Source organism: Anopheles arabiensis, chromosome 2, assembly GCF_016920715.1.
Source record: "Anopheles arabiensis isolate DONGOLA chromosome 2, AaraD3, whole genome shotgun sequence".
NCBI lineage: Eukaryota > Metazoa > Arthropoda > Insecta > Diptera > Culicidae > Anopheles > Anopheles arabiensis.
This window is the reverse complement of record NC_053517.1, coordinates 48,596,589-49,161,931: the sequence shown is the minus strand read 5'-3', so window position 1 is coordinate 49,161,931 and position 565,343 is coordinate 48,596,589. Positions and strand designations below refer to the sequence as shown.

Below are 565,343 nucleotides of genomic sequence, written 5' to 3'. Positions count from 1 at the left end.
CACATCTATATTGATTAGCTCGCTGTCCGCCGGTCCAGCCAGCTAGTGACCGAATTCCGCTACGAACGAAGCGCTGAGCTGCAGTTGTTAAATATTAAAGCATCGCTCCATCGTTCCCGTGCCTCGCCGACGAAAACTTCAAACATACCGCGCCACGTTCGGAGCGGACACCGTAACCTGAGCAAAACGTTGCTTCAAATATTTATTAGTTTTCAACAAGATGCTTCCGCTTCCGAAAGAGCTTCCTTTTACGGTGCAGTGCGCTCCGCGTGCTCGTTGTTTCCCCGTGCTTTCCCGGATGTAGAGCAGTTCGGCGAAGTTGAACATCGCATCCAGTTCGCTGGCTACCGATCCGATCCGATCGGTCTAAAATCCGAAATCATGGTCCGTAGTAAAGGGAAAATCGAAGGGCAAGCAGAACCGGCGAGATAAGGTGGTGCAGTTGGTGGAAAATTCAATGAAATCTGGCTCAAAATGAGGAAAGCTTTGGCAGTCGATGGCGGTCCTGAGCGCAAACAGGATGGCCGCTTCTGGTGTACCGTTTTTGTTTGTCGTTAAGGACCGCACATATACACACATACACAATCACATTATGTATGTGGGACCGATTTTCCAATAAGAAACTTTAGCTGACTGCATCGTATCTTCGGGAAAGGCAGCTTCTTCCGGTTGGACCCTACCAGCAGCAGGCAGCAGTAGCTACAGGACGTTGAGGAAGCTCTTTAAAGTTTAATCAGCTAGCCTTGCTGCGGAGCGATGGAGCCACCAAGGTCCAATAGGTTGAAATCTTGGATCTTTGCTTTTTTTTATGTTCCACAAAAATGCGGAAAGAAAACCAAGAAAATAAGCATCATCACTTGGTACGAACCCCAGCACATCCCTAGCGAAAGTGATTTGAAGGATGGTTAGTACCCGACTCGAACCGATTCGTATTGAAACCCATTCCAACATCCAAAGATGGCAGGGAGAGACAGTGATAATAACACATCCACCACATGTGTGCCGTTTCGACTGGGGAAATCACTTCGAAGGAGCAGCTCGGATACGGACACTATCACCGAACCGTGTCGCAGGTGTAGCAAATGATCTCACGAGACTCCACCGGCAGATGAAAATCAAACGCCAATCGATAACGAAATCGTGTGTCGGTTCATTGATGACTGCTGTAACAACGTCACCCTCCCTTTTCAGCGTGTCAGTGTGTGCAAGCGAGTGGGAAGTAAAAACGAACGGTTCACCAACCTTAGGCAAAAAGGTTAAAGCGTAGCATGACCCAGCCATTCTACTTGATCTGCTCTGCTATGCCGGAGGATTTTTGACAGCTCTCGCCGTAGAGCTTTAAAAATGGGGAAAAGATGTCACTTTGTTAGGAGCTTGCGTTTCGCAGATTGATTGACGTATTGCGAGCAACAGCAACAAATGAGAGTAGAAGGTAAGAACAGATACGATGACGTTCCGTTTACGTTGACGTCGTTTGGGGAAAGCCGCGCCGATTTGACATGGTGAGCTTGATTGTGCTGGATGAGTTTTGGCCGAGCTAGAGAGGTCTTGCCCGTGTTGAAGTCGCTCACTGGAGTCGGTACTACAATTTGATCCTATCTAATGAATTTCTACCATTTTATTTTCTCACACACTTGACCGCATGTCTATTCCTGTGCTCATGACTCTATCTCGAACAACTCTCCACGCGCAATAGTTCATCTTATTGATGAGTATAAACATAAAAACACACAACGCACGTGACTCGCTCGTTTGTATCGAAGATCTACATTCGGTACGTCTTTTGTAAATGCTATATTCAACAACGTCTGCATTGTAGCGTTCCCAGTCAAAGAGTGGATGAACACTTATTATGGGCAGAGCAGTGTGCCTAACACGTTCGTTTCAAAGATGGATGGAGTATTTGGTGCGCACGAAATTGGGGAGTAAAGAGGGAGGGCTTTCTTGAGACGGAGAATGTGATGGAGCTCATTGCCATGCCATTGCTAGTGTAGTTCAGTTGCAGTTCGCTTAGATTTTTAGAACATTAGTAAAAGGTTAGGTGTGTGTAGGTGTATGTCAGTGTGAGAGAGTATAAACGACAGACTAGTTAGCTATGTTGCATGTATCGCATAGTGTTAAGGTTTTCCTTTTGTATGATTTTTTTCATCTTTCGCTTCCAGTCCGCTTAACTTCAATGGGAGATATGTATGGTTTAAGTTCTGGTTTGTGTACGTGTGTATGTTTGTGTGTGTTCCAACGTTTATGCACGATGAGCGCAAAAAGGGGGAAAGTGTTGGATCGGAATCGAAGAGATTAAGACTTATCTGCGCTGCTTCATCGTTGGAATCCTATCATTGTGAACGTGTAGATGTTTGAAAGGCAATATTTGACACTTTTAACTGACACAAGCAATACACACGGATAGAACGAATGAGAGGAACATGAGAACGATCTTTAAGGTAAAGTAAATGCTAAACCGTAAGGTAAGAAGCTTATGCACACACCACAACAATAGACAGGATAGTTGAGCAGACGATGTAACTTAGAATTTAAACTCCAATTTTTCAGTATCAACAACATTATCCATCTTATGTAAGGGTTGGATGGATTATTAGGCTGGGAAGTCTTAATGCATCCACGTTTCACTGCTGGGAAACATCAATTCCCGTTCGAAGGATCATTGATAACTCCCAATGGAAGTGCCTTAAACGATGCTAATGCCTTTGTGTAAACATCTATAAAAAATACTGCAATGAATGTTTCGCTTGCTGAAATTAGCTTCGTTTTTAGATTTCGGTCACCTTAAGATGGCTGTTTTTTTGTGGTGTGTCGTTTTTATTTGTTGTTGAACGTAATTGAATTAATTATCTTTGCACTAATTGCATCAATCGATTGGAGTGAATGAAACCATTGAAATGTAGTAGAATCAACATGTTAAGCATTACTACGTTAGATGGAGAGTTAAAGGATAAGGAATATGATCCTTCAATAGATGGATTTTCTCTCTTTATCGCCAACTTTGATCTAGAATTAAGTTAAAGAGGAATTAAGCTTAAGTTAAATCAAGAATGCTTGAACAAAAATAGCTGCCGCCATTCTGATCCTTTTCACACTTGTTTGTCGGCATGTGTGTTCGTGTGTGTGCGTGTGTTTGTAGAAGCCATTCGTACGTTCGTTCATGTTTAAACCACCACCACTGGCCGAGGACATTATTATTTTAACACTATAACAAAGTTGCGTTCAAACCAAGCGTTCAAATGTAACGAGTTCAAACCGATTCCGTTTTATGGTAAGTCAGCGTATTAGAAAGCCTTATTAATACTCCCAGACCTGCAGGAAGAGATAAACAGAGAGAGATACACAGATGATGAAAAGGAGGAATGTGAGGATCGCGTGGATTGGTGACATATGGACATTGGTGTTAGAATCACAATTGGGAGAATGATAAAGAAAGGGTGGTGAAGGGAAGGGAGATGCAGAAAAAGGGAAGATAAGAAACATTTGTTAGTTTTTACTAGTACACACAGGTGTCTTTTATAGAAAGCATTTACAAAAAAGAACGAATTGTTTTGTTATCTTTTAGCAGCTATTGGAATCTGGAGTTCCTCGATCTTCACTGAAACTTACCGGATGTCCTGGTTTGCCCACAGGGCCCACTGGACCGGAATCTCCACGCATTCCCATTGGACCCTGTGTGGGAAAAGAAGACAAAACAAATGCACATCTCAACATGTGAGCTAATTTTGAACTATGCGCGTCCATTTACTCCTACCGGTAATCCCATAGGTCCATATTCGCCCTTCTGCCCTTTTTCGCCTCGGTCGCCCTTCTTGCCATCGTAGCCTCGCGGTCCCGGTGGTCCCGGATGTCCGAGCGGACCCGGTGGTCCCGGTGGTCCCGGCGGTCCATACACAACATCCCGATACGGTTCGTCGGCCATGCCTTCGTGATCTTGTCGCCGTCGCATTTTCCGGAACTTCTGGGAAAAAGGTCAACGCTCGATAACAGCCACCTAGCATGAGCGGGACAGAGTGGTTCCACACGGTAATACTTACGGAATCTCCTCGATCTCCTTTGTCGCCTTTTACTCCTGGGTAGCCCGGCGGACCCGGCAGACCAGGCGGCCCCATAAGTCCTGGAGGTCCGATATCGCCTGGATCGCCCTTCTCGCCCGGCGGGCCCTGATAGCCCGGCAATCCGGGAGGACCCTCAATACCCGGCTCTCCCGGCATTCCGTCCAGACCGCGCGGTCCAAGCGATCCCGGAGCTCCCACTTCACCTGCTTCACCCTTGGTGCCGGGTGTTCCATCGCGTCCAGGTGGTCCGGGCGGTCCCGGTGGACCTACAGGGCCACGGAACTGTGCCAGTGTCGCTTCGTCGTAATCGTCATCCTTGCCGGGTCCCTTTACGCGGCAAGTGGGTAGAAAAAGTGGACGAAAACAAAAGACCATTACTACAGGTGAATGACACGGAATGACTTGTTGCTCGTATCGTTTTGGAGCGCACATTATAAATCGTTCAAACTAAACGCTACCGTCGGTGCCGGCTAAAAAGTAAATGTAAAACCACACGAACGCACAGAATCACACACGAGCTACAGAAATATAAAGCCAAACTACCACCAAGCTACCTACGCTACTGTGGCGAACGTTAAAAGCAACCTACACCCAAGCACTCGATCATCTTGGCGACCTGTCACCACATTCGCGACAAACAAAAGCAAACAGCACTACATAGCAGGTAGAACAAAGAAGCTGTGCTACCGAAAAACCACACCAGATGCGTATGTCGTATATATATACTAAAAGGCTTTTAGTACCTCCACATTAAGGTAAACACTAATAACCATAAATAAAGCTTGGGAAGGAGGAGAAAGATTAATTTAATCGCTTGTCATCCGGACGGTCGGTGGTGGAATGGAGCGATTTCGATGGTTAGGGAAGATGGTAGGAGAGGAGAAGGTGTGCTAAAGGATTTATACGCATGTTTTAACTACATTTATTTGGTGCTGGGGAAAAGAGTGGTGAACGTGGGCGACAATCGTCCAAGGTGTTGTTTAATGTTAACTTGTCTGTTAAGCCGTTATATTGTTGTATTGTATTGTTTGATTATGTTCATTTTCGTCATGTTTGTCCCTAATTGTTGTCAAATTTTGTATTACATTTATATAAATATTATTTTAAGGGATATAGCCATTTACTTGCATAATTTACTAGTTTAATTTAATAATTTTAATTAGATTATTCTGTACCTTTATCTCTTTCTTAAGAGGCGAATGAGACCAATTGGCTCAAAGTCTCTATAAAAATAAAGAAAAAAATCTCGTTCTTGTTTCTTTAACTCGGAAATAGGAAAGAATAGTTGTAACAAATAACATTAAGTTGCAAGCATGATTGTCTATGTGGTACCAGAACAATAAATTATCGTCACAAATAAAAAAAACTTATAAGCAAAAGATGTTTTATTCGTCAACTAGGAAGATATCATGTCCCAAGAGTCGTTTTGAAAATTAATCAATACTGCCGACATGTAAGAGATGCGATGACAACTGGTGCTCTACAGATGACTCAAAGATGAGTCAAACTCTCCTAGCTCTCGACTCTAAAAAAAACATACACACACTAGCACACATACAAAAAGGCAATTGCATTTGGGGCGAAAATAACTTTCAACAAAACATGCACCACGCCAATCGTTTGGCGCTGACAAATTCGTGTATCGCGTATCGCGCGTAAGCTGCAGTTCAGCAACAGCAGTACGATCGCGAACAGTTTGGGGAGTGTGATTTCTTGTCATCACCCCACGTCTCCGGGACAAACTGTCAACCGTTAATCGAATGTGTCTTTCGCGTTGTTTTTATGTGTGTGTGGATGGGACAAAACAGTAGCAGCGGGAACATTCCAAACGCCGGGACATTTCACCCGTCCGTCCAGTGAAGCGACGAAGGGCGCTGTTTGTTCCTGGGGTGTGACGTGAAATTGCTACCATCAACATTTATCGCTCTCCCTCTCTAGCTGTGTTCTCGCAGGGATGCTGAATTGTGTGTCGTGTCGTAGTCGGGTGTACAGCAGTGCAAGAACGAATAGACGTTCCCGCGGCTGATGGCGCCTTCACTTACCTGCTTCGCTCCAATGTCGTCGTGTCATCGAGCAATAAGACGAACAAACTCTCATGTCTCGCGTGTGTCTCATGTTTTGTGCGATCCCTATGAGCTGTAGAGGCATTCGAGGGGGAGGAAAGTTGCTGTGCTGTTGTGCTGCTCAGGACAGGGGTGGGTTAGAACAGGTGCGTTTAAGCGCCGTGTAAGGTGATGTATGCTAGTGTGAAGCTGGGGGATTAGAACAAAAACTACACGGTACTACGGGAATGTTGTGCGCTGAAAACAGTGGAAAATAACGCCTACGATGCAATAAAGATTAAACACTCACTCAGAGGTGTACAAAACAACCTAACGAGCAATAAAATAATCTCGCCGGGTAACATCGTTCGTTGCTGTGTTGTTTATTTATTTGCCATTTGGTGATTGTATAGGGTAAACTACTTCCAGGATGGAATAATTTTTAATAGATTTTTTTTGGTTATGAAATTGTTGGAAGTAAAAATACCAACTGTATTTCCATGGAAAAGGAAATTTAAATAATGCGAATTTTGGAATCACTGGCTAATAATTTTATTTTTAACGTTCTTTTTCGAATCCGCTCACATATTCGTTCCATTGTGCTAACAGATAAGACATGCCAAAAGTTTAAAAAAAACATACACACACATACATAAATAACGAACATGGAAAACGTGTTGAAATATGGGCAAAGTTGCACCTTGCTGTAGCCCTTGGGGCGTAGCGGAACCGTCGCACGGTTTCAATTTCAGTCCGTTTTAATTATGATTGACCGATTCATCTGAAAATGCTTTCCACAAATTACACGATACGTAAAGGCAATGTGAGTGCGTGTGTTGTGAGTGAATGAGCAAACATAGATCTCAGCCATTTGCAATTATACAGGATATCAGTGACGATTTTTCGAACTGCGATCGATCAACCAACCCTCCCACCGGCTGGTAGCGTCATGTCACGTGCGGCAAGGGAGAGCAATTCAGGGACAGCTTCACAACATTACGTGATTTCACGCCTAATGAGCAATCGGGCGTTTGGAGCAGCTTTCGAGCAGATGGGTGAAAATTAAAGCATCGGTAAAAACCACTTACCATCAACACTTTCACCCACACGTATGCCGTGTCAGGGCGGATGGGTTGTGGCGTGCAGCCTGTCAGCTTTACTGTATGCTCTTATGCCGGAACGCTACGCTACAAGCAGTGCGTAACAAATGGTTAAATGTCGACACAAAACTCTACATAGCTACAGTTTACACACACACACATACACCTCACAGAATGGTTCCTCTATGCCACGATCCTGTCGATGTGGATGAATGGGAAAAATTGAATAAATCATAGCCGCAGGAAAATTTATCGATAGCGCACCCAGAATGACCAGTGCGCGTGCGGCAGCTTTGCCGTTGGTTGGACCTTTGGCCACGATCATCTCCCTTTCCTTTTTTTGGTGCCATTTGGCGCGAACGGGATTCACAATGCATCCCACCCATCGCACCCCGTTTACTGTTTCCACCATATTGTAGCCGTAATTTATGCTGCCGTTTTGGTGGAAGCCAAACAGCCCATTCACTTATGGATCGAAGCGCCGCAGCGAAAATTGGTAAAACACTATTGATAACATAAATCCTTCGGCGCCAAAGTGTGTGTGTGCGTGCACTGGTGGTTCTGCGTTCCCGGCATAGGTATGGAAGCGGCGCTGCCGGACTGGGGTGATGCGTCGAAAAGTGAGCCTGTCACTAGGGCTATGGCCGGTGCGGTTACCAATCGTTAGTGGTTTTGCGGATTTGTTCCGACCATGTATGGGTTTTTTTCTCTGTCCGCTCACTCTCCATTCATTTATTTGCCTCTCGCTGGCTCGCTATTTGCGGGATATGTGTTGTGTGCATCGTTATCTTGTATGACATTCATCGGGTCGCATGGTGCGGGTTTGTAGCACTTCGTTTCACTACCATCATAGCTCAAGCGGGCATTTTATTAAATCCACATCGCAATAATGGCCTCACCGTACCATTAAAGCCAATACTGGTCCAACGAAGCGTTTATGGTGGGCGGGGATTGAAGGCAACCATACAAAAAAGCATACCTCAGTAACCAGCCGGCTTGTAAAGCATTGTGACCGCAGAATTAATTATGTTAAGCAACAGAAGTCCTACATTTCATAAATAACCACTATTATTGGGACTTTTTCATTACGAATCGAATGAGATTCATTTTTTAAATGTAAGGATGTTCCAGTGTTCCGCTGTTCCACAAATCTGAATCACAATGCAATTGTTTTCTAACATCAATTTTATTACAGTAGATAGACAATTGATAACTATTTGAAAAGAAGAAAAAATCGATTGAAATGTATACCATGGTGCATCATACTTCATTTCGCCTCATCTCTCCACATTAGCAAACTGTGGCTTTCTATCGCCTGTACGCTGTACACATATTTCCGATTAAAAGCCTAACCAACAGAACCCATTCTGACATTCATTCTGGACGGCAAATCTATCGAGCTGCATAATTGCATTCACCTACGCTCCGGCTGTACATGGTGGATGCACTTTGGCTGCGCTTCATCAGACGCATTGTTGCATTGTGGACGCCCGCAACCGTAAGGATTAAACGTTCCTATATTATTGCTAAGTGGAACGGATACGGGTGGGTTGCACACTGCCGTTGCGATACTCGTCGGTTAACTTCGCAGCAGGAAAGCTAAAAGCGCTGCAGGAAAACGGTTTAATTTTATCGTTGTTTCACGCCCCGAAACAAGCGAACCGAAATCGTCCGGCGAACGGGCGAAATTTGTACTAATGAAACAACCAAATACCGAACCTACTGCAGTCCGTCCAACCCGTGCCTGCTCGGGCTGCTGTGGCCTGGCCGTAGCATTCGCAGTCGTTTGGGAATGCTTCTATTTGCGTCCCATTTCCGTCCCAGTTCCGTCCGATGCACACGGAGTGGACTTTAATGGCTTTTGTTCTCCGATTTGAATCGGTCAACCGTCGATCGGTGGCTTTACGGTTCATTGGATACGGTTGGTTAAAAAAGGTCCTTACGTGTTGCCTATTAGTGCCGTTTTGACTGGAAATGAAAGGGGAAAGTCGAAATAAACGAGCTCGAAATGGTCATTCGGCATTCTGCGCGTCGTTTGTTTTCACGGACGTGTTGCAGCAATGGCATAATTACTACCTGACGATTTTTTTCTTTAACATTTTTCCAGTGAGTGTGTTATCATACGTGGTGGTTAAAGTTTCAAAAAATATTGTTCTTCAACTACATTTATTGCAATTAGCTTACAGAACCGAAATTGAAGACATCATTCTAAATATGTATTTAGAAAACAAAGTTTATCAATTTGAAGAATCAGTGTATTGCAATGTTCTTAAATAAATCTCGAATTGTGGTTCAGGACGGGTTGTTAAGTTTCATGATATAACATTCAGCTTAATTAAAGTTATGCCCGGGACGTCCATTAAATAACAACTGATTCAATATCGAATTCACTCATACGACTCAATGTAACAAATAATGAAATGCAGTTTGCAAAAAGCACAAACTAGAAAAACGCGCACATCGAAATGTACACATTGATACATTTGATGTATGAATGGGTCTGTTCAGTGGCGTATTTAACGGTAAGCAAAGTAAGCAATTGCGGGGGGGCCCGTCAATGAGGGGCCCCGCAATCAACACATAATCCATAACAGTTGATAGAATATGGTACTGTATTAGCAAGGAGGGCCCCGTGGGTTATGGACGTTGGGGCCCCGCGCTAGACGAACCATAAGCACCCCCCCGGTGGCAAAAAATTTAAGTTAAAATGTTACATAATCAAAGACGGATGCCGAGTACCCCCGGTAATAATGTACATAAGGGCCTCAACAACTCTTACTGCTTAGGGCCCCCGAGACTGTAAACCCGCTACTGGGTCTGTTATTAGAGATCTACTTACTGAATAAGAGACAGTTAGTGAGTTGAGTCCTGAATGTAATCAGTAAGTACGCCACGAAGAGTTTAGATGGATCCTATAATAGTTTTTTTGTGACATCCTTTTTTAAGATCCTTACTCACCATAACTCTGGTCGTATCAATTAAGCAACATCATTTCATTGATTACATTCATGGAATTTTTGTATCTACAACCCATTCCCAAAGCGACATTCGCTTTTCGGCTCAGTGAGTGTGTGTGTTTAATAGTTAGTAAAACATGACAGTTATACAACAAGACAAAAAAAAATCAATATAATTAATTTTTCATCAGCAAACCCTTAACTTTGAACATGAACTTTGCAATTCCTATATATGTGTGCTAACTGTTTGCAAAGGATGTACTGTCATGTATGGTCGTTCCTCGTGTAACGACTGTATCTTAGATGCGATCATTTCACGATGACGGTACGGCAGTGAGCTTGTTTAGAGCGAAGCTTATCGCACACATGAACTTTTCCAACCCATCGAACGAAGCACCGGATGATGGGCGCGTTGAATTCAGTGGAAAAGTTTCCCAGCCCGTAGAACTGAGCCCTACGAATCAATGGTTGGATGGTAGATTCGTGTAACGCTCCCACAACCAATCGGTTGCGCCGATGGTGATGCATAAATGATGTATCGATGCTGTCCGACGTAATTTATGCTCGCGATGGAACGGGAACACGAAAGCAAAAGGGACAGTGGACCTACCGGGCAAGCATGCTGACGAGACTCTGTCGCTGATGGTGATGATTGAAAGGTCCTTTGATGTTGTTACCATACGAGCAAGTGGGGAGGAAAAATCGTTCGATTGATGGTTTCTAATAAACATGGGAAAAGCAGAACCACACACAGACCCAGACGGTGGTTCAAAATGGATGGATCCTGAGCGGATGAAAGCAACTGTTGAGAAGAAATGGAATGAGCGTGATTTGTGGATTCTCATTATTAGTGGATGGGCGCAGACACGATGCGAACAGCATTCACTGATATAAGGCGTAGGGTGTCAGGTATCAGCTGCTAGATGGACTGATAAGTTTCAATGCTTTGTGCAGAGCGAACGCACCACGGGCCAACCAAAACACGATGTTGTCATTTCACTTGGAAGCGAAAAAAAAACACGCTGTATGTGTTGAAAAATAAAATCGAAGATATATATCGCTGCTCCGTTCCGAAATTACCAGTAGGTAGAAATCACAAACCGAAAAAGCAAACAAACCCCCAAAAAAACCCACCTCCCGAAACCATTTATGTCCGCCGGTGATGGCGGAAGGAATCCAATTAAATTAAATACAATTTTTATTACCAGACCTCTCCACCGCCACGGACAAGGCAATATTTGTCAGCGGAATGGTCCGGCACCACACTGGGGCACAACAATCTCGTGTGAAATCGTTCCAAGCGGCAATTCCACTGAGTTTGTGTGCGAGATGTTATATCGTACGTGTTTGTACACTTTCTCGTTCTCTTTCTCTCTCTCTCTCTCTCTCTCTCTCTCTCTCTTCCTCTCTTTGCTCTCTATTTCTGCCCCCGAGAACAATCTCCGGCCCGTGATTATTGCCGGTGCCGAGTTTTGTTGTTTGTTGAATTTTGATCTTTATTTTTATTTTGCAACAAGCACTTTATGTGTCTAGCATGCACCAAAAATCGTTCCGCATACAAACTGTCCAGCACACCAGGCCCCCGGCTGGCTGGCTGGCTGAAAATAAGGAAAGCGATCCATGCGATGTTGTGGCAGCGTGATCCTTTTCGGTTGGGCTTTTTTTCGCGCCATATTGTGGATGAGGGGAACAAAAAAATCTAGCCACCCGGTGGGTAACATAAGCCTTTTTGGGTCGAAATTTATTGCTTTCATCTTGTGTTGATGTGTGATTTGGAAAGATTTGACGATAGGCGCCACGTTTGGTTTCGCGTTTCGTTATGCTTATGTTGACCGCTTTGTGCGAAAGCATTTATGGCATCATTGCATGCCAAACTGGAGGATAGAACTACTTTTTTGTATTACAAACAAAATTGATGGTTAGCAAGCCATGCATAAATTCAAACATCATTCAAACTATAGTTAGTGGCACGTTTTGCTAAAGCATATTTACAATATCTCTACCATTTTATGACATGCAAAGCTAGTTGTGCATCATTTCAAGTGAAACATTGTCCTTAAGTGTGTCTTTGTACAGTTTGTCAAGTCAATCGTCTTTCTGGTCGTTCGTAAGGTCCTGTAGATTGGCAATTGATCACCGTCCATTACTTACCCGTTTGCCACGCTTGCCTCGCGGTCCTTTCTCGCCTTGCGGTCCTGGCGGTCCCTCTGGTCCTGGGTCACCCTTTTCTCCCGGTGGACCTGGTGTAGGAAGAAGCAACAATTCCATCAGCAAACATGACTCACATCTTCACGCATTATGAAGAGCGCTCACTTACCAGGAGGTCCTGGCGGTCCTGGTGGACCTTCAATTATGCCGGCCGGGAACTGATCGCCCTTGAAGTGTGTCGTTAGCCCCCGATCACCCTTGTCGCCCCGATCGCCCTGCAGATGGAACGTTTTCATTACAAAACGATAGCGAATAGAAGTAACATGATCACTCATACCTTCGCACCCGGAAGTCCCGGCGTTCCCGGGTTACCGACCGGACCCTTCTCACCCGGCGGACCAGGATCGCCCTTCGGTCCTGGATCTCCCGGCGGTCCTTGACGTCCGTCCAGACCTATCGCACCCGTCGCACCCGGTGGACCGGGCGGTCCCGGCGGTCCCGGCTCTCCCGGTTCGCCCTGCAATCACGCATCACGAATCAAATTAGCAAACGCTTGGCTCACGGTTTGGCTTACACTCTCCATGCACGGCCAACGTGTCGGCACTCGAGCTCATAAGCCCTCTCCAGTGTTGGTGGGCTCTAGTGGCGTGAGAAGTGGCTTGCCCGGGTGCCACAAAACATGCTCTCCAGCAGCACGGGGCCACTCACGCGCTCGCGGGCGAACGGTTGGCAGTTTGGACACTGAGGTGGAGAGGCATCTTTCATCACACGAATGTCGTTGGCAGAGCAGCATCCGTGCCAAGGAGCTGCCACGGAAAGGAGCGCAACCAAAGGTACAATTTATTCGAGATGACAAAATGTCAACGCACACCGGGCAAGAGTTGTAGTGGCAGCAACGGCGGCACGACCCTTCTGAGAAGAGCATCACCTGTCATTTGGTCCACTTAACTGGCAGGATAGCGTGTAGGACACGTGTGCTTCAACTAAACCCATTGCTTGATGCTCCGTTTGAATGTGGGTGTGTGTGTGTTTCTTTTTTTCATCTGTTGTGCTTCTTGTACCTTTGGGTTACGCTACCTTTTACCTGGCAGCCCTTATGCACTGTTCTCAAATACACTTACACCCACCGACATTTCGTTGTCACTTGCCGGTTATCATTCATCTTTGTGTGGAAGTGATGCAAACCATCCATCTCAACCCGTCCAACCATTCATCTCAGAGGCACAGTAAGCTTGTGTGAGGGAGAGTAGTGTATGTGCGTCACCGAGATTGGGGCAAGGCCGGGCTGTCTCCTTCCACACACGCCCTTCAAGCACGAGGAGGACGAGCAGAGTCTCGAGTACCATTCAGGTTACGTGCCCACTTGAGCATGCAAGAACAACGCTAAACTATTACGATTGCAACTACTACTTTGTACTGTGGCGGGTAAGCTGCTACCATCGTTCTATCAAGCGACATGCAGGCATGCACGAGCGAGAATACTTTATTTTCAGTGCGGTAGAGAAAGTGGAATAACGAAGGAGCTGCTGCTGTTGCCGTTGCCCGGGAGGCAGGATAATGGCGTGCGATGGGTCTCCTGCACACCTGAACGCTTGCAAACAGCATGAATTGGATTAGAAAGTAGGGCCAAGTGGAGGTTCCGATGACGATGGAGCCCGTTTGTTAGAGTTGTACGCATACCAGAGTACCCAGAGTAGCTTCGTCCCCGCCCGCACGCAACCATGGGCCAGAACGGATGAGGAAGGGTTGGTGAAAAATGAATGTCGTTTGTTAAGCGTCGCCTAGCACGCGCGCTGACGCCGATTCCAGGTTTCATCTCGAGCAAGATAATTTATGAAATTGAAAAGACAAATAACCCCAAACACCTACCACAATGATGGGCAACGGCGATATGAGATTGAAAAGCAAATGAAGGATGAGATGTGTAGATATGATATCCACCGTGACAAACCTTTTTTCCGTTATAAGCGAAACAGGTCTGCGAGAGGGTTGATGAGAACAAAATTCCATGACTGATGAAATCCGAGCTTTACAAAATGCCAACCAATACAAAACTAACACCAAAGATGCTCAGAATAAATAGTTTTGATGAAGCGGGGTATGGGACTCCTGATGGCAGATACTCGTCGCTAGCATGAGCAGATACAGCACAAGCACATTTTTTATCTCCTCCAACTTACCTTCAGCTGGATGATGTTGGCTGCGGAAACATTATGACCGGCCGCCTGCAGATCCTGATACAGACCAATGAGGGGACAAAGGGGTGCAAAGAGCGAGTGAAAGTGCGCAATGTCGGTCAGCAACATGAGGAAGAATCGTAGTAAAACATGGAAAGTAGAAACGAAAAACGCGGAACACAAAAGACCAAACAAGAGTGGGGTAAATAGTTTGCAGTCTGCTGAGACTATTGCACCCTCGTCTGCTCAATTTGACGTTAAATGCCGACCCACCCCGATGTGTAAGCTGGCCAATAAATGTCAACTAATTTTCCGATCTGATTTGCACAAGTTACACTCACCCGCTGGTTTTGCAACCCGTGTTATGAATGTCAAATTCAATTTTGCTAAACATTGCCAACGTTGTGGCGGAAAAACTCGAAATGGAAAAAAGGTAAGTAAACAATTCTACCCGAAAAAGACAAACTTAACATTGTTGTCGTGACAAACAGTATCCCAAAAACGCAGCTGGCACGGTCGGTAGAAAAACACAGCTTTTCTTCCCGACAAACACAACCGGTGATGGAATGTGCGACCGGACTGTGTGACCAGAGAACGCAAAATAAACCAGATGGAAAGGACATACACAGAAAGAGAGAGAGAATGGGTTCAATCGCTGTTGTACCGGGACGTAGCAAACAAGGACACAAACTACTCCTTGTGTGGCAGTGTGACAGTGTGGTTGGCCAGAGGCGAAAGAAAAACTTCATAAAATATTGCTTTTAATTAAAAACATACAATAAAACAACGGGCACTTGGCACGGAGGACGGACGGACGGACATTGCGGGTACCTTGGGAAAATTGATGCAGCGTGTTGTTTTCCTTACCAGCCGGTGGTTCCGCTTCCACTGCTCTGGTCAAATTCTGTTACCGCCTGGTTATGGTATTGAAGCTTGAAAAGTTTGTGGACACAAACATGCATTATCGTCCCATTGAGCCATTTTCCGCACGTGTTTGTGTATGTGTGTTTCACTGCGACATTTCGATATCCGAAGTTGCTGTATCACAATTTATTGATCCACAAGCACCGATGGGCCGTTAGTGGGCAATGATGTTCCGTGTGTGTGTTTTCAGCTGGCGCGAAAACTATTCCCAAAGCGGGTGTTTTTGTAGCGTTTATTTACACAAAGCTTGACCTCGATGGTGGTGAAGATGCACCTTCTTGAGTGGAAATTACGATCCGGGGAATGATCCGGTTGGTAAGAGAGCACTAGCCAATAAGCTGAAGATGATGGCGTCCCGAGAGATGCGTCCAAAACATGCTGCTTGATATTAAATCCGTACTTTATGCACTCTTTAATGTGGCAAGTTTCATCCAGCAGCTCACAGGCGCACAGTGGACAAAGAGCCGGCAAGAAGTGCGGCTAAAATAGGACGTGCATTACTTTGAAGTAAAAACGTCAAGAAAGTAAAAAAAGATAACCATGATACGAGCCTTGGTGTGTACGAAAGTGTATGTGCTGTGAAATTAAGTGCTTATTGCCTTATTGTACAATGTTCAGCGACTACCCCGGTAGATAATATTTCCATTTAGCGCTGTAACGTTTGATCCGTGCGCTGTGCGCTGCTGCCCACTGTGCTTCAAACATTGTTTACTTTTTGTACTCTTGGTAGTTGGTTGGTTAGCTTGGAGTTAAAGCGGAACAGGCTGCTCTTGCACTGCACCACCGGACAGGAGGATTTTAATAAAGGCAAGAAGCGCTACCACCGTCCCGGGCCGTGTAAGTATGCTTCAGTACAGATACGCTGGGGCTAGATAAAGCTTGCCCGGGGGAAGTTTACTTCTTTTTGGAAGGCTGCTCGCCGAAACCACAGGAAAGAAAAACAGGAACTCACACCAAGCAGGGAAGGGGGCACCCGGTGAGGGTGAAGGTGATGAAAAAGCCACAGGAAGGCAAGTCGTTAAAGCACTACCGCTACCACCGACCCTAAACAAAGTTCCAGCCGGAAAGCGCAGATCAACGATGATGCTTTGAATTTAAATTCGCTCTATACTGCACCACTGCAAAACAGGGAACGAACATCCAGATAGCAAGCGCGCGAAACACAGACCACCGGACGCGGGTTTGTGATGGGGAGGAGAGTTCGATGGGTTGGGAATCGCCGCTTGCTAATCCGCTTTCCGAAACCCCGGGGGGATGAGCATCGATGGACAACACGATCATCTAAAACGGGTGCGGACATTCAAACGAGGAGAAAAACGTGTAGCATGCAAATAAAAAGCAACGCCCCCCAGGGCACTTACACACAAAAAGCTACAGTCCCCTCGTACAGCGGTGGACCTATTGATACGATAGATTAGTTACGGTGCGCTAGAAGAGAAGGTGCTCACGGAAGAGGACCCACCTTTTCGTGGATCCTATGTGTAAAGCAGGTGAAGCAAACTACAAATATTACAGCAAATACTACTACGACAGCTACTACTACTACTACTACTAGCTGCTGCTGGCAACTAGTTAACAGACAGCGCAGCAACACGGAAGAAAGCAACAAAAGCAACGCATGAACCAAAGCAGTATACCTTCACGGCTACGATTTCCGCGTAGCCTAACGAGCCACCGCGCAATGTCGTTACGGATCGCTTTAATCCCTGCACCGGTCGTCCCAGGTCGTTGTTGATGCGAGGCGGATTTTCGCATTTGGAGCGCGCGCGTGACCATACGCGTCGTTGGACCCGTGCCGATGCGTTTCGAAGCGATTGTGTTAGAGCATGAAAGGTAGTGTAGAGGTAAGATTAACAGGGCAAATGAGCAGTGGGGAGGGAGAGGGGCTTCGGCTTGGAATGGAATAAAAACACGTTGCGTTATCCACCACCGTCGGGCTGTTGGGAGTTAAGTGAGTACGGCCTGCCAGAACAAGTGGAAGATTTACGAAAGACCGCTACCGTTGCCGTGGGAAACGATCTGCCACGCGGAAGGAAGGAAGTAATTTTCAATTTAATTTTACACAAATGAGTACACACACAGACATGCTGCACTCATGGCACATTACCACCGTCACACCCTTTGTCCCAGCCGCCGCCGCGTTGGATTGATGGCTGCACTGTGGTCGTTCTTTCTCATTGCGCAAAAGGAATCCGAACCGCGTGGTTTGCGTCTCTGTTTGCGCGCGCTAGAGAGAGAGATAAAAAGTACGCATCGTACGATCACCACTGGTACACACAGAACGGTGTATGCGGATGTTTCTGTCCTCTTGTTATCACCACTAATAGGAATCGGGGTGGAACAGAGGCACAAACAAGGGAGCCCGCAGGGGAGGGAGGCCAGCTCGGTCCATTGAAACACACATTCCGACCAAATGTCGCCGGACGATATGAAATTTAATTTGTTCCGTTTTCGGACCATTTACCGACCATTGACTTGGCTCCGTGCTGTCCGTCCGATTTGTAACCTCTGGTCAATTTATTTGACCCGCTCTAATGGTCGCCAGGGAAAGGGCGGAATGGGGCCCTGCTTTTGTGAAGGATTTGCCGGGCCGAGCGCGTTACAGCACGAGCCAGGGGCACCGGATCGCTGGAAAAGATCCACCCAGCACCCAGCCAGGCGGACGATACTGGGCGAGTTTCCATCATACACAACATCTTGCCGTGGGTTGTGTTGTTAGGATGTTGAAAAATTAAATTACATTTTTCCTCCGTGCAAAGTGCAGGAAAGGCTGGGCGAAGAGTGGATCGAAGTGCGCTCGAAGCATTACTTCCACTGCTGCCAACCACAGGCCTCCAGGGTGGGTGTCCGGATTGCTGCTGTGCCTTGTATCTGTTTAATGTACTTCGGCCGGGCGTGTCTGGCCCTGCGAGACGCTGGCTGTCGCGTGCAAAGTGTACATTCGCGAAGGACTTAATTAATAAATTGATTCAGTGTTTCCCGAACCGATCCTTGTTTACTAGCGGGCGGTGAGGGTGGCGGTGGCACGGATTTCCACTTAAGATGACATTGATTCGCGATGGGTTGCCAGCGGAGAAATGGGGAAACGTCCGGCTAGCGACAGTTGGGGTTGAATAGATCCAGACCCCACTAGCTGGCGGCCATTTTCCTTAACGGTGAGCGTTGGTCAAACAGCGTTCGGTGAACGCGGTTTATCTTTCAATTGAATCATCGTTCATTGTGTTTTAGCGAACTGCTTGTTAAGAGTCGCCCGGTGGCGGCCAATAAAAACGCAACCAACCGATCGATTTGGCAGATTATGGGTCATTTTTGAGCAGCAAAATAATTCGTGTGGGTGTGGTTCAAATTATGGTAAAGTTGGCAAACGAGGACGGCCACCTCCTTGAGCTTACCGAACCCACAACCCTACTAAAACGCTTTGAAGTGTGCCATCGAAAGGGCAGGCAGGCTGGCTGGGTGGGTTCGGTTAATTAATTAATCATAATTACATCGTCATCTGCGTACACTTGTTCGCAGTGATTGGGTGGCCGACAGCCATGAACCAAATCCGTTCATCCCATTGTTCAGTGTGCAATCATGGCTGCCCCCAAGAACAACGTCCAACGTGTCAGGGACGGGTGTACGCTGCCTGTACGCCAACGATGTTGTTTGCCGGAGACTATTATCGTTCGGTTATTATAACTCATCGGATCGTGCCCATTCTGCCGTCAAATGCGCAATACGTCCGCTGCAACAGATACCGACTCGATTGCATCGCCCAAGACAGGTCAAGGGGCACACGGGGCAGAGAAGGCAGACGACAGTGGCGACGGTGCATGGAGACATTTCTCAAATTAACCCCAACTGCCTAACGGGGTGGACCAGTGTCGATGGGACGACGGATTAATCTACTCCTTTTGCCAGGCAGGCAGATACAGTGTGCACCGCTGGGTATGTCTCCAGGGAAGCAGCAATCAAATAGACGATTTGTCAAATAGACTACATGAAAAGGAGTTGCACTATGTCCGAACCACACTGTAGGAACACACAGTTGACCGAGCCGCCGTGTACCTGAGGCGAAACCATTTTCCAACGCTACGCATTCCTTAGCTCGTTACGTGTCATTACGGGGGGAGACGTTGTGTTAGGCTGGGGCGATTCATGCATACCAAATGCACACCCTTCGCCAGTGGGGATGACGGTTCCAATGCGCAGCTCGCATGTCCCGGGATGGAAGACGGGGCAGTTGGGGATGGTGGGAAAAATTTAAATCAAATTATTATCAGTAACATCTCGACGTGATGGATGCTTCGTCCGGCTGTGTTTCTTACTAGCCGAAGCCGGGGAAAACCAAGCCAGCAGATCAAAATACTGGACAAACACGCCGGATGGAGAGAACGCACGGATGGGTGGAGAAACCAAAAGGAGTGAAACTAGGCAAAAAGGAAGGGAGCTGAATTGAAAAGAAACAGAGAGGAAGGGAAAAAAACTCCAATCCAGCATCCCAAAACGCTGGAATGAGCAATTGGTGCTTAGATAAATTACCTTCACCGTCTGGAACACGTCTATCGGAGGTGCGCCAACTTCACCTTTCGAGCCCTTGTCGCCCGGTCGACCCTTCGGTTGGTTTTTGTGCCGGTTTAGAAGTGTGATGAGTGGAGAGGGAGAGAGAGAGAAGAGCGAAAAAAGAAAGGAAGGAAGGAAAACCAACATTTTAATTGAATCGTCCTGTTCCTGTTGTACCGTGCCGTGTGTGCCGTGTTGAGCGTGTGTCGTACCCGAGTCGCCCGACGTTGTTGCCCCCGTCCAGATTAGACAGAGCATAAATTGAGCGGAAAAATAACGAAATGCAAACAAATGAGTTTGCGGTGGGGGCTGACTGCTGGGGGACGAACATCACACACACACGCGCGTTACACATGCAGACAAGATACTTACCGGTTCGCCTTTTGGTCCGTCCAAACCTATCGGACCCTGTACAAGACGGTTTCGTTGTTCCACGGTAGTAGCACGAATGGAGTTGTTTGTTATAGGTGAGGCATGGAAAAAGAGAGAGAGAAAGAGAAAGGAAGAATGTAAGAGAACAATTCGATTAGCCGTGGTGTCATCTTCCCGTTAAGGATTATTCCCCGTTCCAGTTCCAGGCGTTAGTCTGGCTTATCGTAGAAAAGATACAGTACCGAGTAATAAATAATGAAACGAGATCATGCCCGGTGATAGTTGTAGTCAGTTCCGGGTAAGATTGCTTGTTCCTGGAACGTACTGGACGGTTTGATGGAATATGTAGATCCAGTGCGATGGAAAGCAGCCAATCTTCATGACCGTTTAGTCTTATCGGCAAGCTCACCGTGCAAAATAACAAACGACGATGGACTCTATTAGCTCGGAGAAAGTATATTTAAACATCCGCTCCGGTAAGGATCGTGCACGCTGCCGGAAAGACTTGAGAGGAAGCAATGGTAATGCAAATGGCCAGTGTCATATGCAGACGAGGTGCGTGACAGAGCGATCGTATCGAACGATGGTAGCCATAATAAAGTCCATGCTAGCTTGGCGATATGTGTGTGTGTGTGTGAGTTTGACTTCCTGAATGAACTAACTAATACACTAGCCGAAAGTCGTGCGCCATCATGTGACAGGTGCCAGACTATTTGTGCTACACAACGAGCGAAAGGGGAGGGCTTGTTCGATAAATCGTAAACCCCAATGGCCGCCCCATCATGAGGTGCAAATTGATGTTTCATTTATTCGATTTGACGGGAAGCCATGCAGCTTGGCAGACGTGAAACAGGCGGGCAGACGGATCTGGTTTGAATATAGAATTATTATAATGATAACCATAAAATGGAAATTTTGTGTCGTTTGCAACATTCCCGGCGAAAGCAGCAGCTTATTGGGCAGCATTTGTGTGGGTATGTGCGTGTGCGTGTACAGAAACACCTGTTTGTAGTTCGTGAAGGTACAGGACTAGGACCAGGTCTAAATTCAAACCATAACGCCCCAAACAGCCTGTGTGCCTTATTTACGAGTTGCATAGAAAAAAAAGAAAACATTGAACAGTGATCAATTTTTATGGGAAACCATTCGCCTCACCCAATAATGCTGATCCTTGCTAGGGACTATTTTACGATAAACATCCACCGGTAACGATGGTACGATTCGATCTAGCGTTTTAGGCACGTGTTACACGAGAATGTTCGACGCAACGGCTCCAAGCGTTAGAATTTACTGCCTTTGGCAGCCTATCGCGGGGCAAACTGATGCTGCCTACTACCGCGCAACAAACGGAGAGCGGACCGACACGAAACCAGCCCAATGTAAATATATCAACTAAATTTGGCAAGCAACATCGGCGGATGTGCCGGATGAGAATGTGCGTATCGTTTTATTATCGGTGGCTGGCGTAGAATCCGGACGGTTTTTGATGGTAGCACAGAGTAAACACAGTAAACCATCATCACTCGAACGGCCCTCGGGATGGCTTGATTGAGCGAAGCGCACCGAGCTGACCCCCGCACCCTTCCTGCGAAAGTGGGAATCTTCGTTGTGGTTGTGCTCGGGATTGGGGAGGCAAAGGCAGTAGCCTCGTGCCCGCAGGGGCTTGAAAAGTATGTCGAAAAGGAACCTTATTTACCTTTACTCTAGCATCCCTTCGGCTTCGGCTAAATGAATTAACATGTGTTGAAATGTACCAGGCGAGCCTTGTTTATTCGTCGCGAAAAGGTGTGTGTGGGTGTAAGGCTGGGGCAAGGATGCGAGGTGAAATTGAAGCACAAAGTTGGTCGATCGATTCAGCTAGCTACCACAAACATGGTTTAAAGCCAGTGCCTCTCCCGGCTAAAGGGATACTCCTCGCTACCGTTCTACGTTGGCATATTGACGGAAGCATTAGATCAGCCAGTGGAGTGCTTACGGTTTGTGTGCATGTACGTGTGTGTATGCAGTGAAGCTCTAAAGTATCCGGTACTGGCGAATTGTTGAGGGAATTCCTACCCCTATAGGATCCGTTCGATGGAGTTCGATTCGACCGAACACGGAGGAGCCCCAGTAACATAGAACGTCGTCCCGCTGCTCGGTTTTCGGTTGATTTGGGTGAAGTTTATCGGTAAAGTTACCTTCATCAATGAGCATCCCTGGTATGCCTGGCGGGGATGGTTCGTGGGGGGTGGAAAAGCTACGGTGTATGTTTTTTGTACGTTCGCCCTCACTCCCGGCATTGAGTGTAGATAAATGTTATTCAAATATCTCCATCTAATTTATATTAATTTAATTCAATTTGCTGCCTTCCCCTGTCTGCTGCTTGACTCGTTGTTTTCGGATGAAGCTAAGAAAATTCCGATGGTTTTCGGACGAACTTTTCGCTTCCTTGAACACAATCAAGCGCTTGAAGGTGACAGATGAATGGAAATTTACGGAGGAAAGTTTGGAAAGAAAAGTATAAATTGTTTTGTTTTTACAAAGTTTTTTATAAAGTTCATTTCGGTTGTTTTTTGCTTTCAATAATATGGATGGATGTGAAGCCTCAACCCTATACACGACTAAACTTCACATAAATTTGAGAAAAGCCTTTAGCAGCATAATATTTTGTCTAATCAAAGGAAAACGACCTGCATAAGATACTCGCCATCACAACTCAAACATCACGGGCGAGATCGAAGAGTATGAATTAAAAATTGATAAAAGTTTGTTCTTTTTATCTCAGAAAGACTTTTTGCAACCGTCTAAGCACTGTACCCGAGGGCAACAACTGTTATGGATTCTTGTCACACTCAGCCTGCATCGGTGCATAGCAGCTATTGGTAGTACGGCGCCGCTTCTGATACTGTAGCTGCTGCTACTGTTACTTATGGCGATGATAGTCATCTACCGTCATAGAAAAACTAGGACGCTAAAGTATCCTCCGAGTTAATAGCTTATTGAAAAGTTTTCTCTTTGATAGCGTATCCACTTCACCTTGACGATGAACGGGGCAGAACTCTGCTCCGACAGGTATTCATCCGCCTCATCCTGGCAAGTGGCGTGCTGCTATCGTGCAAAAATGCCTTTTTTCAAGTATGCTCCACTCTTCCGTGCACCATTGCAAACCACCTAAAGGCTTCTCAGGTCGCTGTGTGTGGTCCACCGTTGCGCTGTGGAAGGTTCCCCAAAACTATCGTTTCCATTTTAGTGCACGACCGTACCACGATAGTGTTTGTTCTGCTGGACCAAAAGTTGCACTGTGAGAAAGCAATTTTCCCTCAGCACATGCATTTGACCTTTCGGAATGTGCTGAGCAATTTCGGTAGTTCACACAAGAAACACCTCCCGTTGACCACCGGTGTCATAGTTTTACACCAACCGGGGTAATTATGAAATGATATACTTCTTCAGGAGTTGCTTCAAGCTGTTTTAGGGAGAGCGTCCTTTGCATGCCAAACCTTAGGTCGCACTACTGTGCTGTACAGCTCAAAACAAAAACCATCCAGGCGTTCTGTTTTTGTTGGCGTTGTTCCGGAATAACACATAAATTTAGCTCCGGGCAGTGTCGTTCCACCCATATCCCTGGTTCCTGAGCCGACGTTTACCGAGTACAAACGGCTAAAGGTAATGGCAGCTTCGTTGGCATACGGTTTTGCTAATTCCTGCTGTTCTTTGTCCACGTGCTATGTGTTTTGAGGGATGTTTTCTCCATTTTTGTTTGTCGGACTGCTCATCTTCCGCGGCTGTTATTGCTGTGTATCCGCTGGGCGTACCGCCGCCATTGCGCCAGGACTGTTAATCCACAATTTTATGTGCCTTGGTTTCCGCCCGGCACGAGCCTGGTGGCGGTTTACTATGAAGAACAGCTTTTGCACCCTCGTCCGGTGTACAACATCCCCAGGGGCGTTTGTGCTTGGTGGTGAAATTAAAACTCAACACTCCGGCGGACGAACAAAGCGGGCTACTTCATCGCTGCTACCTGCCGCGCGGGCCCAGCAAAGTCATAGATCCACGGAATATGGTGCAAGAATTTTGCACTTAATGCAGACAAACGGTATGTACATATTTCGCACATTTAGCTCATTCGTGCCATCCGTTTCGTTGGTGTTTTTCTGTCCCATGTTTTCCTATCTGTTTCCTCATTTCTTAAATGTGGTCTCGGTCTCGTCTGGGTAAGGCGGTGGTTTGAGTAGCAGAACGTTCCACGTTCCGGACGCAGACATGTTGCAACGTAAAAAAACCCTCCACTTTAGCCCTGGAGGCATCGTTTGTGGATGGCAAACGTATACTTTGTGTGCAAAAAGTAAACTCCTTCCGCAACGAGTCGAGGTTCGTGTGCGTGTGTCAGTATGGCATGTTTTTTTGGCGAGCATACTTGTAATACGAACATAGAGCATGGACACGAGCGACTAGAAGCTAGGGCAAGGATCAAGAATAAATGCATGTAAATGCTGCAGACAGCACACATTTCCCAGCGGAGGGGACCGTCCGCACACAACACACACTCACCGATCGGGCGGGATGCTTGTTTTCATTGTTGAAATTAAATTGTTGCATACGGTTCGCCTAACCGAATTTGCTGCCAGCAGCAAGTACTCTCGCTGGGCGACAAATCCCTGTGTCTGGCACATTCCCTTGCACATTTTGCGCCCAACGGGTGAGAATAATTTATCAGCAATTAGGTACAACGTCGGAAGCAGCACTTGTAACACGGTCATGCATTTGTGATGCAACGCCAAACGGAACATAAGAGCAAGACAGAGACTTCCCATAAGGATGAAACCCTTCTTTTTGAAGGATTACAACATGAGCTGGGTCGGGCGAGATCATCTTCCGGATCGCGACACGTTACGGTTTGTACCGGGAGACAAAGTTGTTTGTGTAAAAGTCGCGACTGGAACTCGTCACGGCTTCGAGGATGGCGCCGTGAGGCGAAAACCCGTTGCAGAGCATCCGCCCGGAAAGGAGAAATGCTTTCGGATGGGAAGCTGTCAAGAGTGATCCTTTCCTTCGTCCGCGCCGTGCTAGACTGACTGGCTCCCTGAGACTGTTAGGAGTGTACTCGAGGAATAAAGTTTCCGACACCGAAGGATGCTTGAGCTGCTGCAACCCAGCAAAGCAAAAAACAGCACTCACACATACACACACATAGACTTTCCCACGGCTTCACGGCTAATGGGCGTCCGAAGACACGGGCCCACATTTATGCAATCTGACTTTTCATGCTTGCGAGCATGCCTATTTGCAGACCGGGCCTAACTCGTCAGGCGAATGCTTTTGCTGTTCAGGATACAAACACATGCACACCTCCAAGCTAGCAGTGTTGTTGGACCGCTAGAGTGGAATCCAACGGGCCGCTTTTAAGCTTACCCACGAGCAGGTCAAGTGGTACCGTCCTGGAAGAAATAATACCACAGCTCCGCATGAAGGATGTCGGCTTTTAAGTGAGCGTGTATGGAGTGACTTGATCCATTCACGTCCTTTTGCGTTATCGGCACGCATGGGTACACAAAAATGGCTCTTTGGTGGGGAAGTAGCTGAACAAAAAAAGCACTGGGTACAATACACACAACACTAAAAGGATTCATTCTCTTCAAGCACTTCCACTTGAAATGGGGAAGAAAGGAAATGGCACACACGGTTAGGAGCTTATTAGACCCCAGTGGCTACAAAGGAGGTGACTACGTTTGGGTCTTGCTTCGTTGCTCATAACATTTAATTGGGCTACTTATGATGGTCTCTAACTTGACTAGAGAAAAATAAGCACGCGTTTAAAGCGTATTTAAATGCATCACTTTATGTGCGGACCAATAGTTAAATGGCCGAATGATTGTGTGCTATTTGGTTAGTACTATCAATGATTGTAATAGTTGCACTGGTGAGTAGTATCCACAAAATTGTCAATAAAGATGTCGATTGAGCCTGTAATAGTACCTATCGATAACTGATCATAATACAGAGTGACTATACCACACAACAAAATAAGAAAGCTCCATTTGAATAACTAATATGGTGTACTAATAAAGTATTCATATCAGAAGGTAAAATACTACCTACTCGTAACAAGGCTAAAGCAACTATTTGACATTCTTTTCCCTTGCCATAATGACTTACAAAGCACCTATTGAACAGAGTTGACTTGAGCATTTATCTTTATATTTAGCTAAATGTTACGAATACAAAGTCAAGAGTTTCATCTGAAAATGACTATAAAGATTCACTACTTGCCAACTGGGTTTGTAATTTCCATTCATAAAGTTTTATTTTAAACATTATTGGTGGAATTGAAGTTGGAAAATGGATGGAATAAAAATTTAAATACATTTAATGACAATATGAATCGCCAACATCAACTTCAAAAAGTGTTTTTTGATAGCTTCCACCAACAATTGCACAAGTTGTATACCATCGTTAGGTGCAACATTAAATTCAACAATGCCAAACAAACGTGTCCATTCTAGAAATCATGTACCAATGTTTAGAGTCGTGTAATTGGGTTAAAACAACTTGTGATAAGGATATAAGCAGCAAGTGGGGGAAAGGTTGTTGGAGCCAATAAAACCTATTATTCTATGTTGGAAAGTTTTTTCCCCCTTTGTCCCCGAACGATACCATCCGTTGCGTTCCAGGGTTCACCATAATTACACGAGCGAAGCCCTCAAGAGAAATGGCTCCCGTGGAAGCACAAACACGTAGACACCCAGTGAAAGAGTTTCCAGTTCTACTTCCCCCAGGCAAACATTTCCTGCAACGTACTAACGTTTGCTTAGCTGATGTATGATTCTTCTTGTTTCCTTCGTAGCCTCCCTTCTCGGGCACACTTCCCGACTGCCCTTGCCATGCAGCGGCGGATTTGTCTGCCGGAGCACAGTCTGCTAGTGTCGTGTATTAATAATTTCTGTTTCAACTTTTCCATTGCAGGCAAGGGGCACCTGCACTGGGGGTAATGTTAAAGGATGCAGCGAGCCATTCGTAGAACAAATTTTGTTCGTCCTTCGGTGTCCTCCCATGACCCTAGAACTATCGTCTGCCGTAACATTTCTGTCCAGAAGGAGTGCATACCCTTGCCGTCGTTCCATCTATCACATGCAATCATGTAGCAAAAGGGACACTCTGGCAGAACCCCAGTTTTTTGAAAATAGCGAGCATTGGATAATGGAGAACAAACGATGCACCGACCCTGGAAAAGCGATCCAATGGAAGTCGTACGCAAAAGTAAGTTTATGTACGTGTGTATTTCTACACTAAACTGAAGTCCGAAAAAAGAACCGACAAACCGCAAAAACTCTTACTATATGTGCCAATAAATTTCAACGCGACTCGGCGCACTATCAGAGTGTTTGTGCATGAAACCAACCGGAAGCCCTGTCCAGCTTTCCTTCCGACAACAGCACTGGGTTCAGAGTTAGCTTGGTCGGCCCAAAAAGGAAAAACTTTACGGCCAAAACATGAACATCTCGAACACATATAGGAGGGGCTCGTAGCTGCTACGCCTTTCTTCTGCATAATTGGCTATTAGAGATTAAGCGGAACTATTTTTCTTCTACCCAGACGCCGAACCATCTTCCGAGTAGTTCGTTCTTTGATCGTTCAAGCGATTAAGCGAATGCATTCTTATTATCACCGTCGTCTCGAGACAGCGACTCGGTCGCAGAGAGTTCTCTCCCATTCGTTTCCACAATATCGTGGCCACAGAAAGTCACACTTTGCAAACCCGGAAAACACTAACGGCTGGTGAATGTTGATCATTTTCCTCGGCAGGCAGCAGAGATTCGGCTGAGATGATAAATTATCGAAGCGAAGAAAACTTACGCCTGAACGCCACTAAGCCGCTGTCGGAGTAGGATCATCATCTATCACAGCCAGAGCAATCGCAATGGCGGTGGTGCGATACATCCCGATTACCTTTTTTACTTCTTCCACAACCACCTTCTCGGTGCAAGTGGAGAATGATTTGACGACGACTTAAGTGGCGGGGAAAAAGGCGAGAATTAACATACCCCATTGTCAGCGCCTGTCAGCGGATCGTATTGTAGGCAATAATTTAGGGGCCCAGTTAGACTCGATTCCATCACAACCCTCCGCGAGCCCCTGGGATGGAATGAAATTTATGTCAACAATGCTGCGGCCGCACCAAATACCAACACACCCGGGTTTGGCTGTCGGGCTGTTGTTGGGCGACTGGAAAATTCGTCTTCGCTGCCGAGCTACGCGGGGTAAAACACAACAACACTGTCCTGTCTCGGGGTGAAAATTGGTAGCGACACAATCCATTCCGAATCGCTCCTCAGATTAATCATCCACCTCCGGCTGTACACTGGTGTTCCCTCCGTGTCTATTCGTGCAATCGCCTGTCAGCACCGTAATCCCATCGTAAGCCCGGGTGACAAACCATTTCTTACCTTTGTGCCGTTTCACTCCTCTTCGCTCCCTGTTACATGGACACACCGAGCCACCAACGAGGGCATCAGGTCGGTACGCGCACGCAGCCCAGCTGAGTCAAGATTTGCCGAACAGATTAACACCGACTGAGGTTCAGTTAATTTATAGAGCTTGGCATTGTTTGGAATACGCTTTCACTCATCGTGCTGCTGCCGTTGTCTGTGCAGTCGCTGGTGCAGTGCCAAGGGGGGCCCGAGCGGTGCAGCTGACTAGCCGTTTGTAAACAAATCAGCACCAACGAAACACGGCCGCTCCCGAAGGCGCGAACCACGAAAAACTGGGCAAGATCATTAGTATTCTTGGCAGTACGTTGCAGCACGGAATGCACGACGGCACATTCACGCATGACACGTACACGGTTCGAGAGACGGCGCAGAATGTACGCTAGAAGAAAGGACATTGCCTGGAGCTGTGCTTCAGTGCTTGGGTCTCGGTACGTTACTGGCAAGCTACCTTTTTTTTTTTGTTTGCACAACGAATCCTTTGTGTCTTGTGCTCTGTTCTGCCATGCCGCACATCCTTGGAACAGTGGTCATATTCATGGCACACGTTCTCAGAAGCTGGGAGGCCAGGAATCGAACCACTAGAGAAAAATCTATTAAGCTGATACCGATCAAACGCTCGCTGCCCATCCTGCGTTGGGACGTTTTTCCAGCAGCGCACTCCCAGAGAACAATGTCCCGTGGCCCGGCCAAGCACGTCAAGTCGTTTGGGGAGGGGAAAAGAAATTAAATCACAATTTTCAACATGCTCCGTGACGCTGCATACAGACTCAAGAAGTGTCTGCTTATGGCACAGCAAACCGGCATGATGGGGCAGAAAAAGGTGGCAAGTCGATTGAATGGATTGGAAACATGGCCAATGTCTGGAAGTAAGATACTATTTGGTATGAGAAAAGAAAGGACGAACAGCGCTTGTAAGTGATTTATTCGGAAAATGCATTACACAGGGATGAATTTTCCAGTGCAATTGATTTGCTTAAACGGCGAACAGCGAAAGTTGTAATGAAAATGGACGTTAGTTACAGAGAATTTGATATGAATTTCGAATAAAATTCATCAAGCTTGTTCACAGGAATCCTGTTAAAATTTTTGTACGAAATCACGCTTGACGAAGCAAACGTAATCGAATAATTGCAAAACATGGGAAACAATCACCATCGCCTCCTGTACGGAAATGAGAAAAAATGGCCATCTTTCATCCCCACTTATCTTTATTACCTTCATTTCGTTGCCCCTTTGCAAGTGGACACCTTGAATAATCTTCAAAACCAGATAAAAATACGGATTTCGTGTAGCAATGGTCTTTTTACACGTTTCTTACAGCCCACGGACGCTACTGGGCTGAAATAATTCAGAAAATTAGTATTCATACCTTCCGAAAAGTCCTTTGTCCCATCCTGGGCTGTGTTGGAAATGGCAGCTGAAAAAAAATCTCTTTCCATTCTAGCCAAAAGAACAGCAAGACAAAAAAGCAGCTACCATGGCAGTGTTTTCGGTTTTTACTGCAGCAACACTATCTCCTTCTCCCAGCGGTGGAAAAATAAATTTGTGTGGACCGGAAAGTTGTCTCCACATTTTTTTTTATTTGCCACAAACGTGCAGCCGTTACCCGGCCAGGTTACAGTGCTGGGTAAAGTGCGACGAACGCTCGCGTCCAGGATTGATATTGCGTCGTTTGGTGCAAAACTTTTACCATCATCAATATTGCTTACAGAATAGTTGGCTGCGGCAAAATGTTGCGACCAGCTGGCAAGAGCCGCTCGGTGTTGAGATAAGCGCTATCATCGAGACAGCAGAGTGTTGTTATACTATGTAGAATATTGTTAGCAATATTTGGCCAATTGCAATGACACTTAATCGGTTTTATTTGTGGTATTTTGCAGCTTTTGCTTTCTAGAGCTTTTGCTATTTTCGTATCATATTATTATCTACAGCTATAGCCAATGTGTACTCATGTATATGGAAACTAAAAGAAATGTTAACTTATTCAGAAAATTAGGCATTAGTCAATTTAAATGCTTTCAGAACATATTCAGCCACGCTGAGATGCCGTTTGTCAATTTTTTGTCATAATTTGCTACAAAACCATATTTTGTTGTATTAGAATCAAATTGATGAATTTAGTTTGTAGCGAACTAATATTTAAAAAAAATCCTATTAAATTGTTCATAATTGTTACTTAACCACAAATATGAGCACGGTTTTAGGAATGAATATGACGATGGAACAAACATTGAAACGTAGGCTTTGGCCTTAAACGAACCGATGTGATCCGAATCGACCGGAAACCATTTCACTTCAATATTTCATCGAATAAATCCGCCAATAAATTGCTCGATTTAAAGCGAATTCTAAGATGGAAAGCGTATAGCGATCGGTGCTCACCGGTTTCCCGAAATGACAACAACGCACCGAAGTTGCACGGAAATTTGCATCAAACTAGCACCACGACCTGGGTTCCTTTGAAGCCCTGCAAGGATCGAGCGAAATAAATCTTACCCTTCGACGCAGATTCAATTACCGAGGGTGTAGTTGCACCATACGGCAACACCGAGCAGGCCACTGTACATTAGCCGTGAGAGGAAGAGGGCAAAAATGCACCCACACGGTCACTCACGCAACTGGCCATTCGTCAAAGGATGGCTTTCGAAACAGCGAAAGGGTACGTGCGCATTGGTCGTATGTCACTGTTACGATTCGAACGGTCCGTCCAGAGCACCAGCTGTGGCTTTTCATGCTACACATGGCCCGAGGGCGTTCGATAGAACCAACGCTTCATGCAGTTGCCTGCATGTTCCGCGTACGGACGCTAGTGAGTGAGTGATTGAAATTGAGACTGATTGCCCGATTCGATTGACTTCGGCGGTGAGCGATTGATTGGGATGGCTTTGCCACAAGGGCAGCACATCGTCCACCAGAGTCACAAATGCAACGCACGAAATAGTAAAGTTAGAGGTAAAGACTTCCGCTTGGACAACATGCTGCGTTTGGCTTGGCTTTTTCTCACACTGGCGCATTCCCTTGACACGACTGTAACGATCCGCGATGCAAATGGGGCAAGCGCTCCATCGACGGTGCAGCTAATTTACGATTGCAGTGGTTGTAATTTTCCCGCGAGACATGATTGTTTCGTAATCTTGACCACAATATCGCAGGGAAGCTTCCGTCGGTCCGGCCCCCGTCAATTGGCCGCCAGCGATTGGACCCGATAAGTTGATAATAAATTGTTCTCCTGCTGCCCTTTTCCAGGCGTATCTTATGCAGTATACCGACGCACTATGCCGACAACACCGTACTGTACACTATAACAATTATTCCTTGTTTACTTATGCGTCGCTGGAGATGCGATATATGCATAGACTGCTGATTCTGGGCTAATCGATGCTGGGTAAGTAAGTTTCATTTCCGATATTAAATGCGAATGGCCCGAATGGAGTTTACTGTGGAGAGCACGTTTTGGCTGCGGTCTCTTAAAAGGTTCGGTACACCTAAACCGCGTTCATAAACAACAGCATGTAGGCCCGCTCTAGATCCATAATCATTTAGTTCCCACCATCTAAACCAATCTAACCATGTACACCCGACTCAGCCGAATTGTAAAACGTATTTCACACACATACACACTGAGTTTTGTTGTTTTTAGCGTTCGTTTCAAACAAACGAAGACGAAAATGGAAATTCCGACGGTCGAGGATGCTGAGCGTTGAAACCATTTCGAACCGTCGTTGATCGATCGTTCGATCAATCGAGTGCGATCACGGGATGGAGAGTGATTGTTTTGAAATCATTCACCATAACAATAAATAAACCATTCGAATGTCTGTGTGTGCGCGCGTGTTAGAAACCACCCAAGGTAAACATCACGCGCCGTGGGAACACGGAACTAGAGCGGAGATAAATTTAGGGCATTCTCCGACCAGGGATCTGGACGTGTCAATCTAGGGTACCGTTGCTGTAAATACTTTTTGTTTTTAAATTGAGCACTAGCATACACAAACAAATCGAATAGTATTACGGTCGTATTAGACGCGGTGTGTTTTTGCTGAACAGTAAAGAGTGAAGATTTAGTTTAGCTTAGAATTAGTAGATGTCGGAACTTATTACAAGAGTAGAGTTTATTTTTTAAATAACTTCTATCAAATGGATAACTTAATAAGACTTAGATTAATGGAGTGTAAAATCATTCTTACCATTAGTCCTCGATCGCCTTTCGGTCCTCGGATTCCCTGTTGGTGCAGATGAAGGAGATGCATCGGCATTGATGGACATGCAAAATGGCGTGCAAACAATGGTAAATGTGGATCAATATATGTTCTATTTCTATTTAAATACTCATTCAGTATAACAAAGGCGTTTTGATGTCTTTAAAAAAAGTATTACCTGAGACAGTTCTTATATAGTTTTGGTAATGGTAAAAGCTTAAAAAATTATTTTCGTGTCAGGTTTGCTAAAAGAATAACTAATAATGCGAAACTTATTTTAAATATGGCAATTTGTTGAAGATTTTCCTCATTAAACACAGAGATGGATTTCAACGTGCCGTGCATACCGAATCGAGGTGTCAGAGTTGAATTCTACACCATAGCACATTCATTTCAAGCAAGAAAAATATTTAATTTAATGTATCGCGATGCAATGCATCCTCGTGCATGAAGCGAGGTCAAGCAATTATGATTTGTGAAAATTAATTTGCCTGCATTTTCCTGTATCCTGAAATTCTGCACCATGAACGTGAACGCAAGCACTTACCGGTAGTCCGTTTTTGCCCGGTGGACCGGTGGGACCCTGCGAATGAATACAGAGAAACACAGAGAAAGTGAGAAAATTGCGAATGGAATTGACTAATTTGCTTGTTAAACAGACAACATTAAAGTGTTTTGTTATTTTGTAGCGTAAAAAAAGACATATAAGAGGACACCATTATGAGCTTTCGAGTGCGTCATGTGTTGCAGTGATTCGGTTCAATCGTTGCAGACGGCAGCCGGTCCACACTGAATTCGCCCGAATCTGAGGGAAACGTTCCTCAAGGTGATTAAACCGGTACAATCAATCAATTCATCGCCGCATCTTTTCGAAACGGAGAAACTTCCAGTTATAAAACTATAAAAATACGTCCAGCTGACCTGTTTGCAGCCTGAAATGAATTGATAGTTGAGTCAATAACAAAGCGGAACGTGATCGTCTTGATGCCGGGCGCCATGAAAGTTGAGTCAGACCGAAATCTGATGGTTTCAGTTATCGCACGTTGAACCAGATTTAAAATGCAGTAATGCAGAGGAAAGCAGTAAGAGCAGCAAATCCTTGATCATTTTTATTGCATACAATGTTGATGATCGTTTCAAATCCTCACATGTTCTATAAGGCGACCAAACAGAAACAGTGAACTTTTAATCATACATTGATTGGTGATAGTCTTTTGAATGGGATTTATCAGTTAAGAGATTTTAACAGTTCATTAACCATTCAGAACTGGATTAGGATGGATATCTCTATCAAAGAATTAATTGTTCGCTTCAGAAAGGTAATGAATTGAACGACTGTCTCGTTTAGATGATGTATGCACCTTGATGTCTGTAACACGCTTTTCGCATGCATTGTAACTGAAACCATCGAATGTATCGTACTTGCAGGGAGCACTCTGTAACGATAACTGTATCCTTAGCACAATCCACAGCCGTCGTTCAAGTGCTGGCAAGACGAATTAGCCACACTTCATGAAACCAGCTCCGGTTCTCTCAGCTGCCGGTGAGTTTGAGCATTTCATCTACGTCGGAACCGCAATTCAAACAAGCTGAGCTTAGGATTATCTGTCGACATGCTGTTGCTTTCCGTTTGCTATATTCGCCCGAAGCTCTTCATGTTCTACCCGTTCCCAGTCATCTGATCCGCAAGTCTCTCCTTACAACACAGCTCACCAACAGAACCAAAAGAATACAGCCCAAAATGCAATGCAATCATTTGGCTTTATGATTCATGCAGCACGGGCATTACCGACACGAGATATTAGACGCCGTGCGCTCCTGTGCCATCCTGCATGTTCAGATTCATTCGACTTAGTGATGCATGGTTCACTGCAGCCAGTAAATAGTTCCCCGATGCTGCTCCCGATCGGGTTACGGTTGAGCTAGCTAATAAAAGTTTCAACATCCGCTTCCGGTCCCCGATCCTTCAGCACACTGCTTGCTTGTCGCCGTTGCGGTTTGCGCTTCGCTCAGCAGAAAGAAGACGCCCCGGTCCGGCCATAACCTTTTCATGAGTTGAAATGTCTTGCCGAGTTCGTTGCTTCCATCCAGCTGGGAACGTTCCTTGGGCAGTGGTGTGCTTTAGTGAGAGCTTTCAGACCAACCACCAGCCAACCACGTTCCATCGATGGCCAATGGCTTTGGGCGGGCAGTGGACAGTGCGCTTGAAGCAACGACGGGGCAATGCGATTCTTGCTCATTCACCCACGCCCCCTTTACTTCCCCCAGCGAAGTAGAACATTCAGTGTTGAAAGACGCTACTCAACACGACAGTAGCGTGCGGGCGGTGGAATAGCTTTCAAAAACATTGAACCGATGCATATTACTTGGGAAGCAAAGTGCTCATCGCAACACTTTTGCACCACTGAACGACACCGCAAGCCAGGGAGAGGACAGATCTACTATCCCTTATCTGCCTGCCAGAGCCAAGAGATTTGATGAGTTTTTCCAGAGTGCATAATAAAAGCATCCCACAATCGGGAGGACTACTCTCCCAACGATTCCGCTGGCCATCACCCGGAGAGAAACCGCCAGAACATCTTAAGCCCGGTTTGTAGCGAACCCTGCACCCGATCCGAAGTGAATCCTGCCAGAGGGTGGAAGTTTGCTCAGACAACAACACCAAACACCCGAGACACCGTGTGTGTCATCGGCAAGTGTACAGGAATGCAGAAAAGTTGGCAACTTGTTTAACAGATGATAGAATTACAAAAGTTTTGTTTGCTTTTCGTGCTCGTCTGTTCTGGACGACAGGTGGAAACCGTATCCTTGGATGACCTTCCTCAAGGGAGTTCTCAGCTTTTTGATTGTAAGGCAAGCAATATTCACTATCTTTTTCGAGCGGAGAGTAAATGGGGGAAGAAAATGTCGGGTGCAAGTTTGAATAAATACTACACCGCTCTGGAAATGCACATCTAACCCAAATGGCGAAGGTTGAAACTATTTGGAAAACTTTCCTATCGCACACTGACTATCGCCAAGGTAGCAACGAGACTTGTGAATAGAGTGCGTTAGTTTTGGAGTTGTAATTGATGGGTTTTACAAGCATTAGGACAAGAACGCCACACATTCTACAGCTTTGAAGGTACGGGTGGCTTCGGTAAACAGGACGTTAGTTGTGTGTTATCTAATTCTGGCATTAAATTGGTGTCGAACGTTATTTTGATCGATCCTCGGTGACATCAATAAGGTTTAAGGCATCTTTGTTTTTTTTTGCAATTTATTCAGCTTGTATTGTAATGACTTAACCCTATTCCACCAAGCAAAATGAAAGTTAAGATTAAATGTACCTATTTACTGATATTCTTGTTGATTGATTTGAATTTGAATGTTTATGTACACTAAAATCGAAAATGAACAGAATTTTAGATTGTTGAACAGGATTTGGTGCCATATTGCATAAAGCATCATATCGACCTAACTAATAGCTTAAACCGAAACTCCAGTCGACAGTTGACATATTAATAGCGACCAGGAACCCCTGGATGATGGACGTTGGGCACCGAGATTGGTGAACCATTTGAACTTACATATTTTTAAAGAAACATAATATAATTTTCGTTACCTAATTTCTGAATACCCCCAAAAGTTTGGGCATTGCACAGATCCACCCATATCAATTAATTAAATAAATATCAAAGTGTTAACTAATATCGTTTAGAACCAGTCCAACTCGTACCTTAACATCTGTAATTTAACAAAAGTTTAACAAACACCATTTGTGTATTGATACAAATGCAGTAGCACCAGTAGCTGCTTCTACATCGCTTATCAAGATTCGCTTCTACCAACACTATATGAAGCTCCTGTTCATAAGTTTATTCCAAATGAACCTCAATCAAATCGAGATAAAACACAACAAAACAACAGCATTCTTGATCGCCGACAGTAAATTATCAAACAAAACGTTAAGACCATCGTATCTGTGACAATGAATCCGCAGGAAGTGATGGTGAGATATTTTTTATCAGCCTCACTTTTCATCGTACGCTATGCGAACGGGCGAGAGGTCACTACTCTAATCGTACGACCGGTGCGCCGGTCGGTCACCAGAGTTTCAAAAGTCGGCCCAGCCGGGAGATCCGCGGGGGGTTAAAATAACAAACGACCGTGTAATTTACTATAATTAATTACTCGAGGCGGTTCACATGCGCACCCGCAGGCGTGAAGATAAGACCAAGACCATGCTGCCCGTTTCTGCTGCACCACAAAAGACAAATTGTTCGCCGTCACTTTTCGTTGGTGCGTCGGTACGAGAGCGAGCGGAAACGATTTCCTCTGCGTCTGCGAGGCGTCCTCCGCATCATCCGTCAGTCAACCTGGTGTCCGAAAATTCCTGTCCCGCCAGACACTTCCTCCTGCTGGATGTGCTGTGAAAAGTGGTTTTTTGATCTTGACGAATACTGGACGAGCATGGATCGTTGGATATTGAGGCTTCAGCGAGAGAGAGAGAGTGGCACGAGAGCCGGACATATGCTACAAACGAAAGCTTACCTCCACGCCCGGATCGCCCGGGTCTCCCTTTTTGCCCCGCTTCCCTCTTTTGCCTGGCGGTCCAGGTGGTCCGGGGGGTCCTGAAATGAGACACAGAAAATGATAAGGATGATGAGAAAATGGGTGTTTTATTTTGTTCGGTCAGAGCACTAGATGAATTTGACGACGAGTCTCTTGCGTCGGTGTGTGCGTAGGCGGTGGACAAACTAGTTGAGCATTAAAGCTTGACCCGAATCTGAAAGTTCCGTTCCGGAAGTTTCGTGCGTGTGGCACATCCGTATGCAAAACAAGAGAAAGAAAGGGATGGAGAGATCTGGGAGAAAAGTGCCTTAATTTGATTAAATTACCATCAACATCATCGTCGCCAGCGGTGTGCAAAGCTTTCTTCTGGCGTAGAGTGCGTTCGCACCGGGAATTAGGTATAAAAGGGATGTGCCTTATTAAAAGCGGCAACTTTCCATTCCAACCACGCCTCGAGCGACTCGTGCCGGTGGGTCGACTCGTGGACCTGTTCAAGTAGTGGCAGCCGTGCGTCAATGCGAGCGGAAGAAGATTTTAATTTAATTTCGCTAAATCACTAGAGAGACGTTTCCGAAACAACCACAGTTGGGGCAAGCTGGTGGAATTGGCCCCAAAAAGCCTGCTTGGCGTGGGGTGGACTCTCAGGAGTGAGTAAAGCGTGCCGATGTCGTTTTTTCCTTCTTGTTTTCAGCACAGTGCGCTACCGTACGGTCTTATCCCATTAGATGCTAAAACTAGGAGCAGAGTTTATAAAGTACGTTGGCTAAAGTTAAATTCCCGCGAGGAGTCTCCTGTGTGTATCTGTGTGGCAAATGGTGTACATTTACCATCAACTCTCCTAACGTTGATGGAGTGTTACAACTGTTGATAGCCGCTTGGCAGCCACGAAAGTTACCCATTATTCGTCCGCTCGCTCATAACCGAAGCCAGGGTGGGGTGCTTGATTTACCTTCTTGTGGCAGCACAAGAAAATTGCCTTTATTTTCCGACCAAACGTCATATCGCGCATCTGCAGCGATCCGCGACGGGCTGGGCGCGGCAAATTCGCTTGTTTTTGTTTGTGCAACCGTAAAAAGAAACACTTGGCGTGCCGGCCTTTCCTCCGAGAAGAAAACTTTGCCACTCTTCGCACCCTGTTAGGAGACAAATAATGGCGGCGGGCTCTTGGTTCTGCGTGCGTCGAACAAAAAAGTTTTGCCGTGCAATTTTGTTTCGACATGAACAGCCGTCGTTGTCTGACCGTCATTGTGGTTTCGTAGGTGAAATGGTGGTGCTTTGCAGACGGAAAAAAGGTGCAACTTTTCTTCCAACACCTTTCGCTTCTCGTACCCACGGTGCCGGATAACAGAAACCATCTCAGGGACCGGCGGGCCGAGGTACGCGTACCAAACTTTCCTCACCAGCTGTCGACTGAATTTGTTGATTGTGCACCATTAGTGGAACGGTTTTTGCGATAAGCATTTTTCATCTATACCCGCATTAGGTCGGTTCAAGCTACTTTGGCGGACCAGTGTTGTTGGGCGGAACGAATGTGTGTACGACGGTGGATGTCAAACTGCACCGGCGGATAAATTACGGATAAAGCGGCTGTCCCAGAGTAACGATGATGATGGGCAAGGGATTGCGCGAAGACAGCGACGACAATGAAACGCTTTCAAAGTTTATCACATTGCGCGCATTAAGTGATTCGATATTTGTTGGCTGGGTTCTCGAGATGGCAGGTACAGAACTTGAAAAGAATAGTAAAATAGCAACGATGGTTTGATTTTTGCAAACACATACTTCATATGTTGTTATTTCAAAAAACCATATTCAGATGATTCTTGAAACAAAACATGGAAATACATAGTGGAAGATTGTTGTTCAACAAAAACTCTTGAATGCTTGCAGCAAACGTGCATACGACGTTATTTGCCGAATTTGAAAAGATTCAAACCATTTTAATAATGATATTAAAATTGAAAGACTAGGCGTACAAAAAGCATTTCTAAATCAATTTCATAAAAAACTGTCTTAATAAAACTAAAAAAAACTTAAATTTAATTAAAATTATATATTTCAAAAAGTATGTTTTGTTCATGGATGTATTTGATTATACATATTTAGAGAGACACATAATTTTACTTATTTTCACGATTTTTAAAAATAATTAGTGTTAATCTAATAGAAAAATAAGGTAAAGCTTGTAATAAAAATAAAACACAAAAACAGCTGCTTTATATATTATCAAAATTTTTAGATTGAAGGATAATCAGCCCGTCGGTTGATCAATCCCTGCCTAATTGATGTTTTACTGTTTTTACATAACAAATGACGCCTGTTAAATTGGGCTTTTCGTGTGAAATTAGCAATCAGAATCGGCCGGAATTCGGCACATCATTAAAAATCAACTGAAATTCGCTCAGCTCGTATCCTAAAAAGCCATTTCAAAATGGCCTAAATTTTCCACCAGAGCCGAGGGAACATTTTCAGAAGCTTAACAAGTTCCTCCCTTTATCCCCAGCATTGGCCTTTCCATTAGGCTCATAAATAATTTTGTAATAATTCCAGCAATTGCCCAAAATTGCGACCGTTGTGCAAGGGGAAGTGGGGAAACATCATTTACTGCGCGAAAAACCGGGCCCGGGCGTGGAATGCGTGGAAAGGAAAACACATTTTGCGTAACATCATTATTTCACCAACACAATGGCGCATTCCACCGGTCGCATCTGATCCCTCGCTGAGAATGTTATGCCGTCTTTTTTGTGCTTCTGCTGCTGTTGCCCTTGGTAATGTGCTGTCGAGCCTTCCGGCTAGCACGAACGAACCTTCCGAGCTGGGATAAGCGTAACAGCAGTTGCGTGGCGCGCTTCGCTTCGTACGGCAATAAATTATCGGGCAAGGTTGCAATCGGGCAGACAAACATCGAAAAACTGTCGATAAAAATTCGCCCAATAAAGTAGCACCTCACGCAGGGCCAGTCTTCCACCCCATACCTCGGCATCGGCCACTGCTCTGCTGCGGGTGTCAAAGTTTCCTTTTTTATGCGGAAAAAAGAATGAAACAAAAAAGGCAAGGTTCCTAAAATGTGAAAAGGCAAAAACAGTGGAAAACCCCATACGCTCAACTCTGCACATTTACCGTTTGATTGGGTGAGGCGCTGGAAGGGACGCAAATATCGTAAAGATTCAAATGGACGACACAATCGATCGAGCGACAAAAGATCTTGCACCTCCACGTCCATTCCGGAGGAAATTGCTTCGGCAGCGGTTTCCCTTTCGGGTATCAGCACCAAACGGCTTTTTCCGATTTGGCCGCAAATGGAAATGATGAAAAATCGAGCCCCATCAATCTTCGGTTCAGCGTGTCCAATTCGGTGCCATCGCCCGTCCGAAAGCAATATTTCTGTCCTTTCGCTTCAGTTTGCTGCTCAGGATGGTGGGTCAGGGGTCAGGTGGCTGAAATTGGCACTCAAACTCTGGCCGATCGGCGACAACGAGCGGCAATTTTCGATGCTCCTAAACACAGCAACCCGATTTGAGCCCCAGAACAACGGTTACGAACGGTTCTGCACGAATCGATCGTAGGCAGCATCGCACGGTGATGATGATGATGATGATGATGATGCCCACGCAACAAATGTCTTTAGGTGAGCTGAGCTTTAAAGTGCCGAAAATAAAAGCGATGCTGCTTCTAGGAAGAAAGAAGGCCCGTACGCCTCCGTCCTGTGCAAACAGTGTGGTGCGGTGCAGTGAGGATGGAAGATTGGTATGTTTGCCAAACATAAATCAAATACACTTTTTATTATGTTTGAGCGATGCTGGTCTAGAGTGTATTGCCCGTATCGCGCGGATATGCATGCAAATACGAGTTTACATTTTACGATGCTGCCTTACTTTAGGGAAACCCCTTTAAGCTCAGCGTATCAGCCCCTTATGATCGTAATAATTTAAATAAAAAGGCAATTCTGTTGTACTAAGACGTTGCTTCCCTGTAACCAGAAATGGATGTTTCTAGATCACCTTGCCTTTTCGCTACCTACCGCATTCCTGAACCGTTCTTTGCGCCCGTAAAAATGGCAATCCCATGTTGCCTACCGTCATTCTTCGCTCCACTGTAGCAGATCCAACGTATCTTCAAGATTCAATCAACCGCCTTCCAGCAGCGCCAAGGCTTCGCTTCGCATTTGATTTTCATTCTTTTCGCTGGCTGGCAAACCCCTGCTGGCACTGACTTTGTTCCACATTTTCTGCCCGAATAAAAGAGCGCTAGAGGTTAAAAGCGAGCCTTCACATGCACACACACTCACACAGAAACGGTTCAGCAAAAACGTTGCAGGGAAACGCCACCACCAGAGATCAGCCCACCATACCGAGGGTAGGCCGCTCTCGGTGGAACGAGAGCGTGTATTAAGTAAATCATTCCGCCTTGAATACCATTCCTTCACGCTGGAGCTGGCTGGAAATGAGGCGCAAAAAATCGCACCCGCTGTGGACGGGACAGTAAGGGGCGAGAGGAGCGTAACACACCACTCCGCACATTGCCAGACGACAGTCGAAATGTAGATTTATTTGATTGAGATTATGCAGATGTCGAAAGATACATCCCGCCGGTTTAGGGCAACTTGGGTAGCGGCAACAAAGCCACTCCCTCCCTCCCTCCACACTCTGCAGCCGATCAGAACGATCGTGGAGATTTTTTCGTGGAGAAAATTGGTTCCTTTTTTCACGCACCATTGACGTTCTTGGCTCGGCAGTGCTCCAAGCAGCCAAAAAGTTGCTGCGAAGTTTGCTTCAGCGATTTACGGCAGTGTGGCCACGCGACGCAACCATTCTTCGAGCAGGCTCCCTTGCAGATGCTTAATCCGCCTCATTGAGCGCTGCGATTGGATCAATCGGAAGCGTGCAATAAACATCGTCCACCGGAACAAGTTGCGATTCGAACGTTCATAAATTGTGTGCTGTAATAATGCCTTTCCTGCCACAGTTCCAAGCGTGGGCACGAGTCCCGTTTAGCTGCGACGCCAATGCGAACGTGGGGATGGGACCTGGAACGCTTGTGGTGTGCAATTGACACTTGAAACCTGCCACACCCCATAACAGGAGACACTTCCGCCAAAGTGGAGTGCTCTGTTATAATTTCTAATGAGTCTCTTGTGCTGGCAGTTTACGACCGAAACATCATTCAGAATGGTTCCGAGCAAAACAAAAAAGGGAGGGAAAGCATCCAACCGGGGGCGAACCGGGAAAGTCGGCCATAAAAACCGGAGCACTATGGAGCAGACACTCTTATTCTGGTGGGTGTGCGAACCCACCACCGGTGCGCTCGTGAGTGGGCGATAGGAATGGGCCCTCGCGAAGCTCTTCGGAAAGCATCGTTAGCGAGAAAATGAGTGGAAAATGAAACACACGCACCAGCCGACGAGATAATCATTCAAATGTCCTACTTAAGCGTGCTTGAAGTGCGATGGAGGATAACAAAAGGACTGTAGCGTGTGCTGGAAGACATTCTCACGGTACGGGGTGGCTTCCGGGACCTAAAGGAGCAGCGCAGACAACTCAAGGGTTAATGATACGGTCGGTGCTATTGTTTTGGATGCTGCGAAGGAGGCTCTTTAGGAGGAATGTTTATATGCCCTCTTCGTTCCTCTCTGTCCCAGTAAGTGCTTCCCATTTGAGGCACATAAATCTGCCCTCGGAAGTACCTCGATAATGGGTTTATTTATCTTGCAGACTCATATATGATAAGATGATGGCCCCTCTCCCGCCGGCACGCTGCGAGGGAAGGTGCAAAGCGAAGTAATACACAATTTCACCATCATTCAGCAAATCTCGGAAAACGCCATAAAAGACAACTTCTGGAAAGTTGTGCTTTTCTAGCGCGAACGCGAAAATGCGATAAAATTCTGGCCCACCCAACTCTCACATTCGCGCTCTGCCGCGAGGAACTTATGATAAAAATAAACCATTCTTCTCAAACGCAACTCTAACCATAACTAAATGCTTGCCCCACGCGGTAAAGTGAAAGTTTTCGCACTAAAAACGGTGTGCTGGGGAGAGTTCATTTCGGCCCGGCGGAATGTCGCAGCGGGTTCATATATTCTGGCTGTATTCCGTGCTACGCGAGTTGCCCTTGCGTGTCGTTAGCCCTTTGGCATTATGGAATCCGAAGCATGTTTGTAATTATCTGCTAAGTAATAAAATATTTCTTCATTCAGCGCTCAGCGAAGGCTGCACGGCCCTGGGGCAGTGGAGCGTTTTTGGCGGTGGTACGTCGCCGCCGCGTCCGTATGTTGTCGCCGTTGTAATCGTTGTCGTCACCGGCACTGGCTGCCGTTTGGCTGTAAAGAACGTTGCCCCAAACCACCAGCCCAGGGGGGAATACGCGTTGTTTTCCGCGTTGCAAACTTGGGTATTAATAAACGCGCACCAGCCAAGACGACGATGGTGTCATGCGAATTGCGCACCGTTTGACCCAAACCCCACCAATGCAGCCCAAAGGGAAGGCAGAAGGTGAAGCATTACGACGAGTACGGTCCGTTCCATTCACTGCTCACCAAAGAAAACCCAAAAGCAGCACAAACAACCAGCAAACGAATAATGCTCCGGCTGCGTAATCTCTCCCGGGATCAATTAACGATTATCAGGACAATTAGATTTACAACACATTCTTCGTTCGCGTGGTCGGGTACCCATGGTCGATCGGTGCCGGGGACTGGCACGGCGGTCTGCATCGACCAAGAAACCGGGCAACCCGGGGAGTGGCATGGAAAAGTCGCTCCCAACCTGCCCGAAAACCGCAACCGCTATGCAGAGAAGCAGGTTCCATCCGGGCCAGTTGGCACGAAATGGCGCGCCTTTACCACAACACAACGGCACAACATAACGGAGGAAACTCGCAAAGAGCAAACTAATTTAACCGCTTTATCCTCATCAGCGGAATATTGTTTGTTACTCTCGTTCTTGAAAGTTTCTTCTTGCATTGCTGCTTCCTATCGCTTCCCCATGGGCATTTGTCAAACTGTGTGCGCGCACATACCACACAGGGAAGTAAAATGAGGCGAACTGGTCAAATTGTACCAAGGAGAATGCGTAGTGGCATTGGTTTTATTGGAGTTGTTTTCAATAAAAATTTTATGAGCTGGAGTATAGAAACTGTTCTTCTTGCAATATTTGGATATAAAAGGTTTTCTATAATGTAAGCATGTTGAAATTAAGTAAATGATTATATTTATGCTGATTTTTTGTGTCCTATTTGTAGCCTTATTTTACGTTTACAGTAAAATATTCTATCCTTGTCAATTTTAGTACGTTTGAATTACAGGCAAAATGAATGTTTTATAATCTATCTATCTATCTATCTATCTATCTATTTCATAACTTTCTAAAAAAATACCATCTTTCTGTTGTGTAGTATTATATATTTTTTGTTATTTCAAATGGCTTTAAATAACCTTTTTGATATCGATTTATGTCCTTTAGTTCGATCAACAACATACCACTGTACAGTAAGAAAACGTGGCAAATACTTAGCATTGCTCAATGTTTCCTCCCGTCTCGTGCGATCAACTCCCTTGAGCCTTCTTCGTCCTTCGTCAAAGTTGGGGAAAACGAGCGAAAGCAAGTGAAATCCGTTGATCTGAATTGGTTAATTCAGTCGTTTTGCGCTCGATGGGTAAAACTTTTTCGCTCAAACGAGATTTTTTGGCCACGGTACCGGTGCCACAGCCATCATCGGATTACAACACGGTTGTGTGGGCCAACAAACGTTCACTCCGGGTAAGGATTCGCAGTTACAATGCAGAGGCTTTCCGTCTTCACCGTTTGCAGGTGGAAGGTGGTGGAGGTGAACATTGCTGTGTGGAGTTCACTAGCGGCCGAACTTTCCCTGCCGATCTTTTAGCAAATCCGGGACGAAGGGAGCGCACAAACACAGTCGCAAAAAAAACACATAAATCTCTTTCCAACCACAAAATTGAACCAAACTTCTGACGGGGTGGCGAAGTGTTTGTCTTCAGCACGGTCGAACCACTCGAATTATACCGTGGGGCAGCAGTAGGAGCAGCAGCAGCAGCAGCAGGCAGGAACATCAGCACAAATGCGAACGAAGGCACAGCTTTTCCAAAGGGCGATGATTCCAGTGGCGGTCCAGCTTTAGGGAAGCGATCGAAGAACAGAGGCTGCGGCAAAGGGAATGTTTTTCCAATACAGTTTGATTTTATTATCGGAACCATGGTTCGAAGTTGACTTCCTGCCGTTCATCTTTGGCATCCTTCCCCCAGTGGGAATTTGCTCACGCTTCCCTTCGCATCCCTTGGTTGGGTTCGGGTGGCTACGACACTCCCGTTGAATGACACTGATTGGGGAGCAGGTTTTGAGCTAGTATGTGTGTGTGGTCCTTTACCACCATCGGCAGGAACGGGGAAGGAAATAATAAATTCCGAAATATTGTCACGTTCCGGTGAGTAGTTGTCAACGAGTGTTGTCGTGTCAACGTTGTCGACTTTTCGAAAATCCATCCGAATCTTGGGACTGTCAGAATGTCCCCAGGGAATCTGTTCCGTTTCTTTTTTTCTGTGCTCTGTGTTAAAGTGGAAAAAAGGACAGCAAAAATAACACGCCTGTCAGGGGTAGAATCATATGGATTAATCGTTATTGAATTCGTTCAAAGGTGGTGGCCGTGTCGGCGGATGCTTCCACTGATACTAGACGCCAGTCACTCCAGTCGGTGTGTCGGACCAAGAGGCCAAGACCAAAACTCTGAAGCAAAACGGCACATTCCGATTCGGTTCACGTTCCCAGCGTTTGCCGTATTGAACTAATAATTCTTTTTTACGCCCCTCTAACGACGTTTGGAATTCAACCCAGCATGCAGAGGGAAGCAAGTTTTCTTCCGAAACAGTGTTAAATAGGCGCTGAAATCTCTCTCCTTCTGCATTCTCAAGCCCAGCAACGCCCCTTTTTGGCACTATTTTTACCGCTTCCCTTCCATCTTCCGGCCCATTTCCGCATTCCGCTGTAGTCCAAAATCAGCATCACACGTACGTGAATGTAAATGTAAGCCTATTTCACTGCGTCAGCGAGTATTGCGCTGGGTGTTTGTGTGTGTGTATGTGTTTTGAAGAACAGCGATAGAAAGGTGCTTCAAAGAACTCGAGCGCGGGAAAAGCGAAATTTTCTCAATTTTCTCACATCTAGGAAGGGCGGTACGGCCCGCCATCCTATTACCGCGCGGCAACTCATCAACGTCTACTCACTACGAACATGTCATGAATTGGTAATAAGTGTGACGAATCCAACACCGATGCCACCTTGCCCACTGTCTTACCGTGCAGCCCCCCCTTACCTACCGGTACAGTAATATGGTGGCATAATTTATGCTTCAAGCGCATGAGTCATTAAACTTTTCCCTGGCCCATCACCCGTGCGCACCTGGAGGCAGACAAGCGGGTGGTTAAAGTATCCGCTTCCATTCGTCCAACTTTGCCGACCTTAAACCGACAGACTGTTCCATACCAGCGCCACTCTGCCAGCCCCTTTTCGATAAGGAGTAGTTTCGGGCGAGGTTCACGATAAGGTGCCCAAGTGCGGGTACGTGAAAGAACTGTACAAAAACTTGTTTAACTACTGCCGTGCCCTAAACCGACAAAGACTCTGTCCTGTCGTCTTAAAGCCGGTCCATCAATTGCTTCGGTTTCATCCACATCAAATGGGAGAAATTAGTTTTCTTCCCCTACAAATCGAAACTTTTAGCCGCCTTTTCGTACAGCCGGGGTGTATTCTGATTTTATGAGGTGGCAGGGCTGTCGTGGAAAAAGTTAGCTCGTATGCCAGTGCAATGCGTAATAAGTGTGTCACGGTGGCGTAACGGCGTACGATGAAGCGATCAATGAAATTTAATAGCCATACACACACAGCACACAATCGTCACACGGCTTGGCGTTGCGGCCTCAGGTTGCTCCGGTTGTTTTCGTTTGGCTCAAGTTTACCCTCAAAGAGCTCGGAGAACGTTCCCTGTCCCTGTTTCCAATCTCCATTCTAGCCCTCTTTGGAAGGCATGATACCAATGTATGGTGATCTGATCGTATGTCATCGTGTAGCACCGTCATAAGAATGTTTTCCATTTGATGCTGCATTGCTCTCGCTTTCGAAACGATTATCTTCTCGCTGTGATCTCGTCCTGGAGTCGGATAAAGATATTCACTGCCGCACACAGCCTGGCATTACCGTAAGATGGAGTTGACAGGGTTGAAATTGGATACGCTCTCGTTGGCGGAAAGTGGTATCGATACCGCGCGCAACCACCGGTATAAACGGTTCCACAAAAACACATCGCGACCGCAAAAGGTTACTTTGACACCGGAATAAATCTACTCCGAAAAATTGCCACACAGACATACACACCATGCTGGACCAATCTCGAGGGGTAGAACAATCTCGGCAGCCTGGCATGGAAAGCATACAATATTGCCCTTCGCCTGTCCGACTCCGGTGTCGAGCGCGAACGGGGTAACTGCTGCATCTGTTTTCCTGTTCAGCTGCTCCTCTCCATGTGGTGACACTTACCAAACATTCTTCACATTTTTCCGTAACCGGTTCGTGAAGGCAGCCCAAAACAATAGTGTGGTGTGCAATAAAAAAAAAGAACACACTCTCGAGATCGAGTGGTCCCCCCGAAAGCTCGATTGTCCTTTACGGTGGCAGATAAAGGGAGGGTGGAGGAGAGTGAAAATATGAATTAAGAATAACAGTGTTATTTACGAGACAGATGGTATCGACTGGGGAAGGAAGGAAAGGCAGGTGGCGAGTGCATCCGTAGCGTGGCATCATCCGTAAAGTGTCTCAATCGAGGGCCGGGCATCAAAGGGCATTCCCAATAACCATAAAACATACCGAAAACCATTCGCCCGGCTGAGTGCTATTTTTATTAGTGTCTGTTATTTTTCTTCCCTGACGGGCGGTTTTTTTCTCTCCGATCACGTTACGGCGTAGACGAGTTGTGTATCTGGCTGTGAACGGGGGAGAGAATGAGAGCGACAGATGAGCTACACTTCCCTTAGGGCCGACGTGACTCTTTTCCGTGCTGCTGGAGCGCGCGCCGGGATGCGCCGGTCTGCGTTCGGGTTTCGTCCTGGTGTGCTTGGTGCAGATATTTTTAGCTAGACACAGATCACTTCTCACTCTATGCATACGATTTTCGCTGTTTTATTATTTATGGACGTCTTGTTGCCAGTTTGGTCTCCCCGCACGAAAAGGTGAGCGAGTGGTTTTGTGTTTGTTTTTAATGTTTCTCGCGCGCACACACACATTTTGCTGGCGGTTGTATCTGGCACCGGTATCAGCAGCTGTCTCGGCACACAGGACACCCTGGAAAGGCAGGGACTCTTGCTGAGCGCTGCATCAGCGATCTATCGCGCGACCAGATGCACCGGCCGATGCGCCTTCCTCCTATTGAGAGGTGGCGTGGGGTGGCACTACAGCGCAGATATTCCATTAACGTTCGGGTCTAGCTGTCGAGTCTGTGTCCGGTGGATTAGAGCTTGCAGCCGCTCTGGATATGGTTGAATTTTTATTACGTTCCTTACTTCACAGAAATATTGATAAATTACCGAACGGCGCTGGGAGGGTCGCGGGATGGCATGCATGTGGGCAGCAGCAGCACATTAACATGATCATGCATGCAGCTAAACAAACATCAAATCAAGCCCAAGCTTGGCGTGCGAAACCGGTACCACTTAAAGCTGACAGTGGATCGATTTCAAGGCGAAAGAAATAAAACACTTTAGTGCGACCAGGTTGCTGGAGTACGGACAAGACAATGACGGGCTTAAAGGTTCATCCTCGTTAAGGGCAATTGCATGTTTATGATTCGTAGAACAGAGAGCTGTAAAGTTTTAACTGGAAATTTCGTTGTTACTGTAGGCAAAACGCTATTTCTATGTTAAGAACGTGCAGTACGATGTACGAATATTGGAAAAGAGGAAGGAAAATGTTGAGGTATGTTTGTGTGATTGAACCTCTCCTAATTATAAGAAAAATAATCCGAATGATCACTGCTTCGAGTGCTTTCGTAACTGAGTTGAGTTCAGTGAATGAAAATAAAGTTCCAAATTTCTACGAAGAATTTAGAGCCAATAGTGAAAAGTTACTCTGTGTTTCGGGATTCACACTTACACTGAATAGGGCGAGTCATTAATCGACACAGAAAAGTGATGTTTTATGATCACATATTTGATATACTTAATCATTTTAAGAAAAAAATATTCCTTTTTTACATTATTGTTGTTACATTATATGACTCTTTCAAACGATATTTTTATGTCTTAAGGTGTCTTCTACAAATAAATTTCACAATAAAACTCCAACGTCGGTCATGACTTCTTGCCTAAACTGTATTCTGTTTTAGCTCTATGCAGAAAATATGCAGAAGTAGTATCGATCGGTCTGAATGAATCAATAAATCTTATTGCAATTTATTTGGTGTAAAAACTAAGTTTAGTACGGAAGATGTACATATTTCAAGGTAAGTCTGTTTAAAACATTCCATCTGAAGCATATTTAGATAATATTATCACTAAAAGACTGTGCTTTGATAAACTGTTGTAAAGCATAGTCTCAAAAGTCAATTGAAGTGGTACAATATAAATCATCAATTTTAAACTATATTCAAGCGTGTTTTCCTGTCTGCTGTTATTGCAACGTTAAACCTTTGACAGTGACAGTGACCGTACCAAACGCAAATAAACCGCTCGACTGGGTTAGTGTACCTTTATGGTGCCAAGCCAAGCGAACTCAGCTGATCGTTGATGCACACACACACACACGACCACTGGAAGGATGAAGCGAGACAAAACGTTAGAGTTCGAAGTGAAACGTTTGAGTTGTAAATAAACATGTTCGAACACTGCGAACAGTATCGTTCCGGGCACAGTGCATCTGCCCCTGATTGCGTGTACCCGAGAAGCGTTCGTTGGTCGGGACTTTACTTTGATGTTTTCCGTCCCCGTGTGTTGAAACACTTTGCAACAAAGCGAGTGGAAGAATGCAAAAGGGATGCCGGTGGATGCCGGAACATCGTACATCAATCTTGAAATCTCATCGATGGCTCGCGTTCAGAGGGGATAACTTTGCCGCGAGCCTTTAATCCTTCGCTGCAGCTCTGCTGTCTGGGTGCCGTCGTCTTAACCGTCGTTACTTGTCCACGGCCGCGGTCGGCAATGTTCCAGAACGTAGAGAAACCACAGCGAAATGCCAACTGTTCAACCGTTTCGAGCTATGGGTGTTTGGTTGCGCTCGTGCGATACTGGCGCAAACTCTACACCAAGGATATCCTGGTATCGCCACACCCGAACAACCCGCGTCAGTCGTCGGGATGTGGTTTTCAGTGTGTAAAGCGACCATTTCCGATCGAAAGTCTACTGTCACAATGCGGCCGTTTCTCTTCCCTTTAGCACTACTGCCCGGTCTTTTGGCCTGTAAAGTTTTACACAAATATTGTGGCTGGCTGTGGTATGCAAGTTGGAGCAACCGGTGCTGAAACGAGCGCGAGCATTTGTGTGTGTGTGAAGCGCTCTGTAAAGCTGATCAACCACAACCGAGCTCTAACGCTTTGTAGCAGCTTCCTTCGCAGTTGACGCAGGAACTACGATCATCCTGGGGAGCGAATGCGAAACTTTTATTGCTCAATCACGTGCCGACACCCCTGCGGGTGTCGGGGCTTTTCTGGGCAGATTCTGTTGCACCATAGACGGCCACTCGTACAGAAATTTGTATGAGATGGGAGATTGTTTGCACCCTGCCTGTCCTGTCATTGCTTTATCGCTCGTTCTTTCACACTTGTTTCTCAAACAAAGTGTTACTCCGAACAGCACCACAGAAAGGTATCCAGACAACCCTTTTTTGCTCAATTATCTGCCAGCTTCGCTGCGTGGCAGCTTGGAGCTTATGCATCCGGAAAATTTGCAAACCATGCGCAACAGTGGCGCTCGGGACGAGTAAAGGCGCATGGAATGCTCATTAACGGGCAAAGGAATTAAAATTATTCTACAATCGCAACCATCAAACCTCATCGCGCCGGTCTCACATGGCCGTTTTGTTGTTTGTTGTAACGCTCATGGCAGGGCAAAGCGAAGACTCATCTGCCCAATCTCATGCTGCTGTAAGTCGTGCTGAAATATGGAAACACCAAGCACATATGGCAGGATGTAGTGCCGTACCAACAGGCACGGCACCGACATCGGAAGTGACGGAAGGATTAACTTTCCTCGCGGTGATAAAATGCCGATACGCGCATCAGTGACGTTCTCGCCTCTGGCTGGAGGTTTGGTGGAATTTTCCCTTTCTCTTTTCGAACGCCAAGCAGCGCGAGCTGTTTGCTGGGAATCGGTAGACCAGCTGTGCATAGATTTAATAATAAACAAATTTAAACTCCCCTCTCAGCCACCCAGCATTCGTCCAATGCTCCTCATCCTTTTGCACCAGCACGATTCGGCGTGTAGATTTATGCCCTCGACGGGTTGGCATTCACAGGCGCATTTATTTATGTGCTCAAGGTTCCACCGAGCCTCGCGGAAGGATTTTCCATCGGCCATGAATATTTAACGCTTCCAGCTGGGTATCGTTTGGTGTTACGACCACACCACACTTGTGCCACACATACACAAACAGCAATAGGCTTGCTAAAGTGATACAGTGCGAACAACAAAACAACGCGCTAAAACACCCATTTCGGTCAATTCTTCGAGCCTACGAGCTTGACATTCGATACCCTAGGAAGAATAAGCACATTTGACATTAGACAGAGAGAGCGAAAAGGGAGAAAAAGGAATCTTCCCAGCGTGAGCTCATTAATTGATGCAATCAATTACGGATCGAAGCCAATCATGCATCCCGGTGCACTTTCGAGACATAAAAGTATAACCTTCCGGGATCGGGTATCATCTCATGCTGCTCACCATTTGGGTGTATGTGTATGGTTGGGTTGGGCTGTGCATCATTTATGGGGCCACTTTTTTACCCGCTGTTTAATATTGAGCCCCTAGATATACGTTAATATCAATCAAGACCTGCGTGACGATGGAGATCGACGGGGTGGCACTAAGACTAAATGAGAGAGAATGATGAAAAAACATGCAACACGAACAAAAACCACCCGCGGATTTTCGAGGAGTTTGGGGATGCAGTATTTACTGCACTTCGCGCTTGGATGTGTTTTAACACACTGTATCGCGTCGGGCCCTTGGTAGGTCGTGGGAGGTCCCGGAAACGTTAAAGGGAGCTCATTTGGAGCTTTCAGCTTCTTTTTTTATCTTTTTTAGGCCTAAAGCAGTTTTATTTGGTTCGTTTTGCACTCCAGCAGTTTGCTCCAAGAAACGTTCGGCCTCGTTTCGACGGATGTTTGCATTACGGTTTGACGGTGATCAGCGGGAACGCAACTGTTTGGGAAGATTGGTTGATGCAACGATCGATCGATCGCTGCTGGGTGGGGGGTCTGTTATGGAAGGCACGCACTGTAGCACTCGCAATCGCCAAATATTTATGTGATTATTGGCCACACCACACGCTGCCCGAGCTGTCATGTCGTGCCGTAGCGGCCCGGTTTGTTTGGTACAAGAAAAGCAGAACCATGCGTTTTTTTCTTTTTCAAACCGGTGAAGCTATTGCTATGGGGTATCTAATTCAGATGAACTACCAAATGCAGACTAAGCAACAGATATTTAAACAATTATCGTTGTTATAAATTCGTTGTAAACAAAGTTTTGTTTTGCGTAGTTGTTAATGGAATAAGCATTTTTAGTGAGATAATGACTAATACATAGCATATTATGACCGTATTTACTTCTTTTTATATGCTTATGTATTGATTTTCTATAAGATGAAGGTGCAATGTGCAAAAAATAATGGTATACTATTTTTAAATACAACATTATTTTAATCTCATTTGATCCTTCAACACAAAATGTTCACACAATGCACAACACCATTTTCCAACCTCCCAACAACCAACATCAACCCCAAAGTATTATGGCAATGCGTTTATTTCGCCTAATAAAAGTGTCTACGATTTCAAACACATATACACAATAAAACCACTTCAGCAGAATGGTTCCACCGCTCATTGAACAACATCGTACCCATTAAACGAAGTGAGTCAACCGCTGTTACTAACCCACAAAGCAAAAAAGAAAATCACAACACAATGTCGCATAAATTCTAATGTTTCCCCATTCAAACCAACGATGTCGGGGTCCTTTTTTGCCCGTCAAAGTCTTTGTGTGCTGGACTTAAGTATGAGAAATACACATTTTTGCTTAACGACAGCACTGCACGCATTTCAATAAAATTGGATGAAATCATTGTAGATTTTACATTTTCAGTGCACGGTGTCAGTGGTGTATGGTTGCAATCGAAAGAGGAATAGTGCATGCATCCATTCGTTGTGCTACAGTAGCTGACTCATTTCGTCAGTTATATTTTCTTTCCTTGGTTTGAAATGAAAAAATAACCCTTACCATAACGACGGTGAAGTGACTTTTCATTAGACTGTGTAAACGGCAAGATGGTTTCAGCGCATGTACCTTAACGAGAAAATTATTTATTCAATTTCGTTTGTCGCTCCCTGGTAAGAAGCAACCCTTGCGCGTTTGGGCTCACGTTAGGAGAGAGGTAAATTTTGAACGAAAAACGCACAGTCGATGCAACTTGGTCGTTGCAGTTCCATATCATCTTCCTCCAAGTGTGCTGCCACGGCAGACGCAACCCCTTTTTTGCATAGTAGAGTACAATAAAAAGAGAAGGGAAATGTGTATTTGCATAAATAAAAACGTACCAACACTGTGTGCTATGCGGCGCGTTCTTGAGCTCGTTCAGCTGGTGTAACTGCTGCATCGAGATCAGAACCAAGCGCACACGCCGTAAGGTGTGCACAATGTTGCGTTTGTTTAACGCAAACATCAACATTCTCGATCTGCTAAGATACCGGCAGACATCATAGAGCATGCACAAAGAAGGGCAAAGAAAAAAAACGAGGTTGGTGAAAGGGGGTGCTAATTTGAATAAAAATATTCGACCATTGAACACGGATTCCCTTACAATTCTGCCCATGCTACAGAATTGGCGTCTGAGGCGGCTGCTGCGCTGCACCGAATACTTCCACATCTGGACCAGATGTTTTAATTAAAAATTTAAATTTTCTTACTGTTCTCCGGCTGCTTGTCGACACTCTCGCACAGGGACATGAATCGGTTTTGTGCATGGATCGGCGGTGGGTGCGTGACAGTTTCCAGCATCTCCTGCTCGGTCAACATAAATTACAAATGACGCAAAGAGTAAAGCGCGTTTGCATGTGATTCTCGTTTGCTCGGCGTGTGTATCCTCACCCTTTTGCGCCCGCCCCATGCAACGATTTGCACCTTTCTGGGCGGGTTTTAAATAATTCTGCACGAACGTTTAACTAATGAGATCGAACGTTTTCATGTTCAATTGCCGTCAGCACGCCCGTTCACTTGGCGGGACATTTTCCGTGTATTTATTGCACGCAAAACACGAAAGGGCATGCGACAGACCATTCGCCCGAAGCTCGTTTACTTTTTCGTCTCCATCCGGCATTATTTACGACGCTTTTAATGGTGCGCTTTGTTTACGATCGACTTAATTGTAAAGAATGAAACATCAAAACGCCACACTGGTTGATCGCCAGCATATTGTGGTCGTTTGTTTTGTGTTGTGGAAAATTTTAAAAATAAATTAGAAAAGTCACCACTACTCACCCCTTATTTTCAACACCAACGGTGGTCGTAAACGGTGTATAGCATTAAATCACTAAAACTAAATAAATTACAGCGAAAACGGAAAACATTTCAAATTCATAAAGAATTCTCACAAGAAAAGCGAACCAACGCCATTCCCATTGCGAACGAATTGTGTCCCCCATGATGCATATAGTAACCTGCACCCCGCCGGAACCTACCGGAATGTGCGCTTCATTGCGATGTGTGAAATCTGCCACAGGAAGCAAGCACTACAGACACAAACACACCCAGAATGTCGTTCGTGGAGCGTGTCACGTTCGCGACCATAAAACTACGACACCCGCGAGACGAGGAAATGATAAATGTGCGCTCGTGGACAGAAACTTTACGGTCCGTGGAAAATGGAAACTCGTCTGTACGTGCAGCGGAAGGAGAGCAGAAGGAATGACACCCACATCCGTAGAGTGGGGAGAATCTTTCCCAAGCAACCGAAGGAACGTGGCAGCGTTTTGAACGCTCCTGCGTCATGGTGGAAAGATTTATTTATTAATTTGTAGAAAATCGACCAAACTCATTTGTCACCTTTTACATTCGGTGTGACGTTCTATTTGGCATCCGCTAAACCACACGTCCACCCCGGTGGACGGTTAACCTTCCGGACTAACCGGGTGTCCTCGGGATCGCTGCCCGTGTGCACACACGTCGATCGATCTTGCTGAGGGAAGAATGGACCAAAATTCTTCGACCCGGAAATTGAATCACGCTCCAAAGTTGTGTAAAAAGGTGGCACATTCACATCCTGTGCATTGGGTGAGCAATTTTAAACCATCCGATGTTATAGTACCATGCGAGACCACGTAGAACGGGGCGTGAGAAATCATCAGCAGTGCTTGGGAGTATCCTACTCCACTGATCCACTCAACTGTCCGAGAGTGCGAGAAAGAGGTATGAGGTATCGGGAAAGGGGGACGAAAACACCTTTCTGCTAGTCAAACCTGTCATTCGCAGCACTCTGCCTGTCGGATATCCTTTCCAGGGCACAGTTCTTAGACTTCTTTTGCGATTTCCCGAAGGGTATTTTGACATCAACCCGTACCTTCCTCTCACTCATCCAGTAAGTGGTGGACTCGGCCGTGATGGAGTGCATGTATTTGCATTTTCATCGAAATTCGATTGCATTCAAGTGCTTCAGGCTAGGCTGGAGTGGGTATGCTTTCGACACTGGACGGTTCTAGCAGCTTTACCATTCTGCCGGCCAGGAAGGTTGCGCACAACCCTCACACACAGCCGACAATCTCAATCAAAATTCAAAAAACCAGAAAATTATCGCCATCATCTCTGTCATCCGTAGTAAATGGAAAGGGGTTTGACTGTCCATCCTCCCTTTACCCGTGGGTTTGATGGGATTTCCCGGCTATCCTCATCGCAAGCTGGGAAAGGTCCTTTGTGCACTTATTTTGTGGTTTTATTACACTCCCTGCGATTCGTCGTGATGCACACGTAGGGACTGAGCGTATAAGGATCCTTGTCAGCAGCACGAGTATACGGGCGTGCGAGTGTGTATGTTCCCTTTGGGTCGTCCTGAGAATGCCCTATGTTGCGCAGACGAAATCAGCGCTCATACACTTACTAGCCGAGAACGTAAAGAGGATTCGTTCTCGAGCAACGCGAAATGAGTGTAATAAATTGCAGGACACATGATATTTATAGCCTCACCGGAAGCGAGACAAACGAAGGACAATCAACGTCAGAACGGGTCTACAGACCACTATCTCCAACCGTAACTCCAGTGAAAGGTTTGGTACCGGGAGATAAGCGCTTCCGAAATCGAACACCACATAAGTACACAATGGCCAAACTGCACGCTTGTTAGCGGATGAATCGGCGAACGCGCTGTGATTCCGATAAAGTTTATATTACCATCAAACCCACATTTGTCTCCAACCCTAGATGACACTGGCTGTTCGGTTCCGTTTCGACAGCGACTGTCACTCATATACACCCTCGCTTGCACGCACTGATCTGATTATGTGCATAGATATTTCATCATTACCATCCCATTACGAATGCATTATTATCATAAATGTTTGTAATTCCCGTCCCTCGGGAGCAAATTTAGTGCGGCACCTCACACCTTTTCAATCCCAATTTGTAGCTGTGTATCCCTCTCTCTGTGTATCTCTCTCTTTTGCCCTGCTATATGTAGAAGTACAGCTTTTCGGTTGAAAAGTGGCACCAAAGTGTGGTAAATCGAATTTCACACTGCATTTAATGAAGGGCAACTCGAGGGCACTAACTTCCTCCCGGTGGTATGTGCTGGAATATTCGCTGAAAGTTCAGTGTGTGCACTTGATGGTGGAATTATACCGTTAACAATAAGCACATTGATTACTGCTAGCTGCTTTAATGATTACTGCTAGCTAGCTAAGCTTCATTAAAGATGCTGTTTCACCTTTTGCGCTTGCGATGTAATGTAAAATTTTAGGAGTTTGTGCATGCCCTGTAGAAAGTATTCAATAGAGCCTTCCATTCTCCATTCAATTAGCGGTCTCATTTCACCAAAAACCACAAACGCTAGAGCAATCGATATCCACACGAATGTTACGAAACTATACCCACACATAAACGTATTATCCTCAACCAATGGTAATCCTTTTGAGCCATAATTATAGTATCGATGCAATTATTAGTTATCAACTGAAGCTGGCTCGAAACCTTAGCTTTTACAGCACGTTCCTACGATCTGGATGTATCCTGCGGCCTGCTAATGTGATGTGAAATTGGGAGCCTTGCTTTTCCTGTCACATTACCTCGCCCCCTCCCCTTCTCTATCATTTGGAATGGAATTGAAATCCCCCCAAAAACCCCTAATGTGTCTACTGCTAAACTCAAACATGTCCAAAGCTGAAACCGAACACTTTGTAGGTGGCCACGGCAGACGATCATAACGACCATCAGTGCGATGATGATGATGCTGATGACATCGTTGCGATGGGTGGCCATGCTGGCAGCAAAAGTTTGTGTGGGCGGACAATGCCCAACCGGATGCCGGTGTGCTGGCAATGCTGTCTACTACGGGGACGTTGATTTTCACAAAATTCAATTTTCCTAAGCGATAGATGGGATTTCTTTGCGCCAGTCACATTCGACGCTCGTGCAAGAGGACTCGTATTGCTCGTATTTCTATCTCTAGTTTGTTTCCTTGCTGCTGCTGGTTTCACCGTGCAACACGTTGCTAAGCACAGTGGCCCCCTGTACACTCACACATCCGCTTGAGGGTGAAAAATGACACGACACTGTCCGGTTCGATTCCGGATAGACGGTGTGTGAGTGCGCTCTGCCACTGTCTGGCACATTTTTTTTCTGTCTGTCCACTGTCCACCGAACCGAAGGCCTAAATGGGCAGCTTAATGCAATTAACAATGTCATGTGCAACAACATCGACCAATCTCGCTGCCAACCTCATTAGAAAGCAATTTTCTCTGCACTATTCTCCACGGAGCGAGCTCGCATTACCTCTCACTCTATCTCTGTACCAACGCGGGTAGACTGGCTGTTTGAGTGATCGATCCTATCGATCGGATCGATATGCTAAACGGTGTGAAGTGACGCGCAAGAAATGTTCTCCATTTCGGCCGGGCAACCGGGCACAGCCGGGACAGTGGAAAAACAAACAAACCTCGGCCAAAAGCCTGAGCTGCCAACCTTGCCCAAGGTCCAGCATGGCATGACACCACACCCAGCGGTGCAAGCGCAAAAGACAAATGTGTGATGCTGAATTTCGAAAATAGAACTGCCGTCGGAAGATTGAAATGTCGGTCCGATGTTTAATATGCTCCGTGATGGATTGTGTTGTGAACGGGTTTTTACCATGTCCATGTTTGTGAGTGTGTATGTCTGTGTCAGTGTGTGTGGAATCATTTTTTTATCTCAATGGAACGGTCCGTCGAGGATACGGATATGTACCGACAGACACAAAGATTTTGCTATTTTTGGTCGAGACGATTTGCAGCTGGTAAGCGGGTCGGGCTTTCACGGAAAACATGCGAAGCGATGTTGATCTAATGGGAAGGTTTGGTAAGCTTCAATCAGAAGAAACAGACAGGTGATAGTGACGTGAAGATAAATTTCTTTCGTAGAGAAGAGAAAATTTTAAGTGTATCTCGATACGAATACCGCGATTAGAAAAAGAAATGGATGTATTGATTTTACAACTCCATCAACACATTTCGTTTCAAAGTGCTTCGTCCCTAGAATAATTGTTTACAGCTCATAAATAATGCTCCATTCACTAAAAACAACCAAATAAATTGCTGTTTATACCTCTCGTTGCTTGATTCGCAAGAGGGAAAATGCACAACTGCAGGCATACGTAATTTGTGTGCAGAGCACGGCCGTGGAAATGTATTATTAGTATAATACATCGATACACACATACCCGTCTGGTGTAACGTTGAAAGCGCATGCGAGTGTGTGCAAATGCTTTACCCACAAATAAACCCCTTTTTCGTGTATCACACAATCAGCACCTTCTCATCCCATCCAACCCGAAACATCCACTCGCTCCGCACTCCGCTTAGGTCCTTGCTGGTGATGGACCTGTTTTCTACGAACCCCATTTGCTTTTCAAACCATGCGTCATGCGTTTCCGCCAAAAACAGGGGGAAGTACACTGCGAATAATCAAACGGGCTACGTAATTGAGGTACAATCAACGAAATCTGCCCATCCGATGCAACGATTGTGTGCAACCTGGGTCAGCCTGGAAGGACGGGGCACGTTTATTTTGCACTTCGGTGCTGATGTAATTGTACCATCCGACAAGCCCTTTTGGCTATTTTCGTACTCATGTTCGAGCAAGGGGTGACGCTTATGAAGGTGACTGGTGGATTGCCGCACCAAGACATCCCCAACCCTGGCCTCTCACGCTTCTTTGGAGAATATAAAGAAAACGCAACCACTTCCTGGGAACAAGACGACGGGGGTGACTGTTTACTCTTTTTTTGTTGTTGCAAAAAACGTTTTGCAAGGCGTCCCGTTCTTTGCATATGAAAATACCCTGACCCTTCCCTTCTCATCCCTTCTTGCTTGCGGTTTACTTTTCAAGAAGAAAATGACCGAGTTCGTTACGTCATTTGTGTGTATCATTTGCGTGGGCCAAACCGTTCCCCGCCATTGCTTCCCATTCAGTTGATTATTTTTCTAACGAACGAACGAACGAACGAACGGTTTCGTTCGGTTGCTGCCCTCCGACCGATTGGCAGAACCGTTGGCGGTTCATTAATTTCTTTTAAGGTTCTTCCGTCCAATTTTTGTTTCCTCTTTTTTGCTAACCTCCTCGTTCAACGGATGCCGCCTACGCACGAGAAGGTCATGCTACTACAGAATCGAAGTTTTGCCTAAGCATGGTACACACTTTGCCTCCGTAGACATATCTCGAGTGCTGAAAAGTTTTCAGTTTTTAAGAGCTATTCCCCATTGATCGAAATTGTACGGCGCAAAAATAGTCTCTTCTAACGGTGACAAGCCAAGGATGGTTAGGCTTTGCGTTCGTTATTGCGCAACGCGGAAGAAAATTGTCCTGGCCGGGTGGATGGACGATCGAAAGTTTAATACCCTCATTAGGGTGGAATCAGCGCACGGAGTGCGTTATGAATTGCTCAATTGCCTGCTATTGGCGTGGTGTGCACAGTGGGAATGAGGCAGAACATTAAAGATGCAAGCACTTAAATTGGGTAATGCTTCTTCGGTAGGTAAATATAGTGATAACAGAAAAAATAATAATTACGACACATATTGTTCTACAAACATCTACACACGGTCATAATCTGTTACAGACAAATTCATTTAACTGATTGGAAAGGTATTGTGTTTATTGACCAACTCCAATCCAGAAACAGATTTCATCAAGATGTTCTGAAAAAAGTTGGCGTGGTTATGCAGCACAGATGTTCTGCAAAGAAATCAACGTAAAAATTTGGCACAATTGCTTTAATTAAAAATTAGGCAAAATGATAAGCTTTGATTGTTTTTTTTTCTCCAACAGTATCCTCCGTTTCAATGGTATTTCTAAATGGATCTTTAATAACTTGTATCATTTAGTATTTTATCTCATATTCGATCATATCATATACGACTATTTATTTCGTTTATTTCTCATGATTTAATGACCCCGCCTCGAAGGACATACACGTTTCATCGAATTAAATAACTAGAATGAAACATTCAATGGTAAATTATTTCATAAATCATGTTACAATTAGCTGCAAATCCTTTTTATTTTATTATTTGGAATATTTATGCATCAGGTTTTATTGTTTTTTTTTTTATGAATAACACAATAGATGATTAAACTATTACTATAACTGTTGTCGGAGAGTCACCATACATATGGAACTTGGAGTTATTGTCAAAACTCAAATTACTGTGGCCTAGGTCTATGCCATTTCTTGAAATGTAGTCTACCCTAATATTTATTTTTGCATTCTTAACACAAGATCTCAAAATCGAAAATAGTTCTGAAAAAACAACAAGATTTAGCACACTTTATTTTCACCCAAACAGTGATCACATTCTACGCCCACTGTGGGGAACCTTAAATTATACCGTACACGGTACCTGGTGCATTTTCTTCCACAAAAAACTTTTCCAAACTCTGACCGACATTGTGTGTGTACGCTTGGGAATCGATTGTATGTGATCGCACCAGATGCAATAACGGTTACCTTCTGCCCACTTTCCCGCACACCCAACTACAACGCCTGTCCAACAACTTGGTGTCTAACAAAAACTGTCCCCGCTCTTCAGCAGCATCGGTCACACGCGGGTGTGCGCGTTCTAGCTCCGAGAGAAGTTGCTAAACTTTTTCCCATCTTGCCAAACAAAGTCTCGGACAAAGATTTAACACACAATCGACCCCGAACGGTGGCCAAGAAATACTGCCCTCGTTTGTTGTTGTTACCGCCGACCACGTCTGCGTCCCAGGGGTTTGTCACCTTCCAGCTCGCGAACTTGACATTTGCCACAGACCGCCGATGAAGAAAGAAAGTCTCCGAGCGTGCAGGAGCGCTCAAAGGACGTTCGGTAGGTGCTTTTTGTGCACAGCATGTCCTACCGATGTAGGTCCACCAACCGCTCGCCTAGCCACCAGCTGTTACCGAGATGACACTTTGCAAAGAATCGCCATCCAGCGGCCCGTCGGGACGAGGGTAGCAAAACAATCCGAGAAAAGCCAACGTTTCCATCGGTTTCCCAGCAGTCCTCGTCCTCGATGTATTATCGAGTGCTCGTTTGGCGAGACTTGAGCCAAAGTACCGCAAAAGTCTTGCAACTTTAGCTTCCCTTCGAGGTTGCAAAAGCAGCTTTTCTGCTGGCCACAGTTCGACAGTGTCTCTGATGCCTGTTTCTGCAGCCCCGTCCAGTGTTCGGATTGAAGCTATTGCGTCCAGCTTACTATTCATTTCCATATCGAACGTCGCTGAAAAGGGCTAATGCTCTGACACTCAGCGAAAGCGGCTTAGAACGTCAATCGGTTGCACAGCGTACCGATGGTCTGGTCTTTGTTTCCCTCCTTTCAATTCCGAAATGGTGTGCGCTTTTGAAGCGCGCATATTGAAGAAATTAATGCAAATGAGAAAATAATCAGCCGATAGCGGGTGGCGAGTTATTTCTCGACCCGGAGAGCGTGGGGCGAGAAAAGTTCGGATTATGATAGATAAGCTACTTTGAGCTGTAGCGGAACGAGCAACGAGTGATGAAGTCGGCGACCTAATCTAGCCGAAGACGTAGATAAAACATTCGAACCATTTGACAGGCGTGTCTTTGTTCAGCCGTTGCCAACGATTCTACGGAAGAAACCGATCGTTTCGAGCAGTCGGAGTAGCTTCGACAGCTTTTGAAGTTTCGTTCGGCAAGGAGAGTGAGGTTGGGCTGGACAGCTTGCTCGAGAAGAAAATTCCAACGCCACACCGTGGTGCCCTTCACCATCGGGATTAGATTGGCCTCATCGAACACACAGAAGCGCACCGAGAGTAGCGACAACAGCAGCAGCCGAAGCAGCAGCATTTGCCTATTTTTTGTTATATCAATAATGAAAACAGGTTGCCATAGGATCAAACGGACGCCAGACATTCCTACTTCTGTGCGGAGCTCATTTTGCTAGGAAATTGAAATTCCATTATCGTGACGCGCAAGGGCGCACCGAGAGCAACAATGTCGAGCTGGAGGAAACATTTCTCTGGTCGGGCAGGGGTGAAACGGGCAGAGGGGCCAGTAAGAACGATGTTGTCGAATTCGAAAAATGGACGAAACACACCCACAGGACCGCCGAACACAAAGCGAACCGGGTGGCAGGTTGCCGTGTGGCTTTGCATTTCAATTCCACTTCATTTCAACCGTTACCGGCATTCGGTCGAGTGGCTGGGGAAGCTGTAGAAAACCGAACGATAAAGCGATATCATCTAGCGTCTCGAATGGCATTAGGCGGGAGCGGGTAAGAATTGCTGCCTGCTTGTTCGAGGGGAACGGGACGATTCCTTTTCCTCGGCGCGACGCCGACTGCATTGCTGAAACGAAACATCAAAACATTGCGCCCCAATTAGACAGGGCGGGCCAAAGATCCAATCGATGGACAGGATGGAAATGCTGGCAAGAGGTTGTATGCTTGCGCGTCCGTTCGATGGAACGAAATCCGTCTGTAACCGGGCGAAAGAAAACGCCCACGGACAGGCGCTCCGTGTTGCTCGCGTCTTTCACTTTTATTGCAACAACCCAATGAACAATTACTTCTTGCAGGTTTCTTTAATTTGTGAGAGGCGAGGATAAATTATACGACACGCTAGGGACACATTAATTCCACCAAGTGGTTTCCTTTTTGCGATTTCGCCTACCAAATGTTTTGCATTTTTGCAGCATTAGGCCAATTCGATCTAGCAAACCATCACAAATTGGAAAATTGCTTAAAGGGAACCTAACAAAAACAGCATTGTAACACACCGTTACAAGTTATTTTTTTTTTGAGTCACTGGCAGAGAGCCACTGCGAGGGAGGGTATAAAGTTCATCCGATAAACAGATACAACAGCAACGAGCATTAACGAGCATAATTTGATGAAAATGCCTGTTTGATCAAAACAAAACTTTCATTCGTCAAAAGCAACCGCTCCGTTTTCGTTTTGTGGGATGAAATGTTGCACATATTGGCAAAATACAGCTGCGGGTAGGAAAGAAAAACGCCGCAAAGGAAAAAAGCATCAGCACCCACACACCCACACGTGTGGCGCTGATACACAAGGACTGTACAAAGTACTATAATTTGTATTCATCCTTCTTGTTTCTTTTTTTACTTTTTTTCACGTAGTTGTCGGCTGCCTTACACCAGCTCCTAGCCCACGCAACGTCTGGTGGAAACCGTGCGCGATCTGCACGCTCTGAAGGCAGACCCGGTGTACAATCCTTCGGGGCCAAACCTGTCGGTTTCGGTGCAGATGCTCCATTTATTAAATTTTTCCCGTTTTCCGCCCACCGCACGCGCGTTTGGAAAACGGCACACACCGAAACTGCGAAACCGAACCGCCGAAGCGCGCCTCGTAGCTTCGCTTGTGCTAAAGGTGTCCCACCTTCAGCCCTCCCGACCGCGTACAGACTGCCGTAACAAATTGCTAGTAATGCCGGCAGGAAGAATATGAACTCCTAACACACACACACACACACACACAAACACACACGCGCACGCTGTAGCTTATGCTTTGTTCTATGACTTTTCCTAATGTGCCGTTACCGACTTTTCAAAGCGAAGCACAAAACGAACGTATTCGAAGTGGCTTACGAATCATGATACGGATGCATACACACAAACTCTCATGCACTTGCCGCTACATCTACCGTCGAGAGACCACACAGGAAGCGTTCGGTACCCACCAAGCCGGGATGAAGAAAAGTGGCCACATAGCAGCAGCAGCGGTAGTACCACACACACTCACACATATAAACACACACGTGAATTCAGTGAAAAATGAGTAAGTGCATGCACATGCCAGGGCAGTGCACGTACGTGCCGAGTGCTGGGTTGCCCCCGGAGGTACTTTTGTTATGCTCGGTAGCATAGCCCGCGTAGCACCTTGCGCGTTACTTCGGAACCTTCGCTCGCCCGCCAAAGGTGGGCTCCTGACCGAAGCCCAATGCCCCCGTCCCGTATTTACATTCCTCATGTTTATAGATAAATTTATGTCAAACAAACGTGCTGCTTGAAGGTAGTGTGTGGACCGGGTTGCGTGACTGTATTTTCAGTTCCACTTTTTATTCGTTCAGTTTCCAAACTCCCGAAGCCATTGGGGATGCCGTTCTGAGCTTTCTGTATCTTTGTTGGTGGGGAGCAGCATCCGTAGAAGGAAGTGATAAAGGGGAGAAGGGATTTTTCGGGAGTACCAAGAAACGGCACCCTGCCCTTTTTGACATTTCAAGGGTGGCCGGAGGTCGCTTTTGTGTTACCGAACCCTTGAGTTTGTCACATGGGACTCTCCACCAACACCAAGAAAGAGACAGAGAGAGTGTGAGGCAAGGAGCGTCAAAAATAGAAAGAAAGCCGTAACTGAATAAACATATTACTTCCATCGTGCTCCATACTGTGGTTCCTGTCCCTTTCTGAGCGCTCTCCTGCCCCTTTGCTTTCCGTTCCGTGGGTAAAACCACTCAGAATGCGAATGGAAATGAAGTCTGTCATATTCGAGCAGAGAGGCGAGGTTTTTCGGTGGCATTTGACGCAGCGTAGCAGCTTTCATTTCTTTTCGCACCGGAAAGAAATATTCAAAAGCCGCCTCGATTCTTGATGGTTTCAGTGTGTTTGGAATGTGCTTTTGTGTGCGTGTATGTTTGCAGCAGGGCAATGTTTATTTTATCCTTCGGACAAGCAACCCTCCAAATCGTGGCATGTTGGTACAGTGCCACTTTGCGGTTTCGGTTGAAAGGAAAGCGGACGGTATGGACAGAAACATCTGCAATACTTTCGGCAACAAAAAAAAAACTATGGCCAGATCAAATCGCTGCGACAGCCGGCAAACACATACACACATTACGGGTCCGAGTTGGAAAATGGGACGGTTGGTCAGAAGCGAGTATTTACCTCGAGCCGGGAAAATATTCCACCCACAGCGTATCTCGATCCTTTGCACGGGAGTTGTTTATCTTACCCGTGCAGTAGATGGAGGACGAGTTGTCGCCCACGTTTTGGGCCGTTCTGGCTTGTGCTAAGGAGTGCTGGCTAAAAGATTCATTTTCTTTGGCGGTTTCCTTATCGTAAGCTAAAAGATAACCGGTGGAGGAGATGCCACAATCTTCCCGCGCTGTGGGATATGTTTGAGTGATGATAAATGATGAGCATGGAATCGATCGATGCTTTACGTTTTTTTACTATGGTATCCCATCCATGCTGGTGATAAATGTGATACAACGAAGCTTTTGTTTTTTTTTAACGTAAAAAAGGAAAAAAAGATATTCCTCTTGCCCGACAGATTGCATAGATCGACCTTTTTCAATATAGTGGGAAGTATTTGTCTTGATCCGTTGTATTACCTATGCTAAGTCATTCCAAAAATAAACAAACGTGTTGAAAAATGAAACGTTTTCGTGGATTAATGATCATTTGCTTAAATTTGTTTTATTTTGATGTTATTGATAATTTTTTCAACATCCGTATTGTCTTTAAACTAGCTTTAATCTAGCTCAAAACTTCCAAGTCAAATTTTAATTCTGTACTAGTTTAGATACATCGAAATCTTCGTCTCAGTTATACAACAATTTCACAGACAACCTATAACTCGGGGTTATATTTCCAGTTTGCCAACTACGTTTACTTGCTTCTTCTTTCTTCCAAGTTCAAAATATGTAGAGCGTTGGATACAGCCTATCTTATAACAAGCATATCATCGAGTACATGTCGAGGATACGCAGTTTCGCAGCCGCTTTGCAGCTCTTGAATTGATGGTTGGAGCTCTTGTCTCCGATAAATCATGACTTATATCCACTACACAACCCACTTCTCAATCCAGTTTGCAAATGTAAAAATAGCTTTCACATTATCTACTCCAAACGTGTGATAAATAATCATTTCCAAACCATGTGAGCGTCGTACGTCGTAAGCGCCTAAATGTACGTCAAACGGCTTCACTGATGTCATCCCGTTAATACTTCCCGCCGTAGTTTATCCTCGCGCAACTGTGTTACGAAATGAAGAACCGTCCAATAATGTCTAGGATCTGCCCACCAAATGTGCAAATTCTGCGCTACTGTTCACTCAATCTGGCTGCGTCCCCAAAAACCACATCCTACACCTGGCAGTAAAGTCAGGATTTTAGTCGCATCGCTCGTGGGTGAACATTGCTCCAACAATGCTCCGTCAACGTGTACCAACCAAAATCCGCTTGACGTTTCATTGTAGCTGCGGGGAAAATGATGTGATCATTTACTGGCAGCACTCGCCCGCTACCGGCACCGGGCTCAACCGTAAAGCGAAAGGACGTGCGGCTGTATGTTCATATCCAATCTGAGGGTCAAATCCAGCTCACGTCAAAACAACACTTTCCGACGGCTATTACATTAACGCATACGATGCTACGTGTACGGACTTCCATCCAACTTCCTTCGTCAGCACACAGAGCGCAACAACAAGATCACCATCAGCATCATCATCATCATCACCTTCATCAACACCACCCGCCGTTAGTTTGGGTATCGCCGCGGTGTCCTCCAGATCCGATCTCATAGCGTTCCTTTCCAGACCGAGCTGTGTGATGTGTGATTTCTTAATTCTTCGCACCGACACTCAGATTTGTTTTGACACCAGGGTATACAGATATACACACACACACACGGGAAGCAATTTTCTTCACCCGGTTGTCTCGCGGCTGTTCCAAAACTGGTTCTACCGCACCATTTGAGCGGCGTGTGAGCTGTTGGAAGACGAGTCGACCGGCACATGATGGAGACGTTCGTGAATGCGACAAGCAGCGAAAGGAACAAAACTCTCGCATCCAAACACTCCGAAACTCATCAACAACAGGAAAAAGACGAACGCAAAGCCGGGCGCACACACGCACACAACACACAAAATGGCTGCCACTTAGCTCACATTTGCTGACTTGAGCCACATTTTTGCGCAGCAATCAGCAGGATTTCGTGCTGCAGTGTCGTACCCTGGAAGGAGTGTTGCCCCGAAACTGCACAGCGGAACACGCAACACGCATTTCTTTTCGTACGACCGTAACGCAACGCAATCAAACGCCTTCCGTTGATGCCGGGGGAAGCACTGTGGGCACGAAAATAAAATAAACGTTTAATTACGGCTAATAACACATGCGCCTTTTGCCAGTGGTCCAGCGTAGCGGTGTGGAGTCGGAGGGAGTGACAACTAAGAGACGTAGTTGTCACTCCTGTGCAACTTCTTGTGAACCGGGCGCTCATATAAATAGCTTTATCGTGCACAGAAATACACTACGAAGCGATAAAATACGTTATGACACTCATTAAACCGTCATAAATTATTCTCCGGACTAGAGACACGGCAACCAAGCGTTGCAAGATCTGGATCCAAGAGGGCCCGAGGGGGACGGATGCGGATCATCTCGTTGAAATGCAAAGCTGTAATGAATGTGTACAGGCCTCGACGTCGAAAGGGAAGCTATATGGTGTGAAAGAGGGAAGAACGAAGGTAAATGTGGTAGGCCTACTGTAAGACCGATTGGGAAGGATCTGTTGAGCAGACAGCCGTGGTTTATGTTTTCAAAATAAATCCTTTAATTGTTATTTTTCTTTCTGAACTAGATTTCTTTGTGTAAAAGTACAAATGTCACGCTACCGCTAAAAGTGTTTTTGACATCTTTTACATCGACATTGTCATGTCCGGCTGGATACGCTCTAAATTCAAGAGGCGACAAGCACGTAAAACTGAAAAAAAAATCCCTGAAGATGGATGCAATGAACAAGAGTTCGTTTAATTTCATTCGTGAAGGATGTCCTGCTGAAGTCAAAATGAAGCAAAAACCATAGACACTCAGTTCAATGCACCGTTTCCATTGGCTGTGGAATTTTCCCAGCGGTACGCGAAATCACCTCCCTCCAATCTGAAGATGTAATGGTGGATTTCCTTTCGGGTTCCAAGAAGATTTGTTTGGAAACTCGATGACAATGCTTTTGTGGGGATTTTTTTGTTGCGTCCTGTGTACACCCGCTGGGTCTAGTTCGTCATCGTTTTTCTCGTTTTCGAGTTTCCTTTAACCATGTTGTCGTTTGCTGAGGGTTTTCACCCAATCCTCTAAAGAGATTTAGGGCAGACACTGGTATTGTTTTTACTTGAACCTCTACGAATGCAAGATAGATGAGCTGTTATGTTCAGGACATCGCACGACAAAAAAAACTGTACAACCTAGAAACAATCCTCAAGCACATCGAAGGCTGGAAAGGTCTCGCATTATCAACCAACTAGCTTTTGGTCAAAGCTCGTTTATACTTCCACAGGAAGTCCTTTTGAAACCAGCGCGGTAACCTGGTTTCGACAGTTCATAAAGTATAGGATTTTTGTCTGCTGTTGTGTTGTTGCCGTTAATAAACTCCAAGCCTCACCGTTCCTCTCCCATCATTTGCATTTTAGACACCACCTACCAACTGACATCGAGTCGATGGTCGCGGAACAGTCATCGTTTACATCATTGAGTCTCGTTTGGCATTCGCGCGGGAGCCAACGTCAAACACCACGGTGCCGACATCCCATCGGGCCGGGGCCGGTACGCGTAAATTGAATTGTCCAGCTCGGTACAGCCGGAGCGGATACTGAAATAGAAGCTAATAAAAACGAACGGCAAATTCGCTTTCGCTTGCCGAATTCTGGGAAAAACATCTACAGTCCGTCCATTGCCATCCAGGGACTAACCCTTTACGGTAGTAGCAGCATGGGAGTGCCATGTATGTAAAACAGCAAATCCGGTCAAATAAAAAACAAACATCGTGCTGGCTACTGCCCATGGATCATTTACCATACACGGTTGCATTGCTGCCGGTGTTAGGCCAGTGCCTTTAGACCATTGCTTACCGTGATGAGCGTGGGGTAACGTAGGGATATTTGGGATTTACTTGTAGTGGTATGTTGTGGTAAACAGCTTACTCAAAATTTTGCCTCAGAATGTATGTACGGTATAGCTTGTAAATCAAATTAAAGTAGGCCTTAACCAACATAGTACCACATAGGATGACTTTTACCTTTAAATGGCGAAATATACTTTGGTGGTGATTGTAATGAGTATAGAACTATCAGCTGTTGCAGGATTTTGTTCAAGTCAAATTGGATTCTTAACGAGCTTCAAATCAACTTCTCTTGGGGAGTATGCAAAACACACATACGACAGGATCCCGTCCAAATAGTTTTAGTGGGTTGGTCAGCCGAATGCATAAATCATTTAAGTCAATCGACCAGATTAAACAGATTGACAGTACATCAAACTGTACTGAGAGCATATTTTATTATGCATACAACCGTCACGCTTATCATGTTGGCAGCACAACTATTAATTCCAACGCATGTATGTTGAAACTACACATAAATTGCCCCACAGCTATCTTCCCCGAATGGCAATAATTAAAACGGTGATAATAATTAAGTGAAGCCAATGATATCGTTCGCTATTTGTTCCCCGTTTCCCCTTCAACAATGTTATCTGTCGCGGTGTCTTGTTCTGTACTCCCAGAAACGACATATCCCACACTGCCAAAAGATAACCGAATCGGTGGATCAATCATTTAACTATGGTGTCCTTCCCGTAGTGTTCAACGTTTCCAACATCCAATTTGTCCATTTTTCCAAAACATCTAAGCTTTCGTCTCGTAAAGTGTATTTGTTTCGTGATTCCCCTTCGATTTCCTTATCACGACCCTTCTGCAAGGGCGTTCATTTTGTTGCTATCACACATCGTATGTAGTAGGAACAAAATGTTTCCACTTTCCCGGTGCCGGTTGGTTGTTGTTTGGTTTTTATTCCGGTGCTTTTGATTCACTGTCGGATCGGGCAATGTAGTATCCACTAAAACTCATTCCTTCCAATACCTCAGTTCCAATCATTTGCTAACGCTTTGTCGGTGCTGCGCTACACAACCCGTGGCTCATGGGTGTCGTAAACGAAGACCGGTGGTTTTTTTATTCGATCACAAATTCACACTACAACAAAAACGCATCAACCAAACCAGCTCCATGTTCCACATTCGCCATAGGCAATCGTGGTTTGCAGACGGAAGTAGACCACCCTTTTGAGCACATGCCCGGGCACGAAAATGTACCGTTTCTTCGCTGCGGAACAGTTTCACCCGTATAACTGCTGGCGCAAACTGTGTGGCTGTACCAACTGGACCAGACATCGTTAGAGCGAGAATAAAAAAGGAACACACCAAAATGGCCGACAAATAGACGGAAAAGTTAACAATCAATGTGCGAAAAATCCCGACAACAACAACAGTACCAGCAACTCCGGTAAAAACGTGGCGTAACGTGGCCGTTAACGCCTGATTCGCCGTTTGCGGTGCCCAAAACTAGCATGCCTCGTCCTGATGCCTGAAGAGACTCCTGGCGATGAATTACGACAGTAACTAACACACCGTCTGGGCCGAAAATACATAAAGCACGCAGCATCAAAAAATAAAACCAACTCAATCACCAACACCTATAGACAATCTCTAAGGACCGACATCGGTACCGTTCAGTTTTTGGTTCGAGCACGAATTACAGTGCGGTCAGAAGGGCGGCAAATACCGAACGCCATGCAGATGAAAAGAAGCAGAAGCAAAAACAACCACCCGGGAAATTATCTGGTCCTTTGGTGCAGAAATCTAAGCGTAAACACGCATCCGTGACCGAAAGGGCTTGCGACCGCACGTGATGCTGGTGTTTAGATAAAGTTGTGCTGCCGGCCAGCTCGCCGTGCTATCGTTGATTAATTGCTTGTGATTTATCTGGGCCCGCCCCGAACACGCACGGCACTCTTCACGGGGCACGTTCCTTGCACGGGCTAGGGAGAGTATTGAACGTTTCTCCAGATGGTGGTGCTGCTGGGTGATGTTTGCGTTGCGTATTAAAAGCGACCTGAGTAAGATGTCGATGTCAAAATTGCTGATCTAATCGTTTCGAAAGCTGCAGATTATATTAAATTATTATTGCTTTCATTAGATTGTACATGTGTGCTTAGAGTGCTTTGAGAAATAATAAAAATGGAAAATTACTTCGTGAAATTTACATATTTTGACACTTAAACATTGTCAACAGCAGTTCTTTCGGCAACAAAGAATATGTTCGTTCAAGGCCATGTAGAGTTTTCAGAGGATTGATACATTTTTATCGAATCAACCTTATTTTTCCGGTAGGTAAACATTATTTATTTAAATATTATTAACATTGACATTATAAAGTTCAAAAAATTTAATTAAGCTATGATAAAAGTGTATAAAGCTATTGCTCAAATTAAAAATTTATTTTTATTATTTTAGATTTTATTATAGATATTATTTTATGTTAAAGGGAAAACAAAATACGAAAACAAAAAAGAAGTTAAAGCCTCCGAGGCAGAATTAAGCCGCAACGTTTGTAAAATCGCTTAACAGTCGTGGAACGGCTCATGAGCTCTTAGGTTTATCTTGAACGGTTATTTTATGCTAACCAAATGCTGCGTTAAACGTTAACAGAGACAAAAAACGCATTTAATTTACGATATTAAATATTGAACAAAACATAACAGCTTTCTCAGCTCTTCTGTCTGCCCAGCAAAACGAAAGCTACAGGTCTACGATCCGACACAGGAAACCGCTTGTTCCCGCTCGCACCGGTACGACCAAATGCCCATTTCACAGTCATGTCGAATTATCTTCTCAACCTGGCTTCACACTCTCCCTCCGCATCTGTGACATGCGTGCACACCCCCCCCCCCCCAAAATTGCCAATCGTTTAATCGTTCATTACAACTTCCGTTGCCAATTCCTCCGGGTCCGTGCAGCGGGTCGAGGACGCACAGCCTTTCTCTTCGGCGTTGCCAGGCGATGTGCACGTTACCAGCACGTTCGCGTGTTAATATTTTTCCGTTCTTTGCCTTCGGCGTCCGTAATTCACGTCTTATGACCTCGCCCGTGTTTGACAACGCACAACAGGCTCGGCCAAAATCCACCCAGCAAGGTGGTGCTCTACGCTCTAAGCACTGTGCCGAGGTGCCTGCCTGTGCCCTGTAACAGTGCAATCGTGCCACGTCTGTCGTCGGTTTTATTGGATTAGAAGATTGAGTGCTTATTTTGCCTCCTCTCCTACCCAGGCATGCTGGAGCAGTGTTTTCCCTCTTCCACTCTCTATCGTCGCCACAAAATCGGCGCATGTCACGGGAGATCGTGCGAGAACCAAACCGCCAAAACGCAACAGCCAAACGGAACGGGAGCAAAAGTCTGCTGTAGCTTCTGATTTCGTCTGGTGGTGGGTGGGTATGGGTAGTGCTGTTGCTACTGTGGCTTCCGAGCGGCTGCGAACCGATTCCGGACATCCTGCACAGCGCGCCCCAAAAGAAAACCCCGGGGGAAGAAATTTATTGTGTGTTTTGTTGTGAGTGTGGGTGACAATGTGTGTTTATTTGTCGGTACGGAAGGACATTGTCGGACGAACGTCACCCTTTGTGAATATATGTGTGAGGGTGTGTGTGTGGGTGTATGTGTTTGTGTACATCCTGCGACCGGTCTCCGATCGTTTCCGGATAATTTGATTTATTAGAATTGTAACACTCGATTGTAAGCATGTTCTTTGGCGATAGCTGCGGGGGAAAAAAGCACAGCAGGAAGAAATAGAGCCGAGAGCAAGAAACAAAAGCAGATAAAACCCGGCATGACGATGGTTCAGCCGTCCGGCTGCAGGACGATTCCGCTTTGTTTGAGGAAAAATCAATTTTCCTCCTCCACCGACACTGTCTTGCTCGTAATGGAGTGCCCCGAAGCAAACGATATCGAACACAGCCGGCTGTCGATGACAGTCGTGTCCGATCCCAAAATGGACACTTTCCTCCCGACACTCACGCCCCATCCCCCACCCATTCACACGCGATAATCGGTTTGGTTTCTGTTCGATTGCCAAGCCCTTACCACTGCGCCCGTTTCGGTGCGCTAATAAGTGTGATTAATTCTAATAGTCCAATGTGTGTCCGCTTCGGAAGTTTCGTTCTGCTGGACCGTATCCTTGCCTCCTTTTGTGCTGTAGATCTTCCGAGCAGGAGGACACAATAAACAAGCTGGTGTACCACTACAGAACACAGTGTCTTTTGTGTCGGGGCGGGTTTGCCTCTGCTGGCCACCGTAGTATTTCCGGCGCTTCTTTAACCGATGTTATCTGGAGATAAAATCACTTCATACAAGCTAAGCATCAGAGAGCAGGATAAACCAACATAACCCACCCACCCAGCCAGCTTCACCATACGATAGTGCACAAAGCAAGCACGGTGGCTTAGAAATTCTTCCAATCTTCCTATTGTCTAGCACACTCCTCTGTCCGCTTGGCCAACGTCGCAACGCAACCCGACAAGACACACGCTATCAGCTTGCTGGATTTGTGCCGGCAATTGGTTCCATCTCGAGGCGGCTCACCAAAGCACCGACTCACAATCCTTTTGTTCTGCAGCAGAAAGTCGACCGCCCCCGGATAACAATCGACTTCGGCCAGAAGCACTTAATTTCCCGGAATGAATCTAATTTGGTAGTTGATTTATTTTATCTTGCCGTGGTTTAAAGAGATTAAGACTGTCCTGGATTGCGAATGGAAAACTCTCGCCTTTTTAAGTATTCAATACAGCTCCAGATTGATTGTGCGATGCTCAGTTCGGTTTGCTTAAAGGGGGAAAGGGTTTAGCACCTACCTGGTGGACACATGCACTCAGTGCCGATCTGCTGAATCGCGGCCTGTCGATCCTTGCGGGACACCTTGAGCGCGGACAGGTCACGTCGCATCCGCGGCAGCTCGGCGATTTGATGCGAAATCTTCCGCACCACCTCGGACATGCTTTCCTCCTGGTCGCTGGCCTGGTCGGTATCGTCGGTGACCACCGCCCCCGACCCGTCCATCCGGCGCAGTGTGATCCTCCTATATACATCGCTCATCTGCGCCTCGAGCAGGCTGAGCCGTTCTTCGAAACTAACTAGACTACTTAATTTATCCTCTACGTATGATTGGCGCAGGTTGGAGTACACGGTAGCCCCGAGCGCCGTGATGCACATGAGATAGAACAGGTAGTTGATCAGCGAGTGGGCCGATGGCGCGTGGGCCTCCCCGTGGGACGGTTTGGCGTTGCGGCCGCCCTCGAGCCCGCTGCCGCTGCCTTTTCTTCGGCCCAACGACGCACCGCTCACTTTGGCATTGCACTTTTTGGCGTTTTCCTCTGCCTGGGGCACACGGCCCGATCCCACCCCCAACCCCATCGGTTCCATCCCACCACTTCGCACTTCACCCGTTGCCGCTTGGCGTTGTTGCTGTTGCTGATGCTGTTGATGATGCGGTTCCGGATCGGCCGGATTGCGCTTCGATGCGTTCACTGCGCCGAATGTTGCCATCTTGCATCGAGGCACAAACAAACACACACTCACACTCACGCACGCACTCCCAGCGCACCGACAAAAGCACACCTGCTCCTGCACGGTCGCACACTAAACGCCGGGAAAATCAAACAGCGCGGCCGAAATGCTCGACACGGAACGCACCACAGAATCACCGGCACCGCACACAAGAACCATTTCCATTATCGGGCCTTCATTGGCCGGTCGACGCGTCGGTTTTGTGCCACTTCCCCTTTCCCCGGGCAGGTGTAATCTTCTAATGTGGGACAAATTATTCACACCAAACTCTTGTAGGCCCGCCACTTCTCAATTAGCCGAGCCACTTCTCTTTTTCCGCTCGACAAACCACTCGTTCGGTCGAACGTTTGCTGCACTTTCAGCGCACGGCACTGCGATCGCGACAATGTTTCGTGGGCGCGAAATCACTACGAAAAAGGTGGTTCCCGCGACGGTTCGATGATGCACGCACACCCTGCTCGTTCGAAGCGTTGAGCGAAACTTGCGTGCGAACAGCAATTGCCTGCTTGAATCCAGCTGGGCTGTGGTGCGAAGGGAACTCAGCTCGGCACGAACTTTAACGAACCGGTCGCCTCATGGATGAAGGGGAGAATGAGACAGAAGTTGAATGAGAGCCACGTTGTTTCGTTTACACTTATTCCCGTTTACAGACAGGGCACTCGTCGTTAAGAGGACAGGGAAAACGGCACTCACAGCTTCGTTTGGAGGGTAGAGGACCCGTTGTGGACTATAGCCGCAATTCGAGCACTATGGCCAAGATTTGTTTTTAAATGAATGAATAATGGAATGTTCTTAGTTTGAACTATTGATATTTGAAGGCAATTTGTAATATTTTTTTTAAATGAATTTAGAATGTCGACGCTCATTAACACTTTGCATTGTGTTCCTACTTATAATAAAATACTACAAAAAAACTGCATATCATCATTTATAAAGGTTATGTGAAATAACTGCTTACTAAATGAAGCTTCACTCGAACCTAATATGTCGTTTTGTTGGTAATTGTTCATTCATTCAAAGATCATTACAAGATCACTTTTTCCACAGCACCTTCAACGCATCGCTTTAATCGATACATCGATTGCCAGATTGTATGCGCCGTGTCCTTGCCACGGGAAGACGCAGGAATGCAATCATCGACGGTGTTCCCCACACGTGATAGGATCCCTCCAAAACGCCCGTCTTACGGAATCAATTCTTCTTTATTTGTTTCTCCAATCGTTTTGGCCTCATCGTTTACTGCTACCTAATCGCCCCGTGGCAAAAGCCGTCCGTGTTGCAAGACGCACAAGCAAAAAGGTAATATTTTAATTTTGACACACACACACACGCCGATTTTCCCGCATCAGCATCAATATCAGCCCCGTGCCTGAGAGCCCTTTTGGATTGTTTCGATTCAACCCAGGTTGCTCCGCTTTTTTCTTTTCGCGTTCGAAGTAGCCTTGCGTACCTTGCCTTTCGATCGTTCGATCGACAGCCAGCCAGCCAGCCCAAAGGTGAGTACGCGGTGCAAAGATGCATGTAATTTGATAATTTTTCAAGCCCTTCCCATTCCACTGTATTCTAGGGGCTCCGATCGACCGGTGGCACAGGAATGGTTCGCTCTCGTGATGGATCTCGAAACAGCGAACGTTCGGCTGTTCCCCTAGCTTCGTTGAAGCGTCTTGCCCGCCGCGTTTCTGCAACATTCAATTTGCATTTTTCTGTGTTTTTGTTCTCTGTTCCTTTTGCGACTGTTCCGGCGACGCATACGAGTCGACCCTTATCTCGATAGGGAAGCAGTAAGCTAAATCTCGTCCTGCTCGTATCCGCTAAAAGTGGGATAGCTGCTTTCGCAGAGGACGCAAAAAAAATTCAAACACAAAAGTCAATCGTTTTGAATTATCTTCGCCCATCGTCGTGCGGAAGCTGCACTCACGCGCACTGTCGAGACGCGTGAGTGACCCGAACGAATGTGAGTGCCTCCGAAAGGTTTGCAGTGTAGATGTTTAGTGCATTTTCGTTTGATGGGTTTTGCAACAAGAATTTGCCACTTTGAAACTTATGTACATTTACTAACCAAGTTGAATACTGCTTACAACTTTAATGAATTTGCAATATTTTCCAGTACATATAATAGTACAATAGTAGTGAATATTGAAAAAAGACACCACATATTAGCAACATACTGCAGTTTGCTAAAACTCAAGTGTTAATGTTGTATAGAAAAGTATAAATTGAGTATTGCACAGCTGAACAACGTATTCCTTACATACGCCACCAACCACTACACATACAGCATAAGATACTGCGTTGATTAAGTTGTATAGAATTATCTGGTTGCAGCTGGGTCATTTCAAGCTTCTGTGCTGCTCTGATGTCTTCTCCGTGCCGAGTAGAAGATGCAACTGAGGCGCATAATTAGCCTCAACATCTCTCCAGCAGCTCGAACGGAAGAAGATGCAACAAGCGCCATGTTTTAATCGCTCGGAACGGCAGAAGCGACAGTCGAAGCAGTCAACATCGTATCGTACGATTCATTGACTTTTTGATGCAATTTCTTCTGCTCTTTCACGCTTTCGCTTTTTCTCGCTCCCCGGTACTTTGGTGTACATAGCTACATAAGCACTGCGCTTTTGTGCGTTGAAAGGAACTGATTGTTCGAGATGAAAATCAAGGAAATGGGAGTTGAGCCATCGTCCTGTGCGGTTGCCAGTTGCCAGCATGGGAGCGGAATGTGGGCGCTTATCAGCCTTATCGTTGACAGCCGTCCATAAAATTGGATCGTTTACGCTTAATTATGTACCCATAAGTAAGCCCTAATGCGTTACCGGGAGGGTGTATGTTGAGAGTTGTATGATGCTACCGTTCTATAGTGGGCAAACTACGAACTGCTCTCCGACGCATCTCGATACGAACCATATTGAGCAAATATGTGAGTAGCATTCACAAATAGGATCAAATTTGTATGGTAAAATAAATAAATGCTGCCTTGAGCTTTAGTAGAAGAATTAAATGAAAACATTCTGAATGCCACAATCTTCGTTTTATTTTTGTTAAAAACTTTAAAATTTTTTAATAGTGATAATCCAACATTTCAAATATTCATTCCAACGTCCAAGCTGATAACAAATTTTGATACATATTTTGTTTCAATTTGGTTTATTTCTTTGTCGCTATCAATTCATTAACGATTGACTGATTAGCATGAATGATTTAATTTTGCACTCCTTCTTCACTCAGTCACTAGACAACTCCGGAATAACGGTTCGAGCCGGTACGACGGTGAATACGCGTCCCCTCCTAAAATGCCAAAAAGTGGCGGTCTTATTTCGCTTCAATTTCCTGACTTACGCAAATCGACCAACCCCCTTCCGTCGGATCGGTGGGACAGGACGAACGAATTTCAACATGTCACCCAGCAAGTCGTAGATCTTCGCGGGTCGCCGGGGGTTTGCACCAAAGTTCAAGGTTTATGTGAAAATTTATAGCACCCTCCATCAACCACTCCACCAATTTCAACACCCCGCGTTAGCCCACCGTTGCGAGGTCGAGAAAAAGCGCTGATGAGACATTTTCAATAGCTGCCAATCAGGGAGGAAGTGGGTGTGAATTTAATGATCAGTCATTGGTCAAAAGTGCTGAAGGCCGCCACCAAAATGTTTGAGTTTGGCTTCTGCTGCTGCCGTTGCCATATTTATTGCCATCAACGCGCGACCCGGCCCGGCGACGAGATCCCGATCTAACGACGCCATCAAAACTGAGGGGACCGAGGAGGGAATGTTAAAATTTGTGGCCAAAACGTTTCAGCAGAAAATCAAGGATAAAAAGTGCTCTGTCCTGCTGTACCTTGCTCTTTTACACACACACAGAGTGGCTATAGCCGGGGTGACCGAGCGAAAATTGGGATTTTTGTGGCTTAACGATGAATGGCGAGCCTGCCCTAGCGCGAGCAGTTGATGAATAGCGGCTGTTTTGGTGGAAAGTTTATAATGGAGGAAAACTGTTGTTGGAAGGATACCGCAAATGCATTTTTTATTGATTGATAGATGTTTTTATTGATTTACACGAAAAGTGCTCTTCGCAGGCAAACGGGCCTGTTGGTATGCGCAATGTATATTTTGATGGTAAAAGCAACATTGAAATAGCTCACCACGATGATACACACCAAATGTTTCCGAGAAATTCCGCGATACTTGAAATTATAGTCTCTTAAAAGCAACGTTTGGATGGAATCATAGCGAGTCATGCTCAACCAGACTCCAGATCTACTGTTCCGAGAAATAGATAGATCTCCCTAAGTACGAGCAACAAAGTCTATTTGGATTAATTTAAGAAAAGGAAATTGTTCCACGCCAGATAGCCATCAAAAGAGGCGTGTTGCGCGTTCTCGCTTACAATTTCCATACGAGCCGCACCAAATCCCAGCATCGCAGTACAAACCCGGAATTCTTACTCGCTTCCCCTGAGCTCGGTGCCACTTTCCACACTCCAGTGTCCAACCGCCTTCAAGATCAAATAGTTCCCAAAACACATTGCCCCTCACACACGCTTCCAGCAGGCAGTGGCGGTGTCGCATCTGTGTTGTGATCAGCTCGGTACGATCGCGAGATCTCCAAGTCGTTCCCCGTGAGCATTGAGATCTCTCGTGGCCGCGCTGGAATCACGAGACCCTCTGTGCGGTTCTCTCGCTGTGTCAAGTGGTTACTTCCCTCTCAATTGATGCCATCGTGTGGACTAAATTAACGACGACATCGAGCGCACTAAGGAGATTGTATGACGCTATAGTAGCCTCTCGCCAGGGTCGTTTGACCAGCTGGTTCTGGCTGTTCCGCAAGGCGATGTAGGGGTTGATGTTATCTCCGATTGCTGATGATGTGCTGCTGCTCCTGCTGCCCAAATCATGCATAAACCGGCCTCTGGCGGATGGGGTACATGGTGATACGAGTAATCCCTTCCAAACAACGCCGCCCTGCGTTGCGTTAAAGCCGCGCCCTGCTTTCCCATCGGTCAATTGTGTGGTGCGACCAACAAGCGGCTCAATTATAGTCGCTCACATTCGGCATGGTCACTTTAGCGTGCGACGCAGAACGAAAGAATCCCAACATCGTCAAATAGCCTACCCGCATAATTAGACTCTATTCAGCGGTACTGGCCAACGCGTTCTTCCTCGCCTACTTTCTCTCTCTCTCTCTCTCGTCCTCCTGCGTGCGCCCCGACAACAAATTCAACGAGTGGAAGGACATATCACACCAAACACCAAACAACAACATTCTGTACCGTACAAAGATCAAGTGCAGATATGTGCTCAATCAGGGGAAGAAGGGTGGTCTACCTCCTTTCGTTTTCCCCGTTCCCTTCAAAACGTTCGTCATAATTCATTTCAGTCGACGCTGGCAGCCTTTCCCGTTCATGCTGCGTATGTGCTGAGCACTGAAACGCATAAGCCACCACCCAAGCGCGTTACCGGTGCGTCTTTGTTCGGAGGTGTCTACACCATCATCCGAACGCACGAGGCACGCGCCGGAGGCACCGTCGGAACCATTCTACACGTTAGAGGCGATTCACGCGATGGTAAACACAGTACTCCTGCAAGGAGGTGCCTTTTTCATGCCATCTTGGCAAGAAACTGCTGACATTGTGTATTGCTTTTCACAGCCCAGGGGAGTGTTTGGTGCGTTGCTTCCAGCCGTACTTCCGATTGCCCTGAATGTGATAATACGCAATTTTATTTTCACCAAACTGTGAGCGGGCCCGCGGCTTGTTTCGGGGCGATATTAGAACGGTTTGGAAGTTATTCACAGGCTTGAGTTGACTTCTGTCCCAGCTACGGTGCTGTTTGCGCTCTTTTGCTGCCTCCCTGTACCCCGTTCATTGCTATCATTGGACTCAGAATCATCGCCATAATTCATCGTTTCATCCTACGTCGCAGTGTTGTGGCAGTGTTGATCAACAGCAAGTAACTGTTAATCCTGCTGAGGAATAGCGACAGAAAGATGCCTGATACAATGGCTAAAATCTTAAAAATGTTATAACAGATTTTTTTGAAACAAAAAAAAGGTCTTGGAAGTGAAAGAATTACAAAGACAATAGTTTATTGCCCTTCTAATAAAGGTAAAAAGACTACCAATATTTAATTTAATATAGTTGTTGTATTGAAAGAATGCATTTCAAATTAGCAAATAAATACTATGAGCTGATACTTCCGCAGGAAGTACATATACATACAACAAAACTGGTTAAGATGAAAGTAATACACAATTCTGCCAAAACTTTAGACTATAATCATAGTATTCAACATCCACTGAAACAAAATACACTAATAAATTCATTAGTTTAGTATTTACTCGACGGTACATAACCCTAATGATGATTATTTTCCGTCAACTCGTAATGAAGTTTTAGTATTTTCGTTAATTACATTTATCTACTTCAAAGACTTTTAAGATTATAAAAAAATATTTTGGTCGTTGTTTGCGTATCTACTTTCTATAATGCCCGGCATAAACCAAGCGAGAGTCAAAAAACGCCGCTGTCACCATATAAGACACGCCTAATACAAAACAGTTGTTCCATAACTCTTCGTTACCGGTGCGCCTATAATTGCGTTAGTCTCCAGCAGCATAAAGTGACATACGACGCCCCGGGGGCACTGGCATTACCGTAGCGACCCGTACCACATCCGCCAAGGTAAAGGTCGTGATAATTTTTATTTTAAGCGCCCCATTTCCCACACAGTCTGCCGGGTCGGACGAAACGATTCCATGCCAGCAGAGTGCGGCAAATCTGCTTTCCTCGTTGCGAAGATAGGGCACATGTATGCTAATTAAATTTTAAACTTTCTTAAACACTTTCTTATCGGCAGCACCCAAAAAAAGGAGTATCGTCAGTGGCGCTGGGAAAGCTTATTCCATCCGGCGCGCTGAACTACCTTATCTCGCGAAAACCTCGTCTTTCTCGTCAAACATACCCGAGGCCCAGTTGTGCTTCGTCAAACTGCGTTTATCAGCTCACACTGTCTGACGCTGGTTTGAAGTGCCTTCTAAGCTTAGGTGAGACAAATTTCTCCTCCATTAAAATAGCGAACGGGAGCGCGGTTTGTTATTTCCGCTGCGCCCAGATGCTCTGGGTTTCGACGACTGCGAAGGATCTTCGAACGATGCCGGGCACAACTTAGATTAACCTCATTTGCATTCAGACGACAATGCAATTAATTCGTCTTACACGAAGGACGGGGACTACTGGTGGGAGTATAGGGCTTTGAAGTCCATTAAAGAAATATTCAACTGTCACCGTGGGAAGGGGGTTTGCGTCTGGAAAGGACTCACAGCTGCAGTATAAGTATAAGTTCGTCCTGACCCCTCATCTTAACCTCAGCTGCTAAGAAAACGACGATCCAGCCCGAAGGGAGGAAATGGGGCCGGAGATTCTAGAAAGCTGTCGATTTATTTCCGTCCTTTCCAGAGGCATCGTCACCAACATACCGGAGCAGAAACGCTAAGGCAACAACGACGGTGAGAATGGAAAGTAATTATAGTTATTCTACGCGCTATGACAATCTGTACGACTGTCGGAAGGGGCAAAAAGCGTGCATAAACGACACAATCCGCAAGTGACTCAGGCGATGCTCAGACGCAACATTTAAAGAAGTCGTATTAGAGATTCGAAGCAACGGCAGATAAACACAATTAGGGACGGGTTGTTAAATTTGTTGCAGACATTAATTTAAGTACATTTATTATCGTTCAAACTAGCTTATACTTGTTAGGAATCAGTTGAAACAACTCTGTTTTTTGTATTATTGCAGTGGCAATGCTTGATATTGATACATGTTTGATATATGTTTGAAGGAGCAGTCACGTAGAACAGTCATCAACACTCACGACTTAATAAAAAGCCCATCATCGGTTTAAGCCTCAAGTGTTCAGCCGTCCCCCCGTAACAAGGACTCAATATCCAGCTGCATGGTACTTAACCGCGTACGTCATTGCGCCAATTATAATTATGATTGATATGTAGCCCGAAATTATTGACAGTCTCTTATACGTATGTCCCATCTTGTCATCTAAACCCGCGTTTTTACTCCTCCACGCCGTACAGTGTTTGTCCAGAATCGTTATTAAGAGCTACTAGTACTATTTGGCGTAAATGTCCTACGTGGACATGATATGCTTTCTAGACTTAATTCATCACCAAGCAGCCGGATAGTCGTCAGTCAATTCTTGCTAAGGGGGGACGGTCCATTCTAGGCTTGAACTCGTGAAGGGCATGTTATTGAGACGTTCGAGTTGACGACTGTACCACGGAACCGCCGAGACCGGGATGATTAAGAGCATGTACGTTCACTAACGATTTAAGCGTTTACTTTTAAGCATGAACTTATAGCCTATTGACATTATTTTGGAAGTAGTATTTGAAAGTACCCCAAAATTGATCCCCATTGTTAAAAACTGTGCACATAATTTTGTAAACTTTTCAACAAGTCCAGTCAATCAATTGAAAGTTGTAGTTTGAAGCAAAAAAGTGTTGAGATTACTTTTTGATTAATTCTTTTCTTACAAGATTTAAACTCCGTACCGGCAATGCTTTCAATTATCTTGTCCAAAGCTTCTTACCCACCAAACGTTGGAAAACTGCAGGAAAGCTTTCGGCGCACTAGAAAGCTTCAACTCTCCAACCCAACTCTCCATCAGCAGGAAAAGCTAGTTCCACACGATCGATGTTTCACTGCCAGCCGGGTTTTCCACAAATTGCTGCACCTGCTTCACAACCATAGTCATGCGAAAGCTCTAAACAGAGAGCAGCAACACATTCCAATGCGCCATTTCTCCAACCAGCGCACGCTTTGTCTCTCACCTTCTCTCACACTCTCTCTCGTTCCACATTGCTTGTAACAACTTTCGCGCGCGGAGCCTCTTCCATGTGGAGGCTTTCTTCCGCGTGCAGACTCTCGCAGCATCACGAATCCAACGACCGCGCGGAAGCCCGATCAGTTGGCAAAGGTGGCTCTGCTGGCTGTGTGAGCGGTGCATTCGCGGTTAGACGATCGGACCGATCGGACGCGCCGACAACTTCCTTTCCAAAGCCAGTGCCAGGTGGGGTGGCGTGATTTACCTGCGCCCGAGTTTCCATCTTCCGTTCGTTCGGAGTAGCAACGCGTAGCCCTCCGCTGTAGGGGCCACTTTGTTTGTGCTCGGCACCATTTCCACCGTCCGATTGAGCAATCCAGAAGTGGTGCGCAGATTACGCGATCGCTTTACAGCCTCACTTAGGCAGCATATTCCAGTGCGTTGTTTTACTGTTTCTTTTGTGCATAAAGTGTGTGTTTTTAGCTTCCCTTGGCAAGTTAAAAACGAGCAGTGTAGGTACCAAAGATAACATAGTTGTCGAGGGGCACCGGTTTGCAATTGAGTCCGGCGTGCTCCCTCGAGTGGCGGGAGGATCAGCTTGATCCGCGTGCTCGAACGCGATGATGAGATAAGTGCAAAAATTAGTGTTGTTTGTGCAAAAGGGTAGCCATGTGTGCGTGAGCATGGTATTACCGAAGGTGCAACAACTCGCAAGCTATTGCCAAAACCGGGAAGTGAACCGCGAGTGAAATGGAGAAATTACCGACCGAAACCTGCCTTAACCGCAACCGTTCACAAGTGCAATATTAGTGTCCCACCTTAGTAGGTGCAGTAGGGAAAAAGTGTATGTATGTGAGTGTTTAGAGGCTGTTTTAGTTACAGCTTGTTCACTTGAACAGCAAACAATACAAAGAAGGGAACGAAGGGAATTGTGATACGAAAAATATTCCAAAAAGCACCGCATGAGTTGAGTCTAACGTTAGAAAGCTGCCAAAACCCGAGCACAACCCGCCACAACATGAAGTTCATCAACAGGATTACCGCCTTTCTGCTGCTGCTCCTAGCGGGTGTAACCAAACCAAATCAAGGTTAGTATCGGGGTATCGGGGACACAACGCTTGCCAGCGCCAGTTCGCACGCAAAGGTAGACGCGAACTTGCCCGCAAAAAGACAAACCTGTTCTTGAGATCCAGAGACAGAGAGAGAGAAGGAACAAGATCCCGCAGGACCAGCCATCGTCGTGACTGGTCGCGTAGCAGTCGTAAGTGTGTCACATTTTTCCTTTCATCCAAAGCCCACCATCGACAGCACGCGCACGGAGCCGGCCTAGGCCTAGCCTAGGAGCCACCCTTGCTTGCGGGTTGTGCGTTTCCTGTTTCCCTTCGGGCCGGAATCAAGACGCAAGTCTGTTGCCCCATTCCGGTACTGTTATGTTTTCTCTTAAATTGTTTTTATCTTTCGTTTTCCTTTCCGGCCCGGCCTGCGGGGCGGGCTGGACTCTCTGCCAGTCTGACACGGCGACCCATTTTGGACTGTGCCGATTCGTAATGATACTTGCAGCGTACAGGCTGCCTGGACGCTAGTGTCCTGCCCGGTGACGGTTGCTGCTGGCGTTGCAAAAGAACGCGCAATAAATTGTGCGTAATTAATTGCGCGTGCACGAACGCGCATCACGGAAATACGGTCGACGCAGAACGAACGACGACAACTCGTAGTGTTTTCATTTGTATTCCCTCTTTCAACGCCCTCTAATATACTTCAGCGTACTCTGGCAAATGATCCTCCAAACGGTGACATTTAACATCGAGCGCGTAATTTCGTATCCCGACGGCTCCACCTTTTTCTTGTACCATTTACTTGCGTACCGGCACAAAAAACAGAAACATAACAGCGTACCCTCCAAAACCCGATTTTGTTTCTCCTCCCGAGCACCCCACCCGCTTCAATGAAGACATTCTACGCCACGTGGTGCACATCCTCACCGTTAGAGGGGTCGCGCACAATGGCGCTAAAAGTTTGCCTTCCGAAACACGAAATGTAATCAAAATAAAATGCGGAACGTGTTGTCCTTTCCGCTTTTTTATTATTAGTGGTGGATTGCCCTCTGTACTGATGGTGAGGTTCACTGGAGAAGGTCAATAGTGGGTGTCTCCAGCAGTAAGTGCCGCATGCCGCGTGGATTAGTTTTCGGAAGTGGAATAGCATTTCGTTTCCCTTTTTTCCCCAGCTGTCGAGAGGGTAGGATGAAAACCAGTAGATGCTATAGCTATTATCATCGTTGGTGGAAAACAGCTCTGTGTGTGGCGTTGGAAAAGTGGAGGAAAAGAAGAGATAAAGTTCAACGAACCATCTCCCAAACCATCTCCCGACTGCGTGTGTGCACCGTTTCGAACCGGCACTGTTCTGTGTTGCGCTCATTCATTCTTGAGCTACAATCGTCTTCATCATCATCATCATCAGCATCATCAGCTTCATTACTCAAACTTTGCACTAAAGCGCTCCTTTCGCGATCCAGTATCACTGTTTGTTTGCACGAGTCTTATCCTGTGCGCGTTCAATTACTGAAATGGGATCATATGGTATGGGCAATGGATCGATTGATTCGACTACGCGGTCATATTAAAGGTGCCGATTACACGTGCAAACGGTTGGTGCTAGCCGGCCGCACTTGAAGCAGTTCTACTTTTAATCGACCGGCTGGCAGCAGAATCCAACGATAAAGTAATTACTTTCGCTCGCAAGGTGTGGCTGGTTGTGTGTGTGTGTTGTGTGATGGCTGGTCTACACTTTCCATCTGCCATCTTTGGCTGCTTGGCCAGTATGGTAACGGAATCTTTCTACGAGCTGCTGGGACGATTTGATAACTCGAGAAGTCTTATGTTTTGTTCCTGCCTTCAATGTTAGAAGATCAGCAAGGTGGGCGGTTCGGGAGCATGAACGATGTTGAGTACGAAGTGAATTACAATGTTCATCTTCGAATTCAATTACATCTAATCAAGAAGTTTCGATCAGAGCGGTACGTAATACCGGCGAGATTTGTTTTTCGTCCTATGCACATTGCGCAACATCACTTTTTAGCTATTTTTAGTCGTTTCTGCACTGTTTTTCTAAAGAGCTTTGATTGATAATAAGATTATTATTTTTAATGTTTTATTTTAATATAATGAGAGGTATAATTTCATGTAGATCATGTAATTGTTATCTTCTTGTTTAGTGTAAATCATTTTCGAGCAATCCAGAGAAATAGATTTTATCCACTTTTCTCAATACATACTACATACAGATACTATATTAATTTAAGTTAAGACATTAATATTAAAATGTTCTTTCATACGCAATATAAATAATTTTGTCAAAAAAGTGGGTCATGGATTATAGTTTATTGCATAGTTTTATGAGGTCATGGCTCCTGTTTATGTTTCAATTCGCAACATACACTATGAAAATCCTTTCGCCAAACAGAATGCCGAAGGAGGAAGCAGTTTAAAACCTTCACACGACGTCAGCTGACGCATTCGGGCGGCCATAACTTGCTGCCCCATCTCCACGTACATGTGCGTGTGTGCCATATGTGCTTGTTCGCAAGCTCATAAAACGATCAACACGTTTTCCGCCGCTACACTAAAACGATGTGCTGCTATTAAGAATACACAACAACCATTTGCTGCTGCACCATGATGGACATCAGCATGCCATCAGTTTCTGCGCTCCTCTGCCAGGTTCTCGGTACCAGTCCATAAACACAAAGCTAGCACAAAAATCGCACAAGTACGCATGTTTTCGGCGAGTCCATGTTCCACACCTCCCAAGCGCAAGCGATGAAACGAACGATGAAAAATTGGTTAAAATAAGTACCCGCCAAGCATCCGGACGGTGCGGTACGATCCTGATAAACTTCGTTGGGTGGGAGCGATACGCCAGAGAAAGTTAAGATTGCGATGATTGATTCCAGCATTCCAGCAGAAGCAAGTCTGGCGGGTGTCGGCTGGGGCCCATTCCTGTGCGATCGGGCAGGAACAGGGCAAAACAGTGGATATTGGCAGTTATGCTGTGAGGGATGGAATTGCGAGCGAATGCAATCAAATGAAGGCGCGAATGGAGGCGCAGACAGGTGTTCATAATTACAGATATGAACTGTATTGTGTTCCTACTCCCAGCCATTCCCATTCGGCTCCATTATGTTGCCTCTTCGCGGGCTTTCCATTCTCACAAGATGCTCGCTATGGGGTTTCTCCTTTGTCTTTTACGCCCGCTGAACTTTGCGTTGGTTCTATCTTTCCTGCTCGAGGGAGTTAACGAACAACGGTGCCAACCTTTTCCCTTCGTTCGCAAGTGCAACTTTCGACCCTGAAACGACCCTGCAACTTCCCCGTATGGGGAATTTGTGGCAAAATAGAGCGAAATTTCTCCGCACCACATACGGCTCGCATGACATATGTACACACTTCGCAAGAAAAGCTCAGGGAAATTTGTCGTAATACACACACACACACACATATTCACACACATGTGCACAGAGACACGGACTGGGTTAATGAAAACCTCATCTTTTACCCCTTTTCTCTTGACATCCAGTGCCAAACGATTGTGCCCCGCTCCCATTATCTCCTACGCTCACGCCCATTAGGGATCCGCCGATCTTCGTCTTTTTCGCACAAAAGTTGGCGAGACGGGCAACCTTATCTACAAACCACAAAGATTGTTACTAACGAGGTGCCACAAAAGGAGGGGAGGGGGAAAATCGTTCCACCCACTCCACCTATCTAACAACAAAAAAAACCTTTGCCATTAGGCGACATTAAGATACTTTCCATTTTCTGTGTGTGCGTTTCTCCCTTCTCCACACTCTCGCTTTTGTTGCTATTGTCCAAAAATTTGATCTCACAGCTAACGAAATTTGCAAAGTGCACCACCATTACCAACAGCGGCACGGTTTTGTGTGAGTGTGTGTGTGTGTGTGTGCGTATGGCTTGGATGTAGTAAACAAAGCGACCACGAAAACGCTGAGACAAACCAAACTGTCTCAAAAGATACGCTGCTAATTAGCGAAGGAAAGTAAGATCACTTTCGGTGGGTTAATGATCGCGTGCGGGTGAGAGACAGGTTGATAGTTGGCCTAAGGAAATGGTGGGTGGAGATGGGCGGACAACGATGATAAAGTGTGATGAGAAATTGTCTGCGCAGGGCGGAGGTGGGTGGGAGTGTGTGGTTGGATGTTGTTTATTTCAAACGTAGCTAGACAATAAAGTCATTTTAAGAGGAGTTTCATTAATAAGCAAGTTGTAAACAACAACGAGTCGCACCGTTTTATTTGATCGGTGTTTGTTGGAGGGAAACGTTTTACTTTTAAAGTAATTGAACAAATAATTCAGCAAATCTTGTTTCTTTTACGTCTAATAATTTATCAAAAGTACTCTTTGCAGTAAATTTATCCTAAGAAACTTAAAAGTTTTTCTTTAATTTACTTAAATTTTGTAAAAAAATTTATGGATTAAAGTAGCCGCAAAGTCACTCATTTCACAAAAGTTATGAGTGTAGATTCTCAGCCCTTTTACTTTGAAGTTAAAACAAAATTGCTAAATTATTCTATTTGAATGTTTTTGTGGCAGTTTGCCATTTAAAAAGAAAGTAAAGTGAATTTGCAGCATAGCCTATCAAGTCGCTTCTGTTGTCCTCCCGGCACATAATTTCTCCCCTTTATGTACTCTCCTTTTTCACTTGACATGGCTCTAATTATGCTCGGTCCCAGCTGGTGTTTCAACTTCTCAACCTCTCAAACCTTCCTAAGCCGACAGTGGACAGAAGACAAGAAGACAAATTCAAACACAAGTCAGCAAAAAAAATGTATGCAGGCAAATTTTGGACCCGTTACGCTGGGGCACGCTCTAAGGTACGTTACTCTGCGGCCCAGTGCTACTGACTACCCAAACCAAGATAAGTTCGCGTGTGAGTAATTTACGCGCGTGAACCGTTTCCAGAAGTCACTCGGCTCTTGGACCACTCTGTCGGTGTCTTTTCAAGTGATTTTCCACTCCGTGTTGACAAATGCAAGCACAAAAGGTCGCTGAGGCCGGTGCGTCCATAGGCGAAAGGAAAAGCCCGACACCGAACATAACCAGGTTGCCCATTCGGTAATTTCTTCTCGAGCTGAGGTTGTGTTGGAAATTCATTACTTTTACGTTGTACGCAATCAACCAACAAGGGCTGCGTAGTGGTTTGAGAAAATAGAGAGAGAGAGAGAGAGAGAGAGAGAGAGAAGAAAACACTTCCACGTTCGGGCAGTGGACGGGGCAGAAAAACGCTTTCCAGTGCCTGGCCGAAGAACTAGGTTAAATTTATGTACATAACGAAATTTGTAATAAACTCTCCAAATTCACAGCACTGACCATACGGTTGGGGTAGGGGTGAAAGATAGTAATAAAAAGAAACAGAATTACTTTCCGTCTAATGAAGAGTGGAGATAAACGGAACGGCGAGTCTGAAACTGAAACCGAAACGCAAACCATACGCAAGAATCCATAAATACCCGAACCGTCAATAGAGACCTTTAAGTGAACCGTTGCCTCGATACGGCTGTAGTGTTTGACTTGCGTTCACACCCTCCGCCTACGGCTGTAGTCTATGGCGGCATGCTGGGCCCATTCAATCGTGCAAACCATGTTGTAGTGAGTGTGATGAGCCGTTTCCACGAGTTTCGCAAGTTTCTTCCGGCTGCTTGCCATTAGTTCGGCGAATTTCCGCCGAAACGGTAAGCATCATCAGAACGATTATTCATGATGTACGGCCGTGATGAATGAATGATTCCTTCGTGCGCACCAGCCGCGCACTCACGAAAAAATTCTTCATAAAGCAAGCACTCCTTGGGGTGATGGAGTAGGAAAAAATATTCATGCACGTAACATATTCTTGTTCTGTGTGTTTGGTAACGATTTCTTTCCATCATCGGAACGAATTAGCCGGATAGGTTACGGAGGCTGGAAGGGATCTCGGATACGCAACTTAGTTGGCGTTGGCCACTCATCAGCTATCCGTCTTTTGCACGTAACGCTGCTACTACGAGCAACAGGCCTCGTTTGGTGTAAATCCGATCCAAGTTCCGAGTTTCTGCCCACTTTCAGGCCCACCTCGACCTCATCCGCATCGCCCCATACCGGGACTCTGACCGGTTTTGCTTCTCCATCAGCCCGCCGTCAAGGGTTCACACACGAGTGAACGAGACGCATGCGATGAGCCCTTGCCCTCCCAACGCCCAGGACCGTTAGCGTGGGCCTGGAACTATTTTTTCCCTTTCTTGTTTTTGTATCGTTTCTCTATTCCTTGCCCATTCATTTCCTCATTCCCTGGTGACCTATATATTGGGACGTGCAAATGAAACTCATCGCTCACTGATCGTCGGCGGCCCTTCAATTCGAATCTGCCCCTTTGAAATGTACCGGTGAAGGTGTTGCGCTTCCTTTTACCTGGCCTAGGTTCTCGTTATCACTCTTCTAACGTTGCTCTGGGCGGAAAGGTTTTTTTTTTCTCTACGTACCGTCATCATCAAGGATGCAAAGTTACGCTCATTTACGTTACGTATTGCCCTGCTCTCGTCCTTGACGGTCGTTCGTCCTGCTTCCAGAGCAGATGCGATGAAAAAAACAACCATTGTAATTAAAGTGCGAAAAACGTCGGAAAGCAAAGTGGAATGGAAAAGGGAATATAATTTCTCACCGGAATGACGCTGAAGATTGACGCTGTGAATGTTCACTTGCCAAAGGGCATCACCAACTGGCGCACAAAACAAATCCTTTTTTCAACATCGCTTCCGCCCGTTAATGGCATTGTAATTATTCTAGTACGGTTGTGTATGATCGTAGAACATTTACGCAAAATGCTTTGGAAATGAAAAAGAACTCAAGATATTGTAACGAACACGGTCGACTTTATCTTGAATTCATCAAATGAAAAACAAAACCTACAAAATGGTACAAAAGTCTGTCAGAACATTTTTATCATCATGAGTGTAAAATAATGTTTCTTTTAGATTCCATACTTTGTCTTGTTTAAACTTCATCATTCGAAAGAAAACACTACCGAGGAGTGAAAGGATGGTATTTCCTTTCTTTTGCAACGATCAAAACGAAACTAAGGCAGAATAATGAAGGTTTTGCTAAACATTTTATCTTATATCCATCTCTATTTCATGCCTTTTACTCGCACACTAAAAGAGATACATTTGCCATACAAAGAAACGATTTCGCCTAAAAATTGACACCCTCCGTCATTCGACATCATTGTCGTCTGGGGGTGCAAATTGAGCGGCAAGATAAAACCCAACAGCAGCTGCAGCAGACGGAAATTTCGAAGAGATGCATCATCTCGGTACCAAACGAAGAAAGCAAACGGCACAATCAACCTTGCACCACGCGGCACGGCAACAAGAGCATACCTCCGTCCAGAGCGGCAAACCTCCCCTCGTAGCGACGCTCTTATCACCACACTGATTGCCATGGAAAGTGTTATGTTCGCTGTGTTCCGTGTGTTCCATGTCTGCCAGTGGCGCTCGAAACGCATGCAAAGATTCATCCCGAGCTTAATACAGTGCGGGAAAGGAAATGGAGAGGGTGAAGAGTGTGGAAATACAAGGATCACAGAAAAAGTACATCTCAAACGTGGAACGGCAAGGGAAAGGAGCGATCCATAAAGACCCGAGACCATCATCCCGAGGATGGTACAGCTTTTATGCTGCCGTCAAGTGCGAAAACAGAACGAGAAAAAAGCCCGAGCGATACACGACACGAAGGTGACATCTCTTTGTGGTCCACTTTAGTGTTTCCTCGGTCGGATGAATGTGGTTTAGGTTCGCAGTGGCAACAGTGTGTCGGTGCAGGCGGTTGCAACGGGCTGCGAGAGCCTTGCATTATAAATTCCGTAACACGATTACGGCGAGATCCGTGCACTGTATCGTACCCCCTGCAACAAAGAACTGTTCCAAGAGATTACTCCCTTTATGTGTGTGCAAGAATGCTGTTGCTGCTGCTGCACCGGTTTTATCGTGCGTCTTTTCTAACGCTTGTGATGGGACTCTTACAGCATTCAACGCTCATCATGCTGTTGACGCCGAGTGCTTCAAGAACTCGGGACATACCGAACGAACTTTTGACGGATGATGTGTTTATTCTACTCGAAAGCATCGGACAAACGGTGGATGGGGAGGAGTGAGAGTAGCATTCATGAGTACCCCGGCACCGCCTTGCATCAATCGTAGTCCAGCATGATCCGACAGTGTGGTAGTCGCTGCCGGAGTCCCTCAATGTCGTCGTAATGGACGGGATGGAAACCCGACTGCTTGTGGAACAGGGAGCATCCATCGAAGCACAGCAACCGCAGCTTGGCCAGCTTCTCCAGTAAACCGTCCAGCTGCAGCGTCTCCAAATGACAGGACACAAAGATAAGCTTCTGCAAACGATTAGCCGGGCTGAGCTGCTTCAGAACATCTCCGGGTAGTGCCACGCCTGCGAGCTCCAATGCCAGCAGGTTCGGGAATCGATCTAACCACCCAAAGATCACCTCAGCCTGAATGGAGCGTGCGGTAAAGTGTAAACACAGCCGGCTCACTTGCGTTATGTTCTGCGTAATAAAGTCCATCGTGCGCGGTGCATCCGTGCCGGTAGAGTGGATGAAGAAGCGCTTCAGGTTGTCCACCCGAAAGTAGTGGCACGATTCGTCTGTCACCTTGATCAGTGACAGGTTCTCGAGGCTCGGCAGATTGATTGGCGGTTCCGGCGGTTTCACGTACGGGTAGTAGTCACTGATCAGCAGCAGCTTCAGGTGCTTGAGCGAGGAAAGCGGTACGAGCGCCTTCGGGTTGTTGATGTTCATCTCGGCAATGACCAGATCCACCAGCTCGACCGCATACTCGCAGATTGCGGCCAGCATCGACTCCTTCAAGCCCATCCCGAGCGGTATGTACTTGGCCCGGGTGTCGATGACCTGTAGCTTGCGGCCCCTCAACAACCGTTCGGAAACGCACGACTCTATTCTAAAGTCAGCCATGTTAAAGTACAGCGACTCGGAGCGAGACGCCAACAGACGTATCATCAGCTTGACTATTCGCAACCGTGCGTCCGTCAGCGGGCTGCCAAGGTTGGCCCGCAGCACTACGCTGTAGTACTCGCGGTCACTAGCCTCGAGCAGCTGGGCCATCTGCTTCAGCACGGGGAGGGAGTAGTCGAGATTTAGCTGCAGCTGAAACCGGTGAATGTACACCTCGGAGAAGATGATGGCATTCCAGCGCTGGCATACGGACGAGGCCGTTTTGACATCCCGCAGGGGCAGATAGTCAAATATTTCGCAAACCAACTAGGAGAGAGAAGGCGGAAAAAATGCAGTGAGAGGCACACAACAACAAAGAACTGTCATTACACCATCGTCAGACTGGGGCCTAACCTCGAAAGGAAGATCATCGAAATGGAGATCACTTTCGTACGTGGCGCACATCGTGTTGATTGAACTGTCACACACACACTCGCTTGTGGAGTTTTCCACTTCTTATTTTCGGAAAAACCTAACCTTTTCGTTAGCGTACAAACTATCACAACTACGCGATCGTTGTAAATGCGTCGCCAATGTCAAGTTCAACTGACAAGCGGCCGAGAGCAAGCTCACGTAATTCTCACATCACAGTATAAAGTCGCCTAGGCGCATGTCAGCAAACCCGTTCTCTGGCTGCATTTGTTTGCAAATAATCAAGCACGGTTTGGATTCTTGGCAGAGAGCAGGCAGGCAGTGGACAGAAGAGTCGTGGTGTTTATTTTTACTTTCTTCCTACACTCTGTGCCGAAACCATGGCTACCGATGATGCGACGGCGTGTTTCGGGCCGAGTGTGTAAACAATTTGGGGGAGACACTGTGGAATGGTTTGCTCGTACGCGCAACGACCGAACATTAACCCATCCACATACCGAACCTTCTGAGTAACTCTTGGTAGCCGCAGTTAGATGGGTAAGCATTACGCTTGATGCCTTTGAGCTAATATTTCCAGGCTGCATCATTTTTGTAAATCATACAGAAGCATCCAGAGCTTATCTTATCTGCGGGATCCTCTCATCCCAGAATGCCCCCCGGAAAAACACTTCGTAGCTCAAGCAAAGTCATAAAAACTCTCATATAGGTAGAAGGAATACGTTTCAAAGCGGTAACAAAAGTTCACTTCGAGGTGACGTAGGGAGACACTGAGTGTCTGAGGCTAACGGAACGATTTACATTGATTTCCTCTGACAATTGAGCAGAGCGGCAGACTAATGGGGTCCAACAATTTACAAGGGCTAGCAGTTGCCTCTTCCGGCTTCATTTCCGTCTCGAAGGCGTTTAAGGGATGTACGAGCAGAATAGATCGTTCGGAGCCGGCTTGAAGAAGCAATCACAATTCAGACAACCATGCGATTTTGCGTGATGGACAGTCATGTTAGTTCACATTTTACTCCTTTGGCTTCAGTTGAATGATAAAGTTTTCCCTCCATTTTCAGCAAACGTTTGTCTAATGGAGCGGTGGAACGAATTTTATCCCGATGGGAATTCTGGACTATAAGTGAAATTTGGTGGAAATATGACCTTTCCGGTACCCTTACTTGTGAAAACGTTTAATACTATTCAAACATTCATCTATCGTTTTACTTCCCCAACACTATGAAAGTGTAAAAAATCGGTAAATGATGCATTAAAGATGGCTCCTTTTTGCAATTGGTGGTTTTAGAAGTAAAACATATAATATCTGCTGCTCATATCAGCCACGCTGATGTAATGTTCGATTATCATCGATCGGAATGTGTGCTATATAAAAGTTGATAGATCGACAGACGATAGGATAGGTTTTCCTTCCAACGCCTCAAAACATCCACCAGCCAGTGTGATTGGTATCGATTTTAACCATGCCATGAATTTCGCGGATTTCCCGCATATTAACGGCTATGTTTGCATCTGCTTTCCATCAGCAATCCGGCTCTCGGAATCGGATAATCGATACGTTTCTACGAAAACGAAAGCTCCCAAATACCGGATCCTCTGATGCAATCAAACGGCACGTGCATCGGACTATGCCCGTGTGCAAAGCCGTGGGGTGATACCTTGCTATCCTCGACACATGGTCGCCACATTAATCGTCATTTACCCCATTTTTCCTCTGTTGATAGATCCGGTAATCGATTTCAAATAGCGCCGACTGTGTGACTGTGCCAAAGAAAAAAATTGAAAAATAAAACGTACGTTGTATATTGTGCAACACTTTTCGACTATTGACTTAACCCACTGGTTGAATGTGCAGCCAAAGATGCGATGTTAGTGCATATTAGTGGAAAATGGATAAATATTTACCTCCTTTCGCGGCGCGGCGAGTGAAAGGTGCACATTAAAGGGCAAAGCCGGTCGAATGTTTAATGCGATTTTCTGCCAAAAGCCGCCAAACACAGGCCGCTCGGGGGATGTAGTTATGGAAAATGTGAAGAAAAACAAACAAACCCCTAAAAAGAGCGATCCCGAAATCTCCAACGAGTCTTTGTAGACATAAGAAAATGGACGAAAACAAAACGAAACTAATCGAAACCAAAGCAAAACCTATCACGTCACACTAAAAAAAAAAAGAGTGCCGCAGCAGGCCTCCACGCCGACGCCCCTTCTGGATGTGGCTAGGGACGACCCCCTGGCGGAAGGAACGGCAAACAAACACGAAATTATGATTTCACACTTGGCCAAGTACGTGCCGCGGCAGTTTGTTTTTCCACCCACCGAACCGTAGGACACCGGCCTTCCCCCCGCCAACCGTCCCAACGAATGCGGTGGATAGCGGGGGCTGAGCTTTGGGAGGCCCATCGATCGAATAAATATAACATTTTTTGTTGTTGTCTTTCCCATTATATTTGGCCGATTGTTATTGTTATGCCATCGCAACGGTTGCACGATCAGTTGGTGCGATCAGGATCGAACCGAAGGAAAAGCAAACGTAGCGCACCCAAGATCGAACGAAACTGAAACGTTCGACCAATCGACCGTTTTGGCTGGAGTGTTGGAGGCATGGGTCTTATGTGGTTGTTAGTGCAGGATGGATTATTGTTTAACGTGAGTTTTGGGATGATCGTGACGATTATTTGAACGTTTGATCCATTTACGTCATCCGTGTGTGGCCCAGTCATGTGTTGAAAAATTAAGTAATGGTTGCTTCCCTTTCGCGGTTTCGATTCGACGCAGTGAGCATCGCATTTAGTTTTGACGAGAGGAAAGCCAAGAAGAGAAAAGAAAAGATGATTATTGTAGGTGAAGTTTTATATAGTGTTGCTTCCGTTATGCAGTCGCATTCCTTAGTGCGCGGCGTGAGTGCACTGATTAAGGTAGAGAAAACTCCACACCGACGGGGATGGATAATAAAGATTTTTTTACAAGTAATTGTTAAAAGTGTTCATTAACTTTGAGATGCTCATATAAATATAATTTTAAGCAAATTACTTACAATTGTGAGAAAAATTTTGTGCACTGTTTATTTATATTTAAAACATTATATGCTTCAATTAATGATTCCTTAATGTTATAAATTTAGAAATAGATTCATTTCTACAAATTGAGTTTTTCCTGTACCAAAACTCACCTTTTTATTATTTTCCCCAGCCTTACTATCATTTATATTTAGTGTATGTGTGTGTAACTATTATTTATAACAATTACTCGTCTTGTGATAAAATTATTGAACATAATATTTGTTTAACACATTCGTGCATACAATAAATTTATAATTTATCTATAAACTCATTTATAAATTCATTTATAAACCTGAAATTCCACACAAATGTTATATGTATCGCTTCTAAGGATAGGTTGTTCTAGTGATTATTATGATAGTATTGGGACCGTGCATTGTTTTGATTTTAAAGCCCTACCTAATAACCAAATCCATATACATTCACCCGTTTCATTATAAAATACCGCTACAACAACACGTGTCTGCCGCACAACACCCGAACTAAGTGGAGCTCATCACGCAACGCTTTTACGTTGAAACCAAAAACGTCCGCTTAACACCATTCTTAATGCTTAAGCCTGCAATATGAGCGAACTGCCCCGTTCAGATCGCGCGTTCAAAAGAACCAAGTTAATCAGCAAACACTTCCACCGCCCGACCACTTCACCCAATTAGACAGATTAAAAATAGGAGGGAAATGCTCTCACACATTCGTGTGGATAAAAATGAAATGCTCAGCTAACAATTCCAGATCAATCGGAAGGAAGGGAAAAGAAGGAAGCAATGCTTTTCAGACAATGTTGATCAAGTCCGATCGATATCGAAGGCGCAACGAAAACGAACGGTATCGCGGTACCGGATGGCAGTCCGATGGAGTAAGATGAGGTAATTCCACTGCTTCATTTTCAGGGCGCCATGATGCGAGCTAGAAGTGATTATTAACTGAGGGTGATCTCCCGTTTCATGCTGCAGTTCGATTCATTCAGATTCATGGTGATAGATTTTCAATCGTTCGTCACGAATCATTGTGTATCCTGAACGGATTATTTCCCATACATCTCGCGTCAAAAGAATCACCATCTAACGGAACTCATCCTACACTCCCATCTGTACGGAGCTCTCGTTATGCGATGGCAACCCTCTCGGCAAGCAAAACAATGCCATTGCCACGTCATCCTCGCTACGGCCGATTAAGCTCATCGCTTGTTTAATCGCTCGATTAATGTTTACTTGTCAGCGAAGCGTGAAGTGCGGCCCATCCATGTCCTGGTCCCCAATGCATTGAAAGGTCAACATTCCAAGGCCCTCGCGCGGTGGTGAAACCTCTCTGTCATCTTTCTTCTTTTTTGTTTCCCTTGCTATTCATATTCATTCACAACCCTTTGTCGCACATAAAAAAAAAACATTAAACATGTCACCGAAACACGTCCAGATATTGTCATACACTGCGGCCGCTGACAAGCGAGCACTTAACAATTTTCAACCTGAACACTCCAATTCTCTCTGTGTTGTGCGGCGAAAAAAGAAGCAAGGAAACGGTGGAGAAAAGCGTATTTGTTATTCCCCCGGGCGTCGTTGGACTCGCTGTTTGCATTCTCTCATTCAGCTCATTCCGGACGGGAGGATGGGGGTAGCAGTATTTTCAAAGCCGAAGCCGAGTGTTTTTTACTACAAATTGTGAACTGAAAAAAAAAGAACTAGAGCAAACACCACCACCTAAAAAGAACCCGTGTTCCCGGGTGACCCGGCGAGCCACTTAAGCGCTAATGTTTGCCCATCAAAACAAACCGAGCTGGCCACCTTTAATTCGTGGCCACTTCAGCAGCCGAATCGTAAATCATGTCCGGCTGGGACACGAGACAAAGTGCGCTTGTGTTGCAGCATCCAAGTGAGGGAGGGAACATCGTTGAGGAAGGTTTGAGGTAGCGTTTTAATAACCTTCTCGGTTTGATTCCGAACCATCCCCAACCACTTTGCCGCTTCTATCTAGTCCTCCGGGGAACGTCCTTTTAATTGAACATGCTTGTGACGTTTCATGAGAAGTCAATTCGTGCTTGAGCGACAGTTTCGGGACAAGATGTGTATAATAACCCCAATTTCGGTTCGGTCACTGCTTGTGGTCGGATTGCCAATTTGAAACCACTAGCCAGAATTGTTGTTTGCCCATTTATCTTCTATATTGATTTAAATGGGTTTGCACTTGATCGATCATCGATAACGAATGATGAGATAATAAATGTTACAATAAATGATTGGATATGGTGGGAAAGAGAAACGAGAAGAAGAAGTAGCAATTAATTCATCTCTCGAAGGCCTGTGGATAGTTTAAACTTGATTGTGATGAACTCGCTTAGTGGCAAAATGGTACTGGAGGGATAATTTTAGCCACCATCAGTGATATTTGTCCATTTAAACAATCATTATGCAATGTTGCGAAGTTAGTTAAGAACGCTATAATCAATCATCTTTAGTGTAAAAAATGTAGTTAAAACTCCTTTTATAACGATTGGCATTATGCATTATGCATTAAACATGCTTTTCAGGGATTCTACACGATTTAACCTTGCTTTGTAAATTTATTTACTATTTTATTACATTTAAGGCCATTGATATGCAAGTTCTGCAACAACTCCAAACTGTACAAATCAAAAATAGCAAAAATCAAACATGAACTTTTCACACAAGATGCCTTAAACTACATCTAATAGCATTATGGTTCCTTTTCAAGCGATTGTAATCACTGTTGGAGTTGTTAAAAATAACCAACCCATCCTCCCCAAGGCCATCCTTGCATTGGGACTAATTTTCTAAGATCACTTACTTTCGAAAAGATCTTTCTATACGATCTTTTTTCTATGTGTTTATCCAAGGTAAAAAAGCGACACCGACTTACCCGAAATGGTTCAAAATCCCATTCTCCCTTCGCATACTTCATTAGCACCCTGCATGATTAAAATTAACAACGAGTTTAGTGTAAACCACACAATTGACACCGTAACAGCTGGAAAAGGGAAGCTAAGGGAACAGCGGACACATCACCGAGCGATGTGAAATGAGAAGCCTAATCAACAATATTTTGACACACACACAAACTGGTTCACAGCCCCACGCCGTCTTAGTGTTAACCCACGCACGCAACTTCAATTATGCGCATGGAGCACCGCAGCAACGGTGTTTTCGTTTCTTTCCCTCCACACCGAAAACAAACAATGAACTTCTCCCAAATCACCCCCTCCTATACCATGCTGTAAAGGGAAAACTCCCTCTTTTCACTTTTTGAGCCCTCGGGAAACTTGAAAAGTGTCCCTTTTTGGCCAGGCCTGTTCGTAGCGTTCCGTGGCGTAGAGCGCGCGCAACCGCCAAGATGGGTTGCGTTTTTGAGTTATTTGTCTACGCAAAGTTTAGTCAGCTGTGCGCTGGGTGCATGTGGGTAAGTTTTTGGTGTATTGTTTTTTCCCGCCCCGTCGGTTTTCCACGACTGCATGCTGTTCTTCATTTCACTTTTTTTTTCTTTCATGACGCTCTTCGCTGCCCATTTACGGATTGGGCAAATATTGTTCTTTCGCTCCTCTCGATGTGTTTCTCTCGAAGGGTTTCTTAACCATCGCCATTGGTAATAAAGACTGCTGGTGGTGGTGGTGGAGTGTGTGTGTGTTTGTGTTTTTTTGTTTCGTCCAACTGGAGAAGAGTCTGCAGGGGATCGTTTTGTTCAAGCTGCAACTCTGTTACCCTAATCCGCCGTTTAGTTTAGCAAAGAACCCGTCGGACGGCACAGGGGGTTTATTAATAGAGCGTGGTAAGCACTGAGGGTAATGCTTCCGTCTCCGTCTTGTTCTTCTCAAATTTGGCCACCTCTACCTAAGACCGTTTCTTTCGGCTTTGAGCACATTCCAGCGCGTGTGTGTATGCGCTATGTTATTTAACTTCCTTCCTTCTGCACTCGCGGTTGGAGGTTTATCGGCATTTAATCTTAATATGAAACGTACGCACAATCGCTTCGAGCGGTCGAGAAACATTGGAGGAAAGTGAGAAGAAAAGTGTTTTTCTTTCTACGATACGGCTACCGTGCAATCTTTCAATCACCAAGAGTTGCCTTTTCTGCGCTTGAAGCAATGTTTTGCCTTTTTAAAAAGGCACTCCGTAACAGTCGACAAATTTGCATATTTGCTCAAAAGGAAAGACCAACCTTTACGCGTAGGTGCAGAACCATTGTGCACGCATTGTTCGGGAGATGAAGAGGGATTTATATAACCGAAAGCTTTGTTTTTGCATTGCTGTTTCTCTCTTTTTCTCTCTTTTCTCTCTCTCTCTCTCTCTCTCTCTCTCTCTCTATTTTTCTCGTTCGTTTTATTTGGTGCTTACTTAACCAGTACACATGTAAGGACGTTTACCACTATCAGCGGAAAAAATATTCAATCGTTATCGCAAATTGCAATTACCAGCTTCATCAAGGTTAGCTTTTGGGGAAGAAAGCTACCCACAAATATGCGTTTGAAAATTATTTCCTTCAGTGCTGTTGGACATAACAAATGCCCTCCCCCCGTTGGCGGCAACCTTTTTCTGTTTGTGAAAGCGCCAAACCTACTCCGGGCTCAAATCGAGCACATGTTGCTTGATGCTTGGCAAGTACGAGCACGCGGTTCCTTGGCACGATTAAATTTGATTATTTCCAACCTTACGCGCGTGCGGCACCCGGGCGCGCTTTGTTTTACACCGTGCAACGTGCCTTCCACAACTGGGTCACACCAGTGCCGTACATATACGCACAAACACACACAAACACACTGTGTACTGCGCGCCCTGGGCAGTGCTCTGTTTTCGTCTTATTTTTTGTGCTTTACATCGAAAATTGCCCAAAAAATGGAAACTCTTCCCAGCGGAAAATGCTCCCCATTTCGGACGTTTCGGGGATTCCGGGCGGGAGAGAAATTAAACAATAAACAGGAACACGGCACGGCAAGACCGTACGTTAAACGCTTCTGTTACATTATCGTCTGTAGTAATGTGTGCGTGTGTGTGCTTTTTTAGCTCTCTTCCCGGGATGAAGAATTTTGATTGATTACCTTGCCGTAGCGTAATAACTGGGCCGCAAGGGCTGTGCGGTGACGCAGTCGGACTATTAAAGTCTTTGATCGATCGTCGAGCATGCAGCCGCGCATCCAGACTGCTCCGGTGCTGAGGAAAGATGCTCAATATGTTGGAGCAGGAACGGAAGGAAGTGTGAACGGACTAATGGGTTACCATTAATTGCCACCTGTTGCGCAGTGCCCACTGGATGTGAGGATGCAGGTCAACAATCTAGTTTAGTGGGCAGTGGAAAACGGGGAGGGTGCGTATACGTTTGGGTGGCCCTAGCAGGTTCATCGGAGTTTTTCACTGTCGTACAACACGTTCTCTAATCAGTGCCTTTAAGCAATCCGCGCTTAATAATCAGTACAATGAAGAAAAAGGCGTTGATGACACTCGTATTTATACATATGATGACACATATTTGCTTCGGATGAAATGATTAGCTCGTCACCCGTTTGATATGACTTGAGGTACAGTACGCCCAATGTGCCTTCATGTGTCTATGGATAGCTAATCTGTTTTGTTGTTATATATCACGCCAACTTAAAAAAGCGGCTATCAGCTATCCACATGACGCTTCTTTGACTCTTTACTTGATGGCGCATTTATTGGTCCATTATCTCTAGAATTTTCTGTTTCATGCCAAATAAAGGCGATTCTACTGAGAAAAATATGTCATATATCTGAGAAAAATATATAAAAATCACTTCTTTCCATGCTCAAATTACTTGATCTGGGCATTCAAATTGACGGAGTTATTTCTGGACATTGTCGTCCGTCTTGAAGCCGAAAATCTTCAAGACCATTATGAACAAAAACCTCCCGAAGTCCTCATAAAATGCTGATATATGAATCAGCGGTCATAATTTCTTTCCAATGTACATGTTTCACCGTTGTTTATGGTGATCTTGTAGCTCTACGTCCAATCCAAAGCATACAGGGTAACGGCGTTTGCAATTAAATAATATGATTTTTCCCAAGCTCTCTTCATGTTGGGTTTCCGAAATCCGTGCAAGCATTGAAGCTCCTCCAAATGCCTCTGAGGTAACTTAAACGATAAAATCAACCAGCTCACATCCATATTAGGTATAATGAGGAAAGATAAGACGAGGAGGAAAGACAAAACGATAACTCATTACGAATTCTCACTTTTGTTCTGCGTTAAAAGCAAAATTCATGTTCCATTAAATTTCAACTACCAAAAAAATATTAAAGAAATTGGAACTGACAAAACAACTTAAATGTCATTTTTAAATTTTTTGTGTCACAATTCAACCCTATTTAAGGTTGCTTTCGAGACTTATTCAGCACCACCCAGTCGGAAAGTCAGTCCTTGCTACGGAGGGATAATCCATTCTAGCCTTGAACCCACGACGGGCATGTTGTTAAGTCGTGCGAATTGATTACTGTACCACGGGACCGTCCCCTTATAAATCTGTACAAAATAATATAAATCCTGTCCTACATGTGCATCGATAATTTCCTTTACAACGTATTTTTCGCCCTAAGAAGAACAATTGGCATGAAAAGCCAATATAGCCAAGGACCCCATTTCTCCTATTATATTCCCCCGTGCGTTTGATTGCTCTTCACGCTGTTGGCAAATATTACTCTCCCTGTCACTGCTAGTAACCGAGCACAACTTCTGTTGCGTCCCGGGTAGCCAGGTTAACCTATACCCATCAGGTACCTTTGGCACTCCAGCCGACAAAAGGCCTTTTCCTTTCTCGTGCATCTTTATTGTGCACCCAAAGCCTACCGAGACTAGGAAAAAGTGCGTTAAAAAGAGAAAACTTTACCCCCACCGGAGCGATCCTTCCTCCCAGGCAGGCGCGTTTCTGTTTGTGATTTAGTTTGACGTCGCGGAAAAGCTTCGTCAGCGTTTCAACCCGCTACGCGTCAGCTTCGCCTCATTATCGCCGACAGCAGTGGGAGCCCACAAACGGCGGCCACCAACTCTTTGCCATTCAGCTTCACCACCGCCGCTCCCCGTTCGGCACGCTCAAAGAGTAGGACTCAAGCAAACCACCAACCACCGACAGCTTCACACAATAATTCATAAATATTCATAATTTTCCATCGAGAAGATTTTCCTTTCATTTCGCGCCAACGGGAGTGAATGTGTGTGTGTGTGTGTCTGTATTTGTGTGTCTCCCATGGGGAGTGACGCAAAATATCACCAAACCAAGCCTCTGGCCTTTGGTGTACGGAATCGGGCGAAAAAGCTTCCCACCGATCATCGCCCTCTAATTTCCTATCCTTTCCCTTCCCACTTTTGGGCCAAATGAAGATAACGCCAGCCTGCCGGCTGAGAACAATAACAGTCAGTTTTCCTGCTCCGCGCCACACCATCCTTCCACTTTTGACATTGGACGAAAGTTTTCTCTTAAACCCAATCGTACCCGCCGTTTTTCCGGCATGACGCATACAGTCAGTTTTTTCACTTTCCACGAGGGAAGCGATCTGCATTCTGTTGAGCGAAGTACGCGCGGCCTTTGCGTACACATCATTCCCCGCATGAAATGGCACAAACGGAACGCAGAAAAGTGCAGCAGCTCACCTGTGCTTTACGTGGACTTTTTCTGGGCTGCGCCTAACCAACCATCCAGACGCTAATGAATTGCTTGCAGCGATGGAAATCACCTGCACCTGCCTTCCGTGCGTGTGAAGTACACCTCGACTCCTCGTCCCACCCGTGAGTCCCGTGAGAACGACTACTGTGAAGCGAGCATACATATGTAGCGATATGCTGTTTTCCTCACTCTCGTTTGTACCCCGTTTTCATGCTCGATGGGCTGGAAAATGCGGTTGGCATGCGTCGGGGCAGAGCAGCCACTCATCGTACAGTCAAGTAATGGGGTTTTGGACCTTCTTGGAACAACCTGGCACTGCACCGGCGATGTGATTTCATCATCAACAACAGTAATGACGACGGCACTCTCGACGCGCACTCTCGACCGAGGTTGACGAAAGTTTTGTCTTTGCCCTGCCACATGTTTCCTCGCCCCAGGTCGGCCAGCGGTCGGGCTCTCATCAGTCGCGCAGTGACGCGCGCAAAGTCCCAGTTTTTCCACCCATGCACAACCAATTGATCATTGTTTGCTAATGCTGGAAAAGCAGAAGCGTTGGGAGCTTCACTTTCATGTGCTAATTTGGATCGAAGCGAGCAAACGAACCGCGGAGCCTCACTTTCGGTGAGCTAATTTGCATAATATTTTAGCCTCCCTGGTGCGGTGTGTTTTATTTTCCGTACGCGGGCGCTGAAGATTGGGATGAAGCGCCGAGATTTACAGGATTCCATAATCTACTCGCTTTCGAGGTTTTTGGTTGCTGTTGCTTGCGGGATGAAAGCATCAAAGCGGGATCCGGATTTGGGTGGAAAAACTTGTTTAGTGCTACAGCTATTGGAAGGCAGGCCCCGGCTGCAGGGGCAGATAACGAATTAATGGGTCCGTGATGAGTTGACTTGAGGAATTGGTAAGACGCCGGCTGCTCAGATAAACCGGGTTTTGACGGGGTGGCGAGAATTGATCCTTTCTGCTGGTTCTATGAAAATTCCCGACCAACAGTTCTCTAGCAAAACATAAAGTTGAGTCGCCGACGAATGAGTTCTGTCGGCAAGATAATCAGATTAATGGATCATTCTGAAGAGATGAAGCTCGCAAGTGCCCAAGAGCGCCACTAAACCAGCATCCCGATTTCAGCTCTCGTCAGCAAAGCGCTGTAGAAAGTGAACGACTGCCGGGCACAGTTACCACCCGTGCCTTTGTCTCTAATCAACTTGCTAATCGTAATGGCGACGGGACAAGCCTGCACCAAATGACAAGCGTCTCGAGCACCGGCCGCAGCATCACGCGCGCCCTGGTCCGGGATTAATTTATCTTCGAGTTGAATTTGAAAAGCATCCGCGAGGGTGAGGGCAACGCACGCCCCATTTTCCTGCCCCGCGCTTATTGTTTTGTGGTTCACAGTTTTGCTTTTCATTTTCTCCAGTCTTTATGTTCCCACCCAATAAAGTGGCCAACGAAAGGGTGGAACAGGTGACTAGGAGTGTGTATGTGTGTGTTTAGTCAGCCGTTTTGTGAGCAACAATTGTTTGACTTAGAAAGTGACGATACTTAGAAGGTGGTGCGACGGTTTTATGCGCCTCCCTAACGCTGTACATTGTTTCACTTTTGTTTTGCGTTGAGCGTCGAGGGAATTGTGTGGTTGTGAAATGTGAGAGACAAATCTAACCACTAGCTCGTTAGGTCGTGAACATGCTAATGTTCCATCATTGAACCACTACGGGCTGGATCTATTGTCTAGAACACCGGGACAGAAATGCAAACACCGAGACACACAGGGGGGAATTTCGTTTTTGAGAAGCTGTCAGATGACGATAATGACCAACAGGTGATTAGAATATTGGACCCTTTCAGTGTTTGTTGCCCATTTTATCGCTCTTTATTCTTACCCACTAATCTGTTGGTTTGGTGCTGGTGAAGGTTGATGAATGGGTTTCGGCTTAATTAATATTAATTTATGCCACACTGTAGCCAACGTGCGAACAAACCAGATCGAGAAACATTCCGATCGAATTGAGACATCGATTGGCCGTTTGCTCGTTTCTCCGTACCGTGCTCCGGGAGAATGAGCAAGTGCTATAAAAGCCCCACACCGAACAGTAGTGGTACAGCGCCTGATTAGGAGAAGCGAAATATCCGAACTACCCAAACGGGACAGGATTTGACCGGCTTTCAACTGTCAAGACATTTTAGGTGAGAGCCACAACGACTAGTTCACCAATTAAATTAACATATTTCACCCCGTTAAATGGGGAGGGCCCTTTTTGTGTTGATGGCTATGTTGACCGGTTCCGATAGGTCCCACCAGCTAGAACCGGTTACCCCAGTACCACCAGCCAGTGGTGTAGTTTGTTAGACGCGCATTGTTTGACGCGCAAAGAAATCAACCCGCAACGAGACTAATTTGAGTGTAATAAATTATTTCCTCCATCCCGTTCCAGCCTGCAAACTGTACTCGAAAAGTAATCTGCGCACCAAATCCGACGGCGTTCAGTTTCTGCGGCTGAAGGAAGACTTCCCCGTCGGCGGTGAGATCGTTTCACTTTACGCGTATCCGCGCAACTCGATCCTGATCCCGCGCACCGAGAACTCGAGCGATTACGAGTACTTCAAGCTGAAAGAGATCAACAGCACGGTCGTGAGCGTCATTCTCAATCGCAGCCTGGACGGGCTGGTCGATTCTGACGATCCGCAGAGCATCCTCAAGTTCAGCGTGTTCTGCAGCGGAACATCAGCCACCAGCGCAAAACAGGACAACGTAAGGATCGTTCGGTTTCCCATGACAGGGAATCACGTGATGAGTTCCATTGACTTATGTTGCATTACCGTTTTTGTTTTATCTTATATTTATGTAATGTGTGCTGTCACGCCCGGACAACGGACAAATGGTACCGCGCGGCACGAAAACCTGGAACTCGCGACCGGAACGGTACACAAACGGCCCGTACCGCACCGCACCACTCAACCCTCTCGCGCCCAACAGTCGTCATTTTTTACAATTACTGTTTACATTGAAGATATTAACGATAATGATCCCGAATTTATCAATCTACCGTACGTGGTAACGCTCGACGAATCAACGCCAATTGAGACGGTGGTGTTTAATAGAATTAAGGCAATTGATCGTGATAAGCCAAACACGCCGAATTCCGACCTCGAGTATGCGCTGGCCGCGAAGCACATGAAGAGCGGCGACTTTCCGTTTCGCCTGGAAGGTTCCCAGCGGCCGTCGCTCGTACTGCAGCGGGCCCTCGACTACGATGCCGGCTGGCGCTCGATGAGCGTCCAGATCGTGGCGAGCGATCGGGGCAATCCACCCCGCACCGCCAACGCCACCATCCGGGTGAACCTGCGAGACGTTGACGACCTGCCGCCAATCTTCACCCGAGCACAATACCGGACGCGCATCAAAGAATCCTTTCCGCTGACGGTAAGCTGCTTGTCTCGTTCAGGCCAAATGCACCCAATATTGTATTATTATTTACGCAACCGCCATTTGACAGGGTAAACCGATTCACATCCCACTGTATATCGAGCCACCGATCATGGCGTTCGATCAGGACTCGCTAAACGAAACGCTCGTCTATGGGATAGTTGCGGGCAACGAGCGCCAGCTGTTCTGGATATCACCGGAAACGGGTGTACTATTTCTGCAGAAGGAGATCGACCTGGATAGCGAGAGCCTGCCAGACAACACGTTTACGCTGCAAATCGAGGCACAGCAGATCAATGATCCGACCAAGAGTGCTTTTGCTAGGTAAGCAGGGACGGGGACAGCGGAGACTGAATATGATACAGTTAAATTGCACTTTCACCCGACGCGACTAGATTATAATGGACAATAGACTCGATAGCATGTTTGTGTGTGTCATGTGTGACTCCCATGCGTCTTACATAACTGCAAGGAGATGTCTGATTCCATGCTCAATTTTTATACACTTGTTTCCAGGGTGGACATAGAAGTAATCGACCTGAACGACAATGTTCCTGAGTTCGAGGTAGATCTGTACAACATCTCCATCATCGAGAACCTTCCGAAAGGGTTTAGCATTCTGCAGGTGAATGCTATTGATCGGGATCAGGTATGTCGTTGTCAAAAAGTGTGTTCTCTCGTTGGATTTGGAAAGTGATAAGTTCTGACTTTTTAGGGAGAGAATGCGGAGTTTTACTACTACCTCATGGACGAGGAACCCAAAGGGGCCTTCATGATTGATCACGGTTCTGGCTGGATAGTGGTTCGTGACGAAACCTTCCTGGACAAGGAGCAGCGCAGTTCGCTCAAGATGAACGTGCATGCCGTCGAGCGGGTTGAGCAGTACGATCGCAGTCGCAACTATGGTAAGGTGCAGGTGGAGATCACACTGCTAGACACGAATGACAATACACCGGAGTTCGAGCAGGGTACGCTGTATGAGTTTAAGACGCACTGCAATGCCTCGATCGGCTCGAAAGTGGGGCAAATACGAGCGCTCGATCCGGACGATCTCGGCAACGGCAAAATCCAATACAGCATCAAAAATGTGCGCCCGAACCTTGTAATTCCATTCCTGCTCGATCCGGATACGGGTGACATACGCGTGTCGGAAGCACTAACGTACGGCAAGATAGCTTTCTTCGTCGAGGCTCGCGATCAACCGCAGAATCCCTCAGAGTCGCGGTTCAACGTGGCACTCGTTACGATCGATATCGTTTGTCAATCTATTGAGGACATCGAATTTATTGGCGCACCGTACGAGTTTTGGGTCGGTGCCGATGCTGCCATCGGCTCTTCCGTCGGACAGATTCGGACCACCTTCGACATGGTGTCGGACGAGGAGATATTCTTCGATCTGCTCCACTCATACCCTGAGGGGGTACCGTTCGCGATCGAAGAGCGGTCCGGCATAGTGACCGTGATTGAGTCGATGGAGAAGTTTGATCGACGATGTTATGAGTTTGAAACCGTAGTATCGTACTTGCCCGATTCTGCCGGCAAAAATGTGGAACAGCTGACGCCCGAAGCCTACAACAGTCTGGAGAAGATCATCGTCACGAACGTTACGATACATGTGATAAAACACAATTTTATGTTGCTTCGGGGCACCAACGCAACACCGATCGAGTTCCGCGTGAAGGAAAATAAACCGAATACAATGATCGGACAGCTCAAATTCCAGGACTTCCAGGAGCAATGTGATGCAGACGAAAAGGGACTGCCACCGCTGATATCGGTTCGAGGCGACAAGAACCGTGCCGATAGGCAAGTGTTTCAGCTGAATGGAGGAAAGAACCGAACACGCTACGCACGAAGATTTTCACGCGACGTTTCTAGACAGTCCAACTTCATCCGACTGTACCCGCTCGTGGCGTTTGATGCCGTATTCAGCTCGACTGGGAACGGCACACGAAAGGCGAGAAATTCTCGCAATCCAACGAGTGGAGTCCAGTACTCGCTTGTCAATAGCTATGATGTGGCAGATACAGTACGGCTCACAAACGATGGCAAGCTTATGACGATCAAAGGGTTGGACCGAGAGAAGCAGGATGTCATACGAGTGACTATTATTGCCGAGTACTTTTACAAACAACGCACGTTTGCCGGTATCTATCAGGTGGTGATCGTGGTAGAAGACGAGAACGACAATCCGCCCACATTCAATCAGCCCTTTTTCTTGGGTGTGATAGCGGAAAACTCCCCCATCGGTACTGAGATCGTGTTGAACAATCCGATCATCATCTCGGACATGGATGCGGCAGGTCCAAACAGTGAATATGAGCTGCTGCTGTCCGGAGAGTCAAACTCGTTTGTAGCTCAGTTCTCTAACTCGACGCTTTCAAACTATAACAAAACGGTGGCACACATATTCCGCAATCTGCAGATAGCTAATATCGATCCGGGCGAATCTCGACTGCGCCCAGACTATCGTCCAAACAAACAGTTGGAGCCCGGGAATGCCAGTACCCCGCACTATAACATATTGTTCATGGGCCCGAACAAACTCGATCGGGAGGAGATTGAAAGTCTGACACTGAAGATGATGGCTACCGATCGGGATAACCTGATGTCAGAGGTTGAGCTCAAAATACTTATACTGGACGTGAATGATTGTGCACCGGTCTTTGAGCGCATAGCTATCTTCCGCAAGAGCCGCTGCGAGATGATCGAAAACACAAGCGATCTGGAGCTTATGTATCTGGACGAGATTGAGACGGAGGTGTTGCCCGAGTTCTTGGACGCGGGGCTCATGGAGATGAACAGCCGTGTTTCGTACGGTGTGGATAGTTTGTTCGAGATGGTCCAATCGGCACCTTACGTCGGAATGCCGCGGCTGTACGATAGCCAGTCGGTTATGGTCAATCGTACTGCCGATCGCGAACATCTCACAATGCGTCGGAAACTCTACAAGCAGAAGGTTCGGCAACGTGGTCGCAATACGCGTGCCGTTGCCAAGAAATCGCAGCTTAAGTTTGCTCTGCCCGAAAACGTCGAGGTGGGAAAGGTAATCTTCAAGCTGACGGCAAACGATGATGATTTTGAGAAGAACTCCAAGGTCTTCTATGAGGTCGTTGGCCAGACTGAGCTTAACAGTGGTGAGCGAGTTAGCTACTTTAGGATCGATCGGAACAATGGAGAGTTACGCGTGGCGAACCGTTTGCCCCCGGAAACTGATGTTAAGCTAAACATCACAGCCAAGGACGTTGGTGGCCTATCGGACATGCTTCAGGTACAGTTCCGGGTGTATGACGTGAACGATAATGCACCCGCGTTCGAGAAACAGTGGTACACGTTTAACGTCGACGAAGGATCGTACCCAATTACGGGCAAAAAGATCGGCCAGGTACGGGCCAACGATGAGGATACCGGAATGAACGGTAATGTGACGTACATGCTGATAACCGATGGTGACCAGAAGATACCATTCTCGATCTCTCCACTGGACGGTACGATTCGAGTTAGCGGAGAGATCGATCGCGAAATGATCGCATCGTATCGGTTTCGAGTACTCGCAACCGATAACAATTTCGATCTCAAGCTTTCGGCCATGGTAGACGTAGAGGTGATCGTGATGGATCGCAATGATAATAACCCGGAGTTCACCGCCTACGATGATCTGAGAAGCGATCGTAACAACATCAAACGACTGCCCGTCTATGTGGCGTATCTGGATGTAAATGCTAAGGTGGGAACGTTCGTCAAACAGGTCATGGCAAGGGACAGCGACTTCCGAGAGAATGGAAATGGACTGGTGATCTACTCGCTTACCGGCCAGAGCGATGTTCTGCAGTTCAGTATCGACCCAAAGGATGGTGTCGTTACGACAGCTTCCAAATTTACACCGAGCGAGGCTGGAACGAGAAAAACCTACGAACATTTGAACGTTACCGTCGTGGCATCGGATTTTGGAACTCCACCGCGCTCAAGCATGGCGTTGCTCATTGTGAATCTACAGGGCGACACACTTCAACAGCATCCGGTGGAAGAAAGGCCACCCCTATTTCCGTACAAGTACTACGAGATCGAGCTGCGTGAAAACGACCCCGCCCCGCGGATCGTGCTCAACGTCACGCTCTCCAAGCGTTACGCCAACGATCCATTCCGGTGGGAAATTGTGGGCGACACGTTCGACGATCAGTTTCGGATTGATGAACGAAATGGTTCCCTTTGGCTGCTACGACCACTGGATCGGGAGGAGCGTGACTCGTACGACGTTCGAATTCGGGTGCAGAAGATCAAGCGAGAAACACGCAATATTCCCAGCGTCCTCTACGCGTTGGAGAATCCTGTTAAGCGGAAAAGCCACCGGTTGTTTGACAACGAAGTGGAGATAATGATCAAGGTGGTGGATGTGAATGACAATGCCCCCGTGTTTCGCGATAATTATGGACCAATCATCTCTGTTGTGCCAGATACAGCTAATTACGGTTACGCGGTCATGAAGGTGGAGGTGAGTTGATGTTCTATGCAGCATGTAAATGAGATTGCAAAAATTATGAATTTCTTGGTCATTATAGGCTACGGATGACGATGCCGGCAGCAACGGTGAGGTGCGTTACTCACTCCTCAACGAACCAGCGCGTCTATTTGCGATAGACTCGCTCACAGGACAGATACGGCTGCTTAACTCGCTGGCATCGTTCAAGGAGAAGGTGTTTGGATTCGATGTGAAGGCAACGGACCGAGAAGGCGCGGACGATGGCAAGTCCACCATAGCCAACGTGTTCGTTTACGTGCTGCATGCACACCAGGAAGTATGCCTGATCCTAGCCGGGCTCCCGGTAGACATTGAGAAGCAGCTGGGCATGATTTCGTCCAGCTTGAGCACCGCCACCGGTTACGATATTCGAATACGAGCACTTGAAACAAACACAAAAGTGGATGATGCGTGAGTGTGACATTCGGCTATGAGCTACATCTTCATTGAGATTCTAATCACGTCGTCTTCTTATTACGCTTACTTGCAGTACAAACCTATACTTATACGCGATCGATCGGAAAACGAACGGGCTAGTAGAGATGACCGAACTGCAAAGGTAATTCAATCCCAACCCTTCTTCAGAATCAAACATTTTTCAGTACCTGGCATATCATTCTATAGGTCACTTTCGCGGCTAGACATGTCAAACCTGAAACCGAACCTGCCCATCATCGAGCTCACCGAGCTGGCGGTAAATTCGATCGAACCGCACTCCTTCGATGCAGGCGGCATGAAAGGCATCGAGCTGGCCACAGTGGTTATTGGAGGGCTGATTTTTGCCGGAGGAACTGCCACGGCTCTCTGTATTGCGTGCGCCCGTTATAGGCGGTAGGTATCAACACCATGTGCCCTTAACGATGTCATCTCATTGCACCACTCATTTTGCACGTTCATTTCCAACACGTCGCACACCTCCTCTCATCAACAGATACACACGCTATTGAAATGTATCACCTACAGTGTCATTGAAGCATTGTGATCACACTCTCCCATCATCGCCATCGCCCCTCGGTATTACATTTAACCGGTGTAAGAATACTAACACAAATCATCCTCGTAATCATGGTCAGAACTCTTAACCTGTGCCGCAGAAGCAGACAAGCTAATTTGGTTCCTCTCTCACTTATTCACTCACGGACGAAGCTGTATTTCTTGTTATTGTTGTTGTCCATCCGAACATTCTCCCTCCAGCATGATTACACTATCTCTTGCCCACCCATGAAAGGTGTGCAATCAAATTCCTATTTTCTCGTTTTGTAAATACTGCCATGCTTTTTTTTCAAATTGCTCGCGATAATCGCCATCGGTCTGAGACTAATGATTCCCCTCCACGTTTTCCGTTTAAAATCCGTTCGCTTTCGATCCTACCCATCCACGCATCCCTCAAACAGCCTAATACCGCTGCCGAATGGTGTTGGATCTGGTGGTGGAGCTGGCGGAGCAGGAGTAGGAGGAGGTAGCAGCAATACGTCCGCCGAGGACGTCCGTGTGCGCGGCACAGTGTCACGGCTCGGGCTCGGCAGCAATAACAACACCACGGGCAGTACACGACCCATCACCGGTGCCGACATACAGCCTGTAATCAATCGGTCCGACCTGAAGAGTTCGATCTTCCATCCCAACTTCCACCGACAGTTTGTCACCAACATCAGTACAGAAGCGGTCCCAGAGCACAGTAACGAAGGAAATAATAGGTAAGACAGGATGTCAAGTCCTTTGCATCGCTTTTAGTACTCCCCGATAAATCTATTCTTTTTTTTTTTGCTTTTGACCTGTTTAGTGATAGCTACGAGGACTCACTGAAGGACTCACTGACGTCAAACACGAGCCTATGACAATCGGGGAACCCTCCAGGGAGGACCTACTACACTGTACAGTTTAGACATAAGGGAGATCCAGAGGAGTATAGCGGTGCAGACTGAAGTCGATAGGCAAATTGTATGATTGTTGATTCGTTTTTAAGTTAGGCTCTAGTGAACTGTGTACCACAACCGCAACATCGCAATTGATGAGTCATTGAACCGGCTCCCATTACAGGGGATGCGACCGACTGTGTAAATAAATCTGTAGGCGTACGCTTCATCGGCTACATTTTAAAAGAGTGTTTTATTGTCGTACCTATTGCAGATAATTTAACGATTTATTTATATGTTAAAAACTCCTTCGCACCCGAAACGTTCGCCTGTGCTCCCGGACACGAGGCCACCATTGCGACGTACCATCGATCGACATGGACGTACGGTCGCAGAATGAATCCCAACGTACAGGCTGTAGCTAACGTGGCAAACAGACTTATATCAGCTATGGTCATCTTCGATCCGGCCACAAACTCGTGCTCACTAAGAAAGATGTTGAGCAACTCTACCGCTTTTTCAAAGGCTAGCCTCTTCCTGCCATCAGGAGCAGCGTTGCCAAATACTTGCGGGTGGTAAAAATCAGCAAACCTTGGATACAGCACGCAGGCATCGAAAAATAACCGTTGATTGACGATGGCTCGCTGGATAGTGTCTCTGGGATACCAATCGTTATCTTCGTCGCCATACTGATCGCAGAGATATATTAGTGCTGCACGCGACTCGGACAGTACCAGAGAACCGTCGACCAGCGTGGGGATCGTACGCTGAGGGTTAAGCTTGGTAAACTGCGGTGATCGATGAGCACCAGCCATGAGATCGAGATACTTAAGGTTTAGCTTCACGTGAACTGCTTCTGCCACCATTTGTACCGCCCGACACGGTGCCGACCCGGGAAGATAGTAAAAATCCAACATTGCCACGATCGCAGTAGGAGTTGCAGCAAAAAACGAAGGATGACTAGCGTCGAGAAGATTGCGCGTGCGGCATTTTATAGGCGCCCAGAATGTAGATTACAATATCGCTTTCCTTGCGCGCTCCAAAACAAGTAAAACAATTAGTCATTTTCAGTGAGGTGAAATTTATTTTATTTTAATTGTTAACAGCGATTGGTCTTATCAAGCGCATGTGAGGCACTGAGCGTAATCCAAACAATGCGCGCACATTGGAAGCTAGGTGTTGTATGAACTGTTTTTATTTTCATACCTTTTTTTCAACCTTGTCAGTTTAAACTTGGGTCAGTTTCAAACCAAATCTTCAAAAATACATGTGTTCCCATTAATCTCAACTACTTTTACCTGTTTCAAAATGTAATTAATAATAATCTTTTTTTCTGCAATCATGGAGCCATGTTTGTTCAGATAAAACTAAATTATATGCTATAAATTATTTGAAAAAATATTTACAAGCGTCTTGATCTTCTTCATGAGTTTTAAATTTTAGAAAAAGGAAGCATGACATAAACGGAACATAGTTCGGTAAATTCGTTATTATAACAGCACTGTTATTGTTTTGCCACAATATGGTACAAAGGAAAAAGTGCAATAATACAATATGAACATATTGTAAATAAATAAATAAAGAACAACAACCACAATTATTTTAGTTTTAAAATGTTTCATTTCCTTAACAAATTATAAATATACGGGTATGCAAATCGTAAACTTAAAACTGTGAAAGTCCCTGATTCAATGAAATCTTGTAACGCTTTAAAACAGTGTTTGAAATAAAACGTTTCATTTGAAATAGCGCTTGAAATATTTCAAACTCGTTAGGAAAGACGTTTGAAGAGAGTCGTGGCTCGTTTATCCGTGCTAGTTCAGCATGTTTGCAGTATTCGGGCGTCACACGGATAACGATAACCGAGCGAACTATATTCGCTAAATGGTGTTATTTCAGTGACGAGGCAAACAATCTACAAAAATTATACAGGGACAAAATATTGAGGAAAAGCCATAGTTGAGTTAAATTAAAGGAACACACGAGGCTCTGCAGCAAAACAGTTAGCTTTTCAGTTAAAAATTCAAAATCTCACAGCCAAATGTTATCGTCGAGTCTTGAATGCAACATATTTGTGTTAAAGCACGAATATGAAATCTTTCGTTAAATTCCTTTCAAATCAAATGAACGTTGCTCATACAATTGTGAATTACAGAATGCTTATGCCTATATTTTAGCTTATTAAAATAATGTTTCTCAAAACTACGATCGATTACACTTTGTAGTCTCTTTACATATAGTTTAAGAGTTGCAGGTATTACTGAATATAAATATATTTACTGTTGATGTTTTCTGAAAACTACCGTAGTAATATTCGAATAAATTTCATTCAATTTAAAATCAGAAAATGATTTACTATAATGTTGTCCAAGTAATGAAAACAAAATATTTACTGAAATATGATTTTTTCTATAAAATGAGTATCCCCACTGCTGTCACATCAACTCCATTTATTGTGTTATAATTGTTCTTCATATATGCAGAAAATATGTTAAATGATATTAGAGTGATACACTACTTTATCGTTAAATTATCGTTAAATGGAGTGTTTAAAGTCATTCTTAAAATCATGAAAAAAAAACTGATATCTATTTTTTCTATAGATTCATAGTTTGTGACTAAATACTACAATTACTTGAATGCAACCTGAAGCAATCGTTTTTTATACGTTTCTCGCGCTTATGTAATTGGCATCATGTTTGCCACCTCTTCGTCAATGCTTCGCTGTATATTTGCTGACTCATGGCTGCAATAATCCGTGAAGCATAAGAAAATCGTCATCTAAGAGGTATTTCATATCCTCTATAAGCAAATATTTAAAAAAAAAAACGCCTTGAAGCTATGTAGCGCACACGGAAAAGAAAACGAGAGCAAAACCGGAATTGCGCGTTGTTCAGTCCAATGCGCGTTGTTGCTTCAATTAGTTCGAACCGCATGGTCGTCGGACCTTCGAGCAGCACATGGAATGGATTACCGTTTGCCCTTAGCGTGCCGCAACCGCATTCCAATCTCCGCATAATTTTTAACCCTACGTCTTACCTTTTAGATCACCGCATTTTCTCACTCTTTCTCAACTAGCGCAGATCAGTAACCAAGGAAAAGAAAATAACCTTTTGTGTATGTGTATCTGTAAGGCATTGGGTGATGTATTTCTATAATGTATTGCGACCGCCCTGCTTGTAAGCAGCACCCACCGGTGAAAGGTGGTTTAGGACAGTTTACAGTTTAGGACAAGAATTTTGCCTTGAATTCGTCGGCACCGGCCTGGTTCAGAGCGTATCCGGGGGCGTTTGCTTTGCAGCGAGCGAACCACGCAGCCACGTTCGGGTAGGGGGCAAAGTCGAAGCCGGCCACCTCGTAGGTGGCGATCGTCGCAGCCAGACTCAGATCGGCAATTGTGAGATCGTTGCCAGCGGCATACTCCTGACCCTCCAGGAAGGTGTTCAGGAAACCGACGGCATCCTTCATCTTCTTCTCATTTTCCGGGTTGGCCGGCTGCTTGGCGAAGATTTGAGGATAGTGGTAGTCAGCGAAGCGCTGGTACAGAGTGCCCATGTCGAAGTACAGTCGCTGGTTTACGACGGCACGCTTCTGCGGGTCCTTCGGGTACAGCTTGTCGTCCTTGCCGTACTTCTCCGCCAGATAGATCTGGATGGCACGCGACTCCCAAAGGGCGAATCCATTGTCGACCAGCGTTGGAATGCAGTGTTGAGGATTGAGCTAGAAAATAAATCCGTACCATTATACATTTACAACTATATAAGGATTGCACACAACAGGTGTTTTTTTCTTAATGTGTGCACACGTGTTCTTTATTGTCTAGTGTGCATTATTTTACGAGCACAACCGTTCAATGTTTAACTTTATCGAAAAAGGGTCTAGCTGCTTCAGCCCAGCTCCGGTTTGTGTCCGAAGCGGGAATCAATTCGGGCATGCTCTTATACCATCGCAGAACATTTACATACGCACTGAAGTCATACCCTGCCACCTCGAACGTAGTAAGTGTCGCGTACAGGCTAATATCAGCTAACGAATAACCATTTCCTCCCGCCACAAACCGTTCACCCTCGAGAAAAGTATCGAGAAACGCTAAAGCTTCCCCAATTTTTGCAAAGTTTGCCTCATTAGCTGGTGCTCCCTCGAAGATTTGTGGATAATAGTAGTCGCCGAAGCGCTGATACAGCGTTCCCATGTCGAAATACAAGCGCTGGTTGACGATGGCTCGTTTTTGTGGATCGGTTGGATACAGAGAGTCGTTGTTGCACGGTTTCCCGTACTTCTCCACCAGATAGCACATGATCGCTCGAGACTCCCACAGAGCAAATCCACTGTCCACGAGCGTCGGCACACAGTGCTGTGGATTCAGCTACAAACGTAGATCACATAATGGAGGAAAACAAGATATCAAGAAGGGACCTCGAGAGCATTGGATTTGGCACAGGATAAAAAAAAAACCATGCAAAAGTAAACAAACCATTGGTGTTAAACAACATGAAAAATCAACAAACAGACTTTTCATTTTTATTGTAAATACATGTTAAAACAACAACACTCCAACCCGTAGATGTCACCAGCTTTACAAGCGTTGAACCGGTTTACTTCTCAAAGTACTTCTTGAACTCCTCAATGCCAGCCTGGTTAATCGCGGCGCCGGGCGCTTCCTTGCGAATGTTTTCGTACCACGCAGCGACGTGTTGGTACTTGGCCAAATCGAACCCGGCTACGTCGTACGTCGAGATTGTGGCCAAGATGGACAGGTCGGCAATCGTGAGACTATCACCTGCCACGTACTTGTGCCCGTCCAGGAAGGTGTTCAGAAAGCCAACTGCATCCTTCATCTTCTGTTCATTTTCTGGATTGGCCGGCTGCTTAGCGAAGATTTGAGGATAGTAGTAGTCAGCGAAGCGCTGGTATAGAGTGCCCATGTCGAAGTACATTCGCTGGTTTACGACGGCACGCTTCTGCGGGTCCTTCGGGTACAGCTTATCGTCCTTGCCGTACTTCTCCGCAAGATAAGTACAGATAGCGCGGGACTCCCACAGGGCGAATCCATTGTCGACCAGCGTTGGAATGCAGTGTTGTGGGTTAATCTTGGTTAGGAATTTGGGAGTGACGTGGGGTTGGTAGTGGGCAGGAGGAGTTTACAGCATCCAGGATGCGTCACACGTTAACCAGAGCGTAAATAAAGAAAAACAAGCCAATTGATAAGGAATAATTTTAATCATCTATTCGGAATTGCACTCAATTTGTACTATCGGAGAGACATAACACAAAACAATTGTTTAATCAACTTCATTGTACGCCAAAGAGAATCCAAATTCGAGCATTATTGACACACACGAGATCAAACGGAAGTTCGAGATAGGAAGCTGCATTGTGTTGGTCCGCCAGTAACTACAAGACCAGTGAAAGCAACAGCATGATAAGAAATGAAAGCTGATGTGTAATGAATCAAGAGACAAGAGATAGGAAAACAGGCGATGTACAGAGCACAGCAAGCCAGCTAACAAGCCGTGCGACCCAAGCCGCCCAATTATTTTTGTCTGAAATAGAGCCCAAAAATTTTTGCTCCCGCCAAGTTCTTATCAGCAGCCGGTACTATATTGCCGGTCTGCTCGTACCATCGGTGGATGTTTTCATATCGCCGCAGATCGTACCCGGCAGCTTCGAACGTTGCAATCGAGGCCAAAATGCTGAAATCCGCAATGGTTGGATCATCTCCGCCCGCGACGAACCGCTCGCCCTCGAGAAAGGTGTTGAGAAACTCGAGCGCCTGCTCCATCGAACGCAGCCGATCCGGATCGCCGGCGACCTTCTTGCCAAAGATCTGCGGATAGTAGTACTCGGCAAAACGTTGATACAGTATGGCCACATCAAAGAACAGTCGCTGGTTAACGACAGCACGGCGGCGCGGATCACCCGGATACAGCCGTTCTGCGAGGGCTGGATCGTGGGCGCAGTACTTCTCGACGAGATAGATCTGGATTGCACGCGACTCCCACAGCACGAACCCGTCCTCATCGACCAGCGTCGGAATGCAGTGTTGCGGGTTTAGCTTTTAGTGTTTGAGATCATAGGAGTGTACAGGCTCGTTAAAACGCATCCAGAAAAAAAGCGGCATGCGAAACAACATGAATTTCCACGCCGCATATGCATGCGCTCATGAGTGAGTTTTAATGGCCGCTGATTGCATCTGGACGAGAAGCACGAAGACATGTGAAAAACTCCCCACAAATGCTAATCTATATGAACACAGCAACCACAGTGACGCGAATAAATGAAACCCCCACCAACGGACACCAATGCAATGAAAAGGTGTGGTATGATATGCAGTTCTCGTCTCGCTGACGCATGCATTTGCATATTTTTCTTTTTTTTACAAATGGAAGTTCCAAATTAAACTCATCAGCCCATACAAGGACAATGGCGACGCGCGTACGATTGATTGAGCTGGAGAAACTTTTTCATCAATCCAAAATGGCGATACGGCGGTTTACCGCCCCCAGCTACCATGGCAACAGCTATACACACACAGCAACGGGGAAGCATAGCTTGCCGGCGTCACAAACGGCCATTCTCTTTTACGATCCCGGGTGATTTCTTCCCTTACTTGTGCAACTTCTTCCTAACCGCCCTGTCGCTTGAACACGCAATTGAAGCTCGAGAAAAATCAATGAGATGGAAATGAGAAAATTGATTTTTCCTTCTGCGATGGCACACTTTTGGCGTTAGAACCAAACTACACATTAACGCACACACAGACACACACGTTCAAAAAACACAATTAAGACAAGCACACTGTTGAGTACACATGCGGATGGAACGGTTTTCCAAACGGAAAAACAAACTGGGTACAATGAAAAATGGATCCCAAGATTGGTTCACCTACCTTCAGGAACTCCGGCTTCATGTGCTCGCCCTTCATCAGGTCGGTGAGCTTCAGGTTCAGCTCAACGCCAACGGCGGCCGCCGTCATCTGGACGGCACGGCACGGGGCAGATCCGGGTAGGTAATAGAAATCCATGATGATTAGTGGAGAATGGAGATTCTGGGGACGGTAACGAAGCGAAATGGATAGAAACGAGAAACTTAGTACGATGTGTCTTAACGTAGCAATTAACACTGGTTTCTTCAACACACACACACACGCGCATCTAGAGATAATAAAAATCTCTTTGAAACAAAACACAACTCACCAAACACAAACACAATTAATGAGATACACTGACAGACGATGCGGGAGACAACACGATTGCTGTGACGATGATCCTCAACCAGCGAAGACTTCGACAGTAATACGCGATCCGATGGCTTGCCGGGCCGCATATAAACGGCCGACGCTTGCTGTGTGTTGGCACGCAAACATCGAGAACCAACACAACGGATTCGAGCGATGTATTCACGGTGGTCAGAAATAAAAGGTAGGAATTATTAGATATGTTTTAATTTGTTCCTTGAGTTTTAGTCCCCCTTAAAGAAAAGGAAGGGTGGTATTAAGTTGTTTTAACATTTTTTGTTCCATTTTAATCAAGTTAAGATTTCTTTGACGATTTCTTACTTCATAGTAGAAAAAATTAGATATTTATTTTGTAATTTTTTGTTTGTTTTTGAACAGCTTAAAGCATTGAAAACATGTAAAATATATATCCTATGACATTTGAAATTAAATTGATCCCATAGTGCAGCATCTGCTCCCCATGTTTGGTCGTATCTGTGGGGCACCGACACACGAAAGCAGCATCACGTCGCGATACGCCAACACATTGAAACGTTTGCCGGCCGGTTTTTTTCCCCTACCGGGGACGTGGGCAGCGGTTATATCCCCCCGTACTCCCGAGCTGCAACTGGCCCTGTACCAGTCAAGATGGCTTTCAAATATTGACCCATAGCAAATGAGTGCTTCGTTGCAGAAAAACTATCACACAATCGCAGGGAGGTAAAACACACCAACTGGAGGGTGCGATGCAGTGAACTGTGCAAGTGCATCTGCCCGCAAATGCGTGCCCCCTTCGTTCGTAGGACATAAAATTACCTCCGCTAGCCTGCCCTGTAGGGCGGTCGAAAATTTTCTCAAACAAGCGTCCCCTTCGTTTTTGGCAACTGTGTGCGTGTGTTTGGGGCCGTGTAGATTCGACACACGAAACGTCCAGAAGAGTTTGGCGTGCCTTGCTTGCTACACACATCCGCATCCACTTGTGCCTATTCATCCATCCTCCATTGCCGTTACCGTTGCTCACACGAAAATCCCCTGCGGTGGGGGACGATGACTTTGTGTGTCGTTTCGGGCGAGCGATTCAAACGGCGTAACTACTCTACAACGGCCACGGTGACGTGGGGCAACTGGAAGTTTTCGGTTGAGGTAAAACTATCACGGTAATGGTAATACAACTGCAAGCCTGGCCTCGACATGGGCAGCGCAGCCGAAAAATTGAAAGTCATTGCCGCGGCGTGTTAGCTCATCGGTTTTGCCGACGGATGCTGAATATTTGCCGAGCGATCATGGTGTTGGTGATGCCACCCTGCATTGCAAGAGATAAAAGATAAAAATTAACACCGTGCTATGATGCCTACACGAATTCAGATTTTAATAATTAGCATAAACCACAACCTGTTGCAGTTTTACGATTTATATTATATTTCAGGATATTTAATAATGTATACGTTTTTTCCTGTATAACTTTTTACTATAATTTGCATTTGTAAATTCCATGTATATTTTATTTGATTTTTAAAGACTTTGGAAATACATTTCGTACGCATACACCAATACCGAGCGCGTTTTGAAATTGTATTTATACTAGTCCCTAACAGATGACGCCACTGAGTCTTTAAGAATATTGGAATCACAAGGGTTAACTGAAGTCGTTGTATCAGTATTTTACAACAATTAGTATAGGCTAATATTCATTCTTCAATTAATTTGTCACATTTTTATATTATGTAACGCATAATAAATCATGTTTGAAAAATGAAAAAAAAAATCAATATTATTGCGTGCTGTAGAACGATAGCAACACCTGCTGCTGAGTGAATAAAGGTGCGTGATAAGCACAATCACGCTGGCAGCTGATTCAGTTCACTAGTAAAGAGTTTATGAGCTGAAATATATACAAGGACCATACTAGTTAGCATCTTGACCTACCAGCTGATTGGAGGGAAATTACGCACCTGACCTCACGTAGCCAATCAAAGCGAAGTAAAATGGAAAGTTTCTAGCGGCGTTGAACAGAGCACGAAACAAACAGAAATACGCTTAACTAATTGCACCACTTCAATGTTGGTTTACGGTGCGGTACAAAAGTCACGCAACAGTTTGAGCAGAATTCCTATTATTTTAATGTGAGTGACGAAGAGTGCTTGTAAAAGTATTACTTAAAGGTATTAACCTATAAAAGAGGACATTGTACGACTATCTGTACATGTATTTTTAATGAAATATTTAATATTAATTAAATTGTAAATAATCTGTTTGCATTTTGCATCGAGTAACATGTAATTAATTAAGTTGATAAAGTATTTCAATGAAACTGGAAACATTAAACTGCATACACATCAGATTCCATGAAGACCAGTAACACATAATAACCGCTTGAGCACACCATCTTAAACGATTACTAAACCGAAAGCACCACAGCACAACACAGTGTGAGGCCTTCGACATGCCATGGAGTGTATTACGTCTTGTACAATATGGGTTCTGGAAAACATGTGCAGTCATTATCCATTCTGTTGAAAATTCTTATACTGAACCATCAATAGCTTTAATAAACCAGTTCGATCGATGCGATCAAACAAATTTCAAACACCACCCGTTTTTGTTCTCCATCATTGCCGGTGACGAAGCATTTTCTGGATTGTCCAGCAAGAAAATTAGCATCAAAAATTAGCTGCCACTCAATTGTTTAAATCATTCCATTATGCCATAACGAGCCTTTTGCAACATTCCCTCTCTGTGTGCTGTGCGTGAAGTGCACGTGCATAGAACATGAATGCAACATTCCTGCATCGCGCGTGATTATGGGTCGGCTACTGTTGATAAGCCTTAATTTCCGAAACAAAACCGTTTGTCAACCATCTGGCACGATGTGCGTCAGACGGGCAAGCGGACGAATAGGCTGCCGAGATTGTAGAACTATGGACGCTATAATTATTGTAATTTCTCACTCACGCTCTGATGTGTTGGACAGTGTGTTTGTGCTGCTAGTTGGAATGCGATGTAAGTGGAGAAGAATGTTGGTGACGTAATAAAGAACAGCGTGCATGGTCGTGTGTGCGGTATGAGTTTCGAATACGGCAATTTGATTGCTATTCAGAGTATTAACAATTAAATCGAATTTTGATATGAAGCGATACATTTACTCCTTATTGAAATGAATTTCATTATAACAATGCTTTTATAGTAACATGATTACTCCAAAATGCAATTAATTTTCACAAAACACGCTAAGTTACGTCCCAAGCGAAACTCTTGCCGTCGCTTCAGTGAAACATGTTTTTGAAAATATGTCCTAATTCTCTAAACCCTCATTGTGCGCCCCGTTGTTGTCCCACTCAAAAGTAGTGACGACACGCGGAAATCATACGCTCCCACCCCGTGCCAGAAGTTCGCACGATGACGAACAACTTTGCAAAAACGTCGCTCGCTCGCGCGCCTTCGCCTAGGCAACCGAATCGAACCTTGAGGTACCATAACAAAACACCGTACCATAGTAACAGGTCTCCTCCCATTCCCTGCCCATTCCTATGCGCCATGTGCTCCAACCGTGGGCGCACTGATTTCCGAAGGGCTCGTTGCCAGTGTACAGCCCGACAGACCGGGACGGTCCTACATACATTGGTTGCACGTGCACGGCCGTTCCCTTTACTACGGTTTCAACAACCCGGAGGCCGTGGCTGTGTGTTTGGTTGCAGTCGCGTCGATGGACGATGGAGATGCGCTGAAGTCGCTTGTATGTCCAGCTACGTTCCAACCACTCGTGTTCAGTTCCGATCTATCCGTCCGTGGGGCGTGTGTGTGTACGCGCGCGCGTTGTTCTAGACCGTTGCATGTTAGATACCGACAACTAATTGCGAGAGTTTTCTAAAGGGTCCAAGGTCTCTGCGGTACGGTTTGCTAGTGACACATCCGAACCGGGTCCAGTCGTGCATGATTCACCCGGAAATCTTGAAAGGCAAACTCGCAAATTTGATGTTTGCAAGAAACCCGTTCCAGCGCAAACCATCGGCGACATCATTGTCCCAACGCAATATCTCTACATTTTAGCAAACGAGTTTAGCAAAGGAAACTCTCGTGGCCAGGCCGGGTTGGGTTTGGTAGATTTCCCGGAACCCCTTCCCGCAGGCAAGGCCACCCCCGGCGCCAACTACAACGAAGCTCGAGTATTTGTTCGGCTTCACGGTGCTGATTCACCGACCATAGTGTACTGGAACTGACGTGGCATCACGTTGGATGTCGATACCGAGAGTTCTGTTCTGCTTGTTGTGCCACAGTCTACCGCAGGTCTACACGATCCTTTGGTACGTCCGCTCTGGACCATCCACAGCTGGTTCGAACCGTTGAAAGGATAACACAACCACCACCACCGCCACCACACCATCATCACCGTCAAGCTGGGTAACTGTATCGAGAGTGTTGCCGTGATCCAATCCAAATTTGTCAAGTAAGTGTGCCGGAAGCGGTAATCGGAAATGTTAATTGGGTGATTAGCCGGGTGCGTGCTAGCCGAAGCGAACAGGCACCCGCCCATCGCGTTATGCTTTCAGGCGGTACTATTATTGTGGTCATTAATTTAATCCTTTTCCTAGCTGGTACCGCTCTTAGTGTCATTTGTGTTACGCTTTATCCCGGCGGCTTGGCTGTTTCCATTTTTGCCCGAGCGTGAAGCATAATTAGAACGATACGCGAGCTCGGGTGTGATGTGCTGCATTTTGATCGTTTCGTTGCGTTTTTTGTTTTGATTTGCAGGCGCGGCCCAATGATGCCAGTGCTGTATTATCTGCCGCCATCGCCACCGTGCCGATCGGTGCTGCTGCTGGCCAAGATGATCGGCGTCGAGCTGGAGCTGAAAGCGCTGAACGTGATGGAGGGCGAGCAACTGAAACCGGACTTTGTCGAGCTCAACCCACAGCACTGCATACCGACACTGGACGATCACGGGCTGGTGCTGTGGGAGAGGTAAGAACACCGCGGTGGAACGTATCGATTTTCCTAACACAACCCCATGTACCTGTTTTTTTTAAAGCACCAACATAAACTTAAACCTTGGCCCCATCAAAAGCGACGAACGTGATGTGTTTTTCTTATCATTCTCAATTGCAAGCCACGGTGTTCCCGGTTATTTTGGAGGAACGCGTTATTTTTTTTCTTTTGGATTTTCCCCAATTTTCCAATGCGTGTGTGTTTATTGGATTTTCACCTTACCTCACACGAGCGCACGGGTGGGGGGATGAGTTCCGTAGATCTATTTCTGGGTGCTGGGCACGTGATACCACGCGGCCAGCATGAGTGTGAATGTTGTAAGCGTGGGAAAGCGACACACCGGTGAAAATCAATGACACAATTCGGCGAAATGGTTACCGTCCGTGTTTCGTGGCTTCGTATTGAACGATGGCCGCGGTGGTAAATGATTATTAATGGAACAGCCCATTCGTGGCAAGCGGGCGGGCTCAATGAAGACGAAGCGTCGAGTATTAGTTGATGTTTGTGTTTACGTGCCTGTGGGCTGTCTTTTTTTACGTTCCGATGCCGAGTTTCAAGGCGTCAAAGGATAGCTTTAACACACTTTCACACAGTTGAAAATGTCAAACGAGCTACTAGGTTATAGATCGTTCGATTGCATGACTGAAGTGGCTCCGTGTTGAAAACAATTACCTCACCTTCTTATCGCCTTTTGTTGTACTACTTTATTGCTAAGCAGTTGTTAAATAGTATACTTCCTCATGGTACAAGTTATAGAGGAGATAGAAAAAAGCACAGTAAGAACTATAAAAGCATACTAAAACGCCTCAATAATTGTAAACCGCAAATGGCTTGCAATGAAGAATGTTGGATTTTAAGATTAGATTTAAATTACTGATTGAAACAGGCGAATAGACCAATTGAATTAATTTTTTAATAGAAAAAGCATAAAGCTGCTTCATAGCTTAAAGCATTTGTCACGTAACGGATAAAGTATTTATTGATTTATGTATTTATGTATTTATTTTTATTTATGTATTTATTTATTTATTTATTTATTTATTTATTTTTTTAGTTATTTATTTTTTTATTATTTTTTTTTATTTATTTATTAACTATTTTTTATTTGTTTATTTATTTATTCATTTATTTTTTCTCTATTAAATTATTTTTTATAAATTTATTTATTTATATATAAATTTATTAATTTATTAAATTATTTATTTATTTATTTGTTTATTTATTTATTTATTTATTTATTTATTTATTTATTTATTTTTAATTTATTTTTTATTTTTTATTTATTTCTTTATTAATTTATTCGTTTACTTTTATTTCTTCATTAATTTTTTGATTTATCTAGTCATTTTTATTTTCTTATTTATTTATTTGTTTATTTGTTTTTTTTATTTATTCATATCTTGTTATTAATTTATTTATGTATCGTTATTCAATGGACATAACATCGAAATGAAATATAAACCTTCTTTATATTAAAAAAAATTACATAAAACAGATATGTTCGGCATCAACATTATATTATTGTTTGAAAAAGTAGTCCTCTTCCACTTAACTCCAATTAGATCAATTAGATACTCGACATTGTAGAAACTCACGATAAGCATATCATTTAGACAAGATCTCAGTCAAATTTAAACGACATGGAACATTTCCAACACTAACGTATTACATGAACAAAACACGAATATTCCATTCCGCAGCCCTTACCTTTTCTGAGAATTTGTTAGTCTGCTCTATTTAATGTGCCTCAATTAAAGCATAATCTTCCCGTTCCAGCCGAGTGATTCTTGCGTATCTGGTATCAGCTTACGGGAAGGATGAAAACCTCTATCCGAAAGATTTTCGCTCCCGCGCCATAGTCGATCAGCGGCTGCATTTCGATCTTGGTACGCTTTACCAGCGTGTCGTCGATTACTATGTAAGCAAACACCTCGTTTTTGTCGTTTGATATTTGAAGCTAACGTACATTCTATCGCTTTTTTGCTTTCTCCGCACTGCCCGCTCCCCACCCAGTTTCCAACCATCCAGCTCGGCGCTCACCTAGACCAAACGAAGAAGGCAAAGCTGGCCGAAGCGCTCGGTTGGTTCGAGGCAATGCTGAAACAGTACCAATGGTCGGCGGCCAACCACTTCACGATAGCGGACATTGCGCTGTGCGTCACGGTCTCACAAATCGAAGCATTCCAGTTCGACCTCCACCCGTACCCGCGGGTACGTGCCTGGTTGCAAAAGTGCAAAGATGAGCTACAAGGACACGGCTACAAAGAGATCAACGAAACTGGAGCAGAAACGTTAGCGGGATTGTTCCGGTCAAAGTTGAAGCAGTAGTAAGGTTGGGTCTATGTGAAGTCGGGTCGGGTGAAGTCGGTAATGGTTAGAAATAGCACTGTTAGCTACATTTTTCTAAAGCATAAGGATGTACTTGCTCCCATTTGTCGTTGTACGCTAGTGTATAGGCAGTTTGTTATTCGAAGCCTTTTTTAAATCTCTTAAATAAACCATATCAGACAAAGGAGCGCTTTATGCAACTCGTTTTTATTTAACTTTTCTTATAATCTTATTTTCGAACCAGTTTTTTAAGAATGCAGTGGAAACTCTTTGAAAGGATGTGAAGAAAGAAAACAAACAATCTGTACGACAACAAAAATTTAAAAAATGTCTAAAAGATAAAAAAGGTTTCAAAAATATCTTTAAAACTAGAAACACCAAATGAATGGCCCGATACCAACACAGGTAGTAAGAAAGCAGATCTTCCGATTAACAAATGAATGACTGAAACTGTTCAGCCCTTTTTCCAAAGGCTTACAAGTGGAACACCACACAGATGGGCGAGTGGGTTATTTGGATGTTGACGCTGAACATGCTCAAAATTGCACGCCAACGATAATGCTTTTGACACTTGACGCACCGGGACATACTGGAAAACTGAATTAGAAAAATGATGCACAACATACACACACACCCGTCGAGGATAGCAAAAGGATACCGTGACAATATCTGCCATTCAAAGAACCTACTTTCGATCCTACCTGTGGAGGTGTTATCGCACATTCCCTTATGCTGTGTTACAACAAACAGCAAAAGGTGTGTGCACCTGCAGGACGTGCAGTGCAAATGACCGGATAGGATTTTCGAAAGCCCATTACAGCTACATTATCAGTGCAAGGGACAGGATGTGCCAGGATAGCGATGTACCTGTTGTTTTTGTTTTCTCTTTTCCCCGTCCCTCGACCTGTCCCATTCTTACGTTTGCACCTTTACCCTGAGTGGTTTACGTTTTGTGAGCGATTTCCTTCCCCGTTAGAGCTAATTGCAAACCAATGTAAATCATTTCGGTTCGGAAATCTTATCTTACTTCGTCTTCCTGGAATGCTGTGCCTTCATTGTTTGGGTTGGATCCTTGCAAGTGAGAGCTAAGGATGCTGTGAGGCTGACGGCCATATAAGAGCGCAAGGACACGCTGAGCTCAGAGTTTAGTTGCACACCAACCGTGTTCCAGTGCAGAAGTCACTCAGTTACGTTCCTGTGTTATAAAGTCGTTCGAAACCGTGAGCAAGATGTCGTTTCTATTGTTGCTTTTACTAGCTGGTACCACTTTGGCCCAGCCGGAACAATCTGGCCAACAGTCGCAGCCACAGCCAGCAGTGATCAAACCCATCACCGCAGTAGAAAAACCTCTGCAGCTCGAAAATCCAGCGTACGATCCATCGCTATACCAAAAGTTCCTGCCACAGGATGCTGTTCAGCAGTACGTTCACTCCTACACCGGCCACCCGTACCCGGCGTCACCCTACTTCGGTGGTGCCCCGTTCGATTCTGGCACCGCATTCGCTGCCATTCCGACCGGCGGATTCGAAGGGTTTCTCATTCCGGCCCCGATGGAGAAAGACTCACCGTCACTGCTCACCTCAATGCGCACGTTGCTGCCCAGTGCACGATCGTTGGTTACGTTTGTGGGCCGCCTAGTGTCCGTGTTGGTCGGTTCAGTCGGAGTGCTGTTCTTCGGCACGATTCTCACCTCGCTGACCTGTTTCTTCACCCCATTCTGCACGCTGTCGTTCCGCAATGCCAAATTTCTGACCGGCACTCAGGAGACGGCCCAAGACATCGTACAAACCGTCGGCGAACAGATCACACCCGAGCGCGTTAAGCGTGCGGCCGAATTCCTGTACACTGCGATCGATCGCTTCCAGCGGCTAAATAACGTCGTAAAAGAGGCCACCGAGCGGAAAGCGGCCGTTAGAAGTTGAACCAGAATAGTCGCCCCACTTCCCTTACCTACTAAGTCAGCATGCATGTATGTCAATACGCTCAATAAATATATTTTCTTCATTCGTAAGCATTTCGTTTCGTTGGTGGTGGTACAGAATGTTGTCTAATTAAATTTTCCGAAAAACACGCCTTAATTGCATTCAGCGCACATTGATGACATCATTTTGATTTCGATGATCTGGATAAGAAAAGTTAGGTGTTTAAAAATATGAACATTTTCCCAACCACTAACAGAGCAGGTGCAGACATGTGATCGTGATCAATACTGCTTCCAGCGGGATTCGCTATAAAACATCTTCGCCTAGCCATGCTCGTCGTCAAACGTGAGTGTGCGAGTAACCAGTCCGTCGCTTCCAGCTGGTGATGGATTTCCTGAAGGATCTTAACCAACCAAAGGTGTACGAGCTCAAGAAAGCCTTTTGCTTGTTTGATCTCGACGGTGATGGAGTTATTAGTGAGCAGGATCTAAAAAACACCTTCCTGACGCTCGGTGTGGACAAATCTGAGTACGACATCGATAAGATGTTCGAGGGGGTAAGTGGGACTGAATAGCTGAGCGTCACTTCATATTCTAAACATTCTCTCCAACAAGTGGATATCTCTAATGACACTAACATGTTTGATACAAGCTCCAACGCTGATTTGCATAGCATTTTCGATTCAAACGCCAACCTTGGAACCAACAAAGAACATTTTTCCACCAAGAAAATATTAACAAAGATGCTATCTAAACGGCTAGATCATAGTGTTCGAACAGCATTATCCTCGCCGTTTTCTCGAAAGGCCGCTGATTGCCTCAACTTCATTTACCAAGCAAGATAAAGAAGCAAATGAGCAAGAATTACCATCATTAGCATAGTCTGAAAGAACTTTCCGTTCTGCCATTTACAACTCGTTCGCTAACGGTCGCATGGAACTGTAGTTGCAGTACTCCCTTTTCCTCAACCGATGTAAACCAGCAAGAAAATGAACCCATTTGAAATTCAAATAAACTCTCGACGCCGACTAGTACCGGACGGAACCGGTAGGAACTTCGGGCAAGATAGGATAAATTGTAGCACCTTAGCTTCTATGTATTTGTTCGTATTTGTCCACTGCCGGAATCGGAAGTACCCATTACACCAACTCAATTAAAATCCGTAAATTTACCACCGTCCAAGGAATCGCCCAAAAACTCGAGTTCTAAGTGTGAAACATTGCACTCTCTCCTTACAGGTAGTGCAGCCGCTCAACTTGGACGTATTTCTGCTTCTGATGCTGCAGCGTGCCAACGGGCTAGCACCGCAAGATGTTATGGTCGGTGCATTCCGAATGTGGGACAAGGCCAACACAGGCTTCATCGACAAGGAACGGTAAGGAGGAGTACTGATGCGATGAGGACTGGGGAAGTGAACGGCCCCGGTCGATACGATGAATTAGGTCGAGCGGCTTGCCAAAAAACGGTATGGGAAACCGGGGCGGACTGGGTTTAATTAAAAAACTTTACCCGGCCGGAATGATTCGGTGAGATGCGATCGGCGCTTTCCACCAAAAAGGCCACCGCTTCGAGGCTAACCGAATGGGTCCGAGCACTAAAGCACTCCTCGCTGTTTGCAAACAGAACAAAACTGCGATTCTTCCGCTCGGAAATGCAAAGTGAAAAGGGCAAAAAGTTTGGGGAGTGTAGAAAAACTCAAACGTTCACTCGATGGTATGTGAATGGATGGAAATAGAGCTCGTGTATGTGTGTTTGTAGTTGATTTTGTTTAATGTTTCTCCCTGTGGTAAACGATCTTTCCGCTTTCGACCGCTGTGTTGGTTTTTTCTCTGTTTCCGTTTTTCTAGTTTCGTTCACGACATAACTACTTACGGTGATCGATTCACGCTGGTCGAGGCGAACGAAGCAGTAGATGACGCTGTCATCACACGCGGACCACAGCTCAACGACGAGGGACAACTGCTCGAGAAGCTGGACTATATGGATTTCGCAGAAAACATATCCGGATTCCAGAAGACGGATCATAAGTAGCTCGCCCCATGCATAGTGTAGTTATGCGAAAAGTATGCCACTGGACGAATCAGAAATGGAACACAAAGGAATGCAATGCTTCCACACAAAGCATAAGACAAAGGGAGAATGGGGGAAATGCTTTAAAATCAAGCAGACATGTAACAGCGCTTGGGTTGGACGATGTCAAATAATAGCAAATATGTACTGCAAAGAGCCAAGCATAAACGCCATAATGCATTAAACCATGTATACTGGGACATTTAAATAAAGAAACATTTTGAAACACAAACTCTTTGTACTATCGTGTGCTTTAATTTAATAAATCATCATTTATCAACTGGGAACGCTTTTTATGCCGACAGAAGGTTTGTTCTATTAATTAATTAATTCTACCAACTACATACAATGCAGGGCATACAAATATCAGAGAATATTCAGATTTGCTATACTTTCATCCGGTTCAAAGCGATTTTAAGAAATGCTCCTTCAATCAATCAATCGTCTCAGTTTTATTTGAAATTATTTTTAACTCGCCAAAATTCGGGCGGTGTAGTAAAACCTTAATCGGCGGTCAGTGAATGCACAGGTTTAAATCCTGTAATATATTTATTTGTTTAATATTTTTGACGTCCGTTATGTCCTAAGTAGACATGCCGGTCGGCCGCCTGTATAGGTTTTCGGAGACTTATTCAGCACCACGCAGTCGGGTAGTCAGTCCTTAGCAAGGGAGGACGGTCCATTCTACCAAGGAATCGCCTCAGTATTGTATTGTCTCTTTTCGTGGTTAAACACTTAAAACTATACCTTATGATGAATCAGATGCTATTTTCCATACAAAATAACAACAACATTTTTCAATGAATAAACTCACGCTGTATTACATTATTCGCGCAACTAGTAACTATTTCATTTTTTCATTTAGCTTCATAATTTCTTTGACTCTTGTTCATTTAGTTACGGATGAATTTCCATTTTGAATATACATTTCATGTAATTGCTAAACCGTGCTCTTACTTTTGGTTCCTAAAACGGTTGGCAGTAAAAATCACTTAATCTTTGGAGTAAAGATGATTCATTCTGTGATTCATAATGGACATATAAAGGCCCATTCGGGGCGTCAAGACGGGCAAGTTGTCAAGTCGTGCAATTTGACAACTATACCTAGGGATAGACTGCAAAAGACCTTAAGGCAGTTTATTAAGTTTATTTTAAAAACCATTATTAGCCAAAATCATCATTATCCACTCTACAGCAATGATACTGTCTAACCGAGAACTTTTGGAAAATGTAAAGGATTTTGGTGATAACAGTAGCTATACATAGATGGAATAAATAATTTCACCATCATTCATATTTATTTTAACATCGTTTCAAATTGTATATTAAATCACTTATGCGAATAGCTAATGCGTTCTACAGTTAAATAACTCTGTTCGAAATGTTGCTGCTTTTTTTGCTATAACCTGTTAGCCTGTCTGTCACTGTACTCATTGTAAAAACACAAATGCATCTATTCACTGACTAACTTTGATTCAACCAATTAAATAGTAATTGTTTACCTAGAGCTACACAAAAACAGGGATTGAACAAATAAACGGCACCCAATTCCAAAGTAGTTTAATTTTCTTTTTTAAATGCTTCCATGATTATCATCATTATCACTATCACAACAAATTAATTTCCCTCCATCCATCTCGCCACTGTAACCAACATCAAATATTGACTCTATTAAACAAACTTTTCACAACAACGTTTCACCGCTGTGAATTAATCATCATCTAAAAGCGTTCATTGATCGTCTAACCTAAGCCTAACGGGAAAATGGTGAGGCTAGGTGGTTTGGTTGCGGTTTGCGTGGATAATAAATTACGCATAACCGAGAACCGGAAACCCCAAACACCCTTAGTAAAGAGTTTCGATGTGAATGTTTTGATAGTGCCAGTACGAGTACGGTATGGTGGCTGTATGATTTTTTTTATATTACCATTAACTCTGTCTACGAGCTGACAAGAACGTTTTCAAATCAACTGATTGATTTGTGCAACACAATTTCGTTGTAAAATGCGCCATCATCGACAAGCTAGTCCGATTCATCATGTTAAAATACAGTAAGCTAATAAACGGCACAAAAAACGGCCGTGTGATCATAAAAGTACAACGAAGGACGCACACTGCACTCAAAATAAAATGCATTTCTTTCTGCACAGTAATGCCATGTCGGGTCATCATATGCAACCAAGGTCGCACAGTGAGACATGAGGAAAACTTTACTCTTCAAGTGCCACTCCTGTAAAGGAAAAACAGTGAAATGCTTTCAGCGGATGAACTTTAATTGCTCCCTCCACTAAAACGTAGACCCCTATGTTGGAGACTGGTCAGTACCCCGGAGAGCAAATCACTGTACCAGGATGGTAACATGCTTGTGAAAGAAAGCGTTTTGTTTCTTTTTCCTTACCCTTAAACTCACCATTCATATTTTGCGCGAGCTGAAATTTACTTGCAACACACACACACACACACAAAGTATGCTGCAAAGTTCATTAATCAACCGCTTCTGTCAGAGATTCCGGTACGATGCTGTTTGGCGTCCGGTGTAAAATGGAGCAAAATAAAAGGTCCAGGCTACCACTAGATACGGCTTCGACTGGGGTTGTAAGATATCTGGCGAATATTTTAAGACGTTTGCAAACTGATGTTAAGCGGCCAAAATCATCCATTAAGATGTTTGCCCCGGTATGCTGCTAGGTCTGACAGAAGAGGCTGACCGGAGGAAGAATTCACAGGAAGTGAAAGTTAAATCGAGCTCGAGATGGAAGTTATTTTCTAACTCAGTTTATAGTACAGTGAAATTAAATATTTATGTAGCTGATTATACATGCGACCAGCTTGAAGCATGGCTAGCGGAAAGCTCTAATTAATTTTAACTCGATTTCTAACTTTATTTCAATGAAAAACATCGCGCTTCTTCAGACACCATAATATCCGGGACTTTCGCCCAACCAACTTCAAAGGTGGCTTCATTAGCTCTGATAGAACATCAACTGACTTTGAAAAAATCTCCATTTTTAATTTGTCCAAACTGAGTACACAAACATTGTTTCAACCATGTAACACAAGCTCCAAACCCATACACTCGGTCAATGTTTTCTAATTGAGGAGAATTGAATTATATTTCAACAGGAACAACGACCACAGCTTTTAGGAGCTCCTACGGTCCTTTCGGCGTTAGCTGGAATATAGCTTCATTCAACTTTGCGTAGTGTGCAAATCATCCACAAAGCTTATGCAGCTCCACCTATGTCTGCCCATTAGCCCTGGGACATTGCTCAGAAAGTAACCTGTACTCGGTGTACGTTTCTAGCAAAGTTTTTCACCCTCTAGAGATTGAGTTTTCCAGCTCTTGCTGGTGTACAACACATAACCATTTTATGTTATGTGGTCATTCCAACTGGCAGTTAAAATGTTTGGAAGGCTATATCTCGTTCTCAAAATGTCAACGCGTTGTCTAATAATTCATTATTAAAAACCAATGCTAAGGATTAGATGGTACAAAGGATTGGGACTAACATGGTACAAAGGATAGGCAGCCGATTGAGTATGAATACAATCGGATTGAAATGGATTTTCTTTTCCGTACATATAGATTTTATAGAGATTCATCGATGTGAAAGTCGATTTATGAACACACGCTAGACCTGGTAGAAGGAATTGGATCATTTCCTTTTACAAAGGGTATATCCCTTGGTTACAAATCAAAGCTATACAATGGAAAGTATTTCAATTTTTGTGAAATGTTATCCTTCAATTTGAGAAATTTGGCTTAGGGCTTTAAAATTACCGTTCCTGATGATCCAACACATATTACAGCTGAATGTTGAATCATTCGGTTATTCTTGGTACAAATATATCTAAGACCAAACGCCTTCTACCTTTCACACACTCATACTTTCTCTCTGTCTGGTATTATGGTTTGTTTGAACCATGTGGGAGGTAATTTCCTATTCGAGCCATTAGTTTGTAGCCCGCTACCAGGACTTTGATTTGTTCTGTCACGTGTTGCCATTGCCAACCTCCTAGCGCATTTGGCTGAAGGCCCTAGCATTCAAGCTCAAATCAGCAACACGTGCCTGCGCTGATGATGTTTTCCTCCATCAGAAACACACAGCACAGCACTGCCCATTAGAAGGTGGCCAGAAGTTAACGGCCCGTGCTGTCTCCTTTCATCCACAAGCTCCTACGATTGAAGTCACAAAGCAAAAGGCTAGCAGCAGGAACAAAGAGTTAAAAAACATTCAAACTCGTCCTCACAGTGCCATTGCCTTCGGCGTAGGTAAACATGCTTTGGATGGCAGGGATGGGACAAAGATCCTGTAACCACGGGCAAGATCCGGCCTGCACGTCGAGCACGTACGGAACTCGGTGCGCTCGTTTGTACACGGAAACACGCACCGGGGTCCAAAAGCTAACGAAACGAATGGTACATATGAATTGCAGACGCTTTGCACCTTCCGGGGTCTGATACGATCTGAAGAAACGAGTTGCCGTCGCCCTGTCTCAACGTGTCCATTTCGCTGACAGAGCTTTGCCGGGCGTATTTTTCCCGGTAGGCAAATCACACACATACAGGCACTGACACATACACCACACCGGGCGACTGAATCTAAACAAGCATCTTGAAAGTCCTTCCGGGACGACACAGACAAAAGTGTCTTTTGGGAGTCTCTTTCTTTTTTTCCCCGTAGCTCCGATAGCAAGCAGACAAGGACACTCGCTTCTGGTACACCGTGTGACAATGCCTACAAAAAGTGTTACCAGATCGGGTGCTGCTCCAGCTCACCGCTTGCACCCGCTGCCCTAGCTTAACCGGCACGGGATATCCCGTTTTCCACTTCGCCATCGTAAGCCCGTTGGCGTCGGCCGTGAAAAAGTAACATTCGCACATGGCTGCACAGTCCCGGGTGCGGACGCGGGAGATAAGCTAACGGGTGGAATCGAACCGAACGCTCCGATGTTGATGCCGGGCAAGCAATTTTTGGGAAGCCATTTCGGGCCAAATGCTTTGCGAGTCGTCGCCCGAGCGTCGTTTGGCATTCGTTTCGACTCATTTCACGCGACGCTAGCCGGAGCGTGGCGCTACGTTATGTGAAACTTGCTTTTCGCCACAGAGAAAGAAACGTTCCCGTTTGGAGCACTTTAGTCCGGGAGTTTTAGGGATGCGAATCGATATCGGATGCCAGCGAGGCGTTCCATCCGATCTTGGACTTCTTGGCACTGGATGACAGGCTTTCGTTCATTGATTTGGTGGGTGCTGCTGCCAGAATCGTGGCCGAGTGCACACGAGGATAATCCAACTCCAAGCTTTTCCAATGTGGGCATCAAATTACAACGGAATATTTGCTGACCATTTCGCACTCACTCCCGCAAGATGTGCAGTGATGCACCGCTGCAGTATGCGGCGTAACGGGTGAATAAATTTTAAAATCTCCCTTCTATATTTGCCAACCGACCGATAACCGCTTTCGGCAGGAGCTTTACCACCGATATCGTTGAACGGTGGCTGGGAGAAAATGGAGATGATGAACTTGCAGCACGCAAACAAAAAGTGCACCGGAAAAAGGCTGTAATTTCCTCCGGCATGAGAAAAAGTAATCGGAAAGCCGTGTCTACGGAACGGGCGGGCCAGACCCAAATGTAGGCCAACGGAAATGAAGAAAATGGAGCGAAAGAGTACACTGAAAGTGTACTTACGAGAGCTTTAGATTGAACTTGTTTTGTTTGCTCTTTTACAAGCCGGTTAGCGTGGAAAAATAACAACTGAGAAAATTGAATGTAAACACAACGGAACGGCCCCATCGCGGAAAAAGGTACAATTGAAAACCTACCATAAAGCAATAATCGTACACACACACCCGTGTGCACCATCTACTGTGCTACACCCTCAAATGGTAAGGTGCGGATGAAACATATGTGTAGTATCTTGACTTACCGTTCCTTGCCGAAACAAAAAGCCACCCCCGGGACGTGCGAAAAAGCGGCTCGAAAACTTAAAAACAACGCCACCCATGCGCTTAGCAACTTGAGCGAAGCCGTAAAGTTTACTTTACAGCTCATGCGAGCACAATTGAAAAGCGCGGAAAAATTGAACCGTTTGCTCACATTCTCACATGTGAGTGTTGGAGATTTTACATTTTCAGAATTGGAGGATATATTTTAAGTTGTTTTTTTTACTCACCTGTTTCGTGCTTTCCAGTGAGATCCACCCACCGGGTAGCTCAGGAAGTTTAACATGGTGTGCGTGTATCTATTTTTATATTTTCAGCGGTACGAAAAGGCTACGTATGAAAAGATAATAAAGCCAGGGGAATTTATAATTCGCTTTTGTAGTTTTTTCCCGGTAAATGCATACACCGTCAAGGATATTCCAAGTGCAAAAGCTCTAACCGAACACAAACTATCATTAGCAACTAATTTGTTCTTGCCAAACAGAATCATTTGCAGGGAGCGAAACATAGGCTGCATTGTGTCCCTCATTCCCAGAGCAAATCTTTTCGAGAGTGTTCTAATCAACATATTGTTTGGATACTTTTTACCATCATGATACGGTTCTTGTATGCTTTTTGTAGTTAGTATGTAAAACGAGATGGCAGCCAACAACGAGCATTACAATTGTATGCACTTGTTTTGTGTTTGGCAAGTTAAATTGGATCATCTTACAACTTAACAAGAATTCAGAACTTAGATATACCTACCAAATTATCTGAAGCTACAATCACTTTTGCGGTCTTGGCCTGCCTGATGATTGTCCGAAACCGCTCACGGTCTTGCGCCTTCGTATGTCAATCCGTTATCCCGGCGTTAATCCCGTGGACGCCTCCACGCCCCCTCTGTCCTTGTGAACGGCCTGAAAAGTCTTTACGGGCTTGATTCGCTGCATGACAGTAAATGGAAACAGAATGGATAAATAGTGAACGGAAAAAAAATATTTTCCAACCATTCTGTATTCTGCAAAAATTGAATTCAAATGAAAACATATCGTTTACATAGGATTTAGCAGGTTATTCATACGAATATGAGAATTAATTTATGAAGCTTCATACGTATTGAGTTTTGGGATTACAGGCTTGATTACTCGGAAACCTTCCCGTTGCAACATGATTCAGTTTTTATGATGGATGCATCGGTTCATGAGGTCGGTTCTCCGACGTAACTTTTGTACATCCAAACTAACAATAGTTTTGCTTCCATCGAGATCGTGTCAGTATCTCCTTCAGGAATAAACAGATTCCGCGCTTGCACACGGCTCCAGCAGGCTGATTGTTCCATTCGATAGAGTCACGCGTGAGCCTCTAAGCCGCATTAGACAATTCTCCTCGCATAAACGCAAGCAAACGGTACCACCATCCCTGCACAGATCGTGGCCGCACAAGTAATTTGAAAAATTGCACCCCAGATTCCACAACCATGCCATGAGTGCAAAACGGTACAGATTAAAACTCTACCCAGGCGGGCGCGAACGCTGCCGGCAGTCGCAGCATCCACACTGCCAGCATTACAGGTCGGGGCGCTGAAATGGGAGTTTGGAGCTTTTGGGCAGGTTGGAACAGCCTCACCGCTCCCGAATCCTGCCACAAGCCGAACCAAATCTGTTTGTTCTTCTCCCCTGTGGTCGTGTGTGAGGGAAACCGAACTCCACCCGAACCAGGGCCGAAGTTTTCACTCCGAAGTCTCACAGCTGGAGCGCGTGCCGTGCATGCTGGATGCTGGCACTTTGCTGCCTTGTTAGTTTACTTCCACCCAGCAACACCGAACGGTCACAGTGTACCATTTTTGGCCCGCGGTGTTTATCGCAGTACGAGGTTCAACGACAGCGTGAAACGTGGCACGCCACCGGATGTGGTATAGCTTTGGAGGCAGGTCGCTTGGTGTGGAAGCTTCCGGTGAACGGTTAGAACAATCAACATTGCTAGAAAGATGCACGTTTTTGTGTTCGACGAGGCGAGGCAAAAGCGAATGGGGTAAAGTTGGGGATGTCCTGGTGGGATCCACTTTCCTGCGTCGTTCGTAGCTTGTTTATGAGATGCAAATTGGATCAATCGGTCAATCGGAGGAGCCAATTATGACCTGCGAGCAATTGTGTGTGATATCTCTGCCGTCATCGTGGCTAAAGTTTTCGTGTAATATGCTAATTAAATCTCGCGTGATACTAACCCAAATGGCAGTGCAGTCAACCTGCTTGGAGTTTGTAATAAACCGTTCGCATTGAAAGTATACCGTGGGCGTTTTTACCATGCAAAAGTGAAAATTGAATGAAGTGAATATTCAAAAGCATATTAGCGGATCGGTATCATGGCCGCTATCGATGTGGTGACGGATGTGTTTAATTAGCATACAGCATAATATAATTAATGGATTATGTTACCGAGGTACGCTTCCCTACGGCAAAGAAGCCGTGCAAACAAAGATGGGGAAATACACAAACAAAACCATACAACCATACCAACAAGCATAGTGTAAAAGGTTTTTCCTAATACCACATCGATGTACAGAAGTATGAGTGGGCTTGAACACCGCGTGGAACCGCGTTAAAAAAACATACACCATAATCATAACATCAAAGCCAACATCCAATTAGCCGACGAGTGCATTATATATTAATACTGAACGGTTCGAACCGGTGTTAGTGAATTGCATCGCCAAAATTCATTTTACTGTTGTAATTGTCAATTTGCCCTTGATGTTATTTTTTATGTAATTTTTGAAGCACAGCATGTACATTTCATAAACCAAATTGAATTGGAAAGGGATAAAATCTAATATTCAAAGGTTATCAATGTGATTGTTTATTAGCACTCTATTGTCAAAATGCCAAACGCTACACTCTTTTGTTCTTTTGATAGGAACAATCTCATTTTCTTCCTCTACGCAGATGCAATTATGAATCAATATTAGCAATCTTCCATTGCATTACAAACCCTTTTCGCTAGATAAGATGCTTACCGCTGCACGAACAAGCATTGCCAACCACAATCAAGCAGGATATAAAGTTGAAAGAACCGCACTCCGTACAGGATGAAAGCAATATATGAAAGTGAATGGAATTATCCAACCCAACCGCTTGGTGCGTGGATTCGTAAGGAAACGTTTCGTAGTGTAAACCAAAAGTGAACAAGCGGCAGCACAGCACAGACGCTTAAACATTAAACAAGTGACAAACCCCACAGCTGACTTGATTAGTAGTGGCACAAGGAATAAAGCTATCCAACCCAGGAGCCAATGGAGGGCTTTCGCTCTTGACTCTTTCCTTTGAAACTCGCTCTACGACATTCCCGTGCTCCGTCTAATCAAGCGTTCCGACAAACACTTTGGCTGGTTGTGACACCCGGCGCCCGGCACTGATAATGGAACACACTCATCAATTAGTAAAGGTGACGAATTTCATGCTACACTTGATTCTACTGCTGCCACTACAACACACAACCTCGACCAGCGACAGTGAGGGAGGAAATGCTCTCCCGAACAATATCGGTGCGATTGGAGGGTTGGTGGGGAAATCTTCCAGCGACTATACCGGCCCGATCACGGCTGGTGCGACGATCACGGGCAGCGGGCGCGAAAGGTCACACTTAAAAGGTAAGCCCGTATGCGCAGTTTCCTGGCTTTTACGACCGCGATAGGGATTAGTCTGCTTTAGCTTGGTGCTCACACTGTGGGGACACTGTGGGGGCTTTCTACCCTCACAAGGGGGAGATCTCGCGAGACACTAACGGTGTTCGGTTAAGAAAATGGCAGTTTATTCGCACTTCCATATTTTATTGCTTGCTCGAATGCCTTCGCAACATGCGAATACTTATCAGAGAGCTATGAAGGAAGGAGGAGGGGTAGGGTAGGGAGGGCGGTAAAAACTTTTGCTCGAAAGCCTTGTGCTACATTTTAATGTCTTTCAAGAACTTCGATGCTACCAGACACTACTGCTTTGTTCAATGCTTTAGAAGGATTTTTGCTTTAGTCGCCAAAGATTTTCAAAGTTTAGTGTGGTACAGTTATTAACAGTGATATTAAAGCTTAGATGGTTTAGAAATGAAACATTTTATTTAGCCAATTATGGTGCTTCCGGCGGGCGATCCCTTGGTAAAGTCATCAACTCGTACGACTTAACAACATCCGTCGTGGATGGACTGCCTCACCGTAGCAAGAACCGCATACGTCGTTACGCCAATAAGAAGAAGGGGTGGGTAAATCATCATCACCTATTTGCAGTGTATTGTTTTTAGTTAACAGTTTTAATGCATGGTAGATGGTAGAAAATATCTTACACAAATTGCATCAAAATCTCAATGTCTGGAGCACTCATGACAGCCTATACAGGATCACGAGACTTATTCACGATTTCATCACGAAGTAAAGGAAAGGGGATTGTTTATCACTGCTCTGCTTCATAGTATCATATGAATTGCGATTAAGAATGGAAGAATACGAGCGCAACCAATAAGTTTGATTTGATCAGATGAGAAATAAAATATTCTAAAAAAGAGTGACAATCATAATCAGAGACATAAAAACCTGAAATGAGGAAGTCGCTTTTGTATGTTATTGTTGTTAAAGCTAATGATTCTTATCAGTATTTTTTATCAGAAAATACTAATCAAATTCATGTAAAAGAGAAAATTTTACTAAAACGTTTCAACGTTCCCGCACTAAAATTACTCCAATCATTAACTTGTTTATAATTATGGGACCTTTCTCGATTCTAGTCAGTTTTTTGTATGTAGTTTGACAGTTGGAGGCTGAAATCATGTAAACACTCCATACAAAACCACACACAAAACTAGCCTGCAATTTTCAGTCTAGATTATTCTAGCTTCAAAGCTAGAATTAGATTCGAGTACCTGCTCGAAAAATGACAAAACAAGGTGGTGTTTACATTTATCTCAAGGTGCATTAAAGAGAGCTGGTGATGGAATCCAGAACCAAAGTGTATGTAGTTCAGGTGGTCTCATAGCATGTTTTATAACCAAATTGGAATAACACTTTTGACAGGATGGGTGAAAATTTTTGTTCAAACAAGCTTTCTAGAGACTTGACGAATACACTAAACACTGTTACAATCTTCATTCAGAAGCATAAGCGATAAAAATCAGCCTTCTAAATTCATACACCTTGGGGTAAGCCCACCTGTATATTATACCCACTTAGATAGCTGCTCGAAAACTGCTATACAATGCAAACAGCTAACAGGCTGAAATTTCAGCTTACGAACTTAAAACGGAAAGGGCCCCTATATTTATCTCAGAGTTATGAAAATACCTCGAATCTATATAACTGTTATAGTTTCATGTGTAGTTATCAAAATTCAGTAAAATTCCACGGATCGTTCGAAAACCTGATTTTGCTTGCAATTTAGTGTATTAAATGCTAGCTCTACACATTAATAATGCCATTTCTGAAGGAAGGTGTATCTAATTATTGCTTGTACTACATAGTCCGAAATTACACTGCTGGTTTTTAAACCCACAAATTGCATTTCTTTGAACCATGCTGCACTATTGATTGATTCCAGTGAATAGTACTTCGTTTTGTTTTTGGGAATATGTAAAACAGGATCTCAATATCTATGCCTTCATCCTCTTATAGCATGCTCTACCGTTTTCCGCCTTTTAATATGAATCCGCATTCATCCATCCGCTTCGTTGCACAAAAAAGAAGTCTGTGGTGACAAAATCCCCACACAGCTTCACTGTAGCAATGTATTCACTCAGAAGAAAGGCAACGAATGAAATGTATACCCGCCGCTAGCATTCCATTTATTTTATCACACTTAATTATCTTCCACCGAGACCGATTTTACAATCCCTCCCAACAAACTCTGTTTGCCAACCTCTCGAACCGCAGCCACGTATACCCTTTTGTCTCGCGCTACTTGACAGTGAATGTTATAATTTGTTGACTTTTAACACACGCTTCATACGTACGCACCCGTACCATACACAGAACTCGTGCAAACACCCTGCTTCAGGGATGGGAATGTTAAATGGTAGAGAGCGGGAGCTGCACACAGGAAACTGGGGGACTGTTGGGAAAGTTCGTTCAGACAGCGCTTCACCACCTTTCCGGTAGCTAAAGGCGGGAGAAAACTTTCGTCGTTTCCGCATCCGGGCGGTCATCGTTGTAAAGTTTTCCTCCGACGAAAGTTCATTACACTTGTCTTTTCTAACAGGTGTCACAAAAGATTACATCATTACATGGCGGGATGGCGCTGTGGGCCTTTGGAATAAAACGAATGTTTTTGGGTTGTATTGCATTAAACGATGCCTTACGCATGTGCTTGAATTAAAGTGTCGCTTCTATTATTCGCCTGATGAGAGTTGATGTTTATGTGTTGAACAATTGGGGCCAATAAACCATTTTGTTAATTTGCTCGAGTATTAGTACAAAGACGTTGCGAACAAAGGAGGCCACAAATCAAAGCTACTCACAGCTAAATGGCAATAGCCAATGGCAGATTACCTTTACGTAGCCATCACAAAGCAAGCCGCAAGTAATGCATTGATAATACTGCATAATTTTCACTATCAAACTAGATTAATTGGCACTGCGGAAGTGTTTTCTTACGAGTACGCTTTTGCACAAGTTCTCCATCCTCTCCGGTTGGCGAATGTGGAATGCACATTCGTACTGCTATTGATTCGAAGCTCTTTGTCTTAGCCATTCGAAGATGATAGCAGTGACGCAACAGCACCACGCTAAACGATACATCAAACAATCTTAGTGTATTTCTAATCCACTTCAAGGTCTCCTCCTCTTTGCGGTTATTTTGTTATCGAACGTTGTATATTACGCTTTGTAGGACAATAATTACCCTCACGCTGTGGTAGGCTCACGGTAGCTTATCGGGTTGATCACTTTATTAAAACTGAGAGCTCAATTCCATACACTGATCGTATTTTTGCTTTGATTTTCGACGGAAAGAGCCAATAGATGTCGGACGGATAGCATTCCAAATGATACCGAATTGATATTCGGCGATAGAATCTAATCATGAACATCCTCATCCCACCCAAACATCCCATCAATGGTCAGTCCAACGAGCAAATGATTGCTGCTGGGTCCAACCACTTGGGTAAACGCTTCGAACAAAAACACACACACACACACACACACACACACACACACACACACACACACACACACACACACACACACACACACACACACACACACACACACACACACTCAAGGCAAGCTATTGGAAAATAATCGATTTACACAAACAGGACATCACGAAGCACGAGTCGGTGCTTCGTTTCCCTCATTTTGGCATCACTTATCGAAATGACCTGCCCTGTAGCTGTTGGTGGTGCTCTTGGTGTTCTTTCGTGAACGCACTGATGGGTCGCACAGATGGAGCAGTGCGTATCAGCTGGTCAGTCCAGCAGAGTGTACAGCATCTTCAGAACTGGCACACATACACACATACACAAAAAACCAATCCAATCGTTTGTCACCAACTTCGATTAGGCCTCGCTCTGCACGCCGGCAATGTCCGTTGGGATGGACGTGAACGTTCGGCTGGGTGGTTTCGTTAGCCGGCAGGTTCGCATGAGACATGAAACATAGATTCCCTCGAGAAAACTGAACCGGAAGAGCGTGTTCTGGGCGAGCCACAAAAATGGAAAGTAATTACGGTTTCATTAGCTGCCCCTTACGATCGGATAGTTTTGCTTCTGCTTTCGATGTCCATCAATCACGAACGAATGTTAAGGATGTATTCTCGCTTTGCCGGGCTATGTTGACATTAAAGTATCAAATATTGAGTTCAAGTTAAAGTAGGTTTAACAGTTTGTGGATTATTTGCTTTCCATACATTTTCATGAGTTCTCATTCTTAAGATTGTACCTTCCCGCTGCAACTTGCTGACGTTGGCAGGCATAATGAAACTTCTTTGAACAAAGTACTTCCACGAAATTTTAAAGAACATGACATGGTTCTGTAATTTTAGTTACCGTGAAGCTGCTCTCTCCGATACTATGCTGCAACTAGAGCACATGTCGCTCGCAAGCCGCAAACTTTGCGAACGTAACGGTAATTTAATACCGGATAAAGTTATTTTTTCAACATTATTACACCGAGACCCAACTAATAGTTCCTAGGATCCTGTAATAAAAATACCACATGACACACGATTTTTTTATTTCTTTGTTGATTTGCCATGCCGACACCACTCTCATTAAAATGAAAACTGTCGCTTCTATTATTATGTTTGCCAGCTTTCACGCAGCGTTTGATATTTCATCAATAAATTACATACACTTCCAGCAACTCGTGGCTGCACTCATTTCCCGTCTGGCTGCCATTATCAGCGCCACGATCGAATGAACTTGCCCTCCACCGGGAGAAGGAACCCTATTACCGGCAATAGTAATGCTGTTAGTAGTGCAATTCAATAAAACCTTCCCATCTGAGGCGCATACACAATTCTGCAAGCGCCACTCCGTTCATCACCCACCACGCCCACTGCGGGCGCTATCAAATTTCCGCTTCCTGTGCGCCATTTGCCGGGAAACGGGGAAAGCTTTTGCACGCCTTAGCAATTTCCCAGCGCTCAGGAGCCACCGCGCCAACAGAACAATATCCTGTCGGGAGACGCCTTATTGCCGTAATCGTTTACGATGCTCGACCGCATTCGTACACCTCGATTGCTCGGTCCCGGTGGAAAGGTCGTGTTCCACCGGTTCCGCTGATAATCGGTGACAGAGTGAAGTTGGAGAGTGTAAAATGGTTAATCGGTTCAGGTGACCCCAATGGATCGGCAAACAAATGAACATTGAGATTATGAGTCACGTGCTGATGGCATTGTTACGGAGGTTTGTGCCACTTTCGCCGCCGGTGCAAATGTTGCCAAGCATTGTGGAGGTACGGTGGTTTTTAATTTCTTTCCGTGTAAATCAGCTTTATTTGTTTCAATTATTTTTTCCGTGCTGAAATTCACAAAACAAGAATTTAAATAAACTGGAATCGTAGTGTGACAACTACAGGAGATAATGAAGTAAACGTAACAATAGGGGTTAAAATGCACAATAAATCAAGTTGAGGTTAAGATAAGTAAAATAAATATTCTGTTTAGAATGAAGTAAAAACTTGTTCTTATAATTGACATACAGATGATCGTAGAGATACGACTAAAAAACAAAATACACATTTCTAATGAATGGCTGCTTTTAACTGTCAAAATCAAAATGGTCGTATATGCGAATCGTCGTAACTCTAGGGGATCGTATCTCGAGGGTCACCTGTACTCATAAAATTTGCACAGCACATTTGTTTATTCGTATTTGGTTATTCAGGTCATTAATTAAATACTTTAACTCGGATTCTCCTCCTCATTTCCTTGACTAAAATCAATAATAATACTATGAAAAGAAAAGTGAAAACTATCGCGACACTGTCATCGTTATTGGAAAAGCTGGAGCAATCACAAGAATCATACTACTCAAGTTGTTTGGGTGAGTGGATTATAAAGTTAGATGTTTTGAGTATGAAATCATACTTTGACAGCAATATGGAATAATTAAACAAGCACAATGCGAATATTTTTCTTTCTTGACAGTCAAGAATCACTGTACGTCTACATACAGAATCTTACACATGAAATTATATTTTCTTTTTTTCCTTGAAAGATATACTTCATACAACAGTTGAAAGATCTACTAGACTCAGGTCTTCTATGTTGTATATGTAATGAATGGGTTAAATGGAATTGGGTAAGATTCTAGTTTGCTTTACCCAATCTTGTTTGAACTTTCCAGCATAATTTAAAGACACAAAAAGTAAAATCGAAACGCAAAATTTGAAATTAAAACTGACGTCCATTAGCAAACGACTGTTTGACCAATTTTAAAACCATAGTCTAGTTTTTCCCTTTATAAACGTGCTATTCACAGGTATAGAGATTATAGAAAAAAGCACTTTAATACCATCATGCAAACGTTTCGACGTGCAATCGATCAACTGAAAGTAGCAGTAGAAGCAAAAAAAAAAAATCATACAGCCATCATGAGTATCAACTCGCCCGAAGTTTCTTTCCACCTTCATTTCTGGCTCGCTGGCAAACATTGACATTATGAATATTTGATGCTGGAAAGTGCTTTTCGTCCCGCTGTACTACACACCAGCAACAGGCTTAGCTTTAAAGTTTTGCCGTTGAGTGAAGTATGGGTACGAGTATATGCAATATGCTTTGTAAAAGTGATTACTTCAAGACATTTCGATTGGTCGGTCCCATGCTGTGGATGCAAACGTGTAGATGGAATCCGGTTTGCTTGGTCTACAACGATCGAATACTTTTTCCCATGTTTTTTTCTTGTTCTAACCTTCGCACAGTCTCTGTACGCCAGGTTCGGTCACCGTGATTGAAACGCATCCAGGAGCTGTTTGCTTGCCGGCAAACATCAAGCATCGTTAAAACGTACTGGAAAATAATTGCTCTCTTCACCCAGCGTATGACACATGAAGGACACGTAAACAGCGAAAAGTAGACTTTTTGCCTGCTTGCAGCAGTTGTGATGGGAAAGGGCGAACACGGAACGATAGAAAGGGCAACGGAAATGCTTCCGTTGTAGTGACACTTAGCCTATTTCTTAAGAAGCGGCATTTCATTAATGATACCCAGGTTTTAGTGTTTTGGCGGGAGAAAAATTGTGTTAATGATTCTCTAACACGAAGAACAAGCTCATCATCGCACCCAAGGTTCGCACTAAATGACACCTTAACGAGCATATGTAGAACGTGATACAGTAGCGTGATCATTTTCCACTCCAAAGCATCGTGCAATCAAAGGACAAGCAATGGTTCGTTTCGAGAATTTTATTACTTTTTTTTTGGTTTGTTTCATTCATTTCGCTCTCATAACTTATACAGCCTTGACTTTACGAATAAAAGAAAAATATTTTACACATAATGGTAAATGAAAAGAAAAATATAGTGTCTTGTTGTGGGGTGTTGCCTAGCGGGGTGGGGTGGTCTCGCGCAAACATTACCCAGCATCCGTCCGCTGGTCGAATGAATCAATCAGTTTCGGTGATAGTAGCGCTCCGCTCTGGTTCGTCGGCACTGGTGTCTGTCTCTGTCAGTTATCTCTGTAGCTGGCCACGTTTTCGGGTTGATCTCCTGCCGGCCTCGTCCACACTCTACACATGATCGTACGGTGCGCATCCATTTTCAGTGGCTCGGAAAATTGCCCCGAAGCTCGTCGCTGTCGGTGGAGTTTCGGTGCATCGCATGTTCTGATGATCGATCGGGATCGACGGTGGTGTTCGATCGAGAGGAAACCGTCGCTCTCGGCTGGTTATCATTGGCGTTGCTGTTGTTTCGCAAGCAAATAGTTAGTCCGTGCAGTTGTCATCGTCGAAATTTCATCTCTAAACCAATGTTCTTGCAATATACACTTGAGTTGATCGCGTTCGTAAGAAGTGTGTGTTTGCCGTTCGTCCGTCCAAGTGCGTTAGAGTTTGTGTGCATGTATGTGTGTATGTATGTGAGCCGTTTCTTTGTTTTCTCTCCCGTCGTAATTCTGCAACTTTCTCGAGAAACATAAATAGAATCGCACCCCCGTCACAGCACTGACCGTTATCGCCGAAGTGGTTGTGTTCGTCTATGTGGACCATCACGCTCTACCTTCCGTGGCCTGCACTTTGACGGGCCTGGGTCACGTTTTGCGTCATGTCCGGCGCGGCAGGAAATAGGAGCTGGCCCGCCTGCTGTGTTGACTCAAGAGGAGCTGCCTACAAAACCCTGCATGCTCACTAATTATCATCTAGCGATTTCGCGTTTTCCTTTTTCCTTTTGGCGGTGTCTGTACCGGTGTTGCATGTCTGTAGTGTTACTGCCTTATGAGTTGTCTTTTCTCTGTCATTTCGAAGGCTAAAATCTATATCATTATAGTGGTAGATGTGTATGTGTGTGTGTATGTGTAGGTTAGGTGTTGTTTTTTCTCTTCTTCTGTGGTGTTCAAGAACTTAGGGACACATTAAGACAAAAAGATATTATTGCTACACGATGTTTAGCGCTGCTCCATCCCGCGTAACGGATACCAAGGTCAAGCCGTAGATGTAGATCGAAACAGAAAAGACAGAACGAAAACGAGAGAGGAAAAACGGAAAATTAATTGATGCTATTATTGTGGGAAAGTTTGCAGAATGAACATGACAGCGGCTAAAAGTCTAACAATGTGTGTATATACATGAGTAATAGCTCCCACGCGATCGTATCACCCAGCAACAACTTTCGATTGAACATAATCTTCCCTTAAACACTCCCAACTATCACCCACCCAGCGAGAAAACAAACTCTCAGTGGTGCTAGAACTTGATCTTGCTCTGCCAATGAAACTCTGGCAAAGATCATTTTTCACAATTTTGAATGACAAGTCGACTGAGCTCGCCCTCTTTTCCTCTTCCCCTGTGTACGTTCGTCATCGAGCACCAATTTTAAAAGATGTATTGCAAACCTTTGCCGACACCTCACATTCTTCGGGCACAGTACCTCAAGCAGTCAGAACTGATTCAGTGTGTGTGCATGTATTTCTGATAAAAATAAAATCCCACTCAAATGTGTTGAACTTATTTTTATCACCTTGAACGCATTCCTTCGCGAGCGTGTGTGTAGCGGTGGTTTCAGACGATCCCGCACGATAACTCCCTAGTTCTAGCTTACTGCGCGAGCGAAAGCCGCCAAGATCCCGGCTATTTTTGTGTGATGGACACCTTCCCGCACGGATTCGCTGTAGCGCTAATGAATGTGACCCCCAAAATGATAACGAGCTGCCCAAGTAGGCCACCCCCCGCCACCGATACTTACGGTGAAGTCGCGTGCATTGATCTTTCTCGGCGTAACGCCATAGGTGTCCTTGCTGACCGGGTTGTAGTGGTAGCCGGGCGACTTGACTCTTTCGCAGGCGAATTTCGAGTCACTGTAGATGCTCTGCGATTCAAAGGACGAGCTGTAGCTGCGCTTCTCCTTGGCCATGATGTCCTGGGAGCCTGTGTTTAGAGCAATGCGCGGGCACCGACAGTTAGTAAACGGTGCTCAAAGGACAGATCAGCGAGGGAGCTGACAACTCCGCTACTTACCCTTGAGCGACTTAAGGTAGGTGTTGAAGAAGCGAGCCTTCTTGCTGATGGGCTCGTAGCTTCCGATCATTTCCAGGTGCGACTTGAACATCTTCGGTTGATTTGGTTTTTTTTAGGTTGGTCTGAAAGTTTTAATTGAAATTCCGAGCGATAAGTAAGCGTTGTAGTTGTAGCTGTAGTAAAACGAGCGTTGCCAAAAACAGCATTTGATTCATTTGCCCATTGTTTCCACACCATTTGGGCGGCTGAGTTGTCCTAATTGGTTCATAACACCGACCATAATTTTACAATTTATGTATGATCTATGTGCCAACCGTGCGTTTAAACGGAAAGCATACCGGATTGGGTAAACGTTCCACAGAAATACGTTCAACCATTTACCCACTTTCCGGCGAAACAGATCCGACCGGCTCGAAAGCAAGGGGGGAAAACATCCGATGTAAATTCTGGGAAATAAATTATAAAGCTCAAACACTGGCCAGAGAATCGTACCGGCATCTCTTGGGCATCGGTAGCGAGATTGTAATTGTAGCTTTTTAATGCCTCCCCATTTACGTCCAAATGGTCGGTGAATGTTTTGTAACTTCGCTCCGTTACAACACTCTACGAAAAGGAAAATGTGATAATTATGCGCCACACACTAGAGAGGGTGCAATCCAGTTGAACCATGGCCCATTTGCGTTGCTGTCCATTTGAAACAGCTAACGGAAAAATGGCAAAGGCATGCTGGAGCAAAACTTTTTACAATCCCAAACACGGTGGAATGCTGGGAAAGAGCGCAGAGAGGCCCCCACAAAAAAAGGATGATACATGAACATATGCTCGGTTGGAACCGTATCTTCCGCTCCGGCAATATTTACAACCAAACACCAATGGTACTTCCATAAATTGGCGCTTTTATTTTCTGTTTGGGTGAAATATTTCACCCACAATACCGACAGTGTTGCTGCTCCTCTACCTTTCTGCTCTTTTTTCTAGCTTCTCGTTCAGTACCGAGACCCTTTGGGGAGTAATTGATCCCCTGCCCTGCTCGTACGACGGTCCGACGTTCGAGGAATGTTGCCACAGAGCGGGCAAAGCATTCACCTTACCCTCCCCACACAGTTGAAGAATGTATCGGTGTCGCGGACCTTTTGGTGCACGCATCGCAAACGCCCGTGGCGGCTCCTCGAGTCGCAAGGAAGAGAAACGCATTCGTTGCATCAAACTGCAGCGCGGGCTGCGGGATGCACGGCTTGCAGAAAACATTTTTCGCATTGCACAATTTGGCCCCAAGTGGACCCGCCCGAAAGGCCAGAAGGTCTGGTGGGCCAATTATTGTCGTACCGTGTGTGGTACGAGGGCATGGGGTGTAGTTTGATGAAAGGGAAACTATTTTTAAAAATATGCTACCCGTCCGCCGGTTGACCGAGTCGTAGCGCTCGGTAAGCGCCGAGAGCCAGTTTTTACTATCGTCTGATGAATCACTTGCAGAAGATCCCATTTCACTTCCCTTCCTTTCCTTGCTTCGGCGCGACGAACTTCCTTTCCATCGTTTCGTGTGATAAGAAAAACCAATAAAAAAGCTACAGCAAAACGAAAAGCACGGAAAATGTGCTCCCGGTGCAGTTTCAGTTTGACTGCGATGTCACCGTGCGATAGAGCCACCAGAATGGCGTGCAAATTGAGCAAGGACCGTTATTACATTTTCGAATAAGCATTTTTCTGGTGCTTGCCTTTCCGACGGTCCGCTGGCCTACTGGCGAAGGACGCAGACGCACGCCAGCTGGTTCGCCAAAAGATTGGCAAAATCACGTAAACGGTTCACAACAATTCGAAAGGAAACTGGTGTGGCTAATGGTGGTGAAGGTGTGTGGTAGCGTCTGTGTGTATTTACCACCCTAGCTTTTCCTACCTTTTCTCACACACTCACAACAGCGTTTGTGCATGATGGGGAAATAACGAGTAGCGAGCAAAAATAAACATATTTTTCACCCAACCCAGAGTAGTTCGCGCTGCCGGGAAGAGGAATCGCAAACGCAGCGGCTTGCAGTACCTCCCCCCTACACCTTGCCACACCTTCCATCCCCACCACCCATCGTGGGACAGCCGAATCGAAGTTCTACGCTCATCGCGGGTCGAAAAAGATGCGAAGGAATTATTTTTATGCTCTACCCCCACGATTTAAATGTGTGTCCACAGGACCTCGTCCACTTGTTCCGAGCGCCACACGTCGCAGAGTGTCACTCTGCGAGTGGCCAGCAAAAAAGATGCTGAGCAAGACACATTATTCCCGCACCGCAGTGCGCAGAGGGGAAAAATAAACAGTTGCGACCGTGCGAGACGCGGAACAAGTGGTTTTTCCGCGGCCCGGCTTAGAGCTGTTCTCATAAATCGTACCACCGACTGTCGGCAGCAGATGCTGTGCTCAAGAGCCGGCTCACGCAAAAGCTGGGAAGCGGTAAGTCAAGATCGAGCGCGGATGATCTTGCTCGCAGTTTGCGCGGCTTGCGCGAGCAAAGAGAACAATATTTGTCCCGGCGGCGAGCGATGCGCAAGCAAGCAAAAGGCTTCTCCGGGTGGAAGGCAGGCGAGAGAATGGGGCAAATAGGGGCAGCTTTTTACGCAAGAGCGGGTTGCAAACATTGCCACTCGAACGCACTCCCTGTTGCGAAGTGGGTAATTATTTTTAGCACCTCCCGAATGGCTCGAGTTTGCGTCTGCCCGCACCAGCTCTGGTGAGGGCGCCCAGTGGCCTATGACTACGAGTTCACATTATCTCCCGCCACTCGGGACGTATCGATAAGCGATTAGCTTAATTGTTTGCGTTTTCGCTGTGGCTTCGTTTTTTGTGTGCATTTTCTCATTTTCAGTTTATTGCTCGCCATAATGAGCAAAGCAGTGCTAATAAATCAACCATAATTATGCCTTACTTCCCCCATTGGCAGCCCATCTTGCCACGGTAGACACTAAACGAAAGGTGGAAATATTCTGCACTCCACAAATGAAATCCATGCCCTGCTCAACCAGCATGCAACGAGCCGTTCTGGAAGCTTTAATCACCACAAGCCCTATGGCGAACGAAACGTGTGCCATGGAGCGCTGGATACACCGATTAAAAATAATCACACTTGCAAAATAAAATACATTTTTGTAGCTTCTGCATGCGTGCTTTTGCGTTCCGTCTCTACTTTAAATGTCAAAACACAATCCCTGTCAGTCATTCAACCAACGGCCAACAGAATCGGATTAAGCACCAATGTCTCCCCATGTTACGGCGTTAAAACGAGATCACAACACAGTCACTAAAATGACGCTCCAGTTCGAGAGCCTCCCAATGTGTGCCATTGTCCCTTTCAACTCCATCCGTTTTGGGGAGGAATTTTTTCAGCCCCCCGGAGCACCATATCACTGTCAAAAATATTCAACACTACCTGTGCCGCATCGCACTCGGTATCAAAGTAGATTACCCCGTTATCACAATCCTTCAATCACTTTCACACAAAATCAATATTAATTTCCTTTTGGTACGCTCTCCCAGCCAGTTCTGCTCTCCTGTGGCGTTGTGGAAACGCCAATGCAAGCGAATGCAAGCGGCAAACGTATCACGATGATCAGTGCAGAAGTGCAAAACAGAATTAGCAAGCTTACAGAATACTCAGTAGGCAGCTGCTGCGGGATAGCCAACTGTTCGTGGTGCGAGATAACTCAAGACTGATAGGACTGATACTGGTGAGGGTTTAATAACCAGCGCAGCTAGTAGACCAGAGTGTCCCCGATGCTCAAGGGGAAACCAGGGCACTGGGTGCAACCGGCAACACTTCTTTCTTTCTCTATCCTGCATCGCACAGGGCAACACTCTTTGTGCCCCGGTGGTGAAGCGATCTCGCTCCCACTCTAACGCTCTAATGCGACAAATGCGCAAACCGAAACAATGATCACTCGGTTCCGAGCGAGGCGAGCGCGCCAGCCCCAAGAGAAGAAAGAACCGAACCCGAACCGAGTCTTACTTTTTGGCGATGTTGCTATTGCTGCTGGTTGCGTTTATGCTACGTCGTGTGTTTCGTGGCTGATGGCGCAGTGGCGGTTCGGTCGCGAACGTCATCGTCGAATCGAACGGACAGGACGCAACATCCATTGGCGGTGATTGGGCCGTGATCGGAGGGAGGAGGCGGTAGCTAACCCCCAAATGGAATGTGAAAACCCCGCTCCACAAAGGGAAGGGGATCGAATGCACATTTAAAAATATCGCACGTGGCACTCGATCGATCGATGGCAAACAACGATCCTCTAGGAAAGCGAGACTGCTTCTTTCCCTTTTCGTTGCCGCCGGCTACTTGGGCTTGTTTGGACCGTTCGATTGACCATGATCCAATGTGAAGTTCAAAGCACCGCTACAGCAATCCAATTAGACTTGCCCTTGATGCAACTGCCGTGAAACGGTTTCATTTACCTTGCACAACTAATGCCAAATAAAGGGTCTGCAAATCAACACAATATGACACATGGATCGATGCTTCATATCCTTCCACCGTGTTGGGTGAATGGTTTTCTATTTATGGTTCACGGACGAATGGTATGGATCGTGACGCAAACAGACGATCACCAAACGTGTTACAACAAAAGGGAAAACCAAAATGTCCAACAACATACATACGCTAGACACGATCATACTATTATCTGCGGTTTGATGTTCATGACCGCTAAAAATAGGGCTTTTGTTTATTTCTTTGTCATCCGTCATCAGCATCTCTCCCGCGAATGCTGCTTCACGGTTCCCTATTCCCACCCCATCACCGATCTTGCTTATCTCGCTCTTTGCTAACGACGATAACAACACGCTCGATTAGTCGCTCGACTCAGTGCAAAACGTAGCAGGATATGGCGGGTGTCGACGATGTCGGGTGGGAGAGGTGGTGTAAAAATGCCAAAAAATAAATACGATCTCCTATATTTTTAGCACCCTGTTTCCTTTCCCTTCCCTGCTGGGGTTACATGATCGGTTGGCAATGTGGTTGGATTCGGTTCGGTTCGGTTGATTCTATTCCGAAACATTGTGAGCACGTTCTACATTCTCTTTATCGTTGGGTTCAATTTTAATCCGACGATTATCGTCGGTAACACAAAATAGGTTACCTTGTAGAGCGCACAACGCGCCCTTCTTTTGGTACGGCCCCCGAAACTCTAGCCACTGCCATTGATGAAATCCTTCAGGCAAACAATTTAGAGCGGCCTCGCTAACCGAATTAAAAGCAACATATCCACTCCGGCATCGTTTGCGACGGCGTTCTTCTACTTCTAAAACGGCCTCGTGTTACAGCCATGGAGGCGCCTGGTGCCCGATGCTTCATATCTTCTAAGCAAATCAATTTTCACACAAGCTCGTGCCTCGGAACGGCAGCACAATGGTTCTCCACACAAACCGGCTGGCCGTTTCTCATCGGAAGGCAAAATCTGACACTAACGCACTAGGATTGTGTCCATTATATGCTTGAATTCTAATCTGCTGCCGTGGTTTCTCTCCACCAGGGACTGGAGGCTGTAATCGGGTGGTGTTTAGCTCGAGCCGCATCCGAAACGGTAGCATCGCACCGTCCCATTCGAAACATTCCGGCCTGTTTCCATCGAGCCTGTGCCAGCTGTACGAGTTTGTCGGCGATGGAGCGGAACGTGTTCAGGTAAGCCGCAACACAGCCTTGCGACAATCCTTTCTCAACCACTGCTCGACTCCATCGCGCCATTGTCTTCGGTGAAGTTGGCTGGTTGAGTCCGTTTTTTCTCTCCTTTATTGCCTATCTAATCCCTTACCCCGAATCGCAATTTCTTTCCACAGATCATCTTTTCGGAGTTTCGTCTTCCGTCGACGCTCGGGCCGACCGAATGCGGTGACACGGATATCCTAATGGTAATTAATTTTCACTTACACATCCTTCCGTCCGGATTGCGCTTCCCACATTCGAACGAACACTGTCTCGAACACACCCTCCAATCGGTTTCCCGGGTTGCTGGGCGGTGGGTTCAGTCAATTTCATTTAATTTAAAAAGGCGTGACACATCAGCCCAGCAGCAAGGGAATGTGTAAGGCCGGTGTTTTGGGACGACGGTTCTAGCCCGGGGACAAGGAAAGGACAGGATCGGTTTTGTGGGTTTTGATGATAAACTTCCTCCGCACCGTCGGTGTGCAATACACCTTGGTTCCAAATCGTGTCGTGCTCGTGGTGGTTGAAGATAAACGGTCCGACTGCCGCGTCTGTAGGCGTGCGTATGGGGTAAGCAAACGAGTGATTTTAACCTTCATTATTTACGGCACGCTTGCAACGCAGCGTGATGCTGGGAAAAGTTTACTGTATAATTCATTGCCCCCGCCAGTAGCTTTGGAAGTTTTGTGTAGGTTTTTCGGTAGTACTACCTGTTTCCTGCACCTTGATGTTGATGGGAATGCTTACTTAAGGGATGCTATATGTTCTTGTTCCCACTTTCTTTGAAAAAAAAACTACAGCAATTGACACTGCAATGGTTGTTGAGAGCATATTTTGTTCATTTAAACTGTTGTTTGCTGGTGATGTTAATGTAATGAAAAAATGGAAACGTTACACAGAATAACTGAAGCATTTACCTAAATAAAAGACTGCTAGAGGTGTTCCGAATGCACGGAAAGCGTTCGGATTTTTCATAAAATATTTCAAAACAAATAAATAGTTCACAAGATAATAATGTTCAGGTTCTTTGTAAGTGAAGAATGTTATTTAAAAAGAGGAAAATAAATTTTATTTAACGTATACTATATCATGCCGAACTTTCTTCTATTTGGCGTAACGACCTACGTGGTCATCCCGTCCTATACAGGCTTTCGAGACTTATTAGTACCGTGCAGCCAGATAGTCAGTTAGTCCTTGCTACGGGATGGGAGAGTCGGTACATTTTAGGCTTGAACCGATGAGGGGCACGTTGTAAAGCCGTACGAGTTGTTCGACTCGTGCATAATTTATGGAATAACAGATGACTCAATTGTTTGAAAACCTAGAATTGATTGATTCGTTACTATAAGTACTTACTATTCACTTTGAGTTTACTAAACTTATTATGATTTTTGGAAAATGGTATATGTCTTCTTCTGAAACAGTCTACCCATGAAATTGATTAGATTTTTTTACAATAACCTTATTTAATAGAATGTTAATAATTATCTTTAAAGATACTGTAATTAGCATTCCCACTACAATCAGTGGTGGATTAACAAGGGTGATGGCCCTAAGCGGTCACACGAATGTAGGTCTTTCTGAAGGGTCAAAGGAGAAGTTGTATAAGTAATTCTAAACTAGAGAAGGATTGAGAGGCAAATTTACTTGTCAGCGGTGGGTTGGTTCCTTTTTACGGGACCCCTCTTGTCCTCGGGGTACCACGCGGACGCTTAATTTGCGTAGTGCTTATTCCGCCCCTGGAAAGAATAGCTCAAAGAAAACAAGTCGACTCGATTATTAATATATGTTGTACATACGATACGATCATTTTTTATCTTATTTTCCTACCTACTTAAAGCATCGCTCTCCATTCGGATTTTTTGTGCCAACCATGGGAAATCTCATAAAGGGTTGATCAAGTATTATTATTAAAAACAACATCAAAAAAAAATTCATCACCATTACGCTTGACCCTTTCCTGCTCAAGCGTCATGGCAATGGATTCATATAGGATTTTTAATTAAACTTTCGCATTGCATCGATATTGGCCAATTACAAAAACCATTTTTTACAGAAAACTGCCCATTCGGGACTCCTTTCGAGCGACGCCAAATATATGCCCCAGTAACAAATTGGATCAATTTTGCGTCCCAAACAAGCTTCACCTCACCGTACTTGCCAAACGTATACGTTCCTCTCTCCCCGCCTTATAAATCGATGTCAATCTATTTTGCAGGTTTACTACATCGTTAACGGTCGCGAGGAGCTCGTGGAGACGCTTTGCGGTGACACGCTCCCCAAGCCGATACTGTCCGACGGGTCGAGGCTACTGTTGGAGCTGCGCAGTAGTTACAACAACACGGAAAACAAGGGATTTACGGGGGACTTTTTCTTTCTCACAAGTGCGTAGTTACGCCACCGCACAGGGACCGCATGATTAATGATTTACCTAAAATTCAATATCCATACCCATTTGTTTCACGCCGCATATCTCGATCCAACGCGGCCGTCACGGTTTTGGGGACGAGGATGGCTACAGATTTTGGCATTCCAAATGGCTTTCAACCGAATCAGTCCGAATGCACCTTTCACTACTTCCGGAACGTCACCAGCCAGGGATGGATCCAGTCACCCAACTTTCCCGGAGCCTATCCAAGGTTAGTGCTGCGCGTTGTTTATGGTCTTTGTACCATACAGATTTGCAGGGACCGTCTATTTTTGGGCAAAACGATCGCTAGTATACGAGCTAGCGCAGCAAATACGCTGTCATTCATGCGTGCTGCGTACTGGCAGAGTTAATGGCAGCTGTCATCTTTGCCGAATTCCTTCATTATGCTCGTCATGGTCCATTTTTGGTTTAACCTTATTCGGGTACGGAACGAGCTAACAGGCTATTGCGTAGTTAAAATAGTATAAGTATATGAACAGCAAGAGCTTTAATTCAACGGCTAACCATCTCGTTTTTTCTAATCGCTTTGTCGGTTTTCCTGTGAACAGAAACATCATCTGTAACTATCTATTTCACGGTGGGCCCAACGATTTCGTCCACGTGCGCTTCACGTACTTCGACATCGAAGGAATACGACCGTAAGTTTTGTTTGCAACAGTTCATTGTCAACACACACACACACACACACACACACACACCCCATGACCGCCGCAAACGAAAGGAAAAAGAGCGGGCGAAGATGAGTCGTTCAACAACCTGATTCCGTTCCCTGCAATACGCTTTCTCTTTCAGCTGCGACGAGGACACAGCCAGCGATTACGTGGAGTTTTCTAATTTTGTCACGCGCGATCGCAAGTACGCGATGTACTGTGGTAGCTGGCGCGAGCTAGTGGTACGCTCGGACGGTCGTTTCTTTCGCATTACGATGGTATCGAACGATCGTCTGGATGGGACCGGCTTTCGGGCGCTCTACACCTTCGAAACGGTGCCGGTGGAGACGACGGAGCGGACCGAGGTAGCGTCGATGGGCAAGATCACCACGACCAGTGCCGCCAGCCGGCTGCATGGTGTGTACATCTCACTTAGATTATCATGCTTTCCCTTTGCATCGAGCGAACTTCTTATACCCAATACCAGTGCGTCTGCTGAAACAAAACTACACACATAATTTAGAATTTCCTTAGAACAGCTGTCTTGTACGTTATTAAATTTATGATGTTTTTTTGGCCTCCCTACATGTATAATTCTTTTTGGATTTTCTTGTAAAAATCATTCACACATCCTTTTCTTGTATTTGAAAAAAAACAATTCTGTTCGTTGTTTGCCCGTAGCCTACAGTTGTCTGTTACTGTGGCCAGAGGAGTTGAGCCTTTTGCATACCTTTAGGCGACTTTGTGATACGTATTGAAATAACCATAATAGATTGCATACCTTTAGGCGTATAAAGGCAAATGGATTTAAATGTATCGTTGTCCATAACTCGAATACTGTTTTTAATTATTTAAATAAAAACTGTTGATTGATACCAAAATTTATGTAACAAATTTTTCTGTAAGAAAACTTCTGTAGAAAAAATTAAAACAACATCATCAAATATTAATACTGCCAAAAAAACATTATATTTCAAATTTATCTTTTAAAACACAATCATTTTGCTCGTGGCAAGAGCTTATTTGCGGCTAGCATTTCTTTTCTACTGTTCATCTATACACGTACATTGTATTACACTGCCAGGCTATGACAAGTAGGAGCTCACGCATTCAAATTTCAAGCAAATAAACATATTTATTCTTTCTCCCATTGCTTCCCCGGTCCATGCCGGAAACAAATACGTGAGCCACATAACCTGATTCGTTTTATTTTGTCTCTTTCACCTACACTGCCTAGGCTCACTGTCACTGATGGCACTGATTACGGTCCCTTCCTCACTCGCCATCACGAACGAAATCGGCATCATTAGCATCATTGGTATTGTGCTCATAAAATTCTGTTTAGACTGATGACAACGTTGGAACAGCACAGCGTCCGCGAAAAAAGAACATCCCACACGGAAGGAACGACGGATTTAATGGTCGTGCACTGAAATTGCTTCCGTTATCAGTTTACGCAAGAAGGGCTCACGATGAGATGCAATACATCGTCCAGAGGAACCTGCCCCAGAAAAGCTGTCCCTAAAAGTTCTAGAAAGACACGCAAATCAGAGCTCGCACGTGTGGAAACGAAAGGATTTTAAACCAATGGAAATTTTTTTTTAAACCAAGAACTTGATTTTTGTGAACTGAAACCGTTTTCATAAAAATTGTACATATTTCAAATAAAACATGTGATTACTGGCAAGTGCGTACATGATTTATGTTCATTTCGCCTTCAAAACAAATCGTAACAAATAAATGCACAAAATTTTAACCAAAGGTAATAAAAGAAATATTATACTTAATAACCAGCAATCAATAATCAAATGCTCCAAATCGATAAATATATTTTTATACATCCAAAGATACAATCAACATTATTTTCTTCCAAACACACCTTTGCCGTAACAGAATTCACGTTATTATGGAAAATGGCTCTCTGGCCAACACAGCTATTCTTAAATTAATATGCAATTTCCACGCAAAACGACCAATAAAAGATCCACTCTTTACGAACGTGATAATAAATCATATGCTGGCCAAACAATCTGATCGACCTGTCCTTTACAAGCGCCAGCCGCTGATATATTAGATAACCAATTAATACTATCAATATTTTACGCCACGAAGCGGTGCGCTATTACGTCGAAGATTAATTTATTTTTATCACTGCCCGTTATACCATACACAGCAAGCCTGTTGCTTGCCTTAGGAAGGGCCATGCGTACCTGCGTCGGTTTTATCAGCTATGGTAAAACAAAAACTTCAGGAAAACAACAACGAATCAAAACAACGACCCACCAGCTGACTGTATCGCACGATAATAATAAAGAATAATGCCAGTGAGAAGGGCTTTGGTGAGAAAAATAGCGGCACGCATTACCGTGACTAGCTTATTTCGCTCTCTTTACTGTGCTTTGCTCTGGTTTTTGTCCTTCACGGTGAGGCGAAGTGAAGAAGTTCGGTAAACAATTCAACTAACACCACGGTTTCCTGTCGCCAACACCTCTTTAACTGCGCATAGGTTTGCTGATCGACTTAAGTCGTAGCAGTATTTCGGAAGGTCAGTGTTACGTATTCCCTACCGCACACAACAAACAGCGATGCTCTAAAAGTGTATAAAGTTTTGACAAAGATGTTCTTCAGTTAACGAGGAAAAATTGTAATCTGAGTTGTTTACAAGACACAGTCTTCAGAGGTATCTGTCTCCTTTCTGAATCGTTGGTTTGTCGTAAGTACTAACTAATGATGACAACTCCGAACCTAGGAGTGCCATCCTCTCGAACTTAGGTTCGAATAAAATTAAACAGATACTGTTTTGTGCCAACATTGTACCGAAGGCATGCAACATGCAATACAGGCATATTTAGCCGACCACATTTTTGTGCTACTAATGAATAAAATGAAAATTTCATTGCAACAAAATCAATTATTCTTCTACTTTGGCACAACAACCGTTGTCGGTCAAGGTCAAGGCCTGTCTTTTCCACTAGGCTTGGCATTCAGTGTCTTATTGATTACCGATAGCAGCATAGTCAGTCTTATGTATGGGGACACGGTTCACTCGGGGCTTGAACCCATGAAGGGCATGATGAGTCGTGCTAGTGTACCACCAAACCGGCCAAAATCAATCAATTGACACAAATTGAAAAAATCATTGCATACGCACCGTGAATATACGAGATAAATATAAACCCTATTTGGTATTTAACATAATTTTAGTAATAGTTTTTTTTTGTTTAATAATTGTTGCAACATCTTAAAACAAAAAAAACTTTAGCTAAGAAAACATATTCCATAAAACATTTGTTTATTCGTTGAGTTCCTTTCTATGAAGATTCTAGTTCAGTTATGTTTTAAATAATTTTCCATCGCTAGTACTAGCTATCAGTTTACCGCAAAATACATACGCAAACTGAAAAAAATAACAAATTCCTCAAATATAATTGTTTGATACTAATCATACGTTTGAACAGGTATTCGCCGATAAACGCTATTAATGCGGACCGGAGGCAATAACGTATATCGAATATTAGCGTAAGTCGAATTTCGAGATGTTTAGTCAAGTTATAGCAAGTTTTCGTATTATTTATGTTGAGTGATAGGTTTTAGCCACTTAAATAGTTTTTTTTATCTGATTTGAACCGCATATTACAATTGTGTACCTTTTAAAATGGTTTCTAAAATTCGACTGAAAGGACATTTATTTTGCTTTTCAAATTTTATTTTATGTGTTATGTTAAGAAAATCTCATATAGCGAAATCTCGTATATCGAGTATGGCGTATATCGGGTAATACCTGCTTTTAGGGAAAGTATTTTAGTGTAGGTACTAGTGATGGGCAAGACGGCTCCGGAGCCGGCTCCACACCAACGGCTCCGCACCCACAGCTCCGGAGCCGGCTTCAAACTGCACCGCATTGCGCTGCCCATCGCTGCCATTGAAAAGGCATATTAATGACGGTAATTAACGGCTCCGGAGCCGCTGGTGCGGAACAAGTTCCGGGGTCGTTTGTGCGGAGCCAGCTCTGGAACCGTTAATGCTGATCCGACTCGGGAGCTGTTGGTGCGGAACCGGCTCCGGGCAAAAGTCACCAACCAAGGCTCCGGGACGTTGATGCGCTCCGAAACGCCCATCACTAATAGGTACAAATAAAATGCTGTTAAAGAATATTCTTAGGCCCTGGTCGAAGAATATGTTGCGGCAACATTTGTTCAATGACAGCATTTTCAACTTTTTATATTTTTTTCATAAACTGTTCACGTATTTGTCCATAAAAATGATGGGAGAGTATGCATCCGTTTTAGTTTGCAAATGCTTTTTAAACTGTTTCTACCACAAAGAAACATGAAACAAATCGCTTTGTTTCACATGCAACACTCATGGGTATTGGTAAACATCATGGGCAGAACGATATTCCGTCGATAAAAATATACACACACTATCTTTCCACTCATCGTTCCAAATCTTCCCACAGTGCCGCATGCGAGAGCATCCGTCCGAATAGAGCATTTACGCTCTTTGCGAATTATTTATTCGCTCCCGACGGATCCAACCGTTGCTCTATTTTCTCTTTCGCCGTACGATATTTGCGAGCGCCGTTCGCACACAACGCGTTGTCGCGGTTCTGCGAGCACCCCTAGCAGGCACTGAGAAGCAGGAAAGAACGAACAGCCAGCCGCAAGAGAAGCAAACGCGTCTCGTCTGAACGAAGGAATCTAGTGTGGTCTCAAGCCATTCTGTGGTGTGTGTCGTAGGTCGTCTAGTCTGGTTTGGTCTGGCACGCAGGATAACACCCGGTAGGATCTTCGCCCGGAGTACGCTGCCACGCAATCCAAGCTCGCACCGTCCGCTCTAGTTTCCCCCCACGTCTGTGTTCACGGAATTGACGGAGCAGCAGCAGCAGCAGCACCGTTCGCAAGCACCGCACAGCTCTTTCACCAACCGGTTCACACACGTTTGCCGTGCGTACAGCAAAAGGACGAAAAATGCAGGCTCGAAGCGTTATGTAAGTAGAGAAGCAACCTGCCAATTACGTTGACGGTGTGTTTTGTAATCGTAGCAAAGTCGAGCGGTGCAATTGTTACGACCACCGGGAGGATGCTACCCATTCGAAAGGGGAATCATCCGTTCTTCCCCACGTCAGAGTCCCCGAGAACGAGGAGACAAAAGGGTAGGCGAAATATCACCACGCGTGTGAAACTGCGTATCGATGGAAGTGTGAAGAAGAACGGACGGGGAGAGACCTACATTGTACAAAGCAACGGTTTGCCCGATTGGCCTTCCCAGCAGCGCTCGCATATGTGTGTGTGTATGTGTAAATGTGTATGCGGTGTGCGAGAAAATAGGATGACGTAACTGATTTGAAGTGTATCCAATTTTCCCCGCAAGTGACCTAAACGTGCAACGAAAACCTCCACCTCCGACCCATCCCCATCGTTTTGGCATTCGTTTTAGGAAGTGCAGCACAAATGGCAAACGATGGCCAGATGCGTTGCCTGCCTGCCTGCCAGGGGGGATGAGGCAGACAAGAAGAAAGCGTGGATTGTGTCGAACTTACTTTTATCAGAGAGCGCGTGTTGGATAGCAACTGTCAAGAGCGGGTGTGGTGCGGTGGGGTGGGTACACATGGGCAGGGATAAATGTTTGTATACAATTGAATTAATTGATGCACTGCAACGTGATACCTTCGACAGCGACAGCGGGTGGCAGTGCGATAAAACGGGCATGGCAAACCAAAAGATAAAACTTCTCGCTAAAATGAAGCACGCGCTAGCTATGACGGATGAGTAACGCGCTCTCTGGCAGTACGTGTTTGTCATGTGAGCGATGCTGCTATTGGAGCAGAAACACAGCAGCACCTTGCCATTTCCGTTCCGTTCCGCTGGCGGTGCGGGGACCGGGGCGAGGGACTGATAAAGATATGCTGAAGTGAGGCGCAGGAGTGGCGCAGCAAATGGGAAAATTGCTCACCTCCAATTGCATCGCAGCCACCTCCCACCCTCTTTTGCCACGAGCCAGCTAATCTTCCTCCGCGGATAACCGTGCAGGTGTGTGTGTGTGTGTGTTTGTGTGTTGTGGTACGATGGTATCTATTTGCGCGAGATATGCCCCTGCCCTGGACAACAGTCACACCATCACATGACCTTGAAAGAGGCGCATCAAACAGCGAGCGAGTTCGACCTGTTCGACTTTATCTGCCTCCGGTCCCACAGCTGCTTCGATGCTTCGGAGTTTCCTGCCACGCACATGCGTACAAGCAAAAAGGTGAAACTCGCCCCCGCGCGCCCAATCGTGGTAAACAAACCACCTTCGGGGCACTAATGGCACACGGCATCGATCGATACTGCTGGCACGGGTAAAGCGCGAGAAAGGTCACTTACCCGCGCGCGGATGATGAGTGTCAAGTGGGCGATATAAGTTGATTGTGCGATCGATTGATAGATGATATTAGCACAGCACTGCGATGCACACGACCGGCTGGACTGGCTCCGGGTGGACCGGATTTAGCGAGATTCAACCCACAATCCTGCTGCGTTAGAATTATGCAAACATCGGAATGTGCAGAATCGGCAACATTGGAAGCATTTGCACACCAGTGCCGACACTTAGCCCCACCGGCAAAGGAATCTATTTTCAGGGGCCTACTTCGATTAGCCGCACGGTTTGGTACTGTTGTCGTCCACAACACAACATTGGACCAAAAATAGAACAAGCGGGAACAAACCAAAGCAGCAGCAGCAAAGGGGGACGTGATTTGGTGTGTATGTCTCCGAGTGGTTTCAGACGAAAACCTCGACCTTAGCAAAGAAGCTCACACTAAGATGATCAGCTGAATGAGATGAGGATGCCCTGCAACAAAGAGACACTGGCGGAAAATCATTTGCTCCGTGTATCCGAGTCGAACCTGCTCCAAGGTTCCCGGTGCTGGTGTGGGTCGAGCCCTTCGCTTGTCTCTCTATTTCTATTCGCGAGCGTTCGCCAACAAGGGCAACCATGGGGCGGGATTTTTTTTGTTTTTATTTTTAACCGGTCTTTGAGCGGGTGCATCAGTGTTCCGAAAGGTTTGGTCGTTATTTAACACCCTTCCCCATTTTGGTCTTACCATTTTAGCCTGAACGCGAAACAGACGGTGGACGCGCTGCGGACGCTGGTCGGGACCGCCTCGCCGAAGAAGTCGCTCACCAAGGCGGCCACATCGGCGGCGGTGCAGGCGTTCCAGGCGCGCGACTACCATGAGGTGACGGGCGACATCATCGTGCCGTCGATGGTGCAGGGCATCGACCATCTGCGCGATCCGCGCCTCAACAAGGGGCTCGCGTTCACGCTGGAGGAGCGCCAGATCCTCGGCATCCACGGGCTGCAGCCGGCACGCTTCAAGTCGCAGGAGGAGCAGCTGGAGCTGTGCCGCATCTCGATCTCGCGCTACCAGGAAGACCTCAACAAGTACCTGTACCTGGTCGATCTGCAGGACCGCAACGAGCGGCTGTTCTTCCGACTGATCTCGGAGGACGTGGAAAAGATGATGCCGATCGTCTACACGCCCACCGTCGGGCTGGCCTGCCAAAAGTTCGGCCTGATCTATCGGCGACCGCGCGGCCTGTTCGTGACGATCAACGACCGGGGCCACGTGTTCGACGTGCTGCGCAACTGGCCGGAACCGGACGTGCGCGCGATCGTCGTGACGGACGGCGAGCGCATCCTGGGCCTGGGCGATCTTGGCGCGTGCGGCATGGGCATCCCGGTCGGCAAGCTGGCGCTGTACACCGCGCTCGCCGGCATCCCGCCGCACCAGTGTCTGCCGATCGTGATCGACGTTGGCACGAACAACAAGGACCTGCTGGAAGATCCGCTGTACATTGGGCTGCGGCACCAGCGCGTGCAGGGCAAGGAGTACGACGAGTTTATCGACGAGTTCATGCAGGCGGTCGTGAAGCGGTACGGCCAGAACACGCTCATCCAGTTCGAGGACTTTGGCAACCACAACGCGTTCCGCTTTCTGGACAAGTACCGCAACACCTACTGCACGTTCAACGACGACATCCAGGGCACGGCCTCGGTCGCGGTCGCGGGCATGCTGGCCGCGAAGCGCATCACCAACAAGCGCATCTCGGACAACACGTTCCTGTTTCTGGGTGCGGGCGAGGCGGCCGTCGGCATTGCCGATCTGGTGGTGAAAGCGATGCAGGCGGAGGGCACGGGCCTGCAGGAGGCGCGCGACAAGATCTGGATGTTCGACATCGACGGTCTGCTGGCGAAGGGCCGCCCGGAGGGTCGGCTCGGCGGGCACAAAGCGTACTATGCCAAAGATCACGGCGTGATGAAGAACTTTGCCGACGTGGTGAAGGAGGTGAAACCGTCGGTGCTGATCGGTGCGTCCGCGGCGGGCGGCGCGTTTACGCCGGAGATTCTGCAGGCGATGGGCCAGTTCAACGAGCGGCCGATCATTTTCGCCCTGTCCAATCCGACCTCCAAGGCGGAGTGTACGGCACAGGCGGCCTATGATAATACCGAGGTACGTTTGGGGTGGGCTGTGGGATGATTCCCGATGGCTGTTGCTGAAGCTGTTTCAAATTTACAACCGACCATTCCTCTCCTCCACAGGGTCGGTGCATTTTTGCGTCGGGTTCTCCGTTCCCGCCGGTGCAGTATGGCGGAAAGACGTTCATCACCGGCCAGGGCAACAACGCGTACATCTTCCCGGGCGTCGCTTTGGGTGTCATCGTTACCGGCACGCACCACATCCCGGAGGACATGTTCCTTATCGCTGCCCAGGTCGTCGCGGACCACGTATCCGAGGCGGACCTCGAGAAGGGTTCGCTCTACCCTCCGCTAAGTGCCATTAAGGAGTGTTCGATGGATATCGCAGTCGGCGTTACGAACTACGCATATCAGAAGGGTAAGCAAATGGGTGGATTAGTGGTGGAAGATTTGCCTGGAAGATTTGGAAGAAATTCTAACTTACCGCGTCTCTTTATCTAGGTCTCGCCTCGACCTACCCCGAGCCGGAGGACAAGAAGTCGTACATTGAGTCGCACCTGTACAACTACAACTACCAGAGCGCCATGCCCGTCACCTGGCCATGGCCGAAGCAGCACGAATCATCGAAAACGCGGGAAATCAATCCGACCAAACTGCAGGCATAATAGGCTGCGGCGGCAGCACAACAATGGCCCTTTGGTGGGGAAGTTTAATTAATTTCCATCTGCATCAGTTTCCACCAGTATTTATGTTGTCAGCGTCAATTAGGTCATTTATTTATTTTAAACCATTTTTGCGCACTGTTCGTAAGGCAGTTGCACGACAGGCAGCAGCAGTCCCACCACCACTACCTTACCATTCTGCCATCCTGCCGGCGTTTGTGTGCGTGCGGGTGATGCCACTACGACCCGGAAATCCCGGAAGCTGACTGCAACCGTAGAGAAAGAGAGAGAGAGAGATAACGTGGGAGATGTGTAACTATGTTCCTTTTTTACCTATTAACCAAAAGATCCACTCCCGTTTACGATTAGCTGTTAACCTATGTGATTGGTTGGAAATTTGTCTCACCACAGTGCTCCCGGATTCGGCAAACGAGGTTCATCGGTCCGATTTATAGACAAAATTGCTTAAAAAGGAACGGAACGAAATTGCTACACAGACGGAGAACGTGCGGCTAGCAAATAGTTTAACTATGTTGAATGGAATTCGTCTAGTTTTGCTGGAGTTGAACCGACTAGCGCTGCCACCCATACACACATCCGCACACACACACACTCGTTTGTTGTCAAGGCTAAAATACGGCTAAAAGCAAAGCAAGAAAAACTTACCGAGCTAATCGATTCGGTATTCGATACTTGAAATAAAATGAACCATTCTGTCAGACACCGTTAAATGCTCTGGAAGGAGAACGTGAGTGTTATGTTATTTTATTTGCTTTCGCAAAACAACGGAAAATGCCTCCTGTGGATGGCTCCGGATATCTCTCTCTCTCTCTCTCTATCACAGTACGTTAGTTCTTTGGAGCACGGTTCGTCAGGAACCAGAGCAATCCGAACAAGAAGGACGGCGGGCTGGTTATTACCGTCCCCTTGTCAGTGAGCTTTCGAGCCTCCTCCAGATCGTACTCAACGACATCGATAATTTCGTCGTCCACTCCGCCCCCGGCCGTAGCGATCTTGTCCTCGTCCGTGACCTCCGCGTAGAACAGCGTCTGCTCGGCACCGGAAGTTCCGACACCCGAACGATAGCGAATGATTTCCTCGATGCGCTCCACCGGGATGTCGTAGCCGCACTCTTCCAGTACTTCTTCGCGGGCGATTTCGATCGTGGAGATCGGTTTATCGATAATGCCCGCACACAGCTCCATCGTGACGGCAAGCTCCGGCGGGTACTTCTTCATGTCGATGCTGCCCGGCTCCACCCCATCGCCACTGATGATGCCATGGTAAACGGCTGCAAACGGGTGAAAGTGAGCCTAAAGCTGGAGACAATCTAAAGTGGAAAGAGTCTGACGGTACTTACCAGGTCGGAACTGTTTGACGAAAACCAGCTTCTTCCGGGTAACGTTAAAAATCACGATCGACACCGAATCGTGCACCTTCAGCAGGTCCCACGACTTTTGCTTCCCGTTCTGCGTGTAGTGGAAGCGGAACGGCTTCACGTAGGGCGAATCCGCCGGCAGTGGCCCGTAGTGTATGTCGGTAATGTTATTCATTGCTGGTCGGGGTTGGCAAGCTTTTAGATGTAGTCCTCGTCGCACAGCACTACTGCGGTAACATGTTATGCTGCCCTTGAACAAATAACGAAAAATAAATATTATTGACATAACAACCAAGACAAAAAACGGGACAACAAATAGCAACGCACAAGATACATATAGCAGCACCTCGTGATTTGCCACATTACCGTAGTTTTGGTCGAATGGGACAGGAATGGTTTATGTTAAATTAATCCAAATGCATTTCTCTATTATTTTTCATGAAACAACAGCAGCTCTCCGTGATTCATTTAAATAAATATTAAAAAAGTTCATGGTATATTTATCTTGGTAACAACCGCTTTTCTTCGAAACGCTTCAAACGTCAAACAGCTCCAGAAACGCTTCGTGGCACAGTGGTAGCTCATCTATGACACAGTGGGTGATTCAAAATTATGCAACGTTCAAATTTTCAGCTAAAATTAAAAAGAAACATCCGTTGGCACAACCGTTGTCGGTCAAAGCTTGTCTGTACCAGTAGTGGACTTGGCTTTCTGTGACTTATTAATAATCTATTGCAGGATAGTTAGTCCTACGTATGGGGGCACGGTCCATGCGGGTCTTGAGCCCATGACGGGCATGTTGTTAAGGCGTGTGAGTTGACAGTATTTGGGACAAAACATTAAAAATAACGTAATGTATGACAAATGAAATAACTTGATACGTTTATTGGCAACATCTAAATAACAAATATCTAAACCACACAATATCTAGACTATCGTTTGCTTGGCAGAAGGATTGCCGAAATCGAACATGTGAACATCAGTAACGACAATATAATAAGTGTTAATTCACAGTTTACAAGCATCATATTCCCAAGCAGCGAGCTTGCTGCAAAGCCACTCAATCTTCCAAACACATTTGTCAATCCTATAGTCATCGCTCTGAAATGTGAAATTGGGTCATTCTTTTACACAGGTGCATAACCATGTACACCAAATAGCTGCAAACCGTACCTTACTTTTGTGTTGAAAAGGGCCACCACATTGGCATTCACCAGCACTACACAGTGACCGGCGAATACGATCATCAGACAGAACAGGATCGCTACTGCGTACGGGTTGGTGACGAACTGCAGAGTAACACCGCAAATTCCAGCTACAGTAAAATTAAACATTGTCATAATTTTTACATCAATCTTTCCAAGCACCAGCGATACGGCAATCCCTTGAACGACGCTCATTACGCCCGATATTAAGGTGTAGGAAAATGTTTCACTTTCATCATTACAAAGCTCCATGCCAATTGCTTGAGTTCCATTCTGTTCCAGAATGTTACAGACCTTATTTCCTTCTACCTTTGCATTGGCCGAAAACATGTGATTTATAATGTCCGGAAACCACAGTCCTAGCCCACCATATCTGCAACCGATTGGGGGATATAATCCTTTTCATGTTCATATGGGATATGTGTTCTTACATTGTAAACGCTCCAATGTTGTGTACGCAGCAGATGATGAAGTAAACCACGTAGGGCAGCTTCACGATCGGCTGGACCATCGATTTCAGCAGTCCTCCAGAACCGTTTTCACTCTGCTCTCGGGCGATCGCGTCTTCCGGATCAAGTCGCAGTGAGGTCACCTCATAGCCATCGGTGCTGTCAGTGCCCTTGTTGAGCTTATAGACCTTCTTCAGTATTTCGAGTGCTTCCTCATTTCGGCCTTGTGAGACAAGAAATTTGGGACTTTCGGGACAGAAGCAGAATGCGATGCCATTCAGGAAGCCGGGCATCGTGTTGATGATAAACAGCAAACGCCATGGCTTAAACTCAAACGAGTCGGAGATAGTCAACACCCAGTCGTACGAGAGTATCCACCAACCGACCACTGGAGTAGAATAAACAATCGAAATTTCGGCTCGATTACCTTTACGCTCACACATATCAGGCCTTCAAAATTCACTTACATGATACGTAAACGATTCCGACACCTCCCCAAACGGAAGCGAACGACAGCATCTGACTCCGTCTGCTCGGGGTTGTGAACTCGCCCAGATAAGCGTACACCGTAGAGGCAGGTGCAGCAACACAGACACCGGTAAGTAAACGAAGGAAAAATAGCGACACGAACCCAGTCGCCAGACAGGACGTTGCACCGAAGAACGAAGTCCCGAACAGTGCGTACTTCAAGATCCGTTGGCGTCCTCTCGTATCAGCCAGATAGCCCCAGAAGTAGGACGAAACCATTATTCCTTTTGAATGGAAATAGAACTCTATGTAGCCACGTGCTGGTGACGAATCTTCAATGCGCTTCACACTCACCCAACAGCATGGAACCGCCAAGGATACCCTTCTCCCAAGGACTTAAGCTTAAATCGCACTGTGCTACGGGTAGAATGATGCTGATACCGACTGCCTCATTCACTACCGTCATCATGCTGACACCAGAAAGTACCGACAGGATGAGCTGCACCTTTCCAAAGCCCGTCAACTGGAGTGCCTCGTCCAAGGTATGGTCATTTTGGGCTTTACGTACTGTTGCTTCCGAAATGGGTAAATCTGAATGTGGAGTTGGTAAACCATTTTCCATAATTGCCTTTGTGAGAGTATACTTTTCAGTTCACTGTATACAGGCTACAAATAGGTGTACGGGCTTGTATGGTTGGCACACAATATTCAAAACACTAATATGATACTATACATGATTCAACAACCAGTAGTTAATAGAGGACGCGTTTGTCTGCAATTACGCAAAGCCAATCTTTTAACATCATCAAGCTAAAAACGTCTAAACTGCACTAAAACGAATTCTTTCCCATTACCCAGTAGTTAGCCATATGTTCAACGATCTTGTTCGATGCTTATCGGTGTTTATAATCAATTTGAACCAGTGTAGCAGCGAAAACCTAACTTCTTTGATAAAAGCGCACACATTTCTTTGTGCTATTGAGTAATATAACTTTGAGTCGGCGCCAGTTCACTCGGGTTCGTTCAACGATGAAAATGGTTGGATTGGGGTAGAGAAGTTGAAATATTCAAAATATAAAGGTGGTTGCAAAAAGAAAAATATTGTTATATGTAAAAATCACATCATATCATATTTGATAATTTCGAAGTGTGTCGGTTAAAGTAATTGATTGACGGGAGTTATTACCATCATAACTGTGTGATGATGATTAGAGTGGATTACTAGTTCATAAATATCATTTACTTGTTTAATGCGTGTATTACTGTTTTCACAGCTCGTTAAGTAAAGCCTATAAAAGTCATTGCATTTTGGTTTGAAATATGAGTGCTATAACATGTAGAATGGCGTAATTACAAACGTCATCTTTGTAGTGTAAGTCTGGGGGTGCGATGTATGTTATATTGATCTAATTATTTCCCAAATATAAGGCAAATATAACAAAATAAACTACAGTTTTGAGATAAACCAATTCGTAAATCCATCAAACATGATTTTAATACACATGATTTATTTATTTACTTATTTATTTCATTATTTTTGAGTAAGTCGGCTTTTAATCGTATCGGCAGTACTTCTTAGGCTATGTGTAATGAATAATGAATAATTATGATGTTTTGCTTTGATACTAGTTTTGTTTGTTGCCGTAAAACGAGAACACTTTCTTGGTTAGCACTTCTTCTTCTATTTGGCGTAACGTCCAACGCGGACATGCCGGCCTATACAGGTTGTCGAGACTTAATTCATTACCACGTAGCCGGATAATCAATCCTTGCTACGGGGGGACGGTCCATTCTGGGCTTTAACCCATGACGGGCATGTTATTGAGTCGTTCGAGTTGACGACTGTACCACGGGACCGTCCTTGGTTAGTACATCGTTGTCAAAAAATCAGTTCGAGTTAAGTACGCACCAGGATACATTCAACAAGAATGAAGACAAAATTATTACCAAGGATACATTGCATATGTGTGCAATAAAGCGTAACGAGATTAAAAAGATACACATGTTCAATAAGGCAACAAAAATAATCAAAGCTAAAACGTCATCTATTCAATAAATCCTTGGCACTGTAAACTATATCGAAATGGTTCAATGTCAATCGTAGTTTAAGTGGTAGATATTATTGACTAAAGCATGAAGATCAGTTGATAAACTATTAGATAACCTAGTTGTCGAATGCAACCTCCATCACGCGACGTTAGAGATGGAAAGTATTTGTTCCAAACTCAACCTGCTTGCAAAGATAAAATTCAACACCTCATTATCTCATATCAATTGGCTTCACGTTGGAAATCATAAAAAAAAACAATTCAGCTTTCAAGTGGGCGAAGCAACATCACGCTTTAAGGTGAACTTTGGAATGTGTGGAAGATTTATTTACATAATGATAATGTGATTAAGTACATGGCACCTTAAACTAGCAAGTTCGCCTTGGCTAGCATTCTCCCCCTTCCGTCTTTAATGTGTGCGTGCGCGTACGGTGTCACTTTTTTGGCAACAGGAATGTAAGACCCGCACATAGAAACAGCAACCCGGACAGCATGTAAAACGTGACTGGACAGTTTTGTAGGATCAGTAGCCCTATCACAGCACTCGCTACGAAGCAGCTCAATCGCCCAATCATGTTCGTTAGAGCAACGGCCATCGCCCTAGAATAGAATAGATTTTGTATTTTTGGGTTTTAAATACATTGTCGTTAACACATGGCTACCTGTCGACGAACTTACCTTACGTTCGTGGGAAAGATGGCCACCACGTTTGCGTTCACCAGCAGCACACAGTACCCGGCGAACACTATCTCGAGACAGAATAGGATTGCCACGGCATACGCGTTGGTGATGAACTGTAGCGCAATACCGGACACACCGGCCACGATGCAGTTGAAGACCATCATGACCTTCTGATCGATTCGGCCCAGTACAGCCGAGGTGATGAGCGCATATATGCACCCAATAATGCCCAGCAGCAGTGTATAGAGGAATGTTTCGATCTTCACCTCATCGTCGCAGAGCACGACGTCCGAGGTGACGGGTAGGGTTTCGTTACGCTGCAGTATGGCGCAAACTTTTCGTTCGATCTGTGTGGCGTCCTGCGAGAATACTTGGTTCATAATCTCCGGGAACCACAGCCCTAGTCCACCGTATCTGAAATGACGACGATGGTTTTGGTGTTTTTCATTTGCGATCTAGGATGTGTGAAATTGGTTCATGCACTTACATTGCAAACGCTCCAATGTTGTGTACGCAGCAGATGACGAAGTACACCAGGTAGGGCAGCTTCACGATCGGTAGAGTCTGCTGGACCATCGATTTCAGCAGTCCTCCAGAACCGTTTTCACTCTGCTCTCGGGTGATCGCGTCTTCCGGATCAAGTCGCAGTGAGGTCACCTCATAGCCATCGGTGCTGTCAGTGCCCTTGTTGAGCTTGTAGACCTTTTTCAGTATTTCGAGTGCTTCCTCATTTCGGCCTTGTGAGACAAGAAATTTGGGACTTTCGGGACAGAAGCAGAATGCGATGCCATTCAGGAAGCCGGGCATCGTGTTGATGATAAACAGCAATCGCCATGGCTTAAACTCAAACGAGTCGGAGATAGTCAACACCCAGTCGTACGAGAGTATCCACCAACCGACCACTGGAGTAGAATAAACAAACCGAAATTTCAGCTCGATTACCTTTACGCTCACACATATCAGGCCTTCAAAATTCACTTACATGATACGTAAACGATTCCGACACCTCCCCAAACTGAAGCAAATGACAGCATCTGACTCCGTCTGCTCGGAGTGGTGAACTCGCCCAGATAAGCGTACACCGTAGAGGCAGGTGCAGCAACACAGACACCTGTTAGAAACCGGAGCACCAGCAGCGACGTGAATCCAGTCGCCAGACAGGAGATCGCACCGAAGAACGAGGTCGCAAACAGTGCGTACTTCAAGATCAGCTGTCGGCCCCTCGTATCAGCCAGATAGCCCCAGAAGTAGGACGAACACATTGTACCTACACTTTGCAAAGAGTCACATCAAACACACACACTCTACACCAGCTCTACTACTCTGTCGGGAACTGAAACTCACCTAGAAACACAGCACCTCCAACTATACCCTTCTCGCCAGCGTCCAGATCGAGATCGCACTGAGAGGCGGGGAGAATGATGCTCATGCCCATCGCTTCGTTGATCGATGCCATCATGCCGAGTCCGGCTAGAATCGAGAGGACGATCTGTACACGCCCGAATCCGGCCAGCTCCAGCGCCTCGTCAAAGCTATGCCCGCCCGGCGGTTTCTGTCCCTTTTCCAACGCACCAACCGTTTTTTCCACCGTAAATACCATGCTTACTGCCGATGGGGCCATCTGCTACTTCGGACGTTCTGCGGTTTCTGCTCAATGAGGGTGACCGTCTTGGTGCGGTTCTGGGGCGAAACTAAACGCGTGAGCTATCCGCCCGCTGGCCTGCTGCTGCGTGATGAGAGTGCGATTATTTAAAGTCGTAAGTGTAAATAGCGGGCGCATGCAGTACTTTGGCACAGCCAAGATGAGCTTATCAGTGCGAGCGCGCGCGCGAGCATACACACAACACAGGGTGGTCGCGTACGATTTGCAACCTCAGGCGTACCGGCTCGTGAGCAGATGAATGACGGTTCAAAATCACGGCAAACACGGTGACGATCAACGTGCAGCCGCGATAAGAAGGAGCGCTTCGGGGACGCAATATAGCGGATCAAATGTAGGTGAATAGTACAAATTTTACTACAGGAAGCCATGGTGCCGGCTATTTCAGAAAGTGTGGCGTCACTGTGTGAGATAGATCAGGAATTGCACAACAAATGTTCTTTTGCACAGCGCACAACCACAGCTGGACGCAGTTTGAGTCGCCCTCTAATAGGCGTGTCGTGGACCCTCGCATTTCCATCGCATCGTTTGGCAAGCCCTGCCGTCCAAACATCCCTTTCGTTTACTCCTATTGCACGCGCACCCTTGTCTATGCTACTGCATACACTCCATAACTGCCCTCCCTTTTTTCTATTGCGCTGTAAATGCAATTCTGTCCCCTCTGTCTCTCTTTCCTTGTAGCAAGCCAGCGCAAGAAGCTCACCTTCCAGTGTTTCAGATTTCCCAGACAATTTGCTGCTCGGTGCGAAAAGCGCACAAACTTCGTGCTCGGTGCTCGATTATTGGCCACAATGCGATGGAGCATTGCATTCCGAATGCATCCCACCCAACAGCGAAACAGTTTTGGTGTCGTGTTTGGGGAAATGGTAGAAATCGGTCGCTATTTAGAAGGGACACTCCGGGGCTGAAGGGACTACCCCAAAGAGGCCCAAGAAGCCAGAGACGGTGGCAGAGTTGCATGAGCAAGAAGCAGTACAAGCGGACAACTGTAGCTTCCCTCGTGAACGTGCCCTTTTTTGCGCGGGATGCTGGGCGCAACAGGCACACACCGGCAGCTCACGATCATAACGCCCTCCTGTGTATGTGTCTGTGTTTCAACTGATAGTCGATTAATGTCATGCCATTCCACGACCTGTAAAACGAGCTCATGTTTGGTGGTGGTGGTCGTCGGTGGTATCTGCGGCATCGTTAGAAGCGACCAATTTACAAACCATCCTACGAAGTGGGCGGAGAAAAGCGGAATACACCAAACAGACGGGGTAAATCCTTCGAAAGATGCACCACTTTACATCTGGCCGACTGCTTCCGCGCTTATGCTCCTTGGGGAATTGCTTTCCAAAGAATTGGCCGATGATGAACGTACTTCCGGAAGGGCGGAGGGCGATATGAGTGCGATGCATCATAATTGAATTATTGTTCCACAATCTGTGACACTCGGAAGCAATCGTATGCGAGTGCGTTTCCGAGGGCCGCACCCTAATGTGCAACATATTGCGTGCATTGACGTGAAGGGGTCGGAAGGACAGACGCTGCTCTCGAGGGTGCTTAACTAGCGAACACTTGACCATGTGTTGATGACCCAGATCATACTCACCGCGGCCTGTTATGTTACCCTGTGCCCTTTTACAACTCAGTTCGTTATCTATCTTATCGCACCCGACTCGTTTTCTACGACGGAGGCCAAGTGATGTTTCTACACTGAAGCATAAAAGTCCTCCAGGTTTTGAATTTCCCGTAGTAAATTTCATGTACCACGAACAGGTTATGATTTATGATGTCACCATACAGCGTCACTGTGTGATCGGTGTGTAAATAGTGAGCGATGTTTTTCGATGCCTCCAATCCAAAACAATGCTCACAGTCCTTTTATGGCGTTCATTCACAAAAATGGACATAAACCGGGAGCCCCAAACAATACGAACCCGTTAGGTATTGAGAAGGTACCATCGTTCTGTCTGCTTCACACTTCCACCGTGTCCTTGTTGGCTCTCTTGTGCTGTCCCAATGCTTAAGCCATCCCGCGCCAGTTCAATGTCCTTTCTCCGGTCTGTCTGTGCCACATCCTTGGTGTACCGTTTTATGATCCGTCCGGGCCAACTCCGTTTTGCTAATATGCTGGCGACGCGGATGGCGACACGTTGCTACGGCCGCGACTTATATGGTAAGGACATCTCGCACGGCACCTGCCGGACCCTTTTTCTTTCTGGCCGTGTGTTGCACCCATGCTGGCAAAAAATAGCAGGGAAACAATGGACACCCAAGACAGCAGTAGGCAGTGGATCCTTCGGGAATTGTGCGAATAACGTGCCGTACGACAGTCAAGAATGAACGGACGGAAGATGTGGGACAAAGAATACAGCAAGAATGAATGCGAGCGAATAGGGCCAACTCCAGTAGAGGATGAAATTGGGTCAAATGGGTCGGGGGCAGTGGCTTTTGGGCAAACTGAGAGGATCGTGAGAATTCTAACTAGCCGCTGGGGAATTGAAGGGACCGATTTAGTGTCACTGCGAAGGATGAAAGTTGATTTATGTCTCGATTTCAATTTGATCTCTTCCATTACGAAGCATGGATTTTCTCAAAAATCACCCACACAGTAGAAGAAAACTTTGATATTGACCATCATTAGACGACGCGGCAATTACATCCAACTACATCCCGCGCCGCTTACAACAGCCCACCGTAGACGAGAGGTGGTTGTAGTTTTAATTACACTCTAAAGCGATTTGTTTAGCCGGGGCGCGCTAGACCGCCCCTAGAGCGAGCGATCGCGTGATAAGCGAAATAGGCTGCACGTGCATAAACGCTCTGTGCGATTAAAAAAGGGGTTTGCCGGAGGATTGCTTCCACGACCATCCGTCCGCTCGCAGCAATCGAGTAAACGAGGCCGGTTAGCAGTTCATAATCGTGATTATCACTCGTGTTGCATTTAATAACCTCGCGCGGAGGTGCCATGAAGAGAACGGGTCGGTCGGGGAGAAAACAAAATCGTTTGTAGCAGTTCGTCGTCTACGAGCCAAAGCTGTCTAAAGCCGATTCCATTCCATACGATCCGACGCCGGAAACGCTGGCACGTTGGGGCCGTGATTGTGCCGCGGCCAGGAATCGAAAAACGAATGATTGCAGAATGCAACTTTGTCCACAGCCCGCGGGATCCGGGCTCATCCGAGCGTCCCAGTGGGTTCCTCGCCGATGACAGAATCGATGTTACTGATGATCTCTCGTCCCCACGGCGGCTGCGTCACATCACCGCGCGAAGACAGAACAGAAGATCGCTGCAGATACTCGATCACAAACACACAAACACACATATGGGCGAAACATTGAACACAAAAGTGAAGCGAAACGGGGCAAAATGATCGAACTGAGAAGAAAAGCCACAACATAAAAGAATGGCGAAGCTGCGCCGTTGGGGAGGGATGGCCGGCCGGGCTGGGAAGCAAATATTTACTCACAACCAATCAAAGCGAGCTGCAATGCAATCGTCGTGTTGTCCGTTTGTCTCGTCTTCATGGACGAGTCGTTTGTGAATATGTCCCCGGCACGTTCTCGGTTCGCATTTTCTTCTCTCTCCGAGGGCCTTTGAGGGCGGCAGGAAGGGAAAGCTGTTTGCAATAATAAAATAATGAAAACTTCATAAATAGTGGGTAATTTATCTAAATCCTGCAAACTGGCCGGGCAACATTCGCGAGAGTGCCCCGGCTTGAGAACGCCTGAGAACTGCCGTCGAACGCGGATCCTGCTGGCATCCGGTGGAAGAGATATGAAAATTAAATGTAACAAATAAGAAACACGACAGCAGGCAATCGACAACTACATAGGACCGCTCTGTGCCTATTGCCCTATTGCCCGACGCGGTCCCATCCATTCCCAGGATTCTCCTCGTCGAGGCGATTGGTGTGCACGATCGATGCGAATCATTTGCCCACAGTTGGGGTCGGAGCATAGGTTGATGTTGCGTTGGACAGTTAAGAGTAGCGGTAAGTTAACAAACCAATTTTTAATTCTCAAACGTTCTACACAAATGGTAGGTGTTGTGACGGGGCTGGAGTTGGTATTGGTTAGTGTGCTAGTTCAACACACACACGCAGACGTATCATTTCCCAATGCAACGAATGCATTCAATTTTGCTTGGTGCCAGAATGGATCCTTTCGTGAGGTTCATTAATTTTGTTCCCTTTCCCTCAACCGAAATCATCATGCATAATCATGCTCTGGCATTACCTCACACTCTCCCGCCCTTTCGATGGTGCACACGATGTGCCAATTTCTCATCGTCCGATCATGTGGATCACCCCAAAACCGAAGATACAACTCACTTCTCGTATATTTCGCACAACCCACCAGCGTAAAGGTGGTCGTGCGGTGGCAGCAGCACCACCCGGTGGCGGCCAGTTCATTGCCCTGGTCAAACCGACGCAAACGGCAAAGAAACATTTGGGCAATCGACTCCTGTTCGGGCCACACCGAGGCAACTGGCGAAACTGAAACACACACACTCACACTCCAAATGGACGGTTGATGGATCTCGTTCGTCAAATGGCCAGGATCAAGCGTCGTCTGCAAGCGGTTGAGCGGCCTGTGTGTATTTATTATCTTCCCTTCTCAGGCACTCGGGCAGGTCCGTTGTTGTTGTTGTTAGTGATGCGTTCTGAACCGTTCTGGGTGCAAAACAACGGACGGATGAACTGGTGGGCAAGATGGTTTCGTGTTTGCTCATCCTCGTGCTTTAGCCTCAACCTTGCCAAAAAGGCCAAACGCACCTCAGCCACCAACACCGCCGAATGGCAGCACATCGAACCACCTTTTGCTTTTGCGTGTGCCCTTCGCCCAACGGGCGCTGCCGTTGAACTTGGAAGCGAAGAAGACGCATATTTAATCAAATATTCATTTATTCATTTCACGAAATGATGCACTTTTCCCTCCGAACGGGAACTGCACTCACTTGCTCGGGATGCATTTCTACATTTGTGTGTGTGCGTATTTGTTGAGACCACGAGAGAAGGGGGGTAGGAGGAAAGGGCTTTTTAAACATATTCTAGCTTTTTACTCATGTATGTGTGCTCGCACTCAATACGTTATTATCACTACCAGCTTGTGTGCTTGTCATTTCGGAAAGAGGTTTGCTGGGAGGGAACGGACCTCTACCACGTTACCGTTTTCCGCCCCATGCCCCCCCCCCCCCATTGCAAGTGGATGCAACTGCACAGGTTCAACTGGCCGCGTGATGTCGATCGGAACGGCAAAATGGTGACGTACATGTGACAGGATCGAGGCCGATTGACGGTTTTTGGAACTGCAAACTCATCCGGTGTGGAAGTTGTGCGCAAGTGCTCGCACTGTCTCTACACTCGATCGGTGGCGAGATGTTATCGATCGAAAAGCACGCGAGGGGGGGGGTATTGCATGATGCGCGGGAATAACGCTACCTTTCCCAGGGAAAAGGTGAAGGAAAACCCGTACCCGTACGGTGGTTGGTTTCTAAGCCGGTTTTGTATGTGATTAACCTTTGCGGATGCGTTTTTTACGTTGATATCATTTTAAACTGTTTCGATTACTGCTCGCTGATTGGATTTACGTGCACGATTTTCTGCCCATTCACTTTTCCGTGCATGCATATCTCATCCTATCAGAGCGAGGGTGTTACATTTTTGAAAGGTTACTTTATGTGTTAACTACACATTAGAAATAACAGAAAACAATATTTTGTTTCACCGTAATTACAGTCAACATACCAATCAAGTATATCCTATTTTAACAATTGACACAGATAGAGTTGTAGTTATAATATAATTGGCTTAAGGATGGGTTTTGAACAGTTTGAATAAAAAGAACATGACAAATTCTTGTTATCGCGATTGCACAATTTCAATATATTTATCTTCATGTGGTATGAATACTATTGATGCTACTTTACTCTCAGACATTTGATGATAAGTTGCTTCTGTTTACTGTAAATACTGTAGATTGCCTCATTAGTTCCCACATTGTTCTCCAGAAAATTTCTTTTGTCAGCTATTTGCATATAAAAAGTACAATTTTCCAAATTGAATCACAATATCCTGTTGATAACCGAAACCAGCAATAGGTATCAATTGATTTATTAACTGGTATTCAGGTTTTTATAAAGATTCTATTTTATACGATGCCAACATGAATCTGCATGTAGGTTGTTTACACCAGAAAGGAGAATAAACAGGAAAAACAATCCTTATAAAACAAACCTTCAAATTAAGGTTACTAATATTTTGTACAACGATTCATTGTAGCTGGTGTTGAAACCGAACGCAACAAAGATAAAATTCAATAACATGTCCTCAAATGTCTGCTGACTTCCTAGAACTTGTTTCTTCTTAACGGTATTAAAATCTACTTGTTTTCTCTTGTTCTTGGGATTTTACGGATCGTTTTAGGAATTAAAACTTTCGGAACTAAATATTACTTTTGCTTCGTATTAGTTTATCTACTTTATCTCATCGTTTACAACAATTTCCTACAAATTCAATTACTACATTAACAAATAGCTTTCCAAACGTTCTTTACCTTCTTCAGTTAATTACTTCCTACTCGCCATTAACTAGCCAAGGGCCACATCAAGCGCAAACGGTGCCAAAGTGACAGCATTTTAGTTCATACCTTCGCTCAAATTAATTGGCACCGGTCGTGCACTATTTGCCGAATCATTCTGACACATTTGCAGCACCGCCACCACCACCAGCTCAATGCGTCTGTTTCGGCTGCCTCAATAGTTGCCAACTCATGGCGCCCAGGCATCCGGGCACACTGTGCATCGATCGACAGTCCGATCGACAGATCGACCCTTTTGCTAGAGCCATCGGGAGCAATCAAAGGACAGGTAGCCGTAGTGCAGTGTTAGTAGACCTGCGCCGGGCAGCAGAATTTACATGTTAACTATCGACTTTAGATGATAATCGATTAAGCTCGTGCGCAGGACGTGGCGTGGTGCAGGCGCAACTGTGGTCAGCAAATTGCTTACTCCGTCCATACGCTCGCGCCCTGCCACGGGCAGCCGATGCTGCAGTGGTGCAAGAGTGCATCGAAAACCCGAGCTTGCCATCATTGGCCCCGGAGGGCCGAATTTGCGCGAGTGGCAATTTGTTTGCGCACTCGCACGAACTCTCACATCCGTCCCTTCCCAGCCACGCACGGTTGGGGCAGCTCGAGCTGGACCAAACCCGCAGCGTCCCTTTTATGCTGTCGTTCGGGACAGCATAAGCAAAAGTGACGCGGTGCGCAGGGAACAGGTCGAATCTACGGAAGCCGTGTACGTCGTAGGCTCGAGTTGCGTTGCCTGCGGTCACACAAAACCACAATCATTCGGTGTTAAACGAGAGCGCACCTTCGCGTTTGCCAGCCCGTCCGGGGCCTCCCATCAGCACACCTCTCTGCCACTCCGCGCACCCATCGAAACGAAACGAAAAAGCTCCCGGGATGCCCAAGCACGGCAATCGGTCAATAAAAGGTAAAATGTCTTATTAAATGATTCACGCTTTTTTCTGCTCCTTCTTACCTTGCCTGGTCAAACACACCCGCCCGTTCGCTTTCGCTCACCCTCGCTCCTCCTGTTCTGTCCGGTACACTTTGTTTCTTGCTCAGGGCATTCCGTGAGACGCGACCACCTGCGTCCAGATGCGAGGTTGGCTGCGCGGAAGACGCTAAATTGACACCCTCGTTTAGGTGTGCGAAACGATCCCGGCCCACGATCGAGCTCGAGCTGGCGACGGTTTTTGCCCCGTGGGCATCGGGCGCACGGAAGGCTGCCACGGTAGTGCGCGCGGGCTCAATTATTGATGCACCCTCCATCCGGTGTGCCTGGCCGCGCGTCCGTTGGCGTTGCTATCGTTGCGTTTTAACTTTTTTCCTCCCTTTCTTCTTTCCACACAGTTTGCGCGTGCATGTGTGTGTGTAAATGTGTGTCGCATAGGTTGTCCATTTTTGACAGCAATTTGTTCACCGCCGAGTCTCACTTAATAAAGGATGGGGCGCTTGGGAAAGCCGCCGGGGGCACCCATTCGACCAAGGCCTCATCGGGTATCGGGTGGCATTTTTCCATGCCGTGGTGTAGTGATTTCGCATCTTGTCCCGGCAGGCACCGAGCCTGGAGGAAGTAATGTGCGGTGGAGCAGTTAAATTGATAATTTGTGGGTAATTCAATTAAAATGCAATCTCGTCCTCAGGTGACGTTCAATTAAGAGCGAACCGGTGCGAAGGACCGATGCTTTACCCGCTAATCAACCGGCAAAGCGTAAGCGAAACAGAGAAAGACACGCCAATGTGTTCATTAGAAAGGCAATCATGGGGCGGCATAATGGGTGTCGCACCTTTTGCAGCGATGCCGGTCTCTTGGGGTGGCTGGTTTTTTTGCTCTCCTTTTGTTTACTGATGATGTTATCACTTGCCGGTCCGATAGCCTGGGAATGGAGGGGGTCATCTGCATACACAAACACACATGTACACACAGAGACTCGCAGACGATCGGTACGTAGGTAGCTAATGGTCGGGCCTGATTGCAGCCCGTCGGGACATTAACACGTCGTGTAGTTAAGCGAACGGTGATCATTATGCGTTTTAATGTGTTCTGATTCGAATCGATTCAAACATGATAGGATGATTTTGGACGCTCAGGGGAAAGGTTTGCAATAATGTTCGATGCATGTTTTGTATTTTGAAGTTTAATGTAGTTTCCATGAATTGTACTGCCTTTTGAAGAATTTTTAATGCAATTTTATTATAGGCAACAAATTAAACACCTGTTATTCGATAAAATGTTTATGATGTTATATGCTAGAGCATCGCGTACCATCCTACAAAGGGGAGAATTTTCTAACTAAATTTTACAAAATGTCGGGCATGCTAGATTATGCGTATCTTAAAAGTAAGATTCGGAAAACAATAAATCGTCCAATAATCAACTGAAGCTGAACATTCATCATTTCCAAAATAAGCTTTTGGGTACTAAATGACTTTTCTGCTAATGTTGCGAAATCACCTTACGACAATACACGTGTTCCCCAATAATAACGTATCTCGAATATTAGCGTAAGTCAAATTTCGAGGTTTTCAGTCAAATTATAGCTAATTTCCCTATTTCGACCAAAAGGTAATTTATTTTGCATTTGACTTTCAATGTGTCCAATTAGTACAATTTGCTCAAAGAACTATTTTAGAATTAGAAAGCGTATAGCGAAATCGAGTATATCCAGTATATCGGGGAATATCTGTAAATGATGCATTCAAAATGGCATAAGATGCTCGTTTTTTTATTCAGGAGGGACGGCTTTGCCGTATTGCTCGTTAGAAGAATCAAAATATTCCAATTCTGTAATGCCCAAAATTTAATTTTGCATTAATATCTGTAGAACACGTTCCACCCAAACCGCTGTCGCGTTTTACAGATAGAAGTAAACAAATAATAAAGGTCTTTATATCAAAGACACGAGTGTAATGAAGTGGATTTTGGATTGGTAGCAACATAAAATCATTTTAACCCATTATATTTAATCGAAAATTTGAATGCTAAAAAGCCTCGTAAAATAATAACACAACACACCATAATTTTGTATTGATTTTTCTCAAGCCATTCTTACAGGGTTTTCCAAGCCAGTTTCGAATGTAAACATTGTTATTCACCGCATCCAAGACAAACAGCTGTCAAATGGTTTATTTGTTTCAAAATGAAATTTCAGTTTCAACACATGATTTTCAACACACAACAAAGAACTGTCAAACTCAATCCAGCTAGAGACGTGTTGAAAATCAAGCTGTAAAAATAAAAAAATATGATGATGAAAATGAAATATCACATTGATGTGGATTAACATCTTACACGCGGTGAATAACAACGTTTACTTTCGAAATTAAACGGGTTAAATTGGGAATTAAAGGGTTAAATTTCAAAGACCCTGATTGCAGTTAAGGTTTAAAAGTGACTTAAAAATGCTAAATGTAAATAAAAACAAAAACAAAAGAAGTTTTGAAATCTTGAAGAAATTGTAAAACAGAATAAACAAAATTATACATACAGTTATAAACTGTACTGTCCAGAAACACATCACCCTGCTCAACTTGTGAGTGAGGAATGAAATTTTACATAAATGAGGGGAAAAGCTGCAACAAGGATGAAAATTGCTGTTCTGGCGTCTTCAACACGTGCTGAGGTTTATATCAGGAAAGTAATAGCTGAATGGCTGGATCATGTGTAGTAGGACCAATTGCAGGAATAATGTTTTCAAGCATGGAAAGCAGCCGCTTATAGAAATGTATTGGATATCTCCCAAGTCATTAGTAAACGAACCCACACAAACGAAGCATATTAACGAAGTTAAAATATTTTATTTAAAAGGGAATGGTTTTTACTTTCATTTTATGCTTTTTTATCAGTTAAAACATGTGTTCAGATTTTGCAGTATAAATACATTAAACTTACAAATCATTATTGCCTATAGTTGATGGTTTTCTACCATTCAAGCACTATCTAAAGAATTTCCAGTCTATAGCAGTCTATAGCTATAGCGAATCTATTGCACTAAAACAAAAACAATTTCCTAGTTCATGCACTCACATAGGTCTATATTGTTGTTAGCAAAAGAATTAATCCTAAACCCAACGTAATACATCATTAAAAAATAATAAAATAGGAGTGTACTGCTATTCAACATCGCACAAAAGAACATAACACAGCAATGACAGGACACAAAATTCAATAAAACTCTTAGGATTCATATCTATCCATTAGGCCGTTATACAAATCCAACAACGATTGCTGAAAAAAAAACTGTGTTAACTACAAAGCAAAACACTGCACTATCGCACAGCTTTGTATCAAATTTTCCGCCTCTTCAATGCTATCCGATCCTTTTCCGGTGCAGATTAAACGATGGGCCGGGACCGGGACAATAATCCACCCATTTAAAAACTGTTACATTTTAAAGCTGGAAAATCAACTGATTAAATTACATCCCGCACAAGGGCCACGGACGAACTGCAGAACAATGGCCCATAACTCATCCCTGACTGTGTTTTTCTTTTATTGCCGAAAGGCGGAAGTCCCGCAGCCCTTCGTTTGATCGTCATTAATCCGTGCCGTGCGTTGCCAGTGCAGGGAAGGGTGCAGGGACACATCCGGATAAGAGAACGCCCAAGCAGGGGAGGGGTGTTTGTGCAATCGCAAGTGCAATTGTTATCAAATCCATAAGCACCAAGCAGCGATCGCAGAGCCCTTCACAGCCTACAGGAAGTGGCCTCGAAAACCACACACACAAACACACGGTGACCCGGCACCTTCCGCCACCCTAAATTAATCCCCTATTGTTCGACGGGAATGTGCCATCCGGTGTGGCCGGTGCGGCCGTCGCGCGCATGCACTTGTTCATCTTCACACAGCTGAATCCGGTGTAGCGTTAGGAGGGTGGAAGCACTAGCCCACCACGCTCACCACAACCTGCCACAAAAATGGAGTGAAAAGTGAAACTTATTTCCCTTTGCTAAATGTGCAAAAAAAACACAACTAGACTTCAAGCTTGTGCTTTCCTTTTGGGTGCGATTCTATTTCGACGCGTTTGTCTGATCTGTATTGCACGTTCGCTGTATAGCTTCGAGGGGAAGGTTTTTAAATAATAATCAAATAGGGAGGAAGAAAAAACAGCTCTTCACGTTTGATAAAAACCCATCCGAGAGGGAAACGTGGCGTAAGCTGCTACTCACTTTCATCATTTTGTTGCGCACACCCTTGCGCGCCAGATGCAAACAGACATTCAGCGCGCGCGCGTGTGTGTTAGTTGGGTGAAATATGAAATCTAGATCATTCGCGCATCTCGACTCGAAATCGAACACGACGAAGGAGTGTACGGGTTTTCCCGCCGCTCCCTTCGACTGCGGCAAAAGGTGATGAGATTTGGACAGTGTGTGGCGCGTAAAATCTCATCAGCCGCAAATCAAACCCGCGCGCTCACTGCGGGCAGGGTCCGCGCTTTACGCAAACGCCTTTGATTGATGGATTGATTGATCGGATTTTGTTTGGCTCGGTTCGATTTGGGCGCTACCGGGCGCGTACGGCCATTCCGTGTCCTTTCTCCCCGACGGCAAAGCAGCGGCAACCGTGGCCACGTGCGGTTTTGTGGTTTTTGCGGGCAATCGAATCGGCCGAAGAGTGAAGGCGCAAAGGACGGAACGGGGGAATTAGTTTTCGATTAGCTGCGCCTTGTGCGCGAGAAGCCACCGCGTAAGCCGTTCATCTGCTGCTGCTGCTGCTGCTGCTTTACGGGTGGGTGATTTATGTAATATAGGTTAGGAGGATCGATTAAACGGGGCGGGCATACGCGAAGACGAGCGTGCGCGCGCGCAACTTTTTATTTCGGGCCGTGAGGGAAGCCGATTAAACGGTAATTTGAGTGCCGGATCCGTTTCGCCCGGGTGCATCGACGGGAAGCGATCGTCCATCTTCCAGCCAGAACGTCTCGTACAGCCCCTCGGCGGTTGGACGGTGGTTTCTGGGCTTAAAGGTTGCTGCCGCTGCTGCTCTGCCGGAGGAAATAAGTGGTCCAGTTTCAATGTGGCTGTACCCACGCCCCCCTCACCCCACCGAGGCACACACAGGAAGGCAAATCGCGCAGACCGTTAAAAGCAGCAAATAAGAAACGCAAAACCAAAAGCCAAAATACGAACCAGCCGGATTTGGCCACAACGAAAGCGGAAAGGAATCGGTTTCTTCCGCTCGCTAAAGCTCCTACTACTAGAAGCCCCAAAAGCACACAGATTTACAGCAAACATGAGCCCCCGGCCCGCGCCCCGAAAATGGGAAAAAGAATGCGTGCAGAAGCGATGGGCCAGATTGAAATGAAAAGAGAAAATACCAACGAATGGATGCTGGGGTGGGATTAGCGTTTTTGGAGGCTTGAGCGGCAGGGCGGCTGACAGGGTAGGAGGGATGAGCGGGAATGCAAATCCGGCGATGCCTACGAAAGCTGACCGCACACTAATTGCTCACCCGAACGCAGGGATGGCTCGGGGGAACTGGAAAAAGGGCAAATGCGAAAGAAGGAAAATGCCCAAAAAGGCCCCGGCACGGAAAAACTGGAGCAAACGGCTGATGCTGCCGACCTGCTGATCTTAATTTTCCCATAGATCTCCGCATCCGATCTTACGCGGCACGGTTAGCGGTTCAGCGTAGGTGCTGCGCCGTTCCAATGCTCCGCGTTCACAGACGGAATCTTAAAGGGACGATATCTTACCCTTTTTTGTTGATCGATTGAAGATGATTCAACAGTCTGGATGATTCTCAGCGTTATCATAACAGCTATATCTGAACGATGGACGAAAGTGACGGGAGCGGAGGGACCAATTACATTCCGCGCCCATTGTGTGGGTAGCGATAGAGTTTTATTAGTCCCAAATCGAAGATGCGAAGAGACATAGAAATGGAACGAAACGGATCCTCATGTGTGGGGCAGCAACAAGGAAATGAAATTATAAGTCACTATCCACGGTTGTCCACAACACAGAGAGAACAGAGAGAGAGACAGAGTGGGAGAGAAAGAAAGTCAAAGGGCCATGGTTCAACCCGAAAACCGATTCCTCCCGAGGGGAGTTGCGGATCATTATCCTTTTTCTTCTCGGCGGTTCGTTCTGCGTCACGGAAGCATAATGAAGATGCTTCTTCCCATTCACTATCACCAGGAACGATCAGGCATTCGATCAGGGCGAGAAGAGCGGGCAGGCGGTGAACGATCGATCGAAAGGAAATGGGAATGCACGCCATAGGAGTGAAATCGAGTAGCTTGCATGGGGATTTTTTTTTTTTGTATTTTTTTGGGCTCTCTGTTGTCTACTGTGGAAGCTTGAAAGCAAAAAAGGCTTAAGAATGGCAGTTACAGCCAGAACGCGGTGTTTAGGGACGCGGTAGAACACCGCCCAGCCCGGAAGATGACGTTGCGAACGAAAGTCTCAAGCCGTTGCCACTTAAAAGGCTCTCGTCGTGTTTTTTTTTTCTTCACCAGGGAGTTGAGGGAAAATTAAAATTCGAAACGCTTATTATGATTAATTTGAATGATTCGGTTCCTTCGCCGGTGCGTCGTGTGTAGGCCGCTCATGCCGACGCGGACAGTCATCTAGAAGGAGAAAAACAGCTCACAAGACGAACGTGTTCTTTTCTTGGTGCGCGTGGTTTCTCTGCTGCCAGCAAACTCTATTTCATGCTAGATGAAGCATTCCCTAGATGGGGTTGCTCTTGGACGATCTTTAACCAACCTTGCCTGGTACCTTCCGTTTTGGCACACCAATCATGATGCGTTTCATCTTTGCGTGCGTTTTATTTGCCTGCGCCGGATCGATGAGAACGATGGCGGAAGAGTTGCATTCTCGCGCTCATCAGTATTCTGTACGGAGTGCAGAGGTTATGGAGATCATTCGGTGCTGGGCTTTGTCTCCGGGAAGGGCTTTATTTGTCACCTTGTGTCGCGGATCATGTTCTAGCAGTACAAATAGAGACGTGAGCTGGTGAAATGCTGTATCTCGTGGCCTTCGTCTTTGGCACGTTTGAGCTCGTTGAACGTTTGAGCTTTGAGCTTGCGTTAGAAGTGCAAGTAAACTAACAACTGTTGGAGTAAGAAGTCATTTCAAGGGACAATGGAAAGATTTTATTTCTGAATACTCATTCTAGTTCTTCTAAAACACTGTTTTCTGATTTTGTTTGTTTGCATAACTTTACTGCAATTAATCACTCAAACCTTTTACGTGCAATCTACACCTTTCTGATCGTACCATGTAACCGACCCGGGAGGTAACTTTTACGACCACCCAACACACATCTAACGAAAATTGCCGCACTAGACAAAGTTGCCGCGGCACACCGACGCACACACACACATAAACATTCATCCAAGCCGGGCAATGTAATTGCATATTGGACCCATTTTCCATAGTGTTAGCTTTTCGTTTTCTCATCATTTCGTCATTCCCGTCCGCTACATCGGCATTACGTCCGCATAACGATTTAATCTAGATAAAAAAGGATCATTCTACGGTATTACTCACCATCAGCTTCCCTTGCCGGCGGCTGTCGGCGATGGTGGACAACGTATACAACGGCACACAGCCAACGGGCTAATGCAACACGACAAAGAAGGGCCCCAGAGGTTACAGACGGCAAGATCACGAGAAAGCGGCCCGATGGTTTTCTGTTAAACCACCACCAGCGCCCCGGACTGCCCACTGCCTCCCCACCTGCATTGTTGTTTTGCCTTTTGTTTTCTTGCCCTCCGTCCGCGTCGGTTTGGGCGATTAATTTTCTCGTTGTTGCATCAACAAGCGGGCGACGGAAGATGACGATACTGCCGCCACGGTTGTGAAAATCAATTTCCTAGCAAATTCCATCCCTCACTAATTCGCTGCTCGTAAAACTATGAACATTCTGGCAGGGTTTTCTGGCGCGACCCGGCCGTGATGAGAGTAGGGGGTGTTGTTGGTGTTGGTTGTTCGGTGCATCGGTGTACGGTCGCGCACCGCGCAAAACGATGCGCTTACAACGGTGCTGTTGTGCATGCGGTGCACGTTTTCGACACCCGCGCAACACCACGCGCATTTTGCGCTGTCGTTTTTTTCCCCCTGTTGGGGAAGGTTCGGGGCGCAAGATTTATCTGCTCTATCGCGGGACACGACCGAGAATGAAAATTTGTTCTACTTTGAGGCGAGGCAACGGGCGAGATGAGTAGCTTCGCTAAAATGTTGCTGCAACTGTTCGTGGAAGTGCCGTTTCTTAGGAAAGCTTTAATTTAATTCGAGATTACAAACGTGGGAAGCGTTTAGGTTTTGGGGTGCACTAATGTTGGTGGTAGGAGGGTTAAAGATGTATAAACGGTCGATAACTTGATTAACTAAACATTGGGTAGACCATCCAGGGCCTTTTTTGTAATACGAACTTGTACTTTTTTGCACGTAGAAAATTACATTGGATTGCATTATGAGTGCGGGGGCTTACATTCACAGAAGGAGAATCACAAGGAAATGCAATGAATTCATTATTTAAATATTTTTCACAGTGTTTTATAGGACAGTTGTATTGAATATGTTAATATTTTGGTGTGTGATAAGACATATTCTGATAATTCTTCTTCTTTTTTGGCTCAACAACCGCTGTCGGTCAAGTCCTGCCTGTACCACTTGTAGTCTTGGTTTTCAGTGACTTATGGATTACTCCCCATAGTAGGATACTCAGTTCTTCGTATGGCGGCACGGTCCATTCGGGGCTTGAGCCATGACGGGCATATTTTTAAGACGTACGAGTTGACGACTGTACTACGAGACCGGCCTGATATATTCTGATAAATAGTTAATAAATATAGCAGAAAAACCCAAAATTTCACGATCACTTTCACGCAAGGTCGAAATTGACCTTTACATGGAGGGGGGGGGGGACATGTTTCGGAAATTTGCAACTTAAGAGTTATGAAATTGATGGATGACGCTTAACACTAGGTTTACGGGCGTCGCTAATATACCTATCTCTACGAACACCATCTCAATTTAACGGGTGGATAAAAATAATTGGTTAATATCATGAAAAAAGCAATTTTATTACATTACGAATCGTTTAACAAGTATTGATTTGCATAGAAATTTGTCTACACAATGCTAATTAATTTTAATAGTCGTTATTGTTCCACCAACACATGAACCGACATCTTTGCGATGTCACATTTTGACCGGTGTCGGCGGGAGTTTCGAAAATCACGAGAAATAAGTGTATTAGCATTTTGTTGGAAGCTAGTTTAGTTTTTTTTTATGTTTTTCAAGATTTTTTTTAATTATATTGGGTGATTCATAGTTTTCTTTCACTCCTAAATTTACTGTTGTAGAAAAAAAATTACAACTTAACTAAATTGGCTGAATCTAATCAATCCACCAGTAAATTTGACGGGTTCATTAGAGATAGAAAATCATACTTATGCTATAAGTTGTACTGCTATAGTTACGAGAAGTAAAAATCGAGATTAAGTAAAAGGTATTATTCGTAAATCACTTCAAAGTTTAAATTCCGTCAAATTGACGGGTTCCGTAAACCTACTGTTAATTTATAATTGTTCAACTGCCTATTAAATATGAAATTTAAAGTATATCTACACATGAATGTATCCTTTCGCAAGCTGAATTAGTCATGCTGTTCCTTCAGCACATTTCAATCTCGGATCAGCTTTATTTGTTGTATCTAGCACATCCATTGTGTGTTCGGCGTAATACACTTTGTCACACAGCCCGAGAACCATAAGAAAGAAACACAGAACGGTTTAACAATGTGCTCTTCAAAGAAAACATAACAGTTTCCCATCCCCGTAGAATAATTCACGCACAATAACCATAGATCAGCAATTTAACATAATTGTTCCTCGTACCTTGTACATTCTTTCAAACTCCTACGTGCAGCTCCAATCGCAGAAGCGTACGATTTTTGTCTAGTTTTCTCACCCAAGCCAACAAACAAAACAGAAAAAAGAACGCAATGTAGGCGGTAACAATGTCCACACACACAGTTCCGCCCCACTCGGCTGTCCAGATCGTCGCGCGCGGCCCGTAAATCATCCATTTTTATCACACACACACACAGTCCGCACATCCCCTCACCATCCCCACCTAGTTCCTGGTTGACCAGAGGGCAAGCGAAGATTCGCTATATTTGATGCCGAAGCCAATTAGAAAGTTTTTCTGTCATCGAGCACGGCATTGTAACATTGCTTTTAAATTTATCGCTCTCTTCCTCTCGCTCTCTTTCTCGTGCACGCAATGCTGCGTCTTCTATTTTCCGCCGGTTGATATGCATACGAATTGCTCCCAAAGTTGGGAATAACCAGAGACGAGCTGGGGAGTGCTCGAAGATGGGCGCAAAATCCTCAAATAATACAACCGATCTGTCTCATTCTGGATCTGTGGACTCTCATCTGCCGGGCTTGGCCGGTTTACATCTTTTATCGCCCGGGCTTGCTAAATTTCCACCCGCCCAGCCCCGTTCGCTATTGATTATTTTCGTAAGCAGGCGCGAATGAGTTTATTGAGCGAGCCGACCGTGCCGGTCGCATGGGTCGTTGGGATTAAGCAGTCGAGCAACGACACCACAAAATGAGTGCCACTGTTCGGCAGCGCAGCACACTCGTCGCCACCTTCTCGCCGGCCACTAATTGTACACACATATCTTTGCTTCACTCTAGACAACGACCCGCCGACCTTAACCCCGGGCTCGCGATGCGCGTCGTTTCGTTTCGAGTGATTGCGGTGTGAAATACCTTCGGAGTTCGCGCGACCCTCAATAGACGCGGATGGGTTTTTATTGATACATCGGTGCCGCGGGTTCTACCACTTTTGTGAACGCGAGGCCATCGCAGCATCGTCGCACATCGGACATCGGACGGCCTCGCAAAGAATCGAAACGTTTTGATTTGTGAGGCTTTGAACAAGCGCCCCCTGTCATGTTGCGGAGGCGAAGCGCAACCATCCATCTCATTTCCCTGTCCGGACAACAGTTTATCTCACCGCGTGTGCGCGTTAAGAATGCCCGTTGAAGCTCGGTGGGTTTCTTGTCGTGCTCGGACTTTCGGATGAAAATTGATTTGAATAGGTCCCCCTGATCGGATGTCTGAGCAGGCTTCTGGATTGGGAGGACATACCCGGTGACGCAGGTCGGAACCTGTCCATCAAAGAACACGGCTCCAAAGCGGAATCGTGGAAAATAAGTGATCAATAAAAGTAATAAAAACCTCGAACAGGAACAACAGTTCGTTTTCGTTGTGCAGCGCTGCACGATCGTGGGACAGCGCGATCCCTTGCAGGGACTTGACTCGGCAACGTTCGGCGGGAAGAAGCGGCAGCCCTCTAGTTGCTATTATTAGTGCCACCGGCGGATTTTTGAGTGACCCGCTGGCAGTGATCCTGTGACTTGTAAAACAGGCTCCACATTCTTGCCAAGCGTCTTTCTTTCTTTCACTCTCTCTCTCGCTCTGTTTTTGGAGTGTATTATCAAGAGATCCACCAACACCAAAATCCTGAACTGCTCACGAGTGGTTCCGAAAATTGAATGCCAACGAGAAGATTACCCACCCCAAGGTGGCCGTGATTTCGATCGCAAGGTCTCCCGAAAGATCAGATCGATCGGCCGAATCAGACCGAACGTGGCCGGTGGCTGAGTAAACAGGACGTAAATTTAAATCAATTTTACTTGTTACCAGCGATGACACGGCATTATCATAGTCCCACGTTATTCTGCACTGTGGCTAAGCATCGGTCAGCGGCATCCGAGGAGCAGCCTGAATCGTTATGCCAGCAGCCATCGACATTCTCAATGCTGTTTGTTTTCCTCTGTTTTGTTTTCGGGCACTCGCGGAAGCCGCGGAGAGATGACCGTGCAGCAGAATCGTTCCCTATTGGGCCATCACAAACGATGGCCACCTCGACGGCTCGCTCTTCTAGTGGTGGCTCTAGTGCCTCCAAAAACAACAGACCTGTCACGTACCACCGGCCCGAACTGACGTCGCAACGCCCGTTGTCCATCATCGTGTTGTGGGTTCTTGCTCTGCTATTATCATTTTAATATAATAAATAATTAACATTTTAGTTGATCAACCTTCGTCAGACACCCAATCGGGTCGGGGTGTTGTGCTGGAAGAAGGCTATGTGTGAGAGAATTCCCTCGCACCGCAGACACCGGGACGTTGAGGCGATCTCGAAATCCTCTGGACACCATGTATCTGTTCTATATGTTAATGAGCATCCAACTGGCCACACTGGTAGAGCATGTGCTCTCACTCCCGCACATGCACACACTCGTTATAAAAAAAGAAGCTCCCCTCGGTTTATCAACGAGGACTACTTTGGTTATTCATCTTGCGGTCCTGCACCTTCACCTGCGCAGTTGTATCATTCCGTCAATCCAATGTCCGTCGGTGGAAACATCCCGAGCTTCTTCTTAGGGACCGTCATCCGGTGTGAACACACGCGGAAACTCGCCAACAGCCTACTATGGTCAGTTTGATTGCCTGCTGAATGGTTGGCCTGGCAACGGCAATGACGATGAGGACGACGACGACGAATGACTTGGATCGATGATTGGATTGGTTGACTGTAGTTGGAGTTTCGGGAGATGCTCCACATTCGCACGGGCCGTCTTCGCGACCGCTTGCTAACGGCTGTTTATTTTGCACAGGTGGTTCTCGTTCTCGCGCGAGATTCTGTTATTACGGCTGCTGTTAATGCTGTTGATGTTGCTGCGACCGAGTCTCAAATTGATTAATTTGCATTTTGTGAGGTTAGGCTCACCGGTTCTACTCGGCCAGACAAGCTGGTTGTGCTTTGATTGATTGATCTGACAGCGGGTCCGGAGATCGTGTTTAGTGATATCGACGACTCCGGCATGCTCGGCATTTGGGAATTGAGGAGCAACGGATGAGATTCTGGAAGGTCTTGCCAATGTGTTTCAAGAACGAATACTGCGTGTACACAGACACATGCACGCACGCACGTGCGGATGGGACCAAACATTCCAGCTATAGGACGAGAGTAACCGAACCTATCAGTGCTTCCGTCACGCCGCATACTACGAGGCGTATAAATTTCAATTTTTCCTCACCGAGATAACCACGACAACGACAACGAAAGAAACAACAAAACACGAAACAGAAATCATCCTCAACCGCGTAATTATCCCAATCGAATTTGACTTATTTCACTTCACTGCTCCGTTCCTGGGCCTCCTCGCGACACCTCGCCCTCTCGGAAGATTGCCCGAACCGGCCACGGGAACATGCTGAGGATGTGCATAAATACGTGGTAAGCAAAGCACGCCGGTGTACGGTGGTTCGTACGCGAATGTGCACAGTCACGGTACCGAGGGTACCGAGCCAGCGCTCCAAACCGGCCCTGTTCTGACCTGCTCGCGGCCAACGTGCGTTGTTGCGACAGCGTTGCGAATGCCCGAATGTGCCTGTGCGTGGTTGCGGAACCCTCCGAAACGGACGCCGTACACTGGAAGGGAAACACTGGGCAATGGCTGAGAGACCGTCTAATAAGTGGCTTGCGTTCCAGTGCGAGGCACCCAGGAGGTAATATTCTTCCGCACTAGAACTGGTCAACTGCCGGGGTGGAGGTGCCCAACCCGACAAGGAGGCAAGTCACTGCCGCCGATCTATTGTTGATTTCCTTGTCTCGAGCACCCTGCCATGGCCTGCCCTCTAGTTACGCAGCTAACCGCTCGAAGCGAACCAACTTCTTGGCGCTTGCTTCATCTCGCTCGCTCTCCATTTTCGGCACCGGGACGCATGTTTTAATTGGGAAAAATTAGTCGAACAATCGGTTCCAAATCGGCTATGGGAATAATTTATAGCTGCCGAACGAGCTGCAGGAACGGTCTCGTCGGACCCGTCGGCCACGCTTGGGACGCTTCTGCACGCTTTGTTCTATTAGAATGGTCATGCTTTTGGGTCGCTTCAATCATATTTCCCCCATACGTAGGTGAAACCGTTCGGTACATGGACCACGGACCGAGAACGGATTCTTCCGTACGCGGCAATTTGAATGTGGCTCACATGAAGTTGGAGGTTTTTCACGGCTCATTACACCTCCGCGGGTAGGCAGGGTTTGGGCGTTTGAGCGGAATGGCAGTCCTGCTAGAACTCGTACGGTCTCTCGTGTGAGCTTCCACACGACGAACAATTGGAATTCCACCCGTTGAGCTTCTTGACGTGCTTCTTAAGCACAACTCCTTTCCTTCGCATTCCTTTCGCACGTGAAAAGTTCCTCCCCGACGTCATCACCGGCCATCCTTCCTGTCCGTTTACTTTTCCTAACCTCCGCTTCACACTCGAAACGATCGGAAATTACGTGGAACGCGACCGCTTGGTACGCGGAGTGCGTTCTACGAGGTATTATTATTGATAATTCACCGGTTTCTGTTTCCTCCGCCGGAGCTCCGGTGGCGACGTTCGAGTTTTCTTTCTATTTAATTTGATGAGTCGCCGTGAATCCGTCGTGCCAATCCGTTCGCCTAATGAAGGAAACAGAAGATGTACCCATCCCCTTGCACACCCACGGCTCCCATGCGGGATCAGCTTGGGAGAATGGCTAATTATCGCACACCGGCATGCCAAGGGCAAACCCAACGAAGAGGGAAGAATAATTTCAATAATTGGTCATCTAGACAGGACTGTCATTGGAGGGAAAAAACGAAACTGTCATTGATCATAATTCGACAAACGATGCCGATGAACCGTACCGTATTTGCAGAGGAATTTTCATCCATTTTCCCTACCCCTCCCCTAACCCCACATTCCTACTGGTGGTTGCTGGTGCTATTCCTTGGATGGATTTGATGATTGGCCTGCTCGCCGACCTCAATCATTAGCCAAACTACCGAAGCTCTGATGCTTCCGAAGGGCAACCGACGGGCACGGTTCGCCACTGCCAGAAGGGATGAGACTAATTAAAACTTAATGAAATCATAACTCCCGTGGTGCAGCGGGGAAAAGATTGTTGTTAATGAATAATAACACGGATCAGTAAATCGAGGATGGGTGCGATTACAGCGTGAGCCGGCATCGGTGCACGGGCGGCCTGCCCGAAGCAGATTTCTTTCGTAGGCACTGTCGGCACACCGAGCGCGATGAGAAAGGTGATGATGAAATGAGCAGATAAATCTTTCAACAACCACCAAACCCAACCAAATGACCAGCCTTCACCAATCGAATCGTTACGGGAATTTGAGCTGAGCGCGGAAGATGGCCGACCAGGGAGCGGGGCTGGAAACATTGAAAAGAAATTAAATGAAAGCAAATACTCTTCCAAAAGTAGGGCTCGGAAGAGGGTCGAGGAGAGCCGTCTGCTGATGAAAAGGGAAAGGAAAACATACACCGGCTCGGTGCCAGCTTTTGCTTGTCGTGTGTCAATGAGTACAGTGTGAAGCCATAATTTTTGCACTCAATATCGAATATCCTTTTGGCGCCTGGTACGCTCAGTTTCGGCCTCAGGGCTTGGATGATCGACTGATCGCACTTGCTGGTGTTCGTAGTTGGCAGTGAGTTAGCGCTAGAAAGATTATTATTTGTTGCGTTGAATTTAAAAAGACGCATCAGTATAAATTGCACGGCATTTTGTAACGCTTCAGTATAAATAATTCTGACATTAAGTTAAGTTAAGAAGTTAAGTCCAATACATACGGGAAAGGATGTTATGCTCTCTAGAATAACTCTGGCACTGTTCTTACTATTCCTAGCAGCCCTCTGACACATTGCTGTGTAGAAAAATGGTTCTATATTACGGAACCCATGTATGCCGTAACGACAATGATGGTTTCTCCCAACCAACCAGGCAAATTTCACACCTCGCTCACGATGACGGTGCTGTCAATCGTGCAGGCTAGCGGTACGCTTGCGCATCTGATGAACAGCGATCGTTAGAGTCCTGCTGGTCAGCGCGCCTAAAATGGGGTACTCCGTCCGAGGAGGCAACGCAACCAAAACTGACTCTAGAACGACACTCTCGACACTCGGGCATCCGTGCGCTCGATTGATTGGGTACACAACATTGTACAACTAGCTATGATCCGTGTAATGCGCACCTTTCCCCGTATAACATTAAGCCTTCCCTCTGCACAGTCGAACCACCAAGCAGCACCCCCACCCCCCTCCCCGCATCATCCCTCTCCAAAAAACATCAGAGCTGCGGCAGCAGCATAAAACGCGCATTTCTGTCGGGCAAAATAAATAATCCTTCTGCATCGGCAGTACTGGAAGCCGCCGCTGCTACTACGAAACACGATCACAACCTCCTCGCCGTTGATGGTTTGCAGCAGTGCAGCAGAACAAACGAAGGGGAAAGAGTGAACAGCAACAACAAAAAAAGCAATGCAGCGCACATCGCGCCTTGCAGTCACAGCCTTCCCGGGGCCTTCCACCTCGGGCCAGTTCGCGGCGATTGGGAGCGTTTGAAGATTTATTGTAAAACAAAACGCATTCGCACGTCCATTGCACGTTTCTTTACACCCATCATCGTCGTTGTCGGATGCCGTGTCGGTCGGTTGCAGGGAAATGGCGGTCGGAGAGTGTGGAAGAAATTATGAAAAACGACTATGCAAGCTTTGCCATTGGCCTTTTTAGTTTGTTTCCCGCGGCCGGGGCTCTGAAACGGGTGCGCAGAAACGCGCTGAGTGCATTTCTTTATTTTTGCATACATCATGTGCATCGTGTGGTACGAACGTACCAGCGACGACGGGAGGCAGCGGAAGGTAACATATGGTAACGTGCGGCTTCCCATGGTTTTGCCCGATCGCTTTCAATCACGAATTGAACATTAAAGGTAGCCAACGTACCACTAATCGATCGACTACTACAGGAGTGTTTAGAAGAAATTATGCTTCGATGCAAACCTATTCGGTGGAGGGGAGAGAAACGGTTTGCCCAGCCCCACACCTCTCCCCTCCCGCCAAAAGAATCGTGGCCATGTGCAACCGCAAACATTTTCTTCTCATACAGTGCCGGAAAGTGATCCGGGCCGGACATGATCGACGGCAACGCGAGGAAGGTTAAGAGTTCGGAAATGGCGCAACCGAAAAAAATAGGCGGCAGACGAAATGATTGCCATTCGCGACCGTACGATCACACCGGGCCCGGTGCCCTTTGCAGCCCTTTCTGGCCAGGAGAGCCATTTTCGGGGGGAACAATTGTCGGTGGGTTAGCAGCAATGACCCTGCTTAGAACGGCGTGGGTAATCGTCTTTGGCGGCCGATAATTAGAAGCTGCTGCACAGCTGCAACGTAACGATTGTCTCGAAAGGGCCGTTGTGCTCGGTTGCGGTTTGAGTGATTTGCTGGGGTTTGGTTTTGGTTTGGTGCGAGTCCTCGGCAGTCGACAGTTGGCAATCGGGTGGAGCCATTTTGGAGGCATTGTGAATTAAAAGAGTGCAATAAAACGATCGATTTGACCGTCGAATGTTATTTGCAAAGGTACAGATGGAGCAATTCTGCGGCTTGGAAACCACAGGGAAAACAATCTATGTACATTACTGCACTGTGAATGAGAAACAATCGACTGTAAGAGAGCTGATATAAATTAGATTTGATATTTTTATGCTATAACGAAGACTTGCAACAAATCGAACTGTAATCAGTATCCACAGTACTTAGTTTACATGCTTTTAATATTGGTTCATGTTTTTACAGGGCTTAAAAATTGGGAACTATGAAATCATTCTAAAGACCTAAGATTGTTTGAATGATTTTTTGATCAGCGCAAACCGCAAAATGTTATAAGGCCTCGATTACAAGACTTCATTGCAGATGTTCGGAGATGTGTCCAACTGCTTGGATGCATACTTTTTCGATAACATAGACTATGATGAAGCCGGTCTTGTAGTACAGTCGTCAACTCGTACGACTTAACAATATGCCCGTCATGGGTTCAATCCCCAAATAGACCGCGCCGCCATACGTAGGACTGACTATCCTGCTATGAGGGGGGATTAATTAGTCATTGAAAGCCAAGCCCACAAGTGGGTACAGGCAGGCCTTGACCGACATCGGTTGTTGAGCCAAAGAAGAAGAAGAAGAAGACTATGATGAAATCGAGATCAGTAAAACTTCTATAAGAGAGCAAGCTCGATAAGGTTAGTGATAGTTAAGGTCCCAAATATGTATGATAGGGATATCTGGCTAGGATAATTTGAGAATCCTATTCGAGTATATTCAATAATATCAACAGAGAAAAGAATACAAGTGTGAGTTTCTTTTTGTGAAAATAACTGAGTAACAGAAGAGCTAGATTATTTTATCCTTTTCAACTTTGACTGTACTTCAACGGGTGATATTAGACAATATCCACTGTATTGATATTAGTTTTTATTCGAAATACTTCTCGGTAGCGTCGTTCATACATTGGGAATCTCTATTTATTGCCTTGGCTTGGCATTGAAATTTGTTGTTTTTATTTTGCTTTGCCAAGGTCTTTCTCTGCAAAAGATTTTAATATCAGTATTTGTTATGGGACGCATTATTTATGACTGTATGTTGTCAGTTACAGCCCGGTCCTGTCGTAGTATTGATCCTCGTTCACAGTACTGATATACAGGCGTCCCCGAGTTGCGACGATTTTGATATTGACTGTTAAAAGTTGTCATTGAGATGAAATTTATGTATTTTTTTTTGAATTTCTGTGCTGATAACCGTTACACACACATTTCCAAAGATTTCACAACTACACGCTCTTGAATAACTATTTCGTGTAACCGGCTTTTGGAGTAAAATTAATACATTATCCAACATTATTTTAAATATAATATATCCAATATCATAGATTCCGACTCTTCAACATCGGTTATAAACTTTATATTCATAGATATTCGACATACGATTATTTCGACTTACGCCATGTTTTGGGACATTTTTGCGGTCCCAAATACATTCGTATCTCGGGGGACACCTGTATTCTGTTCCTCGAGATCTTTGTTTCTTAAACTGATTCGGTTCAAAATGTTTCAAATTTTCTATTTTTAAAACCTTGCATTGCATGTCGCGATCACAGCACTTTACAGCAACAGTTTATTTACGCATTTGTGTTCAATCCAGGCCCATATCAGAGTAGTATTTCTCAACCATCTATTTCTGTGCTGATATGTCTTTTCTCGGTATTGCATCGACTTTTGTTGAATGATTGCTCTTGTTGATACATAAAAGATTAACTAATATGTATCATAGCATATTGTTTTTTCCTCTTCTTCTCGACGAATTGCTAGAGTATGCAGGCTTTCTAGACTAGCATTTGAATTGGCTGTCCTTGTTAAGTGGGAAAGGTTCGGATGGGAAACGAGTCCGTCCGATATTGAAGAAACCAGCCCATTTATTTGCGTTTCTCTATGATGATGCTGCTCTTTTTTTTTCTTTAACCCAGTTTGTGACCGTATAGGACATTAGCTAACCATCGATGTCAATATAAATACAAACACAACTTGTTTAAATATCGTTTACTTTTAAGAGATAACTAGTCCTGTATGTTTAATGGAATCTTTGTTTTAAGGGATAACTAGTGACTAAATAAGTAATAACTATCCACACGGCCTAATTCTAAAATATTTTGATATCCGTACTGTCATCGACATCGATTAGTATTAGACTCATGGGTATCGTGCAAAACATGTTTGTACATACCGTAACGTTTAGTTTGCAATACTGTAGCATAACATTATTTGCTGAACCATGCTAGCTATTTCATCTGCTGTAAATAATAACAGTAACCTAAAACTCCACGCAATAATATAAGGTGACAACGAACGTTCTCCGTGCCGTTTTATCATTACACTTCTCAACACCCTTAACGAGCTTTCATAAGATGGCTTCTCTAAAAAAGGTGGCCCCTTACTGCCCAAGAATGTCGACAGTCGACACTCTGCACTTCTCAACTGTTCCATTAAACCGTCGGTCAACATCATCGCACGGCTGACCATTTCACCCGGGTGCATTACGCGAACTGCAATTCGGACCGCCATTAATTAGCGTGCTTAACTCGCGTTCACTCTCGCAAACGCACCGAGCAGAACTGGACCGATCTCCCTCAGAATGGGCACACACCGGCAAGCAAGGCACCCAACAAGCAAAAAACAAACACCCAAAAACGGGTACTGTTACGGACCCCCCGAAGATGCATCCACAGTGGTTCTGCAAGTGGAAAAGGTGTGTGTGTTTTTGTTGCCATTTCATGTCCCAGCTCATCCCCTTCTCTCCATGGTTTAGCAAAGGGTAAAGCGAAAAGGGACTCGATTTCCACGAAATTTGTCCGCACTCATTATTTTCCACCGGAACCACAGTCGATCGTTTTTGTGATCGTGTACGTGACGTGTTGGGATATGGTCATTAATTTTCTGTCCTCACCACCGTTCCCCGCAACCGCAACTATCCTCCGGCCCAAGCAACACCCCGAAAAGAGGCACCCGGCAGACCGGCATATCCTGCATGCTTGAAACTTTAATTTTCGCCATTCCTTAGCCCGGTCTTTGCTCCGGTCTTGCTCCGGTGAAATTTGACAATTTTTGATCCTAATCTCGAAAATGAAACACGTTTCTCCCGTGTCTTCCGTGTGCTCGCGGTGCATGCTCACCCATGGCTCCTGCTCAGTGCCCCGTTTCCAGTGCCGTTTGGCTTTCTGCCCTTTATCCATCGGCTCCCGCTTCCCTATCCACTTGAGCGGCTCCGGGTGCATTCCTCCTGGCGATGGTGCTGGCATTGGGGCATGCCTCATACTGTGCCACGCCACTGCCGGGTGAGTAACGACGCAACATCTCACACTCATACACACATGGTCCGGAAACGGCACCATGCTAACCGAAAGCTCGCATTCGGTTGCATTTCTTGCTTCTTCGTATCCCTTTACGAGGGTGTGAGTGCATGTATGCGGTGATGTATGTAAAAACTTTATTACACAAATTTTTATACACTCCGGAGGAAAATGTGTAATTGCTTGTTATCTACCGTTTCTCGCGTCGTTCCCGCCATTCCCTGTGCTGCCCGCGCCACGTTCGGCTGGTGCGCGGTGTGCATCGGTGCAGTGCAGGTTGCTGGATTGCCGTCCGTCCAACATCCCAGCCCCGACACGACGGAGGTTGCGGTTGCGTTAGCCGAGTAGCTGCTGGCCCGTTCTCGAGCGACTGTCCCGGGACGGTTTGCCAGTGTTGCCGGTAGAGTTATTATTAAAATTATACGTTCAGCGGGCTGCATTTTCATTGCAGTACCGAAGGGAGGGGTACCGCACTGCAAATCGGTTCTGTAGAGGGGCACACGCGAACTGTTGCACTGTTTCTTCGCCGTCTCTTTCCGCTGCCCGCTTTTAGGGCTGTAGATCGCATCATAATGAACGCTCGCGAGCCAATCGATCGCTGGACGGGTAGCTGCCTCGTACATCCTTGCTCCCATTGCCTGCCTCAATCGAAACCAAGAGAGACCGAGAGAAGGAACAAGAATGCGAGAAAAGCAACCACCAACGCTCCGTGCCACCTTTGTTTCGCCCATTCCCATTTCCTTGGATCTGGTTGGTACAAATGAAATCTTTCAATAATCCGATTAAAATATAATAATCATCCTTCGACGCGGTGCTGCTTCGTGATCGCTTTTCCTGTTCTTCCGCGTGGCCCTCCGCTCTCGCGTGTGCACCGGTCGCGGCTGCTGCTGCTGCACCTTGGTTAAAGGTTGCAATTCTGCACCCTCACAATCCGCGCCGCCGCCCGGAGGGGAGGGGGATGTGATCTGCACATTCCCCTACCATTTTCAGCTGGACAACCGGGCCCCAGCGATGGTAAACTGACCGCCGTACCGTCGTGCACCGTCGTGCTGCATCATCCTCTGGGCGTACGGCATTTCGGCCTTTAACCGAAGCGGTTGTATGTGATCAACGGCACCGGGGCCGATCGCACCTGGGCCGCTGTGAACTTGCTGCCTCGCGGAACAACCTCCGGGGGCCGCCAGCAAAAAAAGCATTCGGGCACAACACCGGCGTCGGAGTCATTGGAATCTTGTTCGATCGATTCCATTACTGTTCACCGTTTTGCTGCTGCCATTTGGTGCCGGCGGGACTGATGATGTTGTTGTGGCTGTGCTGCGAAGAGGTCTAGTTCTGTTATTTATGATCTCGCGCTGCGCGAGGAGGCTGCCCGGGTTTTTACTGCTGTTGTTGTGTTTTGCTGCCTGCCGGCACCCGGCACCCCAGGACTTGCCCACCGAGTGCCGAGTGCCGAGAAACTAATGAAATATCACGTAAAAAGCGAACTGTTTTCCCTCCAGCACCAATTTCCCTGGTGTTCGGGTGTGTACGCTCGAGGTGCACAGCACGTTCACCTCAAAAGCCGGATCAAGCTCGTACCGTGACTTTGGCGGGACCTCACCCTCGCAAGGCGCAGAATTTGGAGCTGCATGAACCATACTTAACACTACTCAATATCGGGGCACGCTCGGTCGGTGTAGTGACATCCTTGCGGTTGCAGATGATCGAATTTAATTTGGCATTTGGGCGAAGGCATCAAAAGCACGTTCACAGGGGGCGCTGGAGCTCACGGGTTGGGTCATGATTTGTTCCTTTCACTTTCACGATCGAATGTGGTGCAGTAATACAACACAGCAAAACAAACAACCAAAGCTCAAGAATACGCCCGGACAGCATTACTCAACGGTGACAGCTGCACCAGTGACTGTCGACGCCGCAGGACTTACATGCACAAAAACGTAAACTCGCTTACCTTTCTCAAGAGATTGTAGCTCGCGCTCCCTGCTCCTTCTGGCTTTACATGAGTCCACTTTCACACAACCACTGCAAGGATGAGTTTTTATCGCTCCTTATCTCTTTCTCTCTTTCTCTCTCTCCCTCGCTCGGTCGCCCTTATCCCCCAACGATGATATTACGTGGTCCTGAGTCCGCGCACTATCTTCGCGGTCGATTAAATAAAAACGGAAAGTTTGCCCCGATTCGAGGGCGATAGTTGTTGTTACTTTCGGAAAGTGTAATACGATCGTAATCGCTATATTTATTACCAACCCAAAAATACGAGCTCAGAGGGTGTTCCAGTTTTGTTATTTCACCCCAGCCGTATTTAACAGCGTCAAACGAGTGGAAAACTCATCAAAACATCCTAAAATCCATGAAAATATGTACGCTCGCGCACAGTACCTCAACCATTTGCTGCATCAAATTCCCTTGCCATCAAACTTGCCATCTGCAACCGAGCTGGGGCGCACCTCGCGGCGGGGCGATCGTTAAAAGAAGAAAAACGGTCCGATTACGATTTCTCCTCTACCCCACTCCACCCTCCTACCTTTCCTTTTTTTTTCTTAAATATGCAATTCAAATCCCTCACTCCCCCGCTGGCAGCGTTGGGTCTCGAAACCGTGCGGGTTATTAGCAGCGGATGCAAATTGAGGCCTGCCCTTGCCCTGCGTGAGAAAACCACCCAGGAGGGAAGGATCCTCGATCCAGAACGACCCCACACAAAACACGGGCAGCAGAGCATTTTGTTCCGCTTTTTTGTGTACTTGTGGTGCCCTTAGGGTGGTGGCGAGGTGGGGCGCGCCGGAAGGTCAGTGGCCAAATGAGGATTATAAATCCCATACCTCCGAGGGTGGTGTGTGCTGTCGAAAAAAGTGCACTTTTTATGCTTGAGGGTTATGTTTTTTTTTTTCCTTTTAGTGTCACAAGGTTTCATTCTCGCTGAGTTGCTTTACGGTTGCGCTCGGTGATGTTGTTTTTTATCTTTACTTTTTATTTTAATCCCAACCCATCCCCTTGCACCCTTTCGATTGAATGCTCCAGTTGCTGGGGTGCGCCACGTAATGAGCCGGTTTCCCGCCGCGATCGGCACGCTTATCATTCACCGATCACGACCACGGTGACGTACGCCGGGGCGTCCGCTCCAGGTTTTTTGTTTCTCTTCCTTTCAGGCACAAGCTGACACTGGCGACGACGCCCAGCGTAGAACAAATTCATTAATTCCACAATTAATGTAATGCAGTTGGCATCCTGTCGCGCCAGTGTATATGTGTGTTTGTGTCCTGTTACACACTCCAGTGCAACATGCAGGGAGAACGCAATCGTCGTGCCCCTCTCCGATGCTCCAGCTGCGGCTGCTGCTGCTGCTCTTCCATCTTTTTGTCAGGTGCAACGGAGAACACGCATGCAGAGGACAGCGTTGCTTCGACTGTGTTAGTGCGGTGGGATGACGAACTGCATAGAAGCGATAAGGCGGCGCCGATGCAAAATACTAATTAGGTGCAGCAGGATCGATCGGTTTGCTGAAAAAGTGATCAGTCGCCCGCAACTCGCACTGCGCAAACATCCGAGTGTTCGTCCCCACGGCCTGACCACTTCTTTGCGCCCTTGTGTTCGTGCCCACTAGTCAAGCCGGAAATGCAACGGAATGGAAAGTAAGCAAAGGAAACGGCGAGAGAAACAGGAAAACTCAAACTGCTCGAACATATCACGGCAAACATACCGATCGAACCCGGTAAGGCCAAACTGCCACAACCGATCGCGGGAAGAGGCTTGCAATGATAACGATCTTCGATCAATCATTTCGATTGCCACTTGGCCCGACCGATTTGTGTTCTCCGCTGGCGCGCGGTATTCTCGAACGCGGACCACAAAACTGTCCCGTCAAACGTCGAGAAGGATGCGAACGGCGAAAGCGGACGACGCAGCGCACGAAATGTATGTTAATTAATTCGATTGCATGAAAATCATTAATGTCCTTTTAATATGGTTAATAATAATCATTTAATAAGCAATCCGATTCCCGTTTAATTTGGTCCGCATCTCTCACGCGCACGCGTGTGTCTTCGTGGATGCGCGGCGTGCCCTCTCGCGTCCTACCATCGGGAATGTAAATTCTTCGCTTAATGTACCGCATTTATAAACGTTTTATACGAAAATGAATACCTTTCAAACGTTCAAACGCTGCTCGGGATGTCTTTTTTGTGCATGTGTGCATGAGAGTGTGTGTGTGTGTGCTTAGTCGTGATTCGTTGCGTTTTGGTTGCAATTTAAAAGTTAGTTCCCCCATCAGTACGCAGGAAAGGCCCGGTCCTTGGCTGCGCATGTTTGCAAACGGTCCGGCGTGCCTGTTTATTTCGAGTTTTACAAGCGAGTTTCTTGGCGTCGACAAGACGCCCTTCGCAGAAGGGCATTGGGGTGTGGCGTGGAGCATCTTGCCGGATGCATCTTCTGTTCGAGATTGCATGGGAAGGAACCTGTTCGGCAGTGGGTTCCAGACGCATCAACGGGCGTTTGCTGATTTGTAAATCGCTCGGTGGATTACAGTGATGTACTCATCTTGTGTCTACGTAATTGGTATTTATATTACATTGTAAGGATACAACTAGCGGTGAATAGTATTTGATAAGACTATAATGTTGTGACGGATGTAGTATTGTTCTAGCATTATTTATAGGTTTTTGATAGGAATATTTGATGAATATGAATCTCTGAGATGAAGATATTTTCTAGTTTATTTGAAGACTTTTGATGAGAAATCAAAAATAAAATTTATCATATTTAACATTTTGTTAAATTCAAAACCTCCAATGGTTGAAGACACATTACGTTTCAATCGATACATGCATTATGTTCTAATCGATACTTAGACTGCATACTTCAGACATCTTAAACCAATTCGTCATATCACATTGATGAATCTCACGCCTGGGAACGGAAACACCACTCCTACAGGTGTCTATCTGACCCGGACGAAACGATACCAAACCGATCAGACAAAGTGGTCTATGCAGTTAGACGGGCAACCGTGCTCAGCGAAGAACGGTGACGACAACGATTGCAACTTCAAACTCATCCGTACCGCAACGCCGCACCAACGGCAAAAACAACAGCGAGCAAAAAACGCAACCGCTTAACAAAACTGCACCAACAGCGCTCTGGCGTACGTCAACCTGCGTGCGTCTGTGCGCCGAAGCTGCGCACACCACGGGGAAGGGAATGAAAAGACGGCACATGACAACAACAACAAAAAACACACACACACAGACGAAAGAACGCTGCCGGCAAGGTAGGCCAGTTTTCCACCAGGGCAGTTTCTCGCAGATGGTGGCCAACGAGAGGAGTGAGTTTCTCAAGACGGTGGCGACAAGGAGATCGTGCCTTGGGGAGGGTGCAGACGGCAGGAGAACGCACACGTTCGTTGCCGCAGGAGTAGTTGCATGCGCTCCGTCGGCGTACCGTCACTGCCCAGGCACAGGTCCGAGCAGAGCCATGGGCCGGTTGGATTTACGGATGAATATAATGCAGGAATTCGAAAACCCCCACCCATGCTGCCTTCATTCATGCAAACCGGCCCGCACGGTTGCAGGTTGCAGGTTGTGGAATTTAGCACAATGACAATGTTCTCTATTGCGTAATAGTTGCGTGCGATCGATTGTCACATCGGCGCAATCGGTACGCACCGTCAGCTCGCGCAATACGCTCACGCAAGGATACGGTGGAAGCAGCAAACGGAGCGTTCTAACAACCGCTTCTGATGGTTGGTAAGTTTATGTTGCAAGGGCGTTTAACAAGAAAAAAACCTTCAAAAGCTGACGCCTTCCAACCACCTTGTCCTGGCCCGAGGTGGAGAGATGTGCTGCATGCCGGATTATTACAGAAATGTTGGGCAATATTTTACAATCAACCGATACGATACACGAGCCCGGCCAACGATCGATACCTCCTCCTTGCAATTATGATTGCCCTTGCAGATGAAGTTACTATGTTGTTGGTTATTCTTTCGCCGTGTTTGCATGCAATTTTGCACTTTTGCTCTTTCGGGTCGAACGGAAGGCACAAAGCAACGACAACAACAAAGAACAGGCGCGAGAATATCAGCCGTTTTAAAGCTACCTTCCTTGGGACTTTCCGCTGCAAAGGGGATAAGAAACAAACGGAGATCCAAATATTGCATACACATACAGACATGTTGAACCGCCAAATATGATTGTGTTTAAAAAGAACCCTCATCGATGAGGTAAAAGCATAATCGTAACACTCGACTAAATCAACCACTCGGCGTACGCTTCTTGCTGGAATGTTGAACGCGTCTTCTCCCAGTGAGGCGTCGTCCCGAGTAGTTTTATTCCCTTCTTGTTTATCCTAACCCATGCCCCGTTCCGTTCTGTCCAAGCAACTGCATCCGCAACCGGGTGAAAGACGGAAGAAAAAGGAACAAAAAAGGACGAACGCAAGGAAGCGCAAACAGGCAAGGTCCGACAAAAACCCATTTCCGAAACGGACACCCCCTTCTGAGCGCTGGCGAGTATTTTAGAATCATCATCGCTTCTGATGAGGTTTTATAGCGTTTATGGTTTTAATTTATTTTAGAACCTTTCGAAACCCGCTCACCATACTCTTGCCAGGGACGGCTGGCTTGCGGGTTGTTTTGTACGTGTGTGTGAGTGTGTTGTTGCAAAAATGCGAAGGATCATGGATCATCGATCGGATCGGTAGGAGCAGCGAAAGGGTAGAAAAATAACGCAGCCATTGTGCTTTCGCTTAACTTTGCAGCGATTCGGTGGAATGGTTTATGCTCGATGTGCCGACGATTCCTTTTCGTTGGTATTCCCTACTTCACTCTTGTTGCGCTCCGAACAGTAAGAAATTTCGACTGATTACAGGCGAAAATTAATAACGCAATCATCCGTCAACTTCAAGGTATTCGACGGAACTTCAAGGTAGAGCAAAATTCTAACAACAATGTATCGGTCATTTTATGATCCATTCATCAGACGACCTGCGAGAAGATTTTCACCTGCCCAAAACAAAGTTCTACGTAACAATTAACATGAGCACCAAAACAATCGATCAAACACAGAAGCGTGTATAGATGATTTTCTGTTGATTTGTTGTCGTTGCTATTGTTCAAATTAGTCTGCTTTTGCAAGATTCATCGCAGTTCACAGCTTCTGTAATGAACACATTCATCATGTTTAAATTCTTATCGGCAACTGACTTATCTTCGGCGAGCGTATTCAACACACAGCACTCATTTGCTGCACTTGCTCGCACTGACACAGGGCTGATGTAGTGATTTAAAAATAAAACTAGACGCACGGATTGCGATCTGCTGGCCCAACATCGCAGCTCAGCATCAGGCAGATGATTACCTTGAAAACATAATTATTGAATGGATCGTGGACGCCCGTTTCATTGAAAAGATCGATTCACAGTCCGATTGACGTACAGCCGTACATTCCCCCATTTGCCCGGTTCGATCGATTTCTAGCCATCTGGAGGACTCGTAGCGCAGGTTGCAATGGCGAGTTAGCCACGAAAGAAAAACCGGATGCAGTTGTCGCTTTTTTTTCCTTTCCCTTGCCTCCCAATCCCACCGCCGACCACTACAGACGCTCGGCATTCGATTGGAATGTAAACTGATAAAGTCCTTTTTTTCGTAACCCTTTTTTCCCTTCGCACACTCATGTTGCTAGAGGGTTGTTTTATTCATTTATAAGCCGTTTTTTTTGCTTGCCCCCCCCCAACCGAACGCCACAGATTTCTGCGTTCTGCAAACGGAGGAAGATTGGTTCCCTTTGGTGATGTGTGTGTTCCCTGCGTTCCTATTTGCTCTTTTCTGCCCTCCCAATCCCGGTTTTCCAACCTGCTCAGACGGTTCGTTCTCGCGGCGCGCGCGATTGCCGCCATCTCGGTTCGTTTATCATTCTCAAGTTCAATCGATCGACGCTCGCCACCACCACCACTGCCACCGCACACCGAGTTATGCTAGTAGTGCAACGTTTAACAACATATACATACAATCAATCTGATTGCGATCTCGAAGGAAACCGAACCGAGAGATGCAATTGCGCATTTCGGTGTCCTGTGGAGTACGTGTGTGTGTGTGCGTCTGTGTCCCTTTTCCCTACACCCCGCTCGAGAGGGCACTGCCCTGTGTCGTATTTCCTCTGTCTCCGACTGTTTTCCGAGGACGACCAGCAGGCAAAGCGAAGTAAAAAAAACACACACAAGCATTACGACACTGGCCCAAAGCCCAAAGACCTGCGCGGGTAAACATATTGACAACACATTAATTACCGCGCAACATTCGCGTTCGGCTAGGAAAGTGACGTTATCGGGTTCCAGTGGAAGATTGTGCAGACTAACGAAAATAGCAGTCTGAAGCTTATCGCAGTGCGTACAACAAAAAGGAATCGGAAAGAGGCGCTCGCCATCGTTGGAATATTTTTGCTGCGCAAGGAATCGTTTAAGCCGAAGCTGTTTCTCATATCCCCTCAATGGAACGGAGTAAGTGAGAATATTTAACCTGTATTATGTTATAAAATAACATTAGTTATTATGTGTATCAGTCTTTTCTTAAGTATGGTGAAGGCATTCATCTATTGAGATGACTAATCACTCAATTTGGATCGATTTTTTTTACCTTCTCATTTAAACTTTTAAACTCGCCAAAACTCGCACAACGTCCAGATAAGTTTAAGCACTAGATAACTCTCCTAATTAATCGCTTTGATAAATGTTCACTCCAGAGCGACAGAAAGAGACAGAGAGTGAGAGAAAGATCAGCACCAGCCAGTGGATCTTGTATCCGCACCGAATACGTGAATGCACATAATTGCATCGAGACAATTTTTTTTCTCTTACGCAACGAAAAAAAAAAAGGCTGACCACCTCCATGGTCCTGTTCGGGCTTATCGTCGGGCTACGATCTGACTCTGACTCTGCCGAAAATACCGGCCTGGCGGGCGTGTTAATAGGAACCCAAAACCCAACAAGCATCACATAAAGCAATCACCAAAAACCACCCCGCAGCTTACCTCCGCAAAACGGAAGCAAAATTAATGAGATGCACCTCGAGTGCAGATGCAACCGTAGCAGCGTCGTACCAGCATAACTAAGCATAAAAAGCAACATGAAAAATTCGACCAAATTCTTTATCATGCCGCTTTATCAAATCGTTATCGGCGCCGGGATTGAAATCGCTGTGCCAAATACATCTCCCCACTCCCCTCGCCACAAACGCACCAATGCACTTTGCACCCAACACAGTTGAAAAGCGTTACCCGCACTCATCACCGTTGTGCATCGTCTTGAGGGGAGAAGAAAAACAGGAAAAGAAAACAGGATGCCCGGACCGAGAGCGAGAGAGGCCGCGCAAGAACGAACCTCGGCAGATCGAACCCGCTCGCATCGTACACCCGTGTGCAAGAGCTTCAACTGGACACTGGCCCGGCTGACGACCGGTGGCGGGTTGGAAAACGGGTTTGCGTCTTCTCCGAGAGGTCTGCGTGTGAACAAAACACACACCGGTATTTATGGCCCCAGCCAGTGTATTATTTCCACCGGGGCCATAAATATGTGCGCGCACTCCGCTCGGGTGTAGTCGTTCCGTTTTATAAGAATCAGAATTCCGTTTGCTAACGCTGCCTGTAAGATGTGCTTCCTAGGGAGCGCAATCTCGGTTCTGCATTTTCTGTCTCTTTTTCTCTAATACTCTCTCTCTCTCGCTCTATCTACCTCTCTCTTTCGTGTTTTGTTCAGTGTCCCTTGCCTGACTGCATACCCGTTCCTTCCATCAGCCCAGAAGAGACAGCGAGGATCATCTGTGGCTTAAAAAAAACACACCAAATCGCAAAATTGGAAACGAAGTCGCATCAGGAAAGAGAAGGAAACACAACAAAAGCACACTGCAAACGACTGCATACGGATACGGGACACACACACGAAGCGATGGATAAACTGTATTCGAGTTGATTTGATTTGATTTACTAAACTAAACCGCACTAAACCGTAAAAGCCATTTGCGATGGCAGAGAGAATTAGTAATCGTTAGACTGCACTAACCAGATCGTCGCCCGTGCCGCTGCAAGCCATTCTCGATCCTTTGAGCTGTACGAGATGCGATCTTGATGTCGAGATTTTGCTCTCCTGCTTACGATCACTCTCCGTGCGTGATCGATATCGAGCAGTCTGTTTGTGCGCATTTTTCAGTCTCTCTTGTGGCCCTCCAGCATCCAGCAGAGGTTGATCGATCTCCAGAGAGGAGTCGATCTTTGTTTTCGCAGCAAACTAGTGAGCTCTCTGTCTTGCGCAAGTCTCATGATCACTGGCTGCTCATTCTCTTGCTCACTCGCACACACACGTTCCATCGGATCGAGCGCGATCGTTCGAGTTTGGATGTTATTAAGGGGTTTATAAACGAATTAAAAGCCTTCTGCTCCGCGCTGGAGACCCCGAACGGCACTGGCCAGTGAGAATCTATACTTATTGATGATTTTGCTTTCGATTCCTGGCTTTTATTGGTTTTAATTTCATTAGAACGCCAGCTATCCGTACCGCTTGCCTTTGCTCTTTGGCTTGATTTGAAGGGAAGCGTTTTTTGTCTATCTTTGAATTCGCCTTTTTGTACTCGGTGTTTGTGGGCTGTTCGTGATGTAATGTTCTTGTTTTTAACTACCTTTTTCTTATCTCTTTTCAGAGCCCTGCATACTCACACTCCTTGGGATTGCACACGGTTAGGAACGGAAGGAGAAGGGGAGGGCATTAATTCCCGATCCTTTGGTGCACGAGGACGGCGGCAAGTGTTAATTTTAGTGCTTCTACGCATCATTTGGCACTGCACGAATTCTCCAGAACGAGATCATCCAACCAATCGATCTAACCATCATGCTCCATCTTCCTCTCTCCAGAACAATCCTTTGTCGATGGCCACATGCTTCCACATTCGAACAGCCGTCTAGGTGACTGCTTTCTAACCTAAACGTGTGAACAGCACACCATCCACCGACTCTGAGCAGCTTTCACACCCGCCGATGGGGTTGCTGTTGGGTTACCCGTAAAAAAAAAAAAAACAACTTATCCAGTTCGGAAGAACCTCACCGAGCTCCCGGTGTATGTGTGTTGGTGGAGGCACACGGCCAGCACGTCGCTGAGAACGAACACTGAGCCACCGACGACCGGTAGAAAATTACGGGTTACGGGTCAAACAATTAATATTGGAAATAAATTGCGATTATACCGTATCACACTGAAGCGGCCCGGTAAGAAGCAGTGGGAAGAAACGAGCACGTTGCTTTTGCAGGAGTTATTTCCGATGGAACTGAAGCCATTCGGCAGCAGCACCATTGCTAACCCGCGAGAAGAAAAAGGAAGGGAATCTAAAAGATGGCGAGAACGCGCTCTCTCGCGAAACGCGAAATTTGCCGCGTTTCGGGCATTTGCAGTGCCTGTGATGATGAAAGCGCTGTGGCTGCGACTGCACCGGTTGCATTCCTTTGCCCTTGCCCCGCCTGGTTCTGAGTTCCCGAAAGTGTTCCACTCGATCGGCTTTGACCGCTGCACCTCCCGTTTTGTGTGGCCCTTTGTCCACCGCAAGTCGCAACTAGATTCGGTACGGTATGATTGAGTTTACTACGGTCACACTATTTGAACTCATTGATTAGGTGCACCGCGAGTGCAACGGCCAGGTCACGATGGGGTAGAAGGAAAAGGGCCGCCGATGGTGCGGATACGTCGAACCGTTTCCTACAAGCGTGCCCCCAGTCAATCGCATCTTGCAAGCACGGACAAGTATATGGGATGAGAAAGCCGTTAACTGAACCGTGGGGCGGTGGGACGATACTGGAAGGGCTCTGCAAACCCAGCGACCAATCGGACCGACATCGGTACATCGGCCACAGCTTCAATCACGTTTTCCGCGTGCTGGAGTTGCTGCCGAAGATCTACGACACCATCGCGTTACATCGTGTGTGCACGACCCTCGCTGAGCCTCGCCGATCGGGCCAGGCACCGGAGACAGATGATAGTGACCGAGCTTTTACCATATGGTACATTGGCGCCTGGAGGATATTTTGCAGTCTCCCCAACGCCCGACGAGAACGTGGTTGCTCCCGAAAGCGCTCCACTCCCGGTTCCTGCTATGTGAGCTGCTGCTGCTGCACAAGATAAGCAAGACAAGTGCAACAACATTCAAGTTCGCTCGATGTCATCCACCTTCATCGGGATGTACTGCATCTCTGGGACACCTCGGTGCAGGAGAATATTCGGCACGGGCGAAGGAGGTGATCCAAAAATCACCGGGTCAGATCAAACTCCGCCTGCCACAAGCAAGTGTGATCACAGTCTTTTTTCTTCTTCTTCTTTTCCTTCGCCCTTTGTGTCGTCTTTCGCCGAGGTAAAGGAAATAAACAGACAGAAAAGCAGAACAAACCTCACTCCATGTAACGTCACATGTGAATCGTGATGAAAATACGATATGAATCGTGTTACATTGCGAACCTCTTTTTTTACTCCTTCTCTGTAACCGTCTCAATCTCCCTTTTTGGTGTCACTTTATAGCACTGTGAGATAGTTTGGTTATGATTCTGCTACAGTACATTCGATTGCAATGACATTTTCGATATGAAATAATTTTAAATTTAAGATACCATGGTTAAGGCTGTATTTTGACTTTAAAGATTGCGTTATTCTTAAATTGATCTCCCTAAAATTGTTCTTTTACAGTAATATATCCTGTTGGCTACCTGATCACAAATCTTACGCTATCACTTCTGTCCAAATAAGATTAAGCACATCCTCTAGCAGCGCACACTTTCCGGTAATGTTCTCATAAATTCTTCCCCAAAAAAACTGCACCCAACGCTCCACAACAGCTCTGCAGGCTCATGTATCATCCCACTGTTTCTTACACCCATCTTCATCCATCCCTGTTGCAGTCAGATCGTGCACAACCACACGCTGTTCATCTGCTTTAGCCTTTTTTTTATCGACAAGACAAGATTGTGTCACATGGCCACGATTCCCGTTTTCTTTCTTCGCCATGTTACGATTCCAATCACCCGCCCCGCTTCGATCCAGCACGGAATATTAATAACAAATATTTAGTTGTAAAATGGCACAATAGATAAAGGATGCCACCGGCATCAACACACACGATCGTCGATCGTGTGCCCATGGTTTTGCGCACAGGACTCGACGGCGAGATCTTCCTCCCATCCGCTTCGCTTATCGGCTATCGACTTTGGCGCGCTGTGTGTTTCTCATATGGTTGGCGTCACCTTCATCCTGGATGGTCCGGGTTCAGCCCCGTTCCATGCTGCAATGAATGAACGAGCTCGATCCGCAGCGCAGCCGGAGATCCGTGGGTGGGGGGAGGGTCTCTCCACTCCACACTGCGCTCAGTTCGAGCTGATATGAGAGTAGTGCGGGCACGAAAATAAAACTAATGTAATTACGGTGTTTAAGATTACCGCTGCCCGATTATTGGCAAATATTCGTCGTCGTCGTCTGTGAGACATTGGAGCGGAAAACATCGTGGTAAGATTAGAGCGAGTTAGTTTGAGACATTAACATGCGCCAGCTCGGCACGGTTCGATTCGGTACCGGAAAGAAAATACGATCACGAGCGTAAGGTGTTGATCTTTTCTCACCACCACGCGCGATCTGCAGGAGTGGAATAGGTTCCCCGGCAACAGTACCACATCGGGATCAATTTTCGCTTATCCTAAGCCGATGGGAAAACATAAGCAAAGGTGCGAAACTTAGGGCAGAGGACCGCCTTCCCTCGGCTCCCCTTGATTCAAGCGCTCAACCCGATACTGTCACAACGAAACGAAATATCGTGCCCGGTCTGTCTAACTCATAAGCGAAGAATGGTGCAGACTGGGTGGCTTGCGTGAAAATGCTGCCCCCTCGGTAAATGAGCCCTTCTGCCTCGATGTTCAGGGGTCAACTATTTATATTAGCAGCAGAGCGGGGGGAATGTCTCCCCAATGTGGCGATGGTTTCTTTTATTATTCTCTCCCATTTGCGTACAGCGTAGCGATACAGATTGACCGTTCGCTCGTTCGCACGTTCGTTTTTGAAACTATATCGTGTCCTCACACACCTTATCAAAGGCCCTTTAGCGCCGTGCTGAGGTGGACGCTATGTTTGGCATGCTCGATACTCCCTCGGGTGTCGGGTGTGTATCGGTCCGGTGTTGGGAATGCTACGCGTTCGTTCCGTGGCTTATGTGTTCTGGGCCAAGCTCAGTCGCCGCCACGCAAGATTTCACTTTACCACTTTCCACCGTGCCATGCTAATTGGTGGAACACGCTAGTGGGATGTGGGTGTGTGTTTCGGTTGCAGAAACGAGCCTGCAAAAAATATATATAAAAAACAGGGTCTTTGGAACATCTTACATCGTCGGTTCGACGAACTCTACGGGCCGGGTTTTCGTGCGGTGTAACAAAAATGACCCTACCGATGAGAAGCAGTTCGGATGGTTGGGGCGAAGCATTCTTCAACAGCACACCGAAGGGAGAGGGCGGTAATCGTTCACTTGCCCGCTGTTAGCGGCTCATTTGCGTCCACGTGTGAGAGGAACGACCGGAAAGTTCGTTCCGTTACGCTGGCGGGTCGGGCCGGGTTCGGACCCGGCGAAAGGCTGAAGTCCTTGCCTTGTCGGCGTGGAGCGGTTCGAAATCCGATCCAAATCGCCTGCGCGCCCCCGAAACCGTGTGCGTATTAATGTAAATAAAAGTAATTGTCGACCGTGCCCCTGCGGCTTGGACAGAACTCGGGCTGCCTCTCGGGGTGAAATTCGCTTTGTGGGGTGAAATATGACTTGCCCTGGTTTTATTTTCACATGAAATGGAAGGAGTTCTTTCTGCCTTTTTCTTCCCACCCTCGCTTGCCTGTTATACCCAAAACCATTCGCTACACACTGTACTTCGGCCTGAAGCAACAACTCCGGTGTATTTTTCATGTATTTCTTCGAACCAAAACTTACCACCTACGGTTTTCATCACCTTTCACAAATGACCAGCATGACGAAATTTAAAATTAAACACACACACACACACACTTCCGTCCGCCAATGCATTCACTTTGCAAATAGGGCTGAAATAAGATCACTGAATGTACAACCACTTTCCTTCATTTAGAGAAATTATTTTCGGCAATTGTGCGCAAGCATGAGCTGTTCCGGAGGGCGGGTTGGCGTGGATCGATTCTGATCGCGAGTCCACCTTCACGCTCGCTCGCCGCGGGATAGTATCGATCCACAGCCGCCGGCCCAGGCATGCATGCGCCTGCATGTGCATCAATAAAAGATAAGACCAAGCCGATCGAGCTGGGAAATAGATTAACAAAATTTCGAAGCCGGTTTTATTTGCTTTCTTTTTTGCTTCTTTTTTTGCTGGGTAGGCAGTTGTTACTACTACCTCAGAGCAAGCTGTGAAGATCGAACTGGAGCAGGAGCATTACACACAGATTCACACATGTACGCCCCGTGCTTGACAAAAGCCAGACAAAAGTCTTTTTCGTCGTTGTAAATCTCTCTCTCTCTCTCTCTCTCTCTCTCGCTCTTCCTGCATAGCTCCGTTTACATTGTGGGGATAATCGAAATTGAACAGAAACCGTTTGTAGTATTGCCTCGTGGGCTTTTTTTATTGAGCAAAGAGCAAGACGAAGGCAATGGGGAAGCGAATTACGATAAAGAACTCAACTGCATCGTGCAAAGGAAGCAAAAGGGAAAAGAGTGATCAAAAGAACTGGCCCCAAAGTAACGGAGCCTGCCCGAAAAAGCACTCGCGAGTACTTGCGGGCCCCTGGCACGCTGGCTTGGAGTGCAATAAAAATCACACAGATCATAATAAAATCATAATCGTAAAATTGTTTCAAAGTGTATAAAGTCACTGTGCGCCCGGCCCGGCGAACATCCTTCGCACGCTCACACTGTCTCGGCGGGCCGTTTCTTCCTCTGTTTTGTTGCTCCTTTTTCCCTTTCCATCGCGGTGCCACCGGCCAGTCCAGGCCGGTAAGCTGAAAGTAAGCGAAAGGAACCACAACTCGGGCTGCGAGACTGCAGTACCAAAGCACCGAGCAACGAGCGGACAGCGATTGGGCAGCGCTGGGGATGTTTCAATACACATCACGCCGAAACACCTCACCGCGTGGTGCGGCCCTGGTGCACTGGTGGACCATTTGGTGGGCCCCCAAAAAGGCTTATTAAAATCGAACGTAATCACGGTATGTGTGCCCAGCAACAGCCAAAAAAAAACCTGCCTACCCGAGAGTCCCGAGGCCCACCCGGAGTAGCAAATGAAAGTAGATCTGGCTTTATTTGCGTCCCGCAAAATCCTGCCCAAAATGAGCGTGCTTGAGAAATTATTTCGATTTTAGTATCGATTCAATTTTTTCTTGCTGAGCAGGGGACCTCGATCGAAATAAAGCTATTTAGCGCTCGTACGGGGTGGGCATACAAGTTTGGGCTGATGATGGAACGATAACTATAAAACTTTAAGCAACGTATTTGTGCGCCTGTTATTATGCAATTAAGCAAATAAATATCGTCTGCTCTATAAAGCCAGCTGTAACGAAACGCTACAAAGTTTGCTTTTTCCGAAGCATATCAAACAGAATAATCCTTTCAGCAACGGTTTCACATACCATTCTCATTTGCTCATAATCCTTGAAGAGCATTTACAGCCACAACTAAAAAAAGTGCAAATATCATGCAAAAATTCCCCCAAAAATGAAAACCGTAAACGAAGTCAAACAAATCTTCAGAGAAAGGAACTCCGTACGCCTGTGTATGTGTGTGTGTTTTTCTGTGTTTGTTTGGTGCAGAATTAAAGCTATCCACCGCAACATACCGGCCACACAGGAGGAAAGGCGCTGGCGGTAAAAACGTCCGAAAGAAAGCACGAAATGAGAGTAAATGAAGTAATCGATTTTTTCGTCGCGTGGACCATTTGCGACTGTTGTTGTTGGGTTTAATGCCTTTGTTGTCGTTTTGCTCGTCCGCTCGTCCGTGTTTTTCTTAGACGCGGGAGTTTGTTACTCATTTTTTTATCATACGTTGTCTACGGTGCTGGAGAGTTGTTTTTTTTTTGCGTACTCCAACCTGTTGGTCGATGAATCAGGGGTTCCCAAAAAACGCAGCAAACGTAAGAACTCGTAGCAGTAAAATGCTACCTTTTCGAGGGACGAGGCCGCAACGCCGGAGGGACTGTGTCGGTGCAACTGTAACCTTCCCGTAGGACACGTTTTTTACAACAACTTCCTTTCCGCGTGTTTTACTGCGCGGACGTTTGTGCTTCTCCCTTGCACCATGAAGACACTCCCCACACGCCGGTGGAAAGACGGTGGTTGAGAGGATGCCAATTGCCGTGATTTTCCTTCCCCCGCTAGAACATTCCCCCGCCAGAACATTCCCCGATCAAAGGCGGCGAGGGAACGGGCTGAGCAGAGCCGCCGACAGAAGAAATCCACAACCGATGATCGGTTTAACAAAATGAACTCACCCATACACAATCTTCCTTTTTCCCATCCTTCTTCGGGGTAGGGAGTACGGAACGCAAAAATAAAAATCTTGCAAAACTGGATATTGGTGGTCAGGATTTTTCGCTGGAAATCGTCATTCATGTCGGCGGGAGAGGAGAGAGAGAGGATACACCAAGACGGTGCTGCGAATGCTTCGTGACGGGATGGTTTCCAAACGTTTATTCGAGCCGGGCAAGCACGAGAATGAACAAATGGGAGGGATATATAGAGAGAGAGAGAGGATGGCAATGATGCCCGTTGATGCCCGTTTGATGGGAAGCAATCCCGCGATTCTCGACGATCCTCAAAACCGATCATCTTTCGCTGTAGCTGCCGCAGGAGCAGCAGCACCAACAAACGCTGTTTCCCTTTCGCTCGGAAGCGTTTAGAGCAGGGAAGGAGGTTATCTGGCGTTTGTTTTTTCTTTGCCGTTTATCTGGCCCTTTCTCCGTAGCCCTGACTCCGCGCAAACGGTCGTCCCCGCTGCGCCCGCTTTTGGTGGATGGTGCCTGGCGTTATCGCGCGTTTGCGAGCTCGACCAGAGTTCGTGCAGTTTAATTTTGTGCCCTTCTTTTTATTTGCGTGCTGCTGTTGGTGTGCTTTGCTGTAACTTTTTTTCTCATCCCCATTTCAGTCTGTGTCTGTGTGCGAGTGAGGATTCGATTTATTAAATGCTTACCTTTTGGCTTGAAAAAGTGCATCGGTCGGTGTTGTGGGGCCGCTGCGCAAAGATGATGAATCGTTCTAAAGCGATCGCCAAGCGTCCGAAACTGGATTTACCAAACCGCCAAACAGCCGACCCTCGACTACCTTGCCACCCCGCCGACCCTCTGCCAACTCCAAGGTGTGCGTTGTTTTTCGACGCTGTTTGAAGCACCGTTTTGATTTCGAGAAGATGTGTTTAAAGGTGAGTGTGTGTGTTTTTTTGTTAAAGTTCTCATAAGAAAACCCTTCCCTTCGCCAGCGTGGCCAGACAGATGAGGAAGGGCCAACCGTACACGCTTCCGAACGTTTCGTGCCGTATCGCAATCATAATTTTCTTTTCGTTTCGCCTCTAAACCTGTTCCAGCGCTGGCAGGATGATCTCGCGCGAAATGCTCGAAACAGATCCTTTGACTTTTGGAGGTCCGGTTTTTGCTGCCTGCCCGAACGCCAGCAAAACAAACGCTGACCCGTTTTGTGCCCGCTTCTGGCTGCACTGGCCAGCCGGCGATAGTCGCTGCCACTTCTATCTATCAATAACCACTCCTAATAACAGCAATAAGGGCGCCGAATGCCTGCGGGCGACTACACAAACGCAGCCACCACTGGTTGATGCGTGCACGAGATGGACGAGCTGGGCTGGGACGGCCTCGCCAACGGGAACACTAATTTAAACCTACTGAAAAATCAGTCGAACTGCTTCCGTGGAGGATTATTAGCCACAGGCTCCCGGAGCTCAACAGATTATCTCTAGACGCGCTGCAGGACGAACGTGAATTTGGCAAAACAATTTTGAGTTTCCCAAAGCAGCACACACAAAAAACACTCTAGACATGTCGCCGGTGAAGCTACGGACCGTTTTCTCAATGAAATGGCCTTCATTCGCACCTGAGAGCACAAGCGACCAGGCAAAAGGGGCGCATTTTACAATGCAAATCGTTGTCTGCCCTAAAACGCACCCATGAATGAATGGATTAGCGTGACCGGAGCTACTATTCGTTTGCGCTATAGCAGTCCGTTCCAAATTATCCCTCAATGAAGCGACCGCTTCCGGTGGTGTTCGCTAACGGTACGGACCAGTATGTGCAAACCCTTAAAGCAACCCCTTAAAGTCTGGACAAACGTAAAGATTTATTTATCGGCTTACGAACCCGATTGATTGGCTGGTAAGTGAAAGCGCCGCGAACATTTGCCGCCGTTCGGCTTAACATCTGTCCACTCGTCATAGCCAATCATAATAATCGGCAAAATAAACTGCTACTAAATTTCAATTCTCACTTCCACTGCAACGCATCGACATGTGCAATGATGCAAGAGGGCCTACGCGTTTTCAATGCTAATTTACATCCTCTTTTATCCGTGAGGGTGTTGCGAGACAAACTGTCTGCTCCGTTTTGCGGTGTAAATGTTCCCCGAGGGCACTTGATCAGAACCGGAACCGTCAGTTGCATGAATGATCTAATAATTTCAATCGTATAGTCAACCATCAGCTTAGGGATTTATTTCACCCCCTCTACATGCCGTATCGCTTGCCCGGCCATAGGGGGAGAGCTTGCGGCTAATACAAATGTTCCGGCACATTTGACCCGAGATCACCGCGACGAATCTAGTTACACATTGATTTTTGGAACAGGGATTAAAGGGGACTTGTAGGGACACCTCGTGATGTTCCTGCTGTAAGGGAAAACGTTCGCAACGTTCGCTCAAAAGATTAACCAGAGAAGCGAGGATGGACCGCGAGGGGAAAGGAAAAATATAAATTTATGTTTGTAGGTCAGGAAAAACAAATCTCTCGCCCTCGCGGCCCTTCAGACCAAGCGCGTGATTGTCGTGGGATATAGCTAGCGGGGAAGGAAAATCCATCCCTTATATGATCGGATTTTCAAACAGGGAGGTGAGCATAACAAAAAACTAACCCAAGCTATGTCCTTTCGTTTCGGTATAAAACGAAAGAATGAGAGAGAGATAGAGATTCTCTGACTCAGGTAAAAGCGGGAAAGGAATAGAGAAAACAAACGAAAGAATGAGACAACCCGATATTCAACGACGAGAGCATGTGAACTTCGATAGCTTGCGTTTGCTCAGGCTTGTCAAACTATTTTTTTTTTCTTTATTGTTTTATTAATTTTTTTTTGTTACTAACTATACGTTAGTGAGTAGAACAAACATTTTATATCAGCTCCTACTAAACTAATATTGTTGCAATCTTCCAAATGCTTAAGTGGTAGTTCTGCTACGAGCCGTGTATTTTTTTCAAGTAAATGTTGGTGCTAGAGGAAAATTGAATATTACCAATAAAAAACTAAATTAAATTAAAAAAAATCAATAAATTAAAAATTGAATAATTTTTAAAATTTCACATTTTAAAAATAAGGAATCAGAAATTAAAAGTACAACTATATGTATTATAAAATTATTAATGTTACAAAGACCAATGACGGAGTTTAAAGTTACATGAATCAGGTCGAAGACATGTATAAAACAAATTCATCATTATTTTTTTCAAAGAATTATAATGTTTTGGTGGAACAAATATTAAAAAAAAAAAAACATATCAAATCAAAACCCTCACGGCACCGGTTCCCCTCATTGATGCCGGCAGTTCAGAGAGGCAGTCGGTTTGACAGTCCTGCGCTACTCTTCTAACCCGAGCACCCGAGTTTTCTCGCTCTAACCGCCCCGAGCACCGGTTTTCGCCGCGGGTTGTATTTCGCTCGGCATTACTCGTTGTTCCGTCGAAGAGAAGGGTGCGTGTACGTGTCCGTCGCGTTCGTCCGTCGAATATATCGCGTCAAGTGCACGGTGGAGAGAAAGATCGCTTCGTTAGGTTGGATTTATTTATTAGAACACGGGCGAGGCTTCCCTAACCAACGAATTCTAAGCCAAGCTATTGTTGCAGTGAGTTTGCCAAGAGCTGCCAAGAGCATCGCCAAGTGTCTCCAGGCCGGTCAGGTGTCGAACACCGTGTACAATTGTGTGACGTGCAGTGTGTCTAGTGTAAGCCGGCTTACTTAGACCTAGTGGAAAAGAAACGGTAGTGAAGCGTGTGACAATAATCCTTATCGTAATACGCTCATTAAATTTGAATATTTGTTGGTTCTCACGAGTGTGTCGGTGGAAGAAAGTGCTTTTCGTGCGACGTGAAATTGGAGTTGTACCGGTGTAGAATTATCATTCGGTGGATTACGTTGATAGTTGTGAAAATTTATTCCAGTTTGTGTGTCTTCCCTCACTACAACGACCGCAAAAGAGGGCCAGTTAATAATTTCTCAAATTCTGCCGCTATACAGCATCGCATAATCTCACGAAAGCTCCGATTCCGCGGGAAGTGATAAAGATAGTAGATTAATTGCTTGATCGCGCATCTTCGATCGCAGGAAACGCTGTGTGGTTTGGTGGTTGTTTGTGTGAAAAGTAAAAAAAAGGAAGAACTACCCATGCCCCTAGGGCTGTGCAAGAGGAAGGAAAAACAACATATTGTCCGCGTGTAGTTCCAAGTGTGGTGTGTTTTGTTGGCCTTACGTCTGTGGCCAATTGGCTGTGCCAAGGGTAGAGCGAAAATAAAAAAAGCGGGCCAGCATAACCAGCACGAGATTTGCCGTCGGCAAATTGGGGATACCGAACCGATCTCGCTGGGTCTGCTGCTGCTGCGAGACGATCGTGATTTGATTTCCGTGAATCGAGGTTTACTGCTCGCTGGCTAAACCCTGTGTTCCCTTCCCAACGGTGTGTTGATTAGCATTCGACGCGCCCGCTGTTGGTTTATTAGGCGCATTGCCGGCAAACAAGTGCAAAACACTCACGTGCCGTTTTTAACGAGGAAAACTAATTACTTGACGAGATATATTTTCCCAGCTGAGCGAAAAAGAAAATTTGTGTCATTACACCTGTAATTTCGCAGTGCCGGGTGGTATTGGTGTGCCGAATCTGTATGTGTCTGTTTGAGTGTGTGGCAGCAAACTGCCATTCCTGAAAGAAAGTGGGTACGCTAACAACAAACAAAATACATCCAGCCCTAGTGGAGCACGCCCGGTAGCTAACCAATTCATGATGACGAGTGCGTTAGTGTGCAAATGTGACCCGAAATGTTTCGCCCGGTGACGGTGCAATTGTGAAAGGCCAGTTTTTTTAAATAGTGCGCACGCAACCGGTGCAAGAGGCTTGCGATTGAGCCAGTAGGCGGTGCATTTCGACGGTGCAACGCGCACCCAGTTTGAAAGCAATTTCCCCCAAAAAAATATGACGGGAGGCCCCCGGGGCGGCTGTAGCGCGTGAAAGTGAATTAAAGTGAGATCGCTGTTGAGTGTGTGTGCGTGTGTGTTTGTGTGTGCGCGGTGCTAGTGATGAAATATCTTGCCACGCTCAGTGTCCTTGCAAGCACCTTCGAAGGAGTAACTATAGCACCCGGTGATACGCTCTCACTGGACAGGAACCCGATCCGACTGAAAGCCAGTCGCGCCTGATAAGCAGTAGCAGCGCGGCCGCCGACGCGAACTAGCGTGGCGTCTGGGGTACGCAGGAACAACGCGCAACAGTGCTACGCAGCGAAGCCGCGCAGGAAAACGGCGAAAAGATGGGAATCGGCGACCTCCGCTCGTGGACCAGCGTCGTCGTCGTTATTCTCACCCTCATCTCAATGGTAAGCCCCGTGCGTCAACCTGGTCGTATGCGACTTTTGTCCCCCTTTTGCTTTGCCGAAGCCATCGTGTGTCCGGCGATCGTCCCGTTAGGTTCGATCGGGCTGCACGGTTGGCACCGTCGATCCCACGGTCGATCGTGGCCGCCGCTTCGAGGCCGGCCTATCGAGCGGGCTCCGTTCGCGCGTCGCGCAGGAAGGTTCGTCACTTGTGGCATCGTTCGTGTTGAGCGTTTTGTTTCACTTCTTTCATTCGCGCGCGACACGCGGGTGAAGGCGAATGAAAACATCGATCGCATACTTTTAAACAAACCTCCTTCAACATCACTCACCGTACACCCTACAGCCTGCCTTGTGCATAGGGGGGGGGGGGAGAGAGTGGGGAGGGCAGAGAATAAGAAAGTAAAATTTTCAAACACCACTCGGAATTGTTGATTTGCTCCCTGGCTGTCTTGTGCAACCTGCGCGACTGAAGACACAGTTACGAGGCACCACTGATTCTTGTCTGCTCCTCTCATTCGTGGTCCCTTGCGCCCCACGATCCCTGTCCTCCTACCGGTGGCCAATCTTATCAATATTTAATTCAGGTTTTATCCTCGTATTACACCTTCTTTCACCCGTGTTGCGCGTCTGTTGGCCGATGATGAATGCGCATGGGCGCGTTTAGCGTTTGGACACAGTGTGGACGCTCACTACAGCCGATTTCCCGTTCACTGGGTTTCCGATGGATGATCGGTACCATATACGCCTCGAGCTGGCCCTATTTGAATATTAATGAAGTGTGAGAGAGTGATTTGGAGCGAATAATCGCAACATTGGTCCCTGCACGACCAAGCTTCTTCGGATGAGATGAGCTGAGTATTGCCATTCTAGCTCAGCTAATGGGGTACGATGATGAAAGACGACGCGAATGGGGAAGCTCACTGATGCGGCCTCTTTTTCTAGCCCGGACAGAGGCGACGTCATGCAACGTGATTGAACAACACTTGTAACAATTAATTTGAATTAATACCTTCTGTTCGACAATTTTCACCATCACTTCAGGGCGTAAACGTTGGATCGTAATGAAAATGATGAGCAGTAGATTCATTAAAATTAATCATAGTCATATTCCACCGCATGAAAGTGCCTTCACCTAGTCACTAGTCCATCATATTCTATCTTTCACATGAATCAAGTGCTGCATGGCGCAGCTAATTAATTTGATTAATTTTAGATTGCATCCATTAAGAAAGGAGCCATTTTTTCGATGCATCGAAGTGGATCAACAATACTTTAAAAGCGTTTAGCATTCAAGCTACAAAGCGACTTATATTGTGAGGGAATTAAGCTTGAATATTATTGAGCATTTATTTGAAGAATGAATCAATTTCTCACCAAAACAGCTTCATTTCACAGGTTAATCCACCAAAAAAGTCAATCCTAAACCAACTGTCTCCCGTCAGCACACGGCACAATCTTCACAAAAAGTCAACCAACTCTCCATCAATACATTCCATCCATTCATCCTATCAATCAGCACATTTCCCAATCGTGTGACTATTTGGTTGGCTCGGAACGCGCTGACATCGCGGGACGTTTGGAGGGGCTTTTTTAATGTGCCTACCTTCCTCCGTGCTGGTGAATACAACGGAGACAATTAATCCCAGCTGGGATTCGGAGCTTTAAATACCAGATGACAAGAGAGCGTCACTGTGTGCGACAAGCCAAGGAAGAAACAAAAAAATACAGTGTACAACAAAAAAAGAAACAATAAGCCTCGACTGTCTCAGCAATCGCGCGTGGAAACGTTTCGAACGTCTAAAACGATTTCGGCGGGTGATTTATCGTGATGGCACGCCGGCCAAACGACATCGATTGTGGTCGAAGGCTGTCCATCTATATTTAACGATTGGTACACGCGAAAGCAGCTGACTTTGAAGGAGGAAGTGCTTTCGGATCAAATTTCGGATTCGCTTCGTTTGTGCTAGTGTTATTTTGAACATTGAAATCCAAGGATGGTTCTTGTGCTCTTTCGGCAACGAGCGTTCTCTCCCATTCTCGTTAAGCGCTTAGAAACGGTATTAATCATCTTACCCCAAAAGCGCACACAGATGCGCTGCGACCTGCCCCGGGGTGTTTTAACCTCGTTAAAGGTGTATCAAACAGCCCATTAATTAGCTGCTGATACCGCTGACGCTAATGCAGCGATTATCAAATTAACACTGTCTTTTGCCCAATGGCGCACGGAAGACGGAGATCGCCATCGTTTCGTTTAGCTTGAGAATGAACATCGTCACACAAAAAATTCACACAGACTACGATAGCGTGGCTTTTTTTTGCGTACAAAATTGCAGTTCTCTTCCTTTTCCAAACTGTCACCAGCAGTGACTTACGGCACTGTCTGCCCATGCGTTGCCGTGGCAGTGGCCATCATGTTCGAACGTGTTTTTCTTCACACACGCATACGCAACTCGACCAGGTCGATAGTCCGCGGCCTTACATACGGATCAGCTTAAACGAAGCGATCAAATAGCGATCGGAAGATCAGGGGGGAATTGGTTCTCCACACAAACACAAACAGCCCAGATAAATAATGAATAATTTCCTAATTAGTGGTCCGTATCTCGCTCTCCACGTGTTCGCGCACCGATTGCGAGCAGATCCACTGTCCAGGAACGCCAAAGAATCCGAGGGTTGTCGAGGTCGCGGTCCGCTTCTTGCGAGAGTTCCAATTAAAAGCAGACCACCGCCGCGCGAGTCCCATGGATCTATCGATGCCGTTCCTGCGCCCCAACGCTCACCTTGCTGCACTCTTCCTGGGAGGGGGATGCGAGCTGGAGAGAGACGATGATGGTTTCCTGTCTGCCCTCTACCTGCACGGCTCGATCGAGAACAGTGGTCATTGTCCTGCCCTTCGTGCGCTCACCGCCTTTCCCTTGCGATGCGATTGAACGACGCATCTTTTACGGTTCGCCTTCGCTGGGACCCAATTCGGCAGCACTGCTCCTAATCACAGGCGTGTTGAACAGATTCTTCCTAGAAAAATGACATCAGCTTTCAGACGCTCTGCTCGCTTGCTGCGACCCTACCCACGGACACTAAAGTTCGATGGATAAAATAATAAAATAGCTCTATTAATTGTCCCCAGAGACAGAGACGGGGTGATCATGTGTGCGTGTGTGTGTGTACGATCCCTGGGGACGGCCGGGATTTAGGAACCAATCTCAAACTGGAAGATGATAGCTAAAACAAAACGAGATGGTGGTCTAGCAGAAGAACGCAACACAAACAACCAAACAGCCAAACACACACATACACACTCATTCACAGTCACAGATTCCAACCCATTCCGACGGTCCGGTCTGATGTTTTCAAAAGAGAGGCATTGATTAATAGCGTCGGTATTGGGAGGGCCATGAGGAAGAGTTTGGAAATGTCTTTTCCCGCGTCATCACGGCCTCCGGTAACGCTTTTGGGGTGGCAAAGAGACAACACACCGCGGGAGTATGCCGCGGTCAAAGGGGGAACACGGGATGAGCGATATCGATTTCACTCGCGATTCGAGTGTTTTTCGTCGAACTTTAAGTTTGCCTTTTTCTTCTTCTCGCTGGCGCAGGAGATTCATCCGCTTGACAGTTTGCTGGCATTGCATAGAGTTTGAAGCTTTTTTTGGGCGGTTATCGTGTCACCAACATCACCACCACAGCAGCTTGAAGATCCTCCTGGTCTGCATGGCTCGGTTCCCTCCCGCTTCGATCGGAGGAAGGAGAGAGGAGACACTAAATATCTTATCAGCGCGCGGTGATCTTGAAAATGAAACGAAAACTTTGTCGATCTTTACGGCGCGGTAGGACAGTGTCCACTGTTGGACAAAGTGGTTTTTCTCCGCTCTCATCCCTGTTTCTGTGCCACGTCGTTTCTCTGGTTAAGTCATTCCCGGTGCTGATGGTTTGTGCGCTTTTTGTGGTGTGGTTTTTTGTTCGGTCCGCCGCTTCCAGCCTCACTTTTCGTTTGCTGCTTCATTTAACTCGTTATTTCGGGGGTTTGCGCTGTTGTCGAGCATGGGGTAATATATTGATTGCGATGGCAATCGATGCCGATGGGCGATAGTGACGACGCTGATCGAATGAAACGCCACCGGACCGCCGTGATCGATGGATCAGCGATGCTGTCGCCGTCCGGTTGGTGTGTCTAACAACGAGACGGTTGAATCAGCTCAACTTCCCGTTTAATCGTTTCCATAGAGTGTAGGGCTCCATTTCAAGGTTTCGCGCCTGTTCCATCATTTCAGTTTTTTGTTTTGTTCTTCTCGATGTTTTTGGCACAAAAAAATGGAAATACCAATAAATAAGCGAGAGGCTGTGTTTGGGCAGCATTTTTCCTTTTATGTTACGCTTACCAGCTCCCCTTCCCTTCCGTGCTGCGGTGTCCCACATTTACTCACCCAAACCAGCGCCATGAATATTATCACCCTTGCGGCATCGTCTAATTCTCCGCTGCTAAGTAACGAGCCGCTATCCCTTTCTTCCGCGCTCCCGATCTGATTACACCGATAGGCGTACTGTTCAACCAGAACAACAATAAAAAGAGGTAAATACATAGGCCATACCTTCGAGGCGGCACTGTACCGTGCCCGCGTCATTCCATTCGCGGGCCCGTGATCGAGATCAAGCGCGCGATCGATGTTCTCTTTGCTGTTTATTATTATCGTTATTATTGTTGTTGTTCAACCCATCTCACGCGGCTCATTTTCTCTGCTGTGTGTGTGGCGGGTAAGGATTATAATTTCATAATAAGATCATGCTCCGCCGCACACCATTGATTCATTATTCGGCACTAATTGAATCGGTGAATTATCATCGCTGCCCGATTTATGCGATGGTGTAAAAGAATAACATCGATCGCTGCTCGGCAACCGGGGGAGCAGGTAAGGTTGATGAGCCGTTACCGGAGGGCCGTCCATATTGTTGCTGCTGCTGCTGCACCTCCAGTATTGGGGCGCATTGGGGCGAGCTTACTGCCAAAAGATGATACCGCAACGTGCTGTTTTATTTCTTCCTTCATCCGTTTGCTTTGGTTCTTCCGTTGGTGTGTTAAATCTCATAATCTCCTCATCAGAAGAAAAAGAAACTGTTGACTCATTACCCCAGTAAAGCTCCCTTGAGTTTTGTGAGTGTGAGAGGGCCCAAAGATGGTACGTCGAAAAAAGGGGAATTGAGAATTTTCTCTATCAAACTTCTCCACGCCAACAGTCTTCACTTTTTTGGTATTGAAACAGGATAAGAAAACCGACACTGCCTTGCACTCCTTTGAACATTTTGCTAAAGATGCTGCATCAGAAATTTATTTTTCCTGTTGTTACAGCGACGCCAAGCAGACCGAGTATGTTTTGTATGTTTCGTTTCTGCATCACGTTTTAATTTTCGGGATGCAGAGTCTAAACGGAAAAATAAAAACACCGTTCAGTGGTCCTTTTCTTGGTCAATGCCGCATTGGACGTTATTTTTCTGTTTTCGCTTTCACACCGAAAACCTTCGTGCACTACTCAACCAGTGTGTGTGTGTGTTTTGTGCTTTTGCTTTGAGTTTATCTTAATTAGAATCTTCGATCTTTTTCCATCCCCCGAGTTCGGTAAGCACGCAAGGGAACCGGGTGTAATCGATCGCGTTCTCGAGGAAACGCGTAGCCAAACCAGATGCAGAAGGAAGTGACTGCAACCTTGAGTATGATTGCTTAATGAAATGAATCAGCCAAATTAAATCAACATGCGGGTTGGTGGTGGTGGTGGTTGGTGCAAAACCAGAACCATTCAAGGGTTTGCTCAGTTTGATGGACGTAGGTAAATAATTTGGCCTGGCTGTATTGGTTCCGATCGTGCCGGCCATAATACACCAGTGACGTCCCTCGAGGTTCGTTCGAGCAGACAAAACATGACTCAACATGACCCTCCCCCCCTCTCTCCTTCGCGTCGCGTTGGCGAGTGATGTGATTAGTTATCAAAATAAATCACGCATACCCACGGATGCCATCCGTTCGATGAACTGAAAGCGTTTGATCATCCCTCGACATGCCGAACGATCAATCCGATCGGACTCGCCGCTGAACGGCATCGTGATTTTGTACGCTTTGTTTTTTTTTCGTCTACGGTTGTTTGCTGTTTTTATGGCTGCATAAACAACGCGCGCCTCCACTGTCCCGAAACCGAACAGGCGTTGTAAAGATATAAAATTTCATTTAATTAGATGCAATTTTGAATCCCGTGTCGAGGCAAGTTGAAAGGATGCGCGAAACATCCTCGGCCGAAACAACACGTCCCAGCCGAAAAGGTTGAGAGTGAACCACTGGACAGTGGGTGTGTGTGTATGTGAGTAGATGACTAGTAGAGGCTTCTTTTTATTAGTTGGGTGTCTCTTGTTCTTCGCTTTCCCTAGGCCTGACAATGAACAGTGCAAAATGCATCCCCGTCATCAGCGACAGCGATCGCTTTCAATGGGTTAAGGTGGAAAGCGTATCTTGCTGATCGATCGTTGTCGACGGTTGTGCCCGGGGATGTCTCTAGTTTGATTGCCCCGGCCAGATATGGCACAATGTTTTTTTTGTGTGTGTTTGTGTGACTGCGTCCTCCACTTTAGCCATGGGAGCAGCGGGATGAACTTGTCCAAAAGCGAAACTACAAATAGCCGAGCGATCACATCATGGCACAGAATATGTTATACGCGACGATCTGCGAACACGATTGACCGATACGCTGGGCCGCCGGCAGGGGGAGGATATATTGATAGAATCAATATGCAAACTAGCGTTGCGCTAATTTCTGAACCAATCGGAGCGATCGCCGGGCAGGGAAGCATCGCGAATGGCATAGGCGCTACATGTGTCGTCAGCGAGAGATATGTTGCACACGGGAATGCTCCGACAACAAAGGCTCCAATCGCGAAGTATTTAGCAAACCTCGGAGACCTGTTGCGAAGGGTAGGATGCCATCGAACCCCCCCAACCGAAAGCCGTTTAAAGGTCTTTTGCAGAACGGCACCCGGCATTCAACGGTCGCGATCTGTCGCTGTAACGTCGGCTGGTCTCGGTTCCCGCGCCGCCAGCCCAACAGAACACTTTGTTTTTATTTTTATTTTCCTGCATCTACTTTTAAAATTCTAAACTTTATCTCCTGTTCCCATTCCGCGTCGGTTCGATTCGCTCTTCATTTCCATTCTCTTTGTTTTTGTTTTGTTTCATCTGCGCTTCGCTAGAGGATTTTGCCATCGCGCCATCCGATTGATGGCAATCGCCTTCTTCCGACAATTCGCCAAGTTGAATTTTGTGTGAACGTGTTGCTGTGTGTGTGCTGTTTTTTTCTACTCCCAACTCCTCAACCGTCGTGTCGCATTCCGTTGCCGTTGCAAACGATACCACACCGGCAAAGGCCACAGCAAAAGTTAACCTTTTCCGACCGAACTGTGCCAACGGGAACGGCCACGGGAATCGATCGCTTGAGGCGTGCGGCCATTTATGCTGCCGGCCAGTGCTGTCTGAAATGTTCACCACCCGTTTTCGTTTTTGTTACCTTTCTGCGTTTTCCTTGCCGACCTGTTCCTAGAGCCGCACCGAACGCAGCCCGGGTCGAACGCAATTAATTATCGTTTCTAATGAGGCTGAAAATAGTCAAAAGATAACCGAATTAATTAACCCCTCCCGCATCGGCAAAAGGTGCGGGAGTATCCGCGACCACAAGACGGCGGGGGAAGCGTAAAAATAAATCATGCCATCTTGAAACGGCCGATTTTCACAAATCCGTCCGCGCCATTCGAGAGAGCGGATTGATGGGCCCCTCCGAGATGGCTATCCTTCCGAGCTGTGCTGTTGGGCCCGTTTGGAGACAAACATTAATTTTCTAACCGACAATGAAATGCAATGCCGTGGGCCAAAAGGGTCACAGTTTGCGTCTAGCTGAGGAGTGGAATGAAACAAAAGAGAAATATCCGAACAAAAATAAAAAATAAACGCCTTTGAACATCCAACCCCTCATTTCGGGGTCAACACAAGTCGAGATAAATGCAGCTAGATTTGAAGGCCAATCTAGCTTGCTGCTCCTCTCCCTCCTCCCTTCCTCCTCTCATATCATTCCAATGACAGCCTGCCATCGGCACACGCTGAGTGGAATCTTTACCAGACGGGAGCCGAAAAATGTGGCAACTGCGAGACCCTTCGGCCACTTTGTAGCCCCGTGCCCATCTTATCAGCACGTGCAGCGGTCCTCTCCCGAGTGGGTGGGATGAAAATAGAATTCTACGGAGCGATTCCCCAGCAAGCACAAGCTTCCAGCAAAATCGGGCCCGGACGGACGGCGCTCGTAAATCTTTACGGCGCAGCAGCGGCGCATGCCGCGAGAAAGGCTCGCGCAGAATTCTCGCACCGGGCTACCGAGCTGTTTATAAATCACGGTCGAAATTCACGGCTACTAAAAATGAGGTGCTGAAAAATTACGCCAACATGCTGTTTCAACAAACAACCGAAACCGCGATCGAAAAGAACAGAGCGCACCACGTTGAAGCGTAGGGGGCGGCTCGGGGACACAATTTTGGTGGCTTTACGATGAGCCGCCGCGCAACATACGGCGCTCACAACATGCTCGCGGTTGCCCCTGCGTAAAGTGGGCTTGTTGTCTTGTGTTGCTTTTATTGTGGCACTTTTTTCGTCCACTAACCACTGTCAAGCTTGTTTTACTATCGTTCTTCAACCCACACGCCGTGATCGGCAGATGTGTCGGTTCGTGAAAGAGAGGCAGAAGGAGAGAGAAAGAGAGAGAGAGAGAGAGAGAGAGAGCGAAAAACCCACCCCGTGTGGAATTATTCATAACTCTAATTAAATGTTGAACCCCGAAACGATTTACGATGCAGAGCTGACGCGCGGAACGGAACCCAATCATGGTGCAGCAGAGCGGACGATAAAGCCGGCGACGAAGAGGCTCTATTTCAAGTCCATTTCCCACTGCCCGCGGACGAGAAGGACCGAAACTGGTCCAAGCAATCGAGTGCTCCGAAAATGGCAGCTAATAGAATTAATTGACAACTTCCCATCAAACTCTGGCCGCGCACACCGTTGCCGGAACGGGAACTGCCGGGCGCGTTTCCGTGCTTTGATTGTGGCTGGGTCTTTTTCTTCTTCTTTCGTCTTCAGCGTTTCCCATCTTCAAGAGCGCAGCATGTAAAGTGAACGAAACGGTAAAAGAAAAATATGACACATCCCAGGGCGCAATCGTATCCCAGAATCAATGTTTACGGGTGAACCAAACAAAAAAACACACAAAACCACTAACAAACAAACGTTATACTACAAACCAATCCCAAACGCGGGCACGTCATCTCCTTTCCTTTCCGATATTGGGTTTGGGAAATGGGGATGAAAACATAATAAATCTTAGCCGTCGGGTCGAGACGCTCCACACTTCATACCGTACGAAGTGAAAGGACTTGACGATGCGTAGTGCCTTACTATTGGGAGCTTACATAGTACGCAAGAAATATACACACTCGCGCTGCACATGCACACACAGCTATCAGTGTGTCTGGTCTATCATACCGCCCCGAATGGGGCAATTTTGCGGCGGAACCGATGGCACCATATGTCGATGATAATTATGCTGGGCGAGAAAAGTCACTCACGGCCTCGCCCGGGCTGTGCAGTGCCGCCGGTGTCGTGCCACAAAGTGCCCCACAGGTGCATGGTGGTGCGCTGGCGGATGCACTACACACTTGCGCACACCGATGCACAATTACGGTGGAATCTTGACCGATTGTGCGTGTGTGAATGTGTTTCGTTTTTTTTTCGCTGTCTTGTGTCTGTCTCCTGTCGCGACATAAGGACCGCTTTAGCGTCAAGCACACACACACACACACACACACACACACACTATAGACAGTGGATCCAACAACCCACCGGGGGGAAATAAATAATCTAAAGCAAAAACGGAATGCATTGGAAAGTAGCGACGTACAGTGGAATAAAGCAAAAAAAAAAGGCACAGAGACCCGGGCACCGAGCTAGAAATGCATCCCGTGAGACGCGTTTGTCATTTCTAGTTTACCGAACCGTCCATCCATCCAGCCCGGCATCTCGAGCGCGATGCAAGCAATCCTCAAGCTGACGTTTAATTGTTGTACAAATAAAACACTGCACTCTCGAGCCGAACGTGCTCCAGGGGGGGGGGGGACACGACGGATCATCAAACTGATCGCACTAATCGCGCGCGGGAAAACAAACGAACGATCCAATCCAGGCCCCGAACAGGTTCTAGATACAGGTTCAGTAAGGGCTTGCATGTGTTCTTCGCACTCTTGCCGCAGTGCTTTGTCATTCTTCCACTTCTTGGAAACCATTTCTCACTGTTTGGTTTCGTTCGATCCCGGCTGGGATTTTAATTTCCCCGTCTTTACTATTAATCGCGTCACCAGGCCATTCTGCCCGCCGCGTGTGACAGTTACGCGACGTTCCGGTTGAGCGCCACATCATTGCGCCGTCGTCTCGGGCGGGTCGGGACTGGGAAGCGGCGGTGTAAAACACGCCAGGAGACCAATCAATAACACTGACGATTACGGATGTTTTATTTGTTTTTCGGTCGGACCGACAAGATTTGTGTGGTGCCCGATTTCATGACCTCTTGGCTCTGGAACCCGGCGGTCCCTGTCGCTGTGTGGCTTTGCTTTTTGGGAGGGTGATTTGGAAATTTGGATCATTACCGGGGTTTTGGAGTTTAATCGATATCGTTTTTGACGGCAAGCCGCGATCGTACAGCATCAATCAGGAAAGGTAAAAGTGTCGTACGCAATTGGAACTCGCCTCAACGGTGCCATTTGCTCCGGGACCATTCGATGTTGTCAGACATTTATTGAACTTCGAACACCACACCAGAGCACCACGCATAAAATGCGATCTCTATTTCAACGGGGGGTCAATTTATACGTTCCCTCGCGGCTCCGGAGTCGATTTAGTCGAGTTCAAAAAACCGCTGCTCGCCAGTCGTAAGTCCCGCCCGACCACCAGACTTGGTTCCTTTATTGCTCCGATAAATAAAGTGGTAATTAATTTTAACTGATCGTTCCATTCGGTACACGCGGTAATGAGTTTGTCCCCCTTTTTTCTGTTGAGGAAACCATCAGTGAATGTGTTCCGAGGTTTTGATGCAGCCCTGGGTCACCTTCTTCATTGGGGCGAGTGCATTTCGACATGTGTGTAACGGTGGACATGAAATGCGTTCACCGTGAGGGTGCACCATCCACCAACTGCCATGGGGACGTGTTTGCCATTCTGCGCCAATAACCTCCCCTAATGTAGTCATCATCACGATCCTCTCTGTACATCAATCCTTGCTGTCAACCAAAAAGCGCGGAGAAGAATCCAAACACTACTACTCCGAGCTCTGCAAATTCCACGAACAAACAGACAAACTTCACACTTCGAACAGCGGTCTATAGAAATTGCAAATGAATCGCCCGGTAATAACATTATAAATAAACACTAATGGCTTGATTATCCGGGAGACGTAAAGAGTAGAAAGAAGAGGTACACGCAACCGGGCCTGGTGAGAAGCACGCACTCCGCGACACAACAACTCTGCCCAGGTGGGACCTTCAAGCGCAACGGCGGGCAACTATGTAAGGTGTAAGGGGAGAGCGAAAACGCAATTAGTATGCGATGCGGAACTCGGTGAAGTCCCTCTCCATTCCCACCAGGGCAACCCTTTGGGTGCGTTCTTAACACCCGCGCAAACGATTCCACGCGGAAAGAAGACATTCCACGCCCGATCCGGTGTCTGATTTGGCCGCGCAAGGAATGAAGAGCACACCGGTTCGGCGGTGCTCGGCAAGCGCGTCCCTTGTTGACGGGTATTTTACATTTAAATTATTTCTCACTTGCCGAGCACTTGAAACTACTCGGCTCCCCGTGTCACTCCTTTCTGACGGCAGTTCCGTCCTCTGCTCTGCTCTAGTACCTCGTAAAGCGTTCGGTAAGCGCGCGCGTGAGCTGCGTATGACTTTGAGCTGCTTTGAAAAAGGATTCGTTGATCGACCACGACCCATGTCGACAGTGACGGCGGAACCTGACGGGAATGTGTTGTACCGTGCTCAAGGCTAAACTGCTAGGAATGCACGACTCTAGAACGTGCAGTAAATGCACATTTTTTCGGGTACATTTAACATGGGTGACATTTGGATTGCTGGAACTGAAAAACTCAACAACAAAACAACGCTTAACCCAGCCCCGTACAGGAAGCTCCAACGTTCCATCTCACGACCGTGATCGTTTCGATTCGAAATCCCCTTTGCAGGCGGGTGTGTAGTGTTTCGGAAGCGATGGCATTAGTTACCAGGATACAATAAAATCATCTCCTACCATAAAAAAGCCCCGCCGAACGCTTGTACGGATAATTCGTGATTTCCTGTCCCGGGCTTAACCTCATCCGGAGCTAATCATTCGGACTGCGGCTGGCCTAATCGTTTGCCTATCGCGCGATACAAGACAACTGCTTTAAGCTCACCAAACGAAGCCATCGCGCCACACTATCCGCTGGAGGGCTTTGGATTTGCCCGCAAGATCGCGCGAGATTGATGATCAAGCAAATAGTGTGCGAATCGGAGATAAATTCGCACACACAGCGCCGCAGCGGGTCAAGTGCAGTGAGGATCTGCTGCGCGATAGGATTCGTACGCCGTCCACCTGTTATTAATTCTTTCTGTCATGGGTATGCGAGATAGTGGGGAAAGGGGAACGAGAGAAGAAGAAGCTTTCGCCTTATTTATTGCCCACTCCCTACAAGCTGACCGGCCGCGAGGGCCGCGAAAGAATACTTCCCCTAGCTTGTTTGGTGCTTGTTTGTTTGCGCTTTCTTTTGCTGCGTTTTAGAAGGTGCTGTTGTTGTCTTGTAGCCTTTTTTTCAACACTATCTTTCACTTACGTGGCGCACGCGATTCTTCCCTAGTGTGTTTCATCTCACCCACAAGTCCCGCTAGCTTTCAATAAATCAACCATTTGTGCAGACACACTGCAGTGCAATGAGGCGGCACCTGCAACCCCTCTGAGGCTGGTAAGCCACCATCAACATCGTAAAACATATGTAGATTGAAATCTCTTGGACATACACACACACACACAGACACAGAGGACGAGAACAACACCAAAATCATACTCTGGTCGAAATTGAAAAAGAAACTTCCAACGGTACGCTTCCAGCAGGGGCTTTTTGCGCGTTCGCATTCCTTCAAACATATGAGCACTCAGCTCGCCTCGCTTTACTTGCAACCCTAGCCGCAACATTCCTATCTCTCGCCACTGGCCCGGCAGCCGAGGGAGTCGGACGTATGCGAGCTTTGCCTGAGTGTGGAAGAAGAAAGCATTTATCGCATCATTTCCTGTTTTATTTTATTTTAATCATACAGCGCGCGCACCGACCAGCCCCGGTCTGTGTACCAGTCTGTTCCCTACACTAGCTGCCATCTATCTCTCTCTCTCTCTCTCTCTCTCTTCCTTCTTCCCAACCGATCTTCAGACATGGTGCTGGGCCCACCCTCGAAAGGGAACTTTACGTTACGCGTAAACGCAAAAACAGAGGGAGAAACACCAAATCATAGCCGCATCGGCAAGATTCATTTCCACCCCAGCACCCTGGCCCGGGTTGCATTCGGGCTGGGTGGTTTGAAACAGCAACATTAACCATCAACCTTATGGCCTCCACCCGGCCTTCCCCGAAAACCGGCCCTTTCCGTAACGGTGAGAGACAGAGAGAGAACGGGGAGAAGAGCTCGGGGTGGGATGATGCTGATTAATTGAGAAGATTTTCCGTTCCGCTTTTTCGCGTTTCCGAAGGACGGAACCGGTGCCGGAATGCCGTTCTTTGTGGTGGGCTTTTCGACTCAGTACCCCTCCCTCCCTGCCACTGCTCACTTGCTGTGGCAATCTGAACCGGCTGGCATGGCAGACAACGGCCCCAAAGTACTGCCACCCTGTGGCAAAATGGCAACCGAGGCAGCTCGATTGTCTCCCGCCGGCACGCCGTTTATGCTCCAGCTGCAAGTGTTTTCGGCCACGCTGCTAGAACGTACGTTTAAAAGAAGATGGAGAGAGCCATAAAGACGGGGGGAATTCTGAGTGAAGCGAAGAAGGGTGGCAAACTAATCTCGTGCAACGGCAAGTCGTTGCCGTTTTCGCGATAAGAGCACCACAGAATGGCAAGGATGTTACGCCAATCTGGCAGCAGAGATTAGGCGTCATAATTGCAGTTTAGTGTCGCCATCGTGCTCGTGGTGTCGTCCGCGACGAAGGTGGTTGGTTCATTTGGTTCAGTGCCGTTGCCATGCTCACGAGCCTTGAAACCGACCGCAGGGTTACTAAACGATCCGTGCTGACCGCCCGGGGAGAAGCCATTTGTGCGGTGCAATAAATACACTTGGGAGGGTAAGATTTGTGGCCACTTTTATGAGCCGGAATCTAATTCCACCTCGTACAAGGGATGTTATCGATGTACATTGACTTCCTGGTAAGTGGCCGTATGCAAAGCTCTTGAGTAAAAGTACAGCTCCGCTTAATTTATGACACAACTCTCGCACACGGTCCAAAAACCTTCATAGACAGAAAGGGCTTCAAAACGCTAAATTGATTCGGATCGACTTCACTAATCATCTCACCAGCCGACACACGGTCGCAACTAGCAATGAGTTAATTAATAATAAATACGTTTTCACCCGCGCACCGATTCCGCCAAGCGCAAGTGCACGACTCACAGACACATGGTCACTCACCAAGGTTATTAATATCTTCACAAATTGATTTAGTCATTCCGTCGTCCGCACGGCACCGAACAGATCCAGTTCCCAACGCGTCCCAGCGCCTGCATCTCCTCTGCGCATGTTGTGTGCAAAATGTGCAAGTGCATGGGGCCGATCGTTGCGCCCACGGTGGGAACCAACCGACAGCCTGTCTGGAGCCTGCCCAGCCCTCGGACTCATGCCATGCCGCGGGCAGGTTTTCGCTCTCACACCATCGCCTTGTGCCACACACACACACCTGATCGGACCAGAAGTCTGCACCTTCGAGACTCGATTAGCATATATTGAGCGCTGCTCTACACGATCGCATGCATTCCATTAGCCCGCCACCATCAGAGGGCTGCAACGTATCCGCGTGCGCTGCTCGACCATTCCCCTTTCGGTCGGGTGCGGACACTTGGTCCACATTTTGAACGGCTAAACATGAACACGTGTTTCGTCACAGGACGGTCGATTGTACCGCGCTGAGCCTGCCGTCCACTCTTTTACTTTCGATATTTCATCTCGCTTTTGGAGCGCGAGCTAGGGCAGTGCAGAACAGTGCGGGCTCACGCACGCACGATTCGCAATCAAGTGGAAACGGACCTGCGGCTAGCCCTCAAATCTTTTCTCTCCCCTTTTGCCTCCCCGTTTTCGATACCGTGCGTGAAGGTGTAATAATCGCATCGTTAGCATTCAATAAATATGAAAATTTATTCCAATGCTCTACCCGCACACCACCCATCGCGAACGCCGTGGTTCAGCCGGGGTGGTGCGTGTGATTTGACAAAGCGCGCCCAGTACGAAAGCGCAGTTCGTGACGATCGACGCTGACCGCGCACTCCCACGGGGGTGGGAAAATTGATGCTAAATTTGACATCTCCCCCGCCACACACACACACATTTGTCGGCACAAATCCTTTCCCTTTTGATTGTGTGTTCGCCCACTCCAACCGCATTGGTTGCCCTTTCCTTCGATTCCTTAAAATGGAAGGCCGGGGAAAACTGAACCACGCAGATTACGGCAAGTGCTCGATGTCCAATCAATCAAAATTAACGAAATTCTTCCACTTTCCACTTTCGGCGGCACCACTTGACGAGCGTCGTACTTCACGGTGCGGCCACACGCTCTCTATCGCGAGCAAACAAATGCGAGCCATTCCGTGGGCAAAAAGCATTCGATCAACCGCTCGTCGCAGGACCTGCGCAAAGTGATTGGAAATGATTGTTTGTTTGTTTGTTTATTTGTTTGTTTGCCCGAGGGGTAAGCTTGTTCGCGCCTTGTTTGCTTATGTGGCCTAGGAAAGGGATGCGCGCGCGTGCGCGAGCATAAACGAGCACAATTTTTAGCGCAAGCACATTAAGCATTAACAGTGAACTTTGGTTTCCTTTTCCATGTTGGGTGGAATATTTTCGTGTGGATCAATTTTGGGCACAGTTATTCTGCCTTTTTTCAGTGAGATTTGCCATCTGCAGCTTGTGACTCACAGTGAACGATTTAGTACCTTCGGTTTTGTTTCTTTTCCTGTTGCCCCATTGGACGATGAATCAATAGATCTGTTTTGTTTTCAAATTTCCAGCACCCGCAAGATGTCATTTCGTAAATCTTCCACTAGACACATTCAATGGTCACGGCTATCGTCGGCTGTAGTCAATCCAATCGTTCAGTATAAATAAAAAAAAACTAGCGAGTCATAACCGTTTCACACTACCATAAAGCAGGCGTACGAAATTCGATACATCCCAACACAACACACTTTTGCAGCAATGTGATAAAAACTGCTTATGTATGCTTCTCCTTTCCGTTGCCATTTCGGAGATGCAAAGGTTCTCAAAGGCATCAAGCAATACAAACGCCCAAATAGCCCACAACACGAGATGGAACCAGGCGAAATCTGATGCAACATCCTGCATTCTACAATTTATCTTCGCATTATTACAGTGGAGAGAAATGAAGCGTTTGTCTTCCCGAGCGAAATCAGCTTCTCACCAAAGTGGCTAGCCAGAAATGGACACACGAAATGTATGCAAAATCAATTGCCGGTGCAAAGACATCGCGCCCGCGATAAGCGCGGCGAAATGGGCGAGCGAGTTCGTTGTTTTAATCAGTTGCAATCGCCGCTACGGACGTCCTCTTTTATGGTTGCACTTTTTGTTGCTGGCGTTGTTGCCGCTGCTGCTCGTTTCGGCACCCAAACGGGGACGTTAAGGTAACATGATCCACGCCTGGATAAAACCCACGGTGCTCACTCACCTCGCCAAACACCACAGCAAATGGACAGGGAAAGAAAGTGTTTTGCAAGACACCAGGTCCCAGCTCACTGACTCAAGGCGGTTGAGGTTCGGGTGCGAATAAATATCCGATTTGTAACAGTCGTTGAGTGTTTTATGTTTTCATGGTGATTTCTCGCGGCGGTTTTCTGCCCCGATATGAACGTGTTTAGCGCATTCCTTGTGAGCGCACCTCCTGGCTCGATGGCACTACACCGGGTACGATGTTAATTTGCTCGGTTCGTCGTTTCGTTTTACACTCACACGAAAGCACATGTAAGAGGGGTTTGCCACCTCATCTTGACCAGCTCGCATTGAAGTAAAAGCAATTGCATTGCTCATATCGTGTCCAGAACGAAAGTGGACCTCAGCCCGTGGAATGATTTTGAACCGCAGGGTCAGAAAGCGCTGTTGGTCTGTCCCGCGGTCCCGCGGTTGGGAAGCTTTTGTTTTGCCCTTCTGCTGCTGCTGCTGCCGTTTACAAAACAGTTCCATTTCGTTCTGAATGCAATGCAATGCTTATGATAAATGGCTTCTGTCGCTCTCAGAACTCCCGGGTCTAAAGTTGGGCTTGGGTTCGACGAAGCAGCCCCGATTTTACGATGTTCTTGGCATCGCCGAACGTGATCTATGACCCGCGGGAAGCGGACAATGAACGCAATTGCTTGCGCTGGAGGTTCGCTGCTTTTCTAGCGTTAATTTTTTCGTCACTGTCATTGGAGCAGACTTTTTTTAACCTCAACATACACAGACATAGTGTGTGCACAATTCATGGTCATCCGAGGCAAAAAATAAAGAGAAAAACGCTTGTTGACCCTGTAAGCTGCCACCAGCAGACAGGAAGATCCATCCGAAGTAGCCGGCAGTATCGCGCCTCAAAACATCGCCAGATTCTGTGTGTGTGTGTATGTGTGTGTAAGACACAACACAACGACATTAAAAAAACCAGCGTGTAGATGGTCGGTTGCGTTAATGATTGTGTATGTTGATTCCCTTTTTTGGAGTCGCCTGGCGCAAGGAGCATGAGGCGCAACATGGCAGGGCTAAATGAGCATAAAAAGAAACGAACCAGCCGGGTGCGAGGTGGTGGAGCAACTCGATCGTAAAAAGTGGCAGAAGAAAGAAGCAATTTAACGCTTACTTCACTTGATGCGCCTGTCCGGTTCGCATCATTCCTCTTCTGGCACGGTCGGAGTGCTGTACCCGTCGTTGTCTGCTGCTTCGTCGCCAAAAGGTGTCGTACCGTCTCCCGCCATGGGCCGCCCCTGGGAAACAGGGGCCCCCGTTCAGCAGGGATGAGGAAGTGATTGCTGCGAAGATTCACCTATTGTGTCACATGTATGGGATACGGGATGGCCCCGGTTGGAAGCATTTGTACTTACAGACAGGCAGGACATCTCTCCCGTCCCGTCGTGGCGTGGCCCTTTCTTCCATCTTTCGTTCCTATTCGGCTATTCTGTTCTCACAACACTCGCACACTCGCTGTGATTCGTTTACGATCTTCTTCTGAGGCGTTCAATGTTGCAGAGGCCTCGTTGCGCACACCGATTTCGAACGGGAGGCGAGTGAATACGAGCGATGGCAAGCGCAACAGTGACTCACTGGACTGGTCAGTTGGAAGTTTCTCAAGATAGCACTGGTGAGACATTCCACACACTCACACTGCCGAAGGCAAACAGCGACGCGTTCGTTGATCGTGAGACGGCCATCCCGAACACGATCGTACAGCCGGCTGCAGAAGAAGTTGCCGTTTTGTTTCTCCGGTTTTTTTTTGCGTCACCTTTTCAGGCTCGGAAATTAAACTCCTTCAGAAGAGAATGGAAGCGTGGAAGGCTTCCGATGGAACGGGAGAGACGAAGAGCAATTGAGGAGTAAAATTGCTCCACCAAAAAAAAAAAAAACACACACACACCTCAAATCACAACACAGACATAAATGCGAACGAAACTAAAGAATAGTGCACGAAAACAGAACGAAAGGTACGCCCGAGTACGAGAAAATTGTTCTTCCTTCAGCAGCGCGTTCCGAGACTCCGGTTCCCAAACAGCATCGCAAGCAAAGCATACCGCTAACAATCGCAGTTTGTTCATGAAATTTATTATTAATAGCGTAAGAAGCGCTTTGACAATGTTGTTTTCACTCCCGTACGACAAAAATGGTAGTTACAAGCTGTTTTATAAGCGCAAGCGTTCCCAGTTCATTCCCAACCCGGACCAAGCGACACATTTGGGATACTCATGTTTATGCCACTTACACACACTCTCTGGTGAGCGATTAATTTCGATCAATCTGTGTAAGTGGTCTACTATCACCCGGGCACAATGTCTTCTTCAAGCGACTTTATTATTTGGATGCGTGTGCGTGCAATAAATAATCACTATTTTGTTGATTTTGTAACCGCAGCTTTTCTGTCAGCTTTTCTAGCCATAGCCTTTTGCAGTTCAACCAGTTTGTCCTCGGTAAAATATTATCCATGAGAACGATACCAAGCAAAGACAATCCGCTGGCCTTCGGGTTAACAGAATGGAGACTCCAAATCGTTACATTCCGATTGCATGATGAACAGCTCGCTAGCTCAGCCGAAAATCTCTGCCTCATGTCATCGAAACGTCTATTTTGTTTCCACGCGAGTGAACAAATACTAGCCTCCCGTGCGCTCGCAACCTCCGAAATGCTCAAAACCGCGCCAGTGGCTTTTTTTCTCATCGTTTTGTGTGTGGCAAAGCAGAAACAAAAAGTTTACACGCAAAACCTTACCGCAAGCGACGGACCAACTGCTGTGGCGTACCGACATCGGGGCAAGCCATCATTTCGAACGGTTAAAGTAATGGATGGAGCCGTAACGAGACGCTCCTAAACAAATGCGGTCCAATTGAGCGACAAACAACGGCCGAAATCATCGGTAATGAATGCGCAAAATGGTGCATCTCGTGCGCTATTTGCTCCTACAATGAAGTCATCACCGTGCTTCACCGAAACGTACCGAGTTGGTTTGGCCAACACAGTTCCGCTACCTTGACAGTTGAGCTGTCAGGGTGTGCTGCTGCCAACCTTTCCTTAAGCTGAAGCGTAAACACACTAATTATGGTGCCCGAGGACATCGATGGGGGGGGACTTTTTCTGGCCACTGCTCGACATGATCCATCCGGTCAGGTCGAGCGTGAGCTACTATACTGGGCGGTCATTTTCCAATGATCGTAGCTCTCAGTTTCAAGGATCGATTTCAGCCGACCATGCCACCCTTTGCTGCCCGGAGGCTCGCCTGAGGAGAGTCGTAAAGTTGATTAAGCCTAATATTGGTAATTAATTTGCTAATTAATTGATAGGTTGCCGTAACATACATGCATGCATGGAAGAGTTTCAACGCAGGTTTTCGTTGCCAATTTCATCCGGAGAAGAGTGTGGTTTCGATGTCTTGGGCTCCAAAAATCGAGCCGGCTCCGTATTTATCCAACCGTGATCCATTACCACTAGGATGGATGGGAAAGAAGGGAAACCATGCAGATACGGATCATTACGATCGTTCATTAATAATCACGATACATACACGCTACGCGTGTGCACGAGAGATCGCCATCGACTCCCAAATCACAGCGCGAGAAACGCGACGAGAGAAAATAAAGTTAATGTCATTTTTAAATGTCCCGTTGCGAGCGGCCAGCAGTGGGAAAAACGGTACCCAAATACACATATTCACACACATTGAAACAGCCGGCCATAACCAGGATGGAGCGAAACCGTTCGCCCCTCGTTTGGCTCTCTTATTGAATGTTTTATTAGCGATCATTTAACGGTTTTACTATCGACACAATCTCATCCTTCGCAGTACACAATTCGGCCCACATTTTCCGGGCGTGCATACATTTATTGTTGCTGTAAACAAACACAGACACATACACACATTTTGATTGCTCACATTTCACTAATGCTTTCGCTCTTTGTTCCGCTTCCTTGCCCGCAGGTATCGTCATCCGGCTTCTTTGAACTGCAAATACTGGAGATTTCAAACACCAACAGTCATCTACTGTCAGGATACTGCTGCGGTTTGCCACCGGAGAAACGACAGACCCAAACGACAGGTAACTCGAATCGTTCGTGGTTTTGCGGTTTCCACCGTGCTGCCCAAATGAGCGTGATTTATCTACCCGCCACCACTAACAATTGTTCTCTTTGCGATCTGCTTTATCTTTACACACACACACACTCATTTACACACAAATAGGATGTCCGGCATGTGCGACAGCGTTCAGCTTGTGCCTGAAGGAGTACCAGGGAACGACGTCAAGCGTACAGCAACAGCAGCAGCAGCTGAAACAGCCGGCCGTAGCCGTGGAACCGCAACCGTCCGGCCTTTACGGCTGTGCGTTCGGTAACGCCAGCACACCGGTGCTGGGTGGGTCGAGCTTCGTCCTGACCGATCCGGAAGTCGGTGGCATCACATTACCCTTCACCTTTCGCTGGACGGTGAGTCATCTACTTTTTTTCATGCCATCGCGATGTATACTGTCATCGAATGTCGAACCACAAAAGGGATCCACCACACATAGAGAGGGTTCGTCGCTTTTCCTACGTACTGCGTGCGTTGAAGTCATTTGTTTCGCATTGCTCGCGAAATGTTTCGAAGGTTTCGTTTTCGGTGGTGCTCGAATCTTTATTCTCTCGTTCACCTGTAAGCTCGAGATCGATGTTTCTGATAATTACCTCTTTGCTTGTTATTATTTGGTCTCGCATCGCATGTCGGCAGAATGTAAATTTCGAACCGGTCGCTTCCGTACAACAAGAATGCAAGCAGTTAACCCGCTATTCGAAGCTACATGCAATTGGCAGTATCGAAGTTTGATAATGGACTCGCATGAACGAACGCGCAATCCCGCGACTGAGTCAGATTAATCAGAGGAAAGAAGCGATAAGATGGTTTTAAGTATCGCTGACACTTTATTCGATGTAAATGTATGGCTTACATTTCTCTCCCTTTTATCGACTTTTTTTCCACGCCGTGCTTTAGAAGTGTGTATGCAATGCAAACGTGAAGGTTTTCCACTCGAAACGCAACCACAAAAGGCAGTCTGTGCATAGTTACACAGAAGAGAACAGAACCTTTTCTCCCTCCATTTTAACTTCGACAAATTGCAAATCCCACACTTTCCCCACATCGTAATGGCTTGGCGTATCTCTCGTGCACACTCAAACGACCACCCATGCTTCAAACGTTTGCAAAAACCACTATTACGTTTCGATTCCCTTCGCCACTGCCTGGCGAGTCAAGTTACCGATCGACCGGCAAACCATGCAGATTTGCAGCGGCACGATCGCCGTCCCGACCAGTACCATTTATGAAACACTCAATAACGATAATGAAAATATCTTGCATACTTTGTCAACATTAATCATAATCGTTCGTCCTAGATGGGTCTTGCTTACACCGAGACACAGTAGTAGTGCAGTGTGAGCGTACGAGGGTTTTCTCCTCTCCTACAATAAGCCAAGCATCGCACAGCCCATGTAAAGCATTGTTAATTTACCAGTTTAGCAGACATTTTTCTCGCACCCTCTGCACTGTGCGCGAAACCGTGCTCGTTTTAACCTTTTTCGGTGCGATTCCTCTGGCTGCGGTGCAACCGAAACGATCGCAGTGCATTAAAATTGACTCGTTTCACCGCTGACTTGACGGACTTGGCGGTACGAACCGATCGCGATCGCGTCGCTGCCCGAGCACTCCCTGTAACTGTCCGGTTGCGAAGGATAGCTCACACACGAGCACGCACACAAACCGCTGCAGCATAAATGTGCACACACACACACATGGTGTACACTTCATGCATGCAACGGTACGCATCGGTGCACGGATTGGAAGTAGATTAAAGATCTGCCTATATTTTCCCGCCATTCGCAATCGAACCGTCTCAATCATCTCCCCAGTGCGCAGGAGATACCCAGCACCGTGCCATAAATTCCGCACTGTATCTGTGCCGTACTCACTGCTGCACAGCCTTCAAATCTGCCCCGTCCTGTCAAAGGGGAAGGTGAAGGGAGATAGTTTTTTTTCCCCAGCCCAACAGACAGCCTTCTGCTCGAGTTAATCAGCATACTTCAGCGATCTCCACGCAAACACACACACACACAAATACGGTTGCAATATCTGCAAAATAGCTGAGAAAAGGCGGGAGGAAGTGGGGGAAAAAACAGATCCCAACTGTCTATCCAGATCGATCCGTGCTAGTTTATGCAGGATCACTTGCCAAACGCGGGCCAACGCGGAATTCAATTCAAATTTTTCATTTGCCCTTTTTCGGTGGCACTATTGCTTGATTTTGGATTGGAATTCGATTGAATTCAAATTAGATGGCTTGTACTTACGACACGTTAGCGGTGGACTCACCCGGACCGGACTACGATCGCGGACGGCATTGCGGGATCGTCCCGCTGGAGCAGCTCCTGTGTGGCGTTGCGATGAATATGGACCGTGATTGATGCTGCTGGCGAGGTTTCGTTGTGTAAGCAGAGCGTGTTGGTGTGTGCCTGTTTTTTCCAGCTCTCTTCTTCTTTATTCGGGCACAGCACACACTTACACAGGACACCTTCAGACGAACGAGTGAACTGACACCACAAAACGGGTCAATTTAAATTGAAGCGAAGAATTTTCTTCCGGCAGACGGAGATTTATGTTCCATTTTCATTCTGCCTAATGTAAACGCTAGCCGTTTCTACAAAGAACTAAGTAGTAACGCTGCTCTGCGCAAGTAAAGCGATCAGAAAATGTTACTCTGAATAATGCAACGAGGCTTCGATTAAAAACTGTTGCATGATTTATATTTTCTATCCACATAACAAGGTTCGCATGGAGTCTAAAAAAATAGAGTAAATCACGATGCTTTTACAGCTTTTTCCAAATGCAGTTGCATCAAGCGTTTCGCCCATGAAAACGCTTCGCTTCGCGTAACATTTCATGAAGCACGAAAACTGTAATCAGTTTTGCCCGATCAACTCGCCTTGGTTCGTCGTCATCGATGCTCATTATCATCGTCATCATCATCATCATCGTTGGTTCTGTTGTGTCCACTATCTATCCAAAACACGAACACGGCTTCATACAGTTCCGTTTGCCACCGGGAAGCGAAAAATTGGTACACCGCGATCGCTCTTATTAATTTCTCCCGACACACTCGGCCGGACTGTTTGTTGGTCAGTTCGGTGGGGCGTAAAATTAAAACGAACACCATCCCCTCTTGCTTGCCATCGCTCGACAGCACTCTGGAACGAGCAATGAAAGGGCAAAATCCCTATCGACAGAAGCAGAGAGCGCGCGCACTTGGTTTGGTGCCATTCTGTGACCGATGACTCGAGCGACCAATGGGCAGGGGCTCGAATGCATCTCCCGATCGTACTGAGTAACAGGAAAATAGCGGCGAAAGAAAAACGTTGATCGACTGGCTAACTAATTTATCCGGCTCTCGTACTCCCGCTTTTTTCTTACTGCTTACGCTCTCTAACACTAGCCAGCTCGTCAAACCTGGAGCCCGTTCTCATCATGGGCACAAAATGGTATTAGCAAACAACAGAAGCACTAGCAGGAGGGAAGGGTAGTGCTTTGCACGGTCATCAGATGCAGCACCTACACCCGCTACACGCCTTGATAGCAGCGTCAGAAAGACGAGCGGACAACAACAAAAAAACCTACTCCTGTCCCGCGAAGGCATCGAGTAGGGCGCATTTTGTGCAACTATATTTTATGCTTCAATTCGTTTCGCTTGTTTCATTTTTTTGTCCGTACACTCGCTGCTGTCTATGTTGCAACAAAAGCAGCATTGAATGTGCCGGACTGTTTGATATCTGAAGCCACCCTGCACCAGATGGGTTGGACTCATTTTTTCTCTCCAGTTTTAGTAACTGGTGCTGCTGCGCTGTTTTTGTGCTGACAAAAGTTGCATGATTTATGCGCGATCGGCTAAACGGCGGATAGGACTAAATTGAGCTTGTGCCCATTTAACGGAACAATAACGGCGCCCACAGCGTGCTAACCGAACGTTACGTTGGGTGCTGTAATTAGAAAGATAAAAAAAACCACACAATACAGCTTTCTTACTCGTATCGACCCACAGTCGACCGTGCTTGGAAGCTATCATCATCCCCAGCAGCAGCCCCATTCCGGGGGAGGACATAATTTTATTCTTTTCCTGGTGGCTGCAAAGCATTCCCGGTGTAGCTCGGCACAAAATTACTAACGATAAACGACCGGCTAAATACTTCTCAACATTTTGCAGTACACTTCTGCCCTTAAGCGACACCAGCGATGCTAGAAAAAAAACTCAATGCAGCGATGATCAGTATCTCCAGCATCGCGTCCCCAGCCTCTATGCCTTCCCATCGCGCGTCGAATCTAGATCGATCGATTGTGTTGGACCGTTGCCGAGGGTGGAAGATTGTTTTTTGTGCAAAATTTTCTATTATACCATCGTCGCGTCGACATCTCAATTTCCTCTTCACGTGCTGGCACAACAAAAGCAAATAATATACACACACATACAAAAATCCAACTACCTTAGCTCGATGCACTCGACCCTGTGCTGCAGTGTTTCCCGGTTGGTTAATTAAATGCTTATTGCTAACAGAGTGGCTCTAGTGTGGCGCTCGTCTGCCACAGCTCGACATTGAAAACATGTGCACGCGGGCACTCGTGTACACACACACACACACACACACACATAAAAAAAGGTTGCCCATTTGCCTAGTTCCTCCACCAGGCGCTGCTTGATCGGAGATAGGTTTTGCGAACCAAACCACCCCAAACCCTGTTACCCCTGTTGCGAGCCCGTGTCCGCAAACAAGCCTGTGACAAGATATTTCTATTAAGCATATCCTTTCGATCGGCCGAAAGCGAAGCCGGAAAGTTGCGGGAATTTATTACCAGGGAAGTCGCGATACAGCAGTTTCGATAAGCATTTGCCACATCATTACCAGCAGAACGCAGCATCGCTCGGGAGGAAATAGCTTCTTTTTTGTGTTTCACCTATCCCTTCAAGCATGTACCGGTTGCGGTGGCTCGTCTTTCGTGCCCTTCGGCACTACGCAAGCTTCCGTTTTCGGCTGACTAATGAAGAGTGGCATCTTTGTCGAGTGCGTCATGCGATGTGTGGTTCGAGTTTTGCAACTCGTTTGTATACAAATGTATCCTCCCATTCCCGCTGCGATGCAGGATGCAATCATCGCTCATTCCGAAGGGGGGGAGGGATGATTTTCGGCCCGTCATTCAATCGATAATGAGCGTCGATCAAACATTCATCAAAGCTCGAAAGGCAACGCGAAACTGTCCGGAAAAGAGTTCACACATCACCCAGCGCACACAAATTACTGTCAGTGTGTAACAATTCAATTCGATTCCCTAATTTGGGCAATATCTCATGTAGTGCATCCCGGCCAACCCCGCCGGGACACCCCGAAACAGAACCGGCAAACAATAAAGAAACGATTCCGGCAAATGGATTTTAATAAGTGTTTTATATGGTTTTCCACTCCCGGACGGAAAGATTGTCCGGGGCCTCCTTCTCCACCACCGCCACCGGGAACGCGCGCAAACAAAATAAAGATGCACCACAATGCACCACCGATCGCGTGGAGGGTGTTTATTTTGGAGCGAATCGTTTTATTACCTGCCGTATTTGCCGTACTGGCAATCTCATTACCATATAATGGGTTGGAACAACTGCTCGCCACTGCTTCCAGTGTGTGTGTGTGTGTGTATGTGGTGCTACAGTGGTTTCCCTTTCGGTGAGAAAATCGGCTCGCTTTGGCAATAAATATTTATATACTTCCGCCAAGCACACACTTCTTGAACAGTCACAGTGCGTTCGGGGCTGTTACTTTTCGGGCCTGCTTCCTCCTCTGCAACTGCCTCAAACTGTGCAATTTGGAGTTTGACTTGCATTTTCGCCTTATCCATTCGATCACCTGTGCCCAGACGAACGAAAATCGAAAGGGAATCGGTATGTGCTTCGGTTGATGGTTTTTTTACAGATTAATTCAACACTCAAAAAAAACCCGGGCAAACTTTAACAAGCAGACTTCCTTCTGTTCTTGACAGTGTGGCCGGGGAATGTGGTCATTGATTTGCTGCCCATCGACTGTGTTCGACTGTGACCTGGGTACGGCAGAAGAGAGCACAAGGTAGTGTATGTAAGTGTGTTTGTGTGCGGTTTTTGTTGTTGTTGCAGCGCTGCTAATGCAGGAAAGAAACAAACACCAAACTCTCATGGCTGGCCGCTGGCTGGGCGAGGGTGTGGTGGTGATGGTGCTGAAAAATAAATCGACAAAAAGCCAAAAATTCTCATGCAGATAAAAGTGGCGTGTATCGCGAAAAACGCGAAAGCAGTGCGAAAGAGTGGACGCGAAAAGAGCTGCGTTCGGAATCGCCTTAGAAGAAAGAAACCTACAAGGGAGAGGTTAAAATTGTTAAAAAAGCGATGACGCACACATACACACACTGGCGAACTGGGCGAAAGAAGCGAAACATTTCGTCTCATTAAAATTCCTCACAACTGAAATATATCTCCGGACGCGCGGTTCCGAAATCATCCCCCCAAAATCGTTTTTCCACGCTATGCGCTCGAAAACCCGCTCTGGGCACATACGAAATGGTCACACACGTAAAGCGATGCTCGCTGCCATGTGGTACACGGATTGATTTGAGGTGCCGGCCGTGGGCTCCGGGGAGCACTTTCACGTCCCGTGCACTATCAATCCGACTGTCTCGGAGGTGTTTTGACGTGTTTCGTTGTGTTTGAAGTGATGGGTTGCCAAATAATGACCTTAGAGGATGGTAATCGATTTCTACAAAATTAAATGAAATGTTTATCGGGGATTGGGAGCAATTATCATTCCGTAAACAATCACATTTGTATAGATCAACCAGTTCAGTTTGATTTTTTATTCATTTTCTCGAACAAAGCAGAACAGCACCCAGAACCCATATTCTACTTCAAGCAATTCTAATAATGGGCGTGTAATTTACCACCTAGTTAAAGCTTTCTCCGCGTTTAAACGATTCCAATATGAAATATGAAAGCGCATCCGCATCCGTTCGTCGCATTGGCCGCGGATAGTCTCACGAAAAACTCGTTGCACCGCGGTAACTGTCGTCGTGGTGCGCCTGGTTAGCGAAGCGGATAAAAAAAACGGAGCAAAACTCCTTCACGACGATGCGGCCGAAGCGAAGCGGGACCGGATTATTAGATCTATCAATGTTATTATCCAATATCTTCACTGCGCGAGCATCGACGCGAGGTCCGGCGTGATTTCCGCTGTTGTGCGATCTTCCCCCTTTCTCCGCCTGTTGCCTGCTCGACGCCGACATGAAAAAGGATCATTTCTTCCCAGATGACCAGGGCCCGAAACCACAGCGCGGGAAGAGTAAATGTTATTACCATTTCATTGTATCGTCCATTATTTATGATTTTATAAATGGAACAAAAAGCAATTGAAAATGGCAGACGGAAGCGGGCGGGGAGCGGGCGCAACTCCCGTAAGATGAAACAGAACAGAGAGGGGGGAAGCGATCTTGCGATCTTGTACAAACCGGCCTGAGCCCGGACTCTGCACTCGAACTCCATCGGCAGCAGCAGCAGCATCAGCAGGAGCAGGAGCAACATCGGCGGCAATAGGCATCGCGCGGCGTGGATAAATCATCCGATCGATGCGCAATGCGCATCGCAGCGGAAACGAAATCGATATTTTATAAATGTATGAAATAACCTTCGCCCAGCGTACACACTCGCCGGGGGCAGGCCGGGTGCCGTCGTCCTGCGGGAGATGCCCCCCCACCGAGGGGCAACGTCTCCACGCACGATTTTCCCCGCTGGGGGTGTGTGCACACGTCGCTCTCACACAGCGCAAGTGAACCAACAAAACCCGGGACACAGATTTACACCCTCCGGATGACCGGGTTGAACACGCGGGGTCACCCCGGGAATGGCCTCTGGCAGAATGGCTGGATGAGGCGGGTTGTGTAGCGCGGGGGTCGCGTTTTTCGATCGTGTTGCAATCGGCCGCGGCTTTTGTGTGTTGGTTAACGATTCGTTTATTTTTTGCCACTTTTCAACGGCAAAACAATCCCGAAACGAAACGGTTATCAGATTGCTTGGCATTATCGATTTGCGGTGCGCGATACGAGCGCGTCGTTGTTGCCAATGCTGCGTGTGTGTGTGATGTGTTAACGTGGCGACACGTGAAAGGACGATATCGGTGTAAATTTATATCTCGCCATTGCTCCACACTGCAAAAATCGCAAAAAAGACCCTGCCCGGTCGCAAACCAACGCGCGGACAAATATGTAACAGGAAACGCTCGGCTCTGTGCCGCCGTTTGCACGTACGGACAAACGATCCGGGGGACGGGGTTGCAGGACGTGATCGATCGGAGCCCGGTCCGGGCAGCATAATTGTAATACACTCCAGTTCGCGTACCGACTGTCCAAACCGATGCACACACCGATAGTAGCCGATCTGTTTTGTACTGCCAGACTACTCGACACGGGGACAGGTGGCTCGCGTCGCCAGCGTAAGCGCGCCGTCTGGTCGCCGCGCCAGGCGAACGCTCGGCAAACTCGGCAAAAGCATAATTTTATCACATCGCACGGTGCAATGTTTAATTGCATTTCCTCGTACCTTCCGCGCGCGCGCGCAAGTGCGGAATGTGTGTGCAAAACCTGCACCGGCCCACCGGGAAGATACTCCTCATACACATAAATTAAAGATGAATCTCTAGATATTGTGAGTGTGTATGCGAGTTCGATACATTTCCCCTCTCCCCGTCCTGACGGTGGTGATAGTGGGCCCATTTTGAGCGCATTCAACAACCCAGCCGTCAGACGATATCGCATTACACCACCGGGGATTGTGTGATGGCATTCGGCAGACGGAGTGGAAATGATAATGTGCGCTGTACTGGGACGGGACGGCGCTTGCGCGAAACTTCCGAATGCTGTCGAATGCTTCACATTGCCCGCGTAAATCGTTCCGAAGGGAATAGCGATGATTGAAATACGAGCCGCTTCTTATCTTGCCTACTCTTATCTGTATTCCAGAGTGAGGGAGAGAGAGAGAAGCTGAAACCACAATCATGCTCGGAGCCAATAAATTACACTCACTGCAGCCGATTTCAATCGATCTATACACGCTTGGTGCATTGTCAGTCCCAACGATCGGGCGATAATTGAAGTTGGCTGCACGGGTGCAGGGAAAAGGTTACACGCAAGCCGAGTGAAAATCTTTCCCAATCCGGGAAAACTGCAGCACCTTTCCAATGCGGCCAGATGCAATTTCTTCGCAACCGCCGTCCGTTGCAGTACCGATTTTAATTGGAAACTTTTGACGGTTATGATTAAGTTAGCGATTGTTCAAAGTGACAGCTGTCAATCAGCGGTGGTCTCGGAGCCGGGGGAGAGGTTGTTTTTTTCCCTAAACATCGGCCAAACGCACCGACAAGGGAAAAGGTACACACATAACATCTAAACATCTGAAGCGAAACTACGCGCCAGCGGCGGCGGCGGCAGCTTTGGTAGCGTTTGGTGGGCGTTGCACACTCGAGGGGGGATAGAGGTTTGCTTGTATTGTAGACGGAGGTTAAGAAACGCACAACGAAAATTAAAGCACTCAATCCGAAACGCGCAGATCCGCGTGCAGGCTCGTATGAGAAGCGACCAATTATAGGGTTTTCAAAATCAATATCTCACACGTCAATCACGTCAACTCCACCCGCGGCTGCTGCTCAATTCCACCACGCAGGAGGAGGGTTACACGCTGGGATTCACTTCTCCACCGGGTGAGTGATGTTTATCAAAGGGAGAAGAGCGAAGGAAAAAAACAGTCAAAACCGTCGCTTCGATTCATTCAAATGTTGGCCCGGTTTTGCGCACCGGGCGATGGGATTTTTAATTAAATCGAAACACACGTCCCCGAAAGCGCTGCTTGTACGAATGTTGGCATGCCAACCGGAGCAGCAGGGCGGAAAGGTAGCAAAACCACCACCACACAATGGCAGCCAACCCTTCCAAACCCTCCCTGCACTCCACTCCTTGCCCGAGAGTCTGATCAGTGCTGTCTGATTTGTACTCGTTTGCGCTTTGCGTGTTCCATATTGATTCACAATCCAGCTCACCAAAAACCTTCCACCCGAAAGGATGCTGGATGCATGCTGGGGAGCGGTTGAGGAGGACTTGTGACGGCAGTAGCTTCTTGCTGCCGATAGAGCGGCAAGCTTTGAAGGGTTCCACAGCGCTCTCTTTCTCTCTCTCTCTCTCTCTCTCACACAGCTCGGTACGGTGGAGGGTAGGGTAGAGGGCAGCAGAGATCTTTTCATCAAAGACAGACGACTACCGACGAAGACGCCGTCGACGTCGTCGTCGTTGGCTGATTGACTGACATGCGAACGGGAATGCTCAAGAAGCACAATGCACCGGAGAGTCCGTGCACAGGTGCTGCACACGCAGAGGGGACGCACGGCCTGCAAATCATCGAACACGGCTGGTTCAGCAAAATAAGCACAAAGTGAAAGATACAAAAGGGAGGCCCAAACAGGCCCACCGAGCAGAGCCTTGAGTGTGAGAAAGGTCCTGCCAGCTACCGGCATAACCAGCACGAAAGTGAACACAACTTCCAAAGCTCCATTTGTGAAGTGCATTCAAACACACGTTTCCTCCAGCACCAAACCCACCCACCCAATCCCCCCGTGTCCTTGCCGTCCGCTCACTGCCCATTCTATCGCATACCGATTCCAATTCGTACGAACCAATCGAACGAACCGCACTCAATCGCTCAATAGTTCGTGGAACGAGGGGGGAAAGCGGGTGGTAAGTGGGGTCAGGCAACTGCTCGGGAGTAAAATTTGGGAAAAACCGAATAAATTAACTTGATTCACTTAATTGGCTTCAATTTAATGCTCGCAGTGCCCGGTAGGCGGACGGCCGGGGCGACGCGATCTTTAACGCGATCGCGCCTCAACAAGGAGGAACGGTGACGACGGCGAAGGACGACAACGAGAATGAAATGACACAAACAACAAAACTGCTACAAGCAAGCCTCTACGGTTAGCATTTCCTACCGAAACCGGCCACCTTCTTTCGATCTACCCTTTTGCGTTTTGTTGCCGTGCAGAACACGAAACACCAATACTAATCAATTTGAAATACTTCCTTCCTATACCCCTCCGCCACCCCTATCTCACCACGTGAAACATTGCCAGTGATCCTTGTGCTTTCCCTTATTGACTTCTCCGTTCTGCACTTCCCTTGCGCAATCTGCAAGTCCGTATGGAAAAGTGTAGCCAAAATACCTAAACTCTTGCCGCATTACTTTTACTTCTTGCTGGGATGGAATTTGGAGAAGAAAAATCAATACAGCAAAGCGAATCAGATACCTCTTCTGCACTTCTAATGATCATTATTTTAATTATCCTTTTCTCACCCTGTCCATAAGTTTTACGGTAGTGTGTCCACCATCTATTAATAAGGCGGGTTCGTCTCTTTTAGCGCATTGAAGTCGTTCGTTTCATTCACTGAATTAAATGATTATTCTTTGCAAAGTTCACTTGCTTCACTTCAAATTGTTAGTGTTGTAATGTTGTTTTGCAAAAGCTATCGCTCAACTATAGTTTACGCATCATGCTACTCATAATTTTGAAGGTATGCTCTTTTAAACAAGCAAGCCGTCAACATGACCTGCAATTCGATTTAACTGAATTAATCATCTAGGGCCGCTATTGCTGCCACAAAGCAAAGAACCTCAACAACACCCAAACTGACCATGAAGATGTTAACGAAAGCGCCCTTTAAAGAAGTCGACACAGGCAGAACGAGGAAGGAGCAACCGCTAAACCGTGTTATTATATTTTATGGCATGTTTTTATAACCGTTCAGCTTTGCACTTCAGCAGGATTGTAAACCTCGGCGCTGCTCTGGTTTGTTTTGCTCCGTTTGTGTTTCACAAACAAAACAAAAAGCTACACATGCTCTGCGCATTGTTTTCTGTTTTGCTACATTCCATTGTTTTAAGTTCTATTCCTTCTTGCCGCCGGCCAGCGTCGACACGTAACAACCCTTCTGGCTGGTTACGATTGCGAAAGACTCGACTGTTAACGAATCATCCAAAACACAATACATCTGGCGATATCTGGGATGCCGTAGTGTACCAAATGTTCGAAGCGCCCTATGCAGTCGGCAATCGGTTTGCCGTTGCAGTTTCGACTGTGATTAAGAGGAGTTTTGTTCTGTACTTTTGTTGGTTCGTTTGTCGGAGTTTTCTGTTGCTTTTTTGTTACCGGTGTAAGAACGAGTCAACCACCAACACACACACACACACACGAGTTCGTGAGGGAGCACACATTCTACCGCACAATTTCGTTCCTTGTGGCACGGTATGGTTCGAGAACGATTAACAGAAATTTATTTTCCCATCATGCGACGTGAAAAGTTATTTAGAGACGGCCAACCGAGACCCAAATACTCGCTCAAAAGTGCCGTTTTGGATTGAATCAGAGCGAAGGAGAAGGGTGGCGACAAGGGCTAAAAAATGATGCAAGGATAATGTGCAACCGCCACAAAAGAAGCACCGTTGCCCCGTTCTGCTGACGACTTTCTTTACATGCATGCTACTGACCCTTTGCCATTCCGCCCTCGCCCTAGCCCACGGCCACGAGCACAAGTCGCAGTCGGTTTGATGATGCGCCCACTTGCCAGCAATCGTGCGCAGTGGCAGCTACCCTATCAGCAAACAGCTCCGGCGTCGAGGGCAACCGTCACGAAGAACACGTCGTCGTCGCCGTCGTCGTCGTCGTCATCGTTCCAGGCGCGGCGTGGGCTACCTTTGAACCCGCACGGACAAGCTGCAACTGCACGCTGCTGTTCCCGCTTCTGCGCCTCGCTGCCTGATCCTTGCCGATTCCCGGGAAGATGCTTCTTGGCACACAAAGAAAGCGTTAGTGCGCTGGCAAGTGTTTTGTTCTGATATAGGTGAGCGGAGGTGAAGGAGGGGTACACTCCACCCAGCGCAAGGGCCAATCGACGACGGCACGGATCGTGCATATTCATGAGCTAGCACGCGAAGGTGTTTAGAAGTAGCGCCGAAACGGCAAGATTTGCATTCCACCCGAGAGCGCGCGCGCGCGCCCGTACATGTCAGGTAGATATCCTTCGCTGGTAGATCACTGACACTTTCCACCTCCAGCAGTGGTTGGGAAGGGAGTAGGGCATTTGGGTTGAACTTCTGCCACTGCCCTTAAAAGGAACCTGCGCGATCGCGAGTCGCTAGTACCCGTTATTTCCAACCCAGCAGCATCGGGGAAGTCAACAGCTATCAGCAAGCGACGAACGGTTTGGGTCACTTCTGAACTTCCTGGCAAACAATGCGCATACGCAAAACACGCTAACTCACACATCGAACTCAAACCGGGCAGTAGTGAGTGGAGTGTTCGCATCTGGTGCGAAACGGAGCCAGAAGTAAATCAGACAGCCAATTATTCTCTTCCGTCTAGGGGCGGGCTGGCAATTCTCACGATCCCGCGTAAGAATCATTAAGTATTCATGATATCACCCAGACTCGCAGCAAGAGGATGCATTCCACACAAACATACACGCACATGCATCAGGCTCATCAACTCTTGTCGTGCCATATGCCGCTGCTCGCTGCAGGTGCAATGGGTTTGCAGGCAATTTGCCATCGGCTGCATCGAGAGATTGCGTGAGCTCCTCGAACCCGGCAAACAAGTGGCAGGCTAGTGGCGATTTGCTTCCAGCCAGCCATCCGGAGGTCCGGAAATGCTCCTCTCCGGGGCGTATCCTTCGGCCTTGGTGCGAGTACAAGAACTCGAGCACACGCAACGGCACCGGCACCGTTCCTTATGCGTGTCCACCGTCACGAGCGCACGATCCAACACCGCAGCATTGAAGCACCCGAGGATCATAGCCCAAGAGGCGAGCGATTAAGTTACGGTAATTAATACGTACACGGATCAGGTTTAAGGAGGACGGACTGTTCTCGTCTCGCTCGTTTTCCAATGCTTCCTTGTCGCTACGAATTCAGCGGACGATTCGCCGCTCGGTGCAGACGCTTCGCTAAGCTTCCTTTCAATCAGGCGCGTGTTCTTATGGACTCCCGTGTTGGTGAGTCGCTCTGCAGCTCCACTCTCAAGTGTGTACGTTTGAATGTTTCCTAGCTCATTACACCAAACACTGGGCCGGTGGTTGAAGTGTGTTTATATCTGCGTCTGAAATACGGAGCGTTTGCATGCAACCACTCGAAGTGGAAAAAAGTGTGTGTCTATGTCGAGAAAATGTGGCAAAGTTCTTCACAACCGTTGCCGGGCAACCATCGTTACAACGCTGCCGTCCGTTCTGCGGCACACACGCGGGACACGCTCTGCCCGACTGTCCGCAAACAAACGAGGCGAAAGTCGTGAATCGCTTGTAATTGCACGGTAAATACGGTTAATTTTGTGCCAAAGACAAGAGGTGTGAAGGGTAGGGACCGCAGGGACTTGCTGCAGTTTGATCGGGCGCAGCCGGGAAGCCCCAGCAAAAGGGCAATCATTTTTCAAATAAATATCACTGCACTGCCACACTGTCTGGAAGCGCACCGCGGACGAGAGATCGCATCATGCCCGATTCCAGTCAGCACCAAGCGAGGTAGTGGTGCGTCCATCCGTCACGCCACGTCGTCAGGTACCATCTGGTGGCCCCTATCCGGTGACCCTGCCGCGAATCAAACCGGCAGTTACACTGGCGTACTAGCAGGGGTGTTTAATATTTTCACCACCATCTCGCGCGCGCGTCCACCGCTGGGAAGCGGTCATCATCAACAGCATCCTCTTCATTGCCACTTCGCGGGTGCTTTATTTGCAGCGCGCATTGTGTGAGATGTGCGCAAAAGCCGTTTCCAAATGGACAGGCACGACACGCGGAAAGGTTTGCTTCACCATCATTATGCTGCGTTTTAGATGCAGTTAGTGCGGTGCTGCTGGCCATTACCATCCGCATACATTATGCGCCGGATTTGAGGCGAGTGTGAAGGAAAAAAAAGAGCTTTAAACTAAATGTGGTGTAAAGTAAAGCGCTTTTCCTGCTTTTCTCACTTTTTTCCACGCTTCGGAAGGAAATGCGCACCAAGTTCCCGCTACGACGGATGCGCTATGAAAGCAGGCTACACCAAAAACGGGTGCGGTATGGAAACGAAAACACCTTCGAGTGTGAGCTGCTCTTTTCACAGCCGTTTTGGTCAAATGTTGACGTTCGAAAGAGTTGCCTCCTGTGCTTTTGGTGCGGTCGTGATCACATCGGCGGATATTTTTTCTGTGCGTTTTGGTTCTCGCCTCCCTCGCGCCACTTGCGTAGAGGATCGTTGTGGGAACAACAACAAATTTCTCGGTTAATTATCATTTAGCAGTGCAATTTATTAAGCCGCAATTCAGTGGCATCAATAGTCTGGGGGGAGAAAACCCTAAACTCTAAACCATTCACTAGCTAGTGCTTTCTACATTTCCTGCCGCGATCGTGCTGCTACGAAAGCGATGCAAATTTAAATACACGGTTTGATGTGCACTGGTCAGTGTGCTTGCAAGAAAGTAACAAATCAAACATTCAAAAACTAAACACACGCATTGAACTGCCAATTGCGACGTTCCAAGAACGTTTCAGCAACCAGAAGTGCCCGACGATTGGTCCCGTTTCCAGGGATTTGGCTTCTAGTTGAACCATTTCTGCTCTTCAACTAACTGTTGCGTTCTGGCTACGAGTTGTCCGGGAAGCACAACCCTATAAAAATAGACCTTACAAAAACGTTGCCGGCCATCGTGTCGTATTAACAATTTCACACACGCATCGGGAATTAATCAAATTTCAAGGAATAATGCGAACGCATTATACCAGCCACCGTCGGCTGTAAGCGAAAGGATGAAGAAATCTCAGCCCCAAAGCTTCTGGATGGCAGGAAGTAACTCTCGCCGGTCATTGAAGGATTGAGTGAAAGAAATCAAATTATACACCAATTTGTTTCCCTTTCTGCTAGCACTGGTGAACCGAGCAACGTTAGTTTCGATGCGCCTAACAGAGCTCGCCCCAAACGAGTCGTTCTAAGCGTCGTTCTGCTTACTCCGGTACTGTTTTTTTTTTGTTCGAGTGGCTGGCGTGTATTTTTTTTTGTGCTCCTGTTTTTCTTTCCTCTACGCATACACGCACACACACCGACAGTTCTAATTTCACAACCATGAACGGGCCTCATCAACGGACACGGCATTATTCCGGCGACTCCCGAACCAGAACGTCGTCGATTAACGATTCGAAATGCGAACACAAAAAGGCTGTCTGATTTGGGATAATAGTATTCTAATCACGAATTTAAATGGTATTATTGGAGGATTAGAGCGCGAGAAAACTAGTTTCGGACCGGCCGGGAGTCGGTTTCACAGTTTCTCGGTGGCTCCCGTATTTCCGTGTTCGTTTGCACCCGAGATTGTTCGCAAACAGTTTTGCAAAACCGCACGTTAGAACATTTGCATTGCCAACGTGTATGAGCAAACGTGTGCAAGCCAGTAACGGTGGTAATTTTGTTTTTTTGTGTTTTTTTATAATTCCTCGAGAGAAATGTTTATTTACAGCCTGTGATGTCCTGGAATGAAAAAAGATCAATTATTGTTGGTTCACTTTGCTTTACTATCCCAAAAGAGAACGCCAACATCATCCATTAGCCCTGTATCACGATCAAGTCCACGTATCGTTTAATAAAAGCTTCAAATGGACCTCCAGCTCCCTACGACCCAAAAGATTAACCGGCTTGCCGACTGTTTCGCGTTAATTAAAATACTTCCTTGCGATTTCGCTACCTTTTGGTGGCTGTGACGTGGCACTGGCAAGGCGTTTCCTCCCTCCTCGCCGGTACTGGTACTGGCAGTCCCATCGCTGAGCTGTCAAGTGTCCCGATTTTTTGGCGATCGCGATAATTTACATAAATCAATAAGGTGCCTACGACGCAGAAGATAAACGACCGCACGTCCACGGCGTAAACCTAAACCCTGGAGCCTATCATGTGCAAAGTAAAAAGCCCTGCCCGTCCGGGGACGTGAGTGAACGATTTTTGGGGGGCTCGAGATTCAGAGATTGAAATCTCGGCCCCGCTTCCACGACTCGAGGAAGCGTCCGATCGGCTTTCCTCGGGCGACGCGATAACGGACGCGGCGATAATGATGGATAAAAAGCGCGCGCTGCTGGTTCAAATTCCGGGCGACGATTCGGTGTTCTTTATTTTAATGTTCGTCCAGTTTTTTGTTTCTGTCCCCCAAGCCTGCTTCGCAGCTTGGCTGCGTACTAGCTAAGGGGGCCGTTGGGGGTGATCTGTTTCTTTCGTTTCTATCTTTCTGTGTCCGTCTCCATTTCGTGGTGCTTTCAACAATACACATTTAATTAAGATGCATTCTCTCCAACCGAACGGAGAACCCCTCGGATGACCCATTTGTCAACCGGGTGTGCGTTTTGGTGCGCCGGGACCACCAGAATCCACCGCTCGAGCATTGTCGTTTAGGGGACGGTCAACATTATGTATAAGTTGAATACCAACTCCGGCTGGGTGTTTCTGCTGCGAAAGCGCACCCCAAAAACGTTCTGCCACCATGCCACGATTGTGTGCGCTAGTCCGTCTTCTGGTTTATGTTTCCCAGCACTAACAAGCGGAAACGCAAAGCCATGTGGTTGAGAGCGCCCAACGGAATGGATCTTTAATATCAAAACTGCTTTTGCAAAAAAAAGTAACACACCCTGCCGCAATCGCTACAAAATATGTTGATGAGCATAAAGCATGAAAGGCGTCGGTGAGAGCAGCAAAAAACACATTCGCGAACTTTATTGCAATGGATCTCTAGCTGATTCTCACATTACCGTTCTCGCAGCGCTGTGGATTAGAAGCGAAGGGTGGCATCCGGCTCGGTATTCCCGTTGCTGCGGTGACACGGTCGGGTCAATGCTGGCGCTGCGTGCATAATTCTTCCTTCTTCCGCTTCAACTTTTCCTTGCGTTATTTCTTTTCTTTTTTAGTCGCTTTTAAATTTGTTGCCAACCCAGTGTCACGCGTGTATTGGATGTCTGGGTGGTTTGTTCTCATCATAACCCTTCACGAATTCACCCGACACACGAACCACAATCGGAACCAAACATCGATGCAGATTCTGCCGCGATCGAGCATTTCCAAACTGTGGACGCGCGCGAAACATTAAAAACCGCGTCCGCCGACGCCAAATTGATTTGCATTGACATTTACCACAAAACAAAAGATATTGCGTGGTGGTATCGGCGGCACCGCTGATGGATGTGGTTGACATTCGCCTGTTTGTAGTATTTCATTTTTGTTTGCGCTGGGCCGGTGTGTGTGCGGTCCGGAATTGTATGCGGCTTTTGCATTTGTTTCATCGGTTCCCACCAGCCGATGGGGTGGTGGGTGGTTGGTGTTTGTCGCTGCTCACCCTACGCAGCGTGCCGGGCCCTTTTGTGGGCAGAAAGAGAGAGAAAAAAAACCTTCCGCCAGCGCGCACACTATCGGAAAGTGAATCGGAACGCGTACAAACCAACAATGGTGTCCGATTGTTGGTTTGTTGGTGCCGTGGGTATTTCTGTTTTCGATCTTCGATCGCCAACAATCGTTACGAAATGAAACCATTTTCCCATCGTAACGATTCTCCACAGCCCGCACAGGATTCGGGCACGCCACGTTTAGGAGAGAAGGGCAGCCAGCACCGGGGCTCAGATAAGAAAACATAATTACGGGATACATCTCGCTACCAGGCAGGCTGGACGAACGCGGACCGGTGGCGCAAGCTTTACTTTCCCTGTTTCAAATCACTTCTTCGTTTGTTTGCTGGAGACGCAGGATAGGGCGGAGTGTCGGTGTAGGAAAACAGGAATATCGCGCTTGTTTATTAACTCTCCCGACTCACTAACAAGATACGTCCGAGCGTAACCTAGAAAAGCGTCGGGGAATTGTGAAGGAAAGCAACCTCCCAAAACGACGCCCATCATTATCGTTTCGTAATCGATGCGCTCTTTACGCTGCTCGGCCGGCCTCAGAATTCGGCCTTCGATCAATTGGAAGATTTATCTCATCCCGCTCCCACTCTCCGTCCCTTCGCGAAGGTAACAGCTGTCTTCAGCAGCAGCCGCTGGAAACACGCGAGGACTTTTGGACCGATCCCGACCGGTGGTCGCTCATAAATAACCGTCCATTAATGGGCAAGTCTCGCTCTCCCCCCCCATCTTTGGCGCTTCGGAATTGCACTGATCTTTACAGAATCGTGTCCATTCGGTCCCACCGGGATCGCCCGGAAGCTCAAGGCTTCCCGCCCGAGCTCGTGGCGCGGTGTCTATGATTTGTTGGTGGCCCCCACTGTTGCTGATCATACTGATCGACGGCCGGGTTGCGCTCGTTCACCTCTGCCGCCGCGGATTATCCTCGCTGCTTCGTGCAGCTTCATAATCCTGCTTCAATAGACCCGGGCAATTCATCGAGCGAATCGTGACAAGAATAATGTACCAACGCCGGGTTGCCAAGGCGGGGAGCAACAAAAAAAGGTTAATTAGCAGCTCTCATCCTTTTTCCTTCAATCGTTCAAGTCTCACCGAAAGGTCCTCCTTAATCTGTGCAATCATTAGAAACGAATCAATGTACTGCGGTTTTTTTACATTTCCTTTCTTCTTGATTGTCGATCAAAACGAGATCTCAAATCACGCGATACGCCAATCGCAAGTCACCGCTGGAACGTGACTTACCGTACCGCAGGCGACCAGCCTAATTAACTCATTAACTCACCGTCTGCCGCGCGTAAGGCCTGCCCGGAACGCAACCAAGCGCAGCCCGGAACGCAGCGGGAAGCGGGGCCAGTCCAACTTTCCTTTATCGGAAGCGCGCGAGTCCCGGTCGCGCGGCGATACAATCAACCGTGTCATGTTTGCGATCGCTGTGATAGACTGCTATTGGCTGGCCGAACCAAAACCAAAACAACTGCCACTGTCCGCGCCCGCCACGGAAACAATCGCCTTCGACACCACCATGCTCGAGCCACATTTCACGCATCCGCGTAAGGAGCGCGCGCAGCAAACAAGAGCTTCTTTGGCTTCAATTTTCACTTCCCAAAATGAAAACCCCGATCGATTTTTGCTTCACTGGTACCATTGCCGCCACTATGGCTCAGCGGTTTAAGGTACGGCAGCTCCAATGGTAGCATATCTTTGGCGAACGCGTCCCTTCCGAAAAGTCCCCCGTCGGAACATATCAATTAAAGATAAATCATTTCACAAAGCGCACGGTTTCCAGCATTTCGCACGGCTGACAGGCAACCGTTAGCTCGGGGCAACAGGCAGCCACCAGTGTCCATATTTGTGTGCGCCTAAAAATGACGCGCAAGCGAACGATGGCACTCTTGTGACCTCCTTCCTGTGTTCGTCACCGGCCAAGAATGGTTGTCATTAGGGCGAGCTAAAAGATACGCACGGTTTGCGCTTCCACACTCATGACGGCTAGTATGAAGGCTCAAAGTACACCGGAGAATGACAGGTTATGGTTGCGTTTGCAATGGCCTAAACCAGGAACAGAACGCTCCATTTTCGAGCAAAAATGTACCATAAAATGTGCATAAAATGGCCAACACGCTGTAGCCTTTAAGGTGAGGAGTAAACATTGCTCTTGCACCGCTCGAACCGTTTGTGGTCCCTGTTTTATGCAAAACAACATTGGTATGGTATGAACATCCCGCAGTCGAGATCGGTGAACTGTTTGTGTTCGAAAGAATTTCAAACTTTTACGGGCTCATCAAACTCATAAAACCGATCCCCAAATCGCCATTATGAATGCGTTTCCATTCATCGAATTAATAAATCAAACTACACAACGGAACTCACTGACACACACACACACGCTCACATTCGATTCGGGCTCACGTCGCGATCGTAAAGTGAAATCCAAACAACTTCACGCGGGTGCTTCAAGACAAAACGCCCCAAAGATAAACATCCCCGACGGTGCGCTAGATTGGACGCACGTCGAGCTGCCCTACCACCCCTCCCACAGGTGAAAGAACTTTCCCTATCCTCCTCTCCCTAGCCACCAGAACTCTTCAAACAGAATGGTTAGTGTGAATAGCAGCAATCAAAGATCTTCAAAACCTACAAGAGCCGTTCGTGTCAAGAGCTTGATTTTCGGGAAGTTGCGCTTCGATTTTATTTTTTTGTGCACGAGCAACGCGATCACTTTGGTATATTTTGTTAATCCAATTGTACTGCAGGTAATATCGAGCGGCACTCACGTTGAGCCAGCTCTTGATCGCAACGAATGCAAATGTGGCATTCCTTTCTTTGCGTTCAAAACATAATGCTTAGAAGAGAAGTCCTCCGCAAAACGGTCCGCGATCAAATAAAACCAAATCTTTCACATGGATATAATTAATTTCCCATAAGCGTGTGCAGATCACCCAACAAAGGCCGATCACAGTTGCGAAAGATCGTGCGGGGTGGTTTTCAACGGGCTCGAGATGATGCTCAAGCGGCCACACCCCTACCGAACTAGATCCGGATCATGCCGGTACCAGCCAAACAATGAAGATTAGAGATCGGGCCACACTTCTTCAATTATGGTCCAACAATAGCTTTGAACGTGTCCGAACGTGTGTTGTTCGTGCGGGATCGTGATTGTACTCCCATTTTTTTTATTGCTCCGTTTTAATACGAATAAACAACCCCCTGCAACATCGCAGCATAGATTGGAAAACAAAACCATATAAACGACACCCAGCCCCGCTGGGCCGGAATCGGAACATAGAAAAAGGGTGTCTCATCCCGTGCAGGGGTTTGATAGAATGGCTGACCAGCGCGTTGCTCGGGCTGATTAAGAGATTTTCTAATGCTCAACCGCTGCCATCCCCCACTGGTTCGCTAAACTCTAGCTGGGAGGAGGGGGCTGGGTCCAAGGCCCGAATAAAACTACGAATACGTTTACAAACGGGTTCTTTGTTCGGGGCGACGGGTTACCGCCCGCCGAGCACTAGATCCAGTCCCCCACCAGTGCGGGTCCAGTGGCGGGTGATGGATCTCTTCTGCCAGTTCAATTGGAAAACGATGACGATGACGACGACGATGATGATGATGATGATGAAAACCAGAACCTCATCATCCGTTCCGAATCCGTTGATCCCGGGGTGGACGGGTTAGGCTTTTATTTTTACGATACGCCTATCCAAACTGCCGTCCGTGGCGGCCTGCGCTCCCTCATTGTCCCTCTCCCCCACGATCAAACAGTGATCGCCTTCTATAGTCATTTTTTTGTATGTAGTTCGGGACGCTCTGGACGCCGTTTGATTTCCAATTAACTTCACAGCATAAAATGCGAGATCGGCGCACTGCGGGAGATAAACCGTCCGTCCCTACCGCCTCGTTTGAGGTAAACGCACTTGGACGGTGCCTCAGCTTAGCCCAGGCCCGGTTTTGACGGTGGCGGCTAGCGGCTCGTTGGTCGTACGTCAACTGCGTACGAGCTGTCCGGTTGGCGCACGATCCTATCGCACACTAACTGCGGTTCCTGTGCCCGGTGAGTATGTTTGTGTGCGTCATGAGCTGCAAATTGTTGCGTCGCAACAAGAACTGTCGGCTGAAGCAGAAGCCAATGCCCGAGGTAGCAACAGAAGAGAAGAGAGACAAACACTGATCAGCAAACGCTTTCCAAGGCACCAACAGTCAAATTTTGGATAGTCATGAAGCGTTGCTTTTAGGCAGTACTGTTTAAAGTTCCTGTGCAAGCTGCAGCGATCGTAGAGCGGTACAAATAAGCGAGGGTTACTTGTATGCTTCCCCGGCAAAACACGCACACAAAAAAGAACACCCTCCCGTCCAAAGCAAATGCTAAACAAATTGTGCTTCCGTCACCTGTCTTGTGTAAGTGAATGTTCTTAAAGTGCGTTTACTCGCTCAAAAGAATGCAACAATCGGTCCCCCCGAATTGAAACCTTCCACTGGGACGTCGTTTTGGAAACCGGCCACGCTTGACCCAATGACAAAACCACACAACAGGTAGGCAAGGAAGCAACTGCCCAAAAATTAACCACCAAAATAGACGGTTCCATTACACTGCGACCAGCGCCCGGGGCAGGAGCTGTACGCGGCGCACTAATTGTGCGGTCGTGCGTGCGCGGAAGCATAAATTAATGCTCTCGTTAAGCCTACGCTGCCACCGCGCGCAGAGTGTCATAATGTTTGTACGGGACGACAGGCGCACACATTTCCGTCCATCGGTGGCATTCTGTGAGCGGCGGCAGCGAAGGGACAGAGCAACCGGCAAGAATAGGAAGGCGAGGATAAATTAATCTAGACTACCTTCCCTTTCTACACCATCCCGGACCGACGAAGAGACGGCGATGATGACAGGGCAAGTGATCAAGCAGCAGCACCCCTTACGAAATGTAACCTTCTCTCGCAAGAGGGTGCACAAGCAACCCTGGGAACACGCGCCCGAGGCCCGAGGGAAGCAGAAAGGAGAAAGAATAGAATACTTTTGTTATTGTTATCAACCGTTTTAATTCAATCATAATAAAAGAGCTCCTTGCCCGGGACACCCCCCGATCAGTCCTCAGATGCCGTAGATGCTATCGTGGTGCCGGAGTGCGCGGGTAAGAACGCGAGCGACGCAAACGAGCAAGGTAGAATCGTTCTAACCGTCGCCCTTCGCCGAATGCTTCACCGTGTACCGAGCCCCATGCTTCATAAAAGATGCGAGAGCACGCCGATCGGCCCGTTTACGTGCCCTTCCACCCGGGTTTGGACGCGGTCGGGTGGGTTCGTTCGCCCCGGGGAAAGGGATGGAAAAGGGCAGATATTATATTCAAATTAAATTACATTTTCCGGACATTTTTGTGTACGCGAGTGTATCGCTCGGCACTCTGCTCCGCCGGTGGCATCGCGATCTACGCCCGGGATTTGGGCATGAATGAAGTATCACTCGCTGGCGGGTAAGATATGTAAATTGTGGTTTGCCCGAACGGCTGCAGCAACATCACAGCCGATCGTATCGGCCATCGCAGGCGAAGGAAAGAACGCTCAGGAAGTGAGGAGTGCTTGGCGTGGGGCTTCGGGATGGGTGACGAATCGGATGTTCTGTGACTGTGTTTACACAAACCTCCCCTTTGGGCCGGCCGTCGCCCATACCCCGAACGCATTAAGTGAGAGATCACGCGATGAGACACGCCGGAGACAACTGTTCGGACATAAATGGAGCTCCCCGCGGTGGTGGTGATGATGCTCTCGGTGAAGTAGGCAACCATATTTAAGCGTATTGTTTTTTTCTTGGTCTTCTTTTTTTGCGACATTACGTACTACAGTGCGAAGATTACCCGGCTTGTGCCGGTGACACATTAGCCAAGGTGTCGCGATTTGATCCGCAGCGTGGGACATCGCATGGGAGAAGAAACAGTTGTACACTGTACGGGGGGAGACGGGGAGACGTGCCGGGTGAGTTATGATGTGTGAATACTACGCGTTATAACGAGCGGAAACGACGATCTCACCCGACCGCAGCTGAATCTTGACAGCAGATAGCCGCGCGCAGTTTCTAATGGCGCGATCGACGGCCATTGGCCCATGCATGCCACGCACGACTCGCCCGTGTACTCGCACGGCAACGTTTTATGAATGAATCTTTATGATGATCTCGCATATGTTTCCGCGCACGCTTCCATCGCCACCCGCTGATGGATTTGTTCGCGTCGTGCCGGGACACCACAGCCGTTGGGGCAGAGGCTGCGTTTATCGATCACGCTTGTTTCGTCAATTTGTCGAATTTCTCAAAACGCTACTCGATCTTTCTTTTTTACGAGCTATGCTCTTAAATTAACACCCCACTTTTTGACGGATCAATCGATCCGTCGAGGGCGATCGTTTCGATCGATACCCGCGCGTGATGTTGTGCCGAGCATAGTGTGTCATTTTGGGACGACAGCGAAGGTGTTTCATGTTTTCTAAACATCACATTAATTCGACACCTTCAGTGCCGATACCGAAGGGGTTTTAGTGTTATCCCCGAACGAGGATCTTCAAACATGACTATCGCTCTCACCGCGCACACACGCGCACAAGTAGTCTGGGTCAAACGGCATCGTTGGGAGGCTAAGCGAAAGTTTGGATAAGATGGCGCACCGTTCACTGTCGTTGGTGTGTCACTGACCCCTTCCAAACGCAGGGGAGGATGGAACGTTAGGGTGTAAAGACAATCCAAAGCTGATCAAGAATTCCAGAAGCACTTCAACGCGGTTCACCATTCTCGATTCCCTCGATTTGGTTCGCTTCAGGTTCGCTATTTTCCTGATTTGTAATTCATAGGGTCCCGTGAGCGCAGTTAGGCGGGGAACCTTCCTTCCGCGGTCGGTCGTAACAATAACAATTGTCGAAAAGTGTGAAATCACCGAATGAGAATTGGAAGGTGTAACAGCACAACAACAAGAACAGAAGGGTTCGGGAAAAAAGCGAGCATAACCTTTTCAATTGCGTCTTTTCGTCTGCTCCCTAACGAAGCCTTGTGTGACCAACCGTCCAAAAAAACTAAACCCGGGTGTTTGAGAAAATATTCCGTCACTCGTCGGTCCTTCCAGAAGACTGGCGCGACTGGCTGGCCGGTGTGAGAATTATGTGTGGCAATCTCATTAATGTAAAAATTCTCACGATCTGTTTTTTTTTTTTTGTTGAGAGGGAGCTGCCGGGAATCATAACATTACACATTTCGTCTGAATGGTCTCTTGTTGCATAGAACGATCCGATTAAGTGCGTAAACATTCTCATTCCGGTCCGGTCAAGTGCCCGATTGCTTGGACTGCCGCTTTGCGAGAGTCTGGTTCGATCTACCCAGCCAACGGTCTATCGAGTACCGTAGAAATCAAATGTCTGTTGTGTCTGATGACTCCTGGGCTGACGCGTCCTCAACCTTTTTCGAAACAGTTCATGACACTTCGATGCTTCAAGTTTCATCTGATTAACTAATTCTTTTTTATTCTTTTCTACTTTCAGAAATCGTTCACACTTATCCTACAAGCTTTAGATATGTACAACGAGTCATATTCAAGTAAGTGTTACGAGAAGAAGAAAAAACTCACCGATATTAAAATGATTCGAGCTAGTTGGTCCTCAATCTGCATTTTTTTTGTGCACCGTTTCTACCGAGACGTTTTTGTTTTTTTGTTTTGCAATTAATTGTTGTTGTTCCACCAGTGGTAAAACAACGATCGATGGCATGAAGGTGATAACTGGTTAACCAGAACTTTACACATGTGTGAAACAGCACACCAGCCTCGACAGACCTTGGGAATTGACCGAAGCGAGTGTCCATCGTTGGCTAAAGTGATGTGCTACCGTGTACCCATATGGGCTCCTTCGGCATGAAGCCTTCCCCAGTAGCGCAACACTAACAGACACTGCGTCAGACGTTAACTCAAAATTAGCATAACGATCTTTCACTTTTGTTTGTTGGCTTTTTTATTTTTTACTTGCAACACTCTCCCTTCCCGTCACTACTTGCTACTTGATCGACACCAGGTCGCGGACAAAAAAATCTCACAGTTTAACAATTTGTAGCGGCCCATGTTTAGCAAGGATCGTGCCAAGTCTTTCGCTCACTGCTACACATGTGCTGTGAGTTCTGACGCTTCGGTGTCGATCTGCAAGAAGAAAAAAGTAAATGGTGTAAACCATCCTACCGTTGCTGCTCCGCTTTCTTTTATTGAACATCTCGGTAAAACAAAACGATGCTTCTTTCTTGCACATGCTTGCAAACCACCAACAGTGCTAATTAACAAATGAAGCAGTTTTCTTTTGCTGTCGCCTTTGTGACCCCTCGCCCTGAGACCTTCAACCGGTACTAACCTTTGTTTGTTTTGCAGTTTCGGAGCGGCTCATAGACGAAACATCATTTTCCGGCGTTATTCTACCGTCGCACGATTGGAATACATTAGATCACATAGGCAAGAGCGCACGAATAACGTACCGGTAAGTTACGCGGAAGAAAAGTCCAATTTGTGAACCTCGCCTACTAACCAATTGCTCTACTTTCCCCTCGAATTTTGCAGTGTACGTGTGCAGTGCGCTGATAACTATTACAACACGACCTGTACGACGTTTTGTCGGCCCCGAAACGATCAGTTCGGGCACTATACCTGCGGCAAGCAGGGCAACAAAGTGTGTATGCCTGGCTGGCAGGGAGCTAACTGTGAGAAAGGTGAGTACCGCTGACAGCTAATTCTACAACTTCTTCCGAGGAAAATCTTCAAACTGGTAACACTGAAAAGATAACGCAGGGCAGCGAAGTGCCGCACCTGAACAACGCACAGAAGCAAACGACAACGCTCAATGTGAAAGGTCAATTTATGTAACTGATCGTGAAGGATGGTCCGTGATCATTTAATATATTGCTAGGCTTTCCTTTCGAAGCTGTATAACAGACTCGTTGCAATTAGACTAATGGACCGAGAGGAACCAAACCAAGCCCGGGAACTAACTTACACCAAAAACAAACAAAAAATCCGAGACACACATAACACATCGCTCCAACCAAAACAGTTACCAACGTCTGCGCCAATGTACCCAACGATGGTGAAAATTCGATCTCGAGTTTGGTTTTAGTTGTGTGCTTTCCGAATTTTATTTCGCTCATTTACTGCACTATCTTATCCGATCGCTGACCGATGGGCTTTTGTTTGTTTCAACATGGATCGGTCTTTCAGCTTGTCAATCTGGTTGGTAGTAGTTTTTTTCTCTTACCTCGCAGTGTTTTACATTGTTTTTTTTTTACTTTCATTTTCCTCTGTTATCGCTTCGCTGCCCAAACGGTTCCAAAAAAAACCCTCACTCGCCGTTCCATTTTCACGTACCAGATACGTTTGAGGTTTTTCCTTTCACTCGTTACGTTTTATTTCCCCCCTTGATGTATGGCTTGCCCGTAAGCTTCCATTAAGCGCTCGACACTTACATTTTCTTTACCGATTATGCCACCTTTCAGCAATCTGCAAGCCGGGATGTGACCAAATACACGGCAAATGTGACCAACCGGGCGAGTGCGAGTAAGTACCATCCTGTTTGTTTTATTGACTCCGATTTTGTATTTGTAGCCGTATTTCGTTGTAAAGATGTTAGCTCCATTTTTTCTGTATGCGATTAAACGGCAACATGTCTTTCCCTCCCGAAACATACCGAATACATTCCAGTAAATCGATTTAGATCACGTTTCGATTGCAAAATGTTTCATTTGATTAGTTCGAATAGTTGCTAGTAAAGTCCGCCTCCTCACTGCGTCGTCTCTGCTCGATTCCATCGTTTGCAAACATCGGGCACGACCCTTCGCAGTCGACGAACTTGTACCGTACAGTGGGAAAAACGTACCACCACACCCAAAGTCGAAAGAATGCACTGACAGCGAAGCAGAAGGGTAGGTCCGAAAACCGAAACAGAGCCTCCCCAAAACACTCGAACCAATCATCGGTCATGCTCGCACTGCACATTGGGCTCCCTGGGCGAAAAATAGCCAATACCGAACCATGCTCCCATCGGGACACACGATCGGCGAGACGCCGCGTGCAGATCCTAAGTAGAACAAAGTAGGCTCCGGCGAAATGGCGATCGTGTCGGGCGGCCCGCGTGAGCTGCCTGCGCAGCCAATGGACGCGTCCGATCGTCCCGGGGAGCGAATCCTAGGCTCGAGAAGCAGCCCGTGGAATGGGCCGGTCAGTTGTCTGCTCCCTGTGCAAAAAAACGAGGGCACGGAAAACAAAAAGCTTGGTCGTGATCACACCGTGAATTGTTTAAATCCTCCGTGAAGAAGCCGGGCGAAGGCGGTCGGACGGAGGGACGCTGTTTTCTCAAACGAACACACGGAACGGCTTGTAAGCATTATGCCTCAAACGCCCCCGGTACCCCTCCTAATTAGCTCTTTCTTCTATTTTATTACAAGCGAGCAACGATTTGTTTGACCCGTTCTCAATCATCAACCCCTTTGCTGGTGCTTGTTGGCAGCAGCGTTGCTAAATGTACAAACAAACAAACAAACAGCAACATACATACACACACAACCGTTTTGTGCACCGTACGCGGGGGATGCCCGCTTTGCATATTTACATTTTTCGATCTAAATTCGCACAGTTTAAAAACAAATACTACATCCTACTTACACGACGAGCACAAAACGAGCGCGTACGCGGCCCGTAGTTCTCTTGCCGCAACTGCCATTCGTTACCATCGGCGCTGTACCGGTCTTTTGATCGTGTCCCGGTGTCCTCGGCTCTCGTCGAATCTTTCGAAATTACCCACCCCGGCCACTGCACAATCGATTGTGCAGTCTCCTTTGTCTGTTGGCATGCGAGAAAAGCGCGGATGATCACCACCATCATGCACAGAGCAGAATCCTCATGAATCGATCGGCTCACGGAAGGGGTTGTAAATTGTCGAAACGGCAAACAAATGATCGTCGCGATCGAACCTATCCCGTGGGTTTGTTCTTTTTTTCCTGTGTGAGTGTATCGTGTAGCAGGATTTCGGTTTCAGTGTGAATATTGAAAATGCCGCGATTCCTTTACTCATGCACTGCGAACAAAACGCGCCAAGCTGTAAACCCACGATCCCCAGCTCTTTACTCACTCACCACGCAAGAGACTTGGGTGGCGAAGGAGAGGAACGTACCTGCTCGGTAGCGGGTGGCACAGAAACATAAATTACATGCAATAGAGCTGCAGTAAATATTTTACACGGTACAAATAGGTGGGTGCCAACGGTGGGCGACTGTAGCGCGCTAAATAAGTAGCAGCAAGTACACACACACCCTCCAGTGGATAGGTGGAAGATGGTTCGTCTTGTTGCTGGCTAATAAAACACGTTGTACACGGTAGCACAGCTTGCTTTAGACACACACGTACGCACGTGTAAATAAATGCTGAGAGAAAAATTGAACAACACGTTCGCGTTCCGCCGCACGGTTGGCTAATTTATCCTAGCCCGATGAAACAATAGAATTGTCGAAGCAATTGCATCCGCTTTGTGGCCCCTTCGGGAAGGGACTGCACAAGAACGGGAGCGGGAGTTTACTACCCGCAGTCGAAAAGAATGCTAGAGCCAACTATCCTCCCGTTGATTATCGCGACGGTGGGTACAGCTTCCCATTCCTGCTTTAAAATGAGTCTCCTTTGCTTTTTCTCCCTTTCTCCCTCTCTCATCTACCGGTTAAAGCACCGGAAAATCGATGCAATTATGCTATTACACCTTAGCGCCTTTGGCAGTAAAGGAAAGTGATCGTTCCATTTTGGAACTCATTTGCGACCGCATGCAATCGAGGGTGTTGATGGTGTTTAAAGTCTGTCCCACCGACTCTCATGCCAGAAACGTAGAAAACTGACCATATCCATATATACACACTTACCCAAGCGCCATCGCCAGTGCACTGCGGCAGAATTCGTTGCAGTTGCAGTTTTCCGGAGAGAGACGAGAAAATAAAACACTCCTCCTTGTCCCTCACTCTTTTTTGCCATAATCAATTAAGCCGCACTTGCTCACCCGACTCAGTCCCTAATTGACGGCGAGCTGTCAACCCCCAGCCCGACTGGGACAGACTTAATTTAGCCCGTGTCCATCCCCGGCAGCGTAAACCGCACTCGCTGCCAAATGAGCGCAAAACCCGCCCGGCGGCAACCATCAACGTGATTATCGCGCGCGCGCACACACAAAACTGACAACACAAAAGCCCACCGACCCGAACGACCACGCCACTGCAGGGATGGGAAGGTAGGCAGCTCGCAGTCGACGAGCTTTTCACTAGATCACTATCAGTGGAGATCCCATAGAGGGGACCAGCGTAGACTTTTCTGCAGCCGGGAGAGTCTTAGTCGAGTGTTCCCGATGGCCATCCGATCCAGATTCCCATTTCATAATTATCGCACCGGATCGCACTACTCTCAGATATGGGGGTTGATGGAATGGAAGCGAGGCTACTTGGGCTGCTCGGTAACTAGCCCGGTGGTCTTGCTAGCCCAGCTCTGCCCGACGGCCGTACATCCATCAGCCATAGTCCGAGGGTTCGCTGTTAGCTTACCTTTTACGTCATAATTAATTAATTTAATGAATTGAAATTTGAACCATCTAACGTACGAGAATCGCGTGTTTTCTGGTAGGGTGACGCACCGGAATGCGTCACGCGGGATGGACAAGCTGCCCCACCATTTCACATTCCTCCTCCACTAAGTGGGCTAGAGCGCGAGGAACTGCTCGCCGTCACTATGGCGTGCGAATACTTCGCTCGATCGAGCTACTGTCAAGCGCAAGATCGATAATCGAATCCAAAGCATACAAAGTGAAAGAAAGAGAGAGAGAGTCACCAACTCGAGTCACCGTTTTGGATCAGACCCTTGCCGCGGGTTTGCTGGCGATCAAATCTGGCACGTCACTTAAGGTCCTGCATCTACTAACTATTTAGCGATACACAACGGCCCACACAGTGGAGAGCTGTTTGATAACTTTCACACCGCTTCTCACGGCTCGCGGTATCAATTTTCTTCTGGATCCATAAATCTGTCACCGCTGCTGGTGGAACTTTTCGCCACCTCCCGAGTCCGGAGCGGGCACAATCAAATCGATCACACTTTTCTACCAGTGCTAGTGGTGAGTACGCACTATCTTGATGTGCAACAGGGCTAACTATCGCCAAAAAAGGACTCTCCGCCGCACTGAAATGACGGTGCCCTGGAACGGTTATACGAACCATTCTCATCTAGCGGCTGTCCTAGTCCTTGTGAGCACTTTGGAGGCTGACGGGGGAAACTAAAAGAGCAAAAACACAACAAAACGCTAGTGCATTCCACATGCCACAGTTTTCGTGTTTGCAGTTCATTCCCATCCCTGCAAAAAGGGGCTGCACGGGGGATTCACAGTCCTTCTGCAAACTGTTTCGTGCGAATTGCGTCCATTCGCGAGGAGCGCGATCGCGATTACTTTCGCACCGCGTTTCAAACCCCGCGAGAATCGCGCCATCCTTGCGTCCCTCATTTCGACCAACCCGGTCACGGCGATGTGTAGGCAGACAACGGCGAACAGCAACAAAACAACACTCCAAACGGTTGTTTAATCATGTTCATAATGTTCCCCGTTTACAACACGCCGGCCGCCCGCACGTAGGTGTCTCGAGCTAGTGGTGGCAATTACTTTCGGTCTTAGGGAAGGTTTTCACCAGGCCCGCACGTCGATCGTTGGCGAGCCGCGAAATGAACGCTTAATTATTCACGCCAGAAGCAAACCCGCGAACGGTACCGGTTGCGAGGGCGCGCGCGCTCGCGACCCGTTGCGATTCGTGCAACGGAATCCTTTCGCTCACTCGCATCGCGTGACACTGTCTCCTGCCTCACATGCGAGATCCCTGTTCGATTGTGATCCTTCGTGCCGCGTTTGCATCGGTTCGCACTAAAGCCAGCGCGGAAGAGCCCCAGCGCGATCGCGGAAAGTCGGGCGCATTTTTTAAAACCTCCCCTCCCACGTACCAACCCCGATGTGTCCCTCCTTTCGGTAGCATAATAATAAATACATTAAAGATAAGACAGTAGCGATATGAGCGTCCGGGCGCTGCATTCATTAATATTAAGACGACTCGGCGCTCGGTACTGTCGTTCGATTTTTTTCGTGTTACTGTCTCGAGCACCTTCTTCGGCCACTTTTTGCCTTTGCTGAAGACCTTTGCGATCGGGTCGCAGCAACCTTTTCCCTCTTACTTCAACACTGGTTTAATGTTGTACCACATGTAAGCAATCCCGCGGACAAATGAAACATCAACCGTCGAGTAACCCTTTACGTGCAACCCCCTTTTTTTTCTTCACAACTTCTTTCGGCTAGCAGTAGCTGCAAGGTAGAGTCATCGCTCTCTGTAGCAATTCGAGCGCTCGATCGCGCACCCAGCCTCACAGCTAAAGCCATTGACAATCGATATGGCAAAATAATAGAAACATAGAGTGTGGCTGCGACGCGTTTCCTTCCCCAGTTGCCATGTCACGCGCAACGCGTTTGCTGCACGAGCGACAGCAAAATATATTGCGAATATAGAATTAATTGAATTATCTGCACCTCGCCATCTGCCCATGGCTGCGAACCGTACTAGTCGGTTGAAGCAAGTGTATGCTGCAAACTGGGAGCTTTGGGAAATTCAGCACAACAAAGCCTTCGAACGGCTGCCAATGCTTCCCAACGTTTACAAGGAAGCGAGGCCGGTTGCCGGTCCTCCTCGCTCTACCGTTTGCTTTTCCGTAATAATTGATCGCAGCCGGGATCATGCAAGGCGAACGCAAGAAAAATGTTGCTGTCTTTCCGCATCCTTGCTACCAACACGAAGACTTCCGTCTCACTAGACCTTCCGATTGGCAACTGGGTTAGCGTTTTCTTTGCAACTTTTCAAAGCTTTCCAAAGCGACCAACTGGTGTACAATCACGAGCGCGAAAAGGAACTGGATTCAGCCTCCCCGCGAGCCCCGCTTTAAAACTCCTCCCAAACGAACTCCGCGGTTGAAAACGTACAGAGAGTACAAATATAAACATATCATTACTTATTATTAGCTGCCTTTTGCCTTGGATGGGATCCGTTTTTATTTTGTTTTTATTCAACGGAACACCTTCACACCTTCACCGGCCCTTTGGCAACAGCTCGCCGCAACATGATTGCCGATGGTTCTTGGCTTACCCTACGGCCAGCTTGCTGGTCGGGACGGCTTAATGGCTATACGTGTTACTTTTGCACTTTTCCTCACATACTGGCGAATGGCTACAAAATTGCAACCGCAAAGGGGGCGCAGGGTTCATCAGCAGCCGCCACCAGGCAGTATCCCCACAGGAGCAGCAGGTTGCGAGATAGATGGGTCTAATTATCAGCCCAGCTCTACCGATCACTGGCAGACGTTGGCGGTGGGTGATGAAAAATCGAACACAAACCAAAGGCAGCACAAACAACCCGTCAGTGCGCGTACTTTAAATGTATGCAAATGGAGTTGGTTATTTATTTCGTTTTTTTTTCGACTGATGGCGCTTCCGCCAAAGAGAGGAAACTAGCAAATTAACTTTATTCAATTCACTTGCAGAACTTGGAAGTTTTTGATGATGTTGACGTCGTGAATGTAAGCAAAGTGTAAAGTACATGTGTTTACGGTGTGATTGGGGTTTGCTTTTGCTGACAAATTTCTATCCAAATCCAAAGCCATTTCGGGCGGTTCGTGAAGAAACATTCCTTATCGCTCTTATGGCATTAACCATTGTCGCACAGTTATTACCATAGGGTGGAAGCGAAAGCACCTGGTGTAAGCCCTCCAGAGGCCGCATATTCATTATGCTCCGCATCTTCCGCCCGGGCGCAACGGGTCCGGTGAGGAGCACCGCGAAAAGACTTATGATGAATGATGGGGGTTAAGAGAAGCGAAAAAACGTAAATAAATCTTTCGCGATCGAGGCAAAGAAATATCTACACAAGTAACAAAACAGGAATGAACACAACAGAGCAGCAACCGCACACAAAAAAACCTGCCCCATAACGCGAATGTGCGCGACAGTTGGCCGTGAGAAGACACCGAGACGCATGAGCCTTGGAGATTTTTTTGTTTTCTTCAGGTGAATAGTCATCCCTTAGGCTCCGTGATCATTGGCTTGTTTCTATGTTTATTTTTTGCTGCAAAGAGACGCAAAACAAGCGAACCATGGACATTGTACCTTAGCTATGGATCTAGAAATTTATCATCAATTTTTATTGAAAAATAATTGGTATCTTGTACGGCGGTGGCCAGCGTACATGATTTCTTCTTGTCCCTTCTTCAGCTAGTTCCTTTTCTGTTTTGACCTGGCGGGTTCGTCATCTGTTTTCCGACAACAACCCCCAGTTGCCAAGCGCAACGGCCAGCAAAGCGAGAAACAAAGAAAGGGATAGATTAAGTTACATACTATACATCATAGATCGTTTCATCGATCGAACGTTCGCCACAGACATAGCACAGTGGATGCGTTTTACGATGCATTGGGAGACGCAGCACGAATGAAGCATAATTATCCCATCAGAAGCAACGTTGCTGTGTACCAATTTGGCGAACCGAGTAATAAAGCGGAGACCGAATCCAAAACCAAAAGACTAGATTCTTTGCTCTCCACTCCCCACGCCTGCTACCTCTTGTACATTCGCCTTTGCGCTTTCTTTCCGGGCAACGGGCCATTTCGCCGGACCGGATCGATCAGTTCTAATGAAGCGTGATGAAATGTTTAACCCCATTTTCGGTGTGATATCGCCATTTCTGGGCGGCACCGGGAGCGTGACGGAACTGAATAGAACCGCGGCCGATCGATTGTGCGCCAGATCGATCCCCGGCCAAACTCACGGACGAACCGAATTCGCTCCAAGCCCATAAAACAAAGCTGATAATGAAGCATAATCTACTGTACAGAATTGATGAACTGGAATTGTGTTATGTACCTTCGCTCACGCCAATGCCTCTATGTGTGTGTGCTGTGCATGGTGGATGTGGGCCAAATACTCCTCTAAGCTACTACATACACATGCATACCCCGACATGGCTGATGCCACTTAACAGAAGGAAGCCAAGCCAAAATCCATAGGTGCTATGCTGCTTGGCGCGCATTCAACGAAATTTTGCTTCACCACCAAAAGCACTCCAACAATAACAAAAAAAGCAACACGCACACATACCGATGCAGCCGTCATAATGATGTTGAAGGTCTTCCTCCGCACCGGCGAGGAAGGAAGTGAGAAAATTGGAACTTTTCGACGCTCCGAAAACTTACGAGTAACTAATTGAAAATTAATAGTAAATTACGTCGAAATAATCAAATCTATTAGAACGAGACGGAGCAACACAGGCGTACACTTGCGTAGACTGCTCAGCAACGTTGTAGCCTATTGACCAGCAACATCGTCTCGTTCATTCATTCCCGCCGTGCGGGCTTTTCAACTGAACAGGACGGAACGCTTCGATGCTGCGAAGGGCAAACCGGCTTCGAATCCCAAATCCCCGCGCACGCACACAAGTACAACACGAAAGGAAGAGGATAACAAAAAAAAACAGGTTCTTTTAGTCCAAAGTGCGCAAAGTGTCTAAGCCATCCGTCCTTTGCCCTACGTTCCGTCGCCCTCCGATTCCGCGCTGCAGTCGAAGCGAACCTAGAATGGAACGAGCGAGCAGTTCGATGGGAGAGAATAATCAAAGCGAAGCAGCATCAAACAAAACGATAATGACCCTAACGAATACGCGCTCGAATGCTCCCGTCCACCTCCACCCCCTCACACCATGGTACGCAGATTCACGCGTATCGGGGACGCTGATGGCGAGCGTACTTTGGGCTCGATTGACGATGGGACACGCCTGACGCGCATGGATTTTTTTTTCTTTCTATTCCTGCGCATTCAGGTTGGGGTGAAAGGGTGAGAAAGATCTTAAGCTATTAGAATCGTGAGCTCGAAAGAAACATTTCTCAGCTTCTTGTAACAAAGCGTGTTATTTCCAAAGGCTTCGGAAATCCATTCCGACAGTAGCGCTACGGTGTAGGGAAGAACAACAAACACATTTTAATGAGCCGTTCTCAGTATCAGCTTGAGCAGTTAGAATTGTTGGGCTGCCGTGTAGCTCCCGCTGCTGCACGTAACTGAATCATCACACTCAGGTGAATGCAGTGACATGTTCTATGCAAATCATAACACCTCGAACACCCCTGGTGCATCACATCCCGGAAGACGGAACGGAATTCTAAAGAAAGGACAATTAAAATTGTTACAAGGGCGCGCTGCATCTCGCTCTCTTGCTCGATCGAAAGCCCAAGTATCTTAGAAGCTGCTCACGAAACAAACGTTCCAGCAGCCAGCCAAACAGCACGGAATGCAAATCCGTGCCCTGCGTGCCTGCTCGGCAGATTCACTACGGGGTCACGAACGGGGTCTAAGCACAGTTTCGTGGCTTCATTTCCAGCGAACAGCGACGGAACATTTGCTCACCCCGACCTTACCCCGATCGACAGATCGGCGCTCACGGTGTCTTATGCGCAGCACAGGCTATCAATCGATCTGGCAAGCATTCGCAGGTTCCAGCATTTCACCCAATGTTAGGGTTTGTTGTTTGGCCTGTTTTGCCTCGAAACGATCACTCGCGAGGGAGCATCATTTATCACCGACTCCGACTCTCCGGCTGATGATGCGCACTGGCGATCTGTGTGCGGGGCTGTTAAATGCTGGGACAGTGTCCAAGCTTTTTTTCGGATTCTCGTCTTCAGCTATCGGCATGAAACAAAGGCCTTTTTGTATGGGACGAAACAAAAACAGACTTAGAACAGCCATGGAATTCCAGCCTTGGGATTTCCATCGTCCTTCGCGGTTGACGAAGTAATGACTAGGGCTCGAAAGTACGCCGTTTCGGGACATGACGAACAGAGGCTTTCAGAATAGATATAATGACATTTCATAAACTATGGATTGTGTTGCTTTCGTCATTGAGTTGCTTTTCTACACCATCAATTTATTGTGAATTATTTACTAGTGAGCTTTTATTTCGAACAGTATGTAAAATTCGATTTTATGGTTCTGAAGTAAGCAGAAGCTCATTACGCTATCGAGCGATCGTTCTAACGCCTCTTCTCGTGAGCACCTCTCGCTGACCCTGGATGCACACTTCACCTGCACGAAGATGCACACATCCTTGGTCGAACTGCACCGAACCGCGCGATTCGACTGCTAGCCCCAGCCAATAAGTCACCCAAAGTGTTAAATGGGAAAACAGATAAAATAATTAACTCCCCAGGCCATTGCTTTCGCGAGGGCTTCCTCCACACCACTAGCAGCCGATCGCGTTTAACGGGGCCGGAAAATGAGCGTTTCACGAAAACACGATACACCACACTCGTACGCCGAAATGCATTTACCCGAACGTACCGTTCCTCCCGTGGTAACAGATTCTGTTACAAGATTGCCTATTTGGTGTTTCTTTTAATTAATTGCGTGATTTTAATTGAGTTCCGCGTGTGTGCAGCACTGCGCGCACTTTCCGGGGGCCGAGGGTTGGACCGGCTTTCCGTGTGTTCGTTCGATCGGGCAACAAGCTGCGATTGCAGCGAGCAGATGGACGGAAGCTAACCGTGCCGATTTCGTGTTGGGGACCGTTTGTTTTTTTTTTTTGTCTGTTTTCCTCCTGCACTTCCAGCACGGAAAAGAAACACAGCGAACCCGTACCACAAAATAGCTAACGTGGCGACACACCGCAAAAACATGCGCGGTACCCAACGAGCACAAACCGATTCCCGGTGCTGGTGTCTCGCCGCGAAATCGAAATGGCAAATGCCGCCCAATCCGAACAGGGCGTCCGATTCGAATTTGCGGGCAGCGAGGGCAGCAAAGATTCACGCGGACAAATGAATAATGGGTTCAAGATCGGACGAAGCGCTAAAGGGAAGAGAAGGTTCCGTCCGCCCGGGATTGCCATGTTTTCGAATTCAATTAAAACGACGTTACCATTCGTAAGCTGGGAACACGGTGTTGCTCCACCCCGCTCGGTGAAACCTTCTCAAAAGACTTTGTACGATCCAACAACATACCAGGAAAAGGAGGATCAATACTGAAACCCCGCACGTTTGGCCCCACGCGATGCTTCCCGCGTTCGGAATGGTAAAACGGTTATGCTGCAACCATACTCCACGGTCAATCCGGTAGCACTCGCGCGTCTCCTGTGGCTATTTAAATTGTTCAATTAATTAAGATTCTATACGTATAATGTTGTTCTTGTTAGAAACCACCCCTCGTAAGCCTCGTCCCGGCTTCCCTTGGCCGAAACAAACACGCTGGCTTCTGTTCGGTGTTGTTTTGTTATTGTTTCAATCCGCCGTTGCGCGTTCACCTACCACAGCCTCACGCAGCCCCACAGGGTTGTTACAAATCGTTTCGCTACGATTTAGGAACCGGCAGGGTTTATTTTTCACACCACGATCGACGGGACGATCGACTTTCCACTGTACGGTTTGGTAGCCGAGTGGCCTAACCGAGAATGGTGAGCTATAAATTTGCTGCCTAGGATCCTCAACTAATCGCACGTCTGGAGGGGGGTTCTGCTGCTTGTTTCGTCCGCGAAGAGTGCTCCGGGTCAAAGTTGATCGGGCAATACGCTACATGTCCTGGAAAATGAGAATCGTGTTCTGCGTCCTAGACGAAGACGGGGACTCGCACAGATCTACAACCTCATCTGCTGCAGCAGCGACAGCCAACTACAGCAGCGTACCGGAGCATATCAATCGATCGATGGTTGAATGTTGTTGGCCAAAATTAAAAGTTCAAACGTTCAAACAGCGAAAACATTGGGAGGATGTAGTGTAATTCCAACGATACCCAGGCGTAGGGTTTTGAAGACTCTCGGAATAGCTGCTACAATACACCCAGAGGTTGATTGGAAAACGCTCATCCGACCTTCGACTGCAGAAAACATCAAACTACGCCACAGGACAATCTAGCCAGGGCTAGGCTACGAACCGTTTCGGAAATCACGCGACGTGTCATCCGGCAGCCGCCCGGCCAACTCGCTGGCACGACCAACCCGTGCAGACGTTATCGAGCGAACAACTCGTACGGCGTACGGAAGAGCAGCGGACCTCTAATCTAACCTACTTCGAGTAGCCTCCTGCGTGTTTTCTTTCTTCCGCGTAAAGGCTCCAAACGCCTCTACTACTGACTCCCTGACAATGCCCATCGGTTTCGGTGCGATTCTACAGATTGACCGTGGGATGCTGTAGACTTTGTTTTTTTTTTTTTTTTTTTGGTTTGGTTGTTTGCTCACTGTGTGCTCTCTTCTCCGAGCGATAGCTGGCCTCGTTGGCGAATAAAGAAGCATTTACATAATAAGACAAGGTTCAACAATTTATAAGACCACAAAAACATCGCACCATCGTCTTCGTCGCGTCCACCATTACACCACCCCGTCTGGTTTGGTCTGTCCCCGTTCCTGGTGGGCCTTGGCCATGTTGAGCTGCTCCGTTGCACGGAAGAAGCGAAGTTTGGCGCTGTTTATCGGTGCGATGGATCGACTTTCGCCGTGTACTACGGCCCCGGCGGTTACGAGACCGATCTCCGATGACCCCTCCGGGCGACCCCGAACAGTGATGGTGGTGGAGGCCAATCCCAGGCAACAAACTGCAAACAATAATTTCTGCCACAGATTCCATTTCAGGCGAGGAAGCGATCGAATTATCGCAGTGTCGGAAGAAGGTTCCCTTCCTTATGGTCTATTGCGGTGCCAGGTTTGCTCGATTTTCGTCTAGCTGCAACGTCCCATCCGGTTGCTCTTTTTCGCTTCTTCCATGCTTACTGTTGGGCCGTCTCGTGCCACCCAGTTATCATTATAAATTTTGCTTTCCCATCGGCCCAGCGCTGTTTGCCATTACTGTCGACCATTTTGCTATTGCCCGATGGAAGCTATTGCGCGGAACAGAACATTTTAGCGCTTAGAGATTGGATGATTATGATAAAGAGAGAGAAAAAAAACTCGCGGCCATCGTGGCTGTTTTTGCCCAAGCCCTCAGCCAAAGCGCAGACAAAGCAAAGGCTAAGCGTTCGGTTTGGCGCGATATTATCGTCCAAATTGAGATGTCCGCGCAAGCGACTTCAACGACAGTGCGGGAATAATTAACAAACAACGAAACCGACGAACAAAAAAACAACAAACTTCCACTAAACGGTAGATCCAATACATGCAGCTGCACGTACTGGTAGATTGCAGTGCAAAAAGGTGATGCGAGTTCTGCAGAGGCAGGAACAACCATCGAACGGGTTGCCCCCGGTAAGGCTATCTGGATCTTCTCCCGCGACCCGGTGGGACTGAGACCTACCGACAGTGTACCGTTTGCTCTATGTATCTCATTATATCTATCTCCCGTATCGCGATCGGAGTATACGGGACGATTGACAGTCGACTAAATATTTGCGCTAAATTCTTCACCCGGTGGAGCTTGCCATACTCACCCCCGTTGTCACCAACACCGATGGGTTGCACACCATTCCTTCGTGTTGTTAGTTTTTTTTTAACTCTCTCACACATTCCATCGGTCGCCCCGCGAGAAACAAGATTGTGTGGGCGACTGTGAAATCTTGACCGAAAGGAAACTTAAGGAAAAAAAACAGTATAGAGTCTCATCATTCTCCCTTCCACCCATGGTTTTGGTTTGTGTGCAGCGTATTGACGTTTATTTTTGAAACAAAAGTCGAAACTCAAACAAGCGAACAAACTTACAAACACCCCGCAATGGACCCCATCAGGGGTGACGCGAGTAACGGCGAGAGGCGCTGCTGCTGCACCAACCGGCGCGAGTAAAGATGACGGCGATCGTATACCCCCGGCCGGCCCAGTATGGGAAAAGTCGAGCGATCGAGCCTGATCGTCGCCGCTTTGCATTTGAGGTGGCGAGATGACCGGGCTTGGGGCAGGGTCTTTTTTACTTACCATTATTCACCCGCGCCGCCACTGTCATTGTTTACATCGGTTAAACATTTGTTTTGAGCATTATTCGTCGCTGCCCCGGAGCGCGGCTGGTACGTCATCGTTCGGCACTGTGCGGAAATGTGTCAATAAAGCGAACGAGAAGCCAGCCTCAGATGGAACCGAAACCGCAGAGGGAACCTCTCCGATGCACCTGATGATGAGCTGCTTTCGTGGAAGAAATGAGAAACGCAAATAAGATGAACAGCAGCAGCAGCAGCATCAGCAGCAACATAGCACAGAAGGGAGGGAAGATGAAAGAGCAGCAATAGGAGAAAGCTGTATTGATGCAGTTTTCCTCCTTTGTAAATGACCCCACAACCGCCTGCCGACGTCCACCAGCCGTGTGAAACAATAATTCGATTAGGCCACTTAAACGAGCACTTAAACGGAATGTGGTTTGTTTTTTTCTTCCACACATGCGCGTGTGTGTTCGCGGCTTTTGTTTTGCTTCCCGAAAGCGTTCAAATTATCATAGCCCAAGAGCCTGCAAGCGCACCCCTACTGGTGGACCGATCAGGGTCGCAAGATTACGTCCCACAAAACACGGCAAAACATTGGACAGGATAACGCTTCCCGCAAAACCCGTTGCGCAGCGAAGGTGTACTGCCAATTGCTCGATCCCCCCCCCCTTAATCCTCGCAAACCGTACCCTACAAAATGTCAAACGAAATAAATGCCCTCAAGTGCGGCAATAAATAATACCTAATGAAATATCAATAACACAACAATAACAATAACCCTCCCTTTTCCGAAGGGACGCGCACACGGATCAGCAATAAATAAAAGCGACGAACCCGCGGCTCTGCATACGCGGTTGTCGCGATTTGTGCCAACCAGCCAGCCTACACAACGCCGCCAGCTTGTTGGGTGTTCGGCGATCATGTATGCTTCATGTCGCCCGATGTAGCTGTTTCGTTCGCCCCGGTTTTGCACCACCACCAGAAGAAGAAGAGCCTTTAGATTTCGACGCCCGCAAATGCAGCGAACGGCAATTGTGGTGATCATACACCGATACGACTTCCCATCTCGGGCCAATTTCGTTCCGAGGGCCCCGTTCAGCCGAGATTAACCGTACGGCAATAGAGGACAATAACCACCCGCTTAACTGCCCCATGGTTAAACTCCTCACCTTTGCAGGAGAATCCGCTCGTTTGCCGCAGCACAACCGGACGCGGTGGGTGAGATTTTGCAACCAAACGTCACACTTTGAATGCACTTCTTTGCCCACCTTCCGCTCCTTAAACACACTGGCTGGGAAACAACATTGATCATTCCGGGAAGTCCCTGCCCTGGAAGCATACGCGAACGCGAGGGACGTATGAGCTATTATTGTCACCCGGCAGGGACCGAAACAAGTTATGGTCTGCACCCCCCTCACACCCCCCTTCATTTCTTCCCGCGGCCAATGAAAGTGAGAGGAAGCAGTGGAGGGAACAGCGTCACACAGCGAAACACATGCCCGCACAACAAGGTCGGAAAGCAGACCGATGCGGACGACCCGAACGGGTCCGTGATTGACATTTCGCACCGCGTTTCACCCATTTTCGCCTGCCGGCAAATGGTCGTTTAGTGTGCGGTGCAGGCGCTCCGACCGGGTGGGCGTGTGAGCGAGCCGGCGTGTGTTATGCTACCACCCCGCCCTGCTGGCCCAACTTGCCAATGCAGCATGCTGCATGATGATGCGTCTCCTGCGCACCAGACCGCGAAGGTTAAGCGGGTTCACCGAACGTGGTACCCACTTTTCGCTGCAAAAGGTTTTTATTTTGCTCGCTCTCTCTCACTCCCTCTCTCCGTTTTTTTCCCGTCTGCTCGTCTGCCACTCACTCTCACTCTTTCCTTCCACTCACTAAGTGGCCGTCCGCGGAAGTGGCGGAAAGCATGTTAAGGGAAGCCCCGAGCCATCGGAAGCCTCGCGGAAGGGGATCGGTGGTGCTGGGGATGGCCAATTACATCGGGGAACATTTTCCCACACCTGCGCATACGTACGCGCCCCGAGGCCTGAGCTGCCTTTTTTTGGAGTGAAATAAACCAAAAAAAATAAAAAAAGCTCTCGCGTTAGCCGCACCGAAACAACGAAACAAAACAAAAAGCAAAGTAAACGGCAAACCGCATCTCTCTCTCGTTCGCTTGCTGTACTCTCTCGCCTTCCTGTATCGGGTTTGACCCGCGTTGCCGAAAAAAGTAGCAACAACATCAACAGCAGCACACAAAAAAAACCACAAACCAACCAAGGAAGCTGTTTCGCTCCCGAACAGCATATACCCGCCGCCGCTCGGAAGGGCATACCACAAGCTCAATTTTTCGACGCGACTCTCGACCTGAGTGGGTTCATCAAAGGCCCAGGCCCACTCGGTGTGAGGCGGATGTGATATTTTGATGTGAATTGCCTTACGTTTTGTTCGATTCGCACAACCCCCAACCCGCCGCTCGGCACTTGAATCATCTATGCGAAGCTATGCGCTTTTTGGGTTGGTCCTTCGAAATTTTGACAGCCGTCACCGTCAAACACCAAAACTCTGCTTGTTCCCCCGAGGTAAGCTTGGCCCGGCTCAAAGCAAACGAAGCAAAATGGGGTTAGAAAGCTTTGTGCTCCCTGGTCTGGAAAAGTGTTTTGCATAATAATTTAAATAATGCTACAATGATGCTACCACACCGCCACTTTGGCACACGGGAGGTCAGTCGAAGGCGGTCGGTGACGGGGCAGCGCAAAGCGTGGAGCTTTTGAACGAGCCCAAAAAGACGCCCTACATAGCACCTGATTAAAATTGTGCAACACTGGCCAACCCTCGCTCCAGCGCTCGCTAATACTCCGGCTAACCAGCAGTTAGCACGCTTAGGCGGTTCGATTTGCCGAGTTTGGTTTCGGTGCGACCCCACATGCACAACAACACCGTAAGCTGTTCAATGCTGCATCCTCCCTGGGCTTACCCAAGAAGCCTATCGATCTTCAAACACAACCACCGTAATTTCGTGCCTTCCTTAGTGGGAAATTGTTTGATTGATAGCATTGTTATGCAACGCGCAATAAATCTTTCCTACCTATGGTGTACGATCGCGGGCAGAACAATAACCCGCTGCCTACTGTGGCGAAACGGTACCGACTCCTTGCAACCACCCGGGGGCCCGGGTGGTGGTCCCGTTTCAATTGGTGAGCCTCCGCAGTTTTGAGCGGCAGGACAATTGTAAAATAAATTCACCATTTTATCGAGTTGTCATCAGGTGGAAGGATGTCACACGTATGCACGGCTACTGAAGCAGTGCACGGGACTGCAGGACACGAGCCCGTCGGCCGATTTGCGGGTGGGTAACATTGTCCCCGCAATCTTAGACAAATATGGGAACTCTCACACAAACACATGTGCAACGACCGGGTGTGACGATGATCTCGTCCATTCTCACCCCTCGTTCGGTGCGATGCCAACTACCCCCACGAGCAGCGACGAGCAACACGTGACAATTTGCTTCACATGCCTCGACTGACGCCGAGAAAGCTCGCCAAGAAAATCGCCTGAAAGCAGAGCCCGAAGCGGAAAATTAATAATAAATAAATAAGCGCTTAATCATACATAATTGAACAAGCGGAACATTGTTTGAGCGCTTTTAATTCTGCAATAAATCTCGGCCCGCGCACATTCGCGACCGAGCGCACCTTCCAGCTGAATAGGAAGCGATCGTGCGCTTCCTCCCCACACGATCAGCGATCGCTCCCGATGTCGCGCAGTCCCAACGCCGAGACTGGCGGCGAAATGCTGGCGTGCTGGCATCACCCTTAGTGTGTCACCGTTTCCATCAAGCCGTGCATGAAGTCGCCCCTGCCTTGATGCCACCCTCTTCGTTCCACCCCAAAACCGACATGCAGATCCGAACAGACAACCGAAACAACTGACTGTGCGCCCTGTTAGATCGTGCGCGTGAGATCGCGAGCTTCACTGCGAAGCAGGAAACTAAGGAGCCGCGGGATGGCAATGGAGGAGATGCATGAACCGTGGCCCTTGTCGCCTGTCTTGTCGAAGGATGATGTAAATCGTAACGATATGTGACGTGCCCAACAACACACACACACACACACACACACACACACAGCGAACAGAGTGAACAACCGTATGTTTTTCCGGCTCTGCGTTTAGGCAACGATTTGTTGTTTGCCACCACCGTCAACCCGAGCCGAAGAACAAAACGGTTGTCTTCTAAACACAGCACACGGGTAGGCGACGGTTGGCGGATCGCTGTCGGATGTGTTGGAACGTCGTCTAGTCAATAGCATGTTGCACCTCTATATTAAGTTTCGTGCCTACCTTCGGAGGACTCGACTCCGGCTCGCGCTCCCGGCTTAAAACGTTCACAAGGAACCTAGCAAGACAACAACGAACAACAACGGACAAAAAACACCCCAAGTTGTGACTTTTCGCAACACCTTCAAAGGTTGTCCCACACACACACAGACGCTTGACGGTCGCGTCGAGGTGCTCGAAAAGTTTCGATTTCAACACATCCCATCTTTCCCCAGGGCTGTCCCTAGCGTCCTACCTCCCTCGTAAACCGAACCCGGAAAGCCGAAAGAGCCGACCCAGCGGGCTGAAAAACAAAACGCAAACAAAAAATGGGAAGCATTGTTATCTTTTCGGTCAGTCGGTCGGTCGTCGGTTCACGTTGATCGACGCACTCGCCCAGAAAGCCCACCCGGCCCCGGCTTCCCATTCCCGTGGGCACATAAATCATAAAACACCCCAAAACGCGCGCCTCCCTGCATCCGTCCGCCTTTGTCCTGTCCGCGCCGTTGGTATCATCTTACCAACACGTCTCCCCCCCCTGTCGGGTAAACTCCAAAGTGCTGAAGCATAAATGGGGAGATCCATGTTTGTAATTGATTGTCCACTGCGGGCCCGCTGAAAGTTATTTGTACTTCCATATCTCGCTCTCTTGGCTCCTTTTTTTGTTGCTGCTGTACCGTCCCTCCTTTTCTCCCTGTGGCCAACATTGTGTAACCCGACTCCACGCTCGAAGGGAGCAAAAATGCAGAGACAGTTCGGTGCGGGCCGTGCGGAAAGTGGGTATCTTTTTTGCGGGAACTTTGTGCGGTAATTGTTTTTGGAGAGACTCCCTGTCAGCGGACATAAAGCGAGCCGGCTCAATTCCGAAAACATAGCCCCGATCAACTTCGGGCACCCCGGGCAACGTTCACAGGACCCGGTAGGTTGGTTCGTGTTGATTTTACAACCGATCCTGCCCGTGGCGCCGCCTTGCGGTGTACTGCGGAAGCATCATGCCAGCGAAGAAACGGTGTGCTGGACATTTCCACTTCAACGCCCGCGCGTCACCGATCGGATGCTTTTGATCGTGCGAACCCATGTTGCCGTTGTATAATAGCGAGCCCGGGCTTTGATGTCGTAATTGGATACGTTGGCCCGATCGAGCGGGCAATCGGTGTCAGGATTCGAACGATCGGGATCGATTGGAAACAGTACCAGTACACGTTCCAACCCCATGCCCGAAGCATGTTCCCCTTGATTACTAACGATAATGTTTTGACAGAGTCGGGCCAATTCAAACGGTCGGCGGGGAAATTGTAGCCGAATTAGTTTTCCACTGTTTTGCCCTTTTGTTTTGGCATCATTTGTCTGCTTCACATTTGCGCCCGAAACGAGCCCGACAGCAACGGCAATTCATTCTCACGATAGTACAGATCCAGGAATTTGGCCCGAGATCTTGCACAATCTGATCTCGGTCCGCCGTTAGACAGAACCGAAGCAAATGCACGATCAGCACATTTTTCGAATCGTCAGACACGGGGGCACATTTGGCCCGAACGCCCAAGGAATGAAGCACGAAGGCCCGACCGACCAATGACACAAGGATGCCTCATTTAAATACATATCCTCCTTCGCGACACGGTTTGCCGGTTTGCTAAATCGTAAATGCGCCTCCGGAATTGTCCTGCTCGATCGCTCTCTTGGGCGTTATTAATTAACGTGCACGGGCACGCCAAAAGCACCGCCGGAATTTCGACAGCGCAGCGGAAAAAACGGAACCGAAACTCGCCACAAAAAAGGGGAGGCGGGGGGTGGCATATTCAAATACCTTAACCTGGACCGGCAACTGGCGCGGTACTGGATACCTCGCTTTCGAAGGTGGACATTTTATTTGCCTCCAACAGAAATATAGAAGAAGGAGAGAAAACGCTACAGGCACTTCCCAGCAGCACCGGGTTCGCCGCCTTGCCGATAGATTCGTTTGAGTCATTCGTTTGACCCTCGTTAAGCCAAGACTAAATGGTTGCTTGAGGGGAGGGAGAAAACGAAACGTTAAAACACCGAAATCCGTTCCGCATGCCCCGGCAAAAGATGGTAGCGGTGGGATCATCTCGGTTTAGTTTGTGTATTATTTTTCCTGCTCTTTTTCGGTTCGTCCTCGGCGCGATTTTTGTCTCCTCAGTTCGGTGGACTGGGCTGTTCGGTGCTTCCTGCGCACCGTCATCGCTGTGATTTGGGCCTGTGTTTGTGACTGCATCTGTGTGTGTGTATCTGTGTGAGTGTTTGTTAAAGAGCGCTGTTCCGTCCAACATCAAACAAAACACTTCTTTGCTTTATGAAGCGCGGTCCGCGGTGTTAGATTTTGGGGTTTGGTGTGTATAGGTCTTCCCGCGAGCCGGCCCCGCGGGGCTGGAACGAGAAAACAAACAGAAGCATAGCACTTCCACTCCTGCCGCCTGCACAAACATCGGTATCCAGCGAGTCGCGCGAGCGCTGCCTAAATCGCGTCCCGATTACTGTCGATTGAGCTTTTTTCCCACCGCAGGATTTAGTGAGCGAACATCGGCATTGGGCGGTGATGATTCGTTGCTGCGTTTTTTTCTACTTCTTTCTGTGTGTTAGCTTACGAAAAGATAAGCAGACCATTTCAAGGTAACTGCAAATCGTCGATGGTGGGCTTTTACATTTACTCGACGGTTGCACGTTTTCGGTAGTGAACGGGTTTTTGTTTAATGATCGATGAACCGATCAAATTTTCTACCTGTTTGTCACCAGTGTGGTGACGCGTCTTGCCAATTAAGCATGACGAAACTGTTCACAATGGGATACATTGTTTCCCTTTTAGTTTAGTTAGTTGCTTGTTATAGGTTTTTAGCGATTTCATTCATGAATAAATACAAAGAATCCACTATCCCACCAATTACCACAAATACCCCAAAAAAGGGCACCCAACTCATCCCGCAGCAATACCATACTGACTGTGCGTATCGTTTTCGAGTAGTTTTAAATCATTTACATTCCTCCCACCGCCGCTTGACCCAATATTCTTCGCCGCTTCTTCGGGGCGCTCTTCAGGTGGCAATCTTTAACTCATCGACGGCGCAGGCCCCTAGTTGGCGGTGCGTGCTAATTGTTAAGCACTACAACAACAAAAAAGCCCGCTGCGCACAAAGACTTGCCTCCTTTTGGGCTGTTCACGGCGCGTACCTAAGTGTATTGGATGCCAAACAAAAACTACCCCCGACCCCAAAATGCCACACGACGCTACTCCGGGGCTCGATCTGCCCGCTGGCCTAATGATCGAGCACCACCGATTCGAAAGCCGTCACGTACGGGGCGCGATCGGCTGGGACCATTTTCTAAAAGAGGAATAAAATGCTCGACCCACCTGGAAGTGAGCACTCGTTTACCGATAAACTCATATCACCTAAACGGCACCGAAAGCGATCGATTGCCATCATCGCCATCGTTCGAGATTCGGACTGTTTCGGGGTTCGGGACAAAAAGCTTCAAGATCCCTCCGTAGTAGTGGCACCACTCGATCGTGGTCACTCAGCGACACAAGGCGTTGTAGGAGAGTGGGAACTGCAAACACAAACACACTTGTGCTCGACGGCACATTTTGGATGGTGCCAATGCGTGTTTTTTTCTTCTCAATCCACTTCTCAAACTACTACACGATCAAGCAGAAATGTGCAGAAAGAAGCACGCTTTTGTCACTTGCGCGCGGCACCACGTTTGGTGGAGTAATTGAAGGCACCACAATTGCAGGCAGCATTGAATAATTACTTTCAAAAACGGTCCCTTTGATCGATGAATGTCGGCTTTTGTTCGTGCCCACGTGCAATCAATAGGAATGCGTCTTGCTTTGTGTGTTTTTTTCCTACAATATTCAGCACGCACCTCTTTAAATGATATCAACTCTAAAAATGTGTCTCATTTCTCTTCGTTCTCTTTTACAGATGCCGACCCGGATGGCGTGGTCCACTGTGTAACGAGTGCATGGTGTACCCGGGCTGCCGCCACGGCTACTGCAACGGAAGTGCATGGCAGTGCATCTGTGATACGAACTGGGGTGGAATCCTCTGCGATCAAGGTAAGTGTATGCGGTGCGATCTGAAGTGCGCAATCCAATCCCCTTCCTAAAAACCGGACTTCCGGGATTGGCCGGCATCCGGTTCCGTTTTCTTCTTTCTACTCGAAATGTGCTATTTTCTCTAGCGCATCCTATTTTCCTTCAAAGTATGCAACGGAGCCACTACTTTCGCACGCAGACAGTGCAATACGAAGGTACTCGAAACCCGTCCCCGTAAACTTCCCCGTTGTCGCCCTAATGCTAGTTAATTTCGATGAAAAATCAAATCGATTTCAATCTCCGCTACACTCACCGCGCCAACTCTTCCGCACTGCTCCGGTAATTAAATGCCGATCATTTCTGGGGTAATTACCGCCACACGGTGGTCGCTCGCAGCACAAAATGGCGAAACAACGGAAGAAAGCATAGCGCGCCACTCCGATGCGATGCTGCACTAAAGCTCTTTATGGGGAAATTAAAACGCCTTCATAAGTCTTTTCTAAAGTGAGCCCTTTTGGGGCGAGAGAGCAGAAAACAAAGCATACACAAAAAATGACCCTAAAACTCGAATATTCAAACACACACACACATACACACCATGTAATCGATGGGATTTATGTTTTTTGGCCACCATAGCTTCAGAAGGCCACGGTCACCATTACTTTTAATTAATCGATTAATAATAAATTTCCCTTGTTTTAACTCGCCATTTGGAACCCCCAAACTCTCCTCCCTTCCCTCCCCACCCCTTTCTCGACCATCACTTAATCGAGGCGAAGGCACACTATCCGCTCGTTGCAATCTAAAGCAACGAAACTGGAAACCGAAGATACAAACAGGGCGGCACGTAATACGCTAAACCAACGGGAGAGACAGAGCCCGCGCGAAAGGAAGCGACGAACCTGGAAAAGAAACCTAATTAAGTCGAAATTTAATTTTTTATTGTTTAATCTTATCGCTCGGCGATACAATATTGCTCGGTAAAGCAATTTTCGTATCTGCCTGACTGAAAGAGCCAAAACGGTCCCCCCGAAAAGTAAGAGTCTTGGGAACGTGTGCACACGCCACACGCACGACTGAAACCAGTTCGATATGCAATGTACAATTCCTTCCAAACCCACCCAGATGGGCTCAAACACACACACACACACACAAACTTCATTTTTTATGGATACGCCCTACAACTCGCTAATATATGTGACTTCCAGTGCAATTTTACATTGAACCCCAACCGCAGCGGAAGGTCTCCCCCATCGAGAAACAGGATATTATAGGTCATCGATTTAACCGTCCGATGGGCCGATCCTGGTCGATTGCGCTGTTGTCGAAGAATAATAGTGTCGCTTGTGAAATCCAAACGCACATTTCAACAAACACTACAACGGAGACCGAAAACCCTCAGTCCTTCCGTTTGTAGCGAGATAGTAAGGGATGAGTTTGCGATGACAAATGCCATAAATCAGTCCCGGGTTGTTTTTTTTTTGTGTGGTCTGACATCGCGAACCCTAAAAAACAGTTAGGGTCCTAAGAGGGTAACCGCGTATATGTCACGTTTTGCGCCCTTTCCCTTGCGCACATGAAGACTGGAGAAACGGTTTGTTCCCCCGGCACTATATTTGGTTACCGGTTTTGTCTGTCGCAAACCACCAAGGGGTTGCTGGAAAGCTAACTAAAAAAAAAGAAACACGGAAGTTGGCCGCACAGAACAGCAACTGCAAATGAAGCAAGTAAATAAAGGGTGCCGAAATTGTCAAATCGATCAATCAGCAGTGCGGAAGCAGGAAGGGCACGAACCTGGCGGAGGAAACACACTTGTAAAACCGTCGACGGTAGTTATGGTTTTGATCAACAAACGGACGGGGTTACTGTCCGCTACCATCCCGCACGCACATCCACGGCGTAATTGCGATCAATTACATCCCTATTCATGTGCCGTCATAATTGCCCGAGCGCGATTAACATATGCGACGAGGGGAAGCCGCAGCAGGAACAACGGCAACAGAAAGCCCTTTTTTGTGTGACCGTCGGCGGCGTGTGCCACATGACCGAAGGGAAGGGGGAAATCTGCGATGATGCACTGCAAGCGAGGGGAAAAAACACTCATAAACACTTGCCGATCGTTTCATCTTACTCGCGATTAATGCAGTGGCCGACAGGTTGGGTGAAAGAACACTCGAACGCGCGCACGCGTGCACGCGTTGTTGTTCTCGAGTGTGTTGTGCTGCTGTTCGGCTTTTGGGTGCGTGAAAAGAGCGCGTGTGCGCACATGATCATACTGGTAAAGGGCAAGAAAATCCAACAAGTGTCCGGAACGATTACGGACAACTGTTACCACTTCCGCACATGATACCAACTGTCTGTATATCGAGAACTTGTTTGTTTTTTTTTTTTTTCGAGGTCACACGAGTGTTTATCTCCCACGAAAACAATAATCCTCTTTTGGTTAGTTTTGCGTTCATGTTTTTTTTTATAATACAATACATAAATATTTTTCTGTTGAATGTTTTACCCATTTTACTTCACACACTGTGTATAACATTCTCTCTTTTTCTTCATTCCCGGGCAGATCTCAACTACTGCGGCACGCACGAGCCGTGCATGCACGGTGGCACGTGTGAAAACACGGCACCGGACCAGTACCGGTGCACGTGCGCCGAAGGACTCTCGGGCACCCGGTGCGAAATCGTCGAGCATCCGTGCGCGCCTCAACCGTGCAAAAATGGCGGCACTTGTACGCTAACCGGAAACGACAAATCGGCTGCCGTCGCTTCCTCCACCGTTGCTTCCATCGTAGTGCGCGGGATGCGCGGCATGTCTTCGATGGGCAAACCGTTCGGACGTAGTGCTGCCGGTGCGGGCGGCGGTTCCTCCGCCGGTTCCGGCTCCGGTACGCTCGACTCGAAGGATCAAGCCAAGTCGGGCTCCTCGTCGTCTTCCGCTGGGCTTCCGGCACCATCCGCCGGTGGTCCCCAGCCAATGAAAGATTTCGTCTGTACCTGTGCACCCGGATGGACGGGGCCGACTTGTGAGATAAGTAAGTATACCCTGTTTAGCCTGTATTTCAGCTGTGTTGATGGAAACATCTCCCATCGAAGGATTCGTCCATTGCCTTTCGTGCCGATCCGCTACGTTTCATTTCAATTTCAGATTTCAACCATTAATCATCTCTCTCTCTCTCTCTCGCCTGTGTGCTTTTGACGTTTGATTTACCTCTGTTCAAAGTGTTTATGTATCGACGTTGTACTGTCCTCGCGTTTTTGGGGTTTGGGTAGTAAAATAAAATAGAAAACACAAAACCGTACGTAACGAGGCATTTTTCCCATAGACATTTACAGTTCAGTGCGATGCGATTTTAATGTGGCTCTTTTTTAAAACGAACGAAAAGAACATAGTCTCCGCTCCAAACAAAGTTTTGGAGATGAATTGAAGCAGCACAAAGAAATGTTCGTTTCAGAACCACCAAAGGAACCCCCAAACTGCACGCTAATTATTCTAAATTATTGTATTCATAATTTTCTTTGACCAATTCTGTCCCAATCTACCGGCACGATGGTGTTCTAGGATAGAGAGGAGGAGGTTTTTTTTTCTACTCAAATACATTCTTGAAGAAAAACGAGAAGCAACAGCACAAACTTTACAGCACGCTTGGTTCGATTATTATTCAAACATTAAACATTTCCTCCACGGGACGAGTGAATGGATAATCCGTTCGACACACGCGCACACTTTGTTCCAGGGTAAACGAGCTAGACCGAGCATCGATCACCGAACGTGGATTTATTAGCAATTTCACGGCCATACGTCTAGCCAGCGACCCTAAAGCGTTCACGATTGAGAAAGAGCATGTCTTCCTTTTTTTTATTATTTTGGGAGCCAGATTTCCACACAACGGCAGCTAACGCGAGCATGAAAAGTGCCGTTGATCTTCACTTCATTAGAGAACGAGTGTGCCACACACACAAGCGGTAAAAAAGGGGTAGAACAGGCACCGGAAAGCATCAGAATCAGCATTCGTTGCGGTTGCCCAAAACCTGCCATAAGCCTTACTTCCTTTTCACCGGGATGGGGAGAAGGGATATTTTGTACCTTTTGTGGCCCGGTTGTGTGGCTCAATCAAACCGCACACGCTTCCAATCGAGCGCGCACTGCGCCCAACTGCGCTTATTTACATAATTCTCGCACCGAATAAACGCCAATCCGAAGCTGTGAAGACTTCATCTCTAGAGCATTAAATTTATTATTTATTGCTCACTCATCGATCGCAACACCGACACATCGACCAGGCCCGGGCCCGGCGAGCGCACAGGAAGGATAGACCGAAAAGCAAACTTCGAAAAATTGGACATTATTAAAAACCGATCACCGATAGAACGAAATGACGAATTTTTATGTGATGAGCGCCGGTTCGGTTGGGAAAGCGACTGCAAAGCGAGGTTGTGTTGTGCTTTTTTTGTGCGTAGTCGCGTGCATAATTTGAATGATTTTCACGCTGCGGGTGCTCCAAATAAAAATATTAAAATTATTCTCCAAAAAGAAATCCAACCACACTGCTCTGCCGTCGCATTGCCATTTTTCGTCACAAAACGTGCACATGCTAACAAGATCGATCGTTTAGCGGTAGCGATCATTCGCCGTCGCCGTTCGACGATCAATTATGACGATAATTGCGGCTCTTTGGCGGCAAACGCTGACAAGGTGTGGCCTGTGGCTGCTTGTTTTCTCACCGCGGTTGACATCCGACGGACTTCCGCGCCACCTAATTATTGCGCGAATTTATCTTGCTTCTTCTCCGGGACGAACCACGCATCAGCCGGAGTCCGGACACGAAGAGCATAAATCTTGCGGAAACGGCCCAAACGGTCCACGGTCGACGCTCCTAATCGTTGTACAAATAGCATAACAACACCGTACCCGTCTGACGGGATTGGGGCAGCCGGATCGTCCGGATGGATTATCGAGTAGGAACGTGTGAGCGAGTCATTTTATTTTCCCTCGGCCTGTTGGTAACGATCGCTACTATTGAATTCCATCCCAGGACCGCACTTGAGGCGAGTGCACAAAACACCGGTAGCTAACGAACATCCGCAGAGGCTTAGCCACGACACATACTCACAGGCTTCGAGCTCCATTTGATTCCCGGCACCAAATTAAAGCAATCGAAGACAAGTCCTTGACGACACCACACGTTCCCGCGATTGCATATTCGCTTGTCCTCGCCCTACGCCGAACGAAGAAGATTGCAGAGCCCAAGAGCCCAAGAGTCAAGAACGTGTGTATTTATTTCCCATTGAATTGTAAATATTTTTTAATTTGAATAAATGACTGCTGCAAGTTTGTCGCTTCTGTGTGCCCCGCGGGCTGTCCCTCGAGCGATCGGGCGAGATATGGCGCTGCTCTGGCGCTGATTCACCACCACCACCACCACCAACGACGCTTTTCGACCCCCATCACCCATTACCGCGACAGCAAGATACCACGACATTACCGCGGTGGCGCTCCAACCCTTCCCTATAGCCTTGCGAGCCGGGTGACAGCAAGGAGGCAGCATATTTTCTAGAAAATAAATTGTAATTTCCCCATGCACATCCCGTGCACAAACGAATCGATGTGAATGCATGTTACAACCACACGTTCGAGTGCGCCGAAGTACCCCCAAGAACTTCTGTGTGTATGTGTATTTATGCTGATTGAATCAATCTCGTTACCAACAACCGCAAAGACCAATTGGGCCGCCACCGTCGTGTTGGGGTCCCCGGGAGGAAGGGAGCACAATACAGCACATTTAAAAGCAGAAAGGCAACCACGACCCCACGCGCAACCCCTTTCACGCGACCGGGTGCGGTTGCACGGTAGTTTTGTGGTGGCGTTCCTCTCCTTTTGCATGGGATTGAAATGGGATTTCTACCTTTGCATGCCTGTTTGCACATCCCGCGCACATCCCGCGCGACTAGTTGTAGCGCAATCACCCTCTACACCGACAGAACGGTTCTGTGGTTGTGGCAACAGACGCAGCCCAAGCCAAGCGACGCAAGCAACAAGGAACCAATCTTTCACACAGCCCCGCGTAAAGGGAAACGTGCAACCGTGGTACCAGCAACCGAGGGCGGCAGTATTTGACTGTTTACTACTGCTTTGATTTCCGACTCGCTCTTTTCGCCCAAACCTGACAGCAGCCACCGCATCCCGGGGGAAAAAAGGTAAAATAAAAATAAAACACCAGGCCGCGGACCGACCGAGGACCGTCGGGTGCCGTCAAGATGTACGAGCGCCCAATTAATCATCCATCAAAAACGGTTTGTGGGGGAGAGAGCCGACAAAACGCAGGCGAATGCAGACCGGTAAGGCGTAGTTGGGGGGGGGGGGCAATGGACACGGGAGAATTCATTCCCAATCAAACCCAAAACAAAGCAACGCCACTTGACATCTGACATCCGGCCGCCATTTGCTTTCGTTAGAGCTGTGGTGGAGGAGCGCCAATCACGCGTACCGTTTTGATACCGGGCCCGAACATCACCAGCTTGCCCCAGCAGCGTCCTTCTCTTCCAGCATCCGCCCTGTGCCAAATTGAAAGGCATCCCTCCCGGGTCTCTGCAATCCTGACGGCAGAGTGTGCCACGAGCCCGAACGGATCTAGATCGTGCGCTCGCCGGTCATTCTTGGCCGAGCTAATTACCACGTCATGCGTTATCCCGGGCCGAAATTGCGGTCAGCCCCATCACGGTAGTGTGCCAGACCCTTCCAAGGGAGCTCCAATCAACTCGCCAGCTACTCGCTCAAACCCATCAACCCCAAAACGTCATAATACGGCCGCGTTTGACATGGAGGTCTGTGTGAAAGGCGAACGAAAGACACTTCCTGGCACGTTTGCACTGCAGGAGATTCGTCCACGATAACGGCACGATAACGGTCACAGGTCTCGGCCAGTTTCCCTGTTTGATTGTCCCATTTTATCGTATAACGATCGATCATAGCCAAGCACGGAGGCCAACACGGTCTGATGGCACATACCCTTGCCCCTCATTTGCACCACCATTCATTAGCGCCTGCATTCTCTTCGATCGATACGGCTGCAATTTAGCTCCTTTCTTCGGCTTTTCTTATCTCACCCTTTTTATGTTTGTCTTTTTTTTTCACTTCCAGATATCGACGAATGTGCCGATGCACCGTGCCGAAACGGTGGCACTTGTATCGATCTGATCGGCAAGTTTCGCTGCGAATGTCCACCGCAGTGGACCGGAGACACCTGCCAGAACGGTGAGTGGTTCGAGGCCGGTGTGCGATCTTAGTTCACACTTGAGCTGCTCGTCTTCTAACGCATTCTTTCTCTCTGTCTCTTACCATCTATCGCTTGTCCCTTATCCGCAGATGTCGATGAATGCGAGTCGAACGTTGCGTCCGGCCTGGGACCCTGTATAAATGCGGAATCGTGTCGCAATCTGCCCGGTTCGTTCCAGTGCACCTGCCTGGAGGGTTGGGGCGGTCCGACCTGCGCCAAGAATCTGGACGACTGCGTTGGCAAGTGCAAGAATGGCGCCACCTGTATCGATCTGGTCAACGATTACCATTGCGCTTGCTCCGTTGGATATACAGGTAATTATGCGCTGAGTGCTCCCCTAGACCGCGCCCCGAGGAGAGCCAGCAGGCTTTCGAACAATTTGTCTCCCGGAAACGTTCATGATTTATGATGATCGACTGCCCTGCTCCAACGAAACAACTGGCTGGACGTGACGCTAGGACCGAAACAAAAACTCCCAGCTAAATGAAACTACGCATACAGTCAAACACAAACGGCCACTAACCGAAGCCTGAAGGCGCTTGCCATAGGTAGCACAGCTGGAAGTGGCATAATTCATCAATCAAACGCTACCGACAGGAGTCCCAGCTTCAAGTGTGCCCTTACGGGTACCATTTTGGACCTGTTTACCCCAAAACATCACCGGTACGGTACGAGGCTGCCCGGATGGGTTCCCCTATTTGACCGCGTGGATGGGTAAATTGTTTGACTTAATTTGTGCGGGAAATTCGTGCAACCTACCTGCTGCTTCACGACCCCTACGTTGCGTTGTTGTGTCGGGCATGATCTGTTGTTTATGGTTCGTTTCGTTTTTCGGAACCACACACACACACACACACACACTTTGCTGGTCCGACGAGTTCCAGTTGTCGTCTAATTTCAATTAATCAAACCGGCAGCTAATCGGCGGTGTTTGCCCGTTGATTGGAGTACCGCTGTGCGTGAACAGGGAATCCCGCCGATACAACGATCGCAGTATGCGGTAGCCTTTCTGGCAGCCTCCACAAACAAGATGAGCCTCCTCGCCTGCTCCCGATCTGCTCCTGCTGTCAATTAGAATCGTAATTGTAGCGATGCCGGTGCCGCGGTCTGTCAAAATTGAAAACACTGCGGGCTGTCATGTGAACGGGCTGTACGATCAATCGTTCCACGATCGTGCTTGCTCGCACATGCAGCGCGATCTTCCTGCTGGTTTGATTTTTCCACGCTTTGTCTCGCATACGTGTGCGTGCCAGTGGAAAGGGAAATGATACATATTAATTTCCCACCGCGTGGACCGTTCGCTGGCTATTAAGCTAGTCACGATAATGTCTTACTAATGATAATTTCATTCAAACTGCACCAATGTGCAGCCCTAATCCCATCGTTTCCAATCGGTAATGAGGCTACTGCTGCTGCTGCTGCTTTCCACTTCAGCGAATGCATCCCGAAGTGGGTCCGTCCGTTCTTCCCAGCCACGGCGCAACAAATGTTGTTCGTTTAAATGTATTTAAAATAATAATGCTTCCAATTTCTCATAAATGCAAAGACAAATTAACAACCATTCCATGGTCTCGTACCACCCGGCTGCTTAACGTCTGTGAGCTGAATACCGGAGTGAAAAAAGGGATGAATACCCCAGTCCCAACAACAACAACAACGACAACAGCAGCAGCATTAAAAAAAGGCTCCACACAACATCCAACATGAAACGAACTGTAGAGCGCGAAAAGATATTAATAAAATGTACCCTTCATGGGGCCACCACTCCGATTACCCCTTACCGCCCCCTTGTGTACGGCCGCGTGTATTCAAATTCGCTACAAATGACGGTTACCGGGCGGGTTTTCTTCGCGCGCCTTCTCGCGCCACGATAATAATCATATTCCGGTAGCGTGGTTTTTATATTTTTGATTAATCTTGAGCTTTTTAAAATATCATCTATTAAACCTTGAATGCGCCGGTCCGCTGGTACACGAACGAACGAACGAACGAGCGAACGAACCAACGCTGTGGCACCTGATAAAAAAGCCCCTCAAGTGCTGGGCTGGGATTGTGTAAGAAAACGGGTGTGCTTTTATATTGTGGTGACGTGAAGAAGCAGCAACAAAGAAGGGCAACCGCGACGGCAGTGCCGCCGGGAACGAGCAGGCGAAGAAAAGACGACCGAGGACTTAGGCCGATGAAATATGTTCATTACATTCAACAAATTTTCATCTCTTTTTCTCTATTTGATTAGAGGAGGGAGAGGGGGAATGGGAACGGGAGCGCCCCGTGTTTTTGGTCTTGTTGCCACTAACGTTCTTTTCCTATTCTAACGGACCAGTAAGGCAGGGATTAAATCTACTCAAATGAATCAGCGTAGTAATGAAATCAACATTACAGAGCTGCGGTATTAATCTTCCGTTTATGCTTTCCTCCACAGGTCGCGATTGCAGCACCGACATCAACGAGTGTGCCAACTTTCCCTGCCGTAACGGTGGCGAATGTGTCGACTTCATCGGTAACTTCAAGTGCATCTGCCCGCTCGGATTTTCGGGCACGCTGTGCGAGGTAAGTGCGTCAGCAAGATAAAACGCCTGTGTGAAGGCTGTGTGTTTTCTTTTTTAAAGTTCCAGATAAATTTAACGTAATTTACATGCCAATACGGGCCAACCATTGCGGCAAGCATGGAAAGCAGGAGTTCGTTGCAGCTGTCGCATTGAAGTCTTTTGATGCTCTAATGACCGTCAACGGGACAACGCTTTGCGCTAACGGTTCTAATGGCTTCGGCCACGTAATATATGATTATTTATTATGCTTCTTGCTGACAGTCGCGCTTTTTACTCCTCATTTTGGGGTCGCTTGCATTGAATCGTGCTAGCTAATTGGACGCATCGCCTACGTTCGATCATCGGGCCGCGGACCACGCAGCACAGCACAGATGATGGGTTGTCGCGCTGTCCATTCATCTCGATACCTACGGCGCAAGCCGGACAGGAATTTTGTCCCACAAGATAAAGCTAACGTCTTGTCAGCTTTGTCCCGAGCGGCTCAAAATATCCCCCCATAGTGGGTGAGGGTAGAGGGAAACCATGGCTTGCAACATTTTCGTTTCATTTTTCTTCAATACCAAAACGAGACCACAGCCGAAGGGAGAACTCGCCTCACGTATTGTCACCCATGACGAATGACACCCACCACAACGGAACGCGCGCACTGTGACAGTGTGAAGCAGTCCGAGCCAGGAGACAGGGAACGACTTAACATAATAATACTTCCGATAATTATGTGAAACCCCTTTGGCTGCGTCCCAGCCCACCAGCTCTGCCGGGACGGAGCAGATCTGGCACACAAGATGCAGAAAACCTACCAGAGCAAAGCGCGATAACAAATAGGACACTGGGAGCCTTTTTTGTGTTAGCCTCTTGGCGGATGACAGATTGACCACCGATCGGTTGACAAACGAGGAATTGCGTCCGCCGCCTCCCATTGCCCCGTCTCCCATCCCAGCAACCATTTACACACACAATACAACGTGTCAACATAATGCAACACAAAACACGCCAACACATCGCACCCCACGACCAGGACGGGCCACCGCGCCACAAGCCATTTAACGAACTTAACACACAATAATATCTTGTTACCTTTCCTCGTTGCTTCGCTTCGGGGCCGCGCGCGGTCCGTAAATCTCGGGGGGAAAGCTTCGTTTGTTCGATCGGCAGAATCATTTGGGCAACAAGGTGAAATCTGGCCGTTTGTGTGTCCCTTTTCGTCCCAAAAAAAGCCCTTCCTCTTACCACCCACTCGACCCAGCATCTTGCCGCGGGGGCTGGGAATTCATTCTCAAATCCCGGAATGCGTGTGTGCGTGCGCGTGTTTGTGTCCGGTCAGCCTGCAGTGAAATGCTTTTCTGATTTTATTTTTCCTCCTCCGGTTTAAATACGGTCACCACCTTCGCCGCAGCACGGAGAGATGGAAGTCCCTTTAAATATTTATGATTTGCGTGTCGGTTTTTTAGCATCGTGTCCTCCCGGGCGCGGCGCACGGTGCCATCTGCTTCCCCGTGGCCACAAACCGCTGCCCCAATGTAAATGAACGGTCATAAAATAAAAATTAATTTATAAAGATATAAAAAGATAATAGCGAAGCCGTTTCGGAACAGTTGGGAAGGATGTGCCGGGGAGTGGTGCCGCAGAGGCGCGGAATGGTTAAAGCAAAACAAAACCCATCAAACCGAAAGAAGGGAAGGTATACAAGCCAGCTTAATGCTGGGACAAATGCGTGAACGTGTAAGCACGAAGTGAGGGAAACAAATGTATAAATACACCATTGGTGATGGTGATGATGATGATGATGATGGTGGTCATGATGAGAGACTAGCATAAGCGGGAACTGGTAGCAAGCAGCAGCAGCAGTCGTCTATCTGGTTGGCGAGGATCGGATTGGAAGCAATTTGTCTTTGCGTTAAAACCATTTATCAGCTCATGCATTCTTGAATCAACAAGCCGGATAATATCTCGAGCCAGCAGCTCCGATCCGCGAATCCCATCTTCGTGCCCTATTCTCTGAGGTGCTTCTTTTTTTCGAAATATTTTGCATACATAACGCGTACCTCGAGCAAACAGCAAACAGTTATTCCCGTGTAACTGGCGTTTTTAATCGTAAGTGATACCGTTCCCTTCTTAAGGCGATCAATCCGTCTAATCCGTCTCGGCCCCCGGGACATGTGTCGTACCTGGTCGTAAACCAAAGCGGGAACAAAAAAGGAGAACGGATATTAGAAATGCAGTAGCACCCAGCGTATGTATTTAATGCCGATTGTGATGGCCATATCCTACCGCCGCCCGCCAGAGGGCTTCTGCGGGTCCCTGGCTCTACAGCTTCCCTTCTGCCGTCGGACCTCGGCACTGCCCAGCACTGAGACCCGCAAACAAGTGACACTTAATGAGTATGCAAATGAAACTATCACTAGCTTAGAGCGGGAACGTAAAGAGACAGGTTAGACCTTCGGCCATCCTAAGCTCCCAACAGGCGATTCACATTGTCGACCAACTTTTGGGGTGGCACATCCCCAACAGCCCATGCCGAGAACCCACCCCAGAGTTCGAGGGGAGGGTGGCTAAGCGAGCTGTTTGAAAGCTTGTACGATTGCCTGCAACGTTCTTCTGCTGAACCTGTTTGGTGCGGTTGCAGTGATATCGTCTGCACTTGTTTTCCCGTGCTCCTGTTCGGTATTTTTTTCCCACCGCCTCTCGGCGATACCCGAGTGGTCCCGTTTGTCCGCCGTTTGCAGTGCAGCGTCAGGCCGCGAGTGCTTGTAGAGAGTTATGTTGTGATGTCAATTTTTTTCACCCCGCACACACACATACGTTTACATTGCGTACGCAATGGTCGTGCTGTTTTTCGCGAATCCACCAAATGGTGCCACCGAGTGCAGCGGCTCTTCGTACCTACACTACCGGTTTGCACAACCACACACACACCATACAGAAAGAGAAATACAGCAAAGACAAACCATCTCGTCGGGCAAAACGGCAACTGGCCCCTCCGGTGCGCTGCAATCCCGTTGAAATGTTGACTAGAGTGACGGTTCAAGATTTAATATGTTATTCGCCTTTTTATTATCTCTCACACACTAGAGACTGCAAAACGCCACACTTGCGCCACGGTCGTCCGTCCCCGTCGATCGTGCGGCCGTATAGAGGCGCACCCTCACTACCTTCTTAGCCTCCTTCCTCTGATACCGATTACGAAATGGCACGGATTTTGTGCCCGTCCCAAACCGTTGGCAGAGGGGGGGGGATCGGGGTGGCGTAGCTCGGGCACTGGGTTTGACGGGTAGAAGGGCGCATGCGAACATGCGAACAAACACGAACCCCTGGGCACGGCACGGCGGACCGAACAAATGCGCGCTGCGGCGCTACCGGTGCGGTGCAAGAAGCATTTAAAAGCCCCAGCCCCGGCCGGTCAGCTGCTGGCTTGAAATGAAATAAATAAATTATTTTAAATGTAATATAAAAATGCACCAGCGCCCGCGACAGGTGGGCTCAGTGGCGGGGCAAACGGGACCGGTGAATGCACCTGCTGCTTGCTAGTAGCGCTTGCACTTGCGCCGATGCACTGCACTGTAGTGTCGCTGCAGTCGATCGATACGGTTCCATTATGGCCTGTGAGCGCTGTGTGTCCCCCCGCACTCGCACACACACACACACCCTGGCAGGGCAATTATGTACAACAAATCAAACTCACCCGAAAGGTTATTTCGCACCGTTCACTCGATCGGCGACGACGACCTCGCGAAACAAATGCAAGTAGTGTAACTGCTCCTACCGGTGGGGCAGAAGAAAGCTTTTCGCGCTCGGTTTAGAAAGGGTTGCGGTTTTTTTGGTGCGCACAAATACAACCGATCGATCGAGAGATCGAGAAGAAAAATACAAGGTGTGCAAACTCGTGGCGCTGGTGTGCGCTTTTCCGGAAACAGCAAATGCTAGACGCTAATTGATTAACATCTCTCCCTCGCTCGCTCGCAGCCGTTTGGCGCATAAAGGACGCTTGTCGGACGCAGTGTTGGAGCATTTCATTATGTAGCTTGCGTAATTGGATGAATGTGTCATGTTATCGGCGGGATTGATATTTTCAACCTGGTTGGGTTGGACCGGGGTGTATTTTTTTTCGCGATCGAACGCAATCGATTGGGAGATTGGGTTCGTCTTCTCTAACGCTGACGTCCAACGGTTTGTTGGTCGGCGCAGCAGCCGTCTCGTTAGGTTAGATGAGTTTGATTGATCGTGGCACAGCGGGGGATCGTGCTCAGGGTTGGAGTTGGAGGATTTATTTGCATGTTTTCATCAGCTACCCCACACGGCATAGTGCAGCTTGACGATGCATCTCATCAGAAATAATAATTGGAATGCTGAAAAGGAGCTCCAATTTTGGTAGTCGATTCACACCTCCGCCGACACACCAGGGCGGAACGGCATTCCCATAAATAGTTCGCAGTGCGGATGATTGATTTTTCTTCCATTACATTTCGTGTTAGCGGCGAATGGTGCCCGCGCATGGATAGCACGAACCGGTCGTTAATCTTCGCACCCGGTAAGCCGATACACGCACCTAACTCCTGCCAAGCGACAGCAATTAACCATCCCTGTTTGAATCGGTGTAACGTTCCACACCAAAAAATACTCCCGTTTAGCAGATGCTGCTTTGCTTCTGCTGCAAGCAAACAAATCCTACCGCACCCTCAACACTGTCAATTGCCGAAAATCAAGCGCTGGCAAAAAAAGCCAAACCACAACACACCAGTATCGCTTTACCTTCACACGAGCAAGAGAAAGGTTTGCGCTTGGTGAGAAAAATGTGTAGCATCGCCCACCCTCCGGTCAGCATCCGTTGATGCCGAAAACATCCAGACACTCTCATCGTCACCGGCGAATTTCTCAAGATCGTCGCCCAGGCATTCTTCGCAACCACTCGGGTTGAAATGATCACAACCGCTACCGGGAGAGGAGGGGAGTGGGAGGGTGGCGGATCGGCGTACCAAATACGGGGCCAAATTAAATCATTGCTAACGAATTGGTTCTCCCTTGCCGAGAGTGGATCATTAAATTAAATCACTCCTGCGAGTGTCGGGAAAGGCCCCAGTTGCATGCCACCCGACAACAACAACAACAACAACAACAGCGTTAACAAACTGTAGCACTGGCCGGAAGCGGTTGCTGGGTGCCGTGGGAGCTCGCCGGCCACGACCAAAACTGCACCGAAGCGACTCATTTAACAAGCAAACCTGTACTCGTTGTCTTAGTTGACAGTCGGCGGTGCAATGGGGTAGCGCAAGGGGGATCATTTTAAAGGCGCACATCGAGGGTGGGGTGGTCAAATGCCGGCACCCTTAAGCTGGGACAGCCATTTCGGCTGGCGGTGGGGTGTTAAAAACCGGTGAGCTCATTTTGGAGACAGGTGAGAAGCGCGCTCGTTTGATCCCCCCGGGTTTGACTGAGCAGGGCAGGCGCGAATATCGATAATCGATTAAATCCCGAACCAGTCCATGTGTGTGTGTGTCCGGAGACTGGGGCCAGCTTACTGTCAGTCAAAAAAAAACAAAGCAGAGAAATGCAAAACTTAGCGTTAATGCGATATTGTCTACTCCTACTCGACAACCGTGCGGTGCACCATCTTTCACTTTGCGCTTTCCTTCCATAGCACGCTCGTTTTGTTTTCTCCCGGCATGTGTTCCCCAATTTCGTCAGTTGGAACCGTTGCCTTGCCAGCTCACATAAGAAGCTTTTGCTGCTTCTCCCCCTCCCCCATACATTCGGTCAAGCGTCTTAAGATTCCAAATATTGATTGACAATTTTCGAACCGTCCGAATCCAGGAATGGCCGCCAGAGAAAGGACCGTGCCCCGGCCCGAAGGTGTTAAATGTAACAAGTGTCACGACACGGCCATTCTCACGCCCCTTGTAGCGGGCATATAATCGGGATCGATTTATTACGCGCAGCCGTACGGCGTTTTGCTCTGTTTGATTACCTTTTTCTGGCCTCTCTGGCTGCTTATCTTCATCATCCACCTCGTATTTGACACCGGCCCGACAAACGTCAAAAGTTGCCGATTAAAACGTCACCTGACCGTGGCCACCGAACGACCATACCGTTCGTCTCCCCTCCCGACCGTCCCGATCGATCGCTAATCAGATTAGCTGGATACTAGAATGGAGCGAAAAGTGTGTGTGTGTGTGTGTCCCCATGCCGAAGATTTTGTTCTATTTTTAAGCAAAGCGCATTCTTCGCACGATCACCACCAGCCACCAAATTGTGTCCGGCTCGGGTAAAGGGACCAGCTTTCGTTTCCTTTGGGTCGTGTTGTTAATGCTTCTTTTCATCGCTGCTGCTGTTGCTGCTGCTGGATTCGGCGCTCAGCTACGAGCGATAATATCATAATCCGAGCTGAGTGTGTTGCTCAAACGGTCCCGATGTCGGCCCCACTCCAATTAAATACCATTCTGTCGCATCCCGAGGCTGTAGGCCACAGTTGGCAGAGGGGGCGGAGGCGCTGAACCACCAACCTGTCCCGGGACGCACCGCTTCGACCACTTTCCGATAGCTAACATTACCATAAAAATTTGATTTTATGCTCGTTCAACATAAACAAAACTTCTACCCCGGTATCGGGCGATCATCGTATCGGTTCGCGGTGCCGTTTTGTGCCACCCGCCCGCCTTCGCCAAGAGCGGGCAGAAATATTTTATTGCCCACTATCATATGCATTCTAATTGCCGCCGTGCGCTCAATCCACAATTTGTTAACCTTTTTTGCGTTTTCCTTTTTTCCACCTTTTTCTTTTTTTTTCGCAGGAGGCCAAAGATCATTGCGTATCGTCACCGTGTATCGAGGGTCAGTGTTTGAACACGCCGGGCGGCTACTACTGTCACTGTCCGCCCGGTCGCGCCGGCCGTCACTGCGAGTTTCCGCGCGTACCCTGCGAAAAGGGTGGTCCCTGTGCAAACGGTAAGTGTACATTCGTATCCATTTTTTTTTTTTTTGGTTTGCTTCTCCCCGTTCTTACAAGATAAAGCAGCATGCGATGCGCAAATGTGGGTGAAAAGCTGCGTCGTCACTGTTCCAAGAGCAGTCGTTCCAAGAGGGGGATGGGGAAGTGCCTATCGACGACGTGTGTCTAAATTAAACCACGATCGAAAGCTCGCTCGATCGGCTCGGCCCCATTTCTTTTCGCACCTTGGAGTACCCCAATTCGGACATGGTGGAGCCACCGTGAACATTAGCATATTCGTGACATCCAATTTATTGCGCCATATACGCCACCGCGATGACAGCCGCCACGGTCGCGTTGGGAGCATCCCAGCCGGGCTGCTCTTCCGCCTGCTTCTCCCAGTGCTCGCGAAATGAAGGTGTCCGATTTTTGTGTCTTTGGCGCTGACCAAGAGCGAGAGAGAGCAGAAGCAGCAGCAGCATCGAGATGTATCGGAGCGATAACGGAAGAAGCGCCTGGCTCAGGTTGGACGACAGGGGACAGGGGCGGGCTCGCTGTTGCCGCTAAACAGCACAACGCTACGTCCACCTAACACATAATTATAATAATAATACAATAATTCATTATAATATTTCAACGCGCTTGCACGGACCGTCACGCCACACGCTCTGCCGGTGCCATTTTGCTTCCCCCTTGCGGTCGCGACGCGTCGAAGCGAATGTGTTTATTTTCCACACACTATCACCACACTATCAGCGAGCATCAGCACATCGCTCTTCACTGTGCGAACCGGTGCTTGCTTCCTTTGCGCTGTGGCGAACTATCGAAAAGAAGCTCTTCCCTCTGTCCTGCGCTGCAACACAACCACCCACTTTTAAACCTCCTCGGACCGCTTGGAGGAGCAGGTAGCAGGAGGAGGAGAAGGAGCATTTGGATAATTTACAGCCAGTGCCGTATTTGGTGTATTTTATTGCCCACCATCAACTGCCGACAACGACGGACAAACTCTGGCCAGCGATATCGCCCCGGTGGGATCTGTGCCGATTCTGGCGTTTCGGTGGCAATCGCATCCTCGCTCGTCGTTCCACAGGGGGACCCCCCCTGCCTACCTCTCTCCTCTGTGGAAGGACACTGGAGTCGTCGCAAGGAATGCGACAAGTGGCTCTGAAGATGTGCTGCCTTCGATGAGCCGTTGAGCTGTTCGCTGTTCGGCTGCCAGAAGACGCGTCTGCGCCGTGCGAGATCTCACTTTCTCGGGTGAAATCGAACGTTCGCTGTTTATCATCCACCAAACGGTGTTTTATTTGCTCGTTTCCCCTCGGTCGATCATGTTTGCTTCATGTTAAAGCTCTTCTTCGTCTTCTTCTTTATTTTTTTGCTGCATCTCACGCACAAGATGCCGATGGGAAAATCTGTCAAATGCAATTTATTCGCTGCGCGCCGACCCTGGCCGCTGGGAATTTCGCGAACGGAAAAAGCGTTTCCTGTGCCACAGATCGGAGGGCTATAAATTAGTATCATGTGTTGGTGCACCGCGCCGAACACGCTCTTTCTTTCAGCCAGCGAGAAAAAAACCTTCCACGCCACTTACCCTAAAGGACTAGACAGCCCGAGTAGAATGTCGGGCAAAGTGCGATATCGAGCTACTCGTGCTGTCCGTCCATCGTCCTGACAGATCATCGGATCGTTTGTCTTGTCGGTGGCTCCTGGAGCTCCCTTCCGCTTGTTTCCGCGACGGGGCTACACGACACCGAGGCAGTTAATTATCCCGCGGGTTGGCTCCCATTCGTTTTCCCACCCATGTGTGCGCAGCGTTCGCATAATCGATCGGGAAAACGATCGGGAAGCGTGAAACGACGAACCGCTCCCCGATTCAGAGTGACGCGTCACGATGGACACGGTTCTGGTGCAGCTGGCCGATCACAGCGGGAGTCGAGGGTATCGGTCCACAACCTGCTTCGGGTTGGAACATATTTATTACACCCCGCATGTCCTGTTGTGCCGCGTAGAATTGGCGCGATCGCTCATTTTCTGCCCTCTAGTGTCTATGGGTACACCACACCACGGGACGGGTTAGATTGAAGGTGGTGAAACCACCGTTTCCCGCAGACGTTCCCAAATGCCAACCCATCGTGATCGTGCACTGCGTCCAGAGCGAGCCAGAGAGAGAGAAATGTCCGTTAACATGTTCATTTCCAGATATGATTGTCATTGTTGATCGTGCGGCAATCATCGGTACGAATGCGAACGATTGCCTCCTTAACGCTCCCCCTTCGAACGCTAACAAATTGCGCGTTCATGTAGCCCTTGTTGATCCAGATATACATCATCGGCTGAGGGGCCGCTCGGGAGACAAACACCCGCGAGCGACCTCCGTCCTCCACTACTCCCTCCCCACAGTGCATCTGCCCGAAGTGCACCTTGCCCTTGTGCCGTGCCGTGAAAGCGATGGAAAAATCATGTCCGCGGGGGCCACGACTCCCTTTCTCCCCGATCACTCGATTTAAATTAACAAGTTTGTTAACAGTTTGTTCATCTGTCCAGCTCCATATCGTTCTACATCGCTCATAAGCGGATCGAAGCCGGGGTCCGTTCGCGGCCCGATCATACATGATCGCTGCACCATACCGGTGCCTTTCACCGATCCGCGTTTGAACGGCTGGATGTTTGCCGTTTTGCCGTCTCGTTGATCTGGTGCGATCGAATCGCGCCAGCTCCACCCAGAAACTTCCACCGTCTCAGCGCGCGCCGTCCGCCACAGAGACATGATCGCCGTCCTCTGCTAGAATCGCCATTTATCGCACTTCCCTCGCAAAGCATTCGTAAGCCCGCGCACACCAGAGCGGGGCTTAAAATAATGATTCGCTTTTGTCTTTGGCCGTGCCCTGCCGCATACCTTCCATTCACACACACACGCACACCTTGTTCCCCCCCACGTTCGCGCTAGAATCACATCATCGGTTCAGTCTCGCACCGATGGGCGATTGTATAACATTAAGCTGTATGTCAAAACTGCCAATTTGCGGACGATCCGCGGTCGATCGATCGTCACAGTAGATCCGCGCACGGACACTGCAAACTTTGAGACAATCTCCAACCCTCGGACACCCGCCCTTCCCAAAACGGGAGGGGTTCGTTAGCGCGTTGGCGATGGGAAAAAATCTAGCCAAAAATTGAACCGACCGAACCTACGAGCCCCTAGCATGATCGACTTGATCACCGACTTTGGGGCAGCCTTTGTTTCCACACGAGTTGGCGTGTCGTCTAGCTCCAAAAGCCGCACACACACACCCTCTTGTGTGCGTTACGGCGTGTGGCCACCGCTCGCAGCGCTGAAAGAAAGCGCGCGATCGCGCAAGATTCCACTCAAGAGCTTCCCCCAAGCCGCGGTTTCGTTTCGTTTGCTGTGCGCGCGCAGTTAAATGCTAAGACACGCGGGAAGAATAATTGACTCCTTGGATGGAAAATGTTGAATTATTTATTTGGGAAAGCCAGTCCGCCAGAGGCTTCCCGACTCCTGACACCGCAACAAAAGCAGCGTCCAGTGCACGCCAGTGCTCCCAAACCCTTGGCTAATCCGGTCGAGTGGAACCATCCGCAAGCCCGTCTCACCACGGGTACACACCGCGTAAATTGTCGATTTTTAGTGGAGTGAAAGAATTTTGATTGACACTCGATAGGCAATGAATGAGGCGAGCCCGGGAGGGGGTGTGGGTGGCGAGAGAGATAGGTCAGCCAAACCTTAGAAGGAAATATGGACGGACGGGACGGACCATATGATTGGGTTACGAGTGTTGGTTCCACACCTTTTCTCCACTTTCACGGGTTGTGCACGGATGGTAGACATTGTACGCTTGCCCGGAAGTGGAACCGGGCGTCGATCGGCCCTGCCGCTGGATTTGACGCCTTGGACTATTTTCTCGGACCGTTCTCTACCCCACACTAATTGCCCAACTGCACCCTCGCGCAAGGTTAATTGGATCGCGCGGCCGAAGAAATGGAGAATTTTGTTACCGAGCGCAAATGCGTTTGTTTGGTTAATTTATGTTTTCACTCGCTGCCATTTCACAACCTTCTTTTTCTAATTTTGTTTTACTTCTAACGCGTCTCAAACGTGGGAATTGATTTGCTTCCCAATTATCTGCCCACGAATGTGCAGCCCACAGTCGCGCAGGCTCGCGACTGTTTGCCATCGGCAACCGGCAGCATTATTAGTCACACCCGCCAATCCGAGGAGACACATTTGGACGTGTTTTAGTTTTCTGCTTCCTAATTCTTGCACTCCTCCGAATGGCTTTCCTTCTTCCGGGAAGCTCTTCTCGGTTGTTTTTTTTTTGCAGTACTTCCCTTCCCCCGGCACATCTATTAATCACTACTTATGTTCTCACCCAGTAATTGACGCGCGCATCGCACAGAAAAGCTCGCCCGCTCGAATTCACATTCGCAAACAAGAACCGCGCCGCCGCATCACGTGAACGCGAAAATCGTGGCATGCGCGCGCACACCCGCCCGGTCGCCCACCCGCCCGCCCGTACGGTAGCAGAAGCGTCCCACGATGACACTTGCGCGGCAGTTAATAAACGATCCGATTTGCGCAAACTTGCGCAAAGATGACTCACGGGTCCCGCGCGGGCCGGGCCACGGGTTCTGTATGAGTGTGTGTGTGTGTGTGGGATCCATTCCAGCGGTGGCGGAAACATCGGATCCAACAAGCGGATGCTTCAATGCTTCAATTATGTGCGCTGCCGCACCTCATTACTGGCCGTACCTAGACGCTCCCGTGTGCCTCCCCTTTCTTGCAAATGGGATGTAAATATGAAATTTATATAAATTGCATTGAAATAATAAATAAATTTGCTGGTAAATCTTTTCTACAGCTCCACTCTCCTTCTCCCTGCGCGAATCCCGTGTTTTGCACGGTAATGAGATGAAATGAAAAGCGGGGCGGAGAATGGCACGGTTTTAAGCAGCACCGCGCCTCGTTACCGGAACGAAATTGCAACGGCGACGTGTCGGCAGACGCATTGCAAACATCAGCCATAACCACCGCGAGTCTTACAGTATGTCAGCAGCGTGCAGCGGCATGTAAGGCGTGAGATCGAAGGAAATCAACCTTTTTCTTCGCTCCCTCAGCTTCCACTATCGGAATGCATTGGTGGGGCGGTGGTGCAAACGCATCCCGCCAAACCCATACAGCCTATGTTGCCCCAGCGCGGGTGCCGTACACATAATTAACTTCCTCCCGAGCTGCTCCGGAAGATCGAACCCGACCTGGCCGGGCAGTGTTCTCGCTCGACAGCCGGGACCCAGCCGTGTGATTGTCAGTTAAATGAGAACGTTTTGATTTGCAGAACATTGATCCCTTGATGGCCGGCTGGGGCGGACTGGGCGTAAACGGGGAAGGGGTGTGTAAGCTCGTGCAAATATGTTGCCGCTCGGTGAAGGCTGCGAGATCGTTTGATATCAAACCGTGCCTTATTTTTGCGCTGTCCATTCGCTGCTGGGCGTTTGCCGCCCGAAAGGACCGCGGAATGGAATGGATCCTTGTTAGCGACCGATGAATAGGCAAATTTTCCCGCACCCCCCCCCCCTCCCCCGGCACGATGGTGGTGTCTTCTTTCCCGCCGGTGTGTAATTAGATGGCAAATAAGGGGAAAACGGGCAGTGGCACGATGCTGTCTGCTTTCTTGCTGCTCCAAATGGATGCTAAATTGGATGGGATTACCCCTTAGAAGGAATAGTTTTATTGGACTAATTCTTCTTTTGATCCTGGCGCATCGCGTTGGATTTTATTTTCAATCTCTGCAACGCCGATCGGCGAGTGTTGATAGTGATGGGTGGGAAAATGTCCCGGCGCGGCATAAAATGGGAGTTAAGTGTCAGCAAAATGTTGATTTGGCGTTTCATTTTTTCCTCCATTGAATCCATTTTATTTGTATACCACAAATCCTAAAGTCTATTGCACCCAACGTGCAAGCGCCAATATACATCCATCCAGCACCAACACTGCTTACTTTATCCCCAATATATTGAGCATAAGGAGAAAAATTCCATAGAAAAATCATAGCCATACACACACACATAGATGAAGCCGTGGGCGATCGATTCCGCTAACTAGCCTAACAAATGGTATACGGAAGGAGTCGCCGCAGGTTGGAGTCGCAGCCGCAGCCGCATGACTAATGATCGCTCGATCGCTCTCGCCTCAGATGCGATGAATAATTAGGTTCCTAAATGCCTCGGTAATTAATACAATGCTGTTCCAAATTTAGAACCACCCTTGCCCCCCTGGTTCTACCTCCAAGTCTTCGATTCCCAACAGTACGTTTCATACAGATTTCTCCATCCTTCGCTCCCGTTGCTTCTCCTCGTTGCTCGAAAGCTTTGTAAAATAATGACAATATGATTGAGCTTTCCTTCCACTCTTGCACGCTCGCAGCCTATCGCATTACGTTCGTTCTTTTTTGTTGGTTTCCTTCCCTACTTCCCCTTGGTCAAATTATGCTTCGTGTGGCCGATGAACCATAATGGTTCCACCACCAGAGCGCTCCGGCTGCTCGGCGTATTGCTTTGGAGCGCTTATTTCGCTTTATCTTTTAACTCACTCACTGACTTGGCCTGTCTGTCTGTCGCTCGTGAGGATACACAAGCTCGTCTGAAGCTCCTCACACGGCGCTGGGGATGGAGACCCGGTTCCCGGACGATATTTGTATAATTAATGGAACTTTTCTACTTCCTCGGATGCTTCGCTTAAGACACACCGGAGGCACACACAATGAGCTAGCGAGGCAGAGAGAGGCTCTTCATCTTCATGGGCGAGAGTTAAAAAGGATGCTGGCCAAAGGGTGCGAAGGAACAGAATATGGAAACAAGAACGCCGAACAAAAACACCATTTTTTGTTCCCCACACACATACACACACCCACAAACACGAACAAGACGGAGAGGATGGTAAACGCTAGCACAAATAAACAAGAAAGAGTAACTACACTGCCTGCAAGCCGTTTTCTTTCTTATTTTTTGATAAATTGTTTACAACTTATTTATGCCTTCAAAAAGCGTACCCCAACGAACAACCCACCCCACCCAGGCACTGGTGTCTCAAATGATCGACTGATCGTACACAATCGAAAGGAGCACAACCGAATTCTACCAACGTTGCACTGGGCCAGTTTAAACCACCACGCGCAGTAATGACAACGAATTAGGTGTGCTATGGTGGGCGCTCTGTTCACGGGCTTTGATGTGTTAAAGGGGATTTCCTGCAGGAGCCCGTGCCTGTCCCCGTACGAAATACTCTACGCATGGGTCCCGTGCGGTGTAGATGAAGATAAATTAATGATTACGGCCAATATTTGTCATAGCTTATTGCACAGTGCCCACTGCTCCCACTGCCTCCAAGGGACGGGGAGGTTCTCAAATGGTTCTGTCCGTTAACATAGCCTGGTCGTCGCAGCCAAATGTCCCAAAATTGTTTGAACATTGTTGCTACTCATCACTTTATTTTGTTGCTTCCAGGCAATTATATTCTTGTCTTGGCTGCCTTTCTCTTTTTAACATACTGTTTCTTATACTTGATTGCTCATATTTTCCAATGATGTTTAACCTCTTTCCCAACTTAATGCAAACGGACAAAATTAGGTTCCGTTTAAAAAAAAGTGTCGAAATCGTAATTGATGCTAGATACGATATGATACAAAGTTTTCCTGCCTACATTTGATCGACGTCGGGGCTACTGCTACTGATTCTCTGTTGGGAGTGTTAATCCAAACCCGAAAACCCTCCAAAAGCATAACAACCGCACCAACAAACTCACCTATTTATTAATGTGAATTGAAAAATCAAGCACCTTCTTTTTTCCTTCCATTTAACGATGTTTGGCGGGCGATTGTTTGGTAGGCCGAGGAAAGACAATGTAACCAAATGAGGCCGCGTTCATTCTGCCCTCGGGGGAGAGTGGTGTCACTCGGAGATGCCCGCGCAGCAAGAAAGAAAAATGGTCGTGCAAACAGCATCACTCCCGGCGGCTCCCGGCGGCTTCGCAGAGGAAGAATGTTAATGTGCTGCGGCGATGGGAAAACACGGGATGAAAACGGCCCAACAAAACAGAAACAAACACAGCCCACAAACGAGCCTCAATCTGTCAGCGAGCTTCCCTCCTCCTCCTCCTCCCCCCCCCTACGAAAAGCTTACCCACACCAAGTGCTGATAGGAAACCGCGACCGATGGCTAGCAATGGTTCCTGTGCATTAGCCTCCGGATTGAGGTGCAGCATCGTCGTACTGCACATAATGTGTTTTTCTTTTTTTGTTTAGAATGTAATGTTGTCGTTTTTTAAGCAATAAACCAAAAAAACTCACAACCAACAGCAGCAGATAAACAGATAAAGATCGGTTCTAGAACAACGGAACGGAGCATCAAAAGAAGCGAGGCAACAGAAGCGGGACTAAGTGCAACAAACACACTGATTAAGCAATTAAAATGACTCCCAGCATTTGATCGCTTGCAATTGCATGCCTGTTTTTGTGTGTTTTGTTTGTTTTATACACACTGTTGCAACGATGAGGTGACGCTGTGGGTTTATTTCGCCATTTTCGCTATTTATTATCCATCCTGTTCCCTTTGCCCCTCTGTTTGTCCGCGTTTGATTGCTTCGCCATTCTTTTCGTGTGCCACTCTTGAGCGAACCACTTCTCCCCTGAAGCGTATCAACAACGTATATGAAATATTGATCCTCGCAACATAACAACCGACACCATCGTTAATGAAGACGTTAAAGCGTAAATGGTTCTTTCGGAATTGCAAAGAATTACAGGCTCTAGGTGTAAGGTAGTAAACAGTTCAACATTGATGTAATTTTTAATTGTATTTTCTTCTTCTTCTCCGTATCTTCCTCTTGCAGAAGCTGGCTGCACGATGCCAACCAGCAACGATACGGCGATCTCCGGCGGCCCAATCGTGGTACCGATTCCGTGCAGCGGCCGCGGCAAATGTGAGTCCGGCCCGATGGGGACGAGCTGTGTCTGCCAAAGCGGATTTACCGGGCCATTCTGTCAGCATAGTAAGTGTCTCAGGCCAGCCCTCGACTACGTTTGGAACGCATTTCATTGTGCGTGTTTTGTTTGGCCATTCTTTACTTCCAGATGTCAACGAGTGCACCTCGAACCCGTGCGCCAACAATGGCATTTGCATCGACGGCGAGGGAGACTATTCGTGCGAGTGTCAGCCGGGCTGGACGGGGAAGACGTGCACGGAGCGGGCGATCCAGTGTCTGCCCGGCCAGTGCCTCAACGGGGGCTCCTGCATACCGTCCCAGTTCGGGGGAGCTCCGCACTGTCGCTGCACGCTCGGCTGGGGCGGTCCGTTCTGCAGCGAACCGCTCGACCAGTGCCAGGGCCAACCGTGCCACAATGGGGGGACCTGCGAGTCCGGACCGGGCTGGTTCCGGTGTCTCTGTGCGAAGGGGTTTTCCGGCCCGGACTGCCGCATTAACGTGAACGAATGTTCGCCACAGCCGTGCCTGGGTGGGGCAACGTGCAAGGACGGCATCGGAGGGTTCACCTGCATCTGTCCGGTCGGGCGGCGTGGTGTGCGGTGTGAGATTCGTAAGTCATCTCGCTTGCAAATTTGTGTTGTACCAAACGCTCACTAACGTACGACTCTTTTCCTTGCTTACAGTGCTCTCCGATCCTTCGTCCGTGTGCTCAAACACGACCACCAACTCGCCGTACGATCCACTGGTCAGCAGTGATTCGCTCAGCAAACCGAAGGGCGATGGTGCTGCTGCGTCACAAGCGCCATCCGATGAAACGAACTGCAATTCGTGCATCTGCGTGAACGGAAAACCGCGCTGCTCGAACCTTTGGTGCGGGTTGAACAACTGTCTCAACCGGAACCAGTCCAGCGGGGTCGGATCGGGTTGCGAAAGCCACCAGGTGTGTGTGCCGACATCGCAAGAATCCTGCCTAACGCCACCGTGCCAACCGCGGGGTGATTGCCGGACGTTTGAGCCATCCAGACGGGTGGCGCCTCCGAAGATACCGGCCCCGACCGACTGCTGGCCAAATCAGGTAAGGGGCGGCTCGAAAGTGGAGCAAGCAAAGCTAGACACGCAACAGAGTGGCAGCTAACGTGTGCCTTTTTCTCCTTCCATTCTTTCAGGCTACGCTTGGGACGGCCTGTGCCCGCATTTCGATACTGCTCGAGTTGAACCGACTCGTCCGGGGCACCTCGGTGGACGGACTGTGCCATCTGCTCCGGCTGCAACTCGGCGAAAAGCTGATCAAAAATCCGTCCTTTGACGTGTCCGTCTTCATAGTCGTACTGTGTGATCTCAAAGCTGGAACCAACGACACGATTGAAGTGACACTGGTGAGTGTGCTGAACCGTTTTCTTGCCGGACAGCGCGTAATAACAATTTTTCTTTTCTTTCCTCTCTCTCTCTCCCATCCACAGTCAACCCCTACCGATCCCGTCGGTGGTGCCTCGAGCCTAACGGAGGCAGTACGCCTGCTGGCGGAAATACTCTCCCGCCAGCAGGGCGTCCAGAACGATTCCTTCCAGACGGATCTGGTCGAGGCCGCCCCGCTCACCTCGATACTGGAGGTGAAGGTTGAAACGGCCCTGGTGAACGAGGGCAGCACCGGCTCCAACTACCTGATCGCGGTCGGCTTTGGCATCGCGATCGTGGCCCTCTGTCTCGGTGCCGTCGTAGCGCTGCTCTGGCGCCAGAAGGTGCACTCGCACAGCGGCTCCGGCACGAACCTGTCGCCCCATCTCGACCTGTCCCGCGGCATGGACGAGGAAAAGTCCAACAATCTGCAGAACGAGGAAAACTTTCGCCGCTACGCGAACCCGCTCAAGGCGAGCTCGAGTTCGCTGCGCGGCGCGATGGAGCTGAGCTTAAACCCGGCGCCGGAGATTAACCAGATCGCCGGCCCCAGCTCGGTGCATCACCGATCGCAGCAGCTCTACCCGCCCTGCACGCCGGACGGCGCCGAGTTCGAGAAGGATCCGGACAAGCAGAAGGCAGCCAACCGCAACTCGCACATACTGCTGCACAAAACGCAGAACGCCGACATCATGACGAAAAACATTGTCGGCGCGATCGACAGCCAGCACAAAGACTTTGGCAAGCGATCGATCAACGATCACACCGCATCGTCGGCGGCGGCGAACGTGAGCGGCGTGGCCGCCAGCGGGACGCAGTCCGTCGGTGCGACCAGTGGGACAGTGGCGGCACACCCCGTGCCGGACGCCCCGGCCGCCGGCAGTACGCTGGCGCCCGAATCGGACGTCCTGACGGTGCACGTGTAGGTGTGGCTGATGGCCCGTGTCCATCACGCTGCTACAAGCAATCCTTAGCCTAAATAGTATCGCTGGAGAGCACACTGGATGACAAGGGGAGCACCAGAAGATCGACAGTTCATTATTTTATTAGCTTATTTTTATACATGAGTAACTAATTTATTATTCGCCAATGCGCTTCGCTCGTTTGTTAACTGTCTGTCTCGTCTATCTAGTGCTTTGTTGTACATAGCTCTATCCCCCATTACACGAAGTAGAGCCGCAATCGAAAGGAGGGCAACCGCGGAACATTTCGATATTCGGCGATATTCTTACGTTCGGACATCCCTTAGGCAGGAGAGCAAAAACGCCCATTTTTGTTGCTGTGCAAGTACACGTCATCAACCGCATTGCACTGCACGAGCTCGTACGCACAATTCCGAGCTAGTTAGACGCTAGTGGTGGCTTGTTAGCCATCAAATGTAAAAGAAAGGACGATTGAGCAAGCTGTTGAACGAATTCTCTTCTTCCGAAACACACGGTTTCAGATTCTCACGCGATCGATTCCACACGCGTATATACTACACCGTATGCCTTCTAGCTCAAGCATTATTTCCTACAAGCCGTACGAGTGGGGAAAACACTCCTGCCCCTCCTGTGTAGCAGTGTCCAACGAAGTGGCACATCCTTTGCTTGGACAGAAGAGTTAAATTGTAATGTGATATTAAATAAGGGAATCCAGCGAGGGATAGAGAGTTGTTTTTTTTTTGTATTTGTTCGCCTTTAGGGATAGCATTTAGGGCCATCTAGAGAGTAGGTACGTGCGAAAAAGGGCCAGCCCCATTTTCTAACCTTTGCCCACAAAACACAAATCTAGGCTCACGCGGTAGCGATTCAACGCGATCAGTCGGCAAGCGGTTGGTCGGTGACATCCCCCAACGGTCACTAACGGCCAACTATCTTCTGCCTGCCATTTTGCCGTTTTTGTTTGTTTGATCTTTTTTTATCGCGAAACCCCCGAAGATGGGCTCGGGAAATTGTACATGGGAGCGCTGGCATACTAGTTAGGGCTAGGTTTTAGCGGAATAAATAGTTCCTTGTTTAGTGTTGTTTGTGAGTGTACAATTAAGTAGCAAGCAGAGTAGGTTTAAGCATTAAGGGCAGTTGAAAGCGCATTCCAGCAGCAGCAGTAGCAGCAGCAGCAGCAGAAGAAGAAGAAGAAGCAGCAACATGTACATTATTGCAAAACTCGAAAACATTAACTCAAAACTATGACAAAATGTACTCAACATTATTTAAATGCGTAGCGTAGGGCAAAATTGCAGAGGAATAGAAAAAAATGGTGAATCAAACGAACGATTGTGTGCAGATTGTGTAAATATTGTAAAAAAGACAACAAAGATTTGTGAGCGAAACGACCATAAAACAACGAAGGAATCTCGTCAAAATGCCGTCAATTTTAAAAAAAAGTACACACAGTGCGGTATGGTTTAAGGAACAATCAAACGGCCAATCCCGATAGGAAGGAAGGAAGGTAAAACGTTTAGAAAAGAAAGTAGAGACATCACACAATAACACAACACATTCCATTTTAACGACAAACAAACGGTCACGAATGCGTACGTGGCCCGCCCAGCGTCATACGATCGGTAGTACATAGTACTTAAAGCTTAAGACGTCTCAGCACCCGCTTTCCGGAAGGGGGGCTAGCAGACTCGTTATTACATTTCATCTGTTCATCGTTTCATTATCGTTCATCCTCTCATGCAAACGGCATCACAAACAAGTAGCAAAACAAACAAACAAACAAACGATCAGCACTAGGAAGAAGAATCAGGCAATCCGAGGTAACGTGAGAAGCAAGAGGGCACACAAGGATGTGCAGAAAACAGGAAGCAATAAACATATTATGAAATTGAAAATTCAAACCTAACTCCGTATTCGTCTTTATTTCTGGCCCTTCCGTTTGGCGGACTTTACAATCGGCCGCTCCGTCGGATGTTTGGTGAGGTACTTCAACGCCATTGCACCCGTGTCTACCAACTTTTTCGGAGCTTCAAACGCATCCATCAGCGCCTCGAGCAGCGCACGATCGAGCTTCAGCCGAAACCGTTTCAACGCGAGCACAAACTCTTCGCGCGTTAGCAGCGTGGTTTCGGCATCACCAAACTGAAGCATCAGATGCCCCAGATCACGCTTCAGCTTTGCCTTCTTCGGCTTCTGCGCCAAGAAACGGCTCCGTTCCAGGAGCATCTCTTGCACGTCCACCGGGCGGGCCGGTTTCGCTCTCAACACAGCCTGGTAGATGATCTGTTTGGCGGGATACTTGCGCTTGCAAATTCGGCACAGTTTGGCCACCGTTTGGGGGATGAACTGAAACGGACCCAGCGAAAGTACCAACAGCGTAGGATGGCGCATGAAGGTACGAACCAGCTCGACCAGCACGGTGCCCTCGAACACATTGCTACCGAGCCAAAGCTCCACGAGCGTTTCACTCTTCTTCGCCAGCTTCACTACGAACGACAACTCCACCTCCGACAGCATGTTGCATTCCAGTTTGAGGCACTTCAGCTTCGACTGTTGTACAGCTTTTGAAAGAGCTCGACCCAACTCTTCCCCTCTTAACCCGTTCCAGCTAAGATCAAGCAGTTCCAGCGTTTCATTCCCGATCATACCCAGCAGAAGGGGCACGGTACATTGTAGCTCCTGATACAGGTGATTACCGGCCAGTAGCAGCTCTTTCAGCGTCTTTTGGGTGGAAAGAAATCGCCCGATCGCCTGGCCGCTGGCCGTGTCCAGATGGTTCCAGCTAACATCCAGCATTTGCACACAGTCGCTGTAGAGCAGTGCGCTGAACAGCAGTGAACCTCCCCGGTCGGTGATTTGGCAGTGAGCTGCTTCCAGCAGACGAACGCCCGAATTTGATAACGCATCGCCCAACACCTCGATACAATCGTCGTCTAGCGTGTTGAAGGAAAGCGACAGATGGACGATGCTTTGCAGTTCCATCAGCACATTTCCCAGGCATCGGGCCAGCGACACGTTCAGCAACCGATTGCGACTTAAATCGAGTCGTGTTAGACATTCTGGACGTGCTTGGAGTAAACCATCCAGTACGATTTGTACGTGTAGGTTAGTGTAACCGCAACGCTGCAAACCAGAACAGTTGATCTGCAGATAATCTTAGGAGTAGAGACTTTAACGTGCTATCAAACCTACGTTGAAATCAAATTCCACACTTTCCGACGGAGTTTGTTCCACAGCATCCAGCAGTTTTTCGACACGCCGAAAAGACGTCGCCCCAAAAGTGTTTAATTGCAAACGATACCATTCTGAGATGGTCGGTGACTTTTCGTCACCTGTTTCTACGCTTTCTAGCCTACGGTCGGGATCTTCTAATGCTGCAAACTCTTCCGCATCATCTACCACGGAGGACTGAGAGCTGACGCGGTATGGACAGACTTGAATTTTTCGAGAAATATCCTCTTCAACGTTCACTTCTAATTTTGACGTCATTTTTTTCTTCTTTTTGCTGTTTTATGCACAAAATATCTCTCTAGACTTAATATCTATAAATATCATGGCTACTCGATAAAACGGTAGCGAACGCAAGCCTCCGGTAATCCGCGTGCACGCATGGGAAGATTGTTTAATTTACGGCTTTACGACCGATAAGATATCGTATCCAAACGCCGGGACCGGCTTCTTCGTTGGGGTACATTTTGCACTAGAAAGCGTGACCGAATCAGTTGTACAGTGCAATTGTTACGGCTAAACAGGACCGCGGACTAACGAATTCGAACCCAGTCTAAGATGGAGAGCAGCACGGTCGTTGGCTGGAAGGAAAGATTGCAGAAACGATGGGACGCTTTTTATCTACAGTGGCAAATTTACAGCATGACATATTTCCTCGAACCGTGGGAAAAATGTCTAGTCAGTATCCTTTTTAAAAAGATTTTATAAAGTTTATATACTTTTTTAAGGGTCTTCATAGGTAGTGCTTTGTGGAATCAGTGTTTTCGGTCAGTGGTCTCCAACCTGTGGTCCGAGGACCACTTGTGGTTCGTGAAATTCATAGGCGTGGCCCACGAAGGAATTGATTTTTTAAAAACCAATTTTTATTATCAAACACATCGTGCATATTTCCCCCACAATCAAGATTAAATTTCCAACAGGCATATCTAGAATAAAATCAAAACATATTTTTGATCAAACAGTGTTGAATTAGGTCTACTAAATGTATGCCCTCAATATATGTGGACCGCGGCAAATGTATTTTTATACCAAGTGGTCGATGGTCCTAAAAAGGTTGGAGAGCACTGTTTTAGGTCATTAAAAAGTTTCAAAGCCAAAACAAACATGGTGTACACGGGACAAGTGTTTTGTAACAGGAAAAAAATTGGTTCAAATAATAACTTGCAGAAAATTACATTTTTTACATGTTCAATCATGACGTGAATTTTTGTATTTTTGTACCAAAAATCTACGCACCAACTGCATTTTCAAACATGTGCGTGAAACACGCCCACGGATTGGATCCACGAGCGCTAGGGCCAAAATCAGCTGTCAAAAATGCGCTTGCTGCTGTTGTTCTTGTTGTTGTTGTTGCCGAAGGTGTTGTTTTGATCGGTATCAGCGCGGAGGAAAGGAAAATAAATAAAATCTTTGCAATACATTCCTGTGCTGTATCGTGCGAAATTATTCCACGCTTTTGCAGGCTTTCTTGTGAATCAAATCAAACATTTACTATTTTTTGTGATTTTGTGCGTGAGTAAAAATGTTGTTGGACAAAAATGTCCCCAATTGAACAATTCCCTTTGTTTAGATAAGAGAGCGTACGCAGTGTGTTCCCCCGACAAGTTTCCCAATAAAAATGCTAGCCTCATTGAATGCGGGCAAAAGTTAGCGCTGAGTAAGGCTGTTATCAATAGCTACGCAATCTCAATACATTGGATATCGGAAAGTCACCCCCGAAAACTAAAGACACCTGCGAAAAAGAGGCAACCGACAACATATACGGCCAATTGGTGTACGCTTGGTATTGATAAGGGAGTAGTCCCTCGGCTGATTACGAAATAATATTACTCAGTACAGCCCAGCGGAAAGCCTAATCGTGGCGATCGTGATTCACGGCAGTTTACGTTCAGATATTCAACCAAAGTGTTGACGCTGAGTGAAATCGTGCACGGTGAAGCACTGCAGCAACAATGTTTCGTAAAATATGGAAATCCATTTCCTCCGTTTATCTGCTGTACGAACTCAACACCTGCATATACATGCTGGATCCTTGGGAAAAGCGCTTTGTCAGTATCCTTTTCTTAGTGAAGAATCCGGCGGTGGCATTTGTGTGAAGGCTTCGGTGAAAAGCGTTTTATATTTCAACAATCTAAAAATCCCTCTCTAATATAACTGAATTTCACACTGAATTTTCCTCAACCACCAACTCTTCCGTAGATGCGTTCATATTTGCCATTTTAGGGCTGCTGATCTTCTCGAGCTACACGTTCCTGCCGGGATACACGCGGAAATTGGTTAACGCATTCCTTCCTGCCCATTCCGCCCTGTCCGATCTCGACATGGACCATCAGCGATCGATGGAGTTCAACATACACTGACGATAGAGGGGATGTGATGCCATCGGAGGACCCTTTGTGATACCGCAAATCAAGGGCCAATGGAGGGAACATTGAACGCACCGACGAACCTTGCCAATGTGCAGAGCACAAACAATCGGAGCACCGCTAACTAGACAAGCTTAACTCTAATGTTACAAACAAATTCGATACAATTGTAGTCAGAAGCTGTGTTAATTTTGGTTTGAATGCCCTTACTTTCGATTGCTTTTGAGCGTTAGTTAGTAATAGTGATGCAAAATCTTCTATCAACGGTCTAGGACGAATCGCAAGTAAATTATGAGTAAGAAAATAGCTTTAAAAAAACCTACATTTGAAAAAAATAAACGAATTACAATTAATCCATCTCGCGTTTTTTTTTGCATTTATCTCTGATCTACGCTTAATTGCATACATTTTGGTTCGCAGCTTCGATCGGATTTTCAGCACCAAAATAATTGTTTAATTGTTTAATTGTTTATTACTCGTTCAATGGATAACAATGGATCCGTGTGAATGTTCTTAAGTCTAATATTAGTTTAAAATAAGTAGTAAGATCATCTTAATAATTCGCTTCTAAGGCTGTTTTTAAAGGATTGCACTGAGGTTCCAAAATCAAACAAATGACGAACTTCGTTAAACACCCTAATCATGGAGTTGAGGGGGTCTCTAGATCCATATCCAGTTCGACTACGGTTCAGGGCAAGTAACGGACGAGAGCGAAGCTGAACAGCAGGCACGTAAAGGTTTAACTGCTGGAGTAGGGAAGGACAGTCGATGTTACTTTGCAGTAAACCAGCCACAAATAGTTGTTGTGCGGTACGGCGTCGGATGTGGAGCGGTTGCAGTCCGAGGAGCAGAAGTCGCGTTTCATAAGGTGGTAACTGACTGCCAGGTGACCAAGGTAACAAGCGTGTTGCGTATCGGGATAAGCGACGCTGTATAAGAAAGGTAACGTTTGTTATGTCAACACCGTTCTGTCAAATCGTGCCGCCAGTTCGCTCAGCGCTCATAAACAAACCAATATCATGGAGAACTTTTCGGAAATTTTTATCAAAATTAAGCCGCTTTTTAATGCAGTTATTAAGAACCCTACTCAAGCAAATATACTACAATTGAACGAACAGTTTAAGACGGTGGACAATAGCAGTGTGCAAGTATTACAAAACATATTTCTACAGCAATTGCTCATACTGGTCGATGCCGTACCAGGGCAGTAAGTTAACGTGCTGCTACCTCGTGCACCGTGCGCCTCGATTTAGCTTCCTTATGTGGTTCTTTCAGGAACAAAAACGAGCTAAAAACTCACCTATTGGAATGCATTATCACCATTCTGCTGAAGGGCCGGCTTTCCAAAGCAGTGGCCCTGCGAACGACGCTACTGGCTGCCATGAAGCTGTTGTACGACCGGGACACGGGAACTGTACGTCCCGATTTATCCGAAGAGTACAAACTGGCCGTGCTGAAAGTGTTGTCGCTCGTGTCTCGCCGAATCCAGTCGGAGCTGGTGGAGGAAGTGTACGTGAAAGAGAATCTAACCCTGCTTTCGCAAGCCATCTTTGTGTGCGTCCGCATAGTAGAAACGGAGCGCGCACGTAAGCTCCGCTTCCAGGCAGTGGATTCAATTGTCTCGCTGTTGCAAGTGCATGACGACTTCGACTTCAACGACACGGTGCTTCGCTGCCAGGTTGCTGAATTGCTGTTCATCACGCTCCCCAAACTTCTCGCCACTTACGTGTCCATCATCAACGGTGATGAAAAGCAGGGTACCGCTGTGTACCGCATAGCGATAAAGGCCCTCGGACGTACGCTTAGCCTTATTTTCGAAGATTATGCGAAGGAAACGCTCCACGATGAGTACGGCATTGAACAATTCCGCCAACTGACGGAAAGTTTAGCTGGAACGGAGAGGAGTGCAAACATACTGGGATTAGGATTGAAGGAAAACGATAAAGTTAAATACTTCAACGAAACGTCGCGTACTCGCGACTGGCTGCTGCAGGCTGAAAAGAAGGTGGAACAAATACTGCAGCTCATTCTCCATCTCCGTGGACATGAGGAGGAGCTTATTCGCCTGGAATTTGCCAAAATGAACTGTGAACTGCTCCGGAATTGCACCTAGTAAGTAGATCGACTCTATCCCCATTCTATGCCACTCCCGCCACTATGTTTGAATGTCTGGATGTTTGGATTATCTTTTCAGCAACATGCCTAGCTGTACCGTGCACTATCTACAAACCGTGATTGCCATGTGTAACGACGAATCTGCACGTGTCCGCGATCTGTGCGAAAGGTGTCAGAATTCGGTTCCCTATTTTACGATGTCCTTCGCCGGAAATCGAATTGATGATCTGTTTTTCGACGCCCTCAACCAGCTGCCCCGCGTCATCTACAGGGGAGAGGAGCGCGAACAAATTGCCAGCTTTCGGTTGATAACAGGATTTTTAGGCTTCTTCTCCGAGCCGCAACTGGCCAGCATTTTTTCATCGCAAAACATTCTCGAACAGTTCATTATGGTACTGCTGGCTGCAGCCGAGCTTGATAGTGTTGCCGAGCTCGTCCGTCGAGAATACGTGTCCTATCGCTTTGAGTATGAAGAAGGATTTCATATGCAAAAGGAGAAAAACGAATCCCGTTGGATCGTGCTGAAGAACGTTTCTGCCCCGCGTGCGAAACAAGCTTTCCTCGAGCTCATCCACAAACTGCGGCAGCACGATCAAGCGGTCAATACCGTTCTCATGTACATTTTGGAGAATTTCTACGCCTCAAGGATAAACAGCAATGGATATCTGTTCATTTTGAGCGAGCTGATTCCGGACAACACAAACGACGAATCCAACCCTTCCCGACTGCTGGAGCCGTTCAAAACGCTACTCGCGGAAGTGCTGCAACCACACCACTGGTTTCTGGAGTTGGAAGAAAATGACAACATTTCCGATCAAAAGTACAATGCGCTACACATCTGTCTCGTGGTTCGTACCATTGCCAAACTAGCACGCTTTATGAAGGAACAGTTTCGTTGGTATCTGTACGACGCGTTGCGCATTCTCCTGCAATGCTGCAGCAGTACGCTGAAGTGCATTAACGAATCAACGGAGCTAGCACTGGACACTGTGGCCAGGTCGCAGGGAATGTCGAGCATTGAGCAGCTGCTCCATCACAATCTCGATTACATTTCGCAGCAAATCACTCGATGTCTTAGGCGCAAGGAACACTTCCGGGACGGCATGAACATGCTGGAAGCTGTGCTACGTTTTGTACCGTACGATTCCTCGAACGTGCTAGAAACCACGGTTACACCTATCATTATGAACATTCTCGACAGCTACTCGCAGTACGGCGAGCGAAACTCGATCGTGTGTCTTCGAGTGTTGCAAATATTTATTCACTCGATTCGGCTGCGGTATGCGCACGAAACGGAAAACGAAGCTGAAGCTACTAATGAAAAGGCGGCAACTAATCTTTCCGAACAGATCAAACGCTTGCAAGCTTTTCTGCGGCGAGAAATTGCAAATGATTCAGAGGATGATCCGGAATACAATCCGGATGATCAGGACGAGCAACCCAATGCAACCAATATGGACGAGCAAGCGACCGAACATCAAGACGAAACAGAAACGGAGGAGAAAGAAGAACACGTTCCTTCGCATATAAAAATAGTGTTGCGCATTCTGACCGTTAATTTCAAACACCTCGCATCATCGGAAGATGCTGAACGGATTGTGGCGCTGTCTACCCTTAATGAGGGAATATATGTGCTGCAGCGGTACGAAAATCAGCTCCTACCGTTGGTACACAACATTTGGTTCAACTTTACGGAGCGGTTCTCTGACCGGAATCCGGCCGTGGTAAGGAATGCATTCGAGCTACTGCTCACCATGGCACAATTGTCCAAAGATTTCATACGCAAACGTTCACTGGAGTAAGTATGTTTAGGAACATGTCGGCGAGACTTGAAACAAACTAAAAACCGGTTTCCCCTATTTCTGTTTCTCCTCTATCAACCGACAGCGATGTGCTTCCAAAGCTGTACCAATTCATGCGGGAACACTGGAATGCTGACCCCGGCGCGCACCAGGTATACAAACTGCAATGTAAATTCCTTACCTCGATCGACGGTTTGGTGCGGAACCTCAACTTTAGCGAAAAGCAGCTCGACCAAACGCTGGAGATTATTCGCCTGTACTGGGTGAAGAGTGAACGACGGGAATTGAAGAAGCAGGCCGCCGAATGTTTGCAGCGCATGCGATCGATCAATTCGCTTGCAGTCTTTTTAAAATGTGGCTGTACAACTGTGCTGCAATAAAGCGGACTGTAGGTAGCTTACATTGATCTTAGTAGCGCATGAGTTTTTACTGACATGGCACACAAGCAGCCGTGGATAGAACCTTCTGAACCTGAACAGAACAAAATATGTCCTACAGTCAAGAAGCGGGAGACAAGAAGATTGAATCGTTCGACTACGAGTATTCGGAACAGAGAAATTTTGAAGTTAAATTTGCAGTGGAAAACACACACACTTCCAGGTTTGTTGATCAGCACGTTGAAAGAATGGCAAACACCCAACCGACCAATGCATCGAAAATCCCTCCGCCTGGATTTAGTCGAAAACAGCTTACTCCTTTCTACGAGAAAACAAAGCTACTGCGCACCGTTTTAGAAAGGCAAGTTACGCGAAAACTGGACCATTCTAGTGAACCTTGGTCCGCGAAAGTCGGTGACCATTCGCGTATCCCAAAGCCACCTCAAACAGCACACAGACAGCTTAACTTTTCCATTATGGATGAATCGAGAGTACCTTCGTTGCAGGAACGTTCAGATCCGTCGTTGGGAATATTGCAACCAGAGGGAATGGATTTGGGCAGCTTTCGCGTCAGCATCGATGATAGCGGTCGGCACAATTCATCTAACCTTTCCGATGGCATTCTACGCGACAGTCAAATGATTTGCAACAGCTTCGAAACATCGTACAACGGCATCGATACGGACTATTTGCTAAAACGCTTGCAGGATCAAATCATCCTGCACAACACACTGCTCGATGCGTCGGAAAAATTCCCAAAGTCCCCATCCATAGAAAATCTCGTCAAACAGTGCATGAGAGGTACGGACGCGCTCACTGCCCTAAAGCAGCGTGTTGCGCGCTATAAGACTGCCAAGCAGTCGGCTAGAAAATCACATCCGAACGCTGGTCTACTGCAGGAGCTGCCCAATATTATCCGGCATACGATCAATTGTGCGGAGGATTTACAGAAACTGGCGGAAGAAATAGTACATGTGTCGGCATCTTCCTTCGATTCAAACATTTTAAATCGAAGCTCGTTAACATCGAAAAGCATTAAAGATACCACAAACCGATTGAAGGAAATAGAACAAATGTGGCAACATATGCCTACCCCGGAGGAGGAGGGTTCGTCGCTGGGACTCTTGCATGAGTCAGAGATGCGTGGTTCTGGTCACTTTTTAAACGATGTATCCGCTTCACTTAACACCGTATTCGAAGAGGTAAACCATTCGCTGGAAGAAGTTCTTCAAACACCGAACACGCAAAGTTTGAACAGTTTGAAGACCCACTTGAAAGAGTGCCAAAAACTGCTCTCGGATATCGCGCTTAACAATTCGCTTCTGAACGAAGAATCTATGCCGTCGTTTGCCGAATCAAGTGATATGCATGAAGTTCCCCTGCTTAACATCGTCTCCGATGAGTTGGATAAGTCGTGGAAATCTGAAATCGAAGCCTTTCTCGACATATGGAAAAGCCCCGAAAAGGAGCGGTTTTTACAAATTTCCAAACAGACCATTGATGATCTTTCGTTCCTACGCCAAGAGACAAATCATATGCTGGGCAAGATGAAAATTTCTGAACGCAGTAAGCAACCATCGACCCGGAGGCAGCATCTGATCGAAAGGCTCAACGTATTGCGAGGGACGGAGCAACCGGGTCACAGACCCACTTACACCTCGATCATAATGAAGGATTACATCGATGAGGATGATTTATGTGCCGAACAAGAGTGCTTGCCGAAAGCAGAATCATCTAAAAGAACGGTTCAATTTTCTGACCGCACCAACGGAACTGTAAAACCTGCTAAAAAACTACACGCACAAAAACCAAATCTTCGAACGGACATGGTTGAAGCCCGACTTGAAATACTTTTGCAAGAAATGGATCAATTTCACCAAAACTATCTTACCTCCAACAACCAGGAAGGGAAGCAATCAAATTCGACCATCATCGAGAATAAAATTGACGGTCTCATGGCAATGATTTCGGAACTAGTTGGTACTTTACGATCAAATTAAAATTCCCGTAAACGAACAATGCAGATTTCGAATCTACCCGCCTTTTTTCTTTTTTATCAATGTGATTCGGCATATTCAGCAGCAGCAGCAGCAGAACATTCAGCAGCCCAGCATTGTAGTGATGGGAAAAGTTCGGAAATTGGGAATACGTTAAGTCCACTCAGTCCTAGCAAGGAACGGATTCGCTTAAGCAGGTTTTTAGCATCTATTCTCCTAGTGTTCCCAAATTACGCGGCTTATGCGTTCCTAAGTCATACGCGTAAGGGAACGGAAGACACTCGCCGCATGCTGGTCTATTCGATGAATGCGCTGGGTCCTAAAATTCCGTATGTGATCAATTTCAATCCTAACTATTTCCACTTTGCTAAGGCTTACTATCTGAATGAATAGTAGTTAATAAATTTAAGAAACCTGTACAGTATCCCCTTTTGACAACCACTTCATGAGATGAATCAGTCAAAACTAGTGAAATATGATGAAAAAGCAAAATACCTTTCTATTTTTTAGATTAAAAATTTCGCTAAATACGATATTGTATGATATTGTTAGATGAAAGAATGCAGCCAGCTGCTCGCGTGCTCTCTCTGCAGTAAGCCGCTCTTACTGCAGTTGACGAGCCGTGAGCGCCTGAGAGCGATCGGTCGGGGTGGATCGTTCGGCTGCTGCGCGAAGAGCAGAGGACACTTCGCATCGGGGCAGCGCGGCGTACACAAGTTAGCAATAAAGCATCCGTTAAGTTTATAACTGTATTTATGTTCGTGTGTGTATTGTCCATTGTCGCATATATCGCTAACGGACGTAAAATATATATTATAATTAATTCAAGAAACGAGACAAAACTAAAAACTCTGAACTGTGTATGTTATTTGGAGCGATTATTAATAGGAACTTCTTACCCACTTAAGAAGTGAATATTTTTAGGTTTTCGTTTATAGGAACTATTTTTGCAGTGCTCGTTCACAGAAACTTATGAACGATGTTCGGACTTCGTTTATAGGATCTTCTGAATGATAATTGGTACGGTATTGGAATTAGTGGTCGGAGATCGGAATCGGTCCTACCCGATTCCCATTCCGTGTTCGGAATCAATTCCGGAGCCGATTCCGCGACCAGAATCAATTTTGGAGCCGATTCGGCGATCATAATCGGATCCGGAATCAGAATTGACCTGGAAATCGTAATTTACTCCGATAACTGAATTAGGATTGCCTACAGAAGTGGAATTAGCTCCGGAATGAGAATCATTTCTTGAATTAAAATAATTATTTTCAGAAGCAAAGTCAGTCCGGGAATCTCCATGAGAATGGATCGTTTACAAGTAAATTTTAATTATTTGCGGCTATCAATACGTAGCATCTTTGGACCCAATTCCGATTAAAGAGTCGATTTCGATTCGGAAATCGGTTTCGATTAGAGAACCAATTCCGGAACCATTTCCGGAAGCGATTCCGAAAACGATTCCGAAATCGTTTCCGGAAACTCATTCCAAACCTACTATCCTAAATCGATTCCAGAATTCTTTGAAACTAGCCTGAATCGATTCCGACAAAAAATTTTTTTCATCACCAATTGGAATGTTACTGAAGAGCGCTTTGTTTGAAACCCGATGTCGTTCCGATTCGTTCCAGCAACGGAGTCACTCCACCAGGTTCACTCCCGCAATTTGCTCATCACTACCGCAATTTGCCATCGCTACTTGTTCGCAACAGCACAGCTGCTGAGAACAATCAGCTGTCATCGGTGACAGCGCACAGAACGCACCGATAAAAAAGCAAGCATTGCGTGCATTAAGGTTTCGTTCCGTTTCTTTGCCGTGCATTTTCCCTAGTTTATTCTGTTCTTGACTCATTTGAGACTCTCGTATCAGCAACATGTCGTCCGCAGCCGAAGAAGCGAACCACAAACCGGAGGCACCGACCGCTCCGGCACAAGAAAACACTTCCGAAGAAAACCCCTTGCAGGCAAAAGCCGACGAGCTCGGTGCTCGTGGAAATGAGTTTTTCAAAGGTAGGTAAATGCGACCGCCTGACTGGACCTTAACACGAAGAGGGTGCAATACATTTGCCAAACACGACCGTTCGCACACGATGTGCACGATAGTCATCGATATCGGTTCTCCCTCCCTCCAGAACAAAACTACGAGCAGGCAATCGCGCTCTACACCGAGGCGATCGAAACGTGCCCGAACGAGCGGTTCTACGCAAACCGCAGCTTCGCCCACTTCCGGACAGAATCGTACGGTTATGCTCTGAGCGATGCTGATAAGGCGATATCGATGAAAAACAGCTACACCAAAGCGTACTACCGCCGGGCGGCCGCGCTGATGGCGCTCGGCAGGTTCAAGAAGGCGCTGGCCGACCTGGAGTTTGTCGCGAAACGGTGCCCAAGCGCGAAGGATGCCCAGGACAAGTACACGGAGTGCAAAAAGATGGTCAACAAGATCGCGTTCGAGAAGGCCATCTCGGTGCAGCATCAGGAAAAGAGCGTGGAAAAAATGTGCCGTGATATGGAATTCGCAAGTAAGTGACGCTGGGTCTTGGCTTGACCCCCCATTCCGCGTAACCGTTTGGTTGATGATTGGCAATTTGGTTTTGCTACGCCCTTTCGTAACAGCTATCGAGGATGACTACACTGGACCGAAGCTGGAAAACGGTAAGGTAACGCTGGAGTTCATGAAGAGTCTACTTGAGTGGTACAAGAAGCAGAACAAGCTGCATAAAAACTTTGCCTACAGAGTAAGCGCACCCCACATTACCATACATTATTATTGTAATAATAATAATAATAATTTGCACGTGCCTGTAACGCGTTTTGCCTTCCGTTTGCAGATTCTTTGCGATATGGAAACGCTGCTGAAAACGCAACCCTCCCTGGTGGAGATACCAGTGCCGGACGAACAAAAGTTTACAGTGTGTGGCGATATCCATGGGCAGTTCTACGACCTGCTACATATATTCGAAATCAATGGTTTGCCATCGCCCACCAATCCCTACCTATTCAATGGCGATTTCGTCGACAGGGGCTCATTCTCGGTGGAATGCATCTTCACCCTGTTCGGTTTTAAGTTGCTATACCCCAACCACTTCTTCCTCGCGCGAGGAAATCACGAAAGCTTCAACATGAACCAGCTGTACGGTTTTACCGGCGAGGTGGTTTCGAAGTACTCGCAAAACATGGCCGACATGTTTACGCTCGTGTACAACTGGCTGCCACTGTGCCATTTGATCAACAAAAAGGTGCTGGTAATGCACGGCGGGCTGTTCTCGAAGGATAACGTGTCGCTGGACGATTTGCGCTCGATCGATCGCAACTGTCAGCCGCCGGAGGAGGGCCTGATGTGCGAACTGCTGTGGTCCGATCCGCATCCCCTGCCCGGGCGCGTACCGTCGAAGCGCGGCGTCGGCATACAGTTCGGCCCCGATGTAACGGAGGCATTCCTAAAGTACAACAATCTGGACTACATCATTCGCAGCCACGAGGTAAAGGCGGAGGGTTACGAGGTGGACCATAACGGCAAATGCATAACCGTCTTTTCGGCACCTAATTATTGGTAAGTTTAAGCGCAACGTAAAGCACCGTGTATGGTGCTAGTGGCAGGGATATGGTTTAATGTTTGCCAACTATTCTTGTCCGCACAGCGATCAAATGAAGAATCTGGGAGCATTCATCACACTGAAAGGGAATGACTTGACGCCGAAGTTCACTACCTACGCAGATTCGGTAAGTGATGCGCGAGTGGTGAAAACCAGCACAAACCCTTCTTTCCGCCGGAGCTGATTGCATAACGTTGTATATCTTATCTTTTCTTTTCTTTTCTTTTCTCTTCTTTGTTCATTCAGCCACATCCCTCCATTCGGCCGATGGCATACGCTTACAGTTTGATGTCATAGTACGGTTAAAGCGCTCAGTTGAAAGGTATTGAACGTAATTTCAATATGTTTTCTTCATTTGTTGCTGTTTGACTTTTGCGTTAAAATCTCCATCATCGCAGTGATCGTGAGGCAAGCTCAATGATTCATTCGTTGTAGGGTACGATCGATCGGATCCTTTTTTATTTCGTTTCCTTCCTGTTTTTTCTTCTTCTTATTCAAGTATCAATTATATCAGAGCCAATTGAAACCCAGCTCCGAGAGTTTGGCAAAATAAATGTCTTTTTTATGTTTGCTGAAGCTTTACAAATGATGAGAGATCATAACACGAACATGAGTGAATGGCAGCATAGAAAAAGGTGACGGAACGCGTTACACTTGAACATGTTTCCTTCAGCAAACCATCGGTCTATTAACCTAGTTTTCTTGATAAGTAATTATCGTAAAAAAAAAAACAAATGTGGCCAGCAATTAGTACATAAATATCCGATAAACAGAAAGATGGCAAAATGTTTGATCCGCGGTTGCATTATGCAGTTAGAGCTTTATTGAAAAGCAGTGCAAACGATTGGTTAAATGCTCTTGTAATATTACAATTTGGTCTTTTGGTGTGCGTGAAGTTGGAAACTGTATAGAGAGAACATACAAATAGATGGAGAATGGTCCGTTGGCAAAACAAAAAGTCTACTGTTGTTACCTTTTGCAGAAGAGTATCCGAACAATTAATCAGTTATGTCGAACTTTGTATACAGCTGCTCATCAAAACACGTTAAATTATTTTTGTTTTTCTTTATAAGCCAATCGCATACCCAAATTATGTTGAAACATGAATAGAAACATGGACGAGAAAGAAAGGCATATCATTAGAAAGAGATAACAAAAGCCGGCAACTGAATCGAATGTCATATGGCGCAGAGAATCGCGTTTAAAGCGACGCGTTGACGGCTTAAACCTGAATTCGCATAACATGTAAACATGCCAAACAAGTTTCTCCCGAAAGTGCACCAGCAGAAAGAGAGAAAGGAAATAGACGGCTTCGGATTAGTGCGATATCTCGAGAGGAAGGTAAAAGCGGGTAAACAGAAACATCAACCAACAAAGGTGTGGAAAAGGTGTTTCATTTGTGTTGCAAGTGCACATCCGCTCCTGTTCGCCGTAGGCTACCGTTTGGCGAAGGCTGATTTCATTAGACTGTTGTGCTGCAGCGAGTTATTAAAATTTCTCCAACCTGAATTGTTACGAAACTGTTCATACAACTACGGAGCAACCGGAAAAGCTTATAGTCATCATTGTCGTCGGTTTTAATTAAATCATCCAGCTTCTCTGACGACCAGAGGCCTCAAAGCATTGCACAGACCAGCGCATTGCAAAAGGTGAACGACTGAAGCCATCAAAGTTTGACCACGAATTGTGCGTAATCGCAACCAACCAATCGTTCGCTGCTGCATGTGTGCGTGTGTGTCTGTCTGTCTGTCTGTAGGTGAAGCTGCATCAGCAAGAGCGCCAGAAGCGGCAGCAGTGTAGCATTCGTTACAGTTATTTGTTCGCTCCCAATCCGCTTGATCCGGCTATCCCGGCTGTGCACAGTGCGCTGAGAGAAGAGAAGAAAGCCAAACACACGACGCGATCATCGTGAAAACAAAACAGCCTCGCTGCTAACACTCGCACGGGCCGAGGCGGACGGCAGCGCGTTTGAGAGGGGTGCTATCTCGCGGGCGGGATGCTTGCAGATCAGGAACCTAGATAAACCTGAAAACTAGAACCCCGGGGAAAAGCGTACGAAAGAAAGCGCCCGGACGATAGAGAGGGAGAAAAACTGGTATCGGAAAGCTTGCCAACCACCACCACCACCACCACCAACGCGGCAGCATCAGAGTGTGGGGCAGCATAGTTCCAGTTTCACATAACACACACCACAGTCTGCAAAGGTAGGCGCAGTGAAGATTGTTGTGCGACTCTAGGCTCTTCTCGACACCGTTCTTCCCTTTGGTTGTGTCGGAAAGAGGGGACAAAAAGTGCCGTTGTTCTTTTTAGCATCGTGTCAGCTACGGTTTGATGTTGCATGTTTTCGCTTACTTTAACATTTGGCTGATTTGTTGTTAAATTATCAGATCCATCTGGCAAAGACAAACACTCTTGCCCAGTGCGAATCATCTCTACCTTACCTGTGTGTCTAAGGCATCACTCTCCCCTGGAACAATGTCATCAAACGGATCGTACAATTTAACCGTGGACGGCGAGCTGCGCTATGTTGCCCAGTGGTTCGAAGAGTGGAGTGACTTCCAGCGAGAAGACTTCATACCGTACCTGGTGTCCTACCTGTCACAGCAAGCCGGGAGTGCGGGGTACGTGAACGGACTCATCAGTGCCATGGCGCAGATTAATCCCGGTCAGGATAAGCCGATGAGTCTTTTTCAGTGCAGGGTAAGTAGGCAGCGAGAAACATAAACTGCGCCGAAAAATCACACATTCGTTTCTGTCTCCTTTTGCTCCCCAGGTAAAGCTATTCAACGAATGGTGCATCAAATGGCCGGAAGAGTTCAAAGCTAAACTATTGGAGCGTCTAGAGCAAACCGATAGCACGTTTGGTGCACGAATACGAACGGAACTGGAGTGCAGCGCCAAGCCGATGAATGGCTGCCTGGAACAGCAGCCCGAAACGCAGCAGCAGACAAACGCGGAAGCTGCAGCGAGAGAGCTGGCAGATGACTCGGAACCAATCGGCTTGATCGTGAATGCCGAACCCGTCATGGTGGCGGCAAATGCCATCCTCGTCGCAGACGAAGATTAGGTGTAGTGCGCTGAGTACGCGACAGCGCAACGATATGAACATTCCAACCGGGTACCTTTTACTGTGCGCCTTTGTCTTGCAAACCACAGGGGCAAACCGATCATGACAGGCGCCGTGCATGTTCGTGGCGATGCCATTTATAATAGCATCATAGGGCAAAAGACACACTCACTATTTATTACCTACTGGTCGTTAAAAGTAGCCATTCCATAACGAGGATATCGTGCCTCGAATTTCACAGTTCCATAATGCATTATTTAAATATTACATTTTTTCACTTATCTACCATACCCATGGGTATGAAGAATTGTTGAATCTCGGCGAAGAGCAGCTCGAATTGTTTCCAGTATTAGCAGAAGGAACATAGGCATGCTAACTGTTCAAAAAATACTATTGGATTGAGCATATAAAAGACTTACTAACTTCCGATACAGTATACACCGTTCGAAGATAATCAAACAAACCCGTTTTCAATTGGATTGAGATCGGACATTTAAAAAAAAGAATGATTGTTCAGCAGTGTGATCATTCTTCCGTCTGCCGTTTATCGTATCACTAGTGTAAATGAGCTGTACTGAATAAAGTATAAATATTAACAAAACCCCTTCACAAAGCCCCCGATCTTGAACGTGTTTCCTTTCAGCGGCAATCATACAAGGAAAAATTAGCGATGCATAAATAATGAGTTCATTGGCAGCCGCCCGGCCCCGGCGATATGCAACACAAGTAATGCATCGCACTGCACTTGATACAAAAGTACGGTGCGCGCAGTGTAAGGTTGCACTTTGACATAGTTTAAACCGAAACCGTACACAACGAACTGCTCGCGGGTATAACAAAGACTAGTCCAGTTGGATCATTTGTGGTGGATTCGCAACAAAAAACCAAAAAACCCCATACGAACTCCCAGCAATGTTCGCTGAACTTGAAAAGAAGCTGTTGCGACACAGCATGAGACCTCGGACAAGAGGCACTACCTAAAATAAAGTGCACTATTATCATGAACAGTCACCGCCGACAAAGGCGGCAAATCAACGGAACTAGAATGGCTCAAAATCGATCGGCCAAAGCTCTCTGGACAAAAGGAAGCGACATTAATGCTTGAAAGTGACCACGGGAGGCTCTCAGCCGTAGAACGAACTTTAATAACTGCAAATACAAAGGAAAATTATTATGTCCGCATCACCGCACTCGCAGCCTCCCCCAATGCCTTTCCACGTCCAAGCGCTGACGGTCACGAGGGGAAATTGGCCACCGCCTTTCGCGGTAGTTACCGCCATACGCCGTCGGAGTGGTCCGGTTGTGGTTTACGGGCCGACGTTGAAGGTCAGGGATGCGAAAGAAACACAGAAACACATTTTTATTTTTTCTTTCTTCTCCCAAGCACGGCTACCGTAAAAAACTCTTCAGAACAGCTCTTCGGCGGGGGCCAATCATAACACTCATCATCAGCGACGGTTGATCATCATCATAGATTCATCATTCTGGGTTGGGTTAGCGCAGGGAGGCGCTTTTTTCTAATTCTCATGTGGTGCGAGCGCTCCGGTCGTTACGAACAGCCTTGAACATGAAACACATCGCATTGAGGCCAAAAATGAATGCTTGATCTTGACGATTGTCGGGCCCGGCCCCAGCATCTTCAGTGTGCGTGTTTATATTTTGGGGCTGCATGTGTAGGTGTGTGTGTGTGTGTCTATGGAGATATAAGGAAAAATGCATAATTTAAGGCTGGTGGATGTATGCCGACTACCTTCGTCTACGCCGTCGGCGGCGAATGCAATGAAATGCAAATTAATTGGACAATGGTGAGAATTGGAATACGATTCGAACGCACACCCTTTGCATTCGTTGGCACGCAGTGTTTGGACATGCAAAATCAATACAATCAGCGAAAGATCAATTTGATCGATATCTTAATGCCAGACGATCGATAAAACAAACGTATTTTTAATTGAAAACAAGCCAATAGTCAAAGTAATGTTTTAATGCTAAATATTAGAATGATGCTTTATTACAGAATAATTTAACTATTTCATAATTAGTATTTTTGTTCATGTATCGATTTATATGTTTTTTTTAAATAATTTACACACTTATTATGTTATGTAAATTCATTACGTTTTGATTTATTTTTGTGTGTTTTACTTCCTTAAATGTTCTAGTTTTTATTTATTCATTTATTTATTTACTTATTTATTTTATCTATAACTAAACAAATTAAAGTTAGAAATAATTGCATTAATAATTTTTAAATTTTTAACAAAAAAAAACATAAAAACGTTATGTGTTGCATTTTTGCAGCAATGAAATAAATGTAAATCATTTGATGAAATGGTGGTTTGAAAAATGCGTTTTAAAGCAAAGAAAACTTTAAAAACATACATTATTAGACTGTTATTCCTTACTCATAATTCACTATTCACGAGTGATCCTGTAATGTATAAAGGCCATTCTATTAAAATCATTAAAACTGAAAGATCATTACCTTGTTTCTGATTTAAATATCATTTGCTGAAGCATCCAATGCAGAGTGCCACTTACTAACGCCGATAACTACTTAGTTGAAGCACGCAATCAAGGTTTCGTATTGGTACTAGTACTAAACACACTCACTTACAAGGTAAAACATCATTCTAACCCAAGTATATTCATGCTACTAGCTCATCCTATGAGTGATACGATGCATAGAGAATGACTAGACATCGCGCTACTTCGCACAACTTCAGCTAAAGCATGGGTTTTTCTTCGCACATTGAGGTTACCAGTTCAAGAACAATCCGTTGCAAGCTCGAGAATAAAGATTTGTTGGTTGATGCACGCCTAAGAGAGGGATTTTTTGGGCGATAATATCTTCTGTTATCCATGAATGAATCCAATTCCAATAAAGTTCCTTTTCATAACCCTTTTTGTTCCCCTTTGTTCAACTCGGGAAAAATAGAACAACCTTCCGGTGTAATCCCAACCAATAAACTGTCCATTCAATAAAAAACCGTAAGTTTATCCCACGATAAAACAAAAAATGTCTCTTGGCCAGTTATCCTGGCATCTTACAAAGATTCCAAAGATGTCACTCCCCGCAGAAAGTCGACGACCAGCAGGATTAATGAGGCTGGGATGGGGAATCCCATCCCATGGGGATCTCATCGCTGGACATCACTTGCAGAAGCAACGAATCTGATCGAAAAGATACTACTACCTTAACTAGCCGCACACGCAGGGATGACTCAGCAGCAGTTGAATCAACTCATTTTCATTAAATTTGCAGACAATTTCACGGACCAATCGAGCACGGCGCTCAAGAAGTCGAATGGCAACAAGGAAGGGTAGCTAAGGAAGACAAGCCCTCACACGGTGGAATAAAGAGAGTGTTTGGGTTTTCCTTGAAGCATCACCACCACTACCACTCACCACCGTAGTTCTAAGCAGCGAGTTCGCACTCACATACGAGAGTGCATTGTGCAGGTTGTAGTAAAGGTGTGGGGAGGAGCGGGTGGGTGCAACTACTGGCCCCACCGCTTCTTGTAAGGCGGCGACGGCGGCGGCTGCGTTGGTTCGATGCGTGAGTGCAGAACATAAAGACAGAACCCAAACAACACCCAAATGCCCCCACGCATCGCGCGCGTAAATCTTGAGCCCTCGTGGAGGGGGGGACTATATAAACATGATCGCCGCTCGGGTCGGTTTCGATTGTGCGCGGAAAGACGCAATGTGGCACACAACGCGAGTGCGGTCGTCGGGTTTGCTGCTGTGATCGGTGCGCCGGAACGATACAGTCCACGAGTGGACCGAGGGCTGTAAAGACGTTAACAACGAATTTCCGTGCGAGGTCAGAACCGAAGCGGATGGGGACGAATATCGGCACCAACATACCAACAAAGCCACAATTAAATATCAGCTGCAGCTGTGAAAAGTGAAGTGACAGTTTCGTGGCGCGCGCGCGCTTACTTTCCCGCACAGTTGTTTATAATGATCGGTCGCGGTAGCAATCACAGCTGGCCGTGTCGGTGATGGTGATCGAGAGTGTTTATTTGTTCTTGCAACTACGAGCAGGTGGCTGTGTCCGTTGTTAACCAGTGAAAAAGTGATCTCAGTGAAATTTATTGATACTTCCATGAGTACGTGCATAAAGGAGAAGAGTGTACTTTAAGCGAGGGTACCCCCGTATAAGTGGCCACTTTCGACACTTCAGTTCGAGCCACTTCGGGGCAAGTATTGTGTACACTTCAAGATCGCACTGACCGCCAGCGGGTTGGGCTCCGTAGCGTAGCAAAGCACGTTAAAAAGTGAACCATATCAAGGCCGGTACAACCGCCGTACAACGTGCTCGGTAGTTTTAAACGATCCGTTTTCTCGCCGGAATTAACACGCTATTGTAGTTTGTCTGTGGTGTAGGGCTTGTTTTGAGTGTGTCTTTTTTTTATTGTAAAAGTCCTACGACATCTGTTCATTCTTCTCGACATCATGTGCAAAATCACAACACGATCCAGTTTGGCGTTGTTCATGCTGACGGCGGCGGCGTCCCTTCTTGCCGATGGTGAGTGACACAAGTAGCCGTGAATCGTACCGCAACCCGGGGACGACCACGTGCATGGCCGTGCGCAATCGTAAAACGAAAGTGAACCACGATCCGGTCGGTAAGCGGTGTGAGCGCTGCACCGTTTGCGGCACACCGCGCGTACGCGCTTCAGTGAATCTCGTGCATTTTATTCGGGCCAGGAAAGAAGCGTGCCGTAATTTTGGACTCATGGCCACCCGCAAACTGGGTGGCATCGCTCGCTAATGCAATAACCTACCGCTACGAACCAAAACATTGGTCGGCCGGCCGAACTCGATTCAGCCGATCTCGTTATCTGCGTGTATTTCGTGATTTGTCATCAAAAGACTTCAATGCAACGGTGTCGGCGACGAACCCCCTCTCGGGTGTTGCGGCATTTTGAAATGCTGATAATGTGGCGTCTTCTTAGTCACGAACACAAACAAATAGTAGACTGAATTATTTTACATAAATTAGGCTGTGTGACGCATCTTCACCTCTGGGCGGTGGTAATTAATGACGTTCTTTTAGATGAATGGTTCCACTGAAAGAATTGGCTTGCTGTGCAGCCAAAACGAACGAACACTTTTGAATGATTCATACTGTTTACGCGTGGTTGAACCGTCTGCGTTGCCCCGAGTTCTCGTAACGACTTCTCGTACGGCACCGTAAAGACGTAGCCAGGACAAGCGATGTTATAGTTAATGGACGCTCAATTAAATTGTAAAACTCATCGACATCGCTGGAAATTGTTTTGATAACAACCAATTCGTGTTTACACCATTCAATTCAGCAAAACACCGACCACAAAACGTGGAATGGATTACAATGTTGTGCAATCGTCGTGTTGCCAACTGGATAACTATATCCTGGTGTTTTGGCTCCAGCTGATTCTAAACCCTTTCCCATTCGATTGTTCGTTAGCATAGATCAGTTCTGGCAACGTTCTAAATTTCATTGCAAGACTTTTTTTCATTTGTTTCTGATACAGAGACTACTTTCAAACGGGATTCTCGGCGGGCAATACCACCTTGGGACCGACTGAACTTGAACAGCTCAAACGATAATGCCTTTGTGTTCTCGTCTTGGGTCAGGTGTTAATCCCAATACCGAGACGTATCCGTTTTCCGGTTCGTTGTCCTGCGTTTGCTGGTTTTTGTGTCAACTGATCGTTAGCGGCCGATAGCGGACGATAATCATAAGTAGTCGTTAAAAATGCTTCAAATGTTGTTTTTTTTTTTGTGTGTCTGTTCTTCGCTGTTCTTGCCGCTGATTCATTTTTATCCTCCACAATGGAAGATTGTGAAAATCGACAAAAATCGTACAGCCATACCTTTCTTACGAGCGACCCCGCGCATAGCAGCACGAACCAACAACCTCCCAGGAAAAAAAAGGGAAATGATTTACATCAGCCTAATTCAAGCATAACGCGCGATCTTCTTGCGATTGCTTTGGGGGTTTTTGCTTGCCCTTCGGGGCAGGTTTGCTGTTACCTTGACCGTTCGGCTTCGCATACGATTTCGAGCGGCTAGCGAGGCAACCAATTTTGTAGTAGAGTTTGAAGCTTGCGCTAGTGGTGCTGCCTCCCCACTTGTACGTCTAGTCGGTTCGCTGGACCGCTCACACCGTTCAACTTCCAGCGCTTACGTCAATGCATCGGCCCAACAACACTGCCTGATCGATGCTGATCGAACCCAAAAACATTCGCGGCTGGGAAAGTTCCCGTCCGCCGTTTGCTAGACAGAACGGGTACTACCACCCTCAACCTGTTGGACGACGGAGGTCAAGCGAGCCACAATTGGGCTTCATTTAACTTTCTTCCCTCTTCTTTCTTCCCCTACAGCGTTCGCCACACCTTGGGGCAGTTATTACGACTACGGCGGACATCCGTCAGGACCGCAGGTATATCAGTACAACCAGCGCGTCGAGCATTACCGACAGGTGCCGGACAGTGTGCCCGCCTCGTCCGGTGCGATCAACTGTCGCTGCACAAAGCTCCGCTACTGTACCAAGATACTGGAAATGCTGCGCAATCCCAAACCGAGCTACGGTAGCTTCAACTCCAAGCTGAAGGAATTGGCCTGCGGGTACGGCACGGACAATGAGCCCAACATTTGCTGCCCGCTCGACGATAGCTGGCTGCGGGACGTCGGCACGGACGATCACTCGTCCGAGGAGTCCGATGCGCACGATACGGCGGGCGCCATCGGGTGGGACGAGGGCTACACCAACCGAAAGTCGGACCAATGGTCACGGGAGCGCTTCAAGTACATACCGATGACGGCGTCCGGGAAGGATGGCAAGCGAGCAGACAGCACCAGAACGCCGACCGCCGGCGGCAACCGCTGGAAGCAGCAGCGGCCCCAAAACGGCAACACGATCGCTCAGTTCGAGGATCCGAAAACGATGAAAAACTGTCCGCCGGTCATTTATCCGAACGAGGCGGAAGTGGCATTACGCCCCACGAAACCGTACGTTGCCCCCGTCATGCGAACGACGACGCGACAGCCGGTGCTGGGAAGCAACCGACTGGCCGAAACGACCCCCCTCCCCACTACCGAACTGCCACAGCCACCCACGACAGCAATACCGACGACCACGGAACTGTTGACCACCGTGCTGCCGACGGTTGTGCCCGATCAGCCGATGATTAATGCGCCGCTGTGCGGATTGTCGGTGAACACGCGCATCATCGGCGGCGAGACGGAGGTACCGGGACAGTTTCCCTGGATGGCGCGGTTAGCCTACCGGAATCAAAGTAAGTAAACGGGTGTGGCATCCCGCTAATACTGCCTTTGCCATACCGACAAACTGATAAATTCTCCCTCTTTTCTTGGGCGTTTGCTGTGGCGTTGTAGCTTCTGGACGCGTAACGTACCGTTGCGCAGGATCGCTCATCACCAACCGACATGTGATAACGGTGGCCCATTGTGTCACGAATCTTATTGATGAACTTCAGCTGTATGTATATCGCTAGTGTCGAACAGTGTCCACAAAAAAAAAGTGTAAGTGTCCATCTAACACATCTCTCGCAACTTGCCTCTGCCTTCCGCACAGAGTCAGCATACGGTTGGGCGATCTGGAGTGTAATGCCGTGACGGATCCGCGCTGCAGTGCCCGCTATCAGGACTTTGCGATCGAGCAGATCATTCCGCACGAGAGCTACGACGTGCCCAAGTACGCCAACGACATCGCACTAATCAAGCTGCGTGAAACGACCGAAACCTACAACATCATCAGCCCGCTCTGTCTGCCCACGGACCAGTACGCACCGTACGCGCTCAACCTAACCGGCCAGCTCGGCATCATTGCTGGCTGGGGTTCAACCAGCAATCGTAAGTATCGATGTTTGCCAGTGAGACGCCAAGCTAGAGAGATTATCCTTTATCCTCTTCCATTCTTTTTTCCAGGAAGCAACACACCCAGCCCGACCTTGCAGTGGCTACGGTTGCCGATCGTGGACACGGCCGGCTGTGCCAACGCGTACGCCCGGTACAGTGTCAACTCGCGCAATCCCATCATCGTCAGCGGCAACCAGATGTGCGCCCAGGGGCAGGAAAACCGGGACGCCTGCCAGGGAGACTCCGGCGGTCCGCTGATGAACGAAGCCATCTCGACGCGCGACCGGTTCGTGCTGCTCGGGCTGGTCTCGTTCGGGCCGCGCACGTGTGGCGTGTCCAACTTCCCGGGCGTGTACACGCGCATTTCGGCGTACATTGATTGGATATTGGCCAACGTGATGCGTTAGTCGCGGTCACACCCGACGCAGCAACGGGGAGTAGTGGGAGGGTAATGGTAGGGCAGGGGGAGTAAATTAGAGAATAGGAGAAAGACATAAGGATAGGAACTGTGTTTCTTGTATGTAGTAAGCGTTTGTTTTTTTTAACCGAACCATAATGTGTTGTCTCTCTTCTGTCGGTTAGCATTCTACGAGGTGTTGCAGAGCTAGTGAAATTTAAATACAAACCATGACTGAATAGTGTGACACACTGGTGTTGTGTTGTCTTTACTCTGCGTCTTTGTTTTTCAATCCATCATTGCTTCCCCTTGCCGTACAAACTGCATCGCATAAGGTCACTTTTAGCTTTCTTTTTCCCTTCGCTACATTGAAACAATCGAACGAATTGGGCCACTTTGTCAAACTTCTTTTAGTCGTGCCAAGCAACATCCAATCTCAAATGTTGCTGTGAAATCATCATACCAAATTAACAGTGTAAAGGCCGGGCTACATTGATCGTACTCCTTAGTGTAATTTTTGTGAACGCATACGCCATCTAGCGGCGGCGGGTTGAAGCTAGATGCTGGCATAATTTATCTGTCAAAAAACGTTTTGGGTCGAGGAGGCTATAATTTTACCCAGTGATGGATAGAGATTGGAAGATGGGGAAAAATGTGGCTCAGCGCTTTGTATGAATGACGATTTGTCCAACAACAACAATTAACGGCCTACTTTGTTGCAATTTATTGACGTTTATCAACATTTCCTACGGCAAACAGGTAGCCTGGTCGAAACTTGATGAGACACCAAGTATGAATAATTTTGGCACTTAAATTATACCCACATCTAGCTTGCGCTGGTCGCCGCCAGATGCGCTAGTGAAAATCAAAATTACGCTTGCGAGTACGATCAATGTAGCCCGGCCTTAATCGTGTTTCCACTACTCCCCAATAGAGGGCGCTACGTGCCGCGGAATATTGCGCGTGTGATTCAAAGCTGGCGCGCAAGATGCGTTGCGCGCGTGTGTTTCGTCTTCTGTTTTCGTATCGATTTTTTTTTACAAATTAAATTGATCCATCCAGACCAGATCAATAGCATACCCCTTGCCCTTCCCCTTCCAACCACCTGGGCCAATTCAAGATCATCGATTGACCTTCCCATAGTCCCAACCGAACGCACGCGCGTGCGGGACATTTTTGGAAGATTATGTATCGGTCGGGAGGGGGGGGGTGATGTTTCTGTGGCGGACGCGCTGTTTCGTGGCGCAGACAAATGCAGAAAACCTGTTTTTATCACCCCCAAACCGGTATCTAGTAAACAAAATATCCCAGCTTCCAGCACAAACACGATGCGACCGCCGTTGATTGCCGCCGATCGACTTCTGTCGTTTGTCACGGACCATGATATCTATTCTTTTGCTACATAATTTCAACTTCCAATGGTGCTGTTAAAACCCAGTCTAATACTGTTTTTTTTCTTTTTGTTTATGATCTTTATTGGCACATGGCTCCGTGCTCACCTGCTGTTCGATCGACGATAGCGCCGCCTCCGTATCAATCGCGCAATTTCGGAAGTAAATGGCACCTCAGGTGTATGGCAATTGGTAGCATTTACTTGCACTTTTAAGGGCCCACGGGTTTACCCAACGATTCCCAAGTTCGGCGTTACTAACCGTTCGTGAAAGAAATAGATAATAATGAAAACAAACGAACAAAGTAATGGTAAAGGAGCGGAAAGAAAGAGCAGAATGATGTTAATTCGTGAGTGTGTGTAAATAGCAACTGGACAGAGCTCGAAGCGCCTTGGAGGTGAGGGTGGGGACGAAGCGTGCGGCAAGATTCACCTGACTTTGGGATTTCCGTCCGATCATGTTTCCCTTCCTACTGCGGCGGCGAGGGCAACATTCTCGCGAACTGCCTTTGCCGCCGCGTACCTACGTCAGGCGTACGAAGGCGAGAGCTGAGAAAATAGATGCGAAAATCACACACTGCATTGACCCGGTCGCACTCGTTCTCCTGCACCACAGCCACTGAAACGTTCCCATCCTTGTCGCACTCCTCTCTCTCTCTCTCTCTCTCTCGCCCGAGCGCGCGAGCGTGTTTCGCGATCTGATCTTTGATGAAGGAGGAGAAGCCACACACGGAGCCCTGGCCGGACGCACGCATTAGCCGGGTTCCGCGTCATGGCGAACCGCCGGCTTAGTCATTCGCAGCAGTCCGAACGGATCGGTTCGGGCAACGCAAACGACAGTTTCTCGCCTCACCTGCAGCGATCATCATGAGCGTTTACAGCCGCTGCCCGCTGAGGTTGCACCGTCTACAGTTGGTGCCGTTTCTACTGTTCACGCTTCTAAGCATCTCAGCTGCTCGTAAGTGTGTGTGTGTGTTCGTGTGCATGTGTGTGTACGTTTGTTTTGTCAACGGTTATCACAAGTCAACCCCCACCAACCTCGTTCCAGTTGACCTCTAAGCAGAGGGAAGATGATCACTTCTCAAGACCTAATTTTCGGTAGCCTGATGACAAACTAGCGACTAACGTTCTACTTTTTTTTTACTACTCACCCCCATTTCACGCAGAACAATGCACCCTACCTGATAGCACTGTGGGCGAGTGTATACTGCTGCGCAACTGCAACAGTCTCCTGACGCTGATCAGGAAAAAACCGCTGTTAGATGCCGATCGGACGTACTTGCAGCGATCGCAGTGCGGTTGGTCCGCGGCCGAAAATCATCCGCTCGTCTGCTGTGCGGACAGCTTGGTGGCACCGGTTCGCGTTGGTGTCGGGCTATTGCCGTCACCGGGCCAGTGCGGCATACAGACAAGCGATCGCATTTTCGGCGGCGTTAACACGCGCATTGACGAGTTCCCTTGGATTGCGCTGCTGAAATATGCAAAACGTACGTACATTCCGGTTGCTCGTGTACATAAAAACGGAGGGGGTGGTGGTGGACGGTTCCACCACGCTCAACATGTTTGTACATAACACCTGCTGTCTAATGTTTACTCGCATTGTTGTTGTGCTTCTCTATCTCTGCTTAGCGAATAACGTTTTCGGGTTTCACTGTGGTGGTGTGCTGATCAACGATCGATACGTCCTAACGGCTTCGCACTGCGTCAACGGTAAAGACATCCCGAGCACCTGGAATTTGTAAGTATAATTATTACACCTCTTGAACCCTTTTTTTTTCTTTCATATATTTAGCATAGCTCCATGGAAAAGTTTGTCCTTGTTAACTCATTTCATTACCTTGCCAATTGTTAATAAAGGGCCGAAGTACGCCTCGGCGAATGGGACACCTCTACTGCACAGGACTGCGAGGGACTGGGCGATGACGTTGACTGCTCCCCGCCACCGATCGATGTGCCTATCGAGGGAAAGATACCGCATCCAGAGTACGTGCCAACGTCCGCCGAACAGTACAACGATATCGCGCTGCTGCGGTTGCAACAATCCGTGCCGTACTCTGACTTCATCAAGCCCATCTGTCTGCCGATGCAGGCCGAGCTGAAGGCACGGGATTACGTTGGGTTCCGCATGCAGGTGGCCGGCTGGGGACGCACGGCAACGGCGCGCTTCAGCAACGTCAAGCAGAAAGTGGCCGTCGACGGTGTTTCGCTGGACGCGTGCAATCAGGTCTATCAACGCGAGCAGGTGCTGCTGCGCCAATCGCAGCTCTGTGCGGGCGGTGAGGCCGGCAAAGACTCGTGCCAAGGTGATTCGGGCGGCCCGCTAACGGGCGTCCATACGGCGGGCGGTTTGCAGTACTGGTATCTGATCGGGCTGGTATCGTTCGGACCGACGCCGTGCGGCCAGGCCGGTTGGCCCGGGGTTTACACCAAGGTGGACCAGTACGTCGATTGGATCACTGCCACGATTGCCGCTTGAGAAAATAACAGCAAAGATGAGTGCTGCGTGCACGCTGGGTATTAATGGTTGAATAAAGTGAAATTTACATAAGTGCATTTGAATAAAGAAGGAGTTTCGCGGAATTTCTGTTCGCATATGCAACACCCATTTTGTGCATTGTTTTGAATGGTATTCCCCAAACCAGCAGTTCATTACAGCAAGTGGATGGAACCATCAATTACCAGCACTATCGGGGGAATTCTACTTTCGGACGAAACCCGTACGATCGTATTGCACGGTTTGATGAGCTTTTGTTTCGAATGATTATATTCTTCGTTAAATTACATATTGCTATAAATGTAACTGTTCGTGTTAGTAATAGTGCACTGCATCTAAACAATTATCTCTGTAACAGCTTTTGCTCTCGTCGGCTCTCGTCCACTCTACACCATTCTCTGGTCCGATATGCCCTTCAAGGAGTTGGATATTTTTATCGTTTTATAATCACTCCGCAGCTGGATAAAGTTCATCACCACGGACTTGTCGAGATAGTTGAGCGTTTCGCCACCGCACACTTCTTGGAGATTTTCGTGCTTTACCAGCAACAAATTGCAGAGCGCGTGCAACACGTCGAACAGCTGCGTTACCAGCGGGCTCTGCAGGACGCGAGCACTCTTCCGATACTCGTTCACGTCGCATATCGCGCACATTGCACCGGCCGTATTGTACTGGAACTGTTGCAGGTGCTCGAAAACAACGCGATGATAGCGGATGCCAAACTCCGTCAGCACGGCGGCCAAATTTTCTCCATCGATCGTCTTCTGGATGAGCCCGATCAGCGGGTTCAGATACTGCACCACCGCCAGGCACGCATTCGACGCCACCGTATCGACGTCCGTGTCCGGTTTGAAGTCGGACTTTTTCTGCTCACTGCTCAGGTACGTCTTCACCCAGCCGAAGATGGCATTCAGCGTCCGTTCCAGCCCCGTTTCTATCTTATTTTCCACCGTCTCCAGGTAGGAGCGTTTCTTCTGTATGCAATCCGTGTACTGCGGAGTGCCGATCACGTTCGGGATCACGCTCGCATTGTACGTCTTTTCTAGCAGGTGCACGATGGCGTTACACTTTTGCGCAACGTCAAAGAAGTAGATCTGCGGTACGCTCTTGCACTCCGCGATCGGAATCGCCTGCAGCCCGAGATCGAGCGCATAATCGCAGTGCTCGTGCAGCAGATAGCGCAGCAGCGTGTCCGTCAGCTTGAGTATGTTGCGCGGCAAATCGGTCTCCTTCGAGAGCAGGCAGCACCGCTCGAAGGCGTGCGACGACTGCTGCAGCAGATTAATTGCCAGCTCCTCGGACAGAAACGTTTCGCCGCCATAGTCCTCGATCTGGGCGATATTGATGTTGGCCCTGCTGCCGATCAGCGCTTGCATGTCGCGCCTCAGCTCCTGGAAACGTTCGATCTGCTTCTTCTGATGGTTTTTGGTTTCGTAAAACTTTTTCAACTCCACCTGACACTTTGCGTCCAGCGTGCGGCTTTCCACCTCAATGTACGTAGCGAGATGGCGGTCGAAAATGTTGGCCGTCAGCTTCTGCAGCAGATCATCCTCCGAGCCTTTGAAAAACTCCTGCAGTTCGGCGCTCAGCTTCATCGTGCGCGAGTACAGCTCGGACAGCGTTTTCAGATACTTGTTCTCGTCCTTACGGTCGTCCAGCTTCGTCTGCACGAACTGGTTAATTTTCAGCTGGTAAATGTTGAGTATAAACTTGCTGATCACCTTGTCCGGCGCATTGAACACCTGCTGTATGATTTTGTAATGCTTGTGGCATAGCGGCACGATCCCTTCAAACACGTCGCGACCCCCGTACGTCGTGGCCTGGCTCTGCTCGATGTACACGTCGATCACCTGCGTGTAGCCCTTAAACTGAGACAAAATGTCGGACAGCTCCTTCATCCGTTCGATGTTTTCCATCTTCTGCGCCGTGGCAAACTCTTCAATCAGCTGCATCTCGACGTCATCGTACTTGGATTCAATCTTTTTCTTCGCGTTCGCAAACCGCTGGGCCGGTAGGTCTTGGGAGATCTGAAACAGCTTCTGAATAATGTCGGCCGCCTCGTACAGCTTGCTCTTGTCGCTGTAAATATCGTTCACGATCGGGCCCGGCGTCAGAAACTCGGCCATGTGGTTGAGCAACAGCTGGGCCTCGACTGCCCGGCTCCGCGGCATGTTTACGTTTTGCAGCTGCTCTCCGAGATGGATCACCTTGCCCGCGACCGAGTTAATCTTCTCGTCCAGCTGATGGAAGTAGTCCACCGACACCTGGTGCTTGGCGACGAACTTATCAATCGCCTTCACGAATATTGCCTGCTCTTCCTTCAGCGCTTCCTCGAGCTTGTCGCACTTTCGCTGCTGTCGCTCCTGCAGGATCTTCATGTCCTTAATCGTCTCGACGAACGTTTCGTACAGCAGATCCGGGTCGAACTGGTCCGAGCCAATTTCGTTGTTTGTGCGCCAGCACAATCTTTCGATAAATTCCTCCACCTCGAACGGGTCCTACAAATTGACGATCGGGAGTGTAATTCATTTGTTACAATGCGTTGCAATACCGCGCAAAGCTTACCTGCTCTAGCTCTTCTACGTATTGGGACAACATGATGACCGATTGTATCCGAACTGGTGGATTGTTTCACATTAAAAGTTGTAGCGATTTTTAATGAAATGGATATCTTCTCCAGTCGATACGCGGTTGTTGACAATCGCTGATAAACGTCAGATACGCACCAAGGTTGCTTGAAATCAATTTTAGATATCAATTTTCCAAACGTATAAGATCAAACAAAATGCAAAGCAACATCAATCACACAATTCTCTAATTGTTTTATAAATTTTTGTGTAATTAGCTCCTCCGTAAACCCCGCAACATCAACTGCCCTCCAGGCCGAGCCACCTGCGCTCGATGCACCTTGTGCGCCAAAGTGACGTTTTCGATGAAGATGATGTGTCAGTGTCGCGCACGGAAAGAAAGAAACCAGAAAACTTGGAAGTGTTGTACATTTTCATAGCAATCTAATTTTGCCGTGGTTTCCGTCGCCTCTTTCCCGTTTGCGAGAAAATAGCGGACGTAAAAGTGAATTCCGACTTGTGATACGTATTTCGCTGCAGATTGCGATACCCAAGCGCTGGTAACGGTGTGGCCGCCGAGTGAATCCGATTCGTCAGCGACTTCGTGATTCGTGTTAATTGTGTGTGCTGGAAAGAAAATCGGTACTGCAAATCGGTCGAAGCTGCAACCCGTGTGCCCCGTACTGTTAACACTACCCAGGAGCTGAGTGAAGGAAACCAATTTCCCCCCAGTACGACCATGAGTCCCGAATAGTAAGTGACCACCGCAAACGGGAAGGGAGAACAGAGAGGGGGATGGGGGAGGGGAGCGTGTAATATGGTGTTTCTCCCCCATTCTTCCTGAAATGCATCGAGTTTGTTCTACTGCGTCAATCGCTACTGCTATTGGGGACAGGCAGGCCCTGACAGAGTTGGTTGAGCAGGAGTCGCCGCAGCAGCACAGGGAACAAAGAACTATTTCCGCCCGTGTTTAGCTGAGCGACAGGATCGGATGACGAAAAGGAATTACATTTGCTTACGGTTTGCTTCTTTTCTTTTTCTTTACTTGGTCTCTGACCGATAAGAGCAAACGGTAACGATGATGACGAAGATATTCCGCTGTGAGCATTTTCTAAACTACACCTTCCGCCCCTCCCCAACACACACACACACACTCTTACTCTCACACATACACACCCCACGAGCATCGGTGATGACGACGTCGAGCTTTCGCCGTCGTCGTCGTCGCCGCCGTCATCGTCATCGTAATGCCATCGGCGGCACCCGCACCCCTCGTACGAGTGTGTGCGAAAAAGAGAAGGCGAGTGTGTACAGAGCGGATCGGTCGCTCATCGATTTTAATACACTGTTGATAATAGGGCGCCAGTGTGCTAGAGAATGACGGAACGATTTATCCTAATCGCATAAACCTTCGGGAAGCGTGCGAATGTTGCGAACATTGCGAAAGATCGAATATTATTTGTTTGTTTCAGTCGAAAAGGGCTTCCCAGTGTTGGGGTGTACCGAATGCAAGCGAGCAAAAGAGACGGACTACATCGAGTAAACAACAACCACTCGCGCACACATACACACACGCACATAGTCGTGTCGAGTGTTCAATCCACCCCTCGTACGAGAGCTGGTAGAATGGTCAAGTTTGGAAGGAAGGGAAAGCTAGAACATATAACGCCCATCCGTCAGTTCTAAGTGATCATGAAAAAAACATCAATTAAAAGTTGATGTTTAATCAATGAAAATTACATCTACCGAAACGTGGAAATGCTACCCATACAAGCTCGTTTCTTTGTTAACGGTTAGATGGCTTTACATCTCCGAACCAATTCTTTATCATCCATCGTTTCCCGGTGAATGAGTCACCCGTTGTAGAGTGTGCCGTTTCTTACTTAGCATGCATCGGGTGCAGCACATCGAGCGATCAACACTGACGCAAGTCCTACGAATCTACGGATCTTGCAAGATCTTGCGCACAGCTGGAGGTGAACTTTAAACCTTTAAACCTCGCCGACGTGTCACGTCGCAATTGATGAAAACCAGGAAATGGAATTGAATCCGCAGAGCGTGTGGCAAACGCTTAAGATTTCGTTGTTGTTACAAACACGCGCGCTCCAATTTGTAAGCAATTCAGTTTAATAGCAAGAAATTGATTTGTTTCATGTACTGTCGCCCGTTCAACTGCTTTTCTTATTTATTGCCTAATTGCTAGACTTTCCTCTCGCTGGAAGCAATAGAGTGTTAAGTCATCCCGAGTGTTTCTGCTCAGAGGGGCGTCTCAGTATATTATTTCATTATCAACGTACTATGGCGGCTCTGGCTTATTTCTTTCCCTATTCCTCTCTTCTCGTCACTGTCCCATAGCGACTACTTGTTTAAGCTGCTGCTGATCGGTGATTCCGGCGTTGGAAAGTCATGCCTACTGCTAAGATTTGCTGTGAGTATATTAATAGTGAAGAGGAATGTTAAACGTGTTTGTAAGCACGTACTTATGAATAACATTTGTTTAACTTTTTACCCATCAACAGGACGATACATACACGGAAAGTTACATCAGCACAATTGGTGTAGATTTTGTAAGTATCCCCCGCAACGATTAGTCAGAAAAGCAGGGCGTGATAGCATCTAATCAATTGTGTGCCTTTTTTACATTGCTTACAGAAAATTCGAACCATAGATCTGGATGGAAAAACAATCAAATTGCAAATTGTGAGTTGCCGCCCATCGTACGATGCTGTTTGCAAAAAGGGAATTGTTTTACTAATGTACAATCATTTCCATTTCCTTTCAGTGGGATACTGCCGGACAGGAACGGTTCCGCACGATAACGTCGTCCTACTATCGCGGGGCACATGGTATCATCGTGGTGTACGATTGTACCGATCACGATTCGTTCGAGAACGTGAAGCAATGGCTGGAGGAAATCGAGCGCTACGCTTGCGACAATGTAAACAAACTGCTAGTGGGCAACAAGTGTGATCTGCAGACGAAGAAACGCGTCGATACTACCACGGCAATGGTACGCTTCCACCTTCCTCCATGCCCCTAACATGGATCACAATATGCGCAATACTGACTAATTGTGACCAATCTTTTTTTGTGGTGAATGTTTACAGGAATTGGCGAATCAATTGGGCATTCCATTCCTTGAGACGTCGGCGAAAAACGCAACCAACGTAGAGCAGGCATTCATGACCATGGCGGCCGAAATCAAGAATCGCGTAGGACCCCCGTCCAGTGCTGCAGATCCGCCAAGTGCTGTGAAGATCGACAAGGGGCGCAACGTGGAGGCAAAGTCGGGCTGTTGCTGAACACCAGATTGTTTCCGGGTCAGCAGTTATTATTATGATTATCATCCTCTCAATCGATCGACCACCACGCTCCTTCCCCTTTGCGCTATGAGCCGCGGCCGCGGCGGTAGCAGTAGTAGAACAGCAACAGCAGCAGCATGAAGAAAACAAAACATTAACTGACAGACAGACAGACAGACAGACAGGATCTAGGGAACAGGAAACGGAACGGATAAGCAGCAAAAGTTTAAAAAAGACACCTTGATGAACCCCACAAACACCAATCCTTCCCTCTCCAAACGAACCGTTCCATGTCAAGAACATTCGGCAAGGGGCAAGAAAGGAGGATTAACAGAACGGGACTGGTGTTTGGTTTTGTCGTCTCTATGCGCATCGTAATATGTTTTCTTTTGCGATCTTTCTTCACGTGTCTGCTGTATCACACACGAACACACACACACATACATCTTGCTGGATAGATTACTGCTATTCTAATTATTATCTATGTATGAATTATCAAGATTTTGTTGGAATTTTCTTCCCTGCGCGGGAAGTTACTGTGTGAGTAAAACGGTCTCCTGTGTAGCAACACAAGAACGGGGAAAAACAGCAAAGCAAACGTGTCTAGACGCGCAATGTGCAATGCCGCCTTTTTGTCTGCGTGGGTGGGTGCAATGCGTGAAAAGAAAGTAGAAATATAAATATCATAAGATCGAAAGAGGTAAACATATGTGCTTGTGTGCATTCTGCATGGATACTTTTCTGTTTGTTTGTTTGTTTTGGACGCCTGTGGGGTATCCTTGCCCCCCCAAAAAAGAAAAAATCGTCCGTGGATTAAAGGGACTGATGAAGGGACTGAAGTCCGTGATCCATGATTCACGCATTAACGCATTCGAGCGGTAGCGGTTCATCGAAGAGAGGTGCATATAGCAAACCCCACAACAACATACACACACACCTACACAACAAAACACAGACACATAAACAACACAAGCAAACTAAAGGAGACATAATAAAATAGTGGAAATTGGAACTGCTTCAGTGCGTTGGGAAACTGTCCAAAACGAAAGAACGGATACGGTCGTCTGCAGACGTCGCACTATACCATGCCCCAACACATCCCTGCACACATTCCAGTCCAGTTCTCGCTTAATCACATTCCCCCTACTAAATTGCTATTAAAGTACACGAATGCTTGAATCTATGCGAGATTTATCTACAACTAACGAAACAACACAAAGATTGTGCAAATATCGTTACTTGATATAAGAAAGGAATAGTTTATTTAATGAAAAATAATAAAATAATTTTTATTTCAATTTTGATACAAATAAATAGTTCCAGTAGACATTTCATATGCGCGTAATAGTAATGAAAGTACAAAACCCAAAACCCATCACAAAAACTTGTTGAGCTTCTAACAGATTGTTCCTCGCTTTTTAGGTTTTGTCTCCCTGCTACTACTGGCATTGTCACGATTTAATGTGTTTTGTAATTATCGTTTTTTTTAAATCGTAGATGTGATGTGATATCATTTCAGCGAAATTGCAACCCATTGCATTTACCGTAAATTGATGATTATCCTTTTTATTATCAAAAAATGGGTAATGCGATATGACTTAAATCAAATGGCAATATAAAATAATAAATAGTTACATACTACGTTTGAATCGAATTCCTCCTCCTTAAAAGGAATATAGCAAATGTTTTCAATCTTAACTTACTGCCCTTCGGTTTTGGTTCAGTCAGAACTTCGATCGCAAGGGAATAGAAACGGTAATGGTAGAAAGGGTTGATATAGAGAGAGAGAGGGGCTATCGAAATACGAAACACGTAAAGTAAAATTTCGTAAATGGGTAGAATCCCGCCAGAAAGAAAAGCTTTACAGATTCTCACACTTGATTTCACTCCCTTACCCTGTATTGTTGGCACATAAATTACGCTAAAATATTCCATTGCACTATGACACACTGTTGCTGCTTGTTACGCTTACGACACATACAATTGATTTAAAGTACGATGGTTCGCCATCTGCTTCCGCCAGCTAACTGCCATCTAATTTGTTTGGCATTTTTGTAACGCAAGGAATAAAGATGATAATGATGGGAGTTTGATTTGAAAGGAAACCGAAATGCAATCACTCACAAACTACACACAAACGCTGGCTTATCCTAATCTAAACGCAAAACGGAGATGTTTTTGCTGATTTATGTGGTTTCGTTTAAAAAATGCCTCGTGCTTCCACTTCCTTCCTTTCCAGTCTAACGTTTACATTAGTGATGTGCTCTTTGGAGCGCACCCACGACTCCGATCCGACTCCGGCTATTGTTAGTCCAATTCCGACTCCAGCCATAACCGAACCACCCGTTCCGCCCGGAGTCGGAGTCGTCCGGAATCGTTTGGAATCGTCTGGAGTCGTCCAGAGCCTTTGTTTCGAAGGCCGGCTCCGACTCCAACCGATTCCAGACAACTCCGACGACTCCGACGACTCCGAATGACTCCAGACGACTTCCGATAACTCCGACTTCCAACGACTCTGACCGACTGGGGACGATTCCGAACGACTTCGGATAATGCTGGGCGGATCAACCTTCCGGAGTCGGTTCCGAAATTATCGGAGTCGGATCGGAGTCGACTCCGGATTTTTGCCAACTTTATCCATCACTAGTTTACATCTGCTGCAAAAGTTCCTGCGTGTCCTTATTGTACAGATCGTCCAGCTGGCCATCGGGCTGTTCCTGTGCGCCGACATCGTCCTCCTCTGGCACCGTCGATTTGCGGGTAACCGTGGACGACACACTACTGCTGGCCGATGTGGTCGTTGCACTACGCTGCGCCAGCTGATACTTCGTTCGCTTGGGCAGCGTGCCGTGCTCGTCCTGATCCTGTGGATCGCTGTCCACCAGGAACGGTTCCGAATCGCTCGCTCCAAGCGGGGATGCTGCGGCATCTTCCTCTTCAGTCGCCAACCGCCGACCACCGTACGACCCCACAGCAGCAGCAGCAGCAGCCGCCGCCGCCGCAGCCGCGACAGCCGTCGTCTCAACCCGCCGGCGCTCTTCCTCCTCCTCTCGCTCGTCCTCGTCCCGCCCTTCCTGCTCGCCCTCTGCTTCATCGTCGTCTTCGGCAAGCTTTTTCTTCAGATGGTTGATCACCTCCTTCTTCTCGTTCAGTATGCTGATGCACTTCGTTATCAGTTCGATCTCGTACAGCCGGCTGTCCTCTTCCTGCTGGCGCTGCAGCTCGACCAGCTCCTCGTGCTCCTCCTTCAGCTCGTGCAGCACCTTGTTCTTCAGCTGCACATCGTTGCGCAAACGGTTCTGGGTGGCGATTGAGTTGGACAGCACATCCGACAGCAGGCACTGGGAGCGCAGCAGTATGACCGAACCGTACGCGACGGTTAGCGCGGGCCCCACCACCTTGCGCCACACGAAATTGTTCTCCTCGACCGCGTAGCTGAACCCGTTCGCGCCGCCCTCGGTGCAGAGTGCCAGCTTGGTCTCGTGCAGGAAATCGTTCCAGGGCCGCTCCAGCCGAATGGCCGTCTGCTGCAGCACCTCGTGGTCGATCTCGGACAGGAAGCTGAGGGGCGTGTTGTACAGCGGGCTGAACACGATTATCTTCAGCAGTATCTTGCGCTCGCCCCAGGTGCTCTCGATGAACGCGTAGTGGTTCCAGGTGCCGCCCTCGCTGCCCGTGGCAGCTACGATCGGCAGCTTGTTCAGGTATATATTATCCAGCTCCATTCCTGTATCTGTGGCATGCACTGCGATGGGGCGTGGGGCGGGCGATGGACGATGGTGATTTTACTGGCACAGGAATTCTAGCGCGAGGAAGGAAAAAATGGACAGCAGAACACGCATCCAATCAATATGAACGACTTCACTTCATGAATAGACTTGAAATCCCTCCCACCCCGCTATGACAGCAGCAGCAAACGCCTGCAGATTGAGTTAATTTTGCAAACCTTCTATTCGTTCCGTTTCCCCCTTCTTTGCTTTGCTTTGCGTACGAGCAGACGCAACGGTACAAAACGCACTGCAGACCCGAGCGACGCGCACTTGTTTTTTCCACTTTCTTGTTTAACAACTTTACCCTCCTTCGCCACCGTTTTTCGCGTTTGCGTGCCCTTCTTTAGCGTTTCCTATTTATCGGGTTGAACTTGCCCGTCCGAGCAAACAGGTCTGGTGCGGTTTGGGGGTGGAACGGGCGAGCTTTTTGGGGTGGTGTTTTCTTCCTTCTCTCTTCTTGCCCTATGCCGAACTGTCAAAGGTAGCTGTCAAACGGCTGACAGGCAAACAAAACCGCATGTGCTTACATCCTTTCCACATCGTAGGCATCTTTCGCGGGCGACGAAAATCGCATTCCTTTGCGGTAATATTCTGTTTGTGAGGAAATATCGTGCAGCACAACGGTCTGCAATAGAACACAGGCATGGAGGTCGATACAGCCGCTGAAAGCGTTCCCCGGGAAGCGACCGGCACGGAAAAACTGCACAAGAGGAAACCTGCAACGCAGTTGAGTGAGATTCGTCAAGTGCTTATCCCAAAGACACGGTAATTTTGGTGCAAAACATCTTCGTATGCAGCATTACTAACTATCATTTCTTTCCTATTGCATGGCAGCAAAACGGCGTTGAAAGAAAACTGGATGAAAATTTTTACACCCCCGTTGTCGAGCAACTCTCCCTGATGATACGATACAACGTTAAAAATAGTAAGGTACATGTTCGAATCCAAAACGGGCCTGCACGAGCAGGTATCGCTATTCTGCCCAGCAAACTTCTAACCCAGCCGGCAACTTGTTCATCCCTACAGGTGGAAATAAAGGCCACTGATGCGACGCCAGACCTCACCTACCTGCAGAAAGCGGACGACTTTGTGCGTGCCTTTGCGCTTGGATTCGAGGTGGAGGACGCGCTAGCAATGATCCGGCTGGACGATCTGTTCATCGAAAGCTTCGACGTAACGGACGTGAAGTCGCTCAAGGGTGACCACCTTAGTCGGGCGATCGGACGGCTGGCGGGAAAGGGTGGCCGGACCAAGTTCACCGTAGAAAACACGACCAAGACGCGCATCATTCTGCAGGGCTCGAAAATTCACATCATGGGCAGCTACAAGTACATCCAGCACGCCAAACGCGCCCTTAGCCATCTGATTCTGGGCTCGCCGGCCAGCAAGGTGTACGGTAACCTGCGCACGGTGGCCGCCAATCAAGCCTCGCAGCGAATGTAGAGGTGATTGGGGCCAATGCAACGAAAAGATTATTTTGAAATGTAATTTAGTTGTTTAAGAAAACCGTTCATTTTCAAATTATGTGAATGTGTTGTTTGATTTCGTGGGCAATTAAACCCACAGTACAGCAGATCATGTAATATAGCACGATATTTAACTGTTGGTGATCGTGGCATGGAATAAAGAAGCAACAATACCGTCATTAAAATGCTCTAATCGCAGTATTTCCTCTTAGAAAAGATAGCCGTACGCTAATGTTTGAAGCGCTCGACTCGCTCAGCTATACGGCACCCGTTTCGTAGTAGTGGTGCGAGAGGGCTTGCTGGTGTGCGTGGAATGGTATGAAATAAGTGTGTGGTGAAATGGAACCAAAACAAAGTTTTCCCCCTCCCTTCGCACCATCCTGCACCTGTCCGCCACTACCCACGATTGGCGCGTTTCGACACAGATCGGCAGCCAAAATCCTACGCAATAGTACGGTAGTGTGCGGCAGACAGGCACAGTCAGTGTGCGCGTCGTATCTTTTGTTTGTAGCTCGCTCGTAAAAACGACCCTTCAGTCGTATCGCCCGCTACTGCGAAACCCAGCTGGGTGCAATCACACCACAAGGGCAGACCAGAACGATGAGCAGCAGGTTTACTACATCGCGAAGGTCGCTGCAGTTCGGAGTGGGCTAGGAAGAAGAGTCCATGTATCGTTCTTTTTTTTATTTGTTTGTTTGTTTGTTTGTTCGGTGTAGTTGCTGACTCCGTCCAGCTGACTTTTGGACTGGGCCATTGTGTTGTTACACCTACAAAGTGTGTACTGGTGCTGTCGATTAGTGTTCATTTTAAGTGCGTCTTATTTTGTGTGTGGGCTCTCCCTGCATGCCGTGTCGGTCTGCCCGTTGTGATCCGATGATCTGCATCACCATCTGCATCAACACACGGCGTTTGGGATTGCAAGAAAGTAGTGTGCGGCAGGCTGGCCGTAAATATTGAACTTGTGTAGTGTCGTGCGAAAGCCTTGCGAGCGCAAACAAACTCCTTCTCTCCGTAAGCCAGGTGCAATCTTTAAACCCCCCCCCCTTTTTGCCGTATGGTAAACAAACCTCAGCACAACCCTCGCGATCATGGCGTTAGAATCGCCCGTCCGGCACACCATCGGCCAGTTGTGCGAGCTGTGGGCTCACATTTACGATAGCCATTCGTCAGCGGACATTTACCAGGTAGGTGGTGCGGAGTAGTACCGGCAGATACTATTACCTCTAAACATGGTCATGGACTTACTGTGGTGCGGTGGTTTTGATAACCCTTTTTTTTCTTCCGCAGCGGAAACCGGAGATAGAACAGTTCCTCGAAGGATTCAACCAGCTTAGCGAGGAGGATCGTTTACATCTCGATCGGTTGAAGTAAGTAGCATCGTCACGGAGCCGGTTTTCTTATCACTTTCCGGAAGCAGTTATTCCAGTTTGGCTGGAGTCGGCCAATGCTTGCCGTGTTTGGGAGATAAGTTGACACGGATGATTCAATTGCTGCAAGAATCCCTTGCGCGCTTAATCTATGCTGTTGTATGAGCTCTTTTTTTCTTTCTCTCCCCCTCTCTATCTTTGTACGCCTTTCCACAGCCGGTACGAGAATATTTCATCCGCCTTATCACGACAGCTGCTTTTATTGATATACGAAATCTGTGATCCCGCCGTAAAACGGTACGCTCGGGCTGATTCAACATCCACGACGGTTGGATCGCGCAATAATTCTTCCACTGCTACTATCACCACCCCACCCGCCGCCTTCGACGAAGCAAGCCATGCAGGGGAAAGAACGCTAGATGGCAACGCCGATGAAGAGGAGGTACGTTCGGTTGCTAACATGCCTGGCTACACACACATTTGAAGGCATAACAAACCGATTCAAAACATGCCCTAGACTGCCCAACGTAACATGGGCATCGCGGCTCTGTGGGCACACCAATTACAAGCGATACAATTACTTGCCCTAGATGCCGAGGCTGTTAGCTATTTTCTTATCTACGTTTACTAAATTATCTTCGCAGGCAAAATCGCTTCTTCGTGCGGATAGCAGTGAAAGCCGTTGCCAGTGGTTGAAGGATTTCTTTCTCAACGACATTGGTGGTTTGTTGCTAAAAACGCTGTCCAAAATTGGTGCCAAAGTATGTGTGGCGTCTGAATCAATTCGATCAAGGTTTTATTTGCTTCTTTTTTCCCCCTCCAACCGTTCCGTAGGATATTGCAAACAGTCGTGAAATAGCGGCCCTACTGGTACGCATTCTACCGACCACGAAGTGGCACCCGGCGGACAGTTGCCCGACGATCAGTCCGCTTGCGCTGCAACCAGGATACGGCGAATTTTTGCGCAACGCATTAAAAATGCCCACCTACAACGGGGACTGGTATCGCGACAATTTTAAACGGTCCTTACAAAATGGAGGAACCACTGCGGCGCTGCTCCGCTCGTACTCGAGCGCACAGGAAGGTAGCGGGTCCGGTACGATACCGGCAGCCTTTGTACGGCAACTGAGTGGACCTAAAACGTTCGCCACCACGGCTGACTATGCCAGCGCGACACAGCACCTGCATCGGTGCACGGTGAGCGATTCGAAAACGCTTTCGCAAGATCAATTCACCCTCACCGTGCTGGATCTGCTGGAAAGCTTGGTCGTGCACGAAAATGTGCTCACCATCGATGAAAACTCCGTTACCGTGTCTTGCCTGCATGTGGCACTGGAGCAGCTCAAGCGCCAGGAACGGTTGGAGGAAAGCCTGGAGAATCGACACATTATACGCCACAAACTGCTCGGCCTGGTGATGCTGTGCCTGAACAATATGTTTTTTCTCGAATCGCTCGACTCGAACGATCTTAGCCTGCGTGCGGTAGCGTCCGATATGATCGAGCTGTTGCGGGAAGAGTTAAACGAACGGCCAACCGATGCACTATCGTCAGAATTTACCTACAATCTAATCTACACGATAGTGGCCGCGGTCAATCAAACGTTTCTGCACTTCTGCCACAATCTCGTGAGCGAACAGCTGTTTCTGACGATAGTTAAGCTGCTGGAAAGTAATGTTGAGATCGTGAAGCACACGTACAGCTACCTGCAGCTCGGAACACGCGCGTGCGGGTCCAAAAACGACAATAACAACCGGTACGATGTGGAACCATGCGTACAAATGATGCCAAACTGTTCCTCTGGGTTGATTGAGATACTGATAAAAATGTTACAGAATTTCATTTTTGCCCTCGCACCAACCAGAGCCAGCTACAGGAAGGCACGGAAGAGCCGCTTCCGGTTGCATCATTCGCGCCTCGAAGCTCGCAACGGATACGTGTGTGCGCTGGAAAACCTGTTGCTCAATCTGTTCCCGCAGGTGAAACACTCCGACCAACGGTTGATGGTGAACTTTTTCAAGGTGTATCAGCTTTGCTGCTGCAACACGAACGCAAACACGCTGGAGGTGCTGATGAAGCTGTCCAATGACGAGCTGATACCGAAGCTGCGGCTCACCTTTGCAAGCCGTGCCGTGGTGCACGCGATCTTCAACCGATCGCAGTGTGAAACGTGCGAATCGGATCGTGCAGCCAACACGTTCTACGAGCAGTTCACTCGCACCCATCGGGAGGTGTTTGGAGAGTTTAGGCGGATGGAGAACCGATCCCGTATGCCAACGTTTCTGCGCTATCTGCTGGATATTGCCCGAGTTATTCCGTACCGGTTGCGATCGTTTATGTTGCAAGAGCTGGTGCTAAAGCTGCTGCAAGATGAGCTCGATCGTATGAAAGAAGGAAGAGAGTCGGAACGCACGGTCACCAGATTCGCCAGCGAGGATGACGGTGGAAAGGATATCGTAAACGCCTGTCTACTGATTGTCTGTCGTGTCGTCATGCAACAGGAGGAACGTGAGATGAGTCTGTTCTATCGCGAGGAAACGTTGGAACTGTTGCGGGTGCTTAGTGGACGGGTGGAATTTGCACACAGCATGCATCTCATCATGACGATCGGCATGCGCGGTGGTTCGTTGACGGAGGAGTTCGAGCAAAAGCTGGCCGAAATTCTGTTCTCCAACTTGGATGAGCAGATCGCGTATGTCGGAAGTCTTTTTACAACAATTTCCGACAGCAAGCTGGATGTTCCACTGAAATCCATTGAGAAGCAGTCGCCGTCGAGGCGGTTGCAGCGAGAAGAATCGTTAGAAACGATACTGCAACTGCACCAGGAGCACTGGAAAACGGTTCGGCAATTGCTGAAGGAAAGTAAACGCTTTCGCAAGCTGTTCCTGCGCCGTTACGATGGCGCGAACGGAGTTCGACAATTTCTAGATCTCACGTACAACTTAGCGAGCGTTTGTCTTTTTCGCAGTCGGCTTAAATCAATTCAAGAAACGGTACCTACGCTCACGGAACAATCTTCCGCCCTGTTTCAACTAACGAACCACGGCGAACAGCTGCATGGTTTCGAACCGGAGCGAAGAAGCGTACTGAACATCTTTCACTTTAACGACCAGCTTATCGATGGTTCGCTATCGAGTGCCGCCAGCCTGTACTATAGTGCCACTGCTAATGTTGCGCATGTTGGAACCATCCCCACACCCGGGACGCTAGAGGAGGAGGATGATTTTTCCTTCTTGCGAGAACTGCAGCTCGCTACGATCACCGAAGAATGGCAGCGGGAGTTTCTGTTTCCCAATGGCCAATCAGCTGTACGTGATAGTAAGCTGGAGAAGAAGTGGTCCCTTACGGAGCTGTTCAACATCCGGCAGATGCTAAGCAACCTGATGGAGGAAATTCTGGGTGGCCCGGAGCACCAAGACTCGCAGGAACGACGCATCAATAGTTTGCCAGCGGACGCCAGAAAGCTGCTGATTGAGACGGGAAATCCAACGATAAGGAAAAGGTTAACGAGCCTACTGGAAATTGTCATGGCTTCCATGCAGCTCCTCATGGACGGTCTGCCGGGCAGCACTGAGGATTGTGAAAACTTAAAACCGGAGCTGGGTAAGTTGAGCTATTTGTGGGGGTTTGTGCAAGGTGTGTTTGGAAGGGTGTGTGGAACGAATGCAATTCGATCTGCTTGTTTCTTTTGTGTTTGTGTGTGTGTGTATTGAACCCACTCGCCATTGGAACCTATTCGCTGAAACCCTATAAATGAGGCACACATACTGAAGCGTTTGGTTTGGTAGTTAGCTCTCGATATAAACACTCTTGTTGCCTCTTCTTTACTGCGCGGACACTACTAAATGTAACATTTGGTGCACACAAAAATAACCAACAAATTGGCGATTAATGGTTTCGTTCTCTATTGCAGCAAACGCGATGCAGGTTGCGCTACTGGAGTTGAAAAAAATGCTGTTAAACTGTGCCACCAAAGACTGGGACTGTCCCAGTACAGCGAACAACGTTATCAACGTGCTGCATGCACTGCTAAAGGTGGCTGAAATGCGCAAAGATTCAGCTGCGATGCCATACGTCATACAGCAAGATGTTGTTGATACTGAACGTGAACGGAGTGCTTTCGCGAAAATGCAATTATACGACCACGAGGTAGACCAACTCGTGGCGCCCTTGTACCACGAGGAAGAAAGGGATGATTTGAGCTCAACGGATGAGTCATTTACAACCGCGCGGGAAGACGGGTACGAGGGAGACGTGGAAATCGATCCATATTCTCCTGCGGAACTGATCGCGAGAAAGCAATCCATCGGAGGGGTGAAACAGTGCAACGCAAACCGTTTGGTAAACGAGCAAATCTGTACAATCGTAACGGAGATTCTGGTGGAACTGTCAAGACGTTGCGTGGAGCGTCCCGACCACTGGTGCCCCGTACTGGCCCAGATGGTGGTGAAGCTGAACATTATTCGCAACTATCTCGGTGGTTCGCTGTACCTCATACGCGGATTTGCGACGGTCCTGCAAACGAGCGATGCACGGCTGAAAGAGCTACAGGCAGCCATCGTGGACTTGATCGTGGATCTGGACGTACCGGAAGTGTTGATCAAGTTCGTACAGCTGCTGGGACACAAGGACCCTCCGGTGCAGTTGATTCTCACGAAGCTGGCAAATCTGTTCGAGGCCGGCTCCGGGCTGGAATGTTACCAGTGCGTACAGTTTCCAGTGCTACATGCAGATCGCACATTTTCCTCCTCCTGTGACGTACTGTTGGCGAAAAAGATAACGTTTCTGCGAGAGCATCATCTGTTTTTCAACGTGCGTACCGGGCTGACGGACGCCGCCACAATTGTACCCTTGAATTATGCCAACTTTTACCCGTGGCATGGTAGCGGCTTTACCGTTTCGGCGTGGGTTCGTGTGGGACAGCTAGCCGACCGGCAGCAAACGGACTTTACGCACCTATTTTCCGTCGGCAGTGAAAAGCAAATGCTGTCGGTTTATTTCAACTCCCAGCGCCAGCTGGTGGTACGGTTCAGCAAGCCGGACCGGCTGATAGCACCGACAAACACGAAGCAATATCTCAGCAAGGCCATCAGCAGATCGGAGTGCTGCGACAACTGCACCAAGGAAATGCAGCACTTGTGGATGTACAAACACCTGCTGCGGGGCATGACCGAGGCGGCCTCACACACGTTTATGCTCGATACACCGCGCGCACAGTGCGTGTACTGCTTCAAGCAGCTGCCCGTTGGACAGGCATGGAAGGAAGCGGCCGAGTACAGCGTGGATTCGAGCGCACCGAAACGGGTAGATCCCGACCCAGCCGATGTGCTGCTGCGCCAGTGTACGATAGGGCAGGATTGGTGCGTACCCGAAGGGTGCTGGTCGATGCTAACGTTCGCCGTACAGCAGAACGATGATTCGGTGCAGGTAACGGTTACGCATGACGGTGTGCAACAGTTGGCGCAGTTTTCGCTACCAAATCCCTGCAAGATACACATCGATACGGATTTAACTGTGCTTTCCGTGGGGCACCGATCGGGCGGACCGAACGAGTGCTCTGTTGGGTACGGCCTGTCTGGTGTGCACGTGTTTAGCAGATGCATTACGGACGAGGCCGCTTTAGCAAACCTGTACGCCATCGGGCCGAATGTTACAAATTTCGTGGCCTTTGCCTCCGGATACATGATTCCAAACTATGGCACGCTAAACTTGTCGAAACTTTCAACCGACACGCTGCGCACAGTGGCTTCCCTGCAGCTGCTAGAAAAGGCCCATCTAGGGTACCTGACGGCCAACAAGCTGGAATCATTCGTGGCTCGCCATCAAAACATAGGCCTAATGTCGTACGCTGGCAGGCTGCGATCGATAGAAATTGAATCGTTGCAGCGATCGTTGCTAACCGCCGGCGGTGTGTCCATTATGCTCGTATGCTTCGCTCGTGTTGTGGAGCTCAGCGAATCGCCCGCACTGCATGTGGCGGCTCTGAAGCTACTGCTTCGCGTCGCTCATTGCAATCACGATTTCTTCAACGAGTTCGTTCAGTGCAACTACCTCGAGTTGATCGGCGTAGTGCTGAAGAACAAAAAGTGCCACAAAGATGTCGCCCTGCTGACGACACTGCTGGAGGTGGCATTCGATCAGCCGATCGTGGCGAAGCGGGGCGATCACTATCGCGTACTGACCACCTCCTCGGCCCGCATTCGCTACCCGGGCATGGTAACGTTCCTGCTGGAAAACTTTCAAATCTGGATCGACCAATCGGAGGAAGTGCTGGACATTCTGCTGTCCGTACTAGCTACCGCCACACGCGACAAACATCCGGGCATGATGTACAACTGTCAGCGCTTGCAGGATGCGTCCCTGGTGTCGGCACTGATCGACTTTTGTCGCGTAAATTTCGTCATTCCAGCGAAAACGGTCAAAATTTCACGCAATGCCGCCGACCTGCTCGTATCGCTGATTGCGATCCTGTCCCAGACGCCGCCGAAGGTGACGCTGCTCAATGAGATCATGGAGCTGCTGCTGCTGATGCACAAGCCCACCGACAGCTATGTGACGCACGATCGACAAAAGTTCTACTTCAACATAAGCCCCAACCAGTTCGGTGGCGGTGGAAAGCAGCGTGGTGACAGGACGGCAGCGGCTAGTAGCAGCGGTGCTGCCAGCAGTAGTGGACCGTCGACACCCAAGCTGCAGCTGCGGGATCGACGCCTTCGTCCACAGTCGCAGCTGCGGAAAATTCTTCCCCTTACAATCACTTCCGGCAGCAACAGCTCGTTCGAGTCAGCCACGACGAGCTTCATCATTGACACAAGTCAGACCGCCACGACGAATGCAAACAGCAGTCCAAATACCACCGTTTCACCCGATGATAAGAGCCGCAGTGCGACGGCAAACACACCGAAAAGTCCAAAAATGAGCTCACCAGATGGCGGTGGCCTGGGCATGGAGGAGTATTATGAAAAGCTAAATAAAGCCATTGCCGAGGGGAAATTGCGTCGGAAAAGTTTGCTCGACAGCATCGACCGGGGGAGCAGCAAACGGAAGCTAAGACGGTTGAAAAGTACGCCCAACATCAGAGCTTCGTCTGGTAGCCGGAAAAAGCAGATCGGATCGCCTCGCCTCACCGGCGGATCGCCGCGCAGAGCTTCTTGCTGCGCACGGAATGAGGCGAGCCGCAGCAATGCAGGCCCACAGCAACACCAATCTCAAAGCGCACCAACGACATCGTCCATGTCCACAGCGTCCACCACGATCAGGTACAAATTCTTCGAACAAAACTACTTCGCCACCGGAAACGACTTCCTGCAGGAGAGCTTCCTGCGCGTCATGTGTGACTTTCTGCTCATTCTGCCGGACAGCGATGCGTGCAAGTTTTTGAGTGGGGAAAACCGTATCCTGGAAACTCTGCTCATCCTAGCCAACAATGGTAATATTCGCATCCGCACCATGCTGCTGAACCTGGTGGCCGTCATTGACGATCGGATCGATGGGTCGCGGACAGCGGGCGGCAGTGGTGCTGCTGGAGGCAGCACGGGTCCGTCCGGTGGAGGATCCGTTTTGCAACAGTACAGCGAGGAGCAGTCGAAGGTGTTCTGGTACCATCTGGCCAATCAAATCGGAACGCATAGCGTCAACGCGGAGCTGCTGGGCAGCTGCTATCGGTGGATAACGAAATCACACGCGCCGTTGGCGATGGATCGCGGGGACGATCATCCACTGGCCACGCTGTTGCAGGATCGGTCGGTGGAAATCGTGCGAGAAAATGGACTGAACGTGTTGATAGCGATTCTCATTCAAGCACACATTGATCCAACGCTGTTTCGCGGCGTGCTGCACGTGATAGAGTACGTCTGCACGAAGCATCGTCGTCGGGCCGGTCAGCACATGATCGACAATGGGCTGGTGTGGGCACTGGTAAAGACGGCAGTGAAGATGAACGAGAAAGAAGAGCTCGTGCAGGAGGAAAGTAGAGCATATTTGCTGGAGTTTTTAACCAGCTTTTCACACCTAATGATACTTAGCAGTGTCGCGAATGTAAGTGCAGCTAAACAGAGAAACTAAGAAGGCAAGGCTTTTGTAATTAGGCTTATTTTACATTTAAAATGTGTTTTGCAGCCTTTCTGGGATCTATTAAACGGACTGACGGTGGCACAAAAGCACAAGAACGAACGTGTAACAAGGGCGGTACGCGATCTTCACGCCGCCCTGCTGCGGAATGTTCTGCAAATATTCATCTTTCGTCCCAAGCAGTCAATTATTGGTCACAAAAACACTTGTAAGTTTATTTGGCATCTTTACCCTTTATCATTCAGATGTATTTTTCAAATGCTCTTTAAACATACAAACACATTTTGTTCTCTTCTTTAGCTTTCACCGTTGAGCTTGCCGGATGTGTTCTCTCCAAGTCGGAAGTAAAGACGCGTTTTAATCGACTGCACGATAAGGCGATTCAGTTCGTCACAAACAGTGATCCCGAGGGCGACCTGTCCGATCCGGAGATGGCACTCGTGCGGCACCTGATGAACCGCACGTTGAATGGTAATCCGCGCGGTGGCAATATTATCCTCTGGTGTTTGCTGCCCAAGCGCTCCATTCGGCTGAAAATCTACACGATCAAGCAGCTGGGCCAGTACCTGGAAAGTGGTGGCAACCACCTGTCAGCCATCTGCGACGTGAAGATGCTGAAAGTGTTTGTGCAAAGCATATTGCTGCTGAATCAAAAGCACATCCCGCTGGAAGATCTGCGCCTGGTGAACGCTTTCTATCAGTCGATCGATGGAGGTTTGTCGCACGGTGCCAGCTGGAACCTGACGCAGACGTTGAAAGATTTCGAGTACCTGCGTGCGATCAGCATGAACGACCAGGAGCAGACAATAATGAAATCGATCGCACGGCAGGAGAAGCTGATCTACTCGTGTACGGTCGCGGCGATGCAGATTACGCGCAACAGCGTCGAAAAGCAGAACCGGCTGCGCAAAGAGCTGATCATACAGCTGCGCAAGGATAACGATTATCGATTTTACGACCAGTGGCACCGGCTGGTCGATCGGATGACGCACGACGACGCACCGTGGTACAATGCTCGGCTGTATCCAAACTCCTGGGAGCTGGATGACACGTACGGGCCGGATATGGCGCTGAAGCGCATGCGGCGCTGCCCGATGACGATCGATCGGCGGTTTCTGCTGAAGGAAACGGTTCCGGAAAGCAAACACGGTGCAGAGGAGGAGCGTGAGCAGACACCGTTGCTGGCGTACCTGTTCTCAAACGACTATCGGCACGAGTATTCCGTCGAGGAGCAGGTGCTGTACACGTTCACGGTGCGCAAAACCTCGCCGAGCTACGAGCAGGAGTGCGAATGCATCATAACGAGCACGGAGCTGGTGCTGAAACCGTACGATGCGGGCGAGCTGGAAATATACGACCTGCACGACATCACCAAAATCTGGACCAAGCGGTACGAGCACCAGGAGTCGGCAGTGGAGGTGTTTCTCAAGTGCGGAAAATCGCTGTTCATCGTGTTTCACCGCGATCCGAGCGAACGGGATACGTTCGAAGGGTTCTTCCACGATCTCGTCGTGCGCTGTGGCCGCCAGGAGCTGGATCATTACACGCAGCAATGGCGCGAAGGGGCGCTCTCGAACTGGGAGTATCTGATGCTGCTGAATCAGATTGCCGGGCGTACGTATCACGATCTCATGCAGTATCCCGTGTTCCCTTGGGTGCTGGCAAACTATGACACCCGGACGCTGGATCTGCTGGCCGAGCGAAGCTTTCGCGTGCTGGAAAAACCCATCGCCGTGCAGCACCGGGAGCTGGAAAAGCACTACATCAACAACTACAACCATCTGCGGCAGGCGGAGAGTGGCGATCCGAATGGCGGGCGGCGGAAAATACAGCCGTACCACTACAGCTCACACTACTCCAACTCCGGCACGGTGCTGCACTTTCTGGTGCGTGTCCTTCCGTTCACATCGCTGTTTCTGCAGTATCAGGACGACAGCTTCGATATACCGGACCGGACGTTCCACTCGCTGCAAACGACGTGGAACCTGGCGAGCAAGGATTCGCCAACCGACGTAAAAGAGTTGATTCCGGAATTTTTCACCTTTCCCGAGTTTCTGGAAAACCAGGAGGGTTTCGATTTCGGCACCCGGCAGTCGGGCGAACCGGTCAATCACGTAGAGCTGCCGGCGTGGTGTGGCGGTTCCGCCCGCCTGTTTGTGCTGATACACCGCCAGGCCCTGGAGGCAAACATCGTGCGTCGGCAGCTGAGCCACTGGATCGATTTAATCTTCGGCTACAAGCAGTCGGGCCAAGCGGCCATCGATGCTATCAACGTGTTCCATCCGGCCACTTACTGTGATTTCACCGCCTCCGATATCGACGATCCGGTCATGAAGCTAGCGCTGGAAACGATGGTCAAAACGTACGGACAGATGCCGCGCCGTCTGTTCGACACTCCGCATCCTCCGCCGGCCATGAACCCGCTCGTAGCCAATCCGCCGAAGGTATTGGAAAGCGTGATCGGTCTACGGTGGGGCTTGTACTGCGGAAGTCCCATACTGTCCGATCCCAGACTGGCCGATGTGTGGGAGAAGCATTCGAAAGAATCGTTGGGCGGCATTGTGATAGAGCGCGGTACACTTCCGCCTGCCACACTGGCCACCCTCGATGGTGATAAGGTATTTGTGTTGCCGGAAAAGATGAACATATTTTGTGCGACCGCGCAAGGCACGGGGTCGAAGAAGCATTACACGATCAGCTGGGGTGAAATGGACGATCGGTTAAGGATACGGTTGCTCCAGGACATGGGCTCGACGGAACGGCCGAGGGAACTGTTCTACGGTAGCAACAGCGTCGCGTACGATCCCATCACGGCCTGCGGATCGGATGCGCACTGTACGAGCATCTTTTTCGGCCACCGTTCCGGGCGGATCGTCGTGTTTCAACAACGATCGCGCCGCAGAAGGGGCTCCTTCTTCAATCAGAACATGCAACCGTCGGTCGCGATGATGTCTCGCTCGCGCTCCAGCTCATTCCGTCGGTGGATCGATCGAAAGAGCGCCAATCTGCGCCGTCGGTTAGAGATGGATCCGGACGAACAGCAGCCACAGCCGCAGCAAGAGCAGCGGCTACCGCCCGACGATCAGATTGACTGGGCGTACCCGATACAGTTGCTCAAGCACCGGGCGCCGATCAGTGCCATACGCATATCGATGGAGTACAAGATCGCCGTGAGCGTTTCGCTCGACGGATGTGCCGCCATCTGGGATGTGAACAGTTTGATGTACGTGCGTGAAATTCCCAAACCGGTCAATATGCTGCATTCGAGGATCAGCCACGTTGCCATCAGTCCAACGCTGGGTGACATTGTGCTGGTACACTCGGCGAGTGCCGGTTCGGCCCGGCCCGCCACAGCGACCACTGGCGGACAGGAGTCGTGGAGCAGTGCAACGTTGGTGGAGGAAGACGATAGTTTCGAAGTAACGGAAAATTATAATGCTGACTACGTGAACATCACAATGGACACGAATCGGCGCGATCAGCTGCGACTGTACACGATTAACGCGCAGTACGTCGAGCACGTGTTTGTCGAGAGTCCAATACAGGCGATAACGTACTCCACGGTAAAGGAAGGCTGCGGCGTTAACTGTATCGTGGTCGCGCTCGAAAGTGGCATCGTGCGGTTCTACTCAAGCTGGAATCTTGCCCTACTGCGGGAGGTTAACGTTGAACCGAATGGCGTTAAGTGGTAGGTGGCGCACGCAAAGGTGTTCGCAAAGGTGTCTTCCATTAACCGTTGCTTTCTCTCTTTACAGCGCCCTGTTTTCAAAGTATCAACATCTAATTCTGCTGACCGCCAGCAACACCGTTCAAACGTGGACGGCCGAAGGTCTGGCCGGGGCTTTGCCGAGCATACAAGAACCATATCAATAGAGGGTGTACAGATAGGCTAGTGAGCATCGTGCATGTAACGATCAATACTTATCTACATTAATCAAGAAGCATGTAACATTTGTTGGGTAGTATGTACGATTGTTTGTTGAGTGTGTTATTGTTTATCGAGATTATTTTTGCCACATTTATCAACTGAGCAGAGTTTAAAGGGAGTTTAAATAAAATAAATACGCAAGATTTACAGTTCTACTCTCGACCGGAAAGTTGTTTGCACTTTATTCGTTCTCGAATGTATTAAGCATCGGCAAATCCTGCATTGTTATGCCGTTGCAGAGCAGAAGCTTAATCAGCTCAAGCGAGCTCATAGCGGTGCCCGCTATTACATGCGGAAAACGCTGCACTTTACCCTCGTGGTAGATGAAGGCGATTCGTTTGCTGAGAAAGTCCGTGTAGTACCCTAACTCGGCCACCTTCACGTGTCTTTGGGTTCGCCCATCAAAGAGCTCAATGTCCACGCGCATCGATTCGGTTGGTCGCAGATCGGGCGCTGCTACCTGCACAATCCGATAACCGACCGGCAGCTGGTCGTAAAACTGTTGATATATCTGTACCATTTCATCGAACAGTTCCACCGCGCCCTGGGCCGTTGTGTGAGCTCCAAACACCTGCACTTCGTTCGATTGAGCGCTTTCGAAATGATACCGCTTGCCACTGGCGACTAGCCGCAGTGGCAGCGCCGAAGGAAACACCGACAATTTCGTGAAGTAGCCTAGGAAGCTGAGGAGTGATCCACCGCCACATAGATGCAGCAGGTTCACCTTATCCACTGGTTCGTCCTCCTCCTGTACCAGAAACAGCGACTCCTTGCTCACCATAGCCGCCTCTACCAGAAAGCTCCGCACAAAATCAGGATTGCAGAACAGGATGCATTTATTGCGCCGAAACAGTTCGCTGCAGTACATCGGCAATCGAAGGTCCATCCAGGCCGCATCCCCTGTCATGTACAGACATGCAGGACCGAATTCTTCCAGCTGCTCCTGAACCGGGTCGACATTGCTCGGTCGATTGCTTGTGGCTGCTCGGGGTGGTACCGGTTTTTCGTAAATACATTTCGCCCCCTCTTCGGGTGTACGTTCGTGCAGATCGTTCGGGATGGACAGGAAGCTGTTGGCAATAAATGCATCGGCCACTTTGTAGCTCTGCTCTTTGAGCATTTTTAAATCATCCCGAGCAAGGACGGCCCTTGACTTGAGTTGCTGCTGTTCCTCCTTGCTGGACGACTGCTGGATACGCTTCTGCAGGTCCACGCGGTACTGCTCGATTTCCTTTTTGCGCCTCTCCACGTCCCGGTACAGCTCCCACTGCTGTATGAGATTGTCGCAATCCAGTGGATACTTTCGCAGCCGGATGTTCTGTTTTAAGCGCTCTAAATTGCCCAATTTATGATGGAAGTCGAGGTAGGGTACTAACACCGCGAACTGTTCCCGTGCCTTGTCGCCGGTGAGATAGAGCGCCGAGGACAGGCATCTTCTATTTCCCCTTAAAACGAAGGGTAACTTTAACATGATTGATAACGACGACCAGACGAGGTGCACTAATTTATCGTCATCTGTTTCTTGTTTACGTCCAAACACTGTCGAAGGGAGGTTTTGTTTACGCAACCGGCTAACACTGGTTCCGATGCGGACCGTTTCTGTTGGCATGGAAACATCGCCTCAGGTAAAAGCATTTTAAATTAAAATATATATTTACCTGGCCCATGAATGCTAATTAGAGCAAAAGTAATTTACGTTTTAAAGTGAAGCAAAATTACAATTTTTTCGTTCAATTGTTTTGCCACCCAAACAACTCACCAAAGGCACCCACTGCTGGAGGCGGCAAGTAATCAACCAGGTGATATAAGCTGCGTGATGTTGCCAGAAGAAGAACAATAAGAAGAGAAACGAACACACAGAATTTTGGAAAAGCAACTGGGCCGCAACAACGTAGCTCTTGTGCGTGTGTGCCTGCTGGTAGTGAATTTTAGTGTTTTCCGATGTTTTGCTTCCGTCTAGCAGCGTGAAATTAGCGTGCGGAACACCCTGCCCGAAATGTGCTCAGTGTAAAACGTTGGATAGTTTTCTCTCACTCTGTGTGCTGCACGATTGTTGTTGGCCGTGCTACGTTTTCACCACCATGGAGGATTTGTTTTTGTTTCCTCCGTCGCTCCAGTAGGCGAATTGCGAATGTGCTAATCCAGCTGGCTAATAGGGCCCCAGTCGCTGGTGAATATCGGTGTGGAGTTGTGGAATAATCGTTCCCCGTGTGTGATTGTGCGTGTGTGTGTGTTGTCGAGCTTAGATGGTGTGGCAAGCGTCGTAGTGTGCCCAGCCTCACCATGTTCACCAAGAAGGCCAATATCGATTTGAAAAAGTCGACCCAAAAAATACAAGACAGCAAGAAAGATTCCGCTGCCCGACTACGACACCTGAAAACTATACTCGGTAAGCTCCGCGAACAGGCAAAGAGCATCAATTTCAATTACCATCTTCCAGCGTCGATGTTGTGTGGTTGAATGTAGTGGATCGACTCTCGTTCCGGGATAGGGTTGGCTAATTTACATACGGGCCTACCAGAGCACCGTGGTTACACGTCGTCAGTGGGCGGTGCGATGGTTGGTGGCGCTGGAAAGCGAATGAGGGACGGTGGCGGACGTGAATCACACCTGTACGCGATGTTTCCGAGCTTCGTACCCACTCTGCCCCCCCCCCCGCTCCCCCCTCTTTATTGATGCACGCAAGTTCTAGCCTGCTGTTGTGCCGACGGGCAAGTCACGGGCAACGAGGTGAAACGCATGAACCTATCCCGTTTTCTGGAGTATGCATACCACCAGCGAGCGAACGATTGCGCCCCACGGTGTGTACGCACACGTTGCCAAACAATTAGATGTTCATGTTTGTGCTGCAGCGCTGTGAATGTATCGAGCGGCAGTGGGGGGCGAAGACGGTGGCTATATGTACCCATCATCGCGAGCTGCGAGAGCGATGTGTGTGCGATTGTACAGCTAGCGCGTAGAGCTGCCCACGGAAGATGTGGTAAAAGCAATAGAAACGACGATTAGCGAGACTTGAGCAGGGAGAAACGTTCGCCTGCTTATTGTAGCGTATGCGAGCGCTGGCGAGAGCGCGATGAGCGTTTCAAACAGATCGCGAGAGCGAAGATAAAAAACGTAAACAATCCATTTACAACAAGTTCATGGTTTGCTGCGATGTACGCAGACAAGCGAGAATGTGATGTGAAAAGTTGATCCATTGTTTGATCATCATCATCATCATCAACAACAACATCATCACCTGTATGATTCGTGAGCAGGGCGAAGAGCCGATCGCAATACCTGCTAATGTTGTTCACCACCCATCGCCACCGCGGACAGAGTCATCCACGAAGTATACCTTTGTTCCTACCATTAGCCCCGACGCACACACCCCGATGGAATGCAAAATAGTAATATCAGCTTGGCGAGAGCGAGAAATCAAGCCGATGAAAATTTACCACCACTTGCCGCAGATGGTCGGCGTTCTCTGCTTAATATGCAACACGAATCAACTCAACCCGTCCGATTTGCGTACTTCTGAATGGCGAGGGGAAAACGAATGTTGTCACTCTAATGCTATTTTCTCTTCTCGCTTGCCCTTATTTGTTGCAGAACACGTGGACAGCGATGAGGCGAAAAATCTGTTCGAGGCCAACTACAGTCACGTCTACTACATCCTTTACGATACCTTTGTCCAGGCCGAAGCGAATCTGAAGCAGCGTGGTAAGTGCGCGTTCATGGTTCAGAGGGTGGCCGCAAAGCCGATTCCGGTTCGGCCCTCTCAGCAGCAGCAGCAGCAGCAGCACACCCACGGGTTGTGTTTCTCCATTTTTGGAGCTCTCAACATTAGCATTTAACGTGGAATGTGTCACCCATTACAAAATCCCTCCCGGTGTAGCAAGCAAGAGCAAGCGATTCCATGGCAACGATTGGCCATTGACTCTTTTCTTTACGTTTATCTTATTGTATCTTATCGTATCTTACTTTTTCTACATTTGTTGTCGTCTGCTTCCCATTATCCTATAAAAAATGAACGAAATCGTCACGTACCGTTTATAATATTACTCTCTATATGAAATGTTTCAAACCTTCCCTTCCGTGCACGTTGAACATTGTGCATTTCTATTAACGCGACAACTTCTGGAAAAATTTGGCACTGGCATGCGTACCACCGAAATTCTTCCCAATAAAAATACGACGATGCACTCCGCAAATTCTGTCATAAAATTGTATCCCTCTACCAGAACTATCCTTTCACATTGGTAAGTGAGCAGGAAGGGTTTTTTTTGTTTGTTGGAAGTTCTATATTAAAAATAGCTGTATGGTTGCTTTCGAATTCAGCTTGTTCGGTTACGTTTATAATTTGATAACTGCATCATGCGTTTTAGCATGTCTCTAATAAAAGTCTACATCCTGCACGTTATTGCATTGCTACAAGCTTCTAATTGAACATTCACCGTTCATGTACAAATGCCAAGAGTAACAGTACGCTTTCCAAGTTCGAATTTTGCATGTTTTTTGGGCATTTTATGCAAAGCATTTGCATCGTTTTCACCGACCTCATGAGCTTATTCAATTGCATTAAAAGATGAATTGTATTCCACACACTCAGTACATCGTGTTATGCTATACATAATTTTGTGTTTGTTTACATTCATCTACCGATCGTTTCCACCGGTCATTCAACGAACATCATTATACTTTTATCTGCCTTTTTGCAGGATAGTTACTTTGTAATCTTTGAAAACTTTGGTCGTGTTTATTATGAGAGTTTTAATGGTTTACTGTTTGCTGATGCATTGCCGTATAATAAATCTAAATATTATATACCTATTAACCTAACCCTTTTCTCTTTCATTGGCCATACCTCCCAATAGTGCATAAAACGCATCGCGAAGAACTGGATGGATCGTTATGGCTGTTGAGCAAAATACTCTGCCTTTTGCCGGAACTGGTGCAACGGCGCTGGCAGTGTCACTCGCTCGGACGCATCCTTGCGAAGCTACTTCACTACGGCAACAGTGTGAAGCTGCGCCGCGAGGGTGTCAAGTACTTCCTGCTCTGGTACCAAGCGCTTGGCGACAATGCGCCACCGTTCGTGCACGGCATGTTTACCGAGCTGGTGCCGGGGCTGTCTGTACCGCAGCGCGGCAAGAACGCTTCAGCCGTTCCGTCCGACAGCGAGTTTATCGCGACCGACCTGCTGAACCACCCGAACCTAAAGGGCGAGCTGGGAGGGTCCGTCTTCCACGACACAACCGCCACGCATCCGGTAAAGTCGCCCGAGATTCAGCCGCTCATTCCGCCGAGCTCGAGCGAACGGACGGCAGCGCCCGACCCGCGGGACGGGCTGGAAATACTGCTTGACTGCATGGTACAGTCCTGCGGGTGCTTAAAATGGCGTGACAACAGTCCCCAGCGCCACATTCGGACGTTCAACTTTCTGCTAACCAAGTTCCGCGAACAGTACCTGCCCGTCTTCTGCCCTTCGTTCGACTACAGCACGTCGGTGTACGAGCCGAAGCTCGATCTGCCCGTGATCCGTAGCGTCTCTAAGCGCGAGGAAGTGATGAGCTCGTGTGTGGTGGTGCTCATCATATGGATCGCAAAGTACACGCACGAGCGGCACGTAAACAGCAAGCTGGAGCAGATACTGTCGATCGAGGACGAGCCGTGCGCCGGATCCGGAGGTGCATCGCTCGACCATGCCAGCCTGCTGTCTAACCTGCGCCACATGGGCTACACACAGACGCAGCTAGTGCGCGACGTCCTGTACTCGAGCCGCGAGACGGTCAATTTTGTGCACGAGATTTATCGCCAGGCATTTCTCATGGCGTTCACCTCCAAGTCACAGATTGAAGCGATGCGTATCGCCATCTCCGTCTACCGAGACTGGATGAGCAGCATACCGCCTCCGCCGTTTCTGCTGGAACCGGACCTGGAGGCTATGCCGGTGGCAGCGGGATCCCCTGGTGGTGGTGCTGGTGCTGTTGCACCCGCGATGGAAACGATCCCGATGACGGCAGGCAATAGTCGCCCGGGCAGCCAGCGATTGCGTACCGATTCCTACCTCGGCGCAATGATGATGACCAAGGAAAATGGGTCCATTCGAGCGGGACTGCAAAACGTGCTTCAGGTGTTTGTGACGAACGCGGTGAACGTGTTCATGGTCAACACGGCCCATCTGAATTTGCACTTTCAATCGAAAACCAATGCCGACGGGTACGCCACACCGCTGGACGAGCAGACGGACATTTGCAAGCGAGTGCTCAACATCTACCGTACGATGGTGATGAAGACGCGCATGGAGGCGAAAACCTGGGAGCAGCTGTTGCTGGTGCTGCTGCAAGTAACGTCGGTCATTTTGCAGAATTCCCCACCGAACGCTAAGAAGAACAATCTCGGCGGACGGCTAGCCCAGCCCATCTTTCAGACGCTCATCGTCACGTGGATCCGAGCGCACACGAACGTGCCGGTAAATGCGGGCCTGTGGGACCGTTTTCTGAAGGTGCTGTCCTCGCTAACGCACCGCGAAGAGCTGATAGTGGAGTGGGATAAAACGATGCAAACGCTAACGCGCGTGCTGGCACGGCAAGTGTACAACATTAACCTTTCCGATCTGCCCCTGGACCGGCTGGCCGAGCAGAAAGGCAAACGGAAGCGTGGAACGCCCTCCAACTGGACGGCTGGTGAGAGTGGACGTTCCGTGGCAGCTAGAGATGGCATCGGAGCCGGTGCAGTGAACGCATCCGATCGACACGGTACGGGAATGCATGATATCACGTTCACGAATGGCAGTAACGCCATCGCGGCGGCAGGATCGGATGGCGGGACCGCACATATGGGTGGTAGTGCCAATGGTGCTGGCAGTGGTCAGAACAGAACGGGACTGGATGAGGATCGCATGATCAATGGCGGCGGTGCTGGTTCAATGACGAACGCGACAACTTCCACCGCTACGTCCGTGGCGGGAGTAATGCGGCTGCAGAGCACGAGAAGCATACCGGGCACTCCGTCACTGAATAGAAGCTACAGCGAGGGAAGTCTAATGTCCGCTCCGTTCCGCAAATCGCGCGCTCGGCGTCGTTTGCGCATTGCTGGCCTGGGTTTGACTATGGGCGGTAACTCACGGGAGCATCATACGGCGGCGGAGCAGCACCATCACATGGCCGACCATTCCTTTTCCCGGCTGCTCTCCAACACATCCACATTCCTGAGCATTAGCAGCGAGAATCTGGAGATGGCCTCGTTTTCCGAATGCACGGAAGTCCCGCTCGGCGGCGACAGCCAGGTTGGATCGGTTGTTGGAGGTGTGGTTCGGCGTGCGGTGTCGCTGGATTCGGTTCGGCCACCGGGCAGCGGTTCGGGGAAAAAACGTCATGCCGACGAGGACGGCTACCATCGGCACAGTCGCGTGGGAGCTAGCTGTGAAGCCGGTGGTTCTCGCAGCCCGTCCCCGACCGCTTCGAGCGGCATTGAGAGTGGGTCGATCAAAGACTCTCCGATGCAGATCGCCGACGTGCTTACCGCGGACAGCTCCAGCATCGATACGCAGGATGATCCGCAGTCGTTCGGAGGATCCTCTTCGTCGATGGCAACGACCTCCGACCGACGATCGATTCTGGCTGGCGGAACGGCTAAAGGTTGGTTGCCGGACGTGGCAGCCGTAATGTGGCGCCGCATGCTCGGCGCACTCGGTGACGTCAACAAGATCCTGAATCCGAAGCTGCACGCCCAAGTCTACCAGTATTTGGTCAGCATGACGGAGAGTTTGATTAAGATCCGCATGAACCAAGGCATATCGCTCGATGGCAGTGGACACTCGTCGACTAGCGGCGCGTTCCCGAATGGTACGAATCTGGTTCCGCCCGTTGCACTGGTGGCACCCTGGTGCTACGGTGCGCTCGCTCTCGACGCCCAGTACGCTCAGGGCAAGCTGTACGCAATGCAGCTACTGTGCACGATCGTGCAAAGCGGTGCCAGCTTGGGCAACAATCAGCTGCCACTGTTCTACCACGCACTGCACCAAGCGCTAACTGGGGAAGACCGCGCAATGGCCTACACCGCGCTGCGTTATCTCGGCGGGCCAAGATTTCTTAGCCTGCTGCTGCCGGGCCACACGCTGCTGCTGCTTGATCTGGTACACGCCGCAACGGTGGTGCTGACATCGTCCGAAACCGGGCCAAACGCTCCTCGGGCACAGGTGGCCGGATTGCTCGGGTCTCTGCTATGCTTTCCGCGCACATCCCTTCCCGGGCCGGTGCTACAACCGTCCGAGCCGCACATCGATCTGATGGAGTGCCCCGATCTGCAGGAGCACGTGCTGAACGTAGTGCTGCGCTGTGCTCGACGCGAACCCACCGCGAAAGCTCGCTGCATCGCGATCGCGTCGCTCGGCCAATGGATCCTACAGAACCTTACCAACCCTACCGGCCAGCACAACGGCGGGGACGGGGAGCCGGCATTTAAGCAGAAAGTTCCTCAGCACAGCAGCGAAGCGAGCTCCGCTCGCCGTGACTCGGTAACGCACACCGTGAATCCGCGCATACGCGAAGCATTCCAGGTCATCTTGCAGGCACTCCAGTTCAAGCACCACACGATCGCGCGCCTAGCGTCGGAAACGCTTAAACTGTGCGCCGAGCAGGGTGCCCGCATCGAGCAGATCGAGCGGCTGCCGCAGCTGATCATCGACACGGTGTGCCTCTCGCTGGACATCCACAACGTGCCGCACCCGAAGGAGTCGGACAAGACGGTGCTGACCTCGCTGCTGCTGACGCTGGGCGAGCTGTGCATGTCCTTCTCGGTGCGCACGCTGCAGCAACCAAAGCATCACGACTCGACAGAACCGCTCATACTGATCGTGTTTCGCATCCTGTACAAAATAGCAACCGGGCTGCAGAACGGCGAGCGCATTAAGCTCTTCACGACCGACGAGGACTTTGACTCGACCATCGTGGTGGATGACGTGCGGGAGAGCGGCCCTGGTGGACTCGGGGAAGCGGGCGGGTATCAAACCGCCGAAACAATTGCCAGCTGCCAGTCGGCGATTCGCCTGTGCGCCAAAACGGTGGCGATGCACCTGATCACCAATCTCGGCCACTTCCCGATGGGCATCGGCGCCACGCGGCTCAGCTCGTTGGTCGATGAGCAGGACGACTTGATGAGCGCAACGGGCGCTGCGGCCCCGGTTCATCCGGGCGTTGGTGGTGCGGCTCCGTCCGTTGCGATGCTGCAGCGGGAAAATTCCATCGCGGGCGCTCGTGTTGATGCGATGGAGCATGTGCTGGCGTCTCCCAACCTGCAGCTGCTTATGCTGAGTCCAGAGCTGGTGGCCAGCTTCATTGAGCTGCCCGCCCTGAAGCTGCCGGGAGGCGGTGCAACGGCGGGCTTACTGACTGCCAATCGCCAGGTGCGGCTACTGCTTCGCGATCTGAACGGAAAAGCGTGCTGGGATGCCTCGATACTGTACCAGGAACCGGCGCTATCAGCGGGCTCGAATGATACCGACCGAAACGCAACATTCCAAAGCGCTGCGCCGGTTTCGCGCCACTACGCCTTTGCCACTGTGCCGGCCGGGTCTGGTCAGCTGGCGGGAGCCGGCGGCGTTACAGCAAGACATTTCGCTAGTGGTAGCGCTTCGATCGATCCACTCATGTCCACCGCTATCGGACTGCCAATGTCACACGGTCCGCGGCACACGCTACGGCACCGGCCGGTCCATCAGCTACCCGTTGCCAAGGATTTGGCACCCGATTTGGACCAACTGGATGATGTAAGTGAAATTGGCGATCTCAAAGCAGTGATGGTTGTTAGATAGCAAATCATTTTATTAATCATTCAATCGTAATCTCAATTTTACAGCTTCTACAATACATAGGCTACACCAGCCCGGAATGCTTGGACAGCTCCGAGGTACCGCTAAACACAGCCGGGCCAAGCCCGCTGGGAGCGGCCCTTGAAGGGCAGACTATTTCCATCATTCTGAATCAGCGCACGATCGAAGCCGAGGCAGTTGCTCGCCAAAATGCAGGAACCACCGGCCAGCCGGGCGTGGATCGCTCGCTACCAAGTGGAACCTCCTCCTACCCGACGCTTGTGAGCAGCAGCGGCTATGGTAGCTATTCGCCGGGCCAATCCTACTCGGATGACTCCGGGACGGGCACCATCGCAAGAGCCGGCAACACAATGCAAACCCAACAACAACAACAGCAACAGCAGCTGGATCGTAGCGATGCTGCAACGAAACCATTCCAACTCGGGCGCATCCTGTTCAACCAGCTCGGTCTCGCCGGCTGGGAACGGCGCAAGCGGACCCACCTGCTTCAGCGTACTGACAAGCTGCTGCGCGAGCTGCGCAATCTCGATAATCAAAAGTGCCGCGAAACGCACAAGATGGCTGTGATTTACGTGGCGAACGGGCAGGAGGACAAGGGCAGCATTCTGCGCAATGCCTGTGGCAGCAGTACTTACGAGATGTTCGTGTCCGCGCTCGGCTGGGAGGTGGAGCTGGAGTCGCACAACGGCTTCCTGGGCGGGCTGCCGAGGCAGGGCTGCGGTCAGACCGCGCCCTACTACGCCACGCCGTTTCTGGAGGTGATCTATCACGTGTCCACCCGCATGCCGTCCGACACGCCGGAAGCAATACTGAACAAAACGCGCCACCTCGGCAACGACGAGGTGCACATCGTGTGGAGCGAACACAACCGCGACTACCGGCGCGACATCCTGCCGACCGAGTTTTGCGACGTGCTGATCGTCATCTATCCGCTGAAGAGTGGGCTGTTTCGGGTGACGGTCAACAAAAAGCCGGAGGTGCCGTGGTTTGGTCCGCTGTCGGACGAGATGGTCGTTGGGGGTGCCTGTTTGGCCAGCCTGGTGCGTGCATCCGCGATCAATGCAAGCCGAGCGAAGCGAAGTTCCCTCCCGCTGTACCAGCAGTAGTAAGTAAGCCCTTCTGGGGCTGGTGAGGATGTAAAACGACAAGCTTTTCACTATATCGTGCGTTTGTGTGTGTTTTCTTTCAGTTACGAGGAGCGTAACCGGTCGATCGATACGGTTGCATTACGTCATCGGGAAAACAGTACGTTCGAAGACTTTACCGCTCGCATCTTCTGTCCGATTGCGCCCCAAACCGGTGGCAAGTTCGGTGGCGGGATCGGTGGTGGAGCATCAGCAGCAGCAGCAGCAGGGTCGTCGATCGCCTCTGGCACGAATGCAGCGGCACCGCTGGCGGCCGCGCTAATCGACCATCACAGCCGTGGACCATCGAAAAGTGGGTTTTACGCGTGATTGGGGAATATCGGTCTTTGCGAATGGGACTAATTTCATTCCCCTCCACTCCCCTTCCCCTCCTCCCTCATGCTTTGCAGCGTGGATACACCATCCGGAAATGGTTGCTACGGCCCGCGAGGTAACGCAGCAAACGCTTGCCTCCGTATCGCTGGACCAACCGTCTCCCCGACCGCTGCGCAAACTGCACCACCCGTTCAAGGCGGTACCGAAGGGTAAAGTCAACCAGCATAGCATCGCTGCCGCTGGCGGATCGATGGCCTCGAGTGGCGGTATCTATGGTGCAGGTATGTCGATTGCCTCCACGGGCATGAGCATGCCCGTTGGTGCGGCAGGAGGGTCCACACCGCCAGAAAGCCCAACCCTGCCGGGACGTAAGATTAAATGAGATTGGTGGTAGCTTCGGGCTGCTGCGATCGAGCTGTCTTTGCTGCACCGGGCACCGGTTCGACCGGGAAAGGAAGCAGCCACCGCCGTCCCTATCGAAGATGAGAGAAAACACTAGTAACCCTGGTGACACGAGCGGTAACGACGACCCTAATGACAGCGAGCATCCTGACGAACCGACTGGTCGCCTGCTACCATCTGATCTAGCGCCGCTGCTCAGCCAGCGATACGATGTGACGATAGTGGCCCGAATAACGGCCTGTTTCTGTGGCAAGTAGCTACAGCGGGCTGCAAGCAAAGCATCCGCCACATGAAGCGTTGTGATGGAAAAGTGTGGCTGACGCAAACCATCTTTTCTATATTGTTTGATGTTTCGTTTGCTATTGCGTCACTTTCGTTGGCATACGTGTGCGTTGCTGTAAAGCAAGCTGTCCTTACAAAACGACAGCAGACCGGGAATGGAAATTAAAACTAGTTTAAGAGCAACAAATACTTAGCTTTAACATGGTGTCGTAGATAGGCGGAGCGGTTCGCGCGTATCAAGCGAAGATGCGTGCGAAAAACACGCAACAGGCACAGATGGTTTATTAGAAACGTATACACAGACATTTATATATTTATTTATTAACAATATTAACAATGAAACATTGGTAGGTAGGCTCGGGCGTGAGCATAACGAAAGCGCTCACGGAAAGGAATTAAAACAGAAAAAAAGTATGTTGTGGTGATCCCACGCTCGTTTGTAAGAAATCAAACGAAGTGCACGGGACGCGAATTACAGACAGCACTCAGAAAATCGTCCATTAATTGTTAGTATACCACACTGTGAGGTATTAATTTGTTACTATTTTATTATTATGCTATATTATTCGTCTTTTTACCATTTTTTGTTTGTTCGTTTGTTCGTTTCAACACACTTACACTCCATTTAACGTATTGAGTTTTGTTACGCACGTCACACGCTGTAGGATTAAGTTAATAGAGAGCAATCAAACGAATCGAGTAATAACTGTACTAAGGCGTTGAAGGGCACATCATTTTGCAAACGTGACTCTAGCATATATTGTTGTTGTTGTTGTCGTCGCTGGCGGCTGCTGCGTGTTGTGTATTTTTTTTTTTTGGTTTTGGTTCGACTGCTGATGTCGGAATTTGTCGGAAGCTGGTTGCAAACAAAAACCGGCAGCATAGATCTGAACAGTTTTGAAAAGATTTTGATTTGAAAAAAAGGTTGTGTTGGTGTGGTAAAACCAGCGCATGCAGCTATCGCAATAGTAATTGTACGATTTATTAATCATGGTGGAAAAATCACTTTATTTTTCATTTGCCTCATGCAAAACAGTGTCGATGAGTTGCGCTAATCCCGTCAGCATCTCGCTAATAAGGTAGATAGACATTATTTTCTTTTTGTTTTCCAATTGGAATTTTGGCTGAACAAAACAAAACAACAACATTCGAATGTGATTGATGAGATGGTACTGATGAAATGGTCGTCGCGCTGGTGTGTAGCTATTTTTTTAAGCAACACCTTACACGAAAAGGGACAAATAAAATTTGATAGATAGAGCCAGCACCCCCGAGCAGATACTGTCGGAACAAAAGAACAATATGTAACCAAGATGCAATACGATACAGCAGCATTCGCAGCAGAGAGTAATAGCAGCGGTAAGGGAAGATTAGCGTTTTTGCTCGTGCGGGAAGGTGATAATTTGTTAAATGTTGCGCTCATATATTGTCAGTATTTCGATGGCAGCAAACAACCCGATCGCTTCGTTTGCGTAGAACCACGCAAGCGCAGTGTGGCAGGGGGTAGGAGGAAAGAGGCAGTTAGCAGATCGGTGAAATGTTTTTTGTAACAAGGCAAACAACAAAAACTAAACGAAAAAACAATCGCACATTCGCGCACACGCTTATTACAACGTACACACATTTAGCCGCGACATTGTGCACCACAAACAATAAGAAGGTGCATGCAATAGTTACAGAACAATTTTGCTAACGAAACAAAAAATCCAACTTTCAACAATCTCCTTCTCCTTCAAGCTGTTGTGTGCTAAGCCCGTTGCAAATGTAATAACTAATTGCAAATCCAAAATAGTGGTAGAAATGTTAACCTGACCTGTCTTACTTGGCACGTTCAAGAGAGCGCATAACACAACCCGCTACACATACACGCAAGCGCACCCGCTAGGCTTAGCGCGGATGCATTGAAACCAAAATTGACTCTAAAATAAAGTGCAAACCAAATAAGCAAAATGTTACGTTGTGTTCGGTTGTGGCAAAAAGAGAGAGAGAGGCTTTCGTTTCCGGAATATCGTTCTTTATTGTTTCATCGAGCCAAGCCGACGCTTAAAATGCCGTTTGTCCTAATACATGTGGCTGCGGGGGCTTGCAAAGAACGCGCAGCTTTGCGTTGTTAAGGGCATTGAGTTTGAGATAAAGCATTACTACGATTTTCTAATTCTGCCTTCAATATGCTAAACCGATTTGATGATCCGATCGGAATATCTTCACGCCACCCGACGCCGCACTACAGAAAACACATACACAATGCTAAGTGATGTATAAAAACAATCGCTACGTACGACCCGTGTTTTCGTGGTTGGTGTTTTGTAAACTGTATTGTACTGTGATTCGCGTGCAAACTTTGCACTGTTGCTTCTAAGCCGTTGCGGCCGTTGTTCGTAAAAAGAAAATAATTATCTGTCTGTCGCACCGGCATGTGGCGTAGTGTTTATCTCTATTTCTCACGCAGCGTGAATGTGCAAAACCCAGTGCAAATGAATCGAACTCTGCCGTGACAAAATTAAAGGCTTCTTCTGGTGCGTAAATGTGAATCGCTGGATAGCTGATGCAGGTTGCAGAGCAGTGTTGTGGGGGAGATTATAGGGGGGTGAGCGGGTGCTGGGTGCCTTCCGTTTGCGGCCTCCCGAGATAACTTCCCTTCCCGCTCCGTGGCGACCATTGGGCGGCTGTATACTATTCCCTGGTCACTGCGGCATGTATCGCCTTAGCCACGTACGCCACATTGCTCTCGTTGAGCCCGCACATGCTGATGCGTCCCGTTTTCAGCAGGTAGATGCTAAACTCCTTCATCAGTATCTGGACCTGTTTCTCTGCAAAAGGTGCACAAGCCGTGGGGAGGTCAAAAAACAAGCGCTTTCCACGAGCGAGATCATTAAACACGCTTACCATTCAGTCCGGTGTAGGAGAACATGCCGATCTGGTTGGTAATGTGTTCCCAGGTGCCGGGTGTCTTCAGCGCCACCAGCTCATCGTACAGCGCCTTGCGCATGGTGATGATGCGCGAGCTCATCGTCTTGATGCACTCCATCCACTCGCTGCGCAGCTCCGTGTCGTTCAGCACGCGGCTCACGATGCGGCTGCCGAAGGCGGGCGGGTTCGAGTACATGCCGCGCACGAGCAGCGTGATCTGCGACGCGACGGCCGCACTGGTGCTGGCCTCCTTCTGCACGACCGTCAAATTACCGATACGTTCGTCTGCAATTGTACAACAAGCGTATATTGTGAACGGCACTGTAGCTGGCGGTAGTGCTGCAACGGTAGTTGCTTACTGTAGAGCCCAAAATTCTTGGCAAAGCTTTGCGCACAGAACAGCTCAAACCCGCGGCTCACGAAGTAGCGCACGGCGAACGCGTCCTTGTTCGGGTCGCCGCTCGCAAAGCCCTGGTAGGCGGAGTCGAAGAACGGGAACAGCTTGCGCTTCTCGCACACGTCCGCGATCTGCTTCCACTGGTCCTCGGTCGGATCGATGCCGGTCGGGTTGTGGGCGCAGGCGTGCAGAATAACGACCGCCCCCTCGGGCGCCTGCTCCAGATCCTCCAGCATGCCGGCAAAGTCGATGGCCCGCGTTTCCTGGTGCCAGTACCGGTAGGTGCGCGGCTCCGTGAAGCCCGCGTACAGGAACAGCTTGTGGTGGTTTTCCCACGTCGGGTCGGAGTAGTAGAAGACGGTGCGGTGCAGTATGCGGGCCAAAAATTCGGCCCCCAGCCGGAGGGCCCCGGTACCGGACAGGCACTGCACGCCGAACGCACGCTTGCTCGCGAGCGCCTCGCTACCGTCGCCCAGCAGCAGCGTGCTGGCCGCATTCGTGATACTGTCCATACCGAGCACCGGCAGGTACTCGTGGTTGAGCGATCCATCGGCGACGATAGCGGCCTCGGCCTTCTTCACCACCGGCAGAATCCAAGGTTTGCCCTCGTTCGTGCGATAGGCTGCAAAGGAAGAGGTAAGGAGGGTGGTAGGGGGGGGAGGTTAGTTACCGCGAACAGAGGGGGGTGGTGAGAGTGTGTGAGTGTAGGTACGCAGCATAGAAACAACAATTGAATCCCCCCAGCCGAACGGTGTTGACAGGCGATTGCCTCGATTGCTTTGATAACGATTGGCTCCAATATTCTGGCACTCTTGCCCATCACCCCATAATGTTATGTACGCGCGCAGGTGCTTCGCTCCTCTATTTCCATCCTCAGCATGATGATGAAGGAAGTCGTCCGGTTTGCGTAAGCATTCTACGCCAAACGGGGCACAAAAACGCGCAAAAAAACGCGCACAGCTACGAGGCGTACGCAAAATTAGACATTTATTTCAAACCTGACATGACCTCGGTTGACCTTGACAGCGCTCACGGTCTCGGCACGAGATTGGGGTTTGGGGGTGGTTGGTGCTGCCTGATGCAACGGGAAGCGACCTAGCGCAACATCACTTACCTCCTACGCCAAGATTAACCTTGTTCGGATTGGGGTCGTCGTTGCAGGCCTTATTAAGGGCAAACACCTCCACGGGAGGGCCCAGCTCGACCGAGGCAAAGATGCTCATCGTTGCAGTTGGTGGTATTTGCTGGAACGTAGTTGCACACTTGCGAAGCACTTACAGGCTACTGGAAGCACCACTTTGGACACGGCGGGAGGGACAAGGGACGAATCGTACCAACCACCAACGTCGACGGGAGATAACTGAATGAACCGGGGCTGTCTGTGCCAAAGCGAAAACTCGGCGGTCCTATGTTGGCAGTCGTGTTTCGCTTTTTGCACTTTCTCGTCCGACCCTTTTGCTCTTCCGTTCGCAATTGTGTAACTGTGCTGTGTGCCGCTCCACCGCTCCATCCGATTCAAGTGGGTCTGGGACTGTTTGTGTGTGAGAGAGGTGGGGGGGAGATACAAACACACATGTAAGGGCGTGTAAGCATTGCGCCTCTTGCCACAAGCCGGCTCTCTTCGTTTTACAGCAGCATTTTCTGCATGCGAAAAAAAAACCGGAGATTTTCTCACAAATGTCCATTGCTTGCCTCTCCGTGTGTTTTGGCCGGCGTATTGATGTTGCTAGAGCGTTTGCTAAACCGAGAGCAAACGCGCGTTCAATAGCAACACCAACACACAGACACGTGGAGCGATAACAACATTGTGTGCAGGAGCAAACACAGCCACAACAAGTGAAAACTATATTAAGCGCTTTAATCTTTTTTCACATACTTCGATCCTCTCCACGTATTAGAGAAGGAATTGATTAACATTTTCGCATTATTGCGAGGAAAACTGCCTTTTTTTTAAATACCCTCCAACAAACCCCAACCCTGTGCGGCTGATAAGCGGCACAGCTTTCACACCAGCCCTGGCAAACGTCATCCGGGTGTGAAACGTAAACAAAGGCCCACCAAGCACGGCAGCAGTACAGTAGGCGTAGCACACACAGAAAAGGGGGCAGCCTGTCGATGGAGCTGGAACCGAGCAAAGTGGTGGACTTTCACTATGAGTACACGAACGTGGACGATAAGCCGGCCAAGCTGGTGTACGCGATCGAGATACCGTACAAGGGCAGCGTGGCCGAGCTGAGCCACCAGATCGTGGCCGTGCGGATGGATCCAATCATGAAGTTTCTGAAGGCGGACCGGGAACTGCTGCCGACGCTGCAAGCATTTGTCGAGCGAGAAAATCAAAGCTTCTACGATGAGCGGGACGAGCTGCTGCTGGACAAATTTCGCCACGGGTCGCCCGACGTGGACGGCCTGGCGCTCGACACGGAGAAGCTGTACCGCGAGGAGATACTTGAGTTTGCGGATCGCGTCGGCCCGACGGACGAGGAGATCTTTGCGCAGAGCTACCATCAGCTGGTCCACTCGTCGCTGCTGCCCGAGATACTGGCGAAGGAGCGGGAGTACGCGCGCACGATCGCCAGCCTGGCCACGCAGATGACGCAGCAAATTACCACGATGAACACGCTGCACCAGGAGGAGATAGAGTCGAAGATTAAGCTGCTCGACATATCGATTACGCCGGAAAACATCAATCACATGCTGGCGAAGCAGTACGGGATGCAGAACATGATCCGCAAGCAGTGCGAATCGGAGCTGGAATCGACGCGGGGGCACCAGAAGCACGAGTACCGGAACTGGGTCACGCAGCACGTGGATGAAAGCTTTCTCGGCCAGTCCGAAAGCCCGACCCAGATCGGTAACCGGTGGTCGATGATCTCCACGCAGGCACCCTCGATGGAGGAAAGCTTCACCATCCATCTGGGGTCGCAGCTGAAGCACATGCACAACATACGCATTCTCAGCACGCGAGTGGCGGACCTCTGCAGCCCGCTGTACGGTGACGCCTCGTTCGGGGGACCGAACGTGGCGCTCGGACTGTACTCGAGCTCGCTGTGCGGCATCGTGGTGCTGACGCCGTCCGGTACGATAACGCCGGATCGAGAAATCCGGCGCAACGCGAACATGTCGACGGAGTTCCATTTCGAGCAGATCGATCGGCAGATCGAGAAGATACAGGAGGACTTGCGCAACCTGCAGCACGGTCATGCGGTTGAGGCCGGCGGTGCGCAGAGTCTGGCAGCTGCGGCCGGGCGGCGACCGGATCGCACGGTGGTGACGGTGAAACCGGGCGATGCATTCATCACACGCCACTCGAACCTGTCACACTCGCACGTGATCTTTCATCTGATATCGGACGAGACGTTCCAAAGCCCTAGCGAAATCAATTCCCGCCATCCGGTGATACTGGGTCTGCGCAATATATTGAAAATTGCTAGCAGACATGACATTACCACGCTGACCATTCCCGCTTTGCTGCGGCACGAAATGTCCGAGGTGAGTAAAGGAGTGTGGGAAATCGACTGATTCTGAGGTGTGTGTATGTGTGTTAAACTTATCGATTCCGTCCAACTCTTGCAGGATATGACCGTTAGCTGGTGCATTAGGCGAGCGGAGTTGGTGTTTAAATGCGCCAAAGGGTTTATGATCGAGTCAGCCAGCTGGGGTGGAGCAGAGCTCAACACTTTGCAGCTGCTGCTGCCGCACGATATATCCGAGGAGCTGTTCCGAACGCTGGCAGACATGGTACCGCACGTGTTTCGTGTGGCAAATCCCAAGATTCTGCAATGAAATGATACATATTGCATCGAGAATCGTTTATTGGTTGAAAGTTAGCTAGATTCTTCACAATTAGCTACCCGCAAACATTACGGTCACCGTATTGGGAAGGAATCTCTGTGTGGTAAGGAGCGTGTGGTGTACTGAAATATTTAAAATTCCGTATGATATATTTCTAACTAGAGAATGAAATATTTCAACTGGTAGACTTTTGAAATTTAGAAAGTATGAGTAAATACCAAATACCATTAAAGGTGGATTTATAAAAAATATATAATATCAATTAAAGGATATATGCACCATAATGGATTATTTTGTTTAATATTAGATAAAAAAAAACAAGTTCACAACAAGCAGCCCTTTTCCTTTCAATAAAAATTAGTGTTATGTTACGATTCCAATAAGAATTATGTACTTCGCAATATGGGACCAATCTAACCGTATCGGACGCTTTAAAGGCTTTTTCAGAGGTTCTCTCAATTTTGAGACACTTTCTTGACTTGGCAATAGCGTATCTCGACTATTAGCGCAAGTCTAATTTCGAGGTTTTGAGTCAAATCATATCTAATTTTCGTATAATTTAGCTTAAAGTGGTAGGTTTCGCCAATAAATTAGTAATTTGATGATCTGATTTTAACTAAAAATTACAATTTTGTATTTTTTAAAATGGTTTTTAAATTCCACCAAAAGGGAATTTATTTTACATTTGACATTTGATGGGTCAAATCGGTACAATTTGCTCGAAGAACTGTCTAATTAAGAAAATCGCGTATGGCGTATATCGGGGAATACCTGTATTTCGAAAGGAACATGGCGGCTAGCATGACAATCCCGTCAAATACGAACGCGGACGCTCCTAGAGCCCACCGCGCACCGTACACACCTTGGATCGATTATGCTTCGCTCGCGCTGTCGACCGGCAGGCCAAAAACCGGTTTTCGCGAGCTCGCCAACGCTCAAAATCGGTGCGATTTTCCCTCGCTGGCGATTGTTTTTGTAAGTCGTTGTGATGGTTTTTGAGGGTTCAAGATGGTCGCCAAAAAGTTCCCGCTGGTGGGCGATTGTGTTGATGGGCAACGGAAAAAATAGATACAATCCACCACCTTCCCCACCCCCTCTTTGACCCCACGGAGTCCTACATTTCATGTGTGAGCCATATTAGCCTATTGCATCAGCTGATTTGGTGGTGGTTTTTTATGTAGTCTTCATTTACGGGTGATATTAACGTTGAGGGAATAGGGTAAAGGTATTGAACTATTAACGGTGGTTTTATTAATGTACTTATTTCATGCCAGTTCTTACGAGGCCATTCGCGTGCCATGCCAATTGATGGTTACGAAGCTATATCAAACAAGCGTAGGTGTAGGAGGAACTCAAATAAGTAAAAAAAAAGGAACATGTTTCATGCATGATCATCATACTCCACTCCATGTATGAAAGTAATATGTGATATTTCAATACATATAGTAGGTTCCGGACATCTTTCCTTACCAAGGATCCGGAAGATTTTTCCACTTCAGACTCGCCGGATGTTTTGCCTGATCACATCTCGCTCAGCTGCGGGCGTGCGAGCACTTTGAACGGCGATCCTATGCGTTGCACAGTTATTTAAAACCTTTCAGCTATTAATAAAATAACATTTTCTGTTGATTTTCATTCAAAATAATCAACCAAAATGAGCACTTCTATTTCGCACCAACCACCAAGTTGTATACATTTGTCACGCGTCCATGTGCGCGAAAGAGACGGTACGACAAATCGAGCGAGACATGATGCGCGTAGATTGTCACCGACACAACGAAAGGACCAAGGTTGACGAATTGTTGAAGTGGAGTGAAGTGGGAGAGGGAGGCACAGAAGCTCACCTCGAAACGCGCACTGTAAGCGAGTAAAGGACGGCTAGAGAAAGTGAGCGAGATGCAGCAATTTTTCAGCGTCAAAAACCCTCGCCTTGCCCAACGGGTTCCCTCGCGCTGTCAAAATCGAGGCCTTTTTACGAGGCCTGATTCAATACTGGCTCGGGCTGCTATTTGTTGCCAACAAGCAAAGTTCACCTCGACTCTGGGTGCAAGGAGGCACGCAACGGGAGATTGGACATATTTTTGTTTATGATATATACATATTTTCCCCAATCCCTGCACGGGTTCGATTGCCACAGTCGGTGCAACTACCGGAAATCGACGCCCCGTCCGTAGTGAAAAGCCAGCCGTTCGGATGCAGACCATTCCTCGCGTAAGTTTGGTAACGAGACACGGGGCTTAAATGTTGGCCAGACGGTGGCGGTAGAGGAGGACCCCAGCAAAGCAGTACCAGCCAGCGAGCCAGCCAGCAGCAGTGTAGTGTAGCGCCCGTGCTGTCTAGCTGCAAAGTGCGCGCATGTTTGTGTATGTGCGCGTGTGTATGTGTGTTTGTGCGTGTGTCTCTATCACATACGGCGTGTGTACGCGAGCGAAAACGCGATAGAACGCCAATAGACTGGTGGTGTCCAGTGTTGCGTTGGTTGCAAAAACAATCGAAGCCGCGGGTCCCAAAGGGACGCGTCCCATCCAAAAAAAAAAAAAAAAAACAGTGAGTTCTCTCGACACAGGACCGTGGTGAATGAATGGTGTAACACTTCACAATCGTAGCTCTGGACGTTTAGCAGGGTGGTTCCGAACTGTGTTGACGGGGCGAGCGAATGTTGTAGGTCGATCGTAAATGCACTTTGTATGACCCACCCGCCAACCATTTCACCCTCCATTTCCCTTCTCCTCCTTCATCGAGTGTGTGGACGGCGGTGGAACGGCAGTGTGTGGAAGCAGTTGACGATCGCGTAGTTCGTAATGCGGTATACCATTTCGCTGCTGCTGCAATCTCTTCTCCTGTTTCGTGCGTAATTGGATGTCTGTTTAGAAATGCAGGGCAGCCACTGGTTCGACCGCTCGTTTCGGACGCTTCACTAAACGAGGTGTATCGTGGGGGGGTTTATTGTCAAACAAATTTACGCGTGGCAATCGGGTGCGCAAGTTTTCCCTCACACGAAAACCCACCCACTGCTCCGCGGCAGAATAGGCTAGCAGCGTGTGGTATGTGCTCGGTGTTTGCGCTTCGATCGTCATCATCCATCCTCATCATCATCGTCATCGTCATCCCTTTCGCTGTGACAGTTCCTTTTGCGGGAAATGGGTTGTTTTGGTTTTCTTCTTGTTCCGTCTGTTTTGTCTAATCGTCTGCTCTCTGTCTCCTTTCACCTCTCACCACCCCACCCACTCCTCCGGCGTACAGTGACGACCGTGTGAAAGCACCATCGCCACAAGCCGCCCTCCATCGCGTGCAGCCCAGCGCTTGGCAGGAAAGGAAGGAAAGTGTCGCAAGAACGGCATGAGGAACGGCCGCAGCAAGGAAAACAACACAGCACAGTAAGCGTCGGCAGGAGACCGCGGGAAAGAGCAGGGGCGGCGACGAACGTATGGAAAAAGCGAAAGCGCTTCTTTGCAGCAGCAGCAGCGAGGGCAGCCACACACAAAAAAGCGAAAGAGAGAGAGTGAGAAGGAAAACAGCGCAAATCTCTGCAACGGGTGCGTGAGCGAGAGCGCAATACAGGGACGCGAGCGTGTGCCGAAGCGGGCCAGCGTAGTGAGAAGACAAGGACGGAGCGATCGCAGCCTACTCATTCCATCAACGATCCGTCAAAAGCCGTCGGAAGGTTGCCTGTCTATATAGTTGTTGGTTGTTGGTTGGATTCCGTCGTGTAAATACTGCAACAACACTGCTTCACAGTAATAACAGAAAAAGAATCACGACTCGGGCACGACGCTCCGCGTAAGCTGGGACACGGAGCAATCCCTTCCGGAAAGCTATTGCTAACATTCTCCGAACGGCGGGGACGCACGGTTGTGGTGCAGTGGTCTGCGTCCGACCGCAGCAGTAGCCCGTCCTCTCAGTGTCAACAGGACAGTGGAAAAGGACAGCTGGCGGAGACGGAGGGATCATTAGTACGGCCGTTAGCTAGCCGCTGCAGCTAGTTTGTCCCCGAATATCACCTTTGCCCTGTCCAGCGATAGCGCCGGCCGCGCGTTTGCCGAGATGGAGATGGACACGATACAGACACAGATTCAAACGGAGCTTCCCTTCTGTCGGTTGTGCTTTTCACAGGCCTGCGATCTGTACGAACTCTTCCCGGGCGCAGGAAACGACAATGAATCTCTGCTGCTGAAAATACTCGAGCTGGTAAACGTAGCGGTAAGTAGCTTCGCGAGCGCAAGATTTGTACTATCTAGCTTTGTGTGGTGTCTGTACGTTTGATTGTATCCACTTGCACTCCGCGCACTTTCAGATAAGCTTCGACGAGGACCTGAACTCGTACATCTGTGGCAAATGCGTAACCACGGTGGAGGACTTTTTCGAGTACAAGGAGAAGGTGAAGGAGAACGATCTGCTGCTGCGCGAGAAGCGCAAATCGGTCGACCATGCGACGGCGATCTACAACGTGGTCAGCATGCAGCCGGATGCAACCAACAGTAGCGCCTCGAACGGAGCGACCGGAACGGGCGGCGGCTCCGACCTGGGAGCGGGCGGTATCGATGAACCGCACGTCGGGCTCGATCAGCGCATATCGATCGACGGTGGCCCACCGCTGAACGGCAACATTATCGAGTTCAAGAAGCAGCTGTTTACCGCCTCTCCGTCCCAGCTCGGCATTTGGCTGTGCGTGGCATCCGGCAGTGACATCCAGTGTCCGGCTGCGATCGAGGTGGACGATAACATACAGGTGGTGGCGGAGATTGGACAGCACAATCATGGGCTGCCCGTGTCCGTGCCGGAAAATCCGCCCGAGACGCCACCGATCAAGCAGCAGCAGCAGCAACACCAGCAGCAGGTGCCGCATCAGCAGCCACAGTCTCACCACCATCCGCATCACGCGCAGGAGCAGCAGCAGCAGCAACAGCAGCAGCAGCAGCATCACCACCACCAGCAGCAGCACGAGGAGGACACCATCGTGGTGACGTCGGACGGTACGCCCGCCATCTTAGCAACGCCCGGCACGCCCGTCGTAGCCAACAGCTCGGGGCGCGGTGGTGCTGGTGCAGCGGGCAAAGCTTCGTCGACCTCGTCGTCCTCGTCGAAGAAGAAGAAGGCGCGCGACCAACCGTCCAAGCGCAAGGTCTCGAACGACACGCTCGTCGGCGACGGTTGGCTGACGGACGTGACGACGTTCAAGCGCAACCACTACCAGCTCGTCACGAAGGACGGCTACCAGACGTTCCTCATCTACAACGGCTACCGCTTCCGGACGCAGCAGAAGATACGCAACGGCATCGCGGCGTGGAAGTGTGCGTGGAACGGGCGCAAGGGCTGCCAGGCGATACTGCACATCACCGAGGACTACCAGAAGGTGCGGGAGGTCGGTTCGCCCCACAACCACGAGCCGTCGCTGCGTGACCGGATCATCTCGAACAAGCCGACCAACGGCAACACGTCCGACCAGAGCCTCATCATGCAATCGGACGGGGAGGAGCTGGGCGAGATGCACAAAATGGCCGCCACCACGAGCGGAGGGCCGGCCGGCACGATCACCGGCGAAACGATAACGCTGGGCGGTGGGGCCACCGTCGTGGCCATCACCACAACCGGCGCGAACGCTTCGGTCAACAACAGCAGCACCTCGACGGCGTCGGCCGCCACCCTAGACCTTACCTCGGAGATGGATTTCGTGCAGCAGAGCAGCAACAGTGGCAGCGAGTTGATCACCACCACCACCACCACCAGCACGCCCGGTGGATCGGCCTCCTCGGCGGCGGATCCGCAAGGCTCGTCCGCGCAGCACCATCAGCAGCAGCAGCAGCACCACCACCATCACCACCACCACCATCCGCATCATACGCATGAGGTCGGTGTTGGGGACGAAGTGGTCGGCAAGGACGATACGACCATGTCGATGGATATAGAGGAAATCATTCGCCCGCACGTGGTGCTGCATCCGAGCAGCGAGTAAACCGAGCAGAGTGGGCACCCCCCCGTAAACCCGACGAGGGGACGAGGACGAGCTGCTCGAGCGTCCGTCACGCCATTCACCACTACCACCACCTCCGCAAAATCCATTTTCTTATGCCCCAATCCCCATCACTCGATCATTCGCGAACACCGCGGGACGCGCTTTACTGAACGCCGCCCCGCGTTGAAGGGAGGGTCCATTTTTACGGTCACAGCTCTGTTGAAATGGTGCTCCCCCGCGGTGATGGATGATCGCAGCGAGCGAGATCCTACCGGAAGGTGGACTTACTCCAGTTGCTGCTAGCTCTAGCTTATCACAGTGCGCATCAATGGATGCTACGAACCGGTAGCTACCGAACGATTGGCGGTAGATGATGGTGGTACAGATTTTGGTGAAAAAAAATTGTAAAAAAATAACCCGCGCACTAGCAATAGGGTCTGAGAGACAGAAAGCGAAAGTAAGAGAGAGAGAGAGAGAGAGAGGGCTAGAATCGAATGGTAACGGGGGTTGTTAGCTTTTTCTTTTGACAAAACTGGTCTTGATCGATGGTGGCCAGGGGTGAGAGCACATTGCGCTACTATTATGTAACATTTGTTCGTTTTATTTGCATAAGTACACACATATATATGTCACCCTCCTTCTCCACTCCCTCCCTGTGTCATTCTCCCGCAACCCCGCCCCCACCATTCCCCATTGGTTCTCGCGTACACACGATACATAAAATTAAGTAAAGCGCAGTGGAATGGAAAACCGGTGCCGTTCTTACAACTCCCCCCTTCCCTCTCACACGAGCGGGTGTGGGTGGGTGCAGGATTTTGCAAATACAATTTCACTTGCAGCCAGGGAAGGGGGGCAGATTTTAAATATAGCAGGATGATTGTGAAAACAAGCCTAGGTTACGGATACGCTGTCGATTTTTCGCCCCCCCCCCTCTCCCTTTTTCGTGACCCTTTTTTTAATTTGTATGGTTTACTGTTGTTTTAAGGACGGAGGACAGTTTGCGATTTTAGCCCCGATTATTATGTGTCAAGTTCTTCACCCCTCCTTCCCGCAATCCTTCTTATTTCTCTTAGACCGTAAGTGCAAAAAATTGTCATAGGTAGGTGTTAAGGAGAATGAAGAAATATATACATATAGTTATATATATTATATACATAAATACAAAACACACAAATATACAGATAAGGATTGATTGTAGCCTTCCCTCCACAAAAAGCCAAACGCCAAACGACGGTGCGGTACGGGGACAGCTGTGTATGCAGGGTATGCTCAGCCTGCCCCTCGTCCCAGCTCGAGCCACCACTGTCTGCTGCCGCCCCGCTCCATTATTAACACAATAAATCGGTCAAATCAATCGGTCATTCTGCTAAAAACGATCTGTGTGTCGGGCACAATCTAGCATTATACTTCGCTGTGTTGTGTGGCAACTTCCCCTCCACCCTACGAAAGCGTTCGGATGCGTTACCGCGAGCCGCGAGAAAGACCGTACAGTCCGAAATCAGTCGCGCTTCACATGTGACACCGTAGAACCGATGATTAATATTTATTTCACACTATACACTACTACTCTCCTTATTTACTCTGGCTCATCATTGTCTTCGACCTGTAACTCCTAGAACTGCTGCTGCTGCTGCGGCTGCGACTGCTTTCCGCCCCTTTAGGAGACATTAATTAAGGGTTTGTGTTTAAATTCCTCACTCATTTCAACGGTCCGAAATATTGTAGTCTGTGCTTTTTTTGTACGCTGTCTCTTTCTCTCTCTCTCTCTATCTCTCACTCTCTCTCTCTATCTCGCTCTCGTTACATGATTTCCAAATTTGTAATTTACACCTCTCCCTTGTCTCCCTTCCTCGTTGCTTTCTAATTTGCAATTCGCCTGTATAACCTGTGTTTTTCCCAACAATCATCGAATAGTAATATGTATCTGTAAATATAATTCATATATGTATCACAAAGTGGTTCCACTAATTGTTTCACAACATACATATGTATCTCCTAGCTTTTGTAACGCATCTCTCTTCCGTTCGTTGCATCCGTGCCTGTACGCAGTAAGACTGGGGCCGCGCCGATCGACTCGGGGGGCCACTCCTAGAGAAATCAACCATTGTGTGGTTGATTAATTTTCTACACTTAAAATACCTGCTACCCCCCACCTCTGGAGGTCCCCCTACCATCGTAATGGTTGATGGTGGTATGCAGACAAAGAAAGTGCCGTGGCGTCCTCTGTCGCTGGTTGACTCGGCCGCTCACTTGAGATCGGTTTGCGCGATTGCTAATTGCTACCAGACTGGCTGGCGGTGTCAGATTATGAGCTTGACGGGCTGCCAAAAGACAGCGGTTAATGTTAAAAACTATTCCTCTACGTTAAGATCCGTTCCGGCACAAGCAACGATCCATTTAAAAACATCCATTAAGCTGAACCCCTGAAGTCCTCATGCTAACGCGCAGGGGTGTAAACGTGTTTAATTCTATCAACTGCTACCAACTACTAAGTACTAAGTTCCATATCCATAAATGCTTTTTGGCACGGGGAAAACGACTGGTTGTATGGAAGCTCAATAAAGGGTAAAACAAAACACAGAGACACCAATCCACCACGCAACTACGCATTTGACAATGTGCAAGCTCCTATTGCTGTTAATCCCTAGATAAAACTCTATTACACATCTGCTTAAGTACTGCTTAAAAACTGTAACTGCAACTTCCCGGTGTTCCGGAAATTGTCCCGCTGCTAGTCAGCAGCATCGGCAACATATCTCCCTACTGGCCACCTCTCAAATCTACGTCATCCGGCAGCACCATCGTTATGGCACTGGCCGTGGAAGGACTCTGCTCGCGGGGCAGTGAATACTTTTTCTTGAACGCGCGATCGAAGTTGATCGGTCTCGCAATGTCCAGGTTGATCGGCTTGATGATCGAGTTCGACGTCAGCGAGTCGAGCTCGTGCGATTCCGACCCGACCAGATCGCCGGCCGCCGAGCTCGAGTTGGACAGGAGCTGTTCGGTCACGACGCCGCCCTGGTGATGGTGCGACATGTGAAAAGAATGATGGTGGCCTAGTCTCGCTCCGGCCGTGTCAAGCTGGGCGGTCGCCTTGCAACCATCGCCGCTGCGCAACCCCGACCGTAGCTTGGGATAGCGAAACTGGCCGAACCCGTACTGCGGTCCGATCAGCCGCAACAGGCTCATCAGGAAAAAGGTCGCGTACAGCCAGCTGATCGACATGACGATCACGAGAAACACCCCGATCTGTATGTACGCCAGCACGCTGGAGGGCAGCATCAGCGCACCGGCAATACCGGTCGTGATGGCGGCCATTGCCGTTGGGCCGAGCATGCGCTGCAGGGAAAATCGTGTCGATGAGCGGCGGTCCGGCTCGGTCGAGAGCCGGTAGTGCACGCCGTAGTGCAGGCTAAAGTCAACGGCCAGCCCGATCGCCGTACTGACGGCCACGCTTTCCAGCACGTTTAGCTTCCAGCCCAGCAGCACCAGTACCGCCACGGTGGTGAGGATCGTAAGCGTCACCGTTACGATCGCGTACAGACTGATCAGCACATTGAGCGTCACGAGCATTAGCACCAGCAGGGCCACTCCCATCGCCATCGCGATTGCCACCATCGTGCCGGTCGAGAGTGTGTCCTGCAGGTCGAAAAATTCCAGCTCACTGGTAAACCACGCGTTGGCCATCGTCGGTGGCGCGTCGCGCAGCTGCTCCGCCAGCCAGCGCTCCACTGTGCGCACGAACGCATCAATCTCGGTGTAGGACATCGTAAAGATCTGCGTACTTTCGAACTCAATCACGACCGCCTTCACCACCGTGTCGTTCGGTTTGGGTGAGATCCGCTCGAGCGGTTCACCCGCCACAAGAAACGAGCTGCGGGCAAACTTTGGTCCCGCAACGCCCGGCACAAAGAATTGCCTCGGCGTCTCGTACAGGGACAGTATCGATTCCGGCAAGCACTGGTCGAAAATGTCGGGCGTGAAGGGAAAGGGCGACACCTCACAGCAGGGCGTTCGGTCGATTTCGCCCATGGTGTCGTTGCAGCGGCGCCGCATCCACTCGATGAAGTTTTCGATGAAGCAGTTCGGTACCAGCAACCCTTTGCTCTCGCTGTAGAACGTTTGGTTTTTTATCCGTCGGCAGAACTGAAGCAGCCACTGTTGCGATTCCGGTGCGCTCATGTTGAACGATTCGTCAAAGTACAACGCGCCCCGCTGCTCCGGATCGAGCAGATCGCCCCGATCGACGGGCTGCACGCCCCAGACGAAGCGTAGCGGGATTTTAAACGATTCGGTCGCCTACAAAATGCCAAGCAGAGCTTTTATTACATCGCTGTTCAACCTTCCCGACCCAACGGCGCTCACTTAAACCTTACTTACCGAGTACATCTTCTCAAACCAAAACATATCCCTGTACTCACTGTCATACCGCTCGAACGGGTGATTGCTGATGAATAGCTTAAAGTCTGGAGAGTCCGGCAGTCGAAGCTTCGGCCAGTGTAGTACCAACACCCCGCTCATAATCCCGATCGTACCTGAAACGGAATGAACGGAGTGCCGGTTAGTTTTGCAACCTTGCGTTATACGCGTTGTCACCACCCCGAACACACATACCGAGCAGGGTGACCCACAGCCAGGGCAGATTGACTATTAGATCGATAATGGTTTCCTCAACGCGCCTGCTTAGCTGCGCTATCGATATGAAAGGGATCGTGCACCGGTGGGAGACGCGTCCAAACGGTTTCAGCAGCATTAGGCAAGACAGTCGCTCCGCGATCGATACGGCAGCGGGCAGCCACGTGACCATTAGGAAGTAGTTTGCCATAACGGCCGTACCGGAGAAAATACTAAAACATTTACACGTGTGAACAACTGCGACAATGGCATTCGAAATTCAAAATAACAGCCCGCTTACCCAAAACACCTAACAGCCGTGATGGAGCTAACGTAGGACGCATAAAACGCGGCCGCCGTCGTCAGCGAGGTTACCAGCATGGATAGTGCCGCGTGCCGCAGCGTGCTGCCCATGATCTCCACCAGCGTATTCGATTCTCCGCGGGCAGCGCTCCCACTGGCCTCCGAATTGCAGGACGCGGTGGACGGAGCAATCGGTATGACAATTCCGCCACCACACTTTAGCCGCTCGGCGATGGTACATTGCCATATTTTCAGGAAAATAAATGCATCATCTGCCCCAATGCCTGCGAACGAGGAGGACGAAACATGTTTTGTAACATTCGACGGCAGGGTTTGGATGGATGAATTTCAATACTAACCTACCACCACGATGACAGCTAGCAGGTTCATGAAGGGAAAGAACGTAAGCTCGAATATGAAGGAGTAGATGAAGTAAGCGATTCCTAGGGAAAATGCAACCGCTGTCACCGTCATGAGCGTAACAAACAGTGAGCCGGTGTACAGCCACATGCAGAGTACGACAAATATGCCGCCCAGGCCGAGCAGCCAACCGTCGCGCAGCAAACACTCGTCGAACAGCGCATTTTTCAGACCCATATCCATGGCAACTACCGAGACCAGATCGTTGGCAAGATTGCTGCAGAACAGGAGAAACAAAAGATATGTTTTAAGCTCTTAAAAGGCTCCTGCTGGTAAGGTCGGTAGAAAAAGGCTTACACTTTGCTTAAGCTGTGATAAAATTCCATCGATTTTATGCTTCTCGCGATCGGAAGAAAGATCATGGTTGCGTTGAGGAATTCGGCCGACTCCTGCCAATAGAGCAAATAAAAAGCTAAAATTAAACACCTCAAGGGCGACAATTTTGAACGCTTACATTTTGCCGGATAAAATCCACGTTCGCCAGATAGTGCAGTATGTTGTAGACGGCATTATGCTGCTTGCACTCGCTCGGCGCAAAACAGCTCGACTGCGTACAGTCGTTGCTCAGCTTCATCGTTTGATAGTACGAAAAGCAGTCGTACAGTAGCGTCTTCACCATCGCCACGTCCTCCTCGTTCAGCTCGAAGCAGGACGTTTTGTTGGAGAGAAACGTCACGTAGTTTACGATCGACCACGGGCGGCAACATTCGTCGGACGTGAGCTCCCGCTGGCAAATGTCACCGTAGTGATCCACGCGAAAGATCCTCTGCTCGAGCTCACACAGCGCCAGGAACGCATTGAGCTCGAACAGACTGTCGTTCAGGTTGTGGTTGATCCGCTGCACCACCAGGTGTGCGTACTCTTTGTCTGTGGTAAGTGGAAGAAATGCATCAATGGTGCCATTCCCCTGGAACGCTCCGGGTTTTAGCGCGGTGTACTTACTTGGCGATTCGCAGAAAAACCCATCGGAAGGTATGTGCGTCTCAATCGGTTCCGGGGGCGGTTTAAGCCGGCGCAGCGTGTCCCACTTGGCCCGCTTCTTTTCCATCGTTTTGTTGCCCACCTCCTCCGTGTAGTAGGACTGGTTCCGGCCATACTCCCACACCTCCTGCCGTCCGCCACGGTGTGGCATCGTCTCGTTGTCATACTCCTCGAAGCTAATGATCTCCCCGTTGGCCGCACTCTGGTTGTGATACAGCTCCTTCAAGATGCGCAAGTTTTTGTTCAGCTTGCCGTGCGCTTTGCCCGTGTCCTCGCCGTCCACAGCATTTGGCGTTTTCTTTTTCCCTTTGTTCTTTCGGCGCTTGCGGAAACTTCCCTCTCCCGCAACTGGTGGCAACCGTTGGTGCGGGGAAGTGATTGTTCATGCCGAGTGTTAGCTCCTTCGGATTCGCCACCAAGCGCCCAGACAGGCTTGTTTCCTCCAGCAAATTGCGCCACGCGGTCCAGCGCTTGCCAATCGAAGTACCGCGTGCCTCGAAGCCCTGCAAAAGATGGAAGGAGGAAATGCACCATTCACATCACAATAACCAGCAGCAGCATGCACTGAGCCCTTCCGATGCTTACCAGTGTGGGATCATCGAAGTCGGGCAGCTTCCGGGTGCAGAGGGCGACGACAATGCAGGCCACGGAGAAGATGCCTACTGCCACCAGCACCAGGTGCGGACGGCGGGCCAGCAGTTTGTAATACCACAGCATGCTGCTGCCGTTGCTGTAGCCGCAATCAACGATCACCTCCTACCACGCTACTCCTCTCGGGCCCGCTACTGAACCCGTGCCCGTGCAAAATGAAATGTGCATTTAAAACATACTATTTACACTTCGTTACGCACGATTGTGTGTACAACTCTACACTCTCTGCGTACGCCAAATAGTGTGCACTCGTTACGCTCACCACTACACACGCGCACGCGAGCGATACGCAACGCATCTCGCTGGGCACACGGGAAGGACCTCCCGGTACACCTGTATGAGTGCGCAATCTAGTGTACGCGTGTATGCAGACAGGAGCAGAATGGTTACCTTCTGAAGCTTTTCCACCCCGAAAACTATCCGCGGTGCCTTTACGGGACCGCGTTCGAGCAAACTGCACACAATTCGAGATGCTGGAGCTTTGGAACAGCACTAACCTGTCGTTGCGCGAGTACACCGGTGTCCGCTATCGGTGCGGTATAGGTTCATCCTGGGAAAACGCTGCTAGAAACTCGTACCAACAAGTCGGTGTGTACCTAGTCGCAGGTAGCCATCTCCAGCACGATGCGACACATATTTTCCCAGTTTCGCGGCACACTCTTACATAATTTCACTCAACCGTTGTGCGACCAGGCGGCCGGCCTGGGAACGATACGATTCGCACTCCAATTTACCGAAACTATCTCCAAAGCATGCTATTAAAGGCAGACGAATCCCCCGCAGCAGCCGACTCTGTGGTGGCCCGTGCTTTTATTTTTTGCTGACACTAGGTTTCTCTTTCTTTTTTTCACACGCATGCTGCATCTCTCTTTCGCGCGGCTTTTGACGTTTCGTATTGTATTTGTTTATGTTTGTGCAGAGAGAGCTGACAGGGCACGGTCCGTCCGGTACATGACCCGAGTTCGTACGGATCGGCACAGCAGAAAGGGAAAGGTTTTGCAGACTTTATCGCCTCACAATGGGTACGCAAATGTTTCGTTTAAGCTTTAATTGGCGCCCCGCCGACGGGTCGATCGAAACCCATGCATCCGCGGACACAATCACTTCCTCGGAACCGGAATTGTAAGTAATCCTGGCTGGCAACACCTGGAACGCACCGAACGATACATTTTACTCCCGTTTCAGTTGCACGCTGGACGATCTATTGCGCTACGACCAGTGCCTGGTGCTGTCGGGCAGTGAGGACCAAGAGCCGTGCGAAATGCATCTGACCATAACCCCATTGTACCTGGTACGGGGCGTTTCGATCATCGCCGAATGTCCTGTCGTAGAAGTTTACTATGGCCGGTTGCGCGAATACAACCGTACCGTGCACGGAGAGCTGCTGTACACGATAGTGGATGGACATGTGTATCGGTACGACTTGAGCATCGAGACGGAGACCAGTGAGCTGCACGTGAAGTTCATTATGGACGATCCGAGCGAACCTGTATCGCTGTACACCACGCACCTGTACCTGATGCGCAACACAGACCCGTTGCGTGCGATGAGGATGCTGATGGCGGAGAGCAAACTCATTAACCCGGACGCTGTGCAGCAGCGCCTGCAGGGGGCTACCCTGTCGGAGCGTGCGGAACGGTGCAAACATTTGATACTTGGCTCCATGCTTTCTGCGCAACAGAACTTTGAGAACAACAACGCTAGACTATCATCGATTGCAGCTGCAGCAGCAGGAAGCATGTCACTGGACAACATTGACGTTGCGCATAGCAACGCACAGTCATCGGTTGAAGCGTCCACGCCGTCGAATCACGCCCCGGCTGCGAACAACGACGGCCAATCGGCGGCTGCTGCCGCGTCGATGCTCGATAACATCCATGCTGTAAACAACAACGTTCAATCATCGGCTGGTAGTGGCGTTCCTGGTTCGGTACTACCGGATATGGCCAACCTCGCGCTTTCTGTTGCCAATGGGAATATCGAAACCAGGATCAAACAGTACATCGACGCCAAATTTGTACAGCTTGAGCATTTTGTCGACAACCGACTGGCGGACCTGGCAGCTCGGCAAGATCAAAAGCTGGACCGTTTGCTGGAACTGCTACAAGAGCAACGAGGATCGGCCCAAAATGGATCGCACGGAAGTAAGGCGGAACAATCATTTGCGTTGCAATAGTGCCACCACGATCTCTCCCTGTGTTGGAAGTACCTTATCTTCCCTGTGGTCTTACATTTTCCGTCCGCGGATTATACCCTTGGATGTACAGCTCTCCAACTACACGATGGGATATTTTAATCGAAATCAGATCCCGTTTTCTTTGTACCTTAATTCGAACGAAATAATTATTGCTTTTCCTTCGGTAGTCCCTTTTAGATTTAATGACACATACAAATAAAGAGTTGCATTCTTCCCAGTGTCCCAGTGTGGGACGAGTGGTATAGCACAAACGACTATATTTATTGCAAGTATTTTGCATAATTAGTTGTAAATAATATTCACTTCAATGTGTACAAAAAAAACTACGTGTAATGGGGTTTGAGGAGACGCGCACGAAAACAAACAAAAAGAACCAATAGCGATTTTGTACATGCACTCTCGGCTTCACACGTCATCCCTACCTTGGTGGTCGCTCACGCTCGGTGGAGTTGGGCGGATTGTAATAAATATGGAACCGTAACAAACACCCCCGGTGGCATCGTTGTTTTCCATCAGAACAATCAATGCTCTCCTTTCCATAACCATTTCCCTCTACTACAAGATATCGCGCCCCCAGTCGGTCTGTGCGCTGCCACAAGTGTTTCAGGCGTTTTCATCGAACCTGCATACGAAAGGGAGATAGAATTACGGTCGATTATGGGGAATGCAATTAGCACCTCCTCATTATGTGCTACTTACGTGCTGCTGTCGCCGTTGGGATCGAAGCAGTGCAACTTCTTACGCCAAACCTTTATAAGACCGTCCCACGCACGGCGGCTGTATTTCAGGTGCTTTTGCGGCGTCGCGGGATGTTCTTTGGTGCGTGCATGTCTGCAATAGGGAAGCGATAGAATGATGATGAAAACCTGTACCACTTTCGCTCCTCCTCTTCCATTCGTTCAGCACACGTACCTCGGCACTTGCTGTATGTAAGTCTCGTAGCCAAGGGTGTTTTTGCCGTAATCGATCTGCTTTTGACGACGCGCCAGTACAGCCTCATCCGTTTCGTACTCTATCTGTCGGCGGCTGTTTTGACTAGACGCACCGGAGCTGGAACTTTCGCGCCGCGACCGCAAGCTGCTGCCGTGATCGTTTTCATGCTTCTTGCTCTTTTTCCACTGGCCACCGGTACCGCCCCCGGCTCTGGTCCCGCTGCTCGGCGAACCACCGGCCGCCTCACCATCCCCGTCCACGTCGCGGTCCATCACCGAGACGGCTCGTCTGTCGTCCGTTTCTTCGCTGCTCGACCCACCGGACAGGCGTCGCTTGAACGGTGACTTTATGAGATCATTTTGGACCAATTTTTCGAACTTGGTCACATTGGCGGAATCTGTGGAAAGGGAACACGGGACCACACACCAGGACCGTTCGCCAGGAGAGCGGGGAAGAGATGCACGGTACAGTAAAAAAAAACGCAAAACGAATCGCCATAACCTCAACTTTTCGCCTTCCATCATCACACTATTGTGTTTGCATTGCTTCTCACCAGCAGCACGACAAAGCAAGCGGGTTGTGATCGTCAGTAACCCATGGGGAAAAGGAAGGGACACCACCATCATCATCATCGCCACTTACCTAGAATATCAATCTCGATTTGTCGTCCTCCGCTGGCTGCTTTGTACAGGATGGACATTTCATCCGCTTCCCCGGCTAAACTTTGGCTTTCCGTGCCGGCCGCGCTCTGTTGTGTTTATTTTGACAATGGAAAACGACGCAGAAAAGGTTAGTGGAAACAGGTCGTTCTTGCATCCGAGTGCAGCAACACACAGCGAGCGAGACGTTCGGAGAAATGAAAGCCAGCGACGTTTAGCGGCGCGCTAGTTCACCAACACATCCCCAAACGCTCTGTGTGTGGAGCGCTTATACATACCGATGCAGCTTCGTTCGGCTCCGGGAGTTGGCGCGCTGATCGCAGCATTCTTGCCTCCTCCTCCAGCTCCTCCGGCGTTGGTTCGTACCAACTGGTAGGGAAATCTATTTTACTACTAAAATCCACGCTTGTGCTCGACATTGTGTGCGGTGGGGTCAGGCGAGTCAATGTATCCTCAGTGAAACTGATTCGTTTTAGGAATTAAGTATTTAATTTATAACAAAACACACACAAATTATCTCAATCTCGGTCGCCTTTGTAAAACACGGATTTTAAAAATTAAACTGCACAGACTAGTTCACAGGGCTGCGTATGTGTTGTTGCATATGCATGTAAAGCATCAAGCTAAAAACGGCACGACACTGCAGCACAGGGAAGGCTTAACTGCATTCTTATCGACGCCAGAGGGCCTGCTTAACGCACATCAAGCACCGCAGCACGGATAGATAATTGTAAATTCGGAGGGAATGTGCCGCAAGCCACCACCAAGGGACGATGCGCGGGAAAACATAAACGAGCGAGCATCGGGAGCAAGGCTGTATCATGCATGCTCCTCGCACCAACACATAGAAGCGTGTCTTTGACAGTTGTGCACACAACAAAATAACCCTCATCAGGAAAGGGTACAGTCGATTATCTCGGAACGGATTAACCGGCGGGCGGATTTACCGTGGGAATGAATTTGACAGTATGTCAAACGTGGCAAACATTTTCTGGGATGGTCAGTTTGGCAAAAACATTTATCGTGCAGTTATCTAATGTCTATTGATATTTTTTTACTTCAGTTTTGTTAAAGAACAATTGATAAATCTATTGCTAATGATTAAAAAAATATTCTACTAATGATTAATCCATAGGATTAAAGGTCTTCTTCTATTTGGCGTAACGTCCTACGCGGATATGCCGGCCTATACAGACTTTCGAGACTTAATTCATTACCACGTAGCCGAATACTGAATCCTTGCTACGAGGTGACGGTCCATTCTAGGTTTGAACCCATGGCGGGCATGTTATTGAGTCGTTCGAGTTGACGAATGTACCACGAGACCACTTCCTAATAAAGGTACTCCTTAGTAAAATTAGTGAATTTAATAATTTTTATATGAATTTGACACTTCTTGGACCATTATCCGTGAAAATCGATTAGTCCAGTCCCGAGCTGCTTGTATAATCGACGTTTTACTGTATTGTAAACATTAGTTAGTTTGCATGAAATGATAACCAATGAGGAAAATAGTTATATTAAATTTGAAAACATTGTTTAAAATTAAAGTGAAACGCCATGTATGCGATGATGCGAATGATATGCGAATAACACGGACAATGAGTCAACATAAATATTTAACAACTAATTCCTGATTTTTAAAAATTTATTTTATGTTTTGATAAAAATCGCCAAGTTTTTAATAACTTCATGTTTCTCCATTGAGAATATTTGAAACTTTCCATGAATTATGGTGGTTTTTTATATGACTATGTGCTCTGATAACCGTTTTTCAAATATCCTCCTCAGAACGCAATGTCACGGATAAACCGACAACCGGATAAAAGGTATTTGTCGATCTACTGTAATTTAATGTGCGATTTCATTGAATGTGGTCAAGAAGAAATAGAAATGCATCGTTTACTCGTGAATTTGCGAGAATCCATGAGCTTCAACATTTCAATCTTTGAAGATGCACAGGTCATGGTTAATTGTGTGTATTTTCCTATACTGTGCAAATTAACAATTAATTTTACACCAGCTGAAACTAAAAATTTATCCCACTCTGCGAAAAGTGTCGTGTGAAATTGACGTATCGCTTTGCCCGGTGAAAAACGTACCCAAACATCATGTCACTCAAGCGTTCGTCGATGTGTCAGGCAAGCGTTTCGGCTAGCTTGCAGCCAGGAATAACAACGGGCCGACTTTTTTTTTGTGTGTACGAGCAAAGGAAGATTAGCAAAGAAAGGGGGTGGAAATTGATTGTTTGCGTTGGCAGGTTGCGGGCGGATAGTGAAAGATAAATAGAAACGCAGCGAGCGCACGAAAGGCTGAAAATTTACGCATCAAGCGACAAACACCGGACCGCACGGTTGTACCCCGCGTATCACACACATCCCTCGGGAGCGAGTAATGACGTAAATAATGCGCCGATAGAGTGTTTGGGACTGGGAAACGATCAATCGCGGACACCATAAGTGCATCCAAGTAGTGCAAATTGCAAGATGAATCTGGCCGAATGCAATCCGTACGGCAATGGTTTGCTGTATGCAGGGTTCAACCAGGATCAGGGTAAGAGCGCACAGCACGGCAGGGGGACAGTTTTTCACAACCAAATCTAAATCGAACATCGGCTTTCCTTCATGCTGCCCCACATTTCCCACCTCTTCCCGCACAGGTTGTTTCGCCTGCGCCACCGACAGTGGCTTTCGCGTGTACAACAGTGATCCGCTGAAGGAGAAGGAGCGTCAAATCTTCACCGATGGGGGGGTCGCCCACGTCGAGATGCTGTTCCGCTGCAACTATCTCGCCCTCGTCGGGGGTGGCTTGCGGCCACTCTATCCGCCGAACAAAGTGCTCGTCTGGGACGATCTGAAGAAGGCGCCCGCAATCTCGCTCGACTTTAACGCCCCCGTGAAGGGGGTGCGGCTGCGGCGGGACCGAATTGTGGTGGTGCTGGAAGGCATCATCAAGGTGTACGCCTTCACGCAAACACCGACCCAGCTGCACGTGTTCGAAACGTCCAAAAACCCGCAGGGCCTGTGTGTGCTCTGCCCGAACAGCACCAAATCGCTGCTCGCCTTTCCGGGGCGCCGTACCGGGCACGTGCAGATCGTCGATCTGGCCAACACGGAGAAGGCGCCGCACGAGATTATTGCGCACGAGACGGCCATCAGCTGCATTGCGCTGAACCTGCAGGGCACCCGGTTGGCGACGGCCAGCGATCGGGGCACGCTGATACGCATCTTCGACACCGGGAGCGGTGCGAAGGTGGCCGAGCTGCGACGCGGCTCGAATCAGGCCAAAATTTATTGCATCAACTTCAATCATCAGTCGACGTCGGTGGTGGTGTCGTCGGATCACGGCACAATCCACGTGTTTAATCTGGAAGAGCCGAACAGGGGCCGGGATGGCGGCTCGTCCGGTGGCGGCGGCGGTGGCTCGAGCTTGCTGACGCGCTACTTCACCAGCCAGTGGTCGTTCTGCAAATTTTCCATCCCCCAAGGACCACCTTGCATATGCGCGTTTGGATCTGAGAACAATTCGGTGATTGGTGAGTGTTGTGCACCTGGGAGTTTGTGGCTGTATTGTATATACATTTACGTTGTCCATTTCAGTGATATGTGCGGACGGACATTACTACAAGTTTGTGTACAACAGCAAGGGCGAATGCTCGCGGGAAGTTTGTACCCAGTTTCTCGAAATGTCCGACGACCAGACGTAAAGCCGTGCGGCGAGCTGAATCGACGGATCGACTGGCTACCAGGGAGTTTGAAAAACATTGGGTAGACCGAGAGACTGTAGCGGGAGCGCTACGAACGTGGCAGGGAAGGCCACGGCGGTTATATATTTACGTACGGATATGATTCTCTGGGGCATTTGGGGAGGGCGACACAAAGGAACAGTCAACAGAAACTAACAATCGGCTTGAAGCGTAGGGTATTTGAGGACGAGCACAGCGGTAGGGGAGAGCATATTGCCTACAGAACTATTTAATAGCGACGAACAAGATGTACCACGCGGAGAAAAAGCTATGCTAAGTTAATTAAAATACATTTACACATGTTTTCATTCATCCGATAGCTGACACGCAACGCACTGGCGCTTGTTGTTGAGTTTAGTGTAGAAAGAGAAACATTCGTTATCTGCAATTCATCCGGGACATTGCATGACGTAAGGTTTATATTTGGACTGGTTCACCGCGGTGCAATGATATGACATGATTCATATGGACCGAGCAAACTATCTGAAAACGATGTGTTTGTAGCAATCTTTATTTTTATTAACAATCGTCAATGTTTGTTTAATAGTTTGCGAAGGTGGCGTTTAATGTGATTATTTAAGTACGCTTTTTCAGAACATAAAACTTGATCATCGTTCGGGCGTATCGGTGACTTTTTATCATCGTGCACAGATATTTTCTAAACCGCGATCCTTCTTATTGGAATATTTTCTTAATCCCGTCACAGTCGGGCGATTTTGAAAATTTAGGTTGTTTCTCATTTGTATGTCTGTTTTCGTTGAAAAATACAACTAAAATTCATTTAATACAAATTTGGTCGCACAATTTTTTTTTTTAATATTTTTGTATTGTAATTGAAATTCCAACTGTAAAATTGATTGTTTGCTTTTGTGACTTGTAATCATTCACCCGCCGAACAAAAAGTGACAGGAAAGCCATTCTGTCACCGTGACTGTAAACATCGGGTTATAATTAAAATGTTTCTATTGATTTAATAAATGTTCAGTTTTCCAATACTGAAGAGCATTTTCTTACTGATTTCGATCGTATTTTAATTGATTCTTACCTTCACTGATGCCTGTCCCCGAACATACGGTCGAATATCAAACGCTTTGCTGGTCATAATTCACAATGGGCTATCTTGTGAGGTCAAAATACGTGTTGCGCTGACAGCGGAGAACGAAGGCAATCATTCTCGCACCGCAACTTATCGCAAGAGCAGGTACGGGCTCCGTCCGTGCGTGGTAAAAGCTGGCTAGTTTGTGCAAGTGAACAAGCCAAACTAAACAAACATCAACAACGCTGTTTGTTGTGTTGTGTTGCTATTACTGCAGTGTTGTAGAACCCATACGCACTCGGGTTTGAGTGCGTTCTTTTTTTGTGTGCGTCGCTAAGTGGTGTAATCTCGGTGCATTGTCCGAAATTCGTTGACAAATTTCAAACCCCAAACGTGTGCACCGGATGGTGTCGCTGGTGCTTCCAATTGTATTCTAATTGGATTACAAAGGTACCTGTGCCGAGAGTGCAGCGCGTGCTAAGTGGCTAAGTTCTTCGCACCTGTGTTTGATCGATCGGTTTGCCGTGAGGGAGCAGTGTGTCGTGGGCGAATAATTAACGGTACGCCCGCCCAGAATTGGTGCAGGATCGCAGGAAGAAGCGAAGAAGCAGGAGAAGGAAGGTAAAATCGCTTCCTTCCTTCTCCGGAACGGTCGTACGGACACTTGGCCCCGTTTTGCGGCGCGAATGCGGTGTAAGAATGAATGGTCCGGAAGGAAAAGTGCAGAAAAAGCTACGGCCACCATTGTGGGTTGTTGTCGCGGCAGTCTGTTCGCCAACTCCGATCGCTGACTGAAGAGATCGATCGCTGCGGTACGGCGGGGCTGGTAGAGAGAAAGATTCGGACCCAAACCACCGTCCGTCGTGCGCCCCACGGTCCTGTACCTGTTTGGCACAAATGTGCGTACATCAGTAGCGTGTGTGTGTGTGTGCGCCCGTGTCTGTGAATGTAGGTTGTAGCTTACCGGGCAGGGTGGAAGAAACGACGGGAAGAAAAGGCGGGTGAAGGTGCATCGAGTAACCCCCGAGATAGCTTTGCCAGCCAAGAAGTGAAAGAGAGAGAGAGCGTCTGACAGAGAGCGTGCAAGAGCGAGAAAGAGAGAAAAGGGAAGCGAAAAGCACAGCAGCAGCAGCAGCAGAAAAAGCTGGTTTCACCCAGGTAGAAGAGTAGGCGCAAAGAAGTTTCGACCTGGTTGAGCTGCTTAGATTGATTCGTGTGTGTGTGGTAGTGTTGGTCGTCTTGCATGCGCGGGGCGCGGTACGCGCGCGTGTGTGAGTGTGTATGCGCTGGTCAGTAGAAAGAAGAAGCCCTGAAGAAAGGGTGATCGGGTTTGTTTGCCTGTACGCATCGAAGTCGCCGTGGCCGTTCTAGCGGTTGTCCCGCATATAGGCGCCCGCGCGCGTTTGTTTGTGTGTGTGTTTGTGCGTGTTGAGCAGGAATAAAGCAAAAGTGGTTGAATCGTCAACGAAAAGGGGGGACACCTTATCCCACCAGTGTGTTTGGTCGTTTGGCGGTGTGTGTGAGTGTGTGCTCGCGTCTGTTTCTTGTTCTGCAGTCTCGTTCTTAGTGCGGTGAAGAAATCGAGTGTGCCGTTCTGTTGTTTTCTACAGGTACGCAAAATTATCGTCATCGCGCAAAGGAAGAGGCTGTCTGTGGTGAGGTGGTGGTACCGCCAACACACAACGCCCCCCGGTGGGTGTCGCTGTACAGCCCACGCTTGCGTATTTTCGGTGCAGCGGCAATCGGTCGGCACCGTGTCAAGGGTCGTGCGACGAGGTGTCACGGGCTGTATCTCTGCCCCCCCCCCCCCCCCCTACCCTATAAAGCCGACTCACCAGGAACATACTCACACCAGCACAGGAGAGAAACGCTTTGGCCAGAAAGTGGACTGTGTGACGTGTGCAGCAACAACACACTCCAACCTCAGCAGTGAGTGGAAGAAGTTTCCAGAGGCAGCAGAGGAAACCGGAATACCGGACAGGGCAGACACACGGGCAGTGGAGCAGAAGCAGAAGCGGAAGAAAACATCGAGCGGACGACGACGGTGCAGAGTATCCCCTTCTCGTCGTGCCAGCAAAATCCAGACCCAGACCGGACGAACGCGAAAACGGAGGGCAAAGAATATTCATCCCTTTGAATGAGCGGCGGCTCACGGAGTGCCGTGGTCTCCATTAGCAACGTCAACGTATACACATACACACAGACAGACACAACGACACGGAAGAATAGGGCAGTCGCGGAATCGCGAAATTCGCCATTCTTCTTCTGCCGCTGCTGCCACTGTTTCTGCCGATTGCCAGCTCCTGGGTTCGGCGGTGAGGACAGTTGAAGGAAAGGTTGTCGATCCGTTCGTTCGGGCCCAAAAATGTTGCGATTCCTCAGCCGGCGCAAGGGGCGCAGTGCTGCGGCCGACACGGTCGACAGCCAGATCAAGTCGCAGCGCATCCCGACGAACAAGAATTTGATCCCGTGTCGCGTGATACTGCTGGACAACACGGACCTACCGGTGGATCTTACGGTGAGTGTTCGAAGCGGGCGAGGAGGGGGAACATAAGTTCAACAAAAAAAAACCTGCATAACCAACACCTTTCCAAAATAGAGTGGCGCGTACGGGTGGTTTGCAAATATTTGGTCTCCTGGTTTTGCTGCCATTAGTTTGGTTGCTGGTGGTATGCCCTCCCTTTCCCACTCCGGGGTGGGTTGAAACTTTCGATAAGATAAGCAGTGTTGGGGGTTGTTGCATACACGACGGTTTTCTTCGTCGTTGTGTTGTGCTGCTTGTTTGCCATCGCAACGCCTAATAGTGTGTAACGCGTATACCACCCCACCGGTAAAACGGGGGCGGAAGCCAAATAGTTGTCTTTCATCATTTGTTTCTTTTGGCGACATGCCACGGCTGGGTAGAATACTGAAGGGTGTGAAAGGCACCTTCTTCCCTTGTGGTGTCGGAATACGGAAGAGACGGTAGAGGGCGTAGAGGAATTGCTTCCGGGTTTTGAGCGATTTTGATGGACTGATTGATTTGTAAGATTGACTGATTGCATGTCAGACATACTTTGATAACGTTTTAGAAGAATATTTGAAAATTATACGATTAGGTGTGCGTGATAACGTAATGTACACCATAAAAAACTATCGAACGAATGTGAATGCTTCGACTTTTGTTTGTACTTCTCACGATTTAACTGACAACAATATCAACATTTTTGAACAAAATAATTCAACAAAAATGAAAAAAAAACATAATATCATGGTACGAATCTAAACAATGCCGTGAAAGAATCAATCATCCTTGAGAAACTATAAAAAGTACAACTAATGTATTCTTGAAGAAATTGAATAATAGGGTGTTCCAAAATTTACCTTCAAATTACAAATTTATTTCAATAACAGGCGGCCAAATAATAGTTTGATAGAAATTGAGCATGATTGAATCAAATCCCTTTACATGAAGAACCTAAAAAATGATTTTTTATTTGATCTTGGATCGTACTATTTATGAAATTTACGATATGTTTTCCTTCTTAAAATAAAGGAAAAACTAAATCAACTATTTCGTAGCCCTTGTTTGACGTTCTTCATGTAACGCCCAGTAGTCATCGTTAAAGTTCTTCACTTTTGTTAATACTGATTATCAAATAATTCACGGGATGTTATCCTAAAGACTCTATTATGCATAATTTAATTACACTTTCGCATGTGAGGGATCATCATTACCGATGTGATGTTGTTGATATGTCGGTCAAGTAGTAAGAAGAACCCATTTGGAGGGAAATTAATTTAGGGCAATCATGATCCTCACCCACCAGCGTTACTCCCAATATGTGTATCGTATGTCTACAGAGCTTGGTGCATGCTATTGAAGTGTGTAGCATCAAGCGTATTACAGCCAAGCACACACGTGTTGTGTGGTTTAACCTCAAAATAGTAAGTTTTACGAAATTGTTAACCACGCTTGCACGCACGGCAACATCGATGTTAACGGAAGTTGTTGCATCGTGTGTATGTGTGTGTGTGTGAGCGAAAATGGCTGTTTGTTACCGTGTTGATTAGAGTAAAGCAATGTTTTTAAAGCAGTAATGAATTAGTAGCTTCATTTCCCTTCCCATGCATAATCACTTGAAGCTGACGGGTACGGGAGAAGATGGCAATGGGTTGGTGAGGGGGTGCTATCGAGGCATCATTAAGGGCGTCCTTTAAACAGCTGTCGCCACGAGGCCATGCTATTGAGAGAGTCAACTAGCTCAGGTGGGTCGGTGATAATATGCAACAACGCGTTGTTAACTCGTGCATTGAAGCACTTGAAAACTGGAGAACGACCGACCGGGGGAGAAGGAGGTAGAAGGTAATGCAGAGAAACAAATGCAAACAGTAGTAGCACCAGTGCACTCGATACTGTCTCGATGCATTTTATCACCAACTGCCTGCTGCTGGAATGTCAAGGTGTGCATTGCGCCCGGGTGGTGGAGTTGGTGGGCGGTCGAACTCGATAAACTTTTGCCGGGCTTGGTGGTTAGGAAGGTAAAGACAACACAAAAAATGACAGAGCACACTCTGAATGTGGCTATACGACAACGGCGACAACCTGGCGGTGACAATGGGGATCCCTCCTTCCAGCTGACTAAATAATAAACTATCTTCGACGATATTTTTTCAACCTTTCGACACTATCAATTTGCGTTCAATGTTGCTACTTTGTGTTCGGCTTGGGTGGTGCGGCTCAAAAAATCACGCTGGTGTGTCCCACTTTATTGGCCGTCGACGCAGGTTTCTTTCATTACACATTCCTCAAGGTAAGAGGAGTTCTTGTCCACAACGGCAGGGTAGCAGCACGCACAGCAGATGACGTCGTTTTATGGTTTGGGTTCGTCGCTTGTTCACATTGAAGTCTTTCTCTATTACTGTTACCGTCCGGCTGGCGGTGGTGAGTAAGCCGCGCCACTGCCCTTCTTGATGATGACGACACTATGGTCACGGATACAGACTTACACACACACAGACACACATACTTGTATATACCCACACACAAACAAATACACACAGTCGGGCATGCATCAGTGCACAGCCATGTATACGGGTGAGAATGAACGGTACAGCAAGGCATTCGATTAGCATACCCTGGCGCGGCATTAGACACGCTATCTAATACCGGTTCAAAGCGTCACGAGAGAGATGGAGTGGACCGTTTGTCTCATTTCTGACTTGCCCGGTGCCGTGTGCGATGCTGTGTCGGAACAGGAATTTATTGTGTTTGTTTATTTGCTGAAGGCTCAACAAATCACAAAGAAACATTGAGTAAATCATTTAAACGGATTTTTCAATACTTATATTAACAGACTTGTATTGTTGTAGTTCTGGTTGTTTTAAGTTTATTCTTATAATTTTAAACCAAATGGCAGCGACATAAAAATAATATAAATAAAATAAAAGAAAGAAAAGACATGAACAACTGGTCTGTTTTTTCTTTCGATTAGTTTTCTCCCATTTTTCTAACACGCTTCAGCAAGAGCCGGCTCAATAATTATACCCCAGCACGACACTGCCTTTCAATCCCATGCGTCCCCCGTAGGAGATTGTGTGACATTTAACCAGGCACCACAGCCCTACTATGTGTGACAAACACCCATCCGGCATCACTCTCGAAAACAATCCCCGATCACACGAAGCTCCGTTAGAAGCCCTTTTTCCGAAACACCGCCCCGGCACTTTCGGCCTTCCGTTTGCTCTATCTCCTCCGGCAGCGGCAGGAAAGAAACGCTTTTGTGTATGTTGCGACTCCCGGTTAAGGGCTATATCACTCTACCGGCTGGGGGAGCACTTGGTTTCAACGTGTCTGATAGCTCCAATGCCATCAAGAACCACCATTGCCTGTGCTGGAAAGTCGGATGAAATTGAAGTCGGTACGCGTGTCGCCAAGCCATCTCTCCATCATTACCGCCATCGAATGGGAAGAAAAAAGTTGCCCTTTGGGGAAGTAGCTCTCCCTGTTGCTGCGTGTGTTTGGGAGCGCGTTTTGGGGGTATAAACTCGTGTTTTCCCATCCACGGATTGCATATGGCCGCTGAATTTGCTCGAAAACGCAAGCCCCCTCCCAGCAGCGCCGTTCGATGGCTCAACAATCGAAAATAAGTTCCATCTCCCGAACACCACCCCCTTTTCGGGGGGGCGCCCTTGAGAGTGTGCTCCGGAAAGGAATGAGAAAATGGTGGAAAATGCTTGGTAACACTCGACGTGGTGAGGAGCGCTTTTCTAGGAAGTAAGCGATACATCTTCCCATTGGGTCGCCACAGGCCAAAAGACCGGGCGCACAACAACGGCCCCTCTCTCTCGTACAAAGCCACCAATCTGTTTTCTTCCCCGTAGTAGATTCGTTCGGCTTCCGGCCCGAAAACCTCCAGCTGTGGTGGCGGTTCGACAGGACGCTGGAACTGTTCGGTTGTGGCTGAACCGGGTGCTCTCTCGGCACCGTACGTCGATGGTTGGTGATGGTGGTGAGAATAATAACAGTTTAATTGCCGGTGTTGTTGGTTTATTAAAATCTCAAATCTCATTTTCCCTAACCCTTGCCGTGCCGCCAGTCTACTCCTACCAACGGCACTGAAGCTTAGCAAGATTGAGATCGCCTCCAATGTGCGCGGGGGGTTTTCTTGGTTGATCTTTGTCGTTTTCTTCTTCCTGTTGGGTAAATCAGAGTTCCGCTTGTGCATTTCTCATAAGGGCACAATCTCATCCCCTAACTTACTGCTGGGGGTGTAGGAAAGGGAGGTTTGTTTGTTTGTTTTTTTGTGTTCCCTCGCATCATCATGTGCCTTGTTTCTCGTGCTTTTTCTCTTCCATTCTTCTGCGTTTTTTTGGAAGGGAGATGCCATCGTCCGCATTCTTTTCAAGGTGACTTCTAGACCTTTTTGTTCTGTTCGTTTTTTTTTTAAATTGTTTCTACCTTCTCCTAGACACCGATGGAACCGACCTAACGTTAAACAGTTGCCGTCCGTTTTGATATTGCGCTTTTTATGGATATTGCGATAAGAGTGAAACCCACCGGCGCGTGTGCACGTAACGTTGTTTCGTTCGGAATCTTTCCACGTCCCGGGGAATGTTTGAACAGAATAAAGTGCGTACGTTTACATTTCTTTGCTTTTATTTTTTCAAGATCTAGCTCTGAAATAGGGAGGAAAATAGGTCATATCTTCACAGCGGTCGTGATTGTAGTGCTTTCGTAGATGATGAACTCGTTGATGGTTGATATGTTGTTAATATTATATTACTTATTGGATGGAATGTGTTTTTCACGCCCAAAAGTGTAAAACCCACTACGGGGGTTTTACCATATTACTAAGTTTTTTTTAGATGGAGTTTGAGGTTGAGTCAGCTGAAATCATCTCAACATTCCTTTCAAAACCACACACGAAACTGAACAATTGCAAACAAACGCCGTTTTGTCGCAAGCTTGATTAGACTAGCTCATGCATCTTTTTTTTCTTGCTGAAGCAAAAATATTTGGTCAAGAAATGTTGAAAACTGTCTGTTGGTATGCTTTTAACATTTTGAGTGTCATGGATGTCATATATGATAGCCAGGTATGTGTCCGGGGGCCATGGATATCATATATGAACAAGCCAAGGATTACTGATTTAAACTATTAATATCTTGTAACGGATTGAGCGTATTATCATTAAATTTTACAAATAGATCAACAAAATCATAAATACCTTTTGTAATGTACCTATGCGGTTTTTGCATTTTTTCTTCTTTTTTATGGAATAATTCATTGATACTCTAAAATGGTCAAAAATCGAGAATATAAATGCAAAATGACAATTCCTTCGATCAATATAGTGTAGCCACATATATTTTAGTTGTAAAGCGAGATTTGAAACGGCAACGAAATGCATGTTTGAATTTGTAAAACGATGCGAAAGGCCCCTAAAAAAACAACTTGAGCGATCATATTGCGCTTGTGAAAAATAGCATCGGTGCGGTCAAACAACAACTTTTGACAGCTAAACTGAATCTTGAGCTTCTGAAATTGTTTTGCTGGCATTCGATTCTGACTTGTAAAAGCCAGTAGAAAAACATGTTTTTAAAATGCATCTTTGTTCCTCTGCAGATGATTAACTACTGGATGGTTAAACGTAACTGTTAAGGGATACAATTTGGATGTTGAATATTGTTCTTCCACTGAAATTCTGAAATTTTAACTTTCTGGCTTAATATATAAAATAGGTCAACATTTGATTGAAGATAGTACGTAATTTTTAATTAGTATATATTTAATCGATTTGATATTTTGGATTCTATCATTCCGATTGCCACTTTTTTGCTAATGAAATTTCAATAAATAAATAAAAGATAATTACTGTACAGACTAGTAGGGGGAGCACGGAATCGAATCTACCCGATTCCGATTCCGTGTTCGGAATAAATTCCGGAGCCGATTCTGATGCTGGAATCGATTCCGAATCCGGAGTCGTTTCCTGAGTTAACTCCGGAGCCGATTCAAAAGTTGACTCCGGAGTTGGCTCCGGATTCGGAATCGACCTGGGTTGCTCCGGTAACAGAATCAGGATTGTCTCCAGAAATGGAATTAGCTCCGGAATGAGAATCAGTTCTTGAATTGAAAGAAGTTTGAGAAGCGACATCAGTCCGGGAATCTCTATGAGAATGGATTTTTTACAAGCAAATTTAGATTTATTGCGGCTTTCAATGTGGAGCCGATTCCGGAACCGATTTTGGAAACAGATTCCGGAGCTACTGTCCGGAATCAATTTCAGAAAACTAAGAAACTAGCTGGAATCGATTCCGACGAAAACTTCATTTACCCCATCACCTAATACAGGCACTAATTACAATTATTTGAAGAATTTAAACAGAAAACTTAAATATGTATGTAGCATTCTAGCGACATTCTATAATCAAACATTTGTTTGTTCCTATGTTCCCGTAACGGAACATAATGATGCTTTGATGCAATAATGAGTATATCAGTTTTGAAGATGGTTTAAATGTTTTTCTATTTTTGTTTCGTTTTGTGTTTGTTCTTATCTTTTCAACAATCCAAAACAATACCCTCGATCGAGCAATGCTGCCACTGCTTCTCCTAGTCGAACTAATAGCTTGAAGGTGCTTCAGTACCGTTCATTCACGCTAACTATCCTCCTCCCAGAGTAAGCGGGGCACAGAATGTCCAGCTGGGCGATTTTTCATTCTGATAAGTTACGGCAGAATAGTTTCTTTTTGTTTTGTTCCCCTGTGACACGTTGTGAAAATGAAACCGGCATACAATTTCAAATTCCAAGGTGAAGAAGAATTTAATTAAAATCGATTTCACAAACCTTTACCACCAACCGATGTGCCAACCGGAGGAGAAGCAGTGTTGTCGGTTTTTTGAGATGGAAAATTATGTGCATGAAATAAGAGTATATTGCAACCGAAAGTGACAATTGGTGTGTGGCCACGGAACGACGGAGGTTGCGTTACTACAACGGGGGCTCAGGTTGGGCAGTGGGAAAGGGGAAGAGTCTTAATAAAAGCATGATAACAATGCCGTTGGGTTGCGAAAAGTCAACAGAAAATATTTCTTACCGTGTTTTCACTCTTTTCTCATGCAATGTGTTTGGTGCGAGGGAATGTGTATGAGAGAAAAAAAGCTTAATTCTTTTTGAATTGATATGGAGCTGCTGTGTCTCACCAATGGACGGGAAGCTGCGTGTGATGTTAAGCATTACAACTGATTTTACATTCATTTGGTGTGTGTGTGTGTGCCGGTCTGTTTTAAGGTAAAACAATCCATAATGCAACCTACGGCTCAAGGGGTGAAAATTCAAGCACCGAAAATCTCCCCAAATGCGCTCGAAACGCCGGAAGAGAAACAAGGCCGAACGTAAGCTTCATCATACGCTGCAGATAGTGGGTGGAGGTGTGTCTGCATAGTACTTTTGTTTTTTATTGCCTCTACATTAGTGCATCCTCCACTACACATCACCACCTCCTTTACCCGTTTGCCGAGGTGAACGTTTTGTTTCCGGGCTGACCCCAAGCGGTCTTCGTAACCTTTGGACGCGCACTCTATACTCCACCCTCCCCTACCCAGGAAGGAAGACGACCGACCCGGTCGAGTGTGTTTCCGTATTTTTTCCTCGAAACTCGAAAATCTCCAAACTACAGCCCCCAGAGGAAAGTAGTAATTATTTCCATAAGTAGAAAGTCATGCGCCACACGAACACCACCGAATGCCTGCGTGGGTTTGTATCATCGCTTATGCTAACTACAGTGACGGATCAATTTTCGGACGGAAGGTTATTTGAATTTGGAAAATGGATTTTTTCTCGGTTGGTGTGATGGCGGTGGTTGAGGATGGTTCAGGGTGCTTTTCTTTCACTTTGATGCATTGCAGCTTCCACTGGGGAGTGATGCGCATTAATGTAGGGAGGGAAATTGTAATTAAAAGCGCGAAGCTTTGCGCCTGATGAATTAGCAGTGAACGACAGGAGGAAACATTAGACAGTAAAACGGTAAATCAAGAAATTTGCTGTAAAACTTTGCACATTAGCGCAGCACAAGGTCACTTTATGGCTCTTGACGACGGGCTATGTTTTATCCATCGCGCCTAGCACGAGCTGCTTTGAATTTCTTTAAAATTTACAACAACTTGTTTGTCCCATTAATGCATTCGGCGCGTAAAGCTCCCGAACCTTCTCTGTCTGTGACCCGCAGAGAGATTAAAAAAACAAAAACATCCATCATCTACATGAATGAAATCCATCCTTCTTTCTTCTTCCTCCATTCCTCGTACCCACACGTAAAGCGCATTGGACCGGCAAAACTTGGTTCGGGCACTCGCAGTCGCACTTTATTGTTGAGATGCAATGATTGCTTCACTTTTCTGCATTCCCACCATTCCCCGCCTACTCGCCCCGTCATCATCCGGCGATTGTTTCACTATCTACCGGTGGACGATGCTGCAATTAAAGCTTAAAATTTGCTGCCTTTGTCGACCAATTTTGGGCCAATGTTGTTTCACCGATTGGGGATGGGCGGTGGTGGCGTCCGTCTTGATCTGCCAGCATCTCAGCATCGCAGGTCAGCAAAAGTCAGAGATGACATGAACCTGCTGCTACCTCTCTCGGTGTGAATGATTTTAAAAGGTTGCGTTTATGTTGGGGGACTTGAGTGGAAGGTAAAATAAAAATAAAATAAAATAAAATAATTTAACACGACGCTGCGTGTACCGGCCCTCTGAAGACGGTTTGAAAGGGTGTAAAGAAAGCGCCGCCACCCCAGGATATACTTTGATTCGCGTTTGTGGTTCGAGACTAGTACGAGATTTGGGGTTTTTCTTCATCTGTTGCTACATGTTTATTATGAATGTTTCTCCATCTGGCCAAAACGGTAGAAAGTGACCCGTGGTGTGTGTGTTTGCCGGGGTGATGAGAGAAGAGACCCAGGTCGGTCGGCAAGCTTTTGGCTAATGACGGTGGTGTGGCGATGATTATTTTATTGCACCGTAACACTTTCCTGCCAATCGTGTGCAGTGTGTGCCGTTCGAAGAGGTGCCGGGTGTAGCCAGTGCCAGACTTGAAGGATGGGTGTGTCATGTGATGAAAAGCACGATAAAACGGAGATGGAGCAAGAGATAGACAACGAGAGAGAGAGAGAAAAAAATCACCAGCAAAATGATGAAATGTGAATGGCGGTGGATAAATCTTATATCATTTTGGGGTATTCCGATGATTAAGATAGCGAAATTTTGATGTTTTGCTTCGGTGCACTTATTTTGAACACGGTTTATCATTTGCAATTTCATTTGTATTTTCCACGGTCGGTAAGAAATGGCACGAGCAAACACAATCTTATTAGCATACATGCAGAAGGGAATATTAAACAGCGCAGCTCGATCGGTTGATGATTCAGCTGCAGTAACGTCACCATTAAGTCACGTCAGTGTTGATCATGCAGACCTTTGCGCGTGTGCATGTGCTGTATCATTGTGACGCATCTTTTGACGTGTTCTCAATTCGGTACCATTTCCAGCATTGTATTATTTGAACTACTTGAAAAGCTCGGAACGAGTTTCGTTCGATATGATGCAAATTGTTTGTGTGTATGTAAGACAAGACGCTCCCTAGTAGCGGTTTGCGGGGGACACGTTTCCTTTTTCCTCCAAATGTCACCAAGGGGCCAGCTGGAGCGGCTGGAAAACGGGTTTGGAAAGTGGTTTATCCAGATGAAAATGTAACTGGGTCTGCGCAGGGGGGAGTTCTTTCACCTTTTGCACCAGTGAATGCGGTGGGAGGAGGTCGCAGTGGCACAGGGAAAGACGTGTTGTGCAAGCAGGCAAGCTCAAAGCACCGTTAATGGTGTAGCGTGTGCCGTATTTGAAAATGCAATTTGAATTATTAAAGCATTCAAACACTTAATTGATGTAATTGTTAATCGCTGCCGAATTATGGCAAAGCGCCACCAGCCAGCCAGCCAGCCGGTTGCAGCACAATCGAAACATCGTTTTCCAAATTTCGACCCAGTGAACAACTGATATATCTTGTCTTGAGACGGTACTTGCTTGTTATTCCTGCGAGTCGCGGTGAACAAGAAGCTTTCCTTCGCTCCACTCCCACCGTGGTTGTTGTTTGCCTTTCGAAGCTCGAACAACTCGATCGAAATTTGCGAGGGGTGGGTGTGTGTGTGGAGCTCGGTGGTGGTGGTGCTCTATTTGGTGCTGTGTGTGGTGCAAAATGGGACCAGACCGCGGGGGTTTTGCGAACGAACTGCGTCTTGGCAAGCGAACAGGGTTTGTAATGGGAAACCTTTCGCGCGGATCACACCAATCACCACCACCAATGCACGCGAGGAGAGGGGAGGGTCCCCGATAGACGACTGCTCACGCGCAATGGAAACAAAGATTGGCCACACGGCTGTTGGGTTGGGTGGGAGTCTGTTACTCTTGCGAATGGCAATGGAGAAGAGCTGCACAAAGCACAACACCACCTCCATCCTCGCATAACCCCTTTTTCAACCGGAGTGGGGTGCTGCTGCTGCACGACCATCACCACCGGTGGTGGCGTGTCGTTGTGGCCACACCATTACCCATGGAGCCAGGGTTTGAGCTTTGCCACGAATTACCAACACTACACAGTCGGTTTCTTCGCTCCGTCGTCCGTCTGTTTGCCGGCTGGAAGATAGCGTGCCGTGTTCGAGTATGTTCTCGATGTTCTTTTGCCCCGGACCCTCCCCTCCTGGAGGTGGTGGTTAGTCAAAGCGACATTAAGAGCCCCGTGAGGTTTTGGCGGTCTATGGATTGACAAGTTCGTGGAGAATAGTGGGACGTTTTTTTTATCAGATTTGAACTTCTGCAATTAAAACGAAAAAAATCTATGTTTAATCATCATGTATTTGGTTTGGCGTAATGACCTACGACCTGCCGGCATTTCGAGACTTATTTTGTATGTCGCAGTCAGATAATAAGTCCTTGTTATGGTTTGGATGGACCATACGAGGCTTTAACACTAATGATGGGAAAATGAAGTTTTATTTGGAATCGATTCCGGCTACCTCCAAAGTGTTCTGGAATCGATTCCGGATAGTAGGTCCGGAATTAGTTTCGGAATCAATTCCGGAATCGGCTCTGGAATCAGAATTGGATTCGAAATCGGAGTTGGTTTCGGGATTCCCATAATAATAGACATGCAATAAACGTAGCACGTTGATAGCCGCAAATAATCAAAATTTACTTGTAAACGATCCATACTCGTGGAGATTCCCGGATTGATTTCGCTTCTGAAATTTATTATTTCAATTCAAGAAATGCGACGCTAATTCCGGAGCTAATTGCGGAGCTAATTTGAATTCTGAAGTTAATGCTGATTCCGTTATCGGGGCAAATTGTGATTCCCAGATCGATTCCGATTCCGGAGCCGATTTTGATTCCAGAATCGATTTCGGATTGAACTTATCTGGAATTGGAGTCTACTCTGGAATCGGCTCCGGAATTGATTCCGCACACGGAATCGGAATCGGGTAGATCCGATTCCGAGCTCTTACTAGTATATAACACTTGGCAAGCATGTTGTTAAGTTGTGTGAGGTGAGGACTTTACCACGTTTTAATAATTTTGATTTTCTAAACATTAGTTGTCAAACTATCAATCATTTAATGATGAAAGTAACTAAGTTGATGGGCGTTTCTATATACTGTTTCGACTGCCAATTGCGTCGTGCAATAATTTGTTCGTTTATTACATTTTATTACAACAACTTAGCAGAACATGGCGTAACGTCTGTGGCAAAACTTGATCGTAAAGATCATAGATTCTTTCGTCCGTCTGGGTCCAAATCAACTCGCAAACTTCTACCATCTTCTACCGTACAGATAAAGCCAAAGAAATCGAGACGATGGTGCAGCAAAACAGCAGGAGGAAATGTGTGTGTGTGTGGGTGTTTTTTGTGTTATACCCTTTGGTTGGAGTTTCCCTCTGCGGTATTGCAACGTTCGTTACATAAACAAACCGCACAAACATTATCATTGTTTGTTGACATTAATCTGTATGTGTGTGTGTGTCTGTGCATGTTTCAGTGTCTGCATTGCTCTCTACCCAGTTGGTGCCTCTGTATGACTCTGCGCGATTGTGTTAAGTTGTGATATTTGTTTTCCTCGGTGGTTTTACGCCGATTTTTATCTGCACACAATGCTCTCCCCAGACACACTATTCATTTTTTTTCGCTATCGTACCGCGATATACAGTTGGGCCATTAGCTAAGGTTCAATTTTGATTGCCGTACGCCGATAGAGACCCGCGCCGGGGGCCTTTCGCATGTACAACGGTGACGTCTGTAATTAGCAGAGGGTTTGAAAGCATTTGAGCGGGGATTTTTTTGCATACAATTTTGGCATGATTGCTCGCCGAGCTGGTTGTGTGCGAAAATTGATTGCTAAATTGGGTCACAACGCACTTTTCACATTTATTTGTTGCTGATAATGTTGAGTGTTTTAGTGCTTTGGTGTCATGTAGAACCTTTTAATAGACTTGTAGGGACTGTTTTAACATTTCCAATAAGCTTTTGTGCAATGAAAAATTTATGAAAAGTTAGGCACGTTCGAACCATTCCTTACTTTTTATAACAAATCCAGAACTGCAGTTTGACACGAAGGCCATGCAGTTTAGAATGTGTAACTTGCCCTTTTGAGTTGTTTGAAGTGTGCGAAGTGGAAACAAAATTCAGCAAACACGCTGGAAGGCATTATACAACCGACGTCGTTTTGGCCCACATTTTATTGCTCAGCCGAACTATGTGCGGCTGGGCTAGTTGCATCCCCAACCACGGTGCACCGGCCCGGGCTGTTGGCTCCAAAAACCGATTACCTCAGCGGTTGCTGTCATTTTTTTGCGCACGCGGAACGTAATTCGCTTGCCAGGCAGCGCGTACATAGACGACTTTATTGTTTGTCCCGCCACTCAGTAAGGCTATAAATAAATGCTGCGTGACGTCAACATTATCGGTCCCGGCACACACAACATACACATGCGGTATCATCGACTCAGTGCACTCAATCCATACGGTAAGCAACCGATCACAATCATCATTCCGCCACATTGCCCGAGTGTCGTGAATCTCGTGCTTTTTGCTACGCGTAGATATGGTGTGGAATTGCATACGCCGGGGAACCGATCGATCGAGCTGAGCAATGGCCGGAATGTGGCTGGTTATCACGAACGTGTGAGATGAGTTCAGCAGACTGAGAGGCACGGCAGGGCATGGAGTGGGAGGAAACCCTTTTTACACGACGCCCCCTTTTGACACGCTGCGTGTGTGTAGTGTGCGCCTTGGCGTGCCTCTGTGTCGGCTACCGGCGTGCTTATTGATGATAACTGTGCCACGCGCAATGACTCATGACCGATTCGATCGCGTTCAGTCGTCAACGCAGAACAGCACGGCGGCCGACAAATCGGGTGTGACAGATGAGATGCATTGTTTTGCTGAGCAAAGAGGGTGACGTTCGCTGGCGGAATGGATCGTCTCGTCATTGACATTGACCGTCAGCATAAAGTTTGCAAATAAAAGGTGTAAAATGACCAACGAGGGTTATTGCGTCATTACGAATTGCATTTCGTTTCGTGTGCAGTAATGTTTGAAACGTTTTACGATCGTTTTCATTTATCTTTCTAATATCGTAATTGCTATGTCTTTTAGGTTCTGTTCATTTTTAATTGTGTCATTTTAAACATTTGTCCTTTTACGTCCTGAAATGTTGATTTCGTAGTTGGTAATCTCTTTTAAAGTGTTTCTATTAAAAATACAAATAAGCTCCTTGGCATTTTGAAGCCGGCACATTTAGTCTTACCTTAATCAGGCTCTAATCAAATACCCTTATTTTGAAAGGTCGAATTTATGCTTTCTTTTCTACGTTTGTAGTGAAGTATATGTTTTGCGGGATGTTCATTAATGGAGAAAAGTCATCTGACATCATATTTTAGTGACCCGATCTAAGAGATTTTGGTTTTGAAAGGTTTAAAGTTGTAATCTGTATTTAAAAGACAAATGATATTCCGGAGTGCTGTGAAGAATTGAGAAAGGACAACTTGAGAATATACTGGATGAAGATCCTGTACAAACACATGAAGAACTCACAAAGACACTTATCTCTATCACAGAAATATCTCAACATTCATAATTTCTTAGCGATTAAAAGCAATGAAAATGATCCGTAAGCTCTGGAGTCGGATACCAAACGTATTGAGACGATGACCGGTGTTTGTTCAGATATCCCAGATATTGCTCTTTCGGATTCCTGTGGATGGGACGTGATCTGGTTGACCAGGAAAACGATGACGGAAACATTTTGAGGCCTATTTTTCACAAAAGAGCGTCAAAATCACTATGAACTTCTTGCCACTCCTTATACTTTTATATAAATCTAAAGAGCCAGCTCGAAACAGCGTTCAGAGTTTAACCCCAGAAACAGCTTACTTACAAACGGGTGTGAGAACTCGTTGCAAAGATCCCCTTTAGCTCACATATCGCTATTTCTCTTTCCTTCCCATTTTCTGCATTCCACGCCACAGTGCAGTGCCCGATCGCTAGTTCTTCTCGTTAGTACGATATATGGAACAAACGAAAGCGTTGTTGGAAACTCGTTTCCCGACACCTTTTACCCTCGCGCAGATCGTCGTATACACGGCGGCTCACTTTCGATGACCGGAAAAAGAAGCCCTTCCTCCCGGGATGGGTTTCACTCCCACTTTGGTTGGAGCCTTGGCAAAGGAAATGGCAGCAGACGAAGAATCACCACTCCAAACACAGCCCGTGTGTGTGTACGCGCCATCGATTAGCTTGGCAGACAACAGGGAGAAGAGGAATATGGTGGTTTTTCAGTGTACAGGAAGAGCGCCATTACCCGGCAGCAAATGGTGTGTGTGCGTTTTGTTATGCTGTTGTACACCCCAATCCATTAGGCAGCTGCCCGGTGCACAAGTACTTGGCTGGTGTGGTGTGCACCCTGTAAGTACAACGCAACAACCAATCATTCTGAGTGTGTTGGAAAATTGGGCAGCTCTCCGTTGAGCAAACTATCGCTTTCGCACGGGGCAGCAGCAACATGTTGTTTGACCTTCTTTTTTGCCCTCTTTCTCCACCCAGTTACCTGCCCTTTTCGGTCGGTAAGTAGCGTAAAAGGTGGAGGAAAAGCAATGGGCGAAGGGCCAGACCGTCGTTGGACGGACGGGAAATGCAGTTCTCCGTCGTACGTGATTACTGGTCAAATGGCGATGCATCGAAGGTGTTGGGAAGATATTTAAATTGCCACACACTGTGACACGTCTCTTAACCTCACGTGGAGACATGTTTGAAGATCTTTGTTAAGATTTCATTTCTGAATAGGCTTTTTAGGTTCAAAACGAGGGACCACCTGGGAGAGTAGGCAACGTTTTGGTTGCATCTTACCTTCCAAATCTTCTCAAAGTCTTATAACCGGTTCAGCAAACTATGTTTTACGGTATGCTCGATGCGTTTCAAATTTGGCATCATAGCGGCATGTGTGGGAATGCCTGTTCTGTCAATAATCAATTGTTAATGCAGTGTAGCTGGTGGCGTGCGTCATACGATATGTCGAGAGAAACCCTACGTGATTGTGACAGTGGCGGGGCGTATTTCACATTGTTCGCATACCTTCTTCACACACGTCGTGCCCCCGTTGGTAGAAAACGGGGGCAAAACAACCGCCATAGGCGCAATCTACTTCTCATATCCATTTCCCATACCACACATTTGCAAACGGGATTTGATTTTTACGACGACGACGAAAGCGACTCTTGGTGTGCGGTGTACTGCTGTCTTTTAGGTTGCATTATGTAATTGTTTGTAAACATGGGCGGGCAGTCAGTACGTATGCGTTTGGTGCGGGTACATCCAGTGCGATCGATCGGTTTTTCCACTGCCCCACCCGATAATGGTGGCCGAAGAAAGTTTCCACCGATCCACATTTCAGGAGTAATTAAAATAATACGAGCTGGGAAGTGAAAAGAAATCAGGATTTTGCTCGGACCCGCCGGCGCGCAGACGACGGGTCAGACCGATGAACGTAGAGCAATTTTGTATGATTTGGTACGGACCAAACATCACCCCCCCCCTCCCTTTTCAGTATAGCCCAGGCCACTTGTTTTGGGGGAAAGTTTAATTGCACTTGCAACACATCGCATTTGCGCGCGGCTCCACGGCAACCAGCCTCGTCTAATGGCGCTAATGTAGTTTCCTCACTCTTTAACTATCGAACGTTAATTATACTTTGCAGAAAAAAGCGATGGCCAGCGATCTGTACGAGCAGGTTTTCTATTCTCTGGATCTGATCGAGAAAGATTACTTCGGGCTGCAATTTACCGACGCGAACAACGTCAAGCACTGGCTCGATCCGACCAAGGCGATAAAGAAGCAGGTGAAAAGTGAGTCAACTTCCGCGTATATGTTCCTGTCGAATGAATGTTTATAATTTCTTTTTGCTTTTCTACGCCTCGCTTCAGTCGGACCACCGTACACGCTGCGCCTGAAGGTCAAATTCTACTCATCGGAACCGAACACACTGCGCGAGGAGCTGACGCGGTATCAGTTTTTCCTGCAACTGAAGCAGGACCTGCTGGACGGCAGATTGGAATGTCCCGATCCGCAGGCCTCGGAGCTAGCTGCATTAGCGCTGCAGTGTATGTATTCATTTTGCGTGCACTCGATGAATAAATTGACCTAATCTCCCTCTCATCCTTTGCAGCGGAATTGGGCGACTTTGACGAAACTGTGCATTCTGCTGCCACCGTGTCCGAGTTTCGCTTTGTGCCGAATCAAACCGAAGAGCTGGAAATTATGATACTGGAGGAGTACAAGAAGTGCCGCGGCTTAACGCCCGCCCAGGCAGAGACGAGCTTTCTCAACAAAGTCAAATGGCTGGACATGTACGGTGTCGATATGCATACCGTTTTGGTAAGCAACGCAGAAACAGTGCTGCTGAAGATTGGTATCACTTTTAATGGTTGAATGTGTAATTCGTATTTTCCTGCGCAGGGTAAAGACGGTTGCGAGTATCATCTCGGTCTGACGCCGACCGGCATCCTCGTGTTCGAGGGCATTCAGAAGATCGGCTTGTTCTTCTGGCCAAAGATCGGCAAGCTGGACTTCAAGAAGAAGAAGCTCACGCTGGTGGTCGTGGAGGACGACGACCATGGCCGGGAGCAGGAGCATACGTTCGTGTTCCGCCTGCACAACGAGAAAGCGTGCAAGCATCTGTGGAAGTGTGCGGTCGAGCATCATGCGTTCTTCCGGCTGCGGGCGCCGGTAAAGGGCCCGTCGGCCCGGCAGAACTTTTTTCGCATGGGCTCGCGGTTCCGGTACTCGGGCAAGACGGAGTTTCAGACCACGCAGCAAAACCGGGCCCGGCGGACGGTGCAGTTTGAGCGACGGCCCTCGCAACGCTTCGCCCGCCGCCAGTCGCACGTGCTACGCGAGCGCCAAAAGCAACTGGTACCACCATCGTCCTCTGCCGACCTGCTGCACCAGCAGCAGACTGTCGCACACGCTGCCACCATCATCGCAACCACCGCCAGCTGTTCTTCGGCTGATGAGGGCCAGCATTCCACCTCCGGCACGTCGACTCCATCCGCGAACACGGTGATACACAACCACATGCCGGGCTCGGGCAGTAGCACCTCCGACATTGCACTCGGTGGCGGTGGCGGCATGCAATCGTCGGGTGGTGGAGGAGCGGGCTTACTGTCCGTGGGCCTAATGAACGGCAATCTGCCCTCGTTGAGTTCGAACAAATCCATCTCTTCGAGTGAAGATGTGGCGTACGGTTGTAAGATGGGTTCGTTCGGCAAGGCGGGTCTGTCGCACATTGCCACCGGTGCCCGGTATGACGGTGCGGAGATGAGCAAACTGCCCGCCGTCGAGCACGAAATGAGTACCTTTGGAAGGTTTGGTGGTGGAGCCGCTCACCACGGTGGCTCGTTCGGGAAGGCGTCGATCAGCTCTGGCTTTAGCATCCACACGACGACGTCGTCCGACCGCGACAGTCAAATCGACACGCTGTTGAAGACAATCGCTAAGGATCCGTCGCCCTCGCTGCACGGTGTGGAGCTGAACGATGCTAGTAGCTTTAAGATCACAATCAACAAGACTTCCGAGCTGGAGACTAACAACGACACGCTGAAGAAGCTGGCAACGACGCCGCATGCCGAGAAGCCCAACAATCAGATAAAGCTGTCGAACAGCGCGGCAGCGGCGGCCGGTGGTGGCGTCCCGCTGCCTCCAGGACAAATCAAGTGCAATATTTTGAAAGGTAGGCAAACGTTTAGAACGTCCATCCGACTGGGATGGGATGCGACCAATCGTTGATATGGGTTCCTCGTATCAACCACTCATTACACGTAACTGCATTTACTAACCTGTGCACTCGCTCACCCCATTTGCAGCACGCGTGGAGGAAGAATTGCATCCGAAGCTTACTAATCATCAACTGTACGTGCCGAGCCAGCCATTACACGAGGGTCCGGAATCGTTGAATGCAGCTACATTCGTCTCGGTGGTACGTATAGTAAAAAGTGATCGGTGCGTGCAGTATGAGCACTAATCTTTGAACGAAAGCTGGCACCAATCATTACTTTCACCGTTCGCACCACATACACACATTTATCCACATGCGCACCACATACACACATATAACGCATTTCGAAACAAGATCAATGAGATTGATTTGTTTTGTTGCACACACCCCCAAAATAATCATAAAAACACGAACGAGAAGGATGTATCATTGCATCGGAACATGCACAAGTCATATAATTCGCTACACAAGTCTACATTATCATCAGTGCATTAAACGATTAAGGATAACGTGTTCATCTTGCGTTTGCGTTATGCTCCTGCCTTATGCTCGTTGTTTCATTGTGATCTACATTTTGTCTTGCTGTGTTGCTTAATTATACTGTTATTGTGCTGTCTTGCAGCATAATCGTACTGTCAGTATCTGTATTACAGTGTCCGTTTAGGTAGAGACATTAAACTATTTATTTTATGTCACATATACGTATCTTCTTTGCGCTGGACGAGAACTGTAATGACAGATCTGTACGACGGTGGGCCTTGCTATATGTGTACTATATGTGTGTGTCCGTTTGTTTACGTTTATTTGTCATTGTCCTATTTTTATTTTTTGTTTTTCTTTTCTTTTTTCCAACAAACAAAATCAACCCCAATCCTCCCGGTTATGCATAAATCAACTCATATTCCTAATCAATCCCCCATTTGTTGCGTTATGCTACTACTGTAAAATGTGTTATTGTTGTTTGGTTTTATGTATGCGTGCGTGTGTATGCGTGTCCATCGATAACTGTATAAACTGAATGCAAACCCGTTGTTGAAACAATACTACAAAATATCTGCACCTATAACGTTCGGTGGCACTGCGACACTACTACAGGGTGGCGACAAGCTAACATTAAATCTAACCGGTACGACAACTATCCCTACGGGTGGTAGTGGCCATACTACGATTACAACTATGATCGCTTCGCCGGGTGCAGTGGCCTCGCGTACGGCCACATCGCCGACTGGAGGGGGTGTAAGTAGCAGCTGCTTCTTACCCGGGCCGCAGATAACGACCGTTTCCGCATCCGCTGGTGGCGTCGCTGGTGGTGCCAGCCAGATGAGCACTGTAGAGTCTCCCACCCTGCCGTTTACCAACGGAATCGCCGCTCTTCCGGCACCATCCCTGACGACTGACACCGTTACGGTGACACATTTCTCCGAGCAGAAGGGTGGCGTGGTGGAGAAGATCAGTGTCCCCACCAACTCGCCCACATCGTCACCGATCGGTGGCTCGTTGGTTACGATGGATGCGGCCGAAACGGCGGACGTCGATAAGATGCTGCGAACCAATGCTAACAATCCGTTCCTGAACATGTCTAATCCATCGTCCCCGGTGCGTACGAAGTCGACCAATCCGTTTCACAATTTATCCGGTGCATCCTCTTCGCCTCCACCCGCTGCCGAGCTGGTAGAGGTCGAGCAGGATCGGCTAGCAGAGCCGCCGTCCGCTGATGTGAGCGAAGAGAAGAGAATGTCGTCGCCAATCGTACGTGTGAGCGAGTTCAAGAACAGCAATCCCTTCAAGATGGATGAACCCGAAGTGGTGGTTCGCGATGCAAAGGATGTGCTGAAAACGGGAACGCCGCACGGAACGTCCTCAACAAATGGGGATGCTGCGTCGGTGGGATCGCTGGGAACAGCGGCTGCAACAAAGTTGGCCGTCGAGCGGGATGTAATTGATAGCAACGGTGTGGCAACTACCACCACTGCCACTGTTATATCATCTGCCACTGCCAATACCGCAACAATGAAGGTTTGTCATTATTTTTTGTACCATAGGTTTGTACTATTGTAGCCAGATCACTAACTAATCAATGAACGAATTGTACAAGAAGATGAGAATGTGAAGAAAGCAAAGCGGATGGGTAAGTACATCCCTACTAACACATTAGTTCGTCATGTGGTTGTGGAGCATGTTAAATTGTGTAAATATATTAAAACACATATCCAGTTTGGCTTGCAGTTTGTTATGGGTTCGGCACTGCTTGTTGTGTTACATTTGCTGTAGAAGGAAATGGGTCATCAAATACCGATAATTGTTAACATTTTCACTAACGCAACATTACCGAGCATCCCTATTATACTAAATAGCTGTCAAAAGTGCTACATTGCTATTAAAGGCAAGTTTAAAATGTGATACTCATCGTGATTTTACATTATTTTTTATTATCCTATCATAACACAGGATCGAATGAAGGAAAATATCAAACCATCGCCTATGGACATATCGCCATGGTTAGTGTCGTCCGATGTGGTCACTGGTCCGACCAAGCCCAAGGAGGCAACGATTATTCGAAAATCGGTCATTACAACGCAGTTGTAACGAAAAATCGTCCTTAAGAATCGATGTAGGTAGGAACAGAGTTAAGGTTGGTAGGGATCCATAATGTTAGGCGCTTATTTTATGTGTGCAAGAGGGATCGATCATTCCTGTCGCTATGAATATTTTAATCCCTTGGTTTGCAATAGATTTTTGCTCGTTCATTAGATGAGAGCATAAATTGTACTTAACACGGCGAAGCACGAATGTATTGTAGTGACTGACGAATGGAAATGGTCCACTAAGGTGGATGCTGCTAGGACGATACATGTTGGTAGTGTATGTCACTGACAAACAGTCGAACACTGTTAGGGTGCTTCTTCTTATGTTGTGTTGTTGTGAAGCCGAGAAAATAAAAGGAATGCCGCATTAGTATTAGATGTGATCTCAGTACATTCCACTGTGGTGAAAACGGTCCGATGTTTCGTCTCGACTGAATTGCACTCGTTCCTCACCGCAAACACGCCAGCTACTGAACAGTATGTAATATGATACAACGAATTTTAAACAATGAATAGAAGCTAGATGATTCACAGCATAGCGCAAACGCGACTGTGTGGTGGCAGCATTGCATTCATTACGGTGATCGTAAATATGCTTCCACAACGCTATGGTAGTAAAGCAATGTTCAATTGTCGGTCATTTTAGTTTTGCTCGCTATAAATTGAAAAATGTGTTTAGTGGTTCTGTCCTTGAATATGATGTAGCATTGTCTTCAAAAGGTATTACTAAAAAGTGACCTTACACACTTAGTGACGATCGAAGCAGAAAGGATAAGTGGGAGAGCACGTTTTGTATGCATTTGAAATGTCTCAGTATAGAATTTGCTTCGGCGTGTTGTTGTATGTAAGTAGTAGATGCAATTGAGCAGGAAACAAAAATACGTTAGAAGATTGCTAGCAAACTCGGTTTGAAACGATAATTAATCAAAAGCTGACATAGTAACTATGTGTGTGCCTCTGTTGTGTGAGCGGAATGTAGCGGAAAATGCTGACAGCTAGTATACATGATTTTAATACCTGAACTGTTTGATGGAGAGAATTTATTCGAGTTGTTGAATAAAAAATTGGATAATTTATATGAAGAAGGCTTTTGGTAGACAAAATGTACATGTTACATCGAAATATCCGAACTAATGTATTATATTATAATTTATTCGTTTTATCCCTAGAAATACTGCATTTAAAATTAATTTACCTACACAAAATACGGATAGAACTAAAAGCAGAGACCAGAAGAGAGACGCGGCTGTAGTGCAAACCAAATCAGACTGTATGTCGACTTTGTTTGTTGCTTACGGTTCGTGTATTGAATAGCTATGTCGACATAGCTATCATGTTTGCACAGTGGAGTATGCGAGGACAAACAAAATGGGCTATATCACTAACCACTTCAAACAACCTGATGGTTTTGTTAACGTGTAAAATCTATTTTGATGACCAATGAAATGCTGTGAATGGTTTAATAATTTTTTAGGTTGAAACATTGCAACAAGTGAAATTATTTTAATTTGTTAACATATATGACCATTAACATATGACCACGATTGTATTTTTAAAATATTTTTACATCTTACATTTTAAACAGCTTAACAATTATTTGAACAATATTTTTAATGCATCAGGCAAAAAACAAGTACTAGTTGATTTTTATGTTCCCTCCTCCCAATTAACCCAACATTAAAACACAGACTATGACGTATACTACAGAAATCGTTTTTCAACACAACCAGAGGCATTTGCATCTGGGACGTTCGTACAGTAGCAGTCATCCGGCTAATGGGTAAAAATAACTAACGGAGGAGCCGGTCCTTTGAAAAAGTGGTTATGCAGGTCCAGAATAATTGCGGTAATTGTTTTTATTTTTTTATTATTATTTAATTCACGGAAGAAGTACAAGGCCGTATATATTATAATCCATCTTAGTCTATGATTTCTTGTCATCCGGTCCGGTCGTTGGCCATCTCCGGGACGTAGTTCGGTGCTGGGCAGATGGATTGACTCATGAATACGACTTCATTAAAACCACCACGAAGCGAATCTCCTCGTGGTGAACTGCTTCCTACCGTTGCAGTAAGGTGCACAAAAAAAACAAATACATTTACTTTCCAAATATATTTAATTCACTATTAAATCGCAAATCCTTAGTTGGAAGAAGAATGGAAGAAAATGGTAATAAAACAATTCCAGTCGTTTTCACGAAGTCGGATTGATATAACATTCAGGTCAATCATCTCGAAGTTCGAAGTGAACCAAAGTGTCCACCACTGTGGCACTTTGCCAGCGGTCCCCTCTCCAATTCGCACCAAACACATGTGACAGGTTGCGTGTTGCACAAAGGCATGATTCAGGACTCCGTGCTGCAGTCACCAACAGCACCACCTCAACCCCGCAGCCCGGCCAAGCATGACTGATTGTTGAGTTCAATTCCTCTTTTTTTGTTTTCTGTTTGTATGTATATGGTGTTTATCGCACGAGGGAGGGTGAGAGGTGGAGCAGTCGAATTTCGTAATTCTGTTGTATGAACCCGCGCGCCCTGTTGTTGTAGATGGCAGGCACGTGGGCATTTATTAGACATTTACTTTCGCTTGCCGCTAAGTAAGGCCGCTAATTAAGCTTGATTGGGTGCTGTGTTTGCATTGCAAATAATTAAACGTATTGCAATGCAAGGAGGAGTAGAATTGTTTTAGTTTAGAGTTAAAATTCAATTCCTTTTCTTAAGATGATATCGTAAAATATGTGGCAGTAGTTGCGTAGCCTAAGTTTTCTTGGGGAACTCATCAATTTCCGTGTACATTACCGTGTCAGTTCAAAATCAGTGTACTTGTTCTGATGCAAATACATGCCGAATGCACTCGCTGCAAAAATATGACCCAAACGAATGTAACCAGACAGACTACAGTAGAACAAATACGCGATAGCGCACAAAACAGTCAAGAATGGGAACCAGATAAATTGGCACCCTTTTGGTACTGTGTGTTTGAATAGCTGTTTGCTTGAAGCTTAAGAAAACGCACAACACCACACCACCCACTGAACGATGCAATTGACGCGATTTCTGTCGGTAAAGCTATTCTATAGGAAAAAAGTGCGTTGATAACGATAAAATACCCCGAACGATGCGCTTATCATCAAAGGTGACGTATGTGTACGGGATTGCATAACGCAGCCCCGCGTTGGAGGGCATCGCCAGTAGCACTGGCAACGGAAAGCCACGGCCATCAACTGCGTCAGCCCGCGTCGAGCTAATAATTGTGCCATTTCATTTAATTCACATTGCACTATTCGCTTTGACCGATCGCCGTTACGTTCATCTGCCGAATGGTGACGTTTAGCCTATGGTTTCACTATTTTGGTGATGAACATGCCATTTAATTTAATTGTTTGTTTGTGGCATTTTGACTGTCGAAAGGTGGTTAGGAGGATTTTTACAATTAACAAAGTATTAATGAGGATGAAGTAAGCCAATGTCATTCAGCAAAGAGTGTGCGCGCAAAAGTGGCCGCACAGTGGCGGTCGATATTTTACCTCCTTATATGGTCACGTTCCCTTGCCTCTGTCTCTTCTCTAGACATGCCCTGCGCGAATCGAAATCACAATCCGTCATCGGTGGGACGTTTTATGAGGCTCCCGGTGAGTAGCGCGTTTTCTTGCTAACCTGATAAGACCATAGAAGAGGACGACGACGACGACGACGTTGACGGCGAGGGCAATCGTACCCCAATGTGTGATTACAGCGGTCTTGTAGTACGTCGGCAATCACCTGATAGAGGTGGGGCGTTATTTTTTGTTAACACGCGCTAAATAGTAACAATCAGGCTGTGAATGTCTCTCGGATATACTGGCACGACTGAGCGGAAAGCAAGCATCATTATTCAGAGGCGGAAAGGCCTACGTGTTTCGTTGTTTACAAACAGTTCCGGCCGATCACCGTGATTCATAGCTTCCTCCTCCGATAAAACCGGAAGAATGAGGTGCATACCAAAATCGGCGCTTTTTCCCGATTCCGATAGATAATTATCAAACAACAAAAAAGCGGAAGATAAAAGATAAGATTTTAGTCGGGAAGGAGCAGCTTACGATTAGGTTATCGGCGAAATTCCACGAAGCAGGAGTTGCGGGATTAGGAAACTCCCCGGGAGGGCACAAGCATTCACGGACGCTTCGGATGCGCGCCATACATCACCAAATATGGATGTGAATGGTGTTTTGGTTGGGCCGATTCATTCACGAGGAATTCCATGGCGCCTCCCGTGCACGATGCGTGTTCGCGGTGATGGTGGAGAATCTATTTTCATACCAAGCCAGGAGGGCGAGGGTGCCAATTTTCCGACCGTACCGGTGGCGTTCTGATGGAGCGAGATGGCTGTCGGTACTACATCTCAGCGCTCCGTCCTCTTTCGGGGCGGATGACGCTGCAGCCGAAAGTGTAACACGGCGTTGCAACAGGTGCTCGGTCGGAAAAACTCACGAACCGCTGTTGCTGCTGACTCTTCAAACCGATTATGGCCACACGATGTTGTTGGATCTGGTTTCGCGGTACGCGTGCCGCTGATGGGAGGGTTTGAGCGGGCAATGCCAAAATAGAAATGTTTTTCAACAGGCAACGCCAAAAAAAAAAAGAAGAATGTGTCGTCTGGCAAACATAAACACAAACACACAAACCCCGTGCGATCCGTGTGCCGACCGATCTTCATCATGAATGGATCGGTTGTAGGAAGACGAACGGCGGTGATGAGTTTGTTATGATCCACTGCGCCCGTCATTGATATGATGGACGGCTAATGAGTCAAGCTGGCTCATGATGCGGGGGTTGGTAGGGTGGTAAATGTTGGCAGGTAATCCGGCAGGATAATCACAAATGATTCGCGCCAATTCGCAGCTTATCGTGTCCCTCGTTGACACGTCAGGCGGGCCCCGGTTACGAAACTGTGCTGGCGAATCCAGTGGCAACGATTTTGGTCCCGAGTGGCGCGGCGTGTGCCCTTCGTATTCTAGTCGCGCTCGTGTTCGCTCGGTCAAGTGTGCGTCTGTGTGTGTGTGTGTGGAGAGAGGGTATCTGTTTTCCTGCCCTTTTAAGGAAAGAGACCATGCTTTCCAATGACCAGGCCAACGCTTGGATGGGGGGCTTGTGTTGTTTACAGCTTTCCCTCACGCTCTCTTCGCGGTCCTCACCCTGGGCCAATCCCCACGCGGAACGCGGCGTCTCCACCATGAAACTGCACAGTACTGCATGAAGTGCCGTGTGTGTTTGGGTGTATGGGTGTGTGCGCGTGTGTTTGTGTCCACCCACGAGGGTGAATTCCAAAAGATATTTTACGAAACCCCGAGCATGCTGCCGCGAGCTGCGTTTGCACCGGCACCGGCGGTACCGGTTACCGTTTTTTTTGCGCTATTCGTTGGAAACAGTATTGCGATAAGGAGGAGCATGACGGTACGGAAAAAAGTCCCTGCTATCATATCATAGCGATCATGATACGGAGGGCTCTCTGGGGGCGCCCAGAAAAGAAAAAATCGCACCACCACAGCTGCACACCCGGGGCAATGGGTGCTAAGATCGATAAGCGGTTCGATAAGGGGATGTTCCATAGCGTGTCGCTATAAATGCTACATGCTGTACGCGAGTTCGATCATAGTACTCATTGAGCGGTGTTTTACCGGTGCTTCGCAAAGTTGTGCTGCTGTGTAGTGTCTCGTCGATTGGCTCAGGAGGCTCAGTTTATAATTCTGCTAGCGGTGAACGAGAACGGTAGTGCAGCGAAACATGTGTGACGAAGAGATTGCAGCGCTGGTCGTGGACAATGGATCCGGTATGTGCAAGGCCGGGTTCGCCGGGGACGATGCGCCGCGTGCCGTGTTTCCGTCGATTGTCGGACGTCCACGTCACCAGGGCGTGATGGTCGGCATGGGCCAGAAGGACTCGTACGTCGGCGATGAGGCCCAGAGCAAGCGCGGAATTCTGACGCTGAAGTACCCGATCGAGCACGGTATCATCACGAACTGGGACGATATGGAGAAGATCTGGCACCACACGTTCTACAACGAGCTGCGCGTGGCTCCGGAGGAGCACCCGGTCCTGCTGACGGAGGCCCCGCACAACCCGAAGGCTAACCGCGAGAAGATGACGCAGATCATGTTCGAAACGTTCAACACCCCGGCTATGTATGTGGCCATCCAGGCGGTGCTGTCGCTGTACGCTTCCGGCCGTACCACCGGCATTGTGATGGACTCTGGTGATGGTGTGTCGCACACGGTGCCCATCTACGAAGGTTACGCTCTCCCGCACGCCATCCTGCGTCTGGATCTGGCCGGTCGCGATCTGACCGACTACCTGATGAAGATCCTGATGGAGCGCGGATACACCATGACGACGACGGCCGAGCGGGAAATCGTGCGCGATGTCAAGGAGAAGCTGTGCTACGTTGCGCTGGACTTCCCGCAGGAGATGGACACGGCGGCTACCTCGAGCTCGCTGGAGAAGTCGTACGAAATGCCGGACGGACAGATCATCACCATCGGTAACGAGCGGTTCCGCTGCCCGGAGGTGCTGTTCCAGCCGTCGTTCATCGGCATGGAGTCGACCGGCGTGCACGAAGCGGTGTACAACTCGATCATGAAGTGCGACGTGGACATCCGCAAGGACCTGTACGCGAACATCGTCATGTCGGGCGGTACCACCATGTACCCGGGTATTGCCGATCGCATGCAGAAGGAGATTACCGCCCTGGCACCGTCCACCATCAAGATCAAGATCATTGCCCCACCGGAGCGCAAGTACTCGGTCTGGATCGGTGGCTCCATCCTGGCGTCCCTGTCCACCTTCCAGCAAATGTGGATCTCGAAGCAGGAGTACGACGAGTCTGGCCCGGGCATTGTCCACCGCAAGTGCTTCTAGGGTGCCTTCTTCTCCTCGTCGTTCCTGTTGTTTTACTGTGTTAAGCGTTGTTTTGTTAGTAAATTAAAATAAACTTCACTTTTAATATTAAACAGTGTTTGCGTGCTCTGGGGGGATTCATCGTGGCACATTTGCATTGGCTAGGAACACACAGTATCGTCGGTGAAAATCACCCAGTTTTTGTTGCGTTCTTCACATGCCAGTGTGTGGATGAGTAGTGGACGAGCGCGCGGGTTGTGGGAAGTGGGAGTATAAATCCGATTTTCCGAGCGTATTTTCACACGCACACGCGATGTATGCGAGGCCGGGAAACTGAACGTAGTACGACCATACAGGGGGGGGGGACCATTGGTGGGCGATTTCTTCTGGTGCGCATGCGTTGTTCTATGGAGATTTTCCCGAGCGAGCCGAACGTCGGGCCAACAGCTGAGCCGCCCGAAGAGTATAAATATTGGATTATAGTAAATCCAATTAGTCAGTTGCTCAGCCACTGTTTGTCCAGAACCATCGTACGCCCGTCTGGTGTCGCGTTTTAGTGAATTTTTGTCAGCGTAAATCGTAACATCCCCACAGGTAAATATTGGAATGGGAAGACGCTCACGTGACGGCCGGCGGTCGACAGGCGCTCAAGTGGTCAATCGCTGTGGAAGGTCAGTTGATGGTGTGCAGTGTTATCAGGCGCTGGTTGCCCGTGCAGATAAGCAAACCATTACGGTCACCACCACCACCACCACTATCATCAGACCGGATCTGCTACGAAGGCCTACGAGCATTGCTGTCGTCGAAGTGGCGCCTAGTGTTGGACGAGTTGCGAAACGGAACAGTTGACGGCAGTGTTCTATAATCCGAATCTTTGTTCTGGCTTTCGTTTTTGGCTCTGCACAGATAACCGAAAATGTGTGACGACGATGTTGCCGCGCTGGTCGTAGACAATGGATCCGGTATGTGCAAGGCCGGGTTTGCCGGGGACGATGCGCCACGTGCCGTGTTCCCATCGATTGTGGGTCGTCCCCGTCATCAGGGCGTGATGGTCGGCATGGGACAGAAGGACTCGTACGTCGGCGATGAGGCCCAGAGCAAGCGCGGAATTCTGACGCTGAAGTACCCGATCGAGCACGGTATCATCACGAACTGGGACGATATGGAGAAGATCTGGCACCACACGTTCTACAACGAGCTGCGCGTGGCTCCGGAGGAGCACCCGGTCCTACTGACGGAGGCCCCGCTCAACCCGAAGGCGAACCGTGAGAAGATGACGCAGATCATGTTCGAAACCTTCAACTCGCCGGCTATGTATGTGGCCATCCAGGCTGTGCTGTCGCTGTACGCTTCTGGCCGTACCACCGGTATTGTGCTGGACTCTGGTGATGGTGTGTCCCACACGGTACCCATCTACGAAGGTTACGCTCTCCCTCACGCCATCCTGCGTCTGGATCTGGCCGGTCGCGATCTGACCGACTACCTGATGAAGATCCTGATGGAGCGCGGATACACCATGACGACGACGGCCGAGCGGGAAATCGTGCGCGATGTCAAGGAGAAGCTGTGCTACGTTGCGCTGGACTTCCCGCAGGAGATGGACACGGCGGCTACCTCGAGCTCGCTGGAGAAGTCGTACGAAATGCCGGACGGACAGATCATCACCATCGGTAACGAGCGGTTCCGCTGCCCGGAGGTGCTGTTCCAGCCGTCGTTCATCGGCATGGAGTCGACCGGCGTGCACGAAGCGGTGTACAACTCGATCATGAAGTGCGACGTGGACATCCGCAAGGACCTGTACGCGAACATCGTCATGTCGGGCGGTACCACCATGTACCCGGGTATTGCCGATCGCATGCAGAAGGAGATTACCGCCCTGGCACCGTCCACCATCAAGATCAAGATCATTGCCCCACCGGAGCGCAAGTACTCGGTCTGGATCGGTGGCTCCATCCTGGCGTCCCTGTCCACCTTCCAGCAAATGTGGATCTCGAAGCAGGAGTACGACGAGTCTGGCCCGGGCATTGTCCACCGCAAGTGCTTCTAAGCTAGCAGAGTCATCGAAGCCGTGGGATAACGGGGTGTAGCCTGAATTGATGAGGGATATTAATTGGAGGCAAACACTAACAGCGCTACACAAATTACCAGACACACATACAGACACAGAGGTAGTCGTTAAGCATTAGTGCGCATCGTGTTGCACGAGGCCTTACCCCCAACCCGAACCCTTATAGGCCAAGCCAAATGCCATCTTCCAGAATCTCCAAGAATTCTCGAACCCTTCCCACACTTTCACCCTAGTCATTGATATGTATTTCGTTGCCAAAATTCGATTCCATCCGAAGGAACACACCAAGTTGCTAGAAAAGGAAAGGTACTGACGTATAGCATTCAAGAGGAGTGCAAACAGTGCGAAGACTGCCGCTTTTAACCGTGAAAAAGAAACACTGTTCGTGAGCGTGTGCCGGACACGGTATTATTTGTTCGACTTATCAAACTGTTATCTATTAATTAATGATCGTGCTCGAGGAGAGATAAATTATACTCTTATTTTAATTTACGACGTTTACACGGTACCAAAGCTATACAAATAAATTATTAAGCGAATGTTTAAGGACTTGTAAAAGACTAATTTGTTTGTTGGGGCGCTGGCATAACTTCGATTCAACCCATTGAGCCAGTTTCCAGCAAAGCGATACGATCAGACACACACACACACCAGCCAGGTGGCTTGCATGATGCGCTGTGATGCAAGAGACTGGAATCCGTCGGTCCGTCTGGCTGAAAGACGCTGTGACTAGTGCTGCTCTTTCGGCTTTTGTTTTTCCCAAATTCAAAAATAGCATTCAACGGCGCATTTGTAACACGGTTGCGCATCGATCTCGCTCACGCTGATGCTGTGATCCAGCAGAAGAAGGGCACCCGTGATCGTGGCCATATAATGCAATCGAACGAACCAGCTCTACGGTTCCCCGTCAATCGGTGTCGTTAAAGGGTGATGACGTCAGCGGCTACTAAGATCGTGCTAGCATGCCGGGGAAGATGAGTTGTTCGCTTGCTGGGATTTGCCTGCAGGTGGAGGTGGTTTTACATCTTCCCTTCTTTTCGCCATTTGCCGCTATCGGGGCAGTTGCTGCAGCGTATTGAACCTAGCACGCGTTACATTGCGCGAAACATCGTTGAGGTTGCGCGTAACCAATGCCATAAACTTCGTCGCTTTTACGCGAGCGTGAGCGGGATTCAATTTTCGCTGTTTTCACAAATAACAATTTTATGGCAGCCTTGGGGAAAGTTTCCAAGATTAGCTTTTGGGCAGGGGACGGGAAAGTATAGCCAAAACATTAACCATTGTTTATTGCTTCGTCATAGTAGTGCCGAGTACTTGAGCTGCACAAACAGCTACAAAGAGAGGGAGAGAGTAAGTTAGTGGGAAATCGTGCCCAAATCCCTCGCTCGTCATACTGCCAACCCGTGGAAACGGGTTTGCAATTAAAAATCACACCACTGTTGGATAAAGGATTTGGGTTTACTTCTTGAAAGGGAGTAATAATGCATCAGAAACCCACCCAGTTTGTTGTGCCGGCTGGCGATAACAATGTTCAACTGGTTGTCTCAAGAACGGGATTATTTAACGGTCTCAACTCGGTTCCCTTGAAACGGGTCTGCGATCATGCTACATTGTTTCAAGGACTGGAGAATAAAAGCAAAATAACAGTGTAAACCGCTTTACAAAACCAGAGAACCTCGGAAATCAGATAGCGGCCACAAAGTAAGAACCTGTGATTGATTTGTATGGATACATTCTACCTTCTCCTGGGCTCACAGTCCTTATGCAAGAACTACAGCCAAGCCCCACCGATACGTTGAAATGGAAACACGGAGTCTTGCATGTCGCGAACGGTTAAGTTCTACCCCTTTCAATGGACGGATCCGATCAAGGTTAAGCGATGGTGCAGAAATACCAAACATACACACACCATCTCGCCTCAGAAGCCACACGTTTCAGGTTCTATCCTGAACGGTCATTCCGGGCTTAGAACAAAGCGGGCGTGTGCCACGTTAGATGGATGGTTTCGTTGTTCCGGAAACGCTTCTATAACTCTTTAATCACTTTGATCGTGGCGATCGAAGACATTTTAAGCTCCCGCAAAACAACGTGTCCACTATCGAAAGGCAAGTGGGGAGGTTTATTTATTGAACCTGACACTGTGGGACGGCCTTTCGGTCTCCGTTCTCTGCTGCCTTCGCTCGCCAATAGTAGTTTGCGAAAAAAAAAGACTGCAGCAAGGAGTGGACTAGTTAATTGCGCCAAGCACCCCTATACACGATTACTGGCCCGTACAGTGCGCGCGCGCGTGTGGGGTAGCGCACAATAAAAGGAATGGAGTTTTAGTTACGGGGCTGCTGATCGTCCACCTTACTTACCCCCTGTTGGGTTGGTTTCTGGGAACGATGTTGGAGCATTTTATGGGGGTTTAATTTATAGCACATATTAATGTGCCCGGCGCGGCTAATTGCGGTCAAAAGTTTACGGTCTGGTTTGTAATTTGGATGGTTTTGGGTGATGTTTTGCTACAGTTTTAGTGCAACACTATGTGTTGGAGCGTTGTTTTGGAGTTCTTGCCGTGGCTTACTTGGAAAGCCATGGACTATTTGCAAACCATACAATTACGCTGGACACGTTTTACTTTCATGGGCGCTAAATTCATCTGCATAGTTAAAATCTGAGACTAAAATACTAACATTTTTGTTACAAACGAAAACATTCAAAGGTGCATTTGTAACTATTTATTTAATTTCGTTTTGTTTGCTAGGTGCCTCCGAAAATTGTAACATAACTATTAATCGCTATGATATTGACTGAATGATCATTTGAATTTTTGTTTGAAAGTCTGTAGAAGCTGTTCAACTAGGAAGAAACAGTTCTACAGACATATGTGTTAGAATATACCAAAAACCAATTCATTTTTTTATTGGAATTCTGTTCCTCTTGGAGATTATCCTCATGGGCAGGGGTGCTCAAAGTTATCAGTTAGTGAGCCACATTACTTCGCAAATTACACTGTATGGAGCCATTTAACCATTAGCTAATGGGTAATTTTTTAAAGCTATTGTAGTTCATATTTTATGGCAAATTCCTTGGACTTTAATTCAAATCATTAAGAACACTGCATTCATTGAATGAATCTGTAATAACATTGCAGATGATGTGTACACCATGGGACAGAGTGTCTTTTAAATCAAACATCTTTCATTCACGAGACTCATTCAAAGTAGGTCAATCGAGTGAGAACCAATATTTGATGACATGAGCAATGACTGGAGGATAATGAAGGCATGAAAATTAGTGAATGACTTATTTGATCAAAACCATAACCCACCAAAGTTATAGTGGAGCGTTTCCATTAAATCAATAACTAAAACTATTTACGTAATATCCTTATAAGTGTTGGTGTATAGTAAGTTTCGATTCCTGTAAAAGATTGGACCTAGTTCGACACTCACCTGTACCGTCTTCTCGTGGGAATGACTATCCGGCTTCGTGGTACTAATTAAGTTTAGTAAGCAGAGCAGTTTAGTGTCCAAGGAATAAATTCTTGGCGTAGGTCATTGCGGTAAAGCAGAAGAGCTACATACTTGCTGCAACATGCTCTTTAAAGACGCTGTTGAAGTGGCTGTAGAACTAAATGATATACGTACAAACGTTGTTCATCGTCTTTCTTTAACCCAAAATATCGAATAAAGCCTGTCTTATTTGTAGAGGATGCTCTTGTAGCTCTTCAAGTGGTCTTGGATAAACAACGTTACATCGGAAATGAGAAGAATAAAATTACTTTCAATACTTATTGTATTTGAACGCTCAAAACCTAGAACTCGTAGGCATGCTTTTAATATCATTTTTTTTAAATTAAATCTTTCATCGTTGTTTATGTTAGAGAAAGGAATCTATTTCATCCCATTGCGGAGATTTTGGAGCATCTTGTTTGGTGTGTTGCGCAAACAGGTTTCGTACCCCTTCCCTTCGTAATGGATGGCCCCTAAGCGCCAAGTGCATTAAGTGTTTTGCTATTGAATGTTACCCAACGGGACATGTGCGGGAACTAGGTATTGCTTGTTAGTTTGCTGCTTTTGTTTCCACTGAAAGTTGATACATCCTCCAGGGTTTTGATTTTCAAACAATGTAAATTATGTACCTCCAAAGCAATATTAGCAGGGAGGGGGAAGGGAAGGGGGATCAAATTTCACATTCACTTTTGCTTTCGATAACGATCGACGTGTGGAGTTCAGCTTTTGCCTTTCGCACCGTTGTGTTGCTTAGATTTCGTGTGCGCCCTCAGGTCGTTCATCGCCCTAAGAGTAATGGAGCGGATACAGCTAGTACACCAACAAGGTGGACATTCGCCCGGTCACATGGTCAGCGTACAGAGGGAGTGCTGCAAAGAAACGGCACCAAACGAGGTTAACGTCACAATTAACGAGTAGTACAACGTGTGTATGTGTGGAGAATAGGCAAAAATAAACGGATGCCGTTGTAGTGGAGATTTGCACTAGAATTTCTAACCGTGCCGAAGGTATTGGAGGAGTGTTGACGTGTGAATCGTTCTATACCGGCAATACTTAGCATACTTTGGGTCACATTACATCGATGCGATTCCTCTCACAACACTGCGCCTCATTACCGGCATTGCTAAATTCGTCATTGTTTGCAAGCAAGCGGACAAACGTCACCGGTGTGTGCTCCAGTTGTGCGAAGCCGTTAATCATAATGTCCAAACTGGTTTGCTGTCGTGATAAAGCCACATACGGTGACGCCGAGGACTGCGAAAGGTACGTATGTACGTACCGACGTGCGTACACTGCTGCAAAACTCTCTTTAATTGGCTTATGTTTTACTGCACACATGCTTCTTTGCTTGTTTTAGTTTTTAAGGGCCAAATGACCTTGAAATGCGGAACCTGATCCCACCTGATGTGGTGTACACCGTGCAGCAGGTTGGCACACCGTAAGTGTCGGGGTGTGTGTATGTGTTTTGGGAGTCCACAGAAGAGAATGTCCTCCGAACCGACGACAGATGCTGTCCTGATGGCTGATGGACACAACAAAAACAGCACACGATTGCCGCTGCGTTGACCGCTACCAGTCACCTAAATGGGTGAAGTAATGTGACACCTAAACCAAGCGACTAACCCGCTCCGTGGGTGAACTCGCCGATCCAACGGGACACGGGCTTACACGGTCGTGCCGGCCGGATTGACTTGATGAAAGCTTTAATGCATGGCATGGTGTCGTGTGTTTGTTTGTTCTACTACCAGGGGGAGACTGATTGTTTGATCCCTGCCCCGGACATAATGATCCGTGTGGCACATTAGGGCCGTCGATTGTAATCGGCCTGCTGTTATGATAAATCAATAACGATAATTGGCGCATGCATCGTTCCAGCCAAGCCACACTGGCCGCTAAATAATTCACACCCTAATGGGTCCCCATGGGGCAGATGCGCTTTTGTTTGTTGGTAGTGATTTTGGGGTGACGTATAAATACATTGTCCGGGACAATGTCCCTGGGTCAATCGGTTGCGTCAATCGTTCCTGCTCGTCAGTTCGTTCGGCAGGTCGCAATGTACCGGCAGGTGAGCGTTTGGGCGCTACTGTTGACCGTGGTGCTGCGCCAGACCGCCGGGGACATACCGGTGGACGAAGCGGAACACGAGCAGCTGCTCACGGTCGTGCCCTGCATCAGGCGGCTGTGCGAGAAGTACTTTCGGTCGGAACGCGCCATGAAGGGTTCGCTGGCCATCATCAACATCAAGCCGGACGCGTCCACCTTCCAGCAGCACATACTGCGCTCGTTCAACGAGGACCCCCGGCACGAGATGGGCGTGATGGTGAAGGACGCTTCCCGGCCGCACCTGAACGCATCGCACGTAACGGAGAAGGCCAAGAACTACCTGATGCTGATTGCCGACTCGTCGGCGCTGGCCGCCCCGATCCGGCAGCTGCGCCGGCTGCCCACCTGGAACCCGCTGGCCCAGGTGGTGGTGGTGTTCACGGCCGAGCTGACGCCGCTCGTCTTCGAGATCGAGGTGCGGAACGTGCTCCAGGAGCTGTTCGACCATTCCGTGCTGAACGTGAACGTAATGGTGCAGCGGTACAACACGTCCGTGCTGGAGGTGTGGACCTGGTTCCCGTACGAGAGCGGCAGCTGTGCGGACAACATCGAGCGGTTGCGGCTGGTCGACGAGTGTGAGTATGCGTTCCAGGAGCCGGACCCGGAGGGCAACGTGCGCTCCGCCTGGGTGTACCGCGAGCGGCACTACTTCTCCGACTATGGGCCGAAGATCCCGAAGTACTACCACTACTGCCCGCTCAAGGTGTCGACCAGCATCTGGGAGCCGTTCGTCGTGGGCAACGCGAGCCACATCGAGAAGGGCCTGGAGGTGCTAATGCTGGACGTGATCACGGCCCGGATGCGCCTGGTACCGGTGTTTAGCGTGATCGACGGCAGCCTCACGACAGCACGCATCACGGCGGACAATCAGACGGGGCTGTACGCGGACGTGTTGCAGCGACGAACCGACCTAATGATTGGCGGGCTGCACGAAAACCCGATCAGCCGGAAGCTGCTGTCGGCCACGATACCGTACTTTCAGGACGATCTTACCTGGTGCGTGCCGACCGCCCGACACGCACCCAAGTGGCTGAACGTGTTCATCATCTTCAACGTGTGGACGTGGCTGATCGCGATCGGGATCATCTTCGCGGCGGCCGGTCTGCTGTTCCGGTTCAACTACGTCGAGGGGTTGTACCGGGTGAACTACACCTGGATGCTGCTCCAGTCGCTGGCGTTCTCGCTGAGCGTGTACGCGCACTACTGGCCGCGGCGCGTCTCCATCCGGCTGTTCCTGATCGGGTACATGTTTTACGGGCTGCACTGGAACGCGGCCTACCATAGCTTCCTGATCTCGGTGCTGACGCGCCCCCGGTACGAGCCGCAGATCGCCACCGTGCAGCAGGCGATCGAGGCCGGGTTTGGGTTTGCGGGTGCGGAAAACACGCTCGGCCACTTTGACAAACCGGACGGCGTGTCGCGCCACATTGCCGCGCACTACGCGGTGTGCAGGAATTTGGACGAGTGTCTGGGGCGGCTGCGCCGGGAGCGCACGGTTGCGATCGCGATGAGCCGGGCCCATTCGAGCAACAGCCGGGCGATCGGGGAGGCCGAGCTGTACTGCTTCTCGAAGGCGGAAAACATCTACACCTACTCGGTGAGCATGCTGGCGAAGAAGGACTTTCATCTGCTGCCGAAGATCAACGAGCTAATACGGCGGATCAGCGAGAGCGGGCTGCTGGGCAAGTGGCAGAAGGAGAGCGAAAAGATCCGCATCGATCGCGATGAGGACGAGGGGGCGGGAGGCGATGAAGGAGGGGGCAGCGGAGGTGATGGTGAGAAAAGTGGAGAAGGACAGACGATTCTGCGGCTGGATCACATCGAGGGCGCCTTTCTGCTCGGTGCCGCCGGACTGCTGCTCGCGCTGGCTGCGTTCGTCGGCGAGGTGCTGTACTACCGGGCGAAGCGGCGCTATCGATGGCGAGACAATCTGGCCGATCGGTATCTTTTGTAGGGAGGGGGGGAGGTGGAAGGGGGTACATTGAGGCTCAAAGCAGCAGGAACCGGCGTGTGCGCGGTCGGGCGCGTGCCATGTGAAAGGAAGTTAGTGACCTTGTGCGGTGTGCGCTCTTGTAAGGAACTTGTAGTCAAGCCATGGTGCGTTGAGTTTTGCCCGTTGAGAGGCTCGCGCGTGTGTTGGTGTTCTTTTTTTGCTGTTGTTGTTGTTGTGTGTGTGTTACCATTATTCGGACGAATGTTGTTCGGTGTGTGACGACCAGCCAGGGGCGGATGGGCGCGAGTACGAATGTGTACACTTACATTCCACCGGAATGGGGGCGCACGCGCCCTGTCCGAAGGTCTTAAGACGGTTTCGATTCGATTGTCGGTCCGACATTCGAGGCATCAACTGTTAAACCTATTTCCGACCGGCGTCTTACGGTGGCACGCATTGTCAACGGGGTGGACCACTGGTGGTAGCAATTAAGTGGCCCGGGCTGGGTTGATTTCCGGCCCAGGTTGTGCCTCCCCCCCAAACGCGGAACGCACTCGATTCCGCTCGATAAGCACGCTGAGGAACAAAATGAGTACTCATGTTCGAGCTTGCTTGCGGCGAGTCAATTCGAAACCGACCACCCGTCCCATCCGTGTGGTCGGTGTTAAGGGTGCGGAAAATCTCTACGTACGGAGTTCACGCCCACGAAGCTCGGAGGTGTTGCTGGCATGCGTTGTAGGAAATCTGTGCCTAAGTACCTGTCTTATTCACACTGGCGCTGCTCGCATGAGTGGCGCGGAGTTGTTTGTGTTGGCGTGTGCCCTTGGGCGGAAGTATGCAAAGCGAAGGTCCGAGCGAGCGTTTTTTACAGGTATCCGAAAGGGGTTTGGGAATTTTTAGGGATATTGATGTCGTTGAATAGTACAAAGGTGTGGAATTGCACGATAGTGAGACGTTAGCTATTAATGGTGAAATATATGAGTGTAGGAATTACAATAATTGGATATAACATGTACAGTAACAACTCACTGAGTGTTGTACGACCTATTTACGATATTTAAAATGGAATGTATATTAAAATGTCTGAGATTTATCGATCGCATATTGGGCGAGGATTAGTGCCATGGCGAATACACAATTGATGTTGCTGCTAACCAACCCGGTGGAGTTTGAATCTTATTTCTGGAGCATAGGTAGAATTTGGATGAGAAAGATTCTTATCATCTATTAAGAAGGTAAAGTAGAAGATGAATAATATCCCAAACATTCATGTGAGTAATAATAATAATAATAATAATCTTTACTAAGCGAGATTATTTAGGTTGTCTGTGGTGTTCCTTTTTTCTTTAAGTATTGTCAATAAAAAAAAATATCAGTGTTGAAAATCGACAAATGTTAGTAAAATGAACAAATGTAAAATTTGTATAATATTTATATGATGTAAATAAAAATGTATAAAAAAATACTGATACTAACTATTTTTGTGTAATTTAGTTTTATATTCGTACAGATTGATTCCCATTACTTACACTCAATTTCAATGCTCAATTCTTCTTCTATTTGGCATAACGATCTATTCGATCATGCCGGCTTATACAATCTTTCGACACTTATTTAGTTCCACGCAGCCAGCTAGTCAGTGCTTGCCACGGTGGACGGTCCATGCTAAACTTAATCCCATGATGGACATATTATTAAGCTATTCGAGTAGCCGACTGTACCGCAAGACTCCCAATCTCAAGTCAAAACAGTATGAATTGTTGCTTGTGATCTTTTGAGCTATCTATCTTTTATCCAGGTTTCATTGTATTTACTTCTTTATTACAGAAGGTTATTCCGTTTTGATTCAAATTACGAATAATTTCAAACTGCAGACATTCATCATGTTTTTATTAAATTTCATCGTATCCAGTCCCTGGGTCCCTGCCGATTTTTAATTCTACATGATTTCCATAATGCACTAGAGTAAATTGAAAATGTGTCTGATCCCTAGTAGGTCTTGATGTCACGATAAATAAATATTTTCTGTCAGAAAATTAACCGCCATTCACTTTGGTTTCAAATCGACTCCAAAGTAATTTCTACAATAATTCATATTACTCTGGTCCAGATGCATTCAAGCACAACGGAATCCATTGTAGAGGTAGTTATCAATGTGAAAAAACAGTGTTTTATCATATTGTGCTCTGATTTGAAATAAAACAATTATTTAATTTTGTCCGGATTTCGAAGCAAGATTTTGTTTACCTTGTTTAAAATTCCGCACCGCCGAAGTAAATTGTGATAAATTGCATATTGCCATAATTTTTAGACATTGATGATACTAAACAACAACGATATTTGAAGCAAGATGTAACGAATGCCTTGATCTTGATCGCCGTACGGCGAGGATCGTCAATACACGCAGCAGCACTGGTTTGTTGGTGCACTGTTTTGTTTATGGAGCCTTTTGAGTCTCGCGACTGCATTCGTCTCTTAACGCAGCAGTACCATGGTTCAATGCATGTACGAGTACAAGATAAAAACAGCACCCAAACTCCGTTGTCATTAAGACGGTTGTTCTGTTGGTTTAGCAAGACACTGTCACTCAGAGTTGGGGGTTCGGACCTTAAAAGAACGTGAACACAAAAAAGTGTAGTTTGTGTGTGTGTGTGAATGTAAAGATTACTGACGAAAATTTGAGGTTTTCCACAACTCGAATCAAAATGCCCTTAATTTGAAATATGAGCTCGAAACTGTCCGGAATTTGAATCAAAATATCTTTGTAGATTATGATGATTTTTTTTAATGTTTCGAGTAGAATGTTTGTTAATATTTATTCTCAAATTAAATCGATTACTTCAGTTAAGCGAATATGCAGAGGTATGACCAATTAAATTTGAATTATTATAAAAATATTAAATGCCAAAAATGCCTTAAGTATGTAAGTATTAATTCGCAGCAATACGGCATTCATCGTTTTTTTTTGTGTATTAACCTATAGTTTTCATGCAGAAATTTTACATACACACATTCTACAAGGTTTAAACACTTTGCTGTAATAATGAGTAAATGTAAGTCAGAAGTATGTTTGTCACAAGTGGGTTTCAGCAAGTTGATGATGATGTTGATGATGAGCTTTGCTAATGGTGTTCTTGTAACAAACAATTTTATTCATATTCGACATCCAATACTGCCCCACATGTGTTTTTCCTTATAATAACAGCTCATGTTACTCTTTCGAAATTTCACTTTATTTGTGCTCTAGCTTCAAAATGCTTTTTTTTGCGTCGACACTTAATGCTTCAAGGTTACAGCAAGAAACATTGAATCGAAATTATCCTCAAGCCATTTTCAAGGTATCGTCTGTGGTACAAACAATAATTGTGCTACCTTCCTTACCCTCGAGTCATATCACCTGCGTTAATGTAGCGATACTCAAAGGTAAGTAGGCAAAGGCAACACTACCAATCGTCTACATGACCCGGAGTCGATCTAGAAAGATAAACAATAAGCAGTCAGTATTTTAAATGCATGTACTCGAGTACCCCCACAGCCTCCTGCAGAGCTAAGAAAGCCGTTACACACACACAGATACATCGATATATTAGGCCTTCAGACGGAGTGGGGAAAAATGCAACGCGATCGAATTTGCAGTGCAGCTTTAATTGCAAACTGTCCACTTATCACGGAGCTCACACCGCCAGCAGCTAAAAGCGACCTGTAATGCGTTCCTCCCACTGAGCGGCGGCTGCTCAGGAACACCACGAACAATGTAGCATTGACATGCAGAGCAGCGTCGACCGGTTGTAGATCACGGTAGAGCACGCCGCACGCTGCTTCCACGGTCGGTTGTGCATTAGCCTCGTCTACGTAGCCCGTGAAGAAATCTCGGTATTATGTAAAATATTCCTATCAACCGCTTCCGAAGCCCAGCAACAAGAGCAAGGATGAAGGAACCAGTGAGGGAAGGGTGAAGGTGGGAAAGGGAATAAATTGAAATGCAAATAAAAAAGTGAATCACGCTCTACGACCCATTATAACATAACCCCTGGTCCTTGCCGTGCCGTTGCAGCTCACAGCAAGTTCCAGATTTTGGGCTTCGCATTAAATCTCTCCACGAAAGTTGCACCGACAAAGATAGGGATCAAAACAGGTTTTTCAATAGTAAAAAAATAGTAGAAAAAGGTGCGTGGCTCTCGTAAACGCAAGTAAAAACAGAAAAATAACACTCACAAAAAATCGTCTCAGTGCGTTCTGAAAAGGATTGATTGCTTGAAGCACGTGTGTCCAGCGCTCCGCCCGATTTAGCGTGGTGAACCCGAGGTCACAGCTTGCTGTCCGGCAGTTGCTATAACAGGAATGCAACAAGACACTGATCGGTCAGCCTATTTTAGGCCGCGGTGATATTGTTGTGATTTTTTTATTATTCAGTAAAAAGAAGCAAAACTCTTACGTGAAAGTTGCACTCGTAGCGCAGCTGAAGGTCACCGTCTCAAAAGCCAAAATTTGTGCAAGCAGTGCATGAAGATAATGCAAAAAATAAACACGCTCGCAACAAGTATTGGGGCTATTTAATCTGTCCAACTAACCGAGCCAGCTGGTATCGTGTGACCTGTTTCGTAAGGTTTCGGCGGATATATTTCTAGTACGGACAGCCGAACCGTCGTGCAACTGGCCCATAGATCAGTTTGAGCACGAGCGACATGCTACCCTTGTCTGCAGTGCAAATTTGCCTCCCCATCGCACACACCGTCCCCGCCATTGCACATTTCTTTATTTCGGCTCCATCCCGGTCACGCCCGCTGGTCCCTCCTACTGCGACCAGACGGGCTTGAAAACGAAATTGAAAAAAAAATAATTCTAATTCTTCTAGAGCCACGCGCCTGTCAATTTCGCCTCGGGCAGTCTAATACGGTTTGGATCGTTTACGGTAGGAGGCAAAGGGATTGGAGGAAAACCTGCGCACAAAATGTCAAACAGGCAACGGGTCCAACTAGAGACTTGGGGAGGCTGTAGTACAAAAAACCAAAGCACGCTCCCAAATTGAGCTATCCACCAATGGTACGGGCGATTAACACTTTGGGTGTGGGAATGGTGAAGCTCGTGGGAAAATGCTCGGAGGTTGTAATTTAAGCGGCGATTTGTTGATGAAGTGTATTAAAAAGAAACTATGCATTCAATGTTATTTATTTGGTGTCATATAAACGATGGGTATTTGTTTATGAAAGGCGGTAAGCTATTGTTGAAGTATTGCCAATGTAGCAGGCATAACAGTAAGATGAAAGAGATCGTAAAGATAAAGATATTGAAGGTGTTTCAGCAGTTGTTTACAAAATATAAGCAGCAAAATAATAAATATCATAACAAATACTATTATGAAAGTGAAGGTAAAGCAACATAGTCGTATAAAGAATTATGAAAATGAACGTAAAGTAATGGCCTAATAACACAAATATGTTACACCAAAAGTGTGAAATGTTATACAACAATGAAATTCTGATACGGTTTAAAAATAGCGTTACAATACCGAAATAAAAATGAGAGCATGAGAAAAAATGATAGAAAAAAGTAGATGTTGATGGAAACGTTGTTCAAAGAATTAAATTACGAGTTTAAAATTACGAGAATTAAATTATTAGTTCCTAACATTTCATCCATGTGTAGTTTTAGAATAAATTCTTTTTCCTATTATATTGCATGCATTATTTTTTATAACTATTTTTTTATTATAATATTAGATGCTTGTTTTGAATACATTTTCGGTGAAGATGAAATAATTTACAAATCGAAAGGACCAATGAAATAATTGGTTCGACAAGGCTTCGGCAATGGTAAAGGAAAAAAAAGAATTAAAAAAAACGTTAAAGCCCAGATGTGCATGTGCATAATGAAGCCATTAAATGAATATAAGAATGCTTTTTATATTTTTGCTACTTAATTTATCTTACTTCAGCTTCTTTTCTCATCTCTTTTCTTTTATATTCTTCTTTTGTATTATGTTTACTCTATTCTTGTCGACTATCTTTGTTTACTTCCACTAGAATAATTTAAAATTATGTAACTATTTGATGTTATTTTATCTACACCAAATTGTTGCGAAATCCAAAAAAGCCCCTATGTATTATTGATTTAAACAATGATCGATTGCATCCTCCCGGTAGATCGCAACGGATAAGATATACTGACATATTTATTAGATCACTAACGATCGTGCCAAAGCGTAACCTTCCCACAATTTTGTTTAGTGTTTTTTTTGTCGTTACCAATTTCGATGGCACGTGCAAAGGACGAACAATTTTGAAAGGATTTCGGCAAGCTGTTGTGAACCGTCCGGCCCAGTCCTCCTTCCTCTGCGTAACACGAGCCCCCAAAACCCCAAAGATGGAAGGAGGAGTGCCCGAACCCGTCCACTTCGTAAAGCGCCTCCGATCGCCATGATCGGTCGGTCGCGCGCATAAACGCATCAAAAGAGCCTCGTCGAGTGGCACACGACCACAGTTGCCGTTCGGTCGCGAATCGGTGCGGACCATTTTCCTCCGTTCCGTCTTGTGGTGTATCCGCGATAGTTCGTGTGCTTGTGTGAGAGTGCATCCGTTCGTGGGGCAAGTGTGTTCCATTGTGCGGTGTGGTTTTTCCCGTCGACTGGGTTTAATTCTTCGACAGGCAGCAAAGAGACAATGTAAGTCCGTGCGCGGGTGCCCGTGTCCTTAGAACGAGAACGCAAAAGTGAAAGGCAAAAAGCGTGTGCAGCTGAAGGCGAGCATGATGCAGCCGTCGATGGTGGCTGGAGCTTGCCGCATGGTGCACCGATGGTGCGCACGCGAACGGGACTTTGCGTCCCTTGACAAGGCGAGCCCTCGGAGGTGCATTCTGTGTCAGGCTCCGGATCGGGCGCTGTGCGCTAATTGCCCAGCGGCCCAGAATGTGAGCTGCAGCTTTTCTCCTTCCTCGGGAACTGGTGTTTCCGTTAGGAGCAGCATTGGCTCGAGTGGAGTGGTCCAAGCCATTTTTGGGGCCGATCCGTCCGTTCCGGGACTGTGTCAATGATGATGATCGTGCAGGTGTGGCCTTGAGTGTGATCGATGGCGTGTGTGGAGCGGTGCAGCTGTGCAGAGTGCGAGATGGCACCGTTTGCATAACTCGCTTCGCTTATGATTCGCTCGTGCAAGGCACGGTGAACAAATGTAAACCGAGTGCACGTGTGTGCGTGCGTGCAGGTATGTGTTGTTATGTGTGGCCCTACCATAGCACATTAAAGGTGTGACGAATTCCGTGCCGAAGTGAACTGGGCCGATGCGTCTCATCGCACGGCTGGAGTGGCCTGAAGATCGAACAATGGACCAAATGACACGGATCTGGCTAAGTGAGACACTAACACACATGCACACTTTGGGGGTTTGTACGCGCTCGATCGACAATCGTCATGGGAATCTCGTTCGCTACTCCATTGTTGGCCCCGCGGCCGTGGTTATGCCAACAGAGAGGCCTGTGAAAGACTTGCAGATTGTGTAAATAGTGCCATTTAAAATGGGGACCACCTTTTCGCGCCAATGTACCGGTCAGACCTGATGATGGTGGAGGCTTCTCTTTCTCTCTCTAGAGGCTTAACAAATGAAGCATCCCAGCCTTCCCCTCGTTCGTTTATGAGTGGCGTCAGCCGGTACTAATGATCGTGCGAAAGAGGGAAACACATCGATATTTTTGAACCAAGTGTGCAATCCACCTAAAACCGGGGCCGTATGGTGGGACTTTAAACGACGCCAATCCATCGTAGCCATTGCATGGCGTGTGTGTCACCAAGTGGCCGTTTAGTGGCCCTGGTTTTGTGGTTGGCGAATTGGCATTGGCGCATGGTTTTGAGCGGTACTCGGGCGAGGTCTTGACAGTGGATGAGGGTTTCCGCTAGGGGTTTGTTTTTGTTTTTCCTCTCAATTTGGTGCCGGAAACGAGGGGCTGCTGCGGCTTTTGCCGTAAGTTTTGGGTGGAGGTTTCCGCGATTTGGGGGGAAACCACTTACTATTCCCGTTGAATGCTCTGCTGGAAGGGGAAACATTCACTTCAGCACTTCCTACTGTGTTTTGGTGCAGGTTTCTTGGGGTTTGTGCCGTCATTAAATCATCTCAGGAGAATAATGTGGCAACAATCGTTAATAATGTTAAATCAATCTGAAAACAATTTCACAAACGCGTCCACAAGGACTTTATTTTCTTGACCTTCTTGTGCATTCTTTTGCTTAACCTTTCAGCACGGCGTACTGGTAATTGATCGTTACATAAGACAAGCAAAGCTTTTTTTTATTGCCTTTCTGTTATTTTCCTCTCTCAAAATGGAGAACATGTGAGAAGCGACGGCAACAAGTAATTGGATGGAGCAATATCCGCCAAAAGTACGCACGTAGGCGTATGTTTTGACCGGTTTTGTTGTGTTTTTTTTCTCTCACTTGCAACGCACGTTCAAGATGGAAGGAGAAATCACGATGCCTGCAGTGGCTGTGTAGCGGTCCTTGGCATCGAACCCATCAATTGTCAAACGGCCGATCGCAATCATCCAACCGGTAGTTGGTTCGCAGATGCATAAATAATAGACGTATTGCAGTGAAGTTCAATATTTTACCACACATCGTTGGCGAAAGTGTGCCAATGTGCGTTTTGTGGGGGGAGGAGGGAGGTTCGAATTCGGTGCGAATATTATGCAACGTTGGCGCCGCTAAAATCGAGCCTCTGTTTTGCCGATCAGATGCTAACGGCTATTAATAATTCATCCGGGATGTATAATTTAGTGGCTGTTGGGCATGTTGTCATCAGGCCAATTAGCTGGCAGCAACACCAGGGGGAAATAAAAGTTTGTATTATAAGCCGAACGAGTCGCTTGTACAACTTTGGTGTTTTCCGAGATATTTCTAGTATTCCTTAAAAAAAAACAAACATAAAAAGTAAAAGTTATAGCACCAGCTTTAAATCAAACGTAACGCACAGCAGTATTAAATTAAAGCCAACGTGCGACACTCGCTACGGACATTCCCGTTTATGCGACAAGCATTCCGAAGATCGAAACGATTGACATTTGCCTCGCGATCATGCACACGCTATCGGGTTATTAGCCCGGGTGGTTTTTCTTTCTGTTTCATTCCTCGCACGTTCGTAATGCGATGCGAAAAATGCATTTGCCTGTGTGCCAGCAAAGGGGGCGCTCCCGATCAGATCGACATCCACCTTTGAAAGTGAAACGATCGCTCGGCGCGGTTCGTGGTCAACGCTGGTGCTGCACACTGCTGTTGTGATGTAATCGACTTCCAATCTCTTTCCCGTTTGCAGCTGTTCAGAAATGCATCGCTGGTGTCTGCTGGCGGTCGTGTGCAGCGGTGTGCTGGTTGCCATCGCCCGGCCCGGCCAGGCCGTCGGTGGTTCGCACAAGATGGAGGTCGTGAAGCAGTGGAACCTGCTCAACTTCAACTTCCCGTGGGACTATCCGGCCGCCAGTAAGGAGTTCTACAACCCGGAAAACGTCGTCGCCACCGGGCTGGAGGTGGGGTACGATCGCATTTTCATCGCCACCCCGCGCCTGTTTTCGGGCGTGCCGGCGACCGTGTCGAGCATTCCGCGCGGCACCAACGGTGACTCACCGGTGCTGCAGGCCTACCCCGACTGGACGCACCATCGGGCCGCGACGAAGGAGTACAACTGCTCCGACATTGGGCTGGTGTCGGTGTACCGGCTGCGCATTGACTCGTGCAATCGACTGTGGGCGCTGGATGCTGGCGTGTCCCGGTCGCTGGAAGACTTTGAGGTGACGTGCCCGCCCAAGATTCTGGTGTACGATCTGCACACCGATCAGGTGGTGCGTCGGATCGATTTTCCGCCCGAGGTGGTACGACGCGAGTCGCTGTACACGAACCTGATCGTGGACGAGACGACGTCCCGACCGGAGAACAACTGTGACGATGTGTTTGTCTACATTACGGATACGGTTGCGCCGGGCATCGTTGTGTACGACAGCGGGAAGGATCTGACGTGGCGCGTCAGCCATCCGGCTATGTATCCCGATCCGGACTTTGCCGAGTCGTCCATTCTGGAGCACCGGTTCACGCTGATGGACGGTATTGTGGGCCTGGCGTTCGATATGGAGGCTGGCATCGTGTACTTCCAACCGTTGGCCACTGATCGGTAAGATGACGCACCATGTACCGTTCGATCGTGTGTGTGTGCGTGTTTTAAACTTGAAACTTTCTTACCTCCTTTTGCGTGTAGCATTTTCTCCGTCACCACGGCTGCGCTGCGTGCTGGTCCGCTGCCATTCGGAAAGGATCTGCCGGTGAAACTGGTGGGACGCAAGTCTTCCCAAGGCATTGGACTGGGCGCTTCTCCGCGTGGTGGCACTATCTTCTACGCACCACTGTCCGAGACGGCCGTCGCATCTTGGAATCCACGAACGAACGAGCATCAGTAAGCATCTCTGGCGCAGGAAGCACTTGACAGCTAGACGTTAACATTATCCCCTTTCTGACACCTTCTAGGATCCTTGTGCAAGATCAAGAGAAAATCCAGTTTGCTGCCGATCTTCGTACACCGGACCGCGACGGTACGGCACTGTACGTGCTGACGTCCAAGTTCCATCGCTTCTTCTTGAAAAACCTCGACGCCAACGAGTTCAACACGCGCATCCTGCGCATCGACGGTGTGGCCATTCCCAGCGGACAGCTTGCCACCCAGAGCCATCTACGCCCGACTGTTCCGTATGATACGCTGCACGGTAACGCATACTATCACCCGTCGGTCGTACTACCGGTCCCGTATAAGCCGCTGGGGCCGGTGTTGCCCCCAGCAGCAACCACCTCCAACCCGCTGAGCGTGTTTAACACGCAAAATATGCCCTTTGGCCATGGTCTGTTCACCAAGCAGTCGACGTTCGGCCACAGCACCATCCTGCAGCAGGGCAAGCCGTCGCAACCGTTCTTTGCGCTAAATAATGGTGAAAAACATTTCCGCCATCGCTCGGATCCCGACCACAGTACGGTGCGAGCGGATCTCCGATCTTTGTCCCGAAGCTCAACCAGAACTTTAACGATCTGAATTTGCTGCGCTACAGGAAGAGCGTGCCGGTAAATCAGACCGCACTGCATTGAGTGCAGGTGGAGGCGGAGCAAGTTTGATAAGTTTTGTAAATAGGATTTAGTTGCGAGGACACAGAAAGAGATTTAACTGCAATAGTAGGTGAGTGATGCGTTAACAGTGCGCCATTGAAATAGAGAGAGAGAGATAGAGAAAGAGAAAGAAGAAAAAATACTGCCCATATTCGCCCTAAGGTTCCGTGACAGCAGAAGCAAAATACTCTTCATTAGATAAGGTAATAAAAACACATTCCTGTAAATTGTATTTAAAATGAGAAGCTCATGTAACAAACAGAATAAAGCAATTCATCCCCTTCCATCCTCATAAAATGAGTACAGTGGCTTTTGTTTTTTTGTTGTGAAAAAATAGCAGATATTGTATGGTGTTGATTGTTGTTCATATCCCTAACCTGTTATTGATATCTTCGAATAGCTCAGTTTTAACCGATCCAATTTTTATCCATTTTACTACTGGTCTTGTCAAAGGTCTTGACCATGTAGTGGGTTTCATGGTCACTTAATACTCCTTTGTCCATAATAATTCATACGGTTTCTATATCTTTCTCAGGCCTTGAACGTTGCATCGTTTTTCAATATCTTCTTCTTCTTTGGCACAACAACCGCTGCCGGTAAGGCCTGCCTGTACCCACTAGTGGAAATGAGCTTGGCTTTCAGTAACTTATTGTTACCATAGCAGGATAGTCAGTCCTACGTATGGGGGCAAGGTCTATTCGGGACTTGAACCCATGACGGACATGTTATTACGTCGTATGAGTTGACGACTGTACCACCAGACCGGTCCCGTTTTTAAATATAGTCTAGCATAAATATAACAAAACCATGTTTTGAACTATGCAAATGTTTTAACTAATCGCCCGGATATACGCTATCATGCCTCAACAGTGACATCCGTTTTCATCTTTCTATTGCTAGTCTATGGTTAGTCTTAAATGACTCTTCCATTCCAGTCCTTGTCGAAGTACAATGCTTGATACTTGATGGATCTGCGTTGATAACAAACTTCTTTCAGCTTGTGAGCTTTTAACTTGTCCTCCTTTAAGTTTATGACTTTCGCTGTTGCCAACAAATTTGATAAGTTGTCTCTCTCTCTCCCTCTCTCTTTCTCTGTCTTTCTCTCTTTTGTTGGCATGCTCACGATAGAGCACGCCGATGTGACATGGCCTGGTCAATAATCATTCTCCAGGATGCTCGGTCCCTAGCTGTAGCCTCCCATCCATGTTGACACCCGTTCTCCGACAGGTTTCGCTTCACCTGGTCGAGCCATCGAGTTCGCTGTGCTCCCCTGCGCCTTATGCCGAACTGGAGATCGCTGTCGAACACCTTCTTGGTGGGGCATGAGTCCGGCATCCTCATGCCATGCCCCAGCCATCGTATCCTGCCAGCCTTTGCCACCGTCAGGATGCTCGGTTCACCGTAGAGCTAAGCAAGCTCGTGGTTTATCGTTCTCCTCCAAACTCCATGCTCGAACACACCGCCAAAGATGGTCCTGAGCGAACTAGTGATGGGTAAAGTTGACAAAAATCCGGAGTCGATTCCGAACCGACTCCGATAAATACGGAATGGACTTCGGAAGGTAGGTCTGCGCTGCAATATCCGGAGTCGTTCGGAGTCGTTTGAAATGGCCCGGAGTCGTCCGGAGTCGTCCGGAGTCGCCCGGAATCGGAATCGTTCGGAGTCGTCTGGTGTCGCTCGGAGTTGTTCAGAGTCGGAGTCGTCCGGAGTCGGAATCGTTCGGAGTCGCCCGGAGTCGGAGTCGTTCGGAGTCGTCCGGAGTCGTCTGGAGTCGCCTAGAGTCGTTCGGAGTCGGAGTCGCCTAGAGTCGTTCGGAATCGTCTGGTGTCGTCTGGAGTCATCCAGAATAGGCTGCAGACGGAGTCATCCGGAGTCATCTGGAGTCGTCCGAGGTCGGCTTGTATGGGAAGTGCACGCGCAAAGTGAAAGACAAAAACAAAAAACGAACACAACCAAAAGGGAATATCCCTAGTCTTATCACAAGCACATTAAACCACACGGCTCCTGTTGACTCCGACCAACTCCGATTCCGAACGACTCCGGACGACTCTGGACGACTCCGACGACACCGAACGACTCCGACTCCGGACGACTTCGAACAACTCCGACTACAGACAACTCCGAACGACTCTCGTGTCCGTAGAGGACCACCGGGCGAATCAAGGTGCGATATATCTCACATTTCGTGCGGGCTCGAAGTCTTCTGGATCTCAGCAGTCGGTGAAGTCCATAGTATACACGATTCCCCTGCACAATGCGTCTCCGGACTTCGCTGCTGATGTCATTGTCCGAAGTAACAACCGTCCCGAGATAGCAAAACTCCTTTACTACCTCGAGATTGTCGCCGTCAACCAATAAACTGCTTCCCAGATGGTCTGAGTCTCCGGCAAGCAGGTACTTCGTCTTCGTCGCATTGATTCTCAATCCAATTCTTGCTGCTTCGCGTTTGAGTCGAGTGTACGCCTCACACACCTTCGCCGTTGTCCTGCCGACGATGTCGATGTCATCCGCGAAGCCAAGAAATTGGAGGATATGTTGGCTAAAAACATTATTATTGATCAAATTCAATGAGGTACCAAAAAGTTGAGTTGTTGAATATGAAATTTCTTTCTTAACATTGATATGATGGACTATTGGCTGTCAACAAAATTCCTTTGATAATGCCAGATAACATGTAATACGATAGTGCAAATTGTAGAACAGTAAAACTTATTCTGTATTGTAAAGAATCCGAACATTGGTTATTGTTTTCGTTGTTATGTTTAAATAAAATATGAAATTAGTTTTTTAAAATTATTATCAGATCTTTACTAAAAAATGAACGATCACTCTATTTTAGGAATAAAATTATGAATTTAACTAAATATTGCTAAAACTACTAAATTAATCAGCTTTCTCGCTTGCACTAGACTTTATGATTCTAGGTTTTTTTGTGCTTCAAATAAAACAATACATGTATATTTTAACATAAATAATAAACCTTAAAATATGTTTGAAAGTATATTTATACTCAAACCGTATTTGGAGCATTTTTTTTTATTAAGTCTGGAGAAAATAAGAAATTAGCTTGGGTTTTTCTTCAGGCGATGGGGACGGTTGCTGTATAACAGCGATGAAAGTTATACGTTGTGGGATGGGTTTGCATACATTTAGGCGTATAATTTCGGTGTAGCGACATAGCAGCACAAGTAGTAAAATAAGCAGAATAAAAAAATCAGATTTTAAAAGAGATTTTCGTGTTACAGCGAAGAACAAAATATGTCTGTCCTGTTTTGGAAATTCAACACGAAATCTATGTGCTTTAATAGGTAATAAATATGCAAACAAATTAATTTTTTAATTGTTTAGAAAATTTAAACTGAAAAATAAGCATAAAAAATGTTGAATTTTGTAAAATCTTCTGCATTTCATCACACTCAACATGGTTTTTCTTAATTTGAGTTTAAAATTACTATCCACAGATTATAAAAACTGGTCATCATTGGTACTAGGTTTGCCGGAAAACTTCCCTTGTCAAAGTTGGGTGAACACCGAAAGCAATATTGGGTGAATATCCGTACAAACGGTTGTTAAAAGACCGTTTTAAATTGTAGCACATGAGGCAAAGCAAACCCTCGCGTAGTTAATCTCTAATCATCCGTTAAAGATACTATCCATATCTAGCACCTAGTTAGCTTGGCTGATGATTGCTGACCTACTTTTTGGCAGTACGGAAAGCCGTGGCAGTTCGGGAGCAGTTAGCCCGTTGCCTGTCGATAATTGGCTACGTTCTGGTCGGTACCGAAATGGGAGCCCACACATTAGATTAGCCACCGCGGGTTTGGTAACGATCTAGCCTTTAGCTACGCATGATTAAATGCATCGCATTTTTAGCGTTCAACGGAACTGAAACCGATTCGCCCCGATCGAATCGCGAATACGAGCTTATTTTAATGTGCGAACTTTGCCAGCGCCAGCCAGTTAAGAAAGCTGATCGAGAACGCTGAAGCATTTGCCGGAATAAGTATGCTAGTAATAGCGAAACGCACCCAAAGTGCTACCATTACGATTGATGCGATGCTCGGGTGCTTGCCATTCTTTGCTTTGCAAAAGAAAACTTTATTTTCCCGCGACTCGGCCGGGTCGTTGCTTTCAAATCCCAATCGGCGATAGATGTGATGGACTCTCTTCCTCCCGTTGCGGTTCATTTACTGCACACTACCGTTCAGTGACCTAATGCAATGAGGTGGGAAGATCCGAAGTTATCCGCGTGTGCACGTGCTTTGGTGCCTTGGGGAGGCAGCAATGCACCTACGAGGTCGTGGAAATGGTGGTACGAGAGCCGTGTGTGTGTGCGATTTCTTTCGGTGTCGGTATTTTTGTAAAAAAGCTAAGCTCCATCATACACACTTACGCCCACTCACACGTACCGTGGTAATGACGATGAAAATGTGACGTGGAAAATGGGTGGAAAAGCGAAGCTAACGATGTGAAAAAGTGCATAAGAAAATAAAAACAACTCTGCGTGTTTGTAATTGATTTGACTCTGTTTGGTTGCATTTCTGTGATTTCAAGTTTTCTCGTTGCTGTTGCATCGTGTAACAAATGTGTTGTGTCTACGACTACGACTGTCCGTATTTTCGGTTCATCTCTTAATGCTGCTGTTGTTGGCTAAAGGCACAACAATCAGTTAGGAAAAACTCGTGACGCCATCTGAAGGGTAGGTGGTGGTGGTGGTTGGTGGTGCCTGTGTGTCGCTGTCGTCGTTCTCGTCACTGTCATGCAGTTAAGTCTGGCACCACCGTAAAACAACAACACAACAAACATTTTTGCATTACTGTATCACTGTTGCTGTGTAATGTGTCTATGTTTGTGTGTGTGTGTTGCTTTTGTTTGGCCTACTTGGCCGTCACGAGATCCACACTTGTGCCGCCCGTCCTCCGTTCTTTGCAAATTGACAATGGGTAGGGGAAAGAAAATTGCACTGGAGTGCTGAACTGGCTGTTGAGTTGTCGGAAAATTCGCACACTTAGAGTAGGCGTGGAGCCTTGTGTAAGAGGTAGGTGGGTAGGTGGCAGTGAAGTGAAAGTTTATCGGGATGGGTTGGGAAAAGACACGCAAAGGGATTGGCGTGAAAACGCGCGAAACAATTGAATGAAGAGATTGAAAACGTGGCGAAGGTTGCACCTGATAGGGAAACTAAAGGGACGCGAAGGAAAGGCTAAGAAAGGGCCTCCACAGCACAAACACGGGGCGGAGAAAGTACGAAAGGGTCAATTGTTGATAGACGATTGATAGAATTGAAGCAACGTGAGAAGCGTTACGAAGGGAGGGAATCCGATTGTATGCAGATTTGGTACCGCGTGTGTTTTCCCCCCGGCCAAGCGAGAGGAACAAATGCACAGAGGACAGACTGGAATAGAGGTCGAGGTCCGCAATATGCGGATGATCGTGTGGCCACATACGGGCCATCGGGAGAAGGGTGAAAAGATTCATTAGGGTCATTGGAAAGAAAAGCACACAACGTTAGCTGTCAATTTGCTTGTCGATTGTGTGGCGACGGCACAAGAACAGGAGCGACAGACGAAAACAAAACGGCCGACTTTAAATAATTTAAATAACTTAAATAAATAAATAAATATGTTCTAGACACTGTGCTGCGTCACGCGACTCGAGATGGATGATGACGATGATGAAGGGATTGGTGATGGTTCTGCTGGAGGTGAAGAAGTAGCACGGGAAATTGTGTGCGTGTGTGGGTTTGGTGGGGAAATTTGGACGCTTTACGCCTGGTTCTTAGCGTAGGCACTGTACGCCATATTCTGAGCGATAGCCGCAGCATCGGCCGATCGTCGATCCCAGCCGCCGTGTCCGGAGCCGCCGCTCGACCAGCCGCTGCCGTGCTGCTGCTTGCTGGCGACCAGCTTCTTCAGCCCGATGATACCGGCCAGCAGGAGAGCGATCTTGGACACGATCAGCGCCTTGCCGGCGAGCAGGTAGAGCCCGGCGATCGCCACCGGCACCATGGCGGCCATCTTCATCATGAAGCCCATGATCATCATGCTCATCATCTTCTTCATCTTACCGCGGCCTGGAATCGAGATGAAAGAAGTCGTTACAGAACAGCAAAGCCATCAGTAAGTGTTTTATCAACAATTTCGCGTTGTGCAAAGTGATGCGTTCAGTTTAAGAGGTGTTTGTGGAACACTTTGGACATAACTAGGAAGTGATCAGGTAAGATCATTCAAGCGTTCTACTGCATCACGTCACAGTGCAAAGTTCCCCCAGTGCAGCTCACCTTCCTCCAGGCCACGGCCGAGCTCCTCGCTGGACAGCTTGGGCAGGGTCACCTGCACCGTGCGGCTGCTGAAAATGCCCGCAACCTTCTCGAGCAGCATGTTGGTGAGCGCTTCATCCCGTGCCTCCAGTCCGCGCGGCAAGCTCTGCTCCAGCTCGGCCTCGGTCAGCGGTTTGGTCGGCTCGGCCGCCGCCCGCTCGTTACGCACAATCTTCAGATCACCGAGTGCCAGCGCATCGACGCGGGACAGCCGGTCGATGAAGGTGATGGCACGCTTCTTCAGGCACGGGCTGAAGCCAGTTTCCGCCTTCGAGCACTCGTCGTACACCCGCACAATTGCCCGCAGGCTCTGGCTCTGATAGTCCTCGGTGGCGGCCGCAACCACACCGATCAGCACGACGGCTAGAACGGAACGCACTACGGGATTCATTGCTGCACCTTGCACTTGCACCTTGCACACACTGTCGAAAACACAGAATCACACAGAGTCGCACACTGAGCTGTAGGATGCGAGTGTCGCGGCACGGATGGTAACGGGTGTCCTGGTTGTTGTTGGCGTCAGTCAGACTTGATCGTCAGTTGCTAGATCACTGATGCTGTACTGCTAGGGAAACGTCATATTTATACACACGCCACCGAACCGGAGCTTGCGAGCGGATCCGTTTTCCCGCCGAAGCGCCAGCAGAAAGCAGCGTCGCTACCAAGGGAGAAAGATCTTTCTCCCGCTCTCTCTCGCTCTTTTTCGAGCGCGCTCGTCATGTTTGCGCGAAAAGTTCAATCTCTTCAGCTGGTCGCGCTGGCTAAAGCAGTAAACCTTTTCGTGCTTTTCTCGCGCGCGCGCGTTCATGACTTTGCATGACTCATGGGGCGGAAGTGGAACCGAGAAGAACCGACCGACCCTTTTCCGTTTCCTTCTATCGGCTGGTTGCGTCTCAGTTGTGTCTCTCGCTTTTTCACCGCCAGATGTGTTTTCGCTTTCCATGGTGGGAAAAATCATAGGAACAGTTTTCACCGTGCGTTATACCCGTGCATTAGTGTATATTCTCGAATGATTTGGTAGGCTGCACCGTTCCACCAACGGCCAACCAGCCTACCCGAGTATTGCCACTCTCTGGGACACTCTCTTTTCGTCGCCCAGGCTTGTGCATACAACTTTTGGCCACTCCAGTAGGCGGCAACAGGGTGAAGGGACACAGGAACGCGCGTAAAGGAACTTGACTTTGAAAAGCGGAGAGTTCAACGAGTGTATGTGTACTTGGGGCATATGCACCCCACGTGTACGATCGTTTGGAATCAGCGTGGTTTGCATATACCGTATCTTTATGGCCTCCCAGAGGGCATTAGCGTCCATTTCCTTTGAGCCTTGGGGTAATGAAGGGGTGTCGGAATGAGGGTGACGGCAAGCCAAAGTGAATTGTGCTGGAATGACTTTTCCTTTTCGAGGTGGAATGTTGCTCTTTCTGTATTTGCTGTTTTTGAAAGCAAAAGGTTGGAAGGTTGGATAATAATGGAGTGAAAATTTCTGCTCAAGAATGAGCTCATACATGTCGTAGAGGGAAATCCAGGTCCACTAGGCACACCATCAAGTGCCATCAAAATTCAAGCAAAAGATCGGCGGTTCGTTATTCTCGACTTCGTTTAGAGGTGAATAATTAATATTTCACTTCTCGCTGCCGTTACTGCAGCTGGTTGTGATTTGTGTTCGAACAACCTGCTAGCAAGACCGGTGCAGGTGCCCTAAGAGAGAAGCGTCACTTGCCGGGGAGGATCATAAAAGCACACTCGTGCGTTGAGTAGATCGCATGGTTTAGGCAGTGGGTTATTTTTTGGTGTTGGTTTTTGGTTTCAGTCTAAACATTTCTCCCACGAAAGAGAAGAGACCCCCGTTGTGGTTTCTAGTTGCTTTTTGGGTTTGTTTCGCAAATAACTTGCTGACCAGTTGGTTCGCCCACTTTTCTTACCGTGAGCTCCTATAAAAGGGAAGTAATGATGTTTTTTCGGCCTTACCGCGCCACCGTGGCGGAAGGGATGCGTTTGGAGTGTTTATTTTCATTTTATTAGATAAAGAAAGTCGCAGCCACATGCGAGTGTTTCATTCGGTAGTGAGAGCGTATGTTAGTACCCGCTTTGCTGTTCTCTACTGGGAAGCGCTCGGGGCTTTATGGGTACGGCGGCCGCTTACCGCGACGTATTTAATGCGTTTTTCGGTAGGTCAAAGTAATGAACCCGTTTGTTAGCTGGCTAATGAACTAAGGGAGGAAAAGCAGCGGAATTGCGATCCGTTTTTGAACGATGCTGCCAGGCGCTATGGAGCTCGCATCTCTCCTGTACGATAATTGATAGAGGTGTGCATGATTGTGGATCTAATTGAAAGTAGCGCCAACGATAGTTGAACGCGAAACGAACGGGCACGGTTGGTAAAAAGCACTTTTGTTCATTTCACAGATTTTCAGTGCGGCGGGTTATGGACACGTACCGGGATAATAGTCAAAAATATGCTAAATGTGGGCTAGAGGGCTCGACCTGCTTAGTTAGGAGTTAGAGTGTGATAGGGAAAACAAAAAAACGTATACAACTATTACTCTGATATAAAAATTGGTAATATTGTCCTGTTGAATTAATATTACTTATAAAAAGAACTTATTAATTTCGACTAAGTAATATACTTGTATTATAAAATGTTCCATCGTTTCAACACTTTTTCAGCCATTTGTATCAGTTAAATAATCATCGCTTTTTTACAAATGTAGTCTGCATTTATGTGATTTAAAGTTTCTAATTAAATATCAAATCGAATGATCTTTAATTATCCGCTCGTAGTGATGTTGGTATTGCTCGCTTTGTTGATTTTGACAAAGAGAAAGCCCTCAAAAAGTTGTCATAGTAAGCTATATCGCGCTGATTAGATTCAAATATTACAATCGTGCACAGTCCAACTTCCGGAAACTGGCAAAAGCTGACGCTCACCCTTGTGCAACATGCGTGACGCCACCTTTCCCAATAATGCTTTGCTCATTCGTGAGCTGTGATTAGTTCGTTGGTGGCACTTTTTGCCTTCTCAAATCAGCATCTTCTCCGTAACCTGCCGTCGCGGCATCGCGGATCGCTCATCAATAATTTATGAACCCACAAAAGGGACAACTCTTGGACGCATAAAATGTAATCATTGCGTGGACTCTTCCGTTTTGCGCCATTTGCAGAGCGTGCTCAAGGATGCGCTGGACCGAACGATGAGGCAGCAGCGCAAGTTCCGCCAGTCCGTTCACCGGCGTGTGTTTGCTGGGTCGCCTGTTACTACTGCGAACACAAATGGTCGCGAGCAATCGCACTCGTCGTCGTCGTCGTCGTCCACGACCGTCACTTGAAATTAACAATTACAATTTTATTAGATTTACTTTCACCCCGCGCGATCGCATCGCGCTGCATGGTTAAGTGCTGCGGGGAGCAATAATCTTTCTCGCCTAATCTTGTCCACTGCCCAACGTCTCCCGTCTCCTTACGAGTTCCTGTCTCCGGCGTAGTACGTTGGATGACCGGTGGTAGGTTCCTGCCGGTTCCAGGCAGGAATAATAAATTTCGGTTTCTAGCGTTTCTCGCGCGCATCCAACTAGACGGCGTCTCGGCTGTGAGTCGCAAGGTAAATTTGGGAAGGAGTCGTTTGGCTGCGATGTGACGGGAATGGTGTGAGAAGTGCTTAGGCTATGCTAGTGGGAAAACTGGTACTTCCAGTCCTGTGCGCGCGTGGCTCATCTGGTACCGCTATCTGATGTCAATTACCGTATGTTTTTGCATTCACAAAAACGCTTCCACTTTCGGTTTTCAAAAGGGGTAAATTCGTTGAAGAAGAATGTCTGGTTTAGTGTTTGTTGCGTACTTTAAAAGAGTTTGCTTTCGTTGTTTAAATATGTGTGTGTGTGTTTTGTCAAAAATGACTTACATGATTTAATTGTTTTATTGATGTTATTTAAAATTCTAGCTAGCTCTTATGAAGATTTTTGCACAATAATTGAAAATAGTAAATCTGCACCAATATCATATTGGTAATATAAATATCTCGTAGTACAGTCGTCAACTCGTACGACTTAACAACATGCCCGTCATGGGTTCGATCCCCAAATAGACCGTGCCGCCATACGTAGGATTGACTATCCTGCTATGGGGGGAAATCAATTAGTCACTGAAAGCCAAAGCACACTAGTGGTACAGGCAGGCCTTGACTGACAACGGTTGTGTTAAGCCAAAGAAGAAGAAGAATATAAATTGGTAACAAAAACCAATGTCCAACAGTGTATTATATGTGGATCTTTTGATCAGAAAAGCATAGATAAAAAGTACAGAAAAAATGCATTTTACTCTACTAAAATGGAAAAGCAATAGGATCAATCAGTATAGGTAAATTTGTTAAACAAAATGTTATCTCTATTGTTAGGTTATAAAATAGTAAAACATCTTAACGTTGTGAAATTGTAAATACTATTATGATAACATCTAGGTTTCTCTAGACAATCGTTTTTAATGTAAAGAATTATGTTATGAATTAAAATCAAGAGAATGTAGCAATCTGTTTGGATAAAAATATAACAATTATTATTGTTTAACTTTAAATTATTGTTTTTTTTTCATTGGTGATATTCTAAATACTATTGTTATAATTTTTGTTTGTAGAGTATCCTTCAATACCTCTAGATAACAGGTACACATGTATTTTGAGATCTTTTGTACTTCTGTCCTCCTTTCAACCAGCGCACACTTGTGGCCGTCCAAAACATGCAGACCTACTTTACTGCGTGTTCCAAAGAGCATAAAATAAATAAACGAATAATTTAATAACGCTACACACATCCGACAACGATCTGGCAGCAACGGCTCAAAGTGGAAAATAATCGGTACAAAATTAGCGAAACAATAATGGCAAACGGATTTTACTTCGCGTTTAACGTCTGCTCGAGACCTCGTTCCGCCGACCGCGTTACAGCCGAAATTGTCTCAATATTGATAAACATCTCGGCGCTTGTTTTTTTCTCATCCACTCAGTAACATGTGCGACACCAAAATGTATTGTCGTTTGTTGGGGGGGGGACCTTTGGGTGCAGATTCCACACATTTGGAGCAACGGTGAGGTATGCGCTCCACATTGGTGCTGCCGTTTTGTTGACAGTAATGTATCGTAAAGAGGTGCAATTATTAATACGCTTTTCCATCGCTTTGGCTGCAATTGGTGTTTATTTTATATTTTTTCTTCATTTATTACTGGTTAATGTTTTCCCCGACCCTCGTTCCTCTCCATCTCTTCTTCTTGCTGTCTGTTTTGAGATGGAAAGCACATTTCCCAGGGAAACATGTGTACTTTCGATTGAACAGTGTCGATAGAGTACACTCTTTCTTGATTGCAAATCGATTGCTCTTACCACGGCGAATTGTTGCAATTGCAGATGGCACAAAATGCTCTTAATTGCGAATAAATAAACCGCACACATTTTCATACACACATAATACATATAGCGTCAGGAAAACAGAGCAAGAAGGCAATCCGGGTTTGCTCCGAAATGTTTCGCCCTGCTTCCCGCACGGTCGTGGTTTTGCTGGTCGCGTGCGTGAGCTTTCGCACCGTTTTGACGAGTCCGAGTGGACGAGAAAAGCATTTTTCTCGCGTAAAAGTTTCACCCTAATTTGGCACCCGGAAGTCTTCCACTTCTTTTCCATCGGTGGGGTCTTTTTCTCTCCGCCGCTGTTCATGCGGGTGTGGGTCCGAGCCGGGTGGGCTCACCTATAAAAATTAAACCGATAACAGACCGAAACGCTATGACCGTGATCATGAGCAATTAACGCGTGGGAGGAGGGAGGGGGGGAAGCTGAAAACATGGGCCCAAACGGCGGGCTTTCCCTCTGACGCAACGCCGTCCCTGCTGCCCCAAGTCACTCCCTGCATTTCTCGGATGGGTGTGATTTTTCCGGCGCAGATCCGATGCAGATGAACTCCAACGGTGGCTTATGTGAGATCGTTTTCGCTAATTCGATAAAGCAGATTCAACGATGGGTGGATATAAAAGCGAAAAAAGCAGTCCAAAGCGATGAGCTTGCGCGCACCGCGGAAATGGGCTGCACAAGTTTTCACTTTTCTTTTTTTCTCGCCCAGTGCTGCAATGGCTACAAATGGACAAAGTAATGGGCAAAAGCATGATCTGCATAAACACGACGTTGACGATGGTTTTGTGAGTGGAACATGTGTCGGCATGATGCTCGAACGGGGTGCTCTCTGTTCGCGTCTTGCGCGTTTGCGGGCCGTTTTCCGCTTCGTTGCGATCGAAAGTAACAATGGAGATCGTGGGGCTGACGACATTGCCGTGCGTCATTTATCACACTCTGCGAGGGGGCCGGATGAAGGACTGGGTCTTGGGAGGATCGAACCAAGTTCTTGTTCATCGAGCAATCAATGATCGGAAAGGATTGATACGGTGGTCATGGCAAGAAAATAACTCGATCAGAGGAGGGCCCTTGCTTCGATCGTTTCAATTCACGTGACAATTAATGCTTGCCTGGGTCGGTCAGTGGAGCTGACCGATGGGTGAACCAATTGCTTTCATCGTTGCGGTATGCTATTGTTTGACGCTTGGCATGCGTCCCTCCCAGGCATCGGGATTGGATTGTACAAGAGTGGGTGAAAGTGTTGCTACTTTGCTGTCATTCTGACTCAACTGGCACGTGGATAGCTTGTTGTTCAGACCCTAAAAAAGAGTTGTCCAGCCTCGGTGCACCATATGGCAAAGGAAGTGAAGAAACGGATTTGCGAAAGAGGCTTTGTAAGATTTGTATCGAACGAAACGTGATTTTCCTTCCCTCATCCGTCCAATGTTCGGCCTGAAAAGGAGGGTAAAACAGGGCACAGGAACAATTGCAGGCGCTTCGATCGAATCGTACACACTCAACGTACTGACTCGCTGGCTAATCACATTACGATTGACCCGCAGACTGCGTTCGTTCACCTTGGGTAGAGGAAAACCTCCACATTCAACAGCGCAGCCTCGCTCGGTGGCCTGGGTGCGCTACGAATGGCGCGCACCGAAGGTGAAAATCATTTGTCACTGTGGAGTGTCTGTGTGTGTGTGAGTGATAAAAGTGGAAGGATGGAGAAATTTTTCCCGCTTGCCCACGCGTTTGGCATTCTTCGGCTAAAAAAGAAAATAATGGCCACGTTCCGAGAGAATTTGCAGAAAATGAATTGGAAAGCAGTATGTGTGTGTGTGAGTTTGTTAACTGATTATGAGAGGAGCATTATCACACCCAGAGTGTGTGGGTACGGTGTGAGAAGCAATGTAATTGTGGGCAAAATGCGGTAAAAGAAATCTAATAGTTACAAACCGTAGAACATGTAGTACTAAAAAACACGAGTAATTTTAACTAAGATCATAAATAAAATTGAAGACCTACCAGGAATACACTTTAAAGTTTACTTTCTTCTAATAATTGACAAATAATCGACCTTGTATTCACTAGTAAATGTACAAAACTATGATATATTCTTGCACCATTTGTTCATTTGGGTCGAATAAGGCCGCAAATTGCACTAGCGTAAACGCAAAGTTCACTACTACCTTTCACCCGTCGCACACCTGGCGGAAAACATTTTATCAGCGATTTATCAGCGAACGAAGGTTAACATGCTGCACGGCCCCAGCGTGATGATAAATCATGTTCCCCTGCGCGGAGAAATTTTCCTCTCATACCAAGTTTCGAGGTCGAATTGCTGATTGCTTGCATCTAGCATTGTCGTCGGATCCGTACGCTACCGGACGCTGTAGTGGCAGAAATTAAAAAAAAAACCAAGTACTGTTCGATCAACGTTGAGAAGACACCATCGGCCCGCATCGACGCATCGATAATCGATTTGAACCCTAGCACGAGCCGAGCTTTCGGAAGTTCAGTTCAGTCACCTTTGAACCTGTGCGATCCGCGGTAGGATGGTGTTGCAAGGGAGCCAGCCATCTCTTAACTGCACTGACTGCACTCGTTTTTTGTTGCATCGTGTATGTAGCGTGCTGCAGTGCGGGAAAAGTATGTCAAAGTCGCGAAACAATGGTGTTGCGGGTCGAGATGCTGTGACGGCAAGCGGAAGTTCGTTGCACTTTGACGTACGGTGCTTTTGTCTGCTTGGTATGCTGAGCCGTTGATCGAAAGATTCGGACCCGTTGCTGATGAAAACATTGTACAAATTAGTGATAAGACGCATAGCACAGGCTCCTGCCCTGTTCTTGAGCCCTTTCGCATCCGAAAAGGGACCGCGTCCTGGATTACATTTTGCTGTGTTGTTGTGAAAAGTGAACTCGAATTAGTCCGACCGCATTATGATGTGGTTAGATGTTTGTGACTCCACTCTCAATCACATTCCATCCCGGGGTCTCGCATCGCACAAAAGTGCAACCTAGTTGTCACTGCAATCACACTCCGCAGTCGAGTGCAGCTACGGGCATGAACTCTTTTTGCAACGCAAAGAAAAGGGTAGAGCGAGCGAGTGGTACCATTTCTATACCAGCTCCGAGGGTTTTTTTTAATGTTCCTCCCCCGGCGGGTTACTTTCTTCCGCCGGCTGCCGGCGAACTGTTCCGGCGGATGATTGGTAATCTAATGTGAGAAGAAGTGATTGTTTGTATGAGATAAACTGAGCGCGAATGCATGATTCACAGGCGTGTGCCGCTTGTGTGCCCGGGCAGAATAGTTACTGGCGAAAGAAAGAGCTATTGAGGGAGCGAGCATTTGAAGACAGTGATGAACCGAATGTAGCTCGTGGAGGGGTGGTAGAATATATTTTCTTTACTAATTTGTGAAATGCATATACGCATACATATGAGTGCGGTTCGGGTGGCAGAAATGTGTGGGAAACTGGCCCAGTACCACGGGAATGGGAACGGGAACACAAGGGAATAATTTTGGCGTATGAAATGTGAGGTTCGTTGTCGTTGTTACTGTTGAAGTCTTTCGTCTTCAGTGGGTTATTCGAGGAAGAGTAGTAAGCAGCGGTTTGGAATCGTTTGAAAGGCGGTATTTTCTAGAGATTAATTTTGTTATAAACTGTATAACTTTTTGTTAAGACTTTTCTGCTTCTTCTTTTATGAAGTTTTGAGACACATTAGGGTTTGCAGAATTACCTTTTTTACCAGTAAGGGCTGGACTTTCTATCGTTAGTTCAATAGATCAGAATAGATTAGTGAATAAAAAATAAATTTAAATGGTAATAAACGAATCACCTCTGCTGTTGAAAACACATGAAATTAATGAAGTGTACCACTGGCATAGCTCACGCTTTGTCTTATGTTTTTATCATGTATCACAGGAAGCCGAATTCATGTTTTATTACACATTGGTCAATAAAAAAAGAAACAAAACGAAAAAAATAATACAATTCCCTATAACTCAGCCGAACTCGTCCGGAACGGATACGCTTGTACGCGTGTAGATAAAAACAATGTTGCACGATGACGGCCCCAAAAAATACCCCCCTACGCATGACTACGAAAATCCGCGGAAAGAGTGTTAACAAAAAACAAAAGCTAAAAGTTTAATTCAATTATGCTACCATAAGACATGGCTTTCTCTTCCCTTGAAAAAAAAAAACAACAACAAAACGTACGCACAAAACGGCAATGCTCGCTTTCGGGATTGCAGTTTGTTCGTTTGCGACCGGCAAAAGCAAGATATGAAGCAAAACACGTGATAGGAACTGTTGGCTGTTTTAGGTCTACCGCTTAGAGATATGGATCGTTTTCGATTGATGCATCTCAAAATTCGTCATAATTATCCGAGCGGCACATTTAATGGGTGAGGCCGTTGCGAAGAAGCGTGAACCACCACTGCGGCGAGAGGGCAGGTTTTCAATGCATTGAAAACAATTCGACCGGTAGCGGGGCTTTGCTTCTTTAGTTTAAATGAGAATTTAATAAGTCATCAGGGGTGTTTAGAAAATAATGGCAGCAAAAAGAGCTTTCTCCAAAAAACACACCAAACGGCAAATGTGCGAAAACGTAACAAAACAATCACGGGTAGGTGAGAGCGAGAGGAAGATGGGTGAAAATTAAATTAAAATCGGGCTCCCCCCTGTCTGGTGGCCTACGGTATATAATCGAAACGGTTGAGGCGCAGTTCAGTAGCAATTCGTTCTGGCCGGAAGAGGTTTTTCCTCCGAAACGTCGATCGTGTTTTGCCCTTTCCGCACATACGAGAAAGTGGTGCGCCCTTCCGGGTAAATCCTAAGGAATTAACTATATGACGATGCATTTATGTGCACATGCATAGACACACCTTTTTGACACTTGGCACTTGGCAGTTGGTGGCTGTTGTGGCACGTTGTACGCTGTGTTCCTTTTTCCACCTGATGCACGTTTCGGCGTGTTTGGATTGTTTCCTTGGTGGGTTATAAATGAACACCAGCGCTTATGACTCCCACGGGATGGTCATTAAGTGTAGCGCCAGTGGTAGGGGAACACGAAAGAATGTAGTGCAATGGACACGATGCACGAACATGGCCACGGTCGCACATACCTTGACAGAAGTAGTTGCGAGCTGTGTGGAAATTGTTGCGCTGGGATGGACGAGGTAAATTAAGAGGGAAAGTGAACATATGATTGATCGAGGACGAATAGGTGTTGGTATCATGAATGAGCATAGAATGAATCGGCCGGTGTTTGATTCGTATGTTGCTATTTATATATATAAAAAATTTAATTGAATGATTTTAGTTTTACTGTTATAGAAACAAATATTATCTATGTTATAATGTCATTAGTAAATCATGACGTAATTGCTGCTTATCTTGTTAATAAACGACAAATATCAAACTATTCTACTATTGAATTTCACAATATGTAATATTTGATGGTTGTAGTTACGAATATGAACTAGTTAGTGAATCATTCTGTAAGCAAAAATAATATAATTTGTAATTCGATGTAGGTCCATGCATACCAAAACCATCTGTAAAGATATCATCAACAAGAATATTTGTTTTGAATTGTACCAAGTTTAAGAATAGTGTTCGCCACATAGGTAGAAATTATTTTATTAAAGACAGTTAGAGATCAATATTAAGATATACAATACAAGTAAAATGAAGATGAAATAACAAATGCAGTTTCTTGAAATAGCTATTTTATGGTAATAAAACGATGATTTCAAACTAAATTGTTCAATTTAATAGCTCGATACTACTCAATACACAATACTACGTTCGCTTTAAAAAACTAAGTTTGAATAAAACGTCGATTGATCAATTATAATTTCACTGAGACGTATTTGGTTGAATATTACATTCCTTGCTGAACAACGATATTTGGATTACGCGATTTTTTTTGACATTAACGACTGCAAACGATCGAATAACGTTTTTTATCTAAAAATTCAATGAATTTTTGCTCATATGCAAATTTACACTACGATATGCTACATTACATACAGTAAATAGTATCGTGTATATCATTTATTTTTCCGTCTATCAGTGTTATCGACATTATTAAGCATCATACTCTTCAATATTAAGCTATTAGTTCGTTTAATGTTCAACAGTAACTGTACACTACAAGCAACAGACCACCGGGTTTATATTTTTATACTTTTACCGTGCACAATGTGGTAAACTTGAAACAGCTCATGCTTTACTGCACAATTACGCGACGAGATAGCTAGTTTCCGTCGGATATGAAGCAGCAGTACCATGGCAACATTATTTGAATAACTATTAATTTAAATTCCACCACTTGAAGTGATAGTGCCGTTGATAGCGAAAACCATCCCCAACCACTCTGGCTGACAGGCTGAGCTCAGATAGATTGCAAAACCCACCTATCCAACACTGAACTGATCGCTACACGGACCGGCGAGGAAACTGAGAGGATTGAAGGCATGAAAGAAAAAGTACATCCAATGTGAAGCCAAAGCGGATGCAACCGTTTTGTTGTGCATTTGCCGTTCGAGGCGGACTTTCTTTCACCGCGTTTTGAAATATCGGAGCAAACTGGCAGTCCTGTATGGTAAGTTGGGCCTCGCTTTAAGTGTGATGTGAAGGAGTGAGGGCGTACGCAATTGATCGTGGGAGCGAAGGTGACGTTGAGCTCTAATGACCGTCGATGGAGGTCAGTTTGACGGTGTCAGACAATGTTTTATTGCCATTTTGATGATGGTTTTAGGGAAGCTGTAGAATATTGCGTAGTGCATAGACGGATGAAAGTTTAAATTTTGTCTGGTCAAATTATTTTTCTTTAGGCCCAATGTCTCAATGTTACCGATTGAATGTGTGGTTTAACTGTTACTGTTACTCTTTACGTTTCTTGTAATGGATGATTTTTTTGTCGGAAACGAGGATCTGAAGATGGATGAACAAACACGCACGAACGAAGCACTTGTCAGACACTATGTGCACAAACTACACCAATAACTAGGATAGCGTGAGAGGAGCGAACACGTCTCGGTCATCACAACTGCACTTGCGATGGTCGTCAACGTCGATCGGCTTACGTTGAATCATGGTTTGCAAGATTAATGGTTTGGAAAATAAGCGATTAACACCGGACTGGGCGTGAGAGAGTTTGCATAGCCGACATGAGTGAGGAGGGATGTTGTTGTATTTCATCAACTCCGGGTGGAGGTGGAGCCGGATCATTTGACAGCAGATTAAAGCTAGGCTTCAGGAAAGTCATGCGCCCAGGATTGATTGCAATTATTCAGTAAAAGTGATGCTTTTTTATGTTGTGCAGAGCTGTTAGCTGTTACTTCACTTGAGGAATAGAAGATCCCAAATAAATTGTTTAGTCAGGCGTGGTTTATTTTATCTCGAAAGGAAATCGAAAGTGCTCATCTAACAAATCTAGTAATACAGTGACCCATGGATGGAGAACTATTGCAGAGTCGCAATCACGAAGGGAAAGGAACCGTACGACAATTCTGGCCACTGAACCTGTACAATGATGAGCTGGAACAGTGTACCAAAAGTGCGCTAGAAAGTTTGCACGATCACAGAGGCTCCACCCAAATTGTGTGCGATTGAATTTGAAAGGGCAGTAATGAGGGAGGTCTAGAGCATTTCCATTACACTGGACGAACGATCACCACCACATTGACCACCGTCGGTTGCGTTGATTTATGCTCCGATTTTTACGAGCAGGAAAGTGGCTTCGGGGAGCATAGGCCAGATTTATTGCTATTTGGATAGCCGAAGCCCTTAAACATCCATCTCGATCATCGCGAAGTGCAAGCTCGAGCTCACACGGGGTACGATCGATTTATGAGTCATTGGAGTTGGGGCGGGCGGGTCAACCAGGTCATGTATTTGCGCAGCATGAAAACGGTTCCGGTAGCCACCTCGACGCTCGGAATGGTGAAGAACAAACGGGTTTGTTTTATTCGTGCTCAGCCGCTTGGCGAAAGGAAAAGTGACTGTAAAAAGGGCAAACAAGCGACTGTGTTCCAGTGCACGTGTTCGTATGTGGTGTGGCTTTTTGGCATTCTTTTCCGATTTCGTTTAGTCAGGAGGGCTGCTTCTCCTCGGAGGGCTGCGGTAAAGCTGTTTTGGAATACAAAGGTGCCGTTGTGGTGCTGACCGGGCTAGGTCAAGATGGGAGAGCAATTGGGCGAGAGAGTTTTTCGCGTGGAACGGAATTAATTTTGCCGTCCAAACAAAACATCCTAATGGCTCGAAAAGAACGCATTGCCGTTAGTTGAAGTAGGTAAATGTGTCTTATGCAAATATTTTTCTGAGCAATGTGCATAAATTGCAGCAAATGTAAGAGATGGTCCGACATAGTTCGTCAAGTATGTGACTCACGACTGTTCACTTTCTCTGATCGCACTGAAGTAGTGAAACTTGAGGGGTCACATGTAAAGGAAAACATATTGACTAGTTTGCAAATTTGTTTTCAGGGGTTTTTATAGGGCTACGATAAACTAAGTAACATATAATAAAGGAAAAAAATTGTAATTAAAACAATATTGCATAAGGACTTAAACTGCACATTGTATCAATTCTTGGTGGATTGCAGTTTCTAGTTGGAAATAGAAAATATAATCTTGGGACGATCGTACCTTCATTAAGAATATGAGACCTACTAAGGACTATACAAACTTTCCCATAACATTTCAAAAATGTCCGAAATGCAAAATTGATAAGTAATGTGATCTTTCGCGGATATGAAGTTTATTACAAAGCTTCCCATGCTTTGTTGGTTGTTTTCCGTGATTTTTTAGGTTCGTTTTATGATTTTTTGAAACACTGTAAGAGGCTATTTATGAATTCATTCAAGGTAGTAGCGACATAGTTATGTTTACATTTGTGCGTAAGATAGAGTACATAGATCAACGATTATTGTTTTGGTTACTTTGGAAAAATAATTATAATTACATTTAGCTTAACTTGAAGAAATGAGTCGTAAATTCACAATGTATACATTACATGACTATTGCATGCCCCTAGTATATTAGCGAAATACTATATTATGATATACGATTATTACTTTAATGTTTAACACTCATGACATATATGACACCAAATTGTTGGTTGAAACAAATTTCAAAACACGATCAGCAGTGACAAAAATACTCAAAATATGTCAATTGTTTTCCTATATTAGGTCAAACAAGGTCTGAAGAGGGCGACTATTTCCAGCTATATTTTGTCAGTTTCGTTTGTATCAGTTTTTCGAATCTGAAGTATCATTAAACTATATTTATTTATTTATTTATTTATTCATGTAACTGCCTAACTAATTCCTAGATCAATCAGTCTCTATTATCACCAAAATTGAAAAGTAAAAGAAGGTTCATGTTATACGAATCAGTCGAGAGATTAAATAAAAATGATTAATTCAGTCGTTAAATTGCCTTTAATTGCACGATAAATAAATTTTAAAAATGTAAAAGCCTTCCTAACAATGTTGTCAATGGGCAATGGAAAGTTTGGTGCAAAGTCAATCCTAAATCACACACATGTTGCCGATGAAGTACGTCCTACCTGCCACATAATAATCGAAATAAATTGGGTGCTTTAATCTGTGAAACGTTATTATAAAGCATTTGGCAATTGCGAGTTCTATAAATAACAATAATCGTGAGTTTCAATAGGCAAAAACAGTTTAACATCGTCAGCATACATCAGGAAGGTGGAAGGTAAGTGATCAAATCGTTGATGAACAGCAAGAAAAACAACGGCCCTAACTTTTTACTTCGGGGTATTCCAGATAAACTAACGAACTCTTCAGACACAACATTATCAATTTTGACTCTGTATCAACGATTTTGATATGTATGATTTAATCCATGAAATAGTATCATATGAGAGACCTATGTGCAGAAGTTTCTTTTCAAGGAGTTTATGTTTCACACTATCAAAGGCAGCTTTCATATTGTTATATAGCGTCTCTACTTGAAATCGTTGGTCAAAGTAATGAGTACACGTTAAAACAAGATCAAATAGATTGGTAGTAGCGGAGCGTCGGGGAACAAATTCATGTTGACAGGTTGCTATGTAGGAACTGCACTTATGCAAGATAGTTCTTTGTACAGTTAATTCGAATATTTTAGCTCTAGCATACTTAGAATTAATGTCACGATAGTTATCGATTATACTTTTATCACATATCTTGTGCACTGGAAACGTAAATGAACATTTCCACTCGTCAGGACAGGAGCCACAATCCAGCGAAGCTTTGAAGTGGCAGTTAAGGATATGCAGTTGAGTATTGAGCAGATATATATCTTGTTATAACAATTAGTTCATCATCAATGTTCTGTTTCAGTACCTGACTTCTAGTATTACAAAAAATCCCCTCAAATGTTTTCTAAGCAAAATGCACAAAATCTTTGATATTAGATATTATTAATAACAACTGATTGATGTTTTACGGATGCTGTAATTCACAATGACCAAAAATACACATTATGGTTTATTTTTTGAATGATAATTCTTTATTTTGCTCGATTTGTTTTGGAATTTTAATTACACATTTCAACGTCTGCTCGCGGAAATGGAAGAAGACGACAAAAGATTCGCCCGCATCCGTTGTCCCGGCGCTTCAGGCCCCTCCACTGGAGCAGCAAGATGCACCGGGCGCCAACGTGAGCTGCTGATGAAATGGGCGAGTTGTTCGGGAGACGGAATTGGGGATTGAGGTTTAATAAATAAATAATTTAAATTAATTATATAAATACAAAACACGTGAACCCTTTCTGCGCTATGGCAGATTCGCTTCCGCCTGCTTGTCTAGTGGTGTGTGAGGGGCGTGTTTGTGTAGGTCTGTGTGCATGCGAAGTGTTAGATCCAGGGCACCTGGAGTGTAGACTGTTTGTTTTTGGTGTTTGGCTGAATTGGTAGTTGTGGGAGGTTGTGTTGGCTCTTCCGGTTGCTTGGCGCACGTTGAACTGTGCCGGCTGCTCCAAATCGAACCGATTCGGTTCGATTCCGGCGAAGCGACGATAGCTTAATTCTAAGCGCAGACCGCAGCAGATCCGATGAGTTGTTGAGTTGGTCCCTGGATTGAAGCGGTGGAGTTAGCAGTCCCCCAAACGCCTTCACCGTGAGATGGGCGAGGTGGCTGGACCGACCCAAGCGTAAGGCGTTCTCCATTGCTTCCGTTTGCGCGACAACGTGGTTTCGCAGCTCGCAGTAGTTTCGATTTTTGTGTGCGGTTATGGCCAGGGTTTCCTTTTCTTTTGAGAGGGTATTAGTTGTCGTCATCATCACCATCCACACCAGTCACTGGCGAAGGCAGTGGCTTAGTTCTTGGGGACGTGGGCACGGTAGGCGCGATCCTGCATCACCATGTCGACGGAGTTGCCGAAGCTGCGGTGGAACTGGCCGGCCTCGTGCGTGTCGAAGTCACCGTGGTTGGAGGAGTAGGTGTGGCTCTGCTGGACGTGCGGGTGCTTCACAATCTCGTAGGTCGTCTTCTCGTGTCCCTCCGGGGTGACGAGCTTCTTCAGACCGATGATGGCGGAGATGACCAGGGCGATCTTGCCGATGATGAGCGCCTTACCGGCGACGATGGCGATCGAGTGGTAGACCATGGTCAGGATACCTCCCTTGATAGCCATTGCAGCGAGGAATGGTCCGAGGTATTTCTTCATCTTCTTGCGGCCTTCCTCGACCAGACGGCCGGTTTCCTGCTGGCCGGAGGCGAGCATACGCGGCACGTTCAGCTGGAGCTGGTGTCCGTCCATGAAGCGCTGGGCCCGCTGGAACAGCAGCTCGTCGATCTTGGCCGAGGACAGCTTAGCCAGGTCGTGTTCGCCGAGCGTCGGCTCGTTCAGGGCGCGGGTGCTCGATTCACCACCGTCCGCCTTCTTCACGATCGCCATACCGTCGATCAGCTTGATGCTTGGCAGCTTGATCGCCCGGTCGGTCAGCTTGAGGGCCTGCACCTTGATGCACTTTAGCAGCTCGTCACTATCCTCGCACAGCGAGTACACTTTGCGCAGGGCGCGCACCGTACCGTCCTCCGCGGCATATCCTTGGCCGGCCACCGCCAGCACGCACACTACCGCGCACACAAACTTGAACGAAACCATCGTGTTCCGAGGGAGTAGGGTTGCTGGATTGTTTGGGGAGGAGGGTGGGAGGGCGGGAAGGACAAAAAGGAGAGAGGATGACTCTTCCTTTTCTCTTGTTGCCACGCAAAGGAGACTTTGTAAAGCTGCTTCTGCTGCTGCTACTACTGCTAGATCGAACACTGGATGCACTTCCTTCCGATCTTGGCTGCTCGAAGGTATTTATACAACTGATAGCTTTCAAGGAGCTGTGGGCAGATTTTATCGCTGCTCGCAAGAAAGGGCCTGCCGGTGTCCAGCGAAGCGATAACACACATGCACACATTCTCACAGTTTTTCCTTCATGGCTGTTCCCCGCCGTTCCAATCCTCTAGCCTGTGTCTAGCGACTCGGACAAATCAGCTGACTGGCTGCACCGACATCGTCAAGAGGCATTTGCTAGAATTTTTTGGAGCGTGAAAGCCCGAGATGCATCCGTACATGCACATCTGCACAACACGCACAGGCAACGAACTGCACGCCCGAAGGATCACTAGGAACGGCCGGCCGGCTGGTGCACGTTACCGATATTAGCTACGACCGATTGTAAGAGACGATAAGCGCAAAAACGGGTAGGTTTGGCGGAGGGCGAGGAGGCAGGTTTTGCTATACAATTTCTCCCCCATGGCACACGTGCGGCGAGCCGTAGTACGATGGCTGGCAGTTCGTCTAACTGCTTCACTAATTTGTGCAACATGCAAAAAGTAAACATGCCTGCAGCGATCGATGATCACTCGGGGAGGTTTGTAACCAGGGGCAAGCAAGGCAAAAAAAGCATGGAAGAAGGGAAAAGACGCACGTAAAAAGAAGCAATGCACAAGCTACTTCGCGTGCTGGTGTTTGTGGGGCGGAAGGGTGGTAGAGGAAATGCCCGAACTGAACTAATCCGATCCGGCGAGCTCTGATTCCTTCGAACGGACATGCAAAACTTTTCCCTACACACCACCCCGCTCGTCCATTAGTTTTGGTGGCTAGCCGCCTGACAAGTGATGCATTTGCGATACGGATGGTACTATGATGTGTAGAGGTGTGCAGAAAGCGAAAAGGAAAACCAGCTAAAAGAAGATGTTCTTCGGTAGCGCGCTATGAATTTAGGTTGGTGGGCTGCATCGAAGAGGGAAGGTGTGTAAAAAATCAGTTACACCCACACACACATGCACACAAACACACATGCACACACACAGACACTCTGTATACAGCACATTTGCTTACATTGATCATGGAAAAGCTCCTTATCGAAAGCTTAGGGCGTGTGATCATGGCACCTGTTCGATCACGCTTGCAACGGATTTTTACTTTTAATTCGCTCGGACGTTCGCTTCATGTTTTGCGATTCTTGGCCTCGGCGGGCCATTTAGCCGCACGTGCCATGCAGACCGTGACTGTGAATTTCGCACAAACCTTCCACTTGGGCGGTGAAAGAGAGAGAGAGAGAGAGAGAGAGAGATAGAGAGAGAGAGAGAGAGAGAGAGAGAGAGTGAAGATATGGTAGTTGAAGCAGCTCCCTTTTTTCACGAGCAGATAAACAACAGTTTTCACTTGGCATGGGTTATTATTTGTAAAGCAGTAAGAAGCTGGTGTGAAGGTTGTTTCGACAGGCGTTGGATGTCACTGGTTGGCTGATGGTCGGTGAGTTGTGAAGCTAAAATGGCAGTAGCAAGAAGAAAAGTGCGATTTTATTCAGTAGCCACGGCCCTCCCCGGGAAAGCTTTGCATATTTAAAGTCAAACCGATGACCCTGGCCTAGTGGCGTGTGGAAAATGTTTGCTTTAGCTTGCATGTCGGAAATACACACGTCTCAGTATCGATCAGACTATGTTTTGTTACAGTTGGATTAATTTGTTCTGTATGTTTTATTGCGTTGTCCATTACATCATTCGAGATATAATAATATCGCGTGAGAGTAGTTGAGATAATCGCAAGCTTAAAATGTTATGATTTTTTAATGATTGTCTTTTCTAGTAATGATGCGTACATAACAAACAATCATTTTATTTCTATTCAGCTTAATTGCAGAAGATTTAAACGATTCCTTCGCCATTATCAAAAATTTTCCAAGAAATGGAACACAAGTAATTAATATAATTATAAATATATTACAAACTTTAAGGTTTTTGAAGAAATGATAGCAAATTAGTGTTGAAAACAAATCGTATAAACAACTAAAATCAGCCAAAACATGAAGCAGAACAAAAACTCGCAATAATAAAAATGAATAACGAAATGATTCAACGACAAATGAAAGCTGAAAAGCTAAAAACCAAATGTGTTAAAATAAATATAGATCTGAAATACAATGTATTCATCATATGTGGAATAAAGATATTATAAATAATATTCTGCTTCTTCTATTTGGTGCTGGATAGTCAGCCTCTGCTACGGGGGGACGGTCTATTCTAGGCTTGAACCCATGACGAGCCTGTTATTGAGTCATACGAGTTGACGACTGTACCTCGGGACAATTACTAATATCGGGGCCCTTTACGATTCCAGGTGGTCTTATGGTATTTTTTTATAACCAAATTTGAATATCACTTTTTGACAGGATAGGTGAAAACATTTGTTCAAACAAGCTTTCTTGAGGGTTGACGAATACTCAAAACACTCTTAAAATCTTCATTCAGAAGCAGAAGCGATAAAAATCAGCCTTCAAAATTCATACACCTTGGGCTAAGCTCACTTTTATATTATACTCACTAAGATAGTTGCTCGAAAACTGCTATACAATGCAAACAGCTGACAGGCTGAAATTTCAGCCTACGAACTTACAACGGAAAGGACCCCATCAAAGGAAAAATTGTGAGCTACCATTAAACGTAAATCAGTTAACAACCAATAATATGCATAACCAATAGTATCAATAATAAACAAATAGAATAAATAGAAGAAGAAAAGGATTTATTTAGGGGAACTTGGGACGAAATGGTCACCTGCACTATTGGCAAACTAACAGGGTTGTGATGATTTCTAGTGATTGAAAAACATCAAATACAATATTTAAGGCTCACCATGAACGTTTGATAACCTAAGATTTCAACATAAGTGTATAATTTAGCAAATAAAATGTTTAATCAAAACGATGTAATTTTCACCGTCTCGAAAATAGGCTTTCGTAAAAATTTAAAATTGAATTGGAGAAAAAAGAATGTGTATCCAGGCACATGATACTTATCTATGATTTTCGTAAAAAAGTAACCATTATAATTTAATGTAAAGTTTTTAAAGTTAAAGTTAGTAAATTGTTTCACTTGAGGCAAAATGGTCGTTTCAGCTTGGTGCAAAATGGTCGATATGTTTTAACAGGAGTAACATGATGAAGCTGTTGTATAAGCTAAAATCGCTTCAATATACTAGCTTTACATACATGAAACTGTGCTCTATGTATACTATATCGAAAAGAAAAAAATACTGACAACAGGTGAATTATTGAAATATTCCAGCATTTTACTAAATTATTCTACAAAACACTTAAATAATAAACTTAAATTTCTTCTCTCACAATTCTGCTAAGATGCAAGAGCTTAAACCAAAGCCTAAAGTCCAATGTTGAGGTCCATTTTGCCCCTTTGTTTTGATGTGTTTTGACATTTCGTGTAAGACCATATTGCCCCATAGCAAGACCATTTTACCCCATACAATACATTTCAATGTCTGTTGACGTTGACTTATAAAAATCATTTTAAACATATAATTTTTTGAAAGTAAACTTCTTATTGCTTTTCATGACTATGACGTTGAGTGTCTAAACTAATAAGATACAAACCAATATCCTTCCTACAGGCCCATTTTGCCCCGTTTCCCCTACTTTAAAAAAACAGGAAAACTAAGCTAGAACAAATAGCTACAATGTATTAATTTGACCAACTGAGAAAAACAAAAACGCTATCGTAATGAAAAAGAAACACTTCCAAAGAATATAATAATATACATAAAAATCTGTTTTAAAACCAACTTTAATGTACCGTAGCACACTCTAGTGGCGTTTGCATAAGAATGATGTAGATAATATTGCACACCTTTCCTTCTCTTTTGTTATGGAGAATGCATAAATGGTTTACTTATTCGTTCTTTTGGTCGATTTTGTATTTCTGGAGGTACCAGATAAGCAAGCGTTAAGAAAGGAGCTATAAATTACAGTTAAAGCAGCTTGAAGATAAACTAACTATCAACACTGAAACAACGGTTGAACTGCTGATAAATCATTCTCTTATCTTACTTCCATTATTCTTACAGCAAACGTGCACCCATTATCAAAAAATCGTTCTACAAACAGCTACCTCATTCGTAGACTGTAAATGCTCAGATCAAAATGATAGTTTTTGCAATAGCCAGTAGACCGTGCAGGTTAAACGGTGAATGTGTCTTTTTCATTCGGCTAGTTTACTTCTGGCAGAGACACAGAATGGACACAAAGCGATTGAATCTGTCCGACACTGAGCTGCGACAAATTGTGAACGATCACTTCACAACATGTGACTCAGCCGACCAAGCGTACCGTATCGTACAAACTGCCCTGGAACCGTTCAGTCCCTGCCCGGAGGGGTTTCTAGCGGATCACTATGCGCTGAAAGTTACGATAGAAAGAAATGGCCAAACGGAGCTGCTTAGCTTCTTCGTCAAGTGTCTACCCACTGAGAATCCGGTGCTAAGAAGCTACCTCGAGGAGATTGGTAGCTTCCGCAAGGAAAGCAGTGTCTTGCAGCGGATAGTGGGATCGATTCAGCGCCACTGCCCATGGCGTACCGTTGCCCCACGGGTGCACTTGGCCGTAGAGGAACAACTGCTCGTCATGAACAATCTTAAGTCCGACGGGTATTCGGTCGTTAAACACGAAGGTGGTTTGTTGGAGGTGGTATTCGTGCAGCAAGCGCTAGAAACACTAGCCAACCTGCATGCCTGTTCGTTCGTACTGGAACAGAAGCAGGGTAAGCGTTTGCCCGAGCTGTTTCCAACCGTGCTCAATGAAAATGCTTGGGTGCAGACGTCTACCAGCACAAGAGTGAAGGATGTGGCCAATGTTATCAAGCTGTACACCGAGCTGGTGAAGATATGCGATCACTGGCACGGTCCACGAAAACAAACCATTCTCGAGCGGCTAGCACCGCTGATAAGAAAGATTTACACGTACGTTGAACCGTCGCACGAATTCCGCAACTGTCTCAATCACGGTGATCTTTGGTGTAACAACATCATGTTCAAGTGCGATGGCCAAGGACAGCCGATCGGTTGCGCGCTGGTAGACTATCAACTGTCACGTTATGTGCCACCGGCGTACGACATAAACCTGTTGCTGTACCTAACGACCAGTCGTCAATTGCGAGACGAGAATCTATCTGCGCTGTTAGACCATTATTACAAGTGTTTTGTGGACACGCTGGAACGAAATCAGGTGAATGCGAGCGAGATTTATCCTCACGAAACGTTTCTTCGGTGCTGCCAGCATTACAGACTCGCAGGACTCATCCACTCGACGATTATCAGCGGTGAGGTGACTCTGCCGAGCAAGTTTTTGGAGGAAATATTCGGTGACCTACAGAGTACGGCCAGCTTTATGCCGGACACGAAGGTGTGGATTTGTGTAAAGGCTTTCCAGGCAGACGAACGCTACCGGAAGCATCTGATAGAGTTGCTAGATGAACTGTTTGCTTATGTGTAGAATGTAGCTGTGAAGAAAGTGTGTGACGTTTTCATTTATGCAAAAGTATTAAATACATCTAGAAGAAAATAGTAGACCATATGATGAAGTGAACGTGTTCCCGTGGAAATAACTTAATTGAAAACAATGAAAGAAGCTCTAAAAAACACAAATATTAAATGCTAAAACACTCTGCAAGAAAAAAAACTAATTTCACTTTCATTTATAGTTTAGAGATTAAAAATACCAGGAACGTAATAACTTTCTTATTCGAAGCGAAAGGTCATTGTCGTGCTAACGCCACTGGGTAAAAAACCCAAACCTCGACGTCTATGCAAGTGGCTGTTGCAGCGCTGTGTGTGTGCTTTTTTGCTGCAATCCATTACGAAACATCGTTTTTCCAGCCATTCATCCGTTTCCCTTTCGGAAAGCAAAAGTGTCCGTGTTCGCAACCCTTTCCGCGGCAACTTCCTGTTCCACCAAGTACTACTACCAGCTGACCAAAGTGACTTATAGCTTTCAGTGAGCAAAGCTGCAAAAAATAGGAAAACACAGGAAAGCTGCATCATAACCTCTCTTTTGGGCCCTTTTAGAAAGCCCAACAGCAGACGTTCTGCCATTGCACACTCCCCACAGGTCCGAAGGTCTGTGTTTGACTAATCCCAATGCGACGAATGCGAAGGAAATGGGAAGCAAAACAAACGGATAGGCACGAAACGAGAGGGATAGCGTATTTCCACCATTTCCCGAGGTCGTGGATGGGAAAAACAACACGCCGCAAATAAGACTTTCACCCTTGCTTGGGGCCTGGCGCAATCGCATCGGGCACAGGTTGGCGACGGTCGCGTAAGCTTTACAGCTTCCCCGTTTTGCGCGGTGGATTATGCGGGAGCACAAAGCGCTTAGCGCAGCAAACTAGCAAAGGGTGAACGAAGGCTATCTTGAGAGACGGTTGGTCGGTCGGTCGGTGTGTGTGTAAACTTGCCGCTGCCGTGGACCGAGTATGAAGGTTTCTTTCTATGCATTTTCTCCAACCTTGTCACATTCTTACTGCACACTGGCAGTAGCGATGCACCCGCTGGCAGCAGTGCCTTTCCCATCGTACGGGATTTGACGCCGTTACTGTCGTTTGCTATTTATTCTTTTGTTTGGTACGGTTGCTTTTGGCGCACGGCTCACATCACCGGCGCACGGTCGGGTAGTAATAGCGGGCGTGATTGCAGTAAGATAGAGGCTGAAGCAATCCGGTTTTCTCCTGTTTTTACATCACTCCGCGGAGGATTGTGTTTAGCTATATTATTGAATTGCACATACATACACATAGACAAGCGGGTGCATCTGCCTTTCTTAGGCCTGGTAATAGATGTCTTGTATTTTTTTGTGATAGTACCTTCTCTTTATTCCTATCGTTCCCACGTGAGATGAATGTGTGGTGAGCAAGTGAAGTGTTTTGTTTATCTGACAGTAAAATAGTCGGCAGAATGTTAACCTTTAAGCAGTATTTTTTTTATTAAAATATATACGAGTGTAAGTAAGAGTCGAAAATTGTGCACTATTTTCTTAAACTTTTTTTATTCATAACCTTTGGGTGTAATTGAAATCTAACGCGTTGAGGCACCGAATTGACGATAAGCAACGCACTACATTATCGTTAGAATTTATCGTTCGTAATTGATATCTCATTTTCATTTCCTCCAGCAACGATCGTGAGTAACAAAAACCTGAAAGTATTCGATCCCAGTTTCTCTTCACATATTGGAAAATCCGCGCCAAGCCTCCAAGAGGAATCCGACGGCATTGTAAAGCGAGTGTTTCGAATGTCAGCTCACGATCTGACCCACGATCCAGCGTTACGAGCACATCCGGAGAGGAAAACATGGGACGGGAAAGGAAAAAAGAGAAACATCAAGGAGGTTTTCTTTCGTACCCAAAGAATATGTAAGGCAGCTTAGGGATGGTAAGGGTGTAAAAGCTAAGCTTAAGATGGAATTAAGCGAAAAGTTCCCTTTCGGCTGTCTGGAGAGATTCGACGGTCCTCGGGACCGGATTTCCGATCACCGGCTCTGGGTGACGATTTCGTAACAAAGCTACCAATAGCGGATTAGCGAGTGAATCGTGACCTGAAAGTGAAATCGGTTACGGCAGGCAATCTAATCATCCCGCCTCTCCCTCGCACTAAAGAGCACTATTTCCCATTTTTTTAACACACGTGCTTAAATACTTTTTCCTTGCGAATTGTTGTTACCCTCGGTGGTCTGGGTCGGTGCTGCAGGGAATAACGATGGTATAATTGTCTTACGGTAGCCCTTTGCCCCGATCTCCCCCTTCCACTCCCTCCCCTTGTCTGTTCGGTTCAATGACCAGGTTTCCCACACCTTCTCCGCGTAATCATTCAACTATTAGCTAGGTTGTCTTAATGTGCCAACGCGCTAGTTCCTTAAGGAGCTAAGTGGTCTATTAAGATGCAGGCCGCAGCGTTTGATTTTATTGCCCATATTGCCGGCCCCACAATCAGAGGTACCCCACCGGTGAACGAAGCTTACAGCTACCAATTTCGAGATAACGAGGCCTCTTGCTACGCTATTTCCCTACCCGGGTAAGTGGAGCTATTTACAGGGTGCGCAATGCATTGCATACGTTTAGGCGCCATCGTACGGATCCTGGTAGTCGTGCTCGGGGCGTCGCTTCCAGTAGGGCAGATCGTCCTCCTCGTAGTACTGGTAGCGGGGATACGGTTTCCTCGGCTCGATGCTGCGCTGCCAGCCACCACCACCACCTCCACCGCCCCCATGGCTCGAGTGCTCGTAGACGACGTGTTCGGCCGCGTGGCCACCACCCGATCCGTTCGCTTTCTTCAGCCCGTTCTGTTCGTTCGGTTGGTGAGAGCGCGCGCGCGGGCAGGGGGATAGGACAAAAAGAGGGCGAAAGAAAAAAGGGAAAAGAAAATGCAATTTCATCCAAATGCCGGTTGCTACGTACAGTGGTGATGGGCGCTTCCGCCGTGCAGGACCGCCCGGAACACCGGTGCGAGCGTATTTACCAAGGTGGAGAAGACAAGCGCTATTTTCGCCATGATCAGTGCGACCGCCGCCAGGACAGCGACCTTGCCAATGATGACCTGCGCGATCATCGCCATCAGTGCCATCAGCGCCATGGAGAACATGTTGCCCTGCTTGTGCTTGTGCTTCTTGCCCCGGCCCTCGTCCGAGGCGTCTAGCAGTGCGCGTCCATTCGCGTCCACCAGGCTGAGCTGAAATAGTCGCGAGAGGAGCAGCTCGTGCAGCTTCCGGAACAGTCCCGACCAGCCGGAAAGCCGGGCGAGGTCCGCGGGGAGACGCGCACTGCTCGGCCAGTCCGGGTTGCGGCGCACAATAACGAATGGGGTCACACGGAACGTCACGTTTGAGTCGATAGCACGATCAAGCACACGGAACACTTCACCACGAAAACATTCCACCAGCTGGCCACTGTCGAAGCAACTGCGGGCTCGATCCAGCAGGTGGCGTTGCAGCGTAGGAGAGCGGGTATCGTTCGAGATGGACACGGGTGACTCTGAATCAAGTAGCACGCGCGCCTCGGCAACACGGAGAAGGCATCCGATCACTAACCCTACCCAGCAGTAGGTACTCCGCGACATCTTGTCGAGATCACACGACAGGTCTCGGTGCGCCGGGAATTGAATGGTAAATAGACGTTCGGTGACAGATGAGCGACAGTTTTATACGCGCAGCGAATTGAGGTCTAGATTTGCGTGCATTTTTTGGGAGCAATAATTGTGACATTCAAAATTAGTGCATATGTGGCTGCACGAGAAAAGGCGTCCCGTCTTTCCACACAGTCGGAAGCAACTCTTCATGGGGTCGTGGCCTTGAAAAGCACCAGACGGAAAATGGGTTCGTTTCGTTAATTACTGTGCGCGTTGCTTACGGGTTTCTTTCGTTCTTGATTATTTAGCGTCCCGAAAGTACCCCATTCAGTGGAAACGGAATTTGGGGAAGGCCACCAAGCAAGACCTCGATTGGTGGTGAACCTCTAGACACTAGCACAACGCGTAGCAAATTCAAGCCCGGCGGAAAATAGAAAGAATCAACAAAGAAAGTAAACTCCGACCGGGGCAAGTTCTTCATTACACCGTACGCCATGAAGGTGCGCAGTCGGTGTGCGTTGAGCTTCAGTGGAGTGTACGTTCGTTGGATTAATTAGGCACAACATACATGCGTGTCGGCACGGTTGATTGTGGTGCGGAAAAAAAAACGCAGATAGAAGAAGAAAAAGGAACAAAATAGACAAAAGCAACAAAAAAACTGATCTTGCCATCTTCCCGGAAGGAAATGAGGTCTCCCATGCACGTCTCTCACGCAGCCCACCATGGGTGAAGGTCTTTGGCTTAGTAACCCGATTCGGAATGTGTGGTGGCGATTAGAGCATAAAGTGTGGCTCATTAGGGGTTGTTCTGTTGGTTAGGATACGGTTAAGGGGTAAGAGTTTCTGGTCAAACACATTCTGACTGCTACTTGCACTTTCTCTGGGTGGTTAATTTTCGTTCTGCTTTAGAAAAAATCGTTATGATTTCGTCGACAGGTAAAAGAACACATTTCATTCGTAAATTCAATTATCTTCCAGTATAATTGCATGAAGATCCTTAATTTATTTAAGGAACATAATGAGCGAAAGTTTAACTAGTTGAACATTGAACAAATGTATAAAAATGGATGTTTTAATACTGGCAATAGAGAAAGATACAAACATTTGTCAGAATATAATTGAACTTGTTGGCATAATTCCTCATAAGATCTCATAAATGAGCAATGGAATTTATATTTTAGCAAAGCGTAAAACCTCTCTGCTATTTTTTCCCACAAAAAAGCGTTGAACATTGATTTCTTTTATGTTGATTGTGTAAATTAATTTTATTTTAAAAGAAAATATAAAAGTAAAAATTTCATATAATGAAAATACAGTAGAGACTTACTCCGATGCTACAAACTCGGAGCAAATTAGTTAATATGTAAACTCATCACCAGCTTGCCAATGCTTCAAAAGCATTTAGCAGAAAAATGCTCTTAATACTGAGACATACGATGCTTGGTACGCTTTCTTTGAACGCGTCAATTTGCGCTTTCCTGCACTAGTGATCGCTCCAGGCAAAGTTCCGCCTGCTAGATCCATCACCACCGTCCGGTAGTGAACGTTCGTTGCGCTCCGTTGCCAAGTCTGGAGTGACGAAGGGATAGTCGGGACCAGCGGATCCACCACCTGCATGAGGTTGCTCCCGCTCGTAAAACTTTCGTTCAAACAGTCGTGCCGTTCGGTCTTTAAGCATCTGTTGCTTTTCGTACTCGTAGAATTTGTCCACCAGCGAGGACGCCGTTTGTGGCTCAACGCGCTCATCCAGATTGAGGAACTTGTCCTTCTTTTTGTAGTACCCGCCGCTGGTCTGCGAATCCTGGGACGCTCCAGCACCATGGTGGTAGTCATCGTGATGATGATGGTGATGATGTTGATGATTGTCAAAGTCGGGACTGTCGGCGAGAGGGTTGTTGTAACGGAAGGGTTTGGCGCCGAACCCGAATCCACCGATGGCACCGTGACCACCGGTAAAACCTCCCCCATAACCACCGTATCCGCCGCCGTACAGGGCAGGCGTTAGAAATGACCCGTATCCGAACAAACCGGAAAGGAAAAGCGCTATTTTGCCAAGGATGAGCGCCTTCTTGCTGAGTAAGATGAGCCCGCCAAATACGAGCGGAAGCAGTGTTGCCAGGTTGAATTTAAGCCCGAGCAGAAATGGCACCACGAAGCTTTTGGTTAGTATCCGTGCTGTGGAGAAAATGGAGAAAACATGCTTAGCGGGCTTTGGTACAATAAAGCACAACCTTGATGAAGCTTTCTTGCATGCAAGCTTTGGTGAAAGATGGACCTTGAAAAAAGAAAGTTAGCTTTCGGGAGGATACGAAAAAAGAAATGTAATCAAACGTTGCTTTTCATATGAAAAGTAGCAATTATTTGAGTTGAATAGCATGAATGGTGAAGAAGACGAATGAATGAAATGTTCCACTTCCGATAAATAGTTTGTTTAAACAATCCTAAAATATGGCATGTGTTTGAAATGTACTTGCCTGTCGATTTTTCTTCGAACAGCGACCGTTCGTCGTTCTGCACGGATGGATCGAGCACAAATTCCAGCAGCCCGGCTGCGCCAATGGTTGGGCCCAGCTTGAGCTTCAGTCCCGGATAGATGATGCCCATGTCCCAGAGTAGTTGCCGCTGCGCCATCACGGCACCTGCATTCTCCAGAATTCCTCTGCAGGGTGTCGAATTTTTATGATGAAGGTAAGCGTGGAAATGGTGTGAAAAATTCAAAAAAAGAAATAAACCAAAATCAGGCCATGCGAGGAAATTGTTCCACCCTCAAACTGGGTGGGCAACGTTCGATTGTTTCTTAATCTTTCCGAAATGGAACGCAGAGCCCGCGACACCGGGCTACCCGCGTATCAGTGACGCATTAACATATGTTGGTGGGCCGGATTGGTGCCGTTACACACGTTGTTTGATATCGGCAGGCGGGAAAAAGATCAAAGCGACAGCGCGAGTGGGCAGAAAGCATGTCGCACAGGGATGATGGAAATGGAGAAAAACAGAATCGAATCGATGTGATGGATTTGGATTTGCTCTCTCGCCTGCTCTCTTTCTCTCATTTCCGCGCCGCTCCGTTCTTCATCGATGCGCTTTATCACGCTTTGGTGGAGTTTGATACCTTTGGCGCGTAGGATGGCGGCGCTAATTAGTTTAATGGGGGATGAATCGAAGGCACACGAAACGCTTACCGTGCCGAGAGGAAACCTTTAGTGGTGGTGTTTTCACGAAATAAAAACCCACCGTCCGGGATGTAATTCAATCCCATCTATTAGGATTATGTTGATGAGAACAGTTTAGAATTGACGAAAAGCGATGGTTTTGGAGAGGGAAAATCGATTACCGTGCACAAGAATGATGAAGCGTGCGCTGAGCATATTTCTCGGATTTGTCTTCAAAATGTTCGGTGGAAAAGATTAAAGGCTCGTGTTAACAGCGGTCCAGGCATTGACACATTTTGGCACTGGTATAGGTACACTTAATTGATACTGATTTTATTTAATATGTATGTGAATTTAAGCAACCATACATCAAAGAGTATTTGAAGCCCTTACCACAAATTATTCATTTGAAACCGGATCAAAACATCGCCTGGTCTGACAGATGTTGGAACCTTACAAATGTTTCCAACATTGATTGTTTTGCATCTTTTAACTATATTTGAAGTGGGGGAAATTGCATTGCAAAATTGGGTATTCCTACTAATTCATGTTGTGAGCTAGCTAGCTAGTTGGTTTTTCAGTTTTGTAAAAGTTGTTCACGAGGAATTAACTACAAGAAATTCCTATTTTAACTGCAAGCTATTTTGCCATCGTTGACCAGTTTTTCAACGTTTTTTGGTGATGTGGTCACGCGTTTATTAGTTAAAATAAAAAAAAGAATATACAAACCCGACTATTCAGTAAATGTCAATGGGACAATGTAGATACCCTTTTTGCTAGATGCTATTACTTGCGCTTGACAATAAATAAAGCATCCCAAATGAATCGAGATGAATGAACTTCGTGATAGTCAAAGAGATTGTTCGATAGGCAGATAGGCCCTTTGAAACCGTTTTCAACGTACAATTGTAAATTATATAGTTTAATCACATGCCAGGCATAGAATTACATACATCTCTAATGGATCGTTTGTCCCACAAGAGCCTGGCGTTGTTTGTTGACTTTGGTGCTATGGCTTAATGATTCACACATATCCAAACTAATTAGAGGTTCAGATAGACTTGAGAGGAAGCTAATTATCATAACATAATAATGTGTAAGAATTATAATGTAGAATTTGTATTTTGAATGGAACAATTATTTTCGAATGTATTAGATTATTCGAACGATAATAGAAAATAATCTTCCAGTGCGTTGAATACTCTACGCGTTCATACGTGCCAACATTTTTAGATTTGTTGCAACCACCTCGAGAACGTCGATTAGGTTGCGTAGGGAAATAGCACGACCGTTAACACCCACTAACAAATGGTGCGTGGGTGCCAAAATGATAGTGGAATGTGCATACATTAGAAACACTACCAGTGCACACATACTTCCCTCTGCATTTCAGAGCTTGAAGAACGGCAAAGAAAGTGCCTACCTTCCATCGTACCAAACCATCCCAAAAACCACACGTCCTCACTCGTCTGTTTTCGTTCGTTTCGCACTTGATCCGTAATTTATTCAAAACACACACGACCCGGGAATAGCGAAGTGCACCATACCCTTCGCTCCCTCTTTCTACAAAAACCATCCCCGACCAAAAAGTGGAATATCAATCGGGCACTCGGGCGTGTGCGCAAACACTTGAGCTCGTTCCCAATTCGGCCGATTGACACAAATTCCATTCTGGCGGGCGTTTCCGTTTCGTTTCGGGTCCTACTGGCACGGTTTCCGTTCACCTCGCGTGCACACTTGTTTGGGTGTCTGTTTGGTAGGGGAAGTGTGTTCGAACTTGCCTGAAATCGAGCGGATCGTGGTCAACGATGTTGGGGATGATGCGTGACGATGGGACAAGCGACTCGTCCTTGATCATGAGCAATCCGTTGGTGAGTGTGAAGTTGTTCGCTTCCTCTAGAAACTGCAGCGACGAGAGTGCTTGCTGGCCGGCACATTGCAGCAATCCGGGGGAAGGAGTCATACGGATGCAGTAGTCGAACGTATCGAGCTGCGCGTGGACAGTAATCACACACAGGATGAGAGTAAGAAACCGGTGCATGATGAATGATTCACTATGTAATACTAGATTCACTGCAGATTATTCAAGCACATCACAGCACAGCAACGGTATGCACACGCTCTTCAAGTCACTTGGAATTCAGCTACAGAAGGCTTAAGACACTGTTGTTTCACTTAACTTTGTAGCTCGTCGTCTCTTGGAAGTGCACTGAGGGCAAAAGTTATCCCGAAAAGGTATATATACACAGTCGGACAGCTAGTTGGTGCGGTACGTTGCAGATTGGCAGTAATTCTTTCCTCCCCGCCAGAGAACGGTGTGGGAATGCTGAGGCCGCTGACAGCGGAAAGAAGTCGCGCGAATCCGCGAGCAACAAATGCGAAAGAAATTTCAATGTTTTAATGGAAAAAAGGCAGGTGGAGGCTCACCATTCCCCGCAGCAGGCTGGTGGTCGCTGTGGGAATCTTACCACCGTCAGCACAACAACAATGCACCATCAACCAAGGTGGCCAGACGCTTTTCAGTCGCGCTGATCAGCGATCCGTATCTCCTCTGTCCGGTGTCCTCTGCCCGGTGTACCTAGCTTTTCCTCCACCCAATTATGAGCGCACATTTACATAACCACGAAAATTACGTGCGCATTTTTCGTGTTGTTGTTGCACTCGTGACACACCGTAGGAAGCTCCAAATTGAAAACAAAACTGCTTCCCAACCCCCCGGCGAGCGGTTCGGAAGCGAAAGAAAGGAAAAGTGGCCATCGGATAAAAAAGTGTGGCGCGAGTAGACCTAAGCGAGTAGTTCCAAGATGACCGATTGTTTTCGCAGAATAGGTGAAGCACGGTTTCCCATCAAAACAGTGCTGAGGCGGTTATGGGGTGAAAAAGGTTGCGCCTATGTCAATTTTATTTCCCGAAAAAGGGCCCATGACGTCATTGGGGAGTGGAAAAAAGTGAACCACATGATGAACCCATTGAACTAATTCCATTTCAACCCTATGAAGGTGCCCTTAAAGCACGCCCGAATCGCATCATAACGCACGTTGGCGCAAGCGAGAGTGTTGCCCTGGTCTGGGAGAAGGAGTGGCAAAATTTGAAAAGGAAGGGTTAGGTTTTCCTGGCTATTAAAATTTGTGTTTTTATCTTCATTGTGAGCTGCAGCTTACAACCCAACGGCACGAGAGGACAACATACAGAAAAGGACACAATTGACAGGTAATTTTGTTAGGAAAATGTTGGTACTCTGAAGCAAAAACCAAAAAAAGAAAAAAAAAACACTCAGACCCCCTTGGGAAACTTCTACCTTTGGGCCGGCTGGGCGCATGATTGAGTGGGAGGTTTAATTTGCGGTACGTTTGTGGCAGTGTTGATGGTATGGTGCGCGCCTCGGATAAAAAAAGAACGTCCCCGGGTGGAAACTAGCCGAAAGCATAGTCATGTTCGCACCGAAGGATGTAATCAGCGGAAGTGATTACGCAAAAAGTGACCGCTCATATACCTGCCGTGACCAAAAAAGTGTTTTTGCTCGTTTTTTTTGCATCTTTGTATGCAAAATCCCATTCCCGCGCGTAATGGAGCTTTACCGAAACAGTGTGAGTAGTTTGCAGAGCAGGTTCGGACCGGCCAAAAAGTTGGTGGTCACGAAAGTGCTCATCATTGCGGCGATACGGTTCCGTGACCACTTAGTATGGCCGTTTGCGGGTGGTCGATGAAAAGATAAAGACATCCCACAAGTGGAGTAGCAAAAAATTTTCCACTGCGGAATTGTGTTTGTGTGTTTTTTTCGTATGTGCAGGAAAGTGCGTGAAATGAGAGGATGAAAAAAAAAACGGAAACATAACGCAATTCCCATCCGAAATTGCAAACGCGGTGTAGTTTGCGAATGGAAAAAATACATCCAGCCACTTGCACCTTGGCGGTCGCGATCATGCAAAAATCCATGCGACGAAAGTGAAAGTGCCACTGGTAGACCGGCTCCATCGGTTCAAGGGCCAGGAAGCAGGAACGAAAACTTGGGGAGTAGCTCCATGGCCGGAAGCGCTCGTGAGGACGCGGCACCGCCACCACCACCGGCACCGGGTCGGTTTCTTCTGCGAGAGTAATTTTTCGGTGAAATGAATATCTGAATTCGCACGCAACAATGGCTACGATCTGGCAAATTTCGCCGACAGGAAGGGAACGGACACGAGATCGTTAGTCGGTCGTTTTGCGGACGCACCGGAGGGGTTTTTGGGAGGTTTTGTTGCGAATCCCATCTGCCTGTCCGCTTGTTTTGCGTTGCCACTTGTTTCCTTGTTTTGTGCGAAAGTGATCTTTTGATGGAAAGATGTTTTGTTGGTTGGTTGTTTTTTGTTTTTGCATTTTTTGTTGCTTCTTCTGCTCTCATTTCTTTGTCGGGGGACACTGCCGCTTTGGCAGTGGGGGTAATTATTACGGTAGGGTTGTCACGCTGTGAGGAGTTTTGGTTTTGTTTTAAGCTTGTGCGGCACGACTTTTGTTTCGGATGCAATGGTTCTATGAGTAATAAAAGTAAAAGTAAATGCGTAATCTAGCGTCATTTTGCTGTGGAGCGTTAGACAATAGATAGAGAAGCAAAATGACCATACCAAGCCCAAGTAAGCAGCATCATTTACGTAACAATTTGTAAATGTATAAATTAAAAAAAAATCTTTACTTACTGTACTGTCGTCTACCCCCTCATAAAAAATGGAAATGCAATAAAAGCGAACAAATCCAATTGATTTTATACAAATATTTTTTTTTTAATTTTAGAATTAGTTTTTATCAACATAAAATCTCTCTAGTTTAGTCGAATGTGATATTGTACCATATAAAAACTGGCGTAATAAAAAATCGTATTTTTCATATTTTTTTAAATTAATTAGTCATCTGGCTTTAAGGAGCCTACATAACCGTACTTAAAATAAATTCCTTATTCCTATTCTGTTAGAAACTAATTTAGGTTGGTAAACAGGTGATATGTAAAGTAATCGTTAATTCTTCCAAGTTCATATCAAAATCTACACTATAGTCTAAAGCGTTATAGGATTTAATCATGCTAGACAGTGGGTAAGTTTATATATTGGTAAGTTTTACGTTTATGTTCCAAAGATTCTAAACAAAAAGTAAACACTTTGTTCTATAAGAAGGATAGGGCCTATGGAATGCGATAAAATAGTATACATACATAGTACATTTTCGTTGAATTGCTTCAATCCTATTTATCCTGTATTGTTGCACTGGGAACAATAGCGCTTTACACAGCTTTTAAGCATAAAGGGTCCCTTAATGAACCACAAAACCTAACAGACGAAGAGTTTTAGATATTGTGGTTTCAAATGAGCCTGGAAAGTTATTTTGGTGTCTATAAAATATAAAATAAAACCACAACCAACTACCAATTCTGTGTTTTACCTCGTCCAACACGGTTAGACGTGATAAAATTTGCAATTCAATTTATTTTCGTAGCGATCAACAATACACCGCATAACAGTAAGATAAAAAACGATTACAGTGGAGTGGTCGTATGAGCACCGTTCGGAATTTGACTTTGGGAATTTGGGATAACATTTTAAATTATTTATTTACACTCATTGGCATGGATTTATTTTTAAATTGCATTCTTCTTAAAATTATAGTTGAATTTTCGATACCATTAGTTCATAAAAATATCTGAAATGTTTGTGAAAATGGTTGTTTTGAATTACGATAGCATAAAATGCTTCATTATTCATATTGTACGGTCATTTCTGAACAGCACGGATAGAAAAACAGCGAATAATTGCGATTGGCGTAAAAAGACCCTCCGTTGTATTTAAATTGATAAACATCGTTAATAACACGTCAGATTGTTGGTAAAAATGTCATCAAAAGCCACTGCGGTGTAAAAAAAGAATGGTGATAGCTACCGACAGCTTGTAAAATCGGTAAAAGGTTTACAATGTGGAGCGTATGACGGCCAACGTCCCAGAGTATGTGAAGAAAAAAAAAACAAATTGACGCACAAAATTATCCTTTGGAGTTTCGTTTATTTCCATTGTTTCATGGCACGATTAAATGTGGTCATCGTATCGTTTTTCCCAAGCGAAAAGAGATTGTTATTGCGCTCAAAGGATATTACATTTTACACAAGCAAGCATCATAAGGACAGTGCAGAGAGTGGAAAAAGAGCTGTTTGTATTTGTGTGTATCCCATTTACCTCCATAATCAAGAGTACTCCAATCATGAAGTGCATTCACCTCACCAGAGAGCAACACTAGGTCAACACCAACCGCTATAGATAAACAAATTGGGGGAAAATTGCACCGAACAAAAAGGGTTTACGGTTCACTTACTCACTGTGGAAAAGCACTGCAACACCCTGCTAGCCGCCCAAATGGGGATTCACTGTGTGCTACTTGTTGTAGCATACGGGAGCGTGTGTTACTTTTGGGTAGTGGTAGACCCTGGTACCGGCACGAAAAATAGTAGGTAAACGCAAACAGTACAGCTAATAGCAACAAAGTTGATTGATCGAGCAATTTGCGGAGCGAGGTAATAATCAAGCTGTACCAACAACTGTTAACCTTTTAGCGCCACGGCTTGGCTGGGTTTGGCGGATACGCTGTTACACGACGGTAATGCAGCTCACCACCACCCCACCGGTACATACACAAACAGAAATTATCCGCTCTAAGCCGTGATAATACAGGTAGGTGGGTAGGGTTGGGCGAATAGGAGGGTATTATTTTTCCATGCGAGTGTTTTGATGCTTTCAGTAGCAATAACAACGGCAGCAACAGTATTCTGCATATGTTTAAATCGCAATATTCCACTAGATCTTTTCAACCAATGTTTCTAGCCAGCGTGTACAGTGCGAGCTCGAAAGCAAGTGATCACGGTAGTCGGCTCTTGCAATCAATTTTTCATTTCACTTCCATTCTTGTTGCGGTTGTTGGAAGAATTTTGGAAGATAATAATACTCTTTCATAAAAAAAAGGTAATGAAAACATCAGCATCAACAACCAAAGTGCGTTAAAATAAACCATCCTACCCACATACACACACTCATACTGTCGATGAAGTGTCCGAACAACCCTGTTCGTTGATGTGTACGGGGGCTGCTGTATCATAAAAAATCAAACAGGTACTTCGGAAATGGGCAGGAAAAGTTTCTCCGACCTATCTCGGCACCGGTATGTGGTTCGTCCCCCAACTTAAGGGAAGGGTGGGGGGGGGGGGGCGGAGTGGAACGGAGGAATAGGAAACACTGTCGGCCAGGCAACTTGCCACGATAAAGGCAAAGAGGCTACATAAAAAATGATGGCGTAGTGGCGTAGCACTTAAAAGTAAAAATATTATCGAAAGCAACCGAAAGGTTGAATTGGCTCCACGTATTTTTGTCTGCTGTTGCCAGGCTTTGGGAGCCAGCGGAGGGAGAGCGTAACGCGTGGTGCACCATATCCGAGAGTGAGTGAGAAGGAGAAGGAGCAAGAGAAGGAATTGTATATTCGACGCATGATGATGCTGTTCGAAAAAACTTTCACCAGTAATGACCGTTCTAATTCATGTTGCTGTTGTTGATCCATCCGTGGCCACGCACTGTCGGAGTGTAAAAACAACAAGAAGGTAGATTTGTCTACCGTCCCGAAACTGAAGTACATTCTTCCCCCATTGGGCTGCTGAACGTACGATGCCGTGTTGGGCCACAGGAAGCGGGAGGCAAAAGGCAACACTTTCGATCTCAAGCCGTCCGGCCGTGTTGGAGCTTTTTGGAACACGGCCGTAGGCGAGAATCCCGAACGTTTTCTCCTCACGCTCCTCCCTGCTGCTACTGACGCGATGCTTCTTGACATACATTGCACTTTCCCTTCCTGGCAAAGATACCCGTAGGGGACGGGAATTACCCGAAGAGCATTGCACTGACTGTGTGGCATTTGGGAAGGAGCGAAAGGAGAACGAGTTGAACGAATAAAACCAAGCAGCAAAAAAAAAAAAACAAGGTGAAGGACCGCACTCGAAGCGAAGACGATGACGACAACCACGCCGCCAGTTTGAGGATCACTTTCCCGAAAGCCGGTTTTTCTGGCGCAATGACTTTTCGAAGGGAACACAGTCCCGGAATCGTGAGGTTACGTTTCTTTCCTCTCGGGCCCTTTCGCTGTAATTTTTGTTTTCTTTCCTTCTTCCCTTTAACCCCCACTGCAGTTCGTTGCACCGTTGTAAAAGTAGCGATCTTCAGGATCGTGAAATGCTGCCCAAATACTGCTTCCGTCATGAAATCCCACCGACACAACTTTCTTTTTATTTTTTCGATTCATTTTATTATTTCATTCCTGTCAAATTTTTGTTTGGATTGATTTTCCCACCGAACGCAAACACGCGCCAAACGTGCGTGAAGCGCAAACGGAAATGGGCGCATTAAAGATACAATAATTTAAACAATAAATAACAGAACAGATCATTCTTACAAAACGTTCTTTCCTGCCGCAGCCCCGCAGTGTCGCCTTGCCTTCCCCATGGCACAGCATTGTCGTTCCTCTTTGGGGGGAGGATTGAGAAAAGCACCTTGGGTAATGCAATCTTGGAGGTCCTCTGAGCTTAATTGGTACTGATCGTGTTCCGCTCAACTGCCCTAGCCCATTTTGTCTCGTGGTTGGAATAGCTACAGACGATAGTATCTAGAGAAGACGATGCACAGATTGTGGAATCATAGCGTTTCCAGAAGATAGAACGGCGAGGCGGAGTTCCTCGCCGGATAGTAGTGTCAGCTGAGCTTACGCATGCGAAGCGTGCGTGAAGAAAGTGAAAAGCTAGTTAGTTTAATATAAACTTTTGTGAGTGTTTAAAGTCAGACCATTGGCCACGGCTCGGACGGAAGCTGGCCGTCGAACCACCTGGATTCGGGTCGTACCGCGCTGGTTGTTTGTGAGAACGGGCCGTTCTGATTCGCCAAAACCGTTATCTGTCACCATTTTTTTCATTCTCCTTTCGCCCATTGCTCAGCGGAACCGGTTTGAGATGCCAAACCAATTTGGCCGAAAATGGGCGCACAGATCGCAGCGTCAGCGGAAATATAACCGCCCGGCACATCTTTGCCGAAAAAAAAGAACAAACAACCAGCTGTGACCCACTTTGCAGTGTACGCGATCTCGAACCGAATCTCATGATCGGTCGAAGCTGTCCCATCGGTCGCCGTGTAGAACTGTCTCGAGAGCGAGACGACACATATAGACTGCACAGAGAGCGTGCTAGAGGTATGTGTGAGAGGTGCTAATAGAGCCGCGGTGGGTAAGAGGGCCACTGTGGCCGCTACAGCTGGAAGCTGTGAAGATGCTCAAGTAGAGGAGGGTTGAGCTCCCGAAGAATCAGCAACCCAACGGCAAGACGGCGAGCAAGGCCGGTTAAGGTCACCTGGCAGTGAAAACTTCTTTGGCGAGGGGGGCAAGTTCAATGCTAACTTGGACCACGCACAAAAAACCACCAATCAAACAAATGGACACCCGGTTGCCCATCCTAACAGGCGCCATCCCACGAGCCACTCTGGCCGGAGTCGGGGCGGCGGCGGCGACGGCTGCTAACGGGCGTGCGACGGAAAAAAACAACTGGAAGAGAGATTGGCGGGTCGGAGGGTTTGAGTGTGGGGGTGTGTTTGTGGGAGGGGGGACGTTGTGAAAAGTGGAGCAAACAAACAAACAAAAAAATTGAAAAGAAAGGATCATGTTAGAGCTCACAATAAATATCTCGTTCACAAAGAACAAAGAACCCAAAGGGCGCACACCTGACCTGATCCTGGCGGTTAATAAATTAATTTAAATACGTCCTTCGTCCACGCGTGCTAGTACGTCCAGGGGAGCGCTAGCCGGTGTGCAGAGGCGGGCGGGCGGGAGTTAGAAATTGTTTGTGTTTGCGCACGGGACTGCAACGGGACACGCCTCGGAAAGAAGGGAGGGCCGGCTACGAGCGAGCGTGTGTGTGAGGGGGGTTGTTTTGCAAAATAAATTAAATTAATCTAGGCTCGCTCTGGGCACTCCCGTTCCGTGGCGTGCCACGGCAAGTCCATCCCGATTCCTGTGTCCCTCGCTGTTTGTCACTCTCTCTCTCTGTTTATCTTTTATCTTTCTCTCTCACTCTTGTAAAACTATCTCCTGCCACTAGTGGTGTGAGTCCGTTGCGGACGATGCCAAAACCCAAAACCACATCCCCAATACGATTCGGGGACCGGCACTAGGCTGGGACAGCGTTCTGAACGGGGGAGGGGGCTTTTTGCTGTGGGGAGGGTGGACGAATCCGGAACCCTGTCTCCCAGTGGTTGGTATCGGGGCGTCGGTGGCGCCGCGGCAATTCCCATTCAGAGCGCGGGAAAAAGCCTTAACCCCACCATTTCGCCCCTCTGCCGGGCTCTGTACGACGGTAAACTGTTGCGGGGTGTGTTGGTCTGTGTGTGTGTGCGTGTACACGGGGGGTACGCGTTGGCTTCTCGCTACAATATGGCAAGCTTACTGAGCGTGAGCGCCGTAGGCCAGGTTCTGGGCGGCGTCCATGGAGCGGGCGTATCCGTGGTGATCGTCGTACGAGCTCGAGTGCGAGTAGTGCGGGTGGGCAACGACCTCGTAGCTCTGTTCGCCCTTCTTGTCGAACAGCTTCTTGAGCGCGATGATGGCGGACAGGATGAGGGCGATCTTTCCGACGATCAGGGCCTTGAAGGCGATCAGGGCGAGGGCACCGAGGGCGAGCGGCAGCAGAGCGGCGGCCTTCAACTTGAGGAGGAGGAGCAGAGGGAGGAGCAGCTTCTTGACCTTCTTCTTCTTGCCACGAGCTGCAGAAACGGTAGGCGAGCGAGAGCGGGAACAAGCAACAGCGTTAGAACTTTCGATTTTCGACAACCGGGGCGGTTGGGGAGAGCCGGAGTTTGCCGCGGTGACTTACCTTCATCCAGCGAGCGCTGCATGTCCTCGATAGATTCCTTCGGTACCTGGAACTGGAGGGTGTGGGTGCCAAGGAAACGGGCGGCACGCTCAACGAGCAGTCCATCGATCTCGGATTCGCGGGCCTCCGGCTCAGCGGGCAGGGAGATGTCGTTCAGGGAGCGGCCCTTGCCGACTGCCTGCTCGGTCTGGACAAACTTGATACCGTCGGTGATCTCGAAGTCGCCTTCGGCGGCGTCAGCCAGACGTAGTGCACGCTCCTATGGTGTCATCAAACACATCGCGAGACGGAGATGGAAGAAAAGAGAAGGAAAGCGAACAAATGTAGGTTAGTGTGCAATCGTGCAGATGGGTTGCCATCAAAAAGCGACATCAGCGCAAGTCGACTGCTCTCCCCGTTTGAAACTGATGCGCCCGTCTGCAAAATTGTATCTGCTGCTGTACGGCAATTTTCTCAAGGTCCGAATGTGGTTTGACCATAAGAAGTGGATACATATCGGAAGATCGACACCGGCGTCCGGATGGACCGAGTCTTTGTTCCTGAAGAGTGAATGGGTCTCCTCTTTCCGCTTCTCCTATGCCTACTGGTGTAATGTAACCTCCATTAGGGCTATACGGCAAGCGATAGCAATTGTAACACACAGATCAGCAATAACGACCGGTAATCGTTCGCACGCCGAGCGCCTTGGTGGGCCGGTTAATGATTGCGTCGCATGACGTTCGTTTTTCTAGCGGTGTGCTGCTTTTCTGACTCTGTGGTTCACATTTTCCCGGACTATTTCCAGCTCTCCGTATAAGGTTCAATCGGCTCAACTAGCACGAGCGATGATACATTCGACATTTGATCACACTGTGAACTACTTTCATTGCTTGTGGTCCGTTGTTTATGTTCTATTTTTTTATCTTTTACTTATTTGCTTTCGTTTCAGCCAGCCTCCTGTCAGAAGACAGATGCAGCGCTAAGGATCTGTCGCCCGTTTCGTGAATGATGTCTCCGGCACACCAGAACAGAACCAAGATGGCACAACAATTGCGGCAGCAGTAAAATAAAACAGAGCGGGACGAACTAAACGGCTCGGGCGGCTTACCTTGGCGCACAGCACAATCGACTTTTCGCCACAGTCCCGCACGAACTTCAGGGCGGAGGTTAGTATTCCGTCGGCTTCGGAGGATGGGGCGGCAACGGCCACGGCCAGGACGGCGAACAACACATAGAACTGCTTCATTGCGTTTCTTTTGCTTCTGTTTGTTTTGTTTTTTTGTTTCTGTTAGCTGTCTTGCGATCACACGACGGTTCTCACAAACACACTGCGCACACTGCCAAGTCCTTTTTGAACAAATAAATCCTTCTCCTTCTACACACACAAAACACACTCGCACACTGAGGTTTTCACTGCCGAGGCTGTTAATTGTCGGAAAGCAACCGGTGAACTGTGACTGGAAGACAATGCTGCCGCGGGTTTTATTCTCTTTCGCCAGCGCCAGCGAAAACCGGGGCCCGGGCACCGGGCACTGGCCACTCGGGTCCGGCGGGGGAGAGAGATGGGCCGGCCGAACCGGTGTGGCCATCGACGGCGGTACGAGCGAGATGGAAGAGCGAGAGATGAGGATGCCGTTCGGGCATCATCATCGCCATCATCACGATCATCCTCGGGCTTTCGGCCCCCGGGGAGGGAGGAACCGACGAGCGCATATTCACACAAACACACCTATGCAGGCCGCGATCGCTGTACCGTTGAGTTTTCTTTCACTTTGCCCATCGACACCTACACGCAAGGGGATGGAAGAAGAAAGCAGTCGCCTGAACGGGTGGATGGAGGCGATGGAGGCGGATGCGGCGATTGGCCTTCCGTACCGACGCCGTTCACGATCACGATCATGGTTAAAGGTTGGAGAAAGAAGAAAGCACGATCGGGTTCCAGCCTGCCTGCACTGTCTCTCCCTCCCTGTTAGCCCACCAAGCCTACCTCAATTTCACCCGCTCTCTTCCATCTCCCCCTCGTGGAGCTCGACATACCCCACATCTTCGCGGCGGAGCGAACTCAGCCAAACGTTAAGGAAAGAGAGAGCAAAAGAGGTTCGTCGCCTGTCCGTGCGTTGACGTTGTTCGTTTGTTTTCGGGTTTGAGTTGATCGGTTGTGGGGTTTAGTTTTTTTCTTCTTCTTCTTTTCGTTCGTAACTTCTCCCGTAACATGGATGGGGGTTTGATTTTTCTACCCCGTCCCCACCAGGGCTTCCTGACACCCCTTCCGATCCGCTTCCCGAGCGGAATGCGTGTGAGTGTGCGTGGTTTTTTTGGTGCCTCTCTTCGATCGCACGCATCCGCGGAAGCGAAAGAAGTGTGCGCGGGTGCATACATTCGTTTGATTTTAATTCACATCGTACCCGTATGTTTGGAAGCATCAGTACAGTGATCAGATAGTACGAGGCAAGAAGGGAGAAAGAAAGGAGGAAGAAGGTGTAGGAGACTCAAAGGCAAGGGGAATGATTTCGCTGGTTGGATTCGGGTGGATTAATTTAAATAATTTTCAAATATTTTTTCTTTCCCAGCATGACGAGCATGAAGGTAGCAAATGTGTGATTGCGGAAAGCAAATTCGAAGGTTTTCACCACAACTATGTGCGCTGGCCTCCGGGCGTCCAGGAGACGTCTTCGTGTGTGCGAACCGCTCTGCACTTTCCCTCGCCGAATGGATGCCGTTCGAAACATTGAAGAAATTATCCAAACTCCTCAAGATGAAAGGTCGTTTTAGAAATTACTTCTAATGTACTCCTAGTACTCCCAACATTCCTAACATCTTGTGCAATCACCTAAACTGCGCTTATTTGTTCTTAAACCTTCAACCCAAACGTATGATGCGTTGCACAGGTGGAATTAAACCGCAAATGCTTACGTCGACATCGCATCAGCGTGTCCGTACCATGGTCGATATCAATCTCGAAATGCAAATCGTATACTTCATCAAACGATTAGTTTGCGTAGCATTACGTTTGGTGGTGGTGGCTGTTTGCTACTGAGGCTGGGCAATGAAAGTTGTGTGTCAAAATTAGAATTTTAAAGTAGTGCCGGCAACTCGCATCTTTCCCACCACAAGGAGCAGATTAGGAGCACTTTCTCCCGTGCCAGCGATAGGGATTCCTTGCTGGGTAAGAAGCCCGATCGATGGTCTGGGGTTTTGGCTGAGGGTCAAGTCTAGTGTTTCGTTGGTTGATTTTTCTTTCACTTCACACAAACTTTGTAGGTCACTCGCCCGGTGGCAGCGGCATTTGCATATTTGGTACGCACGGTTTTATCAATGAGTCCTAATGGATCATGCATTAGTGTGGTTTTAAGGAGATTGGATTGATCGACGATCTAACCGTCGCGCAGCAGTTCCTATGATGATATTTTGGAAGTGAGGAATTTTCCGTGCTTAAAGTGGTCAAACCGTTTAAGTGCTCTAGAATATGCAAACTATAATGGTGTTGGATGTTTGGACATGATAAGGATGTTTATTGGTAGAAAGTAAGATCATTTCCATAGTGTATGAGTATTTCTTTGAATAATATTTTACGTTATATATAATAATATTTAAAGAGAATTGCGTTCTCCGTTTCATTTGGGTTAATATAACAACACAGCTATTAATAATAATGGTGGTCGATATTCAAATAAATATTGGTACAAAAGTAGTACATTTTGTCATCCTCACGAATCTCATCGTTTTACTCTTGTCGTGCCGACAGTTACTTTTATTCAGTTGCAAACAGTTGCAAACCTTAACAAGATCTAAGGTTCCAGTAATAACAGAACAATATACGTTATTGTTAGTTATGCAGTTAGCAATATGCTAAAAAAGTTATGGTTTAGACTGTTTCCTATTGGTTGTATATTGGGCTTAAAATTTGGGAGAACATATTAATTTCAACAGTTTTTCTCAATACCAAACAATAACATCCCGTTGTTTAATTTCCAGATGGAGATGCATTGGGCCGGTTCCGTGGCTTTCAACAAGCACATCATGGGTTCAAGCTCTGCATGGACCGAATGTACCGTACACAGGAATGACTATCTTGATATGGGTTCTATTAGTAGCTGATAGCCCACCCAATCAGTGGTACAGGCAGGCCTAGACCGAGTACGGTTCATGGCGCCAGTGATGAAGAAATTAATATGAATATTAGAAAATTCATTACTACAAAGCTCTTAAACTCCCCACGACTCCTAAAAGGCTGAACGTGTATTGTTTCTCTATCCGTTTTTAAGATTTGAATGTCTCGTGAGCACGCAAAAAGCAGTCGATAGAATGCTGTTCGTTATATTTGTGTTATAATTTGATGCATTCAGCAATTCCACTATTCAGACAAAACGATAAGAAAGTTCTTGTGCACTAGCACAATACAACAAGAGCCCTTTGCGAGAAACATATGGCACCGAGTTGCATTCATCATCCGAAAGGGAAAAGACATACAAACGTGTGAGCAGTCTACAATGCGTAGGTTTAACCAGTGGGATGAAGTGAAATTTTTACGGAAAACGATCATCGTAAACTGTGATCGTTAAATTGACCCGAGTAGTACCTGTAGCTCTTTTTGGTAAAATTTGGGGCCAATCGGAACGATCGTCTTCCGTGATTCAGAAGGAGTGCGTCTGAACGAGCGCGAAAGGAGGTATACAGTTTGTATGAGTCTTGTATGGGCTTGTGTGTGAATGTTTGTTGATATGTGCGTGTTGTTTTATCTCTACCATTCCAGTATCAAATCTTGTCCATCTGGGATAGCGCTCCTCTCGTTTGGAAAGCGAGCGACCCGTTTTCTAATCAATCGGCGCTCGTTGCTCGGTCTGATCGGTCCTAAATATATGGGATCCGATATCTCCTGCTCTTTCTCCATTCCTTTCGAAAGAGTTCCCCGTGGAAGGTCGGTTCCCGCAGATGCCGCGTCAGTTTTGGCCGCCCCGGTCTGTTTTGGGACACGGCGTTGGGCTGTTGGGCGCCTGTTTGTGCTGTTGTTATTTCGAAAGTACAATTTCACATTCGATTCCTGTTGCACGGCCACACGGTCGGCGCATGTCACGGTGAACATAGGCAGTGGGCCAGCCTCAAAGCTTAACAGCAGCAGCAGCAGCAGCGGCATCAACAACAATAACAACAACACGCACAAAACACTAAATCGGACGCATTCTCCTCCATCAAATGATAGTGGAAGAAGAGAGAAAAAAAGAAAGAAGCAAAGAAAAAGGACCCACCAAGACAACTGATCGCCATTGCCAAGCATCAGCGAAACCTTTTCTTTCGCCGGGAATGATAGTGCTCAGCATTTGGGTCTCCCTCCCCTAACTCGAGGCCCAAACTGACGACGAAAGGCCAATTTTCGGGGGAGGCCCATTTGGGCAGGTCGGCTGGAAAAGAGGGCAACGAACGGAGCGAAAGGAAAAGGAAGGAATCGGCAGGAAGCACCAAGCAGCAAGCACGAAGCAGCCAAATAATCGGTCATCGCCGGTGAAGGAAATGCGGTGAGCAAGATTTTTCGGTGATTGGAGCCTTTTTATTGATCCGCCGATTCGATACGATGCCCCAGCTCGTCTCCGCTGTCTCCCCCTGTAGTTATGGTTGGGGCGTTGCGCAGTTATTGGGATGCTGCTGGGTGAAAAACGCTAATTGTGACCTTCGCGTGTCCATTTATTGCACGATCATCGTACGCGGCCGGCTTTGCCCTTTTCGTCGTCAACGGTCAGCTTGGTCGGGGTCTTTCTTTCTTTCTTTCTTTTTGTTGGCAAGCACACCATGGGTAGCTGGAGGCTGTTTTCCTTTCTTTTTCCTCCTGCGCGCGAGGGTTATTCTTTCCGAATGGCTCACGGAAGCAAAATCCGAATTTTTGGTTGCCCGTCAGCCGCGACCCAGTGAACTTCTAGTTTGCGTACACGGTGGGAGGAGAGAGGAAAGCTCGCGAGAAATGAACAGTAAAAAAACATCACCTCTTAGGCCCTCCATCTCAGCCTTGGCACCGTACACCAAATTGAAAAGCGCGAAAATCAAAGCATTGATCGACATCCAAACGTGAGGGCAAGCGTGAGAGCAGTGTCTGGGGGGACTGGTTGGGAGATTCGGACCATTCTATTGGGTTCAGCCGCTTGGAAATACGTCCGTTTGCTACCGTCTCGTGAACCGTTGCCCACTGTTAAGCTCATGCTACAAGATTGTAAAACCGGACAAAAGGGAAGTCAGTGTCAAATAAATATTCCTTTCTCGGCTACCCCTGTTCCTTCCATTCTTCTCATGGGGTAGTTTACGCGGGAAGCTTTATTACTAGGTCAAATTAGTGAAGGCAAGAATTATAGGCCATCCTCATTTTGTGAATCTACCGTACGTTGTGCCCCTCCTGCTGTAACCCTTTCAATTTTGTGGCATTCGACGGATGAGCGAGAAAAAGTCAGCCCGAAGGTGGCGGCAGAAAACGATACGAAAAAGAAACGTTATTCAACCCCGAGAATGAAGCAGAGAATTCCGTGATGGGTCGCATCCCCTCTTCGAAAATATCGATCCACCTTTAAGATCCTCGCACATACGTCCCTCATACGCGGATACACACACGCATACAGAGAGCAAACAGCAAAATATACACTAGGGCTTGCTTTACACACATATTTCGGCCATCAGGGCACGAGGCACAGGAAATCCGATCCATATTCACCATCTCCCGTGCCATCCGTGCCCGACATTTGCTTCGGTACCGGTGAAGATTTAGCGGGACTTTGGGACCAGGTAGATAGGTGGAAGCAGCTGCTGGGAAGGGTTTAAAGGAGCGCAGTGACGGGAGTTCAGCGCCACAATGCCACGCGCATGATATGTATTCAAATCGATGGCGACGCTTAAATGAGGATGTAGCAGGCATCCCCCATTGGGCACTCTTGACAGTACGTTATTACTTTTTATTAGAGAGCGGATTTGTCTGCCCCTAATTTTATTGCGAAAGTTTTAGAGCATTTGTCAGTTTCGAATGGCGTTCGCGGGGGGAGGGAGACGATGGAGATAAAAGTTTTTCGCATTTCGGCGACACTCGTCCCTGGTCCTCGTTGTGAAAATGCATATTTGGCATTGATCCAGCAGATTGTTAGAAGTGAGATAGAAAGAGTGTGAGAGGGAGGAAAAGAGAGAAGGTCGCCGGATTAAATTTCACCCAAAAGAGTTCTGAGCAATTTGCATGAAAGCACAGTTCCGGCTCTAATGTAATGAGTTGCAATTGTGGTAACAGCGGTAGAAATGCGCAACGTTCGTAAAAAAGAGGATAAAATTTGTTAATTTGGTGCGCAAGATTGGTATTAAACATTATAGTCAACATAAGCGGGGTTGAAAATTTGGTTTTTTTTTGCTAAAAAGTTATGGAATATGCATTTAACATAATTTTGAATATGTTGTCTGATGCTAAAAGAATTTCAGCGGAAAAAGTTGTTCGCGTTTTGAAAATTTCGCAACACCAGTTTATTTCTTAAGGAGAGACGGCTTTGACATATTGCTTAGTAGTTCCAGTTTCATTGTCATTGAATTCATTGCCACAACGAAACATTGTGAACTGGTTCAGATTAGAATTTTATAACAAATTGTTTACCTTTAACGGTTTTTTACGGTTTGTAATAATGAACTTAAAAACTTATTTTTTGGAAAATTCGGAGCATAATATTTAAAGCCAAAATGTGAATAAAGGATACAGTTGTATAACCACAACTATCTCAAAATCTTCTTCTTGTGGCACAACAACCGCTGCCGGTCAAGGCCTGCCTGTACCCACTAGTGAAGGATAGTCAGTCCTACGTATGGGGGCATGGTCTATTGGGGACTTGAACTTATGACGGGCATGTTGTTAAGTCGTACGAGTAGACGACTGTACCACCAAACCGGCCCAAACATCTCAACGTCATACAATCAAATAGATTTGTTACTTATCACATGTCCAAGCTTCTCTTTATTTTCTTGAACAATTACCTTGAACCATTTTCGTTTATAGTATTGATCGTTTTGGTTTAATTATTTTGATTTTATCTCATCATGAAAGTAGAAAAGAATCTGATGCTAAGAGAAGAAAACTGGGAACCTTAATTTTGATGAAAATTTACTCAATACTTGCATTGTCTTTTGCAACATGCACTTCGGCATCTAAGTTTTAGATTTTTTTATATCATTGATAACGTATGATTGTACATTTGTAACACTTAAAAAGAGCTGCTGTTTTCTCATGTATAAAAAAGAGCTGTTCAGAATGTCGTGTTATTTTATTTCAATTAAATTGTCCTTCTATTTTAGATATTGTTTATTTTGTATCGAAAAACTACCCGTCCGCCGCGAAGGTTCGACGAGACCTTTTTTGCGATTGGATGGTAGTCAAATAATTCTGCATGTTCGTTGAATCTCCTCGTCATGATGCTCATGGGGGCATTTACAGCATATTGTGTATTATGTCTCGATTCATTCAGTATTCTAGGCTGCCGCGATGCTAAACGAGGAACGCAGAAGCGTAATTTATGTAGAAGCGATGGTGCATCAATTGTCCCTAGCACTAATCCTGCAATGAAGCTTATTTGTCAGTCTACGTCTGTTTTCAAGCGTCTCCAGTCTTAAAAGTAAGAGGCGTGTGTTGTTCGGTGGCATATCCGATGTTCCATTTCAACTTTCGAATAGCATAACGAGACAATTGTGTTTGGATTTCCTCAAGTCTACTTATTGCGTTGTCACTGTAAGGGCATCATGTGATGGAACTGTACTCAAGGATGGGCCTAACTTAGGTACAATATAATGATTTTATTCACATTCGACGACACAGTCGAAGTCAAGGTATAAGGCAGATGTACATGTGATATGTTTTGCGTTATAAGGCTGCATTGTTTTAAAACATAAAAGACTATTGTTGTCTATTAACTCGATTTAACGCCCTTGTACTTTAAACTCAACCCCTTTTACATGCAAGATACTTATAGAAGCTTCTGTATATCAAACGCACGATTACATATCGTACTACGAGCTAAGCTCAAACCATCCCTTATAAAGTGCTCTCCGGGAGCGTAGTGTAATCCGATCTAATTTACTCCCGAAAACCCCAATGTCACCAGCTGGCCCGTCTGACCCGCCTGGGATTAGCTTAGGATTTATTGTGCTGGGTCATGGTGGGCAGGAGCTCGCGCTCGTGCTGTGAATGGATAATAACAAGCGACAGCAGTGTGAAATGTGTCGCAAATGGTCTCGAGAATCTGGCCGGGAATGGGAACGCGCATATTGGCACCCTAAGGCGAAGCACAGACACTTTGAAATGGATAAAATCGAATGGTTTATGGAATTGAAGCTTTCGGATAGCTCTTTTCACACACTACTTTACCCAACACGCCGACGTGTTGGGTAAAGGACACCCCAATCGGATAAGAAAAGGACGAAATCTGTAGAATGCGACTCGGAAGAAAGATAATCGGCTCAAAGTAGGACAGAAGCTGGTAACAAAGATGCTTTCATCTACCGTTAAGCTGGCAGTGATTATGGCAAGGTGCTCAATGGTTGTTAATTTGTTTAAATCGTTTTCAGAGAGACGATTTGCCACAGATTATGGTGCTATTCGCGTCGCGGGACGGAATGGACAAAGCAACGGTTGTTCGCCCGCTGGCCGAACACGAGAAACCTACACGAGACCTCCGGGAAGGGTTCCTCTGACTGAAAGTGTGTGCGCCAAGTGGAGTATGTTAATTTATTTAGCGAGAATTAGTGTGATGAGTAGAAAGATGATCGCTGGCATTTGGCACATGGTTGTGTCTTAATTTTTGTCTCAAGCCGATAGACAATCGATGCTCCTTCTGAGAATGTTTGGGAAGGTTTTGTGGAAGATCCAACTTCCTACTATTAGTAGTGTCTCGTCGGCAATGGAAATGGTTTTGCAGCGTGGTCGAAACGGAAGGTAAATTAGTCGAACGATTTGTCTGAATCATTGGGTAGCCGGTAAAACACACGTGAAAGTGAAGCATTGCACAGCACATCAGTAGATTGTCCTCAGCACTGAGTTATGTTATTATGAGAGCTTGGAAGATGAACGCAGCGACACGGTGTAGGCTCGCGAAAGCTCCCCAGAGGTGGCGGTTTACCGGTCGCCTCTCCGAGGGAGACTGAGGTGACCATGTTGGAGCTCTTGGGGGGATCGTGGGCTGGCTAACCGTTTAGTGTGAATCAATTTTCCCGACCAGAAGGTGATTGTCCCGTCCCGGAGGATGGAATGGAAGGCAGAGCTTGAGCATGGAGGAAAATTGGAAAATAATTGTGGTACCGTATCTGGAGGAGGAAAAAAGAAATATGGAGGAGGGAGGCCCGATCTGGAGCAAAGCGAACACACACACACACACACACACGCATATCGTGGAATCGTTCGCAGTATCACCTCACCCACCTTCGAGGTCGACACTCGGCGGCCGGCCGGTCTGCTGGTCATTGCCGTTGCACCGAGGGGCGGTGTGGGTCGTCGTACGAAGTCGTGCGTATACGGTACAGTGTTTTTTTTACGTGATTGTGCACAGTGCTGGCTTCTTTCTTCTCATTTGGGAAATAGGCAACACCTCCCATCGTGTTGGGCGATCGAACCGATACCGGTCGAAATGGAAATGGACTCCCATTTCCAGTGGCGGTGAAAACGCGAACGCGCGGGAATATTAAAAGTACATCCGATTGGAACCGCCCGGTGTTGCTGTTGCTGGTATACCACTTTCTCAAAAATTGCCACCTCATACGCACACACAAACACGCACACATACACGTGCGCAAAGGAACGTGGCCAAGGATGGAGCAGTTGCGAATCGGACGCCATTGAACTGGAGCGAATCAATTTTCCAAGCTACGGTCAGTTTTTGCTTTTGAGACGGAGCGCGGTACGAAAAGTGTCGGGCCATCGCCAGCCCGGGCCGGTTAGGGGTTGCCCCCTCCTACGGATGTGGGCTGTGCCCGGACTGCCCTGCATTGCGCCGGATGATTACTACCTCACGCATCTCATCGGCGGATGAGGGAGCATGGCGGGAGGCTCCATTTTGAATTTGAAGCGTTGCACAGCTCGAATGGTGGGATTAGTGCGTGATAAGTTTCCGTGTATGGTTGCGCTGCTGGTGAGCGCGGAAAGCTCGGCAAAGAGCCTCGGCAAAGAAAGGATTGCTTCTTTTTCCACTTCGTTCTATTGCTATTGATGATGGCTCTATTTGTAAGGAAATTGATTGACGTCATTATGCTCACGGACTCGCAGCGTTAGGCTGTATGTCTGGCTGGATGTGCTGGGTGTACTGTAGTATGCGGGACTATGCGCAGGCAGACAACCCTTTTTTTGTATGGGAACGTTGGGCATGAAAAATCGTGTACTATAATTGAGGCTGGTAGAGCTCGCCGTGGCTTAGCGAGAATGTTGTGCCTAGGCCATTTAATGGAGGGCAAAACGAGCAAATGAGGGTTATTGTGAGGGGGCCAAAAGCTTTGTTATGACAAAAAAAAGAATAATTAATTTCAAACCAAAAAAATAGGTTCATCTTCCAGAACTTGCACTCTTAGAAAGTAAGAGTTCTGCACTTTACAAGCCACTTTAGTGCAAAACCAGCAAGCAGCAAGGCATTTGAGACAGAAATTGACCAACAATTGAACCATCTTCATCAACGACAACATTGGAGGATGGGAGAAAAGAGCTCGGAGAAGAGAAGCAACTAAAAAAAAAATCAAAATGGTGCCACTTTCTCAGCCCGCCAACGTCAGTGCGTGTGCGTGCATGCCGGTGGAATCCTGTTTGTTTCGTATTTATTTGGTAGATTGATGAGTGAACTTGGTGACTGGTTGGAGAAGATGTGTGTTTGTGTTTGCGTGTGTTTGTGATTGCTGGTGAGCTGAATTCAGCGAAAGTTTGGTGACAGCACCTTCGTTCAACTCGTGCGTGGAGGGCGTAAGTGGGGTGGCCTTAGCGGTGGGAGTCACCGGGATTGTCACCGTTTGGCTCATCGTACGGGTGGTAGAGAAGGTGTGGATTGCTGTTTTTTGTGTCGTTGTTATTGCTGTTGTTATGTTACTCTTGCCTCGAAGCAAAATGCATACGGGAAGAGAAAAGCAGGAATTTGACACGCAACTGTGAGTCACCCCCGCCGGCACCGATAGCGCTCGTTTGTGCGGTGGTCAATGTAGAACACTGCCATGGTGATGTTGATGGGCGGGCCACGGCATAGCAACAATGTTAGGCCTATGTGGCGGTATGTACGCTGGAGCGTAATTAAATGCCAGCCTGGCTCGGAAGCTTAGCTTTGCTCGAAACTGCTTTCAGCCCTGGGGTGTGGGTATGTGCTCCGTTTTGCCAATTTCGTTTCGAAACGGTGTGTGTGTGTGTGCTCCTCTCTCTCCACAAGATGAGCGTAGAAATGGACATGACGGCGATGCAAAAGGGTGCAAACTGGAGGAAAGGTGGGCTGAAAGTGAAAGCGATACGGTGTAAGTGGTGCGATTCGCACATTCGTGGTCGGCTGCGTTGGACGAGTTTCGAAACCGACGCGTTCATTGCCATTGCCAGGGCAATGGTGGCTTGACCGAGTGCGTAGCGGACAGTGGTTAATGTTTCCCCGTTCGGGTTCGGTGACGTTGACATGTCAGCTACCCTGCTCCCTCCCCCTTCTGGGTTGGGAGCCAGTCTCGCGAATGTGGCATCACCGTGCTTTTAAAACACAGCCTCCAGCACGAGTCGAAGTCGATGGAAGTTGATGGAAGTCGTCCATCTTCCGCCACACTTAAAGGTCCGTTGGTGTACGAGCGGCTGTTGCTTTCCTTTTTCTCTTCGCGGCGAAAAGAAGCCACCCAAAACTCACCCCATCGCCGTGTCCCACGGTTCCCTTTTCTTTTCTGCGGATCTTTCGCACTCCGCAACAGGTGAACGGCGTTTCGTGCCAAAATTTGCATACGGTGACAAAGTGCCGGTGCCGGATTCCGCTCCCATCTCGATTCCTGGGACACGTCGTCGTGGGTGGGTATGTAGGTGAGGTCACAATCATCGCCCCGGCCCTCTCCCTCGACCGGTACGTTGGGGAATTTCGGTGAAGGCAGAGCTTTCGCTCTCGTCTGAAGCGTGATGCGACATTGCAAGACAAAACACGGCTCGAGGGACGGAAGATGCACTTGGGGGACGGAAGATGCATGTTTGCAACAACAAAAAAAGTGCGACGCGAAGCGTGAGTCGATGAAGCGAAGCAAAGGTACTGCAAGGTGAGAGAAAACAAGTATGTAGGACTCACGGCCGGATTCCAGCGCAACTTGAGCATACCGGAGTAAGACAATTGATTTCGGAGAGAGAGAGCAAGCGCGCGCCAGGAAAGTTGTTGAATGTTGATGGGCCACACCTGTTCTTGAACCATCGATCGATGCGATATCGATGCACATTGTTGCCAAAATGTCGGCGAGTGTGTCAATCAGCATGAGGTCGAAATGGGCAGTGAGGTGGGTAAGAATGTTCAGATCGAGAAAGTAAGACGATGTTTTTTTGAGTGTAGAGTTTGAAGACCCAGAAAGACATTTCACACAGTGTGTGTGTGTGCGTAGCAGCAGGAGGGAGAGGCAGAATTAAGTAGTTATGCAGAGTTACACAGTGCTGATGCACCTGTGGCTTGAGATGCAGACAAGGCTAGCTCCTACGAGTTTGTTGTTGAGCCTCCAGATCAAGCTGATGGTGATTACAGCCTGCTGGGTGCGAACTGGTCCGAATCCTACATCCTGCTTGCAGCGATTTCACTACCGATTTCCTTCCGTAATGAGTTCGGCATTTCCTAAGGGGTGTGGTGGTGGTTGGAAAGTTCACCCAGGGCGCGTGCGCTCCTCATCGTCGTCGGCAGCAACAACCGTGGGAAGGGAAGGGAGGATGCTGGGTTGACACAATCGGAGCGGTGGTTCCGTTGCAGAGGTAGGCAGTGGCGCAGGATTTGGAAACGCAACGATTAGATCCTCTGGCGTATACCGTTAGCTTTGGGAGAAGCCTTTTTTTCGTCTGCGTGCGTTTCCGTGCGCTGTGACGTTTGGGAAGCTTTTCCACCGCGGAGTGTGTGCGGGAACAATGGGACGGGCCCGGAGACAGACCGGTTCCAGGAGCAACGGTACTGCCCTCTCGAGCAGATGCTGTAGCAGCACCCAGCAGCAGCTACTACGACTACTTCCGTGCCACTTGCGCTGGCACAGACGAAATTGTGCGGCAGCAGCACCCTCTGGCACCCAGCGCCGGTTGATTAGGGATTTGCATTATTTATGGTACTGGCTTCTTCCCTTTCCTCCGAAACAAAAGGCTGGCCGGAAAGCGAGAATTAGGTTGAACCGTTGGTCGACCACACCGCGGTCACCAGGTGAACGCACGCGTCCAGCAGCAGCATCAGCAGCAGCCGTATCCGGCAGTTTAAATCGCAGACTCCAAATTCCTCCTCCCCGGGTCGGGGCTGACTGGGGTCGGGGATACAAGGGGCTTGGCAGGCGTGGTCGGATAGGAGAGCGGCGCGCTTATTTATTGCCATCAATTAAGGTATATATTCTTAGGATTAGTTAGGGCCGGCTGGTGGTAGCGAGGTGGTGGTTGGTGGATGTTCCCTGTTGCGCATTTGGAAATTTGTTCGTCCCCACAGCGCACGAATTTGGTTGGCAATTTATGCAGCGCGCTTCGTCGAGACCAGGTCATTCCACGACTGGGGTTAGCCAGTTTGTAGGAGCTGTGACCGCGACGCAGCGTTATCGACATCAATATGAATCCGGCGAGGGTTTTGGGCTATTTTTATTTTTTGGGCTTTTGGGGGGGAAACGTTTTAATTTGTCTCCGCTGTATTGTGAATGTTGGTGCGTGTTTTTTTTCTCGACTAGATGAATCGCTTCATCAACCCCGGCAACGGGTTGAGCGTGTGGATGTATCAGATGTGTGACCTGTGGGGAGCATTTAAATCCGGGAGAAATCGTACAGAACCTGAGCAGGCAATCTTACGTGTTGGTTAATGCAGAACACTGTCGAAACCGGGGAGGAAAGAGAAGAGGACGGCAGCGATGTTCTCAAGACCACACTCCATGTAACCAAGTTTCACCGATCGTTATTTTGCTGCACATAAAAGCCATGGGTTGGAAAATCGGGACAAACGAAGTTTTCCTGCATACTTAGCGGCCGTGGGTCCATTTTTCACATCTGGAATGAGGTGTTTGAATTTTGTCTGGTACTGTGGTGTTGTTTTTGCCTTGTTTTGTTTGGTTGCTTTCGCCGTAGTTCGTTGCGTTCCCCGCCGCCCGGTTTTAGATGGCTGTGCCAGGGAACGAGCTTCCGTAAAACAAATAAGCACAGAGAGGCATGGAATTACCGATTCTTGTGTCTGCTTTAGCGGTAGCTTCAGCATACCACATCACCACATAAAGACTCCATTAGTGGAATGTTCATCTGCGTGTGTTTGTCTGTGCATTTCGGTTATTGTGGCTTAATTTTCCTTCAGTACGTGCAGAGAAACGGACGCACTGGAAAAACAACAACCCCGGACAGCCACAAAAGCATACCATTCCAGCAACGAGCTACCATTAATTTTCCAATCAATGATTGGGTAGCGTTGTAGAGAGCGTTGGATTTTCGGCACTCGATCCATTTTGGCAATGGCTGCGAAGACGGCAAACCCATCGGCGGAAAGTTCGCTGTGCCTCCAACAGCAGCGGACGCCGTGCGCCACCAATCAAAATTAATTTTCCCTCGTTAACCACATTTCTCCGAAGATTTGTGGGACGCGTTTCCCGGCCCGGTGTGGTGGTTGGAGGTCAGCAGAAAAAGTAAACTATAACTCAGCGCCCCGTGTGTGGGTGATTTCGGGGTAGAAATACAGTTAATTTATAATGATACTGGAGTACGTCGCGATCGTAGCCAACGAATGGTTTTATGAATTATGAAGCCACATAAGGATGTTTGTTAGCGTTTGAAGATAAGCTATGCTGACCAATGGTGTGTAACAGAGGAGAATTTGTTTTGTATTTGACAACATTACTTGTATTGGAAATATACATCCCTCTCTAAATTAGTAGATATAATTTTAACTACAGTATGTTCTTGAGTTATGCACAGTTCATATTTCATGTTTTACTTTGATAAAATGTTATCGAAGAATTGTGCATGAATCGTAGTACATACATTATTTAGTGTGTTGTGTACTAAATTAAACTAAATTTATCCATTCTTTATAAATTTTGATTGGAAAACGTGGTATTTGACTTAAGCGGAAGACTTGAGAAAGACAGTGAAATCGCATTAAGATGTACTCTCTTTAAGATAAATTTTCATATTCCATACATTTTATGTCTCTTCAAGACAAATATCTCCCTGATGCCGAATATACTCGAACCAATATTCAGGAATTTGCGACCGTGAAATTCCGGAACGTGTATTTTCGACCTTAGAAACAAGCTTCAATCACAAATTTCGTCTTAAAGTTGAGAATACAAATAATCGATCAAACGTTGTCTATAAACACAGTGCAAGATAAAATATGTTGTAGTGTTAGCCATGCTTCATTACCTATTTTTCATGACTGCTACTTCGAACAATATCATCTTCGTGCATCTTTTACACGGCTTGTTGTATGTAAATTCGCATCTTCCAATTCAATGAGATTGATCTGATGCGGCTAGAGTTCAAGTGTGGAACTGTTTGGTACTGCTCATTTCCACCTTTGAATGGTGCCACAAAGTACCAAAAAAGAAAAAGGAGGTAAATATGTACGTTTCGGTCGACAAGGTATGAAGCGCGTCGTTCCCGTTAGTCGCACTTTATTCGCACACCGGGACCCGAAGAAGATTGGCAGTTGGACGGTACGTAGCTGTTTTTCACCCGGAAGTGCTCGGAAGCGATCGGTCGTTATAAACATGCGAGTTCGTCCAACCTAACCGGCCGACCTGCTGTTAAACTGCCAAAGGTTCAGCTGATGGAAGAGGAGACTATATTCCAAACAATGCAACAAAAGCACAAGGAACTGCAAAGAATAATAGGCGAAACAATAAAAGCCACTGTGCCGAAATGTAATAACCCTCGATTGGAGGAAAAGAACGACGGCCAGTGATCGTGTTCGTCGTTGCGCAACGCTGAGAATCCGTACCATGCTGCCCGTTTTCCTTGGCTTGCCATTTGTGGTGGTACAGATTGTGTTGTGCTTCCCTCTTCCGTGCTGCGAGTGTGCCACGCCGAAAAAAGTGGGACTTTCGCTTGACCTGTTTCCGAACGGGGATCTCATTCCGTCCCACTCCGATAGGGTGGTATCCGATCGCTTCCAATCGGTGCGGACGAAGGAACCGAGCCACCACATAAGGTGGTAGGCGGTGAGCGGTTTTTGTGATGGACGGTACAGGAAATTTACATATTCATCCTCCGATTTCCAAATCCGAATGCTTTCGAGCTGGCCGAATGTCGCGATTTGACGGAACTAGTTTTTCCCTCTACACCTTCCCCGGACCCGCGGTGGAACATTTGTTTTACGGTTACTCTTCTTCTTGTTATCGTGCCGTTCCAGGTCAGCGATCAATGAACCCCGGGGCCCGAGAAAATTGTACAAATTTCTCAATGATCAAAGAAATTTGATAGCACTCTTACTCCGGAGCACCGATCGGAGGATAAGCAATGGGACGGCCATATCGCCCCGTCCCCTCTCCCATACCGCTGGATGCAAAAGCCAAGCCACGCAGCGCTACAAAAGGTCTCCAAGCGCGGCTGGCGCTTGGTAAAAGTTGGATCCCGCGAATGGAAAACTTTCTTGCGTGTTCGAGAAAGTGAAAGAGATAAAGTCGTGCGGACCGTGGCCAACAAAGTCCGGTTCGGGCGATGCGGGCTACCTCAGATCTGGGAGGTTGGTCGGAGAGAAACAACAACAGAATCAGCAGCATCAGCAGCAACCCACAGTACAGTGTCAACGAACGTCAAACGCTTCGGCCACTGTCTCAGAGTCTCGCGTCTGGCCGTGGTGCATCCGTCTGATCGTCTGGATTGACCAGCTCCGGTCCTATGTGTGTCCATTAGACCGGTGATTATCCAATTGCATTGAGTACAGGACTGTTTTGTTTCGACTCAAAAAGGAAGTCTCGTTGCCTTCCGTTTTGTGTTGGCGAGTATCGGGTGGGTCGCGTGACGGGCGCGATTGCACGAGACACATTGTCGTAAGAAATTACTGCATCGTAAACGCCAGGTTCGCTTGTGCGGGTCTGGTGCGGTTGAATATGCTGCTGCAGCGAAGTGGTTAGGACGGTTTGTATTGGGTGCGTGTGTGGTGATCGGCGTGATTCATACTCATGGTTTGAATGAAGTTGTAACAATTCTGAAATATGTTGGTTGAGGTATTTAATTACGTTTATTAAATGACATTTTTGAAAATAAATTTTTTTATTAGAAATCAAATTAAAATTATTATTAGAAATAACAATTTTTGATGATTTATAATCTGAACGATTTTAAACGTGAGTTTCAAGAGAAGCAAACTGCAAGACTGACCAAAGTTGAATAATAATGAAGACTTATTAATTAAAGGACCATTCTCTAGTAGCAGTAGAAACAGTATGTAAACATTTTGATTTATTTTACTCAAATATTTGTTATAAACAAGATAGCTTATAGCGTAATCTTCCGCTTTTCTGTTTTTATCAAACATTTTTGGAAATGGAATGGAAATCTAAATAAATCACAAACAATAATTTTAGCATATTCCATAACAGAACATAAATTACAGAAAAGTAAATAGGTAGGTAACGTATTTGTCTGGCGTTATTTTGATGTCTACAATCGTTTGCTGTAAAGTGAAAATCGTGAAATTCATCTTTTTTCTGATTTTATTGTTTGTGTCGTTTTGTGTTGATTATATATGTGTACCTTTATTTTAAGTTGCATACTGTCTGTTAATAAATATTTAGGATCAATTCGATCGCCTCTCATGATTTCACTTCATAGTCTCTTATGACTACAACCAGATGGTGATACAGTAAAAGTTGAGTGTGCCCAGTGCCTCGGAGACTAATCGAGCTAAGCGTTCCTGCATTTTTAATCATAAATAGCTTAAGAATTCTTCTTCTTTTAGTTAATAGTAAATAGAGAGTAAGAAAAAGTCCTTTGGGTTCCAATTACGAATGGTTCGATCAAAATGCCACAAACAGCGGAACATTAGCAACTTTTATTAAAAAAAAAAAAACAATTGATTGAATGATACTAAAGAGGTACTTCCGGTAGTTTCATAGGTATGGATTAGTGCTGGGCTAAGATAGAAAAATCTGGTGTCGACTCTGGTATGCCGGTGTGGGAGTCTTCTGGAATCTGGAGTAGAAGTTGTCCAGAAATTAAGTCGTTCAGAGTTATATACGCTCGAAGTTGGAGTCGTCTGAACGACGAAAGTCGTCCTCGACTTCGAACAACTCCAAATCCGGCTGCTCTTGACTTCGGCCACTTCCGACTCCGTGGTTGCGCGCTCGCCGAATCTGATATCAAGCTGACAAAGACCAGAGTCGTTTAGAAACGAGAACGGAGTTAGAGAAAGCCCGTTCTCCCCCGAGAAAGCCTAGTATGGTTGTTAAGGACACCATTTGCCGAACAATATCACGCCGCAAATATAAAACTACAGGAATTGTGCATAAAAGAAAACGATGAAATACAGTGTTGTGCGAAGACCGAAAACTTTGAACATTCATAGTTGCTCCTACAGCTGTTGTAGTCCTTTCCTCTACGTATCAGGACCTGCCCGAACCCTTCATAATAATTTGTCAACTGTGGGTCTTCGCAAGATAGCTCGAAATGGTTCGGCTCTGTCGCTGGATGGTAGGAAACCGGCTCCACTTTCGCTTTTTCTTTTCGCTCGAAACACACTCTCCTTAATGGGGCAATGTTTCGCTGTAGAGCCACGACAGTGTACACCTTGTATTATTTACTTTAGGTTTTGTTTGTTGTTGTTGCGTTTCGGTTAGTACTCATCGCATCGTTATTGTCGCTGTCCAAAACGTCTGTGATGCTGCTAAAAATAGGCACCCCTGCAACCTGCATCTTGAGCGCAAAGAGAAGCAAAACAAATACGCACATACCGAGAGATGAAGCCGCTGTACGGGCTAACATCAAGTTTCCGCTTCGATCGTATGCACGATGAAAGCGTTTAGTTTCATTGATTGACCGGACCCAAACCGGCGTACGATGAAGGACCACCATAGAAAGAGCTTTCGCCAACCGATGCATCCCGTGCGTATGCAAGATGCATTGTTCGAGTAGCTGGATGGGAAAATGATGCACATTTTATGTTTTCTGCACTGAGTTGCATCGTGCCGAGCCTGGTTGCCTCACGGGTGGGCTCGGGTGCTGCTGCTGTTGCTACTAAGGAGGGCTTTAAGCGTAAGTATGATAAATTGTCTGTAGGTGCTTGGCTGGACAATGTCATCATTGTTTAATGAAGGAGAAAAACGCCATGGACATGAAGTATGGAGGCGATGGGAAATTGTTATACCTTCAAAGAGCTCCAATGGCAGTGTTTGAACAAATTGGATCGCCACCATCCAAGCGGTACTGTGCGCTCGGTGGCAGCCGTTGCACACAAAACACGGTAAAGAAAAACTGGTGTCTCATTACGCTCGCTAATGGATTTTGTGACAGCCGTTGATGGGCCGTTTGTCGCGAAAGTGGTAGTATTTGAGCGATCTTGACAACCGCTTGCCGGTCGGATCGGGCGGTCTGCGATCAGTTCGCTTTCCGCCAAACGGTGTGTGTTTGATGAACTTTCCACAAATAATTTCATTGACGGACGGGCTTCCGTTCACCATCTCCGTCGGCGGGTCCGGAGCCAACGGTGACAGGATAGGCTGTAAAAATTTCTGAATGAAAATTGAAAGTTGTGCGATCGCCACCAACTCGCCGGCTTGAAGATGCCCAGCGGCGCCAGTGCGGTGAAAGATGTAGTCGAGAAAGGTGTTAATTGCTTACTGAACATTGCGTCTAAGCAGCCAGTTGGGAACGAATAAGCACGCGGGTGACATCGATCGGGACGAATATTTAAGCAGGGAAGGGGTAGCTGATGGTTGGTCCGGTTGTAAAAGGGCAAAGCAAAGGGGTTTCGCTTTCTATTGCAAAACTGTTCGCTGAAAGATTTGGAACCGGATAGTTGGACGTTGAAATGAGCGTTGCTCGAGGACGAAGGAATGAGCCAAACAGTCGATGAATGTCGGCAGCAAACATTCCCTAGAGCAATGGTAGAAGCACTAGGATTTTGGGAGTCCCCGGGAAGAGGAGAGTGAAAGTGAATTCCATTTGTATTGCAACTAAATTACATTTGGATACAACAATGCATTACAAATATAAATGTAAAGAAAGCTTGTCTTCCTACGGTGTGCTTATTGTGCATGTCGTGCCACAAAAGAAACCAACCGAAATAGTTGGTGAAAAATTAACCACACCAGCCAAGTACATACGAGCCGAGCACGATTAGCAATAACAATACGTGCGGGAAATAAGAGGAATAAAAAAAGAAACGGATCCCCGAAAGGATGAGAGCTTCCCAAAATCGAAGAAAGAAGACAACACAAAAAACGGTCCCCGTATCGTTAATCATGACAAAAACTTTTATTGTACGAAAGCCGTCTTATCTGCCGACCGGCAGACGGTCGGATTGAGTCGGTCGCTCCCGATTCGCATCAACCAACGTCAGCTCGCAGCCAGCCGGCACTGGAGTCGACGGACGGACAGTTTCGCTAGAGCATTTCGAATCGAGCCCCAAAGCGCGAGATGCAACGGTAACGATAACGGTGTGGAAACGAAAATGTAAAACTTTCGAAAATTTGTTCAATCCCTACCCGCGCGGAAACTGTGTTTGTGTGTGCGTATTGGGAGCTGAGGATGGGGATGCAGCGCGGGCGAAAAACAAAACGGGTCCGAATTCGCCGGTGCCGCCGGCCAACGAATGCCGATGCGTGTTTTCTCTCGCGTGACCTGTCGCGGTCACTGCGGCACAATCCGGCACCGTCGAGTGTGGCTGACCGTTTGGACGTGATTGTAAGGATGAACCATTCAGTTCCGGCAGTTCGAGGGATGCAAAGGGTGAACAACCAGTGAAAGGGTGAAGGGGAAGGACGCGTGGGGGTTGGGCGGAGGGGAGGGATAATGGTAGGATGGTTATAAGCAAGGAGAGAGCTGGGCTTTATGGAATCAGAGGTGGTGATTCCAGCCGGACTCAGCGTGCGGCCGACGATGATCGATGGCGGGCAGAAGGACGAAGAAGGAAAAAAATGGTTGTTTAGGTTTTGGGTAGCGTCCTCCACAACCTGCCCCCTGTCCGAACGTTTGCCTGTTCTGGCTCGTTGCCTTTTTCATTTCGTCTCGGTTCGTCTTTTTCTCTCCCTCCTCGCGGGACCCCTCCTTCCTCGGCAGTCGGTAATGGACTGTTTGTTCACTTTCAACTTTTTTGCTCGATCCGGATCCGGCTTTGTGCGGCGTTTTGAATGAAAATGGAAAGTGATCGAATTTGGAAGGTGCGGAGCTACGGCCAACGATGCAGTCGTGATCAATCGATTGAAGGCGCGGGATTTTGTGCCCGGGTTTGCTGCGTAGTATCATCTTGTACCCAGTTAAGGTTAATGACTGCCCTGTTCCCACCCTCGTGCGAATGGTTCAATGGGAATGGTTGCTTATGAGGCAAGCACGTAGGAAATATGAAACTGAACCACAAACAGTACCGTCGCCAGAGTTATTTTACAGAAAGGAGGCTAGTGTTGACGATTGAGATAAAAGAAGAAAACGCATGTAGCTTTTTTTAAATGTATTAATAAATACAAAAAATTAAAATGGTTTGATCGAGAATTGAAAAATATGTATAAAGCAACTCAAAAAATATTTAGATACATGTTTAATTCATTATTTACGCAAAAATGTGCTGGTATTAGGTTTAAATCAGTGATTTTCGACGTTTTGTGTTTACAATTGGTATGAGTATTTTGATCCTTGAAACACACACTGTAGTGTCATCGTTTGTCTGGGTTGGCATGTTCTTGACAATCCAGAATTACATAATACACACGGCATTATTATCAAAACCAGAAAAGCCACAACAAAAGTACATATTTAATAGCTGTACATTATTCACAACTCTTTAAGCGTCTGTTCTTCAAATTAGGTTTATGCGAAGGAATCATTTTACAACTCGTCAGGTTTTTTTTTCTGGAAATGATCGAAAGTTCTACTAATACGAGTTTTAGATATTCAAACAGTTATGTACAATGTTTAATTTCAAACGATGTATGATTTTTTTTACGCTTTATCGTTATAAAAATGTTATATTGTATTTAATTTTTTTAAACCTTTTCTGTATTTCATTTTTCCAAAAATGTCCATCTGGGTGAGAATTTGAGCGCATGCATAAAGTATCGAAATAAAAGAAAGAATATAGAATATGAAATATATCTTTATAATAACTTATAACGAATAGAATTAATTGTACAACAAATTATTTTTAACACTGTTACATGGCTTTTAAAATGCAGAAAGTGTAAAGATAAATAAAATCTCAAACAAAATTTCAGAAACATCATGTGCTTTAGAAAACCCATAAATGTTGACGCAATATAAAAGTAACAAATATAACAGAGCGATAGGGCAACTTGATTAGTGTTGGGTTTCAAGAATCTTTCGTTGAGATTCATTCATATTCATTCATAGTGATGAGTGATTCGAATCTCGAGTCGAATCTTCAAAGACTCATGGATCTTCAAAGATTCATAAATCTCAAAATATTCATGAATCTCCAAGCATTCACGAATCTCTTAAGATTCATGAATCAATAAGACTCATAAATCCATTGAAATCCTTAAATCTCTGAGGATTCATGAATCTTTAGATGTGTATGATTTCCAAAACATTGAATTTGCCCAATCCCACCTAAAACTTTCCCGTTGTCGGTTCAAGTCTCGCATGGATTGAGATTGAGATTCATTGAAACATTTCAAAGATTCATTCTGATTCATGAATCTGAATCTGATTTACCAAAAACTAAACTTGATTGTTTCGAAAATAACTCACTAAAATCACATCCCTCCAATGGTGGCCATGGATCATATAGACCAGCGGTCGGCAAAGTCCGGCCCGCCGCAACATTAGATCTGGCGTGCGAGAGGATTTGCCTGATTTTTAAAGATGGGAAGAAACTATTCGTATAAAAAGTTGTTGAACAACTTTTAGCATGAAATTTCATTCCGTCGTACTTGTCCACTCTTGATTATCGTGATATGGATTGATGGACTAATCATAACTGGGGTTTTCAGAAGTTCTGATAATTTTGGAACACTTTCTTGAATCTTTCTTACGGGAATTGAGTTTTATGTATTGAGAAGTGACACAGGCTCAGTCAAATAACAATAAAGTATCGATTCAGTGATTTAAAAAAAAATAACATTACATGCGTCTTTCACCTGACCGCCAGTGGGGCGGTCCCGTGGTATAGTCGTCAACTTGAACGACTCTAATAACAGCCCGTCATGGGTTCAATTCCAGAATGGAGCGTCCCCCCGTAGCAAGGATTGACTATTCGGCCACGTGGCAATGAATGAAGTCTCGAAAGCCTGTTTAGGCCGGCATGTCCGCGTAGGACGTTACGCCAAATAGAAGAAGAAGAAGCGTCTTTCACCAGCAACATTTTATGGGTCGATGTATAAAGTAACAATGTAAAAATGATTCACTTTTGGAAGTAATAAAATTCAAACCAGATTCTATTTACCTGCCCAGTCAATGTTTACTACATCTTTTAGGAGTAAAATTACATTTATCCGCACGTAAACAATATTCAAAGCTATTGCAAGTCGCAAGAACAACTTCGTTGAAGCCCTATGGATTGAAACTAAATCCTGTTAGAAGCAAAAACTGTCTTTAAATTGTTTTTGGTAAAGAAAAATATAAATAATAATAATAATAATGATAATAATAATAATAATAATAATAATATTAAAAAATAAAAAATATGTATAGAATAATATAATATAGAAAAAAGTATATAAAGACATGCCCCCTAAATACGATCATTTGGCTCATTTAAAGCTACCACCATAATTAATAATTTTTTATTCAAAAAATATTGTTGCGACCAGCATGCGCTTTAAGAAATAAGCTAGAGGACTAGCGCACTACTATTACAATTAGTTTTATTAATAGGAGTTACCAATCTTTAACCTTGCTTGGAGAACATTTTTATATAAAATCAACAATATCATTAATCGTATTATTTATTTATTTATTTATTTATTTATTTATTATCATAATGTATTGAGCCTCCATGGCCTACATACACAATTAAAACTAATGTCTTATAAACTATGTGTTCCTAAAATTAGACATAATGCATTCTCGTATGACACTAGAACATTTTGGTATACTAAAGGACAGGTCTATAACATTTGAAAATAAATTAAAATTCTTGGACATCAATAGCAACGGATCCCTAGCACAGAAAAGACGATAACGAAAATCAGTTATTAAAAATTGTCGAGTTCTTAAAGGTCTAGTAGGGACATAAAAATTTACTTGACTTAGCAATAGAGGTGCATCGATTCTTCCAATTAATAGTTTAAAAATAAAAATTCCTTGGGCAACCATTCTTCTCTTTTCCAAAGTTTCAAGCCCTAACAACTGACACCTCGTATGATAAGCTGGTAGTATGTCGTTATGTCTCCACGGAAGCCGCTTAATAGCTACCCGGGTAAATTTTCGCTGGATCCTCTCAAGCCTCTCAATTCTAGTAACTTGCTCTGGAAACCAAGCAACTGAAGCGTACTCAATCAAAGGACGAATAAGGCAACAGTAAAGTGATTTTAAACAGAGAGGGTCATAAAACATTTTGCTACTTCTAATTATTTGTCCAAGAGTCCTGTTGGCCCTAGCAATTACGTCGTCAAATTGTTTGTCTAAATAAAGTTTAGTGTCTAATATAATGCCTAAGTCCCTAACAGTTTCAGATCGAGGCAATGAAGTGTCAGAAAGAACATAATTAAAACATAAAGGAGCTCTCGCACGAGTAAACGAAATAACCGAGCACTTACTGACGTTGAGTGACAAACAGTTTAAGGAACACCAATTATTAAAAATAGAAAGAAAGCCTTGCAATCGGAGACAGTCATTAGAACTACGCACAGGAAAGTACATTTTAAGGTCATCTGCGTATAGTAGAACCGGGCAGTCAGGTATAGCGTAGACAATATCGTTAATAAAGAGATTAAATAATAGAGGCCCTAAAATGCTGCCTTGAGGAACACCAGATACCCTGCTAAATTCACTAGAGATGCAATCCCCAATCTTAACACGTACTGAACGACACGATAGGTAGGAATTCAGCCACTTAACTATACTGATATGAAAACCAAGCTTTAAAAGTTTGCTAGTCAAAGTATGGATATTGACGCTATCGAAAGCAGAGTGAAAAATTGCTTGATATCATGATCCAATAATTTGGTTTGAAATCTTTTATAATGTAACCATTTGAGTGCAAAATTAACTGGCCCGCGGCTCTTAAACATCTACACAATTTGACCGTTTATCTCAAAAGTTTGCCTACCGCTGATTTACACAATTTGGCCGTTTACCTCAAAAGTTTGCTGACCGCTGATATAGACCATTCCGGTATAAATCGATCTTAATAAGGGGACTGGCAATAACATTTGTTTCGTTGTATTATTTTTATACCTCATTTTTTTAAACAAAAAAATGTCCTAAATGCAACAAAATTCGTATAGCTGCATATCTTTTTGTTTTGTAATAAACGAGCTAATTTATTTATTCTTCTTTATGATATTGCGAATGGCGCTCACATTTAATTTCAATGCAATGAATAATGGATATCGGAAAATATGATAGATCAGTAGCTGTAGACGCGTTGGCCCCTGCGAGACTGATGACATCCTCACATGATTTCATTGCCATGGCGAACCAATAAGATCAATAATCAATGGATAGGAATGGAAAAAAATCGTTTCGTTTTCTAATTGTTTTTTTTTTAATTTAAATTACCCAAAATGTTGACACACATCATTAATGCAAATGCACCGTTGTATTATCAGTTAATTGGATTTATTGGATCTCACACCTATATTGCTGTTATTGCTATTCCTTGATGAGTATTTTTTTGTTTGTCAAGTGTGTATCAAATCAAAAAAATTTAAGTTTATGTTTTGCTAAAATAATAAAACAGCAACGACATGCATATATTATTGGTACATTACCTCAGTCAAAGTATTATGTAACCCATAGGATGATTTCGTGTAATGATTTGGACGAGCTGACATTGAATAAATGTGGCCACGATTATTTAATCTGAACGATACTAAAAGGGCACTTTTCCCGGAACATGATTGCACAATATGATTTGCATGTATCCTGGTTACACCACCTTCCTACCAATGCATTAACCTATGGTATATAGTGTCGCCTTCAGGGTGCATTGTAATCAGGTAGAAAAGAAAGCATGGTGCGAAAAGTCAGTGAAAAAAAAACTGTGTTTGAACACCGGTACAACCGATTTGTGGGATTGTGTAAGTCGTGACGTTCGCCATCGATAACGGACCGCATTTGAAACGATTTGTGTTGCACGAAGAATGGTGGTGGCAGGTGGTCCAAAACGGAACCGGACATGGATTTAACATATTTTGATTCCAACAGTTAGCAGGGGCGGTGCGTGCTAAGTAATGGAAATTAATGATGCAACCGTGGCGCATCGCAGCAGGTACCACTTTCGCTCGCCTAACTAGAGGATCGTCATGCTGTTGGGCTGAAGATGGAAGCCACATTTGTTTACGAGTGTGTGCGTGTGTGTGATTACATTTGATGAGCTGTGTTGATCACTTTCTACTTAGCGTGGCACGATGATGAATGACTGTGACGTGTGCAATAGCCAAGGGTGTAATATCTTAGCTTAGCCAAAATGATGATGCTGAACGATGAGGAGCTGATACAAATTTAAGCAGCCTATTAAAATAACATCACAATGTATTTTCTCAACCTTCGCCGCCTCCACCCTTCTACGCTGCTTACATGTACCGCGTGTATGAGCTAGGTGAATTAATTTGATGTAGTAAAACAAATCAATTTTACACCGTTTAAACAAACGATTTCGCACGTTTCGTTATAGCCTACCGTGTAAGCGCGTTTGATTGACTAGTACACCCTATTAATACTTCCTGCGGTGTGTCGTTCGCACGCCTGCTCAATGAACCAAACGAAGCACTGCTAGCGTAGCATAACTGTGGCGGTTACAGTTTGTTCCGCTTGAGCTCAGTTACAGAACTAAATCGAGGTGATTATCTGGTCGTTTGCCGCTACTGTTAATAATGATATCTTTTATTTGTTTGAAGAGGGGAAACAATACGTGTAAGCTGTGAAAAACGACAACGATGAGTGTAATGAAAGGAAATTTCACACAAGATAAAAAAGCATTGAATCGTAAGTATGTATGTACAAAACTCGATGACAATTCGAGAGCATCCCATGTATGCCAAAGAATGTAATAATTTGTAGCAAATTTGAGCGCATGGAATTGTAATTGAAATTGAAAAAATCAGCCAATTAGTTATTTCGTTTAATCAACTGTTAGTTCGATCAGCTATGTTTACCGTTACATTGTAGATAAAGTGTGTTTAAAAAGTTGAGCAATGTTTTTTAACTCTTTGTTTTAGGATTAATTTGAACGATGTCGAGAACTTCTAGTATTTAGGCCTTTTCTTTGTCTAGTCAACAAGCTGAAATTTCAACCTGCCACTAGAACAGATTTCTATTTGGACTGACTGTTCGGCTGATTAAGTCTCGAAAACCTGTATAGGCCGGTATGTCTGCGTAGAACCGCGTAAGTAGTTCGCGTTACGCCAAGTAAAAAAAAAGCTGAGCTTAAGATTGATAAAGTAATTATTTTTATGCTTTTGCAAATTTTTGGCTCTGTTTTTACAATATTGATTACAGTATGTCCAATTAGTTGCAATGGACAACATGTAAATTTGATTATTTAAAAAAATCCATGCTAAATGGTACTCATAAAATATTATTACTTTGTGTTGGAGTACTTTCACGGTCAGTTTTCACAAACGATCTTCTTTACCAATACTCTTCCATCGTGATCCAAAAGCTTAGTCGAAGCTTTATGCTGTTGCAATGGTGAAATGATTTCACCTTGCATGAAATTAGAAAGCTTTTACTGCTTTCGAGAAAGGTCGATGAAAGAAGAAAGTCGATGAAAGATCGCACAGATCGCATGACCAAGCTTACACGCGTTGCGCGATGCGTTACTAGGAAGCTTTACGATTTATGATGAAAGCGTTTAGATCGCTTTTCATTTCGTTGAAAAGAGCAACTCTTCTTGGCCGGAATCAAATTTTACTTTCTTCTACAAAATTTGTTAACGGTTTTAATTAATACCTTTTGGTCTTGCATTGGCATGATAGATGCGTTAGCCCGCATATCATCAGACAAACCGTTCAGTTACGATTGCTGAGCGATATTCAGGAGCCAATCTGAGCGAAACAAATTTGTACTAGTTTTTTGGTAAATATAGCTTCGGTCAGTTCTTGGTTACATTTTTATTTAGAATTTGATTTTTATCATTGCATAAGTTAGTTAGCTAAAACGAGTCACAAACGAAACTTATGACTAAGTTATAGCTATAAATAATGCGATGGCCTATTACTTTGAAGTAACCTAACTTGTTGAATTTGAGTTCCTGATGCAATCCAATGTATTCTGTGATTTCAAGGAAAGCGCTAAATTGATTGAATGGTCTTTCATATTAAATTTATTAGTGTTTAAATACACCATCAATGGTGAAATGTAGTTGGATAGGGTAACATAATTACGATGAAAATGTGCGGCTATTTAGTGCTTGATGCTAACATGCTAATGTGGAAGATAGTAGTATTCCGTGCTAGTCCAACCGTGCAATATTAATCGTTGGATCTGTGGTATGCTGCACTGGTTATTATTTTGTACCGCCCATACCGGACATTCTGTAAGTACTGAGTGAAGATGATCCAGTTCCGCTTCGATCGTTGCGGGAAAACAGCTCCGCTCGCTGGGTCGCAGATGAAGAAAGTGGAAATCTGGTAGAGAAATCAGTGAAATGCATTCTCCCCAAACGAGATGTCCTCGAGTCGATCAGCTGTGAGGGAACGAGTGGTACCATTCCGGAAACGGTGTATTTATTTCATGGACACCAACTGGGCCCGTTCTTTCATGAGCTAGAGCAGGTTTGGTTTTTGTCCGCAGCAACTTTCGCAACCGGCAGCAGGAAACCGGGTTCTGCGCAGCGGTGAGCTAGATTTTCCGCGACTTTTAGTTTCGATGTCCGGCCCCAGTTGGGCGGTTTGGAACTCGTTTATGTATATGAATTTGCCGTTAGACCTGTACTAGGTGCTAGTTTTTTACTCGTGCCAAACTCGTAATTGAATTTCCACGGGAATTGGACCAATTCAGCAAATAAGCTGCTAAATAACGGCAAAGGTCTGCTCCAATATTGGAGTGAAAGTCATTCCTGGTAGATTCCGATGCATTTGCGTTGTATTTTAATTAGTTGATGAGGAAATGTGTGTTAAGCGGATATTTCGGATGCATGGCAGTAGCCGTTCCTTGTGCTGTGTATCATTGGAGCCTAAAGGATCTGGCATTTAGTGATCATACAAAACACAAGCGAGTACTTCTTCATTTAAGTTTTATTTGACTGCATTTTTTACACAAAAATAGGACGTATCGTACAAAAAATAACGAACACGAAATCATAACTCGTACAAAACAAAACAAAAAAACTAAAACACATAAATTATCAGTTCTGTTGAGGGAGCAGTACAATAAATTAAATTAAGTTAAATAAATAAACTGCTGTGCGGTGGGCCGCGCTCCGGCAAAAACGGGAGCCGCCTCGACCGCTAAGAGCTAAAGCTGGTGTGCCCATCGATATGTTCCGATCGGGGAACGGTGGGCCCCCTGTCTGGTTATTGGGGGATTACGAGATGTGTGAGAGAGATTGGGGAATGATTGTGTGAGTGAGGGTTCAGCAGGAACCATTTTTTGGCTGTGTGTAATGTTCGCTTCGCGGTTTTTGTAGACGACGTTTTGCATGCAAATTCCATATGACGCGGCGTGATAGAACGATGCCCTACCGGCGGGGTATCAGTTCGTCAGTCGGTATTGAGTGCGAGTTCGGTGCTTGCTGCGCTGGGGCCGTTGCGGGTGGAGGAGCGGGTTTGAAAGCGGGTCGAATGGAACAGGGCTGGTTCCTTCTGCATTACACCGATCCGAGCGCCGATCCACTGAGGGTGAGATTAATGGGGTGATTTGGCTGAGGATGTTCGTGGGCGCTGTCGAGATGCCGAAGGACCCAGGTTGCACTTGCTTCTAACCGTTTGTTTCTAACCGGACTCCCACCAGTGGCACCGGCTGACAACGAGCAGCCCGCGACTGGTTGTTTTGGTGGGTTTTTGGGGACATGGGAGTTGGCTGGGATGGGGGGATCAAGGTATACTGCGCTTACTGGGCGTAGTGTCCGTAGCCATTGTAGGCAAGACCCTGGCCAGATCCGATACGTCCCCAGCCGCCACCGTGTCCACCGGAGACGACGACCTCATGGGCCGATTCGTGGTGTCCGCTGCCGCTCGAGATCAGCTTCTTGATGCCAATGATCGAGGCGAGGGCGAGGGCGAGCTTGGACACGATCAGAGCCTTACCGGCGAGCAGGGCGAGGGCACCGAAGGCGAGCGGGACGAGAGTGCTGCCGAGCAGGAGCGGGATCATGATCCAGTGGCCGTTCTTCTTGTCCTTGTCCTTGCCGCCTCCGAAGCCACCGCCTCCGGCACCTCCGAAGCCACCGCCTCCTCCGCGGACCTCATCCATGGAGCGCTTGATTTCCTCGCTGGACGGGAACTTGACCTGGTGGGAAGGCGAACAAAACGTCATTGGAGCGGGCCGATCGAAAAGGTGTGAGAGTAAAGCGGTTCGGCCAACTCACCTGCAGCGTGTGAGACTGGAAGAAGGACAGAACCTTGTCGAAGAGCATGGAGTTGAGCGAGCGTTCCTTCTCGTCGAGCGAACGGGGCAGCTCAGCCTCGAGCTGGGCCTCGGTCTTGAGCGGGGTAGCGTCAGCGGCCGATTCCTGATCGCGGACGAATCGCACGCCCTCGCTCAGCTTGAAGTCCTTGGTCGAGCGCGCCACGCGGTCCAGGATGGTGAACAGCTTCATCTTCAGGCAGGTGGAGACATCGGCGCTGGCACAGTCCTGGTACGTCTTGTACAGGTACTTGATCTCGCCCAGGTACGAGCCGGCACGGGGCGTCTGCTGCTGCGGTCCGTTGCTGTCATCGATCGAGTTCGAGCTGACCGGCAGCGTGGCGGAGGCACTGTGGGCGACGGACACTGTCGCTAAACACCCGATCACCAGTAAACACTTGAACAGCTGCATCGTTGCAGGGTTTGGCAGAATGAGGCCGGGTTGGGTTGCGTTGCGCTAGAGCGTTTCTTAGTAAATCTGTTTCACGAAGAAAACAGATCACAATTGCACGAGGCCGAACTCACACTCTGCACACTCGCTCGCTGTTTGCGATGGCTATAGAACTGAAGACGAATGGACTCAAACTGTGCCTTCCAGTGGGCCGCCGGCATCAATATATACTCCGAGCGCAGTTGGACCCGTTGCACGCAAACCGGCCCTACCATCCTGTTCGCGCACCGTGCGCGATAGATGCACTTGCATTTCCCGCGGCTCACCCTTTTCCCGCCCGTCAAACCACCCCTGTCCGCCCGTCCGCCCGGAGCCAGTCTTGCTTCGCTCGGTATTGTGCTATCGTTCGCTGCACACACATGCGGCAGTGTTGGCCGATCGCCGGCATACCGAGAGCCATCTTCACCGCCACCGTTCCGGCCGCCGTTCTGTTCTACTGCACCGCGAGCCAATGTACAACGTCGGGCGGATGATCGCGTGCCGTGCAAACATCCCCGTGCCGCTTGAATGCACCGCAAAATCCGTGTCGGCGTTTCATGCGTTCGATACGGCAGACCCTACGGAGGGAGGATATGTTTTTCCTACGTGGGTGCTTTCTTCGGGGGGGAAACCCGATATATTGCGGCGACCCAAGTGCAAGGGCCTTGCCAATTCCGCAACACGGGTCCGATGGCCTTGCCAATGGCCAGACGATTACACGCCCAACTGGACAAACGCTAGGTATCGATGACACTTTTACACGAATTTTTACTATCATGAAGGTGAAATGGTCCATGGCGATTGAGAGCGGTGGACACTCGGGGACAATCATGACCCTTTGCCGGAGCAAATTGGTTATTTTGCGGCTCGTTGGCTTTTGATGCACATTAGCATAATGGAAAGTGCTAATTGGTGGCGCGAACAAGCTTTTCACTTTCCATCGTACTTTGCTGGATCATCTGAAGAAGACGTATCGGGGGACGAAAACGTGAAGAGGAGTTGAACAGGCTTTAGTTGCGAGTAGGCGCATCATCCAAGTAAAGAAGAGGCAGATGTGACGCAATTGTTGGAGATTTAAATAATGATTTTAGAATATTGGACCATGAGGGCTCAGAGAAGTATAATTACGACTGAAGTTATGATTTTTGCAACCAAAATGAAACTCTATCATGTTTTCATTTAAATAGTTTATCATGATGCTTTTCCATAGTTGTTTTTATACGGGTTAAATATATCGATTATTTCCACAAATACTTATTTCAGATTTCAATATCAGTTTTGCAGTGTTCTTATAAAAAATAGTTCATTTTTTACTATGTTAAACATATTTCAATTTGATTTACAGTGTTGCAATCAAAAAGTTAATTTAAAAAAGTCTATCTCACTAATTATACTAACCAATAATTATGAGATTTAAATACAAATACTCTTTTAACTCGAATAAATTTGCAAGACTTTTTTTGTGAAAACAAGCTTAAAGTAAACGTGATTTACCTAAAACCAATTTCAACTAGCAATTGTGAACGAAGTCAGGTGCGCCTCCATTAAAATTAATTTTGATCAATGAGAGCATTGGCTTCAGCAACACATTCCTTTTGGCTTGTTTGACTCAACTGTTTTTTAATGTTGTTCTTGTTCGTAGCATTGAGGGGAAGCTTGGTAAAGACGGACACTGCGGGTAAGATGGACACTTCTCATAAATACATGAAAAAGGTAATTTTCAAATAATTCAACAATGCAGCATATCAGTTACGATGCTGCATTGTTGAATTGAAACTAAACAAAACATTTGAGAACATTTTTGGCACAATAAATGCAAACATGGTTAAATTCAAGAACAAAACAAATTTTCCATCGTGCTTATGCTCTTAAGCTCTGTAACTTCCATTGTTTATATTTTTGTTTGTTTGTAAGTTTTACTACATGAATGATTTGTCGCGATTATTAAGCAAAAACTGACGAAAGGACAAGAATGAAAGGAATACAAAATATTGTTTTCTGGTGGTTTAAATATCTTGACACCACAGCGGGAAAGACGGACACTCGGTCGTAGGGAAAGATGGTCATCGAATTTGTCGATTTATTGTACTTCTTATGTCATTTGGTGATTAAACTGTTTCATCAAACACCTTCAATGAGGATATTTCGAAGATATAAACCTTCCAGAAACTATGAAAAGTATTTTAATTAAGGAGCAATGAAACACCGGTCAAAATAGCAGTCATGCGTTATGCTATTACTCGCTCGACGCTGGCGAGGCACTTCACGATATCCAATATCTTGTCATGAAATCCAATAACTTGGACAACTTTAATAAAAAAAGTTGGATCACTGATAGGAAATTGTTCAGGGATAAATATAAGTTACTATGGGATTACAAATATCAAAAAGTTCGAATTCTATGGAAAAATGGCTTCACCTATTAACAAGTCCCTAAAAGATGATTCGCGGATTTTCCGTGGAGTAATTTTCTAAAGGGCTGGACAGTTGTTTTGCAACCTGGCGCAACGTCAGCTGTTAGTGTCCGATATTTTAATAATGCATTAGATTCTGCATTCTTCGAGATGTGGCGAAGTGGCGTTTACAATTCCTAAATTAACTGCTGAATGAACCGCCGTTGCAATTGGTCACGAATTGGTTTATGTGGAAAATACTATAAACCTCTTCAATTTCCAACGTTTTCTAAAGGTGCCCAGCTAACCCTTCATGGTGTACATCTCATATCAGGTGTCGGCTTACTCGAACATTTCAAAACTGCACGAAAAAACCATGTTTTATTTCATGAAAAAAAAAACATAAAAAGCGATATAAACTTAAAAGTTTCAACACATTTTCTGATTTAACATGAGTTTAAGATTATGTATGCACATTTTCATGGTCGTTGTATTAATAAATTCCAAGTTTTGAACATTTTCCTTAAGGTGTTCGTCTTTACCTACTTTACCCTACTGGAATTGGTATAAGTATTGCTGAGCCTATTTCACCTATGAAAACCAGGTTCATGGCCCAGTAGCTATTGAGAGTCACTCTTTTTTTTGAATGATGCATTCTGAAAACAGACAGTTATGATCGAGACGCTGCATAACACTTATAGTAAGAGTTTATTCATCAGGATTTTTTTTGTATTCTAGAAATATTAGATCAGATATGTACAAGACAGAAAGATCGTTTGTGCTGTTAGCTAGGCCACGTTTGCAATTTTTAGCATGATTGTTGAAAACCTAGTAATGGAGTTTATTGGTGTTATTATGCCAATTTTCCAATTACGAAAAACACTCGCGAAGTATTGTATTTGGCTTCCACTTTTCGCCTTAGTACCAGTAGGTTTTCAGAACACAATCCGTGTTACCTGTCGGGAACATGAGTGGGCCAGGAAACAGGCGTTCAGCATCCCGTTAATGGCAATTAGCAGTACCATCGTTCAGAACGGTTCTGTCCTCGATGCAGACAGTCTAGGAATGTGCCTCTGCTAACCTACAGATCCGAGATGCAAACCTTGTGACAGTGAAGCCTGAGAGCCACCGTCTCGTTGACGCAATCAGGGGCAATTTTGCACTAACGGTGGAACCGGTTCACCTGATTGATTAGCGCGCTCTTGGGTCGTTAATCGATCGTCTTCGGTACCGACACTGGACGGCCAGGAGCTTACGTCTTCCTTCGCAAGGGCTTGTGTGTGTCTTGGCATAATCAATATTCTGTATCGTGCCCTCACATGAAGTGGCATTACCGTGTTCAGGATGATGCAGAGCGGTAGCGAAAATAGTGTGAAAACGAAAGTCCTTATCGGTTGGTACTGAGTACCGTTCGCTTCCGCTCTTGGATCGTGTTCTGTTTTTTTGCTCACCAGTGCGTCGTTGCCTTGCGTTGTTGCGAAGGAATATGATGGTGTCTTTCGTACCCCTCCTGTTTTTACACGCATCGTTCAATTTCATCTCTTCAATATCCGCCGGAGAAAAACACAACAAACACCCTACATAATCTATGACGGAGCTGCCTGTCTAGCTGGCTTGCACGAGTGGCATTGGGGCAAAAAGTCCATCATCGAAGTGCGATTCAATAATGGGGGTGCAGCTGCATCGAGTGATGTTGAATTTCCCGTCAGTGTATCACGTTCCATTTATGCACAGGTTTCTTTACTTCCCTACGGCAGTTGTGCTGGTTTTATTTACATATTTCATTCCTTTTTGCGATCCTAGCAAGAGAGTAACACACAAATCGTACTCTTTCTATCAACGTTTAATGTATATATCAGCCTTTTTTTCTTCTCCATTTACCTAATCCGCCAACTAAGCCAGCTGACTGGCCGCGATGGTCGACCTGAGGACAAGTTTCGAGTTTGCACACTTTCAATTCTCGCTTTGCTCTCAGGAGAGAGAGATAGTAAGGAAAGATGTAGATAGAAAAGGAGAGAGTGAAAAATATGTAGAAAAAATAATAGAGAGAAAAAAAGATAAAGATGCAGGGCAGTACCCGTTCTGTTCTATAAACTGCGCAAATTATAAGCTAATTAGACAAGTGCATCCATCCATCTGGTCTCCCGCCTACCGGCAGTCTGCAGTGTCTGCAAACATGCGAATTTCTCATCGCTAGGTAGTTTTGCAATGTGTTTTCTCATTTTCTCGGACAGCAGAAAAGAAGCTCCACTGTCCGTTTGGCTGCACACCAGCTGTTTCTGATGAGGCGTGCAATATTTGCTACTACTTAGAGTGTGTGCTGTTGGTGTGAAGAAGATGTTCCTATGAGTACAATTGAAAAGAGTGCGAATAGAGGGTGGATATATCTGTTCTTCAGCACACGATAGAGTGTGTCATGTGTGTTGGTTCGAAGCCACGGTTGGATGCATGGTTCGATTAGGCCCATGTGCCGAGGAATATAAGCGAATGGAATGCATGCTAACGTTTTCTTAACCCATGAGGGAAAAGGATTGCGAAACTTTTCCAATTTACAACGCAGGATTTGTTATCATCATCCGTTTTCACCACATGTATTATAAGAGTCTGCTTCATGAAGGGTTAATGTATGGTGTTGTTGATAGCAGATCTGAGAGTGCAATTGTTATTTTTATTTTCCTCTTTTACAATCACGGTTACATGCTCATTGCGCATTGTGTTTGTTGCGATCCTTGGCTATCGAGCGATTGTTTATGGGAGCGGAAAGGAAAGCAAGCGTTAGAGTGTGCGATAGTTGGTGTAAAGTGATTCAATTAAAGGCTCTAACTTACAGACAAAGTGTTTAAAAAGCTAGTCGAACAACAGAGCACACATCAAATGATTCGCGGTTCCGAGCCAAAAAGGTTTGTAGATATGAAACAACTGCATCAGACCAGAGTAACAACTTGTAAAATTTGGCTTTGTAGGTCTTTTAAGATTTGTAGAAATATTGAATTATTTATTCACATAAACGGTTTAGCACAAGTTTTAGAATTTTCCAACTGCGTCTTAGGAGTATAAGTACAACTTATCTCAAATATATAGAGATATTATCAAAATTTATATCAAATTACATTAAATTAAATTTACACAGAACGTTATTAACTCGACGACGACACTTGGATTCAAAAATGGAACACACTTGATAGTTGCTCCAACGTATCATTAGATACGTTTTAAAAATTCTAGCTTCTTTGGGTTACATCGTCCGTTCAAAGGGTGGTTGTCATGAAGGTTACATGTTATGATTTTTCTGAGTTGTTTCTATGGATAACCGAAAGTATTACTGTTTTGGTTTTGCAAAGTCCATTTACTTAGTAAAACTTTCGAGTATATTACATATAGAGTAATTGTACCAGTATACGGCAGTGTACCTGTTTTCGGCAGGTTTTTTTTTCATTATTAAGAGAACCAGACCATTTAAACCATGAAAGTTTGGTTTTTATGAAAGATTCTTTGGTTGCAGATTTAATACTAGCCCACTTGAAATTTTAAAATCACTAAAAACAAGTAATTATTCACTTTAAATGCTGCCGAAAATTGGTACACGGTAAATGTTGATTTTTGACAGATCAATGCTGTTGGCTGCTGCCGAAACTTGAAACAAAAATACACATTTGATTTTGTTGAATATTCATTTAAAACTGTATCGGAAAACTGCAATGCGTATGTCGACACATAAAACAACATTTCTTCTATCAAATATCACCAATTTCACTATAATAATCAAATAACTTGAGAGAAAAATAACAATTTGTGAGCCAGTCGGAGCCGTACTCTAAAGCCGTTAGGCAGTCTCATTTCTAAAATGCCTTCTTTGTTTGTAAATTGAATCAAAATGACTGTTAAAATGACCAGCAAAATGCCCAAAATGGGCAACATAAAATTAATAATTTAAGTTTATTTAATTAATAATATATACCGTCCCGTATTCGCGTTGCCGAAAATAGGAGCAAAGCCTGCCGAAAATAGGAACAAAAACAGTGTTTGCATTTTCATGAATATCGCTAGAAAATGGATTTGAAACAGCAAATAAAAAATAGCACACCATAATACGATAGTTTATCGTCCATAATAATGTCACATTCCAGAAAAATAAAAAAGATTGTAAGTGTACGAGATGTTTTAGTGAAACTGCTGCACTAACCTGCCCAATACTGGGATATTTACCCTAATTAGATTTTATTTGATTTTGTTTTAAATTTTTCTAAGAAATCAAAGCCTACTTTCAAGGCTTTGCTTTTTTATGAAATTATCATGTTTTTCTAACATGTTTCAATTTTTTATCATTTTTATTAGTTTGCATTTTTGTGTGAGAAATTATTCTGTTGTTATTGCTAGGTTCCTAATACAAAACCGTAATGGTTTTTTGTGAGGATATTATTTATTAGTTCAATTTTATTTATTTTATTATTTAATAAATATTTTAAATTATTTTGAATTTTTTGTTTATGATATATAATTCTTCTTTATTGTTGTTTGTTGGTACAGTTAAGAAAGGTTTTTGCTCCTGAGGAGCTCACTCGTCGCTTTGATTTTCCATCAATTGACATTGGCTTCGGTATGGTTCCGTTAAGCCAGTATTGATGAATTCTCGGTAATGAAATTTACATTCCTTAGCTTTCAGATACTTCTTTGTCGAGTCGCGCGTGCTTACACCGAAGGCATGACTGCATCTTAACTCGAATTTACAGGCAAGCGATGAGGCTCAGCATGCCGAGGCAAGTTGAACCGAGCACGAAGGAAAGTACAATCATCGATACTCTATGCTAGACGTGAGGAGGCTACGGTTCCTTGGTTAAATGGCAACGTTTGCAATACACCGTGATGTTTGTCGGTAGCAGGTAAATGGTAAAACAGAATCAGTTGTAATTAGACACTGGTGCAGTGCGGACTTGCAGGAAAGGGCCCGTTTCGTCCGGAGTTGAAAATGTTAGTTGGCACTTCCTAATGATGGTGTGTGTCCGTGCAAAGGATGGTTGCTTGCGGCTAAGATAATCGACTCGGCAAACAGGTAGAGTAAAATGAGTTCCTGAGCAAGTAAGTAAGTGGCGACATGATGTAGCATCTGTTGTGTTGTGGTTGCGTAATATGTAACATCCGTGAAGGTAAAGATAGCTAAAGATGATCCGGTGAGATATTGTAGTTAGTTGAGTTAGTTATCTAGAGTCTCTTGTGTTAGTTGCGTGTGATCGATAATTTAGTGGTAAACAATTGCAGTGTACAGAAGAATATGTTGTGTGCTCGCAGGTGGTTTGAAATGTGGATATGATAAATTAATTATACAGACTTCCAGTAGTGCATAAGTTTCGATAGCATAGGTTGTAAAGAGATATTAAATGATTGTAAAGAGATATTGTTGAGAAAACCATATTCATAGCATAGCGTTTAGCATACGTGCGCGCGAGAGAGAGAAGGAGAGAGAGAGGGAACTTAATCGTTGTCGCCGTGCGTTGCTCAACGAGAGAGCACTACGCGCGGACCGAGAGAATTCTTATCAGCTTAAAGTCAGTCGCGTTTTGAACTCTGTAAAAGTAGCGTTCTGATCCCCTTACCAACAAGTCGCGTTTTCACCTCTGACACAGAAAGTAGCTTTCTGACCAATCTGTTCTAAAGTGAAATAAACTTGTGAATTAACAACATCTTACAAACATATTCAGTGTTCGGACAATTAAAAGTGCATATCACATCTAACCCCTAAACCCCAACAGATATTATGTGCTAATAAATTCGTTCAAAAGCTAACAAAATACTGCTTTGTTGAATTTCAAAAGAAGCTCAGCAAAAGCATCGACACATTGTAAAAGCGCCGCTAAACCTATCCGAAACTATGGCCTAAAATACAGACCTTAACCAACTTAAATCCCGTCTGTGTCACTCTACTACGGAATCACGAAAACCGGAATGTTTTGGGAAGTAAAACACATCAATTACATTTTTCCACTGCAAGTTCACGGTGTAATCGATAATGTGTTTGTGTGTGGACTGGAATAGACTCGGAAAGACGAAGAATCCTAGTTTCAATGGCATCGTAAAACGGGTTCGAATGAAGCCTCACGGCTATCTTCACCGACTGCCCGAGATGGCAGGAAGAAAAACAGGAATGTTTGCTAACATTGATTGGGGTTCGGACTAGCACTGTTTGCCCGTTTTGCTTTTTCTTCGTTGTGGCTTGTTTCAGGTCCCCGGTACTGGCACCGTTTTTAGCAGCATGTTATACTGGTTCGTGAAAAACTTCTCAGAGCAAGGAAGGAAATGGTCATACAACTGGTCCAACAGCACCTTGTGTCGATGTATAGACTTTCATTGGTTGTCGCACATTTCACTTTTCAAAGGAATAGTAATACACGGTTTGTAGTTTTTGTTTCTTTGCCATCTTACTGTCCTCGTGTGCACTACTGTATCATCTTGTTGACAAAATAGCCGGACAAAAAAGAACAAAATAATTTTGTTTTGAGTGAAATATCATTAGAATACTATAAATAATTGTAATGATCATTTAAAGACAAATTAAGCGTAGGTATATATTTGACGACCAAAAGAAATGTAGACACTGATCTGCATATTGTGTTGAAAACATAAATGTTAGATGATTGCTAAAAATATACAATATTCAGCCTACAATATTCAGCCAAAAATATACCCTTGGACCGAAAATAAATATCAGTGAACTTGGGACTCTCCATGTGACTAGGACATAGACGAAATGTTTGGTGATACAACCTATTAAAAACGTATAACATAGCGGTGGAATAGCATGTTATACCAGCATATTTTTAATATGGACGTAGTCGATACTTGGATCCTTTCACTGGAAGCAGCAATAAATGACGTTAAATTGGCAATTGAACCAAATGAGTGTACATGACCAGTGTGAAATCCAATGTAAGGGGACTAGAGATCTCGATCGTTATCAAGCTTTAAAAAACGACGTAAAAAATAAATAAATAAATAAATAAATAAACCCTTTAAAAACCAGAGTCCTAGCGTGCTTCTGTTTAACATGTTACATGAATGTGGTGTGGGGTGTAGAGGTGTTCAGGTCCATTCAGTTTACGTGAAAATATTAATGAACTGGTAAACAAGAAAATAACGCAACGGTTCTTTTGATACACATTTTATTACACATACACATTTAAAAAAATCACCAAAATGAGTGCGAACATTAATTGTTATTGTTTAATATTATTCCGTCCACCGTAAACGATTTAACAGATATCTTAAGATAAAGTATAGATACAAATATTATTATCATTATTATTATTATTATTAGTATTATGATTTATTCCGAAAGTTATCCAGCTGGCATAAGCTTACATAACATACTTATTTCTATAGTTAATGCTAAAAAACAGTGCTAACAAAAACGCATAAAAAAACATAACAAGTTTAACTGTCAA

General features: G+C 47.0%; 48 protein-coding genes and 2 long non-coding RNA genes across 72 annotated transcripts in view; 28 read left to right on the top strand and 22 right to left on the bottom strand.

Moving 5' to 3' along the window:
- Positions 1–76,686, bottom strand: part of LOC120901539 (collagen alpha chain CG42342-like) — an 84,154-nt gene extending 7,468 nt beyond the window's left edge. The window contains 13 exon segments of the mRNA XM_040309605.1: positions 3,610–3,672; positions 3,755–3,961; positions 4,038–4,385; positions 12,309–12,397; positions 12,475–12,580; positions 12,643–12,822; positions 14,486–14,539; positions 19,931–20,002; positions 20,324–20,359; positions 32,979–33,014; positions 33,538–33,573; positions 37,524–37,603; positions 75,177–76,686. Coding sequence (XP_040165539.1) covers positions 3,610–3,672; positions 3,755–3,961; positions 4,038–4,385; positions 12,309–12,397; positions 12,475–12,580; positions 12,643–12,822; positions 14,486–14,539; positions 19,931–20,002; positions 20,324–20,359; positions 32,979–33,014; positions 33,538–33,573; positions 37,524–37,603; positions 75,177–75,867 — 1,998 coding nt within the window. The 5' untranslated portion in view covers positions 75,868–76,686.
- A 15,931-nt stretch (positions 76,687–92,617) lies between these two features.
- Positions 92,618–95,419, bottom strand: LOC120896388. The gene is made up of 2 exons (XM_040300454.1): positions 95,145–95,419; positions 92,618–95,057 (listed from the first exon to the last, which is right to left on the bottom strand). The coding sequence occupies exons 1-2, from the start codon at positions 95,193–95,195 to the stop codon at positions 93,954–93,956; spliced, it is 1,155 nt and encodes a 384-aa protein (XP_040156388.1). The 5' UTR covers positions 95,196–95,419; the 3' UTR covers positions 92,618–93,953.
- A 12,698-nt stretch (positions 95,420–108,117) lies between these two features.
- On the top strand, positions 108,118–115,893 carry LOC120907476 (cadherin-89D). Its single transcript, XM_040319078.1, has 11 exons — positions 108,118–108,190; positions 108,281–108,597; positions 108,823–109,269; positions 109,343–109,596; positions 109,789–109,921; positions 109,988–113,764; positions 113,832–114,202; positions 114,282–114,350; positions 114,416–114,622; positions 115,186–115,488; positions 115,575–115,893. Exons 1-11 carry the CDS (start codon positions 108,118–108,120, stop codon positions 115,627–115,629), a joined length of 6,006 nt encoding a protein of 2,001 aa, XP_040175012.1. The 3' UTR covers positions 115,630–115,893.
- A 41-nt stretch (positions 115,894–115,934) lies between these two features.
- Positions 115,935–116,572, bottom strand: LOC120895222 (glutathione S-transferase 2). The gene has a single exon (XM_040298366.1). It carries the CDS (start codon positions 116,562–116,564, stop codon positions 115,935–115,937), a length of 630 nt encoding a protein of 209 aa, XP_040154300.1. The 5' UTR covers positions 116,565–116,572.
- Positions 116,573–118,758: 2,186 nt separating this feature from the next.
- LOC120893653 (glutathione S-transferase 1) lies at positions 118,759–122,979 on the bottom strand. Of its 4 annotated transcripts, none has more exons than XM_040295667.1 (3): positions 122,844–122,979; positions 122,537–122,695; positions 118,759–119,367 (listed from the first exon to the last, which is right to left on the bottom strand). In XM_040295667.1, exons 2-3 carry the CDS (start codon positions 122,669–122,671, stop codon positions 118,873–118,875), a joined length of 630 nt encoding a protein of 209 aa, XP_040151601.1. In that variant the 5' UTR covers positions 122,672–122,695; positions 122,844–122,979; the 3' UTR covers positions 118,759–118,872. The 4 variants fall into 4 exon arrangements, with proteins under 4 accessions (XP_040151601.1, XP_040151600.1, XP_040151602.1 ...); XM_040295666.1 differs by lacking the exon at positions 118,759–119,367 and adding an exon at positions 119,401–120,013; XM_040295668.1 differs by lacking the exon at positions 118,759–119,367 and adding an exon at positions 120,124–120,737.
- A 3,480-nt stretch (positions 122,980–126,459) lies between these two features.
- LOC120896443 (glutathione S-transferase D7) lies at positions 126,460–130,361 on the top strand. The gene is made up of 4 exons (XM_040300572.1): positions 126,460–127,307; positions 127,613–127,822; positions 129,623–129,764; positions 129,860–130,361. Exons 2-4 carry the CDS (start codon positions 127,623–127,625, stop codon positions 130,172–130,174), a joined length of 657 nt encoding a protein of 218 aa, XP_040156506.1. The 5' UTR covers positions 126,460–127,307; positions 127,613–127,622; the 3' UTR covers positions 130,175–130,361.
- A 117-nt stretch (positions 130,362–130,478) lies between these two features.
- On the top strand, positions 130,479–132,152 carry LOC120896442. The gene has a single exon (XM_040300571.1). The coding sequence runs from the start codon at positions 131,404–131,406 to the stop codon at positions 132,094–132,096; it is 693 nt and encodes a 230-aa protein (XP_040156505.1). The 5' UTR covers positions 130,479–131,403; the 3' UTR covers positions 132,097–132,152.
- Positions 132,153–132,447: 295 nt separating this feature from the next.
- On the top strand, positions 132,448–134,388 carry LOC120894080 (myosin regulatory light chain 2, smooth muscle minor isoform). The gene is made up of 3 exons (XM_040296449.1): positions 132,448–132,652; positions 133,334–133,470; positions 133,943–134,388. Exons 1-3 carry the CDS (start codon positions 132,482–132,484, stop codon positions 134,124–134,126), a joined length of 492 nt encoding a protein of 163 aa, XP_040152383.1. The 5' UTR covers positions 132,448–132,481; the 3' UTR covers positions 134,127–134,388.
- A 7,521-nt stretch (positions 134,389–141,909) lies between these two features.
- On the top strand, positions 141,910–163,680 carry LOC120893551 (suppressor of lurcher protein 1). 8 transcript variants are annotated; one of them, XM_040295513.1, is made up of 9 exons: positions 141,910–142,052; positions 143,093–143,738; positions 158,741–158,889; positions 159,045–159,116; positions 161,129–161,294; positions 161,432–161,549; positions 161,890–161,979; positions 162,134–162,408; positions 163,229–163,680. In XM_040295513.1, the coding sequence occupies exons 2-9, from the start codon at positions 143,507–143,509 to the stop codon at positions 163,339–163,341; spliced, it is 1,215 nt and encodes a 404-aa protein (XP_040151447.1). In that variant the 5' UTR covers positions 141,910–142,052; positions 143,093–143,506; the 3' UTR covers positions 163,342–163,680. The 8 variants fall into 8 exon arrangements, with proteins under 8 accessions (XP_040151447.1, XP_040151443.1, XP_040151446.1 ...); XM_040295509.1 differs by having other exon boundaries at positions 143,006–143,738; XM_040295512.1 differs by having other exon boundaries at positions 141,910–142,123; positions 143,098–143,738.
- Positions 150,954–156,995, bottom strand: LOC120893552. The gene is made up of 4 exons (XM_040295516.1): positions 156,863–156,995; positions 153,233–153,354; positions 152,961–153,142; positions 150,954–152,169 (listed from the first exon to the last, which is right to left on the bottom strand). Exons 2-4 carry the CDS (start codon positions 153,321–153,323, stop codon positions 152,164–152,166), a joined length of 279 nt encoding a protein of 92 aa, XP_040151450.1. The 5' UTR covers positions 153,324–153,354; positions 156,863–156,995; the 3' UTR covers positions 150,954–152,163.
- LOC120893553 lies at positions 159,957–161,135 on the bottom strand. Its single transcript, XR_005738138.1, has 2 exons — positions 160,558–161,135; positions 159,957–160,231 (listed from the first exon to the last, which is right to left on the bottom strand). It is a non-coding gene; the product is annotated as an uncharacterized LOC120893553 (long non-coding RNA).
- A 2,910-nt stretch (positions 163,681–166,590) lies between the features above and the next one.
- On the top strand, positions 166,591–171,847 carry LOC120893396 (NADP-dependent malic enzyme). The gene is made up of 4 exons (XM_040295240.1): positions 166,591–166,981; positions 169,087–170,488; positions 170,578–170,872; positions 170,956–171,847. Exons 1-4 carry the CDS (start codon positions 166,962–166,964, stop codon positions 171,117–171,119), a joined length of 1,881 nt encoding a protein of 626 aa, XP_040151174.1. The 5' UTR covers positions 166,591–166,961; the 3' UTR covers positions 171,120–171,847.
- LOC120893397 (uridine diphosphate glucose pyrophosphatase NUDT14-like) lies at positions 171,848–172,792 on the bottom strand. Its single transcript, XM_040295242.1, has 2 exons — positions 172,477–172,792; positions 171,848–172,407 (listed from the first exon to the last, which is right to left on the bottom strand). The coding sequence occupies exons 1-2, from the start codon at positions 172,778–172,780 to the stop codon at positions 171,965–171,967; spliced, it is 747 nt and encodes a 248-aa protein (XP_040151176.1). The 5' UTR covers positions 172,781–172,792; the 3' UTR covers positions 171,848–171,964.
- A 558-nt stretch (positions 172,793–173,350) lies between these two features.
- Positions 173,351–175,436, bottom strand: LOC120897482 (synaptic vesicle glycoprotein 2B-like). 4 transcript variants are annotated; one of them, XM_040302414.1, is made up of 6 exons: positions 175,350–175,422; positions 174,971–175,207; positions 174,616–174,900; positions 174,131–174,536; positions 173,668–174,072; positions 173,351–173,595 (listed from the first exon to the last, which is right to left on the bottom strand). In XM_040302414.1, exons 2-6 carry the CDS (start codon positions 175,083–175,085, stop codon positions 173,427–173,429), a joined length of 1,380 nt encoding a protein of 459 aa, XP_040158348.1. In that variant the 5' UTR covers positions 175,086–175,207; positions 175,350–175,422; the 3' UTR covers positions 173,351–173,426. The 4 variants fall into 4 exon arrangements, with proteins under 4 accessions (XP_040158348.1, XP_040158345.1, XP_040158346.1 ...); XM_040302411.1 differs by having other exon boundaries at positions 174,971–175,436; XM_040302412.1 differs by having other exon boundaries at positions 173,418–173,581; positions 174,971–175,436.
- Positions 175,437–176,930: 1,494 nt separating this feature from the next.
- Positions 176,931–179,071, bottom strand: LOC120895924 (synaptic vesicle glycoprotein 2B-like). 2 transcript variants are annotated; one of them, XM_040299662.1, is made up of 5 exons: positions 178,690–179,071; positions 178,328–178,612; positions 177,833–178,247; positions 177,343–177,759; positions 176,931–177,264 (listed from the first exon to the last, which is right to left on the bottom strand). In XM_040299662.1, exons 1-5 carry the CDS (start codon positions 178,964–178,966, stop codon positions 177,099–177,101), a joined length of 1,560 nt encoding a protein of 519 aa, XP_040155596.1. In that variant the 5' UTR covers positions 178,967–179,071; the 3' UTR covers positions 176,931–177,098. The 2 variants fall into 2 exon arrangements, with proteins under 2 accessions (XP_040155596.1, XP_040155597.1); XM_040299663.1 differs by having other exon boundaries at positions 178,328–178,617; positions 178,690–178,793.
- A 37,756-nt stretch (positions 179,072–216,827) lies between these two features.
- Positions 216,828–218,098, top strand: LOC120895925. 2 transcript variants are annotated; one of them, XR_005738390.1, is made up of 3 exons: positions 216,828–216,944; positions 217,057–217,587; positions 217,994–218,098. It is a non-coding gene; the product is annotated as an uncharacterized LOC120895925 (long non-coding RNA). The 2 variants fall into 2 exon arrangements; XR_005738391.1 differs by having other exon boundaries at positions 217,057–217,765; positions 217,994–218,097.
- A 10,162-nt stretch (positions 218,099–228,260) lies between these two features.
- LOC120907470 (protein serrate) lies at positions 228,261–331,065 on the top strand. Its single transcript, XM_040319074.1, has 18 exons — positions 228,261–230,164; positions 251,171–251,288; positions 251,432–251,673; positions 277,268–277,322; positions 278,137–278,242; positions 278,323–278,471; positions 279,252–279,312; positions 300,980–301,113; positions 303,659–304,126; positions 308,233–308,346; positions 308,458–308,682; positions 310,791–310,918; positions 317,703–317,856; positions 326,742–326,900; positions 326,983–327,444; positions 327,518–327,909; positions 328,001–328,210; positions 328,295–331,065. The coding sequence occupies exons 1-18, from the start codon at positions 230,099–230,101 to the stop codon at positions 329,153–329,155; spliced, it is 4,104 nt and encodes a 1,367-aa protein (XP_040175008.1). The 5' UTR covers positions 228,261–230,098; the 3' UTR covers positions 329,156–331,065.
- Positions 331,031–332,704, bottom strand: LOC120907503. The gene is made up of 2 exons (XM_040319076.1): positions 332,345–332,704; positions 331,031–332,275 (listed from the first exon to the last, which is right to left on the bottom strand). The coding sequence occupies exons 1-2, from the start codon at positions 332,639–332,641 to the stop codon at positions 331,073–331,075; spliced, it is 1,500 nt and encodes a 499-aa protein (XP_040175010.1). The 5' UTR covers positions 332,642–332,704; the 3' UTR covers positions 331,031–331,072.
- Positions 332,705–333,725: 1,021 nt separating this feature from the next.
- On the top strand, positions 333,726–335,103 carry LOC120907519 (serine palmitoyltransferase small subunit A-like). 2 transcript variants are annotated; one of them, XM_040319079.1, is made up of 3 exons: positions 333,726–333,892; positions 333,951–334,432; positions 334,580–335,103. In XM_040319079.1, exons 2-3 carry the CDS (start codon positions 334,333–334,335, stop codon positions 334,738–334,740), a joined length of 261 nt encoding a protein of 86 aa, XP_040175013.1. In that variant the 5' UTR covers positions 333,726–333,892; positions 333,951–334,332; the 3' UTR covers positions 334,741–335,103. The 2 variants fall into 2 exon arrangements, with proteins under 2 accessions (XP_040175013.1, XP_040175011.1); XM_040319077.1 differs by having other exon boundaries at positions 333,726–334,432.
- Positions 335,104–335,653: 550 nt separating this feature from the next.
- LOC120907487 (TELO2-interacting protein 1 homolog) lies at positions 335,654–341,005 on the top strand. The gene is made up of 4 exons (XM_040319075.1): positions 335,654–335,953; positions 336,022–336,858; positions 336,941–338,659; positions 338,749–341,005. The coding sequence occupies exons 1-4, from the start codon at positions 335,766–335,768 to the stop codon at positions 339,041–339,043; spliced, it is 3,039 nt and encodes a 1,012-aa protein (XP_040175009.1). The 5' UTR covers positions 335,654–335,765; the 3' UTR covers positions 339,044–341,005.
- Positions 341,006–342,767: 1,762 nt separating this feature from the next.
- Positions 342,768–345,591, top strand: LOC120894657 (serine/threonine-protein phosphatase 5). 2 transcript variants are annotated; one of them, XM_040297372.1, is made up of 7 exons: positions 342,768–343,047; positions 343,170–343,559; positions 343,654–343,775; positions 343,869–344,590; positions 344,679–344,760; positions 344,880–344,955; positions 345,133–345,591. In XM_040297372.1, the coding sequence occupies exons 1-6, from the start codon at positions 342,912–342,914 to the stop codon at positions 344,928–344,930; spliced, it is 1,503 nt and encodes a 500-aa protein (XP_040153306.1). In that variant the 5' UTR covers positions 342,768–342,911; the 3' UTR covers positions 344,931–344,955; positions 345,133–345,591. The 2 variants fall into 2 exon arrangements, with proteins under 2 accessions (XP_040153306.1, XP_040153304.1); XM_040297370.1 differs by having other exon boundaries at positions 344,880–345,591.
- Positions 345,592–345,882: 291 nt separating this feature from the next.
- LOC120894658 (uncharacterized protein C14orf119) lies at positions 345,883–348,315 on the top strand. Its single transcript, XM_040297373.1, has 3 exons — positions 345,883–346,837; positions 347,021–347,333; positions 347,407–348,315. Exons 2-3 carry the CDS (start codon positions 347,109–347,111, stop codon positions 347,698–347,700), a joined length of 519 nt encoding a protein of 172 aa, XP_040153307.1. The 5' UTR covers positions 345,883–346,837; positions 347,021–347,108; the 3' UTR covers positions 347,701–348,315.
- Positions 348,316–351,365: 3,050 nt separating this feature from the next.
- Positions 351,366–356,248, top strand: LOC120897020 (serine proteinase stubble). Its single transcript, XM_040301599.1, has 5 exons — positions 351,366–352,234; positions 354,078–354,992; positions 355,093–355,195; positions 355,292–355,569; positions 355,645–356,248. Exons 1-5 carry the CDS (start codon positions 352,162–352,164, stop codon positions 355,980–355,982), a joined length of 1,707 nt encoding a protein of 568 aa, XP_040157533.1. The 5' UTR covers positions 351,366–352,161; the 3' UTR covers positions 355,983–356,248.
- Positions 356,249–358,129: 1,881 nt separating this feature from the next.
- Positions 358,130–359,963, top strand: LOC120898815 (serine protease easter). Its single transcript, XM_040305182.1, has 4 exons — positions 358,130–358,320; positions 358,529–358,849; positions 358,992–359,100; positions 359,220–359,963. The coding sequence occupies exons 1-4, from the start codon at positions 358,230–358,232 to the stop codon at positions 359,836–359,838; spliced, it is 1,140 nt and encodes a 379-aa protein (XP_040161116.1). The 5' UTR covers positions 358,130–358,229; the 3' UTR covers positions 359,839–359,963.
- A 135-nt stretch (positions 359,964–360,098) lies between these two features.
- LOC120898814 (exocyst complex component 5) lies at positions 360,099–362,714 on the bottom strand. Its single transcript, XM_040305181.1, has 2 exons — positions 362,422–362,714; positions 360,099–362,354 (listed from the first exon to the last, which is right to left on the bottom strand). The coding sequence occupies exons 1-2, from the start codon at positions 362,452–362,454 to the stop codon at positions 360,243–360,245; spliced, it is 2,145 nt and encodes a 714-aa protein (XP_040161115.1). The 5' UTR covers positions 362,455–362,714; the 3' UTR covers positions 360,099–360,242.
- Positions 362,715–362,820: 106 nt separating this feature from the next.
- Positions 362,821–366,737, top strand: LOC120898818 (ras-related protein Rab-1A). Its single transcript, XM_040305185.1, has 6 exons — positions 362,821–363,176; positions 364,779–364,851; positions 364,943–364,990; positions 365,076–365,123; positions 365,206–365,433; positions 365,531–366,737. Exons 1-6 carry the CDS (start codon positions 363,163–363,165, stop codon positions 365,723–365,725), a joined length of 606 nt encoding a protein of 201 aa, XP_040161119.1. The 5' UTR covers positions 362,821–363,162; the 3' UTR covers positions 365,726–366,737.
- A 527-nt stretch (positions 366,738–367,264) lies between these two features.
- On the bottom strand, positions 367,265–369,961 carry LOC120898816. The gene is made up of 2 exons (XM_040305183.1): positions 369,672–369,961; positions 367,265–369,527 (listed from the first exon to the last, which is right to left on the bottom strand). Exon 2 carries the CDS (start codon positions 369,448–369,450, stop codon positions 368,374–368,376), a length of 1,077 nt encoding a protein of 358 aa, XP_040161117.1. The 5' UTR covers positions 369,451–369,527; positions 369,672–369,961; the 3' UTR covers positions 367,265–368,373.
- Positions 369,962–369,978: 17 nt separating this feature from the next.
- Positions 369,979–371,154, top strand: LOC120898817 (RNA-binding protein PNO1). The gene is given in 4 exon segments (XM_040305184.1): positions 369,979–370,260; positions 370,330–370,366; positions 370,369–370,425; positions 370,522–371,154. Coding segments are annotated over 4 exon segments (633 nt in total). The 5' UTR covers positions 369,979–370,138; the 3' UTR covers positions 370,939–371,154.
- A 210-nt stretch (positions 371,155–371,364) lies between these two features.
- Positions 371,365–384,486, top strand: LOC120893532 (lysosomal-trafficking regulator). Its single transcript, XM_040295485.1, has 10 exons — positions 371,365–371,590; positions 371,678–372,145; positions 372,249–372,328; positions 372,545–372,770; positions 372,973–373,089; positions 373,163–375,929; positions 376,240–380,363; positions 380,445–380,604; positions 380,697–384,084; positions 384,152–384,486. Exons 2-10 carry the CDS (start codon positions 372,050–372,052, stop codon positions 384,267–384,269), a joined length of 11,076 nt encoding a protein of 3,691 aa, XP_040151419.1. The 5' UTR covers positions 371,365–371,590; positions 371,678–372,049; the 3' UTR covers positions 384,270–384,486.
- LOC120893535 (serine--tRNA synthetase-like protein Slimp) lies at positions 384,468–386,111 on the bottom strand. The gene is made up of 3 exons (XM_040295489.1): positions 386,084–386,111; positions 385,983–385,996; positions 384,468–385,923 (listed from the first exon to the last, which is right to left on the bottom strand). Exon 3 carries the CDS (start codon positions 385,793–385,795, stop codon positions 384,506–384,508), a length of 1,290 nt encoding a protein of 429 aa, XP_040151423.1. The 5' UTR covers positions 385,796–385,923; positions 385,983–385,996; positions 386,084–386,111; the 3' UTR covers positions 384,468–384,505.
- An 80-nt stretch (positions 386,112–386,191) lies between these two features.
- On the top strand, positions 386,192–398,227 carry LOC120893533 (probable Rho GTPase-activating protein CG5521). 2 transcript variants are annotated; one of them, XM_040295486.1, is made up of 7 exons: positions 386,192–386,713; positions 387,916–388,026; positions 388,548–388,565; positions 389,181–394,075; positions 394,165–395,243; positions 395,328–395,575; positions 395,673–398,227. In XM_040295486.1, exons 1-7 carry the CDS (start codon positions 386,608–386,610, stop codon positions 395,978–395,980), a joined length of 6,765 nt encoding a protein of 2,254 aa, XP_040151420.1. In that variant the 5' UTR covers positions 386,192–386,607; the 3' UTR covers positions 395,981–398,227. The 2 variants fall into 2 exon arrangements, with proteins under 2 accessions (XP_040151420.1, XP_040151421.1); XM_040295487.1 differs by lacking the exon at positions 388,548–388,565 and having other exon boundaries at positions 386,193–386,713.
- A 47-nt stretch (positions 398,228–398,274) lies between these two features.
- LOC120893536 (aspartate aminotransferase, cytoplasmic) lies at positions 398,275–401,062 on the bottom strand. The gene is made up of 4 exons (XM_040295490.1): positions 400,704–401,062; positions 399,552–400,211; positions 399,169–399,477; positions 398,275–399,092 (listed from the first exon to the last, which is right to left on the bottom strand). Exons 1-4 carry the CDS (start codon positions 400,810–400,812, stop codon positions 398,956–398,958), a joined length of 1,215 nt encoding a protein of 404 aa, XP_040151424.1. The 5' UTR covers positions 400,813–401,062; the 3' UTR covers positions 398,275–398,955.
- Positions 401,063–401,203: 141 nt separating this feature from the next.
- Positions 401,204–403,941, top strand: LOC120893534 (protein C12orf4 homolog). The gene is made up of 2 exons (XM_040295488.1): positions 401,204–403,081; positions 403,166–403,941. Exons 1-2 carry the CDS (start codon positions 401,705–401,707, stop codon positions 403,373–403,375), a joined length of 1,587 nt encoding a protein of 528 aa, XP_040151422.1. The 5' UTR covers positions 401,204–401,704; the 3' UTR covers positions 403,376–403,941.
- A 1,435-nt stretch (positions 403,942–405,376) lies between these two features.
- Positions 405,377–410,522, top strand: LOC120895711 (zinc finger protein squeeze-like). Of its 3 annotated transcripts, none has more exons than XM_040299277.1 (3): positions 405,377–405,595; positions 406,628–407,584; positions 407,679–410,522. In XM_040299277.1, the coding sequence occupies exons 2-3, from the start codon at positions 407,429–407,431 to the stop codon at positions 409,335–409,337; spliced, it is 1,815 nt and encodes a 604-aa protein (XP_040155211.1). In that variant the 5' UTR covers positions 405,377–405,595; positions 406,628–407,428; the 3' UTR covers positions 409,338–410,522. The 3 variants fall into 3 exon arrangements, with proteins under 3 accessions (XP_040155211.1, XP_040155218.1, XP_040155227.1); XM_040299284.1 differs by lacking the exon at positions 405,377–405,595 and adding an exon at positions 405,754–406,045; XM_040299293.1 differs by lacking the exon at positions 405,377–405,595 and adding an exon at positions 406,061–406,428.
- Positions 410,523–410,845: 323 nt separating this feature from the next.
- On the bottom strand, positions 410,846–417,136 carry LOC120895703 (protein dispatched). The gene is made up of 9 exons (XM_040299264.1): positions 416,241–417,136; positions 415,617–416,158; positions 415,129–415,541; positions 414,972–415,063; positions 414,614–414,891; positions 414,253–414,538; positions 413,952–414,184; positions 413,718–413,872; positions 410,846–413,636 (listed from the first exon to the last, which is right to left on the bottom strand). Exons 2-9 carry the CDS (start codon positions 415,804–415,806, stop codon positions 412,098–412,100), a joined length of 3,186 nt encoding a protein of 1,061 aa, XP_040155198.1. The 5' UTR covers positions 415,807–416,158; positions 416,241–417,136; the 3' UTR covers positions 410,846–412,097.
- A 66-nt stretch (positions 417,137–417,202) lies between these two features.
- On the top strand, positions 417,203–418,750 carry LOC120895728. The gene is made up of 2 exons (XM_040299304.1): positions 417,203–417,428; positions 417,492–418,750. The coding sequence occupies exons 1-2, from the start codon at positions 417,325–417,327 to the stop codon at positions 418,480–418,482; spliced, it is 1,095 nt and encodes a 364-aa protein (XP_040155238.1). The 5' UTR covers positions 417,203–417,324; the 3' UTR covers positions 418,483–418,750.
- Positions 418,707–420,878, bottom strand: LOC120895737 (histone RNA hairpin-binding protein). The gene is made up of 5 exons (XM_040299316.1): positions 420,374–420,878; positions 420,079–420,184; positions 419,416–419,833; positions 419,203–419,334; positions 418,707–419,125 (listed from the first exon to the last, which is right to left on the bottom strand). The coding sequence occupies exons 1-5, from the start codon at positions 420,512–420,514 to the stop codon at positions 419,107–419,109; spliced, it is 816 nt and encodes a 271-aa protein (XP_040155250.1). The 5' UTR covers positions 420,515–420,878; the 3' UTR covers positions 418,707–419,106.
- Positions 420,879–422,221: 1,343 nt separating this feature from the next.
- Positions 422,222–424,164, top strand: LOC120896263 (WD repeat domain phosphoinositide-interacting protein 3). The gene is made up of 3 exons (XM_040300254.1): positions 422,222–422,648; positions 422,755–423,630; positions 423,695–424,164. Exons 1-3 carry the CDS (start codon positions 422,582–422,584, stop codon positions 423,799–423,801), a joined length of 1,050 nt encoding a protein of 349 aa, XP_040156188.1. The 5' UTR covers positions 422,222–422,581; the 3' UTR covers positions 423,802–424,164.
- Positions 424,165–425,002: 838 nt separating this feature from the next.
- LOC120893425 (band 4.1-like protein 5) lies at positions 425,003–449,402 on the top strand. 3 transcript variants are annotated; one of them, XM_040295286.1, is made up of 8 exons: positions 425,003–427,394; positions 443,657–443,804; positions 443,883–444,059; positions 444,125–444,333; positions 444,415–445,687; positions 445,821–445,933; positions 446,828–447,748; positions 448,181–449,402. In XM_040295286.1, exons 1-8 carry the CDS (start codon positions 427,242–427,244, stop codon positions 448,316–448,318), a joined length of 3,132 nt encoding a protein of 1,043 aa, XP_040151220.1. In that variant the 5' UTR covers positions 425,003–427,241; the 3' UTR covers positions 448,319–449,402. The 3 variants fall into 3 exon arrangements, with proteins under 3 accessions (XP_040151220.1, XP_040151222.1, XP_040151221.1); XM_040295287.1 differs by lacking the exon at positions 425,003–427,394 and adding an exon at positions 442,989–443,469; XM_040295288.1 differs by lacking the exon at positions 446,828–447,748 and having other exon boundaries at positions 425,004–427,394.
- A 4,533-nt stretch (positions 449,403–453,935) lies between these two features.
- Positions 453,936–455,301, top strand: LOC120900596 (actin-3, muscle-specific-like). The gene has a single exon (XM_040307822.1). It carries the CDS (start codon positions 454,079–454,081, stop codon positions 455,207–455,209), a length of 1,131 nt encoding a protein of 376 aa, XP_040163756.1. The 5' UTR covers positions 453,936–454,078; the 3' UTR covers positions 455,210–455,301.
- Positions 455,302–455,650: 349 nt separating this feature from the next.
- On the top strand, positions 455,651–457,805 carry LOC120900590 (actin-2, muscle-specific-like). Its single transcript, XM_040307809.1, has 2 exons — positions 455,651–455,782; positions 456,095–457,805. The coding sequence occupies exon 2, from the start codon at positions 456,105–456,107 to the stop codon at positions 457,233–457,235; it is 1,131 nt and encodes a 376-aa protein (XP_040163743.1). The 5' UTR covers positions 455,651–455,782; positions 456,095–456,104; the 3' UTR covers positions 457,236–457,805.
- A 4,988-nt stretch (positions 457,806–462,793) lies between these two features.
- Positions 462,794–464,810, top strand: LOC120907330. Its single transcript, XM_040319065.1, has one exon. The coding sequence runs from the start codon at positions 462,807–462,809 to the stop codon at positions 464,808–464,810; it is 2,004 nt and encodes a 667-aa protein (XP_040174999.1). The 5' UTR covers positions 462,794–462,806.
- Positions 464,811–471,251: 6,441 nt separating this feature from the next.
- On the top strand, positions 471,252–476,208 carry LOC120896753 (major royal jelly protein 1). The gene is given in 5 exon segments (XM_040301161.1): positions 471,252–471,450; positions 474,086–474,934; positions 475,019–475,213; positions 475,285–475,745; positions 475,748–476,208. Coding segments are annotated over 4 exon segments (1,641 nt in total). The 5' UTR covers positions 471,252–471,450; positions 474,086–474,095; the 3' UTR covers positions 475,894–476,208.
- Positions 476,209–480,564: 4,356 nt separating this feature from the next.
- On the bottom strand, positions 480,565–482,771 carry LOC120897939. Its single transcript, XM_040303173.1, has 2 exons — positions 482,189–482,771; positions 480,565–481,981 (listed from the first exon to the last, which is right to left on the bottom strand). The coding sequence occupies exons 1-2, from the start codon at positions 482,616–482,618 to the stop codon at positions 481,674–481,676; spliced, it is 738 nt and encodes a 245-aa protein (XP_040159107.1). The 5' UTR covers positions 482,619–482,771; the 3' UTR covers positions 480,565–481,673.
- Positions 482,772–498,107: 15,336 nt separating this feature from the next.
- Positions 498,108–499,924, bottom strand: LOC120897401. Its single transcript, XM_040302250.1, has one exon. The coding sequence runs from the start codon at positions 499,727–499,729 to the stop codon at positions 498,938–498,940; it is 792 nt and encodes a 263-aa protein (XP_040158184.1). The 5' UTR covers positions 499,730–499,924; the 3' UTR covers positions 498,108–498,937.
- Positions 499,925–504,064: 4,140 nt separating this feature from the next.
- LOC120896538 lies at positions 504,065–505,496 on the top strand. The gene has a single exon (XM_040300725.1). It carries the CDS (start codon positions 504,150–504,152, stop codon positions 505,401–505,403), a length of 1,254 nt encoding a protein of 417 aa, XP_040156659.1. The 5' UTR covers positions 504,065–504,149; the 3' UTR covers positions 505,404–505,496.
- A 2,525-nt stretch (positions 505,497–508,021) lies between these two features.
- Positions 508,022–509,019, bottom strand: LOC120907176. Its single transcript, XM_040319051.1, has 2 exons — positions 508,423–509,019; positions 508,022–508,246 (listed from the first exon to the last, which is right to left on the bottom strand). The coding sequence occupies exons 1-2, from the start codon at positions 509,017–509,019 to the stop codon at positions 508,022–508,024; spliced, it is 822 nt and encodes a 273-aa protein (XP_040174985.1).
- A 1,268-nt stretch (positions 509,020–510,287) lies between these two features.
- Positions 510,288–514,488, bottom strand: LOC120895908. Its single transcript, XM_040299646.1, has 3 exons — positions 513,961–514,488; positions 511,502–511,686; positions 510,288–511,202 (listed from the first exon to the last, which is right to left on the bottom strand). Exons 1-3 carry the CDS (start codon positions 514,218–514,220, stop codon positions 510,511–510,513), a joined length of 1,137 nt encoding a protein of 378 aa, XP_040155580.1. The 5' UTR covers positions 514,221–514,488; the 3' UTR covers positions 510,288–510,510.
- A 5,966-nt stretch (positions 514,489–520,454) lies between these two features.
- Positions 520,455–524,530, bottom strand: LOC120896952. The gene is made up of 3 exons (XM_040301492.1): positions 524,170–524,530; positions 523,083–523,341; positions 520,455–522,972 (listed from the first exon to the last, which is right to left on the bottom strand). Exons 1-3 carry the CDS (start codon positions 524,305–524,307, stop codon positions 522,653–522,655), a joined length of 717 nt encoding a protein of 238 aa, XP_040157426.1. The 5' UTR covers positions 524,308–524,530; the 3' UTR covers positions 520,455–522,652.
- Positions 524,531–553,736: 29,206 nt separating this feature from the next.
- On the bottom strand, positions 553,737–555,679 carry LOC120897380. The gene is made up of 2 exons (XM_040302227.1): positions 555,047–555,679; positions 553,737–554,967 (listed from the first exon to the last, which is right to left on the bottom strand). The coding sequence occupies exons 1-2, from the start codon at positions 555,494–555,496 to the stop codon at positions 554,569–554,571; spliced, it is 849 nt and encodes a 282-aa protein (XP_040158161.1). The 5' UTR covers positions 555,497–555,679; the 3' UTR covers positions 553,737–554,568.
- Positions 555,680–565,343: the final 9,664 nt, after the last annotated feature.

Bases quoted from the DNA above. Each gene is read 5' to 3' on its own strand.
- LOC120896538 (XM_040300725.1), top strand. From the start codon at position 504,150: ATGGACACAAAGCGATTGAATCTGTCCGACACTGAGCTGCGACAAATT.
- LOC120898816 (XM_040305183.1), bottom strand. From the start codon at position 369,450: ATGGAGCTGGATAATATATACCTGAACAAGCTGCCGATCGTAGCTGCC.
- LOC120897401 (XM_040302250.1), bottom strand. From the start codon at position 499,729: ATGGTTTCGTTCAAGTTTGTGTGCGCGGTAGTGTGCGTGCTGGCGGTG.
- LOC120907487 (XM_040319075.1), top strand. From the start codon at position 335,766: ATGGAGAACTTTTCGGAAATTTTTATCAAAATTAAGCCGCTTTTTAAT. The intron at 336,859-336,940 runs GTAAGTAGATCG...TTATCTTTTCAG, and splicing joins CTGCTCCGGAATTGCACCTA to CAACATGCCTAGCTGTACCG. The intron at 338,660-338,748 runs GTAAGTATGTTT...ATCAACCGACAG, and splicing joins ATACGCAAACGTTCACTGGA to CGATGTGCTTCCAAAGCTGT.
- LOC120895703 (XM_040299264.1), bottom strand. From the start codon at position 415,806: ATGCCACACCGTGGCGGACGGCAGGAGGTGTGGGAGTATGGCCGGAAC. The intron at 415,542-415,616 runs GTAAGTACACCG...CACTTACCACAG, and splicing joins GTTTTTCTGCGAATCGCCAA to ACAAAGAGTACGCACACCTG. The intron at 415,064-415,128 runs GTAAGCGTTCAA...CTCTATTGGCAG, and splicing joins TGGATTTTATCCGGCAAAAT to GAGTCGGCCGAATTCCTCAA.
- LOC120894657 (XM_040297372.1), top strand. From the start codon at position 342,912: ATGTCGTCCGCAGCCGAAGAAGCGAACCACAAACCGGAGGCACCGACC. The intron at 343,560-343,653 runs GTAAGTGACGCT...CTTTCGTAACAG, and splicing joins CCGTGATATGGAATTCGCAA to CTATCGAGGATGACTACACT. The intron at 344,761-344,879 runs GTAAGTGATGCG...TTGTTCATTCAG, and splicing joins TCACTACCTACGCAGATTCG to CCACATCCCTCCATTCGGCC.
- LOC120894080 (XM_040296449.1), top strand. From the start codon at position 132,482: ATGGATTTCCTGAAGGATCTTAACCAACCAAAGGTGTACGAGCTCAAG. The intron at 132,653-133,333 runs GTAAGTGGGACT...CTCTCCTTACAG, and splicing joins TCGATAAGATGTTCGAGGGG to GTAGTGCAGCCGCTCAACTT. The intron at 133,471-133,942 runs GTAAGGAGGAGT...CCGTTTTTCTAG, and splicing joins GGCTTCATCGACAAGGAACG to TTTCGTTCACGACATAACTA.
- LOC120894658 (XM_040297373.1), top strand. From the start codon at position 347,109: ATGTCATCAAACGGATCGTACAATTTAACCGTGGACGGCGAGCTGCGC. The intron at 347,334-347,406 runs GTAAGTAGGCAG...TTTGCTCCCCAG, and splicing joins TGAGTCTTTTTCAGTGCAGG to GTAAAGCTATTCAACGAATG.
- LOC120907176 (XM_040319051.1), bottom strand. From the start codon at position 509,019: ATGTCGCGGAGTACCTACTGCTGGGTAGGGTTAGTGATCGGATGCCTT. The intron at 508,247-508,422 runs GTAAATACGCTC...CCGAACGAACAG, and splicing joins CGCTTGTCTTCTCCACCTTG to AACGGGCTGAAGAAAGCGAA.
- LOC120895737 (XM_040299316.1), bottom strand. From the start codon at position 420,514: ATGTCGAGCACAAGCGTGGATTTTAGTAGTAAAATAGATTTCCCTACC. The intron at 420,185-420,373 runs GTATGTATAAGC...TAAACACAACAG, and splicing joins AGCCGAACGAAGCTGCATCG to AGCGCGGCCGGCACGGAAAG. The intron at 419,834-420,078 runs GTAAGTGGCGAT...CCCTTTCCACAG, and splicing joins AATCGAGATTGATATTCTAG to ATTCCGCCAATGTGACCAAG.
- LOC120896952 (XM_040301492.1), bottom strand. From the start codon at position 524,307: ATGAAGCAGTTCTATGTGTTGTTCGCCGTCCTGGCCGTGGCCGTTGCC. The intron at 523,342-524,169 runs GTAAGCCGCCCG...ATGACACCATAG, and splicing joins CGATTGTGCTGTGCGCCAAG to GAGCGTGCACTACGTCTGGC. The intron at 522,973-523,082 runs GTAAGTCACCGC...CCGTTTCTGCAG, and splicing joins GCAGCGCTCGCTGGATGAAG to CTCGTGGCAAGAAGAAGAAG.
- LOC120897020 (XM_040301599.1), top strand. From the start codon at position 352,162: ATGTGCAAAATCACAACACGATCCAGTTTGGCGTTGTTCATGCTGACG. The intron at 352,235-354,077 runs GTGAGTGACACA...CTTCCCCTACAG, and splicing joins GGCGTCCCTTCTTGCCGATG to CGTTCGCCACACCTTGGGGC. The intron at 354,993-355,092 runs GTAAGTAAACGG...GTGGCGTTGTAG, and splicing joins GTTAGCCTACCGGAATCAAA to CTTCTGGACGCGTAACGTAC.
- LOC120893551 (XM_040295513.1), top strand. From the start codon at position 143,507: ATGGAACACACTCATCAATTAGTAAAGGTGACGAATTTCATGCTACAC. The intron at 161,550-161,889 runs GTTAGTGCTGCG...TCCTGTGAACAG, and splicing joins TTTCCCGGAGCCTATCCAAG to AAACATCATCTGTAACTATC. The intron at 161,980-162,133 runs GTAAGTTTTGTT...TTTCTCTTTCAG, and splicing joins GACATCGAAGGAATACGACC to CTGCGACGAGGACACAGCCA.
- LOC120893653 (XM_040295665.1), bottom strand. From the start codon at position 122,671: ATGGATTTCTATTACCTACCCGGATCTGCCCCGTGCCGTGCCGTCCAG. The intron at 121,703-122,536 runs GTAGGTGAACCA...AAACACTAAAAG, and splicing joins TGAAGCCGGAGTTCCTGAAG to CTAAACCCGCAACACTGCAT.
- LOC120898818 (XM_040305185.1), top strand. The intron at 364,852-364,942 runs GTGAGTATATTA...ACCCATCAACAG, and splicing joins GCCTACTGCTAAGATTTGCT to GACGATACATACACGGAAAG. The intron at 365,434-365,530 runs GTACGCTTCCAC...GAATGTTTACAG, and splicing joins TCGATACTACCACGGCAATG to GAATTGGCGAATCAATTGGG.
- LOC120896443 (XM_040300572.1), top strand. From the start codon at position 127,623: ATGATGCCAGTGCTGTATTATCTGCCGCCATCGCCACCGTGCCGATCG. The intron at 127,823-129,622 runs GTAAGAACACCG...TTCCCGTTCCAG, and splicing joins GGGCTGGTGCTGTGGGAGAG to CCGAGTGATTCTTGCGTATC. The intron at 129,765-129,859 runs GTAAGCAAACAC...CTCCCCACCCAG, and splicing joins AGCGTGTCGTCGATTACTAT to TTTCCAACCATCCAGCTCGG.
- LOC120893533 (XM_040295486.1), top strand. From the start codon at position 386,608: ATGTTCACCAAGAAGGCCAATATCGATTTGAAAAAGTCGACCCAAAAA. The intron at 394,076-394,164 runs GTAAGTGAAATT...TCAATTTTACAG, and splicing joins ATTTGGACCAACTGGATGAT to CTTCTACAATACATAGGCTA. The intron at 395,244-395,327 runs GTAAGTAAGCCC...GTTTTCTTTCAG, and splicing joins CTCCCGCTGTACCAGCAGTA to TTACGAGGAGCGTAACCGGT.
- LOC120893532 (XM_040295485.1), top strand. From the start codon at position 372,050: ATGGCGTTAGAATCGCCCGTCCGGCACACCATCGGCCAGTTGTGCGAG. The intron at 372,146-372,248 runs GTAGGTGGTGCG...TTTCTTCCGCAG, and splicing joins CGTCAGCGGACATTTACCAG to CGGAAACCGGAGATAGAACA. The intron at 372,329-372,544 runs GTAAGTAGCATC...GCCTTTCCACAG, and splicing joins TTACATCTCGATCGGTTGAA to CCGGTACGAGAATATTTCAT.
- LOC120897939 (XM_040303173.1), bottom strand. From the start codon at position 482,618: ATGAATCCCGTAGTGCGTTCCGTTCTAGCCGTCGTGCTGATCGGTGTG. The intron at 481,982-482,188 runs GTGAGCTGCACT...TCTCGATTCCAG, and splicing joins CGGCCGTGGCCTGGAGGAAG to GCCGCGGTAAGATGAAGAAG.
- LOC120893397 (XM_040295242.1), bottom strand. From the start codon at position 172,780: ATGTCAATAATATTTATTTTTCGTTATTTGTTCAAGGGCAGCATAACA. The intron at 172,408-172,476 runs GTAAGTACCGTC...ACCCGTTTGCAG, and splicing joins CGTCAAACAGTTCCGACCTG to CCGTTTACCATGGCATCATC.
- LOC120898814 (XM_040305181.1), bottom strand. From the start codon at position 362,454: ATGTTGTCCCAATACGTAGAAGAGCTAGAGCAG. The intron at 362,355-362,421 runs GTAAGCTTTGCG...GTCAATTTGTAG, and splicing joins ACGTAGAAGAGCTAGAGCAG to GACCCGTTCGAGGTGGAGGA.
- LOC120893396 (XM_040295240.1), top strand. From the start codon at position 166,962: ATGCAGGCTCGAAGCGTTAT. The intron at 170,489-170,577 runs GTACGTTTGGGG...TCTCCTCCACAG, and splicing joins CGGCCTATGATAATACCGAG to GGTCGGTGCATTTTTGCGTC. The intron at 170,873-170,955 runs GTAAGCAAATGG...CTCTTTATCTAG, and splicing joins GAACTACGCATATCAGAAGG to GTCTCGCCTCGACCTACCCC.
- LOC120895711 (XM_040299277.1), top strand. From the start codon at position 407,429: ATGGAGATGGACACGATACAGACACAGATTCAAACGGAGCTTCCCTTC. The intron at 407,585-407,678 runs GTAAGTAGCTTC...GCGCACTTTCAG, and splicing joins TCGAGCTGGTAAACGTAGCG to ATAAGCTTCGACGAGGACCT.
- LOC120907470 (XM_040319074.1), top strand. From the start codon at position 230,099: ATGGGAATCGGCGACCTCCGCTCGTGGACCAGCGTCGTCGTCGTTATT. The intron at 230,165-251,170 runs GTAAGCCCCGTG...CCTTGCCCGCAG, and splicing joins TTCTCACCCTCATCTCAATG to GTATCGTCATCCGGCTTCTT. The intron at 310,919-317,702 runs GTAAGTGCGTCA...TTTTTTTCGCAG, and splicing joins TTTCGGGCACGCTGTGCGAG to GAGGCCAAAGATCATTGCGT.
- LOC120907476 (XM_040319078.1), top strand. From the start codon at position 108,118: ATGTTGACCGGTTCCGATAGGTCCCACCAGCTAGAACCGGTTACCCCA. The intron at 109,922-109,987 runs GTATGTCGTTGT...CTGACTTTTTAG, and splicing joins ATGCTATTGATCGGGATCAG to GGAGAGAATGCGGAGTTTTA. The intron at 114,351-114,415 runs GTAATTCAATCC...ATCATTCTATAG, and splicing joins GAGATGACCGAACTGCAAAG to GTCACTTTCGCGGCTAGACA.
- LOC120896442 (XM_040300571.1), top strand. From the start codon at position 131,404: ATGTCGTTTCTATTGTTGCTTTTACTAGCTGGTACCACTTTGGCCCAG.
- LOC120895908 (XM_040299646.1), bottom strand. From the start codon at position 514,220: ATGCACCGGTTTCTTACTCTCATCCTGTGTGTGATTACTGTCCACGCG. The intron at 511,687-513,960 runs GCAAGTTCGAAC...GACACCCTGCAG, and splicing joins CACGATCCGCTCGATTTCAG to AGGAATTCTGGAGAATGCAG. The intron at 511,203-511,501 runs GCAAGTACATTT...TTTTCTCCACAG, and splicing joins GTTCGAAGAAAAATCGACAG to CACGGATACTAACCAAAAGC.
- LOC120907519 (XM_040319079.1), top strand. From the start codon at position 334,333: ATGTTTCGTAAAATATGGAAATCCATTTCCTCCGTTTATCTGCTGTAC. The intron at 334,433-334,579 runs GTATCCTTTTCT...ACTCTTCCGTAG, and splicing joins TTGGGAAAAGCGCTTTGTCA to ATGCGTTCATATTTGCCATT.
- LOC120907330 (XM_040319065.1), top strand. From the start codon at position 462,807: ATGTACCGGCAGGTGAGCGTTTGGGCGCTACTGTTGACCGTGGTGCTG.
- LOC120893535 (XM_040295489.1), bottom strand. From the start codon at position 385,795: ATGTTAAAGTTACCCTTCGTTTTAAGGGGAAATAGAAGATGCCTGTCC.
- LOC120895222 (XM_040298366.1), bottom strand. From the start codon at position 116,564: ATGTTGGATTTTTACTATCTTCCCGGGTCGGCACCGTGTCGGGCGGTA.
- LOC120900590 (XM_040307809.1), top strand. From the start codon at position 456,105: ATGTGTGACGACGATGTTGCCGCGCTGGTCGTAGACAATGGATCCGGT.
- LOC120897380 (XM_040302227.1), bottom strand. From the start codon at position 555,496: ATGCAGCTGTTCAAGTGTTTACTGGTGATCGGGTGTTTAGCGACAGTG. The intron at 554,968-555,046 runs GTGAGTTGGCCG...CCTTCCCACCAG, and splicing joins TCCAGTCTCACACGCTGCAG to GTCAAGTTCCCGTCCAGCGA.
- LOC120896263 (XM_040300254.1), top strand. From the start codon at position 422,582: ATGAATCTGGCCGAATGCAATCCGTACGGCAATGGTTTGCTGTATGCA. The intron at 422,649-422,754 runs GTAAGAGCGCAC...CTTCCCGCACAG, and splicing joins AGGGTTCAACCAGGATCAGG to GTTGTTTCGCCTGCGCCACC. The intron at 423,631-423,694 runs GTGAGTGTTGTG...TGTCCATTTCAG, and splicing joins TGAGAACAATTCGGTGATTG to TGATATGTGCGGACGGACAT.
- LOC120895728 (XM_040299304.1), top strand. From the start codon at position 417,325: ATGGGTACGCAAATGTTTCGTTTAAGCTTTAATTGGCGCCCCGCCGAC. The intron at 417,429-417,491 runs GTAAGTAATCCT...CTCCCGTTTCAG, and splicing joins ACTTCCTCGGAACCGGAATT to TTGCACGCTGGACGATCTAT.
- LOC120893536 (XM_040295490.1), bottom strand. From the start codon at position 400,812: ATGAGCATCTTTGCCTCGGTCGAGCTGGGCCCTCCCGTGGAGGTGTTT. The intron at 399,478-399,551 runs GTAAGCAACTAC...GTACAATTGCAG, and splicing joins CAAGAATTTTGGGCTCTACA to ACGAACGTATCGGTAATTTG. The intron at 399,093-399,168 runs GTAAGCGTGTTT...CACCTTTTGCAG, and splicing joins CTCCTACACCGGACTGAATG to AGAAACAGGTCCAGATACTG.
- LOC120893552 (XM_040295516.1), bottom strand. From the start codon at position 153,323: ATGTTCAAGTCGCACCTGGAAATGATCGGAAGCTACGAGCCCATCAGC. The intron at 153,143-153,232 runs GTAAGTAGCGGA...CTCTAAACACAG, and splicing joins CTACCTTAAGTCGCTCAAGG to GCTCCCAGGACATCATGGCC.
- LOC120896388 (XM_040300454.1), bottom strand. From the start codon at position 95,195: ATGTGCGCCACGTACGAAAGTGATCTCCATTTCGATGATCTTCCTTTC. The intron at 95,058-95,144 runs GTTAGGCCCCAG...TCTCTCTCCTAG, and splicing joins TCGATGATCTTCCTTTCGAG to TTGGTTTGCGAAATATTTGA.
- LOC120893534 (XM_040295488.1), top strand. From the start codon at position 401,705: ATGGAGCTGGAACCGAGCAAAGTGGTGGACTTTCACTATGAGTACACG. The intron at 403,082-403,165 runs GTGAGTAAAGGA...CAACTCTTGCAG, and splicing joins TGCGGCACGAAATGTCCGAG to GATATGACCGTTAGCTGGTG.
- LOC120900596 (XM_040307822.1), top strand. From the start codon at position 454,079: ATGTGTGACGAAGAGATTGCAGCGCTGGTCGTGGACAATGGATCCGGT.
- LOC120893425 (XM_040295286.1), top strand. From the start codon at position 427,242: ATGTTGCGATTCCTCAGCCGGCGCAAGGGGCGCAGTGCTGCGGCCGAC. The intron at 427,395-443,656 runs GTGAGTGTTCGA...TATACTTTGCAG, and splicing joins ACCTACCGGTGGATCTTACG to AAAAAAGCGATGGCCAGCGA. The intron at 445,934-446,827 runs GTACGTATAGTA...ACACTACTACAG, and splicing joins CAGCTACATTCGTCTCGGTG to GGTGGCGACAAGCTAACATT.
- LOC120898815 (XM_040305182.1), top strand. From the start codon at position 358,230: ATGAGCGTTTACAGCCGCTGCCCGCTGAGGTTGCACCGTCTACAGTTG. The intron at 358,850-358,991 runs GTACGTACATTC...ATCTCTGCTTAG, and splicing joins GCTGCTGAAATATGCAAAAC to CGAATAACGTTTTCGGGTTT. The intron at 359,101-359,219 runs GTAAGTATAATT...TTGTTAATAAAG, and splicing joins ATCCCGAGCACCTGGAATTT to GGCCGAAGTACGCCTCGGCG.
- LOC120897482 (XM_040302411.1), bottom strand. From the start codon at position 175,238: ATGGAAAATGGTTTACCAACTCCACATTCAGATTTACCCATTTCGGAA. The intron at 174,901-174,970 runs GTGAGTGTGAAG...TCCATTCAAAAG, and splicing joins TGGCGGTTCCATGCTGTTGG to GAATAATGGTTTCGTCCTAC. The intron at 174,537-174,615 runs GTAAGTGAATTT...ATTCTACTCCAG, and splicing joins CGGAATCGTTTACGTATCAT to TGGTCGGTTGGTGGATACTC.
- LOC120907503 (XM_040319076.1), bottom strand. From the start codon at position 332,641: ATGACGTCAAAATTAGAAGTGAACGTTGAAGAGGATATTTCTCGAAAA. The intron at 332,276-332,344 runs GTAGGTTTGATA...TCTGGTTTGCAG, and splicing joins GTGTGGAATTTGATTTCAAC to CGTTGCGGTTACACTAACCT.
- LOC120895924 (XM_040299662.1), bottom strand. From the start codon at position 178,966: ATGGCCCCATCGGCAGTAAGCATGGTATTTACGGTGGAAAAAACGGTT. The intron at 178,613-178,689 runs GTGAGTTTCAGT...TGCAAAGTGTAG, and splicing joins TGGAGGTGCTGTGTTTCTAG to GTACAATGTGTTCGTCCTAC. The intron at 177,760-177,832 runs GTAAGTGCATGA...TCGTCATTTCAG, and splicing joins AACATTGGAGCGTTTGCAAT to ATACGGTGGACTAGGGCTGT.